Raw genomic sequence first — 576,716 nt, 5'->3', positions numbered from 1 at the left:
CGCTGTATCACAAATATTGAAGCTTGCAGTGCACACAGTGCACACAGTGCTTAAAAAACCATCATTTGCTAAACGGTATGGTCTATAAAAATAAGCTGGTTTATTTTTTCCAAGGATGGAAGGCCAATTTAGCAATTTATCAGATGGAATACCCTTTCAGTTTCTTCTTTCTTGAACTGGATCCTTTTAGTCAGTAAGAGCTAATTATGAATGTAACCCATGTTGAACCTGACATTAATGAGAGTAATCAAAAAAAAATCCATAAAGTCTATGCTGTTTTTCCTTAATAATGTTGCTAAACCGACCTTTTATTTCTCAAAATAAAATATTGTGGAAGTGGTAAAGCCATAATTTATCATGTATTAAAAAAGAATTTTTGAGAATGAGACCTTTTATAGATAGCCTTCCAAACCATTAAATACAGAATGATCTACGAGTATAGTTTACCATGGTTTTTTTTCTCAGACCTTCAGAATGCTGTACAAACCTGACTTCCACATGATTGATGATGTGTTGTGCTGCCTACTGAAACCTTACACATTGCTCAGGGGGCCAGCAGAATCTGGAAAAGTATTGGTTGCCCTCTCAGACTCTTGAGGAAGGTGAAGGTGAGAGTAATCTCCCAGCTGAATGTGCAACCCCAAATTAACAGATAGCCATATCTTTTAGGTGGATTTTACAAACACTTTTTATTTTAAATAATATTAATTTACTTTATTGTATTTTTTTAGTAACCTATAGAGTTATTTTATATTGTAGGGAATTCCATTGCAAAGGAGAGGAGAGAGAGACACTCCCTAGAACAAATACCAGGAAGGTACCCCAAAACCTCAGGCAGATAAAAATATTTAGCCTGCAATTTCTTAAAAAACTGTATTCTTTTCTAAAATCTGTTTCCAGCTATAGCAGAGATTTTACTCTTGTTATCTCTTGCTTACTGATTTTTCTCCTGTGTCCCATGCCCACAGTGTGTAGCATTTGACTAAGAACAACATATTTAAGTGTAAGGAGGGAGTCTGACATTCAAGCACTGACTACAGGTTGACCATTGACTCCATTGACTGCTTCAGCCTTATAAGTATGGGTGGGCCATCTAATATAAATCTCTTGGAAAATCGTTATTTTTGTGTAGAAACCCACTATACTTTAGACTAGAAGGAACATCCAGATGTCATGTACTCCATTCCAAACCCCAAGTCTAGGCCAAAAAGACTGTAGGCTGATTTGGCTTTAAATTCTTCATTTGTAGTAGTTACTGCAACAGCATTTTGGATTTTCATGTCTTTTACTGGTGGGTAAACTTGTCCTGATCTTAGGTATAAGTTATACTTTTAAACTTGTGAAAGTGTCAGAAATATCTGAGATATATCAACATATACATATTTCTCACACTTTCTCTTGCCATATTTCCATGAAACCATGTTTACCGTGATAGCAAATAATCATTTTTACAAATAGCAATGGAAAAAATCCTACGGATACACCAAAATTCATAGAGGAGATTTCCACTTCTGATGAATCTTTTACAATAGTACTGTTTATGGGATATATATTTAGATGAACTTGTGGCTTAATTATTTAGAACTATGGTAATTTTCATATTTAAATCAAGTGGGATAAATTTTATTAGTGGTATAAAGTTTTTAATTAATTTAATGGACCACTAGAAATTTTATCCTCAGGTCTGCTGAGATGATAAGGGAAACACAAACTTTTGATCTAGAATAAATATTAGGGGACATGAAGAATTTAAACCATGGTCATCAGGGGAGAAAGAAAATGATCAGGTTTCTAACAGTAGTAGATCAAGAAGTTGAAGGTTATATGTCTAAAGCACAAATTTGACTCAAAAACTAAAACAAAAGTGCTTTAGGATAATCAAGCAATCAACCATCCATCTTGATACATATAAAAAACGCAGTAAAAACATACAAATCAAATTCATAGGACATAGTTCAAAGTTTTCTACCTTTCAATAGTTGCAGAGATTCCCCGTCTTGTGCATTTTACATCATGATATTTTATGAGAATTTAATTTTTGTTTTATCAGCTTTAAGAGTCTCAAACAGTGAAGTCTCACTGTCAGGTCTCAATTATTCTTTCCAATTTACCATGGACTTCTTTGTGATTTTGAGGAGACTGGACTCAGGTAATAATAAATCTTATAGATACAATTATGGTAATTTGATTGAAAGACACTCTCATGAAATGTGTTACTTTTCTCATTTTCCTCTATCTTATTTAAACTTGTTTTGGTCATTTGGTCTCTCCAAAAATATCACTCAGCTGTTGTAAATTTTTCTGGCATAACTTGAAAAACAACATTGAAGTTTACATTAGCTTACATGAGTTGCACTAGGCTATTCTGCTTGGCTCATCATAATTGGTATTTACACAAGGCTGCCTGAAAGTCCTAAGAGATGACATTTGCATAAAAAAATTGTTTTCTTTTTCTTTTCTGTAAATCTGAATATAGCAGTGAGATACAGGAATTAACATCAGTTATAACTGACATGATTGATACACACACTTCATTTCTTTGTCTGTTGAAAAAGTCAGCCCAGCCTTTCTCTTTCAACACTTCCCTTGAAATCTGACAAACCCTTGCAATTGATGTTTTGTTCAGCGTAGGATTTGAACTGGCTTAATATGAATTTCATTAATTTTTATTATGAAATATCTCCAATGAAAATATAAATATTTTGATAAAATGGGCTTTATCTTTTATTTCTGTTTTTAGTTTTATTTATGGACTGTCATTCCAATCCTGAAAATCAAAAAGTTCCTTTGTATATTCTGAGGGCACCCCTACTAACACAAATTGGAAGATATGAGTGTGTGTCTAGCATGCTGCAAACCTACAACTTATGTGCTCCTCTCCTTCATATATTATTAAGTACCAGGGAAGGTATGACTTCATTCAGAAAAATTAATAGTCCCTGAAAAAGTCATGTGTATAGGGCCTGTGTACATTTAAAAACAAACTTTTAAACTCAGTAACATCAATAATGAAATCACAATCCTGCAAAAGAAGGTACAGACACAGTCTTTGACACTGTCTCTTAGCTTGGATAATCTTCCACAAACATCTGAGTTTTTCAAGAGTTTATACTAAGTAGAATTAGGATTTCTTAGAATTTGCTTGCTTATGGAGATCAATACTTCAATCTGAATTTTCATTAGTCTTTACTAATTCTACTTCTGGTGTAAATATGGAATATATAAAAGAAACAGAAGAATTGAAAATGGAATCATCAGAGTCAGCTGTTATAAAATTAGTTGTTAGTTGTCAGAAAACTAAATATCTGTTAAACTCTATTAAAATAGCTTTTTTTTTTTTTGTCTGTGAGAGGCAGTAATTTTGATGGCAAAAGTCACGTAAAATGAGTTTGCATCTGTCTTCAGATCCTTATTATACCAGATAGACAGACATGTACTGCTTTGCAAGTAAACAACTTTTGATGTAAATGTCAAATTGCTAACACAGTCATCTAATAGAACTCCTACAGGCAGAAAATCAAGTTATGACACGTTTCTAACATAGTTGAAAATAGGCATGATTCTGTTGAAAAATCTAAAGACAACAAAACATAATTTTTTTAGATAATTTGGAACTGCAATTTACAGGGGATGTGTACCCGGAAAACCTTCTCTGAAGATCAAAATTTAACATTAAAGGCCACTTGGAAAGTTGTTTTACACCCAACATTGATTAATAAGTAAACTCATGTTGTTCCCTTCTTAAAACTCACAGGGATAAAAGAAGCAGGTACAATACAGACAAATACATATTACACAATAAAAAAAATAACAGTGGCATTAATTATTGTAGAGTAAACAGTGATATTGCAGTTATTTGTACTACAGCTACATCAGTTTTTTTCTGAGTCAATAACTAGGTCTTAGCATACTGCATATAGAAGTGTATAAACTGTATTTTCTTTCTCTTCTCAATTGAAAGAGTTTTGTATTTTAGAAGACAGACTTCAGGGAAAGATTATCCTCAATTGTGTCTCCATAATTTATATACTAGAGAACAGATTAGTTTTTGTTTCATTCAAAACTACAATAAAGTTCCAAACATGACACAATTTTGCAGTAGGATGTAAGGGACTGGATTGTACTGGACACTTTTCTGGATATGTTTTAATAATTTCACCATGTGTGCTGATGTCTTTATTCATTCAGTCCTGCAAGCTGCTTCTTAACAAATAACTTAATGTGTAAAGGAACCAAGGGGAAATAACCATACACTTCTCATGGCTTCGATTTGCACTGTATGGTGTTTTTATTTCATATGATCTGCTCTTGGATGTCCTCAGAGCTACATTCCTTGTGGTTTAATCATGAGTCTCCATGGTATACAGATATGTGTGAAGAAAGTGTTTCAGAGTTTGTAAGATACATGTATAATTCAGTGTAGGCTGCTTGGATTTCCCAAATACATTAAAGAAGGTTTTCCCTTCAAAGTGTCTGAGTGAAACCAGCAGGTAAAAAGGAACAATTTCACGCAAACAGAGAAAAACCAAACCAAAACAAATCCAAAAACCAAAACAAAACAAAACCAAAAAAAAAAAAAAAAAAAAAAAAAAAAGAAAGGAAAGGAAAGGAAAGAAAAGAATATAAATATTTTTTCATCATTCTCAGGGGGAAAAAGTCACTAGCACATTGCCTGACACTTGTGCTTTTTAACATATATGTAAATGATCTGTAAGTGGGTAAAGAGGAAGGTGACAAAGCAATGTGTTTACTGACAGATAACTGAATTTGGAATGGCTCCTGTGTGAGTAATAGCTACATAGGCTAGCCTATAACAATGCTGTGGGACTTGCAACAGGATGAATGGGAGCTCAATATTTTTCCAGGCACCACAGAGTAGTTGGATCTGTTCATGGTAGAGAAATCAAATCAGGCTATGGAATACAAATCTCTGTGTCAGGAAGTCACTGAGCTGCAAATTATAGGAGCTTGTAATCCGGGGTAGTAACTTTACAGTTCCTTTTTCCCAGACAAGGTCTGCTACTCATCATTTGAAACACAGCACAAAGTGTGATGGATCTTTGGTTTGGGTCAGCCAGCAACTCTTGTATGTTTTCTTGGATGTCAGAGAGATGGTGGTATCAGATGACCACTCAGATTTTTTCAGATACTTTTTGTTGCATTTTCCATACTGCTTTACACCTGCAATTTTCATAATGCCTGTAAATGAACTTGATAGAGTCAGTATATCCTCAAAAAATGCTCCTAAAAAATAAGTAAAGGCTACTTTTATCACATTTAATTTTCACACTGTACTGCACAGTTATACTCCTTTGATGTTAAGAGGGAGCTAAGAGTAACAGAGAGAGAAAATGTGTTTTGACAGATTCCACATATTTACTATTTGTTTTATCTCTTAGGGTGTTGAGTTTCTCCTAATAATTCTAGAAATATCTAAGAATGCCTAAGAATTTCTATTATTCCAGGTGTCTTATATCAAGAAATAACTTTGTCTCTTGCATGCAGTTTCCTCAGTCTCAGCAAAGCAGAAGCCTGCTGTGTTCAAAGCCTTATCAATTATGTCTACTCCATAACAAACACGTTGCTTTCTCCAAGAAAAGGCATAATATCCTAAAAATAAATAAAACAAAATTTTCTGGAGCTTCTGTGGGGCTTGTATTTTTTGTTTAGTTTGTTTTGGTTTGGAATTTTTTTTGTCTTGACACCTTGAATTGATTCCCTTAGCTGATATCAAAATTGCTGTTCATTACATTGCACTGAGATTTTAGTGTTATGTGCAGAACAAGATACAAGTCCTCCAGAAAGATAGGGAATTTATTTCAGGAAAATAATAAAACAGCAACAAAATAAAATAATGAAACATGCTGACAACAGCCTATAATCAATAACCTAATCTGAATTACTGAAACAGAATTATAAAAATTCTTTACCATCCCCGTGAGAATTCTTCTGGGACTTTTATACCAAAGGTTCATTATGTATTGATACAAGATTTTGAAGTTTCCTTTTTTTTCTCAGACATGTTGCTCTTTAAGAATGCAGGAGTGTAATTTTGTAATTTTTCACAAAAAAATTGAAACTTTTTAAAGGAAGAAATTGTTCAAACTGTGATTTTTTTTTTTTTTGCAGTAGTACAAGACAAAGAACTGGGTTATAACTATTTTGATTCATCCATTCTTTATGTCACCCAGCAGGTTTGACATGCAATAAACTCCATAAGAAGAAATTTGCTTCCACACTAAGAATTTGTTCTATCGTTGCTCAGAGCAATTGCAGGTTTTTCCTGGCTACTTCCTGTATTCTTCTAGAACTTGAAGAATGATACTTTATTAGATTTGCTGAAATACTGTTTTTCTCTTAGCAGTCAGTGCTTAGCTGCAGCCAGTCAGAGGGTGGGTTTGGGTTTTTGTGTGTGTGTGGTGAGTATGGGGTTCTTCTACTGTTGTTGGGGGGTTTTTGTTATTTTTAAGAGAAGGGGGTATTTTGGTCCTTATTTTTATTTGGGGTTTTTTTTTATTATTATTAAAAAAATATTGGAATTGCAATATCTGATGCTAAAAAAAACAGAAGACACAATTTTTAGTATTTTTTAATTTCCCATGTTACTCCTTCCTTATAGTGTTCTCATCATAAGTGAATCTAAAAAGTTTCCGTACTGTTCTGCATGTTGGTTTGGAGGCACCAAATTAGCTTGTTTTTTTATCAAATGGTTGTCTTCAGCCATCCATGAACTCAAGGAAGCAAATGTATCTAATACTCTTTCTGATTCTTTGGCAAAAGAAACTAGGTTTTTCAGAAAAACAAGATGTGAAGAGATATGGCGATGTTTTCTGAAAAGGAATTATATGTGACATTTTGTAAACCGATTTCTGGTGGTAAAAGGGATGAAAATAGCTATCATGCTAATCAATTAAATGTGTTTATAAGCATTGCTTTTTTTCTTGCATTAATTCTACTCCATTGAATTAAATCATCTGTGAATAATTTAAAAATCAAAACAAATGCTTTGCATATGTTTCAGAAAGATTTCTAATTTTAAGATCTAAAAGCATGCTTGCATTTTACTTTAAAATTATTAGTTCAACTCTAGGTAGCTTTAGCTAGGCTACCCAACCTCACAGTTCTAGTGATGCTGAGCTTGATGTCTGGCTTTTTTGAGCTTTTTGAAAGTTTCAATCTGTAAGCAGGATCTGAGGTAGCTTAATGTTTCTTTGCTGCTTCTCAGCTTTCTTGACTGCCAAATTTATGGTTTTGTTATCTCTGAGCATTGCTAACACAGAGCCAAGGCCTTTTCTGCTTCTTGTACAGCCATGTGGACAAAGGAGTAGGGGGTGCATGGGAGACTGGGAGGAGACACAGCCAGGACAGGTGACCCAAACTGACCAAAGGGATTTCCCAAACATGTGGGATCATGCTCTGTGTGTAAAGTGGGAGGAAGAAAGAGGAAGGGGGGGACATTAGAAGTGATGCCGTTTACCTTCCCAAGTAACCATTACTTGTGATTGGACCCTGCTCTTCTGGAGATGGCTGAACACCTGCCTGCCCATGGGAAGCAGTGAGTTAATTCCTTGTTTTGCTTTGCTTGTGTTCATGGCTCTTGCTTTCCCTATTAAACTGTTTTTATCTCAACCCACAGTTCTCTGCCTTTTACCCTTCCTACTCTCTCCCTGATGCTGCCAGTGAGGAGTGAGCTTTCCAGCTGGCTGGGGTGAAACCACACCACCAAATGCTGCAGCTCGGCTGGGCACAGGTCTGCCCATCCCTGCACACTGCCCTTCTCCCATCACACAGGCAGTCTGTGCAGGCAGGTGATGGATGAGCAGGGACAGGGCTAAATACAACACTGCCTGGTTAAGCTCATCTTTCAAGTCTTTACAGTTTGTTAAACCTTCCCCTGAAGTATGCAATGTTGGGCTAGCAGCAATGCTGAAAATTGCAACTGCATCAGAGTAAAAAATAAAAAAAAATGAGTATTTGAATGTGGGGGAAAAAAGCTAGTAACAGAATATAGGTGGAAGCTGGCATTGAATTAAAAAGTAATTTCTTTCTTCTGATGTTACTATCGAGATTTTAGTAATGTAATAAATTGTTAATGAAATTCTTTCAATAAAATTCATCTCTCTATAAATACTAATGCTTATATGTTTCTCTATTTCTGTATTTAGTATTTCCCATTCTTTGACTTTGCTTAAAATATTATTTGAGTTGTGGCTATTTCAGTTTGTACTTTTTACTATGAAGGATGAGCACACATATTTCTCAAATTTTGTTTGAAGAAAAAGTGTGAGAAGAGTTGTTTTCAGCATTTCTGTAAAAATTGACAATAGGAATTACTTCATATTTGCTGCTACAGAAAGATCCTATTCTGTGCTATTAATTTTGACTTTATGGTCCTTCAGTTGGAATTTTAAGAACATTTGCTTCCCATGTTTAAAAGCTGCAGGTTAAGTTTTGTCAAAATTAAATAAAAAATGCACTCCTTAAAACCCCCCCATCTTTTAATTTGATTTGTTCCAGCATTATTCTTCAATTTATTTTAAAAGAATCAAAGGGGACCAAGTAATTTGTGAGTTGAAATAATATGACCTATTAGATAATTCTGGGTATTTCCAGGCAAGATAGATGCTAGCATAACAGTGATAAATGTGTGTGCAATTTTATTTTTTTTTTCAATGGCTTTGTCCAGTCATTAATTAAGATAGGGAGTTACTCAAGATTCTCTTACAATGCATTTACACTGCAGAGGAGTTGAACAAATGCCACCGATGCTGCATTGTGGAATATTTGACTAAGTTGTCAAACTTGCTTCTGTGGGCTGCCAATCTATTGGCTATACATAGAATTGACAGAAATTAGGGATGGGTTTACAGGTAAACCTCCAAAAACCTTTAACAAAGGAAGTTTTCCCCCTTGTTTTCCCATGGTTACACTTTTTGGTAATTTTTCTGGGAACATGAAAATTACATTAACTTGCTTTGTACAGCAGACGACAGAGGGAAAGAGCAGTGGAGACTGACCATTCCCCATAGGCTGTGTTTTCAAAACCAGAAATACATAATAAGGGAAATCTTTGAAATGTATCTCCTGAAAATTATCTCCACCTGGGACTGGAGTCAATGTCAGTAAGGAAGATGAGAAAGCTTGTGCTGGGATGCAGCTTATCTAATTCAGTCACTGGCTTTGTTGAGTGTGGCATTAAAATCATAGGTTACAATCCCTAATTAAATGATGGGAATGACTCATACATTTTCAACAGTTGCTTTTAGCTTTGGTCAAATGCTGATCAACCCCAACCTCCACTGATTAAATGAAATTCAGTATTTTAAAAAAATACACCAGTGAAAAGTTCCACTGACATGTGAGTCACACAAAATTCTTCCTTCTTTCAATTAATTTTCTTAGGATTTTTTTGGCCAAGCAAGTGAAACAAAAATATTTATCCAATTCTAGGTAAATCCTTTCTTCTCCATCTTTCCTTACATTCCTAAACCCTTTCTATCCTTCTCTCCATCTGACATTTACACACTTTACTTGCTTATTTTCTGCAAGTGTTCTGTTTACATATTTTTTTCTTATTTCTGTATTCCTTTCTGCAATCCTTAGGCTTCCTATTTAATTTGCTGTTGTCTTTTGTTTTGTGTCATTCAAAAAACATACATAACCATCTTTACCCTTACAATGTATTAATAAAAAAATTATTTAATTAAAGGAAAATAGAATACCTTATAGCCAGATGCACATAAATAGGCATCATTTTAAGTATTGGTCATGGGTTTGCCTCTTCACTATCCAATTTCTTTTGCCATTATCTCTTAATGTCAGTTTTAATATTAACTTTTAAATGTATAATTTTAGGAATGAAAGAAGAATGTTTTGACTGTATAATAAAAGTGGTTGCTGAAATGCAATCCAAATTTATAGTTGAGATTTACTTTACTAAAAACTGAAGATCTCTGTCTCCGATTAAAGTACCTGAAGATATTTTGCTGTAGCAAAAAAAAATAGAGATAAAATTAATTTCAAACCCAACTTGTTAAAAAAATGAAGATTGGTTCTTTAGTTCAGAGGACTTGTCAAAGAGAAGGAGAAAATAAGTTCCAAGTAGTTCTGAAATAATTATCAAGGATGTTGTGCAAGTTGTTCCTAGGGTTACATTTGTTTTTCTAGGAATACACTTGTGAGAAGCACTTTGATGGGACATTTGTAGGAAAAAGAAGTTAATATGGATTAGACAATTTACTACAACTTAATTAAAATCAAGAGAAGTAAAGTTACCTTCAGCCTTTCCATGAACTTTCGTGTGAGATAGATCAGTCTCTCAAGCTGCTCATTCGGCTTTGGGAGTGCTGCAGAGCTGCCAGTAATATTTGTGGGAAAACTGACACTTTCTAAGTGCACAAGCCAAATGAACTTACTGATCTTGTCGAAGCAATCAAGCAAACCTATCATCCATCCTCTAGATACCTTGCAAGACCTGAAACTGAAATGGGTTTTAGAAGGTAAACAACTCCACTAGAAGAGAGGAAAAGGCTTCCATGTCAGCTGAAAGCCTAATCACTACCCTGTCATCACCGAGTCATCAGATCAGCCTGAGAGACTGCAGCACAGCTCTCCCACATGCAAAACTCCATCACTGCTTAGCAGTTCTCATCTGTGATATTTCTGATGTGGTATAAATTCTGAAAAACATCTTTCCATCTGTCTTTACAAATAAAATGTGTTGACTGGGAAAAAAAAAGCTGCTTGTAAATTCCTCAAGCTTTTGAAAAATCATTAAAACAAGTAGATAAAATGAAGGTTACCTGTGTACTAAAGACTTTTAAGGCCTGACCTCCGTTTCACTATTGCTTCTAATGTTCTTTAGTTCATGTAATTTTTTCCTAATTGAATAAACTTTAATCTTGCAAAAGGTTATGCCATTAAAATGCATGGCTATCTTATTTGACATACAATCATTTAGAAGTGAAAACATTTAACTTCAAAGTATGATATCCCAAGTTTTTCCAGTCCTTCTACTTCCTTCAATTCAGGAACCAGGCTGTCTAATGTTTCTTTTTGTGGCCATGGAAGACCCTGAAGCATCAAATAACATTGGTCATAAAAGTATTATGTTGTCAACAAAACTGTGGCTTTAGCACAGACTGTTTCATGCTCAGACAGTTACAATGCCTGTGAAGGAGTGGTTTCATAATGACTCTAAAACTGAAGTTTTGAGAGCTTTTCATTGAGCTGGAGGACTTAAGGGAGCATACAAAGCAGCATTTTTGGGACAGCAGGGCCAAGTTGAAATGTTGTTAAAAGGTTGCCTGAAATGAGTCATAGTTGCTGAATGTAAGCTTATCTAATTATACCTTAATATTTGATTTGTTAAAAAGTGTTTCTTAATAATATGGTTTTCCAGTTCAGGGAATTTGAAGGACACAGATACCAATACCTGGCAAAAGCAAATATCAATTTAGATGCTTTTAAGGAGTATATGAAAAATTTGGTTTGGAATTTACAGTCTGGGTTAGTTCTTCCCCCTGTGCCCCCTCTTTTTCTCTTTTTCTTTTTTTTTAACAGGAAATAGTGCTTGTGTTTAGTGACAGCTGATTACTCTTGGGCAAGAAATATTGTTAATATTCTAAAATGAAATTTTTCCTCACTATGTTTGTTTAAAGCATATATTAATCAAATTATTGTATTAACTGTTTAAAGAGTAGCCTAGTTTCCTAGAGTAACCTAGTTTTGGATAAAGTATCCAAGTTTGTATGAGTATCCTAGTTTTGGGTATAAAATATATTTGATCCCTCATATTTTTCGAATCTAGATCTCCTATACTTCCTATGCAAAACTGCCCAGTCAGGATATGACCCTTCATTTCTAATACTAATATGAGAATATCAGAAAGAATTCTGAAAACATAAGAAATCTATTTGTGCATGAACCAGGTCTGTAGTTTTGCATTTACTATGCATTAATATCCATTAAATTTTACCCATTAAAAAGTTTTCATTTCAAGAAGAAAGTCATGCCACAATATCATGTTCATGTCATATCATGTTCTGATTTTCTAACATATTTTATGTGCATTTTTGTTTATGTAACAAATTCTTAGCATCACTTTTTGGCTTGTACTTATGGTTATGGTGGAAGCCTTAACTGCTGACACAAGAGTGGTGCAAGTCTTAATGTCTCTTTTTGTAATTCAGTTATAACATTTCAAGGATGCAGACTGATAATTAACTTCATGATACTGTAGTTTTGTCTAAGGAACACTAATTTTATTGTAATTACACTTTATAATTCTAATAACATTTATGATTCCATTATGACTTTGGTTAAGGAACTTCACAATTAGACGGAGAGATAAATTGGGGAAAATTGCAATTTTAAACAATTTAAACATCCATAATACTCCTTATACTCAATCATTACTGTCTGTGTGGCCAGACTAGGCTAAATGTGGAATAAAAATATTGTTTGGATTTATGGTTTACTGATGAACCCACCAAAGCATAGAGGGAGAGTAGGACAGGACAGTGCATCACTGAAAGACATCCTTAACACAAGACTAAAATCTGACTTTAACTGATGGCATTTATCAATCTTTTTCATCGCATGACTTCAAAGAGAAGTCATTTAGGAGCTTTGCACTGATTGCTTGAATGGCTTCTTGCCAAAATCAGTAAATTAAGCAGTTTAATAGTCTTTAGTTTGATCTCCAAGTCTTGAATAATATTTGAATTTCTGTGTCTGTTTTTCTGTGTCTGCATTAGAAAATTTTTCAGAATCCCCTAGCTATAGACATTAAAAATATTTATAGTTTTCTAATTTTCTTTCATTAAAACATTTTTCCCCTCACATCAACAGCGACCATCAGAAGCAGATCCTCTGTATGCTTCTGTTCTGCTGCTTGATGTCAAGTTTCTGGTTATGCTTCCTCAAACCCAGAAATCCTTCAAGGTAAAGGTTGCATGCCTTAAATGTTCATGAGAAAATACCAACCTCCTTCTTTTCAAGTATCCTGGCAGAGTGACTGTGACTGCATAAAGGGTGCCTGAACTGCTGATTAAGTCCAACTGTGAGCAATCTTAGAGACGAGGGTAAGTGTTCTGGCTCCAGAGAGGGAGTAATATAGCTGAATATAAATTGTTATTTTAAGGTTTCATTTTATGGCCCAAGGACTGGACATTTTCCTGCTGATCTAGTCAGAATCTGTCTTAAAAAATCTGAAACGGGAGCAAACAGGGTATGAAAATAATACCTTATGCAAAAGATGCTAAGATTCAGCAGCAAACTTCAGTTTAAGTGATTAGTGTCCTTTCCCCTTACTATGCCTTCTTACTATGCCATAAAATGTGACTTAAAGGAGAAAGGAAAAAATTACTAAAAAAGTGTTATTTTAATTTGAAATTATGGAGAATTTAGTGGACCTTGAGCCAGGAGAGAGATGGCATATCAGGTTTCCTACTTTGATATTTATTTATTTTGTCTTATTTATTTTGTCTTATCATTTTGAAAACAGGGATATTTTTTGAGAATTTACCATCCCCATCATGTTATTTTTTTAAATCTAAGTGGTCAAGAAGTTATGTGCTGCTACCACACTGCTGTGACCAAGAATTTGGAAAGAAATTAATTTTAAAAGCTTTTTGTAAGTATCAACACTTGATTATTTGATTATTGAAATGTTTTGGTCTTTTCCTTTCTCAAGTGAAGTCTTAGTTCTGAAAATATAAAGCAAAATGCTTATACAGAAGGCATGGAACACTGTGATATGGGTCATGAAGATAGGTGTTTACATTCTAGATTTTTGCATGTTAATGACTAAAAATCAAAACTAGGAAAGTAAGGACAAAATTTACTGATGATTAAGATGTGATAGCTGGACTTTGAAAATGTGTTTCAATATAAGGTAAGGCAAAATTTTCTCCAAGGCAAATGTCTAAGGTAATAAAATCTGAGAATTAAATTCAGCAAGCAAGTGAAAAAAAAATAACATGTGAACAAATAATAGCTTTTCTCATATTTGAATTCTCTGTCTGTTTTTATGTTTGCCTCATTATCAGTATTCAATGCATGCTTAATACTAAGACAACATCTATAATGAATTTCTTTTAAAAAATTATTTACATAATATCTGCTGACCTGATTGGTTTTTTGTGAATGGTGGACTATTTGTGACCTCAGAATTTACTGTCTTTGGTTTACTGTCCTGTGACAACAATAGTGACAATATCCAGTAGGCAACTCCAACTCTTAAAAAGCAAGCTCTCCTCAGGAATATGTAATATACACCAGCCTTCCAAAGACGGATCTAAAAATCTGCCAAAGCTGCTGCAAAGATATGCAATATTCTGGAATTGAAGTAGCAGGTGGAATTTCCAACTCCAAAGTAAGAATTTTTTCAAAGGCAAGAATTGTTTTTTAACATATCCTGTACTAATATTACATATTGTGACAGGGTATATAGTCAAAAGAGCGTGAACTAAATTTTGAAGAAAGGATTTGAAAGGATTTGACAATTTTTTGGTCATGTGCCCTACTAAAAAGGCTTGTTTTGAGCCCTTAGGTTACTTTCAACAATATTGTAAAACCCAGAGAGGCTCTAGATAAAAAAATTAATGTAATTTTGCCAACAGAGAAAGCGTCTAAAGTTTTTCCACTTAAGTAAATATCTTGATTTGAACTTTCAGTGTTTATTTATTTTTAGCACTTGAAACCAGACACCTGGTTGAATTTCTTCAAGCAATAACTAGATGGAGACAGTTACTTATCACTTATCCAAGTTAATAATTATTGTTGTTGTTTGCTGCTGTTATGATTGTATTGTGTACAACACTGAATCAGCAATTTGTCCTCTGCTGGCAGGTTAGAGGGAGTATAATATATGCAGAACTACAGATGAGTTTTAACCCATCTCAGTGCCCCATGCTTTAAAACTGTGACCTAGATTGGATTCTCAAGGCTTTAATACTGTGGAGTTATCTTGTATGTATTTATAGATGCATGCATATATGTGTTTATCAGTTTATTTTGGCATCACTCTCATCTGTGTTTTTCTCCTAGGTAAAATTAATCCATTTGGGTTTGAGTTACAACTCATTACTCTGAATATGAAGCTACTCTGCAAGCAAACTGATTGGCAAAATAAATACTGCACAGATTGCAATGGTCACAAGGACCATTGGCCTAAGTGATGCTCTGTAGGAAAGACAGGAAGAAGGAAAACAGTTCTACAGCTCAAGCAGGAGCGAAAAGTCAATAGAAAGTGTCAAGAACGTTATTCTTTAACTTTCATACCTGAAAGAAGTAAAAGAAGATTTTGTGGTGAAGCATGTGGTTTTCTTCAAATGACGGCAGCTGAAGGAAGCTCTATGACTGCTGTAGTTGTGATGGAGTTGGAGAAATGAACACTGGGCTAAGAACTGAGTCAGTCCTCACCCCTGCAACCCTCTTCTGCGGCCGGAAGAGCTGAGATGCTATCAAGCATTTCCATATTTCTGTGAGTTCACTTTACTTTACCAGGGATTCTTTGGTTTCAGCAGGCGGTCAGCCAACAGCTGAGGTCAGGCTGAGGGGGCAGTAATCTCACACAGGTTATTAGGTTCCTGATTTCTGTGATTTCTCAGAGGTTTCCATGATGCCACCCACTACTTGCATTTGTGCATAGGAATTATTTATCCACAATGTAGTATAGTAAGTTTAGACCACAGATGTAGCCATGATATTTTCTGAAAAATCCTTTCCTTAAGATCTTTTCTGCTGAGAAGCTGAGAGGCCTCAGGAACAAAATGTAAACAATGATTGTCTGCTGCTCTGGAATGCAACAGATGGATCTGTGATTGGCCTCATGTGGTTGTTTCTAATTGGTGGCCAATCACAGCCCAGCTGGCTCCGACTCTCTCTGAGACACAAGCTTTTGTTATCATTTTCTTGCTTTTCTATTCTTATCTAGCCTTCTGACGAAATCCTTTTTTCTATTCTTTTAGAATAGTTTTAATATAATATATATCATAAAATAATAAATCAAGCCTTCTGAAACATGGAGTCAGATCCTCGTCTCTTCCCTCATCCTCGGACCCTGTGAAAACTGTCACACACAGATGCTTTCTAGAATGTTTAACCTATCTTTTATTTTACATCTGCATGAGATTTTGCCTGTTCAGCTTGGTGTATCAATCTCCATTTACACTTCTGTCATCCTACTTTAAATCCTAAATGTCCTTAGTCCTGGTATATTTCTTCATGTCCTGTTTACAATATTAGTTTCTAGGTTGTTCTGAAATGCTAAAAGACAAGTTTGAAAGGCTTCCTTATGGCATAAAGTTAAATATAGCAAACAAACTCAAATGCTAGAATGAAAGTACTTTAATGGCTTAATTGTCTCATTAAAGTTTGCTATGAGCTGTGAAATTCTGACTTTCTGAAAATGTCTTTGAAGATACTATTTTCATTAATCATGCAGCAGCTTTTAATAGAATGAATTTATTAAGGGAATATTTGGCAATGTAATAGATTTCATACTATGTAAAAATTCTATTTTCCTTAGTCAGCTATAACCATAAGTGCTGAGAGCACTTCATCTATCCCACAGATACTTGAATAAAGGAAAACACAGATCTTTCAAATACCTTAGAATCTCAGTTTGAGAACTTAATGTGAAACTTCCATCTGGAAATTGCAAGGCCAGATGGTTGTATAAATCCCAGCAGAAAATATACATCTGTCATTTTTTTTCTTCTAACCGGTTCTATTTGAAGAAGGATTTATCTAATCAGCTTGGCACATCATTTAGCATGTCAATCGTACATTCTGTAGCCCTCAGCTCTCTTTGTACCAAGTCCTCTTTCCTTTGTAGAATGCTGTGGAGGTAATAATTTCTCTAACCAGATGCAGGATGACTGCTGATTTAAATTGTTTTATGCAGAAGCATGATGAAGAAACACAGATGAATATAATTGAGTAAAATTTTTTAATAAAGCTTCTTGCCATTAAGTGTACTTAGCTTCTAAATTTACCTCTCATCCCTCTGCTCTCCATCATGAAAAGACACTCTCTAGAAAAATCTTCAACAGGGTATAAGCATATTGACTTAATGGAAATTTCCTGTAGAGTTCTATACTACTTCAATAATCCAAAGCAACAAAAATTACTTTTCCAAGTAATTGAAAATCCACAGTCTATCAAAATTTAAATTTATGGAGACATCTGATTAGACTGTCTTGCTAAGAATCCTTAAGCCAGCACTTTAGAATAGGATGTCAGTATCTATACTAGTGAGGAATACCTTGAGGCATGTGAACCTTAATGTGGATCTTCTTATTATGTAAATGAGAAGAGATAGAAAATGAAGTCTGTCTTTATTAAGTTTTACATTTGTAGCAGGTAAACTCTCCCATACATCCATATATATCATGCTGTGTTTTACATACTTACTGGAATTTCACTGCTGTCCTCTAAAAATTATATTTGGGTGTGATATTATAGCCCACTCGACCTAGCAATTTTCTTCTGATGTATTTCCTTGATACAGATTAAATCTGAAGAGCAGAGAAACATGAATTGATTACTTTCTCCTCTTTGCCTTTCACTGCAACACACAATCCTCTAGTTTGGTCCCTGTGTGGGAAAGCATAGGTAGGGTGATGTAACACTACAAGAGATGTATACTTCAGAGCTACTTTCTTTTCAGCATTTTAGTCTGGATCAGCATACTTGAAGCTAATCTCAGATGGATCTCATTACTTTGCCTTGGTTCCCATCAGAGAACTTATAAAACAAAACCTGTATTTTATTTCAATTTAAAAAAAATCCCAAAAATGCCAGCCAGGAATTCACAAAATAACTTCAGATCCAGAAAGGTTCATTGGACAAGAGTGAAGCTTAAAGTTATTTCTTCCTCCTTGAAATTTATATAAAAATAATTTCCTCTTCAAGACAAACTACTTTTATTCACATATTTGCTCCTACTACTGGGACACATTGTTTTCTAGTCTAGATAGAAATTTACTATTGCCTTGAAAACTATTTTTTACAGTAATTGCTCCTGGAGAGGTCAATTATTTATTGATCTCATAGAGAAAAAATTGTCTTCACTAGAATTTTTTCAGAAATTTCTACTGGGTTTTTTTTTCTGCTAATACTTCACTAAATATAATGAAGGTGGCACACATGACTAATTTCATTTATAAGTTCTTTCTATGAAAAAAGTGTTGCTATGAAACAAAACCAGGTCCCAACACACAAATTGTTCTTGGTTTTAAGGTTCACATAACTTTTCAGCCTTTATTAGTGGTTATTAATCAGCAACATAGAATTGTTTGAAGATGTGCTAGGATGGATTTAATTTTATTAGGAAAATAAAACCTGTGTATGGATTGAATACTTTTAAACAATGATGACAATGCTGTCTTTTGATACAAAACCATTAAGTCATCAACATCACACAAGAATATTGAAATTTATGTTTTGATTTTATTTCCCTCGTGATAATTTTGGAGATGTGAGTGCAGTAATAAAGAAAAGAGTGAACTGTATCTCAGGATGAAAATCTGCCATATGCATTTAATTGCATTAGATGGTTAAAACTTCCCAAGGAATACTGGCAGATCTGCTCAGTGGCTTGATTTTTAGAAGAGGATTCTCACTAGGAACTAACAGCACACAATTTACTGTATATAATGGAAGAAAATTATGTAATATGTATGTGAACTGCCAAGTTTATTCTCACAAAGAGGCTCAAATTGAAAAAATTTGTCATTTATTATTGCAAATATTTTAATGAGATTCTCCTGTCAGGAGATAGAAATAGCTAACTTTAAATTATTCAGTACAATTACAGCTCTTCCCTTTAATAGCATACAGAGTAGCCCTTTTAATGATAGAAGTCTTAACCTGCAAACCAAGCCAAAGCTTTCAAATTATCTCTCTCCTTATTTCATTTGTTCTAATCTGATGAAAATGGAAAAAAATCAGTTCCAAATACGCTGTACTCATGTCAGCAAATAGAATGAGCAAGCAATTAGAAAATTGAGCTAAATCTATTTTCAGGAAATTAGTTAAAATTCAGAATATAGGTACTGGCATTCCTCTGCCACGTGATGTCTGTGACTCTGAATGTCATAGTACAAATTTCAAGTCTGTTAAATGAGCTCTGTGCTGTCGTTGCCTGGATGTCTCTACTTATAACTCTTGACTTAAAGGACTTAAAGCACAAAGAGAGAGAGAGTTCCTTGTAATGTTACGTAGTATCAACTTTTGTAATAGAAGATGTGTATGGATAAAGTAATACAGGTCTATGGATAAAGGAATATATTTACTTGCTAATTTTGCAGTTGTGAAGCAAATTGTAAAAAAATAATATACTTTGTAAGATATTCTTGCAAAACTGTCTGAAGATTCACTGATAAATGCTGTTATACTGTAAGCAAATATGAAATAAAGAAAGATCTAAATAGTTACATATCTGTTCTTTTTTCAATGAATGTCATGCACAAAGGCTGAATGTCATTTTTGTATTCATATATCTATTATTATCTCCAAATTTTATGAACACTGCTGATTCTACAAGATCTTTTTGTGACAAGAAACACTATCATTATTTCCAAATCTCTTTGAACTTCAACAACTTGTGAATACTAACACCGGTCTCCTGCTTGTCATTCTGAACAACTGCAGCCAACTTAAACTCATCAGTCGTGTCACTTAGGTCATTGAAATAAATTCTGGAGGTAGCAAGTCAGTCCTAATAGCAAGTCTTGTGTTGGCTCATACGTGCCATCCTATCTGGGAATTTATTTTCATGCTGGAGAAGATTGGTTTAAACAGAAACTCTATTTTTAGCTATCTTCTATATCTAATATGTAACTTATATGAGTGTTGATTTAATCAAGTATTCCTCTACAGAAGTCAAGCTGTTTTGCTATTGGAAGTAAAAGTATGTATTAAAAGTGATTATTCTTGGCCTTATCCAGAAATGACATTAGCCCACCTCAGTTGTTTAAAGGCAGTAAACTCAGTGGTCTTCTTGAATTAAAACAGCTGTGGTTCCTGTTCATGCTCAAGTAAAGCAAGTTTGGATTAATGCATTGATTCCCAAGAGCGAGGGAATGAAAGGCTAAAATGGGTATGTTATGCAAAACAGCTTGTATCAGTGAAGCAGGATGTAGAGTCACTGTTCTTCAAGCATACATCTTTTTCAGTGGGAGTCAAATGTAAGTCTAGATAAAAATCTGTGAGGCTGTTCTTTCCAACAAATGAAAGAAAGCACTATTGCAACTGTTCTCTGAGCTGACCTGAAATGAGAGCTGTATCTCAGTCTCTAATTACCATCTCCCTTTTTGGACAGGTAACCTGAGATATTTCTTTTCAGATGTGTTATTGACTGTGACTTTAATTTGGCATTTACAGTTCTGATCACCAGAGGCAGTAGCAGGGTTAACTAGGGTTAACAGCTTTCATAGGACATGTTGCAGCAAAAAGGCAATCTGTGTTTCACATTTGCAAAGCATTGCTCCTATCATGCCAGGTCTCTAATTTATGTGGTCTGTACTGACTTCTTCCTCACTAAATGATAGTCAGAGGTAAATTGCAAGGCACAGAGAAAAGTACTCCTGACACCAGCTGAGTGAAGCTGACCCACCTTTCAGAATGCTTTCAAACTGTTTCGCGCTGTGGAAAGATCAATTCTGGTAGCCGTACAGAAACAAGTGTAAAATCAAGAAACAGAAACGGCTAAAGGCAAACAGGAGAAAGCAAACTCAGAGACTCAGAGAATGTTTTGATGGATTCCAAAACATTCCCAACATACGACAAGCAAAAACAACTTCATGCTTAGCATGCTGGGTTCACAGTTAATCTGCTGTTGGGCTGTAGATGCGTTTCCAATTCAGGCATTTCGTATTCAGACCAATTATCTGTTACTTGTATAACTTTTTAAAAGCTACAATTCTTTGCAGAATCTAGAATTTAAATATCCATTCAAGTATTCTGTAGCATCAATGTCAGCTGACATTTCTACAGTGATGGCACACAGAAACTTAAAGCCTAATAATCTCTTTTATGAGAAATCCTTTGGCTGTTTCCAGTGTGCAGTAGTTTTGGAAAACACAGCAATTTCCTAACACACCTATTAGACCAGTTTTAAATGCCAGGAGGAAGTCAAGTAGAAAGAATTTAACTGCAATTCTTATCACTCAGATAATTAAAAAAAACCCCCTATGTCTGCAAAATTAAAGGACTCATTTTGGATTTGTTTCAGATCTGATCATCTTTATTCATCAAGGTTGTTATGAATTCTTTTCTAAATAATAAAGGTTAACTCAGAGTGCATTATTTAATATCTGAAGTAAGAACTAGTTTTCCCCATAGAAGTAACTTTATTTATGTCCATTTTAATCTACCAAGTCAGTCAATCTCATAATTTTTTTCCAGTTCATAGTAAGTGTTTACTTTTATTACTGTTCCTCCATCTTTTCATTAGTTAATCTAAATTCTTTAGGAATATATTGAAGAATAGGGGCCTTAAAACCCTGAACTGTCAAAGACTCTTATCTAAAATAAAGACAATTTTCCTGCTGTCTTTGACTTACCTCCGAATTACATATTTATCCCAGGTTCTTCCCTTTTGCCCAGTGTCTTAGAAATTTCCTGAGGAGACACTGAAGAAGGCATGGGAAAAATAATTTGGAGCTTAAAGTAGACAAGATTTTTTTGATAAATGTTTCTTAACATAAGACACCTGACCAATGGAAACAAAATAAATGTCTCTTTACTGTAAATGGAGTAAGTTTATGTTTTAGGAAGTCTGTGTATGCACTATATGTCAGAAATACTAGAAAATTTTTATTAAAATTTCCCAGTAATTCAGATTATATTGTGACAATTCTATGACCATGTAAGTGTCAAAAAGGGGTTAGATTTCGAAAGCTTTAATTTGACAGAGGAGTTTGAAGAAAAGGAGAATGCAAAAAATAAAACGTCATTAGAATTTATTTATATCCTGAAGAAAAACTTGGAAAATACCTAAAGAATATAGAGGCAGTGCACGGGGGGAAGGAAGCTTCATTTACAAAACATCTGCTTTGAAAGTTACACATGAGAACTTTCCTCAGGCCCTGTGTTTTTCTCTGGCAATGTCAAGTGAGGTGCAACAAGGAAAGTTCATAATACAGCTTGATTTCTGCTTAAAAGTTAACTGGGCCATAAGCCTGTTTCAGTTTTGCTGGTTGGATTTATTTCAATTTTTTTTCTTGACTTTGCTTTATTCAGTAGATTTTGTTTCTTGTGCTTGCTTAAATTTGGTCATGAGGCATTTTTTGTTTTCAGTTAAAGGCAATACTTTTATTTTCTTGAAATATAGAAAATCTCTCAGCTATATGTTGCATAAAATGTTTCAATTGTTTTTTCAAGGCAAGGTCTGTCAGTGCTCAACAAAGCAGAAAAAACTTGTCAGGAAAGGTTCCTGCTTCTAAAATCTCAACATCATCTCTAATGTAATAGAATCACATGATATTCCTTTGAAGTTCCAAAGAGTTTTTATCTCATGTAAGAAAAACTTAAATGGATGAATGCTGTTTTGAAATTTTGCCATTTTTAGCTTAATTTTCTCCATTAAATGTTTACTTTTCCCATGAAACTTGTGCAATTTAGATGCAATTTTCCTTTTCCCAGTGGTAATTTTTTATTTCAGGTTAAAAAATCAACATAAAATGTATCTGAGGGAAAAAGTATTTGCTGTATGCTGTTCAAGCATTTCCAGTTTAGTGCTGAAGTGAAGTTCATGAACAGCTTTGAAGGAGTCGGTTTGTCTTCATACCTGAAACCAGACTATTCAACTGGATCCATATTTTTTGTAAAAATTATAATTTATAATTGCATTTTTTTTTTCTAGAAGACTCTATGAATACTCTTAGAGTAGTCTAAGTTCTAACAGAGTACATGGTAAAAAATAATTTTAAAAATAATTTAAAAAATTATCCGATTCTCGCAAAGTATTATTTAAACTGCACATTTTTACTTGCTGCTGCTGCTACCTCCAAGTAAAAGATCAGTCTAAACAATTACATTTTAGAGAATTACATTTTTGGAAAAGATGTTTATAAAATGTGTGTTGAAAACATTATTTTCCTTAATGGTCAGTTTTATGTACAATAAGCATAAAATTTTTCCTATAAACTTAATGAAATAAAATTTTATAGGACGTGATAGCTAGTCTGGTGAACTTAAGAAAAATTTCACTTACGGCTTAGTGCTTGTGTTTTACTGCACAATTTATCTTTTGCAAAAACTAGCAATGAGAGTACTTACCTGAAGTTGTGCAATAATACATAGTATGTGTTTAATTAGACATAAAAGGACAAGTTCATTTGAAAACCTTCCTCCTTGGCTCATTGATGGAGATTTTGCATTTTTACACCTCTGTCTGTAGACAATAACAGTTTGTGCTTTGCAATTCGCCGGAGATTCCTGTTTTAATCTTTTTAAATACCTTCCCTGTGTTTTAATTATTTTTTTATGACAATGGAGCACAGATGGTCCTTTAGAAAGTGTTTGGTTCAGAGCATTTTAGAAGAAGATGTGATTATTACTATACTTTTTTTCCTGTGGCTATCCCTATCATGTTTTCACTTCCTTCTGAACTAGCTCACACACATGCAAGCTTAATTTTGCTTATTTGTTTGGGCCAGTCAGTGATGGAAAAAGAGTTGCATTTCCAAATTCCACCATGGCTCATATTAATTTAGGTGTCACATTTTGTGTGATATTAAAGCAGAGATGACTAAACAAACCCCAACCTTAATAAAAAGAACGCCAGAATCAGAAGTTGTGTGAAGTCCTTGAAAAGTGAGATAAGCTCTTCAGGCATATGTGTGAAACTGAGTCTGTGAGACTGAATGAACAGGGTAAATGGCTTTAAGGCCTTTGATCTTCGTTCCAATTTTTTTTTTCTCATGACATTTCTGAGTGCAGGTTACTGAGGTGAGTAAATTGAAACCTCTCCTGAAAAGGGAATATAGTGCATGCACAGGTCAACAACACATAACAGAGTGAATTATGGAAGGTTGAAATTCTCTGGTTGTCTATGAAGAAAATATATCAGGGCAATCCCAAGCAAAAGTACAAAATGCAAGGAATATGGATTGAGATCAGTCCTGTGGAGAAAATCTTGTGTTTGTAGATGAAAAGCTCAATATATCTGGGCAATGTATGCTTGTTGCCCAGCAGGCCACAGCCACAGTGGGCTGCCTGACAAAAGTGTGACCAGCAGGTGGAGGGAGGTGATTCTCCCCCTCTACTCTGCACCCCACCTGGAGTGCTCTGTCCACCTCTGGGGACCCCTACACATGAGAGGTGTGGTCCTGTTGCAATGAATCCATAAAGAGGCACTAAATTGATGCAGACCCTGAGCACCACTTTATGAAGACAGACTGAGACAACTGAGGTTGTTCAGCCTGGAGCAGGCTCAAGGAACACCTTAGGGAAGCCTTCCCAGACCGAAAGGAATCTGAAAGGAAAGCTGGGCAAGGACTTATGACAAGGGAATATAGTGACAGGACAAGGGTGAATGGCTTTAATCTGAAAGAGGGTAGGTTTATATTAGATTTTAGGAAGAAATTCTTTACTGTGTGCATACCACATCCCTGGAAGTGTTCAAAACCAGGCTGGATGAGTCTCCAAGTAAACTGGTCTAGTGGATGGTATCCCTGCCCATAGCCGGGGGCTTGGAACTAACTGGTCATTAAGGTCCCTTCTTACCTTAACTATTCTAGGAATACATGATCTATTGCATCAGCAATTAGGACCATAGCAGTTACAAATCTTTTCAGGTATGAATCAAATGGAGTTTGCACAAAATAGGTTTTCACATAGAATTTTTTGTTATTGTTGCAGCCGAAACTCGTGTTGAATGCATATAGTGAAATTACATGTGAGGGAAATATGAAATAATTTTCCTAATGAAATATCTTTTTTTTTTATGCCTGGAAATGAACTTCACAATTTTAAGGGGGGGGGGGGAATATTTTAATCTTCTTTCTTTCAACTTGCAGTAGATAAGCAGTTGGCAGAGAATAGGCTAGTGCTATAGCCTGTATGCATTGTGCCATGAATACTCTCCAAACACCATAAAGAGCTTAATGCATTCTCCTTGGTACTTAAACCACACATTAGGAAATGGCTTTTATGGAGCTGATAAAAAAATGCTTGGGAATTAGATGGGTGAACAGAATTGAACTATAAATTCATTTGATGACAACATGCATTTCTGAATCAAAAGCCAGGTCTTTCCTCAAAATTTTCAGTGTTTGTTTTTTGTTTTTTTTTTTCCAATGGATGTCCAAATGGGATATGTTTCTACAATCTTCAGTGACTTTAAAGTCTGGCTGTTATTGTGAGAAATATTTTTGGCATTTTCTTGGAGGAAGGGATATGCCAAAAGAATTAACCTTCCATAGCAGGAAGACAGGTGTACAAGCCATGTATAATAACTGTCACCTTACTTTGGACATGAAGAGCATAATTTAGAAAGTGTTTGTACATGATTCATTCACGTAGGGTACATTCCCTGTTATCATCATAATAGTCATTTCCCATTATCTTTGAATGAATAAGGACAATGTCTTCTCTCAGCTACAATTTTCTCTTTCTCATTTTTGCCACAGTCAGTGTCAATACCAGATCTAATCTGTCAGTCTTTGAAAAACACTCCTACTTTGATATGAAAGATCATCTGTTGGTCAAAATAAATAGGAACCTACTACATGGTGGCTGTTGCCTGTATTTTGAAAGTGTCACATGAATCCAGGATGGACAGATAGAAAGACAAAAGTAACAAGACACATTTCAGACACTTCAGCTTTTGAAGGAGCATCTTATATCACAGCACTACTGTCTCTGTTTGAAAGAGAAATTTGAAAAGGAATATGTATTATTATGTGAATTAGTAATGATAAAATTTATAAATGTCTTCATATGTGCCTAACCTCTTCCAACACACATTGTTGTGAGAAAATAGCTCACTGGCATTTCCCAGAATTTCAATGAATAATGAATAATTCCCTCGATAATAGTCTGGGGAGATATGCCTTCCTCAGACTTTCTTTGACACATTTGTGTATTTTTTTAGTTCTTTGTAAAAAGAGAAGGATTCAGTAGTAGGATTTTTCTACATTTGTTCAAACGATTGCTTGCAATAGGATATTTAAATTTATGAGGTGTTTGTTTAGTTTGTTTAGTTTCAGAGTTCTTTTGACCATCCAGTCTTAGGCTTTCACACTCAGTTGATCTCTTCTTGTTTTGTCTAAATTTCCTAGTCTGCTATACTTATTAGTTAGCACAAAAAAAATTATCATATTTTCAAAACCTCTCCTGTTCTGCTGAACAGTGTTATAATGGTATGGATATTGTAACACCATGTTCTATCAATAAATAAATTGGAAACAATAGGTTTAATAAGATGAAGTAGACTCTAGCAGCATTAATAATGTAATAACTTTTGCTTTCAAATTTCTGAATACCATGCTCTTGCACTTGACCTACAGAATTAACCATCATCCTCTGGAAGAAGAATAACTTACACTGAAAGAGAATAGGCTTAGCTTGACATTAAAAAGAAACATTCTTAAAACATTCTTAACTCAGAGGTTGGTGAGACTCTGGAACAGGTTGCACAGAGTTATGGATGCCTCATCTTGGGAAGAGCTCAAGGCCAGCTTTGATGGGGTGTTGTAGAACTTGGTCTAGTGGAAGGTGTCCCTGCCCATGGTAGGGGGCTGTAAGTACGTGATCTTCAAAGTCCCTTCCAATCCAAAACATTCTATGATTCTATGAAATAGAATAGTGGTTTTATGGCTGGATAAAAGATAGCAGAGCAATGGAGTAAAGAAATCTGTTCATTACTATTGCACTTCAATTGTGTTACTAAAGGACAGATATTACAGAAGAGACACACAAAGGCTTGAGAATGTATTTTCAGAGTAGCTATGGCTGAGTATATATGAATGTGTATCTCACACCTGCTAATAAAAGGCTGGGTTTTGCCCTGTGCTTTGATATCAAAATACCTACACAGAGCCTCTCAGTCTCTCAGTTAACCTCCTATACAGCAAAAGTACCAAAATTGCCTTTTTTTTTTTTTTTTTTTTTTTTTTTTAAACAAAGCAGTGTTTCTTCTTTTCCTCATTTTTTTCTGTATAGTTGTTTCCCACAATTTACATTCTGATATTTGTTTTATATCTATCTTGCCCTGACTCCCTGTAAATAACCCTGAAGAGCTACAGTCCATGGCATGAAAGAAGATTGCAGAGGGCTCTGCTGAGACGTCCTCTCAGCAGCCAAACAGGCCAATCTTCTCAGCAGGTAACAGGGAGAATGTCTCCTCCTCTTTCAATCAATTGGTCACCCTTACATCCATTACCTCTTGCCTTTCAGCAGAAAAGGTAGTTCCTGAGTAATTTCAGGAAAAGTAGAGTTTATTCTTTGCTCAGTTATAATGGAGAAAATATTTCTTGTTCAGTATTGTTTCTGGGAGAGTGCACTGAGAGGAAAGCAGTCAAGCTTGGGTACAAAGTGAAATGTCTTTATGAAACAGATTTCTGCATTCTAAGTGGCTTGCATGGAGATTTGTCTGAGGAAATCTCTCAATTTTTATTTCTGAAGTTCTCCAGACATTATCGAGTTTAAATGGGGAAATGGAAGGGGAAACAATCAGAATAGAAAATTTCTGAGGAAAAGGAGACAGCATTTGGCCCAAATCCACATGTGCCTAGCACAAGTCGTCTTATTACGGAAGTATATGTTTAAATTTAAAAGTTTTCTCAAAAACCCCACTGAGGTGGGGAGAGTGTGTGCTTTCATTTTCAGGAAATTCTGGAGTTACTTTCATTTTTTAATAAAAACAAAAAGGTGCATGAGAGGCACCTCTCTTATGCCTCTGTGTATGTGGAACTTCTTTTCTTGGGAAAATTCTATTGAAGAACTACATGAAATGCTGCAGTTCATGGCTTTAACAGACCTGGAAAGAGCTTGACGCTCAGGAACTGAGTTTACTGCAAATATTCCAATTTCGTCTCTAGGAATGGTACAATTATTTGAGGTAAAATCCAAATGAATTTGCATATTTCCTTTTGCTGTGTGCTTTCAAATTAAAAAAAAAAAAAACAAACAAACCAAATTTTTATTGAAAAAAGAGAATTTTAAACAGTACATCATCACTGAAAACGTACTGATGTGCAATTTTAATGAGATTTTTCCAGAGACTGGAACAAATCATGGAAGAATAATTTCATGTCACTGAAGGTATTATAAGAGAACTCTTTTTCTTTTCCACTCTTATTTTCTGTCTTGTTTTTCTTCTAATATTGTTGTTCTACAACAGACTCCTCTGAAAGATACATTACCACAGAGAATTTGAAATTGCAAGTTTGGAGTAAATTGTATAAAATAAGATTATTAAAAGAACAAACATTGAGACAAGTGACATGCAATTTACAGCTCTTGAATAAGAGTGTAGGTTGGAGATTAGAAAACAGTACACCAGGAGAAGGTAATCAAATGACTACCACATGAAGAAGAAGAAATTATTTTGCCATAAAAGGGAGGAAGGTGTTTCATTGCCCTGAATATTGGTATATTTATACAATAGTTACTCTGTGAGTAGTTTTGTGTAACTGTGTAAACACTTACAAATGTAAACATGCATTGATCATTAGAGACATTCTGTTAGACATGCAGAGCCATGCATGGAAATATAGATGCAGCCATTTGATGATTGTCTACAGCAGAAGCATAAATCATGTTGGGAGAAAACCAGATTGAGTTGAGATCCAAATCAGAGATACAAACCCCAGTGAATGAAGCTGAATGGAACAGAGCTAATGGAATCCTTTCCTCTCTATAACTTTTCAGCAAAATTTCAACAAGAAAAAACATTAGGGGAACTTAGATTGCATGCCAATCTTTGCAGTGACAAAAAGTGGAGATAGAAATGTGAGAAAACAAGAAATGCTTCAAGAAACTCAGGACAAAAAAAAAAATCATATTTGAAATGAAATTTCAGAATGTATGTCCTTTAAAATACTGTGTATGTAAAGGTCTAACCTAAACAGTCTTAAGTAATACAGTTGAATTATAGAACCCCCTATTGCAATAAATATCATTTAAGAAGTAAGCATTAAATATTAATCTCAATGTTAATATATTTTGAAACATTTTGCCTTCTTTGCTGAAAAGGAGGAAAGAAACATATCATTTCTTCACTTTACTTGTCAGACATATGAACCTTGTTACTTTGTGGTCAGTAAAAATAAGAGATTGGCACATAAAGAAGCAATATCTAAATGTATTCAGTAACAGAAAAAAATGCAAATTCATTATAAATAAAATATAACACATGGAAACATAATAAAAAATCTTCAACAAGCCCAAGCAGTGTACTGAATGAATATGATTTTTATTTATTATTCATTAGTGTACTCACACTTTTTCAGCTTTCTGCACATTCAGTGTGCAACTGGTAGGCAGTGTTGTAACAGTTGAATATTTGAATTATTGTAATGATGCACAAACAAAATTTGAATAAACCAAAACAACATTCAATAAGTTTGTTCTCATTTAAACAGTGAAAAGGCATATACAAAGTTAGATTTGTTACCCTACTTAGAATAGAAACTCTAGAACACTTCTAATCCTAAGTAACCCTGTGGTGGAAGATGTTGAAACCTAAAACAGCTTGATTTTGCTGTTGAGAACACTAAAGTCTGAAAGATAATCCTGTGTACCATGTATCTCAGTTAAATGGGTATTACTGCTGTGTGGGCTCACTTGTCAGTATTTATCCTGTTCCAGTATATTGTCTTACAATAACACACCAAGGGAAAATCATTATAAGAATTTTCAATGAGCCTTAGAGCTATGAGCAGTCTGCACTAACAGGCGTTCTTTCAACAATATATTTTTGATAATCTGTGAAAGAGAGTGGAAATTCTCATTTCAGGCTCTTATTTAAGAAAAAAATATTTGTGTCTCTGAGCCACAGTGCTCTGTCAAATTAGAACTTCCATCATAAACCTGTCAGTAGTGCAAATCTACCTTTATAGTACTGGCAGAGTGGTATGTGAGCTGAGTCCCCAGCTGTGCTGACTTCTCAGAAAATTGTATTTGTCTTCAAAGGCCAGTAGGGCTCCTTCTTACCCAGCCACGGGGAGCTGTGACTTGTCTTAATGCAATTGCTTCGTATTTGATTGGGCACTGGAGCTCCACCCATCCAGATGAACGAGCTGCCTCTTGTTAGATAGGTTGTGGCTCTTTACCAACATAAATGGACCAGCAATCCTTTTCACCATCTGATCATGCAATCACATATATTTTCATCCAGTTTTAGTAGGTTTTTGTTTGGTTTAGAGCACTTAACTTTTGGCACAGGATCATCTTACAAGTGTAGAGATGTTAATTATTTTTAAATAGTCGTTTTATTGAGTGAAGCTTTGAATTTTCTGTAAAGGTCAGCATGCTTTCCCTCAAAAAAGAAAGAGAACGACTTAAATGTATGGTGCTTTGAAAGGCTTTATTATGTGAAGGGACTATTTAATATTTCTTGTGATATTTCACCACCATTCCTCTCAAGACAAAATTACTTGACTAACTGGAAACTTGGGACCCTAAACTTGCTTGTTTACAACAGAAATCAACAGTTACAAGTTTCTTGTTACAACATTTATTCTTAATGCTTTTCCTTTTACATTTCAGTTTCAGAGACATTTTCCTGAAATTTCCTGAAAATGATGGGATTATACCACGCTCCTTACCACCTGTAATGAAGTAGTCACATACAGAGTGAAATTTTTCCACTCTTTTTTGATGAACTGGTCATTTTGGAATAGCTGCTCTTTATATTTCATTGCGTATGATCACAACTTCCAAGGACGAAAGGCAGAAATTTTTGGAACATGTGCCCCATCATCGGTGAGGAGGTTTCCAGTTTTGCTTTGCAAATACCTGATACAAGGGTCTACAGGGTATGTTAGTCCTGAGACTAACACATTCTGTGTTTCAAAAGTTATTTTGTATTCATGGTATGTTTGGGACCTTGGTCTCTTTTGACCTGGATGTGTCAATCTGCTCCCTCATGCACTGGCATGGTGTTGGACAAAAGACTGGGACTAACTCTGTGTGTCTGACAGACCCCAGAACTGTCTTCCAGAAAGTCCTGTGAGATCAGCAGAATGTGCCAAGACAAGTCAGCCCTGAAATATCTCAAGAAATCTTGAGATATTTCAGGTCTCTGAGATCCAGATCATACGAATGCATGGCAAAAGGTCAGGAAGAGTAAGAGGGCGTCTTCTTATGTTGGCTCTTAGTATCATGTATACGTAAAAATTTTATTAAAGGTCAGGGAGGCAGGGAAATTTCTAGAAAGGTCTGGTCAGAGAGTTGATTTGCCAGTCATGTTTTTCAGAGAGCTGTCTCCCATAGAATAGTGTAGTATGGGCTTGTATGACTGCTGATTTTAAGCACGGTGTGACCTTGCTGCAGAGTGGCTGCAATTCAGGTGCCTCGTATTCAGGATTTGATCTGGCAGAAAGTTTCATCTCTGAAAAAATGTATATATGCATCAAAGGCATGGCTTAACTTTTTTATTCTGCCTAGCAAGTGGAAGTACTGCTGACTATGAAATGTGAACAGAAATATTTGATTTGCATTTGCATACTGTCAAAATGTTTTCACAATGATGGAGATCTGCTGCCTAATTACAGATAGGTGAGAAACAAAATGAATGTGCCTAAAAGCCCTTTACAATTCCATTAATCTTCAAATATTTTATTAGAACATCTTGTACATTGGTTTATTAAACTGAGCTGCAGGTCTTCTGTTATCTTTTTCATTCTGGTCATGAAACCAGGAAGAAAATTTAGAAGCAAGGTACCTTTTTGAACTTCAGTGTCCAGGCAGAAACTCAAAGTTCTTTCTAAAATTCAACAAAATTTTTTAGGAGTTGTCTTTTAACTGTACTGTTCTAAACAAAAGCTCTACAATAGAATATTTGCAGTCTATGTTTTCTTTCTTTTTTGAACTTTATTATTATGAAAAACTGTTTAATTTCAATTTACAAAGTTCTGTCCCGATTTCCCATTAAGTTTATGATTTGTTTTTATCAAAGTCAAAATAGCAGAGTAACAAGGTTCCTTGAGAAGTAACAGTGAGACATATGAACTCCACCTTACAGATCTTTCTCTTTCTGCATGTTTAATCTAAAAGACGAGATAGAGTGCAGAAGTATAAGCACTCTTGTATAAAATTAAACATTGATATGAGCAGGTTTTTCCTTTATTTTGTGTGTTCACTTGGTCACACACAGCAAAAACTTCTTTGTTTAGCCTATCCATAAGCACATCATTGGAGTAGAGTCCTCCACAAATGACTTTTATGTAATTATGACAGTATGCACCAGGTTCTGAAACAGGCTTGTGAAACAGAGCTAATAATTAACTTTGTACAAGATGGAGCTTTTAGTATAGTTACAAATATTGTATACAATTATCAGAGTTTGCTAAGACAGTCCAACAGCAGAGTGTCCTTGTTTTTCCATAAAGGGCATGACTGAATTTTCTGACAGGTGTATTATTTTAAAGGTTGCAATAGGCTTTCAAAAATCTGGAAATGTTGTACCTTTGAAATTCCATATATCATATTCCCTAAAGTACTAACCCCTATTAACCTACTGACTGTAGTTAAAATTGAAGCAGCTAATCTCAGCCTTGAAAATCTAGCGTTGAAGACTGTTTTTTCAACTGTTTTTATTTAAAGGAAGGGTCTCCAAAGATATTTTCTGTTTTCTCATGGATATCAGCTGGTCTTAGAAGAGGCATGCTGCTGTTACAACTGTGCTTCTATTGTAATCACAGTACATCATCCTTTTATTATATATGAAGTTTATTGTAAATTAGTTTTACTTTGCAAGCCAGTGTGTCAGAAAATTTTAAAAATTGATATCTCCGTCCCAAAACCAATGTTTTTCAGATCCTCAGTGGTTCAACATTTCTTAAAGCAATGTAAAAACTACCATGCTGCATTTGCTGCACCTGAAATGATAAAACTTTTGCTGCTTTCCTCCTTAATTTACTGTCTAATGTTTTTGCCATTTGATTACTAGAGTAGACTACTTTGTAAGGGTACAATTAGCATAAATAACCTAATTTATGTCACTATTGATGAAGATGCACAAATGCAAAATCATTAAACTGCATTCACAAAACATTCAGAGAAGCTATACTTATTAAAACATCCCTCTCTTGTTGTTCAGTACAAGCAGAAAACCAGAAATGTGATGCACAAAAAACTGTACTTTTATATATAAACAATGCAGCATTGTAAATATTGCAATCAGAAAGAAAAACCTGTGAAAAACCAAATTCCTGCTGAACCATAATAAAGAATTCATGGTGAAACTAATGCATACATTGCTATAAAAATACACCACATCTCTGTCATCAGGCATTATATTTTAGATAGTCATTGAGTTCTCTAAATTTTTTTTATGTCACTGCTTATTATGTCATAAAACAGAGTGGTATTTAATGGTATTTATACTGAAAATGCTCATTTATGTTGTTTTTTATCTTATTTAATTGAAAATATTAAATAAAAATGTATAACAATCCATATGTCTACAAAAGCAATGTGTAGAGATGATGTGTAGATGCTTTCATAGGTATGGCACATTAAACACATTACACTATATATTTTCTGTGTACTCTAAAATCCTACCTACTATAAAATGTGACAGATGCAGTATAATTTAATAATTTTTTTTTTTTTAGAAGTATAGTAATTATGTCAATGTTTTGAACATTTTTAGGGGGGTGAGAGGTTTTGTTGGTTGGTTGTCTGGGTTTATTTCTTAATTGAGCCAAAAGAAATATCAGTTTAGTTACAGATATCCCCTTCAGTAATTATAAGTATTTTCAACTGAATGTAGAATTCATCCAAATAAAACCTACCATGAGTAGAACATAAATGATATGCATGGTTTTGACTGGTCCTGTGAATATCTTAGTTTTAAAAAAAGGAAAATAAAATAAAATAAATTATTTCTTTAAAGGAATTTTGACCAGATTGTTACACTTTTCTACACTCTGGTGAGGGTGTTCAAAAGTATCATTACTAGTGAAATTGAAATAAACAATTGTTTTCGGATCCGCAACTGATAGAAATGGAGTATAAGGTATGGGAAATGCATCAGTGTATGGGGGGACATATGTGGATTTTTTTTAAATGTTTTAATCTTAGAGAATACTTGACATAGTTTTCAGTCTATTTGTTTAAAGACTGTATAACCAAAAAACTTTGGTTAAAGCTTATAAGAAATGGAGGTTAGTGTTATAAAAGCACTCACTTTCTTCATAGCAAAGGAAAAAAACATATTGATAAATGCCATGAAAACATTTCAAATAAATGTGCAATGTGACTCCTTATTATATATCAAATGCTGACTAATCATATATGAAATTTCTGTATTGAAGTAAGCTGATGCAGTAACATCTGTAACAAACTTCAGAATTCAATACCCAGTATGATTTCAGCAGTCTGTATTGATCCAACAATATTTCAAAACTTTAATATTATATATTTTCAGGGAAAAGCAAGAACAAAATAGTCACAAAAAAAGTTTTTTACTCTTTAAGTGCTCCTGCCAAAATGTTTTGTTATGTAGCTTCAAATAATTTTTATTAAGGGCTTAGTTTCTGTCACAGCTCCCCATTTATTTCTCCGAATGTGCAAATTCAGCTCTCAAAGGCAAGATGTCCAAGTCACCATATGCCTATGTAAGAGGTGCAAAAGTTATACCTCAAATATGATTTCATAGTCTGCATTATATATCTATGAAACCATTTTGCCCAATACATTTCCTACTTTTACTTTAAGCATTGAGTTTTGAATTAGAAGTATTAAAAATTATTATTATACTGTCATAATTAAAAAAAAAAAAGTAGTACTAAGACTGGATAGCAGGGAACATTAAAATGTTTCATTTGTGATTTTCTGCATTTAACCCCTATTTCATAACACAGTGTGTCATCAAGGTGTCCACAGATTTTGATATCACACATGGATAATTCAGAACTCACTTAAATACAATCAGTGAACATTATTTACTAAAATTTGAAAAGCATTTGGGTAAAAATAATAGGTAACTTAAAAAAAAAAAAAAGCAAGGAAGCTTAAGATAAAATGTGTGTGCTATCAGCACCTATAATTTTCTTATCAATTGTGCCAGTGTGGGCAGCTGTACTTATTTGGGGAGATTAGTCCAGATCCCATTTAGATGTCACATGGAGACCATTGGCCAATTGTCCTGATGGCAGCATGTATGTTTGAAATTGCAGAAGCCCTCAAAACACATGGGAAGACATTTTGGTGAGAAAGATGTCAAATAGAAAGACTATTTATGTAAATTTGGAGATATAGTGATTTGAGCACAACTACTGGCAAAAAATCATAACAGTATTAGGGTTATTTCTTTACACTTAAGTGTTATTTGAAAGAAATGTGGCAAATCCTTTTTTCAGCATTGTGTCCATAGTATTTTAAGTGTTTTTGCACACAACAAATATATTTAGAAATTTTTGATGGTCCAAAGTATAAATGCTGTATTTTCCTTTTATCACAAAATTATAAATCAAAAAACCTTTATTTATGTCTTATAGAATTGCTGCTTCTAAGAAAAAAATTCCTTAGTTCATGTATTGCATCCATATCCTCATCAAGACTCAGTATTCTAGTGATAGTTTCAATTAAAAGAAACACCTTCAAATACAGCATTTTTATTGAGAAATGGGGTTTTGAAATCATAGAATCATAGGAGGGTTTGGTTTTAAATGGACCCATAAATACCATCTAGTCTGAATGCCTCATATGTCTCAAGTGAGTATTGAGGAAAGGTATTAGAACTGCCCCAAAAATGCCACTTGATTTATACTAGGAATGATTAATTGCTCTACAATTTTCCCTGGGGCTACATTTCTGTTTTTATTAGGTGGGAAGCCCAGATGAAAGCCCAGGAAATGCTGCAATGACAATCATTAACAGCCCAGTGCAGAAGGAAACACGCACCCCACAGCTGGCTGCAGCAGGGTTTTATGGACAGGCGGTCTCCAGGGGTGTGTCCACATATAGATGTGTGGGGTCGTTAAGGGGAATTAACTATAGACATAAAATTGAAGCTCAGAAAACGTTCTAGAACAGGTGTTTGTGTATAGCTATGGGAAATCAGAGGTATAATTTGGTTTTTTATGGTTGTGACTAGTCACGAGGAAACCAAGGTTGGCGGGGGACAACAAGAAAACTTAGTACTAAGTACAAATTTGTATGCATTCACAAATTAAAATGTATTACTATTAAATTGTGTGGGAGGAAAAGTCAGCACTTTCCTCAAAAACACTGGATCTAAACTAGTACATAGTTTTAACCACACAGGAAAGTCCTTTACTAAACATATTTTTTGTTAGAATTACTTTGTAATGAAAAATCATGCATAAGACAAATTCCCCTTGGGTTGATGTCCTTTTCTTCACAAAAAATTCTTTTTAAATGGCCATCAGACTTATTCACATTGGAATTTAAGTATTACAGGCTCAGCTCTTGCATAGTTTTATCACTGGTAACACCTATTAAGAGTATTAGTGTAAGCACAGCACCAAGTGAAAACTAGTTTTTATTGTATTTGTAATAGTGTGATTATGTCTGTCCTTTTCCTACAGCAACTTGCCTTTTCACAAGGGTTCAGAAGCCTGATTTTTTTTCCTAAGGAATAGAATGATTTCTCAAAAGACAGTATTTACATCTCCAGAGAAAATCAGAAAAGGCCATAGAGAGGGTACAGTCCAAGATGAGACAACAAGAAAGCTACTACTAGATCTTCAGCATAGGCAGCTTTGGAACTTCCATTTCTTTGTTACTTTTCCAGTGCAAATCAGGTGATGTGGGAACTGAACAAATCACTCTGACATGGTAATTCAAAATTTGGGAAATTAATTATGTTTCTCTGCAGAACTCAATGGTTAAGTGTAAAAATTCAAAACTTCCTTCAAAACAGCTGAGCCTAACCGGCAGCCATCATGTACCCAAGACATTGCTAAGAAATTGTGATAAACATTAAGAGCTTTTTCTTACTCATAAAACCAGGACCTTCCTCAAAGAATAGCTAATTAAGGGCTTTTATTCACATGACTGATTCATTGACTCCTGTAAAAATAAAGCAATTATGTCCACATATGAGCAGTCTGGGGTCAAGTTATTTTAAGCCACATGTGTGGAATAGAATAACCCCAAGTGTAAAAGAAAATGAGGAAGTTTTGTTAACAAATCTTTAAAATCACACATTTAGATTTTTTCATATATGCATGGAATTTTTTCGCTTCCAAGCACTACAATACTAAAAGTATTCAAAGAATTTCTGGAAAAATGATGACTCAGAGAGATTAATACATTCTTAACTTCATACCTGAGTTTCTGTTTATTTTTATATTCCTTACATTTTCAGGATAAAGACACTCCTCTACGGTCTGAGATCCTAAATAGATTTTAGTAACTATTTAAGAAGGATAAAAGTTGCAAGAACACATTTTCAATGCATTGTGGTCGGCATGCAAGGGATGATTCATATAAAAAAAATTCAATTTAATTCCTGACAATACAAACACATCTTGTAGGAAAGCCAAAATAGATTTAGTGCAAATATTGTCAGCCAGAGCCAGGGTAATGTTAATACTGATGAAAAATCTCTCTCTCTCAAGTATCTCTACCACAACCTGTTGGAGCTCTGTAAATAGATCTATAAGTTTGTCCACATTTTCTGCAGTTTCTAGGTCTAAACAGTGCAATCATTTAAATAGTTTCCAATCACTGATTTCTTGGACCCTGGAATTGTCAGTCCACTGAAAACTGCCCTAAAACACAGTTTTCTAGGAGCTTTTGTACAGGTAAGAAGAGAAGTTATCTGGTTAACTGCTCTTTGCAATGAATTGTGTCTTCTGAAACCCACCCTTCTTCCCACTGTGGAAAGTTGTGATTTCACAGATGAGAGAAACCTGTGCATTTTTTCCTCTTTCTCATGCAATGGATGAGGAATTTCAAGGAAAATAAATGCTAAATATATGCTACTAACCAAAAAAGATTTGATCATGGCCATCCTGCCATGGAAGTTGTATGCTGACAACAGACTGCAAAGAATGTGAAATAGGTTAAAAGTCAAAAATTCTAGGGCACTTCAAATGACAGTGAGGTAAGCTAAATGGATAAAAACAAAAACTGTGGCTGTGATAAGACCACTAGTCTTTAACCTTTGATCGCTTCCTGGAAAACGCCCTCTTGTACTGAGCAAGATGCCACCAAAACTTCCGCGGTTTTGTTGTTTTTTTTTTTTTTTCCTTAGCTCTTCTAACGTAATGATTCAAGTTAAATCCATTCATTCACTGACACTGTTCTAGCATGTCTTAGGCAAACACGTCATGAATACTTTTCTGTACATCTGATTTTTAGAAGGAAAACTGGGTGCAATCACAAAATTCAGCATTGGTGTGTCCCAGATACAAATGTTTTGAGATAGGATAGTGCAGTTAAGAAAGCAAAACAAAGAAGTTCCATTAAGTAACTGAGTTCAAGTTTCATTTCTCTAATGTTGTTTATAGTGGGAGGAAAATAAATCAAGGGAGTTTATTCTTGCTTGAGAGAAGAGATGGAGAAGGGAGATGGCAAGGAAATTGTTACAGTGTTTGACATTATTTAAGTCAAGATTATTAGTAAGTAAAAAACAATATTTTATTTGCATGACAGTAATGCCTAAAGGGACAAATTGTGAGACCAAGGCCTCACTGTGTTCAATACACACATACGAGGAAATTGTCCCCAAGTCCAAAAGCTAGCAGTAAAAATAGCTAAAATCAGAGAAGAGAGAAGTGAAATTATTTCTCAGTGGTAAGATAACAGAAGAGTAGCAAAATTAAGAGGAAAATGCAGTTCTGCTGAATTTTAGTGGAAACTATTTATAGACATCACTTCATTCTAAAGCACTGTAATTAATAGATTCAAGTAATGATATTGCTTTGAGACACAGATTTTCTTTAAGTGTACCAGGAATTCATTGCAGCTGCACAAAACAGCAATCACAATAAGCAAAATAAGGTTTTCTTTTAAAATCAGATAACCATCTAGCATTTGAAACAACAAAAAGGTTAACAAGTAATTGTTTTTATTGTTAAGTCTTTTAGTATTATTCTTCTTACAAATGACAACATAAAATTATTTGTGCAATTAAGAAGGTCTCATGCTTATAATAAATATATTGTGTAAATTACCTCTAGTTTAATACAGAAGATCAGGTTCATATCATAAAACAAATATCTTACTCAGTGTTGAAGTTCAGAGAGTGCGCCAAATACATTCACTGACTTGTATTAAAGTGCATTGCTATAAATAATCTGGGGGAGGAGGGTTATGTATATCCTTTTTAAGTGGAAGATTATTACGTTCCATGATGGTGAAATAATGGCTTTGTGGGATCTATTGAAAATAACTATCTAACACAAGCACATTACTTATAGTAGAGTCACAGCTATGCTGAAAATTCAGCATAACAAAAGCTTAATCTACAAATTATTTTACTTAATTGTTTTCTCAAAACCTAACATACAAAAAAATTCAATGCCAATTTTATACACAGATTTTGTACTGTCTTGTTTAACATGCTTGTGCCAACAGAGTTTCTTGAATTCTTATTGGAAGACCTACACAACTTTCCAAAAGTTATTTGGCTTTCTCAGCTTCTTATATAAGGAGAAGATATGGAAGACAGTATTACTAGTATAGAAATGCTTCCTAAGAACTTCCCAGCAAAGAAATATAACAGATATGCAGGTTAAATCAATACCTCAAGTTTCTGACAGAATCTGACACTTCTGGCCGTTATTGAGAAATGTCACCTTGAGTGTCTCTGTGCAAAACTGATGAGCACTTTTCCTGAGCAAATGACTTCCCTTGCCACAGAAGTGGTGCTCATAGATCTGTGCATTTGTAAACACCCTGTTAGAGGACATGAGATGCAAATAAATTTAAAATAAACATTAGGGTGCTTGTGTTCACAACCACAGTAACACTCTACAGATTCATTTGCATTTATTTTTCAGTAGGCTAGATTTCTGCAAGGCTTAAGCCTTGTCTTTTTCTATTCTCTCTTCACATCTGATTTCTAACCACTCCGGGAATTTCACCAGGACTACTAATTGCATTTAATGCAAATCTGGAAATGTTCTGGAAACAATATCCAGTTCAGTGCTAAACCAGGCAATTTTGTCTTTCACTTGGTTTGAGATTGGAGTTTTGCCTCTTAGCTGTACTTTCAAATCTGCTGTTTTTGGAAGATTACTGGAGACATCTGAACAACACAGTGCAACACTCCTCTTAAGTACTTTACCACACAAAAAAGAAGCCCAAAGAAAACATTAAAGTGTTTTGTCTATCAAGTCCAAGGATATGCTTCGGATGGCAGGCTGAAAAGGAACCAGCATGGAAATTGTCATCTGGATGGTTTATCTTGGAACTATGCTTGCAATATTTACCTGTTCTTGGTGGAAGCCTGCCTTGCTGTCAAATTCTGTAACATCACTGTATGAAATCAATATGAGAACTTTATTTTCTTAAGTAAAATGTTCAGCTTTATACTTTTGCCACTGTTTTTATACTGACAAAATAAGGATGACAAACATAATCCTTTAATTTCTCTGACTAACTACATCCTCAGAGATTTTCATTGAAGAAGTAATCAGATGCAGTCTCTGATGAAGAACAAATAAACATCCTCATTTATTGCATGAGTGATGAAGCATATGATATTCTTAGAGGTTTTCCAGTTAGGACTGCTGGAAAGATGAATCATGCAACTGCAACAAAGACATTTTTTAAGAAATGAAACTCAATAGAACTACAAGATTTTGCCAGGCAGCACCATATCAGTTATGCTTTTATCACAACAGTGTAGACATTAGTAAAGCAGAACAACTGAGTAGATTCCTCTTAGTCTGGGTTGTATCTTAATGGTCAAGCAGTTCAGGGAAAAGACAATTTTGTCTGGGTCAGTTGCTGAGGGATGTAGACAAGTGAAGACGTCAATATAACATGGAAGAGTGGAATATTAAAAATGTTAAAAATATTGAAGTTATTCATAGTTATGTCTCCTACAGGATTTATTGCATCTAAAAAATTATAGAAAATTCAAATTAAATAAAAAATAAATGAGGCCCTTAATGGATATGAAGTGACTCTATATACAGCGACCATTTTTTTCTCCACTGAATATTTCTCAGGAATTTTTTTTATTACATTTTTCTATTTGTTTTTCTAAAAGGTTGTGCAAAATCAGAGAAAAATTGGTAAGGAAATAGCGGTTATTAATTACAGGTTAGGAATATTATCATTATAATATGACAACTTTGCATGAAATATCTGCATAGACACATTCTGTTGACCTCTAGAATGTTAGATTGTGTCTTTGAAATTACAGTAAATAGAATTAAGAGCAGCTTTTAATGCTTAAAGTTACTTCAGCATATCTGATTTTGCCTCTGTTCCTACTCTTGTCTGCGTACATCACAGTAGGGATATGAGTTCAAGAGGCATTGGCAGGAACCCAGCACTGAATTAGTGTCACAGAAAAAGAGGAGCAGATCTGTGCTATGCATCCCAGCTTTGTTCCTCGATGTTGTGATACCACGAAACATTTATCTAAACTAAGTTAGAGGACTTTAAGTATATTCACTATGTGTATATTCACTATGTTCTGCAGCTGAATGGTCTGGACCTGGAAGAACTTGCCGCATCTCCTTTCTCATTCACTGAATTTGGTGGAAATCTCACAAAACTCAAAAATACAAGAAGGGGTTAATGGCATCCATAGCTTTTCTCTCATCCACTAATGTGGTCACTCCATCATAGAGGAGCAGTAGGCTGGTCAGGCAGAACTTGCTCTTGGTGAAACCATGCAAGTCTTGAATCACCTCCCTCTTCTCCACATGCTTTAGCATACCTACCAGGAACATCTGCTCCATGACCTTCCCAGGCAGAGGTGGGGTTTACAGGTTATTGTCCTCTAGCTGCCTTGACTTTTCCAAGAGGGTGGAGAGCTCCTTTGCAACCACATCAGTCAATTCCCTCGGGACTCTGGGCTTCATCTTATCAGGTGCAATAGATTTGTGTATATTCAGGTTCCTCAGGTGCTCACAAGCCTGATCTTCTCTCACACCAGAAGGGAGTTTGCTCCTCCACTCTCTGCCTTGTGGTCCATTCAAGAGGTGTGGGAAGACAGTGAAGTCTTCACACTTCCCAGTGAAGACTAAGGCAAAACCCTTGTTGAGTACCTCTGCCTTCTCACACAGTTTGCCAGCCTTGTTTATCATGGAAGGCAGTCTCTCCTGGGCCTTCCTTTTCTGGATGACACACCTGTAGAGGCTCTTAGCCCTCTCTGCATCTCTTCCAAAGTTCAGCTCCATCTGGTCCTTGGCCTCCCTGTCCTCATCTCTACACAACTGGACAGAGTGCCTATAGTCTTCCCGGGATATCTGTGCCTGCCTCCACTGCCTGTGCATTTCCTTCTTGTGCCTTAGTCTGACCAGCAGGTCTCCATTCAGTCATGCTGGTCACTCACTTTCTCTTGCTTTTTTTCATCTTGGGATTGCTAGTGTGTGTGCTCCGTGGAAAGCATCCTTAAAGGTTTTTTTCTCCCTTGTCCCTGAGGGCAGTCTCCCTAGTAGTCCTACTTACTAACTTCTTGAAGAGCTGGAAGTCTCTTTTCCTAAAATTCAGGGTCGTGACTTTATTCTTTGCATGACCCGTATCCTTCAGGACTGTGAACTCCACAAGTGCATGATATGCAGTCCAGTCAGTTTAAAATCCTTACAGAAATCTGTTTTTTTCAGAGTATTTCCACAAGAAAAAAAATGAAAAGGAAATATGTTATCATAATTCATGCAGTCTTCTGTACAAAGGACTTAGCTTTTAGCTGCTATGGTTCACTGCTTACACAATATAGGGGCTAGGTTTTACAGACCTGTGTTAGCTGACAGAAATCTGTCAGGAGGACAGATTTCAGGACACTAAATTTAAGTAGAATGTGGACAGTTATATATATTTTGTAGAACTGCTAAATTTTGTGTCTGATCCTGCAAGATGAATACAGTAGAAATTGTGATCAGTCACTTTTACCACAGTGAATCCAACTTGATATTCCTGGCTTTGGCCAGTTTGGAATTTTTAAATCCAATATTATTTGTGCATTCTGAGAAAATTTTGTTGGTAGTCTTTAGTTTTCTTCAGGTAGACAGTCTGGTAAGACTTGGGTAATGATCAAATACTTGCTTTCTTATTTAAAATTGGATCATCTACTTGGCAAATAGATCACACCTTGGCAAGCTGAAGAACTGAGACACTTTCGTACATTGTGCCTGTGGCAAAAATAATCCGTCTACTTGGCTTTTTCATAAAGGCTTATGTTGTAGTCTTCATAAATAATAATAAATAAATATTGCATGCTCCTGAAGATGGAAATGCATTCTGTAATGCTCTTTTTACTTATTTGTTAGGCCTGTATATCCTTATGCATGCATGAAGCATAGTAAACAGCATGTAGATTTATAGGTTTTCTGAGCAGAGAGAGTTTGTGCCAGAAGCTACCAACTGTAGCACACTTCTATTTCATTAGCATTGTAAAGGATAGTACAGACATTTTAATAACTTATGACTCAGGCTGTCTAGAAATAACAATGATACCATGCATGCTGGTCTGAGGTTTTCTCATTGCCTCATCAATTTTCTTTTCTTAGCATGCTTTTACAGGGGAATTGCCTCCAAATTTTTTAATTAGTTTAGCCACTATTACTTTTTCCTGTTTTATCCCTTCAATGTCTCACACGTTCTTTGGCAATGTCAGTAGTCATTTTCCAAAGATTAGCCCAAGAGGGATCAAGAAACTCATGCTAAGAATAGTAAAATGAATCATATGCTTATATGGACAGATGATCTGATAAAACTTCAGAAAAGCTTAAAAGATAAAGGAACTTGAAAAGGCTGCAAGTTAAACCTTTTGCATTAAGGTGGATTAATTGTTCCTTATTTGTCATTCCTCCAATGACCTGATATCCTTTCATTTTCTTCAGATAAAAGAATAACCTGCCAAACAGCCAATGTGAGTAAAAAGCTCATTGTCACGTTTTGCAAGCTGAGTAACTTCTGTATGTCTGTGCATATTTTTTCTACATTTTTCATCATAGACAAAATGAATCATCATAAATGCATATTTAAATGGAAATATGGGTGCACTTGCCCTGTTTTTATATGACTCTTGACTATTGGAGCTTAAAGGACTTATGTGAGAACTTACTTCATTATTGCGCAACTTAAATATAAAATGAACTTTGGCATCTAGACTTGCCTTTGAGCCCTGCTTTTCCACAAGCTCATAAAGCAAGAATTGTTTTTGTAAGACATCAGAACATTTTCAAATCAGAAAACATTGCTGAGTTTGATGTGCTAAGACCCATCATGCCGAATGCTTTCTATCTGAATGCCTCTGCTGTCAGGGTTTTCTATATGAAAATGAACCTCCAAACCTGTTCTGTGATAACTGAAATAATGAAGAGATAGGAATATATTATGGAAAGCACAATAATGTTGGGAGAGATAATGCTGGCATTAGTATACAGTGATACCAAATTAGTTGCACTTTTATTGAACTAGTAATACATTTCAGCCATATATATGACATACTTATTTATTATACATAATAAATACATTTCTGTATATTATCATTGCATTAGTATTATTCATATACATATATGTGCAATGAATACAAGTATATAAAATCTGTATGTGTATATATGTATGTATATATGGCTGTAGATAGGTGCAGACATGCATAAGGATACAAAAGATGCATCAAACTAGACTGAAAAAACTATTGGGTTTCACTGTGGATTATTTGTGATTTCATATAACCTTAATATGGCTTCTAGTAAATGTGCTGCTTAACAAAATACAAGAATTATTTCCAAAATACAACCATTATTTCCTTCCTCCTACCCACAAAAGGATATCAAAGGATCACACCAGGCTTAGAGTAGAGAATCTTACCTATTTTCTACATGAAATACTTGAACATGAGATAGTCTCTAGTACAGGAGTTGTATTATCAATATCTTTGGGACATGTGGCAGTAAGGGTTATAAAAGCAATTTCCTGTAAAAAATGCAAACTTCTCCAAACCAAAGGAAGGGGAATAAACATTTCAAGAGCAGATACTTTGAGCATTAATGTCTCCAACGACACTGGAAATTGCTATACCTGACTGTAATGTTAGTAATCTCCCTCAAATTTGAATTTCTTCATGGAATTACTGATGATGTTTAGCTCACATAGATTTAAAGGGAATGTATCTTTCTCATTGCCCTGCTGTATGGTGAGCTTGTTGAGGATTTCAAAGAAAGAAAGAAACATGGCCTTGCAAAACTGAAAGAAATGTCTATACTCTCACAACCCAAAATTTATTCAATGGCGTTCCAGTAGGGTGTAATATATCCTAGAGGAAAAAAAGGTGGCTTGAAGACTAAAACACAGTGATTTTAGGCACACTACTAACCAAATTAAATTTATGGTTGGGTGCATTAATTTTCTTTCTTTTTTCTTCAGTTATTTTCCTGCTTCTTTTACTTGTTATTTATTCCTTTGAATTTGTACAGGATATATATGAATTTCATTTGCATCATCTATAACTGCTTTAAATTAAAAGAAACATTACTTTTTGCAAATGCAAAATAATTTTGCAGTCTTAGGAACAGCAGGATTCTTTTCAGTGCTCTTTCCCCTGTACTACTTTTTCCTTTAAAGTGTATGTTATTAGTTTATCTTAAAAACCTGTGTGATAATGTGCAGTTAGAGCAGAGATATAAAAGGGAGAGGATGTTATCTGAAAATTGCCTTTATTTGTAATCATTAGGAAGAATACATTTTCCATTGCAATTTGTATTTCCAGAGTATATCCTTTGTGCTGTAAAAACTAGGGGTGGAAAACCATGTTTAGAGTCATCTAGTCTATCTCTCTGCCATTGCAATTATTCCCTGTTGTAAAATTGGACTGGCTCAACTAATGCAAGTTGGCCAGTATAATGGAAATCTCATTACTTCTCATTGAGGGACAATTCCCAAAGTTTAATAGTCCTCACTGTTGGAAAGCATTGTCTTGGTTCTGAATTTTCTTTTTTCCTCATTTTATTTACTCCCTAATCTGTTTGCCAACCTGTAGAAAGTTGAACATCCTTCTTCGTTGAAATTCCTCAGTGGACATTTTCCGACTTCTCTGATGCCTCTCATAAAAGATGTTTGTGTAAACCACACCATTTTGATTATTTTATTTCTATGTTTTTCTCGGATATAACAATATGCTTGAGAAATTGATTACATTTAATGATGTCTCTAACTATAAAAAGACAAAAATACTCTTTTCCTGTTATGTGGAAACAGCTAAGGTAATCCAAACACACAGTGATGAGTGGCCACACATGAATTGATATTACTGCGTTTCCAGCAGCAATAAAATGTCAGTCATCTTTACATATATAATATATGCCAATATCTAAAACTCTCTTGGCATTTGATGCTTTTTTGTTTCTTCTGCTGAAGTTTTCCTTAGATAGGTTAGAGTGAATACAAAGTTCCTGTTTGTTCTGGTCTTCAAATTTCTGAATGCATTTTATTTTCCATTTCAAATCCTTTTTTTCCTCTTTGTGCTGTTTCTCTGTCCTTATCGCAACATTTACCAGTTTATCTGACAGTTTCATTAATGTGTTTTCTATTCCCCCTTGCAGAATGTAAATGAATGTGTCAAAACTAAATTTAACATGAATACTGGAAATATACTCCATTTCAGCTTTCATAACACTGAAATTACCATTTATCATTAGCCCCTGTCAAGAGACTTTCAAGTCACTTCTCAGTTCAGTTCTGCAAGCTGATTCGTTTAGAGCTGATTCTGAAGTATGCCTGCAAAACAGAGACAATTTATGCTTGTATTGTGACACTAGTGATGGTGTGAGCAACAAATAATTATTAATAAAATGAAATGCATTTATGGATTCACTCTTCAAATCACCTGTTGATACTGAGAATGCCCCTGGTCTTTCCCCTTCAGACCACATGGCTGTATGGTCTTTCCTTCCAGGAATTTGTTATATACAGTTTAAAATATCTTGTGGCAAGTTAAAGTAGATGCTCTGTGGGTCTTCTCAAACTGCTTATTGTATAGTTATATGCAACATCAGAGAAAATAACTCAGTATTTCAAGTGTTGCTCCATACACCTTTGGGTTAGCATACAGTGACATATTTCCATGACAATATTTTCATTGATTTTATGGAAATCTTGCAATTACATGTGGAAATAAGTCATTCAAACTAAGAAAGCAAAGGTGGTGCTCCAGGCAAGTGAAGTAAATAACACATTTTTAACTCATCTTTACATGTCATTTTCTGGTGTCTAGACAGCTCTCTAGACATTTAAGTGAATGTGATGATTCTGATATTTTGTAATACTGATAACTTGAAGATCTTCATACCAATAACATCACTTTCATAGAAAAACAAATTTAGCTTGATATTCTTTTGTATTCATGGCCTATAGAACTATAAAATCAATTGTAATGGATTTTTAAAATGAAATCAATGGCCCAGAGGCAATTATATCAATGCAGGTGGTATAAAAGCCACATAATTCATAAATGCAATCTGTTTCTAAACAGCTCCCAAGATGCACAATATCGTGTGCATTACTCAGTGCTCCTGAGCTGAATCATCAAGTGAAATGCAAGGGCTTTGAGGAGGTCTTTTTTGAAAACCAATACTCTTCCTGAGAAAAGCAAATTTAGAGCTTAATTGAGAATGCATGCCTCCTCTTCTGCTTACTTAAAAGGTTTTCTGGCCTGAGATGATAAATGTTTCTGAGTCAGCACCTCTGGAAAAAGTTGGTGTATGGAGACAAGGGAAGACAGCTTGCCAGCAAGGCAGGCAGAGGCAGTGTGCTCTTAGGACAGAGGAACAATCCTGCAATAAGAAAATTGAACAAAAATTGCAGAGCAGGTCCCATGACAATCAGGATCATCCCCAGCCCACAGGGCTGCCTATGGCTGCTCTCACACAGCAACACTCTTGGAGGGTCTCTGGTTCCTCACCTCAGAGCTGGCCTGTGGCAAAGACACAGATCCCTGAGGGAAACGGGTGCCAGAGGGGGGTCAATCTGTTAAATTGCCTTTTTTTCTTTTTTGTTTTGCTGTTTGGGTTTTTTAAAGGATCTGCTGTGCTTTCTGTATGCAGAAGCCTCTTATAGCTAAAAAAAAAAGTCCTGATATGTCAGTATCACAAAGAGGTACTACTGATCGCAGAGCTCATCTTCTCCCTAACACATAATTTTAATGGAAAACAATCTTGCAACTGGTGCTTGAATGACATCTCAGAAGGATGAAGCCTTCTGTGTTTCCACTGGGGAGGACCAATATTACAGCACGTATTTAAATGAGAGACCATTGTATCAGTCCCAGAATTAATGCACTGTCTTTGGGCTCAGAGCAATCCAGAGATGTGCCAGTACAACATATATTGCTCCACTGGGACAACAAATAGAAGGTTTTTTTCATGTAGAGTTGAGGATTTTTTTAACATCTTGCCAAAAATCTCTGGCTAAAGCAAGCAGGTCCCTGAGGCACACATACTGAGTTTGATATGTTACTACCTACTCCAAAAGAGAAAGTCCCATTGCCAGTGGTATCTCCCCATCCAGAAGCAAATATGTCCCAGTTCTGTTTTTTCTGTATGACGAAAAAACAGGAAAATCAATCATATGTTTATAAACAGTATGTTGAAACCCACTTTTTTTCATAAATTGCCCTGGAAATGTAGATAACAAGAAGCAAGGAGCACTGTGCTTGGAAGCAGTGGCCGAACTTATCATGGGAGGAACATAGACAATTTTCATTCTTACAATCTATCAGACAAAACACATCACCCACCAACACAGACATTAAAACTTTGACTATGGAATAAAGGGTTCAATTGCTAGGATTTTTAAGTATTGCTATATTAAGAAAATTATTTTGGTATCAATAGTGTATATGAAAGCATAAGGGAGTGAAAAATCCATTCCCCTTGCTTCTTGTACTTCCCCGTAGTACACTCAAGAAGGTTCAGATGTGGCAAAGTGCCAGGAGCAGGTGATGCCTGTAAAACTAGAGAAAAATTTCCTAATTTGGATAGTGGCTTGATATAAACTATTCAGGAGGAGTTTACAGCTCTGTTCGTGAGTGTGGGAGAGAATCAGACTGATGAGTTTGTGAGAGAAATATGAAAGATGTCAAACAAAAAAGAGTACAATCATCAAGTGCTGATCAGGTGTCAATTTACAGAAAATTCTTCAAATTTCAGGGATATTTCTGAATTTTCAGCTGGTCTCACTCATAAACAGAGGAATCCTGCTTGGAATGACCACCAGAAATGAACATGAGATGACTGGCTTTAACTGAAGAATTTTGTAAAGTTTTTCCTGAATTCACAGCAAAGTACTTCTGTATCAGACTGAAAATTCTGTGAAGATCTTTTAAAATCAAAGCACATACTCAACTCTGTAAAAAAGAAAACTAAAAATTTCAGACAAGGGACACTTAATTGTCCTTTAAATTGTGTGAGCTTTTTTCCCAGAGTCTGGGAACATCAAAACGAAATGAGAATAAAATTTGAAGTGTGTTACTTAATCCTTGTTATATTCAACTGTGGAAACAGCACATTTAATGAACCCAGGAAATCCTATAATGGGTATTGCAAAAAAGTATTTTTATAGGGTTTTTTCCTTCAGTATACAAGGAAGGGTGGAAAATGGAAATATTAAAACATACATAGCTTTAAAAAGCAAGTGTGGGTGGGACAGAGCAATGAAAAATTTTGCAGTAAAATGCTAAAGAGGAAAAAAGTGCAGTGGACAGAGAAAGTAGAGATTAAGAAAACCAGAGCAGTCAGAGAACTGCAGCTCCTCTAACATAAAATCTTGTATCACAGCGTACTTAGTGTTTTTGATTTGTTAAAATTTTCAGTGTACAATTCTTTCAGAGACAAACTTTCTTGACTGAATTTCATTTCATGCTTTATGTTCTAGGATTGTAAAAGTATGCATATGTTTGAAAGCTTAATATGGCTTTTGATCTATCAGCTGTGTCGTGTGGCAGCTTGTGCTAGTTTTTTTGTTCTCGTCTGTAAGGCAGAGATTTCTTAAAAATTAGAGGAGATAACCCATTGTTATCTGTCCTTCTAAGTGTTTTAGTAAATCATTTTGCTTAGTAATATTCTATTGCTGAAATTGTATGTATGTATGTATCATCACAAACAGGATAATGGGATTACTCAAATCAGAAGAGATCTCACCTCATTATCTTCACAAGCAATTTTTTGTAATGCTGATTCAAGAAGGATCAAGAACATGGGGGTTGAAGGTCATAGACTAAGTTTATTTTGTGCAATACTGGTGCATATTATCTGAATTGGGTAATTTATCACTATGTATCAGGTTTTTTTAGATTTTAGAATAACATGATCACTTTTATTTTTTATTTTTTTTTTGCTTACTGATGGACAGATTTTTTTAGAGCCATATTTCTTCACTTTCTTTCCTTTTACAGATCCCAAAGTGACATTCTGAAGTTTCATGACTTTTCTGATTCTTGATTCTTACAGTAAGCCTGGAAGCCCTTTAAGGAGTATAATAAATTAATTCAATTGTATCTGGACTATTATATTCATTGCAAACAGTAGAAGTCTCTCTTCAACTCAGACAAGGTAGGTAAAGATTCTTTTCTAATTACTGTGCTCATTATTTTAATCTTTAATTGCATATTCATTAATTAAGCATTTCAGTCCTATGTAATGATAGTTTAAAACAGAGACCATTAACTACTGTAACAGTGCATTACATTTTGCTTATTGTAAAAATGATTCCATAGGTCAGAAATGGTTACCTACTTCAAACTGCATAGGAAATATGCTGTTCAACTGTGCACAAAATTGCAATAGTTCTGAATTGTGGTTCCTAAGAATACACTCTGAGTTGTTCAGAGACATATTAAACAAAAGGAACTAATTAAGTATTTGCCAGTATGGTGGCCACTCATAAGAATGAGGTAACTTAAAATCAGGAACTGTGCTTCATCTTCCTAAGCGATAATAACAATGCCCCTTTGCACAGGTTGGTTGTCTCATGCTTATCTCTGGCAGCAAATTAGGTCTTTCTATATTCATTAGCTGAAGATAAAAGATTAAGAACTAGATGCCTCTTTCAAACTCTGTGCATGTAATTGTCCATCTGTTGGTTCAGTAAAAATAGTGGCCTCATTTGAAATTAGATTCTTAACAGCAACAAAGAAGAAAAATAATGTATTTGCTTAATAAATTATGTTTTTCACTAGAATTATTCTTGCATTTAAAAATTTTAATAGGCCTACTTAGTTTAATGACTTGAGATAATTTTTTAATAAATACACTTGAACATTCTATAGTTCTTCTTCACAACCTATGAAGATATGAAGCCATTGAGTTTAGACAAAATCTGCAGAAATTCATTGACTTAATGGCCATTAAGTCAATGAATTAATTTAATTTTTTCCATTAGAGTCCTACAGACAACAACCAGATACTCATAATATGTTGTCCTACAGACAGGATTAAGCCTTCAGGCTTAATCTAAACATGAAATTTTGTCTGAGTCTTTACCAACTTAAACAAAACTCACAAGCTTCTAATACTTTAAAGGAACAAAAAAGGCCTTGACTCTTTAAAATGTCTAGGAAAAAAAACCCAAAACTTTTTTCAGTATTCTTCTTGGAAAAATCTCATTTTTGTTGTTGTACGACATGAAATAAAAGGAAGAGCATATAAAAATACTTTTTCCATCTGCCACCTGACAGCAGTCAAGTCGAATGTGAATCTTACCCAGTTCTCCAATTCTTAGCCTGCAGCTTGCATGGGCTTCAGGTTCCAGGAAACCTCTCTTAGCTCCTGCTCAGAAAAATCTCTGTGATCTCAGAAGTTTTACTGAAACTTCTCAAAGGCAGTAGCCTCTTTTGTGCTAGTGATTCCCTTTTTCTAGAGCTCTCCAAACGGGCTGGGGGAGCCCAGCTCCATCAGCTTTGAGGAGTCAGGCAAATCTCTCATCCTTCTGGGGGACTCCAGCTGTCATGGAGCACCTCAGCCCAAATGTGACAACGCAGCAGCTCTCTTTTATCTTCATCATTAAAATTCCTTTAGTGAACTGAGGCAGACAGCAAAGAATGAAGCACAGGCTAAGTCCTCTGAGCTGGTTCTGAGAGAGCTATTGAAGTTCATGAAAGGGTTGTCAAGAACTGGGACAGGCTCTCCAGGGCAGACATTGACGAACCAATCCTGGAGGTATTGAGGTGATGTGTAGATGTGGCACTCAGGGACTTGGTTTAGTGGTGGACTTGGCAGTTCTGGGTTAATGGTTGGACTCAATAATCTTAATAGCTTTTTCCAACCTAAATAATTCTATAATTGAGAGGGAAATCAAAATAATTGAAGCTGTTAGAACCCTTGCATTCTGGTTTTATTGTAGCCAAACTTTCTGCAAATTAGCTAAAAAGAAGTAAAAATTCTATGAAATCTTGAGAAGTCAATATCATTTCTGTTCCTCTCCATTGGGTGGAAAGAAATGTTTTGAAGTTATCCAGTTATCTCTTTCAGTAAGGTGGATGTGTAGCATGAAAGTCACCATGATAATTTGGCAATGTACTCTACAGTTTTATGGCATTATCTGGAGGAAACACCTTCACCTCAGTGGAGATGTGGGAAGATATCCCATCAAAATTAACAAAACCTAAAGATCATAGTTTCCTGATAAACAATTTCCAGGGAAAATTACCTGGGCAGCACAAGTTGTGCTTCATTTAGGTTAATTTAGATTCTTCAATGGCTTATATTTCTCTGAAGCTGGTCAGTAAAAAGTTAAAATTACCTGTTCTCTTCCATGTGACTGCTTGAAACCTGGGAGAAATTTTGGCTTATTCTAGGGGTGTAAAAGTTTTGACCAGTAGGTTGTGGCTCAGACACAGGAGGAAGTCTGGTACTTTTCAGAAAAGGAAGAGAACCAGGAAGGAAGAGTGCTGGGCAAAAAATCAACCAACCAACAATAAAAATACTCCAAACAACAAAACAAAAGCGCCCCCCTTATATATACACACATATAAGTTGAGGCAACTGGGATGAGTATACTATTACCTAAATACCAACATAAATGCTGGTGGACTAAAAAAGAAGACTGGAAGAAAAGTGAGACTCTCTCTCCATGGACACCATGGTCTTGAGTTGGGAATCGTCCATTTTTCCCCTCTGTCTCTGAGGTTTCTCACTTCCAGTAGCTGTTCAAATAGATGCAGAGGTATAAATGAAAAGCCCTTTTCATTTATTTGTTTATGTGGTCAGCCTAGGAATGAAAGTCCAGGATCTGGTCCTGGTCACAAAAAGAGATACATGCCAGTGGAAACGAGGCTATTTCCTGATTGCTAATTGTGTGACCATAGAAACTGAAATTTTCTCTTGTCATTTTAATCTTGGGCAGGGGATCTTCATTAGGATTCCCAGTGCAGGAAGAATCTAGGCCTGCCTGTAGATACTCTTTTTTTTTTTAAATCCTCATTTAAAGACTACTTCAATACTGCTCAGAATTTTAAATTAGCAAGTATTTAAAAATTCATTATGTGCTATAAAGTATATTATATTTTAAGAAATAAAAATGAATGCAACATCTGTGAATTTTTTCTAAGCAAGTCTGTTCAGCATTATTTAGAGAGAATACACTTTAGGCCTGCTGAAAAGCTGATGTTAGGGTTCCCTAATGATTTCCATTGTCCCTTCAGTCCCTCACCATTCTTTCCACATTCTGTTTCAAATGAAACAGATGTTATAATTAGATGTTTTTTTTTCTGGATGGATGAGATGTTTTGTGTTACTACCTGTTCTAATTCAGGACAAACTTGTTCTTCAGAGGTACTAAGCACTCATGTTAGAATGTTAGATGATGATATATAGTAAGATGTTGATGTAGGAGCAGACAATCATGTATTGCATGAATTCCCCTACTTCCGTGAACACCCTACTTAAGGGATCTTTTTCTCACTGCTTTATACTCATGGTATTTCTGAGAAGAGAGCAGGAGTTTTACAGAATTTACTCTTTTACCTCATGTCGATATGCGAGAGTTGCCATGGGTCTACTTGTCAACACTAGCATCTGTTCATTTCTTTATACATATTTATAGTTCATTTTATAAACATCTAATCACTCTGAACCTTATCACCAGCATCCTAACTCATGAGTTGGGAAGTTCAGAGTTGAGCTTTCTGTCATCCTTTTGTCACATGTACATGAAATGATGTCTTATAGAAAAAGCAGAGATGCTAGAAAATGCTTGGAAAAAATATCAGAGAGGATGGAAACCTAAGGATTAATGTCACTGCTCTGCGTGATTGAAAATTGAAAATTAAGATTCTTTTAAAATTAGACCTCTATACCTTTCAGGATAGTGTTTTTATCTCATACTCCTTGGCAAAGCCCATTGTTTATGCAATCCAGATTTCCTGGGTTTCCCTATTACCCTTAGATTTTTCCTGAACATTTAATCTTTCACTCCATCTGTTCTTCTCAAGACCCCTGCAAGTAATTTTTCATTGAAGTCAGCAGATCTGTTTCTTGATAGGACTGGGATTCTCTATCTCTTCTCATATTGCATTGTGTGCATTTGAACCATGGGTTTTGCAGCACTGGTGCAGATGAGTTCAGTTGCTTTCCCCTCCCGTTGCTTTCTGCACATGAGCTGGTCCATGCAACCTCAGTGTCTTGCAAGGTCATGGCAGATTGCATCCTGTATGACCTGGTAATGACATCTTCAGGTGACCAGTAACAATTCAGTGCTGGTCATAGAGTTATTCCATTAAACTGCATTTCCATGCAGTACACTTTTTAATGTTTGGAAGTTGTGAACTACTCTCGCGTTAGGGGGCCGCCCGACATATGGTAATTGCAGTCAGCTCTGCGTGTAATCCTCTCGTTTCTAGGGAGCTAATAAAGTTAATTATTCAAAATCACCAAGTATACTATTAGTGTGGTAGATGGCCTTCTGATTTCTTTGATCACTTATTTCACTTAGCATTCTGCATATACTCTTTTAAGACTTCTGTTGTACCGTATAACACATCTGCTCCTTAGTCTCTTTCATTCTGTGATTCTGTGAAAATCTTTATATAAACAGTGCAAGCTAAAACACTCTTTAACCAATTTACATGCACGTTTCATAGAAAGAAATATATCTTTTCCTGTAAAACTCCACAATAGTTACTTTCAAACTATGCATTTATGCAAAATTTCTGCTTTCTAATAATGTTCTGGGTTTTAAGGGTTGTGGTTTTTTTTGTTTTCTTCCTGTTGTTTTCCATTTAAAATAAAGATTTTGTATGATATTTAAATAATAGACTGATGTCAAAATTTTAGAAATTAAAAAAAATGTTTATAATTCAAAACATTGTTGGTTATTACACTTGAATAGCACAGACAAAAGAGTAGGTCAATTTATAACACTAGTGCTTTGTGACAAGCAGATCTTCTTTATTGTATATGCCTGTACATAAGGCTGCTGGTACAGAGGGAAAAAATCAGTAAGTTTGAGCATAATCAGGCAGAACTCTTGCTCCCTCCAATTTGCTTCTGAAGTTTGCAAGCAGGACAGATGGAAAAAATGCAATGTGCTTTGTTCTACTTAAACCCACCATATGCTGAGTTCCTCTCTCAAAACCCAGGTGTTAGAAGAGTTAACACCAAAGGATCAAGCCTCTTTATTACTCTGTGCCATTGTGTGACTCCTGTAACCCAAGGACATTTGCTATGCAGCAAGGAGATTTGATTTGCACTATGTGTATCTGTGGTGTTTGTGTTTCAAAAAACTTAAGGCTTCTTGAGATACCTTCTAACTCTGCTGGAGTACAGAGAAGAATCTGGAGAGTGAAAGCTTTGTTCTTATTATGGCTTTTGCTTGACCTAAGCGTCTGAATCTGATCTGCTTTTGATCCTGCTTAGACAACATAAAAGTGGCTCTAACTTGCCTTAGGGATTACTTTTGTCTTTTCAATTCCTTCAGTAAGTAAAAATATGTAGTTGTGAGCATGCTGTTTTTCAGAAGGGACCATTTTGCTATAATATACTGCAGAATATTTCCTTCCTTCCTACCTACAGTACATGTTTCTGTAATACAATAAGAGAATTCTCCACTACATGCTTAGCTTAGTACTCTGTTTCCTATTCAGGTATTCCCCTAGTGGCACTTAAGAAATTATATGCTTTAATTTTGGTGGTTGTGGTCTCCAAGCAAAGCCATAGAGTCTCAGGAGATTTCATCTAGTGAGAGAAACGGCTTTTCTGATTTTCTGGTTTTTATAACAAAAGGAAAATACGTAAGTAAAAACACTCAGAAAGGAGCTTTTACCTCCTTTATTGCTCTCATAAATTCAGTGAAATTCAATGAATATTGCTGCAGCAGGTGAATGTTCTGCTTATATTTTTTAAGACTATGCAATTTGTTACTATAGAAGTGTCAATTATAATCCACTGGATTCAATGCAATAAACTAGAGTAAATGCAGAGACCTACAGGTTAAGAAACATAATAATGACTTCTTTATGTCTATTTGGCTGCAAAAGATTTTCAAAAAGGATTTTAGTAGCAGTCCTTGTAACAGAAATGCATATCTCTGTAATTGCTTCTTACCCCAATTAACACTGAGAGAAAAGCTTCATCTTGGAGCTGCACTCCTTAGCCACACTCCATTCTTCCTGTTGTATTTTTATGAGACAAGAATAATTACCCTGCTGCAAAAATACTTACCAGTCTTTTTTATTTAAGAGAAAGTGCAGTACATAGTTTCAACACTTTGAGAAAACAGAAATAAATACCAGAGTACAGCATAATAGAAAGTATTTTATAATCACCAAGTAATGTCTTTTTTTTTCAAATATCAAAGCTGTCAAGTACTTCTAAGCATCTATTTGCAAATTTCTGTGAAAGTATAGTCTTGGAAATCCCACCCGACATCCTTAGCAACTTCTACAAAGTACCTGTCAGAGGGAAATCAGTGTATGTCAGAATTTGGATAGTTCTAGAAATTTCCTGTTCTTTCTGATTTGAGTGGTATGGATCATGGCTTAGGAAGAGGCTTCATAAGTAAAGATTTTTAGGCTTTTCATAAGAACAAATTATCTATATTTTACTCTCCAAGTAAAAGGGGAAAAGTAGAAAAAGTTTTGAGGTGGGTTGAATCTGAAAATATACAGATTTAAATTGCAATTCAAAGCTATACTGAAAGCATTGAATTGTAGGGTCTAAGGTTCTTGACCTCAATTTGGTTTTTTTGTTGTTGTTTTTTTTTTTTTTTTTGCTGTTGTTGTTCTTTTAAAAGCCATTCACAATTTAATATAATTTTTTTTCAGGTCAAAGCATTATGACAGATGGTTGGGCTTTTGGACTGTGCTTAAATTTGATACCAACTGCATTCAGTTAACCTGAATTGCTCTCCATCATTTTGTGATTATTTGGCAGTTCCCATGATTGCTTTCTCCGTTCCAATAGACACAACACAAGAAGTCTTGATTACTTGGTGACATTTTGTAACAATCAGAATCAGGAATTGCTGTGTCATATCTTCTCTTGGGCACCCTTAGTTTTTAAACTTAATTTTGAAGTTTCTGAACTTATATTTGGAACTGATTTTTTAAAACGAATATGTGTTTGGTGACTGTTCACTGAGATGAGAAGGCTCTGATTCTGCTTATTATTCTGGAATTTAACTTACCATCTGCTAGAAGAAATCTGATTCTTGCTCTATGAATGTCCCAGTATTAGTGATGTCCCATCTCTTTTTGTTTACTTGTTCTTCTGAATAACCTGCAAAATGTAATCAACATGTGAGAACATACATAAAACAAGGATTTAAAATATATATAAGGATATATTTTTTCTTCCTGGTTTGTATCCTTTTATTATGGATTCATAGTTGTCTACTTTGTTGAGGAATCTTTTTTTATAAATACAGGCTTCACTGTGTAAGAATGGAATTATTTCCCTGTCTTCATCAACCTTGTAAATTTGCTTTAATTCAGCAGAACAATGCTAGGAAGATCTCTAGTGAGCATTTATTCTTAGTCCAACCAGATTTTTATGATGGTGGGTTGACCGATCAGCAGCCAAGCACCCACACAGATGATCTTTGGATCACCTCTCCTGCAGAACAGGGGGAAAAATAAAGGGAAGGAGGTAAGATTTACTGAATGAAATAATGATGATTTTGCAGGGAAAGTAAAAGGGGTGAGCATAAGTTTCTCCTCCTCTCTCCCATTTTTCTAGCTGAGCACAACATCATCTGGTATGGAATATCCCTTAAAGCAATTCCCATCAGCTGTCCCAGCTGTCTCCCACTCCTAGCTGGCCCCCAGCCTACTTGGTGCAGCGAGGTGGGAGCAGTGAGAGAAAGGAAAAGATGTCACGCTGGGCAAGCACTTCTTAGCAAAGCCCAAATGCTGGAGTGCTGTCAACACCTCTCAGTCACAGACAGGGCCCACAGGGCTGTGCCAGGCATCTCAAAGGTGCCATATAAGTTGCAGTGAAGAATGATGTCTTTTTTTAAGCATTTTTTAAGCTTTGTCTTGAAACAATTATACCTGCACTAACACTCAGCCACAAAAACACAGAGATGATAAAAAGAAATAGTGATTAGAATAACCACTGACTTTTCAAAAGTGCGCATATCTTCAATTCAGAACACTGACAAAGACTTTGCAAGAAAGCCTTTCTCTCAAATTTTTCTGATTCAGATGTGGGTTCAAGCTGAAAAAGCACCACCAAACTTGCTGGTTTTACCTGACCCAGCTTTCAGCAAGCAATAGAGCCACAGAGGTTGTAACACCTCTCTGAAACAGCAGGATAAAGATCCCAGTCTTTTCTGGAATAGAGAATGGATACCAAAAGCCTTCAGACTGGTGCTTCTCTGCACATTAAAAAAAGCAAAGATTGTGAATTGTTTACATTAATTTTCAAATATTTTTTTTCCCTAAATGTGGCTCCTGTTTCTGTGTTTTGGACAAAGGTGACCACTATTTTTTCTGTCATGTCCTCAGGCCCTGTAGTAATGCTTTGTGCCTCTCCAGCTTTTCTATGAAAAATAAAATGTATCTTCTAATAACTAGAAATGAAATCAAGCCATTAGAAATTGAAGGAAATAACCCAGGGAGGTATTAGGACTAACTCAGAACTATAGTAGATGGAATATTAAATTTTTGACATTCCCAAAACAGCTTTTGACTTCTCTATTCCTATTTTTAATTGTGCCAACTATTGAAGCATATGAATAATTCACATCAGCATTATGTAAATTCATACATAATGAATTTACAGCTCTGATTCCACAGCAGAATTTCTAGTTAAAAAATACAGTGGCTCAAAAACATTATAAGATAAAAGAAGCCCTGTTCTCCATCATCAAAGATTGAAACTGCTGTCCTATGTTTTAAGTAAAAGAGGGAAATTCCTGTACCAGAATTACTGGTAATGTCTCATATCACAAAAATATCTCCAAAAACAAAACCAAACAAAAAAGCACGAATCCTGCAAATAAGATAGCACACAATAAATTTCATTCTTTGTCATGGTCCGAAGATCTGAATAAAGAATTAGAGACTTCATTCACTTTTTCATGCAGACAGAGTGTTTCAACCAGTTAAGAAAATAGTAATCAGTGACAGATTGCAATTCCACTCCCATTTTAGCTGGAATTTTACCAGAACTTTCAAAACTCAATCTAATGACCATGGCATGGATGCAATAATTCCCATTAACTTTTAGGGGTTTCGAACAAGGTTGGACGTCATATAATTGCATAGCATCAACATTGCATCTTTGTCTAGGTCAGAATGAAACATTGGACCATGATTTTTAGTAGAATGCAAAGCCATTTTGGTCCCAAATTCAAAGCTATTCACCTTATGTTTCTTAACAGGAAAGTAACCAATTCTTTATCATCTCTCCACAAAAAATCATGCTAAAGATCCTTGTCTCAAAGTTCTTGACATCATCCAGATTAAAAGAGCACACATATTTTTGGGGAAAAGCACATCTATTTTTATATTAGATCCCAGCAAAGTAAAACTTCCTTGAAAACTTCAGCAAGAGCTTGACATTTTATGACTGATGGAAGATTTTACATGTCTTTGAGTAATACAAAAAGAATTTATGACTTTTTTTCAAAGTCAGAGATGGTTGTTAAGTGACCACAGTCTTTTTATTAAGGTTTAATTTGTGTTTAAATTACAAAGGAAGTGAAAATCTGGAAATGGAAATAACTTTTTTTCCTTTGGGAAACCGCTGAAGTCGGTGGTAGTGTTTGTTCATGATATTTGTCAGATGTTTCATCTCTAATTGACTTAGGAACAAATGCTTGTCCAATTCAATTTTATGATGAGATTTAGCTCTGCAGATTTTTATTTGTAAGTATCTCCATAATTTCATTTGACATCCTTTTGTATTTCCAAGAAGTGCAGTATTTTAATCAAGTTTGTGGGAATAAAGCAGAATCACTCAAAAATAATTTAATAAAATTCAATTTCATGGGCATAAAAATGTGTCAGTGTTTACATTGGAAATCTTTCATTTGTAACTGCAAATAATTCACATGCTTCCTGTGAATATACTTATATGTGTTGATGGAAGACATCACCGGGTGAAATGTAACTACAGAATATTTACATATTGTTTATTGTTCATAGGAAGTCCTGTAAACAACTGAAAACTTATTGAAAATTGAAAACTTTATCTGAAAATGCTGATGCATCACTTATTGGATGACAATATGTTGCATTCCCAGTTAAAAATTTATGTAATTGTTCGAGAACCCAGTGGAGAGCTCTGCTTGTTCTATTCAAACTTTTAAAGATTTTTGATTTTAGCTTTGTGGAGCTAGCAAAAGGTTATTGTTAGATAAGCATAATAATTGCCCCTTACTCCCATGTAAAAGAACTTTAAAAAAGCCAATGTCCTGACATCATGTAAGGCTCCTCACTGTCATTTTAAACTCTGATCATCCCAATTCCTAAAACTGCATATAGTGATCTCATTAACAAGAAAATAAAGTCAAAGGGCAGAGATGTCCCATGGTGATGCTTCTATTTTTGTCACTAGCACTTGTATAAAACTATCCTATTGCCAAAAACAGAGAGAAAAGGTTTCAGAGATAGAAGTGATATACAGAATTCGATTTAGACAAAAGGCATGGGGTTTGCTTGAAAAATGCATACCAGAGAATTTTATGGGAAGATAGAAAGAGACACAACATAGGTCATAGCATTTGAAAATATTCAATAGGGTTGCAGAGAAAGGTAGAGATGCAAATACCGTGAGGATGATTTACAGGGTCTTACAGTGGTAATCAGAAAAGAAAGATGAAGTAATTCAGCAGTCAGGTGAGACAAACAGCAAAGTTTAACAGGTCCATTAGCATAATATCCACGTAATAGTCTAAAAAAATTCTAAAATAGCTCAGATTAAAGAAGCAGTGCAAAGGACAGTGGTAAATAGAGCAAGAAGCCAGGGTAAAAAGTTCCATATCATTTTTTAAATTTAATTTTTGTTCTGATAACTTCCATATTCTAGACTAATTTATTTGTTGAACATCCTGCTCAATCATCATTTGCTAGACAAAGATGAGAAAATGAGCTAGACAAAAATGTGTAAATGAGCTCAACAAAGACAAATGTACAACCCTGAACTTCAGGAGAACTTATTTCAGCTTGTTCAGAACTCCCTTTGGCAGGGTCCCACCAGAGATTGCCCCAGAAGGGCAAAGCATCTGGTAGAGTTGCATGACTTTCAATGAGGTCCTCCTCAAGGCACAAGAGTATCCCATTTCAAAGCACAGGAAATCAAACCAGCACAGCAGAGTGACAGCAAGGGCTCCTGATGGAGTTCAGAAGCAAAAGAAAGTGCACAGAATGTAGGAGTGGGGATGGGAGCATAGAGACAACTGCAACAGTCAGTGAAACATTAGGGAACATTGCAAGAACACAGTGAATAACAATACACTATTGCCTCTTCCTTTCTCTGGAGAAAGGAATTTTCTTTTTGAAACCTGCTACAATAAATATTTAAAAAAAAAAAAAGTGTTTAATCTCGTTATTCAACAGAATAAAGCTTCACAGACATTGGCCACTGAGAGGCATTCCTGTTTGTAATTGTGGTCTCCTTTTTGTTTTCATTTCCTTTACTCTTCCAGAGACTACTGAGAGGTTTTATTTTTCCCAGTGCATGGACCCCAGCACAAGACCTAGTTAATTTAATAAGAATCATTAGCATTTATATAGGCCTTTATATTCTAAATAATTTTTCAAACATTTACTAATCTTTAGGCTATCTCTGTGAAATAGGTACCTAATTATTATCTTTATTTTAGTCATGGGGAAACAGAGAGCAGTAAATTGAAAGCATTATCAGTACCACACAGAAACTGAATAATTGAGCCAGTAACTCAGCTGAGGAGGCCCCTCAACCTCATTTTCCTACTTATTATTTATCTTCCTCTCATTGCAGAATCCATCCAGTGTTGAAAACCAGGGCAAGGAAGATGAAATGGACTAACAGAGTGGCTACTCATAATGGAAATTTAATGGTATCGTAATTGCTTATCAGCATTCTTTCCTAGTGTTACATCCTGGAATACTTTCTGGAATTATATGAACATATAATGTTTTTCATTAGGCAGTTCTTCATAGGGCAAGCAGATGGTACCAACAATACTTGGTTCCTGGAATCTGCTAGTTTAGTAATTCCTGTCTTGTCTTCGACAGGTAATAACTTGAGCGCTTGAAACTTCATGTGTTGTCACATTATTGATCTCTTGACAAAAAAAGGAAAATCTACAACATCAGTCCTTGAAACATTTTTATAAATAATGAACTGTATGTTGTAAATGCATAAGTATTTTAACAAATACCAGCATATCTATGAATCTGTAACAGAGGCAAGAGGCAAAATTTGATACCACACCCATGTCTGATGTTGTTTTTAGATTTTAAGAGGGTGATATTAATAACCAAGAATTCATGGCTGAAAAATATCATTGAATTATAGAATTGTTGGGGTTAGAAAAGACAACTAAGATCAAGTCAAACATGTTCACCACTAAACCATGTCCTGAAATGCCACATCTCTATATCTTCATCATCCAAGTCATTTTAGTTTTGATTGAATTTATGTTTGTCTATAAATGTCATAAAAAGTATGTTTGAATTTTGTCATCTAATTCAGAAAAATAACAGTAATTTAATTTTAAATAATAATTTAGAAAGAACACAGCAAATATTTATACTTTCTAAAATTGAGAATATTGTTCTTAAAATTATTGTCAGGAAACATTGTCCACATGGTTTTATATTGCCATGTATGTGCCTTTTGAATTAAGCCTTTTGCAATAAGGACAATGGAATCAGATCAGTAATATCCATGCAACCACTACACCTACAATTAAAATGAGATTTGGTTGATTTGCATTTATGCAAATACTACAGTTCCCTTATTTTTTTCTTAGAAGCCTGCTTCCTCAATTAATGAAAAATGTGTTATAAAACTTCCAGGAAATCAGTTTTTTAATATTTGAAGGATAAATTATAGGAGTAACTTCACAGGAGTTGCAGGAGTAGTAGATAAAGAAGTAGGCATGTCATAGTGCTCTATTTTAATGATTGATTTTTAGGTTCTAAGCACAGAAAAACCTAATATAAAGCAAATATTGATATGTACAATACATTTGGTAGTTTCTTGTATTTTAAAATGCTTTACAGTTTTGTTTATGCATTTTTACATTTATCCCACATAGTCTTTCTATTTTTATCAAAAATCCTGTAACTCACTGTTGATTTGAAACTCTACTGTGTTTTGACTTCTGTGATCACTAGAATCTTAATGCTCTAACTAAGATTTTATCCCTGTCCCTGTGCACCTTATTTATTTGATTTGGTTTTGTTTGTTTTCAAAAATGACCAGATAACCTTTCAGTATTTTACTTATCTTTTATCTTCCTTGAAAAAGCAATTACACTGAAAGAGGATCTGAATATACGGAAACTCCTGCAAAATCTTCCAACTCATTCTGATTTTAGTCATGACAATAATGTTTATCTCAATAAGTGTTTAACCCTTATCTTATAACATATAATATAATATATAACCCTTATCTAATAGTATATCTAATAATATATAATATAATATAATATAATATATAATATTATCTTATAATATAATACTTATCTCAATAATTGTTTAACCCTGGTATCCACTACTGAAATATTAAGCAGAGAATTTCTTTTCTTATATGATCTCTTAGCTGGATAATTGAATTTTATTTATTTAGATTAAAATGTTTTATGAAAACCACCTTACATTAAAAAAGAACAAGTAATTTTAAAAGCTGTATTATTTATGTAACATATTGGTCAGTCAAATCTCTGAAGTGTTTGATTCAGAGGTGGAGGAAAAAGTTGGGGAAAGAGGCCTCTCTTTAAATGTGTTGTTTCAAAATCTCAGCACAGTCTCTGTAATCTTCACAAAATGTTTCACTGCAGTTTACTCCCATTATTGATAAAATCCACACTATTTTATTCCTTATTGAATCCTAGAGGTTCATGTTCATCTTTACTGTGATATTTCAGTGCCCACTTATGAGAAACATAAAGAGGCAGTTATAATAACTGGTGTATGTTAGTACCTGCTCTTTGTTTTCCCACCAGACTCAAAAAATCTACAAAGAATGCTGGCAACTAAATCTGTGGAGCCAAATTATTATTGAAGAGCCTTATAGTCATCTATAAAAAATCTGAAAGGACATCTTCTAAAGTTTTCCTTTGGGGAATCAAAAACTGATACAAAGCACTACAAATATTTTGCTAGCAGATTTGAAATATATTTCAAAGCTATTCTGGTCTTGTCAGTTCACTGCTTCTTCCATTAGATAGAAGCATTTTTTCAGCTTCCTTTCAACAAGCAATATCTTAAATCAGATGTTTCTTGTTTCTGCCATAAAATTCAAAATGTTATGTTATTCAAAGAGCTATGACAGGTTAATAATGTGAGGGTGTGTTTGTCAGCTGAGGGTACTGAATAAGGTAAGAATACTCTGAAATTCTCAGAAGTAATTCCAAGAAATGCCTGACAAATCTTTGCTTTGGGGACAATGTTTTGAGATTTTTCACTCCTGGCTTCACATTTCCTGACCTCAGTCAATGGATTTACAGTGTTTGTATCACTTTGTAAAAACTGGGCTAGGTTTTTTTTCACAGTGTGGTTAAGCCATTTCCAAGAACAATTCTTATTCCAAATGTCTCATAGCTTTGGCCTTTTTTTTTTTTTTTTTTTGGGATGTGATCTTGCACATAAGACGCTGGTTTATCAGTGCAGAAAAGTTCACCAAGACATCTTTCCCACTGCACTTTTACTTGAGAAAAATACTTTCAGCCATCTTTCATTGATGGTCATTAATTGGGCTTCCAGAATCAGACCTCAAATACAACTGCACACCTCTGGTGCTTTAATGGTACATTTGCTTGTTGCAAAGACAGACAGACTTAACAGCAAGCTCAGATAAATTCTTCTGCCTAGAAAGGGAAATGTCTAGTATGACTTGAGATCTGACAGCAAGATGACCCTTCTCAAATACTGGTTTTCTCCTGGGCATCTACATCTATAAACTTGCACATGGAGATCTCCATCTTGCTTCTATTTCTCTGCCTGTGTGAAAAAAAACAAGACAAATTCCTACGTGCATGCTGAACACACATTCATGCTGCTGGTGTCTCATCAAACAGTTCTGCTCAGTTTTGAACTGATTAAATTAAACTTGTAAACAATCTTTGTGTCTAAGATTTGAGTAACACTGTATTTAGTCTCTGCCTAGATGTTGATTTCTGACACATTTTTAGATTCTTGCACAAAATCTGGCGAAGTTTGGAGATATTTTGGTTCCTTTATAAATCCTTGACACAGCTTGAATGAATTCTGCAGAATTTTATAGTTAAAACCTATAAATATTTTTTTACAAATTTTTTCTATTATGTACAGTAGTGGAAACATTGCACAACACGTATATAACTACATTTTTCTACATTTAGCAGTCTATAATATAAATATGCTTGCAGAAAAAATACTATAGATGCTAAAGGTATTGAGAACATCAGTGTTAATTCATAACAAGCTGAAAATTCATCTACATCAGATGACTGGTTAAGAATTTATTCAATTTCTTTGTAAAAATAGTTTAAAAGACTACATTTCATTCAACCAGGTGCACACCCATCTAACAGTGTTTTCTGACTAATGTGCTGGTCATCTTGCATGTACACTGAAAATCAGGGTTTCCATGTAAAATTTAGGATTAGGAAAAAACATTTAACTTTCTGTTATTTTGCTCGTAAATTTTAAGTGACAGTGGTAAAAATATTTTTCACTGTTTTTGAAGGTTAAACAGATGTTTTCCAATAAATTTGGTAAAAAAAAATAAGCGTCTTAGCACACTTCTGTGATAGACAGTTACAGTATCTTGTACCTCATATTATTTAAAAAGGAGGCAATCAGAAGATGCATCATAAAAAATCCTATGTCCAATAAAGTAAAACCTGACATGATTCCATCTATTTCTACAATATTAATTTATTTTTTTAAGAAAGGATCCATAGTGGAGAAGATCCATTTACTAGTTTTATTTTCAGTGTGTTATGTACATTTTTAAATACTTGTTAAGTTTCTTTTTCACTATTTTTTCGCAAGTTTCGAGAGAGACAAGTATAAACTTCTCACCATTCTATTCAAGCATATCTCCATTAAGATGCACTGTAACGAGTAAATATAGTTATGAACAAATTTTGTTTTAAAATAACTTTGTCATGATAAAAATATGGGGACTTATTTCCAGAGAAACTGATCTGTGAATAATTTGTGAACTATTCTTCTCAAAATGTTTTTTATTTCATGTGAAAAGTAGGACAATCAACACCTTTCTTCCTAGGAAAGCAATCAGGCATAATAACAGAACACTACTATGACATTTTCCTCTTGAAAATAATGAAATATGCATGACAATAGTATTTTTTCAACTTTAATTTTTTTTAAATTTTCAACAGAATCAATAATAGGCAAGAATTCTTATTTATCATTTTCTTTGTACCAGTGGGGTGTGCAGGTCTTTAAAGCTGATTTTTGTTTAATAAATACATTGGCAAAATTATCACTGCTCATCCCTTCTTCCTTTGAAAAATCTGAAACTATTATTTTCAATTTAATTTTAAAGCTCTATTATAAGCAATGGCTTGGGGGAATACATATTTAGTGTCAGATGGTGCCTGCAAATCTGGATGTATGAAAGAGATTGTATAAAGCAGAAATGAAGGTTTGCTCTTTTTCATAATCAGAGAAAAGTAGGATGGAAATAAGAATGTGGTACACTTGTGAGATTTTTTTTTCTTGAAAGTAGGAAAAAAATGATGCCATTGATTATATATGATGGTGTGTCTTCTTAAAAAGAATTTTTCAGTAAGAAAATATACAATGTTTAGCAATAATTTCTTCTTCTAACAGTAAAAAAGATTTGTTGTGTTTGCTTGAATTACCATAAGCTTGAAACTTTAATTTTGAACTTAGAGCAAGTTGACTAGAGACCCATCCATTCATTCAGATAATCTTTCTTCCAACTTGCATGTTGACCACAGAACTATATAGAAATATTTTTTACACAAAAATATGTTTTGCAAATAATTGCTTTTTTGGTGCTATCACTGATCTTTTGCTATCACAGGTGTTTGTAAGATCTACGAATGAGCCTCTACTGGCTTGGTTTTCCAATAGTTGCTATTTTATTACTCAAGTTTTTAAGTTACAATCCCAGTTGTGGTTGGAAAGATGCCTATTCCCTAATTTGACAGGTAAATTTCACAGATATCATAGATATCTCTTTTCAAGAGATCTACAATGTGAGAAATAATCATATTGTACTTTTGGTCTTTGATATGGTGTCAATACCTGTCTCTACTTTGGGAGGGATCTAAAAACAGTGGAATCCCTCTGCACCAGTGTGACCCCAATGCAAAATACCTATGTATTTTTTCCCATAGTACCATCTGCTTCCTAATAATTTTAGCTCTTTTTCCTGACTAATATCTTGGCATGCTTGACTGTTGGATGTTCTCTCATGGTGGATTTGCTTAAAAGGACAGCTGAGGGTCAGGCAGATGATTCCCTCTCTTGTGTGTCCAAACATAATTTTTGTGTGACAGGATCTTCTGTGCTAATAGCTTGGCCTCGAATCATATGTTGAAAATATTTTGGAAAATGAGTATTTCTAAGAGATTTGCAATCAGGATTTTAGCTCTCTTCAATCACCTTTATCAGAAAATACTGACATCATTATATCTGCTATGTTTTGGAGCCCAAAAAGACAATTAAAACAATTTATTAAATTTTTATAAATAAAAAAATTGTTATTTTTATTATACTAATAATTATTATGTTGGTGTATTTTGTCACTGAATTAGTATGTACTGCAGAATGCCAAATGTAGTAGATATGTCTCTAAGAAAGAATATTCACTGCAAATACTTTCATGTCTACATCTGTGAAAGTAAAATCATAGTTTAATTCTGAAGTATCATTTTGGTTAAGGGTAGATATAAGTGCTTTCCCTTGATGGAAATCAAATCAAAATTATCTTCACAGTAGGCCTAAAGTAATGCATTTGTTTTGAAATCCTCAAAGTACATAACCGTTTTTTTGTCAACAACATTTCATGTTGCTTGGGTCAGAAGTTCTGAAATTTCTTTTCTCTCGGTTGCTACTGGCATTGCTTTTATTTATGTTGTTGTAACCCACAGAGGTCACTGCCCCAGTGTTGGGCAGTGTCAAGGTGTGTAGTACTACACAGTCTGTGTTCTGATGTACAGAGGATTGAAAAGACAAGGAACAGAGGGTTCAGGGGAAATTTCAGACCGACGTTAAACAACAATAGTTGTTGTTATTAACTTCTTTTTTCTCCTGGCTCCATGGAAAGCAGCGCAATGAAAAAGTATGGGAAGACTTCTTCCATGCACATATGTTATATATATATACTTAAACTTGTATTCACGTACGCATGTACACATGAACAAAATACATACATATGTATATGCACAGATATCCAAATGTGTTACATCTATAGTCATATTTAATACAGTTCAGAAAAACCACATACCTAAGTCTGTTTGGAAATCTTTCACAAAGACATTCTTGAAAAAATATTTAAAAGAAAAATGGAAAGTGAGCCTCAGGAATTTGTTTGTTGAGTATTATTAATTCAATACTCAGTGGATACTGTGATGGATAATAGGTATTCATAAACTGGGAAATCAGGCTCCTAACCTTGTACTACTGTATAATTCAAGAGCTTTAATGCAGAGAATAGAACTTTTAACAGTGATCTGAAAGTGAAGGAAATAGGTTTGAATTTGTTATACCAGGAAAAAAGAAATTATATATCTGCATTCAGATTGCCAAAGTATAGTGAGTGTGACTACTGTATAAGTTTAGGGATTTTTTCCTTGTAGTAGTTAATGAATCTGAGAGAGCCCTAGATGAGAGGAATTTGCAACAACTGAAACTGGAGACATAATCATATTTGTAGGATTTTTATAACATTATTTTGATGCAATTTAATAGAAAAAATTGATCTGCTCAGGACTGGAGAAAGAAAAAAAGGCGAACAGAGACAGATTTCAAAAAGCAAAGGAGGACTATGGAAACAGAGCCAATGCTCAGGAAGAGAGTTCTTACTGGAAGGAAGGCACAAGAAATAAAAGTAGGAGCTTGATCACGTTCAAAACAGTGGCACGGAAGAATAAAAGCAACTGCAAGAGCTCAGCCACAATGTTTTTAGACATTGAAGAAACATATTTTCTGACCCATCTGGCTGGGATGGGGGAAAGTATATAGACCTAAGGTCTAATAAAGGCAGCTTGTTGGGTCTTTAGCTGTTGACAGAGAAGACAAGAGGCACCTTCAGAGTGGATATTAGAGAGGAATGTGGCTGATATTAACCTACAAAGGAAGAAAGAGAGGCCATAAACTGATAACCTGGAAATGCAGGTGAAGTAAGAGGATGCTCCTCTGGAGAGGGGTGCCAGAACAATGGAGTTGATGGGAAAGCCATTTTATCATTTGTTTACAGACATGATTCAGTGACCCAAGATGGTCACACATGGAAGCTGAAGCAATGCAGAATGGTGAAATTTGATTGCTATTTTTTGCTCTAAGGGATTATGTGGTAAATTCATTAGTTTCATAGAAGTGACACTCGTCTTCACCTGGGACTATCGGCCTAAGAATGAAAAAGGACTTTTGTTTTGTCTAAAATGTTATCTATTTAAATACTCCAGCTGTGAAAAGGCAACTTCTTTCTGGCAGAGCCTACAACCAGCTCCTTGAAGTACTTTCAGCAGAGAAAGCATAAAGTTCTAGCAGTTACATTGCTGCTTTTCACACTGTGACCCATCTGTAGATGTTCTCTCTTTGCTCTGTGAAACCTTTGCTTCTTTCCTATTGACATGTCATTTGGTGATGTTGAAAGGATACTTGATATGATTGTCATTTACTTCTTTTTACCTTCAACAAGTTTCCTTCCTCTCTTTTCTCTCTCAGTAAATAATTTTTGTTCCCTTCACAAATGCACAATGGAAAAATTGTCAAACTGAAATTATGAAAAATGCACATTTAAAAACACAGATACAAATATCTATTTTAAAAAGTTGCTCTTTGTTATAAGTCAGCTGTTGAAAAGGCAGGTAAAAGGAATTAAAGTAAGTGCTGTCAAATAAATCCAAAGTTGCAAGTTTTCTTCATAAAACAAACAGGGGGTGAAATGAGTGGATTTGTCTGAGATATTGAACAAGATGTCCTATTTAATCACAATTAATAATGCTAAGATAGGAGGCTGGATAAATTACAAAATAGCTTGCTGACAGATTTATTTAAGTTGTTAATGGAGCTGTAAAATGGTCTAGTCCTTATTCTTTAGGAGTGCCTCTTCTTTCCCAGCTCAATAGATTTTACAATGAGTTTCTGTGTTTCCTGAGGCTGTAGATGATGCACATACTGGTGAAGCAGACACTCTGAATAATGCAACACTAGGAAGAATTTAATTGCCTGATTAAATGGCCGTAATAAACCATCATGTGTCTTAATACAAGCAGAAGTTGAGAAATAATCTTCCCACTAAGAACAGCATGGGTAAAAGTGCCACCAGAGCAATATTACAAGACCCATTTCATGGAAGTTTCACATTCAAAAATGATGCAAGCCCTGGCAAATAAGTCAAGGTTTATGGAGTACAGTTGGTTTTGCTCATTAACAAAGAGAGTGAATGTTATCTTGTGGTTACTTACCCAACAGAATTATATCCCAGTCGAAGAGAAAGTGGATTCTTAATCCAAGGCATATAAACTGAAATTAGGCAATTACTATCTGCAACAAGGTCAAAGTAGCCTGTTAATTAAGGTAATAAATACTAGAGCAGTTTGGAATAGCTGTTGCAGGAGGTTTCTCCATTACCATCACTAAAAAAAATCTGAATTTTCTGTGAACCAAAGGTAAACATGTCTTCTATAAGGAATTCTATATCTTCTCTTATCATGCCAGGGGCTAGCCTTTCTGGGGCCTTCTTGTTGCTGTTGATCCACAGCCTTGGCCCAGTAGCACTGAACTACTTCTATTTGATATATTCTTGGTAAACACTCTAGATACTCCAAAGAATGGAGAAAAATCAAAAGTTGTCAAAAGAAAAGAAAAATCATCTTAAATCATCTTCTGTGAATTACTCTAGCTATCCCCTTCCTTTAAAATAAGATATTTGGTCTTGCTTTTATTTTTATAGTGCTTGCAAATATATTAAGATTATCATTAACGTAAAACCTCATGGTTTAGAACTTCAGGTAGTGAAACCCTAATGGTCAGGAAGGGCTTTTCCCTCTGCCTTGCTATCTATTTTACTAAATTTAGACCCTCCTTCCTCTGAATATGATAGTGACATGAAGGGTCCATTTTAAAATCTAACAGACAAGGGGAAATATATGTACCTAAGACCACTACAGCCCTTCTGCCCTATCCTCTATACACGGGTATAGAAGCATCAATTTCAACATAAAATTGCAAGGCAATCATTTGTTGCTTAGGTAAGCTGCAAAATTCTTTGCTTGTAAATGTGGTAGTTTAAAAGCTGATGAGCACATACAGGTCAGGCATCCTTGTGTGGAGGGCAGAGAGGACAACAGCAAGAGCAACCTTGTTATCTGGCACAGGCAAACAACCCCGCTCATCAGACGCCCACTGATTCCTGGCTGGTGGGCTTTGCTCCCAGGGCCAGGGTCAACCAACTGCAGAACGTGGGGTCAAGGTGAAATCACCTATTGCCACTCAAGGCTGATGGTATTTTTATTTTTTTTTCAGAAAACAACAACAAAAAAACCCCTTTTTGTTTGCATTCTAGTTCAGAGAATAGAAATATATAGTAGCATCCAAAATTGTTAGAATTATCCCCAGGGAATTTTTCTTTTTACTTTATGTAGTTCTTAAATTTGTACTTTATATAGTTCTGGAGATAGCAGGTTTGTGCTTATTTTTCACTAGATAATTTATATCAAAAGATTTAATTTCAATCAGATAACTTGTATGAGACGAAAGTCAGTGACACTGCAAATTTTTCAGTATGTGTTTAGAATAGGTCAGACTGTACAAGTTTTTAAAGCATCAGCAATAAAATTTTATCTGAAATGCTCATTATTATTATGCTAGGAAATACAAGCAGGTGTGCAAAGAATTGGATTTGTGGGCAGAAAAATACTGTCCTTTAGTTTTTGAAATTCTTTTTTGAGAGGAAAAGCTTAATTCTCTATTTCCTCCATCTTTCAAGTGTATATTACAAACATCTTTTTTTTTTTACCAGTTCTTCCTGAAATTAAAGTTATTTCTGAACTGTTGCATTATTCAAATGAGTTTATCCAGTGTTAAATATCCTATCTAATTTCCAATTTTACTCTGAAATTACCTGTTCAAACCCAAGGATATTAATTTTTTTCTTGTAAATTTGTTTTTCAGTATCAAGTGTTACAAATATCTTTGAGACCTGCAGCAGACACAAGCTGACATTCATTACAGCTGTTGGGAATAATATTGAAGATTTTAAATTATTAAATGTTTGTGTTGCCCAGTCAAACCCACAGTTCTTACTAGAATTAAATCATATGGCACAAACATATGAATGACCCATAAAATTCTGTAAAAATACTCCTCATAGGCCAAGCATTATATTAGACATATTTAATCAATCCTTGATTACTTAATGGAATTCAGAGCCATTTTTTCCCTACTGTGTTGGGAATGAGAGCTCCTTAATTATGTACTTACCCAATCCTTTGCATTTAAAACAACTTCATAATTAGGCATCTTCCTGGTATTCAACAACTCTTTCAGTAAGGAATATTTTCATCAAATCCATAATTAAAGTCTTTTAAGTACATAGCCATATAAATAATTATAATGAAGGGTATCATAAGGCCTTTAAAAGAGAAATCTTCTTCATATAACTCCTGCCTAAATTCCAAAGTCATTAAGGAGATGATCCCTTCCTTCCAGGGATGCCCTGTTTGAAAAGACAAACCAAGGTGGAAGACAGGTCTGCAGGGCTGGTGGGGTCTGAGCTTTCTATCATGCTGTAATTGCACCGTGTCTTATGGTCAGAATTTGTGGGGAGGAGGAGGAGGAGGAGGAGGAGGAGGAAGGGAGAGAACAGAATCAGTAATTAACTTCCAAGTAGTACCAATATGAAATTGAGGGGAGGATGTAAAACACACACACACACACACACACACACTGCCGGGGATAAATATGTTGGGGAAGCAAATGCAGAAACGAGTAGCTCAGATCTTACTGAACATAATGCAGCTGTGCATACATGTATGCCTATCTTAATTTTTAATGGTGATCTTCCATTATACTTTCTCTCGTTTGTACCAATTTCTTAATCCTTGATATTGGAAGTGTGGTGGCTTTGGGTTTTTTTAGGACATAATTAGTAGCAAATTGCTTTAACAAAAAAAAAAGCAGAATCTAAATTATTTTTTAAGTCATAAGTGTGTACTGATTATCTTCTGCCAGAAGATAAACTATTTTAAAATTTATTTGTGATGAGATTTCATGTTTAACTATGGGGAAAGAATGAGTTTCAAAATTCATTTAGAAGTTAAAGTTCTGGGAAAAGGACTTGCTGAAGACAAAAGCTACCACTGACTTGAACCTCATAATTTATGTAAATGAAGCCTGCAGGAGTTTCAGCATCACCCTCTGATGCCTTCTGTTTAATTCCCTTCAGCAGGAGATAAGTGCCTAGATACCCTGAGGACCTGAGTGTCAGCAACTTGTACAATCAGACCCTGCTTCTGAATCTTTGAAGCTTATGAGTGCATTTATGCTTATAAGTTTCTACTGATATCAGTGCATTTGGGAGCTTGGCTTTAAATAGGTTACAGTGTGGATGTATTTGCCTAACTAAGCCAGATATGCTGGGCTCCTATGATGAGAAGTTGGACCCTCCCAAGGCACCTCACACAAAAATTGACACAAAAAAATTCCTTAGTGTATCATATTCTGAGTTTACCTGGCAGAGAGTGAGGGAGTTTCTCTGTACATTGCTACTTATCTTGCTTTAGTGGTTAGGATTGTTCAGGAGGAGAAACTGTAGAAAGAATTAAACACCTTCACCTATGGAGATTTTTTTCTCATCCTTTTCTCAGAGTGAAACTAAGCCTTTCATACCTGTGTATTTTGTTTCATATCTATTTTTATTGCTTTATTTTGATTTTTATTTTTTCTTCCAACCAGCCAGATTTACCTCATATTTTCAGCATGCAACAGAGGAAAAGATAGGGTTAAAACTGAAAACCACTTTGTGAAAAGAGGAACATTTGTAATACTGCACTTGCTAGTTTGAAGTGCAAATATATTTTTCTTCCCTTGATGTGCTTATTCCAACAGTGATCTCAGCATATCCTTCACTGTCACAGATCAGCATGTCTCTTCCTCAAGAGTACATATATACATTGTTTTTCTCTGTGTATAGATACACAGAAGAGAAGTAGAGGCAAAAAACCGAGGTAAGTGAATTTGTTGTCAGTTTTTCATTATGCCACAGCTCTTTTCCCAGTTTTAACCATTGACAACCCACTGTGAATGAGAGAAGTAGAAGCATATTCTGCATTCTAGAAATCCAAATGAAAAAGCACCCTAAACAATATGCACTTGGCCAGTCAAGACATCTGGAAAATTTGAAGGACACAAAGATCAAATTTGCAGATATCAAGAAGCTCCAGCAAAACAACAAATTTTGTTCCCTCTTTCAACACTTGTACCCGTGTAAGGACTTAAAGAAAGTTAGGTTTTTCCCCTAATCTTTTTCATTCTTCATGTGGTCCAGTTTTTAATTATCTCCTAGTTTTGTTCTTATTCATTATACTCATAATTGTTTTAAGTATTTTTTATTTGCTTCCAGAATTCTGGCATATTTTCATATACCTTTATTTGATTTTCAGACATATTATGGTTTTTATATTGTACTTATATTCACACAGTTCTTAATGTTTTCTCTCCCTTGGGGGAATTTCAAGCTTTTACTTTTGGAGAAGGTTTTGTTACAGAAAGGGTTTTTTTTTTGCATTATTGACTTGGTTTTCAACATTTATAACTTCTGTGGTATTCTGAGGTGTATCTGAGATGTCCTGAAAGCAAGAATCATAGAAATTTCTTTCATAATAGCAGTCCTAAACTTCCTGCCATCCATGGACAGATAAAAGAAGGCGATGTTGGTAGCCACAGTTTCCAGATTTTCTGGTGACAGTGACAAATCTGAGGGTCTTCTCGCTTACAATGGGAAGTGCTGGAGAAAATTTGGTTTCCCAGTGTTGCTAGCATTGGTTCCACTTCAAGCATTCCCTGCTTCTCATCACGATTTAGAGGGTCCTAGCTGGTTTTACTTCAATTTTTTTTGCCTTTAGCTGCTTACTCATATTGATGATCTTTCATTTCTCCATCAAATGGAAGAGAAGATTCTAGAATAGAGAAAAACAGGCTGTTTGTTGTTGACAAGACTAATGTTACCAATACCAGGTTTAGAATTTGGACTAGAATGGGTGAGGCTAATGGAACCTGTTCGTTCTACCCTACAGCCTGCCTTTATATTCTTTCACTAACATTGATTATAGGTTATGTGCAGTGAGTGATGCCTAATATTTATTTCTAGCACAATGTTTATTCTTTATCTTTCTGCTGCCCTGAACCAGGCTAATTTCTTGCAAATAGCAAGGTTGCATCATATTAAGAATGAACCTAGGTGAACAGGAAACTGTGTCCTGGGCAGCTGTTGGCAAAGACAACATAGAACAGAGAGGAATGTTATATGAACATTAAAATTAAATGGCTATTAGGTGGTTGCATTATCCAGAAAGAAGGTTTTGTGATCTTTTAACAACAATTTCTAATGACCACTGCCAGAGAGATGGGTACGTGTAACTGATAGGTGTGCAGGTAGTCATGCCAAAAAATCAAATAAAGGCTGATTGTAAGTGGACATAAATAATTTTTTTGCAGGTTTTTTAGTCAATGTTAGCCGTTCTTACTATATTTTGCAAACTCTGATCAATTATTTTTAAGAGGTATTCTGTGGGGGGATAGAATGTCAGAGAATGGAGATGGTGCAGGGGGCAATCTCACCCCTGAGGAGTTGCAGCTGTGCTAATTACCAAAGATTAGGAGCAGGCCTGCCCTTAATAGGCCACAGCTGTGTCCAATAAGGATGACTGCCATAAAAGACTGGGTTAGCTGGTCGAGAAGAGTGCTGGAGTTTGTTGGTTTTGCTGTGGGGAAGGTGGAGTCAGTGCTGTGAGGAGATGTCCATGAGAAATCACCAAGAAGGGATGGAGCTTTCACAATATGATGACAACAGTATTCCAGTGGCACCAATTAGAAAAAAAAAATTATGCTGTTACTATTAAAAAAGGTGTTTGCTTGACTCTCTGGACTGGGCCAGACATGGTGGACTTTTCTCTAGGGGTGGTTCTAGGTTGGAATGGAACACCACCTCCCTCAGAGGCAGCATGGGAGTTATTTTCCTTTAGTTCAAGAATATGCTACAGTTTTAGCTTAATGGCAATCACCTTGTGATGTACCCCAGTAATGAAACCACTTCAAAGTCATCATTGTGGTCTCCAGGATGATTATTTGCCCTTTCATTATGTGACCTGTTACTGAAGTGCTTTATTGGTATTATGCATTCCACTTTGGTTACCTAAACGTCTGCCCAATTTATTAATAGCGTTAATGGAAAAAAGATTCCTAAGTAATTGCAAAATGCTCTCAACTATTTGTCTTAGTGTGTTTAATGCAGCATTTACCCTAGTATTTTGTGAAACTGATTCTGTGTTGGTTTTTTTGATAATGATATAGCTAGGAAATAGATCTATCACTTTTGCTTTTTAAAGGAGAGTTAAAATGCTTACGTGTTTTTTGAGTCTTAAGTATCATTTGCTCTCTTGACCTTCACTTAGGAAAAGACATCACCTCTCTGGAGAATTTTGCTGTTTCTGGAGCGTGCCACGAGATGTCAGTGTTTAAGAATATTATTTTTGTCACAACCTGCTAATAGAAGCCCTGTTCTCTGCATTATTTAAGGTTCAATGGCTAGCAGCAGTTTTTTTATATTTTGGAATTAAAAATAGAAACTGATTGTTTCTCTCCCTAGCAAAAATAGAAAATAAAGATTTTCTGTAAAAATAAATAAAATATTGTATAAGGAAAACTAAAAGAAAAAACAAAGCAAATACTCAGTTGTTCCCCTGGAACCGCCTTTTACTCCTTTCCCCAACAATAGCACCTTTCTGGGTTTTGTCTGTAGTGGATATTTAGTCACTTGATGGGGTTTTGACTTGGTTTGGGTTGGTTTTTTTTTTTTTTTTTTTTTTTTTTTTTTTTTTTTTTTTTTTTTTTGTTCAGTAGAAATTACAAACAACACTGTAGCTCCTGGGTTTAGTGAAAGACAGAAGCTAAGTCAAGCCCAGGTCTGATGCTGCGTATCTCAAGCAAGAACATATTTGAAGATAGGGAATATAGAGCTGTGGATTTTATTTCCTAAAGCTGAAAACCCATAGTAATTAGCACCACAATACTGCAATTGCCTGAATAGAAAAGGTTTGAGTCATTGAAGTGGGGGAAAAAAGGCAGTGGATGAACAGGTGGCAATAGGATCTTTCTAAGGTCTTAGTTGAAATTCAAATAAGTATTTTTTGCAACAAAATGGCATTAAGTGTTTTTCCCTCAGGCTTTAGTGGCCTCTGTCTGCAGCTCTAAACCAGTTTCATGAAGGTGAAAATACATTATGAAATGTTCCAGTTTGAGAGTAATTTCCCAGGTAGGTGTGGTATTAGTAAGTAGATAAAGTTGTCACATGAGCTGTAAAGAATCAGGAACATTGACTTTAAGATAGGTACTTATTAGACCAGAGGCACTATTTTTTTTTTCAGCTGGAATTTAAAATTCTTATTGTTCTCGAGCAACTGGAGTACATAAAACCAGATTAGTATATATGGTATATAATGTACGTGGAAGGCATCCTTCAGTATTTATGGAACAAAGAATGAAAAAATGGCAATATTTCCAAACTGGAGTCTAACATGAGCCTGATAAATCAAAAGCATTAAAGGCAATTTACATTTAATAGTCTGGAAATAAAAGTAACTGTATTCAGTTAGAGCTAGCTGGTACCATCACCAAGGCAAAGACACATTAGCTTTTAATAGAGGTGGGTTTTTAATGCACATAATTTGGTATACATTCTCTTCCACTGCTGAAGAGGCTGAAATTAAACCATTTTTAAAAAAGAAAATGTGAAATGAAAATTTTTTTCTCTCTGGTACTGATGTAAGGACTCAAGTCATGAGTCTAATGTCCTGGGTTTTGCACCATTTCTTCTTACAAAACAACAACCACTATCTTCTGCAGAATTTCTGATTTGTGGTTCCCACTACACTTCCATGGTGCAGATTTTTAAATGGCTCCTCTAAGAGGGGAGTGCTTGCCCAAAGTGCACAGGTGTTCACCCAGTCACATCAAATGAGATCCTGCTCCTCTTAGACCAGCTGCATTTTTTACAGTCACCTACTGGCTTCTGGTTCCACAATTTCACTTTCTTCCTTCTGAAATTATAATGGAATTGTGAATACACAAGGCAGGTAAAGAAATAGTGAAATGGAAAGGAGTTAATATAACTTTTTCTATGTGTACATACTTAAATTTCAAAATACCTGCTTATCTTATGTATCTGTCTCTTCAAGTAACTGTTATCAGGAAAAGATGCTTTAAAATAATCTTTGTGTGTATCTATATATATATATATATTTCTTTATCTAAGGCATTCGCTAATAAAAATATCCTCAGAGGAAGCAAAATGTTTCTACATTTTACTCTCACAGAAAAGAAAACCATAAGAAATTCAGCAGACTTTGAAGCACCCTAAAGTGCTGTGGTGATTGATAATCAGCTCAGTTTACTTGCAGAAGTGTGTCTGTCCCAGCTCAGAGAGGAATGTATCACTGGTTCAGCTTATCTGCTGCTTACCATGATCTGCTGCTGATCTAACATACAAAAGAAAACTGTGTTGAGATAGCCACCGTTCTTTGGATTTGCATCAGAAGTCTTCTTATCCAAATGTTATTAAAAAAGATTTTGACATGTGTATGTTAATCCTCTGGAGCAAGTTCTCTACTTCCTCTGCTTACCAACAGCTAGGGGTTTTCATGCTCTGAAAATGAGTTTTCCCTCAAAATAGTCAATACAGCTTAGCACAGAATTGTAATGTCGTAAATGGCTGTACAGTTTGACTGTTTCAATCAGCAACAGGAAGATATTGCACTTGATGGAAACCATTATTTTTACAAAAACACACTAATATTACAGTAACAGGAGAGCCAAAAGGAAACAAGTAGTTTCCACAGGCACTGCTGACTTGCACTTACAAAAGCACAGATATAGACATATCTATATACATTTATAACACTATTTTTGGACACTAGAATGAGTCTCACCAGGATTTTGGACAATTTATATAAGGTTTGCTTGATTTATATCTTGATTTGCTAGAAATTTTTCCATAGCATGTTTTCTATAGCATGTTTTCTACAGAGGAAAAAAAAATCTTAAAACACCTGAAAAAAGTTATCTTAGATTTTTTTCTCACTTCCATCCCTGCACCTGCCTTTTTTTACCTGTATTGATGATATTGGACTCACTCTGACAGAGATGGATTATTCCTCAAACATGTAATTTCCTGTGGAGCCCTATGAAGGCAGTGAGTGATCAGTGAATTGCTTCTGCCCTAAAGCTCAGAGGGAAAAGCTTCTTGGACTTGAAACTCTCATGCATTGTTGCCATCCTTTTGAGGAGCACCATATGCAGCAAGAGCCCTGGTCTGACCTCTGTGGTTGCTGTGAAAATTCAGGATGTCAGAGTTACATGCCCTGAGGCTGTAAAGTGCCCCTGGTGGGCACTGAGTCCTCACCTCAGATGCAGTATACATGTATTGGTTAATTTGGCATTATGGCCATTGACCGGGAGTGCTGTACTCCAACATGCTATTTTGAAAATATTTCTCAATAAACAAATACAGTCTTCACCTGGACACACTAGCTGTAGATGTGTCTGCTAAGTAGGGCAGCTGAAAGAGATCCTGTGATTTCTAAATTAAGTTCCAGTCCCACCATCATTCTGATGTTAACATTGAATATTCATGATACTGAACCTTGATGGCTCCTTCCCATGGGACTTGGCTGCTGAATCTCAGCACTTAGGCTGAAATGGCACAGACTCAAAAGTAGGATTCAAAGCATTTTTTCAATTTTATGTCTATACTGGATAATTTGTAGCTCTCATCAACTGCTTACACTTATCTCTGTGAAGGCAAAGCTGTGACCATTTTCCATGCAGGAATTAAAAGTGTTCTGTCCTGCCACTACTGTGCTCTCATTGGTACTGTAAAGGCTATGCTAAAAATACATATAAAAAGTGAGTTTGCAACTTTTTGGTATATTTTGGGAAGAGAATTTGCAGCCAAGATAATGAGCCATAAAATACAGAATAAAAATAATAAGGCAATAGAATTTAGTTTAAAAAGATGAAATAATTTTTTTCTAATTGAAATAAAAATAGCAAGGAGAAAATGTTAAAGGGTGAAATGAAAAAAAACAACCAAGCTTAAATTATTTTTTTCTTCTGCATGTTTGAGAAAGTCTGCACATTCCTGTAGCCACTCTTGTGGCAGTCAAGGGAAACTGCCAAGTGTTCCCATAACCTGGACAGAACAGGAACAAGGATGTTCACCCATTAGCAAGTGATGATAGAAACAGTCACCTCTACAAGTTTCTCACAGCATAGTGTCTTCTGTACTTGGTGGAAAAACATTGTGTCTGAATTAAAAGGATTCATATTTCTCAGTTGTGTTATGTTTTAGGAACAGGAATTTGAATTCAATTGTAATATAAAGAACAAATGAAGTTGTGTTGTCTCCAAGCTTTGCTGTTTTCTCATTTCAGTTGAAAGATGACTCACTATCCTGTAAGTAGATCACCTAAAAATTACATCAGTATCTGCTGTAGATTGAGTACTACCTTATAATTAAAATACAGGGATTCTAAATATTTTCCTACCATGTCTCTATAGACCAAAATCAATTTTTTTTTTTTTTTCCCAGATAAAATGAGCAGTTGACTACTCTAGTTCTAATACTACCCTTCAGGAGGAGGCCTACTTGTGTCCCACAAGTTTTTCCTCTATATTTATCACTAAATTTGAGAATGATAATGGCATTATTTGCAAAGGAGAGACTTTAAGAATGATAGTGGAAATCCATATTAAGAAGTGCATTTAATGAATGTTCAGTACTCTCAGATATATAATAATTCCTTGAGCAATAAATTAAATCTGGTATCTTTCTCAGCTTTCAACAAGCTTGAGAAGTGTTGATGTTTCCAAGGTTCACTGCCATATAACGACTTTCATTAAAAGTAAGTTTAAGAATCTACTACCTTTTCAATTACAAACTCTGTAAGATTTTAAAACTCAGCTGTTAAATTTCAGAAATAGACAAACAGGTTCACAAGGTCACAGGCAGCAGGTATTTTTTTCTATGTTTTTAGGGAAAATAATTTATGCACCTTTTATTTTAAAAGCACCAAGGTTGACCTGCTGCTGCTGCAATCTATTTTTAATGCTGACACAGAGGTACATCTTGGAGCGATGTGGGATGCAAAAGCTGAGAACAATGAGAACGAGAATAAGAGAGTCTGTTCTTTTGAAAGAGGAGCTCATATTCCCAACCTATTAACCTCTAGTTAGCTTTTTTGTTGCTGTTAATTGAGGGTAATAATGTTTAACACTTTGAGAGCAGAAGCTATGTGACAAATATTTGACATTATAAATTGAATGCTCTTCACACAAAGGAAAAAATGTACTTATTTGTTTTATTGCACTTAGTATTAATTTTGTAATCATAGTCTCATCAAGGCTGGAAGGAGACCTACAAGATCACCTAGCCAGCACAGTCACTGTAACCCCTGAATCACTAAATCACATCAAGTGCCAGATCCAGATGCCTCTTGAACACCTCCAGGGATGGTGACTCCACCACCTCCCTGGGAAACCTATTTCAATGCCTGACCACTGTAACAATGAAAAATTCTTCTCTAATATTTAATCTGAATGTCCCTTGTCTCATCTCAAGGCCATTTCCTCTGATCATCTCGCTGAAGGCATGGCAGAAGACAGTGACCACCACCTCACTACAACCTCCTTTCAGGTAGTTGTAGAGAGAGATGGAGTCCCCCTTTTCTCCATGTTAAACAAATCCAGCTCCCTCAGCCATTCCTGGTGTTTTCCAGACCCCTCACAAGCTATTGACATTTTGTGAAGAGCATGGCTTATCTGTGTCACTCCTCATGAGTATAAGCTTCATGATATATCTGGAACATATAAAGTGCTGATGTGAGCTTTGGCATTGACATCAAGATATTATCATTAGCTTAGAAATGTGTAACTTAAAAAACTGAAGGAACACAACACTGAATGCTTCAGAATCCATTAACAATGCGTTTCTTCACTCTTTCTGGTGATGTTGCCTCCTGTTTGCACTAGGAATCTTCTGGACTGGAGGTACAGCTTAGTCAGGATGCTGTGTATAACTGATGCACATCTTCCCTTGCTTATCCCTATAGATGTTCCCAAAAAGACTCCCAAATAAGCTACTGAGCTTTCTAAAAAAATACAAAAAAACTTCGAATATTGCTTTATCATTTTGCTGCACTAATTTCTAGAAGGCTCCAATTTACTTTGCCTCCCCAAAAGAATAAGGGTGCACTACAGACCGTGGGAAACTATTCAGGTAGATGAGGATGGAGGGAGGAGGTGAAGCCAGCAGTCACATCAGGTAGCTTTAATAAGCACCTAGGAGAGCTGATCTTTGAAGCCAGCTTTGAAAGAATCAGCTATTGATAAGGCAAATAAGTGAGGGGATTAAGGAAGGGGCAACATGAAGCTCAGAGCTTGTGTATCCTCAGTGCCCGTGTACCTAACTCCAGTAAATAATTGCATGATGTCTTACAATCCATGTGTTTTGCCATGACAAGCCGTGATCAGATACATTTTATCTTTTGAAATAGCTGTCAGTGAGAAAACTAAACTAATTTGGATTAGTAAATAAGCTTTTCAAAGTCGTGTTGAGGATTACTGTCAGAAGGATTACTCTTTTCTTTCAATTAGGCAAGCAGTCACATTTTGTTTGGACATCGAACCCAAATGCAGAAGACACCCACTGTATTGTATCCTACACTAGTATTTAACTCTCTCTAACCTCCCTGTAATGCAAATTTTTAGGACTCAATCTGAGCAGAGACCAAGGCAAGAAACTCTTAAAGCTTCTGTATCAGTAATTTGTTACACTTCTATCTTTGCTATGTTCATTTGTATTTCAAGTCAGAGTTTTCTCAAGGAGGGGATGATATTTTCTTTTAACTTGGAGCTAGTTTGAATTACAGCTCTAGTTTGATATATCCTACACAATTGCTTTTCTAAAACAATTAATTACATACTTTATTGTAAATTATGCTTTATGTTTCATAACTCCAGGTACATGAAAGATGAATGGATATTAGTTTGTTTTTTTTTTAATTAAGATCAGTCTAACAATTTGGTACAAATCCATGTGTGGAAAGACAATATTACCAATTTTTATAATTTGCTCTGTAAAAGCTTATTTGTAGATGGCTATTTCTAGATTTACTATTTCTATGGTGAAAAAAAATGTTATAGGAGAATTGTGTTCCTTGACAAATCTATTAGAAGCTCACACAAGTACAGTATGAATTATTGCCATCTTATGAATAATGTGGTAAATTTGCTGGGTGACATCTGCTCTGTGTTAACTGTCCTGTGCATGATCCAGCTCTGTCAGACAGGCCTGGTAGCACATCTCTTCACAACAGATATGCAAACATCTTCAAACTGTCATCATACACACAAAAAGGCTAAATTGTATTTTAGTGCTACTTTGTTATGTATTCAAAGTAACATTGCTGTAAGTTTTTTAACATTCAAATAAGCATCTTTCAGTTGAATGGAATGTTTGCACTGTGTTCATTCCCCCATCAACTTACCATTACTATGACTAAAACACCAGGGAAATTAAAAGTCCAGTAGCACCCATTTAAGGAGAGTAAATTTAATTCTTTTGGTTTTTAACATAAATTGAAAAGTTGGCTTGTCACATCTCAAACTCTACATCTACCATCTCCCCAAAACACAGAATAACAGAATAACAACAGAAAGTGATAATGAAACAGCAATAAAATTGTGCATGAACTGCCAAAACCAAGTTTAATGTAATATTGAGGTATCATGCTTGAAGTATTTTGATGTTCATAAATTAAACAAAACAAAAAAAATGGAATTACCATCCCTAGATGTGTCCAGGAAACGTGTACATGTGACATAGGGACACAGTTTAGTGGTGAACATGGTGGTGCTAATTTTAATATCTTGACTCAATTATCTTAAAGGTCTTTTCTAAATGGAAAAATTCTGCGACTCTATGATCCTTCCATATTTCCTTTCCTGGTATTTTACCAGTGGTGGGAAATGAGAAAGGAATTTCTAAGACTTCTTAAAATAGTGTTATGTTCCCCAAAAATTTCAGCGATGCTTAAAAAAAATCATGGCAGCATTCCAAATATTATCTGAATGAATTAATACAGTAGGAAGGAAAGCAACTCTGGATTTCTTAATAGCCTTGCCGAATATTTCCCTTTCTTTGCTCTTTAATAATATTTTCAGTTTTGGATTTCTTTTAAAACTGGTCATGTGAGATTTCATTCACTGTTTTTCTCTGATATTTTTTTTTTTAGCATGGGTAATAGCAAATAATCTCATGTCAGAAGCTTTTGCTTTGCCTGAGTTTAATTTTTTTCCTACCAATTATTATATTTTGTTTATAATAGTCAGTTCCAGAAATATTTATATGCACATGCTCATAAGAGTTTCTCCCTGTGACCTTACATAAAAGAGTTATTTAGGTGTGTTGTTCAACTTCCTTATCTTGTGTTCAGGTTGGTGTCATGTGAAGAACAAGATTTGTCTCAAGTAAGGACAATGGTTCTCTTGGGAGAGGAAATGGTTGGTCCCTGTTTTCAACATGATTCATGTCAGATACAGCATTACAAAGACAACAATAAAGCTTTCATCTGAACTGAGGAAGAGCTTTAGTGCCCTTGGGAAAATGCTGTGCTATACTCATTGTTTTCTAAAGCTTTTCTCTTTTCATATACGCATCCAATAAAAAATATATCTAATAGGATTCAGAATCTTAGTCAAATAAGAAATAAGTGATCTGCAAGGTTCCTCTCTCTCAGTGATACGCCATATGTGCTCCTCTCCCAGCAAATTGATTTTGTCCAGCACCTTCACTCTCCAGGAGTGGCTGTGCCTTGCCCCTTCACCATAGATATTACAATGTCAAACATATTGACATCTATATATCCTTCTTTAACAATCTATACCAGCCTGTGAAACAAGTGAGCATATGATGCAGGGATTCAAATTATCTTACTGTTGCTAGAGCATCTAGGGGTTTGCACACAGTTTTGGGAATTTGTCTGGTATTCTGTGACATTTCAAGTACAGTGAGCTAGGTCCATATCTATTTTGCACAGTTTATGTCTATAAGAAAGATTCAGACTTTGTGAAGCACATCTTTTCTGGAGTAATGGGAACATAATCGTTTCCTTTCTAGTAACCTGTGGAGGAATTCAGTTTGAAATCTTCATGTGTGATAAAGAAGATAATATTTTTGTAAACTTCTTATTATAGGAATTAAGGCTGCTAGGGAAGATATACTAACCATCCTGCCCACAGCTTATGTACCATACCTTAATCAAAAATACAGAATCAGAACTGGAGCATGAAACTTTTTCCTTTGTTTAAGTTCACCTATATTTCTCAGCTATCTGAATTTTGTGACAATGTTCTGCTTATTTTCATGGCACTTGAATGATTGCCCCACAAAATTAAGAACTGAAAATCACAAGGTGAGTGAGGATTCAAATTTTTGATTCATATTTTCTACAGAGATAAGATACACTTTAAGAAATAACACAATTTAGGAAATTACCATTTGAATGTTGCTTTGATGAAAAAAAAAATTATGCAGTCCACACTTTTTATTTTGCATAATTAACTTTGACAAAAAAAATGCTTTTCCTTTAGTTTATTCTTCTTGCTCAGAAACAGTGTCTACAGTAGGTTGCCAAATTGTCACGTTATTTTTAGCTATTTATTCCCAAACTATTACTATGTTCAATATACATAGGAATAAAGACTGAAAGGAATTTCAGGGATCATTTAGACCAATATTCCACATTTGAAGCCCTTTATGTTGTAATATTTTTCATAAACTTTGCAAGCTTCATATAGAATCAGTTTCCTTTTGCCCCCCCAAACTCCCAATGGTAACATTTCCTGACCCCCTTTTCTCTAATAGTTTAATCTAAGTGTATTCATGACCACTGAATGTGCTTCTGCTCCTCTGACAGCATTGTTCTTTGTCTTGAATAGATTTTTTTCCCCTCTCTGCAAGTTTCCCTTACTAATGTATTTATAGAAAACAATTAACTCAGTCCTCACAGTCTTTGTTTTACTGGGCTAAATCCTTATGCCTTTGTGCTCTCATAATCTCTTCTGATAAAAAAGGCTCTCTTGGTCATAAGTTATTATATAAATTTATTTGCATTTTTTCTATATTCTAAAAATTCTTATATGATCACAGGTTTTTTTGCAGAGAGAGTGTTTACACTTGGGAGTTTTTAAAACTTTTCCATCCTTTTTTGAGAAATACTTGTCTGGTAAGGTATACAACTTCATCTGTAATTTATGCTTGGCTCAGAATCAAGAAAATATTGTGAGCTTTTTGCTTAGTTATTTTCAGTTGATGACAAGCCAATCAGAAAATGTCTTGATTAGTCCCTTCTGATTAGTCATCTCTATCACAAAACTATCCAATTTTTCATAGAGCTTAGATGCATGACTTGAACTAAAAAAAAAACCTTATTGGTCTCAATCATTGATATTTCCAATTCTTTTTGAGTGGAATCCCATTTTCCCTCTCTGTAGTTCTGCCTGTGAGGGAATAGATACACTGCAGCTATGCACTCCACCATAGGATGCCCCTCTCCTATTTTGGCCATAACCAAGGTTTGCAGAGAGGCAAACAGCTTTTCTCAGTTCTGCTGCTATGTCTGGCAGCTCTGTTGAAAAGTCTTACCTAGGATCATGGAATCTTACAATTGAAAATTGTTCTCATATCCTCAAATCCCAGTCTGATCTCCATCTGCCTCTGACTGGACTATACCTCTCATGTTTACAACTTTTCTGTAGATGGTATTAAATGATTTTGTATAAAAACAGTGTCTTTGTGTGCCTACATGTATGTGTAGCTGAATATGAAAAGTAACACAGGGATTCTGGATGCAATTAACTTTCAGTCTTTCAGATTAATTTGTGCAGTATTTCAGTTATCTTTTCATCTTCCTTTCCTCTTTGCCTTCAAAGCAAAATATAAAATCTGTAAACCCCGAATGCAGACTTTATTCCGTATTTTACTGATATTTCTGGGAATGTAGCTTGTAAGAGATGTTAAACCTTTTGCCAGACTCTAGGTGATAAATCATTGGTTAGCTATGAAGAAGGAGGCTGCCTTGTTGTCATATACCATTTAAAAAAATCTCCTGTGTATGACTTGATGGTCTACTTTAAATCAGAATATCAGCTTAGGATGTCATGACTTTTACTTCTGCCTTTAAAATTTGAGATTTTGGAATGGATTCTTTGAAACTAAAGTTACCACAAAAAATTCTATTGACATGAATGCACATTACCTCACATTAGTTTATTCAATTTGTTGAACTGCACCATTGCAGTTAGACTTAGACTTGTTCTTACTCTGCCTTGATTTAGCTGAAAGTGATTTAATCTAGATTGAAATCTAACCATAATGATACACTATATAGTTTAAGAAAAAGATAATTTAGTTTAAATCAGAGTTAGACTCAATGACTGGAGCAACGTAGTCCTCTTATTACTCATGTTTAGTTTGCTATAATCATCACTGATTAGAAGTAGCACACCAGTATTTAACCTAAGAAGATCCTCTTTTCCTAATGCCTGGCTTCTTAAGGTTTTGGGAGACAGAGACAGTAAAAGCCATGAAAGTCTCACAAAGCTATGATGCACTGGGAATGGTTCAAAAACAGAGTCCAAAAGTGGTGACCAAAGTGTAGAACAAAAAGCAGGAGAATAGCAAAAGTTCTCTGCAGCTGGCAATTCCTTTGAACTCTCCCCACAGTAAAACAGACTTTAAAGGAGAGTGCACAGTTCAAGAATTGCTGTACTTTTCTTGCAACTGAAGCCTTACAAAACTGCCACAGCCAACAGCCATTTATTTAATCCTGTGTTCATTGCTCATTACTGACAGGATTGATAGGTAGGTTAAGGCTATTTGGCTCCTGTGTTTGCTCATCAGCTGGTAAGAAGGGCAGATAGCTGATGGACAGCATTCAGGCAAGTAATCCATAAAGTGAGAGCATAGGTAATTTAGGAAACAACAGCTGTGAATAAAAAGAGATGGTTTGTGCTAAGATAAGGTGTGTATTTGCCAGGCTTGGATACAATAACTTTTTCTTGGGTGGGTGGGCAATGATCAGTTTTGAGTCATAGTGACAAGTTCCATCAGGGCAGGTACAGCTGGCAGATCTCCTAACATAGGGGAAATCTTTTTTCTGAGAAGGTCACTTAGTGATTTCTGTGTCAAGAGAGCAAAACCACTTTTGGGAATAATAAAAAGACCATTATATGGCAGAGCTCTGCAAGCCTCCAAAAGGTTTGAATTCTCATATTAGGGAAGCCTCCCTAAGCCTTTTCTGTCCCATGGAAAAAAAGGTATCCTGGAAATTTGTACTCTGATAACGATTACACTGGAAGGCAAGCTCTCACCATGAGAGATGGCCTAAGAAGAGTGTTTGAGGCTGATTGTTAGAGGCAACCTTGAATGCTTAAACAGGCAGATCATGATGGGAGTCAGTGATGAAGTTCAGTCCTCTCTGTCCTTATTAGGCTTGGATAAATAAGCTTATCTGGTGAGTGCAGAGCATTTTTTTCACCTAAGACTTCTGTTATCCATGTTAGAAACACAAGGATATAGCATGCTCAGAAAAGTGGGAGGTTAGCCTGAACAATGTCTGGTAATTGCACCTCTTGTGGTTTTATGTGGAAATAGAAATGAAAACAACATCAAAGCCAGATCTGGTTTAGAATACAAAAAATAGTTTCCTGAATAGGGTGGGAAATTCAGCCTGAGCCACTGCATCAGGTCTTGAAAATCTCATATTAAACAAATCCTAGAGACAAAAAGGCAAGTCATGCTGGAGATCTCTTAATGCCCAGACCTTAAGCAGAGAATTGGATTTGGATGGATCATGTCTGGCATGTTAGGCCATCCCCAGCTTGTAAAGCTTCAGACTTGTAAGCTCAATATTGGCATAGACTAATGGGAAGATTTAAAAGAAATGATGCTGGCAAGGAAATGCACAGAAAAACACTTTTGCTGGCATGAGGTGTTCTGAGAGTTTAAAAAAATATAGAGAAGCCAGAATGACTGCAATCAAAATTAAATATTTTTAAAGTGTCTTTACATAATAACAAAGCCTATTTAAATGAGAAGATATATAAATAACTCAGGGCTAAAACAACCAGATGAAACTGCAGTATAAGAAGTTGCAAATAAAAACTAATGATACATCTATAAATGGATTTAATCTCTTTCAGAGAGATAGAAAACAAAACAAAAAAAAAAAAACCTAAGGCTTGTGAAAAGACATTTGAAACATAAAGTACAAATAATTTTGGCAAAGTCCATTTTAAAGTGCCTTTGTTAAAGAGAAAAAAAGGAAAGAATAAGCACAGAATAGGATTAGAAGGAAGACAATAATCACCACAAATCTTTGCTGTATTTTTGTCTTGTGTTTTTTATCATTTTTTGGCTTCAGGTTTTAGCTTGTAGCTTTCAATATGATGTGGAATGCCCAAAGGACTTAGCAGAGTGAGGCTGATGAACAGCTTTCCCACAAGTGGGTTTTAATAAAAAAATCTTTGTGGCTAATAATCCCTTTGAAAAGCAGAGCTTTCAAATATATTCAAGATCTTCATCTCTTGGGGATTTTTGTGATTGGGAGATGGAAGTATTTTCCTTGTGGGGGTAGTATTTTGTATTTTATATTTCCCATTCATTCTCAGGTTGGAAAATCTGCTAAGAAATTGAAAGCAAACTCCATGGGGGGTTTTCAGAATCAAACTATGGAAAAGAAATCCATTTTTTACAAAATGTTTTTAATGCCTGAATGTTTAGGATATTGGCAACTACAACCATTTAAACAGTTCTAACAAAAATTGGAAAAAGTAATCATTTTACATCAGTCAAAAAGAATTTAGTTTGAGTTTCACGAAAGCAGTCATTTGACAGGAAAAAAACATGCAATCTAGATGTTTGTATTTATCTCAGTAATTTTTTAAACTTTTTTTTCAAATACTTGCATATTTTCATTAACTTTTTCTTCATGTATGCCATTATAACATTATGAATCAGTTCTGATGAATATACGTAATTACAGTCAGCATATGTGGATTTATGGAACATGATCTTCACCAAATATGCCTCCTCAGCTCTGCTACAAAGCACAAGCTCTGAGTTCTTTAGTTAGAAGATTTGTCTACTAGCAAAAGATGGCAGAAGTACCTCCCACTGAGCCTTCTCCATTAAAATTTTCCAGGGGACAATATGTCCCACTGGCAAACAATTGCTGTCTTACAGCCACCTCTTCCCCTCTTTTTAAAAAATTGCTGAAGCTTGAAAATCCTTTAGTCTGAACCCATGGGGTGCACACATTAAAAAAAACCATGTTTTTTTATCACTGATTTTTCGCCAATAAACTGTTTCCTGTTTTCCTGAGAAGAAGAAAGCAATTACATTTGTAATACGGTTAATCTCAGAGGCCTAAGCTAGGTGAAAACTGGAAATAACTGCAGATTTTATTCTGTCTGTATAACAGTCTAGAAGCTTAACTGACTTTCAATACCACACAGAAATTTTTATCTGAGTGAGGAAGAGCTAAGACATGGCCTGATGCTGACCTGAGGACCTGTGAAGAGGAATAGGTGTAGACCAAAATTAGGAATTTGGCAAAATTTTATATTTCAAAAGCAACCACACCTGTCAAAATTAGACTTTGACACACTCTGGTGTTGTTCTAGATCTAAAATATCTATTTTTATACAGATAAAATGCAAAGGTTTTTAGTATTGTCATGTAACAAAACTTTTTTTCCTTGGTATTAGTATAAAAACTAAAAGAAATAGACAAAAGCATAGTTTTTGCTCATAATATAATAGAAAAGTATTAGAATATTTGTACATTTGTGGGGATACATATTTTACATTATTTTTGTTAATAGCGGTGGTAGGGAAAAATGCAAATTTCATAATGAAATATGTTAATGACACTTTAAAACTAGGAGTTGGATTTCATATGTTTCATCCTATGCCCTTGGAATATAATATATAATATTAATAAGAGAGTGATAAGTAATCAATGTGAGGAAAAAGGGATGATTTTCAATAACAAGACTTTTAGGTTTAGGCCTGGAGCACACTGTATGTAAGCAGAAGAAGAGGAATTAGACTTGTTTGATTAGCTGCTTATGTAACAACTGGCTGTAAAAGCACATGGCTGTAAAAAGGCAATTGTTTTCAGCCAGGCAAGATACATCCAGAAAAGATATGGAAAAAAAAAATCTATTTGTGGAAGCCTGACATAATTCCATGTGAAAGGAACTCTTCTTATTCAGATGTCATCACCCTTCAAAAATGTTTAAGGCTGAAACAGATTGAGAGGAAGATATGTAAGCTCTGAAAGGGAAGGACCTATTTTTAGACCCAAGTTGAATACTCCTCCTCTTGTATGGCTGGGTGAGATGATGACTGAGAGGAAAGGGTTCCTTGGGTGTTCTAACAAAAATATGCAATCTATGCATCCATCCACCACAGTCACAAATTTTAAGATACTTATTGGCAGCTGAGGCCTGCAAGACAAGATTTTATTTTGAAATTTTACCTTCAGGTAAAATTAATTCAGTGTCACAATAACATTTACCTTTAGTACACTCTGGTTTATCTGAGTCTGTATTCATGGAAGTAATTGCATTAATGGATTGGCCATAACTGGACATACAAATGGTCTTCACTTTTCAAGATTCATTAATTTTATTTTGTTGTTGTGTTCCCCTAATGAGACAATACTTTCTGAAATGCAGGTGGTGAATTTTGGGCTGAGTTCCTGTATGCATCAAGGACTTCAAACTGTTAAACATGTGTAGAAAAGTGAGATAAAAATTTCAGAAATGGGAAGGGAAAGTACTGCTATGTCTGTGTTCTTCCCTCTAGTGCTCTGCATTTTTTGTGATCTTTAAAAAAGATTTTTATGGGAAACCTGCCATTATGAAGTTTCTTGAACGTTCCAGGTGCAGTTGTCATGATGTAGGTCCTAAGATTGGTTAATAATGCAGATGCTATTTCACCCTTGGCTGAAATATTTGAAGTTCATGGGCTTCAGTGTGAGCACGCTAACACCTTGCTTGTTTTTAATTGCATTTTCAGACTTCAAAGAAAAGTGGGGTGTGTCTGGTCCCAGTATATTTTCAAAACAACATTGCAGTCCTGTAGTCTAAATGAATATATTCTCCTCTTATACAAAGCATAAGCACAAGCGTTGACAAAGACCACTTGCTATCATGGTGATAGGAGGATGTTTTGTCCCCCTCTTTGCTCCCACAGTTTATGCAGCTTCTGATTCTTGAGATTTAGGCTCTTTAAATCATCGCCAGAAGGAAAAAAAAAAAAAAAAGTAAGGAACTGTCATTATCATATTTTGTAAAAATAATAATAATTTACCATCTGAAAATATTCTAGGGCATTTGAAATTAGTTGTGGAATTAGGTTGCTTTCATTAAAACCTAAAAGTAATTATAAAAGAAAAAGATGTGTTGAAAGAAATTAAAGTCTCAATGCAGTCATGAGCCTAGAGACCTAGAGATTTGATTAATTAAACATTTCAAGGGGATCTGATAAGTGAAGTAAGCATTTTAATTTAATTATACTAGAAAACCAAAATGTTTAAAATACAGTCTTACTATTTCACTCAATACAAACAATTATATTCTTCCTAAAATATTATCTACTCCGTCTTTTTCCTAAAGTACAACAACCAGTGAGAAATTTTTTCATGTCTGCTGATTTAGAGTGATCCCAGGGAACACAATACATACAAACAGCGCTCTTAGAATATTAAAGTTTCTTTGGGTATGATTGAGTCTTCACTTTGAGGAAACATATGGCAAACTTTAAATGTACAGCACTTAATCAGAAAATATTTTACACACAATTCTTTCTGTACATTCTTTTTAACTCACCAGCAGCAGCCAGTAAGGAACAGAGAAATTACCTAGAGCTGTTAATTCAGATGTTATGTACATTAGCTTACATTGAACAGAATCATAAATTGTCTCTGTAAAGTTCTTAATTCAAAGACTGTGTTGGTCAATGAGGGATTATAAGAAACACACTTTAAATTTTTATTTTTATCAGCTTCATATTTCATCAGTTCATATTCTCATCAGCTTCATATTTCATGAGTTTCACACATGCTCATTTATTCTCAGTTTTTCTTCAAAGTTTTAGGTTCCACAAAGAAAGAAGCTTACAATTACTCTATATGAATTTCACTTATTCAAATATTTCAATAGATGCATCTGAACAAGTATTTATGTTCAGTTGTCATTGTGAATCCTAGGTACTATAGAAAGCTTTCAATTATTAGTAGACACTTTCCACAGTTTCTGAATAACAAAATACTTTATTCTGATGATTTTTTTTCCTCTGGAGCAGTGAAGCTCAAAGGCAAAGCTTCTAATGGCAAAGCAGCCTTCTGATACATAGATTTGCAGCAATATTCCTTAATAAGAAATATTAATATACCTTGACAAAAATTTTGTTATTCTCTACTCTGACTATGGTGTTTATTCTGAAGTTCAAGGTGTTTTCTTAACCCTCCATTGAAGCACTCAGTAGATTCTCAATCTCTTTTATGGGACAAGAATTCTTTCTGTTCTCCCACAGCTCACTACTGTACAAACATATTTTTTTCAAGCTAATTTTGAACTTGCAGTAGTCTGGTGTTGTATTGATCCATTTTTGACTACTAGGTGGTCTGTTATCCTGGAGGAAGGTGTGTTGCAAGATTATTTCCTCTGTTCTACCCACCACATATTTTGATAAAATTAATAAGTCTATAATTTTGAAAAAAGTAGTTCTGCTCTACTTCACATACATATAGAACATTCTATTTATCTGGATTTTTTTAAAATAACACATAATTCTTATTACCAAAGATAACTAGGAGCTATTAAAAACAGCAGTAATAACCTATTTTAGCTGTCAACTGCCTCTTAAAAATGTTGTCAGTTAGGAACCAGAAGTAAATGTTCAATACAGATAAATTAATTCAGCCATAAAATTTAATCTCAATTAACCTATGGCTCCCCCACCACTGACAACAGATAGAAACTTGGGGGGGTTGGAACACCATGCATCTTCCTAACTGAAATTAATAAATTATTACAATGAGTTTGTACAACCAGGGCTTTAGAACCTGTTATTGTGAGAAATAAGTCATACTGATGATTGTCTATCTATTCAGATTCTTAAGGAGGCATTTCTAGTTAAGTCTTCTCAACTTCTAAGTTTTCTAAGGAGACCTAAATCTAGTTGCCATCATTCATTTTTTTCAAGTTAATTCCAGAGCAGTGTTTTGATTAGATTGTTCTTCCATTCTTGTGTTTATTCTCCACTTTCCTCTAGCACTAGTCAGTTTCAAGAATTCCTGAGGTGTTAAAAAGAAATTTATTTTGGTTAGTGAAAAAATTGCTCAGCAACAGAGTAGGCCTTTTAGAACAACTTTCCTCCAGTTTATTTGGCCTAGGAGGAGTAACTGAAAAACTGCTTCTCTTCAGGACTAAGGTGTGGATCAAGCTTATAATCCGAGCCACTAAAAGAAATATTTATCAGCTGGGGATTTTTTAAACCCTAATCCCGACCATGATCATATTGTGATATGTCATTATGTTGCAAGGAGACTGCATCTAGAAGAAAGTGAAAGACAAATTAAGAGTTCTACCAAATGATTGATGAACTCTACTGAAACTAATGCTTGTTTGCAGACTTAATCAACACTTCAAAGGGACCAGCAGAATTTTTGAAGTAACTACTTTGCAAGGATGAAATTATTTTGGACAGTGTCTACAGTCTATCAAAACACATGTGGATCTCTTTTTAATGATAAAATCAATATACCATTCTGCTTTGCATCTTCTTTTCTACAGCTATATCTCAGTCTGAGTTTATGCCCTGGAAATACTCTCATTTCAGTCACACAATAAATATATACAAGTGAGGAAAGTGCAAGCAGTTGAGAAGCATGGCAGGACCAACATTTCATAAATATGATTTGTCTTCCATCGTGAATGTGTTTAACAAAGTTCATAAATACACCCCACTGAAAAGAATAAAAAGAAAAATGGGTGAAAAGCAAGAAAAAATAAAAGGAAAAAGGAAAATAACAAAAAATTAAAAGAAAAATAAGAAAAAAAGTAATGAGCACTTTTACCAGTTAGTATCTCAGTTAATTCAGCTTGTGTAAGCATGGAGAAGCAAGGTGGATTTTAAATTGCCCTGTGACCAAATATTTGTTTATAGAGGTCATTTATTTTTCATGTTTGAAATATTTGTTTATGGAGATACATGAATTACAAAGAATAATGATAAATTCTAGTTCCTAGACAGAGAGTTTGTTTTAGAGTTGCTAAAGGAGAATATAACGAATTCATCCTTCTCTCCTCCTGTCTCTCATTTTTGTGCCCTGTAGAGATTATTTTTCTTGACTTTTATGTCACTTTGATTGTTGTCTTAGAGATTTTAACGAATTCATATTTTATGGGATTATTTGTACAGGTTTTTTTAAGACAGTTTTGATTCTGAGGCTAAGAACCCACATTGCATTGAAAATATAATTCATACTTTATTATTATAGCTGTAAATATTTGATGTATATTATTTGGACATTTCATTGGGGATTTTAGTACAGCAGATTCTTCTAAATATTAGTGTTATATCAACCACACAAAAAATCCTGTTAGAAAAAAATGTTAAAAAAGTAAAGCAAATTAATTTGAACAAAGCTTTGAAAAATTTCAGTATACAATCAACATAATTGTGCAAAATCATGCCTTTTTGTAGTCGATAACAGTATCTGAAGACTGCAGTATACAAACAGTGAGCTGCATGGAAAAGTAACTCTTGGTCTGAATAACAAGGAAAAAGAAAGTTCCATCTAATATAAAGTGAATGTCAAGGCATTTGCATAGGAGGGAGAAGGTTCTGAACTTTTTATTGTGCTATTTAAAACATGACCTTTGCTTCCATGCTGCAATTGTTAATGTAGGTGGCAAAGCAGCTTACTAGCAGAGACTCCAAATCAGACAGGACAAACCTTCAGAGACTAACATAATTTACCTTCAAAGTCCATATGCATTTCCTCAGACCTGCATTACCAGAGTAATCTGCTACACAAAAAAAGGAAGAAGTAATAACTTCCCTTTGTTTGCAGACCTAATGATCAATGCTATACTCCCAAGTGCTGAAACCCTCTGCTAGTCTCAGTTTGGTGGAGAAAGGTTTTTATTTGAGGTATATGAAAATGAATTAAAATGTCCTTGATTTGCCCAATCATTATTTGGTAAAATCAAAGAATCTTGTGAAATGTGTTAAAGAAAAAATCTCTTACAAAGAAAAAGAAATTATGTTTATGATCATATGATCTATTGGCCATGCACATATATAATTTAGTATGACAGAACACCTGAAAGATGACAGTGATACTGGCATGAAAGTTTACTTACGTGAATGGATAAGCTCAATGTCTAATTTTGAGACATCAAATGATCTTTTTACATATCATATAAAGAGTCAAATACCTTATGCTTTTTATGCGTATAAAAATTTTGTGCCACTGGCTCTTTGAATTAGTCTTCCATAGCCATGAAAAGGATATAATTAGAGTATTTGAGGAATTTTATTCTGTTTCAATACAAAAATTCTGCAAGAATAGTTTGTGTCCCAACTTTTATACTTTTTTTTCCTACTATGATGTACTGTGATAATGGACTTTTTGGAGCAAGAATTGAACACAAAAAGCATAACTGATATTGTATTTTAATTCCTACCTGGAAATTTCCAAACTGTTTTCCCATTCAAAGTGTGTATAATGTTCCAAAATCTCTGTATGTATCTTAAAATGCTCTGTAACATTTAAATATTGAACACATTTAGGTAAAGGGAAAAAATAAAAGACCACGCTTATGCAAAAATAGTTTTTCCTGAATAACTAAAATCCTTAAGGAGAAAGTAGGGAGCAGGAAATATGTATGTTCTTACAATAGGATCTTTGCCATACAAGGCAAATCTGTTCTTAATCCTGAAATAAATTCCAGTTCCATTTGGGCATAACTTTTTCCTGGAACAATTGTTCATGTACCAAAAGGTACATGGAGGCAAGTAAAACCTGTCTTTTGAAGTTCTTTTCCTTTCAGAAACCTTTTTTCATTTTAGCTACCATAATAACAATCCATTGTTATTATAAGAATCCATTGTCAGTTTTGGAGGCATATGCTGTGTGATGAGAAAGATCTTTGACTAATTGGTATAGTGCAAGATGTCTCTATAATTCTGATATACTCCCTAAAAATAAACACTGTTAGATGTTATGTCCATATTGAATCTTAGTAAAGCATTACCTATGTCAATATTTCACAGTATTCAACAATAAAGACCAAGAGAAAATTACTTGTGTTAATGCTTTTAGAGTCTTCCTAATTGCAGGTAGTCCAACTTAGTCAAAAGTGGTTAAGTGTCAAATGAAGAGCAGGAAATAATGTCCTCTAAAACTGGACCAAAGAGACATATTTGAAGTATTTTAGAACAACATCAATATCTTTGTTTTCTTTGGCTTACGGGAGGATCCAAGAAATAATAGGCCCATCTGTCTTACTTCAGTAACTGGGAAATTTATGGAATGAATTCTCCTGGGTCACAAGCCAGATGAACCACATGATTGGGGAAAAACAGCATGAATTCAGGAAGGGAAAATATATTTGACAAACCTAATTGCCTTCTATGACAAAGTGACCTGTTCACTTGTTGTGGGGCAAGGTGGGCATTGTCTGCCTGGATTTCTCCAAGGCTTTTGACATGTTTACCCAAGTTTCCTTCTGGACAGAGTGATGTGGTATGAGCCAAACATGTGGTCCATGTGGTGGGTGGGGATCTGCCTGACAGGGTGCACCCAGAGGGTGGTGGTGAACAGCTCCTTTTCAAACTGGAACCTGCCAGAAGTGGAGTCTCAAAGGGATCTGTGTGGTACCCAAAGCTGCTTAAGATCTTGACAAGTGAGCTGGATAATGGGATTAACTGTACCCTGATAAAGTTTGTCAATGATATCAAACTGATTGGGAAAGTAGACACTTCAGAAGGGACAGCGACCCAGCAGGAAGACATGAAATTATTTCCTGTAGCCTTGTAGCAGGACAGGGCTACAGGAAGAGTGGGTTCACCAGAACCTCGTTAAATTCAAAAAGGACAAGTCTAAGGTCTTGCCTATGGGAAAATATAATCCAGGAATGTAGCATGGTCAAAGATTTACCAGACCTTTAGAAAGGTACCTGGCAGTCCTGGTGGACAAAAAGATCAATATGAGTGAGTGTTGTGCTGTTCAAGTACTGAAAGCCAACAGGATGCTGCGCTGCATCAAAAAGAATGTCATCACCAACAGGGATGCACTCTACCCACTTGTCAGGCCCCACCTGGAATACTGTGTTTGATTTTAGTTCTGACGACACAAAAAAGATGCAGACAGGCTGGAAAGGGTCACAAAGATGATCTAAGGACTGGGAAGCCTGACATACAAGGAAAATGAACTTGGTTTATTTAGCTTTGAGAAAAAATGATTTAGGGGAGACCTTATTACCGTGTTGTTGTATTTAAATGGTGGTTATAAAGAAGATAAAGGACTTCCTTTTTACAAGGAGTCACATGGAAAAGACAAAGAATAATAGGTACAAGTGACTCCTGTACAGATTCCAAGTGGACACAAAGGGAAAATATTTCACAATGAAACCAATCAGCCATTGGAATAATTTCCCCAGGGAAGTGGTGGATTCCCCATATTGGTCACTTTTAAGATTCATCTGTATAGGAGGGTGCTGAGCCATCTTGTGCAGACTCTGCTTTTGCCAAAAAATTTTGGACCAGATGATCCTTGAGGACCTCTCCAGCCTGGTATTCTATGATTCTATGATTACAAGTATGTCATTTAGTGAAACATCAGAAACAACACTACGGAATCTAAAGAACAAGCGTCTGCTGTTTCGTCTAAGTTTTATTGGATTACTATCTATCAGCTAGTCTGTAATTCTGGTTATAAATTATTTGAGATTTATGGCTGTTCTGTATGATTCATTATCTTACATTACTTGAATTCAATCAGACCAAAAATCTCTGTTCTAGCAACAAATTTGCCAGTAGTGCAATACAGTAATTGCACTTCACTGAATCAAGTCGTGCGCTTTATACTGGATTGGCAGATTTAAATAATAAGGTTAATCTAAGAAGTTCCAGTGCACGCAATGTATTTCTGAGTTTAGTGTACTGTAATTCTGGTTCATGTCACATAAAATAGATGATATCTTACAAAGATATTTACTTGATTGTTTGACAAGAAATAATTTTATTCTGTAATTCCCGAAAACATGTATCTTCAAGAGAAATGAATTGTAGACCAAATCTTAATGAAAATGCATTGTAAAGGATCATTAAGACTGCTGACATTGTCCAGTGAATCTTTTTGCATGCTCTAGAGGTGAATCTAATGCCTAAAGCAGAACAGAGACATTCATTAATGTTGTTTCTTTTATTATTAAAGAGAGAATGAACAGAAGTAATTAATAAACAATGGTTTACTGAAGAGCTTTCAACAGAAATTAACCTTTTTAATCATTTATAAGGTAGTATCAGCTATAATAGTATTGTGTTTCACCCAAAATTGGTGTTGAAACTTGTCTTCAAATTAACTTTTCAGCACACATCAAAGACAGACAGACACATCAAAGTTTAAAGCTCAGTTCACAGAAGGTATTGCTTACTGAATTTTGCGATCTGCAATCTTCTCAAGTTAGATAGAAAGGAAAGATATGGGTAGTGTAGAATAATCTCAAAGTGATAACAGTTGGGAAATGACACACAGAAATCAAAATACAGAGATCGTAAAGAAGTTTTCATGCTCTGACCACAGGATAATGGAATAATAAAAAAGATTCTGTTTTATAGAAATTTTTTTGCTATTGACTGTATTGCCACTTTTACAAGTACCTTAACTTCTGACTGGTGACAGTGTGTTAGACATTAAATGTACTGAATTTGTGTTTTTATGCAATAACACGGGCTGAATATATTCATGTTGTCATCCTCCCCCAAAAATAACCAACAACCCAAACATAGCCCAGAATAAAAACAGCCAATAACCAACCAATCAACCATCTAACCTAGCAACAAGGACCACAGCTTGAGGTGAAGCCTGAATGCAGTCCCATTCTGCCTCCAGCTTAATTCTTGTCACAGTGCTCCGGGTGTCATCCCAGTACATCAACATCATCTGACACGAACAGCCGTAACAATGAAGACTCGCAGATTACTGACCTTCCTGGTGAATAACAGTGCAAACAACAGAATGATCTCATAGGAAGTTTTGATGTTGTGGAAATGGGAACCTTGTGATAACTCCTTTTGTTCTTAACACTGATTTCTGCAGTTACTACATGCTTCGTTTGTCATAGCAATGTCACCTGAAAAAGAACAGGAATTTGTATGTTAAGTGAACTTTGCTGCCATTTACTTCCTCTGCTCAGAAAAACAGATATTTTCCTTCATCTAAATTTACTGAGTCGCAATTCTTCCTGTGTTTTGATTTGGTCACTCGCTAACTCATTTTTTGGTTTGGATGATGCTTTTAGAAACTCCAGCTCATGACCATGAGCAGTGAACAACAGTTAGCAGTGCTGAATGATCTACAAATTTTCATTGAGAATATTACATATTTAAAAATTTAATGGTTGAAAATGTAGTTTTGTATATTTTTCTAACTTTTTGGTTTAAAATCTGCTATTTCTAATAGGGATTCAATTTATGTTTCAGATGAGTAGAGCTTCTGTCTTTCCTTACAAAAGTCTTTCAGCCCTTAGATTAATTTAAAAAATAATTTCAAAAATCAAGTAATTATGGAAAAGGCTCTTTTAAAAGTCTTCCCAAGCATGTCCTTATCTTTTGTGATTACAGTTAAAAGTAGTTAACTAATCTTAAGTAAGCCTCTTACCCACTCGTGATGAACTGGAGTTAAATTCTAATTCCTTTGCACTGTAGCATATTACTCTTTATTTTACTCCTGTCAATGACTGTTGAATATTTAGGCCTCTTTAGCAGGCATTAATACTGCTTATGACATTTTGTTACTGTGTTATAACTGAAAACACCAGGAAATATATGATAGTTCTTTATGTTCTTTTCCTAGAGCTTTCATTGACAAGAGGTGAGCCAATATTATGTCATTTCTGCTGTGTCTGACAGTTAAATTCTGCTTAGCTACTTCTGGTTTTAAGACTTCTACAGAAGACATGTTGGGCTTGAGTAGAAAGGATGGCTCAGCAGCTGAGATACTGATCTAAGACTATGGAACCCTGGGTAAATCAATTTTGTGTCTTAATATTCCAACCTTCAGGTGGGAAATAATATTTTCTAATCTTATGAGTATTCTGTAAGAAGATAAATTATAGAGGTATTAATTTTTAAAGAATAGTGATTAAATGAATCACATTATTCCATCAGAAAGTTGTCATTTCAACCCTTCTATCTTTTCCATCAGATTCAAATGACAGCTCCAATTCTCTTCTCTTGATTTAATGAAAAAATGGTTAGAATAGCACATTTTCAGTGAAGTTCACTTTATAGCTGCTTTAGAGTACACAAAAGTCAGATATGACAAAGATAAATTTCTTTTGTTGACTAATCTTTTTTATTCACCAAGACAATTGGGAAGGAAAAGCACTGCACATAAGTAAGGAAAATTAGTTTGTTGAAAACCAGGTCATGAGAAGAACACCAGAAGAACCTGGCATTATTCCTTGTTCAGAGATTTTTTTTTCCTTCTTGTTGGCAGAACATGCTTTAGTTTTTATATATCAGGTGTACTTTTAGAGGTTTTATGCAATCTCAGGTATGTGTGTAAATATATTCTTGAAAACTAGTTAACATCTGACCCCTCATTTTGAGAATGGACTAATAAATAGCAATCACAAAAGGCTGCTTTTTTCTGTCTTTGAAACCATTTATCTACATTTTAATCTTGAAGAAATTTTTCTGCATCAGACTGTTACAAGTACATTGCCTGGCTTCAATAGTGGATTTTTTTTTTACTAGGCTTAGCATATTTTTAATAGCATAAAGCATTTCTTCAAGTTGCTGATCATGCTCTGTGTGAAAACGCCTACCTCAAGGCTTTTTCTAAACTAGAAATACAGAACACAGAGAAATATTTCACAACGTACTGCATTAAATATAGGATATTTTCTTTTTGAACGAGGAATATTTTCTTAAACTGAAGACATTTATGAAAGATTTATTTGTGGTATAAGCTTTCCGAGCTGTTTGTTTTGCAGCAGGTCACAGATAGGCAACTGAGGAGGGCCTTTAGGCCAGAGGAGAACCTAATTCTATTGCAAGAAGCTCTATTCAAATTTTACCAAAACAAAGATGACAAAAAATTTACTTTTTGTTTGTTTGTGGTCAGAATGTGTCAGCAGCTAAAAAAAAATAATGAACATAAATTTTTAAAGATAAATGCAGTGGTTCAGTCAACATATTTCCCTGCAGTGAAACATACAGGGAACGAATTAAGGGATGACAGAAGAGAGGATTTCCAGAAGTCATGGATAGCCCAGTGCATTAGGAGTTTTGCCTCTTTATAAGAGCAAAGGGTGAATTTCATCCCTGAGCCTCACCCTGTATCCAACACCAGGGCTGTATAAACTCATTCCAAACACTGAAGTATCACATCATCAAAACAGAGATTTTCTGGAGAAAGAAGGTAGGAGTGGGGAACTTCTCTTTTGGCTTGTCAAGTGAAGCCATTTAATTTGTTGTTTCAGAAAGAAACATCTCTTACTGACAGAGAGCAGGTGTTATTCACTGAACCTGGCTTCACTGTGTGCAAGAAGTGCCCACAGAATATTCCAGCTGAGAAGCAATGGGGTCAGGTTGCTGCATTGCAGAGAATTTAACATTTTTCTGAGTCACTGTAGCACGTATAACTTTAGTACAATATTGTTTTCTATGTCTTTTACAAAACACAACGTATTTATTTAATTAGTAACACCACACTTAGGTAAATTAATTCTGTGGCATGCATATAATTTTATGTGAGTTTTGAATTTCTACCTTTTTAGTGATGGATTTTACAGGATTTTACAATATTTTTTTTCTTTTTTAAATTTTGAAGATTATATAAACACTTTGTATTTTTTTGGGGGGGTGAATTCTATGAAAGGTGAAAAATTATGGGAGTCAGTTAGTAGGAGAATGATGTTCTGATTCAGAAAGAACGACACCAAGACTAGGTCTTATAAAAAAGAATTTTCATTAAAAAGCATAGAAACAACACAGTTCATAGACTCATCTTTTGTGACAGCTAAAATTCTAAAGCAAGTCCATCTTGTTCCTTTAAATAGCTTTTTTTTCATGATGTTTGAAGCTCTCAGCAAAAATCCAGATGGAAATCCTTTACTTAGGGTCCTTTCTTAAAGCAAGTCCACCCATTTTGTTGGCTTTTCTTCAAAAGTCTGTCTTTCTAATACTCAACATTCTTGATTCTTTCAATCAGGAAATTTGACTAGATACCAGAAGAGACAATCATCACAGCAGAACATCATCATACTGATAAGCAAACTGGTACATCTTACTTGATCAGCAACTGGATTCTGCAAGCTTTTTCATTTAAGTCCCTGCATTTTTGGGTTTTTTTGGTGGTGGGGGGAGAGTTGGGTTTTTTTGATTGTTTGTTAAACTGAATGTATTCTTTCAGTTTTCTTGGTTTATATTTTCAAGAAAGACAGGAAATAGTCCACATTTTCCCCTGAAATATACTTCTGAAAAATCTAATTTCCCCTTTTTGTTCCTTTATCATGTTTAGTCTTGAGAAGCCAAATACCTTAACGCTTGTCACATGTTTCAACCATACTGATTGCACACAATATGTGGCAAATGCAACAATTTTGAAAGCACAGCAGTTTATAAATCTGTAGCTAGGCAACTTAGTCATGTAGTAATTCATAATGGGTTTCACAATTTTTATTAGTGTTTTAAAATTTTAGCAAAATGCTCCAATGAGTTTGTTGAAGTATTTAATTTATATATGTTGCTTGATTTGGGAAGTGTCTCAGCTGGATGCTACACACAGACATCATCTGTCTCTCAAGTGACAGAAATGCTCCTGTGCAGTAACCCTCACTGGGTATTTTGGAAACTATTCCTACATTTACAGAGGTGGACACATCGCAATTTTGGCTGAGCACTAAAAGCAGCATGTGATCTAAAAAATGGGGAAATTATAGGATCCTTGAAAAGAAGATCACCATTTTTCCTGTTATTCAACATGCTACAACTGCCTTTTTGCTAGTATTGACTAGCTAAGGAATTACCTATACCATTCGTGTTTTCTATGTAATTAGTCTTTTAAAACTCTTCTGAGCTATGTCATTGCTGTATGACATTGTTAAGACAAGGTGAAGGTTTTATGAAGCTCTTTCGATATGAGCCCCATTGTCCAAAAAAATATACATTATAAAGACATAGATATTTTTTTATTCATGTCCATATATATATAGTATATAGATTTATACACATCATAAGATAATTTTGGTGTAGATTCAGCTGTTAAATTTGTACTGCCGACAATTACTCTGTTTCCTTGTAATGAATTTAGTAAATGTGTCTTTCATGTACTCTATTCTCAGGTAGAGAGTTTACAGTAATATATATATATATATACTAAAAATATATACTAAAATATATTCTAAAAATACAATCCCTACACCTTCTGTACATTACTGGGATCTTTTTTATCTTGTGAAGCAGTCATTTTATTGCTCCTTGGAGATAACAGTAATTTCATTCTGTTTCAGTTTAAAAGCTGCTGCACCAAGATGATCTAACTTCAGTTTCTCTTGCTTTTTAAAAACTTTAAATTTCTTCAACACAGTGAAAAAGTGGAGAGGGCTTAATTGCTTACCTGACACCCTTCATAGCCAATTTCTTAACAAGCCTGAGGAGGGGTGTTAGAGCAAAATCACTTATGTACACTGCAGAACAAATCCATTATTTAAAACAAATTAGCAGTACATGTTCCTTCCAAAATTTTTGTTCCGTTTTCTTCCTTTAGGGTGCAATTTCATGAATGATTTAGCCAATTCAAATGTGGGTTGCAAGAAATAGAAAAAGACAGCTCCACTCTTTTTCTCCTGCAACACGGGTCCTTTTTTGTTATTTCACATCAGTTTAGGTTTTTTCAGTACTACTTACCTCAAGCCATTCCCTCATGTAACTTTTTAAGTAACCAATTATTTAGGAAAACACAGTTGTATTTACATATAAACCTGTTCCTGGGGAGCAATCCCATGTATGCCGGCTTTTTTTAGTCCCTACTTTTGCAATTTTCATCAAATTTCCTTAGACTTTAACATTTGAAATTGTATTGTCATTAAGCCTGGAGCATTCAGCATAAATGCCTATTTTGATTTTCTGAAAAGGTTGATTTCCATTAAAATAGCCTTAAAGACTTTTAGTGACAAAGGAACAGCCTTCAACTTCAGTAAATTCTGCTGAATTTCTGGTCTTTCTCTTTTATAACCTCAAAAGCAGCACTTTTTGCATGTGGTAATCAAAATTTTACAGTCATATTATGCAATCCTACCTATGCCTTTTAATATAATATTGTTCAACTTTTAAATGCTCTCAGAAGACTACAGTTTTCTTCATTTTCTGAGGATCCAAAACCCTATAAAGGTTTTTTTCAGCGTTCCTTTTGTCTTTCTCTTCACTAAAGAATAACCAAACCAACCTTGGTCACTCGTCACTCTTGTGATTTTAGCACTACCCTTTTTTTAGAGAGTCCATTGCCATTAGAGAGTCTATGACCACATGGCACTCCCTGTTCTACTGAATTGTGTCATCTTTATTTAATAAGATATTATGCTCTGTCACACTCTTCTGATGGTTTTCCAGTGCACAGCTAATGCTGCTGCCTTCTGTGTCTTTGAAATTTTACTGTCTCTTCAAGGCACACTGATGCTCTTTTATTTTTGTTTTGGTTTTTGGATTAAAAAAAAACCACCTGTGGCTAAATGACCACTGTTTTGGCCTTCTTTCTATATGTTTTCTGGCCTTTCCATTTGCTTTTAAAAATGCATCATTTGAGAATGCTATGCATTAAACTTTTTTTCTTTATTTTTTTTTAATACTTCTTGCTTTTTTTCCCCATTGTATAAACTTCTGCAACATGGAATTTATTTATTTTTATTTTCTTAATTTTTACTGGAATCTGCAGCTTATAATTCTTTTTCCATTTAGAGAGTATTGCTCTAAACCCTAGGAGATCCTTTGGCTAGCATTCCTCTAGGGAACTACTGGTCTTGCCACAATTCAGTTCATTCATGGAATACTCACTCCAAGTTCTTCATGAACTATAAGAGAAAGAAATCTGTAAAACAAACCATCCCAAGAACCACACACCAAATCATGGCAATGAAATCTTGGCTTTTCCTGTCAGGTTCACCCTTCCTAGGTGGTAAAGTTTGCTGACCTTCCTACTTCCTCCCCTCTCGGGATCAGTAGAGTCACTTGTGGGGATTTATTCATATAGTCTGAAAGGCAGCAAAACATACAGCTGGTAAACAGCCAGCTAAAAAAAAGAGCCAACACATCTATTCAGTTAGCAGCTTGAATTCAGGTTGTTGGCCACAACCTCCTTTGTATTCAGCATGCATTCACACCTTACACTGCATATTTGCTAGCTGCCTACAGATCTTATTTACATATTTTACATGTATGTACAGTAATCATTGTGCTACAGGCATGGTTATTTGTTCATCAAAGATTCTAGTCTCTGTGTGAAACCATTCCAGATTATTTTTATAATTAGTAATAGCTGCAAGTGTATGTAGTCTAGTTCGGTTGCCAAAATGTGTCTTCCTTTTCCTTTTAGCCTGGCAGCATCAGCATTGCTGAGTATTATTCAGGACAAGTACAGAACCTCAGCTGAAGCCTTTAGAAATACAACAAAACCTAAACAATTTGGTATGTTGCAAAAGACAAAATTGAAGTTTTTGATTTCATGTTTATAATTGGGCCAATAGTCATTTGAACAGATGTACAGGAGCCTGAACTGAGCACTTAATTTATCCTTAGCCCAGAGTCCAAGGAATTCTTATAATACTTGGATCCCTTAAATGTTCAGATCTTCATAAAGATTAAAATAAAACTCAACCTCTTATGGGAAGAGACTGGCTTGTCTTGGAAAATGCTTTTTTTCCTAAGAAAGGAAACACTGAAATATAATTTTTTTAATATCTTCATAAACATAAAATTATGAAAACTAATAATTAATTTACAACAAAATCTGATTTGTGTAACATATACCTATAAAGACTGTTGACACAATTATGTAACAGGATTTACAATTAAGAAATTTAAGATACAGCATGGTATAAGCCATTGAAATGACTGATAACTGAGACAATCCAAAAAAAATTAATTCAAACACTTTTTTCATAAAGTAAGGAAGATATTATTACATTATTAGAGTTTTGGGGTGTTTTTGAACCCCATGTAATTAATTTTTTTCATACATGGGAGACTGTGGGTTATGAGGTAAACTACCATATGTTCTGCTGAAATATTTGGTTTATGACAAGGGAATGGAAAGGTACAGAAATGTACACAATTTAGACTAAAATAGGTAGATATTTTATTTATAAATTCTTTTTTTAAATGCTATATGTTAGTAAAAAAAAATCAAAACAACTTTGGAATAAACATTTTTTCCCCTAATATGACCAGTAAGCAGAAAATATAAAATTTAAAATACTTATGTCTTAAGGACAAGATGCTTCATTCTCCAAAAATACAAAACAAGTCTAAATTTAGGTAATAGTTTTGAGAACAACAGAGGAATTTCATTATTGAAAGAATGTATAACACTGTAGAGTGTGGGACAGGAAACCTCTAGTGAAAGGGAGTTTCATTTTATTTTTAATGAGTAGCCAGTGTGTGCAGAGATCCACAGCAAAATTTACTTTTCTGCTAAAAAATCCTGTATTCTTTGTTTCCAAACATCCTCTCTATGACTAATTTTACTTGCATTGCACAACAATGATACTCTGAACTCCCTTGGGACTGGCTACCACCTGAGTCTCGTTGCTGATTCTTAAAAGCCTTTCAAAAATGAGCTCTCTTTTTTCTTTCAAAGTGAAATCACACTTTGTCTTCATTAAACTGATGAACTTAATATTTTAACCTAAGATAACTATATTCAGTTGAATTTTCTCATAAGGGAAAGCCATTGTCATTTAACCTCTCATTGCCTGCTAAGGTACCTTTGGTGCCATTCATTCATACTCAGAAGCAGAATATCATTCAAATGTGGGGAATTATTTCTATTTCTTTTCCTGTGTAGGTCAGTTTTTTGAAGCCATACCTGATGTTACATAAGTATAGCTTATATATTTTAGATTTTCACTTAGTCTACATTACTGTGAAAAGTAAAGAAGGTGACTGTATAACACAAGTACACCTTTAACAGCAATAGGGCAAACCAAAATAAGGTGGACTGAAAGAATCTGACATCATGGCTAGAAAGGGAATATATTAATGAAATTATTTACTATTTGGAGAAAAATAGAGAAGTCTACTTTTCATTTTCTTCCCCTTCTAGTGTCATATTTATAAGGAATAAACAGCGCCTTCAACTTCATGCAAGCAAACTTCCAGTTATTCAGGTGGTATCAATTTCTGCAGTACTCTTGACTGTGAGTTTTTGCAGTAACACCCATTTTCTCTTAGATGATTTGAAACTATTTTAAAATGTTAATAATCACTGAGAAGTCCCTGACTTCAGGACCGATGCGGGACAAGTGGGAATGATTCTGTATTGTGTCTATATAGAGTAAGGAAAGCCCCTGGGAAAAATTTGGGGTTGTTGCACTGATCTGGTCCATCCTGGTTTTGATGTGTGCAACTGAGGGCTGGGATCAGATGTAGGAACCTCTGGTGGTTTAACCCCAGGCAGCCACCAGGCCCCACACAGCCTCTCATTCACTCCCCCACCAGCAGGATTGGAAAGCAAATTGGAAGAGTAAAAGGAAGAGAAATTGTGGGCTGAAATAAGGATAGACGGATAAGGAAAGCAAAAGCCATACACAGAAGCAAGTCAAAACAAGAAACTAATTCACCATTTCCCATGGGAAGGTGCTCAGCCATTTCCAGGAGAGGAGGGCCCCATTACATGTAACAGTGACTTGGCCTGACAAACACCATCACTCCAAATGGTCCCTCTTCCTCCTTCTCTCTCCCACTTAATATACAGAGCATGGTGTCACATGATGTGGAAAATCCCTTTGGTCAGTTTGGGTCACCTGTCCGGGCTGTGTCTCCTCCCAGTCTCCCAGGCACCTCCAACTTCCTTGTCCACATGGCTGTACAGACAGCAGAAAAGGCCTTGGCTCTCTGCAAGCCCTGCTCAAAAATAACAAAACCATCTCTATATTTATCAAATCTGTGTTCAACATGACTCCAAAACTCAGCTCCATACCAGGCACTGGGAAGAAAATTAACTTTTACCCTAGCCAAAGCCAGCACAGAACCCAAAAGCTTAGTCCTTGCAAATGGTAACACGGGCAGGGTGAGAACTTATAGAAGACTAAATTATACTTTCCCCTGAACTATGAGGAGAGCTGGATGAATTATTTTTGCCTAATCCAAGTGTGTACTCCAACCATGTAACTGACTGGCATGACATGAGACAGGACATGTTGAATAAATTGCGATATTCAAAGAAAAAAATGTCTTGTCCTTAATTTCTACCAACAGATTCTTTTGATAAAGTTTCCTACCATCCTGTTAGGATCCTAATTTCCACCTGCTTGAGATGGCATAAGCCACTTTCTGAAGTTGCCTACCATTTTTATTTGTCTCAAAGAACAGCTTTACAATGTGGCAGTTTCCAATCTGTTGTAGATTGCAAAACTTGTGTGCATTTCTGTTTTTTTCCTGGAACAACATGAGCTCTCTTGAGCAGCTAATTTAGCATCTGAAAGGCTGTTCTTTTTTATTGTTATTTCTTTCTTACCAGAAAGACTCTGCATGCTATAAGTCATTATGCCTTCAAGACAAAGAACTTGTTCTAATAACACTTTTTTTTTTTTTAAGCTTTGTCTTGTTCTTTTTGAGAGTTCAGGAAAACAACCAGCTATTTTTTTCAAAGAACAAAAGAGGAAGAAAAAATGGGTGGGCTAAAATAATTAATCCTAGTTCAAAACATTTGAATATGTAAAAGCTCATAGAAGCCACATTTTACAAAAAATAGATACTTAGATGCTGATTCATTCAGTTAAATGGAGAACTGTCCATCAGATTGGCACTTTTTTAATGTAGTAAAATAAAAAATAACATGATGACAGGAAATTAAAGTTAAATTAGTTTCATAATAGAGAGGAAAATCTTTTTCTTCTCTTAAAAAGAAGGGAAGAAACAAAAAGGGGCATACAGTTTAGACAAAAGATTATTATTACCAGTCTGCTTTGACAACTACTTTTAATAAAGTAACTTGAATCTTCATCTTGTGGTATGTCGTTTTCTCATTTACTCCTGGCCTACTTGACAAAGAAATGACAGCAAAGTAGCAAAGTAATCTAGAAGTTTAAATACTACTCAGAAGAGGTCATCAGAGCATTATTATCAAATACAGCTATGAAAACCCCATGAATCCATAATAAAAAAACATTTTTTTTATAATCTTGGAATTTAGAGCATCTATTTCTTCATGAAGACAAATGTTGGCATGGAGATGTTCTTTACCTAAGAATTTCTGTCTCAGAGAAATAGAAATCTCAGTACTTTTTCTTGGTTCATTCAAAAAGACAAGCCTGTGGTGTTTAGGATTCAAACTGAAACAAGTTTTACATTCTATTAAGTTTGACATTTTAAGGGTCAAAAGTGAATTTAGCTCAAGTCAAATGAAATAGAGGAAAGATTTCCAATCCACATAGTAACCCTAAGTGCTTTTCCTCTTCACAACTGTTGACATTCTCTGCATCAGACACCATGGTCACTTTTGGAGCTTGTAGGGGTTTTTCACTCTGTTTGGTTGTTTTTGTTTCCCCACCATCATGGTTTTCCTCCTTCTTTAAGGACATAAATCAAGGTGCAAATGTGTAGCTGTTGTACCAGTCAATGTACCCTAAGCATTCACCATTCAATGTGGGGAGAGCATGGGGTTTCCACAAGAGAGGTGAGCCAAAAAAAATCCTGGAAAAGCAAAAGATAGCATGGAGTTATTAAAATGTTTCTGTGATTAGTGGCTGGCTATGTGAGAGAGCTCAGAACTCCTGGTGGTTTAAGGCACTTGCACTCAGGGCCAGCAGTTTTATTGCAGCAGCTGAAGTGATTTGAGTGTCACTGACTGGTTCTAGTTTACTGATCTTTCTATTTTGTTTTTTCTTAACTATTGAACTGATGTATAAGGCAAAACATCTTTGTGCTGTCAGTTTGTTTCTCTTTCCCATTTTCACTGGAATTTGCTTATTCAGTGGGTATTAAAATAGCACCTGGAAATACAAGGTGACAAAATGAAATCATATAGCTTTTCATAAAAAAACCATAACATATCATTAGGGTTTTTTTACCTGAAACATGGGCTAATGGTATTCTCAATGATAAGAAGATAAGTACAACAACTAGCCTTACTCAGCTAAATATGGGGATTTTAATGAGTTATCCAATCTCTCTTTACCTCCAGGCTGCATTGATTTCACAAATCTTCTTTCCTTAATGAATGAGCATAAAGTATAACACCTGTGATTCAATAGCATTTTGACGCTTTGTTCCTCTTCAGCATTCAACTCAGAGCCCTGCTGTATCTGTTGTTTCAAGAGAGAGCAGTCCAAAAGCTCATTGCCTGGTATACATCTGCCATCAATATCCTTTCAACATGCATGGCTTACAATTGCAGTTTGCTGTGTTTAAATGTCATCTGCATTCTGTGATTCAATGAATGCCTGTACACGCACACACAAAGGGAGAAGAGTTTATATATGCCAAGAGCTTTTGTTATTGTGTTTGGGGTTTATTTCACTGTATGTGAATTACTGACTTCAGAGGACCCATCCTCTAGGCGATAACTCTGCATTTACAAAGTATTTAAGCGCAGTCTCCCAACAGCATATTTATAATTTCCTTTTTTCTTTCACAAATATCAGGCAATATACTTCCTAAGATTTCTCTGGAGCAAAGCAGTTTTTATTAGTAGTGATTATATCCACTGTTCTAACAGCAGTTAATTTCCCTCAACAGTCACGTGAGTATATACAGTCTCGTATAAATCAAGATAATTGTTTTCTCACAATTTATAACAGAAATAAGTTGGAAAACAAGACAGCAGAGGAAAAGCCAATAGATTTTCAGAAGCTCTGCCATCTGGTCTGTCATAAAATGAATCCAATTATCTGGAAAATGTGTGCCTATAAGCAAAATGTATGCATATATAAATGAACATATGAATAGAGGCACATATGAATAGAGGCGTTCAGAACTGAAGTCTACTTATAAGCAACTGTGGCCAGTGTATATTAATTGTTCAATTTTATGTCATGTGAAAGTCTACCACATGATAGCAAAGGCAGCAACAACCAGAAAAGCCATCCTCTATTACTTACTAACTTCTGGTTTTAAACCAGTACACCTTCTCTTACTAACATGGGGCATGGAGTTGAAATGGGGACAGGGAGGCAGGGGCCTCTTAGATAGCAAGCATAATAGACAACCCACTTGGTAAAAGAAAATTGAAATATTTTGGAAGATAATACCTTGGAAGAAATACAACTATTGTCTGTGAATATCATAGGGAGTAAATGCTGGAGAATTAATACTTAAGCAAAAAGGTAACGTTGGGGCCAGAACTTGATGAGTGTAAGCTGAGCAGACAGTAATTCAGCAGAGAAAGTGTTCAGTGCCAGGCTGGATGGGGCTCTGACCAATCTGTTCTAGTGGAGGCTGTCCCTTCCCATGGAAGGGAGTTGGAATTAGCTGATCTTTAAGGTCCCTTCCTACCCAACACATTCTATAAAATTGTGATTCTGTGATTCTAGGATACTATGGTATCTATCCTAGAGAAGGGTAAGCTTCAGTTTTCTAAAAGCAGTAGAGACAAAAATATAGCTTGTTTTAAAACTGAAGCTCGATGCCTTTATGGGCAGGATCATATGACAGTTGCCTTTTATAGCAAGAGTTTGGAGCTGATGACTTAGCAAATCCCTTCAACTCTTCTGTTGTTTTTCATGATATTTTTATGCTATGGTTTTCAACACTTTGCAGATTGCCATCTGAATCACTTCATAGATTTGTCTTTACAGTAGCTAAACTGATTTTTGTTATTCTAGAAGAGTAAGTCTGATAATCAAGAATTTATTTCACAATAAACCTTTGAAAAATGCATCACAACAATTAATTTTACTTGTTTTTTTCTCTTTAAAAATGAAAGACTGATAATTTATTTTTAGTGTATTATGTATTTACATCAGTTACACTCAATTGCATCTGGAGTCCTAGGAATTAATCTGACAATCGTATTACACATTTAAAGATATTTCCTAGGTAATTGAAAGAGCCACATACATGCAGTACAGCCGCTAGAAATTTTTTGTTTTCCCTAGTGACTTCTCTTTTATTTTTCAGCTCTTCCATCTGCATTAAAAATTTTTGTAATGGTAGACAGATGTGAAGTGCATTAATGAGCTGTGAGAGAGGAAAAGAACAAGGGAGACTGAAATGTCATGAAACATGAAAGGGACGGAGTCCAATTTGGGGGTAAAAGCAGCACCTGTGAAAAACGATCAGTCAAAATTTGAATGCTTGTTGGAATTCACTTTAATTTGCAAGAAAAGAACTGTTAGCAAAAGTTTTTATTATATTTATTTAATATTTCAGTTCATTGAAATCTTGCTTTACATGGAGAGTGGAGTTCCTGAACAGAAAATATCTTTAATTAAGATATGAAAAAAACAGGCCCACCAGAAACTTAGTGTAAAACAAAGGGCAAGAACTAAAATGGCAGGACTATGGGTGACTGAGAGGAAATTTTCTTGATTTACTGTGGTTTTGCCCTTCAAACTTTGTGTGTTTATTCATGTGCTCTATTGATTTGCCTACTTTTGGAAATGTGGAAAAAATTGGACTTGAGGATTATTCGAAAAGGTCATTGATATCTTCTTTTTTTGGCTTCCACAGAAAATATATAAGTTTTTTTCTCTTTTTACCTTTGAAAAGTTTTTTTTGTTTTTTTTTTTTTGGAAGTTGAGGTCATACATACCAGTACTGTGTAAATGGTCAGTCTTCAAGTTTTGTTCCTCTGCTTGAGGAATGTTGCTGGGATGACCAGTAATTTTCCACTCCTCCAAGAGTAAGAGAACAGAGGTATGATCCACTTTCTAGGGGGGCAGGTGGAAGAGGGTAAGTTTACTTCAGTTTTTTTGCCGAGCTGAAACAATTTCAGGGCACAGGAGTTGGGGATATCTGGGGCAGCAGCAAGACATCGCTTGTTCAAGTTGACTGCCTCCTGTTTGGCAGTGAAGAAGACCAGAGGTCAGAAGGAATTTCTGAGGCAAGAGGCATTTTTGTGTTCTGAAGTTGGCTATTATACCAACTTGGGCTGGCAGCCTTTTACTGTTGGCAGCAGTAAGATGCAGATGTTCATTCTGGATATTAGCATTGGTGATCATTGTCCATTTTCCTGCTGTGCATGTGCTGAAAATACAAGTAAATGACAGAAAACCAGCACATGTTGTGTTTACAGGACAGTCTGTATACATGTTTTTATTATTATATATATTATTTGTGTCAAAACATACAAAATACCTCTTGAGGGATTATGAAAATCTTTACTGGCATACTATACGCATGCAGCAACATCACATTTTATCTTCACTTCATCCTTTTTTAGAGAATGACGATGGGTTCTTGGCTTGAGATCCCTCACTTCCATCCAGGTGGCAGTGCTGAACCATATTTAACAGTTCAATAAAGTCAGCACATTCACATTTACAAACTTCAAGGAAATGACAGAATGCAATACCATCAATGCATAACATTTGAAGTGGAGGTGGCCAAAATTCCGGTTTTTCTTCACTAGGTACATGATGATAGGAGGTTTTCACTGTTACTTGTCTTAGTGTGAACAGCAATGAAGTCACATGATGTGGGAGAACGTGCCAAGTAAGATAACAACTTCCTACCTCACACAAGCCAATAATAGTTTGGGGGAGAGAGAAGAGAGGAGTTTGTTTTGAGCTGCTTCACTACCCTGCAGGAAATGAATTGCTCCATTATCTATCACTTCTTTCTCTTTCCTATTAAGTAGTTCCTTTAGGAAACGTTCAAATTAATTCAGAAATCATTTTGCTTCATTGAGAATGGGATCTCCTTGCAGGCATTTTTCAAACTGTTTTTGTCTTCTGGCTATAACAAAAAAGCTTTTCCATCAGATGTATTTGCTTTTCTTCAAAACACACTCAGCTAACAAATGCCAATGATTTGGTATGGTTACAGTTTTACTGAAGAATCAGAGGGCATTTTCATATCCTTAGATTGTGTGATGTGGACATGACTTCTAATGCATGCCAAAATGAAACCTAGGAACACAGCATCCTTCCTAGTACCTTGCTTTCTGCTGAAAGATGCTCGTGTCTGCAGGCTGTGATGTTCATGACAGTGCATTCACCCTGTCACTAGAAGCAGCTGTCAGGACTGAACTTGCATTGCCAAGTCCATCTAGCTGACAGATTGTAAACAGGCAAATAAGTCCTGCTTGAAAGATATAAAACTAAATCTCACTACCATTTTTCAGTAAGTTGAAGAGACAACAGATGAAACTAGGTAGAGAGAGCTATGAAAAGAACTGTTTTCATATGCAATTCTCACATGTCCCATGTCATGTGGGATTGCTTTTATGGAAGAGCATGGGGGAAAAATGAAAAGGAGATGTGTTCCACAGAATTAATCTCACACAAGACTGAGCATAGTTATCATATAATCATAAAATAGATGGTGTTGGAAGGAACATCTTGTACAACAATCCCCCTGTGATGAGCAGAGACATCATCCAAAGACCCACCCAACCTGGCCATGAACCCTTCCAAGGAATGAGGAATCCACAACTTTTCTGGGGAACCTGTTCTAATATATCATCACCCTCATAGTAAAAAACAAATTCCTTATGTATAGTCTAAGCCTACCTTTTTTAAAAAAAACATTATCCCTTGCATATTGCCAGAGGCCCTACTGAACAGTATGTCACCATCTGTCTTATTAGCCCCCTTTAAATATGGAAAGACTTCACTAAGGTCTCCCTGGAGCCTTCTCCAGGATGACGACCACTATCTCAGCCTTTCTTCATAGGAGATGAACTCCAGCCGTATGATCATCTTTTTGGCCCTACTGTGGACTTGCTTTGACAAGTCCATGGCTTGCCTCTGCTGCTGACCCCAGGTTGGATGCAGCACTCCATGTGAGGTCTTACAAGTGCAGTGTAGAGGGGAGAATTACATAAAAGGAGATTGATAATTTCATGTGAAGGCAGGTTTTATTGATGATACCAAATAAACTGTTACTCTTTTCTGAATTCACATATAATGAGACATATATATTGAAAAATTTGGGAAGGGGGTATTCAAGAAGATGCTCCCTTTGGGAACAGGAAGCCGAAAAGAATTTCAGGCCTTGCGATTCAGCAAAGACTTTCTTATCAGATTGTTACAGGGTGGACAGACACCATTAACAATTGAAGTGTGTGAGTTTATAGTTTTGAAGGCAAGACTAACCCAAAATTCATCTTCTCTTTGTGCAGGCAGTGCAGTGCTGCTGGTTATGTCAATGCTCTACACTAGACTTCCGTGCTGAAGTCCAAGTTCTGAAGTGGTACAGGGTTTATATTTTCATCCAGTCTGCAAGATTTCATTCCTGTTAAAACCAAGCCTGAGAGGATACCTTTGTGATGTCATTAGCTTTTGTCAAAAGAGATGAGAACTGGTTTATATTTTTCACAGCAAGTATAATGACTGACATAATTTTGCATATAGAGAAACTGGTGGATATTGGCCTTGGCTATAGCAGACGTCCTTCTGAAATTTGACTTCTTTCTTCATGCCAGATTGCTGGTCTTATGATTTTAAGAAACTTCCTCAAATCATTTGACTGATATTTAGTTTTGACATTAAAGACAGTTTTATTGATCACGTTGATGTCAATGGCTAATGGCAATTTCAATTTTCTGGTGTGAGACAGTGATTTTTTTTTCACGAGAGATAAGACTTGATACAAAAGCTGTGAACAGTTTTTTTCCATGGGCTTTGAAGCATGGCATGAATGTCCTGCATACAAATTTTAAAATTCTTATCTCCCCTTTGAATAAATAAGGTTTTAAAATAGAACAGTCCTTTAAGAGACCAGTTAAATATTAATTTGCACCATAGGGAATATTTCTTTTTGTACCACTATATTTTGAGGACAACTAGAAACAATTGGGGTTTTTTTTTTGTCTGTGATATATTGCTTGATTTTAGAATTAAGACAGTCAGCTACTGTCGTAAATATTAAAATATCATTAAATTCTTTCCATTATAAATTTAGTTTATTTCTTACTTTATTAATTATTTTAAATATACTCCTTTAACATGGTGATTTTGGGACAAATGGCACCCCTCAAAAAATTAGAAGGAAAAAAAGGACCACATATATAACACACTCAATCAACTAACAGTTTGAAATCTGTGGAACCATAAGGAGGTGGTACAAAAAATAATCTACAAAGAAACAGCACTATTGAAACCACACTGTGCCTAACTATCACTGACTTCAACCAAGGATTAAAAAATCTGGACATTTCACAAATTAGACCTAGACTGAACTAAGAACTGTAGTTAGTTTTGCTGAGCAAGACTTCAAATTAAAGCAAAAATGTAGGTGTAAGAAAGATTTCAGTGGAAGATACTTTGTTATTCCAGTCTGGATTGCATAAATTGGATTAAAGTTTGTTCAGTAGTGATATTTACATCACTGCCAGTTGGAAAATGTTCTTAATTTTGGATTGTTAATACTTTGCTTGAATAATCGTTTAAAAATTGCTGGTAAATGCTGTGAAACATTCAAAGAAAATACAGGAAAAAAACCCAACTCTGGCAATATAAGAATGATTTGATACACTGAGATATCAATACAAGCTGGTTTTGTATTTGCTATATTACAGGATTATTTACCTGAAAATAAAAATAAGAAAAAATGTTAACCAGGAGCTAGGTCTAAATGTACGCTAGTGGCATGGAAGTGGCATTTCTTGATTGCATTTTAAACATGAGAGGCTAACTAGTAAGATACTTTTTTTATCACAGTAAACCTGAAAAAGATATTCAGCAAATTGTAGTCCATGTCGTGTTTCAGTTAATCATATTTTCATACCTCATGTTCTCTTAGTGTGCCTTTGACTAGTGTTGACAAGTGACTAACAAACTGACACTGGGGGTGTTTATGTGTGCACAAATAGAAAAGGAAAAAAAAACCAAAAAAAAACCAAAAAACCCAACCAAAATTAAAACAACAACAACCAAACTCCAAACAATTATGATATAAAAATTGTCTACCAGAAAAGGAGTTCATGTAAAACTTGCTAAGAACAGTAAGCAATGGTTTTTATCCCTTTCAGTCTTCCATTTGTTTCTCTGTTTGCTTTAAAGCATTTAAGTGCTATTTTCCGTGGGGTTTTGTGAGAATGAAATGAAGTTAATGGTCAAACTGATTTTATTAGTTACCGTAGGAGAACCTAGAAAACATTATGCAATTTTTTTGTCTGTAATTTTTCAGGGTGCTACCCTGTAGTGTTAATTATGTAATTCTGGATAATTCATCTTCCATTTCAAAGCTGCTGAAGTTACTTACATTTATCATGGGACTAAAGATCATGCCCAAGTGTGGCTATAAAACTGTCACCTCAAGTGGCTCATATTTTTGTCCAAACCCTTGTATTCCTGAATCAATTTATAAATGAGACTTTCATCTTGCAATCACATAGCCGTATTTTGAATAACAACCATTACTTAAAAATTTTATGTCACTATCAAAAATAGAAGGATTAGTAGCATTTTATGAACTTCTACGTTTCCTTCTTGTTGAAGTTCCATTTTTTATTTATTGTTTTTTGAGGAAAGATGCAGTCTTAAAAACCCACTTGTTCTGAAGAGAATATGGCAAATACATTGAGCCAAACCATAAAATTGGAAGTGTTTTGCACCATATAATATGTTCCAGTCAGTACTTCCTAGATCACTCATCTCCCAAGGACATCTCCAAAGTAGATTTCTCTGTCTCCTGGCAGTAAGATGTTGGAAAATATGCCTCAGAAGGTCTTAGGAGAATAAGACCATTATGAGAAGGAGGAAGCTGCTTATTGTAGCTAAGCTGTCACATCTTAACAGGAATTGTTTCCTAATATAAAGGGTTTATACTGAAAGAAAACCTAGGTGAAATACTGTGAATTAAAGACACAAAGTCAAATTTGTGTTGGTAAAAGAATTTCAGCTGTGTGATCTCAAGAAATGTTACTTTATGAATAGCTTTTTTTGTAATTTATTTCTTTTTAATTCTCAGTATTAGGCTTCTACCCACAAAAATGAGATAACTGTAGCCTGAAGAAGAAATTTAGCCAAGACAAATTCTGAAGTGATTTGGGATTAATAATCTTCTCTCATGTGTAATGCTTCATTCATCTGAAATTTGTGCTCTGCTGGTATCTGAAAGCTTCTTAAAGAGCTATTATTTTTTTTCACTGTTGATTAGACTTTCCTCAGAGCAGCTTGAATAGTAAGCTAAAATGAAATAAAAATAAAAACTCAGCAAATTACTGTTCTGCCTTTACGCTGTACTTTCCTTAAATAAATTTCAGAAACTATAGATTTTGTGTCTAAAACTTCTGTAAACAAGAAGTGATTGATACCACATGCTAAACACTACTGTGATTTTTACTCAGCCTTGTTAAGAATGTGTTGAAATCAATAGGTAACTCCCCCCAAAAAAGGTCTTCAAAAGAAATTTTAAGAAAGAGCCAAAGGACTTTTGATGTTTTTAAATGTGTAAATAGATAAGCAATTAAATGGCTAAAGAATATATCTGGAAAAGATTGAAAATGAGCCCTGAGAGCGCAGTTCTCAGCTCCAGTATGAAGAAGTGTTCAAGCTGCATGTATACAATGTCACAGTGCCAGAAAGAGAAACGTAAGAAATGCAAATCACAGAGTTGTTTCAGCCTGGGTTTATCACCAAACTAGCTGTTCCACAGAAAAACAGAGATAAAAAGCCTGGGCTTAGCTTTACAGTGACAAGGTTTAGTAGCTTTCACAACCTGAGCAAAGACATTTTCAGTCATCTGTCCATTTGACATTCTGATCATCAAGAGACACCTGTGCCTGGTGTCTCTCCACCCTTTTCATGTACACGTACCAAGCTGCTCCTAAGACAAGGGAAGGCGGAATGGGGAAGCAATAACCTCCCTAGACTAGGAACTTCAGAGATGAAGCACAAAATTGTTGCTGCAAATAGTAATGAATTTAAGAAATAATAAGGAGCAATAATTTTTAAAATCATTTTGATGAGAAAATCTTCTGCTGAAGAAAATTTGTTATTAAAATTAATTTAAGCGCTTATTTAAGTGCTGTTGAAAATAATGTAGTTTTTTAGCTTTTTTGTCTCCAAAAGTGTGTTCTGGTAAATAAGGTATTGGTATCTGTTTTGAGAATAATTTTGGTAAAACTGGAAAAAATAAAAATACTTGAAATGCTTCAAAAGGAAATAACAAAGTGATTCTGGGTTTTTGCACCTTCAGAAAATACAATTATTTTTTTGAAGCTAGGATAGACATCCAGCAGTAAGGACTACTCATATTTCAAGAGGTTACCAAAATAGATATTGTATCTTCTGCTATGATTAATATTCAAAGCAAGAGAAATCACATGAGGTCAAATCAACTGTATGAGAAACATTTTAATTTTCAGCAATTTTTGTTAGACTTGATAGTCCATTTATTACTACCGAGTCCTCTAAATAGCTTATATCTACTAAAATCTTAGGTATGGATTCTTTTCTCATTCCTGTTAAGTCCCCAAATACCGTGATGAGTGAGACTGTGTCATTGATACAGACATAAAAGCTCACTTTTATGTGGTATTTGTAACGACCATTATGTTTTGGCAGGTGAGTTGAGCAGTGTATTCCTTGCTCACAGTGGCCTTGGGAGATCAGTGAGCGTTTCTGAGTTCAGAGGTTCAGGGAATGCCTCAGCTCCATCTTGAGAAATTTATCCAAATATATGCTGTGATGCTTGCTGCCACACATAAGACGCCTAGGTTTCTATACAGAAAAAACATCTGGTCCATAATCTGGACATTCAGTGGCACTGGTCACAAAGGTCACATATAAACCGCTTGTATGAAATCATGAAAAAAGTCACTGTTTTATGGTCATTTAGAGGCATTTAAAACACAAATAACAGTACTTCTCTAAATTTACTGTCAAAATCTAAAAGAACTAAATTTAGGTAAACATTAAAATTTTAGAAATTTGTTCTAGTAGCCCCTTTCCATCACTATTTCACTGAGAAGTTCAATATTATTTCATAGGTTTCCTTCTCACCAAATTTCTAGCTCTTAAAATTAATTTCCTTTACTTTGGATAAGGAGGTGGATTATAGAAATGCAACGACTTTTTAATTAGTTAGAAATTCAGGTATATTTGTTGATCATTTGAATAAAAAATCTCTGAGTTACTGAACTTTCAGTATGAAATGTTTTCAATGGTAACCATCTGTTGCCTTTCTATCTGAGTATTCTTTCTCAAGCATTTCTGTTGACATTCAGCTGTTATTCTCTAATTCTCCTAGATCCAAAATAAAATGTCTTTATTTAAATGTGGTATTGCCAAAAAAACAGGAAGTCATTATTTTTTTATTACTGCCTTCACCAAAACTTGTATCAAAAGTACCTTCACTATTGTCAGTTCTGTATTTTAATGCCTTATGTGAAATTTTGTGTGATAGGAGCAAAATACTTTTAATATAATATCTTTTCCTGTTAATTCAGCTAAATTGCATCAACTGAAAAATCTTCTTAAATAAAAGCTTGTCTGTGACGTAAGCAACTATACTAAAACAGTCTAGACAGAAACTAATCTATACTTAAAGAAATGTGCATAAAAATAACTCCATTAACCTACATTTACTGTGAGGTAAATAGAATAAACCTAAGAGACTTGCCAGCAAGTTTCTAAAGAGGGAAAAACCATTGTCATTTCACCTCTCATTGCCTCTTAAGGTACCTTTGCTACCATTCATTTATACTCACTTAGAAGCACAATGCAATTCAAATGTGGGGAATTATTTCTATTTCTTTTCCTGCGTAGGTCATGCTTTTGAAGACTCATCTTGCTTACTTTCAAAAAGTAATTTAGAAAGTTAACATTTAAAATGTTACTTTAAAACCAGCATGACTTTACTACCATTTAAAATAATTGCTAGTCTACTTCAGCTTTACTCTCAACACTGTAAATTTTGGTTAATTATGAAATTTTTGGCAGTTAAGATTGGAGCTTATCTCTGAAGTAAAATTTTTCTGGCTGTAGTTGTCATTCATGTTAGAAATAATTACTGTACAAATGTATACCTGGAGTTTAAAAAATGTACCTGTTGCATTAAAAGTGCATGAGAAGGATCATTGATTGGTGCCATCTTTAAACCTGGGAAAAAATAGGCCACTTTTATATCCTTTTGGTCATACTGAAATCAATCAGATGCTTAGGAGAGTAAAGCATAGTGAGCATAATATTATTGGACTCTGGACCTTCATAATAGAATCTGACCATATGTTTTATGATGGTTAGCTCTTTCAAGAAATGCAGTCTCTCTGCAAATCATTAAAAAAAAAAAAATTGGGGTTCTTCCAAGCTAATCTTCCATTTGATTTATTATCAGATAATTTAGTTCGTGTCTGTACCAGGAGAGCAATTGGCTCTGTGATGGCTATATTCAGAAGTGAAAATTCAGGAAAATGCAATGAAACTCTGTTGTGCAGCGTTTATTGGCCTGGACACAGAATCCCATAAGCTATATTCTTTCCCAATGTGTTCTGGCACGTTCCCCAGTGCTACACTCTGTTATAAGCATTTAGCAAATCACTTTAGCTGTGGCTTGGGTACTTCTGCATTGCTATTCAATAGCAATGTCACTTGACTGAATTACATGTAGACTCTTTAGAAGTTCTTAATTACAAATATAAAGTATCCAAAGTTTGTTGAGGTAAGATAATGGTTTGAAGGAAAATTTTCCAAAATAGAAATGGTTTCATAAAAATGAGAAAAGAGCTAGAAGATGAAAACATTGATGACATCATGAAGACCATCATTGAGGAATACAAGAAGTTGAAATTACATTTATTTCTTTGATACTATTTATTACTGGATCATTTATACCAGTAAGACTTGGTACTGTATTCTGGGTAAGTGAATCCAGATGGAAAATGAAAACAAAGAAAGCAGATTCAGCTCCCATATTAGAGAATTTCTACACTTGACCTATTTCTCATAAAGACAAGAGTAAGCAAAGAAAAGTTTGAAATGTAGCTCACTCAAGGCAAAAACTCAAGAGCTGCAAAATGAAGGCATGCAGTACAAGAGATTATTAAAGGATATTCAAAGATTCAGCAGAAAATAAGTCACAGCAATTTCTACTTATTGTCAGAGTACTTGTATTCTATTTTACATGAATCAAGGTTTTCCTTAAAAACATGAAAAATAATAATTTTTAATCTTGTTCACAGTAAGATTTACAAAGAGAAATTTACAAAATGCATCATTTAACAGTAATAGGATTGCTTGCCCTTTCAGCAACACCTGCAGACTACTAGTGGAAATAGAAGTAGATGTAACAAAGTCATAACCCAGATATGTGAATTTTATGTCTGTCTTATTACTGTGTTTAAATAGTGGTTGAATGCAAGTTGTAGGCTCACATTTATGATCTACTTCATGAACTCATGAAGCTCCCATGTATTTATTTTTACATTCTTTAGTCCACAGAGTATGCAAAAGGAATGCAGTGTAACAACATTTTTTCATTTCTGGCTTGGAAAGGCTGAATTCTTAATTTGCTGTCCTTTCCCATGGCTGCTTCAGAAAATTCTTTTTTTTTTTCAATTACTGACTGCACCTGGTAATCTGTAAACAAACTAACAAAAATTAGCCAGGAAGAAAAAAGAAAAGCTTCATAAATTGACAAACAACAAATTTAATATTGGCAGCTGATCCCTGCTTCATTTTGGCCCATCCTTTGTAGGAAGCCCTGCACATCTGCAATAATCAAACAGCAATAATTTTATATATACATGACTGTGAAAGAAAAAAACCACAAAAACATTAACACCCTTCCCAGAAGAAACATCAAGCATTAAAAATCCCAAATGCACAATAAGATCCTATTTGCATAATTTAATTACTAAAAAAATTTGTTGCACTGTGGCTGATATTATTAATGTATATGAGCATTTAAATGAGCAAAAGAATCCTTCTCTAAAATATTGTTATAGTGGGCTACAAAGAAGAAATAGCATTTCTCCTCTGACTTGTTAAAACTAATAATAGACAATTTCTCCCTCCAGCCATAATATTCTAATTGGAATGATATTTATCTCATTTTTACTTCTCTTTATATTCATTGAGGGGAGATGAAATAAAAAGCATAAGTACTGAAACAGAACCAGTTGTTAACATGCTGCTTTTCTTGAGTGAAGAAATCAGAGATAAAAGTAGGCTCATCTTTTTTCCAGATCAGTTATTTAAAATGGCAGTTTTGTTCTCACATGATGAAGAATGATTTCACAAAATGTTATTTTACCAAATTTGATAAAATCAGAGACAAATTTCAGAACAACCTCTTACCTCCTGAAGTGAGTTTTAGAAGGATTTCAGCTGTGACCAAAGACAGAAATAGATGCAGTCATCAGAAAGCTCTGAAATGGAAAAATATATTTCTGTTTCAAACATGTTATTTTGTTCTAAACTACATGTCTTTATTGTTATATTGATCCTGGAATTGCATCTATAGCTTAAATTTAGTGTCTTCTCTATCATGCATTTCACATTTGAAATAATGTTTTCAGAGTTCACATTTTGTGCACACTTGAAAGGTTCTGAACTTGGATTATCACACTTTACAATAGGGAACCTAATGTGGCATTACCCCTTTAAAGTAGTATGTAGTAGTACATGCAAATTAATACTCTGTAGGAATAAGCGAGTTGATTTTAATACAGACCTTTGCCCTAAATATTAATTATGAAAATATTAATTATGAGTATATGCACATAAAGACACTCTGCTTTGGGAAGATAAGGAATATTCAAGTATTATTGTCAATATAATGGAACAAACTAAAGAAAATTCTCAGACCTATTCAGAAAATCAAATCAGCAACATAAATTAATAGAGATCATTAGGATAGGAATTGTTTTAAAAAATGGTTTGGAGTAAAAGAATTATTCCACACTTTAAGAAAAATTTTTTGTCAGATGTGAGACTCCTCTATCTTATTTTAAAATATTTGCTACAGTTACCTGGAGCTTTGCTCACCTTTCTAAGCACTGCACCAATGAAACTGTATTGACAGCTTTGAAAGATTCTGATGGAAGCAAAGAACTTGATCAGTCTCTATTAGATTGGTATCAGAGCTTGGGCTAATATAAGTTTGTGCTAATAGCTCTTAAAATTGCCAGTCTGCAAAGAAGCAAAATCCTGCACCACACACTCAGTGCACATTTTGTCAACATTCATCCATGACTTGGGGAGCTGGCATCTTTAAATACATAAATTGAGACCAAGAAAATGGATACATTTTAAATGTAATTTTTTCTTTAGTTAGGTAGAGCACTATCCAGTCCACAGACTCCCTAGCATGCATCTGAGCAGTACATTTATGAAGGAGATTGGGCAACATTCACTCCAAACATACATTTTTCATTAAGTGATGCCAGCCAGTCACCAAAGAGAAGCAACTTGCATTCTGGTGAATAGGGCAGTTTCCTATTTAGGAGGAAATAGAAGGATTTGGAGTGAAATATGAAACTAATCTAAATCCTAGGCCTTCAAAGCAAAAATATTTCACCAAGAGCATGAGACGTACACAAGATTGATGACTCCAACTACTGCTATTTCAGGATAAAGATACTAAATCAGCTCACTGAAGGAAAGAAAGATCTTTCAATAAGTAATTTAAATAACTACTTGTGGTTTCTTCTTTGATTTTTGATTGCTTGTGAGAGTACAGTTTTGTTTTTTTATTAATACTTGCTAGTATTTTCATTTCTCATTTTAAGGCGAGCAAGTATCTCTGCTTATTTGATAATCTGATATTATTTATAAAGAATGGTGTTGAGGAATTTTAGCAATAGTCCATCCCATTGAACACAAATACATACTGTATATCTATGTATAAATTCATATATTTATAGCATATAAAACATTGTATTTAAAACTAAAATAGTTTCATTTGAAGAACTTGCACATAGACAAATATCACAAAGGACTGAAAAGTAGAGAGGAAGGATATTTTACAGAGACCATGAACAGGCTGCCCAAGATGCAGCAATGGATTGGACCATGTTTGAACTGTATAGGACATGGTAGGGGAGAGGAAGTAATAATTTGTATTTTGTTCTTCTACCCTTTAATTCATGTATTCACTTGATAGCTTTTCTTTGAAATCTTTGAAAATACAAATCCTTAGAACCTAATAATAACTTTGCATAGCATCACTGAGCAATGTTGTGCCCTTGGACACTGACAAAGATACTGAAGAGGATCTCCCACTGCCATGTCAGAGGTTATTCCTGACAATCCCCCTCACCTCCCCTTCAGTTTCCAAAGTCTGTTTTAAGAGGCTCCCACTTCACCATTTTCCAAGTTTAATTTTTCAGGCTGCCTGAAAAATCCAAATCCTATTGCATTTCAGACTGCCTTGGGCAAGATCCTGTGCTTTGCTGTGGAGTCTTGTCCCTTCTGCCACTGACTTCAAAGTAGGAGCAAAAGGTGTCAGCATCAGAGCTGCAGCTGATTCATCTGGATACTCTGGCTGTGACAAAGTGAGGCAGTTTCACTGAGCTCCTTTTCTCACAGGCAGTGCCCAGCTTCCCTCATTCTCAAAAATTCCTTGCTAAGGAAACCTGGAAAAAATATTACACTTCATTGGAGAAAAGTAAGTTTTCTTTCTTCTTAGGATTCATGCATACCTCCTCTAGAATTTAATTATAATAAATCAACCCAGATAACAGGATGATACCATTATGTTTGCGTTAAAAATTATTAGAAAAGCGTGTTAATTTTATTGCATTTATTGCATTTATCATTATAGTATATTAATATAATTTAATATTGCATTCAACTACTACTTTTTAGTATCTCCCTGTTTGGACACTCTTGTTTGAATAATTGAAATTTTGTATGTTGAAAAATATTATCAGTTGAATATAATTTGAATAACACTATTTGACGTGTTCTACAGAAATATATATATAACTGTTACTCAAAGTATAGTAGAAAGGTTACTGCATGAACTAAAAGAAAACTTTTTACAATTTTAGAATATTTTAAATAATTTTACTATTAAAATTAATTTTATATTGATTTTACCTGAAGTATCTCTTCTGAAAATTTTTCACATTTGACTGACAGCTACACCATAGCTGCTACTCAAAAATATCCACATTCTAGTTCTGAATTTTGAAACTAAACAAAGTTCCCAAATGTTTTCAGAAATGTCTGCGATGCATTGCTACATTTCTCATGCAGACTTTACTGAAAAAAATATTTACTCATTAAGCATATGGAAGCATAGAGATATTAATTACTACTCAAAGCACTTGAGAATGATTCTTAAAAGTCTGGGTAGCTATAGAAAAACTACTGCCAGATGTCTACTGTTCACTTTAGTTGCAGGTAAATGGATATGGATATATTCAGAAATGAGAAAATAAAACCTCCTAAAATATCATAGATATAATTTAATGTAATTTCGACCACTGCTGGAAACTGTTAAATTGCTGGAGAAATCCAGGAAGATTACAGAACTGTTTCTTTTCTTTGTTTAATGCTTTGTGGAATCAATTTACAAATGCTGCTGATTTATCAAGTGTCTTTATGTATTCATTTTGCTAAAAAAAAAATAAGTTTCATGCATATTCATCAGAAAGTGGCTTTTGAAAGCCATTAAACCTCAGAGAGATGATTTTACATTAGTCTTAAATTACGTAATCAGAGCAAATAGGTTTTCATTAAACTGTTGTCCATGGATACAAGAATCAACCTGCAGAGTGTTGTTTGGGAATGAACATTCCTTAAAAAAAACGCAGGGACAAAGAACTGAAGGGTACAAGTACTGTTAGTAAAACTTGTAATTCCAAATGGAGGCACAAGGTTTCTAAATCAGAGTTCTGAGCTTGTGTCTCAAATTCCCATAGCTAATGAGGAAATGGCTGAGAGAAAATATTACCAGTTTTGTACCTGTCTTTATGCTGCTTGCTAAGAATTTTGGCATGTTTTGAACTATACAAGAGTTATTTATTTATGAATGTGTGGAGGTTTTTCTTATAATTATTTCTCCCTTGGACATTCATTAAACTTCCTAAGAGAAAGAATCTCAAGTGGAGTGTTCACCTGGTAAAGCATCTGATGACCAAAAAACTATGAAATAGTGAATGACTCTAGAGAAGGGAGCACCTGATTTATGTGGTCTGATCTCAGGTGAATGTGCTGAACAGAGGAGACCTTGTTTCTTCATGAGTTTCTAGTGATGTCTGCATGCAGATAAGGGTATATTAGAACACACAGTAACTTACAATCTGCAAGACTCAATTGGTTGAACTGGAGTGTTGAGCATACACATTTTTATTTCAGTTGAGCAAGAAAGTTGTACAAAGAACACAAAGCCGTTTCTGGTTGCTGTCAGGTTAGGGATTTTGTGCCATCACAGAAAAATTCAATTTGAAAATGGAATAGCATAAAGGTGGTATGAATAGAGTTCAACCTCCTAAAATCTGTCACTGTGTTGAGAAAACTTGTTTTTTCTAATTTTTGGCCTTTATTTAAAATAAGGACATGATGTCTTAAACATTATTTCTAAAGTGCTAAATTATGTCCTTTACAAGGGAAGTAGATTAAAAGTAGTTTAAGATGTGTTGACCTCGACTGTGTGTAACATCTTATAATTCCCAGATTAATTAAGTTAATGAAGCTGACTAATTTATTTAATTTTGAGACTCATTTGTTTTTCCATTTTTTTCTCTCTATTAGGTATGTGCAAGCTGCAACACGGTGTGCAGGCTCAAAGCAGCGCTCTTTTATTTGGCATCAACAAATTATATGTTAGGTATAATTTAATTTAAATTCATTACAAGGCAATGAGAAAGCACAGCATAGTGTAATAAACCACTTAAAGCATTTTAAGATATGTCACCAGTACTCACTGAAGGTCAGAACCAAAACGTAACAACATCAGTTGTATATTAAAGATAATTTTGTTTTAACTTTGTAATGTACTATTAGACATTGGCCTCCGTTACTAAATATTTTATTGTCTGCTAAATTGGCACTATACCTCCATGTGATCGAATCAGATATATTTCTTAGAAGAAGATGAAAATAGAATGAGACATTTTAAGTATATGAGTAATCATGAACCTCAAAATGAAACCCTTATGACATTATAATTCATTAATTTTGAGGAATATATGTTTTAACAACCTGATAAATGCTTACAGATATTTTCTGAAGGATTACTAAATATTTATTTGTGATTTATTGAAGGCATACTGAAAGAAAAAAATGTTCTAGCACTGTGAATCTAAGAGTGTTTTCTTTTATCAAAACCCCAAAACAAAGTAGAGTTTTCTTTTTGCTTTGTATTGGTTTGTTTTTTAATGTAGGTGGTTCTGTCTGTATTGGAATTCCACGGGCAACTAAAATGGAAAAATATAACTGTTTTAAATGTTTTTCTTATATAAATGCTATCAGTGATAGAATACAAAATCAAGGTGTTCCAAACAGATGCACTATATGAATCTTTCAAAATCCAAAGTGAAAAATCTGTTTTATTTACCTATTATAGAGGTAGGAAAAGAAAAAAAATAAATTGCTAGGATGCACAAGTTCCAGACCAATAGCTGTGATTCCTCCACAAAACTTCTGAAGTTCCTCTGAAGCTTTTTTCAGAAAAGCACTTTTTAGGTTGATGTAAAATGGTACAATGTGCAAAGACCGAAACTTTTACTCAAAACCTTGAAAGATTATCTTTTTATTGTTGAGTCCTGCTTATGTCATTGCAGCACATTTAGTGAATAGGAAAATGGCCACTTGTACAAACTTTGTAGGTATAAAGACGAATGCACTTTTCTTTGTACAGGCAGCACTTCAGTAAGTGTACAGGGAAGGAAAAAAAGAATGAAAAAAGAAATACTTCTAATCTCCTAAAACTTGCAGCATGAATTCAAGCTGTTGCTTTGAATCAGCTGTTACTGATTGAAATTTTATCTGAAGTTTTTTCAGACATTGCTGAAGCTTTCATCAGGCAGTAGTGTTTGAATTCAAATTCTTTATGAAAAAATGCTCTGAATTTTTATGCATTTTAACACAGCATTCACTTTTTCAGAGCCATTATAGGTTCTCTTCTTTATTTATATGCCTACTAAATATTCTCTTCCTGTTTTATCTTGAAGGTTTTCTTTTCCTCTAAAGAATCATCACATTTTTACCTTCAAATTATAGTTTAGCTTGCTTACATTTTAATACCTGCTACTGCCGATCAGGCAACTGTATACTTCAAATTAATATACAGTTGCTTTATGGACAACACAGCCTCTGGGTTTGCAGCAGCTTCTGAAATAAGCAATGTTTCAATCCTACGATCAGGAAATCTTTGAGAAGGCATTGAATTCAAGCAGTTGGTGACCTTGGGCCAGACATGTCTGCTCTACTGGGGCTAAAAATCTCATGTGCTGGTATGAGCAGCTCCTGTAAGGAAGTGCCTGGTTTCACCCTGCACTGCACACTGCTGGATGCCAAGACAGAGATAGCATTCCAGCCGGTTAAAAGAAGACAGATAGTTTTGGGTTTTATCCAAGATGATATGGGGAGGTATGGAAAGGAATCTGAACCTCTGCATGGATGGGATCTGTGAAGCTTGCCATGGGGAAATCCATCAGACCTGTTCAGTGCTGCACAAAAGCTGGGTTTGTATCACCCACAGAGGCATGCTTTCCTTCCTATATGCCTCTTTTTAGCCTATCTTTACGCCATTTGTTGTCAGCTCTCCCCACACTGAGATTCCAAATAGCCCTGCACAACACCCTGCACTCCTTTCCCTGTGCCCCCTTGCAGAACACCATGTGCTGACAGAAAAATGCAGTCATTTCCATTTTCTGCAAACTAAAAGCCTGAATATTATGCAGCACTTTGTGGTTTAAAATTATCCCAAAGGAGTATAAATAAGTTCACTCTCTCATTGATGTCATGTTCAATTATTGTTCTCAAAGAGTAATTTAGAGGCTTAAATGAAATTCTCCATTGACTTTGAATGCTAATACTTAAAAAAAATCCCACAAAACCTTAAAAACCAAACAGAAAAAAACCCCAAACCCCTTCAGTAGGGAACTGTTGCTGGTTTAGTTCGATCAACTTACCTTTTTCTTCATTTTTTCAGAAGGGTTTTTTTCCATTCTTTTGTTTACCTTGCTCTTCTACTTCCTTTCTTGGTAGCTGCAACAAATGAAAGTGAATTTATCTTTTCTAGGGCATTAATAACAACCTAAGGGATAATTAAAAAACACAAAGGAAATTTATTTGGTTACTTTTTTTCAGCCATAATGAGCAGAATTTGGGTTGAAATTTGAATAGTAAAACCATCAGGGGCTTTTTTGGGGTTATTAAGAGTTCTTTCAACAAAGTGTTTAAGTAGAAGCACTTAGGGAATATGTTGTGTAAATTTTTTGGTTTATTTTTCTCTGTGTCTTTGAATTTCTGAAACCTTTTGGGGACTGTATACAAAGCCCTAAAGTACTTTAAGAATGTAAGTAGTTAAGTATTAGAATTGAGGGCAAAAGTGCCAGAAATCAATGCAGGTCTGAAGGATTTTTTTCTTCATGAAGTCTTCCCCCATTTAGCCTTAAAACTAGCTACAAGGTTTCAGTTTTCATATAATCATTATTTAGATACATTTTTATCTTCCCTCAGAAAAAAAAATAACACAGAAAATAACATGCTTTTCAGACAAAACCACAAAATCTTGTTTAAAAGTAATGAAGACTGAAAAGCTGCTAGCTCTATATTGTGCCATCCCATCTAACATTTCAAATTTTCCATGCATATAGCATGACAAAAATGTTGGAAAAGGTACTGTCATGAGAGGGAAGAGTGAGAAGGAAGTATTTCCTCTTCTTATGCTCATTAAGGATTTTTCGCTTCCTTAAAGACATGTCCACACTCTCTCCCTCTCTCCTTCTACCTTTGTAAGTGTTCAAATGATTCCTTTCAGCACAGAACTTCATCTGGATGAACTGAAATTACCTACGTGAGTATTTTACATAAGGTTTGCTACAGTAGAAAAGACAACTGTCTTGCCATGTCAGCACTTTATAGAAAGCTAATTGTTTAAAAGGAATATATCCTCCTTCATTTTGAGAAATGTCTTATCTATTTAACACACATGGAAAACAGGATTAGTTGCTGACATACTAATAAAAATGTGTCACTTCCACTGTGGAACTCTTTTGCTTTGAAAGTACATTCCTTACCCCAACCCTCAACTATTTGCTAATTTACCTAGCTACTTTCTCCAGAAAGCTGATTTAAACAAAATCAAAGAACACTGGGAATTAAATGACGAAAGCACAACTAGTAAGTACAATTACTAAGCATAATTACTAAGCCTCCAAAATGGGTTGAAAACTGTAGCTATGTACGATTTTCAAATTGTCTAATATTTATATCTTGGTTTACCAATACTATTTTTTCCCCCCAAATCTGTGTATGTCAATGAAGTAGAGCCCCTTTATGTAGACTCCTACCACCTACTTGGAAGGTGAAAACCATCTGCTAGGAGTGGCCACACTAGCATTTTTAGGTCCTTAATTTTTTTTTAGCTTAAGCTAATACATTCAGTTTTATTTTCAGACTAGGACTGCTCAGCCAGTCAATTAGAGCTCCTCAGCTGGAAGCCTTTACTGGCAGGCTGAGGGGCAATATGGATGGGCTTCCTACAGCCCCTGAGTCTTCTCTGAAATTCTCTGACAGCCTATGGCCTGCTCTATTTATAGCTGCACAGTAACACTGATGTGTTCAGAAATTAGGAAGTGGCTCTGCAAAATTACAGATCCCCTAAAAATCTATTTATGCTATACCCAAACTCACTACTACCTTGAATTCAAGCATTTTCTGTACGTATTTTCAAACATATAAATTTCAGTTTCATAAAGGGCTAAGAAAACAGAGCTCTACACATTTCAGATTTAGTTTCAAATTAACAAAGGCACTTAGTAGACAGCTAGCAATATATTGACCAAAAAAAATTGTTTTCCTTCTAAAATTCCTCATAATATCTTGCTTGTCCATCCCTGCTGCTCAGAAAACAAAATAATAGTTCATAGAACATTGACAGGAGGAGTAAATTCCATTTAAAGAGATTAAAATATTTGAGAATAGATCTGAACATACAGTGCAAACAAAAGACTTCTCCAAGACTGTGTCTGTGCTACAATGATCAGGAAGTGCTGTTGACTAAGCAATCTTACATGAGGTTATTATATACTGATATACCATCAGAAAAACTACTCTGGCTTCTGTGGAGAGCTCAATAACTCCTGAATAATAATGATTCTTGTTATCTAATGCTGGAATTAGACATAATCTGCTGCAGGGAAGAACTGATAAAGATATTTTCCTCTTAGGGAGGGGAAAAGAGCTCAAATAATGGCATTATAAGGAAACAAAGAGACCTCCTATATTTTCCTGACAGAGAAATCACATGGAAGGAAAGTTTATTTCAGTCAACAATTAAAATTTTCTATTTCGATTCTTAGCCATGTTATAATCCTTTTTGGAGGACAGGCCTCTATATATGATGTTCGAACATTTGTATGTTGCTATGCAATTCTGTTGCATGTCCTCATCTCCCAAATGAAATTCAAACTCTGAATTATTTTCTTATCGTTTCCTGTGAGCAGGTCCATTCCTTAGCATGGGAACTGAAGAGATCAATTTTGTTTCTTCAGAAATTTGATACTTTGGAGACCTTCCTTCATGTTTTTGCTACCAGGGACTAAAATGCCATGTAAACATTTGATGAATAATTGGTTTGGACTGTATTATGTACTCTATATATTTTTGCTAGTCTTTAAAAGTAGATCATATTTCAGCTTCTAAAAAAAATCTTTCATTTATTCTTTTATTTTGGAGGCTAAATCTCATTTATAGTGAAGTCAATGGCAAAGCATACAACAGTTTTACTGAGGTCATATTTTTATCTTGATATTCACACCATCTAAATTATCTCAAAAAAAGAGAAATTTTAAACTTCTTTATCCTGAAAAATACTTCCTTTTTCTTCTTTGAATTTTTCCTCTATATATATAATATAGGCAGAGAAGAGAAAATTTACTCCTATTAATAATTAATGAATTATTTTCTTGTCATTGATTTTACAACTTGAACTCTTGTGAAATAAAAATTCCTGTGTTTTTTTCTGATAACGCAAGATCCAGCTGGCTAAATCCACACTACAAAGTAAATAACTTCCATCAGACAAACTAACTTTTCTACAAATTACTTACTGACATGCACCAAGGAATATATGAAAGTTCATGTGAGCTACTCTGGGCTGGTGACATATAGAAATGACTTAAATTTGGAAAACTGATCATTTCAATGATAGCAACACTGAAGTATTTTATATACTTAAAAGAATAGCATTAAAAACATAGAAGTGGATAAGGGATACAGTGGTTAAATGCTGCTACAATTCTTATGCTTATATTTATGCAGTGTTAATCAGTCCTTATTAATTCAAAATACATCACAGTCATCTTTATTCTGTATGGTATTAAAGTAACTTTTTTATTATTATTTCACTGATTTACACTTAAAATTGTAGATCCTTTTGTTTCTGGCCTATAGAACACTGGCTGTGAACTGAAATGAACAGCAGTTCCCCATGGTGCTAGAAAACTGTATTGGTTTATTACCTAAAACTAAGGTGTGCAGTGAAGCACCGGCTGTTTTTCAGCTCTTTATGCTGTAGTAGGTTTATGAAGCCTAAACTATGTACCAAAATTGAGCAATTCTTTAAATCCAGGGAATGAAACCACATCTGTAAACTCTGAGAAAGGAAAACAGCTGTTAAGTATAGGGTTTTTCATGAAGGACTAGCCAAGTAGTGTCCTTCCTGCCAGGCTGCAAGTTAGTAGTAGCTGAATAATACTGCCCAAGCAGGAGGATCAGAGTAAACCCCTCAAAAGCTCTATTTTGAGAACCAAGATGTAGCAATTTTCAAGAGCCAGAAAAAGGCTAAAAAGAAAAATCTTAATGTTCTATGCTTTTCCTCAGCAGATTAAAGAAGATCATCCTGAGGAGCCTAAGGCAGTACTTTTAGGTGTCTGTCATTTGTCTGGGGACGTCTGCCTTGCTTGAACAAGTCAGCAAAGGCTGAAGGAGAAAACAGTGCACCAAGGAATGTTTGACGGTGTCACACATCTCAGTCCAGGAGATCAAGAGGGAGCTGCCAGATGCATAGTTTCTAAGGGCAATTAATGTTGCTGGGTGTATGAGTTGCTTGAAAGTCCAACAACAGAAAAGAGGAGTACTGAACAGAGTAACCTTCAATTGCACATGATGCAATATAGAATGCCTAGAAATGATGCTGTTTGAGATTTGGAATATCCAGGCATATCTTCGTTCATATGAGTAGGTTCCAGGATTATGTACTCTCCCTGTAAAATGGCTCCACACATTAATTTCTAGCCATCACAATCTCACCTGATATCTGTCCAGATGGCATGGCATGACAAGTAGCTTGGGTTTAAGACATACAGGATGGTGTGCCTGACTCAAAATTCTCTTATTTTGAGTATAGCACAGGTTGAATCTATTTTGTCAACAGTTCTGAAAAAGAAGACAGCTCCCATGAGAAATGGGTTTACTTTCCTGAAGAACATTAAAACTACATCTTTGTCTTTTTGTCTTCCTAGATTAAAAAAAAAATTAAAACAAACATGCTATTAACAAAAAAAAAAATAAAGTTCTAACCTTATTGAGTACAAAAAAGCAGTATCAGCAAGTATATGTTAACTAGTCTGTCATTAGAAATTATATCTTAACTAGTCATTATCTCCTGCTCTGAACTGAGGTGTTTTATAACATCTACTTAACTATCAAGACTCTGGTTTTGTAGACACTTTGAGTGAGCTTCCCTGATTGCAATTCCTGGTTTGTGATGAAATAAATCTGATAGTCATCACTGATAAACTGGCAAACAGCCTAGGAGAGGGACCCAGGCTTCCATCCCCTGTGACAGAAGTCAGAAGTTATTTCAAGACATATATGTCTTATTAAAGACCACATTTGTATCTGTTACAATAATATAAAATCTAAATGAATGTGTACCTAAATGTCAGCAGCACTCAACATGGCCAATGTTTCCAATATAATCAGGCAGGATATTGAAATATCTTCTGCAATCCAGTATTAGTTCAATTATGTTTAAAAATATAATGATTCAAAAGTCATTCTAAGTTCTGGTGTCTGCTACATATAATATTGTAAGTACAATTCTATTATATATGTAGGTTCACAATTCCTCTTTTATACAATCCATAATTGCCTCTGTAGTTCATAAAAGTTTGTATTCCACTGCTTTGACCACAACCCTAAAATTGGAATAAAATTTTTCAGTTTCAGAGACAAAAATTAAATAAATCTCCAGTTCTACGTTTAAATACAAATTTACATTTCATTATTAACCACTCTATGAATCAGAAATTAATTAAAAAAACAGGTTGCTAGTTAAATTATTGCTGAAATTGGAAACTTACATAATTTACGTAAAAATATGTGATAATTTCAAGAAAGAAAGAATATATTTAAGCCTCTACTATGAGAAAATTCCAGGCTTTGTCATAGTTTATAAAATTAACAGAGAGCTAAATACCCTTTTCTACTTCAAGTCTTCAAAAAATGGAGATAAATGAGTAAAATAATTGTACTGTGAAGAAAGTTAGTTGTAACCCATCCAAAACCAGTAAATTCAGTCTAATGAGAATAATAATCCACAGTATAATGGTTTTTTCCAAAACCTTAGTAAGAGTCTTATGATAATTGGAAGCATTTGACTTGTGGTGATCCACATAGTCTTCTTAATTACTTTTGCTTATTGCTAAATTAGTTTTGCAAATTGTCTGTATATTATTAATCTTGGAAATGTAAAAAAAAAAAAAAAAAAAAAAAAGTACAAACAAAAGCAAAATAAAACACCCTTTCAAAAAAAAGTTTCCTTAAAATCCTAGTGAAATAGGGAGTTTTCTAGTTGTTTTGCTTTTATAGGTAGGTAATCTCAGATTTCTTAGCTAGTGATCAAATGCAAAAATTACCTAATAAATTAAAATAAACATTTATTGCAGTAAAGAGTAAAATAATTCTGTTGTTTAAAAATTAGTCTAAATACTATTTTAATTTCTATTTTTGTTTTTCTTGTGTAACATTAACTTATAAATTTTTATGTAATGCATGTATGAGTTAAAAAATGTGTGGTTTTTATAATCTCATTTGAGCAAGACTATAGAGACCAAGGGGCCAAGAGAGAAGAAATTGTATTTTTTAATCACAGTATGCCAAATTCATACTGAAAAACACATTGTGCCCAGGTGGCCAAGAAGGCCAGTGGCATTTTGGCCTGTATCAGCAATAGTGTGGCCAGCAGGACCAGGGCAGGCATTTTTTCCCTGAGCTTGGCACTGGTGAGGTCTCACCTTGAGTGCTGTGTCCAGTTCTGGGCCCCTCACCTGGAAGAAGGACACTGAGGGGCTGGAGCAAGTCCAGCAAAGGGCAATGGAGCTGGGGAAGGTTCTGGAGAACAAGTCCTCTGAAGAGTGCCTGAGGGAGCCTGGGTTGTTTAACCTGGAGTAAAGGAAGGCTTAGAGGAGACCTTATCATCCTCCACAAGTATTTAGAGGGAGAGTGTAGACTGGTGGGAGTCAGTCTCTTGTCCTAAGTAGGAAGTGAGAGGATGAGAGGAAATGGCCTCAAGTTGTGCCAGGGAAGGTTTAGATTGGATATTTGGTTGAAAAAATAAAATTATGGAAACCATTGTAATGCATTGGAAGAGACTGGCCATGGAAGTCACCATTCCCTGGAAGTGTTCAAAGAGCCTGTGGATATGGCACTTAAAGACATGGTTTAAGGGTGAATATGGTACCAGTGCAAGGTTGATGACTGGACTTGCTGATCTTGACAGTCTTTTCTGCCCTTATTGATTCAATGATTCTGTGAAGTAGATAAGGTGTACTACATTTTTGAAAATATAATGTTGAATCAGGTTTTTTTTTTTCTTTATTTTCTTCAATTCAATTTCTTTTTCTTTAATTTTCTTCAACTTACAAGCCATTTACAAAGTATTTGGAAACTCAAAGGAAAGAATTCATTTAGATTTTGAGACTGGTAAATGAAGGTTGAGTTTAAACTTAAAAATTGAAGAGTTTTGCACCATGGAGAATGTCTCTTAAAGGATAAACATATCATGCATCCAGGCACACGTCATTAAAAACATATTTGGCAATATTAAAATTTCATACTTAATTATGTTTTCCTGTGACATCTAATCATGAGGTACTCACTCTGTATAACATGGCCATGCCATTGCAACTGGCAGTCACAATATTCACTACTGAAGGGAGATAGGTTTATAAAGAAATGGTGGCTTTGGACTAGGGAGCCTTGTGTATAACTTTGAAGTGCAAATTGTCATTATACAACCTTATTAAAAAATGCTGCTCAGTGTTGTCCAAGGCACTGATTCCACAACAGGAAATCTTGTGCTTCTCTCTGAAATGCTGAATTACCCAATTCAGTGCCTGGAGGTGTTAGCCTGCTAATAACCACACTAATTGGGACCTCAGAATGTGACACATCTAATCCTTGCCCAGTTCCAGCTGGGGTGATAAAGTCATTTTCTGTCTGGGATAGTGGCAATAATTAATGCCAGAAGTACAGTGTGAAACCTGACAATTTGTCACCACAGAATTAGCTGGTTTGTGGTGCTTTGCTTCTGTGAAATCACATCTTAGTGCAAGAGCACTGAACTCAAGTGTGACTGACTGAACATTATAACATGATTCAAATACCATGACCATGGCTGGAACCTGTCATTTTGACTCTCTGCCCCATTCTGCATATTTTGTCACAACATATTTATCTTTCACCATCAACACTCTGCATTTGAAAACTTTGAATTATCCTCTATTCATTGCACTATATCCACTAATATGTGAAGGGAGTATAGTCACAATTGCCATAATAAACCTTTGACTTCATATTAATCAAAGGAGAGGTTTGAGAACTTTGAAATTTCTGCTACATTTCATGATTATGTAAATTTTGTAACAAGATGACACAGGAGAGGAAAAACATTTTAACTAAACATTGCTAATTTTTAGCATTTGTAAGTCTATCCTTATAATGCCACAAGTAATTTTTTAAAATAAATTGCAAAAAACAGTAAATGAGTGCTGCTCTTGAAAGGAATTGGAAGGAAATATGATGACTTCTTTTATTTTGTTTTCCTAGTTGTTAAATTTATATTTACTAAAAATTTTAGTCCTCACTAATGCTACTTAGTCTGTTTCTTTAAACATGACCTTTATTTGCTTGATTAACTACACCATATTTTATAGGGAGAAGCTGTTCTGCCAGTTTTGGTTAGGTAGTTTTATAGTCTGTTGTTGGAGAAGTTCTGACATTTATATCTCTATACAGAAGAGACATAACTTTAGGTTGAATTTAATAGCTGCAAATTTTGACATGAGTAATAAACTAAACCTGAGTGGGAGGCTAGTTTTATTATTCTTTAAATAGTATAATGATCACTGTTGCCTTCTAATTTAATCAACTAGAATAACTATCCTATAAATAGTCATCATCATTCCTGGCTTTCTTTTAGTAAATTAAGGTGATTCACAGAAGGTGAGGAAATAAAAATTATTTTAATATGTTTATTAGATGGTTCTAATCTTCCAGGGATTATCTGCATGTCTTGAAAAAATCACAGAAACAGTTTAACTTGAATCAGTGGGTCAAACATAATTATATATACTGAATGAAAATTGGTCACATTGTTGGAACACACAATGGATGGACAATACAAGACAAGTAGCTCTAGACCATATTAAGAGAATCTCCACTTTTGTTATAATTGAGTAATAATAAGGTACCCAAGGAATTAATGTGGAATGTTTTAAGATGATTAGATACTTCTGGTTGTACAGAAATTATGGTTTCAATCACTGCTTTGTAAGTGGTTACTTCTCAATTTATATTTATCCCTGTAATAAAATTTATTCAAACTTTAACACATAATTTCAAAACTGTTTCATTTTACTTTGATTTTTCCCAAAGATCAGATTATTCAGATTATTCTATATAATGTGTTTTTATTTTTAGAAATAAAATCACCAAAAAAGCTGGTTATTTTTTTAATTTTCCGGTATAATATCTTGGATATGCAGAGGATTTTCTTAGAGACTGTTGATTGTTTATCAGAGATTCTCACCTTGTGTTTCAGCAAAACAAATTTAAAAAGAGAGACTGACAGGTGCAACCTCATGCTAAGTGTAGAAGATATTTCCTCTTGATGATGACACAGACATCCTGCCTTGTCTTTAAACTGATAACCCAGTGCAATGATAGCGAGTAGAGACTGGCTATTGACTTTGGCTGACAAAGAAATATCAGTCTTGTTAAAATGAAAGACACAATGCTGCAAATACACTGATAATAAATGGAGGTGGGGAGGAAGGGGGGGAAGGGTTTCCTTTTTACTTACCAAAAAACCCCACACACAAAAAACAAACAAATAAAAAGAAACAAGCAACCCCCAATGATTAAAAATGACCTTTCAAGATCTAAGGTTAAGAAGAACAAGTAGATGAATTTCTCCTTGTAAAGCTACATTGAACCTCTCTGAATCCACAGCCTGAAAACTGAAGTTGCACTTAAACATAAATAAGGGACAGCTACAATTCTATATTGCTTTTTATTCTCTTGCTTTGGTTTCCAAAATTATTTCTCTGTGTAACTTAAGATATTTGGAGATCCTGCTCCTTTGATTACAACAGTTTAAAAGGAATCTTTTCAATAGAAAATGAAGGGAAGGATCACCCAAATTTCACCAAATTGGTGATTGCTGTTCAATGCAATATTTAGATTTCTGGTATGGTCTTTAAGAACACAGCATTACTGTCTGAGGAAAGAATAGATAAGCATGTAGGTCAGGCTCTTTCAAGTGACTCAGATATGCTGCAGGGTGGGGGTTTTTTGTTGTTGTTAGCTTTTTTTAAAAAAATTTTTGATCTTTTATGGGTCAATCTTAAATGGGTTGAACTTTTTTGATAAGAAAATCAGAGTTGCTACTATTTGAACACAGGCTTGTTTAAGTTCCAAGTTTTTGATATTATTTGTATTCCTTATTCATATTCTGTTCAACATTTTTCTCCTCTGTCATCCTTATTTTATTTTATCTTACTGGACTGCTTGTCTCTCTGCCTTTCCGCCTGTTTCTTGTTTCTTCCTTCCTTAGTATTCATTCTTTAACCTTGTTGATCTTGTGTTGTTCAAATTCTTTGATAGTCTTTCATGATCTCTTGTTTAATACTGGATCATGCTAACCCCAAACACTTCTTTCATTATTGATATGGTTTAGTTTCCTTTCATATTAAACTGCAGTATTGCTTCAGAAAAGTTTTTTATTCTGATGAAGAAATGGAATCAAAAATATCTGACAATACCTGAGATATTAAAATAATTAGATAGTTAGTATTTTTATCCATTGTGAGTGAATTATGTACTTAAAAATATAATTTCCTTTCTGAGTTTTACATGCCTGGCTGTAGGACAAAGATGAGGCACAACTGAAAGTCTACCAGTGGGACACTTAAGAAAAAGTAAGTACTACCTGATCATTTAAAGTTTTATCACTGCTTTAAACTCTGAAGGGTGCAATTCCTGTTTAATATCACCACTTAAAATATAAAACATAGTGTCTTTAAAAGAGACAAGGGTGATTACTGAAGGTCCTCCTGAAAAGAGTTGATGGCTGAATAATATATCACCATAAAGAGACATCTTAGAAGTTCACATGAAAAAAAAATAGTGCACCTGGCTGGAATGGAATTTACTTTCTTCACATTAGCCTGTATGGTGGTGTGTTTTGTGTTTGTAAGTAAAGCAGCATTGGTAATGCATTTGTGTTTTCATTACTTCTGAAGAGCGCTTGCAAATCATTAAGGCATTTTCTCTTTTCACTCTGCGCTGCCCCCTTGAGTGGGTTTTTTCTGAGGTGGAGTGAATTTTCTTCACAGAAAGTGGTATTGGGCTGTGTTTGCATTATAACAAAAACAGCACTGATAACACTTTGGTGTCTTACTTAATGCTGAACAGTGCATGTAAAACATCAAGGTGTTTTCTGTTTCTCTCACTGGTGAGAGAAAGTGAGTAGACTGGGGGTGAGCAAGAGGTGAGGATGAGGACATGGTTATGACAGTGGATCCCAACTGAGGGAAGGGAAATTCCACAGCACATGACATCATGGTCAGAAATAAAATCTGTAGAAAGGAGTAAGGGGAAAGGGATGTTTGTAGTGATGGGGTTTGTCTTCCCAAGTAACCATTATATGTGATGAAGCTTGACTTTCTCAAAAGGGCTGAACATCTGTCCGCCCACAGGAAGTGGTGAATGAATTCCTCATTTCTCTTTGTTCGCATGCACAGGTTTTACCTATTGAATTACCTTTATCTCAACACACAAGTTTGCTTCATTTTACCCTTCAAGTAGGTTGCTCCTCCAACCTGCTTGAGGGGAGCTCTGTGGGCAGCTGTGGGGGCTGAGCTTGCTTCTGGGGTTAAGCTACACCACCACCATCCTTCCCCACAGAAAAAAAGGCTGGAGGTGGGTAAGAGTCTGGGAGGGAGCACAATCGGGACAACAGACTCAAACTGACCATAGGAATAATTTATACTACACAGCATTAAATCTCAGGGAAAGGAGGACAAAGAGGGGAGTTTCGTGGTCAAGGAATTTTCTTCCCAAGCACCTATGTCCAGGGCAGAGAGCCTTCTTTCCAGGAAGGGGTAAACAACAACTTCTTCTTTCCTTGTTAAACTGTCAGTGTCCTGATCCACAGGTCTTTTTGCCTTCCTTCTATTTCCCCTCTGCCCTATGGCTGACAAGTAAGCAAGTATATGGATGTTGGCTGTTGAGAAGGTAGGACCACTACAAATATAGAAGATAGAGTGAATAAATGTTCTCTTCTGCAAATTCATTCCTTCCAACTCTCACAGAGTAAAACACAGTTAAACTGTGTGTTGTATTCTTGAAATGTATTGTTTGTGACACATTTAAAGCTGTGGGTACATTATATTCTTTTGTTGTTCTTTCCAATTGTTGTAAATAGTGGCTGCTTCATTAAATCCCTTTTTCTTCAGAAAATTTACAGCAGATTGGCATACACAGAGAATATTGTGAAGCAATCCAGGAACATTTTATTTATTCACGACCAAATGGGAGGAAATTTTTACTGTTAAAGGGAGAACACTGATTTTTTTCTCCTTAAAACAAAATGTATACATAGAAGTGTAGGACAGAATATTTCATGTTTAAAGTCTTCATACAATACTACCCATGGTTACAGCTATGTCCTTAAAAAATAAAAAGGTACAGTTCTAATTTATCAATTTTCTTATAAAGGTTTAGATAAATACTCTGAAAGTAGTTTAAAATGCTTATTTTCATTTAGTTAAACCATAGGCATAAATATGCTCACAGCCACTTCTCAGATATCAGGCTGATGAAAAGTTGATTTTTTATCTGAATTCACCACTAATTTTCTTCTGTCTGCCTACTCTTTCTGATGACAAGGGTTAATTGGAGATATTAATTTTCTTGTATTCACATTTATTACATTTCTAAAGTGTAAATATACCTGATTCCAGTGAAATGTCTTATATCAGAGGAAAACAAGTAGTTATATATTTTTGGAGGGGAAAATATAATACTATTGAAACAGAAAATATTTTACAATTACTGTTCATTTCTACATAATGAATTTATACTATTTTCTCTTTTTTTTTTTTTTTTTTTTTTTTTTTTCTTTCATTCTTATTTTTTCTGTTTCCTAATGTCTATATTCTGACTATTGAAGAAATATCTACTTGGTTTTTATTATAATTTTGTGACTGAGTGAGCTATTGAAATTCTTAAACATTGTTGTCCACTTCAAAATTTCAAAAATTATTCATGTCTATGAAGAGAACCTGTGTGAGAAACTGGATTAGCACTTGTAACCTGTCTGATGATATCTCAAAGGGAAGGTAACAAAAGCCCATTTACTCATATTCCCTCAAATGGTGGGCCTTCCATATTCTCTGTAAAGATATTCCCTACATCTCCCACACTTTCTTTTACTCTATAACTGTGGAGAAGGTTTAATATTCCTCTATTTTTTAGAGAGGTTCATAATTAGGATAGCTATCTCTTTGTCCATTTACTCCACCACAAAAATTGCCACTCTTTTCATATGGTCTGCCACTCAAGTGCAAAGAGCTACACAGTCATGAGAGACCACATTAGGTGAAAATGGATTCTTTTTTCTCTCAACAGTTTATTGATCTTCAAGGACAACCAATTTGTGTCAGCTGTCATCTCTTCCCGTTAAAATTATTAGTTTTCACCCTACCTTGGTAACTTCTTTTTAGGTTGTCAAAATTTTTCTGCTGCCTCTTGTGACCATCTCAAATTTAATTTAGGTGAGGAGAAAGCCTGGAATCCCATTATCTGCTCTGCTTTAACATACAAAGAGTATAGAAGATGCTTAGTTTCCATTACAAAAAGAAATTATCTCCTGTGGAGAACAGAGAGGTTTGAGTGAAAGCTGTCCCTGCTAGGATAAATTCAATAGGAGGTTGTTGATACAGGGATTCACTACTTTTTGCGAGTTACATTGTTATAAAAAGACTAGAAGGTGGCAAATGGGGCTGCTTAATGCCTAATTCATCAGCAGAGTTCCTTCTCCTACCAAATTAGTCAATGCTAATCCTCATGGTACAGTCAATACAGGGAGAATTGCCTCATGCAACACTTAATGCCTTTATTTTTTTGTAAAATCAGCAATCTCAGGTTAATATTGGCTATGCAGAAATAGAGACCATAGCTAAATAATCACAAAAATATTTAAAAGGGCTGCCAGTGTCTCCATTTAACATGAAGTTAGACGTATTGTGATATCCATTTCAAAACAAGCTTTAAGAGTCAAAGTTCTGGTTACAATGAAATCTTACCCTGCGTAACTGCTTTAAGCAGTAAGCATTTTTTGACTATTGTTCACAAAGCAAGCCCCAGACCCTGTGCAAAGTAATTAGTTCTGGAAAGAAACCCTGCAACAAAAGAGTTAATATTTTCTCCTCAAGGGTTTTTACAATGGTAATGAGACCCAGTCATCCATTTGTCTGAGAATAAAAAAAAAAGACTAATTTAGTCAGAATGTCTGGACTGTAGTAGTCAAAAGAATTCCTAGGACTAGACTCTTCCTTTGCTAAATTCTCTTTAGCATAGAAAAATCTATTTTATCCCTTTTCAGGATGTTTTAGGGTTCAGAGAACCTAAAATAGAACTTTGGACTTCATTTTTGGCAAGAACAAACCTTATCCTGCTTTGTCTTCCCTTGTACAAACAATGTAATGTATTTGTATTGTTTTCAGAGACAAAATGCACTGTGTCAAGCTTCAGTTACCTGATAGTCATTCATCCCTTAGATTGCATTCAGAGTAGTAATGGTTACTTGTATCAAACCTTGTAGGCAAAATTAAAAAAAAAAAATTAATAAGATCATGGAACTTTGTAAATTTAATTTGCCTTACCAGAGAAAATAAAAACACACAACTACATATTTTTATGGTTTGGATTTGGATGGGACAATATTTTTCTTATTTGGACTCTTCCCTGGAGCCTAAGACATCATGGGAATAAATTTCTAATCATATGATTTAAGGCCAGATTAGGGATCTGGACAGCTACTCAGTGGACAAGTTTTCGTTCTTAGATCAACTTGAAACTGACAGTGCCTTTTGTTCTCAAAATGGCAACTCTATTAAGCTGTAAACAAAAAAATTATATAAATTAAAAAACAAAACAAAACAAAACACAAACCCGAACCAAGCAATGCCCCAAACCTTTACTAATAGATTAAGTTAACTATACTTTACTAGCCAAAAAGGTGGAGGATGTGGAGGGAAACAGTTTACAGCTGAGATAAAGATATTTCCAGCCACTCAAGTTGTCAGAAGCTGCTTCACGTTGCTTGTACAGTGCTGTGCTCATGATACTTGGTGATTACTCAATGATTTTTGAATCTCACTGTGTTCCTGTCCTTGTTTGTTACCAAGGCCCTAAGAGCCTTCTCCACCTTTTGGCAACTTTGGTTATTTTATGTAAAGTCACTCTCCCCATCTCAGTAAATAATTTCCCTGTCTGTTTCTCCCACATCTAATAGGTAATAAGTCAAATCTTCCAGATTCAGTACCAAGCAAACAGAAAGAAGAAATAGAAAGAAGAAATTGAGCCCTGCATTTACTCAGAGCAGGGATTAAAAGAATTTTAAAAACCCCTTACATTGGAGACACACGTAATCTTCCTTCCTTCCTTCCTTCCTTCCTTCCTTCCTTCCTTCCTTCCTTCCTTCCTTCCTTCCTTCCTTCCTTCCTTCCTTCCTTCCTTCCTTCCTTCCTTCCTTCCTTCCTTCCTTCCTTCCTTCCTTCCTTCCTTCCTTCCTTCCTTCCTTCCTTCCTTCCGCCACTTCCTTCCTTCCTTCCTTCCTTCCTTCCTTCCTTCCTTCCTTCCTTCCTTCCTTCCTTCCTTCCTTCCTTCCTTCCTTCCTTCCTTCCTTCCTTCCTTCCTTCCTTCCTTCCTTCCTTCCTTCCTTCCTTCCTTCCTTCCTTCCTTCCTTCCTTCCTTCCTTCCTTCCTTCCTTCCTTCCTTCCTTCCTTCCAACACTTCCGACACTTCCGACACTTCCGACACTTCCGACACTTCCTTCCGACACTTCCTTCCGACACTTCCTTCCTTCCTTCCGACACTTCCTTCCTTCCGACACTTCCTTCCGACACTTCCTTCCTTCCTTCCTTCCGACACTTCCTTCCTTCCGACACTTCCTTCCTTCCTTCCGACACTTCCTTCCGACACTTCCTTCCGACACTTCCTTCCGACACTTCCTTCCGACACTTCCTTCCGACACTTCCTTCCGACACTTCCTTCCGACACTTCCTTCCTTCCTTCCTTCCTTCCTTCCTTCCTTCCGACACTTCCTTCCTTCCTTCCGACACTTCCGACACTTCCTTCCGACACTTCCTTCCTTCCTTCCCTCTCTCTTCCAGAAATGACAACCAATATTAGATATTTAGTTTCCCTACCTCAGCATGCCCTGCTAAGTTCTTTATTTCCTTTCCCATTCTTGCAGTTGTCTACCCTACCTCCAAAAATAACAGGCAGGTCTAGATGAAACCCCTGTACATGTTGCCTCTCCTCAGCCAAGGTGGGGTGACTGATTATGTACTTAACCATATGACAATTTCTAGATGATGAGAATAACAAAGGGCAATATGAATAAGTAGGGCATTGCTTCCTGCTTTATCCCCCTTTTTTAATTAATGATTCTTTCTCTTCTTGCCTGCCCAGTTTGTCCTACAGAAATCTTCTAAAGACAATAATGATAGAACTTTGTAAATTACGTGTTACCATAAGCACTTATTTTTTAATGACCTAATTAAATTCAACACAGTAACTAATTGTGAGCTTTCTATAAACACCAAATGTTCCACAACAGATACAAAAGCTTGGGAAGAAGGTATTGATCAGTGCTTCTGCTAAACATGTCCTGGTACATTTTAGGGGACTTTTTCAGATGTCAGGTTATAGACTTTCAGACATTAGTTTTGTTGTAGCACTCTGCATATGGAGTTGAATGCTTGGAGTAAGCATAGAAATCTGCACAAATGAGGAAGGTTACAAATAAAAAATTGTACATAAAGTGTACATCTTACATAAATATTTTCATTTCTGTGCTTAAATTCCAGATCAAGGGTGTAAACTCAGTGTGAAAATTAACATTTATTTAAATAGCCAAGAGAAATTCTCTCTTGTATCAAACTGGTTTTTATTTGTGCTAAGTCCTTATCTATTTGTTTTACTTTTGCTTTTTCCTTTCCTGTCATTTCCTAATCTCTAGGAATCTTTTTTACTGCCAACCTTAAAATCACCTTCCTGGATGTCCTTATGTTTCACTGTTGCATTCTATACCTCATAAATTACATATGTATTAAAACTAAGAAACAATTTTAAAAAAATGCTATCTAATATGCCAAACCCAAATCTGTTAATTAAGAAAATCAGGAGTTTTTCTTATGACACAGAAGTATTTAAATCAGTGTTTCATATGAAAATCATTAAATTTGTATTACCTTCTGCTTCAAGTGTCCTTGCTTAAGTAAAATAGGTTATTAATAAAGCAATGTAAGACTTGAAAGAGCTCCTAACTCATTTGACACTTACAGTAAATTTATAAGTACTGCTTCTGGTTTTATATATCCAAATAAAGTATAATTCAGTGACAGAAAATGTTTTAAAAAATAGCTAACCTTTCTGAAATCTTGATAAATATTAACTTAAAAATGTCTAGCAGCACTCCCTATTTAGTGCCAGAAAAGAATATGACAGACTAAGGAAGGATTATCTATTTAATACACTAGATAAATTTGGATCCAGAAACAAATTTTGTAAATGGATTAAATGCTTACTCCTGGAAGCATGGCTTACTGGGCTAAGTATCAGGACTGAAATCCCCACAATCCTTAAACAACAGCTCTGAATCTTTCTCACCCTTGTTCTTCTTCCTTCAAAAGGATGGATAGTTCACAGTTATTTCAGGCTAGATTTTGGTAATCACTCTCCAGCTGAGAACTTTGTTTGCACAGAACTCAAGGTTACTGATGATATGTGCTCTCTATGATTCTCTCTTTTCCTTTTCCTTTTCCTTTTCCTTTTCCTTTTCCTTTTCCTTTTCCTTTTCCTTTTCCTTTTCCTTTTCCTTTTCCTTTTCCAATATGATTTTTTTTTTCATTTATTTAAATGACATCTGCAGGAGCTTAATACAAGTTAAATAGAATTATTAATACTAGTAAGCCTAGCTCTAAACACTATGGAATCATCAGGGAATAGTGAAGTTCTAATACATTCCTGATGTTTGATTTTTACAATTAAAAAATTCCAAACAGAAAGGATTTGGGGTAAATATAGGTCTTTGCACAACGAAATTCTTGTTGGGAACTTTGGATTTGTTAATCTATTTAAATATTAATAAATAGTGGGAAGACATATTTCTTAAAAAGCATGGAAGAGGGCACCTCTAGAAAGGCAGAATTTAATTTTGAATTAAAGATTAAAAAAAATGTCTTTATCTGCTGCCTTGGAGATTAAAATTATATTGTGAATATTCAGTATTTCAGAGAAGAAAAAAGAAACCAAAGGAATGGTTAGTATATTTAATCTTCCTATCTTATTTAAAAATTAAATCATACTGAAGTAGGACTGAAATTCAGAACGGGAAAAGTGATGATCATTAACTGTTTTTCAAGGTTATTCAGTTTGGCAGTGCAAAATGCTAATTTGATAATTTTTCTGTACAGCATTCTAAAAAACAGCCCTTGCAAAGTGAGGGCTTTTTGGCTTATGTTTTTCTTCAACTCTTTAGGTGATGACAGAAGTGTATCATTCACAAAATGTGATGTGGCAGAAAAATTCCTGTAGGCACTTTTAGTTGGTTTTGGCTACTATTGCACACTAGGGGAAGGAGCAGCCAAGCAAACCTTGTAGCTCTAAAAGAATGCCATAATCTAACCATTTTATTTTTACCACCAGGCTTGGTTATTTTATATCTCATAAGTTCTGGTTAAAACTGTTGTCAATTCTTTTACAAACAGCCTTAAATCCAAGTCCTACCAGATGTCAACAGTAGAGTTTTAGAAAAAATGATAGCACATAATAGACACTACTAACAGCAGGGACACTGTGGGTAATGTTAACAAAATTGCCCATTAGTACTGCACACTATTCAGAAAGAATCCAAAGTTCTTGAATATGTCAGTGAAACTTGGGAATCACTAGGTGAAATTTCTTAAAAGTGGTAAAACCAAATGCTGCAATATTTGAATTACTAAATCTAGCTTTTGAGAGCAACAAATTATGGTTGGCCGCAAGCATGAGAGCAACATAAAAATAAATTTAAGAAGTCAATTAAATTAAGATTGGATGATAAATAGCATTGAATCAATCATCTTTGTGATTCTGCAAAGCAATGTTTACTTAGAAATAATCTTTTTTGATGTCAAATTAATTTTTCTCCTGACAAATGCTTCATTCACTTATACATCAATGAATTACAGATGACAAGAAACACACTAGCAGGGAGTTATGTTTTTGCATTTCATCTAAAGTTAAAATGGATTTATGGCATATTGCTGTAATTCTGTGTCTCGACATAATTGATGGATAAGATGCACCACCATCATATTATGGGCTGTCCATATTATCCCAAGACTACCATTCTGTATTTTGTGAGTCTGCGCATTCATGTGAGACTTATTATTCTTGTTTAAGCAGTCCTAAAGAATCAACTGGGAGACTTGATTAAAAAATTACAACAGTAGCTGGTAGCTGCCAAGTACATGCATTCCTTTCAAAGATATTTTCAATGGTACAAGATGTTTGAAAATTGTCTTAATCATAAATAGAAGGGTGCTGGCTTTCTCAGTAACAATACTTTTATCTGATCTGGATTCTGCAGTTATTCCTGTGGTCAGCAGAGGAGCACCTTTAATGAGTGTCAAAAGCAACTATCTTCTGAAAATCAACACAAACATTGGTTTAAATTGCTGTTGCTTGAATGAGACTGACAGAGTCAGATTAACTTCCCTCTTTAAAGTATTAAAAAAAAAAGTTTGTTATATTGATTAGCATATACTGTAGATGCTAGTTTTTTATGTGGTTTAAGGCTAAAAAATTAATCTATCTGTGACCTGAAAATTACAGCACCTTCTCCCTTCCACGCCCTAAAAAAAGCCCAAAACAGAACTGGAAACAAAAAGCAGAAGGATATTTAGGATAGTTGGCTCATTCTCTATTCTCTAAATAGAGTGAGACTTAGTAGTGACAATATTTTCCTAGGCATTATAAGGGGAAAAAAAACCCAAGGCTTAAAAATGAGACTGAGGTCTGTTCATAGTAATAGCATTTCTAACACAACAGTGTTCAAGATACAAACTGTAAGAATCATGGCCTTGCAGATTAATTCAGATGGGCAGAAATCTCTGGAGCAACCCCCTTGTCAAACCAAGGTCAATTTCAAAGTCAGACATAACTTCAAATTTAGATCAGATCCCTCAATGCCTTTTGGATCTTGTTTTGAGTACCTCTAAAGGTGGATGTTCCACAGTCACTTTGAGTACCCACATGGTTAGAGAAAAAAAATTGTAATTTATAGAAAATGCTTGTAATACTTAATGAAAACTCCCTTATTTCCTCCTCCTTTATTACTGATAATGCCATTTTTTTGATACCTTAGTAAAGGAATTGCGTTTATTTTGTCTCTGTGGTTCCAGATACCTACATACTTATAGATCATAGGAAAGTCCAGTGTATTCATTCCATGGAGCTCAATGTCCATAATTTTGAATTGTTCTTTTGAGAACAGTTTTCCTCATGCTTTCTGCACTCTTTACTGTACAGGACAAGAATGAGAAAGAGGAAGACAGCATAATCAAACACTACAAAACCTCATATGATGAGAAACTATGATTATATATTATACTGTCAAGTTCTTATTGATCCACTTAAAGGCACATTGACCTTTAATATTAATGTTCTTAGCAAAAAATGTCATTGGAAAAGACTATAATGCTAAATGTTCAATGACATAAAATGTGCATGTCTACTATGAACATAACCAGAGGCAGTGGTCAAGAAATGTAACCCTAATTAGGTCATCTGCTTGTCAGGAAGCCCTCAGCATCTGCTGTTATGAAAAATGGAGATTAAGGGTATTACCAGGCCAAAAGAATACTATTCTTCATGGAAAGATATCACTGTGAAACAAAAAAAAAAAAAAAAATTAGATTTTTGTTGCAGACAGGAAAGGTGGTTAACTTATACATGTTTATTTCAAAAAGATTAATATCAGGATGCTCTTGATATATAATGAGAAGTAGCAGCATGATAGCTTACAACAGTAAACAGAAAAGAGTTTATTGATTATTTGGTCTGCCTGTGATTTATTTTCTTATATAAAATACAATATAAAATACAGCTTAGAGGGAATAACCTTTATTCAGAGGAGATGCTGAACAGAAACACAATTACCTGTGCACAAACTAACTCCAAAACCACATTTTTCAAGAGTTAGGGATTCTGAAGAAGTGGAGATTTTTGGACTTTGCTGGGTGTGGGTGCCCAGGGTGCTGCAGCGGTGGCCTCCATAGGAAGAAGCCACAATTTCCCCTATCCTGAGCCAGCTGGTTCCAACAGAGCCATCACAGGGCACCACTGAGCCCAGCAGCCACCATGGGAGCACAATATTCAAAATTCAGCAGAAAACAGCACTCTCCTCTTCCCTTTGGGCTGCACTGTGACCTCAGAAACACTCATTAGGCCTTGGCCTTGATGAACAGCACCTGGGCTAAGCTGCTCTTAAGCTTTTCACAGACACTGTCTGTTCCCAAGAACTTGTTGCCCAACAAGCCCCCTTTAAATTTTTGGTCTCTTCCAGGACTAATTTTGGCAAGGAGGTTCATTCTGAACTCCATGACTCATAAGAGGTTCTCCCATATTCCCTTTTACCCTTACCGTTTCCTACCCTTACCCTTTTTCCATCTCCATCTTCTGCATAGATCCCTTTACATTGATTTTAATTTTAGATTGATTTTAGATTTTAGTCTGATTTTTCTTTCTGGGCCTTAAACATGTAGTCAGTCATAGAGTAAACCTTGCCAATGAACTTTGCTTTTCTTTCACTTTAATAATACTATTATTTTGCCGATATCTTTACTGGTGATTCTTTGAGTGACATAAAACACTCATTTGCTACAGGGGGAGAAACAAAGCTACAAGAGAGGAAAACAAAAATAGTGAGAGAAGGTGAGAGAAGGAGGAAGGAGAGGGATCCACTGGAGCAGGTAAAAAGTGTCAGGAGAAAGGGGCAGGAAAGAGAAACTGCTGTGTACAACCCACCTGATTCCAGGCTACTTGGCTGGGGGAAAGGTAGAGGAGTCTGTGGGGATGCTGATCTTGGGAGAGTGGGGAGGGCAAGAACATTGCTTTAATGTTCTTTTCCTTTGTCTTTATCTGAAAAAAAATAATTGGTAATAAATTAATTTTGCCCAAATCTAGTATGTTTTGCCAATGACAGCATTTAATAAGCAATCTCTTTCCTGTTCTCTTCCCTTGTCCCGTTTAGGAGTGGCAGTGAGCAAGCAGCTGGTTGGGAGTTTGGCCCTTAGTCAAGGCCAACCCACCACACTGGCCAAGATGGGGAAATTAGGTTTCCCTTACCCAAAGTTTTCTCAGTTTTACATCAAAGAGCAATTTTTTTTGGACTACACATGGAATACTGGTCTGGTTAATCTGCTGCTCCGAAACCAAAAGCAAAACCCAAAAAGATGAGAGCTCATTAAGTTGTAGTGGTATATAACAGATGCATGAACTTACTGAAAGAGCTCAGACTATAAAACTGGATTGCCAGTGCTGATTTGTTTTGGTTTTGGTTTTTTAAATTGCTTGTTACTTTATTTTTCTTATTTTGTCCTCTTCATATCAATGTATAGATAAATGTATTAATATAGTCTGAGGTGTCGGTAGGAAGTTAAGGATATTGCCAATGACTAACGTTTTATTTTGCATTACTGTAAGACTTAGAAAATACTCAGTTAGCAATGCAAGGTAGTCATTCTCAGTGATCCTTGGGAAACCCTTCCAACTCAGCATATTCTGTGATTGTGATGAAAAGAGAAGAGAAGAGAAGAGAAGAGAAGAGAAGAGAAGAGAAGAGAAGAGAAGAGAAGAGAAGAGAAGAGAAGAGAAGAGAAGAGAAGAGAAGAGAAGAGAAGAGAAGAGAAGAGAAGAGAAGAGAAGAGAAGAGAAGAGAAGAGAAGAGAAGAGAAGAGAAGAGAAGAGAAGGGCTTGAACACTTAGATCAAGACAATGAAGTAACTAGATTAAGTGCCAATGGCAGGTGAAATGATAAACAAGTACAATCAGATGAAATTATAAATGAGGTGAAATGTTAGGATACTGAAACTCACTTTGTTTGAAAGCTGGCATGTATGTCTTGTTGCAGGGTATCAAAAAGAGTTGGCTGTGAGACAGTTTCCGTTGAAAGCGTGTTGAATAATCCAATCTGCTTGAGTTTGGTTGTGTATAAATGTGGTATTCACAATCTGCATATACTTCAAATGACAACATTGATCATGTGGTTCATTTTTTGAAAATTATATTTAATGAATCTTATACAGAGAAGCTAGCAGCAGAAACATTTACCTACTTATTTTTTATCCACTCTTCTGAAATGTTATGTTGTATGATTGATAGACCTTACATGGATTACATGGAGACATCAAGTTTAAAGTAGAAAATATCATTTTCTCAAAGCAGTATCATAATTCATAGTTCATTATATGATAAAGTACAGAATGGAGCTGAACTTAGTGAAGGAAAGCTACACAATGTAATTATCATTATTCCAAATGTTTCTGTCATTTTTAATAAAGAAAACCATAAAGACTTGTAAAAATCATTTCATGATTTAATGACACCAGAAAATCACAAACTGAGCTAACATAAATTGCTGTAGTGCTTTCATTCAGCTTTGTTGAAACCCTGAATCTCTGATAAACAAATTTTCAAATAAAACAGTCAGAATGAAAATTATATTCATAAGTATGTAAAAGAACACAGTTCTATTTGCCATACTCAGTTATGCAAAAATTAGAATTACTGTTATCTTGTAACAGACAAATGAGGTTGTTTGGATGACCTATTAAATATAAGAAAATTGTTAAAGATGATTATCCACTTGTTAAAGATGCTGTGGAAGTTTGAAGTATTCTCAAGGATAATTTCTTGCTTTTCTTAAAAGGAGGTTTTCTCCTCTCTTTTTGTAGTCACTAAATCTAATAATCACTACTCTAGGAATGGAAACTAGTTACACCCTAGAGCCAGTGCTATACTTAAGGCACACAATCAGTGATACTATCATTAGAGAAGATGCTCAGTTTTCCCACTGAGTTCAGTGAGTCTGAAAATCCCTTCTGTTTCTCAAAAGGCATTTTCTTTGTTGCAGTAGATACAGCAGGCACTGAGCTTCAGAACAGCTTTGAAAATTTTGGGCTGAAGTGTAACTCTTTTCGTATAATCTTTCACATTGTAATAATGATTCCTTCCCTTTCAGTGTAGCATTAATCAAACCGCATCTGAGCTTACTGAACAACCAGAAGTGAAAAACATACTTCAATCACAGTATTTGACCTGGAATTCAGTTGTTTGGGGATATATCTGTGAAGGATGAGAGTAGGGGTAGCAGATTCACTTATGTTCATTCCATTTATTCTCAGTTGGGGTTAAGACATGCCCTAGCTATAGAAACAGGACCAAAAAAAAATTAGACATAGGTTTAAATCCATATTATTCATGCTATACACATTTTATGCCTTCATTCAATCAATTCAAGCTTCTGAATCTAATATGGAAAGTAAATTGGTGTACTATAATTGCCACTACACTGTGACCAAGTAAAGAATACTGGGAATGAGACACAGTAGTATTTTTCCTCTATAACCCTAATGTCACTGTGTGTGATGTGGCCACTTTCAGTGGGAAAATCCTGCAATGACTTGTCATTGTGGGTAAGGAGTAAATTCTTACTTCCTTTTAAAAGCAAAGAGCAAACAAGAAAGGACTAAACTTCTCTGACGTTTAGTGCCTCCTATTCTTGATTGAAAATCCTTCCTACTTTTCATTTCAGTGATCTTGGTTCACTCCACACAACTTTTGGTGTAACTGATTCCAGCTGCCATTTTTCACAGTGACTGTGAGGGAAAAGAAACACACAGTCACAGAAAGCACAATGTGGAGACACGTACAACCCACCTTGCAGCAGCCTAGAAAAGGTTAATGAAAACTTTAATTACCAATCCTTGGTATGACAAAGACAATTAGAAACAACTGCTGCAAGAGACTATAGGAGGAGCAGTCTCAGGAGGAGCTGTTGAGATTTTAAGCTCTGATGAAAAAGTGCTATGAGATGAAAATAGTCTGCTAAGTAAAATATTCTTCTAAGTGAAAGAAGAAAATCCACAGAATTCATGGAAGATAAGAGGTAGAAATATACTCCTGACACTTATCTTGACCTCTATGACAAGACACCTGAAGAAGAGTAAAGCCTTTGTTTTTAACTCCAAGAGCTGTAGAAAGGATCTGGGGATAAAGACTGAAGCTGACAGATAGCTATCTTGCGTGTGTGAAAATCCTAACTAATTCTGTTATCTGAAAGAGAAAGGTCTGTTCCTCAGACAAATGGAAAGATCACATTTATATATTGGAAAGGCTGTTAGACCATACATAAAATGGCTGTAGCTCACTGCCACGTAAAAGTTGAGAACAGATCAAACATTAAAACTCCTACTGAGATTGTTGGCTAATGTGCATATACATTCAAAAAAAAATAAGGTACTGACCAAGATTTACTAGCTTATAATTGGACATTTTGTCCAAAAGTTTTGTTCAGACAGACAAGATTGAGCATTTATTGTTGCCTGATGGGATACTATTTTACCTGCTATCATTAAAAAATAAAAGAGGTGGATAAATATAATAATTTCTGACTTTAAATACTGTTTAGTTGCTATGTGTTGAATTTAAGACATTTACTTTAAAGTTAAGACTAAAACCTAGTGTCCTGCACTGACTCTTATTTAGCTTGAATGTGCATCTGGTCTTAATTTCTAATATACAGCAACTTTTACATTAACTTGTAAAACATTTTACGGAACTCTGATTCGAAGCATTTGGCAAACATTTAATAAGAATGTATTGGGAATGTATATCTGAATGCAAGAATCTTAAAATTAATAGATACAATCTGAAAAGCTCTTAAGCCAACTTTTGTAGCCATTAGTTACTGCAAATTTTCTAGACAAATTTTCTGAAGTGCCTGGTTCTTTTCTGAAGTATTTTAAATTTAACTAAAATTCAAATTAAATGTTTTAAGATATACAACCCTAAAACAGCAGACAGTGTTTTTCAACATGAAACATTGAAGTGTTCTAAATGAATCTTTAGCAGCAGGATACATGAAAATGTACTTATACAATCTTATGCTCAGACACAATTATCCATAAATTAGATATCCACTAAGTATTGTGTCCCTCTGGAAGCATGCCAATGGAAAAGTTGGCATGCTGACCATCAATGTGCTTGCAACTTCTAAAATTCCTACTTTTATCCTGAAAATAATGGTAAATATAGCAGTGAGTAATAGCAGAACCAAGGAATCCAAAATAGAGCAGGGACTTTTGACCTGTTCCTTAATCTGGTAATTTTTCTGGACCATGAAGGGAAAGGGAGGTTTGTTTTGGGTTTGGTTTTTGTTTGTTTTTTTTTTTTTCCTGCAAAAGGCTACAAGTGATCTATGTTTCTACTTTGATAACTGAGCATTATTTTTTATTCCCTTCCTATCACCTGGACAAATCACTTTGTAGTGATACCACACAACTGTAAAGATTTCAAAAAACCCAAACAGTTAAAATATATGGAAGTGCATGCTATATAAAATGTCTTTCTTTTTCTTTCTTAATGGGACCTATGAATACTTTTTGGTTGATCTTTTATGATAGACACTTAACATTAGTTCTGTTATTTTTTAGGAACCAAAGTAAATCTAACTAGTCTCTGATCTCAGAAAACTTTCTAGTGAATGTTACTACACTTATCCAGGCTTCAGCCTTCTGGCATCTCACCTGTCCTGCTGGAGCTCTGAGGGAAGTCCTGAAGGTTTGACAGGTTAAGCCAATTCTCAGAGTGTCCTGCAGAAAATTTTCTTAATCTAGACTGCTTTGAAAAGTTGTAATCTAAACTTAAATTCATATACACTTATTGATTATGTTATTGTCTAGTACTCCAACACAGAAAGATGATTTGAGTCCAAAAATCTTACACTCATTGACTCTCATTGTCAGTTTTCAGTCCCTTCCAATAATCAGAAAACTTTGCTTGATTCTTCTTTTAAGATATTTACAAATAATATCTTCGCTGTATTTTCTCTGATTTGTATGTTGTGCTTCATGCAGAATCTCAGATTTTTCTTATTGTCGAGCCTAAATATTTTTCTAAGTTTGTGTACTCTAAAAGCATATTTTAGAATCACATTCTAACCATCAGTAGGTTTCTTATACTCACTCTTGCTTGTGCTAACTTCTGTGACCTATTTGTTGAACATTTTACAACCAGAGGAAAACAAGCACACACATACTAGTTTTAGAAGCTGTTGATGTTATTGGAAGTAGAGTTATGGTTTCATCTGACAAACATTTAAGAGTAATCTTGGAAACTTTTAAATGTCTTTAAATAATATCTAAATAATTACAAACAGTGTAGAAAAAACTTTGTATTTTTCCAAAACCTAATCATAGAAGTAATAAAATTGAAATCAAATGAGTCCATGGAATATTTTTTTATTTGACTTTAGTCAGGCCACTTGAGAAATTTACAAGTTTACCTTTGAAGCAATTACCTGATAATTCACATAGCACATTTCTTTTCTCTTCTTTGTTCTTGATTCCTTTATCTTTTGAAACATCTTTAATTAAAGCGAGTTAGCCACTGTGATCTTAATCTAAAATCACTTCTTCTTATCTTATTTTGTTCAGAGGTGTCACACAATTTAAGATTGGACTCCATAAATACAGCCTTGAGGCAGTAGCAGCTGTGCCTCTTTTTCACCTGTGCCTTGTTTTAGCAAAAATATTTGATTGTGTCTTTAGTGTACCAAAAGTTAAGTGAATCTAGGTTGAGTCCCAAGAGTCTGACAAGTATCAAGCTGCTTGCTGAATTTTACAATTGGTTGACTCTATAAGAATACAGTTATCAAAATGGAGAAAAGTGTATTTATGAGCATGTGGTGCTTCAAAGTATCCTAAAAAGTAATGCTTAAATCCCTTCTCACCCTCCTTCTCTCTTTCTTCTTGTCCTGACCAGCCTGCACCTAAATATAATTATTAATGCCATCAAGCACTTAGTATATACTTTAAATTACTGTCCTGAAAGATTCAAAAGACAGAACCTCAGAGTTCAAATCTTGGGGCCTCTGAGGATATATCATCAGACATCATAAATGTGTCTTTTACTGATGTTAACATTTCCACACACAAACTGGTAAAAATAACTAATCCCACTGGCTCTGGTTCATCAGAGATCTCCTGGCAAGGCTGAGGCATGTTAGTACATCCTAAACTTGTGTTGTTACCAGAGACAGTGGAATTAACAGTTAACAGCCTTGCAAAAGAAAACTTTAATGTGTTTCACTTGCATGAGAACAAAGAACAGTGTCACTTTGTGAAGAAAAATAATGTCTTTGACACCAAATTTTGATTTCTGTGATTTTATTTTACAAGATTGTACAAAATTTTAAAAATTTACAATTTTACAAGATTTATCCACTTATACCTACTCCTTTCATAAATGCACATGTGCATGTGAACGTTGTGTGAGACCCACAATGAGTCAGTTCAAATTTACTTTTCTTTGTGCAACAGAAGATCACTTTGCCGCCAGTTACAACTTTGACCCTATGTGTAATACATCATTTTCTGCCCAAACACATTTCACTCAGCAAGTCACTGTCCTTGAAAAGTCAAGTATTCACTTGTTTCTTTCTCCTTCACAATAGATAAAGAATTTTGACAATAATGTAGTATGATTCTCAAGGAAAAATCATTAAATTTGAGATGGAGAGTTCTAAAATTGTTTTGAGTCAAACTTCCTTTTTCCAAAAGAAAACTTAATTATAGCATAAGATCTATCTTTAGCAGAAGGTGAAGTACTAAAGCAGAAGCAAATCTTGACTCTCTGCCAAAGACAGGTAAAGCAATCTTTCTAAATACCTATTTCATAAGGGTTTTACAATTTTCAAGACTCTTAATAGTGCAAGAGGTGAAAATAATGTGAAATTTCATGATACAATAACTCAAAAGGTATTTCAATTTTATTTTCTATTCCATTTTACTCATCACTAACGATCTTGAATTTAAAAACGGATACCTTTAATATTCTGAAATTAAACATTCCTGTGACCATTTTTTAAAAATATATAGGGGGGTCCCGAGTGCTTACAACAACTAATCAGAACAAAACAAATAAGTCACAGAAACAAAACACATGGAGAACTAAAACAAAAAAAAATTAATACAGCACTGATGGTAAAATTTCCCAATGTAAAAATTATTTATTATTTATAAAGAAATAGAGAATTAAAACTAAAGAAGACTCAGGCATAAAATTCTATTTTTTGTTATCATACATCTAGGACTTATACATAAAAATGTGTCAGAGCAGACATATACAAACACAGATGCAACACTGGAAATATCAGTAAAATAGCATATACCTATATAAAAAATATATGATATTTTTATCTGTTCAAACAAGTTGTAATGAGATATATTTCTCAGAAACCCTAATAGGGAGCTGAAACTGTTTTTCATGCAAAGAAAAATCTTGAAGACCTATTATTCCTGCCTCCTGTCTCGGCGTATATCCCAGTTACTTCGTTGTGAGTTGTTACATGTCCCCAACATGATGTCCATGCCTCAAGAGTATAGTTTGATAACATGCAGTGCATAAAAATCTTTGCATGAACACTTTAATTTTGAAACCTAAAATAACATTTTCATAGTGATTTTGCTGTGGCAGTAATTGCATCTAATGACACTACTTACATATCCATAGTTAACTGTGAATAAAATAGTTAAGTCCAACAGGTGGAAAGTGGTAAGCAGCAATCAGAAATGTCCAGGTGCCAAGACCTGTAAAAAATTTGTCTTTCTTACTGAGAACTGATTTGATAGTAAGAGCCCTTGCAAAATACTAAGTCCTTTTCATTGCACATTGTACTCTCATAGTCAGTACCACTCTTCGTAACCTCCCGGAATGCAAATCCGTCCTCAGTGACAGGAAGTCCCCATTATTGTCTGGTTTTTTCTTTCTGTCTTCTGTTTTTACACTTGTAACTTTCTTAAGGGCAATGAAATTGACATTGGCTGTAAGATTATCAGAGTGGACTTGTAAGGATAACAAAGGCTGAACTTAACTACAGCGATGAGATGGAGGACAGTGGAAGTGGCTCTGTGGATAAAAGTCATGAAACATCGATTTTGGACCTTATATTCAACCTATAAACCTTTTATATTACCCAACCTATTTTAGTTGACCATATTACTGACAGACTTTTAAGTGTTTCCTGTTTTTCCTCTCTACTTTTTAAATTTTGTTTTGCTTTGTTGATGGTTTTGCTTTTTGCTGGTTTTGTTTTCCTTAATAGTGTCTTTCTTAGTGCTGTGTCAGTTTTGTTTTCGTTACCACATTGTGGAGAGAAGAAAGGGTAAAAATTGTGTGAGGATAGAATCTGAAGCTGGAGAGAGAAAAGACAGGCTCAGTATTTTACAGTTTGTTAAAAGTAGATCTCAGTCTTTGAAAAATTGTAATTAACGTTATTGAACATGTAATAAAGTCTGCATTCACTAGGGGTTTTTTTTCCCCAACCAAAATGATGAACCAGTGGCTATTTAACATATAAACATATTTATCCTTGTTCAAAAGGCTGAACACTGTGAATTGAACATTGATGATTGCTGCTTTATATGGAGAGGCACCTCTCTACTGCTCTGATTTCTCAACAAAAAATTTTGAATCATTCAGCAAGGGAGAAAGAACAATATCCTAATAACTCGATGGGAATTTACAAACAATTTATCTGCTACCACAGATAATGAATTTTAAGACATTATAAACAAAAATCTTGAGAATTTTCCAAGTGTACCTAGAGCAATACCAGGCTTTTCTTCCAAAGAACAAAAAAATTAGTGAATGAGACAGAAGGAAGAACTGTGAGGTATTTCAAACCATATAATGAAAAAAAAAATCCCCCAAACCCTACTTAAATTTCTTAATGAATACTAGGCTTGATTGACTGGCAAGCACTAAGGGAGGACTCAGTATGAGAGCTCCAAAGTTTGCTTTATCCTTATGGTAACTTTGCAGTTGTGTCATCTTTCTTACTGACCCTTCTTATGTATTCCTGACTAGAAATAAAATCATCTGGTGAGGAAAGGAGATAAGCTTGGTCAAAGAGGACCTGCCTTTCATAAACCCAGTGTTGGGCCAGATCCCCTCATTAATGGGGGACACAAGGCACCAAAAGAGCTGGCCTATTCTAGTCCATGCTTCATTTAAATACTGGAGAAAGCATTAAGGGACTAGATGGAAAAACCCTCTTTCTATGCACTCTTTTTTCCAGTCCATTATGTGAGACTGTAAATTTACTTCAATAAAATGTTCTGCCTAGTTCTTTGTTATACAGGATGTCTACAGGTGGAAACTGCCATTTCCACCATTTCCACACAGAACAGATGATGAGCAGGATGATGTCATAGATAGAAACTGCAAGATCTCAAATATGGATGGTGAATTTCTTTTCTCATAATATAATATCTCTATTATGAGAAATCCATACTATCTACTGTGGTAGTGAACGTTATAGAAAGATGTATTGGAAAACTGAACAGGTCAATCCAAAGGGATGAATTTTATTCCCTCTTTACTTAACAGACTTCCACCTGCTGCTGCACAGTCTTGCTGAAACCTAAAAAAAAAAATAAAACCTGAGAAATTTTTGGTCAAATATGATACAGACTGAGAAGACAAAAAAGGATAAAAGTCAGCTTGCTTAATATCTTGTTTTTCTCTCTAACACTGCTGTTAAAGAAAAGAATTTCTTTTCAGGGCAGCCTTTAGGGACAAATTTTGAGTATATAACCTGCATACAAAACACTTATGATCATACATATTTATCTCTTCTAATGAGAAAGTAAGTGTTCTATTAAATTACTTTCATTTAAAATGTCTGAGTCTCATAGATTGCATATCTTAAAGTCATAATTAGGATTTGTGATTAGCTGAGACATTTCAGAAGTGGTACTTAAGGAATCAGTAAAAAAGAAAAGATATATATCAAGATTAATTGAATAAAACACCTTGTTTGTATCACAGCCCTTTCACATATAGCAGTAGGGATGGAATATAAAAGGCAATAATGAGATTAATTTATAACATTATTCCAAATGTCTCAAAAGTGAGAGCTCTCAAAGAGTTCCTCTCACTCTCTTTCAAAGGAAATCTCATATTCCAAATATAAAAGGAGAATATATCAACTGCCAAGAAAGTGAGAGTGGCCTGTGAGCTCTTACAGCATCTTCTAGGTATTTTAATGCACAATATATCATGGCATAAAGATCTATGCTTTAAAGAGGAATTATTGAATTGGGAAGTGTTAAAAAAACCAATAAAGCCAATATTTCTTTTGGCTATTCTAAAGTATATCTGGATAAATACATTCTATCGTGTATCAAAAGAAGTCAGCCTGGACTGTGTGGAACTGGAATAGGTAATCAAACATGGAGGATATATTTTTAGGAAATGAGGGAAATGGATATTATATACATTCTTAGCAACAAATTAGGGTTTGGAAAGTAACAATTTTAATTGCCATACCAAGTTCCCAGTTCAAGTTTTTGTTAATATCAGGATTACATTAATCACCATTATTACCAGCATCAAGATATTGGAATTTTTATGTACAATATTACTAAGACATGAGAAAAACTACTTCCTGCATGTCAGCACTGACCTAACAAAATTTTCTTTCTTCATTTTAAAAATAAAATATTACCTAAATATTAGTAGCAGAATAATCTAGTACAAATTTTGCTGTGGTTTTTTTTTTTTTTTTGAGGAGATTAACATTTCAAAAATTTAGGAATCTACTCATCCTTTTACATGTCATACTTGTCCTATTTAATTATTTTGTTAAATTCACTTTGGCAAAATTTAATCAGGATTTTTAGCAGATAATTGAGAGGAGAAAATGTAAACAATTTTACTTCCAAAGAAAGTGATAATTTGTGATCACCTCTGTATTGTATTCTTTGAATAAAAATGAAAAAGTACAAAAGAATTTGGAAAAAAGGGAAAAAGTATATTGAAGATACTGAAACTGAAGTTACTTACAATCCAACTTCATTAGTTTACACTGACGAGCTATGTAATATGATTTCTTATTTTACAGTCATTTAGTCCATATTAATAGAAATAAATATAGTAGGGACATTGCTCAGTTCTCACAAAGAAATCTATTTAATTTTTGGTTGTGTATTAACAGTTTTACAATTTTCTTGCTAAATTTCAAAGATTCTTTCATAGATAACAGGTGAAGGGGGTTGATATCTAAAAAAGTCACCTTTTTTGAAACTGGCAACATGTATAGAAAAAAAATCTATATTAAAGTTTCTATGGAAGGAAACTCTTTCAGCAAAGTATATTAAAGAAAATCCTGAGGATTTTGACTAACTTGGCTTACTGGAGAGCAAATCATTGCAAATCATTAAAACTGATAAATGAATATTTCTAGAAAGGCAACTTTGCATCAGAAACCTAGTAAATGACTAGGCAAATTATGATGAGCCTCAGCTCAGAAGGCAAGAGACCATCTTAATCCACTTATGCCAAAATTGATCTATTACAAATTTACTCCATAAATCATAAATACACCAAAATAGAGATGACAGATGAAAATAAGTACTGTTCTCCTTGATCTAAAATAGGCTCACAACCTAGATAAATAAGAAGTCACAGAATCTGAAGCCATTGTCTTAAAGTATCCTAATAAGTTTCAGTATCTTCCACAACACACCAGGTAACCTTGGATGCCACTGACTCCACTCCAGCTGAAGGCCACAGAAATCCCACTGGCTCATCTGGAACTAACACAACCAACTGTCTTTTGCTCTTTAGGAGGTTTGTTATAATGAAGAAGGATTATTCCTGACTTTAGAGGAAGACTCTGAGACATGAAAATGTAAGTGATCCAGCTCTGATTTGCACGTCTTGCGCAATTTCTTTTTTATTTACACGCTAAGTGTCTCTTTTGAGTATTAATAGCAGTAATAACTATAATAATACTGACAACAATAATAATAATTTTAAAAGTTGCCTTCCACAATATTCTGCCAGGGAGAAATAGAGATAATTATCCTACTGCTGCTCAAAGTTTCTTTTGTAGATCAGAAAAGCTCTGCATCAGAGTTCTGTAAACAAGACTGCTTTTATTCTGCCTGTCTTGGAAACACTGTTACCACTGTCTTGAGATATTTGTTATGAATGGAATAAAGATAGGGTCACAGTCGTTCAGGAAAACAGATGGGACATGAAACTCTGGAAAGTGTTAGAATATTTGGAGAAAGAAAGGACTGGAGTTTAGCTGGTTTATTGGATTTAAAATGAACTTGAAGCACAAAGATTAAAAGGATTAATTTTAAATGATGACTTCAAACACTAAGAATAAATCTGAAATAAGCCCAGAGATCTTAAGTTAAGCAGGTTCTTCTGTTCTTGCCTTCCTACAGAATCCACTTTGTGGGATTTTGAGCTATGTGAAATACAGCAGAGGTCAGAGAAGGAAAGAACCAAAAAGTACCATATGCATGTTTTGGGATTGACTGTCATTCTTCCAGACTGAAATAGAAATCTCAGTAGACTGCTCCAAATGTTGGTTATGTAATAGAGCTTGGCTATCAGCAGCAGATTGAATTAAGACCATAGAATTTACCTTGCCTCTTGAAATGAATAATGAAATTAAGATAAAATGCATGTTCAAAGCTAGGAGCATGATGAACTCCACAATGCTGGAATCCATAAAGTTAGAAGGCTTTTAGAAAATGGTTAAAAAAAAGTATGTAGGCCTTAGACTGGAGTTCTGTTAGCATTGCAGAAAAGTTTCCCATGCAAGCAGAAAAGTTTCCCAAGCAGTAGACGTGACAAATAACAATAGGCCTCTGTAGAATTGGCTTTAGGATGGCAACAAGGTTATTTAATGTATATCTTTAGAAGGTTAGCATGAATAGAACTCTGTTCTATGTCTCCTATGAACTAGTCTTTGTTTTAACTATCATTGCGTGTGCTTTGTGGGATTGGATGGAATGCTTGTCAATATGTGGCTTTCTGTGTGTGATTGGCTGAGATCTGGACTGAGATGATTTTATGTCTTTCTGTATTATCCCACCCTCGGCGAACATTTTGTGTAGATCAGTGAGCTGTTAATATCAGTCTCAAAACAATCAAGACATAATGTTAACAGCTCACTGATCTACACAAAATGAATAATTAAGTTAAGATAAAATGCATGTTCAAAGCTGAGGAGCATGATGAAATCCACAATGATACGAAAACTCAGATTCCAATTTTTTAAACTACACTTCCCTCCTGGAAGTAAAGACAAAACCAGATGAATTATCCCCAAGTATCAGCTCCCGAAACTGGGATTGGCACATCGGAGTCTATTACACAAAATTAGGCATAAACTACCTGAGATTATATGTGAGCATTTCAAGAATGTGAGACATAAATTCGTTTCGGATTGACATAATAGCTCAGTGACAATTAACACTGGCTACATAGGAGCTATCATAAGACTAAGTAAAGACATCTGTTGAAGCAGCCTGGTGGTAAACAATTGTCTGCTCTTTTCCAAAACAGGTGTGTGGATGAGCTTTTCATATTTCTCTTTGCATATTTGCAACTAGAGTGTGTATGGCTGAATCTCTCTTTTTCTGGATAAGGTGATTGATGTCAAAGTGAATTCATATAAAGTCTATGCATGTGTATATGCAGTAATATATATAATTAATAATATGTATAATACATTATATAATAATAATATGTATAATACATTGACCTCTGTATTCTGCTAGAATGATCTGGCTTGACAAGGTCTTAATGTCATTTCAAAAATATGTGGATTTAGTTTTCCAATTTTATGCATTCCTATAGTACTGGTGCTGCCCCAGGTAATAAGCGTTAGTGGGGTTTTAATGAAGGTGAATATGCTAAGACCCTCTAATTAGCTCTAATTCATAGTTCAACAAAATAACTTTGGTATCTCCTCTGAAAACCATACATACATAAAAAGAAACATCTTGTGCATTCAGTAAGGTCTACTCTTTCTGTGGGATATAACTGCAACAAACTATAGAGAATTTCTTAGTTCATCTTTTTTGCCTCTCATACTTAAGCAGCATTGTGGAAGTTGTCCTTTCCTATGTCTAGGAGGCAGGATTGATGGCATGGGATTTAAGGAAGTGCAAACATATTTGATTTTAAAAATTTTTGCTAGCCCTTTAATCACATAAATAGAGTAAAACATACAAAAAAATAACACAATAATAGTGGGTCTGTTTGGAAAATAATCTGTAGAACAAAACCTAATAGGAAAAGAAACAAAATAGTAAATGTAAGAAAAACACACTTCTCTCTGAACCCTGATTGGCTGAAATATCTTGGAATTAAGTGAAAGGTAAAAAGGATAACTGCTGACCACTGCTCTTTTTAACACACACTCCCCCCAAATATCCACCCATGCACACGTCTATTAAAAACCTTCCTCTCTTTTAAAAATACAGAACATTTTAAAAATACAGAGGGGACACGAGAAATATTTTATAACTGAAGTGAAAATTATGAGACTTTTCTTCTTCATATTACTTGGCTGTGGATCTAAAAAACAACTTTATTTGCTCATTATAATTTAATTTGTAAAATTCAATATTCTTTGTACAAAACTTCTAGTGCTTCATTTACAGGAAGTAAACAACACTTGAAGAACTCTTACTAATGTGCGTATCCAGTGAGCACTGGGGCAATTTAAACTATTCCAAAATATGCCCTAGATGAGTCATGAGTCTTACCAGAGGAGCTCTTAGACCTGAAAATTAGGCCAGAAGTCTTCTAGTGGCAGGAATTTCTGTCTGTGAGACTTTTTTACAGTACTAACTGTGAGGTATCTGAAAATATTAGCTAATAATATGATGCCGAATTTTGCCCCAAAAGGCGAGAATAACTGCTTAAGAGACTCAGCTTAAGTCAAATAAGCAGGAGGTATTTTATTGTGACGCGTCGGAGAAATCACAAAATGGATTTCTGAGTTTCCCGTAACAAAGGCAGGCCTTTTATACAGTTTTTCGATATAGGATTACGTCAGATCATATACATAATCATATCTGTGCATGAATATTCATATGGGGCGTGGTGTAGGCAGAGCGTGGGCGGGGACACCTCTTTTGAGGATCATCTTGGTGGTCGTTCCGGTTGCCTTCATCATGGGCTGGGGTCTCCTGATGAGTCTTCCTCCTTAAACTTTTGAACTTCTTTCCTAATTTGGCCAATTCCCGGTGTACTTGGCTTGGTCCCCATGGCTTGGCAACGCTCCTAGGGTCAGTTTGACATTGTTGGCTCTGAACATGCTTAGCCCATCAGTTCCCCTATCCCTATCTCTCTTTCCTGTCATTGTGTTCCATGCTTTAGCCGATTTATTGCTCTATGTGTTTCCTAAATGCTATGCTTTCTTCAAATGCCTCACATTCTATGTTTTAACTCATTATTTCTTGAAGGCTATCTGTTTTGGGGCTTCAAATATGACTACACAGAATTACTCTTTGGTGCATACAAAGTAAAATTAAGCTCATATAAGTTATGAGATATATCTGTTTTCTCAATATGTAGCTTTTCTAGGTAGAAAGACTGCTTGTAACTTGTTTAAGATAAAAAAAGAGACATTAACTAGCATTTATTCAGCACAGTTTTTGTGGACTAATCTTGTAAGGATACTTTTTGGAGAGGATCACTAGATCCATATAGAAATTATTATCTTCCCATATATGACTCACTTACTTCAGTATCATTCAAAATTAGAAATGTATTGTACTTATTGTATCACAATATATTATTATATTTTGTAATTGTTAAAACCTGTTTTTTGACAAATGATTTGTTCACTTCGTGCACTTACACTTAATCATCCATGTTACTGAATCAGCATGTTATTTGATTTATGGGAGGAAAATTATCCTGGATTTAAAATTTTCATTTTTCTGAATGTTGTCTTTAAGGCACTTGAGTGGAATGAGAGTTTTCATTACTGTGCTTGGACAAAAAAAAAAGAGAATCAGCTTTATGAGATTATTTCTTTCAGGATCCTGTCTTCATCTCTCAATTATTTGACATTAAGTAATGGTATTTACTACTTCTAAAGAGAGAAGAATCAGTTACACACACACAGATAGACTTTAAAGGACAGCAGTGAGGATGCATCTTAGGGGTAAAAGTTGAGACTAAACTTTCCTTTTGAAAAGTGCTCAAAGAACATAAGCTCAGTCAGTAATCATTCTTAAAATGACATCAAAGTCACTGCAGGATATTTTTCTGTAATTAAGGCTGAATAATCTCTTACATATAGAGTAAATGGTAAGAAACTAAAAGGTAGCAAATGATGATGCATATAAATCCTAGGACTGGAGTCTTGGAGCTGGACTTGCATCTTGTACTGCTGCTTTTAAAGGATGACCCAGACAGTAGACTGGCCACATAGTGTGGTTGGTGAAGCCCTCATTAAAACTTGGTGGAATTTGAAATTTCCTCCAACATTAATACACACTAATTACTGTCTTCTTATATTCACCTCAGTGAAAGTTACTGTGGATTTCTCTTTTAACTGAAATGGAAATTTCTGTGCCAAGGAGGTATAAAAAGCTTGGTGAGCATGAAGCAATTTTATTTAGGTTTGACAAAACAGAAAATAATTAAATACATTAATATATTGAGTCATGTATACAATGTAGCAGCCCAGTTGTCTAAATCTGGCTCCTTTTTCCACTCTCAGCTGAAACTCCACAAGGACAAAGGCAATATATTTTAAGAGTATAGCCCCCAATACCCTGTTCATGCTTAGCAAGAGAAATAGCTGCTGAGAGCATAGTGGTGACTTTTTTTTGGACTATCCAGCAGAACCAAAAAAGTGTGACGCTTGCTGCCCTGAGGTCTCAGCTCCAGCACCATCACAGTGATAATTTGAATGCAATTTTCAGATTTCCATATTGCTGTGATTTAGGCATTTATTTCAAGAAATGTGTGGTAAAATATATCTAGGAATCAGAAGGTTAACTTGACAAACTGTACTGGCTAGTGTTACACAGTTGTAACCTAACCTGATGATCCTTTTTCTCCTTAACATTACTTGAATCTGTGAGTTTACTGAGCTTTTGTAATTTCTACAGCCACTTAGAAAAATAAGTTCTATAACAGGATCATATTTCTCTTCAGCAAATAAATACCTCAGGGTCCTTATTATAATCTCATTGTGAAGAAAGATAATGACATATAAACCTGGTATAAAACCTTGTAGAACTAATTACATTTCATCCTTCTATGTAAAAGTCTAGAGCTGGGCTTTACTGAGAAGGAAAAGCTGATATAGCAAGGTACAAACTTCAGTTGATACAAAAAAAAAGGATCAGGAATCTCCCACTGGAAAATGGTCACAACACAAAATTCCTAGTGGAAACATTTTAAGGATAATCAGTAGTGCAGATAAAAAGCCTTTCTTCTTTCTTGCCATTTTCTCTTTCCATTCGCTTTTGCAACTAAAATAAAGACAACATTTTATATATAAATAAACTATTTTTATTATGTCAAAAATCTTCCACAACATGATCATAGCAACTACCAGGGTGTTACTAATTGGTGTTTCCCTCTGCAACTCAAACAAACACAAGTAGATCAACTTGTGTCCAATATTTCTGGATCAATGACTGACCTGTCATTGTGTATCTTCCTTACAAAGGGCCAGTGCTATACCATAGGTTTTTAACTTGTTTGTATGTTTTTTCCCCTGGTAAACCATGACTGATAGAAGAACAGGGGATACTGACTGAAGAAAAGTTGAGATATCACATTTTCTGTTATTAAATCTATCATTTTCCTGTTTCTCAGGAAGTTTATGGCTATTTATAGCCTAGTTATCACGTTTCATGCTATTTATGCATCATGACATAAACAATCTTTTAAATTCAGCTACTATGTAACATTCAATAGTTATATCTATTTCATTTTATTCATACTTTAAATCAGCTTCTGCATTGTGATGCTGTGATTAAAGTTTGTGCTTACACCTTGTTTCAATGGAAACAATACAAACACAAATTCATGTACAAGGGTCTTTGAAGAGAATGAGATCAGCAAGCAACACCTGCTAATACTTTCAGATATCTGTAGGATTAATTATTTTTCATGCAGTTTGAAGTCAAGGAATATAGGTTGGGTGATCGACTTTTGCAAAGGTATCTTTCATGCTACTATGTTGAACACCCAGAAATCAAGCACTTTATGATGTTTTTATCTTGTCACACTTCTCAGTGTGTTGTAAATAAAGGGTTTGTGACTGGTTCAATATGACATGTAAATCTGTAAAATTCCAGCTGTACATATACATAAAATATATACAATCTATTGCACACACACATATATATATCTGAGGCAGAAAAAGGAAACTGTCTGCAGAGCTTGTCTTCTAACACACAAAACTGGGATCAAAAAAACAGATGTAGACCAGGTCCAAAACTTAAAGCACAGATCTTGGATTCAGCAGATATTCTTCATTTGTGAAATGTATTGGATGTATTGTTTCTCAATTATTCAGAAGTTGCTTCACAAAACAGGAAAATTACAAAGCTCCCAATGCTTCCTAGCACTTCTTTTCCGTCTTTTTGTGTTTTTTCAAGCAAATCTTTTTATGTGCATTCTGTGATGTTGCTTGTCTGCTTGCAAATTAGGGGGGAAAAAAAGAAAAAAGTCTGACAGTAATCTATACCTGCTATTATTTGTTAAGGTCTTTCTACCTCTGGAGAAATGAGCAGAGATTCCAGCTGGTAGAAAACTGCCCTATCATTCTGCCAAGGTATAAAATGAAAATATTGTTTTTCAGTCCTACTTCTGGTCTACTGTAAGCTCTCATTGTTCCACGAAATTTTGGTAACCAACAAGAATATAGCATACTAAAAACAATATTGGATTTGAAATTTTATGTAGTCACTCCTGATTAATTCAGGAATGTACTGTTCTTGCAAAATAGAGCTTAAGTATTGAGAAGGATAAAATGTTTCATTTCAAAACAAAGGCATGTCACTGCACCTCATCCAGATAAAGGTTACTACATAACAGATTCAACATTTCAAACCCATGTTTTTCAAATAAACATTTCATAAGTTTTAAGTGTGAAGATCAGAACTGAGAAAGCTGTAAAAAGTGAAGGACTGAAACTCTGCAGATATCAGTAAAGGGAATAAGAACAAACATTTTTCACTCTAGGTGTGTAAATCCTAATGTTTTAATTAAATAAGTAGAAATAAATTCTCATTGACTGGAATTAGAGTCTAACTTCAGAATTAGAAAGGATAAAAAGAAAAATAAGCATATATTTAGACATTTTTCTACCTTAGAGCTACAATGCTAATGTTAAAAAAAAAAAGGGAAAACTAGATCTAAAGAAATATAGCTTGATCCCCATGACAGCAGGGCCAGGAGACATACATAAGATTATAAGTTTTCTTTTTCTGGGAATAAAATAAAACTATAAATAATATAGATAAGTAGCAAATCTACTTCATTATGTCTTAGCAGTCTTAACTCTGTGTCATTACCCTAGATGATGCCATTTTTGTTCTTTTCTCTGTAATTTTAAGTCATTCTTACACCATGAAGTGCTGAGGCTCCTCTCTGCCCTTTTCGCTTTAGTAACCCATGCTCTGCAATCCACAACTGCCTCAGTGCTCTGAGAACATCAGTGGGTAGTTCCCTCATGCACCCTCTTGACTTTGTGTTTTGTTGCCTTGCCAATGGAAATAGAATATAGTTGGTGTAAAAAGACTTTTCTTAGGAATTTCATCCTATCTTTCAGGGAACTGCTTTGTTTCGAAACCTGTCTTCTACTGCAGGTCAAGGAGAGAACAAAATCTCAAAATGTGTATCAAGTTTATCTGAAAAGAACCTCACTTTCATCAGCAATTTCATTTTATGTATGGGTTTCCGTGTCTTCCTAGATTTACCTTCTTTTATATTTAAACAATTTGGAAGGGAACAATAAATAATAGTGTCATCCAATGACACTTTCATAATTTTTTTCTGCTTGATTGGGAGCTAGGTTCATATTTTAAAATATTTGTTGATTATTATGGTCTGAGTGAGTACCCCCAAAAATCTAGATCAGTTTCTTATTTCACTTTGTTATAAATTTCAGGGGTTTAATTCCAGGTTGCATAGTTCAGTAGACCTTTTAGAGCTGAATCTCATTTGAAAAACCTGACAGCACTCCAGACCTCACTGGTGCTGACTCTCATCTTATGTTTCCTTTTGAAAACTGCTACTTTCCCTCTCCTATAGAAACTCTATGTTTCCTATCACAAATTTCAAGCACAGCTTAGAGGTGAAGTTCATGATGCACTGAAGCCTCACTAGTAAGCTGAGCCCCTTTTGTTGTGACTGAATGACTGATTTAAGCACTTTAAGAGCTATTACATGCCTTTATTGTATAATTGTTTTCTTATCTGTTGTTCTAGGAATTTCTAGAGGTTTCAAAGATAATTTGTTTCTGTGCCTGACCACATTTAGTAGGATTATCTATTATCCCCTCAAGACGAAAACATCTTAATTATTTTTTCTTGTTGATTATTAAGTGGAAGGTAAATACTTGTGGGCAATGCAACACTTAAAGCTGAGTTGTTGCTTAGTTCTCCCTATGCACATGATATACTTGCAGACAGTTTACCATAAAAGAAATGAATTATGATTGGAAATACCTGTTGTGAATTGTGAACTCAGAGCAGATTGTGTTGCAGCTATGAGAACATGGCCTTCTTTTACTTTGCAGTAACTTTGATTTTTAATTTTGGTCGTTATGCCTTAAGCTTTGCCAACATTTTTTGCTTTACTAGCAGGAAAAAGCAATTAAATCAGCCCATTGAATACCTCACCTGTACTTCTTAATACCTATTTTTGTCTACTCACAAAATTGCACCGTTATTTAGAGTTTAAGAGAACAGTGCAACTTTTAATTAAAACTGTGTAGGATGATTACTATTTTGATTAAACCTGGTTTTGAAGCCAGCCAGTTTGTCGGCATGAGCACAGCATGTCTTGCTTTTTACTAAAATCCTCATTAAGGTCACATCTGCTTTCCTCGATTCCTACATCAAAAATGACCTTGTGTTTACTCTTTTATGACCACAGAAATTCTCAGTGAAAGTGCCCTTCAAATCTGTTCTCAATTGTGTCCCATTTCTCCTGAATATTTTCAAACTGGGTGAGTACAAATCATCTCAAGTCAGGGTACAGCTCACCCCAGAGCAAAAAGTCACTGCTGACATTATCTACTATCTTTGGTTCATGGCCCTGGCAAAAGGAAATCTCAATCAATAGTAAGCTTTAAACTTTATCCTACTTTTTGTGAGAGCATCAGGATATAAAGAACAATGGGACTAAAACACCCTGCTGTTGTATCACATAAATCTCTTCTGTTACCCTTTAAAGGTTAGAAATTGCATAAAATTTAATATAAGCATCAGTGGTGTTCTAATGTATCCAAGAATGTGCATTAACAGAAAACTTTGTACTCATTCAGCTCATGTTTTTTTACATATTTGACTTCCATTGTTCAGAAAAATATCTGGAGAAATCACAGACAGCAACCTTAAAGCAGCCTAAAAAAATTTTGCACAGTTCTAATTCTCCTTGTGTCTTTCTAGTAGGAAATATGTTTCCTTAGTAAGGTTGGGGTTTTGGTTTGGGTTTTTTTGGGGTTTTTTTTGGTTTTTTTTTTTTTTTTTTTTGAGCAGTTTTGGTTTTGGCTTGGGTTTTTTTAAAATCTCTATAGTCACCAAACAAACCCTCCAAGATATTTGAGTCCAAATATTAAGTATTGAGCCCACTCAAAGCAGGAGAGGTCTAGAAGCTGTTCAGTACACTGGTTTGTTAGTTTGCAACCAACATTGGACTAACAAAGTAGTTATTAATTAGTCCCTTAAGTGACCAATCAAAATCATTTCATAGAACTTGAACTGTGTTTGTCGAGACAATACCTTACCTTATAATCTTTGAATAATTCTATCAGCAAGCTTGGTGACTTAACTTCTAGAAGACTAGAATTCCCCTTGCTTGATTTTTGAAAAATATATAAAGTCAAGATAATATTTGTTCCATCAAATAAAAAATAAATATTTTTATGCTTATTATGCTAATGTACAAATAGAAAAACCAGGCATGTTGTATTTTTCAGCTGAAAATATGCCTGAAAAGATCACAACTAAATCTACTCTGAGTTGGATGGGATGTCAAATAACCAGTAAAAAGTTCTGTAGCACTTGGAATGCACATCCAGAAAGGCTCAGCCAAATGAACGGGGTTGAACACTACACCGACAACAAGCATACCAAAGAGGATCTGGAAAGAATAAATGCTGTCATTTAAGAAAGTACTAAAAGTATACCTTGAAGACATACTTGCTTTAAATACAACTTAGGTCAGTTTCTGGGGCATTTTATTCAAAAGCAGGTCTTCTGTAGCAATGAAACCTAGGATGGAATAAAGCATAAATTCCTTCAGACAAAGTGAAGTTACGCAATGAAAGCATGCCAGAAGATCATACCTGGAAAAAAGATCTTTGCTCCTACCCTGAGGAGTGCTGTGAAATTCACAATAAAAATATTCAGTTGTTTTTTCACCTTGAGTAGTCCACAGTCATCTCTTCCTTATGACACTGTGATCCTCCTCTCAACAGTAAATTAAGGCATTTTTGTCAAATAATACTCTACAATCTGACAGATCAGCACTGTATATTCAGCCAGGGCAGTGTAAACAATTTGTATTTCAAAGTAAACTCTCATAGTTGCTAAGCTCATGGGGAATCTTACTTATAAATCATTGTAGTAGATACCAATCATATGCAATTTGCTACTGCTATTGTAGACCAGCAATTTCAATTGTTACTGCAATTTTAAAGATAAACTTGGGGAAAATAGTAAGTACAAGGTATTTCTGTTATTTCAGAGCAGCTTTCTCTGGGGTAACACTGTCTTTACCCTTGAACAGAATATATATTAAAATTTGCAACTAGACAGGGTAAGGAATTACTACAATAATGTAATTTTCAGTATACTCTCAGAGAACTAGGGTTTGTTAAACCCAGAAATATTTTCATGAAAATATTTTGTAGTAGTAGTACTAATAAGAATATCAACTCAAGATATGTTTCAGTCTTCTTTGGCAGAAAACATTTACTCCATTTTCTCTTCTCAATTCACCAGGAACTTCGAGATGATCACTAATCCAGATAAGTGTTCTAATTTTCACACTATAAAGAGTATTTATCCATCTTAAACGTTGGGGATAAACAGTTTTGGTAGCTTCATTTTTCCAAAAAACCTCAGCTAAAAGAAAGAAAAAAGCAGAAAAAAAGCAATCCAACAAACAAATTAAAAAAAAACAAAGCAAGTAAGAACCAACAAACTGAACTAAAAAAAAAACTAAGATAACCAACCAACCGAAAAAACGCCATAGTCTCTAAAAGAATTTACTGGCAACTAAATTTTTTGGGGAAATATTTAAAATGTGCTTAATTTAATGAAGATAGTTGATCATGGTCCTTGGGATTAGATGTTTTCTGTGAGTTGTCCTCAAATTCCTCTGTGCACAGTAATCTTATCTGCTACCATGCCAACATCACTGAACCATCAGTAATATTTTCTGAGCTGATCATGAAGTAAATTCACTGATAACACAGGTGTAAATAAATTGTTGTGTCAATGTTTTGTGTTTATCAGTTGCATCTTTCAAGCTTATCTTTGTCAGGAGGTAGTAGTGTCTAGTCAAGCTATCTGACAGCACATGATAAAATACCTCTGCAATCCATTTCTCATTAAACAAATGAGGTATTTATGCAACTTGTGTATTTAATTTGAGAATTTTTTATTATTTAACTTGAAGGAAATTGCATCAAGTTAGGTCTGGAAGAATGGCTTCATGAAATCGTATAAGAAGAAATTTTATACTCTTTCACGATGAATTTATTATTTTGTCTACACTGAATGGAGCATTTTCTGAATCCAACTGATCTTTGAACAAAATCCATCATGAAAAAATGTAAAGATTATATTTTATATGACAAAGCTAACTAGCATCAAACTATTAAATTGCTAGATCAACATCTTCAGACTAAAGACCTGGTCATTTCCACATGAGACTTCATAAAGCATCGTTCTATGAATGGGTTTTACTAGAGCTGGAAAACAGCTGTTTGCCCTTGAAAGAATGCTTGCAAAGACTGAATGGAAGAAATCAATACTATCAGAAGTTTGTGTTAAAAAAATAGTGAAATGCCTCTTTTTCTATTTAATTAGAATACCTAAATGCCTCTTTTTCCTATTTCCACTAGAAATCCCCCGTATGAAAATATAACTTATTCTGGCCATTATTGACTATATCTTGCTTAATGACCCAAATCTCATCTCTCCTGCTACGTCCTTTTCTTAGATAGACTCCAACAGAGAAAAAGAAAGAAAGAAAGAAGTAATGGCTTTAGCAAGGGCAAAGTAGAGGAGATGTTGCCAGGGAGACAGAGCAGGAAGCTCTGAGGATGTTTACATGGAAGTGCTGGAGTGAGCTATACACACATAAATGGGGCACCTGAAGCACAGTATCCAAAACTATTCAGTGAAAGTGAACCTGCAGTTTTGTCTTTTTTGATAATTGCATGATTCCATTAAAGTCACACAAGCCCAAATGTTAGCAAAGCTGGAAAATGATATGGAAATCTGCTTTTTCATCAAACAAATTTCAGGAGGACAGAAAGATTTGCATATTATTATACATTGTTCCTGTAGCCACCGACTTTCAATAATTCAATTCTCTGCTGCATGTTAAAGGGTTATTCAGTTATAAAATAGAAAAGCATGGAAAATACATAAAGATCAATTATTGTAAAGCAATGCCTTTGTGCTGTACAGTATTGAAATGTAAATGACTGAAGAGTTTACCAAGTTTTTATTGATTTGCTTCATGAAGCAAACTTTGCAGATAAATAGCTTTTGTGTAATGCAAATTGCCACTGACCTTCATCCAAATAGATCTTTAGAAGCTTGTAACTAAATATGTATTAAAGTAGATCACCCCTCTATCTTTTGAAGTGCCACATGAGAAAGAATGATGAAACTGGTCTAGTGCTACGTGATGTGTAAATCTAATTTCATTCATAAAATGTGGTTAACTTTACAGAGACATCATTGTAATGATTTTCAACTGAATAATAAAGTTTGAAACACAGATTTATTTCTTATTTTACTGAAATAAATTTTGTAAGCTGCATTTCAGCTGAGCAGATTGTGCACACTGAAAAATAATGTACAAAATGGCAGGGTTGTTTAGCCTTGACCATTTAAAGTGAGTATGCATGTGTTATGACTTTGATATGCTAACCAAGATCATCCATTTGAATACTGGCAACACTGAGTTGAAATGCATGGGAAATCATAGGTCTGCTCCTGTTCTCATTTGTGCTACATTTTAAATAGGAATAGCATTTTACTTTTTTCATTCTGTATTTAAATTTAGTTGCTTCTGGAACTTGCTGTCATGGAGGTAGTTTAACATTGTCTGATTTTTTCACCTTTTCTGTCTGCATAAAATAAAACTTTCTGTTGTATTCTCTATTCCTGTCTGTATAAATCCTTTTGAGAGCACTACCAGTTCTGGTGCCTCCACCAAAATTTTTTCAATAATCCAGGGTATCAGTCTGTATTACAGTCGTCTGATCAGAGTCCAGTATCTGTATGCAAAGTCAGAACCCTCTTTTCCTTATGAGTACCATTTCATCTTTACCATTTTTGAAATTCATGAGCCGTCCCTTTGTTCAATAAGTCTTATGGATTTCTCATAAATACCTCATTACTGGTGTCTACCTATTGAGTGTTGATTTTTAATTTTGGCCTTGGGAGTGTTTGGATGAAAAACTTTTATGTTTTGTGTGTTTGCAAATAAATATACAGTGGGAGTTTGAATGTGAAAGGATTTCTGTAACTTTTCAAGATAAATTGTTGGTAGCAACCTCAGATGCAAAAGTCCTTAATGTCTGGGTTTCCCATCTTTAATGTTTGAAGAAAAAATGGCTTACTATTTTAATCAGAAGAGCCTCTTTCTTTGCTAATGAAATTACAAGGCTTTGAGAGTCTTTTCCATCCTAAAAGAATTAATGTCCCACTATTTGAAGTTAAAATTCAGTCATTCATATTGATTGAGATCAACTGAGATCAACAGATAAAGATGAAAAAATAATATACTAAGCAAAGCAGATTTTTTCCCTTATTGAGAAAGGTTTTTTTAATCATTAATTATCACACTGTATAGCAGATCAACACTTTCCTGAAAGACTGAAAAAATGTGGTTAATTTGTAAAAGTACAGAAGTTTGAGTAATCTGAGATGTCTCTTCAGATCTCTATATTAAACACTTGAGCAACAGAAAAGACCCCTATTCATTTAGCTGGCATATGAAACAATAAGATTGTAATGCATGTTCATCTTATTTCCAAGTAGCAGCCTGGCACTTTTAGTTAAGTATTCTAATTAAAAAAAAAAAAAAAAAGAAAAAAAAAAAAAGAAAAAATTTTTAAAAAATTAGCAGTAGATAGTTATCAGTGAGTGAAATTCTGGAGATAACTAAGAAACACAGGATTTACATAATTTCCCAAATTGGTAACTTAATTTCTTTCTAAAGTGAATTCTTGGGTCCAGATTTTTGTTCACTGGTCCTGGGAGGTTTTCCTCTGCCGATAGTCCACACAAGTAATACACCCAGTTAGGTACATATTTGGAGAGGTAAGAGCATCTCCCTTGGGGCTGAGGTTTTTCAGGGCTGTATAGTACCATGTTGTTATCTGTGAATCCAACAAGAATACTCTGTAAGGAGTGTAATTTTACCTGGTAGCAAAAATGGTATTAGACAACTTGTCAGAGTTCATATTTTTTTCATTATTTTGATGTCATAAAAGTCACCCTTCCTTCCATCAGAGATTCCCAGCAGATGTGGATAAGGAAAAAGAGCCATCCTTCAGGTCTGTCATCACCCTAGTTCTCTGAGCAGATGCCAGTAAATTGGACTCTGAACACCTTAAATACTGCTAGAGTTCCTTGAAAATGGGATATAGATTCTTTCCTTGTGGTGGAATAAAATAGTGTTGGTGAAAGCAAAAATGAAATGTCTTTCTTCAGGGAAACTAGCATGGAAAGTTTTATTTTAAGAAATTCCCATGAATCAGATTTTGATTATCGAGTTAGAGCAGAGTTTTCGACTCTTCTGATTTTATTGAGTATTTGATTTTGAAGAGATTTATACTGCTCTATCTGCCCCAGCTGCTGAAATTGGATTATTATCTGAGAAGGTAAGTTTTCTTCTTTGAAAAATAACTCCTGGATGACTGTTTGATTTGGGAAATAGCTTGACTAAAACTAAATACTCAGGCCCTATAGGAAAGCAAAGATAATCTAAGTTACTTATTTCCTATATATATCTCAAACCCATAAATAAATACACACAGTGTGAAAATTAATTTATTAATATTTTATAAATATTTAACAGTGGGAGAACAGGGAGAGAAACAATGTTGCAAATTTAAAGTTGGCAACTGAATACATTTTTTTTTAAACCATCTATAATTTAACTTGACTAAAGTTGAAAGAAGAAAATGCGCAATAAATTAAAGAAACATTCATGGTCTTTTTAGTGAGGGTACTAAATTGAGGAGTACCATTCCTAAACCATTACAACTGTTTTAAGACACCAGTGAACTTAACATGGGTTGCTTACCTGGAGACACGTTCTTGTACCTTGTACTAGATTGTATGGTTAGAAAATGCAATAATTTCTATTAAGTTTACTTAAATATCTGAATTCTCAGTAAATTTTAGGTCATTATTTAAAATTGTAAGGATACATGCTGGCCTGATAGAAGTATTAAGCTTCAAAAAGAAGTGTGAGAAGATGGAGGAATCCAAATAAATATCCTGCTCCAGCTCTTCCCATGGCCACCACAGTAGAACCATTGGGTCTTCCCACATTCCCACAAACACTAGGCTTCTCCAGCCAAGTTTTCAGATTGAGAAGTCTGACTCTTACAGGGTTACCAGAGCTATTAGGGGTGCAGGCACCTGGGGATGGCACAAGTCCTGTGTGGGGGTGCTTAGGGGAGGATTCAAAGGTGGGGAAACAGAGGGATCACAGCGTCTTGGGGAGAAGCAAGCATGGGAAAGCCAGGGCACTGGGGACAAGAAGGACAGGTCACCCATGAGCAGGATGTAGGTCAATGTGTGATCACACGGAGTACCAAGCTGGACTAGCCAGCAAACAGGTGGTCTGGGAACCATGGGTGATCATGGATGGGTGTCTAGGAATGCCGCAGCCGAAGGATCGGGCTGCTGGGGAGACCAGGAGATCCAGGCTGCCTGCCAGTGAGGCTGTGCGATCTGGAGTCCACTGGGAGCACCATGTGTGTGCATTTGAGTGATGGTTCTGTACCAGCCCCTGGCTGTCACCTTGGGGGCTCATTTGCTCAGTTGCCAGCAGCTGGGGAGACTGAGATGCAGGGGTAAGTTCTGCACAGCTTTCTGCAGTGTTTGAGCCCTGTGCTGGAGACAGCTACACTTAACATGGGTGTGTTTGCAGATGTCACAATAAGGGCGTGTGTATGTGCAGTGTGTACACAGATGTTTTTTGTGCCTGTACTCTACTGGGTGTAATGATCAGCCTCACTTCTTGTTGGACCTGGGGACATGAAGATGCACCAGCCTCACCTCTATTAGACCATCAGATTGACTAAAATAATCTAGCTCACTTTTTGCCTTTCAAAAATCCCCCCATAGTTCTATTTGATTTGATACAATTTTAATCACAGAAATAAACAGAATTTAAAAGGTAGGATCAATTCCAACTTTGCAAAAAATTTGGCCACTGGTAGCATCTGTATTTTATGAAGGCTCCTGAAAAGTTCAATTTGTGATGAGTGCACTTGTAACTGGCTTCAGACAAACTCCTAATGTTAAGTCCAGAAAAGCTTTTTCTATGTGAAAGCAAAAGTAGTATTTGATAATATTTCTGACATTAGGAAAACCATAAAGGAGGAGAAAGACAATGGTAGTAGGATGTAGTTGATATCTCATTCACTTTTGTGAGCTGAGTTGTATAATCATCTAATCAGATTTGTTTCATATTTTTCGTCTGTGTGGCTACCCTGAAATTGATTCAAAATATTCTAACAAAGAGGTTTAAATGAGACACTTTATAATAAAGTCATTTTCATAATAGTCTCAAAATATTCCTGTCATACAGTGAGACATCCATTAAGCTGATTAACCTGGACTGATCTGCCCTTATGCAGTACTGAATTGTTCCTGAGGCTTCCTGTTCTTCTGGAGGTGTTGGATCATTCAGACTCAGCAAATGCTAGTAATAAACATCTGTCAAAGTAATTTTGCCAGTTTAAACCATCTTTTAGAATATACTTTTTCTATTACTGAGACAGAATAATGCCAGGTGGGTAACTGAGGATTGAAGCAACTCCATTATAGAACATTGTATCTGGAACAAATTCTGGATTCTCAAATAACAGAGATGCTAAAAAGCAATATATACCTCACTTGCAGTCCTGGTGACCATTTGGTTTGAGTTCATCTACAGTGATATTGTCTGAAGCTTATGACAAATTCCATGAGTGTCAACAAAATAATTAAGTCAAACAAATGGTGTCTCCCTCTACTTGGGTAGGATGATGTTGCTTAGAAATAGATCCCTTTTATGATGTTTCTATTAATAAGTGGAATTCATCAGACATACATTTAAATATTCAATAATTACCTGAATGGAAAGTGAAAGCAGCTGTAATCTATTTAAACTACTGAATAACTACTGGCACTGGTGTGTACCAGGAGGAAGTATGGGCACAAAAATTTGTTATTACCATGTAAAACTAGCAATCTAGAAATATAGTATTATAAAAAATTATCTGTGTGAAAGTAAATTCCTTTATACATTACAACAGAAAATTTAGTCACTTTAAATTAAAAGTGTACACCATCGAATAATAACCTTTTATCTCTCTTCCCTTTTCAATTAGAGTGTTGCACTTGATACTGACAGAGCAACATGTCAGCAAATAGCAAAACAGAGAAGTGTTTTGCTTCTCTATTTTCTGTCAGCAGTCCAAACACAGATGCTGCTTACAGATTACACAGCCTTTACACTTCCTTCTATTCAGGCTAGTGTTTCTATATTACTTAAAACTCAGAAAACGAGCCGTGCATTGAATTGCACAGTTAGGTCATATATCAAGGTAGCAAAAATTGTGGTACTGTTTCTCAGCTCATTACATGTTAAATTACTGACACTCATGGTTGTGGACTTCACACTGGCATTTGACAACAAAAGAGACTGGTTGCAGTCCAGGTGAGATAAGAGCTAGACAGTTGGTCCATTAATCAAGTGAACAATTTCAGCTTCACAGAATGCTAGCCTCAGATGGTCTAAATTGGCTTAGTCAGTGGAGCTCTGCTGCCTCACTCCAAGGTCATGACCCCCATTTTTTATCTGATTTGTTAGTTGAGACAGCCAATGGGTCAAGCTACACAGAGAGAATATTGTACTTTAGTGCCAGACACCTGCAGTTGACTTCAAGTGATGACACAATTTTTTACATTGTTCACAAATGCCAGTATTCCTATGCTGGAGAAGCCTAGTTTTTCTTGGAATACTGCATTACCTATCCTATGTTTCTGGTATTGGGAATAAAGTCCTATTGACTAAGATATGTCACCATGGAAGAGACCTGAGGGAATGGTGTTGTGACCTCCTTCTTTTCACCACTATTGGCATCTTCATCCAGATATTTACAAGTTCTTAAAATCTAAGCTGTTTCTAGTCCAAACCTCTATACATACAAATCAGTAGGTGTTCAGCCCATTTCCTACAAATAATTCTCTCAGAATACAGGGACAACCAGATGTGTTCTGCACGAGCCACTTCACGTCCACATCCAGGAGCCCTGCCAGGTGGGCTCTGCATCTGCCCCAGCACACATTGCTGCTCTTCCTCCATACGTAGAAGTGTTCAGGCACAGGAGGAGGTGCTAGCATGGATAGAAGAGGATTTGGAAGGCTGCAAATCTCCTACAACGGAGGAAAAATGGCCAGTTGACCTGTGCCAAGCAGCTGCAAGGTTGGTACATTCATTTCCTGTTGATCGTGGAGAAAGTCAGCTGCCAAATCAGCTTCTGGCTCTTAAATTTGCTGTGTGAAAACTATACCCCTGAGGTCTCCTCCCAGACCCTCTCCACAAGTCTGGAAACAACATTAAAGCTCTTTGTTATTGCTCATTCTAAAAAGGAATATCAATATTAATTTCCTCTTTATTTAATAAAACAAATCCACAACAATGAATACCATGATTCCCATTCTCTAACATTCAGCATGCCAAAATTAAATATAATTCTCCCAGTGATTGGCGTGACCAGCCACCACATTAGACTGAGTTTTTACATCAAGTTGAAAGCCCAATTTTTGTTTTTAAAATGAAAGGGTATTATTTGGGGAAGCACACTTTGGCTTTTCCTCCTACAGTCACAACATGTAATGGTGCAAAGGCATATGATAAAATAAAACAAGAAACTACACCAGTTTATTTTGTAAACACTATTATTTAGTATTTCATTTAACATGGATAAATTTTTGAATTTAGTGGAAATTAGAAGGACTAATGTAAGTTCTATCACTATAATTGAGATCCAAAGATAATGCAAACAAATAGTCTTACCTGAGGTTTTCTAGCTTTATATGTTTCTCATGGTCACTATAACAGATATCTTATCTATACTGATATATTGTGTTAATGGCCCACAATGGGAAAAAATGTTTTAGAAAACTGAAACAGAGAGAGAACCAACCTGGCATCACTAACATCATAGTAACAAGGAAACATACTGTTGTCTCCAGGTTTCTCCTCTGCTTTATAATGGAGAACACAATTATTATCTGGACAGACTGCTGCAACTGTGGTATCTGCCAGGCCAGTGAAGCACCTTACAGAAGCCTGTCTTAAACCTCAATGAGTCACATATTGCTGCTAAGTTGCTGGAGGTAAGAACTATGTGCTGCTTTTTCACCAGCCATAACAGCAGGAGCAGTTGTACTATTACTTGCACAAAACAAAAATTTCAAAATGTTGTTTTCAATATGACAATCTTAAACCCTGAGCACAGCAATAAGCAATTATTTTTTTTATTAACTTCAGCCACGTCCACATTTAAAACAAAACCCAACAATAACTCACTTTAGCTTTGCTACAAAACAGTGCAAAAAAATTCTATTTATGAACCTAATTTTGTTCATAGTGAAGAAATACTATTCTTTCTTATCCAGTGTCAAGCAGGATAAGAAGGTCTTTTAATTGCAAGTGTATAGCTAAGGATCCTATACACAAAGCTCTAAACCACATTCTACTTCCCATTAACTAATACAGAGTATTAAACTCTGCCATTTCTAGAGATTTTGATTGACAAATATCTGTCAGCTTTCATTGTTTTAGAACTTATTCATAATTTATCACTTTTTTTTCTTGTTGCAAGGTAACAACAAGAAATTCTATATGTTGTCACTTTTAGTATGGAGGAGTTATGTATGATGTGAACAGGAGTGTAACTACATTTTTCATACAGCATTCAATCATATAAATGGTGGAAAAAAATGAATTTTGCATATTGAACATTACTCATCAGCAGAACTTTTAAAGTATTAAATATGTGATATGGGCTGTATTATGAGAGCACACAGCAGTTACATTAAAATTAACCATCACAAATACTTTCAGATATCTGAAAAGCTATATGATTTCAGAAGAAATACACCTGTTACTCATTATGTAACTCTTGTTATTTCCAGTATCTTGTAGTGAGATCCTAGAACATCAGGTTAAGTTTTGTACTTATATGATTTTTATTTTTTATTATTCATCACTATGTGACAAATTCTGAATCTTCCTTGTTTAATTTACAAATTGATACAATTTCTGTGTTTTCTTATAAGATGAAATTATTTTTGAGATGTGAAAAAAATTATTTCAAATTAAACCTAAAGTGTACCTGGAGAGTTAGCAAGGGGTGTACGCACATTTATGTTCTTCTGCAGTTTGATTAACCAGTATTTTCCTTAGCAAAAATGTTGGACCACTCAGCAAAAATTACTAAAGTACTGGAGGGGTCTCACAGGTATTGATGATTTGACATATTGCTGCTGACAAGTCAATTAAATTAAATGTCACAGATGAGTATTTTTACTGACAAATGCACTGAATTAGGAAGGTACTCACTTAACATTCTTCAGTAATTAAATCATATTTAAATATGAGATGACTTTCCACCTGCAATACAGGTCCTATTAATAATAAACTCAGAAACCCAAATTAAATTAATAATTCTCACTAGTTAAATATGCATGTGTCCAACATCATTGTCATTTTCCTGATTATTTGTGTGACAAAACACACAGCAGGTGATGTATAATTTTGATCAGATACTCAAGAATAATTTAAAAAAATTAATTATTTTACTGTTAGTTACATAGTTATTATTATTATTATTATTATTAATATTATTATTATTATTATTATTAATAATAATAATAGTAGTAGTAGTAGTAGTAGTAAATAAGTTGAACTTTGCTGATCTGAATGTCTTGGCATCTTGCCTCATGAAGACAGCATGCTCCAAATTTCAGTCACCTTTTAAGAGAAAAACTTGACTTTGATTAGAATCAGTAGGAGTCTCAGCTAGAATGTTTTGGTCTACCAGTTTTAAAGATATGGGAAAGGTTAATAACTGTTTGCAGTGGTTACTACACAGCAGTGTCACAGAGAGCCTTGAGAAGATATAACAGAAACACCATCATAGCCACAGGCAGTTTGTCGGGGGACCAGGGCATAAGCCAGTTGCTCAGCTTGTGATTGAGAGAGAAAAAAAAGATTCACTTTCTCAGCTTTTATGTCCTTGCTATATCAAGTTTCTGGATAACTGGGGAATTTTCTGTGCCCTCAGGTAAGCCCTTGCATCTGTTTGGAATAACAGAGAGCAGAAGTTGCTGTTGTGAATATACCTGGAGATGCTGGTTTTCAAATGCCATATTCTGATAGACTGATGGAATACACCAGCTCACAATTATATCCAAATGTTTGGATGACAGTCTTCCTGCCACTCATATTAGATGGACACAGAGAGACTGTTACCAGAAGTATTTTCATTAAGTATCTTGAGTCCAGAGTGAAAAGAAGTTCATTTTATTACAAATGAACAAAACCCAAAAGCTGGCAAGTAATTATGAGTCTTTATTTTTGCTTTTTTTCCCCCCAAAATAGTCAATCTGCAATTAAACATAAAGATAGACAAAAAAAAAAAATAAAATAAAAGATGACACATAGAAAGCAACAAAACAGAGTCAATATGAATATAAAGGATTACAATGGCCTTGATTTTATAAATACATTTCCCCAAAATACAAGCTTCTGCTCAAGCCTTCTCAAACCCTTGCAAATAATATATAGCCCTTTCTCTCTTTTAGAACCATTTCACAGTGAAGATTTGATTTTTGCAGCCATTTTAAAGACAACATCTGAAAACACAATCCCTTCTAGGGTTTGTCTTAATTTAATGAAGAATGTGATAGTATATGAAGCATAACCACCTAAGGTGAACTATAAGAGGAAGGGAAGATTAAACTTCACAAGGTAATAACTCAACCAGGCCTCCCATATCTGAGAACCAAAATTACTCTATTTACAGAAAATTTCATAAAATGTAAAACTTCATTAAAGTATATTTTGTTGCCTTTATTCAATAGCTTTCCTTCTGTGGAATTTGAGTTTGAGCTCAGCTCAGGTCTAGTTAATATTCAAGTGCAGCTGATGGATTCTTTAGGTCACGTACAGGTTTTTGTAGCCTTGCTTTGGCTGACAATATACGCATATGTGTGCAAATAGCAGCCTGAATAAATACACAGTGCATGTAGGCATAATTGCCCAAGTAGTTAGAAAGCCTTTGACAAAGTAAAGAATGAGAATAGGTTTTAGGCAGGCAAAAAAATTACTTTTGTGCATGCCTGCTACCAGGGCAGTCTTGGATGTGCCCCTAAAGGAGGCAGAACAGAGTAGGTAAAGGCTGGCATGAAAAACCTGGAGAGAATAACTTACACAAACCAGTCATTTGTGCGTACTTTGAGAGACACTAATTCAGAAATACACTCTCAGGATTTCTAAGGATTCAAGTCTGCATCAGTGTGTGTAAGATGACTGTTTCATGATTAATTTTTTTTTTACTTTTATCAGAGATTAAGGCTTTCAACCTGGAACATTCCCAGAAGCTCAGTATCAAATGATCTGCTTCCAAAGACAAAGCTGTCCTTTCATCAGAGCTATGCACTCCCTTCAGCAACAAAGTTTTCTTATTTGAAAAGTAAATTAAAATGGTCCTATTTCTAAAACTTATATCTATTTATTTAATAGCAGTTGTTTTGCTACAAAAATCTGTTGGAAAGCTAACTAGGCTCCTTGCAGGTAGGACAAATATAGGCTGTGTGAACTATATATGTATATAAAAATAATTCCAGTTTGTATGTTTAAACTCTTGTTCAATGCTGTTAAATACTATAATGTACTTCTCTTTGGTGTCTATGTATGTTGATCATATTATGAAAGAAAAAGCATGAGAGAAAAAAAATGCTAATATCCTTGTAAAATATGTCAAATAAAGGCAAATTTACATTATTGCAGCACTTTTTAGAAAAGTTTTATGGTCTCTGTGCATTTTCTTTCACTTCATGTTAAAATAGAACTGTGCAGAGTCTGGTATTCATATTTTCACCAGCCGATGTTAATCCTAGCTAAGTTAAACATGCACAAGTTCCTCAAACTGTTCCCAACCTGCACAAGGTTAGTAAAATGGATGAGGCATTTTAAAACTGGTGCAAGCTACTCAGACATGTTAATCGCTAGATGCAATTTACATGTAAATAAAATTCAATATTTGATATCAAATCTCAAAGCATGCAGTCTTCTACCATCCAATGCTAAATAAATTTATTAAAATGTAGACACAATGGATGGAGAAACTTGATTGGCACTGCGCTGTAACTCTAATGTGCATTGTTCTATTTGACATTTTCCCTCCTAGACTTAAATCCTGACAGTAGTGGGTGACAAGAACATTGTAATTTGTATCTTTTTTGGCCCAAATTGAGTACAACAATGCCACTGGGAATAAGGTCTTGCCCAAGGCAAATTCTTGGGATGGCAAAACCCATCAATATTACAAAAGAAGATAAAACCAGTATTTGATCAGAATAAAAATATCAGGTTAGGAAAGACTTATGAATATATATTTATTATATAAAAGAGACATTTAGTTTAGCAGTTTCTGAATGGATTCATTATTATGCTTTTTCTGTTGAATACATATATGTTTATAAGTATTTAAAATTAGATTAAGTGTTCAGATTTATGTCTCTTGCTGTACAGAGTCCATTCAAGCAGGTGGTTCCTAAAAGCAGAAAGTAATCATTTAGTCATTAAACTCTTCTTTCTAGTCCCAATGTAAATAAAACAAAAGCCAATTTTGCTGTACAATATCAACATTCAGGAAGTAAATGCTCTTAAAATCACACATATATCACATTTAGTCAATTCTTGCGGTCCAAACCAAATTAATTATTGTTGTCAGCTGATACTTTTATAAGTTCTGACAATGTGCTTATGATAATGTCATGATACTTGCTCTGAGTAAGTTAAGCACCTCTTCTCACAAAGCTTCCACATACAGACTTACACTGTGTGACTGCAATAGCAAGCAAATACTGCTGCTATGGAAATTTGTGTAAAATGTATTGATTGTTACATTTCTTTTAGATTTCATCAAGTGTGAAGACAAAGCTAATGTTTTCAACCTCATGCTACACCCTTTCTTAAAACCTGCATAATTTTGATTTTCTAAGTCATTAAAAGTGGTTAGACAAAAATCATTATGCTGGCACCAAAATTCTTCTGAATAACTCTGCTGACATACAATTAAGTCCCTTAGATAAAAGAAAGACCACCGAACACTCTAGTAGAATTTTTGTAAGGAAAACTTTCAAAAGTGTGCTCAAGGACATTTCTGCAATCACAACACAGGTAAAGAGCTTATTTGGCTCTGTCTCCTCTTTAAGTAATAATCTTTTGTTTATGTTACAGTCTTTCTACAACAGCTGAAATGGTGTCAGAATCACTACTGCAGGTACAGCAAAATCAAACATTTGAAGATCTTCCAAGTAATGTTAGGGAAAGAAAAATATTAAAAACTCCACTATTTAAGAGTTTTCCTGACATTGTGTATGAGAAACCTTGGACTTGAGATACTTGCTGCAGTACATATCTTTCCAAACAGGGAGAACAGATTTGCATTAGCATTTGCACAGTTTTGCATATGCTTCCATTTATATTTTTGTGCATTTTTGGTATTTACTCTGAATGGTATTTATCTACATAGTAATAACATCCTTTTCAAAATTATTAAATACTGATAACTTCTATGGCAACCAGCAGACATTAAAGTTTGAAGCTAATACATGGCAGAGAAAACAAGAAAATCTTCCAGTTAGATAGATCTGAACCAATCAAGTAGACCTGAATTCAAAAAGGAGAAATGACTGGTCTGTAGATAAAGAAAAGTCTATAGAACTAAGCCATAATAACATCATAATACTTTTTATTATTCTAGGCATATCATGTCTAAAAGTGTCCATTTATCTGAAAATTTTATTGTGAAATTTTATGTATCTGGCTGTCATAATATTTTCTAATTAGGTTTTGTTTTGGCTTGAAGATGCATTTTGGAATTCTTCAATAATGTTAGTAGCTAAAAAATAATAAATGAATTTTTATTTTCTTAAAGAAAACTAAGCTCAATCACCAAAAAAATCCTTAGTATACTAGTTTGCATTTTAAGGATAAAAATAGACGATCAGACTAACACCTTTGAAGTGTTATCACATAGATCCGAAAGCAGAAGTCATCTGTTCCTCTCACAAGATACAGTCCCAGAGACTTCTCCAGCATGGGTGCATTCCATGGCATACAGTCCTGCAGGAATGGCCCATGCTGCAGTTTTCTACTGTGGGTTTCCTGTGGGTCACAGGTCCTTACAGAAAACCTGTGGCATGGCCTTCTCTCCTTGGTTCACAGCTCTTATTAGGAGAGCTCCTGTATGGAATGTCCACAGACTGCATCTTCCCTCAGGGCACATGGAACCTTCTCTGGATCCCCTGCAGGCTGTGGCATGGATACCTTCCACAATGGTCCTTCATGGGCTGCTTCCACTGACTTCACCATGACCTTTTCCAAAATCTGCAATGGCACCTGGACCCACCTCCTCCCCTTCCTTCTTTAGTCATCTTGGTGACTGATGAGTAGTTTCTCATATTTTTCTCATTCCTCTCTCAAATAGCTGCTGCACAGTGCTTGTTATTGGCTAACAGTAAAAGCTTATTTTATTTGCACTAACCTCAGTCACACCAAAAGCATTAGCATACTGGCTTTTCTTGAGTATGTTATCATTCTTAATTAAGTCATAACACACCCTTTATTAAATATGCTATCAAGGGCACAATCTGTGTCACCAGTGGGTTGTTTTAGAGAGTGGTGGGTCTGGTTTGAGCCAGCTGAAACTGGCTTTGTCTGGTATCTGTATCTCTGGTCTCTTCTCACAGAGGCCATCCTGGTAGCGCCCTCCCTACAGAAATCTCACCATGCTAGTACACCCTTCAAAGGGGTACACACGTCTTTGAACATGCTGAGACAAAGGAGGGATCTGAAATCAAGTCCTTCATGCTCTGCCTTCAACCTCCAGACTGTTGCAACAAAAATTGCCACTGAGAACACCAACAGCCCAGCTTTGAACCCCGCCAACATGCTGGAAGTTAGATACAGGAATATTTACCATTCCTAGGATTTAGTGGATTTATCTAACTAGAGGTTTTGCAGAGCTTTATTGTGGCTCTGCTCAGATTTGAAAAATTGAGCTGGATTTGCCCATACTTAGATCCTTTCCATGTCTGGAAAACAAGAATTATAAACTGCTAGCATGTGCAGTTTTCATTCTTTCCACAAAGATGTAAGAGCAAAGTGATTTTAAGGATCAAAGTTCTTTACTGTGATGCTGAAATTCTCCTTCTACTTCCTGCCTTCTGGAGCTCTGTCTTAGTCTGTAGGATTAGTTTCTTTTTTGTCTGGCCTGGATCACATTGATCCTGTCCTTCAGGGAGTACATGCCAAATTTAATAATTTACCCCAGCTTTGCTTAGGATTTGGAGATGGGAGAAGCTTCTAACTTATTTAGTGTTACACTTGGACACAAGCAAATAAGATAATCTCTTTCAAAACCTGTGACAAGAACAGCTTATAAACTAGCAAAATGTAGAAGCAAATTGCACATATCCTACCAAATTGGAGGATATTTCTACCCATCTGAAAAAAAAAAGAAAGAAGAAGGAGGAAGGAGAAAACTGCTCTAATTTTTGAACTAGCATTTTTTTTATTATAGTGGAGAAAAAAAAAGGAGCAAAAATGAACAATATTTTTCATTCAGTAAAAGTCACCACTAAGACTAAGAAGCATAAATGGAAATTAAATATTCAACCTGAATATCTTTTTCTTTTACACATGTATAATAAAAGTAATAACTGTCATTAATTATTTCCTTTCCTTCCTTTTCCTTTTCCTTTTCCTTTTCCTTTTCCTTTTCCTTTTCCTTTTCCTTTTCCTTTTCCTTTTCCTTTTCCTTTTCCTTTTCCTTTTCCTTTTCCTTTTCCTTTTCCTTTTCTCCTGCTAGTCAAAAAGAATAAGATATAATCCATGAATTCTGTGGTTAATTATGCAAATAGGCACTTAACTAAGTGTCATTGGTTAATTTTGCTCATGTTCAAAGAAGTAGTAAATATAACAAATGATATAAATTTTCTAAATACTGATGGGAAATTTTGAATTCTTGCATTATCTTGTACTCAATTATTATTATGCAATAAATACAAAGTATTGAACAAAAACCCTTCATAAATATCAAATAATTCTAACCAGTCACTCTAAAATGAGTTTAACTTGTGCAGGCTTGCAGAGGGAATTAAAGTATAATAGGAAAGAGATTTTATAAAGCATAGTGTGAAAGAGATTATATTTCAGTACTTGGGGGAAGCAATAATGTAAAGGGGCAGTTTTGGGCCCCATTCCAATCAGCTCTGGTTTATACTTCTAACAGAGAACTCATACCCAGCAGCACAAGCATATAAGCACAAACACTCCGAACTTCATCTCTATTCATGGAAACCACTTCACAGTTTTCCTATGAAAGAATCCCAGCAGAGACACAGACCAAAGCACAGGGTGATTCCTTTCTTTTTTGGAAGGTTATAAGAGACTATAAACCTGTAATCTGACCTGCTATAAACCCCAGAGAAACAAAAATTTAAGCAGGATTCTCTCTTAGGATGACCAAGACACTGTTTATTTCCAAAAGGCTAATTGCTATGACTTATAGATCTGGAAGTAAAAATGAGTAATTTTTCTATTATCTATATTATAGGTTTAAAAATGAAACTTAATAGAAGCTTTAAAACAAAGAGAAATTTATTTGTAGTTATATGTAGATACACATATTTATATAACTTAACAGAGTGAAGACTCCCAAATAACATATGTTAATTCAAGGAAGACGTTATTAATCTTTATGATCATTTTTAAGAGTGTGTTGGAATTTCTGGTGAGAGTGAAACACAGAACCCAATGACTTGAACTATGGGAGATTGAGAGCAAATGGGAGAGGTTTGACACGGGACAAAGAGTTGGAGAAAATGAACCTTTTCATAAAAATCTGTATTGGATTCTATCATTCAGCTAACTGAAATAGATACATGGAGCAGCTCTTTCAAAACAACCAGATTAATGAGAATTTTTCTTATTATATGTTGCCTATGAACTTCAGAGGGCTAAGTTTACTATTAATTCTATGTTGTCATGGCATAGACTGGGAATCTTTGGACTCTGGGTGAAGATGCATGAGTCACAAATGTAAGATTTCTCAAGCACAGAGCTCTAAAAAGGCAAAATATTTTTTCTTTTCCCCCAATGAAATGAATGTATTACATGTGACTCAAGTAAACCTACCATGCAGGATGTCTTCTAAGGAACATCCTGTTGCTAGTTTTACTCTTGGTATAGAAAGAATAGGATTCCTTATTATGGCTTAACTTGATAAAGTTGACCACACAAGAAACATTATTTTCAAAGAGCTCTTCAGCCAAAACTATTTAATGCATCCTTAAATACTTCAGAACTGACAGCTCAGTCCCAAGGAGTCTTCTCTGTAGAACAGAGGCTAAGAAGTCCTAAAATTTGAAGATTAAGCAATAGAGAACAGAGCTGGCAGACAGGTTTTTTTTTTATAACATAATTAACAGCTCCCTAGGGTTCAGTCTGACAACATGTTATGTCAATTTTTACTGATGCTTGTCAGATGGCTATAATATTGCGGGAAACAAACTGTAAAGACCAACAAAAAACCCTTTATACTGCATGTGTGAGAAAATGCAGCGAAGCCCTCTTAACCTGAATAAAGAGAAGCTGGGTTGTCAAAAGAATGAATGCTTGCTGGTAGACTCTCTAAAGTATTTGTCCTGGTATGTCTTTTCACTTAAAGTCAATTTCTTTGAGGCACATGTTAATACTCCTGTTGCACGCCTTGCCAGCCCACTGCTTTATCTCTGCACAAAGCCAGCTGAGTGCTAAATTTTCAACAATAAACCCTTGTGGAGACAAACATGTTTGAACAGAGACCAGCCCTGGTGTTCCAGAGTTTGCCTCGCCATTAATCTGCCACAGTGTAAATTCACTCCTAGCTAAACAAATGACCAGGAAAAATGAGTTCTTGGTGTGAGTGCTGAATATGAGAAATACTATTTTCTGTGAGAGATTATATGAGTAACAAAAATGCTTATAAGAGTTCATGATAATAAAAAGCTTAATGGCATCACCTCACCTGGGTGTCATCTCCAAATTCTAATTAAGCCAGTATTTTCCTTTTCTCATGGCATTTTCTACACAGTATCACATTTGCGAGTTGAGGTATTATTCCTATAAAATTTATTTTTTACATAGATTTTGTTCCAATTTACTAAAGTAGAATTTGGTGAAATATCTTTCTTTTTGTTTTAACTAAGACTCGAACCAGTGACTAACTACTGCTCCATAAATGTACCCCATTAAATAGGAACTTAAATATTTCCTTATCCTTATTTAGAGGATAGTCTGAAGCAATTAACTTCAACTGACTGTGCTTTATACTTGTTAAAAAATGTAATATTTCTTGCACACAACTGAAAACTTTCTGTTTGACTAATGCTTGAATTGACCTATTTTGTCATTAAACTTTACTGTAGACATTAGAACTTGAAACTCTTTGACCTTTCTTCCAATGCATGGTGCCTATGCAAACAGGTATTTGTATGAATACTTTTCTTTTTCTATGTCTCTCTGGGAAGAAAATACTATTTAAACACAGAATGAAAGAAATCCAAAGGAAGAAGTGAGCATACTTAGGATGCTTATTGTTACACATAAGATTAAATATCAGTTTCTTCTTGCTTGTGAGAAGTTCAGCATTAAGTAGGGACAGGTGCTCTTATAATCTGACTGCTTATTCAATCAATTTTTTAGAGGAGAAAATGAGTACCCAAAATATTGTTAAGTTAGAAAAACATAAAGTTGTTCTAAATAGTGTTCTAACAACTTATATTGTTCTAAATACTTTTCCTAAATACTTTTTTGGTAATGTTATTGCTTCCAGATGGTTCACAAGCAGATCTTCAATCTCTGTTCTAACCAGTAATATAATCTCTTGAAATTAAATTATTTCATTTACTATGAGGCGTAAGTCTAAAACGTGACTAAGAACTAAACATTAGAGATCAACACTGAGGACTTTAAAAGTTTGTTTCATTTGCTACCATTCAGCAGTAAAGAAGAAAAATAAAATCAAGTGGAAAAATAAGTCAAACTAATTTATTTCTGTGTAAGACTGTCTATACCTTGGGCAATCAGTGACTCAGTAGGAGAAGCTGAACATTGCGCAGGGAACTGAGTAATGGAGTGAGAAAAAACAAAGTGTCTCCAGGAAACTCTTAGTTCAGCATATTGGCTTTGCAGTAGACAGTTACTGTGTAAAATTCAAAATAAGCAGTGGAGATATTTCATTTCCACTCAATGATTATAAATTCTTTTTTTTTATTTTTAACCCCATAGCAGTGACTCAGAACTTGAGAAAGTTCCTCAACCCCTTGGCAAACAGTATTCACTATCTACTGTGTAGACACAGAGTCCTTGAGCAAAATGTCTGCTACAAGATGCACTCAAGAATCTCTTCATAAATTCTCTCTTGGCTTCTTTCCATTTAACAAACTTTAAATCTCTCTGTTTCAAGATGCTTTCTCATTCAATAATAAGATCAATTTCAAGAACAGTTTAAAAATAAGTGTTTAAAATCTTTTCACTAAAGCACAAGAAGTGAGATTTGAAGAGGAAGAGTTCCAAGCATCCTCCATGAAGTTTAATATAGTGTAAGGGAATATAGTAAAAGAGTAATGCCTGGGGTTAAAGTCACATAATATCCTGATTCCTTCATTCCTTTTTTTTTTTGGTAAATGGGAACTGTTCAAGGCCTCTTTCTCTGTCACTTAATTATTTCTGAGAAAAAAATATAGATAAACCACAAATAATTCTTCTTCATTGGAAACTATGAAGGGACTTCTGTTTAAGGAATATTTTGAAAGTGCATTCAGGGTGAATGAACAAATCATATCATATATCAATCATAATCCTATGTTCCTAGTCCTTAGTTATATAATATTGATCTTTTCCTAGCTTTCTAACTTTTGAGAACTTCTGTAGTTTTATGGGATTACCTAATGAGATCTTGATGCAGTCTAATGCATTTGAAGATATGAGGGTCTGAAACTACTAAGGTATTATGATTATTCCATTTAATTTTCTGCAATAGAAATCACACAGAACCTTATCCTATAATTGCCACATGAAAATCTCCTCATAAGCAGTGACAATACATGTGTAACTGAGAATGTGACACCATGACAATAGCATTTACATTTATAAATAAGGGTATAATTTTACTCTCAGTCTTCATTTCATGAAAGAACTGAAGCATCTCATTTTCATTCTTTTTGCTGTTGGAAATGACAAGTATGTTTCCACCTTATGATGACTCTTTGTAGACAATATTTAAATTAAAAATTTAGTTTAAATGTCTCCATGTAACTGAGACTCAAGGAGTATAAAAAAAAATTAAAGAGAATATTTTTTTGGCATAACTTTCCGCTGCAATGTAAAAAGAGGTTATGGGCTCCTGACAAGTGAAGCAATGGGCAGATGAATTTGATGTTAGCACTATTTCTGGTTTGTGCAAACCTCTTTTTCATAAAGAATGATGCACTTTTAGCTTTTTACCAAACACTTACAGACTCTGTATTTTGGTTTTCATTGGTAGGATATGGGGAAGAGTAACATCACATGGGAAATTACATGAAGAACCTATATTATTAATGAAGTCAACTATTTGCTGGATAGTTGGTGTGTCACTTTTTTCTCCTATTTTTAAACCATTATAACACCACTCTTTTGGCATCAACCCTGAAGACTGTTGCTGGAAATCTAATGTGGAATAATTTCCAATTCATATTTCCTGCTCTAAAGGCATTTATCTCAACATATCCATGTACTGAAGTACACCAGAATGCTAATTTAAAAGCATTTGAATGATACAAAAAGCCTGGACTCAAACCTAAAAATGAATTTGGTAGGAGAAATTTGGCCTTTACAGACTGTGGGTTTACAACTAAGTGAAATTTAAAAGCCGATTGAAATATGCATTAATAGCCACCTTTGCAAATGAGGCACTTTCAGGGCGCCATACAGCAGAGGCTATACCACTGTTACTACTGTAAGATTATATATTATACCAGTGCATCTATGTGCAATGTTTAATTTAAAATATAAGCAAGCTACAGTATATAACTGGAAGATTTAGCATGTAGATTATGCTTCATGGTTAAAATTACTGACTAAACACACAACATTACTAACTCCAAATTTACACCAGCATAATGATAAGCAAGAAAATCTGAAGAGTCAAAAAGAGCTAGCCCAAAATAATATTCAATAATCAATATGCAACCCAAAAGAAATCATTATTCCAATTTTTTCTGCTATCATAGTAACATATTGTATATGAAATTTCCACTAGATACAAAAGAATATTAACAACATAGTTAGACATTGATTTTCTTTAATTTTTGCTCAGGTTTAAACAATATTTTGATAAATACTTTATTTTATTAAACTTTTTTTTTTAAGCCTGTAAGTCTAATCAATTCCCTTTAAAAAAAGTTCATCCAGATATAATGACAAGGAAAAACAACATTATTCCAATCCAGCTTTTTGTATATCTACAATACAAATGTTACAGCCCATTTTTTCTGTATTCCTTATTTAACTTTCCCTTAAACATCAAGTCTTATCAATTTGGATTAGAGCAAGAACATTTCATTTCCTGTCTCTGCTTGTGTAGTAGTTCAATTAACTGATACCAGTGTGAGGTCTATTTAGATGGTAAAGAATCCAAGTTTGTATCCTGGATTGTAAAATGAAATGCTAAATGCTGTGCTCCTGCAATATTTAGACACCTCTGTATTAAGATCATAGCTGTGCTCCAGATATGCTTAATATCTTAGATTTCTGTACCTGAAATTGCTCAAAAAACCTCTTTCTTCTTGAAATCAGTTTTCTGTCTCTCCAGGGATTCCACTACCCTAAAAATTGAATCTTTTAATGCTTTAGACCTCTTTTCAACTACTTTGTGACATTTAAGGGATGTTTGAAACAAGTCCAAACTGTTGTTATAAGAAACCCTTCCTTAGGAAAATGGAAAAAAGTAAAACCTGAATGCACTATGCTGGTTTCTGCAGTTTCATCCTGATTTTGTTAGCCAAAAAATGGCGGAGGAATGTGACTTCAGAGGGAACTTGTGAACCAACCTACTTTTACCACTACAAATAATAATTTCATATAATCATTAAAAATAGCTACCATTTTCCTGATCTCCAGAGAATCTCTACTGTGGTCAGTTTATAGCCTTGTCTGGTTTCCTTGTCACATAAACGTTCTTCTAAGTCATTCTTCCCACTTAAGAAAAACTCTGCCTTTCCCTTCAGCTATATGTGTGGACAGCAAGTGTGTTCTGTTCTGCCTAAAATTTTCTTGAAACCTGAACTATAGTTACCTCTTGATACTCTACCATCATAATTTTTTTGGCATAATCCATGTACAGCTTTCTACTCAATTCATATGTTGGCTGTATTTAGAGTACAACTTTCTTTTCTCTGTTCTGATACTTGTTTCGACTAACAGGAGCCTGTCTGCACACCAAAGGTACTTCATTACATTGAATCAGGGAGTGATTTGGATTGGAAGGGACTGCCATTCCCTTGTCATGGGAAAGGAACACTTTCCACTAGAGTATGCTGCTCAGAGATGTGTCCAGCCTGGCCTTGAATTGGCTTTTTTGTTTGTGGTGGTTTTTTGGTTTTTTGGGGTTTTTTTGGTTTTGTTTTGTTTTGGTTTTTTTTTTTGGTGTTTTTTTTTGGGGTTTTTTTTTTTTTTTGTTTTTTTTTTTTTTTTTTTGGGTTTTTTTTGTTTTTTTTTTTTTTTTTTTGTTGAAGGTCTAGATTTTATTTTTTTTTGCTTTAAAAATCTGATTCCAAAAGAAGCTCAGCAACATAATGCACAGTGTTGCTGTCTTGCTTCAATTATTTATATGAGACTTTTCTTAGAAGTAATCTCCATAATCCCCAGTATATTCTTTAGGGAAAACATGAAGTATAAGAAATGATTGCTTTTTCTTCATTCCTGAACAGTCCAATGTGTTTCAGCATATCCAGTGATATGAACCATATCAGAAAAAGAGCAAGCCCCACAAAATATTTCTAAATGTAAAACTACAGCCACAAACTAGTAATGAAGAAACCACACCCAGCACGCTGGAGCTATTACTCAGTGCTCAAAATCCACTCATTGCACACAGACAAAAGGTCTAATTTCCATTCATCAAGCATTCAAACTTCTGACTAGCAGGACCTTTGCACATGTACGGAATGCAAGAGGAGCAGCAGGAAACCCAAATTAAACTCCAGAGTAAGGTCTGTACTAACACTCTGGAAACTGAGAAATATCACCATATTGCCTTAGAATGGAAAATGGACCGTAACAGCAGATGGAAATCATGTAAATGGCTGAATGTATGAAAGGAGCTGAGATTAAAAGTCATCCTGATTATCATTTTTAAAAAAGAACAATTGACTTCTGTGACATTATGAAATGTCATCTAACCAGCTGTGTTGAGAGTTGTTTAGGAAAAAGATTACACATGAGATACTGCTTGGTTCATACAAACTTCTTCCCCAACAGCACTGAAATCAACTAAAAATCCTTATGTACTTTTAATGAAAATTTATAGACAATTTCATATAAATGCATGCATTTATATAGATTCCTAATGAAATCCTGGTGAGCAATATAGATCCGTGGAAATCCTGCTGAATTCCCTGCATCTGATTTCATGACCTTGTGTAAGAAAGTTCTTTAATATAACAAGCATTTGCCTATTTTTGCTAGATTTCACATCAGGCTTTCTAATCATAATAAAATTGAAAACTCAGATAATAATTAAGAAAGGAATTCAAGTCTCAAGCTGGGGTCAGCAAAGTCTATTGTACAGCAGCCTTTTAATATTAAATAATTAAAAGACATTTAATCAGCAGTAGTGATGAGGATATTAATCGGGAAATAGAAATGTTGTAGCATCTTTGGAACTATTGGTCACAATCAGTCAAATGGACAGATTTTCCTAGTTAGGAAAACTAAACATTCTCATTATCTCATGATTCCTTTCCCATGAAAGAAAAGAAAATTGAAATTATTTGTATGTAGGTATTTTACTTGTGACCAAACTAAATAAATGAATTAATTTATTTTATTTTGTTATAAACTCCCTTGGTAAATGTGGTAAAAAAATTAAAAATCTAAATTTCTCATTTTCATGAATCTGAATTTTTAGGGGTTCTTTTTTGTTTTGGTTTTTTTAGTTTGTTGGGGGGGTGGTTTTTGGGGTTTTTTTTAAGATTACTAAGAATATCTTCTTCCTTTTATTATTTTATCTGGGAGAAATTCAGAGAGTTTTGTTGTAGAAAGTAGATGGTGTAGACTCAGACCACATCAGTTATTGTTTGCATTACACATCATAGAAGTCCTCTCCATAGATATTAGGGAGCATTTCTTTACTGAATGGTTGGTTATGAAGTGAAACAGACTGCCTAGGAAGGTGATTGATGCACCAAGCCAATCAGTGTTTAAGAGACATCTGGATAATGTCCCTAGTAATGTGCTTAAACTTTTTTTTCAGCCCTAAAGGTCAGATGGTTGGACTAGATTGTCATTGTGTCAGCCAATTCATATCTCTCCTCTCCTCTCCTCTCCTCTCCTCTCCTCTCCTCTCCTCTCCTCTCCTCTCCTCTCCTCTCCTCTCCTCTCCTCTCCTCTCCTCTCCTCTCCTCTCCTCTCCTCTCCTCTCCTCTCCTCTCCTCTCATTTTCTCCAACCTATCCAAATCTAACAGCACAAACTGAACTTCCTTTTGGGCTTGCACTGATTGACCATCTTTAAATGTAAAAATAAATTTTAAATACTCTAAAATTTAGGCCTTTGTACAGCCAGAAAATGTTAAATCTTTGACAGAAAGTAGTTGAAAATACATAAATCATCGTCATACATACATATCCATAAATATGTAATATAATAAGCACATATTTTATATCATGTATTTGTAGTCATTTAAATATTTGTTCCTCTTTAACTTGGAACTGATTAGCTTCCAATATTGGGCAGAAAACTCCTATTTAACTTTGCATGTTGCATAAGTAACTAGTACATATGAATCATTACTATTTATCATGTCCAGTTCTGTGGGTTAAATTAATCAGTTATCAAGATAAGCTAAAAGGGTCTCTATTGTGGGAGCTAGAATATTATAGGCAGGAAATGCTTTCCTTTGAAACTATTTAATTTTAATGGAAAGCATTACATTTTAATTAAGAAAGAAGTAGAGGGACACTGATGTGGTTCTCCTTCCGTGTGGAGTATAAGACACATGCAGCTCAGTTCTGCAACAATACATTTTGGACATGCAAATCTTTCCCCAGAGGGGAAAACAGAGAAGCTTGTATTCAGATTCTAGTGCCCAGTAAAATTCTGCTTTGGCTTAGTGTGTTGCCTTCTTTAATTTCTGAAATTATGTAAAAGAATGATGTAAATGATATAAAATCTTGCAAGTCTAGATGTGATCTTTAGATATACTCAGCCATATGGAATATTTTATTTTTGCCTTCTTATAAAGGCATTTCTTATAAGAAACACTTTCAGGAAACACTGAAATTACAGAAGTTTTCCTCTCTTTCCATGGAGAAGATTACTCTAAGAGGTATTAAAAGACTGAAAGACTGCACAGTCTTTTAACAGTCAGCAGAGGAACTGTGAGAGGAATGCCCTGTTTTAGCAAACCTGATTTCTTCTTATGACCAGGTAACCTACCTAGTTGTTCAAGGGAAGTCTGTCAATCTAATCCTTTTCAATTTCAGTTAAGCTTTTCATACTGTCACTCACAGGATCCTTCTGAACAAAATATCCAGCACAAAGCCGGATAACCACATCATGTGATGGGTGAGCAACTGGCTCATGGGTCAGGCCCAAAGGGTTATAGTGAGGGGTGACATCAGACTGGTGACCTGTCCCTTTTGGGGTTCCACAAAGCTCCATTCCTGGCCCTGTGCTCATGTTCATCGTGTTCATCAATCACTTGGACTCAGGAAGGGATAGTAAGCAAGTGCACAGACCATACAAAACTGGGAGGAGCTGCTGACTCTCTCAGGGGCAGGGAGGCCCTGCAGAGAGACCTCAGCAAATCAGAGGGTTGGGCAAGCACCAACTGCATGAAGCTGGATACTGTACCTGAGATAGGGTCACCCTGGATGTATGGACATTTTCCTCTGGGAAATAAGAGGCTGGAGAGCAGCTCTGCAGAGAAGAATCTGCGGGGTCCTGGTCCACAGCAAGTTGAACACGAGCCAGCAGTGCCCTGGCAGCCAGGAGGGCCAACCCTGTCCTGTAGGTATCAGGCACAGCATCACAGCCAGGCAAGGGAGGGGATTGTCCCACCCTGCTCTGCCCTGGAGCGGCCTCACCTTGAGTGCTGGGGGCAGTTTTTGGTGCCACGATATAAGGATGACATTAAACTGTTAGGGACTGTCCCCAGAAGGGCAACAAAAATGATGAAGGGCCTTGAGGGAAAGCCGTATGAGGTCACTTGGTCTGCTCAGCCTGAAAAAGAGGAGACTGATGGGAGACCTCATTGCTGTCTGAAATTTCCTCATGAGGGGAAGAGGAGGGACAGAAACTGATCCTTTCTCTGTGGGGACCAGTGACAGGACCTGAGAGAATGGCCTAAAATAGTGTCAGGGGAAGTTTAGATTGGATATTTGGAAATGGTTCTTTGCCCAGTGGGTGGTCGGGTGCTGAAAGAGGCTCCCAAGGGCAGTGGCCACTGCACCAGGCCTGAGAGACTTCAAGAAGCCTTTGAACTATGCTCTTGGGTACATGGTGCTGTTCTTGGAAATGGTACTGTCCAGGGTGAGGAACTGGACTCAGTGATCTTTATGGGTCCCTTCCAACCCAGGTAAGTCTGTGACACTTTTTTATTACCACATTCATAAGCTTGTTTGCTCTTCATGAGTATTACTTGCTACTCAGGTTTTCCTTTGTTCATTTGCTGTCCAATGTGAATGTTATGTGAGGTGCAAAATTATGTCAGCTTTAGTCTGAGTTATCAATAGAGTTCCCGTAAAACACTTGTTACCACTTAACAGCATAAATAGGTCTCACATATCCACAGTTAAATAGGGATAGGTTTAAAAGTATTAACCAACATCTCAGCTCATTTCCCCCTGAGTACTGGAAGGATCTTTTTTTGAGTATGATTGCATAGTTTCTTATCTCATGCTTTCATAGCATGCAACAAACAAATATTCCCTGAGGTGTCAGGAGGAGTGGTGGATGCCAAGATTTTTCGTGTTTTCAAAACATGGCATGCCAGTAGTGATATTATCAGATCCTTAGAAGTATTTGCTTATTAAACAAATCTCTGTACCTTCATGTGAGATAGCAGAATGTTTTGATATTTTCCTGTCAGATTAGTATCAAAAGTTATCATCTGACATGTCGTGTCAGGTTCTTTTACCTGTCTTTCCCACTGCATTTGAGCCAATGACGTTTCTTTTCTAATTCCTAGTAAGTATTTTATAAAAATTTGCACAGATAATTATGCAGTGAAATTCATACAATTAACCCCCAAGTTGCAGGTGACTATGATCAGATATACTGCCTTGGAAAGATACTCTTCTTGTTGTCAGTTACTGAGCTAGAATAGAAAGAGAGGAAACCTGTACTCCTCCATCGAGCACAATTGAATGAAATGCCTTCTTTTGAACTTCTTCTTGTGCAATATTTTGTATGTTCAGGCTTACTTTAGCTGTAAAGAAATAATTAGAAAGCAAAATGAAGTCTGAAGAATCTAGCAAAGGTGATTTTTTCTTTTATTTTCATAAGATAGAGACATAACCCCTTAATTAAAGAATGCAAATAAATTCTAGTAAGAGAATATTAGGTAATTATAAAGTGACCCACCATGTGAATGAAAGAAAATAAGTTTCTTGATAAAATGCAGATTTAAAAGTGTAAAAGTATGCAAAAAGATTTTATATTTCAAGTTTTGCATATTAATAAAATTTAAATTCATTGCAAGGAGAGGTAAAAAGTAAGGGGCTTTTGCTATATTATCTATCAAAAGCTCAAAATTCAAGGATTTACAAAGAGAAGGAAGTCTAATTTTAGGTATGTTTTTCTTTAAAATTTTATTTCCTTCCATGAAAAATCCAAAGGATTATTTTGGCTTCCTCCAGTATCAAGATAAAGAATCAGTTTTCCCTATTCTACCTACATACACGTTGTTTCTCTATGGAATTGACGTTGGCTCCAAAGAAGTTGAAGGAACTCCAAAGGCTAGTTCAGTAGTACCACTCTATGCCAAATTTGATGATTCCTGAGTGAGTGTTTTGGCTTAGATCTCTCCCACAGCACAACTGGTTCAATATTTGCATGGTATAAGACCTTCTAATTCATTCAAAAACCATAGGTAAATGCACAGAAATTTTAAGTACAGGAAGTTAATCTTTACAGAGTAAAACCGATTTGCTCCTGAAATAATTATGACACTAATTCAATCAAAATGTACATTAAGAACTTATTATTTAAGATTAGTACAGTAATAACACATTCAGAGTATCCAGTAGAATTCCTGCTTAGTCTTACATTTTCTTCTGTGTAGAATGTTAAGTAAATTTTTTCTCACTCTACTACCCTTTTCTCGTTTTTTTCTTCTTTTTTTGACAGGGAGAGTGTGTAAGAAGCTAAATTGCTATTTAAAAAAAAGGCAAAAAAAACCCCGTCAAAAACATGGTATTTGAATATAAAAGCTCTCAGTTTACTCAAATTCAATGCACAACAAAAAAAATATTCCATCTGTCGTATTGCTACTCATCTAGACTGTAGTCTGTGGTAAGTTATTTTGTTTTGGTCTCTGATTTTGATTCCTACTTAAATTAGTTATGCAAAATGAAAATTCTCCATACAGAAGTTATTTACTAAGAGCTACATTCATCCAAGACGAATTAACTTTCTACTCTTGAGTAAATGAAGAAGAATATCAGTTTGATCTTAATTTTCAGACTTTTTTTATTGTTGGGGTTACCAACATCATTTACACATGTTTACACTGTGTCACTGGTAAAAAAACTGGCCTACTATATTAGTTTATTTGCCTTTCGGCAAAGTCAAATGCAGTTTGGATTTGAAAGTAACATCAAATTCAAAAGCAACATCATCTATTATTAACTGAAATAGAGTATTCCCATCATTTACAAGCTACCCCAGATGTACAAAGGGAAAAATAAGGACCTTATGTCATTTTGAAAGTAAGTACATTTTAATTTTGGTTGTGTGCATATGCATCTATACATATGTAAGCCCTGTTTTTCTATATCTCTACAGATATGGAGGGAAAAATGTATTTATACATATAGACTGTATCTATCCATAAAGCCATCAGCTTACATTTTCCCTGGAGCAGATAATATTGTTCTCAGTTCAACTGGCCTAATTTTCTTTCAGCAGAGATGAGCCTCCATGCAATTAGCACTGAGAAAAAGGTTTTTCAGAGATAAAATAGGCATCTAACTTGTTCTTTGAGCCCATGAAAAAATTGGTAGGATACATTATTTCTGTACTGTACTCCATTTGGGTTGATTTTCAGCATCGATTTCAGTAAATTTTTATGAACCCAGAAACATGCCCTATTTTCCACTGTTTACATAGGGTAATAGCATTGCCAGCAAAAATGGGATAGTGCTTGTGCACAGGGCAAATTTTACTTTGGCATAAATTGGAAGAAATCCATCAACCTTTAATATTTATGATAACCATCTCAACGTAGGCCAGTGTTGTCAAACAGCAGATGGAGGAAATTAATTATTAAACTGAGCAATAAATAAAACCTGTAATTTTTTATTAGTAATCAAATTAACAGGAAGGATTAATCCTGCCATATGAACATTTGGGTACCTGAGGGGAAAGAAGAATTTTCAATTAATATCACATTCCCTTGACATAACAATTTGAGAGAAGAAAGGGAGGAGGGCTCTTCTAATTAATCAAATACCACGGAATAGAATAATAAAGAAGGAGATTCATTTTTTTTTAATTGTGCCTTGCTTTCCACAGTGGAGACCCTGCTTTCACACACATTGCTGTTCATGTTCCATTCTGAAGAGTTCTAGTCAATAAAATGCATTTTGTTTCTTGCAAGTAACAAAATTCACTTTGACAAAATCGGTTAATATTCCCCTAAAACAAATTATTTTCAGTCACAGAATACAACTTTGACTTCCTTCAACAGAAATCTTTGCCTTTGACATAGAAAAAACTCATCTGAAGAGGAAAGCTCAAGGTGCAGAAAGAAAATGAGACCCTTGAACCCAGACACAGACTTCAATCCCAGCTGTGAACACTGAGTGTGGTGTTAGAACTGCTGTCCTGCCACATTTATTGCTTTCTATCTTTCTGCAACCATATTAAATTCAATCATCTAAATATGGCATGTGTTAGCATTGGCTAACTGATATCCAAGGTGATGCATTTTCTTTCACATTGTGAGTCACAATGCAAAAGAATACTGGTAATAGCATAATAGCACCAGTTAAAACATTTTTTTTCCCCAGTTAAACAACACACAACTTTGGAAAGGAAAACACCAGCTCTGCAAGTCATTAAATTATCAGTGGAGCAGAACAGACTCCCCTCCTCTTCTATTAGTTTGACATGGGATGAAATTGAAGAATGAGCTAAATTCTCTGAAAAGCAGAACTGAACAACTTTCATTTGTGCTCGAATATGAATAATATACAATATGATTAAATAGGAATAATATACAATATGATTAAAAATATAAAAATAGTGACCATTATAATGATATTTATTAGTGATCTTTCTGCCTTTTTTGGATATATACATCCTACACTTACACATGCCTACATACTAAGTTTTGAAAATGCAACTTTAAAAGTGAAGAAGTTCTGTTTCCATAAAGATACATAAAGGACCTCCATTTGTCTGCTATGATGTGATTATTTGTTCATTTAGTGTAAATAGTCCCATAAAAACAGAGTGTGGAGCAAAGGATTGGTAAAAAAAATACTTTTTTTTTCTTGACTAGAATTCAAACCTGTTTGGTTGTTTGGTTTGATTTTTTTCCCCTTTTCCCTGAGATTACATACAGATTTTCATAATTTAAACACCATTTTACATTATAAAATGGAACATTTTCCACACAGCATGGAACAGAAGAAAAAGAAGAAAAGATCAAATGCTAAATTCTTCCTGCTGTGAAGAATTCTTGAAGGCTAAATTTCAACCTTCTGATCAGCTTAATGCAGGCATATGAGAGAAAGACTGAAAAGAGAGGTATATGAGGGACAATCTCTGAAACACACAATTGAAAAAATGTGGGTTGCAAAAGTTAATTATTTTCATTTTTTCCTCTACGTATGCTTACCATTTTTATTGACTTTTATTGTAAGCACAAATAATTGTCTTGCAAGCTCTAGAAGCTTTACTAGCTACAGATAAGGTTTAATTTTACTGCATTTAAGGAGTAGGAAGAATAAAATAGTTTTCAAAGCAAGGCATCCCAGAAAAATATCTTTTTATTAGAGAGCTTGATAGTGAAAGTAGAATTTAGCAAGAAGCATTATCTAAATTACTTTCAGCAGTTATTTGTACTGCACTGTTTACTACAGTGCTTAGTGACTGCAGTTGATTGAGACTTAATTATGTTGCTAAAATAATTACAGCAATGACCCAAATCACAAGTATCCTGTGCCTATTACTCGCTCTCATTTTCCCCACAGTCTGAAAATTATAGTTTAGCACTTCTCTATAAAAGCTGGTAAGAAGGTTTAAGATCACCCTGAGAAAATGCACAAAGATTACTTGTGAGTCAAGATTTTAGGGTACTATTTTTTAATAAATAACAACTAATGTAAAAGAATTATGTCTTTAAATTTATATTTCTATGCACATTAGTTATCATATAAATAAATGATGCACAGAAATATTCTTTAAGCATAAAACAATGGTAAACAGACACATATTTAAACATTTGATGAGACTTGTTGAAAGGCACTTGTCTTTCATTTTCTATTTACATTCACATTTCCTAGCAATAAGACTAAAAAGAATCAAAAGAACAGTAATTTAATCTTACCTGCAAAAATTTGACAAGAAACATTATTTGAGTGCATCAGGAATTTTTATTTTCTGGGATTTTTATCCTTCCTCAGTCTGCAAAGATTCTAAAAGAAGAGACTTTGTACCACATTTCAGTTTCAAGGAGAAATAAATCGAGTCTTTCACTATAACTGTAACTTTTTTCTTTATTTAATGAAAATAACAGTAAAAAGATGCTGATTTTTTTTTCTTTCCGACAACATTTCTTTTCATTGCAAGAAGTAGAAAATGCCATGATCAATCTGAAATGACCAAAAGCTGAATACTAGAAACTGACTCTCTGAGTTACTCATAGTTCTCCTGTTGTTTCAATAGTGATACAATAAATAAAAACATACAGTGTGTCTGTGTATAACTGGAAGTCAGGCAGACCACTCCAAAGGAAGAGACCATCTGATTTCCTGTCTCTTGTAGAGAAATACCACCACTGCAGTGTGCTTTTAATGGATCTCAGATTATGGCATCAGTATTACACAGGCTCTTTAGAGCTGCACAGCCATCAAGTAGCCCATAATTGACTTCTATTGAAGACAGTGAGAGCTCTAGGGCTCACAAGAGGATGGAGAAAGAACAGATGGACCCAGACTGGAGGCAGCCAACAGCCAGGCACATAATGAACAGGTCTCTTGCCAGGCCATGTCCCAGTTTCTCAGCCATGGGACTGTAATATTAATTTCTTCTATCCTCATGAGCTGCACAACTGGTTTGCCCAATATTTACGGTATGTCTCCCAGGCAAGCTGCCTCAGTACCTGCTAAAATAAAGCTTTCATGAGAAAAAGCTTCTGTTAATGCTTTGTTCTCAGCCTCAAGCTGGACTCATGACACAAACTCTTAAATCACTTTCTTTGTAATTACACTGATTCTTCTTATGCCAGAGAATATGGGACATGGACTATGGTGACTGGTTCAGTGTTTTTAATGCTATCTGCTGTTAACACATTGCACAAGAGCTAGTGAGCCACTGGCAGTGGAGATGTTTGGTACTGAGATGGGTGGACTCTTCCACAAGGTTTAATGTCTTGGAAAATCAAGGTAGTGCCTTATTCAAATTTTATTACAGCAATTCCTACTCCAAAGGGAATTAGAGCAAGAGCTATAGTACAGCTGAGAAAAGCTGCCAGGGGTCTTAAAATCTCAGAAGACAAAGAGCTAATGTGTAGGTGTCAAACACCTATAGCTGGATAGCCATGGATCACCAACTGTTGGCAGGAACATGCTGAGAGAAAGAACAGAATGTTGTTGGAGAACGGGACCATGGGGAGGTAGGGCAGCATTTTTCTGGGACAAACATCCTTGTTCTGGCTCCTGGAGACAAGCACAACAGCACAGTGCAAGTGTGAATTGTGCAGGAGTGAAGTCAAGAAGCAGGTATGGACTGTAGAGCAAAGGCAAACTCATTATGGGGTATCAAAACCACCAAAGCCCCTAAAAGCACTCTGACCCTTTTCCAGAAAGGTCTGTAAGGAGGAAATGTGTATGATAATTAATTTGCATAGAAAGCCAGAAATGTAGCTCCAGGGCAGGGGAAACTTGTCTATAAAAAAGCACACCCATACAACCCAGCTGGCACCCTCAGGACCCTTGACTCCCCATCACCTTGATCAGCACTGGAGCCAGGAATGGTGATCCTTCTTCCTTTCTTCTTCTCTTCCTTTCTTTCTTTCTTCCTTTCTTCCTTTCATCTTCTCTTTCTCTCTCCTCTCTTCTCTCTCTGTTTTCACTCTACCCCGTACTCAAAACCCACTGCCATGTGCTTCTACTAGAAGATAAGGGAATAGCTTATATCAATTTCATCATTTTATACTAGAGATCTTAACTATGGCTAACAGCAAAATAACCCCTACTTGCCAGGGTGTCTCACTCTATTTAACTCACTTTGCCTCTGAAGAAATATTGTCTGACACTTTTTCTATTTGTATTTATAATTATGTCACTGAATTTAGGAGAATAGGAGGTTCAGAGAACGTAAAGAGAAAATTTGTGAGCCTTATGAAAGCAGAGGACAAAAAAAGGTCTTAAAAGAAAAAAAAATTTATGACAAAACTTCATGAAAAGTGATGACGTGCCAAAATACGTCCTCATCTAGAATATAGGACTAAATTCAAAGTAAATTAAAAGTAAAAATTTAATCTGTGATATTATATACTTTGATGGAAATTAATTTTTCAAAACCTTTAATTCATGTTCTACCATTTATAGAGTCATCTTTGTAAATTTAATCTCAGGTTCTCAGATAACTCTACAAAAATTGCTATGGACAGAGTTGCCTTTTCATTAGTGTTAAGCTCAGTCTCATTCCCAAACAGCATTTTTTCTCCAAGTGTAAAAGAAAATTTTTTTTCAAGGTGGCAATATCTCCTGCATAAACAACATTTGATTACCATTTTATCATGATACTTAGGGAAGAAAAAAAAGCCCCCATAAAAGTTTTCTAAACCTTCACAATTTGTTTGTATGTATTTTTAGATTAAAATGTTTGTCTTTAAAAAACAGGGCAAATACATTATTTTGCATGCTTTTGTTATGAACCCAGTAGTTATAGGTTTAATCTATTGACAACCAGTTTGAAACCAATCAACTAAAACAGTCTTGAGGCAGTATGAAAGGCTTGTGCTTTAATTTCCCCCAGTTTAACACAGAAGATTATCTCCTGCTGCATTTACTCAGTGGATGTGGTTGGCAGATAGGTACATGCTGATGCTCACTGCTCTATGAGAAAATTGAACATGAGGTTGCCAAGCTACACTTTTTAAAAATATTGGGCTTGAACAGCACATGATAACTATAGGTTACTTTGTTACTTTGCTTTCATAAATTATACAGCAGTAGAGGCATGCCATTTCAATTTAAACTATCTCAATACCCTCAAAGAGATTTGCTTTTCACCTATTCCAGCAAAATGAGGAACTGTTGTTGATTTCAGAGTAACATTCAAAATAGCAGGGCTTTGCCTTGTGTGAACAAACTGCTTGGGCAGTATGCACTTACAAAATGTCAATATAAAATTAATCTTCACTTGTTTTCTAATCAAGATTTCACATTGAGCTAATAGTTTCTCCTACACACCTTTTCTTGTCCAGTGTAAATCAGAAATAAATTCATTTATTTAAAATTATTATAATATTATATATTATGGTATGTAGTCTTTAATGAGAAGTCTTTCTAAAATCAGACTAAAATAGATAGAAGTTATAATTTTCTATTTCAGTGGCAAATACAGAGGTAAATATTTTTAATGTGTTTGGTTTTTAGCCATCAAAACTGTTCAGACAATTTTGTAAGAGTATCACTGGAGTAATAAATACGTACAACCTCAATGGAAGATTGCTTTTTGTGCATCTTATTGTTCATGTTTAGATGTCCATGTGCGGCAGAATATTTGCAAAACCATTTTACAGAAGACTAATTGCAGACTGGATTGATAAATCCCTAGAGAATAAACTGGACTTTGTGACCCTACAGACTGTCCTTGATTTTGTTGGGTCTCTGGTGAAGTATCCATTTTGTAGTTTATGTGCCTATCATTTTTGAAGCTTTTAAAGGGTATTTTCTGCATTGTTTTATCTACTATTTGTTTAATCCTTGTTATCCTCACTTTCCTCATTAGTCCAGTATTGATAGTGTTACCAACACCTCTATCTCTAGAAAATGTTTAAGTTCTTCAGTGTTTTTCTTCAACCTTCTCCTCCATTAACTCATTCAAAAAAATAGAGAAATGTTATCACAGCATCCCCTCTACACAGGTGCCAAAACACACTGTCAAGAAGTCAGCCAACTGTTACTTGTAAAAGTATCATTTTGTAGAAAGAAATTCTCAGACACCTTGGTGGAAGCAGTTTGCAAACAACAACTGAGAAATGCTACTTTTTTTAATAAAGTTTAAACCGAGGCAGCCGCAAGGAACACAAACCACCAGATGGCAGCAGGATTGGCAGCTTCCCCTTGGGAAAGGAGGATGCACTTCAGGGACAAGTACCTGGTTAGGGAGATGCTCTTGTTCACGTTTACACACCAGTAAAACATATCAGCTGCTTGTAGCTCTTTGCCCGCGATTGTTCCTGCATGCTCCTGCTCACAGCAGAAGGAAATCCTAATGCTTTGTGTTGGAAAACATGTAATGCGAGATTGCTTTCTAAAAAAAGCACCAATCCCTTGAGATTACTGCTTTACTGTCTTTTTCCTTCTTCTCTGAGACAGAAGGATCCTTAATATCTTATGATGAATTTTGAATTTTTTTCCTCATCATTTAAAATTAAAAAAAAAAAAGAAAATATCCTGAATTAATTTCATGTCATTTTCTCCCAGAATTTGACAAATACCCAGAGTATCCTCTATTTTTTCTTAACCTTTATTTTTCTTAGAATTGCATGCTGAATTTTTTTCACAAATAAGGCATTTTTTTTTTGAGTCAGAGCTCAAAGAACCATCCCAGCCTCAACTTGGTTGTCAATAGTTAGAAAGATGTAAGGGATTATGAAGTGCTAAAGGAAGGACTTCCTACTTCCTACTTTTCAGTCCTAGCTCTCTGTATGTTTTCCCAGTGCTCACTTTGAATAAATTCACTCTCCTGGTGTTGCCAAATTTCTTTACAGGAATGCTGTTCTATTCAATTTTGTGTACTGGCTCTGTGAAGAGTCTTCAGAAATTACCTGGATTGTGTTTCTTCACAGACTGTGGACAAACAATGACAAGCTACTGAGTACTTCAGCTTTAATGACTTGCATGTGAAGTGGTTACATGGCTTTCACTAACCTTGCAAAATGGGCCTTGAGAGAAGTAAATGTTAGCTGAAAATACCAAATGCATTTTCTGTAGTCTAGAGGAGGAAATTTATTTCTCTGAAAGTAGAAGTATTCTTGAGAGATGCTGTTATGTTTTAGTATGCTAATGGAAATTATTTGAATTGCACTGATGAAACCACCTTTTTTTTTCCTATTAGACATATTTAAATACTTTATTTTCTCTCTTATTTGTTTACCTAGGCTCTGGTAAAAGCATTGCCTACTGTTTGAAAGACAACTGTCCTTGGCACTGAGAAGAAAGTGGAAAGCAGGATTTTTCCTCTTTTCTCTAACAATGTGATCCTTTGGTATTGTGATTTCTTGGGATTTCTTGGGATATCTTCTCTAACTCCACATTTAAAAAATATATATCCTAAATATTGTAACTGCATTTTTAGCATGTTCCAGTGAAATCTTAACTTAAACTGCTCCAAAAATTCATAGATTGGGCAAACTGTGAAAAGTGCCCACATTGCCAAAGAGGCTGTGAGCCATTTCAGAAGTCACACACTCAGCAGGAGATTGTATTCAAGTTCTCAGTGCTCAGCTCCCTTTGGCTTTTTGATTATTTAGTTTTATTTGCATGGCACAGCCTGTGGTGATTGACTTGAGCACAATTGTCCTGAGACCCCATGAGCAATGCAAGCCTCTGTAAGATAGGAAAGGGAGAGAGACATCAAACAAAAGGCATTCCCTCACACAAAAATGGACAATACCTGAATAATGGCACATTCTGACCTGCTTCAGCTGAAATTTAGAATATTTTTCACTGCAACAGCAAAAACGTACTGTTTTTGTTATCCCTGTGCAATGGGTTTACTACAAATTCTTTTTCTTTCTTTTTCTTTCTTTCTTTCTTTCTTTCTTTCTTTCTTTCTTTCTTTCTTTCTTTCTTTCTTTCTTTCTTTCTTTCTTTCTTTCTTTCTTTCTTTCTTTCTTTCTTTCTTTCTTTCTTTCTTTCTTTCTTTCTTTCTTTCCTTCCTTCCTTCCTTCCTTCCTTCCTTCCTTCCGACACTTCAACACTTCCTTCCGACACTTCCTTCCAACACTTCCTTCTACAGTGAGCTTATGTCCCAGTAAACAAAATTAGAAGTACCACTTGCCCACATTAAAAAAAATCTTGACTATCAAAAAAAAATGTTACTTGGACAAAAGTAGGAAAAAATGCTTTTTCTTTTTTTTATTTTTTTGTCAGAAATTAGAGTGGAGATTGTGGAAAGAAGGGAAACTAAGGGGGAAAATGAACCTGCATGCTGACTCTTGGCTCGGAACAGGGGCATCTGACAGGTGGGCAAATCATGACCCCAAGGCAATACAGCATGGGAGCAGATCAGGGCAGATCTCTTCTTTCATTAAGCAGAGAGACCCAGCTGAAATTTGGGACATCTGCTTCAGCCCTCTTTTTGCTAGGAGTTTCTGGAAAACTGTCTCCCAAATGAGAACATTTAATTCATAACTCAAATAGTCTCCCTCTGCAAAATATGAGATGTTCTTTATGTATATATATATATATATATATATATGAAATGACATTTGCTGACAGCTTTCCATTCCTTCCTCCAACCTCTCCCCTCCATTCAATAGTGTGTTCCTCACTTTATTAAATCCTGCAGTGGAAAAACTGTCCACTTATTTTTGATGTCTTTGTTTTTGCATTTAATGAGGATGGCTGCTAGATGTCATTCTTTCTTATTTGATATTATGACACTTACTGATAGGTTTTCAACAGAAATGTATATCCCACTGAGTAGAAGGACCCAGTTACAGCACACTGTTCACCTGTCATGGCTCAGTGTTGCCATTTAAATAAAACTGACCTATGTGTTAATGGAGCCAGAACCTCTGCTTTAGTGTAAACTGTGTCTCAGTCAAAAATAGAGATGGAAAAAGAAAATATACTCTGCAGCACCAAAGGTGAAATGTTACTGTAGAAGGTAATAGTTTAGCAAAATGTTTAGAGCTTGGCAAAACATCAAAGTACTTGCTGAAATTATGGTTTCATATTGAGCTGGAGATTTTCAGGACAGTGTAAGTACATATGTATAGATGCCTTAGGTCAGATTAAAGATCCGTCTTTCCCACAATACTCCCTCTGAATGGGGTCAGCACTGCTTAAGGAAACCTCCTTTCAACAGCAGAGAAATGAAAAATCCTTGCAATTTGCAGCTTAGGGACTGCCTCAGCCAAAAGATCTGTTTTTAATAGCAGTTTCTAGGGTAATTTTCCCATGCATTTATCTAATCTTTTATGAACCTATTTATGCTTTTTGACTGTAAATATCTTGGCAAGGACTTCAGCTGTTGACTGCTTTCTGCTTGAAAAAACTGTCTTTTATGTGTTTCAAGCATGCTGTCTGACCCTTTTATTTGCTGTGTTCTTGTATGGTTAGAAGAAAAATTACCATTTTCTATTTGTTTTCATCCCACTACATAAAACCTCCCTAATGCCTTCTTCTGGTCATTGCTTTTCTTGATGCAGTGTCACAGTCTATTCAATGTCTCCTAGTACAGGTGTCACCTCAGCCCCTCAATCATCATTTACAACCCTTTATATACCTTTTTACCGTTTGAAGTAGAGGGACAGAATACAAATATTCCAGACTGGGTATAATCTAAGTGCAAATAACAATGTAAGGAAATTTTCCTTTTTATTAATGTATGAAGTCATTCCTTCCATTCACACTCTTTTAACTCAAGGTAATTATTCACATCCAAAGTGTTTAATCAAACTAGTTACAAGACTTGCAAGATGATCTTAAAGGAACAACACCAGCTTGTTTATAGCTCATTATTTTCAGCATGTGTATCTATTATATACAATGTTTTGCCTACTCTAGGAGGATTTCTTTAAAAAATTTCCTTTCAATATTCTGTCATTCAGATGATCCACTGAACTGCAGAACCATGGTGCCATTTTAGATAGAAATGTATAAGTAACCTGAATGTTTACTTGGATATATCTGAAAATAAAATCCAGGTAAGGTTTGCATTAAGAAACAGGTTGTTTTTTAGTTGAGCAATTGATATATGCAAGACTTGTGATGTCTCCAGTCTCAGCATCTTTTACATTGACGGTTTTAGCATTTAATAGAATTTTACTCTCCATTTTATCTACTGAGGCTGCCCTGCAGATCTCCCTTAAAGATTCAGATTTTGAGGGTTGAGATAGAAGGCATAGCTGTTGTATGAAAACCATTGTTTAATTGTTCTTTGTGTGTTTCTGTCCTTACTAAGTTGATTGCTGGGAGAATCTGCAAGTGACAGGATTACCCTACTAGTTTTCATGGATCCTACATAAGCATATTATTTTTTGTCAGAAATATGAATCATCATACAGACACTCAACTAGTGCTATTGCTCTGTATGACAATAATTTCTTACATACAATCTGCAGAACTTAGACATGCAGCTAGCAGTGAAAAAAAATTCCTAAAAAATACATCTCTATTTTTGACCTCTCATTCCTGGTTGTCAAGGAGATGCTAACCCCTGTCTCCGTTGTTGTTGTGGAGAGGCTTGATGCTTTTTTTCCCCCAAATTAATGACACTGTTCTCAATTTATACATAGCTGCTTATTTGATCTGTCTTTCCAGACCTGTTGAAAGTTAGAGGGACTGAAAATTGCTCACTTTCACAACTGTACAACTGTATCAGCTGGTTTCTCAAAAAGATACTTCTTGCCACCTTAGTCTTTTTAACTGCAATAATGCTATAAACTGTTTGATTTGCAATTTGTTTGGATGTTTTTCAATCACAGCCTAAAAGGCATAAAAACCTAGAAATTTAAAATTAAATCTTTAAATAAACTTCAAATGGGTAGTCCTAATAGAAAAAGCCTATACCTTAATATGCCATATGTTTAAATGGAGTTCAAATGCAAAAAAAAAAAAAAAAAAAAAAAAAAATTAACCATATAAACATCGCCTGGGGAAAAAAAAACAAAGAGAGAGAGAGAGAGAGAAAGTGGTAATGCCCAGCTTGCTGTTCACAGAGTGATACATCTGCATATTTAAAAAAAATTAAATGAAAAAATTATGAAAAATTGAAAGAAGGCAGAAGGTCTATCCAAGTAACTGTTGTTTAGGGAAGTGCATGAATAAGCATAATTTATTTTGAGAATGTAGAAACTGACTTTCATGTCAACACTGGTCTAAATGTTTCATCTCACCGTGTAATTTTTCAAGATTTCTAAAAAACTACCCAGCTTAGGATATTGATTTTATTATAATGAACTCAGCCAAAAGAACTCAACTTCCTAATTCCATGAGAATAACCCTTTAGCACATTAGCAGTGAAATCACACTAATTCAAAAGTATAAAATTAAGGCAAACCTATAGAAATGGTGCTCACACTGTTTTCTATGGTGTGGAAAGTTTTTCATTCTCGGCAAAGCAAATGGCAGTTTAGCAAACACAGAACTGCAAAGGAACAAATCATAAGTGTCTTTAAAAGGTGGCTGATTGTAGATTTGAAGTGAGGAAGCAATATAAGCTACATTAGAAGGAATGTTATTTCAATAGTTTGAAATTAATTTACACTAGTAATTAAATTAAATTAAAACTGCACTATCTTATTACTTTAAGATAGTTGTTGATTAACTTATAGTTGATTTCTTACCAGTTCCTACATACACTGAATCTTTGTATTTCAGTTCTGAATTTGAAACAGCCCTAAAATAGAGATCTTTTGCACAGAGATGGAAATGTAAAATGCAGGCAAATAGGTGATATTGATTTAAACAGTTCCATCAAAACATTACTCATGTCTAGATTAATGAAAATAAGTTCTGTAGAAGCTGGTCCTGGTTTCAGAGTTGGGGTTTTTGGTCAGGATGAGGACAGATGGAAGGACACTGAAATTTCTGCATAGGCTGACCAGAGCTTGGCATCAGGCCCACATGAATAAAGAGTCATTCACTGCTTGATTTGTTTCCATTTGTAGTTTCATTGCTGATATTTGGGCAGGTAGCATGATGTTACCAATAGCTAAGTGTTCTGTCTTCTGGTGAAAGGAAAGATCTGGGGAAGGCATTAAAGGATTCAAAGATGTGCCCACCAACCAGAGTCTCTTGGAACTACATTTTACATAAAATATGTCATATATCACTTTTTGTTCAAGATTCTGCTTTTCTTTTAAAATTAAGATGGACAGCAGAAGGTTATTTCATACAAGTAAGAGAAAGTTAGGTAATAAATACAGCCTCCCTTAAAATAAAATACCTTTCAAAATATATAACCTTCTTTTATGTCACTTCCACACACACTGCTGGAAATGCTTAGTGCTAGGTTTGAGCTATATTCTATTGTAAAAAAAGAACTTAAATGTATGGGGTTTTTTTTCCATAAAGATGAATAATTGAAGTGTGAATACCAAAAATAAACTGAAAATGCTAAAGCAGTGACATAAGTTTAAAAATATGTGTGGAGATTATACATATGTGGAAACTCTAAGGATCTCCTGCTCCTGCCTCCTCCCTTCACCTCCATTAATAGTGAAAACATCTATTAAAAAATTACTTCAAATTCATAAATACCTCAAGACTAGGAAATTGGCCATGAGACTGCTAAAATTGTTTAAAAGTTAATCTGTACGCAATTCTTTGCAGAAACAGGATGAATAATATAATTTTATTTCTTCCTGTTTGACCTATAGTTTCTGTCTCTTTGCTATAACTTAAAAACTGGAAATTATTAAAAACTAAATCAGAAAAAAGGTGCAAAAAGTAATCTTCCCAACAGCATGTTCCTACATTTGTTTTTCATTCTAATTCCTCTTACATTGTCTAAAAGTTGCAAGAGACCTTTTCTGGTCTATTCTTAATAGTATATTCCTGTTAATGTGCTATATAGTTATTCTATAAATAATGAGTAAAGAAAGATTCAAAAGGTTTGAACAACTTCTTACAGTTTACTTTCACAGTTTACTGCCATGATGTAAAAAGACAGCCATTGTCTTGGAGTTCCAAAACTCAGTGCTCTAATTTATCCACTAAGTACAGAGTTTAAAAGGGAATGACTAATTAGGATTGTAAACAGCGCATTAAAAGCAAGCCAAATGTGCTGTGGATTTGTGGGTTTGGGTTTGTTGTGGTTTTTTACAACAGTTCTGACAAAACAAGCAGAAAAAAACCCATAACACCTTGTGATTCAGTATGGGGGTTTTTGTCTGTTTTTATATTTTTTGCCAGGTCTGTCTCATTTCTGCACACAATATTCATAGTTACCACCCAGTCTTCAGATTATCTGCCCAGCATTACAGAATGCTAAACAATCAAAGGAAATAAAGTACAACTTTTCTGCAGTGGAAGAAAAACAGCTTTATTCCAAATAATGGATAATACAATTTTATGGAAGAAAATTGAATGACCTGAGTTTTCAGATGGCAAAAAAGCTTTCAACTTGTTTCTGATGAATTTAGAGCTGTGTATGGTCTGTAGTCATAAAATTAAATTTCTGCTGCAATGTCAATAAACGTATTAAGAGTCACACAATGCTTCTGGAAAAAATGGGTAAGTCATTAACATATTTAGCATAATGATCATTTGGTATACAGTGAGTGCAAGATAATTGCAAACTGTTTCAAATAATTGATCAGTTTTCAAGATCACTAAGTATCTTTGCAACTGTGAAAACTAACAAATAAATAGCAAATGTCAAAGTATAAGATTTGCACAAGCTGGTAAGAAAGCTCAGTATTCGCTACTTGAGGAGCCTAGGAAAAAGATTTCAAAGATGTTATCAGTTTTCATCTGTGAGCAAGGAAATGAAATCAATCATCATGTGATAATCATCAGGGCATTCCTTAACTGACAACTGCTTGGAAAGGTACAAGACAAAGTTATTCTGGTCTGTTTGACTGATGAAGTTGTAGAGACATGAACAGAAAATCAATCAGCCTTCTCTTCTGGACACAGTACAAGTGATATAAATTTTCTTGAATAGCAAATCTAGGGAAAAAAACTGCGAGCAGAATCTAAACTTTATTACAAACTTTGTTACTCATGAGAGCTTTGAGTCTTCGGATGGAGGTGGTCTGCATATGATGATGATCTTATGTAAATTTGATGATCTTATGTAAATTTTTATGATCTTATGTAAATTTAGCTACCTGAAAAGTCATCAACGTCTTCAAATCCAAAACATGTATATCCCTAGTCAAGGATGCTTACAAAATAAGCTAGCAATTTCAAGCACTTGCTATAGCAAATGCACTTAAATTGGGCAATCTATTTACTGGACACTCTTTAACATCATGGTTACTGCCCAATCACATTAAAAGAGTAACATAATTAGAACAACTTTGCTGACCAAAACTGCACAGTGATGATGTGGCAATGTAATTCAGAGGAGGAAAGAAACCCTGTGGATTACTGAGTTGAGGATTCTCATGATGCAGCTGAAATATCATGAAAGCTATCATAGTGTTAATCTTGCATCATATAACATAGCCCAGCACTGTACTGAGGATCCAAGACCCATTCCAAATGCCACAGCTCTGCTTTTTAATGCTGATAAATTCTGAGGGAGCACTTGAGGTCCTAAGTAATTTGAGTTCTGCACAGTGCATAACAAAATAGGAAATCAGAACATTAAAAAGCAAGTGTTCAGTAATATGTAGTTTTACCCATGGATTGTTCAGCATGTTTTGAAATAGATGAACTCTCTAAGTAAAAGAGCCAAGGGAAACAGGCAGCAGTTTGCTCATTACTTCCACTGGAATATTCCTCCTCAGAGTGCATAAGTGTATGTGTTAATGCTGAGTGGCTTTAACAAAAATCAGTTGAATGCAGTTAAAGATTAAATCTCCATGCCAGTTATAGAATGGTTTCAAATCTATGTCAGGATTGAGTCACTTATCTCCTCAAAGAGTTTGATTAACATAATTTTCCATTCAACTTCCAAGAATGTCAACTTCTGTACTCAAAATTCTGCATAATCTCTCCTCCTTTCCTTTAACTCCATTATTCACTCCAGAAATCTCATTCTGGATGGCTGTTGCCTCAGTGTGATGCATTTTGTTTTCGAGTACATCTTTCTCTTTAAAATTTTTACATAGTCTTATCCTGGTTTACATTTCTATTTTCATTTCCTTTTGTTATTATCACAGTCCCAAGGGTCTCTGCAATCTTCCCACCTTATTGCTTTGCTCTTCTTTATTCATGTTTCCTTCTGGCTTTTGAGAAGGTGTCTGTCAAATGCTATCTGCCAACCACTCCTCCCTTAAACTTACCTGTAAATAATTTTTTTGTTTGCTTTGGGGTGTGGGAATTTTTGGTTCTGGTTTTATTTTTGCTTTTTTTTTGTTTGTTTGTTTTAAATATTGGAGGAGTTATGAGGGTTGGGGGTTTTTTTTGGGTTATTTTTCTTTTGGTTTGATTTTTTGGGTTATTTTTGGGTTTTGGGTTTGGTGGATTTTTTTGGTTTTTTGCTGTTGTTGATCTTGTTGTTTTGGGGATTTTTGGGAAGTAATTTCATCTCTGGTAATTTTACTGAAAGCATCATTGTACAGTAAATTCATTAAAGTGTTGGGATGCTCAGATCGTTTGTGTGATGTCAGGTCATTATTATTTGAACCTAATGAAAGCAATAAAATATCTTTTAAGTACCTGAAATCAATTAATAGTCTTCCTTCTAAATTTTTTTTATTTGTTTGCTATGGAAGACTGAGTTTATTAATGATAGACCATTGCTTTCCCTTATAACATGCTAATTTATGTTGGTATTAGAATAAATAGTCTGATGAATACCTTAGTCTGATGATACATTAGTTTGATGAATACCTAATTGTCTTGTTCGGCACTTAGGTACTGCTTTATAGCAATAAATTCTTATCTTTTGAATCTGCAGAGCAAAACTAGCCCAGCTGCCAAATCTAAGGTTGTAAGACTACCTGGATCAGGATTTTTTAACATAACTCCACTAATTAGCAGTGGGTCCTTAACATCCTGGCATGCTAAGAAAGAAATGTTTACTGATTTTGCTGTGTGTTACTAATGTAAAAACTGAAATTGCTGCTTGTTCAATGCTAGTGCAACAATTTTCTTCTGATTTTCCCCCTTGATGAAAATCAGACTTGGAAGTGGACACCTGAATAACTTGACATGGCCTGGCATAAGAATCAGCAACTCACAATGTACATAAAGTAATTGCCAATCATTTTGATGTTGCCTAGCTAGAAACAGATAGTGATGAAAAGTTGTGTACTTCAGAATCATCCCCATGCACTTATGATTCAGGCTTACACAAATAGCCTTGTAATAGCAAATTTCAGGAATATTAAAAAATTCATCTTTATGTTCATGCTATTATTTTATTAAAAAACTGCAAAAACAGAAAGATATCATTTTTAATTTTTTAATTGTTTAAAAAAGTTTATCAAAAGATTTTTATACATGGAAGTAATCCATGTTTAGATGTGTTTTTCTTCATAGCCTGCTGTCAGCCAGGCAGTTAAGAGAAAGCCAGTGCCTCTGCTGTTGAGTTAAATGAAATTGAGTGCTCTATGTTAAAGACCTGCTTGACATTACATGAAAAATCTAAACAAACAGGTAAAAGAAAGAATTTCTTTATTGATATCTATTGGTCTATATTTTTATTTATTGTTTGAACTGAGGTATTTATCTCCTTTTTAGATTAAATACTAAAGAGCACTAATTTGCTCCTTGCTGCCAACACTACAAGATTTTTGTCTTTGTTTAGTTCTCTTGGAGAAACACTGTCCTTTTAGATAAACTAAGGAGCATTTTTACTTCAGCTCTCACATTCATTCACACATAAATATAAAGTTATGAATAGGCTTTATAACTTTATTACTAATATACCAAAAGACATTTCATTAGGTATTAATAATACAATCATTTATAAATGCAATATTTAATGTTTTACAAGAGATACACAATAAAAAGTTTCATTTATGTACTTTCAAATTTTTCAAGGATAAGATTTAAGCATTCTTTTAGATGTATAACTTCTCACATTGAAGACTGAATGAGAATTTAAAGGGATTTTTTCTTTGAAGGATAATTGTCCACAATTTCTCCACTTTGTCCATAATTGTCCATGATTGTCCACTTTGTTTCCTTATGTTCTCCTCTCTAATTCAAGCTGATAAAAAACAGAGGAATGCTACAGTTGAAGCTATAGTTGAAGAAAAAACAAAAAAAAAGTATAGCAATTTCCCTCTTAACGACCCCAAAACCTCAGTAGATTTATTTTCACTGTTAATACTCACACAATGCAGCAATGACACTCTGCCCAAGTACACTAGAGACATTTTCCTTACAAATTTATTCTTTCTTTGTAGTCTCATTTGATGTAAAATAACAATAATCTGGCCTGTAAGTACATGTTTCCCCAATGTGAATGGAAAACAGCAGCAGCCATTACTGCTTATTTTAGAGAAAAACTAGCATTTTATAGCCTTTTCCAGCAGATTGATCTTCTTTCTTCTTTAATTCAGCAGGAAAATTGGCTTCTGTTCCCCATGAAAAAAGCAGGAAAGCTACTTGGTTTAGCCTAGTAATAAAAGCAAAGTGCTACTTATAGTTTTCTCTTTAATGCATCTCTTTATTTAAGAAACATTAATTTTGTGAAGAGCCATTTATTAAGGGGAAATGAGAATCAGTAAAGTATAATAGAAGGGGAGGGTATGAAGATAATTTTTGAGATAGATATATATAGACGAAAGGGAGAAACTGAACCCTAGAAAAATGACTAGTACAAAAATAGCATCAGATGTCAATCATCAAAAACTAACACAAAGAGTGTTTTTCATATCCACACATTTTCCTTATAACTCCTTTCATCACGAGTTTACTATACATGCCACATGAGTTATGAAGGTTGAAAATATCCTGTATGTATTAAAAAAAACAATTTAATCCTACAAAATCTTGCTGATTTGACCCTTTGCAAAACAAGACCCAAAATCTCTATAAATTTAATCAATCTGTCTGACCACTGCAGACATTCAACTAGTCAATAACAATTTGTTTGGTGAACACACAAGAGGTAAAGGTCAATTGTAGTTTTGCATTTAGTTACAGCTGCTACACAGCTTACAGTCTGGCTCAGTAGGTGTTCACAGATCTGCCACTTTTTAATAAGAATCCATTTGTGTTGTTACTTATTGCCTTTCTTGTTTGAAAAAGAGTTTTCTAAAAATGACAAGTAGCTTGTACGAGGCCTTCTGTGGTGTCAATGTTGGTAACTGAATTCAGCTGTAAGGATAGCAGTATGGGATCAAAGACAAAGCTACACAGGAAATTAAGGCAACACCTACATGTCACTATTCTGTCAAGAGTCAAAGACTTTCAAACACAAATTCATAAGTAAAAAATGAAAGATTTTGAAGATTTATCACCACTTTAGAAAAATAGAATGGTTGGGGTTGAAAGGGACCTCTGAAGGTCATCTTGTCTAACCCCACTGTTAAAGCAGGTTGCACAGGCTCTTGTCTGGCGGGATTTTGAATAGTCTGTTGCAGTGCTCTGTCTCACTCAAAGTAAATAAGTTTGTCCTCATATTTGGGCAGAATTTTCTCTGTTTCAGTTGGCACCTGTTGCTAATTTTCGTGTCACTGGGCACCACTTAAAAGATTCTCTTCCCATCCTATTGACACCTGCCCTTAAGGTATTTGTAGAAATTGACATGATCCCCTCCCAATCTTCTCTTCTCAAGGCTAAATAAGCCCAGCTCTCTCAGCTCTCCTCAAAAGAGAGATGGTTTATTCTCCTTTTTATCTTTATCTGGACGCTCTCCAGTCCTTTGTCTTGGCCACTAATTGCTCATAGTAACTAGTCCTTCAGGATCCCCAAGTCTTCATCCACAGAGCTGCTTTGTACCTGTCCTGGTGTGGGGAATTATTCTTCCTCAGGTTCAGGATCCTACCTTGCCTCTGTAGAACTTCACTAGGTTTCTCTGCACCCAGATCTCCAGTCCAGGCCTTGCTGGGTGGCAACACTGCCTTCTGGTGAATCAGCCACTCCTCCAAGCCTCATATCATCAGCAACCTTGTTGAGGGCACACTCTCTCGTTTCATCCAGGTCATTGACAGCAAATTTTTGAAGACAGCCACTCCCAGTACAATCCCCTGAGGAACACAGCTAGCTGCAGGTCTCCAGCTGGACTCTGCACTGCTGATCAGAGCCCCCAGAGCTCGCCCAGTCTCAATCCACCTCGCTATCCTCTCATCTAACCCACCCTTCCTGAGTTTGCCTGTGAGGCTATTATGGGCAACAGTGCCAAAAGCCTCGCTGGAGCCAAGCGTAAATTGGTCTTGTCTCATGCACTCAGCCACTTGTGCCAGCATAGAGGGCTATCAGAATGGTCAAGCACAATTTCTCCCCGGAAAATCCAGGCTGACCACTCCTGATAACCTTCTTTTGCTCCACACACTCAAAGGTGACCTCCAGAATGATCTGCCCCATCACCTATCCAGGAATGAAGGTGAGACTGATTGGCCGTACTTTCCTGTGTCCTCTCCCATGGCCTTTTTTAAAACTCTAGTGACATTGGCTTTCCCTGAAATCCTCATTCTTGTTGTCCTTTATACCCTTTGACAGATTTAAGGCCAAATTAAATCCTCATCCTTCCTTGTCTCATCCTTGCACATTCCAACAGCTTTCCTGTGTTACTCCCGAATGGCCTGTCCCTTTTTCCACGTGCCATACACTTCCTTCTTCTGTTTGAATTTTGCATTTATTGTAAGTAATTCCATTGTTTAGAAATCAGACAGCTGATACTGCATTGCGCTGTGATGCTAATAGAACTAAAATCTATTTTTTCATTGACTCTTTTAAATACTGAGTATACTGTAGAACTTAAACATAGAGGGAGAATAATTTCTTTTTAAAATTCACTTCAAAATGTAATTTATCCCTATTTTTGATAATCACAAATAATTTCTATAATCTCTATATTTTTAAATGACAGATAAAGAAGCAAGATAAAATACCACTTGCAAGTGGTATTTTCTGTTGTCCCTTGACTCTTGTTTTTCATTAATTTTCAATGAGATAAATACAACTAAATGCTCAAGTAATGTCTGAAAATGGTTCTAAGAAACATTAGGCAATGAAAGGTTTTAGAAACTTGACCTGCATATTTTTAATCCTAAATTCTCCTAATCTCTAAGCAAATATGAACTAATTCTTTATAATAAACTTACATCTTCTAACAGAGAAAATTAATTTGGCTCCAAGAAATCATGCTGAACTTATTCCAAATATATTTCTAATAATCTTATATATGAGTTTGAGTAGATTTAAAGCTCCTTCTGAACTGGGACAAAGGTCATGGAATCAAGTCATGTTTCTGCACATTTATTTGTAGGGGAAAAAAAAAGAAAGAAGAAGAATTTAAATCCTTGTAACTTAATAATGTTTTGCATGTATGATCCAGGTAAGTTGGGATTTTAGTTTTATATGAGTAAAAAGTATTTTTTTTTATTTTATAGAATGGAAGATGGTCTTAAGCATCTGTAGATATATGATAGGACTGTGCACAGTGGAATGGGGTATCTTGCAAAATAGTTTTGAATACATGTTGGGTAAAAGAGTTATCTGCTCTCTAAAGTGCTTGGAGACTTATCTTTTTCAGGCAACAGAATAGCACAGAAATAAGATACGGACAATAATGTTTCCATCAACTATTGTCTTCTTTTTACTTTCCCCTTAACTGAGATTAATTCTGCAATGTGACTGACACAGGATCTCACACACTTGGTTGTGTGTTTGTGATTCTACATAGACGCAAAACTAGAGAGGCACTGTAGCAACATGAACGCATCTGTGATCGGAGTAGTCTGGCAAAGGATCACAAAGGTGGTGAAGGGACTGAAGCTTCTTTCACATTCTGTTTACAGCCTGGGCGACAGAAAACTCAGAGGGAGCCTTCTGTGTTTATAGATCTGATGGGAGACAGTGAAGAAGAGGAAGCCAGACCTCTCAGCAGCACTCATTGACAGGACAAGGGGCAATGGATACAAACTAAAAGACACAAAACACCATCTGAACAGAAGGTGTATGAGAGAAACTAGACACTGGAAAAGGTTTCCCAGGAAAGTTTACAGTCTCTGCCTCTGGAGATACTAAATATTTTACTACATGTGGTTCTGGGCAATCTGTTCTAGCTGATTCTGCATAAGCATGGAGTGGCAGATAGCAGGGGAGATTCATGGGGAGGGCTAGATGACTTCAGGTAGTGCTTTCCAATCTTAATGTTATTTTGTTACTCTGTTATTCTCTAAGAACACTTTTCCAATATTTTTCTTTAGAGACCAAATGGCTTACTTAAAATGATGTCATGAAACTCTGTCAAGATCTCCCCTCAATTCAAGATAGGTGCCATTCACTGTTTATTCCCAGTCCATGGGGTCTTCTGCCCTGCCACAGAAAGAAATTAAATTGGTTTGACATATGTTGGTTTTGACAAATCCTTCTTGTCTGCTGCTAATTTCCTTCTTCCTTTCCAGTGACACACAATTAGGGTTTTTTATCATTTGTAGTAGAACTGAGTGTTGGTGGGCCTATATTTCTTCCTTTTCCTCTTTTCAAATAAAGAAAGAAATGTTCGCCCATTTCCTCTTCAAATAAAGAAAGAAAAGTTCTTCCATTCTCCTGGGACCTGAGCTGTGTGAAAACTCAAAGATAACCCACAAGGCTTATGAGAACTCAGAAGCTATTTCTTGCATATCCTGGGATGGGATTTTTCCAAACTTCTTCATTTAAAAGCATCTTATCCAAGCACTCACTATGCTTACATAATCTTCTTTACTGAAGGCTGAGCCCTTCAAGTTTTAATAGGGTAATTTTTTCTATAATTGATCCAAAATGACCATTTTATTAAGGATTAATGAAAAAAAACGTCGTCAAACTTCCTTCATATCACCTGTAGAGACTATACCATTCCTACTAACTTATAAATATGAAGTATAAGTTAGTATTTATAAATATAAATATCCAAGCATTCCATTTTTTCTCTATGTTTCTGCTGTTTACATTTACATTTGACTTATTTTCTGCTACAAGTATCTTACTTCTTGAATACGTTCTTTCTCTCAAGTCAAAGAAGTCATGGTTTAGTCACCTACCCTTTGTCTATTTTTCTTCTGCATTAGGAGGGTGTGCACTTGTGACCTCAGTATCATTTCTCTAAGAACCTGCCAGTTCTCTTTTCCCTTTGAAACAGATTTTCAACTGAGAGGCTGCCAGGTTTCAAAGTTTATTAAAGTCTGTCTTCCTCAAATCTATTGGTTTTTATTTTTCCGTTATTACTTCCTCCTTTCTTAAAGAATACAATATCTGCCATTTCATAATCACTTTTTCTCAAGTTCTATTGTCTGGTTCTTTGTTGCTAGTTGGAGCCTGCCCTGAGTATTTTACTTATCATTAACTAGGTGCTGAAATTATATATGTTTATGTGGGTGTGTGTGTGTGCACAGAGAGATAATCCTAAATTTAAAATTAGTCAGGATAAAATACTGTCATAATATGACTTATTACCAAAAACATTTACATTAAAACCATTGTCAAATGGATTATGTAATTAATTCCTGACCTACCTCTTTCTAGATAATTGTCACATCTGAGTCATATCCACTGTCAGTGCCTCACTAAAGTTTTACTTGTATTTCTGCTTTTGTCTTCAGCATAATGTTGTGTAAAGTCCTGAAGCAGAGTCTATGGTAGTCCTCTTAATTAGAAAATAGATTGTCTAAAAGTAACAGCACTTGTAAATGCCCACCAATCTGTAAAGGATCGTCCATATAGCCCCTTCAAAGCAACAATGCTATGCCATTATCCAGAAAAGTTAATGGGAAGCTTTATCACATTTCATTTAATTGTTGCATTGAAACTGGCAATGTATGGTCACTGACTCGTTAACAGACAGCAAGCACAACTAAACTATTGGCAGTTTCTACCAAAAAAATGTACACTTCCAGAAAAAAAAAATAGCAAATCCCAAGTTCTTTAGCTGTCTGGCAATATCTGTGTGACCTTCATTGTGAAAAGTGACACTCCAATCCGATCCATGGTTCTCTTATGGCAATATCCAGAAGATGGAAAAAATGAGCTCTTGAGATATTGGTTTGCAACATAGGCAGATCACTGGTAAGCCTGGCAAAGTTTCTGATGGAACCATGTACAGAGGCAGGTATTCATGATGCAAGAATTCCCTCTGACATCTATCTAGAGGGTAAGTGTGGAGAGCTTTGTTCAGACATGGCTTATAGAAAAAGGCCATGATCATATACAGCTGGTTAAGAAGTAAAAGGCAGCTGTAAGTAGCAAGTTCTCAGGCTTTTTCCTTAAAAACAATAAACACTGTGTCCTTGGCTAAGTGATGAGAAAAACATGGTGGAAAACATGGAGTTTCCTTCCAACAAAGGAAGGGTTGGCATGTAATCTGTAACCAATGATGAGCTTGGGTTTTGCAATATGTATGAGCTTAATTAACACTACTATAAAAAGTGTGTAAGCTGGATCAATAAATCTGAGATCGATGCTCATCAATCGGATGTGTGCTCCTCTCCCTTCACTTTCGTCAGGTAAGTCTAGACACTGAAAGCTTCAAAGCTGTAGGGAAAATGAAGGATAGGTTTGTATTTCCATCTTGAAGGATGGAACTGTGCTCTCAACAGTAATCTGTCACTGCATGTGAAGAAAAAACTTCTGGAATTAGTGGTTGTATTATGAAAAGAAAAATATTTTGGTTCCCTTCATTCTGTTTTTCCTTTAGTGACAGCACTTTATCTAACATTGGTAAGATATCATTGCAGTTAATAACCCAGTTCACCATACATGAAGAATCATAACATTTATTGAAATTATTAGAATTATTAGTGCCTTTTCATTAGAAATACAAGGTTTTGATACCTAGAATTTCAGTACTAAGTATTTAAAAAGACCCTGAACTTCCTTGGAGGACAATTTAACCATCTTTATGATAAATCTTAAAGAAATGACTTCTAAGTATTGAAGTCCAGAAAGGTTTATGCGCTATAAACACAAGCTGTGGAAAACAGTTTCCAGTTCTCTACAGTCATGTAAGTTCAGAACAGAAGTGGAATTTCAGATGCTCTGTCCCCCATCTTTTCTGATTTGCTGTGACACTTTGTTAAATATATGAATATTTCTATTTAACAGTGCAAAATTCTCCCATCAAGCATACAGAAAACCAGGCATTATACACAGATTTAGTAATTTCATGAGAGAATGCACAGACATGAATTCAAACAGTTGACATCCTGAACTTGTTGGAGATAAATAACACTTTCCAGCAATTTATTTTCAGACACTTCATTAGTGTAGTAGAAAACAATGACATTCTATATGACATTACAGGAATGTTACATTACATGCACTTGTGATTCCAAAGAATAATTAGCTATTTGAAGTGTTCCTTATCTGGCATTTGTTTGTCTTTCACCAGGGACACTAATCAGGTAAATGTCATTTAGGTGTCTGCACGCTATTTGCAAAAAAATTCTTGGTGTATTTTTAAGTATTTTAGTTTTGTCTACTACATAATTTGTTGGCTCCATGTACAATGCAAACAAGGGTTCATGGGTTGAATGACCACCTCATAGCCTAATGATAGTTTGATCTCTAATTGTGGACTAGTTGAGCCAAAACCAGACTGAATGAAGCAGTACATTGTTTGTATGACCTCCTGCTAGCCTAGAACATTTACTTGTCCAGTAAATTGTATGACCTGAATCAAAGTCCTGTGTCTGCCCAGGGAGATTGGAACTTATGTCTCTAATTTCTTCAGTGAATGCCTTTAAACTTAATGCAAGATGAAAAAAAAGGGAACATTTTCTTTCAAGGCTGATCTTGTGCTAATCAAGGAAAATGTTGTAGCCAGAGAGAAATAATAAAACCCAATCAAGAAAGAATAGGATTACAGCTGGTCTCCTGGTGCTTTAACTCAAAATTGGATACACAACTTTCAGATCTGCTTCCAAGATTTGTTGGTTGTTTGGTAGCTGCCTACTGTAGCAGTGTGACTCACTCAGGATCCAGACAAAGGAACCTGGCTTTGCTTTCTCCCATCACGCAGTCACTTTTGCTTTCCTTCCTCCAGCCCCGTGACTGTCCCCAAATGTGACTATGCTTCAGGAGCCAGGAAACTCAAAAGGGCACTCATGTCCAGAAAAGCTACAAGCCCAGTGTAAGATAGGTACCTTGACAGTTATTGCATGTAGCTGTTAAGCACACATATTTCTGATTCTATTATTCCTTTGTTTGAGTTGGGAGGTAGAGCAGACAGCAGAGGTAATTTTTCACCAGTCTTCTCAACTCTGCTGCACAACAGAAGGATTTTTGCCATTAGATATATGGAACACTATGTTCATCGGCTAATTCAATTAAAATGTTGAGCTAGAATGGCTAGTGCTGAAAGCTATTGCTTACTTTTTTCAGTATATTTGACAATGAAAAATACTTTGTGAATAAAGAATGTAATCACTACTAATGCATTTCAAGGGTGTGGAAAGTACTTGTCAAAGCAAACAAATTGTATTGATATAAGATATTTCACTGAAAACCTCATTTTTGTTGTTGAAGAACACAACAATGAAATAAACTGTTGTAAAATACAATTTTACAGGAATTTTACTCTTCTGTCTCAGCTTCACTGACTGAGAATTGCATTTCATTTTCAAAGAATGGGCAATTGCTTACGTTATACAATTTTTGCCCTTGAAAACTGTCAGTTGCAATATCCAGGATAAAAATCTAATTTTAATACCCAGAGAGCATGCAAGAACATGCTTTTCTATATGGACTAAAATGAGGATGCCAACTGGATAGCAGTAAATATATAGAACATATAAATTCTATAACATAATATAATTTGTTATGGCTGGGAAAAGATTAAATAAATACTATTTCTTCTACTAGAAGAGTCTATAATTTCTACAACAAGATGTAGAAAGAGATTTATGGTATATCTACAATTAGGTGCACGCTTCTACTCGTTAATAAAATAAACTAATTAAAGGTACATTATCGCTTGCTTGCTAGAGTTTTTGAGAAGCATCTGAAGGGTTCTAGTCCTTGTTTAATACTACAACAGCTTGCCTGTAACTTTTTGTTAAGTTTCTGCTAGAAAAAAAGATTAATTGATTTCACAGACCTAACCCATAAATGTCATGTGTATGGAATTTTCCATGTGTCAAACTGGAAATTATCAGACCAACATAAGAGGGATGTTAAACTCTGCCTTTCCAAGTGTGAAAGCCATTTAACACACAGTGGCACTGCACAGCAGTCTACATTAGGAGAGCAACTTGACAGAGCAGCTAGGCTTTACCAAGACCATAATTTTAGGGTCTAATTTTTGTAATTCAAGGAGTTAAAAAATCTGCCTGTGGGGAAAATTGTCAAGAGCCTTTTAAGAATCAAGTTTGGTCAGAATGCCACCTTGGTCCTCATGGCACGCACTGAGAAACTTACTTCACAGGTATTTCAAGTAGATCTAACAAATTAAATGCTGCTCTTTCTGATGTTCAAAATGTACAGGGATACTGTGTGCTGCAGAAAGATGTCAGGAAAAGCCAACACTGCTGAATCAGACACTTGAACCCTGTGGTATTTTATTGCGTATTATTCTTTGCACATATTCTTTCACTGACTTTCACCTGTCCAACTGTGCTGGCCATTCTGAGAATTCTGGCTTCATGCACTTCAGCTCCTTGGATGATAACAGGAGACCAAGGACATCCAGGGGACCTAAAGGCAGCTTGAAGATCAGCAAAGTAATGTGTTGGCGTGGGGGTGCGCATAGAGCAGTTCATAAGGATGAGAAACTCAAAAAGAGAGGTTTGCTCTGACACAAAAGAAAGTTAGCAGGAACTGAGTCCTGTTCAGCAGGTCACTGGACAAATATTAAAGTCCAGAGTTTTTGTATAAAGATATCTGCCTGATGGATTAGGAATGCAATGGAAGCAACCCTATAGCATATTGCAATAGTATCTCTAAATAAGTAATTCATCTCCTTAGCTATGACTGTTTACATGGTAGTAAGCAAAACTGTAGAATACTAGGAGATACTTTATTCTTCAAACCCTAAAATTAAGAGCAGTTTGTTTAGGTCTGGATAGGGTGAACACTCTCAATCGCATTTGGTTTGTAGTCCTATTGTCACAAAGACTTTTTCTTGCTCTCCCTAGACAGGATTATCTTCTAAATATTATTCTGGGCACATAATTATGATTTGCCTTCCATTATAAAATTGATTTCTTTACTTGTTTTCTTGAGTCTTTTCTTCTACCACACTTACATAACTACTACACCAACAGCTTTCTTTCCCTCTATCAAATTTACCTGATCTTTCTGCTTTCTTTTTGTTTCTATGGAAACTGAGATTATTTTTAAGGATACAGAAAGAAATGCAGGCCATAATGAAGCCATCCTTCAAGCACAGACAACGAGAGATATTCTAGCTTTGTTTAAGAATTCCCAGATTGCTATCCCCTGGGATGCATATTTTCCTTACACAGTCCTGATAGGTCTTCTTTTTGCATCCTTCCATTTATACAGAAATTAACACAGCATCTAAAAGAGTCACAACCTAATTAGGCAATGATATACTACACTTTCATCTGAATAAATAATAATATGAAAATCTTTATGCTTCAATCTTATTCACATGCTCCTACTACATATAAAAGAAGAGCCCAGATAACTTCAGCTAGATGCTGGGACAGCTAAGAGTTGAGCACCAGATTATGGATTCCTACAACTCTGGAAGATCAGTTTTGGTAAAAGTGCTCTAGTGCTAGAGCTTCCAAATGTGGAGTTGCCAACTTCATTTCTCCATCTAAATTTACTTAAAACTGTTTTTTAAGTGGGATGTTCAATTCCTGTTTTCTTATTACTTTCAGCACAGACCTGCTAGACGTTACTTTCTGTGACGTATCTTGATTTACTTTCACTGGAAATTAGGACACCAGGTAAGGAGAAGATGGGAACAGATGGGGAAAGGTGATGTATCTTGACCAGTCCCAATATCCAGTCTGGATATAATTAAGCTGCACTTGTAGCCTGGTATGTTTTCCTGGAAGCTGTGAAGCCCTGGTGAGTTTTACAGCTTGAATATGGACTAAACTTTCCAGAATCCTGGGGTTTTGTCAGCAATAGGGATGTGTTTACCCTCCAAATGCCAAAACCAAAATGTTTCCTAGTAGGTCTAAATTAGACAAATTTGTGACACAAATATTCATACCTTGGAAGTAAGGGTGCTCTGACATTTTTATTGTTCCAAAGTGCAGAATTATCAGGATTAAAGACTGTATTTCATAAAGATATGTAAATCTGTATGTTCCTATTGTATGCTTAATGGCAATAAAGGAAGGTACAAATTGCAGCCCCTGCTTCAGTTGTTCTCCTCAGTGCCCTCACAGACTTTTTCATTTCCACATCAGATGCTCATGAAGTAGCTGCTGATAGTTTTAAAGTTAAAATACTAATGTTAGAATTTTTTTATAAAGTAGCATGCAATTTTTAGTAATTCCAACAATACTAAAATAAAACGCAGAAAAAAAACCCAAAAAACAAACAAAAAAACCCAAAAACGAAAAAAATCCCAACAATAAATGAGACCTCTATTATATATTGCTCATAATGGGAATTATTTCAGTTAATTGACCCAAATTCAAAGTTTTTTTCAGTCGGTAAAAAACTAAAACCTTGTGACAAGGCAGGAGACTGATCAAGATGTGAGAATGGCTCTTCTAATGATATGCAGCTATAAGGGAAATCAAGGGAGATTTGTGGTCAGAACCCTTGTATATATTAGCAAAGAAGAAAGACATGCCTTCTGGGCAGAAAAATTGCAGGCAGGGAATTCCAAAAATAGAGAATATTGTTTGGAAGGGTGTTCCCTAAAAATTCTTAAGCACTATTCTTGAGTATCACAGCAGACAGCTAAGTGAAAAATGCAGAATACAGTTAAGAAAATCAGCAAAATAATAGGTCAGGAAATTTTACAGACATTTTAATACAGCTACAGAAATATATGGTAAGACCTCATATATACTTGCAGCTTTTCATACAGTTTTGCTACATGAGATGAGATTCAGAGGAGGATATATTTTTCAGAAATGTAGTCAGAATAATTAATGTCAGGAGAGAAAGCGCATCTTCTTAAATTATTTGTTCATCTTGTCACCCCAGGCCAATCTCTTTAATTTTCTGTGTACCTAAAGCCAATGAACTGCTGTTACCTGGCTCACTGTCACCTTCTGGTGTCCTGCCCTAAGCATGTTAGATGGCTGTAAAGTCACTGAGAGTTCAGTTCTGCTTCTCTGTTTCTTTTCTGTGAAGATCTAAACCATTAAAGTAGAGAAGATATTAGCATTTTGGGGAAAGCCTCTCCCATGAAAATTATCTGTGCTCACTTTTTTCCCCAGTGCTTAAAAGAATCATCTAATAGCTGGGCATATTCAGACAAGATGCCACTTACTGAACAGCACTTTCTGCTAGGCTTGACCCCATGGCAATGAAACAGTGCTGTTTTAGGAAATGAAGCTGCTTGCACAGGTGATCCCTGTGACCCCTCTTCTTCTGTAGCCATGGAATGAAACGGCACAAGTGAGATAACATTTCTGGTAAAGAAAGAAGGGTTTTATTTTTGAAGCAAATGAATTCTGAGCGAAGAACTGGTTACTTTGTGTCTTTGATACCTTTCTTTCAAGGCCACTGAAACATATGCAACCCTCTCTTGTATTAAGAGCAATTTCTTTCTTGGGTTTCTAAAATTAGGTCAGAGTGTCTTATTTCCTAATTTCCAAGTGTGCATACTTGTGACTGATGCGAGAGAGTTCTGCCCTGAGCACTTGCAGTTGTGGAAACTATTAAACTGTCCTGAAAGACTGACACAAAATGAGAGTGGACAACTTCCACTTCTGATCACCCTGTCTTCAATCTGCTGTCTGCAAACATGCATAATTCCTTGTGTTCTTCCAGTGTCTTCTGGAAACAAACGGGTTAGCATTTTAGCAGTGTTCAGGCATTACAGTAACGGATAACATCAGAAAGCCCAGGAGATGTAATAATTCTGTCTTCAGAGTGGATTTTAAGAGCATGCAGTAAATAAGACATGAACTAGATTTTGAATGATGAGTAAAAGGGAAAATATCGAATAGCTAGCTGTTCATTAAGAACTGTTCGTTTTGTGCTTTGAATAAGACAGGAGGCCTCTGTAACAAAGCAGAAAGTGATAATATAATTAAACAAAGTAACATTTAGGTGCGATCACAGTATCGATCTGTTCAATTTGACAAGAGGTGTTTTTTTTGGAGTTTGGAAGTTTTATTTTCTTTAGTTTTATGGAGTGGAAACTTGTGATTAATGCCTATGAATGCAATGAAGAAGAACAAAAAACCTGAAAATACATGTAAGTAATATATATTACAGAAGATAAGTTCAGAGTTTTTACTCTTACACTCTAAAGAGATAGGGCTGATCAACATGATTATACATACACCAAATCATGTCTTTTTTAAAAAGTCTTCACAACGTAATGAGCTGGAACATCATGACACTGACAAAAAGAATGTATCAAGTTTCAAAGGTAAATTGGACATTGATGTAGGTAATATATAAAGATTCGTGATTCAGTGTTAGATCCTATCTCAAAAGGAGATTAAAAGTATACCTGTCTGGTAGTTGGTTCATAAAACAGCAACAAAAAAGATATCAAAATCTTGCTGCCTCCCTTTACCCATCAACAGATAATATGTACGCTTTTTTTAAACAATTCCATTTTTACCTAATTCAATTTTTAATTTGTATTACTATAAATTACCTTTATCTTAATTTTTTTTAATACATTTTCTATCTTCTTTCTTTCCTGCTCTGTTTAATACTGACATGGTAAAGGAAAGTTCTGTGATGATTTTTTACAGGTGTTTAAGTTATTTAACTCAGTTAAAAACCTTAGAACTGAATGAACATCTTTTAATAAAGAGGAATGTTTTATTTGGAACATCATCTGGAGTACCAGACTTTTCTTGATTCTGTGAATTATGTTTTTTTTTCTTTCAGATTCATAAGAAGCATGTTCCTTTATATTTATTGTGTTCTTAAAGCTCATAGTTTATAAAGGGTGATATTTACATGAGCATTCAAATTGACTCAAATAATGTTCCGTTGTTGTAAGTAGTCATGGAAATTTTGCAGAAGGTGAGCTCTTACCATAGACACATCTTCGAACCTATCAAGAATTTAATATTTTTCATTAATAGTACCATCATAAATACTATTAAACATCTTAAAAATATCAGATAAAATCCTCACAAATGGAGCTGTCACAGTACTTTTCATATATGGGCTGCAGCTCAGATAAGCAGGAGAAAAATGTCATTGTATCATTAAGGCTGATGTAAGTTTGACAACAGGAAAGTGCATCTATTCTTTAATTCAAAGGATAAATTACAGTACATTGCAGAAAAGGCAGATTCACATAAATTTACGTACTTGTTTCCACCGTCTCCTACTTCACAGCACAAACATTTGTGATTTTCTGCCTTAGCTGCTTTCAGTGCAGGTGGCATAAAAGAAAAAAATGTGGTTTAGTTCCCAAGCAAAGGGGCTTAGGAATAGATAGGGGAAATAAGCAATACAACTTATTAATTAATGAAACATACTAATGAATAAATGCTCTCCTAGAGCAAAAGCCAAAAGAATTTGTCTTTCCAGCTGTCTGTCACTCTAAGTGAGCTTGGAATCTATACTAACCATACTTACTGCTTTCCCAACTGCCTTGGAGAGGTAGGGAAAATAGATATTGATTGGATACATTGCATTCCCATTGCTCTGTATTTATCTGCTAGTTGCAGGTAACTTCAAAAAAGACTTTGAATTGCAGAGTGGCAGAAGATTATTTTGTCTGCTTCAACATGTTGGCATTTGTGACACCATGGCTCTGACATGGAAAAGGAAAGTCGCCATGGGTTGCTGCTGCCAAAATTCTCTTTTAGTTCTCACAGTCTTGCTAGCCCTGGGGACTAGAAACAGCAGCACCCTACAAGAGTTGATGAGAGCTCGAGTTTATTGTGAGAACCATAAAAATTTAAAAACCATCTACAGCATAAAAGCCTAATTTCCCTAGCCCATTAGTTTTTGGGTTTTTTTTTTTTCTGTCTATGTCTTTTCCACAAGCCACTGTGTACCTCTGCTCAAGAAAATAAGTAGGAATTAAGACAAAATGCTACCTGAAAATAGCTGAGTTCATAGCCTCAGAACCAAACATGAAAAGTTATGTCAGAATTACTAGCACTTTCACTTTTCCCTTGTATGCCAATTTATTTCTTAGCCATGTTCATTTAAAGTTTCTATTTATGAGGACTTTGATATTCACTTGAATAATTGTTTCCATTCAGGTTTGCTTTGAGCACACCAAAAATAGTCAAGTTGAGACAAAATAATAGCTGGATGCTTGTAAATTGCTCCGGGGATTTCAAGACACTGGAGATATTAATTTAGCCAAAGGCCTGCTGTGCTGTCAGAGCTGCTCTTAGCCATTCTCAAATGAAAATGCCTGTAACCGACCATAAGATGGTGGCATGAGTAGGTGATAGAGGTACTGGCTCTCTTTCCGTCTTAAGCTTCCAGAAGGCCCCGTTTAGGTACTGGAAGACTTTTATAGGCTCCTCTGAGGGCCTTCTCCAGGCTCCAACACTCTCAGCCTCTCTTCATAGGAGAGATGCTCCATCCCTCTAATCATCTTGGTGGCCCTCCTCTGGACTCACCCCAAGAGGTAGTATTGCACAGTTGTTGAGTGAGCTGTTACATTATTGCATGTTTTTAACAATTTAAGCAAGAGAAGTTTTACAGAGTAGTTGGTAATAACATTTTAATATGATTACAAATGTCATAAAATCATTTTGTACTCTGAAGAAAACTAGTCTGATTGAATTTTCCTTCATATTTCCAATGAATTTACTTATCTCCCTAGATGAGTAATTAAAATACTTTGATAATCATCCAATGGGACCAGGTAAAAATATTCTTTATAAAATTTACTGTGGTTGCATACTTGTTATATCATAAGATAGCATACTTATTAGAGACATCTATGATGTTATTTATCTTCTGTCCCAATGGGACAGAAGACTTTCCTGAAACTGCTCCCAAACAGATAGCATAAGCTGTTCCATCTTCCAGAAGAATGAAACAGACCCTTCTAATTTGATATATCCAATTAGATTTAATGTTTCATGCCCCTAGAACAGCAGGAGAGACCAAACTCAAACTTACGTTATTCCCCATAAGAAAGGCCTGACACAATGTTTCCATAAAAGACTTATTGTGAGCCTTGACAGTAACAGTCACATTTGAAATGCAAAACCAACAAGGCAGGCACAGCTCTACTGCAAACACATTAAAATACCAGTAGACAGAGATGAATTAAACTAATGCCTTGGTTCTAATTAAGCCTTTGATTTCTGAGGTGATTTTCTGTTAATACACAGGAAAAGGTCTCCAAGGCTACGTCTATCCTACTAAATTAAACATGCCCCATGTTGTCTTCTGGAATTGAGACAAGCTGGCATTGAGTAGCCCTCACACATATCACTATACTCTTTCCCTCTCCAGAACAGAATGATGACATTCTGTCTCCTTGTGGTGGATGGCCCTGATCAGGGCACACTCTGTAATCCCACCAGGAACTGCTTTGGAGACAGCCAGGGCCAAGTATGTGCCAGGGAACATTTTAATCAATCATTTAACAATTTAAGTAGGACATAACAATTGAGCAGTAAAAGTTGTTCAGTTCCAACACCCAAGAACATTCCTGAGCATCACTTTGCTCACATTTCCAGCATCATTTCTTACTGAGAAGCTATGTTGGCGGCATACCATACCATCTAAGATGGATATCTTTTATATCACTTCATAATAAATGTCTAGAAAACTAGAGGCATTTTTTCTAAGTACTGAAAACTTGAAAACAATTGAATTCCCTTGAAGTCAAAGAATTGACATGTCCTCTTTTTACGAGGGAGATGTGACAATATATGAAGTGACATCAACTATCAGGTTTGCTTGAATTTTGGTATAACATTTTGATATAGCGTACATGTACATTTTGATATAAGGTGTATATCAAATGTATTATCATAAAATTCTACTGTCTAGATCTGTTGAAATTTTTCTTTAAAAAAAATTTTAAAAAAAAGAAAGAAAAAGAGAAACAAGTAGTTTCACAAGACTGTCTTTATAAATTTGCAAACTCATTTTTATTGTTGTAAAAGTGGTGTCCCAGCATTTTCTGGTAATGATCCACTTACAAATAATTTCTATTCCTACTTTACCAATATGTGATCCAATTATATACTTAGCTAATTAAATTGATTTTGTCTCAAAATAAAATCCAGTTGATTTGAGGTTTATGATCCCACATACCTTTTTCAAGTTGGAGCTGAGATCCTTAGCTTGGGAACCTGTCTTTCAGATCAACTTTTGTAGCCTTGGTGAAGTAGACTACAGAAATTTTCTTGCTCGCTTATATTGTTTGCCAAAGACAATAGTAAAATATGACAATTGGTTTTGTATCATTTTATTCTTATATATGCTGTTCCATATACGCTGAAAACCATGGTAAGAGAAAAGGCCGTACTACAATAAAATTTTTCAGTATTCTACAGCAAGTGCTCCCTAATAACATTAGAGTTTTACTTGGAAACATGCACACCACAAAGCACTAGAGGCAGAAAAAAAATAGCTGGTTTTTACATAATGGTAGCCTTTTATTCACAGCTCAGGGAGCATTTCTTTTTAGCCAAGAAGCAGCAGTTTTATTTTTATATTACTGTAGTTTTGGTGGTTTCAAAATTTACAATTATACTTTATGAGGAGAAAGCAAGGATCCAAATTCTTCTTTCAACCACTTGTCACATTGTCCCTTATATGAGATAGCAACCCATCCTGGGTGTTTAGAGAGATGCTGTATGCTAAACTTTTAGGATCTTGTCCTATAGCTACCACCCTTGTTTGACTCTCACCGACCTCTAAAAGATTAATGAACTGATTGATGATCTTGAACATTTTCAAGATCATATGCAAGACCAAAGTGAATATTAGCATAGAATGTTGAATTTTGGCCCCAGTTCTGGGGTCTACAATAATAATTTATACAGATTGCTGAGCAGATGCAGAGTGTTATGGATTTCTGCTGGACTCATCAATGCATTGTTGCTGCTGCGACTCACCTACAGCTACTCTAAAATAATTTGATAATTCTGTAAATGGACATAGTGGTTTCTATACAAATATTTTAGCTTAAGTGCCTCTAACTTGGAATTGTCTGCAATGGGTCAAGCAGAAAATATATGACTCATGATAGCTCACAAAAGAGTCATTAAGAGATAATGGCAGAACTATTAAATCTGATGCCTTTGGCCTCTGTCAGCTTATGGAATTGGTTTAGACTGAGGGGGTATAAAAGCCTGCCAACCAAAAAAACAAAAACAAAAACAAAAACAACGACAAAAAACCAAACAAAAAACAAAACAAAACAAAACAAAAAAAACCATAACCCCAAAATACCAAAAAAAAACCCCAACAAAGACACCTTTGTGCTATTCAAAGGAACATTGGCTTGGGCTATGACTTGATATTCAGACTGGGAAGAATCTGCCCAGATGCATACAGAAATTTAGTAGTGTGAGTGGAATAGTTTCTGCCTTCTCATGACCTACTGCGCTATGCAAGGAGCAGAGACTTCTTCAATTATTGTAATTTGGAAAGGCCTGAAATTAGAAAACTGGCATATAAATTGTTTTCTTTTACCTTGTAGCCCCTATTTTTTATCAAACATCTCAGCAATACCACAATAAAAACACTTTGGTTTGATAATAATGTTGGATTAGTGATGAAATTATTTGCCTTTATATTTGCTAACATCTAGGAAGCTTCCATATTCCCACAGAGTAAAGATTTCCCTGGCTATCACTATCTCTTTATGTTGCCTAATATTTTCTATTTCCTATTAGCCTTCTAAGAACTTTCCAGCTTAATTTATCTTCTGCTCCACTATAAGTTACAATATCAAGGAGTCAGCTGAGGTACCTGAGAAAGAAAAAAAGGCTATAAGAGAAAAACTGTGGGAATATTTACTGTTAATTTAAATCAAGCCTTTTACCATCATTATCTGGCCATGCTTCCAGCATTACATTTACAGAAACAATGTGAACATCATCTTGGGGTACTCATGAAAAGGATGATGTGAAAAGGTCTAAATATTGCATCCATTAGATCATGTATTTACAATGTTAGGAAACATTTCAGGCAGTAAAGTGCTGTAAGACATAAAAAATAAGGCCAGAATTAATTTACACTTTAAGAAATTACTGTCATCAAACAATTAGGGACAAAGACGTTAAAATTTGTGTTCTGGAGTAAGAGGGAAGCTCAGTCAAGGGAGCTGGGGGTCCTGGTTGGTGGCAAGTTGAACATGAGTCAGCAGTGCCCTGGCATCCAGGAGGGCCAATTCTGTCCTGGGGGCATCAGGCACAGCATCACAGCCAGGTGAGGGAGGGGATTGTCCTGCTCTGCTCTGCTCTGCTCTGCTCTGGGACAGCTTCACCTTGAGGGCTGGGGGCTGTTTTAGCCACTGCAATATAAGAAAGATATTAAACTCCTCATGAGAGGAAGAGGAGGGGCAGACACTGATCTCTTCTCTGTGGTGACCAGTGGTGACAGGACCTGAGGGAATGACCTGAAGTTAACAAAATATTTATTTTCAATTGTGACCATCACAGAACTGTTTTAAAAATAAAGGGAATTTTTTTTAGTGTTTTAAAGTGAGCCATGTTTTGTATACAATGGCTTCTGCCAGATATTAGAAGAAAATGGTAAACTTTATAGTTTCTTCCTCCTTGAGTAATTTTCTTCATGAAAAAAAAAAAAGTGGAGGCCTTTATCTGAAACAGGTCTGGAAATTCTTTATTCTGTTGCCTCAAAGATACTTGACAGATGAATTCTAAACATGTGAATAGGATTAAGTAGAGTATTTTAGACTATAAACTTACACACATTATCAACATATTAGCTATAGATGCTTTTATGTTTGTAGTCTCTTTCCACTCAAAACACTTATCTGTTCTGGGATCATCTGGTATTAAAGTGTTGAAAAGAGCAAGGCTTTAGGAAAAAGCAACACAACATTAAAACAAACAACCCAGTGTTAAAAGAGGTTCATGCTTCAGGAAAAGGTACTGCTGAAAAATATTAGCAAATAGTGCCATCCATTTAAATAGCTGTAGGAAAATTCATTCATTAAAATATCATACCTTAAGTACCAGGGCCCAGAGCACACAGAAACCTGGAGAGATTCTAAAAGCATGAGATTTGCAGCATTTTTTCTTAAGGAACTTAAGATTTTCATCTGGCCATTCAGTACTGGAATTCAGCAAAACCTAAGAAAGCACACAGCTTTTGGGTTAGAGCAACTCAAACTTCCTTTTACAACTCACATACATTTCTCTGATTACATGTTCACACAAGATTTAATAACTGAAAAAAAGCAAGCATTAGAAGTAAGGTGAATAACAATAATTTTGCAGCTTGATTTGGTCTCAGCAAACTTCACATTGAAGTCAATACTTTGCAGGGTTTATTCAACCTAGATAAATGCATCTGTAACCTTAGGGAAAAATTTACTTAGCACATACAAAAAGTATCAGAACTCATACAGGAAAATGCAGTCCCATCAACAATACCTTTATATATTGTATAAATTTTAAAAAATCAAGAATTATGATTTATAATTTTACAGAAAGCATCAATAATTTTATCTGTTTGTACTGAAACACACTCTATCTTCTCCCTTGCCTCCTCCCCTTCCTTTCTTAAGCACTATTCATAATATTACAATGTGTAATTAAACCAATTTAAACTGAATGTAGCATCTTTTCAAAAAAGTGAATGAAAATCCTGGAACTACTGAAGGCATCTCATAAAAATTGTGGTAGAACAGAATTGGGAACGGACAGATACATGAGGAAAAAATATAGAAGAATCATGATATCAATACAATAAAGAAAATTATTCTAATTAAAATATTTGCCTTATAATAAAACACAGAATACTTTATTCAAGTCACAGAGACTGGAATCACAATATTAAAGTTTAGCATTAAACAGCAAAGAGTTTATAAAAATACCCTCTTCTGCTCCTCTCATGCATCAATTGAATGAAGACCGCCAATGCTTCTAACCCCAGGGTTATCACTATCTATCATAAAGCTGGGGAATCATAAAAATAACAATTAGGAAAAAAAAAGATATTATACTCTTTTATTTATTAATCCTCTCATCTGGAGCATTGGAGTTCAGAAAAGATGTCCTCCTGAACTAGCATGACACTGTTTTTTTTCTCATCTTTACTCAGTGCTGTGAGGCCAGTGATTTTTTCTCATCAAATAATGGAAGAGAAGACAGAAGTCTCCCTCACTGAGATTAGAAAGGATCAGATTAACACGGATCTTTTTGTGAAGGACAGAGTAACAGGCCTGCCTTCCTCTGAGCAGCTTGAACCCGTGGACCACAGACTTCTCATGAGCCTGCTCGTGGGCTCAGCTGCAAATCCTCTCAGCAGCCAACTGGCAAGGGGTAAAAGACCACTTTAAACAGTCATCCATCTTCTCTGCAGTGCAGCCACCACACTGCATTTGATTTAAGTTTAGCCAAATTTATGCATTTACTATGAGGCAGTCGGACAATTTATGTATCAGGAGTTACTTGAGCGTGTCCAGAGGAGAGCAACGAAACTAATAAAGGGCTTGGAACACAAGCCATATGAAGAGCGACTGAGGGAGCTGGGGTTGTTCAGTCTGGAGAAAAGGAGACTAACGGGTGACCTCATCACTCTCTACAACTTCCTGAAGGGTGGCTGTGGTGAGCTGGGGGTCGGCCTCTTTCTCCGGGCGTCAACGGATAGAGCAAGAGGACACAGTCTCAAGCTGCGTCAAGCTAGATGTAAGTTAGAAGTAAGAAGGAAATACTTCACAGAAAGAGTGGTCAGAAACTGGAATCATTTACCCAGTGAGGTGGTGGAGGCATCATCCCTTGAAGAATTCAAAAAAAGACTGGATGTGGCACTTGCTGCCATGATCTAGCTGAACAGTTAGAACATCGGCTGGACTAGATGATCTTATAGGTCTCTTCCAGTCTTGAAAATTCTGTGATTCTGTGATTCTGTGTGAGTTTGGTTTTTTTCCTATAGAAAAAACTCATAACTCATGGTTTAAAACTAACACTGAATATATGGATAGACTTAAAATATAATGTTTCTGTTCATTAAAACAAATGTTGTTTTGCACAAGCTTTCAATAACTTAGATAACTCCCTGACCTCAGCTGAAGTTGATATTTGCAAATAATTTTTTTTTAATTTTGTACTAATTTGCACATCTCTTTGTAAAAGTAATTGAAGCTGATCACAGAGCAGCCAAAATAAATAATTTATACACAGGGAAAAACAAAAAAAGGAAATTATTTATACACAGAAAAAAAAAAAAAGGAAATGGCATTGATTCATTGAGTTTCACCTGTTCATATTTAAAAAGAAAACAGAACAGCAAAAAAAATTCCCTTCCCACTGAAGAGTTAAAATTCCTTATAGAGTTATCTGTGTTCAAAAAGATCTGCTCACATAAAGTAGGAATGGGCTTTGAAAAATGTCATTTCTCTGATCAAACAAAAGCAAGTATATAGAATATAGTGTTGATTTTGTCATTGGAGTTCTGTCCCAACCAAGGCTGCTGAAATATAATTCAACTGCATGGGGTCAAAAAAAATCACTCAGAAATAAACTGTCTGATTACAAAGATGGAACAAGACTTGATAAATGCTAGAGATATTTTACCTCTGGTAAACCATAAAGAAAAGGTTTCCTATGTGCCTTTCATTCTTTCTCCTTTGCCCTTTTCAGGGCTTTTTATTTTCTTGTATTTAGTCATGGCTGGAAGTCAAAAGATGTGGAAAGGGTAGAACTGGCATATACATCCTCTAACCTGCCTATAAGAAAAAGAATTTGCATCCAAATATGCATCTTTACCCTGGCCCCCTTTGGAGCTGTCTCACAGAAAGCTAAATCTTAAAATGATGGCTCATCTCTCTATCCCTCCCCATCCACATAATGCAGGGCGGGGAGAAAAGAAAAAGTTTATGTTCTGGGTGATAAATGGACCTGTTCCCATACCCCATCCTCATTACTGATGAGCTGAGAGCTGATCACAAGACTGGAAGAGCAAGTGGCTCCATGATATACTAGCTTTGCACAGGATGCCTGTGAGTCACCAGTGTGATGTAGTCACAGAAATAACTCATGCCACCAGTCACAGTCCTTGCAGACAGTGACAAATGTCATGGCCATAGGGCAGGACATAAGGGAGATCATATCTGGACATGGCATAAGGTGCAGGAGTAGTCACAGTCTGGGAAAAAGGTAGAATTTGGAAGAGATTTAGAGTAAGGCTGCATCCCATTAGGATGGTGAGGAAACAAGCCAGAGAGCCTGATTAGCGAATGTCTGCACTGAGCAATGAAGAGCAGTGCTGAAAGCCCTGAGCTGCCATGGACTTTATCTGCTCTAGAAGCAGTACATCACAGCATGGTGCTGATGGGCTGTATTTATTATCTCAAAGTGCATTAAAGTGGATGAACAGCTTCTGGCCCTGAGCTGGTCTTGCTGCAGCACAACAGGTAGACAGATCAGCTGGAGTCAGCAATAGCTCAGGATTCTCTGCACCAAATTTCACTGCACTGCATCGACATCTTCTGTATGAGCTTGGTTTGTGCATTCAGGCACAATGAAAGCTGTCAGGGCATATGATTGCTTGCTATAAATATATCAAGAAGAGGAGGGGAGATGGGGGAATGATACTGGGGCTGGAAAAAAATTAAATTAGGGGATAACACTGGCATGAAGTCATACAGATATAAACTAGTCATAAATAGGTTTAGGCTGGAAATTGGAAGACAGTTTCAAACCATCAGAGCAGTGAGATCCTGAAGGCTTTCCAACAAGAGGAAGAGGGCCAAAAAGCCTAATTACTTTTAAGATTAGGTTTAAATATTTGTGAAAGGGTTATATGACATTGCTGCCTGAGGAAACTGGATAAGATTCAGCAGCTCAGGCAGCACTTCCTAAATTTATATTCCTCTGAACAGTTTCCTGCCATCTGATGAGCCCCTTGGCCATTCGTAGTCGTCACAAGATTGCCCTAATTTTCTCACAGAGCTCAGATCTCCCTAATACTGCACCACCACTGGGGCTCTCAGACTTCCTCTCAGGGGAGAGAGCTGTGTGTGCCCATGTGGAACTGCTTGCAGCTGCATGGAGCACCCAGACACGAGTTCTCATTTTACTTTTGAGTTTCCATGCTAAGTACAGCCTGAGCTCCTGATTCTTGTGAAATTTTGAAAGGCCTCAGATTCACACTTCTTTCAAATATTTGTCTTCTGGTGTGAAGAGAACCTAAATTGTTTGTGATCTTGCCCCAGTAGCACCCTTTGCTGCACCTGGTGGAACTGCAGTGCAAAGACCACTATCTCGCTTCTTTGCCTCAGTTAAGGGGTTTGACATTTCTGAGACCTTTTGTCTTCCCTCTCTGGACTCTTGAAACAAAATGAGAAAAAGAATAAAGACATCTAGCTAAAAGGATTTTGTATCTGTTCAAAGAAGAAAGGTGAGAGTTTGGATCTGTCAGCATAAGACCTTTCACTGAAACTGGTCTCAGAACTGGTCACTTCATTGCAGCTCATGGTACTTGGTGGAGCTTTTTTTAAAAAAACCCTCTTTTTTAAAAGTCTCTTTTTCTAGATATAGCTTCACATGACAATCTCAGCATCTCATAAAAATCTTTCTTATCCTCCATTCTGCAGAAAAAAAAAAAAGTTGTTTCGGTTGTACCTTATGTAATCCAGAAAAACAAAAACACTAGTATCTTCTATGCTCACAATTCTGCAAGGCCAAGTCAGGGAATATGGAGTGGCAGTGTTTCCACACAACCTCTTCCAGCTGGAGCTCCTTTTATGCTGTGTACTTTAGGAAAAAGAATAAATCTTCACTTATGGCCTCAAATTTTAAATCATCTCCAGACTGGCGAGCAAGCATTTTAGGCTAGCAAAATTTTGCTCTCACAGTTTTAAGGAGTCCTGAGCCAGGTCTGGTTGAAATCTGTGCTGTACATGACAAAGAAGAAAGGGATGGGAAGAAATTCTGCTCAAAGTGGTGAGAAGAGTGTGCATGCAAAGTACACAAAGCAAATGGCCAACAAATGCCAAATGAGGAGTGAAATCCTCCACTTTTCTGAGCAAATATATAGCAAGAACAACCATAGCACTACAGAGAATAAATTATTTTGCTTCTGGTTAGAAAATTAAAAGGATATTATTTTCAATTTATAAAGGGGACTGTGTTTTAAGAATACTTAAAAAAACCCTACTACTTGATAGGTAAATGTAATAACTTCTGTCCAAAAACTGAAAAAGAAACATCAGACAACTAAAATTTATCATTGAAAAGACATAAATATTATACTTTTTCAACTGTTATTGGTCAAATGCACAAGTAAACAGATCATAATTTCAAATGTTGCAAGAATATGGGCTTGGAGTAAAGGCATACTAGCTGTGGAACAAAATAAACATGAAATGAAAGAGTCTTATTCAAGGACTATATCTTAAGAAATTTTGATTACAACAGCTTTCATTTGAGGCCAAAACACATGGGGAGGATGTAAATTATCTTTTAAGATAATTTAGAAGATAATTCAGAAGAAGACAAGAAGATAATTCAGAAGAAGATAAGTATTTCCAGAAGAAACAAACCTTTCAGTCCTATGTGAGTTCGTGCTCTTAATACAAAATATAGTTCATACTTAATGTGCAAATGAAAATGGTGGCTATAAGAGAATTCCTGTACACTTGGAATATATGTACTATCAAGGTATTCCAAACTCTAATATTCTAAGTTTCTCTTCACCTCTTTTTTAAAAGATCTCACTCCCCTCATTTTTTCTGGCCTTTCACTTAAATGAGGTATAAACCCAAAATTTAGAGGAAGCTAACTGATTTGGCAGAGCTATGGATGTTTGCTGATTCACAACAGCCTAATCACTTCAGGGAATGTGGACTGAGAAATTTTTTAACACAAGGTATTCATCACACTTAAAACTAGCTCTTATTTGTCCTTCTCTTCAAGATGCTGAAAGGGCTGGGGCCACCAAAGAAGATTCCCTTGGGTAGAGGGCTGAGGAAGGCAACCCCAGCCTCTGGAGAAAGCCTTGGGAAGTGCTTTTGGAAGGGCTGAGAGAGACAGGTGACAGCAGCACTGTTGTAAGGGAGCTTACCTGGCATTCCCACACTTGGAGCACAAAAAAGGCATGAAAAATGTGCGTGTGAGATATGCACTGCAGACTCCCACCCTAAATTGACAAAAAAGGTACAAATGTGCCTGCAAAAAAGCAGGGACTCCCCATCTTCCAGCATCTCTTCCCTCAGTCAGAAAAAAAAAAAAAATTAAACTCATCAAGATTGTTTTTGCTCTAGTTGTTGCAGGACCATTTGAAAACTGTTTGGTTTCAAAGATATACCAAAATAACTTCAGGCAGAGCAATATTGGGCCTAGGTTAATTCCAACCAACTAAGCACTTTACTGTTAATGGTAAAATAATCTGGTGGCTGGGTGATAGTTGAGCTTCATAGCCAAGGGAGAATTGGATATTTCCAAAGCCCTAGTCAGGCATTAAGTGGGTGACAGGCCTTGTAGAAATGGTCATACCATCGCAGACATCTTTTAATGAAAAATCCTTTCCTTAGGATTTTTCCTCCTGAGAAGCAGAGAGGCCTCAGGAACAAAATGTGAACAATGGTTATCTGCTGCCGTGGAATGCAACAGGTGGGTCTGGGATTGGCCCATCTTGGATGTTTGTAATTAATGGCCAATCACAGCCCAGCTGGCTCGGACAGAGAGTCCAAGACAGCTGCCTTTGTTGTCATTCTTTCTTTTCTATTGTTAGCCAGCATTCTGATGAGAACCTTTTCTTCTATTCTTTTAGTGTAGTTTTAATGTAATATATATGATAAAATAATAAATCAAGCCTGAAACATGGAGTCAGATGCTCATCTCTTGCCTCAACATAAGACCCCTGTGAACATCGTCACAATCATACAAGGAAGGAATGGTCATTATTTCTATTAAATAAACACTTTTTGGAAAATAACTTTACCACCCCAGGTTCTTCAAATACTTTCTTGATTTCCCAGGCTTGGCTTTCAACAATATAAAACTCATACACTGTATGACTGAATGCAAAATATTAGTTAAAAAAGTATTTATTTTCTATTTTTTCTGCTATGTTCCATTACAAAAAGAAGCATAACAAAAACAAAACAGAAGATAGAATTTTATTAGTGGTACATTAATGAGCTTAAACAACTAGGTGACTTATGCTTGTCACAAATACATATTACAAACAATCACAAAACCTTAACTAAAAATGAAATAAATAATTTGAATAGCTTTTCTTATTTTTTTAATATTTATAAAATATATAGGACTTTCTATTACATTTTTTCAGTCATTTTAATCCATAACAAATTAAAATTTATGACATATATTGCAAATATGCTAAAGGGATAAGAATAATTAAAAAAATCTTTAAGTTCCTGGAGGTATGAAATAATAAATCTGTTAATGTTTATCAATTTATTATCATATATCCAGATTGTGCATACCCTGCAAAAATAGCCATTTCTTCAACTAATATACATATGTTTCTTTATAGTATTGTAGGTTTTTAAATATAAAGCTTCATGGATGTATGCTTCTGTTTCACAGTTGTGCCTTATATGTAAATTTCACTAATATATACTGAATATATTCCATTAGTATATACTAATATATAGACACACACCCCCATACATACACACACACACACCCACACATACACACAGAGCATTATATATTAGTATATACTGAATAGCAAAAGATTTCTGTATCAGATAGCTGGGATTCCTGTGGAGAAAGTTTTTGAAAGTGGAAGGCATGTACAGCATGGCGAAAACTGACAAGGAAATGCAAATGAAAGCATTTGTTTGCACATTGTTCAATATATTTCAATAGATTATGCAATGTACTGTAATAATATAGAGAATCTGAACAAGAGGTGTTTTTTTCCAGCATTCCAATGTTTTTTTCTTTATGGTTTTAAGAGGATATGAGCCACTGCCTCTGCTAAACTTCCTGAAAATGGAGCCAAGCAAGTAGAAATATGTTGACATTTTAGAACTTATTCCAGGAAAATAAAGTAATTCCACTTAATATCCCTCCAAGTCAGGAAAGCACTTAAGCACAGAAAAGACTTTATTTGCTATAACCTGAAAGTTAATCACACACTCAAGCTCTTGCCATTTTGCTCTTGCCATAAACCTTAACTCTGTCCCCTGGCCCTGTACAAGGTTTAGAGGCTCCATTACGCAGCTAAAAACAGTTTGGCATCTGTCTGAGCAACCGGAGTGAGGGAACATGGAAGGGTGCTTGGGGAGCCCAGAGCCAATATTCAGGGCTGTGTTTGTGGCAGAAGGGGAGGAAGATGCAGCAGGGGCAGAGGGCTGACCAGCATGGTGCAGCCTGCTTGCAGCCAATACTGGTGTGGTGAGGGAAAAAGTGATGCAGAATCACCTGTCTGGGCAGTGTCAGCCTTTTTCAGCTTCATTCTGCCCCTTGCTGCAGCACAGCATCCCCTTCCAGGCACTGAGCTCCAGGGGGCTACACTGAAGCTCAGCTTTTTTAAGCTTTTTTAGCTTTTTCAGCTTTTTCTTCATGGTGCATGAGCAGCAGCTGCCACAGCCCCAGAAAAGGCTGGCACCAGGACCTGACACTCTTGCTGGTAGCATCTCAGAGGGATTTTTCCTCTGGACTCATTTCAGTTGGGCTGCATGGTCTGAAAGCCCACTAGGACCTGGGACTGGGATGCTTGCTTAGTGTCATCTTGAAAGAAACAGCTCATGTGCTTGATGACTGCTCTGTGATAAGAAAAATTGCATGAGTGGCTGTAGGCAGGAGACTAGCTTAAAAAGCACATTCCTGATAAAATGAAAACACTAAAATAGAAGCACCTCTAGTTCCTTAGAGAAACAAAGAGAAAGAGAGACACATACACGTGCACCTTCAGAGATCTTAAGCTATATTCCCACCTTGCGTTTCCCTTTTGAAGTGCCTGAGGTTCAACCTCAGGCATCTAAGACAGGTACTTAAATTCTGGGATCTTAAGTGAGTCTTTCATGTTTCCCATAATACTGAACCAGTCAGAGGTGTGAGCTTTAAGCTCAGACTCATAACTGCCTGAGACAGAACTTTTTAAAATCAGCTTTAACTTTTTTTCAGACACTAGACTTTTTCAGAGACCAAACCACCACATAAAGAAATAGGGCTCAGTGTTTTCAATCTTAATAAAATTTCCAAAAGCTTTCTTGGAACTGCCAAGAAAGAATGAAAACTGATCTGAATTTCTAAGGGAACAGTTGTACATTCTCAAGACCGCAAGCCTTTTTTAACATTTTGGCTGATACAAGAAACATCTTAAGGCATTGAATAAAACAAATCAAATTTAAAGTAACGGGCTGCAGTGTTGACAACTACAGGTTTAATCATGCACTTTGAGGTGTTCTGATAAGTCTCTGCATTTAAAATAAATAAATATCATTTTGTGGAATCAAGAACTAATTTAGAAAACAAGATTTTCCATTATTCTTTTCTCAAAGCATATTGATACTGTATATTATTGGTTTGCATTCTTAATAATTCTAGTTTAATAGATAAAACTTTAAATGACTGGTTTAAAAAAATAGCCCTCTTACAACTAGCTCTTCTCCACTAAGTTCTTGATGTACTTAATTAACATGATAAAATGGCCAACAGCTAAATATATGCTGATTTTTATTTCAAAGGCGCCTTTGTGTTACTGGAATGCAAAGCTCTTCTGAAAATCTGTAACTGTTATTTTTAAAAAGATTTAGAAAATGAAGCATATTCATTTACTAATGAAATCAAGAATAAATGTATTCAAATTTGTAACACTTCCATAATAAAATTATGCTAACGCTATAACCTAGCATATGATTAATTCTGTGCAGACCAGACAATCTAAAATTCCCATCATAAAGCAAACCAAATCAAGCAAAATACATTTAGTTATACTTAAGATTACGTATTTTTGGCATACTATATAACATCAATAGGCACAGTACTATAAAGAATTTTCTTTATTAAACTTACTTGAAAATATCATGACATAAAGAGAACAAATTACGTATTATGCTATGGATTGGTTTGTTTACTCTTTCTTGTTAAAATATTTGCTATCACTTGCATACAGATTTTTAGCAAAAGCTGATGGCTCATTATAATTCTGTCTTTTCATTGTCAATGGTCTGTGTTGACTTAAAAAACACTTTTGTATTCATTATACTCTATGTGTGAAATGACAGGCTGAAACGCAAAGCCTGAGTTTTGACATATGCATATGGAGTTCACTATGCTTTAAATGTAGGCATTTAAATGCAAAATGCAGCCATTTAATATGTTTGTAAATTTTATTTTGATATTTCAGGATTAGTTATAACACAGAATTTAAAATTTTGCCTCTTTGGTTCAAGACTGAATTTCTGACCAAGTTGCTCTACAAGGGCAAGGTTGGATGCAGAGTCGCCTCTGAATATTTTGTCAGGTCACTGCACAAATGCCTGCTGCATTTACAAATCAACACTGACCTGCAGTTAAAGCTATGACATCTTATATTCTCTCAATAGCACTTTTCTTCTTGAAAATAAAAGTACTGATGAAGCCCCACCAGTTTACATCCTTAGAAAAGCAACAACAACAACAACAAAAAATTACAGGCTAATGTGTTTCTTAAATATTCTGTATTTAATGCTCAGTTGCAAAACTCTCAGTGATGAATCCAGGTGTTCTATAAAGAGAATTCTTGACAGAGATCTTCAGGGGGGCTTTCATATTCCTTCATCTACAGAAATTTGCAATGGCATATTTTGTGCTGGTTTGGGTAAATGTTACGCTCATTCAAGCATGACTCCTAAACACCCCTCAGATTCAGTGATGCAACTGCACATCACATGAACAGTTGAAGAGAAAATATTCAACCAGCAGCTGACCAGTTTCGGATTCTGCTATTGGCAGCAGAGGTGGTAGCACATGGCCACACTGTTGTGACAGTGCCACAGTAATGCACTGAAGTAGAGGAGATTATTTGGGAGCACTGAGAACTGTCATTAAAAGATATTAGGCTTCTCTTTTCAGCACTGTCAATGCTCTGCCAAAATTTGTGTTTCCTGTATATGCTTTCTATACCAGGGCAGTGCCTGAGTTACCTTTGTTAAACCTCTTAAACTGTTATAGCTTTAGATTCAAAATATCTGGGGTTTGTGTCCAAGCTCGAGATCCTATGGACAGCCATGGTAGCTTTATCTATCCTTCAGATGTGACCCCCTTATTTAGGGACAATTTATTAAAAATTTCATTATGGTGTCTATGAAAAGATTGAATTTTGATGCCACTTAGAGTGGCATTTAATAGCTGGATTGTTACATCATTCCACTGAATTTAGGATAGAAAATAAATGTGTGGCCCTTGAAGGTGTACTAATAGGAAGTACGTGTGTAACAGAAGACATTTGAAAGTGATAAAAGAGTTCCCCTCTCCCAAATATTTTCAGATTATTTGGAACTAGTATCAAATTAGATCAGCTATGCTACAAAACAATGTTACTCTCACACAAGTAAATCCAAATATTTCTAATGCAAAGCAAAAAAATCAGACACATGATTTGCTCCTTAATTTCATTCATCTTTTGTCCTTGCTTTGCATTTTGAATTGCTCCCATTTGGATAAGTTCTCCTCTGGCTTCACTTTTGAAGTATTGATCATCTTAACCCATAGAAATGTATGTTATAGAATTACTCCTTCTGCTACACAAGGAAGATGGTGGTCCTATCTCATAAGTGCCTCTAACAAATCTAAGTGGAGGGGGGGAAAAAGGTAGTTTTGATTTCAAAACAATAAATAGAAACCCCAAAAACTACTCCTGAAAATATATACCTTTTTTCCACACGAGTCACTCGTGTGTGTCATAGCACAAAAATTATATTATAAAATTTCAATTAAACAAAGTTAATAATTTTAAAGTCCTTTATATTTAATCATTAAATGATACTCTGAAACTAGTACTTGATCCAGAATGATGCAAAGGTCTTAAAAAACAAAGAAATTATGCGTTCTGTAATGCATTCTTTATAGCGTATTCAATTTATTCCTGTCTTACTACCAATATATTTATTAAATAACTTATTAAGAATTCAAAGGGTAAAATAATTTTTAAAGTATAATGAAAAATGTCTATTTGTTGAGAGTTTAAATGAAACATAAGTTCCAACTATGATGTGAAATCAAGGTTACCCATGGAAACAATATATTAAGTGAATTGTCTGAAACAATTTCAAACTCTTGTGAACAAAGACTGTTAGATTTACAGTATTTAATTCTTAACAAAAAAAAGGAGGAAATAAACAGATGACACACTATGTTTTGTACTTGCACTAATTTATAATTAAAATTAAATTCATATGCCATTAATTTTACTTGAAGAAGAGGGACTTATCCATGAAAGTGTTTTTTCTTTTTGTGGCTTGTTTTGTTTTGTTTTGTTTTTTATGTATCAGACCAGTATGGCTATATGTTTGCTGTTGTTCCTGTTAGATGAAGAGAACAAAATGGAAAAAGCAGCATGATTCCATGTATGAAAACAAGTGTGGATGTACAACAGTGCTTAAAGTGCTTTCTTATTTGAGGAGGTACTTACACAAATGTCTTTTCATGTTTATCTCCTTTGTCACCATGTACTGTATGCTTGGTCTCATTTACAATATAATGATAGGGCATTATGTTCATACTCAGAGTTTAGCATATTGTCATTAAAAAACATCTGAAAAGAGGAAAATGACAATTCTATTTGTGTATTATTACAGCAATTGGAAAATTTTATTAAATACTCAAGTGCTTCATTTCGCCATTTATTCCTTTGCTTCCACGGTTGCTTAAAGCACTATGTAAGTACAAATAGATAAAACTAAAAGCATATCCATCCTATTCTGGGGTTTTGACTAGGATTATTTACTGATGTCTTGCAGAACCGAGATGAAATTATGATCCCACATCACCATTTATCTGCTGATGCTGCAAGATGTCTTGCCTCCAGGGTTGGTTTCCACATACATGGTTCACCAAAGGTCTAAATCTTATGGATATTTATACATTTTTATGTCTCCTTGTTAAGTGGCAGTGCTGTCATGGGGGATGTCAAGTAGAATACTTTAATTTGCCAGTACCAGAAGTTGTGGGAGCAGCAGAAGCTGTGGCTTGGCTGCCTACATACAAAGGGTCCAAACAAGCCACTTTGGCTGCAAAGAATGAGTGGATACAGTGAAGGACTGCAAACAGGTTAGAAAACTCCAGCTCCTGGAAGTGAAGAAAAAAAAAAAAAGATTAAACATGAAATGGAAAAATACCCCATAAGCATATAACCAGGAATGAACCACTGTTACAACAACAATAATTTTAATATTTTGATGTAATTCCGTTAATGTGCCTTACAATTCTCCATTATAGAGACTTAGGCATTGAAAATGGAATATTCTGTAAATAATTGCTTGGAGGCTAAGATGGACAAATTTCTGTGTTAAGTGCCTCATAGAAATATGAGATCCTTCTAGCTAAAGGGGAAAGAAAGTGACACTATATAATTTTTATTTTGCCCAGGTTAATGCATATCTGGCACTTTTGCAGGTTAATTTAGATAGAAACTTTATGGCTGTGCTATAACAGTCTGCACACCTCTGGACTACTACCATTTAACCAATGTGCCCACAAAAATTAATAATGTTGAGTTCCACATATATTACATTTGTTCATAATGTCTCCTTCACACTATTAATCAGCTACTAAATCACACTATTAAACAGCTATTTTCTTACCTGATTCTTCAATATATATTAAAAAAGAGAGGATATATTTTCAAAATATGCTACTATCACACAGTGATAATTTGGATTTGTTATTGGGCCAAAAAATGAATATACTCCATGGTTTAAATTTATTAGGAATATTATAAAAAATTCCTTGTTTTTCTGCTTTTATTTACATTTCTTTATAGCCTCTTCAGCAGACTAGCTGGACTTTTTTGGACCACACCAGAGACAAAATAAATAAAAACTACATTTTTAAACACATATAAATTTGCTCCTTTATGTCTAATTGACCTTATCTGATCAATTTTTTTAGATTATTTTCAGTAAGTGTTTTTGAAGCTGGTATTTAATCAATAAACATCTGTTGTATTTGTAAGCAATTACAGAGGCACTTCAATACCTCAGTAATTCAATACTTCAATAATTCAATACTTCAATATAAGTCTAGGGGAAGCAGTACAGATTTTACATTTCTGCTTTGATTCACTGCGCATATGGATTTTTTCATTGCAACATGAAGCCAATAATTGCTATCTGTGGTATATTCTACTTGTCTTTCTGTCTAGCATTGGTATTACCAGGCTGTATAGTGCCAGGGTTTTGCTCATTTGTTTAGAAGAATATTGAAAATGTTGTAAATTCAACAAAAATTGCTAAATCTCTCAAAGGACATCAACCTGCAATTTTCTGCCTCTTGAGATTTCCTGGAAGACACTGCTTCACAGAATACATGGGGACATTCACAAAGCCCTCATGGGTGAGGGACAGCAGCGTGAAAGCAGACAGCTGGATGTGCAGTGTCCAGTGATGTACTGAATGGGTGAAGCTTTGTTCAGGTCTCCTGCAGCCTCAGCACATCTCCTTCAGACATGCTCAGAAACAAACTGATGACAGCCCATGAGGTTCTTCAAACTCCCCTGATGACCAATTTTCAATAAAGAAGAAAAAATTTATGCCAAGTTTCACAAACCTGCCAGCTGTGTCTATATAAAAGACTAATCCATTTAGAGACATTCTCAGTTTTAAACCCAAAGAGGATGGAAATTTTATCACTCCATCAATGCGGATTTTTCCTCCCTTAAATTTTAAAATAAAAAAAATTTATCATAAATAAGAAAACAATGGTCATTCACAGATGAGGAAACAAGGAATTATGGAAACTATTTCAGAATAACAACTATGAGTCATTGGAATTAAGTTGCTTTTCAGTTAACTTCATTTCATTAATTTATTTTTTTACCTTTTTAGTACTATAAAAACACACCCTAAGCTTTAGGTAAGGGAATAAATATTCAGTGGAACTGTGAAATATTTTTAATATCAATTGCATGTATTATCTGTAGAAAGACTGCAATTCCCCCTATGTCTCAACAAGATAACCATATTAAAACAAATGCTACAGTTGGAGAATTGTTCAAGTCAATTAGATAATGTTGTTGCTATCATAATTACTGGACACTGAATTTTCACAGAGCATGAGTATAATTATTTCCAAGAGTTATCACAGCTTTCTGCAATAGTAACACATCAGGAGTATCCACTGCTCAATTGACCATCAAGGGAAATGGGTGAGGCAACAGAACATCCTCTGGATGTTCCAACTTGATAACTGTTATCAACTGTAATGACACAACATGGAAATTACCTTGACTGCAAAGAACAGCACTGAGAAATCAGCAAATGCTCAGTTATTATTTCCAATGAAGACATGCATTTTTAACTAGAAATTAAAGCACCTTGAAGCACAGTAGGCTGACTGGTATGTGGCAAGTACAAGCGGGTCTGATTAATGGCTGCAACTCAGTTCCCAGAAGCCTGATTGATGGGAACAAGACATTATCATCAGGAACTACACTTTTCAGGCAGGTCAGCCTAATCACAATAAACCTTAACAAACAGATACGACTCCATGTAGGGCTGCTGACAGGAAAAACATGCCCTCACCTCTGCTGGGAACTTGCCCTTTTAGGCGTCTCCAGGTTGGCACTGCTGCCAGCAGACAGAGGGGAACCCACAGACCCTTGTGCACCCCCAGCCACCCTGGTTGTTTCTGTACACACTTTGTCCTCTGCCATATTTTTGTCTGAATACACTTTCCTCTAGGCAGGGTAGTGTGTACTGCACACATGGGACAGATGAAGTTTCAAGTGAACAGACAAACTCTAAGAAACCTGAAAAAATATGCAATTAAGCCCTTGAAGTTGATACCAGTAGGGAAAGTCACATGCTCTGAATCCTCCAAAAAGCAAAGAAATCCTAATTTAAGCCACTTCTACTTGGCCATGCAGAAGTACACAATTTACTATTATTACAATTTCCAGACTGTTGCCTGTACAGCTCAGCTAAGACCCTACTCTTTGAGGAGTATCAGTGTACCCTCTGGTCTTCAAATTGTCTTTCTAAGCTATCTTTTGATTAAACTGCTCTCACCTTACATTGCTGTCATTACACCAGATTGTTAAGGAACATCTGCACTTCCTGCTGAGGACAACATAAGTGGGCGAAAGGGCACGTGAGAAAGATGCAGTCATTGAAAATGTCAGAAGTATATTGGTATATTGGAATTCTAGTAGCTTTCACAAAGAAAGTCTTTGCAATTGAACAGACAGAGAAAGAAGGAGAAAAAAGGGAGTTTTCCCAAAAAAAAAAAAAAACCAAAACAACAAACCTCAACAATCTCTTATTGCATTGTATTATACATATATTATGTAGTATGAAACAACTACATAAATGATACATTTACAAAATCCAGCAATTTTGTTTTGAAGTACCCTAGGTATATTTAAAAATTTTTTCTCTTTCATCCATATATAAACAGCTGACATGAGAAGACATTTGTTCATCAAAAGTGGAGTTACATGGTCTCTCTAATTTGCATAGTATCTGATCTAAAATAGATATTAGACAAATAATCCATGTGCAAGACATGGGGAAACTAAAAACTGAACCACAGAAATCAAAAGAGGTCAGAAATGTGAATTCAAAAATTCAGAAACTGCAACTGAGCAATCACTCTATAAAAATCTTAAGGCTGTATACTTATAACCCATTTAAAGATGATACTCTAAATGTGACAAGCACTGTGATGCTCACTGAAAAACCCTCAAGGCTAAGAACACGGATTAATTTAAAATTGCATTTTGGAGAGCAGACTTGAAATGAGCAGAAATGTCAGCCTGGAAAATGATGCAAGCACCCATCAAGTCACCTTGCAACAGTAGAAAGTGGGTATTTTGTTCACAGTAATGTGATCAGTAGTCATTCAGGATATTTAGATTACATTTCTTTACAACATAATTTCAAGTACTATTAATTGGCATTAATTAATACTAAGATAGTATTAATTAATAATGAGAATAATGTGAAATCCTTGAAGTTTAATTTCTTCCTTAGCTGATACCATATTTGTGCCTTCTTTGGTTTTCCATATTCAAATAGATATATTTGATATATAGATATATTTGATGACTGGACCTTCATCTTGATAAACTTATTTTTGTACCCACTTCAGTTTTGTACTGCTCAGCTTAGGAGTTCAGCCAATCTGTGAACAAAAGCTCACCTGATGCAGCACAGCAATGTGGCTTTGCCTTTTTCTGAGAGAACTGTTGTGCTGCAAGTTGGGGAGGTGAAAGCACAGACTGAAGTGCAGCTTTTGAGTCATACGTGTTTTATCAAGCACAGAAAGACCCTCAGTTCCCAGCTTGGTAAAAATTCAATAATGTAATAAGATGCTGATTTTTATACACATCATTTACTCCTATGTTTGGAAGCATATGTTTATGTCAAAACAGGAACTCCTAAAGGTTTAAGGTGCTCTTCTGTTTTGTCCAAAATGTCTAATACTTAGATTATATTGAAGGTCACACCACTGAGTTTATTACAGTCCTTAGATTTTGTATCACCTCCAGAAGCTGCTGTGACACTATTGAGACACTAATAGATCATTAAACTATAGCTAAACAAACAGGTAAACGGATAAGAAACTAGATAGGAAGCCGTACAGATGCAGAGAAAGTTTTGCCCTCCTGTGCTTAGGTTTTGTTTTTTTTTTTTTTTTTTAACCCAAGTTAGTTCTTTTTTTAACCCAAACAGCTCAGTAAGAACAAATACAGGGACACATTGGCTCCACATTCTGTCAAGGTGACAGCTCTATTTTGTAGCTCTCACTCATAAAAATTTTGTCTCACTGAGCAAAATTGTGCAATATCTCCTGCTGAGTGACAGCTGGGAAATAACCTACAGATTGGAATGTCTAAGGGGTATCAGTGATTAATGCTACCCTTAAGTGGTTTTCTTGTCAGAAACCACTTAGACCTTGCCTTAGATACCTTCTAAGTTAGGTGTTTGCTTTCAGGCCCCCTGCCATAGACTCACTGCTGTGACCTATGGTAATTATTCTTCAGATTTTTAGACTGGAACTGCTTAAATCCATGAGGACACATTTCTTTTATTCTACATAATATATCTTTACAATAACATAATTTCACTTAGAGAGAAGCCAAAGAAAAAAGCATGAGTACAATGTCTCTACAGGAAAAAAAAAGGCAGTATTTGAAATGTTTAAATACCTAAAATTATTTTAAAGCTGAAAAGAACAATACTGGGAAATAAGTCAAATTCTAACTAAATCCATAGCACAAGCTGTATGTCTCAAGGCATGCCATTTTAAGTCAGGCATGAAACACACTATAAAAAATGTTGACAGTATCATAAAAATCTTAGCTCTTCAGTGTCAGTGAAGGACTTTCTTTTACTTAAGAATATAAACTCTGGTGGCAAGTGTTTTTCCCAACAACAACAATAACAACAACAACAGCTAACAGATAACCACCAGTACAGGGTGCTTGACTTTACTCCAAAATGCATTTTTCCTAGATTTTGCTAACATTTACATTGGTATCTCAGTATATTCTACCAGAATACAGACAAGGTGCTGGACAATTATGAAGATAGCATGATAAAATTTAAAATGTGGATGCATACTTATTTTTTTCCCAAGAAATGTATATCTGCAATTTGGATCACATTTCTAGAACAACAACAAATTTGTCTAAGTTTGGATCAAAATTCAATAGATGAGCATTTTGACACTCGATTCTGCAGATCATGAATAAGTGTTCTAAAGCTAAAGGGTATTATCACAGAGGTTCAACTTGCCATAATCACACACATCTGGGAAAGCATGAAATACACAAAATGTTCTGCATTATAAATGAAGGAAGATGGGAAGAATTTGGGTTTTGATAACTCATATTTTTCTGTGAAGCTATTATATAGAAACATAGAATAATTTAGGTTGAATAGGATGTTTATTGAGTCCAATGGTTAATCCAGTACTGCCAAGTCCACTACTAAACCATGTCCCCAGGTGCTACCTCTACATATCTAGATTGTCCCTTTGGGGGTGGTGATTCTGCCACTTCCCTGAGCAGCCTGTTCCAATTATTGATAACCCTCCTGGTGAATATATTTTTCCTAGTATCCAACCTATACCTACCCTGGTGCAACTTGAGGCCATTTAATCCAATTGCTTGCTGCTTATGAGAACAGGCTGACCCCACCTGGCTACAATCTCCTTTTAAGCAGTTGTAGAGAGCAATGAGATTCCTCCTGAGCCTCCTTTTCTCCAGGCTAGACAACCCCAGCTCCATCAGTTGCTCCTCATCAGACTTGTGTTCCAGACCGTTTACCAGCTCTGTTGGCCTTTTCTGGACTCACTTCACCACCTTAATGTCTTTCTCTTAGTGAGTGGCCCAAAACTGAACACAGTATTTGTGGTGTCTGGAAAGTTACCTGCTATGCCCTGCTTCCACATTGCTGCTTGGGAATAAGTAAGTAAAGAGCCCTAAAACATTGCTGCAATGGCTCCTCAAATTTTGGTTTTTAATCCCTGCAGAGTTCTGCTTTCACCACATTCTGATTATTCCCTGTGTATTATAACTTAGGAAAAAAAATAATAGAATCATAAAGAAAATGCTGCAGCATGAATATTCATCACAACCTTTAACAGATGTTTTACAAAATTTCCATCCTCTGATTTCAAATGAAGTCTGCATACAGTATTCATGAAATCTGGCATTAAAAATATTTCTGAAAATCTGATTAACATTTCTTAATGACTCAACAGTTCCACAAATAGTTATACTTCTGACTCAGGAATGTAAAGCAAGAAAATAGAGGCTAGACTGTTCCACCTCTCCTTACGATGAATAGTGCTTTAAATCTATGAAAGATTTAAAGGATACAGAAGGGGCCTTTCCACAAAATTGCAAGGTAGCCAAAGTTGAAAATATATGACCCCAGAATCTTCACATTCATTTTACAGACACATTTATCTACATTTCTTAGATTAAGCAACATACTTAATATGTAAACAAATTGGAATAGATAGAATTGCATAAATATAAATGCCACAGCACCTTCCAAAGAGAATGTAACTTGACATCTTTGCATGTAGTTGATATGCTTTGCTCACAAAGTAAATAAATAAATTCTTATTTCAAAATTGAGTAATGTGAAAGTTTAAATTTATAGTAAAGAGCAGCAACCAGGAAACAAGACAGCATATTAATAAGCATGTTAGCAGGTTTGTATAATACCCTGACTTCATAAGGTGTAACGTAGCATTTCTACCTTAATAAAAGTTTGGTAGAATTTTCTAAAACTCAATTTGAGTGGAAATAATAACAGGTACAATAAAGGCACAGGATATCTCTAAGGCTTGTGTATGTCCAACATACTCACGTATCTCCAAGTGATTTATATGACAGATATAATTTAAAGCTTTAAAAAACCCTATTTTTTCAAAATCTGTATTTTATTATTTGTTGTTTTTTTTTAATGTAATTCAGTATTAAAAATTCATTCTAATTTTACCAGTTTAAAAAAAAGAAAGGAAACTAAAATCCCCAAAATCCCCAAACACCCCAACAGTCATTCTTGGACTCCTATGAATTTTTGTTAGTGCTAAAATAATGTGTTAATATGAAAGCAATAGCAGACAGATATTAGAAAAATAATGATGACTTTCATCCTTCATCTGTACATAACAGCAGGATAAATTTTAATATTAAGAGAAAATCATCCTCATGACATTAGGTTAAACTTTATTGTCTTATTAGAGCTGAAAAAAGTTCTGCACCACTAAAAATATTTCTGAAGGAAATCAGAAATAAGAAAATATTTATCTTTGAGATGCAGCGGAACATGAAGGTATCAAAACTGTGGTCCCCACATTTTATTGCTGTTAATTTAATGGGAACTCTTACATACCTTTATTTTACTGTACTTTATTTGAGTAAAACACTCAAAATCAAGTAAATAGCTGCTGGGTTGAAAATAATATGAAGCATAAAGAGACATGGAGAAAGATGCCTAATGTAGCTACTGGCATTTAAACATATAACTATCCCCAAAACAATGCATTTTTTCTTTACATATTTTATAATACTCTACATATTTAGCACTTACAGACAATTTATTGAACCATTTCCTTTTTGCTCATGGAACTGTTTTGTTATCACATTCATTCAGCAATTTTGCCTTCAACATGCTCAGGAAAAGCAGTATAGTAAATGCTTTAAAAGCAAAGCTTAGATATCAGCATGAGAGAGTGTTTAGGTTTATACTAAAATTTAGATTCTAGTCAAAAAAGAACTTTGACCCAGACTCTAAGGCAGTTACAACCATTGCAGACCTTGGGAAGATCACTGCTCACAAACATTGAGACAGTAAATGGCTGTATTCTCAAAAGACATAAATTGTAGTAAGCTTAAATCTCTCACAGCTACTATTTTCATCAATTAACTCTTGGATCAAAAGCATGCCTGGAAATACAACTTTTCTGATTTTGCACTGGGTACAGACACTTCAGTCTTGGATGTATTTAATCCACACGTTTTTTTTTCCTCTGAGAAATAAAAACAGATTTTTAACCTTTGCTGAGTTTTGCTCCCAGGTTGACTTAAGGATATATTTTTCATCATTTCTTCATGATACAATTATAGGGCAAGAAACAGGGTATTCAAGCTCTCAGATAGCTTTATCACAATGACAAAGAGGAGAGTTGGAAAACATGCCTAAACCCATATATACCATACATCATGTATTTTAGTATTTTTAAATCTAATTACACATTTCAAAAAACTTCTAACTGGATGAAAGTAATTTGTTCACTTTTCTTCAATTTCATCAGTTTTCTTTGCATTTTTTGTGCGTTAATCTAATATTTCCAAGTAACTTTGTTTACTATACTTCCCCGCTCCCCTAGCTGCTTTGAAAATTGTATATTGCCTTTAAACAAACAATGTATTGTTTTTACCTTTGCTTCGATTTGTTTAGTATCTTGGTTTTGGAACAAAAATTTGATTTTGCTCTTCCCATCATCTGAAGAACCTTTGAGCTGGGAAAACTTGTACCTCCAAAGCACAGCCTAAAGGGGGAAAAAACCAAACCAAAATATAAAAAATCATGCACAAATAAGTCAATGTAGTTATCATTGAAAATTGTATTAGAAATAGCTGATCTCCTTTCAAGGCAAGTTTTCACACCTCTATGGTACATAATTAAATAAATGTAGTGTTTTGTGGTCAGATGTTCCTTTAATCATAAAGATATGTTACAATTTGTGGGTGCTTGAATAACACCTGTCAGACTACATTTGTGAAATTTACCCTGAAATTCCTTTATCTATATTTAGTATTTAAAGAAAAAAGAAAGATTTTTTTTTCCACTGATGATCTGTGGATTTGCTACTCTATCTGAAGTGTTGATCTGACATACAAGACCCTTCCTTCCATACTAAAAATTCTAGTCTCAACATAAAGGGCATATCATAGTAAAAACAAATCTCTATTTTTAAAAGATAAAATAACAAAAGAAATTTTTTAAAGAGAACATAGTTTGAGTTTATTTATGAGAACTCTAGTGAGGAATTTGAGCAAATCATTAATTCTAATCGTATCAGTGGTCTTTCAAGTAATTGTATTATGAATTGTAATGTGTCTTGTTGAAAAAGATATAGTGCTTTACAAAGTAAATATACAATTAATAAAATGTACAGATGTCTAGAAAATCATCTCTTCATAATTATATTTAGTGTGGATTTATGGAGACTAAAACAATTTTAAACTACTTTGCTTAAAAATGGAAAAGAGCTATTTTTGTTGTCTTTTCCTCCTCATTTAAAGACATCCCCCACCATCCAGATATTTTCGATTCTTAAAATGCTTCACTGTGATTCCAGTAGCATTTCACATAATTAGGAGGTCATCATCACTTACATTGTTCTACTACTTTCATGAACAATAATTTCACAGGCATCTGACAGCACAGAAACTTAAAGCAACACTTTTGTACAAAGGTTTATAAATTACTCCCTCTCAGTGGTGTAGGACAACACTTCCATCTGTGCCCTTAGTCTTTATCCATGAATGGTTTAGTATCTACTGGGAATTAAACTGAACATGGGGGAGATCAAATCTTTAACTGTCCTAAATCTATGCAGGCCCCTTTGCTTTGGGATGTGTTGGTCTCTTTACGACTGGCAAAAACCTCGACCCTGCACCAAGCTGAATAGAGTTTGTTGTGTTTGTCTTAGGGGACTAACGAGAAAAGAAACCACAAGGACAGCATCTTAACTGTGCACCATACACAAAGCAAGCGCTAGAATTTTTCTGCACAATTGTCTCTATATAGTTCCCCCTTCCAGATTAAAAGAAAGAGCCCCAGTCTCAGCACCACTTTCATTCTCTGTGTGTAAGTGACAGGTGAGCTCCCATCTGCCATAAACAGAGTTAAGGACATTCTGTTTCACATAAACCACAGGAATTTGGCAGTTTATGTGAAAATATATCCTATTTGTTTCAAATGTTGTCCTCCTGAGTCCACCAATCTGTGCTACAGAAAATAGAACAGCTTCCCTCATTTCTATGTGTGTGAAATTCCTTTGACTTTGTTTGATCAAAGATGTTTATTTATATTGTACAAATAGTGAGGTAAAAAAAAAAATCTAAGCAAAACAATCTGGTACATAACATCATTCAGCTGGCTATATTCCTACCTGCTTTGTAAACTCCTTTTTATTTTACAGATCTACGAAATCTTATCAGAAGATCAAGACCATTGCCTTTCTGCAGGGACAGCAAATCTACTTAGGTATGTCATTTCCTGGATGAGAAATGTAAAGGGCACTGATTGTCTCTTTATCTCAGGAGAAAACAATCAAAGCAATGAGCTATCATCTTTCTCTTCTCTGATGATATATGGAGAGGCCAGGACAGAGATGCAGCTTTAACAAGGACCCTTAGATGTGCAGGCAAAATCCCAGGGTACCTGGCCTTATTCCCAGTCAGATTAAGTTTGAATGAAGATGAAGGATGTATAGAACTGAGGTACTTTGACATTTCTATACTTTGCCATGTACTTCATTCCCATTCAGAGGAAAGAGAATGACAGTCACACCAAATCCCAGGCACAACTCAGGAACACACTTCAATTTATGCATAGCATTGGTTTTGGAGACTACTACTCAGCCAGGGCTCTTACTTAAGAACATTTCCAAATCAGGTTTATAGTGTGGAGAGAACTAATCTCAACAAAACTGCACTTCAACATCAAGATACTAAAACAAGCTCCTCAAACCTAGTCTCTGCAGAGACAAATACTCTTCATCTAAAGTGTAAGGAGTAGAAATGCTATTGACAATGCATTAAATGATTCCCACATGAAAGAATTATCTGCTCCTTTTGAGTGATCTTCAACAAATTGCACACACTTTCCCTCAAAATTGTCCACACGAGGGATCGGTCATTTGCAAAAATAAGAATAGGGAAATGTTGAGAGCTTTAAGTCACCAAGTCATGAATACAAAGTATTTCAAGCAAATCACTCTGGCTATTTCTTTTTCTAGAGAAGCTCGGAATTAAAAATCCTACATCCTCGTTTGAAATGGCAAGAACTGGTTCATTAGGATAGAGTCTGGATGTGTGTTTACTTCATTATACTATACTGCATTAAAAGTGTTACAGATAGCTTAAACCACTTAAACTAGAAGTTCAAATTCTAGATAGCAAAAGTTGAGTAAATTAGTTAATTATATGCCCAGTAAGACCCGTTTAAATCCTTTCTCCTACCAGAGAGGTTGAAGTGCTGCCCTGTGTAGCCCATTTTGTATACATAAAATGTCTACAAGGCAGACAAAATGCTGTGACTGCAGACACATTGCTCAAAATAAAGTATCTTGGGGATCACTGGATTAATCTCTCTGGTTTCATATGTTCTGAGTGTGGTTCTTTTCATTTTCATTGCTGCAAAATGCATAAGCAATGAACAGGGACCAGACCTATCCTTTTTCAAATACTACTTTATAGCACCACAGTAAGAAAGGAGACCAGACCCACTCACCTGAGCACCAGTTTCACACAGATGTGAAACTACAGCAGTGACATTAACACAGGAGAGAGTTTCATGTGATGTCTTTCATGATCCTATAGCTTGACTTCAGTGTTTAAGGGTTCACTGTGGTTACTCTTCTCAATTCTAATTTTAAAGGCTAATTCTCCTGCATTATATATAGCTATCCTTGGAAATACTGATCTACATCACTGTCACAGTCATTATTTTTTAACGTCTTTGAATATCAGAGTTCCTTGAAACCATTTGTTGAATGATGATTGCTTCAGAAAGTTAACATAGGCTGTTATAATTTTGTATAAATATATTTATGTATACATACTGACTTTTAACCAATAAGTACACTTGTAAAACATGCTGGCCTTTTTGAAAATTGTTGAACACCTAAATGTGTGTTACATAAAATTTTTCTAAATAATTTTTCAGGAATTATGAACTATAAGCAGAAGTACTAGTTTGCAGTGTTACAGAGCTCAGCACTCATAGGGCTACTTTTAGCTGACAAAACCAGCATGTTCTCTTCAAGTGGCTTCCTCATTAACTGTGCATAACCTGCATCACTGAAAATCCTTTATGGCTCTATATACAGCATTTATAGGAAGCAACAAATTTTTGTTTGCCCTAAAATAGATTTGACATGTGGGTCAGATACCAATTCCTTTTAAAGCACAAATTGCAACCGAATTAAAAAAGATTCTGTTGTAGACAGTGGCATCAGCTACTCTTGAGGATGCTGGCACACCTTTTAAGTCATGGCACACAACATTAGGATGCCTTAATTGAAGATTAAGAGGAGAACTCAGTATGCACTGTTTATTGCTTCTCAATGAATGAGAGAAAAGTGAACTCTCATTTAATGAGTAGAGATAGAATTTAGGAACAACAACAAGCAGTCCAATTCAGCAAGTGGGGACCAAGGCATTCACTGAAAATACAACCAGTGTCTCAATTTGCACAGTCCCAGTGTGGCCACAGAAAATCTGACATAATTAATCCATGTCTTGAAAAATGCACTGTAAGAAGACAATCTCTTTGAACAAATACAGTATGTATCATGCATACAATTGGAAACAACTAATAAGATATAAATCCTTTTTCCAATTATTATTCATATATTGCTTAGGCTGCCTTTTGCATTTTACACCATTTAATAAAATTAACTTCAAAGAATACCAGAATGCAATGCAAACAAATAAACTGTGCAGACAAGCTGACAAATTAGATTTAAGACTCCTCTTGAGATGTTATTGTAATAACAAATCATCAAAAAGCAAAATCCTGTATTCACTGAATTAGCAGGATTTTTTTTTCCTGTGACGTATAAGGGACCAAGATTCTTCACCAATACTTTTTAATGAGAAATATTTTATTTATAAGTAATCATCTAGGATTCATTTGTGCTAGTCTTTGCAAACAAATTACTGCCTATTATCTTCTGCTAGTATTATTCTACTATAATTAAAAAGGATGCTCTCTGCGTGCATATTTTTATTTTATAGTTGGTACTTAAATGTAACATACAAATGACACATGGAAGAAAAGCTATTGACTTGTCTATACCTGTAATACAGCCATACAAATGAAGAAAGTTATTATTGTTTCTATTCTTAGCAATAGTGCTAGATCTAGAACACATATCTTTAAAGGCACTCTAGAAAATACTTTCACATTCATATTATATGTCACTTTGCTACTCATTCCCAGAATCTTGGAACATACAATTTTGGTAAGATAATATCAAACAAAATCACTTCCCATCTAGGTAATGACATCAGAAATGTGGAAATACATAATAACTGTAACTATCTTTGTTTGGGCTATGACTAGAAATATACATTAGAGTTTTTATTTCATTTTGGGTCAAGGAATTTGTTCTAATCCTAAATAGAGATCAGATTATCAAATAAAAACAGAATAAATAGGTGACTGTATTTTTACTTACCATGCTCTAAGTAATATTCAGAGAAATGTGAATCTCTGACTAGTCCATGGCTCTGGGATAGATATATAATTTAGGTTACAGAGGACATTAAGCATTGCAGCTAGGAAATAAAATGTGTATTTTGTCAACATAAGAATCTTCAACCAGAACACATTTAATTTGTGTCCTGTGGATTCAGTGAACTACCTTTAATTTTTTTTAACAGTTTTGTCTCTTCCGTGTCAAATTATTCACTGTGGACCAGCCCTCTTCTTGCTGAAAGACTATTTACACTTAATAATCTTGAGCAATAGTGTTTGCACCACATACTACAATGGCATCATTTCACCTGCCGTGAAGCCGCATTAGGAACAGCTGAAGCCACCTGGAGAAGAGGAAACTAAAGGAAGACCTCACTACTATTCAACTTCCTTGTGAGGAAAGAGGAGTGGCAGGCACTGCTCTCTTCTCTGTGGTGAACAGTGATAGAACTTGAGGGAATGGCCTGAAGTTATGTCAGGGGAGGTTTAGGTTGGATATCAGGAAAAAGATTTTTACCCAGAGGGTGCTTGGGCACTGGAACAGGCTCCCCAGGGAAGGGGTCACAGCACCAAGCCTGACAGAGCTCAAGTTGTGCAGTGCTCTCAGGCACAGAGTGTGATTCTTGGGGCTGTACTGTGTGGGACCAGGAATTGGACTTTGATATTCTTATGTGTCCCTTCCAGCTCAGGATATCCTATGATTTTATGAAGTGCGCCTTGTCTACATACATGATCTATGGAAATCATAAACAATGCCATTCCATAGGCATGAATCAGGTTTTATTTTATAATAGCAAAAGAAGTTTGGCCTTCAGTAGGATGCTTGGAAAAAGCCTAAGTCTGTCAGTGTTTTATATTGATTAGACAGCTACATCCCAGATCACCTGTAAATGGTGGAGAAAACAAAGAAACCATCTTTATTAAGGAAAGGATGCCCGAGGTCACTTTTCAAGTTCTACTTCCAACAAATTCCTTTGCTGTGTTTTCTATCACACCTTCAAAAATCTATAGCTGTTTCCAACACTGCCTCCTTTTTTCTTGATACTCTGACTGTTTGGATTATTCTTCCTTTAAGATTTTTAAGGCAATTTTTTAATGTATGAGATACATTACAGAATTATGCTAAACTTTACTGGGCACCTTTAGAGCTAATGTTGTTTGTCGTCTAACTAAAATACATGATACTCCTACAAGTCAAACTAAATCAAGAGCTTAAGCCCTCCAGGTCCTTGTTTCTAAGAATAAAAGTAATTGAGCCTTCAGGCGCCTGGGATACACCTTAATTTGCCTGTTTGTCTCATGGCTAATTGAGAAAGATTTCATTCTTGCCAAGTGACACTTTGTCCAGAGTTATAGCAGCGGTAGGGAACTGAGTAGGATTAAGATCTTGTTCATGCTCAGTTCTACTGTGTTACTGATCTCTGGAGAGTGTCTCACTGCAAAAGAATTATGGTCCAAGGCAATTTCCTTTGTCAGCTGCTGCAGCTTTATAACTGTAAAGGGAAAGACAGGGGAGGACACAGAGGATAAAGAACAAAAATGAGACAAAGGAAAAAAGCATGAAAGTCGGCCCTTTTAAAATAACTGTTCTTGTCCATTACTGAAATTACATAAAATGCTAAAAGACTACATTGTATTTTCTTAGCGCTGATGGAAAACCTGCCAACATTTGTTTCTAGCCAGAGAACATAAAACTGAATGAAGCATGCTGATGTCTTATATTAAAGTTATAGTAGCTATTTGTTCAACATTTAAACCTTGAAGCATGGGATAAATATTTTTTCACCAGAGTTGGATTATTAAATCTCCATTTTCCAGTGAACCTGGTTTTTTCTGCCTTCCCTACTACTGAAATTTGAATATCAAGAAGGTTTTTATATGCTGTTTTATTTCAATATGCTGTATATGTATTAGTTTCATGAAGAGACAGACATGGTCTATATCCCTATAAAACATGGGAGATTGTTCTTAAAGAAATTAAGAGAAATACTGATCTGTGTGATCTAATAGGCTTTTGGTATGGAAACCAAATTAAAGATATTTGCAATGCTATTTATTGTTCATGGAATATTCTCTTTTTTTGGTGAAAGTTTCTGCAAGAGAACACAGGCCAGGTACACTGAAGTTTGTTGATAGGTGACTTGTGGGCCATTATGGAGCCTTTTCTTACTTTGTTCTAGCACCACCATATAATTCAGCAGCACCTTAATTTATTTTCGATCCTACAAGGGATACTTTTTTCCTCTTCTGATAAATAAATATTTTTGACTGCTGTTTTAATGATCAGTAAATATGATGGACTACAGACACAGCACTTTGCTCAGGGAGGTATATGGCAATGTATATTCACAAAAACACATAATATATTATTAGTAGAAATGATGATGCAAATATGCACATTATGGAAAAAAATTTAATGAATATGTCAGTAATCCAGAAATATATGTAATATACATATTTCTGTGTATATCCCCCCCATATATTTTTTATGGAAGCTCATTAAGAATCAGTTACTGAATGGCACTTGAGTAAGTAGTTTTATGCATTGAACCACTTTCAAAATAGTAGTTAGATTAACTTCTGTACATGTCTTGTTATTCTCTTTAACCTGTCAGTCTCCATACTTAATTCTTAAGGTGGCTATTGCAGCTGCAAATCTTATTTATAAATGTCCATCACAGTATCTATGTATGTCCATACCTAACAGAAATTGCCCATGAGAGTTACATTTGTTCATTAAAACATTGATGTCTATATACTAGCTAATATTAGACAAATTTAGGACATGAGTGCTAGGATATAGCTGGGCAGGACGCGAGAAAAATGTTTTCTCCAGTAAACATTGATACACAATAGTGAAAAAATTACCTAGGATAAAATTTGGTATATAACTTCTAAGAACTGCCACAGAACCTTTTGCATATTTTTTAGAATTTTCATATTTTAAAACCAACCAAGCAAAACATTTAGCATATGGAACATGTCTAGTGAAAACTTATTTCTGGAGTAGATCCTGTATACTAAGACATCTTGTAGTTCAAGGAGTAACTAAGCAGAATCTGGGAAATGAGATTAAGGCAGAAAAGAATACAAAATATCTAAAGGGTATTCACAAAGATTAGCTAGATTCACTTTTCACAGAATATCAGCAATGAAGAAAGAGGGAAGTTCAGTGAAGGGATTCTAATTGAGATCTTGTATTTCAAATAAAGCAAATAAAAATGGTTAAAGCTGATGGGCATTTTTTGGAAGAAGTCTCCAGTGAAGAGATGCCTTGAGGAAACTCCCTATTGATTAGAATTACATTTCTGTGCATGCCAACACAGGAAGCAGGTGGCTTTTTGACTCCAGGTTTATAACAACCACAAATGAAGGACTACATCACCAACATTATCATAATCAAACACGTGCCAGTGTTGGCTTGGGCTGTGTGTCACAGTTTGCTGTCAAACCACACATTGCTAATAAAAGATGACATTTTGCACTGGTGCTTTGGCTCTGAAAAGTGCTGCAGAAGAATAGGGGCATAAATATACACCTCATTACTTTTCAAGGTGCAAGGAGAAAAATTACTTTGTGGCCAAAATTTTATTTGTTTTTTTACCTGAATTGAGAAGTAATTTTCTGAAATTTTGACATAACCAGATTTAACCAGGTAATCTTAAAAACTGTTCATTCTCCTTTCAAGAAAATACAACAGCTTTTTATAAAGCATCATATGAAAATACTCCAAATGACAAACTACTGTTGACTCTATGAGTCAACAGTCAGAAAATGAATACGAGAAAGCAGAGAAATATGCAGCAGAAACAGCTATGATTTATGCTAGTGCTGTTATAATCACATCACAGCACAGATTTTTTCTGAATAACTCAGTTTAATACTTTGTGTACTCATATTTATCATAGGTCTGTGCAGACACAGAGAGAATGTTTTTATCTAATTATGATGTTTGACTTGAAATACATTTAGCACAGATGACAGTTTTTAACCACTAATTTCAATTTACATAGTTAAGTATTATTTAAGGATTAAAAGACAGCAAAAAAGGAAACAAGCCTACACAGGGTTTTTAGGCTTTTGTCTGGAAATCATAAACTTAATGAGAGCCATTATCCCCTAGACACTTGTTCATGAAGACTGAGGGTGAGCTTTGGGTTTAGAAAATTTGTGAAATTTTGACTGCAATTTGTCAGGGCACGTTGGACAAAATCTATTCACTTATTTGAAATGGGAGAGGAATAAAGAATTTAAATATTGTTGCACTGCTTAAATAACTGGAACATTTGAATAACTGAATAATTGTAAAAATCATGAGCACAAGAACTTGGCTTCCTTCATTTCAGTTTATTAGTAATTATGCTCTTATAAAGACAACTCACAGTCACTTCATTAGCAATTAAGAAAGAAAACTTTAAATACCATGAGCACATAAGTATAAAACTGAAATTGCCTGAAGATTTACTGAAGATACCACTGCAACAAAATATTAGACAGGACTTCTCAGAAACTATTTTGTTTCCAAAACATGAAAATGTCATAAATAAATAAGAATTTTAAAGATTTAATAATATTTAGCAGATTTTTCCTCCAGGTACTTGTCCAAGACCTTCTGTGAATTCACTGAAATATATTGCATCTTCAGGGCTATTCTCTGAGTTATTCTGAGAGAAATACAGAATGAACGGTTCAATCTGTTCATGAACTCTATGAAATATGGCTTTAAGTTAATTTTTACCCAAAAAGGAGTGGCTGAATTTGGTCTAAGCAGCAGCAAAATAACAGAGGAGAACATGTACAGGGGGAGGACCAGGACCACTAAGATGATCAGAGCATCTCTTTCATGAAGGCAGGCTGAAAGAGTTGGGGCTGTTGAACCTGGAGAAGAGAAGGCTCCAGGGAGATCTTACTCCTGCTTCTCAGTACTTAAAGGAGTTTTATATGAAAATGGAGAAAGAACTTCTACCAAGGCCTACAGTGACAGGACAAGGGACAATGTTTTTAAAGTAGAAGAAGGTAGAGTTCAGACTGGACATAAGAAAGAAATCTTAGAGGATCAGGGTGGTGAGACAGTGAAACAGGATGCCCCAGGGAGCTGTGGATACCCTGTCACTGGAAGTGGAAAGATAATGGTTTGTACTGCTTTTTCAAATACAAATTGCAAAAAATCCCAGAAATTATAAATAATTATGTGTAAATATTGTTTTCAAAAAGGGTATGACATTTTAAATAATGCTTTTGTCTTTAATACTGAGTATGTTAATTCACAGAACACTTGCTAGGACTTTTGTATACCCTTAATTCACAAATGCACATGTAAATACTACTAAGATAGATATAAGTTAATTAAAAGTGTACTAATGTTTTCCCTGTCCCAAAAAATGGTTTCCATTTCTCATTGTTTTTTCAATTTTTTTTTTTGAAAACATAATTTGCTTTATATGAACTTCATTAGGTGGAAAATAACATTTTTAGCTTAAGTGCCTATACAGGTCTAGTTTGCATTTCAGTATATATGAGATTAGCAATATTGTTGAAGAACATTGCCAGCACAGACATAACTTACACTTGTCATAATAAAGATATCTGAATAAATTTTTGGCTAAGAGCACTACAATCTTCATCTTTCCATAAACTGATGGAGACTAAGTAATGTTTTTCCTATTTGAGCACCCACTAAAACGTGTTTGACACACTCAGATTTCAGACATTTCACCTTATGGCTTGTTTGACAATTTTAATTGCAGCAATCACTTGGCAACAGATTATGTTGCTTCCTATTGTATTGCTTCTGTTCTTTTCTAATGCAATTGTCATCCTTATCTCACATTGCCTAATGCCTGATTACCTAAAAAAACAATGTCCTTTTTTTTTATTCATGGTGTAATGCTTTATTCCAACATACAATACAATACAGTACATATAATACAAGAAGTAATGGGGTAAAACTGAAAGGGTAAAACTGAAAAGGTACATTTAGGTTAGATACACAGAAGAAATTCTTTATTATACTTTCATATATATATTAAAATATTATTGGAGTGTGGGGGAAAAGCATTTTTTTTTACAGAGCTACTGCATTTTAATTCTGTTGTACTGATATTTTAGTGTAATACCTTCTAAACTGATAGTCACGTTCCATTGATGAATTATACAAGACTATTTGCTTAACAAAAAGAAACAAGGTTATGTAAGTGTTTAAATTTAAAATTCATCACTTTCTGCAAACAAACAGAATGGAGTGGGAAGAATAAAGGGGTTTGGATTAGCAGAATAATGAGGTAGGAAGGGTTGACTTCAGATAGAGCATAGGAACAAATTCTGGAGCCAAAAGGGCATTTTCAGCAGTTGGTGGTGACAATGTTGCAGCATCTCAAAGGAAAACAGGTACTAAAGGTAAGTGTAACTCAGAAGAAAGATTTCACAGTTTCACTCAGAAGAAAGATTCTACCATTAACAGCAGTGTCAAGCAGTAGCAGTAAAGCCTGAGCACATTTTAGGACTTGCCAGCAATTAGTGCAAATGTCAGCATAGGACATATTCAGGGTCTCAGTGGTTCTACTGAGACTTGGACGTGCAATAATACAATATGCAAATTGATTCCATAGTATTTGCTTGATGAAGAAAATTCTTTCATCAGTTCTACTGAGTTTTTTTAAGGCTGACAGGAAAAGCTGATGGGTGAGACATTTGCACTGTGGTTGGTTTTTCTTTTTACAGATGCCTGAAAAACAATAGCTAAAATATAAACTAGGAACTGTGGAATAGCTGTAAAAGCACACACTCCCTCCCATGAAACAAGGGAAGAGAATGGAAGATTATTTTCAAGCTCACAGATGAGACTAAAATTAAGAAAGTTATCTTTTCTCAAAACCAAGGGCACACCAGCAAAACAAACCATCAACTGAATCAGTGTGGGCTTTCATGTGAAATTAAAGAATAAAGATCTGATGCTTGTTTCAGATTGGTTTCAGTATTGATTTTTCAATAACAAGCAAATAACAGAATACTATTTCTCACATAATAGAAATCAGTCTCAAATTTAAACTAAAGCATGAGAGATTTTACAATCTGTTTCTATAACAAAGAGAAGGACAATTTGAGGATGTACTACTTATCTCAAAATATTAGAAATAACGAGGAATAACAGTGTGATGGAAAAATTTCTTAGAACTTTACCTTTGTGGCAGCATCAAAACAAACAAAGCCCGTGCTGAAGTCGATGGTAAGTCCCATAAGATGACTCTCTAAAACACAGGCATACGTCTTGCACTGTAAAAGAAAAATCAGAGAAGGTAGTTACCACAGAAGACATTTCTTAAATGATTTTCTAGGACCACTGTTTCTGAGTCTTTATTCTAATGTTTATATACCTCAAAATTATTATCAGAAATAAGTCATTTGTGTGTAAATGTGTCAATTTTTTTGTATTTCAAATAAAAGGATTTTTATCAGTGATGAAGTGTCTAAGACATATAAAAACAGGTGTTGCTTCCATTAGGGAAAAAATGAAAGGTTTAGAATTGCCTCAGTGGCTTACTAACAACATTTTCTAAAAGGAAAAATTTATTATTTTCAATCTCCTTATTTTTTTTTTCATACCCAACAACTTTTAAGATTAATATATTCCTTTTATCTTTTCAAGCAAAAAAAAAAAAAAAAAAGCTTATATAAAGCATCTCTTTAGTAGACTGTTTCTTGTGGTTTTCTGTTGTCCTAAATCTCAGGGAGAAAACTAGTATTTCATACCATTTAGCAGCTAAATGGAATTATCTGATTTTTTTTTTCTTTTTTTTTTTTGGCTTCAGATAGTGGATCAATATATCAATATATCTCAAAGGTTTGTATGAGAAACCTTGGAATTCTGTAAGACTTTAGCATTCTACTGTTTTTAAATATATAATTCTATTTATTGCCATAACATCACACTTGAATACACACTGTGAGACATTTATAAGTGTAATTTTTAGCATCAAGCTGTGCTTGAAGCCTGACTGCAGGTACAAAATGACAGACTTGTCTTTGTCATCACAAAATACATTAAAAAAATCAAAACATTTCTAAATCAGATTCAAGTTCTTTAAATAAATTATTCTTTTTTTAAAGGCATTTTGCCCTCCAGATTAAATGAAATACAGCTATACTCTTCAAATACTGCTGTAGCTGCTAAAATTATGAAATGAGAACAAAGACTTCCACGACCCATAATGTGTCAGCAAAATCAAAATATAAATTGCAAATGTGGGAACAATGTGGGTTACAAATTGTAAGTACTACAAAAGAACCCAAGATGATTTTTGGCATTTTGATTATAAAGATAAATCAGATGCCTTTACGTATATATTCTTTTTGTAAGAGGGTGCTGTTTGGATGGTCTTCCATAGAACACAAGAGGCTGGAAGTTGCATTAACAGGTTCTAAATAGAAAATGCAATGAAGGCAAATTGAAAACTTCATACTTAGTGTTTATATTAACAAATAAAAGTGGCTTTTTATTTTTTTCCCTTTGATCAGCTACACCATGAGACTGTTATGAATGTGTAAAATCTGATTGTAAATCAATGCTGAAAAAGAAGACGATATTGCCTTTGGTATTATCTCATTAATAGAAGAAAAAAATGTGAAGTAATATATTTCACAGTTACTTATAGTTAATTAAGTCACATATGCAAAACTTTTCAAGCTTTTAATGCAAAGCAAAAAATGTACGGTTTTGTGGAATTATCTTGCAAACATCCTACAAGATGCAAATTGCATTTTTGTTCGTAAACTTTAAAGATCTGGAACAGACTTAGAGCCTTTACTGGAAATTAAATGTGGCATGGAAAATGTGCATCAGATTTAAAATACATATTGTCATCTGAAGTTCTCTAACCTCCCACCCCAACACCAGAGGCCAACCCGCAGTGTGCGCTGACTGCAGCACCATGCTGAGCTGGCACAGCTCCCTCTGCTTTTTAGCCCAGAACTTGGACTGGCTAATTAGCCTCACTGGGAACTTAAGATTCATGAGAAAGAGGACACACCAGCCTTGGTTCAAGGCTGCACTGAAAAAGCAACCTACTTCCTAGACTGAAGGGTATTTCTACAAAATGCAGTGCTCAGTTTGTGGAGAAATGTCATCTAGTTAAGCTCAGTGTCGTTCTTTACAGGAAGAAACTGCAGATCACCAGTAGAGCTGATTATTTAATTATTCTTTACTTATATAAAAGACCATTCTACACCCTCAGACTATGATTTTCAAAACAATTTAGATAAGAAAAAATGTGAAAATAATAAAAAGATCTCTGGAAAGTGAGAATTTAGTTTCCCTGGGGAAGAATGTCCCTTGGTTTTTGCAGGTGTTGTATCCATTTGCACACGATTCTGGTGACAGGTCAGAGCAGGGATGTGAACTTTCAGACACTAGTTAACTCTACTAAGACTTTTCTCATCTTTATTTTCTTTAAGATGCCTTTTAATTCAGATATTTGGAGAAAACAGAAAGGCAAAAATTGTTATCAAGGTACAAGTTAATTTAACATTTCTTATAAATTTAACATTTTAAAACTTTAAAAGTGGCTATGAATAATATATACTGTGGGCATTTGGTTTGGTTGCTGATTTCTCACAAGAACTCATGAAAACCTCATCAGAACTGAAGCATCCCCTTCCCAAAAGGAAGAACACACTTCAGCAGTCATTTGCTGTTCTTCCTCAGAATACAGAACGTTAACTTTGGTTTATTAATAATTCAATGGGTCAGGCAGAGGCTGAAGGAGACAACTTGAAGTTGTTCCTTAGAAACTATTCCCTCAACATGCACCGTTTAAATTATGGAAAGAACAATATATTGTGAACTTCATGTAAGCCCTCTCTGAAGCTGAAACAAAGTGAACTATAAATCAAAGACTTAATTCAGACTTTTAAACTCAGATTCAACTTCAATGAAAACATATGTTAAAGTACTGCAACTTAAAACAGTTTACATAATAATCCTTACATTAGAGAACAAACAACTACAATACAAGCAAGGACAGCAAGAAAAAATTCATGAGGCAAGAGGTGAAAATATTAGCTTAAAGTAGCAGGAACATAAAGGGAATGTGACAGGCATATATATAATTGCACATTATTAGGCAAGTTATAGTAGTCACAGATTCTTTGTGCAATAATGCAGTGAGAGAGTAAGGAAAAAGGATTTTCATTTCAAGTATTTTGTTTTTTAATAGGAAATTATGAAAATGGATTACTATCACTTACTACATTACAAAACTAATTAAAGAGTGAGTGTAACACATCAAAATGACACCACTGTATCATTGTACCATGTATTGCTAAATTATTATCAATTTGACTGTGCCTCTTCTAATATATTTATTTTCTAAGAAAAACCAACTGTTTAATTTTTAGTTTAGATATACCTCTGGCAGAAGCTATGAATTAGGTTGAAACAGAATTCATTATATATTTATAGTAATGCATTTAAAAATATTTGAATTTGTTATATATTCTTTGGAGTTAGATTAGAATTGACCCCCTGATTAACCTCTTCTGGATGTTATAGCCAATGAATAAGAGTTACTTGTTGCATGATTATGGAGTAGCACACAACGCAGTTGAATATTTTTAAATGGTAGGTTTAAACTGAAATTATATTTTCAAAGCAATACTATTTTATTGTAAGACAAAGCTACTGGATTAGCATTCACTTTAAATATGAATATTTAGATCAACACAATTGCATAAATCAAAATTTTAGTAAAAATGTACCATTGATAGCCTAATTTTGAACCTCACTTTTTTTCTTCTCACAGAGCAATGAAAGACCTTGTTAGAAACAAAGTATACCACCAGATTTTTTCTGCATCTGCAGGTTGGTAGCTGAAAGCAGTAATGGATTGCTAAAAGAAAAATGAGGAGGCCAAAGCCATTTATGTTTAAAATATTCCATATTTTTTTTCCAAATCATGATATAGAAAATAAAGAAAAAAAGGTGAAATAATGAGTGTGAGTTCCACAATAATATTCTATCATGAGAAGCCTGTTTTTCCACTTTCACAGATCTGCTATAATCAACCAATCAATCAATCAATCAGGAAATCATTACTTTGAGTTCTTAATTGCTACATTGAACATGGGGAGAGAGGAAAAAAAAGGTAAAAATATTAAGATGAATCTGAGATTAAGATTATAAAGGAAACTATTTTGGAGAAGCCTGAAGGCAATTTTGAATAAATGCAATTCTAAAATTAAAAAGAAAAAGCTAAACCAGGAATGCTACAGTACAAATTTTTGTTCTGAAAGTAGAACAAATATGAGGCGGTTTCTGAGATAAAATTAATTCAGGAAAAATGTCATAGATTCTTTTACTGATGGCACAGCAGAGCTACTATAAACTATGTTGCAGTGAATTATATAAGTCAACAACTCTCAAATATTTAGTGGCAGAGGACAAACATTATCGCAAGTTTTACACAGAAAACCTAGTCTTAGATTTTCCAGCATGCGAGTACAGCTTAAAAGATAAGAATAGTTTTTTATAAAAGGTAACAGCATGTATGAATTTAAAAGAAAAAAGCCAAGCCTCCCCTGACTCCTCTTGCAACAAAAGTAACTGTGTGTTAAAACTGACAGCGGAGTAGTTTTTGCATATTGGATCTTCACGAGTATGTACCAGTTCCGTGTATCTGCACGCAGTGGTTTGCAGGTCAGAAAAGGGCTAATATATAACTAACTAACAGTTTTTCTGAATAAAAACACGCCACTGCTTGCATTCCCAGGAGGACACAGAAAATGTGTGAGCCAATACTTGCACAGGCTAATATGCTAATATGGCTCAGGCAGGTGTGTATCACTGCTGCCAACAGCAACTAAAGCTGTTCTAACCACATGTATATTTCATTATTAGAAAATCAATATTACAATTGGGATTAGGTGAATTACAACTGTGGTGGGTGGCTTTTTTCTCCTTTTTTATGTCAAAAAGTCATGACTTTTTGGTCACGTGAGAAGTTATCTTTAAACACGCTGATATGTAATTTTGCTATAAAAAGTCACTAGTAATCTGTATTTGAATGTTGTCCATCACTGCGCTGACACCTAACAATAGAGCAAATACAAAAGGAACAGGAAATGGGTGAAGAAAGAATAAAGCATCTGAGGTACAACTTGTTCTTACTTGTACCTAGCAAGTACTTCACACAGTATACTCTCATTCCTGCTATTACAAGGACTACTTAATTCCTGCAAAGTTCTCTTGTGATATTCAGTAACAAATAAGGTAGTATGCAAGCCAGTAAGAATATCTAAACACCTGCATTTTTTCCCTGATCCACAGATTGTTTTTCTGTCCGTGAACTTCAGTTAACAAATACGTATCATGTTGTCATAGTAACTCAAAGATTGTATTTCAGGTGACCTCTTCTGAAGGCTAGCTTGCAAGATGTTCGGGAACAGCAAAAGCAATTACTTACATAAAACAGTAATAACTTGAGAGCTGCAGGAGGTCGTAAAATTTCTTAATTTACATCATTATTTCATATGGGCCTAATTTTTTAATGTACCAAAAGATGATCAACAAGGCAGCTGTTCTCACCTGTATCCGTTCAACTTCTAAAAAAGTTGCTGTTTGGAAGGCTTTTTCCCATAGTGTTAGGTCAGACTCTAGTTCCACAGAGAAGTAAAGATCTTCTCCAGATTCAGACTGGACACTGAAGCAATGTTTCCGACGGTCCAGTAGATCACTGTCCTGATGAAAACCTGAAGTTATATAATCTGGCATACATCAATTAATATTTTTAATTGCAAACATTTATGCGTCAAACCCAGCATTTTTAAAGGCATTTTAAATGACAGGAATAACCATAGTCACTGAGGAACTGAAAATCAGGGGTTTGGTCTAAACATTGACACTTCAATGAATTTTAAAAATGATGCCTACATTCAGAATGGTACAGAACAGCATATCTCCAGCAGTAACTTCAAATATTTTAACAAATCACTTCTTAAAAATGTTATCAGCTATATTCTTTAGATTAGATACCTTCTATGAAAGTTTTCCACTTTCTATTCACATGAGGAACACAAATATCAGCTTTTCTGACCTATTTGACTTATACACTCTACTCTGGAAGGTTGGTCAAAAGAATATATTTCTTTTAAGAAGAATGAAAAGTCCATATGTTCTATTTTCTTTATAGAGGCTAGAGAAAACAAATTAATATTTCTGCAGGCTTACAAAATTAGTCTTTAAATGGATGCTGCAGGTAGAGACTATAGTGGCTGCCCATGGTTAGGTTGCTGGCTTTGGTCCTGGAGGAGAACATTACTTTTGGCTTTACTTTCAACATAACATCACATAATGGACATTGGGTTATAAATATTTATTAATTAATGATTGCTAGTATTTGCAATCGGTACTAAACCAAAGAATAAGCAAGTTAATCAGAAAATCCATTCATTAAATAGTTTTAAAATATTTTTAAAACTTTATTTATTTAATAAAAAGAATGCTTTATGCTAAAATTCTCGCATGTAATTTGTTCTTGTGAAAAACAGGTTTGCAGAAACAGCTTTAATTAACTTAGTCCCTGCTACATCAAAGTTGCCACAATTCACAAGCTCACCAGCTGTCAATGCCAATACATCTGGAGATTTGGGTATAAGTAGCCTGCATGCAATTTTCACAAAGTTACCCCATAGCAAAGGGCAGAGTTAAGTTGAGCAAAGGAGACTCATGGGACAGTATTGCCTTCTGGTTATACACAACTTGAATAGACCAAGGGGAGCACAACCAGCTGATACAAGCTGGAAGAGCAGCTTATATTGTTCATGTCAGCTCTCCCTGGGGCAGAGAACCAGCAACCAAAAGCTGATTGAGAACAAAATATATAAAACAGGGACCTGTCTGAAACTATCACTCTCAGGTATACAAGTAGGCAAGGGGAGAGCAAGCACTGCTTTCCCCTTTCCATTCATTCAGTAGGAAAGTGACCAACCTGTTCAAGAAAACCAGTACAGCATGCATTCATGAGTGCTTCTAGCTGAAGCGTCATTTACAATTTCTAGAAGAATCAGCTATGGAGGCATCATATCCACTCTTTTCAATCACCATGAAAAAACAAGTCGCTATGATTTTAAAATGACCAGTCACTGTGGAAAAATCTCTCTCCTTACTTCCATCAAGTGCTAAGCTTAGTAGCTGTACAATATTTAGTCATGCATGAAAAAATCAGCATGAACATGTTTGATCTTAAAAGACAGCATTTAAAAAAATAAAAAATCTTGTTCCATATTTTTCTTCCAAATATTTACAAAGATGTGTAGTTGAACCAGTTAGGTGTAGCTAAATAATAGTCTGTGTCCTATCAGAAACACCTTTTGTATTTTTTTAGTACCTCTTTCCCCCCTTTTTTTTCCTTTTTATTCAGGCCCTTCTACTAAAACTGAAGCGTTAATTCTGTTCACAGTATGTCCTGACCAGCATTCAAAATAGAGGCTATAATATCCAGGTTGTTGCTAATGACATCTATGCTCCATTGCACACACAGCCTCAAAGCACACAGAGCAGCAGCACTGTGACAAATGTTTAACCTTGTGGGTATGTGTAGCAACAAAAGACAGCATCACAGAGTGGCTTGGGCTTGAAGGAACCTTAAAGATCACCCAGCTCCAACCCTTTACGGCCATGGGCAGCGAGACCTTTCACTTGACCAGGTTACTCAGAACTCATTCAGTCTGGCCTTGAACACTTCTAGGGATAGGACATCCATAACCTCTCTGGGCAACTTGCTCCAGTGCCTCACTACCACCACAATAAAGAATTTCTTCCTAACGGCTAATCTAAGCCTATTCTCTGTCATGAGTACTGTCTCCTACATTCTGCCTTGTTTTGTCACTACATGCTCTTGAAAAGAGCCCCTCTTCATCATTCTTATAGGATCCTCTTAGATACTGAAAGGCCTCAATAAGTTCACCCTGAAGCCTTCTCTCTTCCAGGCTGAACAATCTCAATTCTGGAAGAGCAAAAGCACTGGAAAACCCTCACTCCTCCAGGGCAGAAAAGCTACTTCTTTTAGAAGTAGCACGTCTTGTCTAACAAATCTTAAAAGGGATCTTGAACTCCCTGTGCTCCCAGAGCGAAACCTGATTGAATGGGCCTATTAGCCCAAAACCCAAAGGGCCTCTTCAGCATGGAGTTTGGCAAGACCCATATGTAAGGTACATGTATTTCCTGGGGAAGGTTTTAGTTCTTCATAGCTACAACCACAGAAGAAACTAAAAATATTTTGAACTCATCTTTATCTATTTATGTCTACTACAGTTAGTAAAGAATAAGTAATTATTAGTGATGAAGCTTAAAGCTTTTCTGAAACACGACTGTGGGGGATCACACTAATCATTGACTTTAATATAACCCCTGTTTTCAAATGGGACAGAGCTTAGTGCATAGCTGAGTTTCAGAATGCATATCTCTATTTAGCTGGGCACAGCTAAGGTTTGATGCTTTTAAATTATACTCTTAGACTTCCAGTCTTACGTGCTTTTTTTGTCTCCTATTGAGAAGAATATGCTGTCTAGGAAAAAGAGTAGAATTAGTGCACAGACTGTGAAAAACAAAATGTTAGAAACTTCATTGAGATTGATCTCTGTTAAAAAACACTTGAAAACTGCAAAAATCTCTGGAGGCTTTGAAGTGTTTAAATAAAAACCTATGTATTTCATTATGAACATTGCCAGTAAGAATTGTACTAGATTTTACTAAGCATTACATCAAACCCAGATGATGAATAGAAAGCTAAGTGGGATCTACAATAATTATCCAAGTTTTTGCTACTTAGGTATGAAAATGAGAGCATGCTTTGATTTAGGAAAAACCTAATCAGTACTAGGAAGTATTTCCCCTCAGTATTTTGTATATAAAAAGTTCAGAATATTTCATCAACTACATTATACTGTGACAAACAAGACACATAATGGACTCATTTATTGTTGGAATTTCCATTCTGCGAAGTTCCTCTTCAGAATGAAAACAAAATACATTTCCCCAGAAATAATAATTTAACCTCATAATAATTTTAATTTGTGATTAGCTCTAATGTATATACTTGTGATTTTGATATCATCATCTATGATTAGGTCCATGATAAGAGAACTGTAAGCCAAATACATTTAAATTACGTGTTTTAGTTTTTCTAAAATTGCTAACATACATATGAAGTATTCCTTTCCTAACTAGTGGTATTCCATTCTACATGTAAAAAAAGTTATGTGTAAGGTTCCCATTAGTACTGCTTCTGAATCTTTTTCTGCTTTTTCTGCAAGATCTTTCCTTAGTTTTGCATTTCCCCTCAAGCATTAAAAATCTGCATTCTAGGTTTATAGAATGTAATAATTTGTGCAATAGATAACTGGACAAATGAATATGTAGGCAAAGCTAAAAGATAGCTATCCAAATGTCTTTATAAAGACAGGAATTTAAAGCACTTTTTTTTTTTAAGGAATCCATCCGGAATAGTCCAAAAGTCTGCAAATTAAAAAAAAAAAAAACAAAAAAACAAAAAAACCAAAAAACCCCAAAACAAAACAAAAAAACACAAACCAAACCAAACCAAAAGAAAACAAAAAAACCAAAAAAACAACAAAAAAACACCCCAAAACTTGTCAAGAGTATCCAAACCAGGTCTGGATGAAACAGGAATCTTCATTAATTAACTTTTACCAAACCACTACTTCAATTAAAATATAAATGTCAGTCTACCCATTTAAGAATCTGCTATTATTATATTCATTTCGTCAATGATGGACACAAGCCAATTTCATGTTGAGTTTTTAAGAACTCTTTCATACCTATAATGATTAGTTGTACCATTTGTCCCTGATGTTCTCATTGTGAATTAATAAAACTCTCTGAAGAGAAGCACACACAAAACTTTTAGCAGTGTGCTAATTCTCACTGGAGGGAATGTAGTCCTGCTGAAGGATGGGCTGTGACGAAAGACATTGGCTCACACCCAGCTTCAGGGTAATCCAGCATCTCTGCTGACAGGACAGTATGACTCCTGCTTGCCTAATTAATAATGATATCCGTGTTAAGTGAGAGTAATAAATTTGTCCATGGGAACTAAGCATGGCTCATTAAGCAGGTCCTTCCAAATTAAGGCAGAATGCCCCTTTATCACTAAACAGTGACTTTGCCTTCGCTTCTGCAGGGGTAATCTCTTCTCTTTTGAAACACTGCTCTTTCCAGAAGCAGCACCACTTCTTTTTGATTACTTGAGTAGTTTCATTTTAAGTATGTTGATCGCATTAAATACTCATATTTTGGATATTATTTAAACCTGCTAAGATGCAGGAGGCCCTCACCTCTTGTGATAGTCAGTGAGAGTTGAGTTCTTCTATTCTACAAAGCCCTCTGCAACAGAAACAAACATTTGGCACTTTCATGCTCATGGCATGATTTTTACTCAGGAGATGCTCAAGAATTTTCTGGAAGTCTGATTTACCTATAAAGTTACATGTAATATAGAGAGTGGCACATACATTTTTGCCATGGAACTGTAAATGTTAGTGACACCAGTGAGCAGTTTTTGACATGAACAACAATTCATGTAAGATGGTCAAAACCATACTACATGTAGTAGTAGTTTTTGACCATACTACTTGCAAGACTTTCAAGAAAATTATATTTCAGATGTTAAAATGAGGTAAGAATTCAGGTATTCAGAAATGAGGTATGAATTCTCTCATATTAATTATAACAGTTCTTCAAAACACATAAATGAGAAAATGATTTCTTTGTTAACTAGTTCAGACAATTCTACCAAAAGAAATCAGTCCTATCATAATCAAGATTCAAACCTAGCACCTAAATTCTCTGAAGATAAAAAGCATTTTTCTCATGCAATCTCTCCAAAGCAACTGTAGAAATGAAACACATCATGCCTTTACACTTTCTGGCATCAGTGCCCTGATAGTTTTACTGCTTGTGTCTCCTTTTACGTATCAGTTCTGGCTACATAAACATACATCCCTCTTTCTGAGGCCATATAATGATCTACTTCTTCAGCTGGAATTTTCGGAACACTTTGCTTGAGCATCACCATTAGTTGCTATGGTGATGGTTCTAATAGCATTTACAGGCAGCAGGGAACAGATTCATTCCAGAGTGAAAAAAAAGACACAGCTTCTCCAACATATCCTCATTACTCAAGTAATAAATAAATAATATCCATGAAGGCGTGCGTTTGAACATAGCTCATCTTATTTGGACCCTTCTGAATTTAATTCTTAAGAAATGTGAAAAAAATGTTGATATTGCAGATATCTATGCATACACATATTTAGGCAAACACAGAACTGCAGAACTAAAACTGGACAGAAAATATTTTGATGTTCAGATTTGACAAAAAGTAAGTTTACTCATGGGGGACACTGTTTATAATTGCAGGAGAAATTTTACTTTCAATTAAATTTCCATTAGAAAGATCTGTCTGATGGCTGGAGAGGAATAGAAAGGTTCCTTCTTTGTATTCCATTAGGTTCAGCATTAAGCTTGAATCACTTTCCTATTGTGTCTGAAAAGGAAAATTAATTTCCTATTTTGCCTGATTATAAGACAGTCTTGAAGACCCACATTTGAATCAGAGCAAGAGTCTGAAAAGAGGTTTCTTCTGAGTCAGTGCCATAACTGTGTCTATTACTTAATGAACTCTACTGAGAAACTTGTTTATTTTTTTGCCATATGAGGAAAATTTTCAAAATGTTCATAAAACCGACTAATCTTTTGAAGAAATAAATTATTCTAATACTTTCTGGAGAGGAATTAGTGGTTATTTTCTGTCACAGAGAAATCAGAGATGAGTATAATTACAAACAGATACTAAAAAATGTGCTGATCATTTGTTTAGAGAGTTATTAAGGTTTTTACCTCTCCAAATGTTGAGATATTATTTGCTGGAAATTAAATTCAAGAACAGATCCCATAAGAATAAATATAATGATAATGGATAGCAATGTAAAAGAGTGATCCTATCTTTTCATTCTGATTCTTTTTTAAAATAGTTTCTCAAATTTAAATATTTGCAGCTGATCTTTTTTCCCCCATGTTAGTTGTGTGTCTGAGGATAGTGCTGTATTTTATACTATAGTTAAAACAGCTAAATGAGTTCTGTAAAATAAATTAGAAAAATCAATTAAATTGGATTATCCCAGTTAAAAAGAAAGAAATAAACAGAGAAGCATTAGCCCCCAAATCTGCTTTTTGGGCTGTTCTGGGACTTCCATTCTTCAGACTAGCAATGGCTGATTTAAGGACAGGGACACTTTAGCTGTCCTTGGGAAGAAAAGTTAAGATCTACCAAAAAAAATATTAGTTTCTGGGCAAAATTCGACCATATTTTGATATTTTAAAGATATCATTCTGAAGATGCTGCATTTTCATGGTGTATAGGAAGAGAACCTTCCTTATATTTCCAGCTGTTGGGAGTTGTCATCCTACTGGCCAAAGAGAAAAACCACCTGGCTCAACAGCAGAAGTGGGCAAAGACATTACATGAAAGAAAAGTGCTTTTCATTCTCATTTTTGTCAGTTTTTGTGTTTGGGTTTTTTCCCCCAACTTTAGATGTACTTGTTTTAAAGGCAGGCAAAGATCTCTTAAAGGTCTTCCTCATGAAAGGCACAAACACTGGAGGGGGAAGAATTAAACTAGATTTAACAGAAGTTTGGAAAATTACCCACCAAACTGATTATTTGTTATATTAAAAGAATTACCTACTTGACTGCATACTCTTTCTTATTTAGCTTCCTTTCTTATTTGCACAAAATTCCTTTTTCAAATACCTTGTCAATACATTATATCAAGGTGAGAGTATATTAGAATAGCATAGTGAAAAACATTTGTGTTGAATATCACTATGTCAGAAATTTTGTGTAAGCAAATGTGTAAAATAAATTATTTTACATGTACTTGCTCATAGTGCTAAGAAAAAAAATTTAAAAGGACTGTGATAAAAAGGCTCCTATCATAAAACAACAAGATAAAGGTTTTTAAAGAAATTAATATTTCTGGTTTCACTGCTGGCTCTGGCTGTTGAGAGTAATCAACATTTAGGCCTCCACTGAGAAGAGAATGCACCAAATAAAGTTTTGAATAGTTGCCCCTGAGACAGGAACACTTTATTTCATATGAGGATTGGGACACAATTTCGGTCAAAAATAAAAAATTATCACTGCTGCATTAATGCCCAGAGTCACAAATTCTTTGTGCAATAATACTGCAGCATCTCAAGCAAAATTAAAGTATTGCAATAGCCAGAAATAAAGATAAGAAAATACTAAAATTATTAAAATCCATGACCCTAAAAGAAAAGAAAATTGATAAATAAGAGAAAAATATTTCACAAAAATCTACTAAAATTGATGAGTTAGAGTATATTAGCTCATACAATACTGAATCACTCCAATCTTTAGAAATGGTCTGATTAGATGAAGTCAATGGAGGGAAACTACTCAAGCTGCAGATAAATCTCAAGTATCTTGGATTTAAGACACATACGTGTCTTTCCCAAATATCCTTACACAGTATTTATATTTCACACCTAATTTCTGCTCTTTTTCAACATTGCCTTATGCTAAAAGTTAATTTGGCTTTGCTTTTCAAGGATGCTGCAACAGCACTGTCAGTCTCATAACTAGACAGGCAACAAAAAGCAATTTCTGAAACGGAGAGGTTGCAGAAGTAATTTAAAAGTTTATTTTCTGTATCTGTTTATTCTTTTTGCTTTCCTCTGTGTGTTTATCTTGTTATTTCTTCTAGGATGAAGGATCAGACTCTTAGATTGGCAGCCCCAGCACAACGCAAGTCATTTATTTTTCACCCAAAAGGTGACAGTTTATATTAATATTACATAAGAAATGTCAGAAAAAGGCAGAGAGGGGGGGAATTAATAAAAAATGAGAAATCTCTCTAAAGTTAAGGGGAAACATGAAGAGCCTTATTTAATAAGTTTACATTTCAAATATTGTTTGTCCTTTCTCTCTGAACCAAACAAAAAATGAATAAGTCTTTGTACAGTGGTAGTTGTCATGCACGTAATAACACTGCCTCTTTGCTTTCAGAAAAGTCTCTTACAAGGTTGCTGTAGAGTTACAGCAACATCAACACATTTACACATAGGGCCCAGTACATATATCCAGATTAACATGGATTAGGGCTTGTGTAACTATGTAGATGATGAGGAGAAATGAACTGCAATCACACACAGAATCACAGAAGTTGTGTATGGTCTCACCCGGGGTGCAGACATCCAGTGCCTATCTCTGTGCGTGACAGGAGCAGCAACACACTAGACTACGCTTAAAAGGATCCAGTGGTGGAAATTCAGTGGCCTTGTCAGGAGTTCTATTTCAATACAGAAATTTTTCTTTATGGCCTAACTGAAGCCAATTTAGCATTAGCCTTGATGCCAGTGGACATGGAGGTATTTCTGACTATTACTATCCTCTTTTATGTGGAAACATTATATAGTCTTAAATGTAGGACTGAAGGCAAACCAAAGAATGAAAATTACTTCAATTGTTTTCAACTGAAATACTCAACAGTTAGCATTCTTTCCAAGAACCTGGCGAAACCCCAGCTGAAAATCTAATATTCCTTGGATGCAGCATTAACTTATTCATGAAAGGCATGCATTACTTCTGCCTCTTTAGTGTTGCCAGTCTTTTAGTGGAATCACATCAGGATGCAAGGCTCACCATTGAGCAAACCATATGAATGACAGACCTCAAAACATGTTCTCTACCTGCATGTCTATTGGCATTATTTTTAAAACTTACTTGAATACAATAACATTGTCAGTAGTTTCCCATCATTTTTATATTATCCTTTTCCCATACTTGGCTTACTGGAAATGGACAGCATAATTAATTTAAGTAGGAAAAATTAACATAACTACTTTTGAGGATTTCACACATACCAACAGCTAAAATAAGGAAGGAATCACAAGTCTTCTGAGACACCAAGTTGGTCCTGATTAATATAGCAAGAAAATTATAGCTGCACTGATGTGAATGGTACTAAGTGTAAACACCAATGATTCACTACCCTGACATGTTGCCAGCACAGACTGCCTTCCACAGTTATCCTCACATTTCATTTCAGAGTTGATCTGACACATGAATATGTTTCCTGTTTTATGCTGAATAAAGCATGATCTAACTGTGAATCTCCAAATATTTTTGCATGCCACTGAAGATAGGAGGCAGGTGACTAAACTATAGAAAGCATTTTCTCACAATTACAAGGAGATATTTGGATGAGCTGAAGATCATAAATAACTGAAGTAAAAAGGACAGAAAAGTGCAATTTCTTATATTATTCTTCATCATTTACCTGAAACAACCAAACAAAATTTTTTCTACCCCCATATGGAAAATATGTTTAAATATTTAAATTCTTTTCAAAGTTATCTAGGGTCGTTAAATCTTGTTAAATTATACACATTTACACATGTACACACTGTCAAAATACACATGTTAAAACTGTATCAAGTGGTACCAAAAAGACATATATAGTTAAATCAGATTTGAAATACTGAGCACGATAAGGGCCCCTGCCTTTCTGAAGTTAATGATAGAATTACCTGCTTTTCTGGAGCATTGAATATTGTTCAATTGCAACATTAAAATTAGTTGGCTGTTAATGGGACTTTACTCTCCAAAATAAAGGATAAGGTGAAACAAGCTTCTGGGAGAATAAATTAGAAATATTTATTGATAGCAAATTCTACCAGCAGTTCTATTAAAAATTTCTCAGAGATACATTTCAATGTCAAAAGTGGTATCATTAAATTATCTTTTCTGACAAACTTCTTAACACAGACCACAGATTTTCATCCACATTAGCACTAGTCTGAATAAATTTGTGATTAAAAAAACAAAAAGTGGTTTAAATGCTATCAACTTTTAATGGTTCAAGTGGTGTGGTACTGGTTCAAGTGGTTTAAATGATATCAACTTCTTTCACTGACTAATCAGCACAGCTTTTACAGTTCTTACTTTCTTTGCCATTTTAACTTGCCTGACTTTGATGTCCACTCACTTTCTTTTTACCTGCTTATTTTTAGGGTTAAAGAGTTCTTCAGTGCCTTTTTTTTCTCTCTGCTTCCACCCCTTAATAAACAGATCTATTGAATTTTTAATAAATAATTTCAAATGCTTACCAATTTATGCATTTACCCCCTCAGGTCTTAAGTTATTTGCATCTCCATAAATGCTCCTTTTACATCAAACATAGCTACTGCTGTTTGCCATTATTTCACAATTAATAATTTAAACCAATTAAATTGAAATGTGATTTTTGTACTCAGCCAGCTTTACCTAGGTTTCATGTCAAAAATTATTACTTCATCACCAAAATCTTGACAATTAAGAACTTCATATTTATATGATAATAAATTTTTATCTGGTAGTTTTTAAACTTTATACAGAATCTTTTTTTTTATATTACATTATTGTTATGGTAGTGTATGAAAGTGGTTATGAGGATTTGGGATTTTTCCTATTTTGTTACTCTATAAAATTGTAAATACTAAATTAGAGGTTCAATGACATTTTGCTAAATTTCTTTCAACAAGACTGTTTTTCACACAGTGAAAAGACTGCTTTTTAAAGTGTATGCTTCATATTTTAAGGTCTTTCTGGTCATTTAGAAGATCCTAATCAAATCAGAATAGAGACTTATGCCTTGCTTCTACTTCCTTTTCTTTGTAATCTGATCCAGAAAATAAAAGAAAAAAGTATACAGTTACAATAAAATAGTGATTTATTTGATGAGCATTATAAATATGAATCCACTAGCTATAAATCACATAATATTCTCTGAAATCTCTGAATAAAGTGCAGAAAATCCTGCCTTTTAGCTGCTTGACACTAAGGCAACTGTGACAATTTAAAATGGCATCCCAGTCTTCTTTATTGTTTGTGAAAGAAATCAGAGCCTTTGGAATGGATACTAAAGGAAAAAGAACACTAAACACATGCAAGTAAATATAAAGAAAGCATGGTGGAAGCCAAGTTTTGGGTTTTAATTAACATTTTTGGACTATATGCTCTTCCTGAAGATTAAATCAGTTAAGTACTTTGTAGTAGACAAAGCATTGTGTAGACATTAATATTTGATTACTGTTTGAATATTTTTATTGTTACCAGAAGAGGAATTATTCTCTCATCCTGAAACACTGAAATAAGCATTCAGTAGGATCTGGGAGCTCATATTCTCCACTGTAGTGCTTCTGTCATGAAGAGACTTAAAGGAGTCTCAAACTGAGGAAAATTACAATTTTATTTAAAAAGACAAACTTAGGGTAGTAAGTCTCTGTAATCCAGACTGTCCTTGTGAAGTTTGTCAGAATTTTAGTCACAATTAAGGAGTGGAAAATGGAGAAAAAATACTTAAAGACATATTGAGTAAAGTCCTGTCCTTATGGCATGAGGGACAGTTATTGAAATTGCCAGTATATAGCAGAGAAAATACCAGCTACCTTGGGTGACACTGGATCCTAATAAATGTAAGTCTGAATATGGATTTATTTTTTTTTAAATACCTCATTCAAAAGCAAGCAAGCCATGCAATACAGATAAACTTTGCTTGGTAAATGATGTGGTAACACTTAATTCTAAAGCACTACTTCTCACTCCTGAGCTAACTCATACAGAGGTTAGCACAGCCTATTTGCAAGTCCTACTTGAAGTGAATATTAGCCAGAAAACCTGTGTCATTCTACAAGTCTGATAGATTTATAATAAAAGTAGCATTTGAGGTACTGTAAGAGGGAATAAGTTTGAAGGTGATCACAATACACCAGAGTAACCTTTTTTTTTTTTTTTATGTGGTCTCTGATTCAGTAATATCCATGGGGCTTGTTCAAATGGGTCTAAAAACCATTCATTGCTTAAATGGAGACTTTGAAGATGCTGGTATAAAAACTGAACAAAACCTTGAGTTTCTACAGATGTTCAATGTAGTAGTGTAATGGGAAGCTGTTTTTCTTGCTTTTATTTGCTTTTATATTTAGTGAAACCATAGTTAAGTTCTATAGCAACTGCTGTAGGAAACTAGAATATGGTGAAGATTAATGCTCCAATGTCAGAAGCTGCAATTCCATTGCAATGATTTTCGCACTTCCAGTTTTTATTATTTATAGGTTTTTGTCAGCTACAGAACCTGCTTGAAACATTTCAGCATTTTACAAGCTTGACCATATTTACAGAAAATACACAAATAACTAAATATGAATAAAGTGATAAAGAAACACATAAATTACATTCTTATATTACTTATTCTGGAATTGCCTCTCTGTTAATATAGACTGAGGCTGGAAAATCTACACCTCTTCCCAGACAGTTTGGATGGCTGGATGATAAAAAAAACCCAGCATATTTGCACTCTTTTCTGTGCTTTCACACAACATTGCCTGAAAGCAACTGTTCTAGGTTTTACTGTTTCACAGATTGGTTCCTTGGCTGTAATAACTTCTGCTACATGGCTGAGAAATGAAAATAAACCAAAAAACCAATGTATTGATATACAAGAATAGGAGACACAGAACCAAGAGGGGAACAGAAAAATGGCAAAAATTGCAAGGGAATTAAGAAGACCATTAACAAAGGCAAATGGCTAAAAGGAAAGAAGAAGGAACTTTAAATTACAGAAAATTATATGGCATACATTCCATAAGTTTCTATTCAAAGACCATAAAAAAATCTTTGGATAAGTCATAAGGAGGAGTCATCCTGGCTCCAAAGCACTTAGTTCTCCAATACAGAAGAGCTACCTTGATGCTTTTTGCTTAAAGTCCAAGCCCTGAAGGAATCAGAGGTTACCAAAGGGAAAGAGGAAAAAAGTGCATGTAAGAAGTGGCATTTTTCAACTCTTTCAAAGCCTGACTGTGTTCTTAGAGCATTGTTCACTTACACTCCCAGTAAAATGCCTTCACCGAGTGAACAACTTGTCCTGTTACTCCTCTCTCTACGTGAGCAATGCAGGAGCCAATATTTGCACACACTTTGTAATTGAAGGATATCCCACAGGGTTGGGATTTTTTATGTTTGATGAAGACTCCAGACCTCACGGCCAACATAGCAGTAAAAGAAAACTTTCCACTTCTCTGCTCAGATGGCTAGCAAAGAGGAATTTTTCAGTCTATAAACTTGGCAGGGTTTTTTCTTTGTTTTTATGGTTTTGGGTTTTTTTTTGAAGTCTCAAGTGTAAAAAGTTTCCAAATTTTATTGAGCCATTGCAACCTTAATCTGGTTCCCTAAGGAAAATATAGTGCACCTATGTGACCTACAAAGGTAAGAAATATAGCATTTATGTCAGTTAAAGGTCTACCCAGTGAAAAACACTTTAAAAAAGTATAGTATTTTCATATTTCTCATTGATTCTGGTCTGCCTCTGCCTAGATAAAATGATAGAAATGTTAACATTACCTTTTATGTAATTTGGACCAAAAGAACCCCAAGACCAACATAAATCAGAAAGCATTTCACATTAAAAATGATTCTCTTTTCCTTCTCATTTGAGAAATTTTGAGCATCTGTTTTTCACTGTTTTTAAAATAGAGAAAAGAGCAGATAAAATAATTCTGATTGAATTAATAATTAAAAAAATATTGAAACAATGTACAATAATGGTCTAATTTAACTTTCTACTCATAATTTTAGGGTTCTAAACATGTACCGCTATCTCTTCTCATTTATTACACTTCAGACAAACTGAAGAAAATGGAAAAAATAAGACAAAAGTTTTCAGAAGTGTATTGTATATTTTAAAGTCTCTGCTCTCAGTCCTAGTGAAGTCATACATTGCAGCTGCTATTAGTTCCATCACTGTATTTGAAAACAACCAAAGTGATCACTGCTTCTTTAGGTCCTCTGTTAGAAAAGTTAGTATTACACTAGCTAAATGTGGCATTAAAGTGAAGCTGTAAAGTCCAAACAGCATTATGGAGAAATAAGGTCATTTCCTAGTCAAAATCAGTTTATTTCCAATTTTGCCATGCCTTCTACTTCAATTTTGTACCTACTGACACCAGAACTTCTGATATTGGACTTCAAAAAGAAAAAAAATAGATCTCTTTCTACAAGGTAGTTAGTATTATGCTCTTGTCTGTCAAAGTGGCAATTTATTTTATACTTTCTTATCATACCTTGAGAATTTTGCACATTATCTCATAAACTGAAAATGTTTTCTCAGCTCGTGTCCAATCCCAGGTTGTGACCTTTAAAAAACAAACAAAACACAAAATAAACAGAAAAAGAAATGAAGTTATTTTTGTTGATTTTTAAGAATTAAGTTTATTAACAAAAAAAATCCCTAAATTATATACATTGATTAAAATATATTCAGAAAGACCAAGCACTGCCTCAAAGCAACATCTAGCAGGGACCAGACCCTTCCATCTAGGAGATGTCGTCCCTGTCCTTACAATGCAGATCCTCTGCATGCAGCCTGCTCTATGCAAAATGAAGATACTTTCCCAGGGAACTTGCAGGGTTTGCAGTGAGATCCTGAGAGGATGCAGCCCTTGAATTTTCATCTCACAGAGCCAGGGCCCTGCCCATTAGAAAACACACTTCTCACCACTTTCCAACTTGTAACTGAGTGCCACTATTTGCTCCTAATCACCTGCAGCGTTTGCAGATCCGCAAAACCAGTCCCCAACCTTGCAATGTCCCAGACACTTACCCCACACCCCTTGAGATCCAGAGGGAAAAAAACCAAGCATGAAGCAACACAGGCAAATGTTAATTTTTCCTTTTTTCTTACCAAGATCAATCTACTCCTAAATTCTAACAAACTAAGATTTGAAGAATAGTCTTTTTTTTTATTTTCCTCTTTGTTTTGTGTTTTCTCAACTGTTTTTAACTGTGTTCATTTTAAGCAACTGTTTTTACGCAGAAAAATGCATATATAAAAGAATTAAATTAAATCATGGAAGGGTCAGTGTAAAGACTTAAATGAGACAGAAAGATATAGATTAATGTATTCAGTAAGGGAAGAGTTAAGGCAATATCAGAACAGTGTATAAAATTTCCAAGGAAAATGCAAGCAGAAAACAGGAAAATATTAAAAATGTCAAAATAAACAAGAAAGCACAAAATAGAATCAAATTGAGGTTATAAATGGAAAAATAATCAACTTAATGGTAAGACACTTTGGACAGTGGCCCATATCCAAAGGAAGACAGCTGTATCATTAAATTTGTTAGACACAATGAATAGGTTGATGAAAACATACATTACTGCTTCTACCATATTCAGGATAAAGTTTTTGAAAGTTTAAAAAAAAAATTTAATAGCTTCTAGAGCCCAAGGAACAAAATATTATATGAGATCAATTTATTTCTTATTTAAAGAGAAAGTAATCATTAATAGATCAAAATTATTTTGATGCTGTATGACAAAATTCTATATCTAACTAATTTTTAGTTATAAACATTGTTGTAATGGAAGGTCCTTTAAGGAAATCACAGGTAGGAATGAAAAGTTCAAAAACACAGTGCTACAGTTTCTCTTCTATTAGAATTTTATATATTTACAGTCATTGTCAAATGTACTCTTCCCTATCTTATTGAACTGTGGGTATTAAACCACAAAGCTACTCTTTCTTCTATGGACAAAAAGATAAATTTCTCACCACGAACAGAAAAATGGGGAGAGGAGCCTTGCTACAGTCCCACTGAGCCCACAACACCCAGTCACACCAGAGGAAGTCTTATTGTGCCACGAGGAAAAGTCATTATTATTGCTCCTGAAGCACAAAGTCATTTGGAGCAATGTTTAAAAATTTACGACAGGCTCCATATTTTGGGAGAGAATATAAGAGCTCCCTCTTCTCCCCTGGTTTCCTGATTTTGTTTGTAACTGTAAAGGGAGGTTTTTTCAGGTCAAAACAAAACTCTTTCTGTACAAAGATATGTGCAAAACAAAAGTAACTGTAGAATTAAGATGCCCATAGAAATTGCTGCACCATTCACTTTTAATGTTTTCATTTAAAATATTGAGTAGCAAAAGAAAGGATGTTAGTAGCTCTTTCTCAAGTAAATTTCTATTTATAAATTGGAAGAAATCAAAAACCCCCAGCATTGACACAATTAATAATTCTAAAGAAGAAAATGTGCCAGGAAATAATAGAAAAAAATAATAGTAAATAAGTAATTTTCTTTAAAAACTTCAAATGAAAATAAGAAGCACTAGGATTGCTCTTTTATCTGAGCACGGAAAGTAGAAGTACTATTGCTCAAACAGATAAAAAAAGAGGCAGGGGAGGCTGCTGATAGACATCGTTTAAACACATGCTTCCTTATGTGTTAGAATTTGGCAGAGACTGGGGAAATACTTTTGTTTTATTTTCTGGTTAAGAAAGCTTGCAGAACACCTCTTTTCAGAAAACAACTTTGTCCAAGTAGTTTATACAGCACATATAAAGTAAAGCAGTTTCAATTTTAACTACACTTTATACACCTCCTAAAAAGAAGATCTGAAACTGTCATTGAAACTTTGTTCATAATATTTTCTAATCTCTGGAAGAGACAAACCTTCAAAATAGCAAACTTCGCTGTATATGTAAAAGTTTGCATATAGAAAATAGGATTTTGGAAGTGTGCCATTATTATATGCATTACATGTTAGAACTGGTTGAACTTTAAGTTCCTTTCTAACATAAACATTCTATGATTCTATGTCTTTAAGGCAGCTCTGCACGAGCTCTTCATCTGTCCTAAAAAAAGCATTCTCATCATTCTGCTTCCCTCCTACTCCATGAAGAGAAAATATTTTTCTCTGCATTTGAACAGTTTTTCTATTTTAGACTAGGAATCAGAATCTGGCAATACAAATTCATTTTGTGCTTGCAGCTGAGCTATAAAAACTTGAGGATGGATTTCTTGTCTTATATTATATCAGCTTGCCAAGATTTTCCTTACTCATGTCACCATGGTTCAGGCTCTTCATATGAGCATGTTCCTTTCACACATTAATCACCCCCCATCAGACATTTACCTCCTACAAGTATATTATTCCTATATATGTGTGATTCTTTAGTAAAGAGGTTTGTGGTCTCTTCCATAGTTCTTAGAAAAGAATAATCTTCCTTTTTTGTATTTGAAACAGGATTTCTCATCATTGTTTCTGATTCTATCTAGTACCCAGAATGGAGTTGGTTTTACTTGACAGGCAGCAAATGCTGAAGGAGGTATGGCAAAGACAGGAGAGATGTTTTTGAATTAAGGTGCTTGTTATCATAATCTGACATTTTAATCGGACCCTGACAAATTAATTAATTTACCTAAGAGAGCCAAAATCCCACACCCATGAACTAGTCTACAAACATTGAACATATGATATTTTCAGTTCATACTTACTTCCATTCCCCATGTCTTTCACATGTTTTTAAACCTTTTGCTAAATGAACACCAGTAGTTACTGATGATCAATCTAAAGATTGATGACTTTGAACTACCTCAGGAAGATATTGCCCCAAGAGGTGGTAGATGCCCCATCTCTGAAAGTATTCAAGACCAGGTTAGACAGGCTCTGAGCAACCTGCCCCAGTTGAAGGTGTCCCTGCTTGCTGTAAGGAGGTTGGACTAGATGACCTTTAAAGCTCCCTTTCAACACAAACTATTTTATGATTCTGTTTCAGGCAGGAAGGCGCTACAGCCTGACAAACACAGGGTTTAGCAGCAGTCAGAAAGGTCACCCAATAAACAGGAAAAATTAATCCACATGACTCTTCCTGCTGCAGGCATGGATAGGACTGCTACTGTCTCCTTAGCAACTGGCTTAAAAGTTAGCTAGAGGATCTTTACTGCATCTTAGATGTACCATAAGACAGTGAAAGTAAATTGCTGAGTAGAAGACGAGCACTAAAATTTTGCCTGGTGTTCCCAGTGAGATTCCAATTAATATTTTAACTTAAACCAATTTCACTTGATTCCCTACCTTCCTTTTGGTGCTCTCAAACTTACAAAAACTTACATTCAGGATGGAATCTAAATAGAGACATGTTGCCATCTCTACAACATGTAAAAAGCTTTGATATTTCCCCGAATCTCAGCAGTTTCTCTAGAATGATTGTTCAGTTTAAATCTAACCATGTTGCTTTGGGCCTGTTCTGTCTGCCAATAGAAAATTAAAATCTCCCTTTTAACATGAGCATATTTCTCTTTTATTTTTTAAGTGTTCATTTAAGTGTGGGAAAATAAGTTCTTGTAGATACCCAATCTGATGAAGAGCTGTTTTCCATCACTTCTCTACCACGCACCCCGGAACTCTGCTGTTACAGTTCTGCTAGCCCAATGAGTGGTATCTCATTGTGAAAGACTTGTACATATTATATGACATTATTATATTTAATAAGATTTGTTCCCACTAAGCAGAAGAAACATACTTACTGGAGGTGCTATAAATTTATACAGGGAAGATCCCCTCAGTGCTAGGAACTTTGGTGTGTACATTCGGTCCTGAAGGGAGTCTTGTTCCCGTTCTTCCGTCCAGCCCATGTAGACTATCTGACAAAAAAATCAATAGTGTTGACAATTTCTCAGAAATTTTCTTGTGTTGCAAGTATTTCACTTTGCATAAACTGATGTCTGTTAAATTTAACATAGCTGCAAACTTTGAACCCCAGACACAATATCATACATTGACAGTTTTTATAAATGATGCCTGTTAGGACAATGCAAAAGCATGAGAAGAAATACTTATTGTACTAGCAACAACAAAAAACCTAAACCACATACTCCAGGGGTATTAAAGGTGCATTCTACCTATTTGCTGACAGATCATGTCAGTGAAATTTAATGTAAGTAAAGTGTAAGGAGCCACCAGTCAGGAATTCTAAGTCAAGCAGCTGCTATAACACAGCAACATAGATACAGACTCCACATGCAAGTTCACAGTCACACATTAAACAATATGACGTTACAAATTTCATTTCCAAATAATCTCAATTTTTTTTCTTTTTTTTTTTTCTCTCTCTGAAAATCTCTATGTAGGAGTTTTGAAACTTTTTGCTTAGAAAGAGGAAATTACCAGACTACTTTTAGTCACTATTTCAAACAGACTTCCTCTGTAGGTACAACGGAGTTGTAGAATCCTGTAGAGTCTTACCACTACCAGCAGATCTTCTGACACAGATGTTTGAGCTAGAACTTATTCCAGCTCACTTTAGGATGTAACTTCCTACCTATCCTGTTAATTTTGAGTTATCCAATATCAAAATCTTAAAGAGTAGAATAACGCCACTATGCCAACTTCTGGAGAACCACTGAAGAGGGAGTAGAGACATCAAGGGACATTTGATTTATAACCATGCCATTAGTAATAAAATACATTTTCCAGTGCACACAGGTACACTACTGCTGCAGAAAATAGTTCAAGCCATATTTCATTCAGGGCTGCTCATGGGATAGATCTATTTCTAAACGTCTCTGTGAAACTGATCTCTACACTAACAAAGAAGTTACAGGACATTGTCTTCAATGTCAATAATAATAGTGTAAAGAAAATGATAATAATTATGACACAAAAAGGTAAAAAAGTAAACAAGTTTTTAAGTGCACCTGTGGTATGAATGTCCTTAAAATGAATGTTTTCACTGCATGTTTTATCCCCCCAGATTTTAAACATTGTGTACCTTTTGAAAATAAATTTACACTAGTTTATTTCTGTACTTTTGGGCAGAGAATTTTCAGCAACATTTCTTCATGAAATATGCATTAAAATAAATAGTGGGTCTATTGTTTTTCTTTTTCCCTCTTCTTTTTTTTGGGGGGGGTGGTGACAGGGGAGATTGTATTTTTTTTCATAACACACTGGAAATTATTAGCTTTTTCAAAATCCCCTTGTATGAAATCAACACTATGAGTCTCTGTCACAGTTTATTGGATATTTTATGGTCTATAACCAGAGACAGGGAGAAGGTCCATTTTTCTCTTACTACAGGGACACCTCAATACTTAATTATTTTGTCAATATCAAACACTAAAACTCATATAGTCTCAGGTTCAATGAAGAACATGTGTTGAAGTATCTGCTCATTTAGTGACTAAATAAGTTCATAAAATCAAAAAGAAGACAGATCTGTACCACAATATTCAACCATCAAAAAGAATGCAAAACACTGTATTTTTATGCAGTAACTAAAAAGCCATGTTCTCTGAAATCTCATTCATTCCTGAAAGAAGAACAATTCAGAAGGGAAAAAAAAACCCCAAACAAACAACTGAAAGGTAAAGTAAGAGAAGTTTTAAATTATTTCAATTCAATGTTTATTCAATTTTTTCTCATTTCTGCTGTTTCATATGCTATCCATAAATAAGATCCTCATCCCTCTGACCTGACTGCAGTCTCTAGATCTCAGTGACTGAGGTGGTTTTACACAAAAGAGTGTGAAAGTATAAACAAATTGTACTACTGTGTGCAGAAGTTTGGCACATTTTCTGTCTATAAATGAAGAAAAGGCACGATCTCTAATTTCTAGGAACTGAGACATCTATGCTTCAAAATCAATTCAATTGAATTAATTTGGTTTCATCTTGATTTCTTTAATTTAAATTGGACACACAGCAAGATATCATCTTGCCTGATGATATTTAATATCCCTGTAACATTGTATGTAATCCCCTCTTACTGTTTTTCTCTTTCATATTTCTACATCTACGATTCATCACAACAACAGGATACAGTCACTCATGTTGTGCAGAGGTATTGATATTCCACATTTGATTGACTCAACACTAAAGTAGCCATGAAATTTAGAGCAATTGCTCCCTTAGATATTTCTCCTTTGCCTCTGTAGATCATGAGGAAAAATTAGATTGATTTTCCTGACAACCTGCTGTACCAAAAGTTTTATTAACCGAAAAACATTTCTCCTTCAGGCTCATTCAACACAGAGAGGAACTGTCAAGCAAAGGCTGTGTAATTATAATTAGGGACATTTACAAGTTTGTCTGTGTGCATGTGCATGTTCTCATGTGTGGATTAAAATAGCACAGGCTATACTCTGGAAAACAAGGCAAAACTATACAAATGCTTGATAACTATTTTAATAGATAACTTTTAAGTTCCTAAAGTGATCTCAGTTTACCTAAACATATTAAACATGTGAAATTAGGAATATTTACAAGTTTGTTTGAGTGCACGTGCATATTCACATGTGTGGATTAAAATAGCTACAGGCTACATTCTGGAAAACAAGGCAAAACTAAACAAATACTTGATAACTACTTTAATAGATAATTCTGAGAATTATGATAACTTTTAAGTTCCTAAAATGATCTCAGATTATCTAAACACATTAAACATGTGAAATTAAATAAAATATTGCAATTTTTTATAAAATGAAGGTGAGAAACTGTTAAAAATTTTCACTTTTGTGGTAAAGTAGATGACATTTTTGAAACAGCTACTGGGAAATGTTCTGACTTCTAAAAAAGCTTTGATCTATATAAACTTAGAGGAACTTTTTTATCTGAAAGGGAGTGTAACTTACAAAAGTTATAGTTTATGCATATATATGAACAGAAATATTGGATTAATATGATATATGAACGAGAGTTTTGGATCATATCTCAGTGTAGTTGCACGTGGGGACTTGGCACATATGGCACTTCATGAAATTGTGAAATTGCATAAATTTCATTTCTGAAAATAAATGCTTAGCACAGACACGTGACGAACAGATATAAATGCTAATCACAAATAGACAGTGCATAGCATGCTCCTTTATAAAATAAAAAAAAAATCTAGTTAGTTTTTATCTTATCAAGTTTTTTTGAGTCCCTATAAAACTGTTGATTGTTATCAACAAATGTGGAAGGGGTGGTGAAAACAGATCTTATTTATGATTTGCGTTCCATTTGAAAGATAATTTTTGTATTCCTGGTTTCTAACTTACCTCAACAGTTCATTCTTCAAAATCAAATGGTGACACAAATTAGTTAACTGAGTGGCTGCTGGTTCAGTAACAAAGATTCAATAAGTCATTATGGTTTATGACTTGAATCATGGACAATTTAAAAAAATCTATATTCAAATGATAAATGAAACAGGACAATTTCTTCAGTCAAAAATCCATAATCTTGTAATTTAGCATGTTCTTAAATCACACAGACATCCTAATCAAGCAAGATGAATTGCCATATTTTATATCAGTCCAACATATTGCTAAAAATGACTTAAATAGCCTTGACTATCAGGGTGACTTTTTCAGAGTTTTTACACATTATATTTTAGGAAGAATAGTAAGACAAAAATACAAGAACATTTCCCCAAAATGAAATGTAATATCTATGTGACATCATAAAAGTGAGGCAATTCAAAGATCAGAAAGGATGCACTGACAGCTTTTTATCTGGCAAGTCTAATACTCATACTCACTTTACGTGAAATTGTGCTGTAGGGTGACAGGATGAACATGGGATCCAAAGATTAATAAATATGTCAGACAATACAGAAGGGAAAGTAATGAGGGATGAGAAATTCAGACAATGCTCTCTACTCTTGTTTTAATATAATTTTCTCTTTACTTTTAAAATAGTTTTTTGATATAGTCTAAAAATTCATTATAGTCAATTGTTAGCAGAAAAACAATTAAAAAACACACTGGAAATGTCAGAAAAAAATGGAAGAAAAAGGGTGGTCACAATGCAATCATTGGCCAAATCTATTCTGCTTAGGAGATCGTTTAGGAGAAGGCTTAGGAATTTTATGCTGCATAAAAAAAAATTCAAAGTCAACAGAAGAACTAATGACATAAAATGCTGAAAAATTTTGCCCTATTTTAAATGAAGTAAAAATGTCTGCTATCCTGTTTTTCAGGTTTTTGAAAAGCCTTCTAATCTTTCCATATTTCTTTTACTTCCCGCAAAATTTTTTTTCTTCCTCATTAAAAAAAAGTTGACTAAAACTTTAGCTATCACTGACAGCTCTAAAGATCACCATATTTTTGAACCACTCAACTACAGATATATTATTTCATCTAAGATTACACAAGTATTTTATCTCACAACTTAATCTTCTTCTGTGTAAGAACTCATATTGTCATCTTGCTACCAGATCAAGGCTGAGTATAGGTTTCCCATTTGGCTTTGTCTTGTTTTATTTTTAAAATGACCACAAAAAAATTGAGGAAATATTATCAGGTCTTAAAGTAAATCATGTCAGAGAAAACAGAAAATATTTCTTAATTATGAAAGGTGATTTTTTGCTTACAATCCAGATAAATGAAAACTGGTATCAAAGACTGAAAACAGAGCACATTTTCTCTTATCCAACAACATCAGAATCAGAGCAAAGACAGTTGTTTACTGTAGTAAAACCTGCCGGGACCTCCATAGAGATCTGTCCAAAATTAGCAGTGCTGTTCGAAAAACCTGCACAACAATTTGTTCCATTCAACAGCATCCCATGAAAAAACTTTGCATATTCCCAATGAGATGTACTGGATCTTGTTAGAACTCAGGACTATATTGACTGCTGCATGCCATTACTCCCTCCACAGTTTGAAAAATTATGGCTACATGTGGATACAGGACAGTTTCCCAAACAGGTAAAGAACTGTGTGTTGCTTTTCCAGGTTTCTTCTTCTTGTTATAATCTACTAATCCACAGAAACATTTTGGCTCACTCACTGGATTTTTTATCCGGTGCTACATGGTAATAGTCACAGCTTATTTCAAAGCACTCATTTTACTTATTTAAGACTTCTAAGTAGCTGTTTATTGAAATAAATTCTTCTAACAACAAAGTCAATTTGAACCTTAATTGGGCAACTGTGTGCCTTTGTCAAAATGTCAACATTAGAAGTTGGGAATTTTTGCCTCTCTTAAATTATTCAAGTCAATGCACAATTACGTGTATTTAAAATTCATTACAATTAGAATTTGTTCATTTTAATAGGGGTGATTAGCATTTAGAAAGCACAGACTTTTTCCAAGAAAGACCTTATGCAGCTGTTATTACAAAGATGGATTTGGATGCAAACTGCAGTATTAGATACCAATCTATATTAATTTCAGGAGTGTGTGTGAAATTATGAGTAGGAATGAGTACAAAAATAGCTCACGCTACTAGTCCTGTCTTCCAGGATATTGACTGGGTAATTAAAAAAAGATAAAAAATTAGCTAGAGTAGCTAGCCAGCATGTGGTAAACTCCCTGAAATGCACAAGGAACGTGTGCATTTTATACAGCATTAAGCATCTTCCTGCTAAATAGGTATGGTAGCTAGATGATGAAAAATAAAATCTCATGTCATCTAAAGTAATCTGCCTTCCTCACCTGACTGACCCTTCTCCTTCTTGTAGACTTCTGTTATTTACTCAGCACATAACTCACCTTCCAAGCAATTTACACATCAACACAATTTGAACAGCCCTGAGCAGGTTCATTTGATTTCCAGGATTACCACTGAGGAGGCTCATTCCTGATGACATCAGAGACATTTTACAGCTGACCTGAGAGGCTTCAGATCTTCACTGATACTCTCAACAGAGCAGCTCTCAGCAAACACTTTGAAAATGTGCATGTCTCACACATTTCCTGACTAAAATAATTACTATATATCACACTATCATCATTTCCCCCTCCTTTCACTGTTGTATTACTGGAACCAGTAGGGTTCTGCTTTCTTTTATGGAAAAACACAAAAAATCTTTGATATATGGCCATTTTTGAATCCCTACTTGTTAATTTTTCACCTGAAATTGGAGGTGAAATATAGGAACAGGCACAAGAACGGCTGCAAATTTTTATCCAGGAGGAAATTTCTGGGGGATTTTAAGGGTTTAAAATAGATAACAGTACAATACAGCAAGCTCAGCACTCGTGAAAAGAAAGTAAACATCATTTATTTTAAAGTCTAGTAGCTTGACTGGTTTTAAGACTTGTCTTTTGATTAATGGCATTTTTTTCCTCTTCTAAAAGTACACAGCATGTATTTTTCATGCCTAAAATAAAAATGGGTCAAACAAAATTAGTTCAAATAATCATGCTGGAGGGCATGACCTCTCCCTTTTGATGAACAACCTATCACATTCATCTTTTTCACCTCCGGGTAGACTACTGAAAGATGCTGAATGAAGAAAAAGATTAGAATATTACAAGTCACCAGACAGTGCCTTTCAGATTTTTGATGCGCAAACAACTGAGCAAACAACTAAATATTTATCTTTCTTCAGTAGCAGGGTGAGTGAAATATTTACAGAAACATTTAATACCATTCCTAACTTGTCCCAGGAGTATCTTTCAATTAGATTTCAATGACTGGCTGCAGATAACTTTTGGATTTTCTTTCTCTGTCTCTCTGAAAAAGACTGGCAAGCAGAATTGGACAGGACCAGTGCAGTTTAGGACAGTGGCTGTCCCTGTGAGATCACAGTGCTTGTGCAGCTGCCTTGCTCACATCCTGAGCTGACTGAACCGAGCCCAAAGGAGATGGTAACGTGGAAAAACCCCAAATGACTGAGTATACAGAAAATACAGATGAGGGGGTACAGGTTGTTAGAAATGAATTTTAGTAATAAATGTTTTGAGTTTGCATAACATCAGAATTACGTTTCCATAGAATCAGATGTTCACATTTCAAGGTGCTCACAAAGCCAGAATAAACCTGCAAATAATCACTGTATACTAAAGTTGTCTTTGAAGTCTCTGGTGTTGCTGTTTGCACAGCAAAATAAACACACCTGAGAGAAATCTCCTTTTTTGGTATCAATGATCTCACAAGATCTGGCTTAGAAATATTTTTATATCTTTGTGAGAACAAAGCTTGAAAATTAGTAATTCACATATATATGTAATTATACAAAAGCCTTTTTAGACTTAAAATATTTTATTTAAATATTGCATGGAATCAACAACAATATTCAATAGAATAAATCTATCCATGCGTACTTTTTACATTTTCATTCTCAATAATTTAGATGGCAACTGATGAAAAGAGCTATTAATACTTGCAGAATTTCTTTTACTATTTCTACTGAAGAACAGTTATTTTCAGGCCTGTCTGATTATCAAAATAAAAGGACTTCTGCAAGCTGAAACTGTCCTTAAGACTTTCTCAGGGGTCTCAGAGAACACAATTACTGCTTTTAAAGTCCCAGAATAATAAAAATAAATAAAACCTTCAAAAATTGAAATTGAAAATTGAAAATAAAACATTTAAAAATTTTAGACCACCATTACTTTGCCTCTCAGAAATAAAACAATTCTTTTAAGCACTCAATGCATGTAACTGAAAGAAAAATAAGTCAACAAGAGTTGAAATTTTATTTTCAAATTCAATACAGAACTTGGAAACCTACAGATGAGAAATTTTGCTGCATCTGCACAATGTCTTTGGAGAATCAATGTTACTATTGCCAGTTACTAACAGGGAAAAAAAATCCAAGACGTGTTATAAAATTTTAATCAAATCAATAAAGAATACTCCCTAAGGTAATTTTGAATCTTATTAGCTTCAGTAAATAATCTTTTGTCTAATGATTTCACAGTTTTCAAGACCATTAAGCAATAGGTCTAATTAAGCTTAATTTCTAAATAGGAAGTGATAATAACTCTATTTATAAAAAATGAACAATGCAGTAAAACTTCAAATCATATAATGTAATAAAAATTGTAAATTAATCCATAAATTTAATATATATAGATAACAGAAGTATTTCTTTTTTATTAGAAAAATCAGACAGGACTTATACACTATCTTCCTTTAACTTAAAATGTATTTCAAATATATCTATAAAAGAAATGAAGACCACTTTTGAAAAAATAACAGTTGTACAGATAAAACCTGTTTTTAAACAAACTGGTCCCAATGATCTTCCACTACAGCTGAATAGAGATAATGTTATGGATCACTGCTTTTCTCTTTCAACTGCCTTCAGAATTCGAACTTTCAGTCACAAAAGCCTGAAAAATAAGCTGTTTTTATAAAAACAAATAAATACTCTGCAGTTGAAATTTAGAGTAAATACTCTGACAGACAGGGAGATTTACTCACTATGTCCGTTTTGTAGCACTATGGCAAAGAAATTATGCAGTAAAGCACCACTGATGCCTTTTAGGGTTTTTTAAATTTCTCAATTACTTTTGGTGAGAGATGTTATGAAATCCCCATACTTAAAAACAGTCACAATCTGATGGGGGAAAGTCCAGAACAACCTGATTTATGCAGGGCATTCTCTGAGGAGGATTCTGACCAGATGACCTACAAAACCTCATCCAATATAAATTATTCTGTGATTCTTGGATCTCAAAGCAGCCGTATCTGTCTTGGAATCTGTTTTAAAGTGGTCTTGACTTACTGCTCTTACAAAAACAGCTTCAGCATTGTTTTTATTATAGTTTCACATGATTTCATTACTATATACAAATCATATGCAGTAGTTCACATTTCATAACCCATCCGTAGCTGCCTAGGATTTTCTAAATGTCCCCACTTTTTATCTACCTTAATTTTCAGAGAGGCCGTGTATCAAGTCTTTCAGTGGAGATTTCATCCCTAAAATACACTCTGTAAAGGAATTTTTAGCACAGATTGCTTGCAGGTAAAGTACCCTTGAGAATGAAGACATTGCTCACAAGCAGCAATGAAAGATGTATCCTATCACCCCTTCTCAACTGTAAACAGGGGGAGAAAATGTTATGATTTGTGAAGGACCCTGATATACTATAGAGATTGAAGAGGAAGGGAAAAAGGAAGTAAGTCAGATGAGACAAGAATAAAGTTGCTAGTAAAGGACCAAAGTAATTATATGTAACTTGCATTCTTACACATTCTTAAAGTAAATAAAATTCTTCTTGGATTATAAAGAAAAGAAAGATTATGTTACTCCAAAATTACTTTAAATATCATTTGCAAACAGTGGTATTAAAATACAAATGTGTTGAGAAAGAGAACCAGAATGCAGTCCCATTCTGAAAGAGCAAGGCAAGGTAGAGGATAACTACTGCTAAAATATCACCTTCAAAAGCTAAAAACAATCTTAGGGGGTGATTAGATGAAGAACATTATATTCAGCATGTTCTATATTATTATTTTCATGCTTCTCTCCATATCCTATTTATTAACAAGATGGGGTTTTGGTTCTGTCATAATAAAGATAGTTCTAATTTTTCTGCTTCTGTTTGGTTCTGTTTTCTTTCCATTATAATAAAGATGGTTTTAATTTTCCTGGTGTTTAGATTGAATCTAGGCTGTCCTGAGGATCTTATAGCTGGTCAAATGCCAATAGCCTGTGGCAGGGAGCTGGTAGTAGTGTTCATAACATTTACTGAACTCACACTGCACTTACTTTTTGACAGGGGAGTAATAACTGTCATTCATTAATTTGTCTCTAGCATCTCAGCATTTCCATGAATTTTGCAGATTCATTGGAAAAGCTCAGTCTTTAAAAAGTACCAAGTGAGATTCATTTTGCAGTATCAGAGCTTTCTTCCACTCATAATTTATTTTTTTTAACACAAAGTGTCCCACTATCGTGTGAAATGGAAGGAAGCAACCCATAAAACTAAGATTGTGTCCCAAATGAAGCCCAAATTTCAGTGTAAGATGTTGAGGCTCTCTATCCACAGAGGGACAAGCAAGCTCTTTCACCCATAGAAAGATAACATAAGAACTCCTCCGAGGGTGCCATCTGTCTGATTGAAGAAGAGATCCTGGCAAAATAGTTCAAGGCCCTGTGAAGTGCAAACAGTGACCTGCAGGAACATTATTTAACAATTGATGGATGCAAACTCACAATTAATACTTAGCCAGAAGTCACTCCTCTCACAAGAGAGCATCTCTTCTTTCAAGCTTTTTTTGCAAGGTCTCAAATGTCTGGATGCTATTTGCATAATAGGATCAGATCCTCTTCTTTCGCACTGTCTGGGTTTGGTTTTGAACAGCAGCCTACTTCAGCAGGAGGGGAAGAAGAGCTGGCTGCATTATTCCACCTACTGCCATCAGGGCAGGCGCGTGGGAGCAATAGGTTGGAGTGATGAGTGACTATTGCTTCCACTAAGCAAGTACTACAAACAGTAGGCTGTTAAACAAATAATGGGAAGCAGCAGGACTTCTGGATGTATATTTGCAGAAAACAGCCAGAAACTGTACACTACTGTATCTTGATCCTGCTGGGCTTTGTGGGTACTCTTGAGCTGGCTCGGGTGACTCTGGTCACTCAGCATTTACTAACAGAGCCATCAAGGCGGAGACTAGGTTTAGAGCAAGAAGCCCAGGCACAGAATTTCCTACCTATTTACACCTCCTCAGACCTTCAGACCTGCACACGACTTGACTTTGTTTTGTTTTTTGCAACCCAGCATTGCTGAGTGATATTCCATCAAGGTAAAATGTTTCTTAATGAATAAAGAAATAATTTTGTCAGTTGTCAGCTCCTGAGTATAGTTTTTTGACCTGACACTGCTAAGTATCTATTTGCTGTGTCACAAAATATGACAGACTTACTAAGTTTTGCTTCCAAAAACACTAAGATTGAAAGCAAATATTTTCTAATAATCTAACCATATAACAGATACTGCTTGCTGAGCAGTGTCTCCTTACCAGGACATATAACTCTTTGAAAGACAAAAAAGTGTTGTAATATTATATATTTCTAGGGGATGTTTCTGCATTTGCAATTAGCTACATTTTTTACATTTTTTACAGTTTTCCTTCAAACATTTTCAGTGATTAATACTTCTCAGTGTTATTTTTTTCCTTCCTCATTTGTAGGTAACCCATAAATTGTTAATTACTTTATACTATTATAAAAATAGTACAACTATTTTCTGAAATTCAGGTAGCAACTCTGTCACTGGTCTCATGGACTATTATTGTGATGAGAGAGAAAAGACAAATGACCACCTGCAGTCAACAGAGTTCTGTATAAGCACTGTTTTTAGAAGTTCAAGGGAATAATCAGAAGCCATGATTTGAACCACCGATCATCTGCACAGATGTAGAATAAGTAATGAGAAAAATGAAGTGTTATTCATTTCTCCTCTTGAAGTAAGCTGTAATTAAATATACTTTATTTATGCCTTTTTGAGTCCCATCTGCTTCTCCAATAGAAAAATCTATAGTTAAAGTATATGCTTCATTGATTCCAATTAATTTCTTTAGATGATACAATTCCCCAAGGAATAATGTGTGTATAGGCTTACTGAACACCTTCCTTCTAGTATACTAAAATTAATGTTTTTCCTGGGAACTTTTACACTCACTTGATGCAATAAAAGAGACATTACAATAAAGCATTGCAACATTTTTATTTCTAGCCTCAGCCTCCAATGAAAATTACAATCTGACCAGACAGAACAAATTCTTACCTGTAAGCTACAGATATTAACAATTCCTTATTTAAGGTGAGGCTAGAGGGAAAAAAGGTTTCACCTACAGTTAATCTTTCTATGTATAACTGGGGAGGAAAACAAGAAAAGAAAAGGAAAAGAAAATAAAGACCTATTTATTTTGTGGGTATCATAGAATATGATAGAATAGAATATACTGAGTTAGAAAGGATGATTCAGTCCAACTCCTAACCCTGCACAGAATACACCTAAGAATAGCATCATGAGCATTGTCCAAAAGCTTCTTGAACTCAGACCGGCTCAAGATGGTGACTCTGTTTCCCACTTTTCCTTATTTTCTCTCTATGTTACCATTTTTCAGGAACTTCTAGAGGACATATGCATCATTAAGGCATCTATTTCCAATCAAGAATGCTGAAAGCTGCTTCCTGTCCCACTGCTTTGTTGGCCTGTTTGAATAGCAGCTATCCCATCCAACCAAAAGATACATGAAAAAGATGGAAACATTCATTCTAGTAGAATAAAATGCCCTTTCTTGTTTTAATGTTTGCTACTTATTTCCAGTCTTAGATATCATAACTATACAAATCCTGCAGAAAATCTGTCCTTTAAATTGCAGGCATCCCTTCCACTGTCTCATTATGTTACATATCCCATTTCTTGGGTAAATGGCAATATATCAGTTCCAAATATGTTTAAAGTGGGATTTACTCGTGTCATGAATATAAATAGAAGATGGGGTAAAATGATACAATGAAAGAAATGCCTTTGATTGTTATTTAAACTCAGTGGTTTCTCACTGTCTGACCTCACTATAGTTACAGAATTAAGCTTCTGGGGAGAACGAGTATTTGTTCATGTTATGACAAAACAGGAAGCAATTATTCCTTTGATTACATCTGCTATGACATTCTGATTCAGAACACCTTGGGATGCATTCAGAAAGGATCCAGTTTTATTAGGATGTCAAGATCATCCTGTTGCAAAAGGTAGCAGCTAAAGGGAAAGCTCTTATTATTGTAACCTAGAAATTACAGCACTCACAAAGTCAGACCTGTGTCTTTCATCTTGTAACCTAACCATCAATGTAACAATTGAGGTATATGACTCCTTTTGAAGCTATGGCACTATACAGAAAGAAACACAAGACCTGTGGGATCAGAATGAGCCTGAATTCACACCCAAGTGTGTAAATAGAAGGTGAAGGATCTGGTAAGAGTACCTTAATCTCAGAAGCACTAGATCAGGCTGTCCACTTCACAGTTAAATACATTTAAGCCATAGCTATCATCCAAAAATAGGCATAAATATATAATATTTATTTATTTATTTATTTACTTACTTACTTATTTATTTACTTATTTATTTATATTTATTTCTTTAGAGCACCAATGTACAATAACTAGTAACTCTTCTTCTCACACCCAAAAGTAAGCAACAATTTTTTATCTCTTTATCAATTTATTGTGTGGGATATGTCTGCTTTTTTCACTCACTTTGAAAGGTCTACAATGGAGCAAGGCATTTAGAACCCCCTCATTCACCCGTCCTATTTAAACCTTTAGTGGAGATACAGTACATTCACCCCGTATTGACTAAAGTATGAACACACATCCAAAACATGAGATGTGGTTATTGAATTTGATCGGGAAAAACTACCCTTACTGAAAGGAATTTTCAGAGAGAGAGATGAAGATTGCAGGTGGGGAAAAAAAAAGCTAATACTTGTAACACTAATGAGTTAGTACTAGAAAAAAAATACAAAAAAATAAATGAGAAAAATATGTAAATGAGGATGAAATTCTACTTGAGGCAAAATTGAATTTGCTGGACATGCAGAAAGTATTTGATGCACAGCTTGAGACTTATATTTTGAGATTTAAATAAGAACTTGATCTAATCACTCTTTTGTATCATCTAAACTTCCAGCAGGTGTCCCAATTACTTTCATCCTCTCATGAGCTATAAGGTATGCAGCCCTAGGACAGAAGCATTGCTATCCAATAACTGTATCAAGTGGCTCACAACATGAATTTTATCTAGCTCATCAGGTAATCAACTAGTTTCAGGAAGCTGCCTGACCTTCCTCTCAAAAGTCAACATGGTTTTCTCAGCCCAAAATCTTTAACAACCTACCACGTGTATTGCCCTTCTAAAATTTTTTATTCCTTGAAATTCAGAAGGTATTCCAAACTACAGTGTAAAAGGAAGAAAAATCTTTTATTGGCCACAGGAAGACAAGTTTTTATAACAAATACTGCCTCTGAAGCATCTAAAAAAATTACAGAAACTGCTCAGGGAAAAATATTTTGTGTCAAGCACAGAAACTTTTTGATATAGATAGATATATATAGATCAAGATATTCAGTTTATTTTACAGAAAGCTCAATTAAGTATCAATAAGAAACATAAGCCTTTCAAGGGTATATGTTATGCAGCAATAATCCATGCTGAGTGCCATAGATGACTGAAAATGGCAGGGAATTAGCCCAACACAATTTACACCCTATTGTGCACTTCTGCTTAATTTAACAGCACGAACTCAGCTTCCCCTGTGTGTTTCTATAATCATTTAACAATAGAAGCTTCATTCCAGAGATTTTCTTTCAAAATAAACCTGATCAAATCCTTACTGTGACAACAGATGGTGACAGAGCAGATGTATCATTTCATCTGAAAGTTCAGTAAATGTCAGTCAAGAGCTGCAGGATGGCTACTCTGAGGTACCACAGAACAGAATATTGGAAAATAATTAATTCAACAGACATGCAAAATTAGGAAGGAAAAAAACAGAAAAAAAGAATGTACTTCTTAATGTACTTCTAGAACAGACTTGTTTTCTTTTGAGGACACGTCATATTTCAGAACTTTCTGCTTAATCACTGCATTTTAAAAATACCAATACAACCGCAATGGAGCCTATTACTCTGCAATTAGTAATAAAAAAAAGAAAGGTATGTGTTTTATTTCATACAGGTGCTTATCAATAGAATATATGTTGTCCCTTCAGTCCTATCAATTCACCTGAAAAATGGAATTCACCTTTTCAGATGCAATAGAGATGCAACACATCTTTATGTGTTGTGTCTCCAAGCAAAGAACACTGGCTTGATTGACAGGCAAGACAGTCATCATGACATTTGTGTGTACTCACCTTTATATAGTAAATATGTTAGGTTTTATTAAATAAGCTCACCAAGTCAGACATTTAGAATTGATTTTAAATGAGATTGTTCTTGCCGTAGAACTTTAATAAATCTGGACAACAAACACCCTATTGAAGCAGAATATGAGGTGATACAACACAGCTGATCTGGTACAGATGTGTATAGCTGCTTTTATTACATTATATAAGAAGTAAAAGGAAATGGGTATAACCACGTATATTTTTGAATGACATCAGATGTATCCCATCACCCCATTCTTGGCCATCAAGAATGTAAAATATTATCTGCAAAACAGGGTTCTTGACTGTGGAATCTGACACACATAATGATACCCCAGTTTCTGGCCTTAGTGTGGCATCAGTTCATTATGCCATGATCTTGTTTTAAAACTGAGTTAAACACAGTTAAACAGTCTTTCTCATTCTCACATGATTCTCATTATTAACTGTCCACTTTGAATAGACCAGCTACCAATTCTTTTCCCATAAAGCAGGAACATTCTAGAGGGACACACTATCCTTAAAAACCAAAACTATTTCATGAAAATTTCCTATCTTCTTTAGACACAAATATTTCAAAAAGTCTTATGCTACTTGTGGAAAAAAAAATAGTGCTCAAAAAAAAAAAAAAGGATTATAGCATTCTTCCCCAGTATACTTTTTTTAGTGAATTCAACATATGAAAGGTGGAGGGTCATACCCTTTATATTCATCCTAACAGAGATGAGGCATACAACATAGGAAACGGAAGTTTAAAATACACTCCTCTGCCATGATGCTTTTATCTGTTTCATGTGAAACCATGAGATTTGACTGTTGCCCATGTAATAGAGAAGCAAGTGTCTATTTGTTACATTTGTGAACATGTATGTGAACATAACAATAATCAATGAAATGAAAAATCTACTCCCTGAATTTGCCACGTGCAATATCTGCTTTGTACCACTGCCTTGTGGAGTGAAATGGGAGCCAGTAAGTTTTGACTTTCCCAGCTGCAGTTTATGAATGTTTTACTTATTCATGTAGGGACAGGAAGAGGTGAACTGCAGGCCTGACTAAGATTTCTATCTAAACCTTGAATTCCACTGTGTACCTGAGCCACATGTTGCCAATTCATCCTCCTGGCATGGCAACCAGTAAAAGCCAAATCCCAATGAATTCCAAACAGAAAATGAGAGTTGTAATGTGTAGTAAAATCTCTACTAGCTGGAGGCTACATTTGGTTTCTCACACCGAAAAGGATCAGAAGGCTTTATAAGGATTGCATAATTTTCATTTCTTTAGATGCTATCAAGTCAATTTTCAGCCGAGATCAGCACATTTGCAAATCCATTGTGGACTATGAAAAGACTGGGAATTGAAAAGGAATGGGCAGTGCTTGTTCTCATTACACTACCAGTTTACTACCTGTCATTTGGAAAGATCTAGCAGGGAGTTGATGCTGCCTTTCAAAACTCACCTGCCTAATGATGGTTCTTGCAGGAGCTGACATTTGCTGTAATCAGAGGAAACATGCCCATGTTTCCACTCTCATCTTGGCTGATCAACTAGAGAAGCCTCTGGCTGGTTCCTTGAAATATTCTAATGTCTTTGTACCTCTCTGCTATGACGTCTATATTATTTTTTCTCTGAATTTAAGGAAATTTTGTTGACAACATCATATTTCTTAGTGCCTATTTAAAATATTCAGTATATTTTGAGTCCAAAATTAATTTATTTCTCAACTACTTGCTATTATACTCCTAAGTGTTACTATTTACATCCAATGCATGCAGTTCCAATATAGAAAACACAACTAATTTTCTATTTTTTACCAATTCAAGTGTTCTTTTCATCACTGTCAACTCAGAGAGGGGGAGCTTTATTTCCCTTTTGTCACACAATCTTCTTCAATTTTTTCTTTTGTTTTTCTGTAGGGTCCTCTTCCAGCATTTTTTTGCATCATCTTTCCACCCCTATTAATGTACTACCACCATTCTGAGAACTTCTTATTGTTTCATCTGTCCAAATAATTACCACCTTCTTATCAATAACCATCACCTTTGATCCTTAAATTTTAATTAATAGATCTTATCTTTCTAACGATTTTCCAGACAAACCTACTTTCACAATTACTGCATTAAAGGAAAGCTGCCACATTATGTACAGTCAACAAGTCATTTTTAATTACTTTTTCTTTCATCTTTTTAACTTGTTGCAACATTGAGATGTTTGGATAACACTGCTGGGGTTACAGCATCTTACACACTTTTTCAGGTACATTTGTTTCCTCGTGGTAATGCTAATGGGTCTGCCTGTGCTCCTATTGTCTTCTCTATATCAAGAATATTTTCATTAAGGAATCCTAAGGGTTGTTTCCTTGACTCTAGTTTGACAACCGTCTTTCCTTTTTACTTAACTAATTAAAATCCACATCCACACACACACACACACACACACACACACACACACACACATACACACACACACACATATATATATATATATATATAAACTCTAAGTGAAAAAAACCTTCAATTACCCTGCTAGTGCTCATTAAAAAAACTTGTGGGTATTTGTTAAGTGAAATTAAATATACACACCGTTTTAAAAAAAAAAAGTATAACAGGATGCAGACAGCTTTCAAGTTCATGATGTGTTTGCAGAAAGTGCAGAAAGAAGTTAAAATTGGCTGTTTAACCTCTTGGACAAAAAATTATTTTGTTTAAAAAAATCAAGATGACAAGACTATTTAGATGGTACTTTAATTTTAAGATAAATTATGTGTTGATATAACAAGTAAAGAGTCCTTTTTCTTCTCTGCGTACCATGTTGATACTTGCTGCACATGAAGACAGAGATTAACCTTACATTTTCTGACTCTACTCAAAAATATTATTTAACTATTTCAATAAAATTAGGTCATTTCATTTAAATTAGATTTTCCCTAACTTATTTTATGATAAAAAAACTACAATCCTCTCTACATAACGTAAGCCAAAAGGGAAATCTGTTTTTGAATTCAATGTCCCCTAAAATTTCAGACATCTACAGATAAGTAAACCTTTTTCTTCTCCAGTATTTGACAGTCAGCAAGACCCTACCAGTCTCACTGCTAATCAAATCAGCCTCTCTTTCCAGTTTGACCTTTTGACTGAGTTTCTTGAAGTGCTCCACAGTAATTCCTTTGCAGTATAATGATCGGTGCTGATGAGAGATGAATGCATTATAATTGCAGGCTGTCCTGACAAAGATCATGGCCAAAAAGCTATTCAAGCCAGGAAAGATATTTTTGCTTTCCACAGGAGTTCTAATGAAGAATAAAATGCCTTGTTGACCCCACGTGCCAAGGGTGCCAAAACAGCAGAGATCCCTAAATTATATGTTAGAGTGGTGGAACATTTTAACTGTTGTTTATACATTTTTGTCTTTATTTTTTACAGTAATGAAAGCAAATAGGTAAGTTCAGGGTGAACCATAACAGTGAAAATGGAACCAATTAAGTGCTTTTTTTCATTAAGCAGTATCTTATTCCTTCTTTTGAGATAGGAGCATATCTTTGCACTCTCTGCATCTGATGTTATACAAACTGTTATGAAAATTTCCAAATGCAAATGCTAACTTCATCTATTGTAGCTTCACTTATACTTACCCATATAGTTGTTATTATTGTTAGTATTGGCGGTATTATATTATTTTCATTAATTTTTTACATTTGTGCATCTTCTCATGAAGAAAACAGAAAACAAAATAGAAGTATCTCCTTCCTTTGTGAGTTACACTCAGCACAATACCATATAAATAAAGTTGGACCAGAGAAAGGGAACTGAGAAATATGTTGGCTAACTGAAGATTTGGTGTAAGGGAGGTGAAAGCACTTTTCTTCCTCAAATCTCCCCTCTTGAAGGCAAGTTTACAGCTTAGTCCTATACATATTTTTCCCCTTGTATGAGGAAGCAATTTTTTCTTTCTTATGAATCAGGTTGCTCTGTTTCCCCTTAACATGTTTCTTTGTGTGGAAATTATCATTATATAATTAATAGTGGTCATACACAACATATACATACTTAACTGTAGGTTGTACTGAGTTTTACCTTGTAATTTTTTTTCATATTTTTTAAATAGTTGTGCAGATATTAATTTTTTATGACTGAATTTGTCAATAGGCCAAAAAAAACCCAACCATACATTTTCAGAATTTTGGAACATTGATTTATTCTGGTTAATTCTGTAAAGGATAATGATAACATTTCTCTTTTATAGTAAAATTGGTAAGACACAATCTGAAGAAAAGTATATATACCTGCATCATATAGATAAATTTGAAAAGATTACTTTGGTGAAACACTCCAATTCCCTTTGAGTTGAGGAAGTAAAAACACTAAGGCACTCTCTAAAGAAAATCTAATGAGAATTCTTCAGGTAGAATAATGAACAGCTACCACACAAAAATAAAGATAGTTCAAGTGAGAATTAGGATTATAAATTTAAAAGCCCAAATGTTCTTTTTCTTACCTGCTGGTTTACGGGAAAATTCCTGTTGATTTTTTTAATCTATAAAAATGAATAAAGAAATAGATTAATACTCAGTCACTAGGATGAAAAACAAAACAAATAAATCCAACTGGATTTTAGACACATATATGAGACTCTCCCTTCCAAATTATGCTTCCAAAAAAGAAAATAAAATCTCCTGCAGTAAAGGAACTGAAACCTTTGGCAAGCTCATTTGAACAATGGGATATTTCTGTGGTTACTGTGGTTCATTTTGCTGTTTAGAACCCACAAGAGATGCTTACACACAAAATTATTTCTAAATTCTGAAACAAAGTGCAATTTTCTTTTTTTTCTTCTTCTTATTAGAAGATATAAAATAAACTAGAATGTTTGACTCTAAATAAAATTATTTCAGAGCAACTTACTGCCAACCACCACAGTCGTCAATCTCTAAGCAAGTTCCATTCCTTAAGGAATGATGAAATTTTGGGTTGGAACAGCTTTAGAAACACCATTTACTCTACCCTTTTACCCTAGGTGCAAAATTAAGTATGCAAAATCAGTTCTGATAATTGTTCAAGTAATTTTTTCTTAAAACATTCAACAATATCCCTAGGTGAAAAGTAACGAGAAAACCAGGCTGAGACACGTAATTCCTGATGAGTTTCTGTTTAGCCCTGCAGTTCATGGACTCCCTCTGAACAGACATTACCAGCTTTCTGACACAAGTGTCCAATACAAAGAGAATTATGTGTAGAACATACCCATTCCTACCATTACTAGAAGAAAAATGTTGTTTTTTAAGCATAAGCTCTGAAAGCTTTTGACAACCTAGTAAATCTAAAACTTAGTAAATCATGACACATACCTAATACCTAGAAAAAAAACATTTTAAATTGAAGATATTGCCAACTAGGTCTCTATATGGAATGTAACTGAATGATCTGGGAAGCCCTGAAACCACAGTATAACATAAAACTGCTTCAACCAACCTGCAACCTCTTTTTAGAAGAAAAGAAGAATCACCACTGAATTTCCTCCAGTGTTTACAATATTGTCCCTAAACAACTACATGCAGAGCTGTGAGTGGCAATGTGTTTTGCAGGCTTCAGAACCAGGCTGCAGTCACAAGCTCTTTGAGTTCCTCATGCAAATACTGAGCAAGTGCCACTGACATCCCACAATTTTGCTATCAAAGGATAATTCCCACTGTCAAGAACATGCTGGCACACAATTTCAGTTGGTTTTCAAATGTATCCTCCATCAAAAGTGTCAGAAGAACATTTCCACCCTTCCTTCTTCAATGCTAGTTAAGGAGAAGCATTAGAGGAACAAGGACATTCAAAGGACAAAGAAATAGTATAAAATCAATCCATACAAGACACCAACTATCTAGTGATTTTTAAAATAAAAAGTAGATAAACCCCACATTTTTTGACCTAAAAAATACTTGAAGACTTCTGGGATTTATTCCTAAACCGAATATTAATTAATCCAGCATGATAAATTCTTGTTTGGGTTAGTAGAATCTATTAAAGTCCTTGTGAAAACGATGTATTTTAATCTAAGCAAAGACTTCAGTTAATAGCCTGGAAATTTTAAGGCTTGAAAGTACAATGTTAAGAAAAAGAAATTTTACTTTTCTAAACAAAATACTGTAAATATTTACTTAGTGGCAAGTTACAGTTATATATCAAATAATTTAGGAGTGTTTTTATTTACTTCAAACATAGAGACTGCATTTTTTTTACAAAGTACATTAGGTGCATTGTGTGGTGCTAATGTTCTTCTAAAATGTAAATATGTACTTGAAACATCATTTTCTCATTCAAAAATTTCCAACTCATTTTCTAAAATACAATCTAAGCACCTACATTACATGGTTGTTTTAACTGCTGTTATTTTGATTAACTAAAACAACTATGTTTATCTTTAAGGTAATAAGGTGATTTCTTGAAATGCATTTTTAACTCTTTTACAGAAACTTCAAAACTGTATTATAGTTGTTCAAATCTACCTGAAATTAAAAATGGTTAAGTATGATTAATCTTAGGAACACCTAAATGTTTATCATTCATGTGTATCAATATTGAACATTACAGAATTCAAAAAGTTCAACAAAAGTTGAACAAAAGTTCAAAGGCAGCATACATATGTTCTTCCCAGCCTTTTACAATGTATATTGAGTAAAATTTAATTTCCAGACCTAAATTTTTTGGTAATTAAAACCTAAAAGTAAACATATTCCAGAAATTAAAAAAAGAGAAAAAAATCTTCAATTACTTTACTGGTTATCTAAAATAGAAATGTTGCTTCAGTCTTCCAACTTTACTGAACCCATTGTAATACTACTACATGTTATTAAGCACAATCATAGCACACAGAACTATGTAACTGATGTAATTAAATAAAATTTGTTTTCATCAGTACAATACACTGCAAATAGACACAAATGTAATATTTCTTAAAAACCACACCAGCAGATATTATACTAAAAAGACATTCTGAGAATATTCTTTAGAAAGATGTGTTTGTGCAGAGCAATTAAAAATCAGAATGGCACAGAAGGAGACAGAAGAAGCTAGACAACAGGCTAGCTGAAGACAAACACAATGCAGGCTGATTTGAAGTTAGCAAGAACTACCTGCTTCTGCTTCAAGCACAAAAAAACAGGTGCTGAGGGATGATATTCTATTCTGATTCAATTTCCATTAACGCAAATTAGGAGGAAAAAAAATCTAAGAACACCATAGAGAAAGTAATTTGGGAATTAATGATCAATTCAATGTGGAAGGAGGAAGGAGTCAGAAATAAGGTCTCTGCAGTATCCTGCATCCGACAAGGAAAGAAAGAAACGGTGATAATACAAGACCAATAATGGTATCATAGAAACATAGAATGGTTTAGATTGGAGGGAACAGTAAAGATCATCTAGTTCCAACCCTCTGCCATGGTCAGGGACACCTTCACTAGACCAGATTGTTCAGAGCTCCACCCAGAGCTCTGGCTTTGAAAACTTTCAGGGATGGGAAGAATATATTTTAGTGAAAGCTATCAAAGAAGATTGGTTCAAAATAGAAGTGATTGTTAATGGCAGAAATACATTTTACTAGATATGTTCCAAAAATTCATCTCGCAGTATGTTTGGATATCACAGACAAGAAGAATACTGGGCAGGGAGATGATTTGAAGTGAAATAACATGATGAAAAATGTCCCATGGCCAAATTCAGTCATTTTTGGGCACTAGATGTTGCAACTACAGATGGATATTTTCACAGTGATGGCTGTGCCTGCTCTGTAGAGGAAACAAACAAGAACATGGAACACAGCACTTCTCAGCAGGAGCACAAATGAGCAAGCCTTGGCTTCAGGTGTGCACAATGATTGCAAATGTTCGGGCTTTTTAGTTTTTGTTATTTAAAAGTCTTCGTGCCAGAGAAGCAGTAATACAGAAGAACAATGTTCCATACTATTATCTTTTCCCATTAATTGTAGCCCTCTGCTGAAATGCAGCTGATTAAGCTCATAAAAGCTGGGTTTTAAATTTTCACAATCAGTTAAAGCTGAACTGAATTGTTCACTACTCTGAGAGATACCATTTCAGACCTTCTTGGGGCCAATAGCACAGCAATATTTATTTTCAGTTTCCATATGAGGATTTTAAAGTGTAATTTGAAAACTACTATTTATTAGGAGTTTTTTTCCCTTTCTTATCTATTTATATTAAAGAAATTTGCTATTCCCATTTAATCACAGGATCCTCATGAGATGATCTGGAAATGTATCTTTCAATATGCTCCAAGTACTCTTAAAAGTAGTAAGATCAAGAGATTTCAGGTTTCTCCAACCCTTAAAAATTTAAACAGAAGCAATCAGATGTTTGAAAACTCTATGTATACCACACTTGCTTTGATCCTATTTCATGATAAACTATATATTGTAAATTAGACTCAAAGTTCTAAAGGGATAATGGGAAAGATGATTAATAGACAATTAAGATTCAGATAAAACACCTGGTCCTCTAGAAGAAAGAATAAGAGTAGGTGTTAGTTGTTAGGACAGAGATCCTGACAGAGACCATTCCATTGGAGCATCTAGAGGAACAGCCAAGGAAACAAGTGGGCACCAGTGCCGGCTCAGTCTTTTGCTGACTTAGGCAGTAAATAAGATACTCCCCACGCTTTCACATATTATTTGATCTCTCATTTTCTTGCAGTCTGTAGATATCACAGAATTTTGCAGGTCACAGTCATTTTCCAATTTAAAAGAACCTTTTATTTTTTTAATTTATGCTAGCCATTTTTATGGATTTCCCCAAACAATTTAGACTCTCTAACCTTCTCTATCAGTTGTTTGCACTACACAACTGCTGACTCACATCCAATAACAGGTTATTAAAATAGAATAGCTTGAGAAGAACATAAATTCGTTACATAGTTGTTCATCTCATGCATAGAGATGAAGACAAGCAACAATACAGTTTGTGCTATTGGGATGTTAAGTGATTTCAAAGAGGAAGCCAGATCGTTAAAATTTGGAAGAAAACACGAGTTCATGCTGTGATAATCTTATGTTAATGAATAAGAAAGAATACATAATACTTCAAATTGCTGGTTGGCTAGTCTTTCTGTCCTTGCTAGGTTTTTATTTACTCAAAGGGATAGGTAAGTTGTGGTAAGAATGTGAAATTTTGTTGTCCAAGAGTTTATGCACATTGAAAGAATCAAAGAAGATTTGAAAGAAGCATGCAACAGTCCCCACAAAATACATCATATATTGGTGAATGCATTCAAATATATGTAATTGCCTATAGAACAAATATAGCAATTCTTGGTGCTGGTTTTGCAAGCTGCAGTAGATTTTAGAATTCACACTAAAAATCTGTATAAGTTAAGTTATGCAAAATGATCAGTCAATACATTCTGGAATATATGGGAGCATAGGAAGTATTTAATTCACATCTGCCTCTTGACCTACCAGTGAATGGCACCATTCTCTGTCATGTGTTGATCATATTTAACCAGCTGAATGGTTCAAAGGATAAAAGATTAGGATTACTTCCATCATTCCTACCATTTTCATGTCCTAGTTGGATTTTTGTCAAGACTAGACACAGTGGATTGCAAACACACTCAGCCTGAAGGAACTCAGTACCAACTTCCTTGAAGGAAGAAAGGGAAAAACTCCAGAATGTACGAACAGTTACACAGAGGAGAGGCTTGATTCAACACTGAATAATGCATAAGCACAAGCATGACCTCTGCTTTCCAGTCTGTTCCTATAGATACCTGCAGGCTGAGTCATCCTCACTATGGTTCCTAGATGAGAACAAAAGTGAGAACCAAGATTATATGTTTCAGTTTATATAATCAATGTTATAAAATCTCTCTTATGAGTAAAAAAAATGTAAAGCAAATGATCAAATACTTGTAAAGTTTATAGACAATGAGGACACAGTAGACATTATTCAGAAAGTCCCTAATCAGCTGTCTGAAGAAGTCCTAAAGCAGCAGATGGCTGGAAAGACAAAATGAAATATAACTATTCTTTTGTTATCACCAGACACAGGACTAGATGGATCTTTATTCTGGAACAGTTTAACAGTTCTCATGAATCATCTCAATCCATATGGAAACTAAAATGTTTCATTTAAATTCTATATAGGAGTAGAGGAAGAGTGGCCTGAGATAATCTTAAGGTCACATTGGAAAGCAGAACTGTACAAGATTCCTTTTAAATCCTACTGACTGCCTTTATTAGCCAGCTGCACAAAATAAGCAGAGATCTTCCATATTTTGGTGAGTTCCAATAAATAAAGGTATTTGATAAATACTTTTGGGGACTATAAAATACAGCTAGTAAAAGTCAGAAATGCACCTTCAAAAACCGAAGCAGATGAATACAAATCATTGCTAAGAGGTGTTGAGCTTTTGAAAGAAAATATATTGAGAGTTATTAGTAATTTAGGACACGTAAAAGCACTATCAAAGCACAAATGGCCATCTGAAATGTGATCACAAACCTGCATATTATTAAACCTTTTTCTTTCTCGCTCAAAAGGATTCAGTGATACATTGAACAGCACAATCACAGAAGTAATGGATGGATATCAGAAAGAAATACCAGATTTGTGCCTATTACATGGAAGCATAGTGGGAGCCCTAAGGATAAAAACACAAACCCTACTCACAAAACATCTGTGAGGTTCCAACAATAGGACTGCAATTAATTTTACCCCAATTAAAATTTTCTTTTTTAGAAATCATTGTGCTTTTTTTTACTTGATAGATGAATGGCATCACTTAATCCTGAAATATTTAACAGCCACTCCTAAAAGTGAATGCCACCTTAATGACAATATTTCTATTGTGCCTCTTTAAAGAAGATACATGTGTTTCAAAGAGTTTTATAACAGTGAATGTCCATAAATAAAATACCAACAGCAACATGCATACTATTAGAGACACTGAAAACAAACTAAATCCAGTGCCTGAAGCAGCTATTATGGTCCCATCTGAAAGTAAGAAACGTGTCTCTGTACTGACGACTTATTAGAAGTACTGTGAACAAGGAGAATTGAAAAGGTATGAAAAAAATCTGACCCTGAAGGAGACACCAGAATCATTGCTTCAGATAATGAAATGCAACTGAGTAATTGTGGCTTATATCATACTAGTAGTTGCTCACTGGAGTATGATTACTGCAGTATCAATCACACTAAGAGGTAAAAAAGCTGGTGTTACTTATTACTACAGAGCAAGGAAACCATGTCATTTTTCCAGCAGGAACCAGACTTAAACTGTTAAATTAAACTATTAAAAATTGATCTATATGTCTCTCCTGGTATAAAATACCAGATTTCATTATCTCTTGATTTTTCAAGGCAATTAAATATTATAGATAAGCCAACTTCAATTTTACTTTTCACTTACCATTTCATTAAACTTAACATTTAGACAATATAATACCCAGTATATACTATTTACTTTCAGAATTTTTCATAGAATGATAGGGGAAAAACTTTAATAGTATCCACAGTTTATCTTATCCTAGTATTTCTGAATGCAGTTGCAAGAACTGATATGAATTTGTTCATTCTATGTAATATAAGAGAGCAGCAACAGTTGCTTAAAAGCAATTCAGTTGATTAAAGCTGTTTGTGGAACTCATTTGTACAGTCCTGCCATGATGAGTCTCTTAATGCCTCATAAGTCAATCTATTAGCAAATACACATCTACTTAGCATTGGAAGTTCTGCTTATATTGAACCAGACTCTTTCCAGCTGCAGTTTAATCCCATTGCTTCTCATGTAATCCATCACAGACCCAAAGAACAAATTGCTTGCCCTTTCTGTAGTTTTTCTTAAGTTGAAACATTATTTTTTTCTTCAGGCAAAGCCAGTTCCATTTCACCCTGTATTATCTTCCCAGTTCATGCTATTGTCAAAGAGGCCAGCGCTTATTTTGGTAGCTACTTTTGCATATGAGCACTGAATGACACACATTTTTCCTGAATGACCAGGAGAGCTGACTAGAGCACTACAACAGCTCTGATCCCCTCAGCCTTTCTCCAAAAGTCTTGCAGCCACTTTTATCTGCTTAGAGTGACACAGAAATGAGTCATGCCTGCAAGAAGCAGTAGTCCCAGGTAATTGTCATTTGACTAGATGGCTTTGGCTACATCCCTCAGATTTAAGCTCCTGGTAGAAGACTTCCCACAACATTAGGTCCAGACACTAGAGCAGTTTTCATCACACACAGGAGTGAGTCACTCATGACCAACCAATACATCATTTCCTCATGGGAAGAATGATCCTTAATCTCACAGCTTTTCCAGTTTGCCAGGCTTCCATTTTATTTTTAATCCACTCTGTCATTAAGCTTGAAACTTCAGCTCCTGTGGGCAGCATTTTAATGCATCACTGCCTGAGGAGGGATAATTTCCCTGTGAAGAAAATCTGAGTTGAAATGTCTTGCTAGCTAGGTTTTTCTCAATCACAGTAGGTGTCATTGTAGATCTTCCTGACTTGTTACCAATCACCTTCTCCACACCCCCATTCCAGATTTCACCCTCTCTGTCAGCTTTCCTCTGCAATTTCTCTACTTCTTTAGAGATTTCACCAGCACATACGTTACAGCTGAGGCATCTTCCTCAGCCTTCTTTGGGAAGGGAACTGCAAACCATAACTTCTACAAATTCAGTTTAAGATTTGGATTTAGATATCAATACTTTTGCTTCCCACCTAAAGTTTCCAACTGAACTGTTGGCAAGTATTGGAAGAAAAATGCATCACAACCCAACTGACATTTTCATCAGAGGTTTGCTCTGTATATAATATGTTTGCTGAAGATCATTACCCTTCTTTTCTTCCTTCCCCCTAAAAGTCCTATCCACAGCTTTTGAGCCATTTCTTTACTGAGTCAAATGGCTCCTTTCATTTTAGGTTCCTCTTTCCAACCTGGTCTTTTCATTCTGACTGGACTGAAATAGAATAATGCAGTTTGTTGAAGACTGCAACTAAACATATTTTGTTCCTTTGCCCTCAGTCTGTAGACAATCTACTGATCTTGCTCATGAAGAGTTAACAGTTTGCCAAGTTTGCATTGTTTCAGGATTCCTCAATTTTGTACAGATAATAACATTTGCAGTTCATAGTCCAGAATTTATGATGACAAAAGGAGTAGTAAAATAACAGAAGAAATGAGGAATTTTATACCATTACAATTCTATATAAAAGGAGACAATTAATTGCCTTGACAGAAACTAATAGAAGTGTAGCTAGTGATTTTTAAAATACATTTAATACTTACACCACAGCATACCAGTCTAAATGAATTCCTGATGTCAAAATTCATTAAATTGGCCAGTTGACAGTGGAATAAACAAATATCTTTACAACAAAGTTAAAGAGGTTTTCTTTAGTGTTTACAGGTATTATATCTTCCATCACTCCATAATCAACCCATTCATTTACTTTAGTTTGAGTGGATTAAAAATAAAATTATAGAAACATCTTGTCTTTGTTGTGTTATGTCACATTTCACTTCTTCTGTCTAAAAGAATTACACAATTCTATTCTCTTGAAGCTCTCAGGAATAACAGCAATATTTATGAGACAATTTGTTTGACAGGACCAGATAAACTTCTTGTAAGCTAAAAAAAATCACTTGTTATTACATTACTTAGATAATTTGCTTGACATAAGATGAAATAGGGGTTGAGAATTAGGTTCACATGATAATAAACATGGTATCAATATAATTGCTAAATTTTATATTACAAAAGAGAAAAGAAATTTCATATATAAGATCATTATAAACACCTGAGTTTTTCAGTACCTGTTTTTTCTGGAAGCTCTCTATTCATCTGTATAACTGATAATTTTAAATTTCACTTGAAATACTACAAAATTATTTTGTAGTGCTTGTATAGTTAAAAGTCATGTCCTCATATTTTATAAAATACACCCTGCCCCTCCTCCTGATATCACTCTACTCTCTATTTAGATTAATCACAGACTGACTCTAGCACTGTATTCAGTTATAACCTGAGCTGACTTTTAATGAGAAAGTCTTTTGCAATAAAGCTTCCAGATTGCCATAAATAGGAAAGATTGGACTCTCCTTAACCTTCCTTCTCTTAACAAGCTGCTGAGCCTTAGCTTAAAAAGTGTTGAATTTCATTCCCTTCTAAGGAATACAGTACTCTCTATTGATCTCCAATTTCACCTCATGACTAAGAATTCATTAAAAAATAGTATGCAAAAATCTCTGTAAATATGGGTTTTCTCAAGTATCTTCTGGTATTTCTGAAAAGAAATGCTCAAATACTGATCAATACGGTCAAATGCAAGTGTAAAGAGCTGTGTTTCAGTGGGACCATGGATGAAAGGTAGGCCAAGCAGTAGAAGATTTTTCTCAAGGGAGAAAAAAAAGTAAGGTAAAGATTTTTGCACAAATGAATTCATTTTCATCTCAGACTTTTTCTTCATTCTTTTTTGAGAAGTGTGTTAAGGGACCATTTAATTTTAACAATATTGTTAAACTGACACTAGTAATAGATGGCATATTTTTCCTGCTTTGGATACAATCTTTTAATCCTTAAATAGGAAGCGGTATAATAGTTAAGATCAACGGGATTTTCTCGAACCTCTCATAAACTTCCAATTTATTGGCATTAAGAACAGCTAAGACAAGCACTAAGGATGTTACAAGCAAATTTATAGATGACTTTTACTTAAGTGTGCATTTTGGACAGATTTCAGAACAGCAACTCCCTGTCTAATTGCATTTCAGCAGTAAAGGAGATTGTTTAGTCAAAGTATGGATTTTTGCTCTATCAGTATTTCTTGCAGTTCAAACATGATTTAGAGAGGGTCCATAGAAGGGCCACAAAGACAATCAAAAGACTGGGAAGCCTGCCATATAAGGAAAGACTGAAAGAACTGGGATTGTTCAGCCTTGAAAATAGAGGGGTTAGGAGAGACCTTATTACCATGTTCCAGTATTTTAAAGGTGATTACAAAGATGGAGACTCCCTTTTTACAAGGAGTCACAGGGAAAACACAGGGGTCATGAGTACAAGATACTCCCCGGAAGAGTCTGATTAAACACAAGAGGAAAATTTTTGACAATGACAAAAATCAGTAATTGGAATAACCTCCCCAGGTAAGCAGCGTATTTCCCAGCTTTGGATATTTTTAAGATTCACCTGAATGGGGCTCTGGGCATTTTGTGTCGATTGTGCCTTTGCCAAGAAAGACTAGATCAGACCATCCTCGACGTCCCCTTTTAACGTGATATTCTAAGATTCTATAATATCATAAGATAATAAATACAAGTTACACTATCCCACATTTTCAAGATACCAAGATGTGTACAATTCTCTAAGTTTCAACATTAAAAGTGATATCAAAGGAGGAATCATCTTTATGACACTTAAATTACTGGAATCAATTAAAAAAATTTTCTTTTTTTTCCCCCACAATGTCTTATCCCATTACTTTAGTGAAATTCTAGTTGCCTATTATGGACATTATCTTTCCTGAAAGAAAAGAGCATGCACACACTTACTGAGCAAATTACTCCAGCACTATAGTTAAAATAAAAATCAGGAAACAAATTATTCAACAAAGGTATAATGAAGACAATGGCATAAGTAGAACATAAAAGCTATAATTTGCAAGTGAAGTGCATATGTCAAGGTCTAAAAAAAACAGATGCTGCGTAATAAGTAAAATTATACGAGGTTACATTATTATATATTGCCACAATGAGAGAATTACCTGCATAAATTTGACATTATTATAAAAACACTTAAAATGGTAATACGTATAAAAATGATGTGCAATTTTAAGAAATAAGAACTGAACAAAGCAACTAAATATCTGATTAGTATCACGTCTATTCATAAAGTATAGACTGCTGTGAGAGCATATACTAAAAGCCAAAGAAGAAGAGAATCCCAAAGATGTATGAAAGCAGCAATTCCATCAAATACAGAATTACTCTTTCAGCATGACTACTAACTGCTCCTAGCAGTAATTTGGTGGATGTTAACACACACATTACAATTTGCAAAAGATTTAGTTTCGAGCTGGTCACAACTGAAAAAAAAACAGTAATGAAATAAAGCTATATGAAGAGAGTTTTTACTCTGAAACCATATGCACTGGTTGTTCTGTGCCACACAAAATTTGTAACTTCTACTTTATTGCTATTTATTTCATCTAGAAACTTCCCGTACATAGCACATGGATTTAGAACAGAGGCTCAATCTCTTGAAGGTTCTAAGTAAGGTAATGAGGATGTACTTGGAATGTATATATCTAAAAAGCTTTTCACTAATGTATACCTAATACTCTCTCTGGTTTCTAAGATGATCTGATTTTATTCAAGATTGTGTCACACTTACCAATGGTGACAATCACCTGTTTACAACTGACCTTTTGAGTAAATTCTGATCAAAAAGAACATTCAATTTCTTTCCTTTCTTGTCACTGTCTGCCAATAATTTTCTTTTCAAAATTGAGTCAACCAGCCCTTTTCTTCTCCTCTTTGTTATTAATGTTATATATCAAAACTATTTGCACTCTTGCCGCTTGTCAGCTGAGATCTCATGTTGCCTTATCATGTTCCTGGTTCTATGTAGACAAGGGATATTTCCCAAGCCCACTCTTAGTTACAAATTCTACTGTGATACTTATTTCCTCTGTTTTGGGATATTAAAAAGTTAATCATTTAGTCATGAGACTTCCTTTTCTTTCCAGTGGATAAGTAGAGTATGAATCTTACATAAAATACGGCTATCTAGTGAGTTTTGATTAATAAAGTATTCATATGTGAAAATGTAAAAGAAGTTATTTAGCACTGGTAACACTATTGGTAGACTCCCTTGTGCTCAACAGGAAATACAAATGGAATAACAGGAGTAAACACAGAGACAGAAAAGAAGAATACAAAGAGCTAGTAAGAAGCTGATAAAAGACTGATAAAAATATTGGCACTGTTGAAAATAATTCCTTTATTAATATGAACTTTTACAATTTTCTAATGCCTGTGATAGAAGAAGTAAATATATATTAAAAAAAAAGCAGTCTTTTTTTATGCTGAAAAGGTAACATTTCTGGAGCTAAAGGGCTGTCTATTCAAATCCAAAGGAAAAAAAGCATGGATCAGAGTTGTAGTTTGACAACATAAACCTGAAGCTACACAGACCAGGGATGAGGCAAGTTGGTTTCTTTTTTATTTGCTGCTGACCTGGTCAAGATGGAAACTGCCTCCTAAGTCACCCCACTGCAAAGACCGAGTGGTATTATAACCAGGAGTAAGTAGGAAGTTTCCATGAGTCTGTTTCTATGGCTTTAAAAAAATGTTAGCATAAAACAAATAAGAAGTGATTTTTTTTTGGTTTGGTCTATGAACTTACAAAGGTAAAAGGAAGTGGGTTTTGGATCAGAAGGCTAAATAGAGGTCAGATAGCTATAATTACTTTAAGCTACATTTGGCATGCAATCTATCCAGCAATGTAAATGGAAAATTATTTTACTGGTAGAGGCGTCTGCAAGCCTGGATGTTCTAGAGTTCCAGTTGCTATTTGATCAACAGGGAATACACTTTCTTTAATTCAAATTGCATACTCTGTTTTCCTGACTGCTGCTTATTATATTTTTGAGATGAAAGTGCTGTTTATGGTTACTGTTTGGTAAATGAATGAGCTAATAGCCATACTGCTGCAGCAAGAGTAGTTAGCTTAATTAAGGTGCAGACATACATTGCTAAATAGTCTGGAGAGGTATGCTGACTATCTCGTTAAGCACAAAACTTTAAAAATAATCTGTTTAAAACAGCTTGTCAACAGCCTCTTAGGATTTGGCTTGCTATAATATTTTAAAATACAGTTTATGTTTATACACCAATATAAAGATACATTTATGTTAATCTGGTGCAAAAGGAAATTATTCTGATATCAAACATGCATACACACCATGATTTATCAATTATTTAAAGAGTAACTGGAAAAGAATGTTAAATCCACAACTCTATAGGGGTTATGTCGGCCTAAGGACATTTTTCTTCTTGTGAAACACTCTATTTATGATGTAAAAAAAAAAAAAAAAACCAAAAAACCCTTTCAAATTATTATTGCTACAGTTTCAAAATGAGAAAAACATTTAAATGGAATGCACATACTATTTAAATATAAGCTTGAGAAGCCACCTGTGGGTTTTTTGCCAGGCATAGAAAAAACTAATTGGAAAAAGTAATATATTCATTCCCTGTAACATCTTCATCACATAAAAATATGTACAGGTGGAAGCCCAAACATCAATGTAGTCATTGGTCACTTGTATTCAATTTAATAAATATAAAGCAAAGGCTCTTCATATTTGTTTGTTTCACATTTGATTTGTTTCATATTTGATTTGTTTCATATTTGCAGTTGCATTTCCATGACTCCTCTTGTAATAAAAAACTTCATGACCTTCTTTGCAGATATCTGGAGCATCTCAAGAAAACTCATTTCAACACCTCAGAACACTTCATGGAAGTCATTAATAACATTAATACAAGAAATGGGATCTGAAACAGTAGAACAGGTATCTGAATGTCAGGTCTTTTCGTCTCTTTGGCAGAACATTTCTTTGCGAATGGTCCTCATTAAAATGATAGTCACAATTCTGTGGACATTTACCCATAAAATGCACCTTACTAAAGGTTTTGAGGATTAGTTTTTATGTTCCTTTTTACTTTAGGGTAAAGTAAAAAAGAGTTTAGGTTATTCAATCATTTTGCTTTCACAATGTTTTGATTACCTCCCTCCTCCTCTATGAATGGGAACCTTCAGTTTATCTTTTTCATAATGCATATATTAGAATAGAAACATTTTTTCCTTTCTGAACAAAATAGCAAAGCAGAGCAATGGACACTAGGAGTTCTTCTACAGCTACACAGCTGCTGTAGTCTGGTATTTGAGTAAAGAAATATTAAACAAATATATATTTAGAATCACCCAGTAAAACTTCTTCCCTATGCAATAATAATGCTATAAAAAAGCTATAATTTTCCCCAGGTACATCTGCACCTGGGAAGGGAAAACAGCAGCCACAATAAATAGGAATGCAAAGAGGAAAAGAAAAGCAACAAACAGCTTTATTTACACCCTTTATTTTCAGCAATGAATGAGTCCATTGCTCATGCAGACCAAAACATTTTCCATCAATCTGACTTCCCTGAAGCTGTTTCTTTCACACAAATTATGCCACAAGTTAAGTAGTCTAAATGCTCCAAAATGGTGTGGAACACTTCCTATGAGATGAGACAATTTCAAGAAGCATGGATTTTAATTTCTTCTCAAAACCTGAGAGACATTCTCATTAGTTTTTAGAACTTCAGGGAATTGCAAATGACTACAGAAGGAGGGAAAGGGGTAAAGAAGGCTTATCTGAGTACAACATTCACAAATACAGAAAATCCCCAGCTGCTAAGTTAAAGACATCTACATCAGCCTATTTTTGCTGATCTTTCTCTTTCATGGAAGGCTTGTCTGCAGAAATGTATGTGGACTTTTCTCATCCTGCCTGTATATCCACACTATGTACCCAGCCTTTTAGTTGTGCTCAAACAACTGTTCATGGGACTGCACTGTTCATAAAATCAGAGAACTAAGTTGGGTTAAAAATCTGCAAAAATAAAATCTACTCTGTATTATAGGGAGTAAAGCAACCTATTTGGTCATGGTAGGTAATACCAGAGTAGCCACCCAGGATATGGAGCTACAGTACTTAGGCTGCAGGAGACAAGTATTTATCTGCTTCACTTAAGCAATATTCCTGCTGGATTAATCCCACCAGACAGCATGGACGAGCCCCCTGCCAACAGTATTGGCAAGATTTTTACGTGTGGCTCTATGGACAGCACAGAGAGGAGCCTCTGGAAGGAGAAGCACAGCCTCAGCCCTGTGCTGTCCCCGGAGATCTTTTGGCCAGCAGTGAGGCAGATGGCATCAGGCTGCAGGCTGAGTAGCACAGAGAGCTCCTGTCTCTCATGTCAGGGTGACTCTACCAACCTGTAGGCTATTATGCTAAAGTACCCTCTTGCCATTTCCTGTTAGATGTGGGATAGGTAAGTATTTAATTCAAGGAGATGGAATTACCCTCTGGAGATATCTGCAGTCTTTATATAGTTAATGGGATAGAATAACTGCCTCTGTTAGGAGGATGAGTTCACTCCTTCAACTCTTAAAGACATTTTTTACTATCTCTTTATTGTATTGGGAGATTGGGTGGAGAGGATCTTGCTTTTTAGGGACAAACAGCTACCATTTCTGTCACATTACTTAATTCAGCTAAAGTAGAAAATAGTTATAAAAAGAGAAGCCTAGTTCCTTCCAATCAGATACCAGAGAAGAAGAACTGCTGAAGCTCCTTTAACAATGTTAAATCGACTGAATTATGTGAGAAGTGCCAGCATGTTGACACACCACAGGAAGTTTTTAATCCGTTTTATTACTTTACAAAATTGCTTTAGGAAATAAACACAGTGAAAACAATATTTTCTGCTAGGCAGGTAACAGATTTTTCCCTGGAGTAAACAACCATAAACTCATGTTGTTTGTTCACCAACAGACTAATAAACACTTTTGGAATTTGGACAGATACTATTTTACTTTGGTTTTTTAGCAAGATTTGTCATCTGTACAAGCAGGAAACTAATGAAACATGCAAATATATCACATCTACATAGATTTGTGTACATCTTTAAATCTACCTCTGCACAATGTGATCTATTATTTGAATGGTCAGTGTATAATGGGAACAGAGGGCTAAAAGGACCCTTTTTACTGTTTGTGTGATTTCAATGCATTACACTGCAAAAGAAGAAGAATATCTATTAGTAATTAGAAATATAAATAAAGTTTTCCTACTGACTTTTAAGAAGTAGCCTTATGAATACAATTGGAATTATCATGTAATTATCAATTGGAATTGTCATGCAATTATCACGTGGATAAGCTGAATTGTGTATCTGCATTGACCTTACATCACCTTTCTGCTAATTCAGCTATAAGTGTAAGTATTAACACAAATCAAATTATCCCCCAGTTGCATTTTATGTTGTATTTTATGAACTAAACTATTAAGTAGTCACAGGTGAGATGGACAGGCATTCTTTAACTGCCTGGTTGCCTCCTTTCCAGCAGTATTTTACGATTTCTTCATTCTTTGTGTCTAGAAATTAGTGACTGTCTTTCCTATCACAGGAGGTCTCATGTAAAAGTAGAATTTAGGATCCTGTTATGTACTCTTTAGCACATAAAGTGCTCTCTTGACAAACTACCCAAACATAACTGGTAATTGGCTCATAAAAAAGGCAAAATTGGGGAATAAGAATTACATGATTACATGCGTCAAATATAAAAATGTATATCTATTTTAATACCTGTCAAATATATGTGATTAATAGCTTCTGAGATTATTTCATATAGCAAAAGATTGCAGGCTTTACTTCAGAAAGAGATGGAGCAACAAAAAGTTGTTTCATACAATTTTTATAGGCAAAACCTGTATCAAGTGATTTCATAAATGCAGTAAAGAAAAATTTCCTTTGATTCACTGTACTAGAGTTCCTGATTGGTATCATTAGGCAAATGCCTTTTCATAGATGGCAAAATTGTAAAAAAAATTGTAAACAATTAGAAAAAAAGGAGAAAAGCAGAAACCTTCATACACTCATTATGAACTGTTCAAAAAGTTACTAATTCTCAAAGGAAAATAATAGTTTTTCACTGCAGTAAGTCAGAGAGTACCATGCACTGGGAAATGAGACTGAAACAAGGTGCTTCATTCTCAGTTTTTCAAGCCTGACTTCATGACCTCAATGACAGCCTGAAACAAGTTTTGGATGTAATTATCTCATTCTCTGAAATAAACAAACTGGTGAGAAGAAGCAACAGAACCTTGCAATCATGTTGGTGCCCACATAGGTGATCAACACAGCTATAACTTCAGATATTTCAGACTTCCCCCACAGGTATTTGTCACTTAACTACCCCAGGTATTTTTAGGAGATAAAGAACTTGTCACAGAGTTTCAGAATACCTTCTGTTAGCAGAGAAATGGCAAGTCCAATGGCAATTTGAAGCTCATTTCCTCTGCAGCTTAGTGATCATTTGTTGTTTTGCCTTTGCCTCTCTGGGTTTACTCTTAAATCTGTCCTGGAATGGCTGGAATCCCTCCCTTCTAACCCACACCTCTGCCTGTTCCTCTGACTCCATTCTGTTCCACAGGCAAATATAAGCTGTGCACTACTTGAATGCACTTGCTCTTTATGGCACTTTATGAAGCAAGACAACCAAATGGAGAAAGTGCTTTCAACACATTAGGCTACTAATAACGTGTACCCGGAGGTGTTTTATAGCTTTTTGAGTGCATTTAAATTTCTTTTCATTCTTTTTATCTTTTAATTCTCTGGTTGTGGAAGAAAGGCAAAGCTTCTGATGTAGCCACCTTTAAAAATATATTTTAAAAGTGAGTAAGAGGAAATGGAGGTCAAAACAAGATAATAGCGCCTTAAATATGAATAATTATATTTTTGTTTGTTGTGGGTTTGTTAAGATAGCAGAAAGAAGCAATACAAAAAGAAAGGCCATTATTGCCTAGCCTCCCACTTCCCAGTTGCTATTTTATCAACTGCTGTTTGTGATTCAACAGCACTTTTAACACATTCTCACTGAAAATAAACCAACAGTGGAATATTGAACATTTTACTGCACAACAAAAACTAGGTTACAGTAGCTCTAAGTCTCCAGCTGCTACTGAAAGGGCAGCTTGGCATTTTGGCATGAAAGGGCAACTTATAATGAGTCCTTTCTTCTTCCATGTGTTACCTCTCTGCAAACCCCCAAATGGCTTACCCTTATTCCCAGTAAGAGTCCTATTTTCTTTATTCTTGTCATCATTTTTTGTCACTTAAAACCAATCAAGAGGCGTTGCTTGGTTTTGGGTTTTTTCCCCTAAATGACAGGCTTCCTGTTACCTTTCACAAGGGTGGAATGTTGAGAGCAAGTGTGACATTCCTCCAAAGTGTTTTGTTTTGATCTGATCAAACAGATCACAGTTTTTATTATAATGTGTTAACTTAAGCCTTCAATAATAATAGAATGAGGGAAGAGAGTCTCAGAGCTTCATACAAACCTGCAGAGAATAAAGAATATATTGAATATTGTTTTGCTTTAATTTAAATACTAGCACAAGGCTAAAATTTAATTTGACTCCATACGAAAGTGGATGAATCAAAGTGCAGGGATTCTTTACTGAGTGAGAGAATCATATATAAAACTCCAAAAATATTCTCTCTGCAAGAATGTTGCTATTTTTTTTTTAAGATTTACATTAAACTGATAAATTTAAAAGGAAAGCCTCTTGATTTTATTTTCTCTAGGGGCATTGCTTCTCCTAAATTGTATATTAGAGTTCTATACAATAAAAATAGAGATGTGGATATTTTAATCAGACATTAAAGACTACTGCAGAAGTTGTGCCCTTGTATACAGTAAAACAAAAAATATACTATTAAAAATAACATGAACAGATGTAATATTTTTGAGAAGTACAGAAAGAAAATTTAATTTACTTTGAAAACCTATCATGAGTACTTGAAGTCTATGCTGTATATTCCAAAGCAATACTGCAAGATTTCATGTCTTTATGATGAATGCTGTCACCATAATCAGAATGTGTCATAACAAATACTCCAACTATGAAGACAGAAGTTTCTTGTTACAAATTTCCCAGATAAATCTGGAATAAATAAATATTCTTGAAGAAATATTTCTCAAACAAATATTCTTTTCTTGCTCTGTTTTTCTATTTGTCTCATTGTCATTTAGACTCAATTATATTATAGAAATGCAGATGAAATACTGGGAAACAGCAGTACAGTTTGGCAAGACTTAAATTTCTTTGCAGCTAAATCTGTACATTTAAGAGAGTCTAAAATTATCTACAATTCTTTAAACAAGGTACAAAGAAATAGTTTGTAAAATAAGGCAAACCTCAAATTGTCAAAAACATAAGTAAATATCAGACAGGGCCATATGTAACACTTGATAAAAGTGACATAGAGACAAATGTGATTTTAATTGTGCACCTGAAAACAGCCTACATTTTTAAAAAGTGAGGAAAATTCAGAGTGATTTATGTTATGTAATCCTGATGCTTCACTGACTACAGTTATTCATGTAGATCTACGTGCCTTAAGACAATCACAGATGGAGAAAGATGGCAGCAGTATGCTGCAGGTGTATCAAGATCTGGTTTTTAAATTTACCAAGACCTCAATATCAGTACTGGAATGATTATCTTCGTAATCTTCCCTTTACAAGGTTGAGATGGAATGAAGAGCAAAACTCAAAGTGTCAGAACAACTGTGACCACCTGAATGGCTAATACTGCTTTAAAAAGTGTTGAATGTATATTTACTAGCTAATGTCCAATTTATCTGAGTATTTGTGTCATGGGAAATGTGAATCATGTATGTAAAAATATTCTGCTAGTAATACTTTATAGATTTCCTATAATTCTCTCTTGTTTTGGCCTTCATTTTATAACGCTTTCAACTTCTAAATTACTGAGTATTTGATTTTTGCAGATTTTTGCAGATTTTTGCTACTACAGATTATAGCATAAGATGTTTGATACTAATGCTGCTATTTTTGGATTTGCTTGAAACATGCATAGCTGAGCAACCAAAAAGACATAAATGTTATTGTAATCCAAAGATCATAGGACATTTAAGAGCATATAATTCCTGAAAACTCAAAAATTAGTAAAATTGGAGCTTTCTGATTGGCTTGCCATTGTATTGTAACTGAAAAACTAAAATATTAAATCTGTTTACTTCACATGAGGGATATTTATTTATTAATGTAATATAACATTCTACAGTATGTCCTTACTGGTGGTAGCATCCATCAGAAAAAAAGAAACATGTTCTACTAATTTGTTTCAATAATTTGCTTACACTGAATGTAGTCCTGTGACCTTTATTCTTCCTACAAGTGGAACAGATTGTTTTAGTCTAATCTGTTTTTTTCTTTTTTTTTTCACTCTTTGTCTCCTCTTCTACCTTGTGACTTAAATAATCCCTGTACCCAAACTTCAGCATTGTAAAGAGAAGGTATTATCATTTTCTTTTTTCTAGTGGAAGTGAAATAATTTTTTTTTCTTAGCAGCAATTTCTTTCACTAGGCACTACTTTCTAAGCGTACCAAAAAAGTTCAATTGAACTTTTAAACTCTTCAGAACAAAGGTTTAGATTCTGAAAAGCACACCCATTGGGCCAACACCCAGTTTGTAGACCTCTTCATGCTAGCTTTCATGCTATTTTTGGGCTTCTACCATCAACTATGTGTGCCTCATTAATTTCACAAATGCATTATTTTACCCAGAAAAATGCAACATAATGGGATAAAGTGAAGCCACTGTGAAGTAAATCTTGTAAGATCTTGGGGATATTCTCAAGACAAGCTTAAAATTTTTTGCCACCTCTTGCTTAGAAACTTTACCCTGCCATTCCTGTCTGATGAAGTTCATGTTGTTCCTTTGCTGTCAAGCGCTGGCTCCAAGGTAAAAAGCATGAACGTGTAACTGTTGCAGTGTTTTTCAAAGAAATTATGGAAGAGGAAAGGGGAAAAAAAAATGATTGCCCTCACTATAGAAAAATCTGCCACAGAGAAAGCAACAGGCAAGTGACAAATACTGAGTTGTGAAGATAAATCTCAAAAAACTCTGTGAAGCTCTATCACAGAAGTTGCTAACTCAAATGTACTTTTTTTATTATTCTTTTGTTAAAAAGATCCAAAATGTCTGAATTCCACTGTACTAAAGCCATTAAAAAATTTGCCTTTAAATTTCCTGACAATTGCAGCACATGAATTAGGGATGTATTGGCAACTGGTGGTTCTTTAAGAGCACATGGTTTTGGATTGTTTTCTTAGACTCTTCCAGAGTATAATTTCTTTAAAAGCTACATGACAATTGGATACTGTCATCCTAAAATTCTGAAACAAAAGAGATGTAAAGGACTAGAAATCAGTATCAATTACCACCTACCTTAATACAATTTAAAAGTTCATGGAAAGGCAAATAGTTCATAGCTGAATTAACAACTGAATTGAAAATTCCTACTTGGAGCATTAGCAAGAAAAGAAGCAGCAGTTTGTTCCCATTTTAAGTGGCTGTTGTCAGCCATCCAAATTGGCAAGAAAAAAACTGCAGAACCTCATCAGTTCTTAGAAGAATTAGAGTCCCCAAGCCCAGGTTCAATTTAGCATATTCAGATTTCAGCACATTAACTTCAGTATCAGGATTGCTTAGACGAAAAGTTTGGGTTTGATATAACCCTTATGGTTTTTGAGGGTACTGATAAAACTGGCAAATTTTTAACACAGGTGCAATTCAAGTGACTAAAGTTGGAGAGGAATCCATCTTCAGAAATGAATGATCCTTATAGACCCATCAATTACAGTGTGATATTAAGTCACTTCCAACAGTGCATTTATATAGTATGCATTTTGGTTGCATGCCAGTATACAACCCCATTCATGTTGTGCAAATTTAATGTATTTCACCTTACATGAAATATGGGCTTCTTGGGACCAAAAGAAATTAAAACTACCAGTATCACTCTGAGCATCCTTAAAACACTAGAGGACACTTGTGCTAACCTCCTGAAGATGAAGAAAAAGAGTGCATACCTGAGGTTTGTCTGTTAAAGATAATCTGAAATAAAGTCAACTACATCAGTCAGCACATGGATTTTATAAAATCTCTTCTTAATAGTCAGAATATAATTTCTACATCTCTGCATTAAAATTTTAACTTTTTGCATAATAATATGAGTTCTAGCTTGTATAGTACAATGATTAGTAATATAACCAATACAGGAAAAATTGCTTGCTTGCAGACATCATCTTTCAGACTCCATTCAGTTAGCAACATCGCCTTTTAAAAATGGTGGTCATGTCAAGGTATTTTGTATTAGCTTCTACTTCTGCATTTCTGCTATGGTTTTGGTAGATACTGGCTATACTGCTGATCCTGCAATTCAGTCACATCATGTTTGTGTCTGATATGGACACACTGGATCATGAGAGAAGAGGGTTTTGAAAAAATTCTTAGAAAAAACTAATTGATTATAGGTTCAACAAGGTATTTTGGAGCCAGGGACCCATAATCACAACTATTAGATACATGTGGCAACATAGGACTTGTTATTCACATTTTTGGGGTTTAAACCATCAGTTAATTTCTTTCAGACAGTTTGCGTGTGGAAAAAGTAAAATAATTCAGATTTTCTGACTCAGACTAATACAACACCTTTTTTTTTTTTTTGGTCAGAAATATCCAGGCATTTTTTTGGGAGATTTATTCAGAGAAATTTGCTTTGGCACCTCAAAGACATAAATGACAGGTTATCAGGATATGTATCTATCTCCTTAAGTATCAAGTATGAACTCACCACCCTAGGGTCCTTTACCAGTCAAAGGAAAGACAGACATGTCCTGAAGGAATTGATTTCATTATAAAATGGACATCAACAGTAAATAATAAGATTCACTCTGGATTTTCTGCCTTAAGACATCTAAAGTTACGCAAGAGAAATCCCACCAAAATCTACAGAGCCCAGATTTGATACAAGGGAAAAAGAAGTGCTTTCATTAACAATCTAGCTGTTATAGTCCTTTTTTCTAATTCTATTTCCATTTTTTTTCCAAAAAGTAGATTGGTATGAGAAACATCATGTAAGTAAATATTTCTGTGACCTGCATGGTATTTTAATGAAACAAATTATTTTCTGTTATCTCTAGATAGGAATGAGAAGTTAATTGAAACTAAAAATTGGTCAATTTATCCAAAGAATTAGGAAAAATCCTTAACTCTGTTTCTTTGGCTCTGGATGACACAGTTAAGGGAGAATGACTGTGAATAAATGCCTCTCTCAGATAGGAAAAATACTAACATCAACAGTATGTGCATGTCAATAACCATCTTGTAAAGAAAAAAAAAATACAGGGACCTCTAATCACATCTAATCATTTTTCTCTGTAACAGTTTGGGTTTTTTCCCTCTCTGTGTTCCTAAGGTTTCTTATATTCACTTATCACTTATGCTGTCAAACAACTAATTCTTTCTGTCAACTGACAATTTAAAAGAAAAGTATATTACAGGAAGGAGAATGTCATTGTCTTCCATAAATTTGTAAGAGCTATGAACAAATAGGACAATTCTAAAAATAGACCCATGGATAATTATCATAAGCCCTAACTCTCATGGCAACTTTACAGGATGTCTTTGGCATAAAGTAAATACAAAGACTGGCATAACAGCTGCATAATTTAGGCTATTTACCTCTTATAAAAAATTAGATAATTTCATTCTGTATTTTATGGAAACCACTGTAGAATTATCAACTGTAGTCAGAAAAAAAAATCATGTAATAACATTGCATTGCCAAAATTCAAGTTATGCTAAGTAAACATAATTACAGTCTCATCAGAGCTGAGGTGTTTCAAAACACCTGTAAAATTCAGGTGCCTCTGCCTACTGTTACAAGAAAATAAATCCACAGACTTAAGTAGCAAGAATCATTAGTAAAGTGAAGTAAAGATGGTAAGAGAAAAAAACCCAGAAGCCTCAATTGTCAGGGTGCCTAGTGAGACAAGAAAGGTTCTACATAGCAACAGCATTTTAAGTACGAATAAATAGCCATAAAGTTCGCTGGTACTGCATGGAAGCTTGCAGATGGCAGATGAATTCATGTCTGTCATGTTTTTATAATACAATGACTTTTACATATTGCTGCCAGATGGAACACAGTTTTGCATCCTGATTATAAATCTCAAAAATATACAGCTTCCTTCAATGTGTTCCCTATATTTGAAACAAAAGCAAATTCAGAGACATATTTGGGAAGCTAAAGCAGATTTAAGGAAATATAAATTAAATCCTCAAGGGCTTCCTTGTTATAACTCAATTCAAAATAATGGAGCTCCCCATGTGTTCTCAGGTTTTAGGAAAACCACAGAAGGTATCATACAGGTTCCTATACAGGGAGAACTACATGTTCATTTTTAAATGTAAATACATCCCAGTCAGGTCCAGAAGACCTCTTAATTGAACTTAGTATTTGAAAAAATGCTTACATAACATTTATTCCTGCCTCAACAATAAGTGGTATCTATCCCACAAGCTCAGATGGTAAGAGTGCAGTGCATGAAGCATAAATGCATTTAATCATTGCTGATAACGAGTATCTGTATCTACACCACAGAAGCACCTTGCCTTTCCCATCACGATATCTTGACAGACCTAAAATCTAATTCAGATCTGGTTATACCAGTTTCTGGAGAGATGCACTATGAAGAAAGTACAGGATTTTTGTATTTTACATGTGTTCCTGCATCACACCTGGCCTCCCCCTGTGCTTCTGGTCTCTGCTTCTAATCCTAATTGGTATTGCTATGAAGCAAATAACTCTGATAGCGAAAAGTGAATTATGTGACTGCAGGGAAGAATATTTTCCTATTCAATGGTTTCTCACAGAGTCTGATTTGACAACAAACTTGAGTTGACTTCTCTCAGACAGCCTCAAGCATTGTTTATATGCAGATAATTCTGTATGTAAACCCATTAGGCTTTTATGACAGTTATAATCAAATATGATTGGGAAACCTTCTGGCTTACTTGGATCCATACTTACATTGTGCTTTGTGAGGTTGGAAATGTTACTTGCTATTGCTTGTAGCCAGTCAATACAGTCTTCAGCAGAGAGACACTGAATTATTCCACTGCAAACCCCATCCACAGCAATTACTTGGAACGCATTTTGCCTACAGACATATCATAACAGATCAGGTCAGAATAAAATTTTATCTTTTCTAGCATATCATCTTAACAATACTTGTAAAAATGCTTTTCTTTCAACTACAATGAAGGTCAGCCAGTGAACACCGACAAAATGCTGGTTTTCCTGTTTTATAAATACGTATTAAAACAATCATGCTAAAAGGTCAACTCAGACAACATAAGGCTTCCATAAAGCTATAAAAAAAATTCCATAGACCAGCTCCACAGCATCTTGACCAGCAGGCTGTGCAACCTCAGAAGATGAACAAATGATAGAGCTGATGCTTATCTCAGACTTAATACAGCAGGCTACAGAGAAGGAAAGTGCATTAGAAACCATGGGCAATAATTTAGGAAATTCAGTGAATACCAGCATCTTTTTCTCAATACCTTTGTTTTATTTTTATAATAAAGTGTCTAAACACATTTGGATTACTGTCTGGAGGGCCCGTGTTGGCTGCTCAAGCTTATAGAATTTTTTTTCTCTTCTAAACTACTGATTGAAAACTTGAAGAAGTCAAAATTTATCAAGTAGCATTAATGATTTTTCCAATTGCATTTCTGAATATAGGATCATTACCAAAATACACTCCTACCTCTGCTTCTACCCCCAGCACCAATCTGGGCACATATACCAAAATCCATCATGCATTATATACTGACTTTCCACTTCCAGACACTGAGCAATTATAGAACAAGAGAAAAGTTTTCAGATGCTAAAGCAGTAACAGATCTAATTTCTTCAGTAAATTGCTTTATTTGCTAAAAGCTCTTGTAAGGCTCACAGGTCTCTGCCTTCAAAACCAAAAAACATCAATAAAAATCCATATCCCAGAGAAGGAGATTGCAGAACATACAGAGAATACCAAGTTCCACTGCTGACATTCTGCTACAAGCCCAACTGTTAATGATCAATTCATAGTAAAGATTAAGTACATCATTCAGATTCTTTGAGAAAGGCTCAAGCAAAGTGCCTGTTATCTCCAGGGTAAAACTGAGTGTCACTAATGACAGCTTCTGGCATCTGAAGACAGATATCAGTTTTGAAAAGCTGCTTGTTTGGGATCTTTTACCTCTTAAAATTTTATTCTAGTTGTATACAATGTAAGGCTATTATCTCTTTTCCCTCCATCCATGTTGAGAACAGACTGTTTCTTCACTCAAGAGAAGCAATAGAAATGAACTAGAACTATGCCTTTGCTTTGAGTCTTCGAGCATGAAAACCAGCTTTTGCAGGATAATGAGACATTATGTTTCAGGGTTCTTTGGTTTATTTAAATCCAGAAGTTTAGTTGTCTTTCCAAAGGGTAGTGATTTTTCTTTAAATTCACAAAAATACCAACCAAGAGAGACTTCTTTCAGGGACTCATTTTCACAATAATTCTAGTAAAGTTTTAAAGATGATTTATTTAAAGAATCTTCAGGTAGTGTTGCTAGCATTTATTTAATCTATCCTTTATTTTAGATGGCTATAAATAGCAATAGCAAATTTTTCCAGAATAAATTTCTAAATCCTCACATGAAGACCATAGCATGGGCTCAAAATTGTTGATGATGTTTTTTAAGAAAAATAACACTAGTTTCAGGACTTGCCTTGTTTCTACACAGCATATCATAAAGCAGGGATCTAATACATCTATTAATGAATAACATTAACAAAATTACAAAAAGCCCAATATGTTCCAGATTCGATCCTCATGCACATTTTTCCCTTGGACTACAAACACAGTGAATATAGTGCATTTGGGGCATCAGATTGTTCCTACTGTTCCTAGGAATTTGATCTGTGCAAGTACAAAATCATTCATCCATAATGTTATTACCCAAGTATCAACACCAAATTACTTAAATATCAATAGTATGATATATGGCCACCTAATAAATTACTTGTGAATGTGTCTTGGTAGTAGATAGCCTTAGATTATGTAACAGTATTTTATTGGATAAGTCTACCAGTCCAAGTCCATAATACCATGTAAACTTGAAAACATGATATATTAAATAGATGTTTTGAACTAAATGGAACATATAGTAGAATAATCACTTTATAATACACAAAAAAAATTGAGAATGGATAAACATTTATTCAACTACACGTTTCAGGTTATAGGCCTTCTGGAACACAAAAGCTATATTTGAAATAATTAAGCTTTGCAAGATCAACCTGAATGTTTTCTAGAACTCTGTATGAATACGCTCCAGAATTTATGTTTCAACCACTCCACTGGAAAAGCTAGAACATGACTATAGCATTTAATATTGTAAGTGAGAACAATATATTTCCATATCAAACTCTGAATTATAAAAAGTTATTAGGCTTTACATACTGAAAACAGCCTTGTAAATAGTAACTATGGAAAATGTAATGCATTAGCTTTCATTTCATGTAGCTTCCTTATATTATTTTTTATATTCTTTCTTTTATGTTGATGTTTCTAGCAGTCTCTTAAAATGTATCTACCCCTTTCTCTCATAACAAATTCTGAGAGGGAGTAACATTTAAAAATGTTTACAGTAATTTAAAATGGTCATACAAACTGTCTTGCTAGCAACATAAAATTATGGTTCTATGCCTTAAGAAAAACCCTCTCTTATACGCATCCTGCATTTTTGGGTTTTTTTAAGACTTACTTCTTCATGTTAGACTCAAGGAAAAAAATTCAGAGTAGTTGTTCAAGGTTTGAGTATGAGTTCAGGTATTTTGTTTATATTATATTTTAATATACCTTTGTTTTCTAGAATTTCAGATCTCAGATATATCATTAATACCTAAACCACTCCCTTTGTTATGTACAAGTTCTATAATATGAATTTTAAGCTTGGTTTTTATTGATGCAGAAGACTGAATTTTAAAACCCTAGATCTATTAACAGCTGCTTATGTGCTAATTTTCCATGTGAGTAATTCAATTCAATACCTTATCTGAAGTATGCAGTAGAATAGATCTCAGATTTTATGTTAAGGTTTTGGGTGCTTTATGCTTCATTGTTAAATATGGAGCTGAAGGTTTAGTAAGAATTTAGTAAAACACCTTCTGCCTCTCTGGTGACTTGATCCTGCTCCAGTTAAGTCCAGCCAAGAAGCCTTTGCAGCTTTTGGTTTCCACCCTGCCTCCCTGGGCCAGCCACTGTTCCTCAAGAGACCGAGGTTCATGCAGCCAAGTAAATATGATCCTGCTACTACTGGTCAAAAGCTACAGGCTGCCCTTGGCTCCACAATGATCTACCACAGCTACTGCCTAACCTGCATTAATTTCAGCTCTGTGAATAGGAGAAATGGCTGGCAGACCTAGGCAGTGTATTGCTAAGAAACAGCCCTAAGAACCAACTGAGGCAGTGGACAGTTTTTGTGCAGCTTTCAAATGTTTACTGAGTACCAGTAAGAAACAGTAAAATTAACACCACAAAAATTCCAAACAGATTGAAGAAAACTTTTTTTTCCCCCAGCTTCTGGGAGTTTCATAAATCCAGTTTTAGGGGGTTCATTAGAAGAAGAAATTATGGAGTAATCTGCTTTGTACTTGTACACAGCTTTCCTACAGATAATATCTTTACATACTAGAGCTCACAGAAGTATTTCAGTGTGACAACTTCATTCTTATACATACAAATGATAAATGAATCCATATAATAGCCAGATGCTTAAAAATTTTGACAAGTATTATCTTATATAATTGCCTTGTCGGACTTTGTAGCTACTTTAATTTCTATTTATTGCTTTACAAATAGTAATCATTACAGATTTTTTTGTCGTCTCTCCTAATTTCTTCTGATTTATTAGGATAATATTAAATTAAACAATGTCAAGTTCCAGGTCTGTATTGGATCTTTCTGAAACAAATTTTATTTTCCCCACAGCAGCCCTCAGAGTGTTGGACTTTGTATTGGTAGGTAGAAAGATATTGATTGCACAGCATTGTTTTGGCTACCCCTAAGCAGTATTGGCACAGCATCAGAGCTGTTGTTCCAACATTCCCTCCTCACCACCAGGCTGGGGAAACAAAACAAAAAATAGCCAGGACAGCTGACCCAAACTGATCAAAGGGATACTCTATACCATATGACATCCACTCAGCAATGAAAGCTAGGAGAAAGGAAGGGCAGAAGGGGCATTAATTAGTTATGACACTTGTGCTCCAGAGCAACTACTACATGCAAGGCCCTACTTCCCAGGAAGTGACTGAACATCACCTGCTGATGGGAAGTAGAGAACAAATATTTTGGGTTTTTTCTTCCATGTGTGGCTTTTGCTTTATTAAACTGCCTTTATCTTGACTCACCAGAATATTTCAATCTTATTTTCCTTCCCTCCATCCTGTTGAGGAAGGGAGTGATGGAGAAGCTTGGTTGATACTTGGCATCCAGCCATTGTCAACCCATCACAATGATGAAATAAAGCTACACCTGACTATGAGCTTTGGACAGCTATCTCAGTGATTGTGACAAATTTGCAATGAAATTAAATTTAACACATGCAAAGTAAAATATGGGAAAAAATAACCTTAGCTATATGGAAAAAGAACAAAAAAGCCCCATCAACTCTGTACTGTAGCTATAAACATAAAGCATAGAAGTACAAAAACTGGGAGATGTTTATCAGCTCAGGCTCTTGCTCATGGTCCTCACCTGAGTATGCTTGCAGCTACTTCTGTGCCTGGACATGCATCCCACTGACTTGGACCTTCAGGCTGACTTCCCAGCCTAAACTGAGCCCCACCTGACCATGATGGACTTCTCTAAAGACTGTCCCTAAGCCTTCTCTGTTCGTCCATGGGGAGCAGTGGGGTAGGATCATTTTCTGCATGGACAATGCCTTGTCCAGCCTCACTGCCACCCTCTCTCTTGGCTTATCTTCCTCATGGGGCAGTCAGACCTTGCTGCTGTCAAACAAGATTATTTCACCCAATGTAGGTATCAGATTATGTATTTAACACAAACAGAAGGAAATACATTTTAAAAATGTAATCACATTGCAGAGCTCAATGTCATAATGCATTGCAAAAATCAAAGACATAAAATCAAGCCACTTAGAAAGAAGCTTTTGAGGACAGGAGCATTAGCAGCTATTAAATATGATGATGTAAGTTTCATCTCAAACTGCAAAAGGTGCTGAGCACTAGATGTAAGTAGAAAGATCACCCATCATCTCCTCCCCATGATACCAGGTCCCAGTTGATATCAGAGGAGAACATGAGCCAAGGTGGACCTAGAAAGACCTTTATGAAAGCTCCTATATTTCATGTATCTCTCAGCTGCGATGGAACTAATAACACAATTTCTCCAAAAAGGCAACTCCCTAGGGCATGCATCTGTCAACCAAGAAGTCAAGTTTCAGCCTTCAGAACTTCTTTACCTGCACAAATCTGATCCTGGAAGGTACTGGGAAAATCGTGAATGAAGAAGTGGAATTAATCGAAGATCACACCACCTCTTCTCCCACCTAAGTCCTGGGGATGCTGGCCATGAGGAACATGATAACGTATCCTGAAAAACATTAAAAGGTTCTTCTCAGTTTTGAACTTCATTGTAAGTACTTGGAAATAATGAGATAGACTTCAAAGACTTATATTTAATTTGGCAGTGTTCCATTTTTTCCTAAATCACTTGTCATTAGTTTTAGTGAGCACTGGAAAGATTCTGAATAGGACCTCTAAATTATTCACAATACAACCATAATTCAGTAGCTTCCTGTGGCTCTCTACATATTTACATACATATCTTTTCTAATGACATAACCTCAAAACATGGTAATTGGGAATGGAATTAAACATGTGATGAAATTGTCAAAATTGTCAAAACTACATGCTGAAGTGATGAATATTTTAATGTTACATATTTACAGAAGACATTGCTTATATGAAAACTGAACTTTATCATGTTTATGATCATATCTACAAAGAATGAGTATTTAAATATCTAGAGTTTAATTTGACCAGTCTTCTTAATGAATATCGATTTGCATGAGAAATGCTTATAGAAAGTTAAATTATCAACATCTGTTTATAAAAATACAACACCTTTCTTTATAAAATGCTTTAAAAAATAGTGCTAATGATGATGTCATTTTTCTGAGAGAGCGGGATTCTTCAAATTGCCTTCTCACAGCAACAAAGGATGAGGAAAAGGCTGAGGTATTTAATGCCTTCTTTACCACAATCTTTAATAGTAAGACCAATTATTTGCCTGGAAGCAAATGTCTGAACTGGGAGACAGGGATAGGGAGCAGACTGAAGCCACCATAATCCAAGGGGAAGTGGCCAGTGATCTGCTGCAGCAGTCAGGCACACACAGGCCTATGTGGCCAGGTGGGATCCACCAAAGGATAGTGAGAGAGCCAGCACAAGTACTCAGTGAGTCACCTTCCATCATTTACCAGCAGCCCTGGCTAACCAGAGAGGTCTCACTTGACAGGAAGTTGGCAAATATGATGCCATCTACCAGACAGGCTTAGAAGGAGGATTTCTGGAACTACAGGCATGTCAGATGGACCTGGGGCATGTCATGGAGCAGATCATCCTGAGTGCCATCCCACACCATGTACTGGACAACAAGGGAATCAGGCCCAGCCAGCACAGGTTTGTGTATGGCACATCCTGCCTGACCAGCCTGATTTCCATTTATGACCAGGTGACCAATCTAGTGGACAAGGGAAAGGCTGTAGATGATGTCAGCCTGGACTTCAGTAAAACCTTTGGCACTGCATTCTCCTGCAGAAATTGGCTGCTCATGACTTCAATGGGTCCACAGTTCACTGGTGTCCTAGGGTGATGTTATGATGCTTGTATCCCCAGTTGTCTGTTCTGTTTATGAGGCGGGGAGAAGAAGGAGCACAGAGTTTCGTTATCAGCTGCACTCTCCCCCGCAGTCTGCTGGAACACAGAACTCCACTGTAGTTGTGTGGGCATGGACGGGGCAGAACATCACACTCCTTTCACTTTTTAGTTAGTTAGTTTAGCTAGCTGGGGCAGTCTGAGTTTTCCCTGGACTCTTTTTCTTTCCCTTTTTCTTGGAACCATTTGAACCTGCTCCAGACCAGGATCTGGGGAAACACTGAGAGTTTGTACTTTGTAGCCTGCCAGGGCCTGCTCTGGGCCACGGCCTTTCCCAGTGCCGGAGTGACCGATAACTGAGCCCACTGGAGAGACTTTCTGAATTTGTCATCTCTTCAGACCAGTGGATGAGTTTTGTCATCTGGTATTGTTCACTTTGTGTGCGGGGGAGTGCCTTGCCTGTTAAATAAACAGGTTCTTTCCATTTCTCTCCAAGGAAATTTTTTCTGAACCGGTTTGTGGGAGGGGCTGTGTGGGCTGGCTTTTTGGGGGAGGCCATTTTGGAGGTTTTCTCCTAGATTTGCCCTAAACCAGGACAATTGGGTAAAAAAAATGGCTGGATGGAGAGGCCCAGAGAGTGGTGGTGAGTGGAGATACATCCAGTTGGTGGACAGTCATGACTGGTGTTGTCTAGGGCTCAGTGTTTAGGCCGGCACTGTTTTTAATATTTAATATTGATCTGGAAGAGGGGATGAAGTGCATCATGAGTTCACAGCTGACATCAATTTGGACAGGAGTGCTGATCTGCTGAAGGGTAGGAAGGCTCTGCAGGGAGGATCTGGACAGACTGAATAAATGGACTGAGGTTAATTGCGTGAGATTCACAAGACAAAGTTCCAGGTCCTGTTCTTTTGTCACAACAACCCCAGGCAGCACTACAGGCTGGGGGCAGAGTGACTAGAAACCTGCATTATGAGAAAGCAGCTGGGGGTGCTGGTCAACAGAAAATGAGCCAGTGTGTGCCCAGGAGGCCAAGAGGGCCATCAGTATCCTGGCCTGATCAGAAATAGTGTGGCCAGCAGGACCAGGGCAGTGACTGTGCCCCTATATTTGGCACTGGTGAGGCCACACCTTGAGTGCCATGTTCAGTTCTGTGCCCCTCACTCCAACAAGGACATTGAGGTGCTGCAGCATGTCCAGAAAAGGGCAACGTGGTTGGAAAAGGGTTTGGAGCATAAGCCATGTGAGGAGCTGCTGGAGGAACTGAGGTTGTTCAGCCTGGAGAAAGGAAGGCTCAGGGAGACCTTATCACTCTCAACAACCACCTGAAATGAAGCTGTAGCCAGCTGGGGGTTGGCCACTTCTCCCAAGTAACAAGTGACAGTATATCAACATATCAGTAAAATGAAACCTGCTGATTTACATTCTTTTTAATCTCAAATTTCTTTTTTTTTTTACTGCTATCTTCTATAATATAAATATTACCAAAATTAGGTGCACCTTATATTTCTAGAGCGTGCATTCTGTGTAAGATCTATGGAATTATAAAGCTTTACCAATTTGAACTTTGCTTTTGCATATATGTTCATATATCTTTTATGTATATGACACAAAATATCATAATAAATATCATGTTAGCTGAGCAGCAAGATTTTCACAGGTAGTTCACTTATTTAAAACATTGAATTTATGGTGAGAAATTACACAGATTCGATAAAAATAAATAAATTATTGGCTAGGAAGACTACATTAGGATGTTGTTTTGAACATCTTGAATTTTTAATGTTTTCTCTCTGCTTCTGGGAACCTTTCTTCACCTGTGATTAAACTTAGGGAAAAGATGAAATGCAGCAAAAGTTCAGGTACAAACTGTGGGCCTAGATATGGCTACAACAAAAATGTTAACCCTATCTTTAGATTGCATAACTCTGTAAACTGTTGACAAAAGACCAAAGTCATGTCTGCTCCAAGTTTTGAGTCAAAAGCCTCCTTCAAAGGAATTAAAAAGACTAAATTAAGAAACAAAACTGTGGCTGTATGCCACAGAATCATGGAACGTCTGAGTTGGACAGGACCCACAAGAATCATCAAGTCCAACTCTTGTCCCTGTACAGGATATCTCCAAGAATCTCACAATGTTCCTGAGAGTTTTTTCAAACTCTTCTTGCACTCTGTGAGGCTGATGCTGTAACCACCTCCCTGGGGAGCCTGTTCCAGTGTTCCATCCTCTAAGCAAAGAACCATTTTCCTAATATCAGCTTAAGCCTTGCAGACACAACATTCCCTTGGGTCCTATCACTGGTCACACAGAGAAAAGAACAGTGTCTGCCTCTCTTCTTCCCCTCACAAGGAAGTTGTAACTGCAATGAGTTCTCCCCTCAGCCCCCTCTTCTTGAGGCTGAACAGACCAAGTGACCTCTTCTCATACAGCTTCTCCCCCAGATCCTTCACCACCTTCCTTGTCCTCCTTTGGAGCTCTCTAAGAGCTTTGTACCTGTTTTATACTATGGTGCCCAACACTGCTCCCAGCACTCGAGGTGAAGCAGTCCCAGAGCAGAGCAGAGCAGGACAATCCCCTCCTTTGCCTGGCTGGCCATGCTGTGCGTGATGCAACCCAGGATAGGGTTGGCCCTCCTGGCTGCCAGAGCACTGCTGACTCACATTCAACTTCCCACCAACCAGGACCCCCAGATCCCTTTCTGTGACTCTGCTTACCAGCTTCTCCTTCCCCAGCCTGTCTGTACATCCAGAGGCTGCCCCACCCCAGGGCAGAATCCAGATCTTGCCCTTGTTAAAATTCATAAGGTTGGTGGCTGCTCAGCCCACAGATTTGTTGAGGTCTCTCTGTAAAGCCTCTCTGCTTCTGAGGGAATCAAAAGTTCCTCCAAATTTTATCATCTGCAAACTTACTTAGTTTCCCTTTGAGTCCTGAACCCAAGACACTGATCAAAATGTTGATGGCCACTGCGCCTAAGATACAGCAGAACCCCACTAGTGAGCAGTCACCTCAAGTCACTCTGTTTACTATAACTCTTCATGCCCAACCATGAGCCAGGTGCTCACTGATCATGTGTATCCAGCTGTCGTAATTTCTTCTAGAAAATATTCTGAGAAAAATTAAGAGCTGTGGCATAAGAGTTGTACATAACTTAGGAATTCATTCAGAGGTTTGGTTTTATAAAGAACTCTGTTCCCGTGACAAAGAGATATGTCAGAACCACATCTTGGTCTTCACTTGAAAATTTAATTTAGCATGAATTATAGGCTCATGATACCAGATTATAATATTTAAACTGAAAGAAAAACACTTGGTTTCAGTAAATAATTGTCAGTTCAAACAGAAACTACAGCTCATTTAGATCAGTTTTGACATCTGCAAAAAAAGAATTCACAAATGAAAGCATGTTTTTTATCATAAAAGCAAAATTAGAATTGTAGCAGCTAGTTGAATAAATCAGTTTAGATCTACTGCCATAGCCTTTTTACATACAGACATACATACCTATATAGATTCCTTAGATAAGTCTGCTTTTGTTGTTGCTGCATCAGTTACACGTATTTTCATTGTTATTTGATATCAATTTTATTGATATTATCAATTCATAAATTCCACTTCCTAAAATGTTCATAATTCTCAAGGGGTTTTCCAGATTGTAATTCTGTTTAAATCTGTGGTATTGATATTTAAATCTGTGGGCTGCTATTTAAAACATTTTATAGAAAATATGAAAGTATAATAAAACAAGATGGAAACTAAATGGCTGCTCAGTATGGCATACGTTTCAGGTTTTAATTTTTTTTTAAATTATGATTTATACTGGTTTATAATTCTATTTTCATCTATCACAAAGCCAAATACTGAACGAAAAAGCTTTAGATCTGTATAAAACAAAGCAAATCTTGCATTTTCTGGCTAAGAAAACTTTTTAAAGGCCCTTGTGGCACTTCAAAGGCGTCTTTTATTAAATATCTGATCAGACATCTGTAGCATTTCATCCCAGAGACACTCTGCTCCACAATGTTATCCCAGTTTGGGTAAGATTTCAAGTACACATTACTAGAAGTAGAACACTCTCACCTTAAAAATAGGCAAAAACATGCACCTGATCATCTTTTGCCAAAAGCTTTAGATAATGCATGCAATATAAGTAATGGAAAACATTCTCAAAAACTTTTCTCCCTTTTTCATAAATAGATATATTTTCATTTTAAAAATTTTAATTCCTATGCAGAGCAAAACATGTAGAAGGAAAAACTTTTGCAAAATCCCTACTGCCCAAGTAAACAGTAATCACATGCATCAAGGCACAATCTCAGCTGTAATAATTTGCCACGTTTAATTCCCAGACATAATTTCTGGCTACTCTTGTTTCCCTCTACAGAACTGTCTGTCTCCAGAGTTAGCTAGAGCTCCTCCGTGTTGATGTCCTTTATTAGTGCTTCCACTTAGCTATTATACTATAATTACTCTTCTGTGTAATTCCATCAAGGAAGTTCAAGCTCTTACCGTGTTGTTGGGGTGGTAGTTGAGATGCAAACCACTGTCACACAGGGGAGAGGATGTGCCACTGCTTTGGTCACTGGGGGCACCTAATACAAATTCACAAGAAAATTCTTTGTTAATCTATAATTAAAATTTGTATTTGTATATATGCATTCTCCCCACACCCAAAAAACTTATATCATATACAACACTCATTTACTTTCTGTATTCAGCCAGTATCTGTTTTCTGGCTTGAGTGGATTGCCTTTGCAAGCTAAATGGAGGCTCAAGAAAACCTTTCCCAATTCTTTGATTAAAAAAAAGTTATTTTCTGCTTGGTAAGAAAAAAATCCCACATTGTTTCTTTCAAATTTGACAATAAAAGGGAAGTGTGTACCTTGTCTGTCAGTTTTTACTGGAAGGAATTTGTCAGATAACCCTTTTGTTACTCTCAGTGGAGTTTACAGTTCTAAATGTTCTTGTAATGGTTAGGAAATTACAGTGCTACTCCTCAAAAGTGACAAGATAGGACCCATGCAAATGCACATTCCTGTGCATCACTCAGGCTACTCTGTGGTACCACAGCCTTTCATAGAAGGGAAAAAGTACTGGGATACATTTTTTTTATTTAAGAATACAGTGTTCTGATTTCTTTTCTTGTTTCATATGAATTTAATACATAGGCAAAATAAAAAGACAAGGTTCCATCAAATGTTTGTATAAAATGCTATTTCATTATTTAGATTATCTAATTCCTACAAACTTAAAGGCTATAAGTATTGAAATCCAATATTTATTGTTTTGTTGCTTTAAACTGAGCAATTTAATTTACTCTCTTAGGGAGGAAAAAGCAGAAGGAAAGCAGAGGTGGCAAAAGGCACAGACTGATATATAAATATGGTTAGATATGCTGCAATTGCCTATAATTATGCATCCACACTTACAATTTAATATAATTAAAGGAAGACAGCTGTCTCCATATGACTCTCATGGGGCTAGTTCACTAAAACTCAGTTTGGACTAAAACAAAATACTTATCATTCCAGAGTAATTTATTCTTAGGTAGACAGACATCTCCACCAAAGCCTCTGAATTTTAAACAGCAAAGTCCTCTAAATATATACACACAATCTCATTTTCACATTTACAAGAAAAAACTCCCTGGGACTAAAATACTAGCTGATGCTGCCCAAAAAATTGATTTTAAATACTCTGCACCAGGACGTGAGCTATTGCAAACTAATGTAATTCTACTGTTTCACCTGCAAATTTACTGATCCACACCAGTCTGTTTATCTGTTTTTTCTACCATAGATAGCAATTTTTCTCTTGAGAAAGAGAAAAATTTTTCCTATTGCCACTAACCCTGGCAATAGGATCAACTCATATTTAGACACCAATGCTGATTGTAAAAGCAGCTGCCAATCACCCTCAATGCACTGTAGTTTCAGAAGCTGCAAGTGCTCCTGGGTACTAAATTGAGGGTTCTTTGGTCATGTAATAAAGGCTTACATGCACAATCTTCATTCAGTGGCAGTTTGAGAAAAGCAGGTGCTCTTTTCAGAAAGGACACAGTTAGGGTCACTTCTTCCCCTGCATTGCGAAGGACCTGTACCTGGAAAAGAAATAAAGGCAGACACCTTGAAATAAACTTATTATCAAAATGCATTAGCAAATGTAAGCAACACCACACAGCTTTCCCATACCAGAATGTAACTGCTTAGCAGTTTATTGCAATTACATTTCTTTGAGAATAAAGCAAGATGTAAAGCTTGCTATGCACTTGTCTATTGTGTTTCTAGCCACACATACAGTTAATGAGGTGAGGGGGGCATTACCCTTCTGTATTAGTACTGCCTTTGACCTGTGCTGTTGCAGACTTTCTCCTTGAAAATATTCAGATATGTAACTCCTTCTTTCAGATCAAGAATCATCCCCCCTAGCATGTATTTATTTTAAAAAATACATACATATTTTCTCTTTGCACATATATTTTCTCGTCTTATTAATCCTCAACCAAAACAACAGCAGTAGTTTCCACAGCTGTACCATAATCCTATGAGCAAGTCTTTCCAACACTCAGAGTTAAATTTAGCTGAAGCGCTCCGGCATGGATGAGAGACCTAATCTTCATCACAGACACAGAGGAAAAGAACCTATTTTAAGCCTTAAATCTTAGATAAGCACAAGCTTAGGTTTTGCCAAAGGGCATCTTGCATTTTGGACATAGAATGTGCAAAGAACCTATCCAGCTGGGAATACATTTAGCCTTCCTGTACTCTCCCAGTAGTTACCCTTTTGGCTTCTGTTCATCTTTAGCTTTTGTGGGATACAGCTGTAGACACCCCAAAAATACAGCAGAGTGAGGGACTCCAGCCACCTCCCAAAAGTAGCTGAAAGGAGGCACAAAAGCAACTAAGCCAAATGCTGTATTAAATGGCTGAGGAGGAACATGTGAATTGGTTTATGAGAGCCAAGAGCAACCAGATCTGCTTCAGAGAACAACCATTTCCTGTTCTGGCTCTATAACTTCAAAATCCTTCAAGGGTTGATTTAATTTGGGTGTACAATGACAGAATGTCATGTCTCTCTGAGTGACTGTGCTCATACTGTGAAGAGCCAGATCACAGGCAGCTGAGAGCTGCTGTGAGAGAGAGCTGCTACACAGTGAGACATTAGGCAATCATTTTAAACTAGAACATATCTCCTCCCTTTCTCCTGTGTAGCTGGAGAACACATAGGCAACTCTTCTGTCATGCTGCTGCTTGTAAGAAAGCCTTGTAAATAATTCATGAAGCACTGTTATTCTTTAATTATGCTTGTCAATAACCTACTCAACAGAGTTATTTACATGCATATGTATAACTATACATTGGGATGCTTTCACATGCAATCACTGCATTATGCTGTAAACTTAAAGTAATTCTTCAGGAAAAAATGTCAACTTTGCCTTCAAACTGTTGTCTTCTGAAACATCATCAAACACAATATTGCCTACTCCAGGCTGGTTGCCACAGAGGACTGAAATATGATGACAGAATATTTAATTCAGTAACTGAAATTTTAGGGTCTTTATTGTTTAAAATAGCACAGTGGCAGCCAATGCACATTTTGCAGTTTATTATGTATTTATAAGTATGCATGCAAATAAACAGAGAAACATCACAACAGATGTAATAACTTATACTGCATCCAAAGCCTTCATCTGTAACACAGAATCATGGAATCTCTTAGGCTGAAACATGAGTCTCTTTTATGAGCTGTTCCCAGTTCTGATGCATTTTCTATCTTAAAATTTGTAAGCAGCAATTATTTGTTAGAAAGATGACTTGTAATGTGCAGAAAAGTAGACCAAGACTCTGAAGTCCTGAATTCAATGAGAGATACCATCCTATATCCTCAGCCTCCATAGAAAATTCATTCTTTTCCTCTCTTATGTAGCAGTCACACAGTTTAGAGTAGTCAGAACCAAAGCAGAAGCTTACAGGTATGTACTCTGTATTGTTTCAACAGATGTGGACAAACAAAGTGCAGGAAAATACAGCTACTCTCTCTGTTGTTAAAAAAAGGTATTTCTTTTTACTCAGGAACAGAAAATAAAAAAGTGAAGAAGATACAGCATTACTAACTTTAATATATAAAGTCACCTTTTAAAATGGTGGATAAGTGAATATCATCTTTGAAAGAAGCTGAGACAATAACAGCCCTAAATAGTTCTTCCAAGAGTCTACATGATTTCACTTGATAATATATTACTTCATAAAGCCTGTAAGAAGCCATAAGTAGCCTACTGTGACTTTTTTCTCTTACGTCTCTCTCCCTCAAACCTCCTTATCTCATAGGATGAAAACTTTAAGCTGGAACACATTTCAGTTGAAATCAGCAATACTTATTCAGTGAAATGTATTTTGGGGTGTATGAAGCATATAATCCAGAAAGTTACTACATTTTGACATGCTGAATAAAGACTAAAGAGAGAGAAAAGATTAAAAGAGAAAACTACTAGGTAATGATTCAACAAAGAGTAGATGAGTTATCGATTCCATTTGCTTACTTTCTAGTCATTAACAATACCATTCTGGGAAATAAGGTTAGGTGAAGAAAATGAGCATTTTAATTACTTTATTGTATTTTCCTAGCTTTCATTTGAAAGCTTTACTGTTATTTTTCATTCTTTGTCTTTAATTTACATATGAAATGAAAAATCAAATTACTAAAGATAATGCTAGCCACAAGTAACAGTCTGTATCAGTACTGAATTTAAATTAGGGCCTCACTCCCACTGTGTATAAACGGTCAACAAAATTGAATATTACTGAAACATAGCTATATAAGTAAAGAGATTTTCAGTTCATTACTGCTAATAAAGAAGCCATGTCTAAATTTGCATAAAATAAAAATATTTAAAACATTTTGCCATCCTGGTTGATGGCAAGTGGAATATGAGTCAACAGTGCCCTGGCAGCCAACCACATCTCCTGGGCAAAACATCTCCACCTGGCAAGGGAGGGGATTGTCTTGCTTTGCTTTGCTCTGCACTGGGGCAGCCTTACCTTCAGTGCTGGGGGCAGTGTAGGGCACCACAATACAAAAAAAGACATCAAGCTGTTAGAGAGTGTCTAAATGAGAGCTATGAGGATGGTGAAGGGTCTGAAGTTGAAACCATATGAGGTAATTTTGGTACGTTCAGCCTGAAAGTGGGGAGACTGAGGGGAGAACTCACTGTGGTCTTCCACACAAAATTCCCAGTGCTAAATGTAGGGAATATTTGTATGACAAAAATTTAACTCAGCAGTAGACCTAAAATTTCTAATTTCCCACTACGTTATATATTCCCATTGCAGGCCACGGATAAACGCCCTTCAGAAGAGATCTGGCAATTTCTAAAACAATGTGTCCTAAATTGCAGAAAATGCATGACCAGACACCATTAAAAAGAATTGCTTATTGTTTGGATCATTGAAAGGCAATGATCTATTTTATTTTCCAAGGCTATATAGACTATTCAAGTTAGTCTATTCAAGACTAGTCAAGATAGATTTTTTTGTTAACATTTTTGAGATATTCTATGAAGACTTAGATTTTAGGCATATGAATTTACCTAACTATGTAAAGTTTTAACTTTTCTAGTTAAAAATTAATAATAGTAACACTTAATATGTTGATATAGAAGTTTCATGGACTAAATGATGAAAAGATATTTAGCACTGCTGTTACTAGTTTATTTACCTTTATGTTTTTATTTCAGCTAGTGAATAATACAAGCCATTCATTTGTTGGTGCATAGCATCTAACAAAATCACCCCTGTAACAGGAAAAAGCCATGACACAGAAAAATCTTAACATCTCATCAACATTATGGCTATATACATTAAATTCCTGCTGCTGCTTTAAAAATCATATTATATATTTTTAATTCAGAATGAGTACATGTGGAAAGAACTGTACAAACAGAAGCATTAAATATTGTCAATAAACTTTGTTATAAAAAGTATAACCTTGCTACCAGTGGGACCAAGAATTAATTTACTTCTACAAGTAGCCCTATATAAAGTTAGGATGTTCATGAATGAAATGAGATAGGTAAAAAACCCAGTTGTGCATGTCTGAGCCAGTAGCTGTGTGAAATAGTGACTAGAAAGTCAGTGTTTCTGGAGCAACAGTGGCTATATCTTTATGCAATTACTGCAATGACTGTAAGGGGGCTATTTGAAAAAGTAAATTTTCTGGTGATGTGTGATATTGCTGAAGAAAATATCTCCATGGTAACATCACTAATCCGAATTTTTAATAATGTCTACAATGATACTGCCTTTTAATTTTATAAACCTTTTTAAATTCCCAGTTCAAGAAAACATTTGAGCATATGCTGAAGTCTCTCTCAATATATTCAGGAAAGCAATGAAGGATGAAGTCCCTTCTGTACATATTCTTTCATGAATAAGACTGCAAATCCCCTCTCAAATTACCAGTGAAATTCACCCAATAAAGTGGTAAGGATTTAAAACAGAATACTTATTTAGATCCCAAGATCTATATTCTCTTGAAGCAAATTTCACTCTTCAGTTTTTAAAGAAAAATTCATTTTTTTGATGATTACCTTGAACTATACAGATTGGGAAAACAGAAAAAAAAAAAGAAAAGTTAGAAGACACCTTTCTAGCCACTCTACAATTGCACAATGCCCAAGCATCAGGTCCATCAGCAGATAACAAAACACATATTTTAACACAATCACACAGAGGTCAAAACCTACCAGACTTCATGCACACAACTGTCTTGAATTTGTGTTTATTTTAAAAATCTACTTCTTTATTTAGTAAAAGCACCATGTAGTTAATACAGAACTCTTAGGAACACATCAGTGCATAGTGAGTTTTTAATTCCTATGACCAAATATTTATCACAGTATTTGCAATAATTGAAATTAATAAAGAAATATATTATCAAGAGATATCAAAGCTTCTTCCCTTCAGAAAATTTCTCTTTCCAATATACAGAGCGAACTGCATATGGTGTATATGGCTGTATATAGAACAAAATTTTATGACAGAAGTTCCTATTCAGACTGCACAACTAAAAATACACTTCAGGCTATAGTTTGACACTATCACAATTGTACATTTTAAAGTTTTTGCTGTCTGGCTCCAAAAACCATGTTAGATATTTAGACAAAACCCAAGGGCTGCACACTAGAACTGGGGGCTATCTCAAACAAGGGGACAGGAGCTGCAGAGCAGTGTGTTGCACTTCCCAAGAACACAGGAAGACATGCCCTTCTTTTCTGAGCTCTCTTCTACTTGCATCCTGCTGCTAGCACTGTTTTGAAAAAGTGCAGGGGGATGCAGTAACATAGGAATTTACAGCAAAGACACCCTCCAGTGCCCACCTCTAAAGAGTTATTCGGAAAAGTGCAGATAGAGGTTTATGGACCTGCAAGATGACAAAGCAATGGAATTGAAGCAGTGCTTGCTTAGTGAATGTTCCAGCTACTAAAGCACTACAAAAAGATCATTTCAGAGTAACATACACAGAGATTCAGGGTTTGATGCTTTTTGACAAGTCCCATCAGACTGGCCACTTTGAAGGAAAATTACTCTTGATCCCAGGTGACAGCACATGTTTTAGCTAGACCATTAGGTGGTTTCTCAGATGTACAGCATCATACCAGTCATCTTATAGATAAACTCCTTCATTGATCCTTGCTCTATCTATTTTCACAGGCTCATGGGCTTTAGTCACAGAAGTACCAGAACATGCAATCTTGACACTGTATAAGTAGAAAACAAAGTGATCCTCCTTTAAAAATAGATTTCATCGTCTTTCAAGACTACATGCCAAGTAGGCCACTTACATTGGCTAACACTGAGAGACCTGTACAGAATTTCCTTCACAGGAATGACTAAAATAATCAGATGCAAGCAATATGAATAAGTGTAATGAGGAAGTAGGAGAAAGAGATCAATTTAATAAAAAATTATTGAAAACATAATAAACCTACAAAATAAAAAACATCCACCAGGCAATAGACAACCAAACATAGATCACACAGAGGACATAGACTCCTGTCAGTTCTTCCTTCAATGCACAAAAAGAATATGATTTCAAACTTTTAAGTCTAACACGTGTGGAATGCAGCACTTCCAAGTTTGTCTAAAAGATCTGACTGCAGTTTTCTGGAACTCTTTAACCTTTCTTATGTTCCACAGTCAACACAAAAATGTTTATTGCTCTTTCAGTCAGAATAGTAGCATGCTGTAACTAATTATTGCTTCACTGCATGTTTATTTATTGAAAAGTAATATAGTAGTGCTTTAGCAAAAGGTATCAATACAAACAAAAAAAAAAAAAAGTCTGCAGCATTTTCCTGTTTTTCTTCCCTTAATCTTAGCATCAATAATATCACTCATAAAAATACTGCTATTAAGTGCTTAATTTGCATTCTTAAGTCATATACCTTAATTTTGAATTCTGTTTCTCTAAAAGCTGCACAAACTGGTCATCATAGTTCATAGTAAATAATTAGAAGGCCATTACTCCAATACACAAACTACGAAATGCAAGGAATTAAAAAATGCTATGTCTTCCAAAACTGAGAACACACCCTGGAGGCCATGACTCATAGGTCATATGGGACATCACGGGTCCTTGGGCTGAAACATTTCATACCATATTCTGAAATACAGAAATTAACAACTCCTTACATAGATCCCAACTACAATACACTATTTATCATGATCTGCCAGTATATTCTTTGAATCATTCTAACTGGTGGTTGATTCTAATGCAAATGTTCATTTCAATATCAAACTATGGGTCCTGTTAACGATTCTCAACCTATGGACTACTACTTGTGTGGGACTGTGGTCCATTGAAGAAATACACAAACATGCATTTAATAGCCATTCAGCTCTGCATGATAGGCAGCTATTCAGGACAAGAAAATACCTATGAAAACACAAAAAAAAAAAATCCCCAAAGAACTAGAAGACTTCAAGCCAAACTCTTCCCAAGCTTTATGAGCTTTTTTGGTGTATCTATTTGTAGTAAGTACATGCCAGAGTTCAGAACTGCCTATCTTTGTTTTCACATTATCTACTCCATGAATGGCTCTACTTCTCCAGGATTATTCAACTACAGTAAATGAACGTTGTAGTTACTCAGGAACTAGTTACAGAGTTCTCCATTTTAAACACTCACAGATGTTCCACTTTTTAAATGTGATTATGTATTCGGCAGCTGGGCACTTTCTCTCTGTCGAAGCTAATTCATGAACACATATTTTCAAATTAGATATGTAATGGCTTCCAAAGCAACTAGCCAAGAAGAACAAGATAAATCTCTTAAAAACACTGAAAATGACAGAAATACCAATGGAATTTTTCACAGTGTGCTTGAAATTAAACAGCATGTAATTTACTTTTTTTTTTTTAATATGAAATAGGAAACTTGAATACTTTTGGACAATAAAAACTTTCAGGTAGTTAAAGCCTGTATCAGGAACAGTGGCCAGCAGCAGCAGGGAAGTCATCCTTCCCCTGTACTTGGCACTGGTGAGGCCACACCTTGAGTGTTGTGTCCAGTTCTGGGCCCCTCAGTGTGGGAAGGACTTTGAAAGGCTTGAGCACATCCAGAGGAGGCAACGAGGCTGGTGAGGGGCTGGGAACACAAACCCTGTGAGGAATGACTGAGGGAGCTGGGGGTGTTTAGCCTGGAGAAAAGGAGACTCAGAGGTGACCTTGTTACTCTCTTCAACTCCCTGAAGGGTGGCTGTAGTCAGGTGGGAGTTGGTCTCTTTCTCCAGGCAGCAACTGATAAAACCAGTGGACACATTCTTAAGCTGAGCCAAGGGACATATAGGTTGGATATTAGGAAAAAGTTTTTTTACAGAAAGGGTGATAAAGTACTGGAATGGTCTGCCCAGGGAGGTGGTGGAGTCACCATCCCTGGATGTGTTTAAAAAAGACTGGATGTGGCACTCGGTGCCATGGTTTAGTTGAGGTGTTAAGGCTGGGTTGGACTCGATGATCTTGAAGGTCTCTCCCCACCTAGTGATTCTGCGTGATTGCGTGATTCTGTGTATTACAACTCTATGAGACTTATAAAATCCCCACATGTATTTAGGCAACCTACTCAACGCCACCATTAGTCAAATGTTATAAATCCATAAGCCTAATTTAGATTCTAACTCATATGATTTACATGTATGTTTCATCTTCACGTACAACACACTTTCATTATCACTGTATATATGGCAGTACACTTCTCATCAGCAGAGTTCAGAAATTTACACAGGAGCCAGATTTTCTTTAGGATCAATTTAATCAACATTGTCATAACCTGATGTTTACCAAAGCTTCTTTGGGAGAAATGTGTGAACCCTTTAACAACACTCCTAAAAAAATGGGAGAAGACTTTACACCAGTGTTGCAACAGCACCTATTGTCTTCTGCACAGCTTTCCACAGGCTTGCACAGCGTTGTGTGTGCAGTGGTGTGTACAGCCAGATGAATGATAGGCTTTCCCATCAATCTACAGAGGATTTCTAATTTAAGATACAAGACTTTTGGACTTCATAATAATTGGAAAGCAACCATGATGGTAGTCTATGCTGACAATGTTGTTTAGGGTTTTTTCTCCTTCCAATTAGTTATGGAGAATATTCAGAAAAATCTATCAACATCTGTAGCAACTATAACACATTTTAAGTAGGCTCCAGAGGCTTTGCACATTTACCTTCAAAGATGCATGACATAAAAATTCAAAGATTTTTTCTTTTCTTTTAAGCAGACTATATTTTAATACTTAGATAATATGTAGAAATTCTACTGACTCATCATATCTGCACAAAACCCTTGTGGAATCAATCTTTATTACTTATACAAATAGTATCATTTTAGTGGATTTTAGTCCAATATAATATAAAGTGTTGAGCATAAGCCAGAACTGTAATTTTCAAATTATTTGTAGGCTACCAACCAATCTTTGGTGGTGCTATTCTCTAATAAGGGTTTAGGATAGTAAGAGATCAATAAAATAATCTTTAAAAGAAAGCAGAAAAAAATTAATAAAACACATTCTCTTGGACTAAAAAAAAAAAAATAAAAATTTAAGGTCAGTATAATACACACCAACTAAATATCCCATATCCCATTACGGATTTCCCCAACATCTATTTAAGCCAGCTTTTGATAACCATCCATCAACCTACAAAAAATGACAGACTATATGGGAAAAACACTTTCTGGTGATAAAAGTTGCCCCAAACAAACAAACTTTGTGCTGTATACAGGCCAGAGCTTCAGTCATTAAATTACTAATTAATAAAATGTGAAAACCAGCACAACAGGTAATAATATCACTATCTCCTATGCAGAATATTAAGAGTTTGCTCATGGCCTGCAAGTGTTACAGCACACAATGCATGATAATGCAATGACTATTCTAGAAAAAAATAGAGTGTATAACACATAGTCTATCCAACAGTGTAAGAGAAAACAACATAATGCAGCACATAATCATGAGCTGAATTGAAGAAAAACATTGTATATAATGTCTCAAAACCAAAAGCCACATTTTAGCAATTATCCAGGAAAACTTTAGAAGAATGACCTAGCACTTATGACTCTCCACTCCCAATTCAAAAGTCATAAAAAATACAAAATATAGCAAAAGGCTAAAGACATTACCCATGTTACATAAAGAGAAAACCAAAATCAATATTTACAGAATAAAGCACAATTTTCCATTTATCTGCATGATTCCTAAATTTACCCAGTTACAATTCAAATGATGATCACTAGAAACCTCTTATGAATGGATATGTATTCTTCTTTTGCTGGAATATATTATACTAAAATAAAAAAGCTTCATACAGAAATTTTGCTCTTTCAACTTTTTTTTGTAAGGGTAAAAATCAAAGTAAAAAGTGGAAATGTTTTTTCCCAGTAAAGTGTGACAGAAACTAGAAAATAACTTGAAATTAGGGTCTTTGAAATTTCCTCAACAGGAAGAAATAATTCTAATCAAATTATTCATTTAAAGATTTTGGATTTCTTTCTTTTCATAGTTGATCACAATGGACATTTTTTTCTTATTATAGTAATGATCTTGAATGGTTTGAGCTTTTTAATCCTGATTATTAACAAAACAATGAAGCTGCTTAATAATCCATTAAATATATAAGAATCTCCTGCTCTTTTTAGTCAAATTGTTCTTACAATTCAACTTTACCAGGAAAAAAGTGTCCTTCTGGTTGAATTCTCCACGAAATTTCTAAGACAGCCACTAAATACTAAACTAGTACAATTTTTTATGTTTACAATTTTTGAAGGCCTCATTAGTAGTATTCAAAATGCATACACATTACCAGACTGTATAACATTCCAGCTATTGTTCCTGCTCCTAGTGGTTGAAGAGTGAAAAACATCCAGTTGACGCAGTATTTTTAAGTACAGTCTTAAAATTTTAAGAAATTTTATGAAAACAATGTAAATGTTGCATGGCTTGAACATTTTGCCTGGGTATGCAGAGCTCTATGTCTGGGAAAAAAAAAAAAAAGATCATTCCCAGACCAAGAGTTTGCTCACACTAATCCCATTGCAAGGCTGGGGTCAAACACACAGCTAGTAGCAAATTTCACATTTACATATTCAATATAAAATTTGCTGTTGGCAAATATGACCTTAACATTTAGTTTTCATGAACAGTCACACTAATCAAGCACCAGAATATAAATACTCATGAAAAATGAATAAAAAGTGGTCCTAAAGAGTTTGAAATCAAATTCTAATTCTGTATTTGAATAAATATTACTCTACAAACCTATTCCTATTTGTTCAGTTTTGAATGTTATCAACTTCAATATGACAAAAAATAAATTCCTGGACAAATTTGTATTTGAAGTAATGTTTTAGATTAATATAAGCAGTTAATTCTTCTAAGCTTCTTGGCTGCTCAGGATCTAATCTCTGAGAAAGTTATTTTAGTACTCCAGGGAAAGTGCCTAGTGGGAAAAGTTCTCAGCTGGGAAAACACATAAGAATTCTGTGATTCTGTAACATAATTTCATGCCATTTCATGCAGTAGCACTTTTTCTGCCCCAGATTAATGGCACTGCATCTAGTTGAAAAAGTTGAGAAAATTACTTTGTTCTTCAAAAATATTTGTAAAAAAGAAATTCCCCAACTTAATATGATATGTAAATTTATAATTGTAGGCAAATACATACGGATTCAGCTAAATTGGGATCCAAATAATTATAATTTGAAAATTTGAGAAATCATATTTCCTTAACATTTTTAAAATCATTTTCATCAGTGTCTAAATTTTAAAGGCAACACTGGATTTGGCGGTACTCATGCGGTATTTTAATTAACTGGAGTACATTTATAGATATTTTGGAAACAAAAAAGATTAGCATATAATTCCAAAGAAGTAAAAAAGATTTGTATTTCAGCACAATGACAAAAAAGTGCTGAATTACAGTTTTAATCAGTTTATAGCATGAGGTCTTTGTAACATTCAAAATTAATCATAAATCTGATATATTAATCAAAACTGATTAGGCTACTTATCCGATTGCAACCCTTATTTTACCTTTTCTTATTTTCTTAATTAAGCAATAACACCACAGAAATCCATTCTTGCCAACAGTGAATTACCATTTGAGGCTATAAAATCTTATAAAAACAATAATTTATCGACTATTATATAGAGTGAATGTGTTTTCAGAAACAAAATTTGCAACATCAACAATAAAAGAAAACCAGAATGATTTGTATAATTCTATTACATTGCTACTAGATTATTACGCAAGAATATTACAAATGAGTGCATGAACTACAGGTCTCACTTTTAGAAAGTCCAAGCCTCTCAAACTTTAATAATTCTAGTTTTACAATTTTCTCTGTGCTCTCATAGTCTATAAAAATTCAGAAAATAAAAAAAACCACTGCTGATGCTACATAGCTCCATGATATCTAATGAACATAATATAAAGATGCTTTGACTCAACAAAGCATGCCCGCATTTATACATCACTTTCCTGTTAAGACATAAAGATCCTGGAATACTAAAAGCTGCAGTTGTAGAAGTAAAATCAAAAATTTAAATGTCTTAAAGCTTTCAATTTCCAAAGCTCTCAGTGTTTTAATTGGAAAAAAAAAAAAAAAAAAAAAAAAAAACCAACCAAAAAAAAAACAAAAAAAAAACCCCAAAAAACTTTGTTTCATAGATTTGTTGTTGCCATTGTTGTGTAGGTGATTCACTTTACCCTAAAACCTCACTTACTGATTGATGGAAAGATGCTTTATAGTCTGTGAAAACTTGTAATCTTTCATGGAGATGGATATTTAAATAAAATATTTTATCTGTTAGCATTCATTATGGTAAACTTTAGTTCTCACCAACATTTCTCTGCAATCACTCATTCAGAAATCACACATGACCTGAAGTACACAAGGGATTTTGAAAATGTTTTTTATTTGATTTCCCATATAAACATATGGGAACAAAATGAACAAAGAATATAAAAAAAACCTCAAGAAATCTGAAAAATGGTGGAGATTTTGTGAAATATGCCTGTCCATCCATTTACTACATAAGTGCTTCATACTCAGAATAGTATAAGAAGGGAATGCATTTCAGAAACTCTAGAAACCTCCTCATTACATCCTACTGCAAGCCAATGCTTAAATATGGGAGTTTATTGATGTCGAACAATCCCTCGAAAATTCCTTTTTACAGGTCAGCACAATTAAAATCTTTTAAATGCTCTCAATCACTGTTGGCTTGACAAGGGCAAGTGAAGTGGAATAGAGCTATGAACATTTCCTAGATCATATTTAAAGATATATGTCATTATCCTGGTAATGCCAATTCAGCCTGAGGAGTGACTATTTCCCATTTTTCTCAGAAAAGGATTAACAGCACAGGGAGGTAACTCTTGCAGGCATCTGCCCAAAAATCTAGAGAACGTGTAACTGTTCTAATTTTTTACTTAAGAGCTTCTTCCTTCGGTAATTAAACCTGCACAGAAGATCTTCTTGTGACCTGTGAAACTCTTACTACTGCAAGCTGTTTTACTAGCCACAGTCTCTTTCAAAGCAGCTAACAAGAAACAGGTAGCACCAAACTGAACTCCTATAACAGCATCAGTACTATCAGGGCAAAAGAAAAAAAAAAAAAAAACCAAAAACATCCAGAAATAGGCCCAGTTCTGACAAACAGATACCAAAACACCAGTACCATACTGTACCATACTAGTGGTTGAGAAGTATGGGGTGGGCCATCTGGAAACCTCCATGTATCAGGCTGGAACAGGCCAACACTGGATACTATTGAAAAATTATATAGAGTCCATTCTCCTTTCCTCTTCCTCCTCCACCGAACAAACTGTCAAAAGACAAAGACCCAATGTAGAGAAAAAAAAGACCTAAAAATATGTACAGGTGTTAGATAATCCCTGGATTAAAAGCTTTTTCCTGGCACCCACTTGATTTTACTATAGTGAGAACAATGAAATTTCTGGAGTTAAATCAGGTATTTTAACTGCTGCAAAGTTGTCAGAAGACTATGTGTGTGCACATTTGCACTTCTTTGAGCCCACCTCCTACTTGTGACTCCTCCTGGCTAGTTAAATGAGTACAACTGCTGTAGTCTTCCCACTGCTCTCTCAGGTCCACACCAAGCCATTAGAAATACAGAAGTTGCCTTTTGGAGGTGAACATTTGCTTTCAATCTATATCACACGGTTGTTACCTATATAAAGAAAACATAACTGGTGCCAGTTGGGCAGTATTTTCTAGTCATGAGTAAATGAAATCTTCTTAACAGTGACCAGAGAAGATAATTTCCACGCCCATAGGAGTTTCTGGTTTTCCTACATTAAGTTGGAGTGTTTTGTGTCTGTTTAATTTTTCTACATTTTGGAGGCTATGCCCAGAAAGAAAAACACTGGGTCCCAGAACTAAAGTGTAATTGAGGTTTAGCTCCACAACCAGGAGATGCTATGCAGAATGAAATATTTCAAAAAGTCTTTTGGAGGGTAAAGTGCACTCATGTACAAATAAAGATGAAAATATTTCAATTTGCTTCCTAAGGAAGAAGAGAAACCTGAGCCTTTACAGGAACAATATCAATATAAACAAAAGGTCACAAACAAAGCATATTTGATGGTACACACTTTAAATCCACTCCTCAACTGTTTCTTTTCTTTGCAGCTCAGGCTTTCAGAATTAATAGACCTGTATGACAAAGGAGGAACCAAGGACAGTTATTTGAAGGATGTTGTGCTGTAACTGGTGATTCAATCTTTCACTCTATCCCGCTAAACCCTAATGGATTTTTGCTTTGAGGACCATAGCTATGTAATAAGGAAATAACAATATTAATCATCTAGGCTTGGTATTAGTCATGACAGAATGTTCTACTCCCTTCTATTAAAAATCAGCAGTAATGATGAGTAGTTTCAAAAGATGAAATCTTAATAAAATGACTAATAGAACTACAGGTGTCTTGAGAAAAAGAAATGAAAATATAAATTAGGAAGACTAGCAACATATTAACATATTTTAAAAGTCTAACATCATAGTACTTGAATATATTCAAGTTTTTAATGAGTTTGGCACAATTTAAAAAATAATTTAAACACTAATAAAACATAGCTAAAGCCAGATTAGAAAAGCAGATGAACACACATTTAGAATACTGCTCCAGGATATATCCAGATTCCAGGAATTTCCAACACAGAGCTGAAAACAGCTGAAACAGGCTATTTACAGCTGTTAGGTACTTTTCCACTTGATGGGCACTTATTTCAAATCAGTGCTGAAATATTTGACAGATTATTATTAGCTCAAATTTCATAAGCATTAGGATATTCAATAACAGGTATTTTCATTAATTATGCCAGGATAGCTAAGGTGAAATCAGTTTACTATTATTATTATTATTACTATTATTATTGTTATTGTTATTACTCAAGTCTTAGACAGAATACAGCAGCTCTATGGAAAGAATGAGTATTGAATTTCCAGAAAGTTTACATTTCACTTTTAAATTCAGAAGTGAAAAGCTGCAGATTGATTATAGTCTTAGAAGCACTGGCTGTGCAGCTTCCACATTTAGAGTCGCCATTCTGTCTAGAGGGGAAAGGATTAAATGGCTGTGCCATGAGTTATAAAGTACAGGATCTCTGCAACATAAGAAAGTGGTAATCTGTGTTTGCAGGTTCCTATTATCACTTCATGAAACTGCAAAATATTAATGCAGAGGTACTTTTCTATAACAGATTCAGAAGTACTTCATAAAATTCAGAGAAGTAAATCCTATAATAGTCTAGGTGTCTGTTTGATAGGTAAGGAAACAAAGATAAGATGATAACATAATTTACCAAAAGACACATCTGTAAGGTCAAGATGGAGGAAGATTTCAGATAATTTGGTTTCTTTCCTGTGTTAAAAATACCAAATTCTCAGGTTCCTGTGTTAAAAATACCCATTCTCAATACCAGAAGCTCATTCTTCTGCTTAAAAATATTTACAAAAAGCATTGCCAAAGCTATTCATAATGAGTTTTTAAAAAGAGTTTTAACGAGACCACAGTTTTAAAGAGAAAGTCCAGAGTAAGAATTTCATTAGGTGCAGATGATTGCAGTTAAGCAGCAACAATCCCTACACTGCCATTTTCACATAACATAAATGACTCATGGAGAGTCAGCACAGTCACAGCTCTGCTGTGAATGTTGAGAAAAGGGGGAAGCAAAAGGTTCAACACAGTGCACGAGGACATCTCACATCAGGCCATTCTTCTGGAAGAAAATGGTGTCTTGTGCAAAATGCAAGCAGTGTTGAAATGAACCACAGTGCTACATATTGTAGTTACCTTTACATAAAATCCACGAAAGCCTGAACATCTATTCTGTCTTTATAGCTACCTGCAACTACTTGAGCTTTTCCCGTTACTTTTCAAGGAAAACCCAAATGCCACATTAACTGACACATGCGAGCTGTCATTTTTCATTAGAAACATTCCCTGAATGTTCCCCAAATAGAAGAAATAAGAAATTACATCATACCCATAGTCATTTAATTTCTTCTATTTCCTAAGAGAAAAAAACAGATGCTAAGATGCAAAGAGATATGTAAGCATAGTTATTGATACTATCTGAGATGTTTCATTCACAACATTAGGAACAGAGACAAAATTAAACATATCAGCCTTCACTCAACTGCAATTCTGCCTTGGCTCTAGATGATTTGGCGCACTACAACCCTGAGCAGCAGATCCAACACAAGGTTTTGGGTAGTATCCAACTGAACTGACATACTCTCCTACTCGTAGCCATTTACAAGAGCCTCAAGGGCCACTCTCACTCTCTCCCAGAATCTTGTCCATTTTTATTGACATAGTGGCTAGACCCAGAACCACCAAAAACATCCATACAACCATACTATGTTGGTGCTTGTCTATCCAACTTTATGTATGGACAATAAATTGAGGTAAAAGCTAGAAATGCATTAATTTCCAGCCTTAAAAATAATCATATCTATTACGGTGGACAACCACATCCTCTAGGTCTGTGGACTGACAAGCCGTGCATTGTTTTGTTAGACCTTATTAATTAGAAGCCAAAACTCATAGCTTTGTCTGTGAATAATCCTAATTTCAGCCTTTTAAAATTCTTGTTGAAAATTTTAAAGGAGAGTCTACTAAAGAAATAATTAAAACATCCTGAGTAAAAAGAGCAAAAAGTTATGTATTTAAACAGATATAATGGACTCTTCTCCTACATACAAGTTCATATTGCATTTTTGGGCTGAAACTGCTGGTTTGAGAGGTGCTGAGAGATATTTCTTTATGATAAATTGCTATAGCTTATTTTTTCCTGCAGCCTCCTCCTGTATTGACACTACACCTGAGAGACAATGTCTTTACCTTACCACATGAGAGCACTAAGACCGAAGCAATTTTATGCTGTTGGGGCTCTTTACGACCCAGGAGAAACAATAAGCTTACAGACAGTGTTTGATAGATACTCATCAAATCCTTTCATGGTATGAACAATATTTTCACCTCCTACAAGCAGGAAACTAAGCTCAAGATTAAGTGATTTACCTAAAGCTAAAAAAATAATAAGAAAGGAACCATGTAAAGAAATCCAGTAAGGTACACTAAGAACTGACTAAACCTACCTATCCAGGCTTAGGAGATTCTATCAGTCCATCTATCTTTCTATCTATCTACCCACCTATCTATCTATGTCAAAATTAATGAAAGACAATAAAGATAACAGAGTGCCCACAATGTTAAATAAGATCACTGTACTCTGGGGAAAGATTCTCCCTGCTATTAAAGATGCCGTGAGTTGGATTAAACTACCTAATTTTGAAACTTAAATAATTTTATATACATAGAATGGTTATCAGTAAAGCAAGGTTAAATACCAGGGTCGACTAACCATCAGTTTCATACAATAGGCTGCAGTGATTATGCCACAGATTTTTTCACTGCAAAGCTGTGAAGATATGACATATGTTTAAAAAGTTTCCATAAGCAGCAACACATTTAGCATGTAGGAAAAGTATGAATGCTCATCAGTGTAACACTGTAGATAAAAGTCTGAATTTTTTACAGGTATCTTCAGCATTAGCAACTGAAAAAAATTACCCACTGGTTTACAATGAAAATTTTCTAAGACATTAAGACAACCCAAACACTAACACATCCTACAGAACATTGTACCTGCTAAGCCTTAATTAGGTAAAGAAAAAATCAGAACAAAACAAAGCTACAAGTTCAGGCGTCCTGCAGAGCCACTGCAAAAGTGCCTTGATGCAATATGGATTGAAAATTAAGTTTCAACTCCTGTTCAACTCCCTGCTGCAAGCAACTAGGCTCCACATACTTCTATGTACTCTATATTCCCTAAGATTAGAGCTACAGATCCTGTATTTGATAAAGACCCCACAGCATAGAAGTCCAAGAGCAAGTCAAGCTGCAAAGGACGTGCTGCAGACTAAACCCTGCCTGTGACTCCTGCTGGCACACCAGTTGATGTATTTAATCTTTACTGAGGGCTAAGCCTTAACCCACAGGTTACCACACAATGCAGAACCACATCTATTACCATAATTGCAGCTTTACAACAAATTTACTCCATAAACACGTAGCGTAAAACAGTGAATGTTTCTGAAAAAGAATGGATTATCAGAGTTCATTTACTTTGCCTTTTTTAATTATATTATATATAATAACTCTTATGCATATTTTTATAAAATGTCATATGGAAATTTGATCCTATTTAAATATTTTTCAATATTTGCTATGAAATATTAAAAATTATTCTTAATTAAAATAAGGATTTCATTTAGAACATATTTGCTTCTTGAATTCCTAAACCATTGGCAAATACATAAATGCACATCCAAAACTGGTAAGATACTATTTTTTTAAATTCATAGAGAATTATCTACAACGAGTTTAAAAAGCAGATTATGTTAGATAAATAAGGTATAAATCAAAATTTAACATAACACTTGCTCCTCCATGTCAATCTCCCCTTGCAAATTTTCCAAAACCTCTTTTCTTCCCATGAATGGGTTTCAACCTTATCATAAATACCCAGCAGATTCATGTATCATTTTGAGGGTTTAGAGAATGTCTCAGAAAACAGAAAATAAAAGCCCAATGTCCTAACTAATTTTCAATCTGCATTCAAGTGTACAAGGCTACTCTTTTGGTAACATCTTTCTCATGTTTTGTAATTCCAACATTTAAATCCCACTGAAATATTTGCCATATTAACGCATATTACACAAATCAACTGCAGTAAACATATAAAATATTTACAACCTGATCATTGTTGCACAGACAAAACTTAAAAGCAATATAAATACAAGTATTAGCCAGTTTATACAGAAGGGGGTATGATGAAGGCTTGAAGAATGAAGCAGGATTTTCAGTAGATTTCCAAAAGGAAACAAGTGTGCAAAAACACTGAAGAGTAGTGCAGTGATCTAATCTTTCAGCCTGCAATAAACTTCATCAGAACTTCATCTACATTAACTCCTGCTTTCTATACCTGAACAGCACATGTTCACTGATCTGCCATAGAGCAGAATGCTGGATGAAACACAAAGAGCATCCTTGAATTGGCAAAGAGTCAGAAAGAGAAGCATTGAAATATGTCAGTACTACGTCATTTTAAAAACACAGGTACAAATGCTACGGAGCTAAACAGGATTTAAAGGTAATTTATTTGATAATCTTTTAATTTTTGGCATTGTTTTCTGAAATAAAGGGTTTTCTGCTTCTGAAAGTATTTAAGAAATGTCAAAAAAAAAGAAAATATGGCTAAAATACAGGATGCATTTAGCAAAGCTGATTCACCAGTGGAACCAGACTGCTACAGAGCTCTCAAAATTTCTTCTCTAGAAGAAATCTCCTAAATAAAATTTTGTTTTATACCCAAAATGATAGCATCTTAACTAAAGGAGAAGAGCATCCTCATAAGGAACAGCAGAAGATGAGTGGCAGATGAATAGTTTTCTCTCATTTTTTAAATAGGATTAAAAGTAACCAAACAACAAATCCCCAACATAGTGCAAATTACAGCTGTTGAAATTAAAATGACCCCACACAGCCAGAAAGGTGTAGCAGTGCTGAAATTTGACAGCTATTAGCTGGAAGAAGAAATGCTGGCATTTGTACAGCTCAAATCTTCATAATAAAACAATCACCTTTAATATAGAAAAGCCTATCTGAGAAGAGCAATTACACAGATTTAGGAAGAAGAGACTGCACTTTGTTGCTTGTCATGGTAGAAGGTACAGGCATATTTGTTTAGGAATAACAATAAAACAGCTGAAGCCACTGCATTGCTATCAGCATACACTATCATTTCAGCAACTACAAAAGACAAAAAAAGTAGACTAAAAAACAGAAAAGCTCACCACTTCTTCATGCCTGCATTTTCTCACATTAATTCCATTAATCTGTTATTAAAAAGATAAAGAGAAGACTTACTCTACATTTCATAAGCACAGATTTCATTTCACTTTTCTAGAAAAATACAGACAAAATAATTTGCAGTTTTACTCACCTGCAGAATTGCATCTCCTATAAAGAGCAAACCTGAAAGTTCCGCTGAAAACAGAAAGCATATTTTTCACTCACTATGTACAAAACATCCAACATTTTGTGTACAAAAGATTTTATTTAATTTAATTCTTCTGCATAATTTTTTTAAATTTCAAACAAAAACATGATAAAAGCTCCAACATAAAACTTCCAATAAAATTACTTGTATTTTCTTTTTAAAACTTAAAATATTTGTGCATCAGTGTTACAATAAAAGAGGCTATTCAGATCAAGCACACAACTATGAAACTTCATCCATCAGTCACTAGCACCTTTCAGGCCATTCTGGTAAGGTGGGCCATATTTTTCTGAATAGAAAATGACTGCAGTACTAGGTCATATTTGCCTGTGAGAGAATTTCTTACAAAGAGAAAAAAGCAACATGGAGACTTCAGGGATACTCATGAATAACAAATTGAAGTTTTAGATTTTTTCCAAAGATAAAAGACCCTTTAGATCTTGCATCTTTGATAAATTCTGATAAATAATAGGAACTATTAATGCTGGATAACACTTACATAGGCTGAAGAGCTAGAAAGTAAATATATTGTAAAAAAATCACCAGCCAAATTGAATGTGATTTTAAGAACAAAGTTGCAACACAACAAAATTTATAAAATCTAATTCTACACTTTCAATTTTTAAACACTGTGCTCCATATCAGAACTATCTCGTTCAAATACACCTTATAAGCACATCAGAAATATAACAAAGATTATTTGTCTGTAAAGACATTAATAACCTTTGAGAACATGAACATGAGAACTACAGGATATTAACAGATTACATGTAATTATTACCTATAGCACTCCATATCAACATAGAGAGACTGTCTGGAAAAAGACTATTATTGGACTTGATCCAAAAACTTTACGTATTTATATGAGCTGCAAAACTGGAATCAATATTGATGTAAATTATGATACTCAAGTCCTTGTTTGGTGGAATGATCCTATTAGCTGTATTTAAAAACAGACGGCTAAAATATTGCAAGACAGATATTTTCATTTATTTTGAGGCATAGGCTTTTGGTCAAACAGCATTTTCTCTATCAAAGTTCTCTAGTCCAGGAGCACAGCATGACACTTTCTACATCACAAGACAGCAGTCTCCTACAAAAGAGATATCCCTCAAAACTAGCTCTGCAAAAATCAGCAATATTTTTATTGAAAGCAGTAATGAAAATTATATCACAGCTAGGTATTGAGGCTAGAAACAATGCAACAGCTACTGCAGCAAAAAAACTTACGACAGAAATAAAATTGCACTTCAGTATGCTCAATTAAACTTAAGTATATCTTTCTTATTTTTTCTGCAGTGTTTAATAGCATTTTAATAGGGACTGCATGTAATACATGCCACATCTTTATGTATTAGTTACATGTATACTGAAAACACTGCAGTCACAAGTATAAACTCATAAGGTTAACCTTATTGCCTTCCTTAGGGATTCATTCCATGCTACTCCTTATTCTCCCTAACTCCAACTTTCACATCTACCTTTCAGGGTTGGCTTTTGGTTCTCTATATGCTGATTCTTCAATACCTCTCTATCTGAGTGGGTGATTAAAAAACTTTTTTGTTTTAATACTGACACATTTTAGTTGAGGAAAAGCTGAGTTCTAGAATTATTGCATTACAGATGGAGGGGAGTGTTTCCAAGTTTGCATTTCCGGCCTTATACAATTACATACAAATGTAACAAAGATATTAAGTACACATTATTACTACTGGTTCATGACCTCCCTCCTTCATACTTGTGAACATCTTGAGCTGTTTAACTGTTATCCATGTATCATTCCAATAATTTCAAAATGTTGCCAGTTAAATCAATACAGAAATTCACCACCAGTTCTGTTCCTAATAAAAATAAGTATGGCCAAAATTTATGCAGTACTCAAAGTACTCTAAATACAACCCGAGTAACCAGGTTAAAAAGTCATGCATTCTCCTGCTGTGTTACAATGATTTAAGAGCCAAACATTTTATCTGTTACAACTTCCAGACAATAATTACTGGGAAGTCAAAGCCACTAAATCATTGCCTTTTATAAAATTTATTAAGCATTTTCATTCTATTGATACTTTCCTATTTCTTTTCTATACTTTCTATTTCTTTTCTAATACTTTCTTATTACTTTACTATTTCTATTTTCTAGAAAATAAAAATAAAGATTGAAGACTTAAAAAGTATTCCAAGTATCAATTCTCTACTTTTTCAGAAAAAGTTTCTGAGGAAGAGAGAGATCATAAAGACATGGGAGAGAAAGGGTTCAACAACAGTCTTTGTTATAACATTGACTAAAGAATCTCAAGATTTAATACATCTTTTTCTAAAAGGAACATTAAAGTACAGTGTAATAGGCTGATACCCGATACCCACCTCTTTGTTCTTTGGAAATCTTAGAAATGACCACTGGAATATTATGTTCTGCTCCACCCTGAAAAAAAAATAAAGAGCAATCCTTGTGAGTCACTAAAAATATCTTTATCACCTAAAGTTATATTTTACCCTTTCTCTAAATACAGTTTTTAGAGAGACTGAGCAAATAACTCTGATTCTGCAAATCTTCTTTTTCTAATGAATATTTGACTGTGATTAAGTCCTTATTGTCTCACATAAATAAGTTCTCAGTTGCCATCATTAGCTCGGGAAGTGAATTCAGAACTCTACCAGACATGAAGGACATCAGTTTCTGTGAATTCTGGAGAGCCTAATGTATGAAATGTGTCCTGTAAAAGCAGAATGGACATCCAGCTATAATGGCAATCACACTGTGACCACTTAGTTTTCATGCTGGCAAGAAGGAGGTAAACAAAAGCACAAGAAAGAAGGTTTAGACTTTTCATGTCAAAAGCAGCCTTTATTTGTTTCTGTCTGTCACACAAGCACAAAGAGTGAAGAAAGCAGTGGCATAAGTAATATGGAACAGAAAAAAAAGCATTAAGAAATGGAACAGTAGGTGTTCAATAATGGGGAGAAATAAAGGAAAACCAGATGATAGTTTCAACAGTTCGACAACAATTCAATGCTGTTGCTTCATTCAATTTATCCTGTTGGGACTAGAAATATTTATGGTGCTTAAGAAAAAAGTAATAAAAATAAACCTTAAATGAAAAGGAAATTCAAAGGAAGGTAAAGGTAAAAATACAGACAGACACAAATACTTTTTCCTCTGCCAAGGGCATCAAAGCATACACTCAAATGTAAGCTGAACCAATTCAGGTCACCAGAAACCAATGTCTGCCACACTGTTGTTTTGACGAGGAATACTGGTTAAGTGTTTTCTTACTTTTTTCTGTAGACAGATTTTACTTCGGAAATGATGGCTTTTATAGGTCCAGGCACCCTGTGTCAAGTTGTGAAAAGGACTGACATGGGTATTTCAATCCCTAAGGAACAGCACACATCCCTTCTTCATGCAGTATCAAAGTGTTTGAAACTGAACAGACTCCTGCACTCAACACCTCTTTGTGTCATGGAATAAAGATTAATGTCCTGTGTAGCCAGAGAATGCTAAATAGGATAAATATTCCTTTTGCTAGTGTCTATCAATGCAAATGACCCTAAAAACACTGAGTTAATGGGGATCTCAGTAATATTACAACAATTATATGTCTACAAGTAAAGTTCGTCTTGCATTGCATGAGATAAGTGTTGACAAGCATGGAACATATTGCTACTATATTTTGCTGAATATCTTTCAATAGTTTTCACCAGAGGAACAGCAACAATAAAAGCTGGATCCACTGCAGATAATGAGTTCAAGCTCACTAAATTCATAAGTTTTAACCTATACCCTCCAAAGTTTCTAGTCACATGCAAATTTAATTTCTTCAAAACTTTTCAAACAAACAGAAAAAATAACTGTCACTTTCTTCCTAAACCTCCAATGTTACACCCATGTTGCTCTATCCAGGATACTCAAGGCCCAGCAAAGAATTGTGAGGTTTAAAATGGCCTCCCTGCCTCCTTAGATCTAATGCTCCCTTAAAGTAGGAAATTACGTTTATTACTAAGCCAGCCTGCAATGCACACAACATGATTATTCCTCTCTCATTGTATTGAATCCGCTTAAACCCATTTACACTAAAGATCTGAGGAAGCTTTTGGTACTTTCCTACTGAAGTGAATTATCTCTTCTCATTGAATCTGAGTCTGACCTGTATGAAGGCTTCTTTTTAAATCAGTAAAAGGATGTAGTACCCGCTGTTCTAAGAAACAAAAAATCAAAACTGGAAACAGCAAATAGTTGGCCAACTACCTAAACCCAGCCACTGTTAGCAATTTGCAGCAAACTGTGGGTATTCTGCCAACACCTTGTTGAATACTACTTCAGGTTGCCATTGCATTTTTCACTGCTTTAAATTTTCTCTTCCTCCAGTACAGACATGTAATTATAACCTCAGACCAGAGGATGGACAGAAATACATCAAATAGTGCTGCTGAAGACTTAATGGCTCAGACCTCTGCCAGACTCTAACAATGAACTTTGTCAAGCAAATTTTCTTTGTCACTTTTCCTCAAGCAGGGATAAATCTGGAATGACAGCAGATTCCCACCTGCAGAGGTGGTCCTGCTAGAAGGGGCAGAGGAAGCTCTAATCACTGGCAGCTGTTTGAAGGTCACTGTCGTGAATGGTGGCCACTACTGGTGAGAGGTCACCCACACCTCCTTTCAAAGTGTCACATGATACACTCCTAAAGGTTTTTTCTTATCCCAGTTTTTATGGGCAAGAGTTTTTTTTCAGAAGTTTTTGACATATGAAAAATAGGGCAATTGAAAGCAGTAACTTTATTGACAAAGGCTGGAGGTATTGGGTTCTAAGTATAACAAGGAAATCAGTTTTTTATTTTCTAAAAAAAGAGTTTATAAAAGATCAGACCAATTGTTGGACTTTACCATCATCAGAGTTAGACAATGCAATGTTGGGAACTATGACTTCATAGTAAAAGGAAGCATTTCCACTAGCAAAAATAGCTTTAAGATCTATGGACACTGAATTTTTCATTTAAATTAAATTAGAAAGTCAAACTGAATCTCAGAGGACATGTTATGCTGTTCACCATTTTAAAAGAATGATTAAAACAGAGGCAGAATAATGGCAGCGTAGTGAGTCCTGGTAGACAGAAGTCGGGCTGTAATCAAAACCTCAATTTGTTTAATAAACTCTCAATTTTGTTGCCTATTTCTTCAGGAACACTACACTCCAATTTTTGAAAAACAGGATGTTCTTTCAGAAATCAAACACCGAGAAGCCTCTTTTGTCAAGGTTCTGCATCTCAAATTTTCAGAGATTTCATAAATTACTGAAATACTACACTTTCCAAATTCTATGTCTATGTCTATTCCTCCATAAACAAGCATTTGACAGGAGGCTTCAGAAAAGAGAAAATTATTCCTTCAGAAGAGTGTAAACCAGAGCAGGTCTGCTTCAAATTAAAGCACAGTTTCACCACTAACTTCAGCTAAGACATACAGCCACACACCAGGTTTTCAAACCCTAAAAGAGTGGATTATAATCTATTTCTTAAAGGGCTGAAGTTTAGGTCTTGGACAAAATCAACCTTACAAACAGGGTTTTTCTTAAGCAGTTAGCTGAATCTCTGATTTTTACAAATACAGTTGGAATATCCAAGTTAGAAGAGTTTCCCTCATAGACAGGTAAAAAAAATAATTAGCTTAATTTTGGCATTATTAGGAATTTGTTCCCTGCTCTTCAGAAAAAGAATAATACTTGCAGTGGGATAAGACATTTTCAACATTTATTCAAAAGAAAGTTGAAAGGTGACATTTTCATGTGAGTTTTCTGACAGTAAATGGATGTTTTAAGTTAGTAGAGAAAAAAAAAAAAAAGACAAGATAATGCCCCAGACCTGACAGCTGAAACTAGGCAAATTCATAACCAAGCCCAAGCAAGTATTCTAAAGTGAGTGTCATTAATCACTGTATTGCTGTAATTAACACCTCAGATAAACAGCATCCTCTGACATACATCACAGCCAGAAAGCAAGTCCTCAAATAACCCCTGTCTTTAATTAGCCTGGGAGTAGTAAGACAACAGAAACTACTGTAGTTCAAGGGGCTATGGAAGTTATTAACATAAGGAGGAGAGGCCTCAGTGCTTCTCACTCCTTCAGAGGGGCTTGTAAACCTCTACCTTCTGGCACAAAATCAAAATAATTACATTTCTACTTAAAATTAATCTTTTAATATAAGTTTTTTTATTAAGTTCAGGAATCTTACAAAACAAAACAAAAACATAGCAGCAAACTTGTATTAATCTGCAAGAAGCAAACCATGTTTGAATTTTAAACAGAAAACTGGCACTTTTCAGAATATTTGGAACTGACATGTCATTTCATGCCATAAATAAAAAGTCCATTTCAGTGAGTCTTCATAAAGTTTGCCTACTAAACTAAAAAAGAAAAATTGCTGTAAGTTCCTGTTCTAAGTAGTTTTTTACACTAGTTTAAAATTACAATAATTGAATTTATTAATTTGTTTTTATATTGTGTTAGCTATCCAACCGCTTGTCCGTGTTTGTGAGAATGTAGAACTACAAATAAAGGGACCTAGCAAAAAAGGTCCAACAAACAAAATGATTGGACAATTTGATTTTTTTAAAAAATAAGTAATTTTAAAGTAATAAATCATACTAGCTGAAACACATCGACAGAACATCCTGGACCACAGAATTCAACTTTTCATTTTCATTATCTAATCTGTGCCATCCAAACAAGTTTGAGTTTCCTTTTTTAAAGAAAATTCTTTGCTCTTTTGAAGGGATTTCACCATCTGATTGCTAGTTATTTTAAAAAATGAAAAATTTTCTATTCACACCTGATTTTATGTATCTTCACCTTTCCAATACTTTGATTAATTTTGATCAAAATATCTATGATATATATAATCACAGAAAATAAATGTCTTACTCTAAAAAGTTAATATCTATTAATTTAAGAAAGACCATTGCACATTCTCAATTTATTTTATATTTCTAAATTATGGTTTATTTTATGCAATGTATATAATACATAAATAATGTGACCTTGATCTTGAGATTGTCAGTGATATTCATTCTATATAGCTCATTGTAAATTATATGCAAAAATCAAGTATATTGACTCTTGAGATTTGCTCTCCAATCATCTAAAGTCCTAACTTAGCAACCAGTTACTTCTTAGGAGCATTTAAATAAAACCACCTGTACACATACACTTCATTTTACACTGACATTTACTACTTCATTATTATTCAGTGTACTGTAACCTATAATGATACCAGAGGGGAAAAAAATTTAAATGTTGTTGACCAAACTGATGAGAAGCTTTGGTGACAAAATAGCAATTAGTTTCCCTTGAACAGAGGTCTTCATGGGTCAGCAAGATAACAGCAAGTGCACGAGTACATTTTTAAAAATTAATACTTCTATTCAGTCATATTCTTATCAATGACAACACAAATGCACATTAATCCTTCTTTTGAGTTACTCATTAGGTCAGTACCAGCAGATGTCATAGGAAAATCTATACTTCCACTTTATATGCATAATTTAGGCCTCTTTGCATTCATGTGAAGTACACTTCATTTTTCGGTTGCTATCTTGAGACTGAGAACTGCTGTGTGTAGAAGATAAAATTAATCTTGTGTTGTCTAGACTCAGACTCAAATTTAAGGTAAAGTTTTCAAAATCATACATTACAATGACAAAAATTATTAACCCTTCCTCCCTCTCCTAAATAGGATCATCTACACTTGTACATGTTCTTAAATCTTACTGACAAAGGTAAAAAACCACAGTGACATGATAAATTGCTGTCTGGGCTTGATCTATGGAAAAATAAACAATACAAGCTTGCAATAACACTTTCTGTCCCACTAATGAATTGCAATGGATTAATGTGATATTCTTTGTAGCAGAATTGATGATGAACTTATTGGCTGTTCCTTGTGCCTGCCACTGTAATTTAGCATTCGTTAATAACTATTTAAATTAGAGAGAAGCCGAACAAGTACAGTCTATACAGTTGAAAATACTTCACAATTCTTACATTAAACCTCATTACAGAGCTGGTCAGCTTGAATTTTAAGGGAATGATTGCCTTCCATTCTATAGTGTAGCATAGCTCTAGTTGCCTGCTGTAACAGTATCTAACATGCAAAAATCTGTTTCTGTTTCCTGTCTTGTTTCTAGTCCTCTAAAATAGTTTGGACTCATTAACAGTAACACTGATTATATATTAAAGACATGCTTTGTGTAATATGCAATATATAGACCAAAATATCATCTTACCTTTATACTTAATCCAAATCCTCCTACAGTCTGTCTTCTAATTGTTACTGTTCTTTCCTGGAAAAAAGAAATCAAGTTTTGCTAGATTTAATGTCTTCTGCCAAAACAACCATATTCATACTTCAGTAAGTTTTTTCAACATTGATTTTTGTTGTTTAAATGAAGTTCTGAGTTCCTGAACTTTAAATCCCATGAAACCTATGTTCCACAGGAAAAAGACAAAGCCTGGAAGAAAAGAGCCTGTCTCGAGAAAAAAAAAAAAAAAAAAAAAAAAAAAATAATAATAAAAAAAAAAAAAAAAAAAAAAAAAAAAAAAAACAAAAAAAAAAAAACAAAAAAAAAAAAAAAAAAAAAAACAAACATTTGTTCTGTTCACATCATCCTAGCAAGTATTGCTTTAAAAAACCCAGAACTCTGGATTTGGACAATTATGGTACAACACACACATTTCAGAGGTTAAGGCCTTGACAAGTCCTAAACTGGTCCCATCTGCAGGTTGATCACTACATGTTGAAGTACATCCAGTTCACTCCTGCAGTCCATTTCTCAATTCAGTTTCATCTGAAAGGAAAACAACATTTGCATGCCAAGACCATTCATTGATGTTAACCAAAGCCTAACAAGTGCACACATCGCATGAATTCATTTCAAAGCACAGTAATGATCCAAACTAAAAAAACAAACAAAACAAAAAACCAAAAAAAAAAAACCCCACACCACCAGAAGCTAATACAAAACCAGCCACTGTTGATCTCAGAGCAATGGTCTAATAATCATAAGCCATAACCTACAACTATTAAAAGCAGCCCATCTTTTTGCTTTTATTGCTTGCCTAAAAACTTTTGCTGTAAAAACTGTAGGCTACTCTCTGTCTCAGATATAAACATTTACAAAAAAGACTTTTTTGGGTTTTTTTCCTACTCTCTCTGTTGACTTTATAACTATAGATCATTTATGATTAGTACATTTACGTAATGGTAAAATAATGTATTAGCAGATATACCATATATCCAGATTCAAATATATTAATTTTATAGATTTCTGAGCGTCCTCTACATATGATCTAGATTTTAAACTCATTTAATTACCTATACATCTATTGCATGGCATAAGTCTGCTTGTATGTTACATTTAACTATATTTATTTCAGCAAAATCAGCATAGATGGTCAGTGTCAGTCAGATTTGAATATATCATCAAGAATGTAGCAGTGACAGAAAAGATGAAATACATACAGATGTATTTTTTCTTCCCTACTTCATTTACAGAAAGGAAAATAAAGGAGGTACCACATAAAAGTTTTGCAAAAACTGTTATTTCAGAATTTGGTGAAAATCAAGTCACCTTATTAATTTTTTGACATTTGTGACAAATAAAACTGAGTAACTGTGGAAAGAACAAGAGTAAACTCATCCAATATTTTGGACTGAAAGACAAATCAGATTGCCTAAAATGAGACAACCATTTATTCATTTAGGCTAATGCTTGCAAAAAGCTTGTAAATATTTATTCTAAGAAAGAGATATATATGTTGCTGTTAAATAGCTAAGCTTTTTAATTTTTATTTTTTACATAAACCTCTAAAAAAGGAACTTCCATAATGCAGTTCCCACAGATTGAATTTAGACCACAGACTGCACTCAGAAAACCTAGAAAACCTTTTGTCTGTCACAGTATCAGATGCAGGTAATGGTGTTGACAATATATTCAGGATAAACCAAAATAGGTCACAGTCTCATGTGTGGTCTAAGCTGAGTATACATAAATGAACAGAAAACACTTAGCTGTGGCTCCACTGGGAGCTATATCTTTCCTGTTAACTTTATCTTGTTTCCACCTCCAGCTTGTGCTGAACATGGAGTTAAGAACATGAACTTGACTTGTGCACTCTAGTCAATATACTCTGTTATTTTTTGTTATGCGTGCTCAAATCAAATAAAACAGACTTGTGCTAAAATGACATTGAAAAATAGCAACCTTTCACTAAACTGGCTAGTGTTACATCAACCATGAAAGTAATTAAGGACAACACATGGATTAAATTTCAAGCAAAGTAATATTCTCAGTGAAAAACATGTAACTTCATAAAATTTGTAGTCCATGATATGTCAGTAGTCACTGTAAATACTGGCATCTAAACATATTCTAAGCTGGAGCCACATTTTAAAGAAGCCTAATAGAAAACTATACTGCAGAATATTTCTGTCCTTTTTGTCTTTCCTAGCCCAACACACACCTAAGTACCCATAAAAAAGTACTCACACAAAAGAGTCAATAAAATACACTTTTTGGTTTTCACTCATGCAAAGGCAGAATCAAAATAGTCCTGAAAACACTTGATCCAGGGTCTTCTGTGAGTTTGCCAGTGCTGTCTGAGAGAAAACTAGAAAGATTTCACACTGGAGTTCAGCATTATTTCTTTATGTGAAAAAAGTCATGCTAGCATGGAAGATCTCCAAATAGGCAAAACTGTATAGAAGTAAGGAAGGAAACCAGAAAAATTTCAAGACAACATAAAGTATCAGAGGGTTTTGTCTTGTATTTTTGCTAGTTTCTTTTCCATCTCAATTGAAATTTGATCTTAAATATTTTGGGATCAGAGAGTTACTGAACTGAATTTCACTTTGAAAACATAATGCAAAGGAAATTCACTTCAGTGATGTGTGATGTGAAGGGAAGGCATTGCACTGTATTTAATCTAGGCTAAGTAAACACACCTTTCTACACACATCTCTTACAATAAAAAAATAATCCATTGCTTATTTGCAGAAGGACATTTTCTTTACATCAGTTAGTTAACAATAACAAACATGCAAATGACCTTCAAAAGTACAAATCAGAATTACATACAAGTTGTATATTTCTTTATTAAACCATCAACAATCCCCTCGTCTGCAATTTAAAACACCATATAAACCTTAGAGTGAAACAGCATTTGCAGAACAGTAAGAAGCATCAGACATTTCAGACAGTTGAATTTTGGTTTGGGACAAAGCCCCAGCTCTAATCAGCCATTGTTCCATACAAGTTTATTTTTGTAATTGATAAAGAAAAATAAACACATTCAATACTGGCAGGTCAGAGCAGGTGTCCAAATTAGGTATTAATCAACTGCATCGAATATAGAGGCAGGATGTCAAATTTAGCCTGAAAAAGATATATCCCTCCCTTTTGACTTACAAAGTAACTTGAAAATGTATTTTGATGATAGATACTTGCTTTGAAATGTTGTAAGCTTTACCCTTTGATTTGCACATGATTTATTTCATGCAACCTTCAAAAACCCTTAATCAAGCTTAGTTTTCAGTGCCATTTTCAACCCAGGTAAACGGAATATACCTTGTCAGCAAAGCAATATATTTTAATGTAAAGTATTTTTACTGTAATGATTAATGCACAAAATAAACTTAACCAGCAATCTGAAGCAAATTGTTTTGTTCTGATGTCTTTAATTAGCATTTCAAGTGAACAATAACAAAAATAAAATGCTTTTCTCTGGTCTAATAGTTTTAAGTTCTTGAAAAGACTTATAACTATTCATTAATAAAATACAGCAAGAACTCTGGAGGCAAAAAATTTTGTACAAATGACAAAGTGCTCTAAGTATCCTGACTGACTATTTTGTTGTTCAGGTTAAAAATACTGATGTTCTGTTGATTCTCTATTAATATTTTTATGTGTTCCCCTCTTTTTGCATCACATGGTATTCCATGCATTTGCAGTGGTTTTGCAAATTCCAAAAGCAACTTCATTTCCAACTTTACAAAATAAATAAAACTTGGTTGAGATGAAAAGATACTTAGTTCACTATCAAGACTACACAAAGTGTTCTGTCAGCTTGTTATTCCATTTTCACATTTGTTATCTACATGATATGAAACAGAAGGAAGGTTAGAGCTCCTAGGACTCTTAAAAGTAAGATTCTGAGTAGTGTTCTTGCTGTTTCCTGGAACAGAACAAAAGTAGTTATTTTATTGAAAAACACAAAGCTGCTGCCATGCTGTCAGCACTTTCCATGTGTCTCAGAAAATTGACTGGAAAGGACAGCAAAGAGTTTTGCCAAAAATAAATAAAAATTCTTCCTCAGAGCTATGCAGTGAAAGAGAAACAATGTTTTTGAGGCTTTCATTAAAGAGATTCTAATATTTCTTAAAATCTGTATGATTTTCTGGGGAACATAAATGTCTTCGTTATGTAAGATGAGAAGTGCAGAATGACCATGTGAGCACAGAGCAACATAAACAGAGAGGAAAGAAAAACAGAATCCTAGATAATCATTAACTATTTATATTTTGTCAAGAGTTAATGTTATTTTTAAGCTACATCTTGGAGCAGAGTAAAAATCCAAGTATTTCATATTGAATGGTAAATGATGCAAAACAAAGTTTATAGTTACTTAACTAACTCTTAAAAAAATATTTTGTTCGCTATTATTTCAAACTATCTATCTTGTATAATATAAAGCAGTCATCTAATGGGATCTAATAATCTAATACTGTGTCTCTATGAAAGAAGTCAAACACAGGTTGAACAAAAGGATGAAGAAACTTCAAAAATCTTCACAAAACTGAGTTAACAGCATGTGAAACTTAAATATACCATTTCTCAACCTTATTCCCAGTGTGTGGTTATCCATCTGGTGAGTCTGGAGATTCATCTCACAAGAGTAAAGGTATAAAGAATTAGTTTGCCTAGGTACAGACAGAAAACAAGACCTCTCTTTTCAGAGGATTAGAAGAGAGACCAAGGTATTTTACATATGGAAGAAAATATTAAAAAGCTGAAAGGTTTGCAGCACAAAACAGGAGGTGGGGAAAAAAGGAATAGACATGGAGAGGAATTTACAATAGTACAGTGACATGGAAAGATGTAGGAGGAAAAATTGGAGGAAAATATTAGAATATAGATTTTAAAATGTAATAGTATAAAGATAAAATCAGTACATTGGCAGCAACTTCATAGATCAACCTGGTAACATTTGATGCCAAAATACATTCAAGGTCACACTCTTACATAATTTATCAGTTATTAGTAATCCTACTAAACTTTGAAATAAGAAAATATAATGTGGATTTTTAAAATTTTATTGAATCCTTACATACATTTTCAAGAGGACTCATTGAGTCCTCTTTTTGATAAAGCTTTTCTCTTGCCTAGTGACATTTCTTTGGATTAATTTACCTGGGCAGGCTTCATACTCATTCTGAGTGTAAAGGACACAGGACACAGGTCAGCCACATTTCCAATTTGAATTAATAATGTTAAACAAGGTCTGCCAGCAGACTTGCTCATCTGCGACCAACTCCCATCATGTGGCATTTGAAGCTTGTCTCATTATTTCAGTTCCTCGTGCCACTGGAGGAGCCTGGCAGTAAGGGAGGGCTGCAACCTGCCTGGCCAACTGGAAATCCCCCTTCCTCTGCATCTGTGCTGGAAACTGAGGGTGGCAAACACAGCAGTGTCATGCAGGCTGTTAACAGCGACTAGAATAAAAAAAAAAAGCTCTCAACCCTTCATACTTCAAAATGTTTCTGGTCCGGCAGCCGACGCTTGAAAGCTGAAACACTCACCTAAATATCTAGTTATAAAATTCCACTCATACAATTGTCTCACTTCAGAAATACTGCATTTCTTAGTATAAAAATAAAAGAGAAACAAACCTATAAACCCATGGTCAGGATCTGAACTCCCACCAGGTTTTGTAAGAAACATTCTCTGTAGTTTCCAGCTACTGCCTTACATCATCCACTGCTATCAATGTTTTAGGTTCTCTTAGTTTCTGCTGATTTGCAATATTTTTCTTTCTTCCAAGCCTCTTCCAATGGGGAAAAGTCATTATTTTCTTTCAAATCTGGCATTATAAATGTCATTTTTAACTTCAGCTGATTGCTATGCTTTTTACTTTTAAGTAGCTGCAGAAAAATAAGCTGCCTTAGGCTTTCCCTAAATAATCATATTTACAACTGTCAGGTTGTCACTTTAAAGCTGTCTAGATTGGCAGGGGAAAAAAGTTGCCCCCATCTGATGGATACTTGACGACTTCAGTGAAAAAATGGATTCACTCCACTGAATAGCTGACAGATACCAAAAAGATAAAAAAACCCAAAGATTCTTACTGGTAGCTTTGTGAAGGCAACAAGAATGGAAAGTGTTTGAAAGGTGACCTATCTGTGCACATATTTGCAATTCTTTACAAGACAGGGAGTTCCATTTTGGCATTACTTGTAATATTCAATCAAACATCAGAATCAAAATTGTAAATAAAGACAATAGAGAAAATAAGTCAAAACTATAATTTACCATTTTAAGCTTTTAATTCTTTTCCTTCTATTTCTATTCATTAAATTGCTGATGTTAATTGAATCCTTTTTAGCAATACTAAAATATAGGACAAGAAAATTCATAATTTTCAAAAGAGAATGATCCAATATAACAAATACAAAATTAATTCTCAAAAAAATCTCAAAAAAATTAAATATTCAAGCAAGGAAAATTTAATAACTTAATGTCACTTCTCAGGCATGTCATCCCTAAGTGACGTGTTTTGAATTTAAATTTATTCTTAAAAATTAATAACTTAATTATTGAAATTTTAAAAATAAAAAAAATCTATTGTGTAAAGTTTTAATTTAAAAGACTTTTTTCTATACAAAGCTAAAACATTTAGAAAATCTCTAATAACATTTTTTTAATACTTTATGGGCTTTCTATATATTTATGAATCTTTCAGCACGTGATTTCACAATAGCATACAGACAACCCTAAAAGTGAGGCATAATTAATTTTTTTTTAATGCTTCCAGTAAAAAAAAAAGACAGTGTGGTTTACAATATCAGAAAACAGATCTGGCTGCAGGGCAACATTTTGAGACAGTGTTACATCCTGGCCTTAGTAAAGGTGTTTATTGATAGTTTTTTAATCACAAAACCAATTACAGTCCATACGCTTCATTTAGATACAATTGTATCAAACTCAGTTAAAAGCTTGGACAAATGCCGTGGTGCTCGGAGAGCTGTTGTTCTGTCAATTCACAAAAAAAAAACCCATTCGCTCATTTTTTGTTAGTATTGAATTATGATTGACCTTCACACAAATCTTCCCCAAAGATGTTTGATTAAAAAATCAAACCACTAAAAGAACTTCTTAATCTTTAATTAATTAATGCATTTACTATACAGCAGCATAGAAATAAATTACTTGAAAGAGATGTGACTCATCTGTATGTTATCATCAGGTGAGTTAGCAGTATTTTGTAACATCTAAGACCCCTTAGAAGAATATTTAAGAAAATTTTGTAGAAATGCAAACTATCCTGGTAGCTAACAATTTGCCAGCTGCTTGCAGTTTATTTTGATTCCTATAGAAAAAAAGAGTAGCCGATTCAAATCATCCATTCTGTCACATGGTTCATTGTCATATCCTTAATTTATGGATCTCACATGCACATAGAGTCTATGTGTAGAAAAAATTCTGAGTGCAATTAATGAATAAAATTTATTAAAGAAGCAAAAATCCACAGCTTCCTAAACAGATAAACTGCTTATCTTAATATAGCACAATAATCCATTTCCTTGAATTTCAGATGTTCATGAAAGGTAATAGAAACTGTGAGGATTAACTCTAAAATAAAAATATTGATTCTGGAATGGCAAATATTAGAACCTTTCCTAGGAACAAATCTACCTCAGATATGCCATACCTTAGGCTATCTCCTCTCCCATCACAGTTTTCACCAAGTTCAGGATTAGGCTATTCTGGTTAGTCCAGGCTATTTAAATGTTTATCTAAAAAGAGTGGGAGTTGCCTCACTGCACATTCTTATACGGACCACCACACAGCAAACTTTTGTGAGCATAATTTCAATTAATTAAAGAAATATGCTTAAAAGAATAGATAAAGATATTTTAAAATACTGCCATAAATAGTGATGAGGTTCCTACATGGTTTAATTCAGCTCTTTTTGGGACATTTAGTAACTGCTCTGGGAGGGAAAGTTGTACCTGACCTAAGGGACAGCAGTCTTATCTTCCAACACAACCACTACAACTGAGGCATACACTGCCCATAACATAAAACCTCTCTCCAGGCAAGGATTTAATTTGGATTTGCAATAACACTGCCTTCTACACTTTGAGTTTCACAGTATGTTCTCATCCCACTTTTGGTCATTTGCACTGGAGCTCAAATCTACACTGGATATCTGCTAGCAGCATAATGCTGAACCCGCTACACTTCTTTCTCTTGGAAAGCAAGACTTTCTTATTGCACACAAAAAGAAATATATTTAATACTTATTGATGCAACCGTGCTCAAATTTAGATGTAGTCCACGTTCATTTGAATGATGGTTGATGCTGTATGGAATTGCTATAGGTACAATTGCTGCAGAATCCTCACTAATGCTTATTGTTTTTTTTTTTTCAGCCCAGTAAAGAAACAGATGCTTTCCCTTTTCAGTGTACAACACTATTTATTTTGCTTATAAACTTTTGTGCATTTTATTTTCTTACTCCAACAAAAGAAGAAACAATGTTTCTTTGCACCTCTTTAGTTTTGGAAACTAGAACAGTCTTAACACCAAAAGGAAGTGTTCCAAATTAAGAACCAGGTCCTTATCCCATACACTCACATTAAACAGCACTTCATTCCTAAGGAGCCATTGATTTTATTTAGATTATTCCACAGGATGCAGATCTGGATGCTGCTGGAACGTTAAGTGCCTGTTTAAAGACTGTCCTACACAGAGGAGCATGCAAATTGATTCAGACTCAACAAACAGAAGAGACACTGTTCTGAACTAGAAACACAGTAATAGCCTTTCGTTCCATACCAGTGCAGCAGCGATAAAGCAAAACCTTACCATTGAATTATTTAAAGATTATTTGTTTAATCAGATTAAAAATTACTTTTACTGTAGCTACTTGTCTGTAAAATTTAGCAATACTATTGTTCCTCGTTTACAAATTTTATTTTTATGCTTAAAGATTTCATTCTCTGAGGCATTAAGTGTCAGTTGCCAATGAAATCCCTTGCTTTGCAGAATTCAGGTAAAGGACACATAAATGAAATCAGTTATCTAGAATGACAGAAAGAACAGAACAAAATGAACCAAACAAAGTAAAACATAGGAAAAATATGCAAACAAACAAATTAAACCTAATATATCAGGAATAAAACTGAGGAAAAATAGGAAAAAAAAAAAAAGGAAGCATGTGGGACTATTGTGATTATAGTATACAATCAAGGTACATGATTCCAGATTCTTCAAATTACCTGGGACAAAAGGACAGTTAACTGTCTGTGAAATGTCAATCATCCTTATTTGGAATGAACATACTGGTAAAAAAAACTAGTCTAAATCCTAAAGGAAATCAGAGTAAAGTGCTCAAAAGTCACTAACAACGACACTGCCAGGAAAATAAACTCTGCATCAACACACTAAAATCAATCAGTTAATGAGTTATGCATTAATATGCAAATAACATGGGGGAGTTTACTGGGGAAGCAAATAATCCATTATTTTCTACATAGCCTTTGCAAAACTAAGGAGAGAAATACTTTAAGAGAAAGCCTTGCTGTGAAAAGGGAAAAAAATTAATATGCATTTCATGAAGACATTTAAATAACAAGTTCAGCAGGATATTACAGATATTACAGCAGAATAATGAAAGTCATATTTCTGAGTGATAAAATCTTTTAATAAATAAAGTCAGAATGGTGTTGGTGAAATAATGGTGCCACAGTGTACATTGCTAATTGAACAACTATGGGTTGAGCTTGAACTCATAACTTCTTTCTATCCTGGCTGCTGGACATCCTGTCTGTTGAAGAACAAGGGACTTGATGGTAAAAGGAGCATCTATATTGCACATAAAGGATACAGACCTGTATTAGCAAACTGCCTTTGTTCAGCATGAAACAGTCAGAAGCTAATGTCAGATTTGTCAAGCAAATAAACCCAGACTCTATGGAGACTCTAAGCAATGTGTTCCTCTTGTTTCAGAGAAAAGCTCCGAAGAATTCACCTTGACATATTCATAATCATGAGAAGGATAATTTGATACGTTTTTTCATTAATCTTTCACACTCTTTGCACTGCTAACATTCTACCAATTTATTTTTGATTTGTGCTTTCTATCTTTTTATTGTGCCTGCGTTTAGAGATGCAAGTAGGTGGCAACAGCAGCAATTATATAATAAAACAGACATAATAGCATTAACAAAACATTTGTATGAACAGATATCACACTACTGTGCCTCACAAGATTTAACATGAAATTCTGTGATTATTTTATTTAGCTTAAAGGGAGATCTCTACAAAATATAATTACAGTATCTATAAAAATGTCTACAGAAATTAATACTAAATGTTTTCTATTATTTTTGTACCTATCTACTAATATTAAATAAAACCTTTGCATTACAATAGCTCTAAACCCTACAGTATTATTCTGCATAAAATTTTACAGATCTTCCAAATAATTGTAGTTTCGCACGCACAAAATTCAATATGATGCTTAAATAAGGAATGTGACACATCAGGTAAAAACAGTGATACAAAAAGCCCATTATCCCTCTGTTCCATCTCTGTTAACATGACATGCTGTTAAAGATAGTGACTCCCACAGCATTCCTGAAGTCTAGTGCTGGCCTACTACAGGAAGGAACTCAATCAACAGAGGATAAAAGGGAACTCCTCTACCAGCAAAGCCCTGACATAATTATCTTATCAACTCCACAGACAATACTTAGATGCAGGTACTTTGAGGTATCTGTACTCCCTGCAAAACCCACTGCTTGTGTCATTCCTCCCACATTCACTGGCTCCAACACCCAAGGGTGAGAGAAGATAAACAGTGCTGCAGTCATGCATGTGCCTTATTATCTCATTGATGCTTCTCAGATGAGTATTGTTAATATTTACTCACAAAAGAAGCACTAAAATGCACTTAGTGTTAACAGTGTAAAACGAAATACCAATCCATGGGAGCACATGCATAAAGATGTGTGTATGCACCCACACACACACACACACACAGAGCACTGTTTCTTTGTAAAGAACATCTTAAAGAAGAAATAAAAACTACTTACACCAGAATAGAAAGGCTCACCAGACACACAGATCACATCCTGCTCCTGGATCATCAAAATATCTTTGGCTAAGTGCAGTCGCACTTTGAAAGGCTCCTGGTTACCATCCTGCAGCAAACAAACCCCTGTCTTTGTCTTCAAATGAGGGAATAAAGAAAAGAAGTTGTTTTCAGTTAGCACTTAGAATTGTTAAAAGCGATATTTTAAATAAGAATACTTGATAGATAGGTACAGTCACCATAAACATGTTAACAAAAACCCAAAACTATTTTCAATGATCACTGTATTTACTGTGTTTAGACTACAAGAGAACAAATGTTACAGTAGTAAATATTAAAGGTAGATTTGCAATAACAAGGTGCTATTTCACCCATGATGATTTTGTGAAACTCCTTCCAAATTGCTTCAAATCAGCTGTGCTCTTACTTTCCATCTTTTCATTAAATGATGAAACACTCCACTTGGACACAAAATAAAAGCTGGTCCCCCACATATTACACCATTTTTGACACAGAAACACATACAATGACACCTCCAAAAGAGCCAGATGTGAGTATCAACAGCTACATGAACCCAGTTGTGGGCTATTTTCTGTGAATACAATATTGATTTAACTTTTTTATGGTCCTTTTCAAATGAGGATGCTGAGCTAAGAATAAGAAAAAATAAATCAATGACAAAAACTCCCTGTAGTAACTTCGCTCTGGCTCCATTTCTATATTTTACACTCATAGCTAAAGATCAGGAATTCTGTAGGATTCCTCAATATATAATAAATTATTTTCCAGCAATCAACAGTGCCTTTGTGGTAGCACCTACTTTTACTATCTTTCGGGGCATTATTCATGAGAGAGTGAGCACTGAAAAAGTTCGCACATTAAAGTACCATCAGTATTTCACTTCACCTGAAGGTTATGTTGAAAATAGCACTCTTTGTAACATGTCATCAATGGACGAAATTCCTACTGATGATTTTAATATGATATATTTACATACTATTAATATGTACGCATGTATGTGTATATATATATATATAAATATTAATAATATTTACATTTTTTAATATGAGAATCCTGCTTACAAACAATCTAAAACCTTTGCCTTGCAAGTAATTTATCAGCCTAAGTATTTTCATAGATATAGATATATAGAGATATATAGATACATATACATATGTATCTCAGATGAAAATTCACATCTAGAAAGTATTGAAAACCTTTGACTCATCACTATCTTCACAGAGGTCAGATTTCAATCCAACAACTGTAAAAAGTTGGCTTAAGAGGAGATCAAGGAAAGAAAAGTATTTCTCTGAACTTTAAGTGCCAAGGTTGACCTGGCTGAATCTCAGGGTTCTTCTTCAGACAAGAGTTTAAAAGAGGATTTGGAAGATCTCCCCATAATGTGCTCTTACATCCATAGCATGGAGAGAACAAACACAAATATGGAACTGACAGTAGGCCACTGGCAAAAGAGAAGTTTAAATCTCTCTCACAAGGTTTTAAAAGAGGTGGAAAGGTCGAGGACAGTCTTTAAATAGCTCTACATAATGTTCTCCACTGACAAACTGTTCTGTCACTTCTGCTCCATACTCAACACTCAAACTTTGAAAATTGCTTTTCTTGGATACCAGGAGCAAATACATATAACTCAGCCATGACTTTTGAAATTGTTTTGACATTGTTTTTATTCTTTTTAATCCAGGTAAGAAGAAGAAAAAAATTAAAAGCTCTATGCATGGAACTCACATTGAGGTCAGTCAAACCTCTGGTCAACATTCATCCTACACCATTTTTCTAATATTAAGGTGCTTTTTTGGGGGTTGTTTTTTGTGAACAGGATAAGACAGAAACTGATTAATGTACACAGACACAATAAATGGATCACAGGAGTTACATTTGCAGTACCACAGAAAAATTCACTCATATAATACATAAAATGTTACAACATTGAAATAAGGAGTAGTCATGTCCTTGGAATTACTCCTTTACACAGTCTCCTCTCTCCCTGAAGTTGTGAATGAAGCAGTAAGTGTCAATGGAGTTAAACAATGTAGATTGTAAATAATTATGGTCAAACAAAGGGACTAAAACTTAGAAAACATCTGTTTTCTGCAGCAAAGTTTGCAATATGCCTTTCCTCCTCCCTGGATAACCAGCAATAGAATAAATTCTTTCTTTCATACACTGGGTGTAGTAACTCTGCCTTAACTGATTGCACGTTTCTGATTTGGTCAATAACCTTATAAAATCTCTAGAGTCTTTCGGCAAAAGTGGAGGGGCTACTTGGTAGGAATTAGAGGCAACCACAACAGGCACAATTAGACATAATAAAATTAAAATTCAAGTCAGTTTCTAAATGCATATGAGCTGAGCTTATTCAGCCTGAACGAGCAAATCAAGCTTGGGAACAGCAAAATATTTTGGCCCTTGGTAAGATTGATCACACACACTCAGAGACCTTATTTACATCAGACATTCTAAAACATAATGAACCACTTTACTGTTGTTGGGTTTTATGAAAGCTAGTTTACAATACAGCTCAAAATTAAATCTTCAATTAAACTAGCTCCTTCCCTCACCAACCGGACAGCTGCATTAACCATGTTAAAGAAAAGCATGTAGCTGAGTTTCATTAAGTAACTTCAAAAGAAGACATTGAGAACAAAGACTGGAATTAAATTGTTTCTTTTTTGTTTCTTTTTTGTTAAAACCTTTCGTGCTTCTCTTACCCACCCCCTCCAAAGTATTCCACAAATTGAGTAAAATAAAGATGTGAGTTCCTGTTCCAGAGCTGGAAATTAGGGAAGACAACCTGTGTATGTACTTTCATGTAAACTGCTGCGCATATCAACATTTTTTATTCATGTGGCCTCAGAAAAATTACTCAGATCAGCTGCATAGCCTATAGCCCTGCCTTCTCTTATATTTTAAGAGCTTAGATGGTGTGCACATGTCTGTATATATGTGCATGAGGCGTGGGAGTGCAGAGCTATGGCTGATATCGGCTTTTGCTCCTGACACCAACTCTTAAGAGATTCCATGTCAGGCTGTGCTAAAATTTTCCCTCCAAGCCTCTCCAGTGTCGCTGGCAGAGAGCTGAGCCCTACTCCTGTCTTACAGCAACAGGACACAAACAGCACACTGGCTGAGCTGCTGGGCCATGCAAGGCATCCCCTTGTGCTCAAACACGTGGTACACTGCATCACCTCACAGCAAACATGCAGAGAGAAGCTGAGTTCAGCTGACAACAGTTTGCTAAGCCAATAAACCTTGACTGAGCCCAAATCACCAAGAACATCACCTTAGTTATAGAGTTGGGCTCCTGTGCTGCAAAGATGGGAAGAAAACTGAGTGTTTGCAGTTGCACGTTTTTATGAAGGAGAGGAGGCGTGTTAAGGAGTGCATATGGAAGCGTTGGAAAGATGTGAAAGGGTTTCCACATGAGAGAAGAGCCTGTGGCTTTCAGCAAAAGCAGTGATGAAGGAAGGTAGTGGTACCTAAGTAAGAGATGCAGTGAATGTTGCACCCACACAAGGCTGCCTCTGTCTTCTCATTCCACACAGTTTCAAGCTGAGTTAGATAAGAACACTGATGAGGCAAGAGCTGATGTCCTGGAAAGTGCTTACAGTTCCTGAACTAATATAATTACAAGAGGGACTGAAAACTGATCGCCCTTTGCTTCATCACACCAGTCTGTGGTGAACTTTCTGCTTCAGGTCACTACCAGAGAACAGTAGAGGTGGGCAGAGCCCTTAAGGCAGACAGCTTTTCCAGAGAATATGGTCACACTCTGATCGTTGTTGGCAACAAGGCAATGAAAAAAGGCCACTTAAAAATTATACCCTGACTTACAGCACATTGCCCACAGAGGCTGTATAAAAGATCCAGCCTAAAGATTCCTTTCCTAAAAGGAATTCAGAAAATTTTACATACCAAAACAAATTGTTAACACATTTGTTAAATCACCTTCACAAACATTTAAGAATTAATTTCAGGGAAAATACACATGAAAACTACAGCTCCTATATTTATTCTAGCAGCAGGGTACCTACAAAACACATAGCAAAATAAATGCTGCAGGAGAAACACCATTAAAGTTAACTGTTGATTTAGACGTCAACTTCATGCAGAACTTCCAAAAAAATATTTTTTTAAATTTATCTAGCCTATACAAGTCTGTTTGCAGATTTTCTGTTGAATTTTTTTTCTCATTTTATGTCTTTGGGTTATTTTTCTTGTCGTTATTTTTTCTTGCTTACTTCCTATGTTTTATTCTCAAAGAGAGTTTCTCAGTCTTTCAGGAAATTTTAAATACTTGTAGCTTTCAAGACATGGCTATATCTTGTCCGTTCTGCTACTTTATCTACGTATTTGGCCTACAGTAATAACAATTTATTTACCTTTGCTTCTCATCGTTTCATATCAACAGGAAGACTTTAAGAAATATCCCAGAATAGTTTAGTCCATGAACAAGTGGAAGCAAGAAAGAGGGGGGGGGCAAACCCAACTCAGCACATTTTATATGCAAGGTGACCTGGATTTTTAGTTGCTACTTTGACTGTTATGTCCTAAAAGAAAGTAAGCCTCTGCAATTTGGTTTTAAGCCTTGAAATTTATTTCTACTATCAAGAACATGATAGCAGTAAGGAGAATGAGTTAAAAAACTGCCTTAAATGTGTACCTAGCTCTTTCAGATTAATATCTACCCTTTTGGATGCTTATTTGAACTGAGGCTGACCTCTGAATATTTGGAGATATGCCTGTCACTGCTTCATAATCGTAAGTATAATAATAAAAAAGGAAGTTGAATCAGAGGTTTAAGGAGGCAATGGCATTGGATTTAAAGAGGTAATAGCAATGGATTCAGGAGGCAGGAATATGTGTCAGAACCATATATGGGATGTTTTTTAAACAGTCCAGCTACACATTCTGTGGAGGTATTCCTGGCTTAAGTGAAAAGCCCTTGTATTGTCAAAAACTGGAATGCAGCCCAGACACACAGGGATGTGTTCAGCTTGTCATTCAGAGCCTCTTCAATCAGATACCAACATTTTCCAATCCAAGGGACAGCAAGTCCATTCCTGCATATGAATTGTACACTCCAGTCTGAAAGAACTGCAGAAAAATTCTGAATTTGGACTTGAACTTATTTTAATTTGATTTATCAGCTATTTGCCAGGTAAGTGTTTGCTGTAGTATTCTTTCTAAGTGACATTATTGAAAGAATTAATTCTTATAAAGAAAGTCCTTGTTTCAAACTGTCTGAAATATAAAATGTAAATTAGACATTTGGAAAAAAATATATATTGACATAAATATGTATATATATGAGCTTCTTACTAAGCTATGGTACTTTTTCAGAGAGAAAATTTTATTTTTCTGACACTGTAAAATGCCATTTTGAAGTCTGAGTTGCCAATGAGCTTACTGTGACTATGGAGTTGAACCCAAGAGGTAAGGTAATGTAAAACTGAAGCCTTTTGTGAGAACATGGATGTTTCTTCAAATTTACTTCACCTGTTGCATTCTAACACATATTGTAAATTATGAGTCATTTTCCATCATGTGATTTTGAGGTTAAATCATGAGTTGAAGCTTCATTTTTGAAAAATCCCAGAAACCCACTGTATTGCTATTTAACAGGATTTATAAAAAAAAGGAAAACAGCAGCTTAGTCTGAAATGTGTGAATCAGAAAACGGCATAAAGGTGACTAGAAATAGATCATAGAAGTATATAATGATATTTAGGGAAGAAGTTCACAAGAAAGTTAAATAAGGCTTAAAATTTAAAACATGCTTTGTTGCAGGAAAGCCCCACCCCAACTAGATGGATGTTGAAATAGAGGTCACTACACCTTTGAATAACAGAACATATCGAATTATAAAGCTTGTGAAGTCTACAAGAAAATTTATAGAATTCATAAAGCACAGGACAAACAGTTTACCAATTCAAATGAATCCTTCAAAGAAACACTGGACACTAGTGTGAAAACAAATGAATAGAGTGTAAGCAGGGAAATGAATGGGGTATTTATTAACTTAAATAAGTTTGTTGCTATACTGGGGGGGAGGGGGGAGGCAGGGGGTAGGAAAGCCAAGCTATTAGAAGTAAAGAATGAGATTTCAAAAAGTTAGAAAGCTGCTAATGAATCTTGTTCATAAAGTACATGGAAAAGATGAACCTAGAAAAGAAATCACAAGGAAAGATGTTCTAATGCATTACAATCATCCCAAGTCTTCAATTGCAACAGAAGGATACTTTCACTGCAGAGGACAGTATTATGTCAGAGACTGAGGTTATCTTCCAAGAGATAGTTTTCAGAATATAGAATAAGGTCAAGTGAGTACAGGAGAGCATTTTTAAGAACCCAGTGACTCTGTGATTTATGCTCTTGTAAAGTTCAAAAAGCTTGGGATAAAGGGTAAAAGAGGAGCTGGATAGTCTTATGGTTTAGAAATTGTTAAAGAGAAGAACCAAAAAAATGGATATATTTGCTGATCAGTGAGGGAAAAGAGCATAGAATACTGAATAATGAAACATGAAATAGTGAAAAAATTCCCCCAAGTAGCAAGCAGAGAAACTACACAAAAAAAAAAAACCAAAAAATCACCTCTTCAGATAGCAGATAGTTTCCCTTTAAAAATGTGGTTTTGTGTTTAAGATGTCCTCTTTTTGTAGTATCATATGAATTGTCTAGCATGGAAGTTATTTTCCTGCAGACTATAGCTACTTTAGATGCTTTGAAAGGCAGCACAGCCTGAAGATAAGATGCTTGGGGGAGAAAATAATCATTAGGATACTAGAAATCACTTTGAGATTGGAAACAAAATCTACCTGTCTACAGTTCTGTGTTTAACTTCTCATTATAATTATAACCCTGACTGCTCCAATCAGATCTGCTGCAGGAACTTGGGCACAAAGTGCACATGCAGGTACCTATAAGGAGACAAGACCATTTCAGTGTCAAGTCTCAAACCAAATCTCACTAGTAGACACTAAAAGAAATTAGGGATGCATGAAAGCATCAGCACTATGAAAGAGCTAAATTTCCCTCAGAGACCTCCAGTGCACTAGAGCAGCAGTTAATTAGAATGAAAAGTCATTTAAGGAAAAAAATTGAGTATGTCATGGACACCATGAAAAACATGCTTTAGCTTCAGTGCATCTATGTGGAAAATTTTGGTTTTGTGCTAATTGAAACCCTGCTCAAGCCATTTACTACCATTACTAAAGATGGAAGCACCAACAAGAATCTGAGCTGCATTCACCAGTTTGGGAGAGCGATCTCAGCTCTTCTGCAGTGTAGTGGCTACAGCACCAGGATATGCAGATGAAAGGAAACAAAAAGGGGAAGAGGAAGGTCAGACAGCCAAGATGCTTCACAAAAATTTTTACTGCCATTATCAAAAACTTCTTAGTAACTCTTCTTTGCAGTCTCCAGATCATGGAGTTTTTTTGGATGGGTGGAATCAAGCTCTCCTTCCCCTGTCTACCATGGAAGGTCTGTAAATCAGCAGATTTTTAAAGAGCTAAATTTGATACCCATGCCCCCATTAGAAACTAGATACAGAATGAAACAGATCTGTCAGTGTACTTGCACTGTCAAGGCTAAGACAGGACTCATGCCAAGTTGTCTTTCTGTGGCTGCTCTTGTCATTATGTCTGCTGCACACAGAGTGAAGTTAACAGTCTTCAGATTTTAAATAGTCTACAGAGTTTAAAGAATAACAACATTAAAAAAAAAGAAAATAATACTCATCTTCCTCTTTTCCTGAATAAGTGCATTCAAAAAGAAATAACAATAATAATACTAATAATACCAAAATGCCCTAATAACATTCTTTATCTCTTGGGCAGCCATGAAGCACTTAGGAAATGGGAATACATGATCATTGCAGGCTCCTTCCAACTGAAAACACTCTATTTGAAAAGTCAAACCTCAAGTTTAGTAAGAATGTTTTCTTCCAAATAATCTGGGATATACTGCTATAGAACTTACGCCATGCATGCATCTTCTGAGGTATTAAAGCCTGATAAACAACATCCTGGAAATAAACATCACAGTATTCTTTCCCAAAGGCAGGGCTCATTTTAATATTACTTTGTTACCCTACTACTTGCTTCAGAATGCTGTCATGATTTAGTGTTGTTTATTCTGCTTTTTTTCTCTTCTCCCCTAATTTATTCCAACTGATTCTCAAGTCACAATTGGTTATATCTGCAGTTAGCTCTTGATTTTAGTGCTGTTCCAATCCCCTCACTTCTATTTTTTCATGGGATCACGGTCACACCTAAAGTTCTAGCCAGTTTTCTTGTTTCCAGTCCTACCTTCCTAAATGGTGTTTGTGGTTTTCAGCATACAGGTAATTGTCATGATTTTTAAATTATAATAATGCATTAAAATCATTACATAATTTGCTGTAAATGGTTCTCACTGTGTCTCAGTTGCTGAAGTTGTTAAAATCACATTAAAACAATTGTACATAGACAATCACTGAGTAAAAAGGATGCCCTTGCTAATGTCTACAAATACATTTTATTTGCTTTCTTTAAGAAAAATTATTATAAACACAGAAAGCATTTTCCTCATCTCTAGTAGAGAGTGACTGAAGTACTTTGCATTGACATTATGAAACCAATTCTAGGCAAAATTTGCTCTCTTACCTCACTAAATCTGAATGGATTTTTTTTTTTCATTTTGGTCACCTTCATATCTTCCCTTCTCCCTACCCACTTTTCTCCCACATTTCTACATTTCCCCCTTGATTCTGCTGAGCAGCACCAGGCAGATTCCTTGTCCCACTGACATTTCTCTTCATGTACAGGCTTTCAGATATAAACAATTTCAAGAAGACTAAAGCTCATACAAAATGTAGCTGCCTGCACCTACATTGTGCCTAAAGAGGTAAATAGGAACAGAGGTGAGGTCTAGAGATGAGTACACTTGCGCAAATTCTTTCATCTTCTACTACAAAGTCCATCTGCCACCGTGAAATGATCAGCTGAATAACTTATATTTGACTATGTAATTCCTAAAACTTCATGGGAAGAAAAGGGGGGAAAGAAAGGTATCTTGTATATAAAAAGGATTAAAAGTTCATTGATTTTCATTCTACTATTTGAAAAAAAACTGATCCTACCTCTTCACAGGCGGTCCTGAAATCCATGTGCTATGACACAGCAAGTGATATTTGTCTAAAATGGAGAGAAAGACTTCATTAGAATGAAAAAAGGTATAGGAACACATAAAAGTTATCTGTTTGAGATGAACCACTGCACTTCTCTTTGCTAGGTCCAGTTACAGCCACTGCTTGAAAGGAGAAATGATCAAAGTTGCAACAGGATTAGGAAGATGTTAGAAGTTGTTCCTGTTCTTATAAAGTACGCAACCTGGTTTCACTGAATATAATCAAAGGAATGATTGTGTTCCCAACACCTCCTCCCTCTCACAGGACATTGAAACATACTTGTCTTATTGCAAGTGTAAATGTCTTTCCTTTTAGGTTTTCCAATTTTTGTTTCTTAAGTAGGAGTATACTCAAAAGTAACAAAAATAGAGGCAATTAAGTGTTCCTCTTCAGAACACACCCTCTTTTAAAAATGCCCTTTTTTCCCTTTTCTCCCCTAATTAAAAGCCATCACTCACCAGTATCTTTTATCTCATATTTTATTAATGTACCTAATCTCTCCACAGAAGCCACTGTCATTCAACAGTGTGCTTACTTTCCAGAAATATTTATGACTTGAAAAACAAATGTTAGAAAAGTCAGGAATACATCTGAGTGCTGGCAAAATGTCACACCAAATCCTGCAATTATTACTTTGCCTGGCCTTTACTTAAAGTGTATCCATAGCACACTTATGCATTCATTTATTTATGTGATAAAGCCACTAGAACAGAGTGTTAGCAGAGGCTACCAACAGTGTCCTGCTGCTGGGGCTGCAGCAAAAACACTCATGCATCAGTCAGTAACATTTTCATGATACACAAAACAGTCCTGGGCAAAACAGCAGTTTCATTCAATGCCCGGGAAAAAAAAATCCTGTAATAAAATTCTCTCCATCAAGTATTCTATTGCTATTTTGCATTATTAATGTGCTTGCCATTACTTGTATAGGTATAGTACTCAAAGTTCCAACACAAAATTTGCACCCTTAGCCTAACTTTAAAGTAAAATTCAAAATTCCTCACATAGTACAAAAATTTAAACCCCAATAGTTACAATTAAACCTCTTAATAATAGTAAAATATTTTCATTAAGTCTCTTGATTTATTTTGCCAGCCTGAGTGCAGTTTTATGGAATAGCACACATATGAGGTTAATGTTCTCTATTTATTGAGCTCTGCCTGGTTCACAGCCTGTTCTCTAGACTAATTTCTATCAGAGATAGCCTAGATTGGCTAGGTTACAATTCAGAAATTTAAAAATGACCCATCATCATTCCTTCCTTATCATCTTTACACGAGCAGCAAGATCCAATAATGAACTGTATCTGTAATTTTCCTATCAAAAACGCCCATAAAACCAAGGTCACTACTACTGTTTCAAAGATTTTCTCCCTGGTGGGTCAGTCATTGTGTTACAAAGTTTGTTTCCTTGTAATCTTTGCGAACTCTTTTTCCAGCTGAATAAACTTAAGTCAAAAAGAGACTTTACTCACCTTAGCCAAATATTCTGAGGACTTCTTAGCCTTCTGAAACTATAAGAGCATCTTTGAAACATAAACTGAAGTAATGCACAGTGCTCTCCTTTCTTGGGCCCTGGTCATGGCAGGTTACTAATTCCTACTGTAGTCAAAAGTTTATTCTGGTGTTATGTTCTGCTTTTTTAATATAAGTTCTTAAAAGTTTGGGTAACTTTGGTTCCACAGTCAATGACAACTCCATTTTCATTCTCTTTTAGCTGCTCTTTGATCTAAACCTTGTTTAACCCTGTTCATTTCTATAACTCAGTATGATTACTTTATTATTTTTTTTTTTAGGTATAATGCATTTATTTACTTAATTCAGAAATATTCATATTATCACAGAGAAAAAAAGAATTCTTACTAATAAAATACTGTCTAAAATGTAAAGCTGGAGCTACATAATACTCAACGCAAAAAAAAATTCCTTGCAGAGAGTTTGTGTTTCTCAGGCAGGCAACATCTCAGTAACTAATCTTTGCAATACAGCTGCTACAGCTTCTGCTCCCCTCTATTTCCTACTGATTCTCATCTGCAGCTGCACAGAGAATGTCAGCCCATTATCAATGTTCTTTTTCCAACTATCAGCAATTTTATAACACTTGATGTTTTACAAACAGCACACAGAAGGTTTGATTACAAAGTGCAGTACCTCATAAATAATCTCAGAAATGTCATTGTTTCCAGCATTTATACCCCAAATAAACACTCTGGATAATTAAATTACAGGAATACATATCATGCATCATGCAGAAATGTTATATCTTATGCTGGTAAAAGCCCCAATGATTACTAATCATCTCCTCCTGTAACACATGAAAAAAAGCAGAAAATATAAACCTAAGTAATTGAAAAAAAACCCTGTAAAATGATAAACTGTGAAATCCATTGCTTACAGAGATCGGTGATAAGCTTCTGGCTAATCCCTGCAACCCCATCTCCAAATCACAGCCACTTTCACCTGAGCAACTTTCTAGCTCTAATAGGAGTTCCTTTCAGCCTAGATAATTTTTTTTTTTTTGCCCCTCCCCACCATTAGGTTGCTCTGGGACAAACTGTGCTGCAGAATGTGAGAAAGGAGCAGCCTGTGGCTTTGAATTGAGGAGGTGAGGAGGAGACAGCTCCAGGAGAGAACCTGGTTTGCAGGCACAGAGGGAGGCATGAGCAGCACGTATCACTCAAAGAGAAACAAAGGCTCCAAAAGCTGTGTGCCTCTCTCCAGAGGGGCTGGGAACCACTGCAATCAAAGATAAATATACAAGCAAGCTTTGAAAAGTTACCTGCCCTCCTTTCCACTTGCCTTGCAATCTGCATCTCCCCCAAAACTGAGTTATCAGACCTATTTAGCTGACCTCTGCTGATGCACGTAAAAGGAACAGAGTGTGACAGACAGGTTGGGAAGAGACTTTGACACCTCCTTGGCAGAAAAAGCAGTTATTCAATACTGAAGAAACATTACCAAGCAATATTTTTATGGCATTTGTGTTCTAAAGAGAAATCAATGGCTAAAACATAACAGCAAAGATGAGGGCTATGGCAGCCCTCAGAGACAGAGCATCATTTAGGATAATGCACTGAGTGCTTGAGCTATGCTCTGATCTTCTTATAATAAATCAGGTCATATTCCAGTGGTATAATAGATGTAATTTCACAAAGTACTTCGGTGATTGAATATTCCAGTATACAATAATGAAATAAGAGAGCAAACAAAAAGAAAATTTCTTGTGTGCACAACATCAAGAAGAGATACTTTGGGAAGTGTAGGAAATACTACAAGCCAAATTAAATACTTCTGATAGTATGAAACAATTCATTCTCAAGGTCACTAGTGCAAAGCAAGAATACAATACTGTATGCATAAATAACAAGTGTATGCAGAAATTATGCATTATCAAATGAAATTTTATTTAGCATATGATATCACTGCATATCACTTGTACAAGTCTTACTTGATGGAGAAAAATCATAAATTCTTATTGTCTGAGAAATGTCTGAACTGCTAATGGGGAAGGAGACTAAAATCCTATTTCAAAGGCAGAAATCACAGATCAGCAACTACTTATGATAATAGTCTACTACTAATGTTTGCCTTTTGAAGTCCTTCTGCCTCTATTCTTGCCAAAATATTTTGGGCTCTTCATTGTAAAAATGTCTGAAGAAAACCATATCTATCACTTTTGTATGTGTTAGCAAATTAAACAACCGTACATTTGTCACTCTGCAAGGCCTTTTTAGCAATCATTAAAACTAAACCCCAAACCTTCTCTATTATAAATAGGGAAAACAGATTTAAACATTATCCTTATATATATAGCATAGCTATTACTTTTGCTTTACAAGAAATAAAAATATTTCTGGAAAAAGAGAAGCCTTTCTTCCAATCCAAATTCATTCCACCAGTTTGCCACAAGGTGTTGGGTACTGGAGAATGGTCAGAGGCATGCAAACACCACAGTAAATCAAAGGAAGAGTTGAGTAACTGTTGCATTTACATTGCTGTACAATTATATTTCCTGAGCCTCGTACCTTCTCTCGATGGTTTTCCCATGGCAGATCTTCTCAGCAGTGGTGTTGCTGCTTCTCGGTCAGGGCTCCTCTCCCCGGCTCTCCCTGACCACCCCGCCCCCTTTTATCTCAGCTCTTTCCATGGGCTACAGCTGCTGCCCAATCAAGGACATCACAGCTGCAGCCCATTTACAATGACTAGAACCAGGGCGGGGTCACCAATACAACACAGAGATCTTCACAATACACAAGCTAGCTCAGGCCCCCACATTTCCCCCTTTACTTTTACCAATATTACAGTTACAATATACATATCTGTCCCAGCTCTCAGGCTGCCACAGCTCACAGCTGTCCTTTCTTCTGTCCCAGCTCTCAGGCTGCCACAGCTCGCAGCTGTCTAGTCCCAGCTCTCTGGCTGCCACAGCTCATACATAGAATATATACATATTCCCCTTTTTTTTCCCTTTTTTTCTTTTTTTCTTTTTTTTTTCTTTTTTTTTTCTTTTTTTTTTTACTTTTTTTTTTTTTTTTTTTTTTTTTTTTTCTTTTTTTTTCTCTTTACTTCTAGCAACTTTATAACTACAATACACATATTTATTTTAGCTCTCAGGCTACTACAGCTCGCAGCTGTCTTTAAACACACACACAAATCCCTAGATGTTCTATATTTTAGAGTCCCAGCTCTCAGCTGTCCTGAATACATACTTTACAGTCCCAGCTCTCGGCTGTCCTTTCTTCTGGAGTCTCAGCTCTCGGCTGTCCTTTCTTCTGTCCCAGCTCTCTGGCTGCCACAGCTCGCAGCTGTCTTTACTTCTCGAGTCCCAGCTCTCTGCTGTCCTTTCTTCTGTCCCAGCTCCCAGGCTGCCACAGCTCGCAGCTGTCCTATCTTCTGTCCCAGCTCTCTGCTGTCCTATCTTCTGTTCCAGCTCTCTGCTGCCCTATCTTCTGTTCCAGCTCTCAGGCTGCCACAGCTTGCAGCTGTCCTATCTTCTGGAGTCCCAGCTCTCTGCTGTCCTTTCTTCTGTCCCAGCTCTCAGGCTGCCACAGCTCGCAGCTGTCCTATCTTCTGTCCCAGCTCTCTGCTGCCCTATCTTCTGTTCCAGCTCTCCGGCTGCCACAGCTCGCAGCTGTCCGGGGGATTCCATACCTTCTTTAGATGTTCGTTGTGGCTCCAGCTCTCAGCTGTCCTTTCTTCTGTCCCAGCTCTCAGGCTGCCACAGCTCGCAGCTGTCCGGGGGATTCCATACCTTCTTTCCTTGGCTGCGTGTTCGAATCACGTCGGGGTCACCAGAATGTTGCATTTACATTGCTGTACAATTATATTTCCTGAGCCTCGTACCTTCTCTCGATGGTTTTCCCATGGCAGATCTTCCCAGCAGGGGTGTTGCTGCTTCTCGGTCAGGGCTCCTCTCCCAGCTCTCCCTGACCACCCCGCCCCCTTTTATCTCGGTTACCTGCATGGGCTACAGCTGCTGCCCAATCAAGGACATCACAGCTGCAGCCCATTTACAATAACTAGAACCAGGGCGGGGTCACTAATACAATAGAGAGATCTTTAACTGCCATACATACAATACATAAGTTAACTCAGGCCCCCAGATACACATTCACTCAGCCCCCTACATTTCCCCCTTTACTTTTACTTACTTTACAATTACAATATGTATATCTGTCCCAGCTCTCAGGCTGCCACAGCTCGCAGCTGTCTTTACTTCTCGAGTTCCAGCTCTCTGCTGTCTTTTCTTCTGTCCCAGCTCTCTGGCTGCCACAGCTCGCAGCTGTCCTATCTTCTGTCCCAGCTCTCAGCTGTCCTTTCTTCTGGAGTCTCAGCTCTCGGCTGTCCTTTCTTCTGTCCCAGCTCTCTGGCTGCCACAGCTCGCAGCTGTCTTTACTTCTCGAGTCCCAGCTCTCTGCTGTCCTTTCTTCTGTCCCAGCTCCCAGGCTGCCACAGCTCGCAGCTGTCCTATCTTCTGTCCCAGCTCTCTGCTGTCCTATCTTCTGTTCCAGCTCTCTGCTGCCCTATCTTCTGTTCCAGCTCTCAGGCTGCCACAGCTTGCAGCTGTCCTATCTTCTGGAGTCCCAGCTCTCTGCTGTCCTTTCTTCTGTCCCAGCTCTCAGGCTGCCACAGCTCGCAGCTGTCCTATCTTCTGTCCCAGCTCTCTGCTGCCCTATCTTCTGTTCCAGCTCTCCGGCTGCCACAGCTCGCAGCTGTCCGGGGGATTCCATACCTTCTTTAGATGTTCGTTGTGGCTCCAGCTCTCAGCTGTCCTTTCTTCTGTCCCAGCTCTCAGGCTGCCACAGCTCGCAGCTGTCCGGGGGATTCCATACCTTCTTTCCTTGGCTGCGTGTTCGAATCACGTCGGGGTCACCAGAATGTTGCATTTACATTGCTGTACAATTATATTTCCTGAGCCTCGTACCTTCTCTCGATGGTTTTCCCATGGCAGATCTTCCCAGCAGGGGTGTTGCTGCTTCTCGGTCAGGGCTCCTCTCCCAGCTCTCCCTGACCACCCCGCCCCCTTTTATCTCGGTTACCTGCATGGGCTACAGCTGCTGCCCAATCAAGGACATCACAGCTGCAGCCCATTTACAATAACTAGAACCAGGGCGGGGTCACTAATACAATAGAGAGATCTTTAACTGCCATACATACAATACATAAGTTAACTCAGGCCCCCAGATACACATTCACTCAGCCCCCTACAAGTAACTGCAGATTAATAAACTCTCATTCAGTTATTGCTTTCCAGCACAGTTGAATTATATTTTGTTTGACCACTGAGTTACTTATGTTCAGTTAACATAATGATTTTTAGTAATTTACATATTGGATTCATTTGCTAAAAAATTTCTCATTGAGCTGGCAACAGACAGTCTCTAGATTCAAGCACTTCCGCACACCTCCTCATAAAGTTCAATACATGAAAGGGGATCTGTATATCCACTGCACAGAATTATAGTTTTAATAAATTAATGTAAGCAGAAGGATGCTCAAGAGGCTGGAGGACCCTAAGCTGTGTGTACCTCAATCTACCTGATAGTGCAAAGACTGAGATGAACTTTGGAATCAGCAAACCTGTGCAGTTCTTTGGCAGGGAGGAAAATAATTACCTGACAAAGCTTTTTAACAAAATGTTCAGCTTTTAGCAAAGCTCATGCTTCAAAAGAATTGAAGTTGGCAATTAGTAACTAACATGGTTTTTAATGTTTCATTCATTTTACCCTGGTTAAAACAAATATGGCATTTATCTGCCAGTCATAATTTATTATTTTAGTGGCAAGCTTATTTAATATGCAAGCCAAATTAATGATTCACTCTATAAACAACAATTTTTCCATAGTCAGTGATCCAGAAGGCACTATTAACTGAATGAATTTTCTGGGGCTTCTGTTTGTTTATTCAGTGGTGTTTGCATTAACAATTATCTAGTGTCCCCCAGAACAAACACCCACAAAATGGCCTAACGAGTTGCCCAGTCTGTTCTGGCTTGGCAAAAGAAAGCTATTGCAAATGGCAAAAAAAAAAACAAACAAACAAAAAAACCCACAAAAAATCCCGAAACAACACAACACACAATCTTTCAGAAAGAAAAAAAGCATTAGAGGAGAATAATAATCTCAAAACAGTGATATTAAATGCAGTGGGCTGTCACTGCATGTCGTGATGTGAAACGCACCATGGCAAACTGGAGCATGAAAGTTTGGCTCTGGGTCAAAGTCTCGAACACTGTCAGGAAAAAAAAAATCTTTTGCCTGGTTTCTCACTTTTCCACTGTTACCCTTTGGTGATTCAGTAGATGTGTCTAAATACAATTATGTACATGATTTCGAAGAGGACAGTGCACATGTCAGAGCCCAAGCTTGTACTAAATGTCTCCTTATTCTTCACTGCTCTGGAGGCTGCATGAACTGTGACATGATCTAGAAAATGTCTCAGCTTTGCTTAAGTAACAGTGCCTTTTGTCAGAAATAAAGAGAAGTTCTTCTCTATTTGGCACTGCAGTCTGGATTTTCCCTCCATTATCTCTCAACACAAAATTTTCAGATAGAAGACATAATGGCACTCCTCTGCCAAGGCAATTGTTTCACACTCAAATGTAAATTTCATGCTCCTGGCAATATGCCTCATGCCAATAATTCAGTGAGACTTCCACATTATCCTGCATCTTTTGATTTCACTTAAGTTAAAAGAAACGTAAACATTGTATCAGTGTCCTAAAGGAGGTTAGAAAATAAATTGAGAAGTATTTATCTGAGATTCTTAGATCCTTCATGAACACCTGACAAATATACTTATACCTGCATATATAAGCATGTGACATTTCCAAAGTAAACTGCAGTTCTTAATGAAAAAAATAATTCACAGTGATATTTTTAAAATCTGTATATCCTGCTTAAGAAAAATTAAAATAATAACATGCAATGAATAATGAAAATTGTAACCAGATTAAATAAAGGACATGATGTCAGACTTATTACAGATTATTGAATTAAAATATAATTTCTGCCCATTTGATAAAGTTTGAATCACAAATGCCAGTATGACCTGAGAGAGCTTGAACTAACCAGGTAAGAATAACTGAAAGAAATTACAAATCTATTCTCAGAGAAAATCAGAAGTTTCATTAACTTCAATGAAAAACAATAGGAATAAGTAATTTTTAATTGACCCAGAACAAAAAAAAAAAAAAAAAACCAACAAACCTTTGAAATCCCATAACCAATCAATATTTAATTACGACCTTATCTTATTTTGATGGGGTTGAAATTAATTGACTAAGGTCAAAACTTTTCGGTCTGTTTTATTAGGTTATAATAAATTCCTACCATTGAAAACAATATTTCTATTTTATGTTCACAAAATCAAAAAACTGTCTATTTTACATTACCAACTTATGTATTAGAATGCGATACATTTGTAATGGCACTAGACCTTATCAGTCCTTCCCACTGAGATGGTAACAGAAATCACAGCAGTCCACTTAAACAACTGGCATAATTTACCTTTCCATGCATATTTTCATATTGTTATTTGGAGTTTGCTTTCTATTTAGAAATTGCCTCCATCACCAGTCTTGCAACTGCAGTTTCTTTGCTGAAATAGAATTGGGCTATCAGGGATAAAAGGTTTGGGGAATATGACTGGAAGCTACCAAAGAAGATGGGCAGAGAGGCAGTTTGAGAACCTATAGAAGAAAACCAAGTCAGTGCAAGCAGGAAAAAAGACAAGAAACCAGGTACTTATTTTTGGTAAACAATCTTTGCAGAGACATTGAATTGAAATTACTACACTCTGGTATCCGATTCACCTAGGTAAAATATCAGAGAACTAAAAAACCCCTGTGCACATTATAAGAGCAACACCACAGATTTCCTATTTAAAGTGGACGAAGGCATCTCTGCGTTGCACTGCTGCTAAGACAAACTCTTGTTGTTTACTATCTCAGGTCATTGATCCTTGAATATGGCTGATTTTCTTCACTGCTTTTTTTTCCTCCCTTCCTTTCATCTATAAAATATGAATTTACAGATTTCCCATAAATAATCAAGTCAATAACAAAAAAATAAGTCCATAGAAATATTTAAATCAATGTGTTTAATTGACCATTTGACAGATCTAGAATTAAGTCTGAACTGCAACTTAGCTTCTAGTGTCAGGTCCTGTAATCAACAGCAATATTCCTGTCTGAGAATTCCTATTACAACAAGCACCCATGCAATTCCAGTGGTCACCAAGAAAAACTATGCATTTGTTTAGCATAGCTTTAACAGAGAGAAACAGCATAGCTTTAACAGAGAGAAAAACCAAGGTTTATTGCAGTTGCTGCTACAGTTTTACCTTATCTGAAAAGTCACTTATAAAGGTTGCCAGTAAACAAAACACTTCCTCAGGTTAAGGTAAAAAACCCAAGCAGACAAACAAACAAAAACACAAACAAACAAAAACCAAAGCCAAACAAAAAAAAAAACCACCCCAAAAAAAAAAAAAACCAAAAAAAACCAAAAAAACAAAAAAACAAAAAACCAGTAACCTATTTCAAAGAATTGCCAGTAAAGGAAGGAGGAATGCAATGCAGTGCATGAACCAGGAAATTATAGCCATTAGAGATATCATGATCATTGCACAATCTTCAACATTTTCCCTTTTTTTTTTTTTTACAGCAGATGCTTCTATATAGAAGAATTCAGTATGTATAGAAAACAAACACCAACAACTTGGCTCAAAATTAATCAAAATAATTAGATCTTCCACTTGAGTTTTTACACAATTCCAGCAAAAGCCTCTTTAACTACTCTAGAATACAGAAAGCAGGAATTTGTAGCAGTGCTGTTGTAATACCATCAAGTCAAGTTTATTTACTGTCAAACTATTCCTGCAGTAGTACATTGTCAAAATATATAAAAAGGGAACTTGAGATATGCAAAATATGCCACATAGGAAAACACAGGACTTAAAGCACTGTATAATTAAATCAAACAAAGCTAAGTAGCCAGTGAGAAATAATTTACAGCTAAATAGAAAATAACCCTGAGAGAGCAGCACCCCTCACTGAAAATCCTTTTTTGTGGAAGTACATTGAAATAGGATTGTGGAATGGTCATCCCAGCTGTCCACACATCCCTATCCTGCAGGGTGTTAATCCTGCTATATGGCTATCACAGTAAGGCAGAAAAAACCACCAACAACAGTGTGTTCCACTTTTAGAAACAGAGACAAACATACAAAATTCAAACACTGGCAAGTGGTAAACTGTGCTGATCCAGGAACACTGAGTTACCACACAATGAAACCTGTGCAGGTGGGTAACTGCAAACAGCATCCCTATTTAATCAGTCACATTGTGGGAATTACTCATATTGGTTATCACATTTTCTATATAATTAACTACTCTTTAGATTAGATTTCACTTCATGCATTCTTGAGCTCACTAAAAGCCAAGACAGCAAACAATGGAAGTCATAAGGATTTTTCTTTGTAAAATCCTGGACATATTTCTGATGCAAGGTAATTGTAATAAAGGTGGGACTAATATCATTAATTTCTTCTACGATTGTCTTTCATACACCAGTAAATGTAGATGAAAAAAGATAATGAGAATATGCACTGTAGAGTCAAGCAGGCTGGAAAATGCTGAATTCATGATGAAAAGGTTTTACCAGGAGCAAAGTGAATGGGGAAGGGAATCTAAACCTTTGTAGGTTTCAGCAGAAAGGAGCTGGGTACATCAAACTGTAGAAGCTTTTGTTTCCTTGGTAATGTTGAGGGATGAGGAAAAAGAAGACAACCTTCAAGACAGTGGATGTGAAGGTTTGTAGCCACCATAGAAAACTTGATTCTAGGGAAATGCACCCAAAATCAGACCCAAATTCCATAGGCATGATAGTGCTACACCAGTACTTCTGTGTAGAATAAAAAAATTAAGCAATGCCAGCAAATTCATTGTCTCTGCTCTTAAGCTGCTTGTACAGACTCTTACATGGATTTAGTCCACGACAGGTAACTCTCCAAAGCAAAAGGCTCCATGACTCAGGAATTAGTAAAAGGTGACTGTTAATAGACAGTTTTCTCACAGCCACACTACTGCATAGGAAAAGAGAGTTAAAAACCATGGATGTAGGCTGTTTTATGCAATTACCTCAATGCCAGAAGCCAGTTTCATTGATAATAATAAACATGACCTAGGAACTTCATATTTTGGAAATTCACAAGAAATGCCAGAATGTAACAGCCAGTACATTAGCCCAAATGACAGCTCTAAAGTGTTTACACCTAAGAGTATCAGAAGATACCTCATTATAGGTTACTTTTTATGTGAACTTTTATTAAGAGTAGTTTCCAGTGGAAAATTTAGATTGTGAATGTGTAAATGAAACTGAATCATACAGCATACAAAATAAGGTCTTAAATTTGTATACCTTTAATTCAAGAATTTTCCAATGTTTAACCTATCTGAAAGAGTTTAAATATAAGTCTTGAAATCAAATAGGATTTAAATTTCAACAATTCCAATTATATAACCAAAATTCACTGGTATGGTAGATGAATATCTATATGGGTGTACTAAATAGTACCAAAGGACTTCACTTCAGACACAGACACTGAAGCAAAGCAGGAGTTTTGCTCTTCCTTTTTACTTTCCAAGTCTTTCAGGCAAGAGACTAGGGCAGAGGACAGACTTCAGGTCACAATTTCTTTATTCACTTTAAAATCTATTTCAGGGAATGGAAAGGTTATAGTTTAAAGACTCCATTCCCTCATCCTGTAGAGGAAGCTATGGGGTTCTTTTCCAGCAGGCATTTTCCCCCAAATTACTGGAAGTAGGAACAAAATTTGAGAGAAAGTGAGAGTGAGACTTGGTTAATTAAAGTAACACAACAACACAGTACCAGTCCAAAAAGACTAATGAAAGAGGAAAGAGCATTAAACAGGAAGAGAAAAACATGACAGAAGACAGAAGAGATAGCCGATAATGAGAACAAGGAAAGAAAAAAGGAGGAGAAAATGGAAACATATTTTAAAACTGATTTCATTTCCCCATTACACATTATTATTTGCTAGGAGAAGTTTTGCTACTTTATTTCATCAATAGTATTCCCTATGCAAATTTTGCCTGGTAAGCTGAAGGAAAGTACTTTAGGTATCATAAAGAACCTAACTTCTTTACATGTTGTTTTCTTTTCTCTCTCTCTCCTTCCTACTAGTTGACTTGGGAAACAGAGATAGGAACTGGGAAAAAAGAAGTACGTGTAAATCTTAGGGATTAGCCAACTATAAGCAAAAATATTGAGGAAAGAGCGTCAGAGATGCATTAAGAAATAATTCCCCTGCATTTTCAGTCACATGGCTATGGTAACTGGGCTTTATTTTAGAAATCTTTACACAAGATTACTAGAACTCTCAAAGTTCATTGCTTGTGACATGCCCACTGAAAACAAATTACTTCAACATGCAGTTTTGGGCACCACCTAAATCATAATTGCTTAAAAACATCCTTTATCATTTTAGAAATATTAAAGTGAAAGAGAAATATAGAAAGAGAACAAGCTCTGTAGAGAAGTCCAGTGACACACTGAATTAAAGCAAATTAAGTCAATGTTAGCACTAGACAGTGATGCAGGAAATGAATATGGGTGTTGTGGGGCTGTACAGCAGGTTTGAGGATCTCAGATTGGGCAAACCTGTCACAAAGGAATGATCAAGGCAGGAAGTTCAGCTAAATTAAGATCATGCAGTAGAACGAAACACTATTTTTAGAATCTGTTGACGACCACACAGCCCAGGGAGAAGACTAGCCTCTTGCTTTCAGGGTAAGTGACAGCAATGCCATCAGGGTAAACTGCAAGGACTTACTGAGAGTAAACGGCAGACAAGTTATATCTGAGACATATACATGACAATGAGAAATGATGCCTTAGCAGCAGCAGTTCTGTAAACTTAATTTCAAGGACCCTGCTACTCAAAGAACCCAAAATGTATGTTCTTTTGCCACTTAAATTGTGCCCAAGTAAAAATTGGTCTAAGAAATCCCGGTATCTTGCAGTTTTATCGGAGCTTGAAATTTTATCAGGAAAAAAATTGTGAACTATAATAATTAAATTTGAGAGAAAATCTTTTCTGATGGTTCTGGCTTCAAAAGTGTTTTCTAATGCTGTCTTGTGATAATTGATCGTATTTTGAAATAATTCTTCATAAAGCATAGCTGGCTGAGCCTGATTTAAAAGTAAGAGAAAACTAAAATGCTAAAGAAGATATTAGAGAGGGTTTCACTCCTTTGGAAATTGTTTCTCTTTTGAAAATTAGGATTTTTTTGTGTGTGTGTTGCTGATATTACCTCTCCTAGCAACAGCACAACTTCCAGGTTGTTGCATTTCTTCATGGTTTAACAGCCATCAAATCCTGCTTAAAACAATGGCTTGCTCCATGAGAAATATTTAATCTTTCTGCTGTTTAAACTAGTCAAGTTCCTTTTTTTTATTCTTCTTCTGAATACTAAATGCCTTCTGTAAAAAAGTAGCAGTCTTCAAGCAGCAGTTTTAACAATCATTAAAAGTGAACTTAAAAAATATCATGAGAGTCTGAAAGTACTGCTGTGACAATTTGTAACCTACCACTTGAACATGAGCTTGGTTTGGGAAAGATGATAAGGACTGACAAGCAGTAAATATCCATCAAAGTTCACAGTTATTTTGGAATCTTAAAATATGGTGGAAGAAATTGAAAAAAAGAGAGCACATCTGTTAAAACATGGAAGAAAAAACTTTCATGATTAGTTTTTATTAGTTCAAAAAAAAAAAAACCCACCCTTAAGATATGCAGTCTTATGGTCTTCTACTCACACCTCCGATTTTTACAAGAGACTGTCGTAAGGGAAAACCAACTGGTAAACAATCTGCTGCCACAATTGCATCATAATGTTTCAGAACACAGTATGTGTGACCTTCTTGATCTCAGTGTACATAAACTTAGTGAAAAAAACTGCTTCCTCCACTTTTTGTTTGTCAAAAACAAACCTATGTGATGGGGTCATGAAGTGGATCATGCCTGTCCCTGCAGGAATTGGGATAATGGCTTCAAATAGCCAAGCTTTTTCATTTTGAGACCATCATTTTAAGCTCAGCTAAAAAAAAACTAAGGGAAGTGTCTCTGTAGTTATGAATAAACTTCAATATTCTCCTGTAAAACCCTCAGAACAGTTATTTATAAATAATAATTATTTATAATTTATTATTATTATTATATTATTATTATTATAATTATTATTTATTATTATATTTATTATTATTATTATATTATTATTATTATAATTATTATTATAATAATAATAATTATTTATAAATAACTGCCCATCTGGATTTCTTTTTAAAGAATAAACCTTGCAATCCCAATTTATATGACCTGGGATCTAAAGCATATACTTCTAACTTCCCCATTTACTGGGCTTGGCAGCTCCCTTTTTGGATTCTCCCTCCACTCCCGATGCACCTGACTGGTTATGGCAAAGTGAGATGATATGAACACACATATGAACATCTCCTTATTTGAAGAAGGGTTTAAATCAAAGGATTTAGAACACTGCTTGACAATTATTACATCCTGCTACTGAACCCATCTATTAATAAAGAAACACAACATCTAGGAACTTTTCTTCAACAGATTATTTATAATAAACATAAATGGAAGTGCTTCTTAACCACTTGTGAGCAGACTAGTCCTGTTCAAGGCTTGAGAGTAGTGCATAAGATTTTTAAAGAGGACCTAGCACAGCAGTAAACCCTTCAAAAACGGTTTAAACTTTGTCAATCCAATGAACTTTCTGGCTCTCATTCATAAGAACAGGGCAGGAAGATGAAGCCTGCATTTTCAGACCTTCCTCAACAGAACAGAAACAGAGTTTATGTGATCTGTAAGGTCACCAGATTACATTTACCTAGATAATGTTTTCATCCCACTCCTGTTCAAGTGGGATGAAAACATTTTTTGTGGGATTATTCTGTATGGGCATGAATAATAATGTAAAAATATTACAATAATAACAGTTTAAAAAGTAATATAGTATCAGTGTACACAGTAGAGTGCCATGTTTGGCAAAAGAACTATCCAATTCTTACAAAGTCTGAGTAACAGGTTAAAATTTCCCGACAGAGTTCCACAATTGTGGAATTTTTTTCAGTCTCTTTCATTATATTCGACAACATTCAGCTGCCTTAGAAATTCCTTTGTCCGTAGACTAGTTGCCTGTAAAACTTCAAGATATCAATCTTGCGGTTGCCACTGTAGAAAAACAAATTATACTGCCCAGCTTATCAGATCACCTTCAGTGCCTGTGCATATCTCTCACCACTCTAGCTAGAAGCCTGCTCTGATATGGCTGTGGAACATCTTTCCCCATTTCCATGGAAGCAGCTGTGGTGTCCCCAGATGTGTTCACCCAACACCGTTTCTGCAGAAAAATAAGCCAGGTAGGTTGTGGCTGAACAAAAACACAGGAGAAAAAGAAACAGCTTCTATTCTGAGAGCTTTTTTTTATTGTAAAATAGGTCTTGGTGCTTTTAAGACAAGACTTTAGCAAAGGCCTTGCCTTTCCTTTCCTTTTTCCTTTCCTTTCCTTCCTTTTCTCATTTTTAAAGTTAGGGGAAAATTGCTATCTTGCTGAACTGAGGCTTCACATCTACTAACACTGAAGTTGAATTTTCTGCTTTCTAAGTGAAAAAAAATTTATGGTGCTAGAATCATTTTGGGATTATCTAACTTCCAGAAGCAAGAGATTCAATAAGGCTTATTGAATAGTTGGTTTACATTTTTGAACATAAAATAAAGCAACATTACCAATGTAAAATATAAAGATATCAGATGGCATCTTTGTAGATTAACAAGAAACCTTTGAAATTTAGGTAATCTGAAATAGTCCACATGAACAACATCAAATAAAACCTCTGACATTCATTGTTATAATCATTACTGAGAAGTCTCAGGGAGAAAACTTTCATATTTACAAGCCTGCATAGTATAAATCAGTTGATCCTGAACCACACTGATATAAAAGAATTTTGTATTTTGAAATATAAAATTTAACTTTAAAAATTTGGTTATCTAGAGATGAATTATTATAATTTCCTTTCTTCTGCTGCTGTTTTGTACTTTTCTTTTATCCTTTATTTTAAGGAATATAGATAACAAAAAAAAAAAAAAAAAGTGAATTCCAGGTCAGAGATATCTTACTAGCCTCTACTGCTGATGTGAGATATTAGCAGTGATTGCAGGAATATTCAGTCTTTTGTAAAAGACCACACGCTTCAAAACTAATCCCTTTGGACTTAGTGAAACTTATAATGGGGCATCTCCTTTATGACCTCCTTAGCTTCCATTTTCAGCAGAAGCCATTAAAAAAAACCAAAAAAACAAACCAAACCTCCACAACAAGAACAATAACTGAACATAGTACTTGAATTATGTTTTCACCCAATATATGTGGACCATGATGAAGGTGCAATTCATCTGTATGTTAGGTGAAAATGAACTGCATTTTTTGTATGACATTTAACTTTTAAGTTCCTTGGGGGAAGCAGTCATGAATTTCACTAAATTGCACAGAGCTAAGAATAACAAGAAGCTGATAATTAATAACAAATACATAAAATATCTGCACTCCTTTATAATTTTCACTTCTAATCTTTTGCTTGTGACATCTTACCATCTCCACAGCTCCATTAGTATCCTAATTAGTATTTTAGAATTTTTATGTCTCCTTATCTTTTTACAAATTATATTAGGCCTCAATTTAAATTTCTGATGGAGTTCCTCCCAAACTCAATTTCCTTCTATTTATATCTGAAAGTTATGTAAGAAAGCTGGATGTGGCAACTTGGCAAGGCTCAACAGCATTCATTCTTAGATTACAGTGTAAGAAATGTTCTAGTGTATGTACACTTGACTGAAAGAATTTGCTATAAGACTCTAGCTTCAAGTCCCATGGCTTTCTCCTTTCTAATTTTTAAAGATGAGGTATCATAATTGTAATTTTTTGGAAAATTGCAGGTCATTTAAACTAGTATTCCTAAAGATCTGCCTGAAAATTTTTTTCTTCTCTTAATATTCCAGATAAAATAATCATTTTCCAACAAAAGGTGGTTCAAAACCAGAAAAGAAAATTACACTGGAATAATACTGCAGTCTCTTTCTCAAAGGTTAAAGAAAGAAAAAAATTGACTATATTTAATTTATGTACTTAAAGAGTGATGCAAGTAAACTCGGACCAAATATAAGTGGAATGAATTTTGAAAACTTCCCTGTAAAATGTTGAAAAGTTCTGCAGCAGAAAGGGAGGAAAATCCACAAAAGTTTAAGTGATACATAGTAGTCTGCTTTGTATAATGGAAAATAATGTCTTTCTCAATATGAAGCTCATTTGATGGATTAACTGTGTCCAGGATGAAACCTATTGCTCACAGATTTTTTTTTTAACATGATGTAATTCCTTAAATTAATACACACCTGAGATATATTAATGCTATTTGAATTTAGGCAATTCTCCAAATTCTCAGTTTTCTACAATCTTTTTTTAAAAAGAATGCAAGTAATTCTCAGCAGCTGACCTCCTACTCCGAGAAACCATGCAGAAAACTGACTGTGATTTAAACAATGCAACAGGTTTGAGATATTGCTCTCATGCTTTTTAAGTCAGAAACACAGTGATGTTTCAACCCCACTATACTCTGTATTCTGCAATCCCCCAGGTAGTTCCATTCAGAGACACTGTTCTAAAACATAGAACAAAGGATCTCAGAAATGTGTCCTACTTTGAGATTAAAATTCAGAGGGCCATTAAATTAAAGCATTGACTAATACTCCTTTCTTTCTTTGCTGCCTCTCCTTTCACATTTCATGAAACCATGTCAGGACCAGCCTGCTGAAGCAGAATTAGAATTCCTGGTAGAAGATCTGAACCGTTGAAATGTTAAACAAGTCACCGTATGAGAGATCCACACTTCTGCTCTACAGCAATAAGTAGTACAAGGTCTAACAGTCTCTTCTCAATCCTTGGTGAAAAGAACAATTGATGTCAGTCACATTCAGCAGGTACCCACTTACTCCATCTTACTCTGCCAATCCAGACAGAAATTAGGTGCAAGACCATTCATAGCCTCTGAAACTGCAAAGATAGGTACAGTACTAAAATTGAATGAAATATATACAGCCCTTGTATATAAAAAGCCTTTGGGAAAAGTCATTAAGAGACATCATGGAGTTTTCTTCAGAATTCTCTTGATAATACAGCCAATTATGGGAAAAATTAGAGAAAAGGCCAATATATACAATTTAATTTATACAGAAATCATTCTATTATTTAAAACATTTTTGTAGTGGCTACTGTGCAGTTCAGTCAGTTATGAGCTCTAATGCCAGTTAATGTGCAGTAAAGAATAGCCTTTTTCTGCTCACTCTTCCTTCACTTAATAAATTCCAAATCATTAAACAGAAACACCTATCTGCGTGTCACAATTAATTTCAAAATTCCAGTTCCAAAAGGTGTGAATGGCTGCTGCAGAAGTACCTCAGGACATAGGTACACTGAATAACATTAGAATGAACTATGCATTTTGATGCATATCAAAAACAGATAACTGATAATTTGCTGCTCCTTTCAAAGTCCTAATGTTAATTCACAGCTGTCTAACCAAAGGCAAAAGGCCATCAGCTCTGCCACTGTCAGAAAAATAGCCCTTTAAGATTAGCAATAATCTATTTGCTTTCACCTGTTTTAGACAAAAGGGGATCAGTAAAGAAAATTAAACCCAGCATGATTTCTTTTCAGGTTCAGCCCACCTTTTCAGCCATGAAAAGCCGTTAATTCAGCTGGGTTTTAATAAAAACCTTGGGATGAGATCACTGTCACACAACACATATGTGCCGGCCCTCCTTTGCCTCTCTAACTCATTAGCACATGGAAAATGCAGATCCAGAGCTTGAAACATAGCTCTGCAACCGCAACAATCACCACCTTTTGACACTCTCAAATTCATACAGAGAATGTTCAGTCATGGGGGTGGAAGAAAGTGTTTAAAGAGGGGCAGAGGGGGCCACACCAAGGCACTGCTCATGTGTGCCATCAAGGCTGCTCCTTTCCTCTGGGCAGTGAATGACACCTTAACCTTGCCTAAGCTGATGCACAAGGAGCATGCATGAGCTGAAAGACTCAGTAGATGGATCCAGTTAATTACGAGTTGTAGGACCCAGCCACAATGCATAACATATGTCTGTATGGTTTTTTTTATGGAATTGATTTCCTTATGCTGCCTATAAGAAACTGAACACTTTGCTGCTGCTTCTTTACTCAATAAAACAAATAAATAGTATTTAAATTACACCTAGTAAATACAAATTTTATTTAATTTTTTTTGCTATTCTATACATCATTGAGCTTGCTACAAAACCATAATTTTAATAGTTCTCCTTTTCATTATGTGTATCATAAATGCCATAAAATTTAATATATTGCTGCAGCAGGAATTATGGCTACAATTCTGGAGGAAGACTCAATGCCTTCAGCAACAGCATAATATGAATGCTGCATAATAATTCCATTTCCCCTCCAAATGTTCACTCAGATTAATTTACAGAAGCACACTGCCCTTTTCCTCACATGCCACAGACTCACAGTCACCCCTAGAGTCAGTTTTACAGTAAATTTTGTGCAACTGATTGGGGTGAGACTTTCTTATTGAGATGCAATGATTGTACTAAGAACTGTTGCATGAGTGACTGGATGACAAGTTGTTTCTATGAAAACATTGACTTCTATGACCACCGTTACAAAAACTTTGCATCAGCAACATGAAGAAAAATGGATTCACAAATGAAAACTTACATCAGACAACTACAATATGCTGACCAATTTCACTGGGTAAGGGAAAATAATGACTGAGCATAGTAAAACCAAACCTCAGTGGAATATTGTTTTGTAAATATTTGCCATATATTAAAGTTTTGTATCAAATACAGCAGTAAATATGAAAATAAAGTCATTCTGTCTTTAGCAATGTACCTAAAAACATGGCCTGTTTTAAAGTCTTATACTACAATGTCTGACACTAATTTTCAAAGAAGTGGGCAGATATTTATTTTTATATTCAAATCTTAAAAAGGACTAAGATTTACTCTGAATATGGAAAGGATTACATGTATCAAGTATTAAAGGCTGGTCAATGTTTTGAAAGAATATTGCTCTTGAAATGACAACATTTCTTAATTTTCTGTCCATTTCATGAAATCAGATGAAGTTAAACAATGAAGACAAAATCTATAACCAAGTATCTTACATACATACATATATATATATGAGAAAATCTACACAATTTTACAAGTGGAAGTTAACTAACTTGCCCTGTATTTTGTTTCTCATCTTTGTCTTTTTATGAATTCTGCACAACTCTAACCAATTCCAAGAATCTTTTACTATCACTAAAACCTACTATCACTGTGCTTTATTTGTTCAGAGTTTTGAAGATGAGATTTTGCCTCTGATGACTTGAGTAGAAATTTTTGCCATTATCTTCAAGGACACTAAGGACTTCAGGTTTCTTAACAGATTCCTCTTTATTACCAAGAAGGTGTCGAGCCTAACTATAATTTCACACACTGAGACCTCTAAAGCCATAGTAACTGACAGTATCGAGAAATCATCCCTGAAGTTCTGGTTCTGTAAAGAAACATCAGTGTTTAATACAGTGATACAATCATGATATTAAAGTTCACAATTTCACTTTTAGCAAGACTGTAAGGGACCATTGTTGTGAGAAGAACCTCCTGCACTTGTCCTTCACTGGGTGACCAACATTCCACTGGCACCAAAATCTACCTTCAAAGAAAGCATATAACTTATTCCTTCAACTAAAACAATTGTCAGTCATGGCACTTCTTTTCACAGCCATTGATTGGGCACCAATCTCTTACAATCCATCAAAACAACTCTGCCCACCAAAATGCTTAAGCAGAAAGACTAAGTTCTGATTTTCCAAACAAAATGCAATTCATTGTAAATGAATTGTAATTGGAATTAAATGTAATTCATCACTCTTGTAATGATGAAAAGTGACAATATTAAAACAAAATGCTTTAAAATTATCAATATTTTTAAGTAAACACAAATTAAGATTATTAAACAAATTGCAGAAAACAAATGATCTCATGTGAAGAAAAGAAATATTATTTTGCATTTTTATGGCCAGTAATGATGATTCAACTTCCCTAAAATGTTATTTATAAGGGTTCATTTTAATTTATAGGCTGACATATGCTTCTCTTTGGAGACTGAATGATTTCTACTTGGTTTTGAAAATCTTAAGAGTCTACTTAAGTCCCAAATTTAATACAAACTGAACTCATTAAAAGGAAATCATCCCCATTAATTTTCTATAAATGTGAGTAGAAAAAATGTCCAAATGATGATTAAAAACTGTATTTTATAGTCTGTACTATACTGCTCATTTTGGGACCAAAACAAGGGACATCTTTCAGACATGTCTGAACTATTTTTTAATGTTAATGAAAAGAAAAGTTTATTTCTGACATTCCACTTCAGTTTTGGAGGCCAAATAGTTATGTTAGTTCAAGCAAATTTTGGATGAGCAAACAATAATTTAGAACTAACTCTCAAACTTTTTAAGTATTTACATCATTGTCACTCTCTCTACCTCAGTAATAAGTAACAAAACCATCAGGGGAGAAATGTATAGAAGTAAGCAGAAGGCCTCAATCATAGCAGACAAAAAAAGCCATGGGAGATTGATAGGGAAAATGATACAAGACATAAAAAGAAAAGAGCAATTTTCTCACATTCCATCATTCATATGATGATTACCCCAAATTACATTCACCTTACATCAACATCCAAAGGCACCAAAGCAGGATCTTTTCTGGGCCATATTTTGATTTATCTGATTGTGTGAGGGCCTCTCTTATCACCATATTTTCAAAGTCTTTTTCTAGGTCAGTATAGGCACTTTGATGACACCAGCTGCTTAATGATTTTATTTATAAAGCGTATATGTTCTGGTCTGACCCATAAAATAATTTCTGGTTTACAGAAAGGTTCTTCTTAGCTGAAACCACATTCTTTCCATATTTACAAGAAAGTTCCTCAATTTTTTCTGCAAAGTATCTTTTTTGAAAGCTCTTTAAGGCTTTTTCTCTTTAATTTTTTTTTTCTTTCAGTAACAGATTGCACTTCAGGAGTGGGATGGTTTTTTTTCTCTTTCAATAAATTATTAGGTAGAGCACAACCAACCACAGCTACCACTTACAAGTAAGATAGTTATTAACTTCCTTCTGAGCACCCCAGTCAGCACCACTTTCTACAGGATAAGTTGATGATTGAATCTATAGAGCATTTTCTAAACTTTGTAGTATGTGAGCAATACCTGACACCTCTTCACATGACAGTTTTGCAACCACTTTTGATGGAGAAAGCTTTAACCAGGGCAAAAGCTCTAAAATATTGTAAAGCTCTATAACATGAGAAGTTTATCAACTTTATTTTATTATAATAAAGTTTAGCGGACATAAAAATAGTCAAGTGAGAGATGTTCAATTCCATTCACTCCATTCTAATAGCAGAATTCATTGGGGTTTTCCTTGATGAATAAAAACCACAAGATAATAGTCTTGATATTTATTTCTTTTTCAGAATTTAATTTCCTGTCAGCCTTTGTTTTTACAAAGTGCTCCAAACCTGATTTGCACTATATAAGACCAGCAGCTTTTGATATGAATTATTAAATACTAGCATTAATCTAGTATTAATTTTTACTTTCATACAATTCCCTGGAACTTTTAAAATTCTCAACTAAAAATTAAATTAAATTTTTTTGTTTTGCTTTGCTACCCCCACAGGTGTTTCAGTTCGTGAACACAGCTCTCTGCCACTGCACACATTAATACATATTAACACCATCACTACTAAGCAGAGGATGGTAATTCTGAGCTTTAGAACAGAACATATACATAAGTTTACCCACTATAAACATAAAAAAACACACAGAAAAAGCATGAGAACGTGAAAGCAAATTTTAAATGACAGGTTTACTCTTTAAATGAAAATGCAGTCCAACAGGATCAACTTCAGTAATACCTCTATCTTGTGTCTAATGCATTATTAAGGTAGTCCTTGCCATGGGGAGGTAGAACACCCTCAGCACTGATCAATATTTGATAGGCTACTGTGTCTGAATTGTGTCCCACCAAAATCAGTGCGGTTTCAAAGAGGAACAGCAATCTGACAGCACTAAAGAACTGCTAAATGAGTGCCTGAAAGACACACATGGAAGATGAGATATTCTGCAGAAAGTGAGAGGAAAGCTCACCTTTTTTTTTTTTCCCCCCCAGGAGTAAGCCTTGAAAGGTTTCAGAGACTTGCTGAAAACACTATCTGCATGACCCTGATTATATGCACCTATTTTGGAATACATTTATACATATAAGTATATACAAAACCAATCTAGATTTTTCAATAAGCTTGAAATGTCAAACAGAGGGTATGTTTGCAGCTTAGCATAGTGGTCTGGCTTTCTAAATTAAAAAAATTCAGAGCAACAGACTCAAAACTCTAATACTGGACTTAAATTTGATGTTACTGAAAAATCCCATCAAGTTCGTATACTTCTAAGTTGTATTATTTTTCTTTGATAAATATTAAAGGGATTTATCAAAAAGAAATTTGCCCTTACAGCAGAGCATATTTATCCATATGAGCAAGCACATCAAAGACAGAAAACTGTAAGGTAAAGGGAGATGCATTTTATGCATTAAAAGTTCCTGAGGGTGCACTCCAACTCACACAATCACATCAATGATTAAGCCATCCATTCCCCAAAAGAAGAATAAATATCCCTTATTGTTCCATGTATCAATATCTCAGTAAATGGACAGTACCAAACACAATAGTGCACTGATCCTAAGAGAGCAGGAAAGGTCAGAGCTGCATTACTTTGTGTCTTACCTTCAAAAGATTCTTGTTGTTTTTTTCACTTACTAATTTGTGAGAACGTATGAAGAACAAGCTTGGCCAGGTTAGTACAGCGGTTTTGTGAACACACAGATATGCAGAGACACACACACTGAGTGTATTGTAAAAACACAGCTGCCCCTGCACTGTTGTGGGTTGGAGGTTTGGGGTGAGGTACAGGGTGTTGAAGTTGTGACCTGCAGAGTGATGCAATATCTGGAATACCACTGGCAGTAATATTAGCTACTGTGTACAGATTACCTTTACTTCAGAAACTGAAGTGTAATTCTGTCCTCCAACAAAAGTTACTAGTAGAATTTTCACTTAAATTTCAGAAACAATACTCTTGGAGCAGTTGAAATAAGGTTTATCTAGCTCACATTGCCAATGGGGGATGGCTTGAGATAACTACAACATAGGAGCATTTGTTCCATCCAATCTGTTCACGCACTACAAAAGCCTCCTGTGGACTACTGTTTATAGTTTTGGGTACAATACATCAAGGAAACAAACATGGAGCAGATGGAGACAGATCAGGGGATGGCAATAAGAGTAATCAAACACACAAAATATGACCTATAGACCATGAGAATTTAAGTCCATATAACCCAGAATATAGAAGAGGCAGCAGACAAATACTTTTAAATACACACACATAAATACGTGCACACACACAAGCATTTGGAACTAATTCATAGTGAGAATGACTTGAGTTACACATAAGGAAGAATTTTCCAGGAGTAGAAACCATTGAGCAGTTCATAGAAATCAATTAAGCAAGCTATGAACTTCTGTTGCAAGAACCCAGTAATTAAAAGTATCCTAGGATTGGTTCAAATACAGCTGATCTTTTGCTCTAGGAATGGATTGTTCAGGATGATCTCTCAAAGCTGATTCTGACACGTTTTTCTAAATTATCATTTTTAAAAGCTAATTTTCCTGTAAAGTAAGCTTCACCTTATATGCATTTTATCTGCAGAAACAAAAACCAAACCCAGCATTATATTAACAAAAATATGTCTCTGGGTACATTAATTACATGTAAAATATTAATGCACTATTTGCAGGCTGTGCACGCAGATTTAACATTTAAAACAGAACTTCACAAGAGAAAAAAAAAATCAGTTGTGCTCCAAAGCATTGCTTTTACGTAGAAATTCAGAAGAAAAAATGAACTAGTAAGGTACAGAACATTTTGAAAAGCAATTAAAAAATATTAATGCTTCAGCCATTAAAGTTACTGAAACTGGGTGCAGCCCAGACACCAACTTCAAAAAAAGTTTAATTTACTATAAGCAAACACACAGATGTGCGAAAAGTACAAATTCAAGCTTTCATTTCTATTCAGGTCATTTGGACTAATTTATGTTACTAATTATTACTGGTGTTATGGACAATATTGAAAGTTGCCACTGACAATCTCTTTAAAGAAAACATAAAATTACTCGTATTGAACATCAGACCTTCACTATGTGCTTTGTATTTCTTCTTGGCAGGGATTCAATGATTTTTGGTTCCATTTTTTCCATTTTGTGTCTATTGTGACAAAGAAGAGGAAAGTGCAGAGCAGCGATGAATGACTGTTATGTGTGATTTCTAAATGGTGATGGTTACATTTCTGCTGTTTCATTCATATAAACAAAGGGACATAGCTACAAAAGGCAGACTTAAATACATTTGTAAGGTACTGCCCTCTTTGTGGGAATTTTTTTTTTAATTATTTTTTCAATGATAAACTTCTTTATAAAACTTCTGCCTCTTATCTTTTGGTTAAGTGGTATTATAAAATGTACATTTAGCAAAAAACCTTACTCTTCAGAAAATTGGCAGGCTTCCACCAGTGCCATGATTCAGATGCACAAGGGTACTCAAGTACAAGTAGTTTGCTAGTTGGAAGATGTAAATGTTATCCAAAAGACTAAAATTCACCCTTGCAACAGGACTTTCACGGGGCATAGACATTGTGCTAACAGAATTTATCAGAGCTGAACTCCAGTAGAGATAATTCTTACTGTGATTCAGAAAAAATTCCATTACTGGAGCTGCAGAAGTTTTTCTGAGGAGCTGGCAATCATGGTAAAAAAAAAAAACACTGGAGGGAAAATGTGTATTATGTCAGGAAAAAGCCTGCTTCATGTGACATTCCAAATGTACAAATTACTTGTTTTATCACCAGTGTTTCATTAGTGATGATGATAACACATTTTTTTTTACCATATACAGGAATCTCAATTCATATTTACATCATAAATAGCTCTAATTTACTGATTTAGACAGAAAGTCTAAATGGCCTGGAACAGACTGAAATGCTCAAAGGGAAAATAAATCAAATCACAAAATTATGAAACTGGTATCTCTAATTATGATCTCCCCTGAAAACATTTAACCTTCAAAACCAGCATGCCCGGATTATTTCCACTCATGAGCTTTTCTCAGGAAATTGCATCAGTAGAAAAATATAATGATAAATAACACATTTGCTCCATTAAAAATGATTTTTTTTTCCTAAATGACTGTAGAAAGTCCAGTAAGAAAAAGTCTATAATCATTGGCCAAATGATCAAAAGTACATAAAATCTTGTATTCTGAAGACAATGTTTTAATTGAGAAAACTGGAGTATAGAAATCCACTGATGCATCATAAGCATTTTAAGAGAATTTTTTATATGCATCAAGCGAGGCATTATAATATCTTTGGCCAGTATAAAGGATGAAGTGCTTCAAAGCTACAAGTCTAGAATTCTCTGGGATCTGATATTATAATGAAACCACTCTCAAGATTAAAATGAAAAACTTACAGCTGACATTCAAAAAGACTGAAAAGACAGGACCCATGCTGCAGAAGTTTAAAGAGCAATGCAGCATGATGTGTGGCTCCATCTGTATATTTATTAGTCCCAATCCTCATAGGCCATGTCCAAAGTACACTTCTTCTGTCATTGACAAAAATGTAAAAATTTGTAACCAGGACCAAAATTTCATGGGATTTTTTGCACACTTCAAATCAAAATATTTTCTACTTATTCTTCTACTCACATAAGAAAGCAATACAGTAAGCACCTAGCTAAAAAGCTAAAAATCCTCATAATTTTCACAATAACCGAGTTTGCTATAAGTTCACACCTATTGGGGGAAATAATAAAAAAAAGTAACCACTTCCTGTTTGTTTTCTACAGCAAAATAGATCACAAAACAGACAAAAATATTTTATAGAGGAAACAAATACTAGAGATGGTATATAGTTATCTAAGTTTTATTTGATTCAAATGTAAAAAATTGCCATCTCTCCTCACACAGAATCATATGCAAATACACTGAGCAACAGCTGGATTACATAAATTCAGCATTTTATGCTTTTTTTTTTTCTTGTATGGTAAATTCAGTGTTTCTGAATTTAGTGTTTCTGTCATATATTTAATACCTTCAGCAACTGGATGATCTGGAAGCCTCGAGGTCAGCAGCACTTGTGCATACACTTCTGATGTCTGCTTGTTCTGCAAGTCTGTGCCTCCTTGAAATGTCCATCATGCTGCCTTGAATGCTGTACCTGGGCAGTGCAAGCCCAGGAATCACTGCAATTTCCTGACACACAGTCCTTCAACTAGTACTACACAACAGGCCTCAGGAGTTGTGACAGATCTGCAAAACTCAGAGAAGCTCCTCAGATGTTGCAAGGCCGCTGAGAAATCTCCCAAGAATTTTAGCCAGAATATATTTAGTCTTTAAAGCATGAAAACACTTAGTTTATCTTTCTGTAAGAAGGTAAAATGAAATACTGGTAAATGTGTCCCTCTAACAATGCTGTAATTTTATTCTACTATTTAAGAAGACCTGGCTGTTCTACTGGGGCATGAAACTATAAAAGAATGCTTATCCCTCCCTTGAGCATGGAAATTCTCCAAAACCAGTTGCACCACCTCTGACTGTGAAGGATGAAAACTGCTAGAGCACAATGGAAGTAATAATGAGTTATCTGAAGTCAGACATGCCATGGCCTCAGATGCAGGCTCTGCAATCTAATAAAAAAAAAGAAATCTAGACAGTAGACTCCTGTTGAATTTTTCCACTATCACCTGCTGTTTATTGTCATGCTACATTACGAATAAGTGAAAGATTTAAAAGGCTTCAGCATTTATTAAATTCCTAATTGAAACCACAGATACTGAGATCTGAGACTACTTCAAGTCATTTTCCCTGATAAGCAAGCTCATCATAATATCCACAAAGCAGCTAGTCAATAAATATGTATAAGCATTTGCTGAAGCAGAAAGCTGTTTCTCTCCACTCCATAGGAGTAAAAAGTTTGGGTAGTTTCTTTAGTCCTAATTGTAGCTAAAGCAATAGTCAGAAGCATGATCGGATCTGAGCTTGTACTGGTGGGCAGAGACAGATGTAAAACAAGAAATAAGTATGAAGCAGGAAAGTTCTTTGAAGTGGGCATGTTTCACAAACTCAAGGAAATGGAAAAGTTGGAACTAATTTCAACACAGTATGTATAAAAATCCCTAGTATGTCTCTATCCAGCACATGCAATAACTCATGCACAAACAGAATCATACAATAAGCTGAGTCGGAAGGAAGCCATGAAGATCATCAAGTCCTGGTCCTTCACAGGACAGCCCCACAAATCAGATCTGAGAGTGCCTGAGAGTATTGTCCAAACACAGTTAAACTCAGACAAGCTGGTGCTGTGACCACTTCTCTGGGGAGCCTGTTTCAGTGTCCAAACACCCTGTGGGTGAAAACCTTTTCCTGATATCTAACCTAAACCTTCCCTGAAGCAGCTTCAGGGTGTTTCCGAGAGGGAAGAGACTGGCACTTGCCTCTATTTCCCCTCATGAGGATGTTGAAGACCAAAATGAGGTCCCCCTCAAAAGAAAAACTGCACAGAAATTTTCTTGACAGAGAAGGAAATAAAGGTGTATATTCCTCACTGAGAGCTTACAAAATATGCAGGCTCCCATTGGACTTTTACTGTAATTAGGACTCTAACCAACAGCCTCCCTTACATCTTTCAAAAAACAAGGACATATGTGCCCTACATATACCCAATACCAATATACAGTATTATCAGACCTTCTGCAACAAGATTTGGGTATGCACATAGATGAATACCCTTACAGTACATTTAAAACTATGTTTTGCTTTTCATTAATGAGTCATTATTTTGTTGTCAAGTAGCACTCTAAGGCCTTGAAAGCAGTATCTGCTAAGTGTCTCTCACTGTGATGACCACCAATTTATTTTACTACTCTACCACTCATGCACAGACTTCCTACTTTGAACTCAACCAACTCTCCATATTATCTCCCTTTCTAAAGTACAGCTCAGACAATCAAAAGCAGGACTGAGAAAAGAAAATAAAGAAGAAAAGGAATCTGGCACTGTTTCAGGATGACCCTTTTGAGCAGCTGCCTGGATCTGAGATTGCATTTTCAGAAGTTGAAGGGTGAACAGAATTTTTTTCAGGCAGGGCAGAAAAAAAAAATGGTGAGTACACTACTATGACATGAGGCAAATTCATACCAAGAGATAAAAACCAAAATGCTTCAGGTAAAAGAAATGGTAAATTCTGAATTTCTAAATCTAGATAGCAACCTAAAGGCAAACAGATGTGATTTGATAGTTGAAAACACAGACTCCTCTACAAGGAATCTTCTTATCTTCTATGTAATTTTCAAGTTGTCATACTTAAGCTTATGATTTTATTGTCCTTAGGGCTGAAAATATCCTCAGGGAAAACATCAGCCTGAAAGCAAATTTAATTGCAAGCATTTTAATATTAATCTGCTTCATTCAGTATGGTTCCCTCATTCAAATTAATCTTGGTTGATGTAAAGCAATTCTGATATTGACTCTCCAGAAAAATGACAGGGCACTTATTAGTTATAGGTCCAAATCTCACTACTTGTCTGACCATAAAAACCTTGGGGACACAACCCAATGTACCTGAATCCTACCAGTCTTCACTTTGCATACAGTTCAGAGAGCTTAATTCCGAAATAGTCATTCCAACTTAATTAGACTAGATAATTTTCTATACTTTTTCAGAGTTACCTGCTTTCTCTTCTTGTTGCAATGGGAAGCTTTGGCTTATCCTTTATAACTAGGAATTTCCATACATTTGAAAAGAGAAAAAGAAAACATCATCTATAGAAACATAAAAAGGAACACTCTTTCCCTCTGTCAAGCTGATTAGTATAGATATTCTAGATATGCAGTTGAATAATTTCATAACTGTAACAAAAATTACTATTAGTACTACTATTAGTATCAATTGTTACATGTACAGAAGTCAATTCACTTTTAGAAGCCAAACCTTTTCCTTTTTCATTGCAGCAGTTAAAGAGAAGGAGCCTATACAGATTTGGTAAAGAATCTTGTAGGTAGGCTTTCAAAAGTATACAAAAAGGAAGAAGACTGGGATACCAGCATTTCTAGCGGATATGAAAAAGAAGCAGCTCATTGTCTTCCTGTAGTATAAAGTGGATAAAATGAGCAGCTCATTTATTTTTTTCTGAATGGAAAGAGAGAGAGAAGTAGTGTTAAAGAGGAACAATTGACTGCTGACTGAAGCTCCATTCATCTCTAAAGAACCAAGTATGTCTAAGTAAATTGCAGATAAACATTATCCCATAGTGGAATAAATAGTCCTGATGTTTACCTGGTCCAACAGGTGCTTTTCCCTCTGGTTTCTCTCAGTGTTGTTTAGACATTGGTGAGGCAGCACAGTTTCAGTGTAGATGTATGTACCATAGCTCTTGATAATGGTACAAATGTTTTTTTGTATTGATCCACTATATCTGGTTCTTTCCAGATATTGAATCTCAGGAACAGTGAGATGAAAAGCACGTGTATTTTTATAGAAACATTTTAAGACAAAACACCATTAGTTCTTGGTGAGCATCAATTAAAGTCACAGAATCATAAAATCATTTGGGCTGGAAAAGATTTCTGAGGTCATCATTAACACAGCACTGCCAAGTCCACTCATAAAAAAGTGTCCCTAAGTACCCCTGGAAATAGTATCTTAGGGTATGTCTGTTTGTGGGATTGTGTCAGCCAGCAATTTGCCAGTACAGGATAGCAGAGAATCTATAATCTAAGGTAAACATGGCCCAGCTACAGACAGGAGGGCATGTAACTAGGCTTTGCAGCACAACAGCATGAGCACAGATATAGAGTTCCCAGTCTTAAGAACTGGCTCATGCCAGTAAATTTTACAGTGTTAAACTGGCTCTTTATGAAAAATATCATATGGACATGCTCTTGTCCATGTAGTACACTTATGTTGCTTGATTATTTTTATTCCCCAGATAAGGAAAATAAAAAGATAGGATACTGGGTTCAGAACTGGATTCAGTTTCCTCTTCAATACAAACTTAAATTGTGTTTGTAATGAAAATATTTAGATATAACTTTATAACAAGAGAGCCAAAATACATCTTCAGCTTAGTCCAAACTCTGCCAGCAGAAGCGTTTCTTTATTATAGAAATCTACTGTCATTTCCAAACCTTAAAGTATTTCAATGGCAGAAAGAAATTATGTTTATTGACAATTTTTGAGATTTCAGGTTAAGCAAGGTGCTCTTGAACTTGGTTCATATGGACAGAATGAAGTTGTTGAACAGACACAATGGATTGCAGCTAAGCCTTAATAGTTTTAGTTTTGCCTCTGCTAAAGAGAACTTGTAGGAAAAGTTTAAAATTACTGTAGACATTTAAAAATCACAAAAGAAATACGCATTAGGTGTGAGTAAAAGTTGGTAAGAGAAAAAAAACCCCATTTGTGACAGGAAAACATTTTCTGATGTAATCAGCTGGACAATGGACATTCATGAGAGAACTAGTAACTTTTAAAATAAAACCTATCAGTATATGACTATAAAGGCAGTTTTAAAGCATCATGACAGCTGCATGGTAACAAGACAGACTAAATGAGATCTGTCTACTGTGGGGCACAGGTAATTTAGAAAAATGAAAAAGAACAAAGCACAAAAAATGCTTTCCTACTATCTTGAAAAAAAGTAATTTTGACAGAGAATATGAAACATGAATAATGGAGAATTACAATAGCCTGATAATCAAGAAAAAAGATAACAGTAAACTATTATGGAAGATCCAAATAATTAGTAAATAACAAACATAATACAGATTAGGAAAAACTAATTTCAAACTGGAATATATTTTTATATGATAAATATAAACCAGGGAAGAATATGAAGTGACATAGTAAAGAAATGCAGTACAAGAAATTCTAAATAATGTAACATACTAAGAAAAAGACAAAAAATACCTCAAAAAACAAACAGACAGAAACAAAAACATAAAAGAAAACCCCTTGAGTAAATTTTCACTGAAAAAGTTTGTAACTGGGATCTGAAATTAAGAGCTGTAAAATCAACCATCATGACCTATTCAGACATATGAGGTCTTTTGGTGAAAATAAAATAACTTTAGGAAACAAGAAGTGCTAAACTGCAGCCCAATAGATTTAGGAAACGTGCCCGAAACAGCCATTATTTCATAGTGAAAAAGTCTCATATAGGTCAGAAGCAGTACAGAAGAAGGTCACTAGCATGGTGAAGAAAGTTAAAGATCTTAGCCCCCGATAATAGTTAAAGAAAATATTTTTACTTCTAGCCGAGGGAATTTCTGCTAACATGAAAACAATTAAGAACTGACTGAAGCTACAGAAATGTCTGATTTGCAACGAGCACAGGCTCAAGTGTTTAGAAGTCCAAACAGAAACATGAAAAAATAATAAAGTGGAAACAGGATTCTACTACCCTCCAGTATGAGAAGAGGTATAAAGGGAACTTAATGTCAGCAAATTAACTTGAGTCAAGTAAACACATGCCTTAGAAATTACATTCCTTTGATATATTACAAATATATATGTTAAAAGCAATAAATACTAAAAAATATTCCTGCCTCAAACTACAAGGATAGACTAAATTTTTTATGAATACCTTCTTAGAAGTTATTGTCACAGTATTCTGGCAACAGGGGAATCAAAACTGAAAACAATAAGAACTTAAATTTAAGCAGAATAATTCTTTTGTGTCGATTATCTTGCACTTTGCTTGTTTTTATTCAAGGAAGATAAATGTTTGCTTAAGTTAACCAGACCAAGAAAGACTTTTGTCTTCAGCCACTAAAAATTCCTCATAATGGAATATTATTATGGTTGCAGACCATGCATTTTTAAATGCTTGACACTAAAGATAAATGATGTACATACCAACCTCTTTAGTATCAGTGGTGATCATCAACTTAATATTGCAGCCAATCTGAATTCTGATCAGTCAGCCTTTTCTTCCCCTTGTTTGTAACACCACAGGCTGGCAACAAGCTCTCCTGCTTGAGATTTCACAGCCAGTGATGATGTCTGAGGTGATGGGTGACCTCAGACATGCATCCTGAGCAGTTTTCAGTACCTCAAGAAAGCTTAGATGCTCCTTTTCTTCCCTCTTTCCCCTTTCACTCTGAACCTCTATTTCCATGTGAAGAAATCTGGCTGTATGGGCCTCTAGGGAGGAGCTGCTATGAAGGGACTTAAGAGACAAAGTACATGTCAATACAGTACACATCAAAAGGCAATTGGAAAAGGAGTCTCAGATACCAACTGAACTGACAGTGGAATTCAGCTGGCTCCCTGCGTTCAAAATCTCGTACTTAGACTTTAAATGGGATTGTTAACTGCTGCATTTTTATGGTATATTGAGAGAGTTAAAAAAAAAATCTTAAAAAATACAGTAGGAGCATCACTAGGGCATACCTATACCTATGACACACAAAACCAAGACCTTAGTCTTTAGATACTGAATGTGGCAGACTGGTGCCTGTCTGCAAATGCCATTTCAGAATGACAAAGCCCATATAGTTAGACTATAGCACTAGCAGGGCTGCATATTGAGAATATCCGTATCAGAAATGATGCAAACACAATTTTCATGAAAAAAAAAAAAACCAAACAAATTCCTATTTGTCCAGCAAATACAGACACAATTTCTAATACCCAGCCATGGGTTTAATCATCTGGAAAGAATCCAAAGCACCCTACCAAGAATGCAATTAGTCTGCAAATAGGGTAAGTCTAACCACTTCCACCTGGCTGGTGCTTTCCATTTCCTAAGTACCTACCTCTACAGGGAGCCTACATCATGTAAGCAGCTACCAGGTGGAAGCTATGTATACTCTTCAGTATTGGACCAGTGACTATTTTGAATAAATGAGATTGATCAAAAATGAAATAGTTCTCACAGTGGCCTGTTATTTCTTCAGTTCTACCTATTAATTCAATTGAGGATGCTAAACCACTTTGAATGGAAAGTCTGGAAAGATTCTCAAACTTGCCAGTGCATTCATTATGCCCCGCTGATAACAAGTTAATTTAAATATCAGGTTATTAAGCACAGATGCAATCCAGAATTACATAACAAGCAAAATGCTGTGTTGGTTTTTTTTAAAATATTTCATCAGCATAACTTTCTTCCTCTCCTATAGCAGAGAAAAATCTGATTCCATAATGTGGGACTAGAGAACAATGTTTTGCAATGTAGATAAACTTCTCTGGAAGGGTACTCTTTGTTTTATTAGCAACCACACAAAGCTCTGCTGTCACTTTGCTGACAGACATATCCTTCCAAAACAATTCAGTCCTACATTTGACTCATGCACAGTCCCTATGAATATCTAGAAGGCTAATACATACATAATAGCCAGCCAATCAGAACAAAAGTATCAGCATTGTTTCAGGTTCATCGTCAGGTGTTTTATTAGCAGATTTGCATTATATTCTTTAACTAAAAAGCATAAGCATAGTTAGATGACCCTTTAGTACACTTTTTGTCCTGCACAAAAATAAGGAAATAATCACAATCCAAGTAAAGCACAAAATGTAGCAGGAAAATGATATGTTTAAATTAATCACAATATATTAACTCAAATGTGTAGTAATGACCATTACAAGTAAGTACTGACATGTCTCATTCTTCTTTCAAGAACTATTCAATGTAGTGACTAAATGTAAATATATTGCTTTTTCCTACAGGTATGACTTGAAATTTAAAGTTTATACCTGTAGATGGTGAAAGAAATACTCCATTTTTTCTTCTATTTGATAGGCACGTCATTGAGTAAAAACTGATTTTCACTTCCCACATAGAACCATTGGCCTGTAAGTACAGTATTCATCTAAAGAGATGCCTTACTTCCATCTTTCAGCAGCCTTGTACTAGTGATGATAATTGACAAAACAATGAATCAATTTGTATGTCTACCCTAAGTTTTACATGCACATACACAAAAAAATGTTGCCGTATCTGTATCACATACACCACCCCCGCTCACCTGTCCAAAGCATGGCCGACACCAAGCTACAAAGTCACCCCAGAAGAACAGCCAACAAATGTTTAACAAGCTGGGCACAGCCCTATCTTGAACACAGTTTAAAAAAATTTTTAATACAGTCACATTCTCATGGCAAAGCCAGATGAGCACACAGATATGTATATGAAGAAAATATCCAAGCTAAAAAACTCCACCTGAGTATAGTCTTAATACAACTTTAAATGCTATTTTGTCTCAGGAAAGCTGTATTTGGGGTAAAGGATCAATATTTTTAGTACTACCAGCCTTGCTAAAAACTATAAAATAAGGAAATAAAAAGTGTTCGTCTCTTTCAGGTCCCAGAGACTAGTATGTGATGTGCATTTTTCACAATCATCTTAGTTTGAATTTAGAGATATCACAAAACAGTTGCTAGTCCTTTCACAATCCATATTGAAGAATACAAAATATTTTATGGCAAAAGAAAGGGAAAACTAACTGAAAACTTCTCCACACTGTTCTTACAGTTGTTTACAGAAATCCTATTCACCATCTTATCCTTAGGATTTTTCTTTTACATGTGATATGTTTCTTTCATTACAGAGCTGAAACCTACTCAAGATTACCTTTGATCTAGGCAGTCCTGGACAATCTCAGTTCTCTAAGGTACATTTGTTACTACAGGACAGAAACAAGGAGAGGACAGCAGTTTAGATAACACAGTTAATATATGTGAATTATTCTTAGAAAGGGATGATATCTGCTATTTAGCTTTCATAAATTATTTTTCTTGAAACATAATTTAGTTTACAAAGGATGAACAAGTCAGAAAATGAAAGCCAGATGATCACACTGGATTCAAGAAGATATTAATGCTAGAATCATTTTGAAGGCATTGACTACTCTTGTAACTAAGGCTGTTAATTAACTGCAAATATTCTGCTTGATTTAAATTTTTTAAAGTGCAGGATGTGTAAATATTTTCAGGGCCTTCTAAGTGCCTCTTTACCAGTTTATTCTAATGTAAATTAAAAATGATTACAACAGACACACTGTGTATGCACAAGGATGTATTATCTTCCCATCCAAGCAATTAAGTAGCAACATAAACATATACAGCAGTATATAAAACAAAACAGGCAACTATTTCTTCTGGAATATTATGTTTACTCATATACTTACTCTTTTATCAGTGTGATAAAATCCAATTTCTCAAAATTATAAGCATTTTCCTTTTTAATTTTTAATAAATATTTACAATTTACCCAATGTCAAAGAAGGATCACTCTGAAAATATAGATGAGTATACAATCACACCTTTTAAATACTTGACAAATTTGCAATTTAAGGGTTTTTTTCTTATTAACTTATACCTATTCCCTAAAATAAGGAAGGGGGATCAATCAAATCTATGCACAAGAACTTCTCAGCAATATTAGGCCTTCCATAAAGGAGTGGCAGTGGTTGGATTTTTTTTCTTTAAGCCACTTTACTTCCAAATGCACAAAGTAAGTAGGTTCCATCTTAGAGATGCATCATATGTCTATATATACATTTACCTGGAAACTGGTACTCCACATTGTTTTTTTCTTACCTCAAGGTAAAGCCTTTTTCCTCTGTTATTGCAGAGGATTTATTTTACTGTTTTGGTCTTTTTCAAGATAGATGCAAAATTATATGTCAAGATCCAAAAAAATCCCAAACCACAAAACAAAAAAAATAACAAAGTTCCTTCTTATTTCATTCAAAATTCAAAAATTTCTAAGGAGGATTACTTATCACTCTTTCCAAACATAGTGAAGATGTCAGATTGCTGACCCAACTGCACATTTCTCAAACACAGCAGTGCAAAGCACCTCAAGCAATCAAGAAATCATTAACTACCAAAGCCACCTTTGTCTTTTTGAACAATGTAACCATTAAGTCTGTTGATTTAGCAGGCTTTCTTGCAGCTTGTGGAAGGCAGTGGGCATCCTTCCTACGGGACGATGTGCACAAGAACTGCAGAAATGGATCTTATTAAAACACACCATTAAGTACTTTTGGACCATGTTTCAAATGGAAGAAAGACCCAGTACTTGAGACAGGGAGAGAAGCTCTTGGTAGATACACTAACTGAACAGTGTCAAAAAAACTCCGGGAATGCTGAAGATAACAGAAAAACACTTTGATGCTCTGTAATCCAGCAAAGTTTTTATGTCATCATAAGCTAAACCAATTTAAACACTGACTCTGATAAATCTCCAGCAAATACAAATCCTCTCTTACCTTTCCAGATCACAACATCCAATAAAGAGTACAATCTGTGGTACAGAGATGGTGAACATGGCCAGACCATTCTTTAACCTTACTGCAGACCATTATTTTCTACTGCGTAATTGATTATTTTTACACTAAATCATCATTCTTTTTTGTTAGAAGGAATTGAGGAGGAAAAAAATATGCGTTGTGGAAACAGAACAGAGCTGTGACTTAGAAAATGTGCAAACACATCTCTCAGTGGGATTCTGTCACCACAATCACAGCAGTATGCTGTAAATAGCTTTTCTTTAGCTGAGTTGCTCAGGCTTCAGAATGACATTATTAGTATTAAATGGTACCTTTGGAAACTAGCAATTTATGTTATAAATTCTCTCTTGTTTTCTTGAAGCTTCAAATGGAAAAGTGTAACTTGTTTTAGAGTTTCTGTAAATAGGAAAAGTTTCATTGAGACTTTCAAATTATAGTCTTCTGAAGTCAAACAGAAGTGCTTGTGACAGGCACAGTTTGAAACTTAACCGTTTATGGCAAGACACATTTTTACATTCACTCAGAATGTAAGATTTCAGAAGTTTTTAGAAAAGCTGTGAGGTGGAAAAGTTCAGCATGTACGCATAACTGATGAAGATTCATTTGGAGACATGAACATACCTGGGGCTGGCAGAAAAATTTATGTGATAAAGATGGTACATTAGGTCAGGGGTAGCTAAAAGTGAATTTCAGATTCTTCAGGGACATTCTCCTTTAAGTCAATAAAGGGCAAATGGTCATTCCCTTGTTCCATTTCTCTCTGCAGGCTTCAGTGAAGTTGACCATAAGGTAAGGTTGTACTTCATCACAAGGACAGAGAGATTCCTGGCAAAATGCTTAAAAGACCTCTTATTTGTGATCTCCCTTGTATGAAACTATTTCTTCATCCTTTTCAAAAATTAAAGGCTGCTTGCAGAAGTAGTACTGTCACAGCACAGTCTTAAGTACAAATAGGAAAGTAACACTGTCCCACTGACTTAATACTTCTATTATAGTCCACCAAACTGGTCCAAACGCTTTGATAAAAATCTGGTCACTGGTGAAGAATAAGCATCCAAAACTGGACACAAAAATTAATTCTCCTACTCTCCTTCTCCCCTAAAGAACAAGCCATCCCATTGGAAAATTGGATGTGGCACTTGCTGCCATGATCTAGCTGAACAGTTAGAACATCGGCTGGACTAGATGATCTTATAGGTCTCTTCCAGTCTTGAAAATTCTGTGATTCTGTGATTCTGTGATTCTGTGAAAATTTCCTTGAATTGAAAGATCAGATGACAAATGGTGCTAAGGCCTTAGTTCAATTGTACTATTGAGTTTTTTGCTAAAGCTCAGTTTTTATATATTAGTTTTAAAGCATTTTTTACATCCTCTCAACTAAGAGATTTTTCCCATTTATAAAACTCTTATCTGTTATTCACCTCATTACCCTCCCATGGTACAGCTAAGAATTGCCTGGAGACATTGGGAATATTTGAGTACCCAGGAAACTCCCTAATAAATATATAGAGCTAAAAAGTAATTAAACATGAAGCTTGACCAGGCTACTTTATTAAATGTAAGTTCTAGAGTGCGTAGTAATGAACTCAAGTTTTTTGCTGTCATCTTTATTCTGGGACCTCCATAATTAGATTAAGAATAAATGAAGTTTCCTAAAGCACCAGATAAGAACTGAAATAAATTACCTTCTAAGAAAAAATAATTCTCTTTGGAGAACCTCATTTTTTGCATACAATGCCAAATAAGGTCTTTGAGAGCATCAACACGCCCCAGAATATCGGGGAATTAAGGACAATGGGGTGTAGTCTTTTGCTGACATAAAGAAACATAATATGTATGTATTATAAAGAAAAAGCTTCAAGCAGAAAACTCCTACTCTACTGCATGCATTTCTCCTTCTAGAGAGAAAATAGGAGAACAAACTAAATATTATTTGACACAGAACATAAAGATATGAAATTTACCATGATGCAATAAAGGAAAAAAAGAAAATTAGGAAGATTGAAGACAAACAGATTTTCTGGGTTGGTCTGGTTCCCCCCTCATTCCAACTCATTTTCAGCTGTATTTCTACTTTTCAGCTAAAAATGAAAAGGGTATTTGTATACTTAGGAATTCACCTAGTTATTCTAACTATGTATATTACTTACCGCCCTTGCCCTATGTCCTTAGCTGCTCAAAAAAAAAAAAAATGCTTTTGCTCAAGCTGCAATGTCAGACCTCCTACAACATAAAGGATGAAAAGGCAAGAAAGTGAGCAAACCAACATCCATTATTTCACTGGAAGTTGAAGAAGAAACAAAACCTGATCTGAGAAAGTTATGCATCTTCAGTAATAGAAAGCAGGCCAAGAAACTACATATAAGTTCCATATCTAATAAACCTCATTTCAAAAATAAATGTATTGCAATTAGGGTTTGGGGTTTTTCTGTAGAAAAAGATGTTCATAAAAGTTTTATGAAAACCAACCAGAAAATTTGCAGATACAAGATGCAAGGTAAACCAGCATAATATGAAGATTTCACCGCCATCCCATGCAAAGATTTAACTGTTTCCAACAGCTTTGCATTATCTGAGTGCTGCTTAGAAAACCTACCACTACTAGTCTACGATCACATATCAGCAAACAGAAGAGCACTTTTGCCTATGTTGAAAAACAATCTCTGGGCTGGAAAAAGGTCAAGGAAACAGCAAATGTAAATAAAAGAAAAGGTCATTAACAGACTAATAACATGAAAGGCATATATGCCTTACAGTAAAGCATAAACAAAAAAAAAATTGCAAAAGAGAAAGATATTCTTTGCCTAAACAACTCCTATTGAGACAAGGTCTATCTGGTTTGGGGGAAATTATGAGGCTAGGCTGCAGTAAGAACACCACAGCTGTCAGTTACTGTACAGATGAAGTACAAGATGATGAACAATGAAGGATGATTTGCCGCATTCTGCACTTCGATATCTTGCTGACACATAAAATCTCCACTGCTATCATGTATGCCAACCCATCACAGAAGGGCTATAGTTACAGGAAAAGATAAATACACCCAGACATTATATAGGGCTATTTGCACATGACTCCACACTTTTCAGATCTTAATGCCTCTATATTTAAAACGTTATAGACATCAACAGAAAGGACAAGAAAATAAAGTTTTAAGGACTAAGTGTTCACAGAGTCTTTTATTTGCCTCTCCTTCAGGAACAGAAATAGAAAGATCTTGGAGAGGATTTGGTCAAGGGAGTTATAAAGAAGTAAACAAGGGTTTCAAAATCAGATGGTGAGGAGTTACATCCTAGGCATCAAGGAGGAAAGAAGGTCCTGATCTATTAGGGCTGGATTTGGCTTAAAGGGGTGAATGTAGAATGAACTGGTTATTTAATAAGCAACTCTGATTGACACAATAAATCACATCTATATCATATGCAAAAGCCAGTCACAGACAGATCAATGCCATTTAACCCATCTTTATTTTCATTTCCACCTCTTCTGACTACATTTTGAAAGGAAGGACAAAAACAGGCATCAAAATTAAGCCTGCTTTTTCTCTGGGTTTTTTAGAAACTTATGAGTCATCAATAGCATATTCTTTGCAGGTTCTGGTTCTTTCTAAAGCCAATTAGAGTCACCAGTCCTATTCTCATATTTCTCCCCCAGACCAACACACCATCCAGATGAACTGCTCTACCTCCATATAGACATCATAAAATTGATGCAGTTTTTCAGGGAAATATCTAGGATGGAAATGACAGCCCAAACACCACTCCCACAAGAACCCTAATATCATATAATCATAGTGTCATTTAAGTTAGAAAACCTTTAAATTCATAACATCCAACCACAACCTAATACTGCCAAGTCCAGTACTAAACCATGTCCTTAAGTGCCACATCCACAGGCCTTTTAAATGACTCCAGAGACCATGACTCACCCTGGGCTGAGTCATCTTTTCCCTTGGGGCAGCCTGTTCTGATGCTTATCAACCCTTTCAGTGAAGAAATTTTTCCTAATATCTAATCTTAACCTCCCCTGGAACAACTTGAGAACATTTTCTTTGGTCCTCTCACTTGTTACCTGGGAGAAGAGACTAACCACCACTTCACTACAACCTCCTTTCAGGGGTGATAAAGTCTCCCCCGAGCCTCCCTTTATCAGGACTAAACATCCCCACCTCCTCAGCCATTCCTCATCAGACTTTTGCTCAGACCCTTCACCATCTCTGTTGTCCTTCTCTGGACATGCTCCAACTGAGAAGCCCAAAACTGAACACAGGATTCAAGATGTGGCCTCAGAAGTACCAAGTACAGGAGAATAATCACTGTCCTGGTCCCTCTGGCTACACTATTTCTGATAAAGGCCAGGATGCCATTGGCACCAGCTGGGCACACCTCCCACAGGGGTGCTCACTGCTTCTGGCTGCTGCTGGTGTCTGGTAGAGAAGGACAGAATCCACAGCTGGCACTGGAACAGCTGAATGTTCCCACCAGGAGCTCAGCCTAGGCAGCTCTATCAGTTGTGGTAGGTGCAGACCTTTAAAGAGGTCACAGCTTTCATCCAAGTGGATACTACTGCTTCCTGGCCAAGTTGGCAGAGCTTCCTCACCTTTTGCTTGAATTGCCACGCCACAGCCACATCATGTTTGCAGCCCTGGTTGCTGGCATACCTTAAGGGCTGCATTTATATGTCTGGAGAACTGAGCCAACTTTGCTTCTGGCCCCACCCAGGTCCCACCAACCACTGTGGCACAAGCTGTGAGCTCCTGATGGCTGTCTCAGACCCTGGAGGTTCTGTTGCCCAACAAGGATGGACAAATCTATCTGGTTTATCTGAACAGTCAACATGAATGGGATTGTACCTGTAAGTCCTGCCTTTACCTAATTGCTGATGTTACTGATTTTTTGGCACTAATACATGTGTTGCTGGGACCAAATTATTTTGTAAACCTTTTTCAGAAGCACAACTAACAAACCTGACAAGTTGCTTGTAAGCTCATATCATCTCCTGTAAAGTTGTTCATTCCTTCTGAGACAACTTCTCCTGAACTACTCCACTTGCACATGCTGGGCACATTCTGCTATCAGTTACAAGTTCTTGAGAAGTCACACAAGCCACTAAACTTCAAACTACTTCTTCCAAATGTCTCAGCTTTCAAACACATGACCATGCTCCATGTGTGACTGCTTTATTTACTTTTTATTTTGTTAGGCTCTGACTTTGAGCTCAATATTTCTTTCCTGATCAGGTCTCCATTTTAATATTTCATTTTGCCCTGAGTTTTGCCAGAGAGACTGGCATCAAAGATAGCTGCTGGAAGCCACCTGAACATAAAGCATGCCCCAGAGAGTGGGGTGATTTTAAGTGTGGTCATGAGAAATTACAAACATAAGAATTGAAGAAAAAATTCCTTAGGGATTTAGAGAAAGACCAGAGGAATGTTGTACATGCAAGAAGAAATTGTGACTACTACTTTTAATGTATTGAACCAGAGATATAGAAGAATATGATTGGCAGAGGATAGCAATGGCAAATAGTCTCGGGAATCTGGAGAGAGTTCAGAGCTAAGCACCCAAAGGAGAGGCAATCCATTCAAGAAAGTCTGTTTGCCTCTTTACATCTGAGCAATGTCCACTGTTGTCCAGCATGAATATTTGCAGAATTCCATATTTTAGGATAAAAAAGACTTTCTTCTTTCCTAGTATTTAACAACTATGTCTTCCTTGTAACACATTAATTAACAGCAACCAAGCAACTTAGGTATTAAAGCACAATTTAGACTGTTTGGTTTTTTAGTGATATTTGGCCTGGTACCAGTACAAGTGTGGTAGAGAACAAAGCAGATTACAGAAGGTATATCAAAAGCTGTATTTACTTGTAGGATTGCTCTCCAGACACAGCAATCATGATGGGTAAATGCAGATTTAATCTCTGAACTATTAAAGGTAAACAGTCCAAGGAACTAGATATTGTCAAAACAGCATCCAACATTAATAGCTCATCTTGTACAATTCAAATATAGAGCTGTGTTTTCTTCCATGTACAGTACATTTGACTTCTTCAGTGCACAGTAAAACTGCAGTATCTGGAACATTAATTTTACATGTGTTCTTCTCAGACAGATTTTTGACCATACCTTTATATTTCCTTCACCAAGCTTTCCTTATAGCACATAAAATGAACTTTCAAGGATGTTTCTGCTGCCTGCTAAAACTCACACAGAAAAGCTTTTCACAGTCTACCTTTGCCTACATCTACTTCCAAAAATGTTGAGCATTTTTTGCCATTCATTCACAGTGGAATTCCAACACTTGCAGATCTGCCCACACTTCAGAGACATCTCAGATCATTTATCAGGTAGTAATCACAATATCACTGTGTTGTGATCATATTTCAAGAGCTCTATTGTCCTTATATTGCAATGGTTCCACATTGCTAGAGTTTCATACCTCCTTGATGTTTCTTGTAGGCATCTCCTCCATGCACTGACTCATCCTTCTTCTCACAGCAGCCAAGTGACTCCAGTTCCCCCTCAAGCAACCAATCCACACTTTTATAACACTTATTGGCTACAGCTACGGCCTGTTAAAGTTAGGCCTGTTCTCAATCTCTAATAATTGGCTCAACTGCAATCCCTTAAGGGATAAGATTGCTTTCTATCCTACATTTTCTTATATTGTGTCCCCCTACATCACTGCACTTTTATGATCAGAAGGCACCTCTGGAGATCCTCTAGTCCAACCCCCCTACCAAGGCAGGGTCACCCAGAGCAGGTTACACAGCAACTTGTCCAGGTGGATTTTGAAAATTTCCAGAGACTGAGACTCCATTCATTACCTGCTCAGGCATCCTGTACAAGTACTCTGCCACCCTTAATGTAAAGAAGTTCTTTCTCAGGCTGAGGTGAAACTTCTTGTGTTTTAGTTTATGGCCATTTTTCCTCACTCTGTTGCAAGGCACTACCAAAAAGGATCCGGCACCATCCCCTTGGCGCCTGCCTTTATATGCATTAATGAAATCCCCTCTCAAATTTTTCCAGACTGAATAGGCCCAGTTCACACAGTCTCTCCTCATAAGAAAGATTGTCCTGACCCTGCATCATCCTTGTGACCCTCCACTGGACCCTCTCCAATAACTCCTCATCATTCTTGTACTGAGGAGCCCAGAACTGGACATAACAGGGCTAAGTAGAGGGAGAGAATCACCTCCCTTAACCTGCTGGCCACACTCTTCCCAATGCACCCCAGGATACCACTGGCCCTCCTGGCCACAAGTTTTCAAAAAAAGGACTTGTGCACTAAAGCAGCTTTCTCATGCATGACTATCTCAGGCCAACTCCCCTCTGGATGCCTAAGCATCTTGAGGCTCTGCTGGATGGCGTCATAACCACAATGCATCAATACACTTCCATAAAACTTTCGCAGCAGGTCTGTAGCTGAAAGCTAAAAAATCTGTTTTTTTTTTTTTCTTTATAACATAATTAAGCCATGTGAAAGTCTGAGATACACCTACAGAGAGGCCAGACCATTGTAACACTAGGGAGTAATTGCAAGAATGGCAGTCATGAGTAAAGAGCAAAGCAGTTCGTTAGATATTTTTCTACGAGCTGGATGACATAAATCCTTTGGGACTTAAATACTGTCTGGACTATGTTTGAAATGTAGTTAAGATAACCAAGACCATTGAGTATTCAAAATAATGATAACTTAATTTTGTAGAAACAAAAGTGATTAAACTGAAGTTACTTTGAATTTTGTATTGGCTCAAAATGTGGATTTAAAAAAAATAATTACAGTGTAATTGTAGTGTTTTAAAACCTCATTAAAATGGTTTTCAAAAAAAAACCATTTAGCATTCTGCTGCTGCACTGAAAATTCAAACATTCACATGTAGTATTGGATTCATTAAAACTTTCTTACCAGATATGAGAGGCTTAGGTCTTGTACTCTCATTCCACTGCACAACATCATTAAATAATCTCAGTCTGATTGTGAAACTAACTGCAGTGCCTTTCATTTATTAAAACAATTTTTAAAATCAAACTATAGAACAGTGAGAAGAAAATTGGATTTTTGGAATCTCTAGTTTAAATAATCAAAAACTATACTAGAAAAGGCAGTGCAAACATTTTCCTCACAATACATTGCATAATAATATTAAAACATGTGGATCTAATTTGTGAATGTTGTAGCTTTACAAGTACACATAGAAGCTACCTGAATTTGCTCAGATGCTTTTCTTTGAATGTAATATTGCTGCTTCCATTTGGCTTATTTCTACTGTCTTTCCTAAGGCAAATCATCCAGTACAAGAGAGATTTCTTCACTCACTAGTACATTTCTGGGTGAATAGTTCCACTTATGAAGGGTAAAAACGCTATTCCTATATAAGGACTTTAAGGTCCTTTGTTTAAAGAGGAGAAACAAAAGAAAGTAGTGAATTTGTTTCTTACTGAAAAAACAAACATGAAACATAGAACCCCAAGTCATTACAGACATGACCTAGATGCTTATATTTTTGAATACATAGAAAGATTTTTTCAGGCACCAAATTCCTTCCTAGCTGCTTAAGAATTCAAGTTTTCACAAAAGAGGCTTACAGACTACATTATCTTTTGCATGCATGTCTGTCTCAGGGTAGATCCCCTTCAGACACCTTAAGCATCTTGAAGGTCAGTCTGTTAGATGGCCACACAAACATGATGCGCCAAAACTCTTATAAAAACTTTTGCATGAGGTCTGTGAAATGCAGGTGGGAAAATCCACAACTGAGAGATACAAAAAGTCTCTACGAAGCAAATTTTTGCTTCATAAAATAGTTAAAGTTACATGAAAGTTTGAGATACAATTGCAGGGAGGCCAGACCATTGTATCTCGTTCAACTTTTTTTTTTTTTTTTTCAGTATCTACCAACACAGTTTTATGAGGAAGATAAAGAACTGAAGTAAAACAAAATGAGAATGTATACTGTTCCCAAATTCCTTGTGATGCACAGGATAGGTCTAAAATCTAAACAAGTTTTAAAAAACATGATTGCTTAGAGAAAAAGAAGAAAAAATCCAAAATTTTTTTTTAAGTCATAAGGATCTTATTTGCCATGGAGGTCTTGAAGATGATGCTGGAAGACAACACTTTAGAGAATCCTCAACATCTATCTATGACCAGTCCCAGACTCTTCAAAATTTCTGCTATATGAAAAAGAAAGTTTTGCACCATTTTATGACTCATGGACCCAGAGGTCCTTTTCAGTGGTACAATCCCTGAAAGTCATAACAACAAAACCCAGAGTTTACTTTGGGGATGAGAGAGGTCTATCTCTATTTATTTTACAACAGCATATTGCAGCTGTGATCTTTCCAGGGGTGTGTGTCACCTAGACAATGTACCTAAGAACTTTGTGTGACCACTGGTTGCCACAAGAACTGCCAGCATTAGAGAAAATTGAGCCAAATATTCTAGCATCCAGCATTTTAATCACTGAGAAACTTGTTGGCAAATGCTGCTCTAATAACGCTAATTGGATAAAGTAGGTGCAAGGCTAATTAAGCTGTACTGATTCTTATTTCTTTATGTCCTAAATACATATTTTTACTTCATTTCATTCTACTTGATAGGAGGCTGTTGAAATTAATCACATAGGATAAGTTTAGCCATCTGCAATGAAGCTCCAAAAAAGTATCAGGAAATCTTCAGTTTGGTTTTCATTAAGTTGTGGCTGAGAATTTGGCCTGAAGCCAGTCTTCTGTTACAGCTTTAAATTTGGCCCACTATCAATATCTGCAAACAAAACTTGCATGGCTTTTACAATACAGCATTTAAAAATTTAGTATTAAATTAAGTTATGTATTCCTTGACAGATTTAGGCACAAAAAATGAAAACTATGTTTTTTGGAATAGCCAAAAAGACAAGAGAAAAAACCATGTAGTAATTGGATATGACATAGTTCATTGTACTTTTCGCATGTACAGCTATTAATAAAGAAAATTATTAAAAGGGAAGGGACATTCCAATCAAAACTGTTCTACAGCCAGTGTTTATACAGGTTATGTCCATGTGTGGAATACATGGATATTTTTGAAAAAGAGTAGAAGACTGAAAAAAAAAATGCTATGCTAGGAAAGCTGTGGTTAACTCAAACCAGCATAAAACACTGCTCTCAGCTATTTTAGTAGGAATAGGACATAAAGTAAATAAACAATTTTTGTTCTGAAATTTTTAAATATCTGGAATCCCTAAGTAGTGCTGCTACTATTGACCATTGTAGGGCAGAATTAACATTTTTGCAAATTCAGCCTACTTATAGACCTGGAAAACATGTGTTCAACCTACCCCCATTTCCCTTAAGATGTCAGTCATCCTTTTTATTATCTTTGTGTCCACACCACTACAACCAAAAATGAAAATGTGTCAGTCTGTTTTTAATGACCAAGACCTCCCACAGATGTCCATCATTTAATAACATACATTGAGGCAGGTAAAGAAAGGTGTAAAATTGCCCTTCTTTATAATTTCCTTCCTTCCTTCCTTCCTTCCTTCCTTCCTTCCTTCCTTCCTTCCTTCCTTCCTTCCTTCCTTCCTTCCTTCCTTCCTTCCTTCCTTCCTTCCGACACTTCCGACACTTCCGACACTTCCGACACTTCCGACACTTCCTTCCTTCCTTCCGACACTTCCTTCCTTCCTTCCTTCCTTCCTTCCTTCCGACACTTCCTTCCGACACTTCCTTCCGACACTTCCTTCCTTCCTTCCTTCCTTCCTTCCTTCCTTCCTTCCTTCCTTCCTTCCTTCCTTCCTTCCTTCCTTCCTTCCTTCCTTCCTTCCTTCCTTCCGACACTTCCTTCCGACACTTCCTTCCGACACTTCCTTCCGACACTTCCTTCCTTCCTTCCGACACTTCCTTCCTTCCTTCCTTCCTTCCTTCCTTCCTTCCTTCCTTCCTTCCTTCCTTCCTTCCTTCCTTCCTTCCTTCCTTCCTTCCTTCCTTCCTTCCTTCCTTCCTTCCTTCCTTCCTTCCTTCCTTCCTTCCTTCCTTCCTTCCTTCCGACACTTCCTTCCGACACTTCCTTCCGACACTTCCTTCCGACACTTCCTTCCGACACTTCCTTCCTTCCGACACTTCCTTCCGACACTTTCTTTCCGCCACTTCCGCCACTTCCTTCCGCCTCTTCCTTCCTTCCTTCCTTCCTTCCTTCCTTCCTTCCTTCCTTCCTTCCTTCCTTCCTTCCTTCCTTCCTTCCTTCCTTCCTTCCTTCCTTCCTTCCTTCCTTCCTTCCTTCCTTCCTTCCTTCCGACACTTCCTTCCGACACTTCCTTCCGACACTTCCTTCCTTCCGACACTTCCTTCCGCCACTTCCTTCCGCCCCTTCCTTCCTTCCTTCCTTCCTTCCTTCCTTCCTTCCTTCCTTCCTTCCTTCCTTCCTTCCTTCCTTCCTTCCTTCCGACACTTCCTTCCTTCCTTCCTTCCTTCCTTCCTTCCTTCCTTCCTTCCTTCCTTCCTTCCTTCCTTCCTTCCTTCCTTCCTTCCTTCCTTCCTTCCTTCCTTCCTTCCTTCCTTCCTTCCTTCCTTCCTTCCTTCCTTCCGACACTTCCTTCCTTCCGACACTTCCTTCCTTCCGACACTTCCTTCCTTCCGACACTTCCTTCCTTCCTTCCGACACTTCCTTCCGACACTTCCTTCCGACACTTCCTTCCTTCCGACACTTCCTTCCTTCCGACACTTCCTTCCGCCACTTCGTTCCTTCCTTCCTTCCGCCTCTTCCTTCCTTCCTTCCTTCCTTCCTTCCTTCCTTCCTTCCTTCCTTCCTTCCTTCCTTCCTTCCTTCCTTCCTTCCTTCCTTCCTTCCTTCCTTCCTTCCTTCCTTCCTTCCTTCCTTCCTTCCTTCCTTCCTTCCTTCCTTCCTTCCTTCCTTCCTTCCTTCCTTCCTTCCTTCCTTCCTTCCTTCCTTCCTTCCTTCCGACACTTCCTTCCGACACTTCCTTCCGACACTTCCTTCCGACACTTCCTTCCGACACTTCCTTCCGACACTTCCTTCCGACACTTCCTTCCGACACTTCCTTCCTTCCTTCCAACACTTCCTTCCTTCCGCCACTTCCTTCCTTCCTTCCGCCACTTCCGCCACTTCCTTGCTTCCGCCACTTACTTCCTTCCTTTGTAATGTAACCATTTTAACATCATCCTCTCCTTGTGAACAATTCTGTACTGTCTTTGTTATATGTGATACTGAGAATGCTGCATGGAGAACTAGAAATGTAATGTATTTAGCATTTCTTTCTATTTAAAAAAAGACTAGCACATATAGCTTTGCTGTACCAATTAAGTATAGTAGCTTGTTAAAACAATCTGTGTTTTCGCATATTAAATACTTTATAATCTAGCACAAGATGTGGACTTAGAATTTCTTAATGAATGTGCTTGGAGTTTCCTTTAAATGGTGAATACAGAATGAACCTGCTCGTGGGAAAAGAATGCTATGTATCTCTGTTATTGCTTCAGCCTAGAACTGTTACAGCAGCTGCCTTTGTGGATGGCTTACAGCTGCATTAAAGCTCAAAAATGTATGATTAAAAGCCCAGCATTTAAGTTTTCACACAAAGCTGAGAATCATAAGGATTTAGGTCTAGCAGCTTTAAAAACCAGAAAACTAATTTTTCATAACAGTTTGTGTACTGTTCTTATCAATGTTTTTACATATGAACATTTTAAGTAAATAACCTCATGTACAAATAATACACAGATACAAGAATTGCTTGAGTTTAGTTGGTGATTTTTAAAAGGTTTTTCCTTGCTTATTTTAGCTGCATTTCTTCTTTCTTCTGCCCTTTTACTAACCCTTCTCTGAAAAAAAAGCATTGTATTTCTAAACTTTAACAGAAACTTTAACAACCATGATTTGGAAATATCTGAGATTAACTAGCTACTACTACTTGATTCATTTTTCGTTTAAATTTAATTCAGTTATACTGGGACAACCATGAAAATCCATCCTGTAGAAGAAAAAAAACCTGATCAACAAAAATAAGCGGCAAATATATCTTCCACTTATCTTCCTCCTAATTCCTTCCTCCTCAGAAAACATTTAAATGTATTTTTATATGTACCTTTTAAAGAAGTGCTCATTTAAGATTTTTACCCAGATAGATTCTTTTCTCTTAACTTTGCAACACCTGTAAATTATATCACAATTAACGAAAATCTGAACTCATCAGTAGTATGGTATTACAGCGACCTGAGTGGGTCGCTGCTGGGGCAGAGAGAGACAGTGAATCTTGTTTCTAGATCAGAAGGCTGGATAAGGCTGGATTTATTGATATATGATATATAATACATTATAACTATACTAAATAGAATAAAGAGAGAGAAGTTGCAGAGCTGCTGCTAAGCTAAGAATAGAAAGAAAGAATCTCTAACAAAGTTGTGTCCAAGGACTCTGTCCCTACCTTGTTCCTTGCGATTGGCCCTTAATTATAAACATGTTAACATGAACCAATCACCAATCAAAATAGGTGCATCGCATTTCACAGCAGCAGATAACAATCGTTTACATTCTCTTCTGAGGCCTCTGCCCTCCAGAAGACACAGAAATCTGAAAGAAAGGATTTCTGTGAAAAAATGTCTGCGACAGTATGGTGAGTTCTTAGCATGTTTTTATTTCACAAATAGTAGAGCTTCCTTATTTCTTTACTGCCCTACACTCAGATATCGAGATATTGTCTGGCTTTTAATTACAGATTGAACAACAGAAAAAAATAAAAAGTAGAGAGTCCTCAAGGCTAAAGCATCATTTTGGATTGAATTATCCATCTGGCATTTAATTTTCACTTTTGACACAAGTCACAGCTTTTGTCAGAAAGAATTCTTGTTTGGATGCTAGCTTTTTATACATCGTGAGAGAAAGCTGTCTGACTCATTCCCTTAACCCAACAACGTCGTCAGAAGCATTCTCATTGTGAAATGACTCAAAAAATCAGCTGTTTGGAATGCATGAAGATCACACCAGAGGTTTCAGGAGTCATTTTTCAAGCTCCTTTCTTCCTAAGTAATCTTCATTTCCACAGATCTCTATTGCCGGATACATGCAAAGCTGCCATGTTAAATCACCACAATGTTCCTAAAAATTACCCTTATAAGACACTTCAGACTAAATGAAAACAAAACAAATTTGCAGAAGAAGGTTGATTCTTGCTGCTCACGCACATTACTTACAGATGTTCTCCAGGAAAGATAAGTATTTTGCAATTTACAGTACATTTTGAAACAAGGGAGTATTGAAAAAAACTATTGAAGAGCAACACAGAACATTAGCTGCTCTCTGCTTTAAGAGACTCTAATTCAGCCTTAAGAATGTTGAAAAGAGAAAACTGAATCCACAGAAAACTGAATCCACAGAAAACTGAATCCACTGAATCCACAGGATACCCTACAGGATGCCAGAAGCCTGAGCACATTTAATCTTTTATAGTGTATGTGGTGTTGTGTCACTCTAGGAAGTAAAGGAAGCAGCCCAATAAACCGTGGTCTTGTCCACCACAGGATGTGTCTCCAAGAGAGTATGGGATAAAAGATCTTCGGCTTAGCTCCTCCACAGTGGAATCAGTGCTACAGAGACTTTACAAGGGCCTGAAGTGACTGGACAACAGATAATGGTCTTAAAATCAGTGTAGATTTAGATTACATATAAGGAAGAAATTCTGTACTGGGACTACGGTGAGACACTGGAACATGCTGTCCAGAGAAGCTGGGAATGCCCCATCTCTGGAAATGTTCAACACCAGGCTGGATGGGGCTTTGAGCAAACTGATGTCACTGTCCATGGCAGGGGGTTGGAGCTACATGAACTTTAAAGACCTCTTTCAACCCAAACCATTCTGTAGCTCTTTGATGCTATACTTCAGACTGCACTAAGGAGTAATATGGACTCAACCTTTAAACCTGACCTTTTTTTGTTTCTGCCCAGGGCTTCCACAACATCTACTGAATGGCTAAATGTAGAATGGGATTTAACATGGACTGATCTTGAATTTAAAGCACAAAATAAAAATACACTATAAAATATAAAAATAAAGACATATCAAGAACAAGTAGATAGGCACTCTGACTTGTCTTTTGCCATACTGAAGACTAAAGGAAACTTACAGAACACCTGGCAAATTTAGATCCTAACCACTGAGTCTACCTTCAGCCAGGAGACCTAAACCACTTCATTTCCCCTCCTGCCTTTTTATGCTACTAACATTGTATTACCAAAGCTTTTGGCATCCTCAAGGAATAGAACTTCCTAATGTTAATGGAAATTCAAAAATTTAATCAAATTTTCCAAAACTGAGAGCTGGGAAGCTCAAGCTGGCTGCAGCCCAGGGCAGCCAGTCCTGATACAGTGCCTCAAAAGAATCTTCAGGCTTTCCCCTATGGGCTTGCTGATAGACATGCAAAAGCTTTCAAGATGGAAAACTCTGATAAATATTTTTTCCTGAATGCTAGGTTACATTGTTTATTCAGAGCTGAGCTATTCTATTTCAAACACTGACTAAAAAGACTTTTTTTCAATTACTTTGAGTTGAATTGGCTTCAGATGACTTAGGGAGTTAAGAGGAATGATACTATTTAGCATTTATCATCATCATCATCATCATCATCATCATCATCATCATCATCATCATCATTAACAATGCACTCTCCAGATAAAAGATGTGTTTTACTCTAGTCCTGTATACATTTTAGAAATAATATTTTGATCCTAAACCAAAACCCACTAAGTTAATGAAAATGATGCAGTTGCCACTGATCAATATATCTTAACTGGAGATAGGAAATTCTTCCTATGACAGAGGCTAAACATGAAGAAATTGAACGCCAATTATTTCACATATGTGACTAAAACGCTAAGATTAAAATGATAATAGATATATGTTACTGAGATTCTAAGTGAAAATTACAAGAGACATAATAATGTTTTTTTAGTGGTACTCAATAGCAGCTCATTAATAGTGCTGATACACTAATTCCAAAAAAACCCCACTAATTACCTTACTAAAAAGAACCTGAACATTACTTACTACTGCAAGGGAAACATGCTCATAAATCTTTATCATGTGTGCCAGGTCAGTTCAGATGGTTAGAATAGATAATGGGAGACAGTATGAAGAATACAAAGCATTTTTTCTCACAGTCATCTAAGATATCTGCACAGATATTGATCATTAAAATTGTAAACGTTACATTAGAGAGTATATGGTACAACCAGATCACTGGCTTGTTAAAAATAATGAAAAACTGGGTAAGAAAACAGAAGCAATCTTAATATTTAAGAAAGTGGAAAAAATTGCATGCAGACATGCACATGAATCTCTACATAGTTTTGGGTTTTTTTTATTTTATGAATTCATGAGTATGTGTGAGCTCAACTGTAAATATGGAGAAGAATAGTCACTCTTCTCTCAGCAAGGGATCCATTTTTTTTTCTTAGAACTAGGACAACAAAATGGAGAATTTATGCAGAATCGATATTGATGGACAAACACATAGGATTTTTTGTTTATTTTAAACAGCTTAACAAAACTAGGAGAATGCTGTTATGATTTCAGAACCATTCCTTAAAAATGCAAAAGTTGGAGCTGAAACTGCTTGCTTCAACACAATGCAGTCTTTTGCCAGTGCTTTGTGACATAACTTGTAGTTAAAAAGTTATATGCTTATTCTTTGCAAGAAGAGTTTCTGAGGAATTGGAGACAAAGCCAAATCTTCCATAACACCAGTGATGCTGCTAACCATCCTTATAAATAAAAGACTCTAAATTCAGCAGAATACATATCCAGTAATGAGCCACTTACTGGTGAAATGTAATCCATTTCTTTTCCACTTACCTGCAAGGACTTCAACAGACTGACAGGGCAAACAGAAAGAAAATTCAAATTATAGAGATGGAAACACAATTTAAACACCAATCCAAACCCTCAACTACATGTTGTGTTGTTTCTTCAACCTCCCATACACAAAAAAACCAAACCAAACCAAAAACAAACAAACAATCAAAACAAAAACAAGAAGAAAACCAAAGTCAAGCCAATAAATTCTAGACTACATTTGAATTCTCACACTTACAAATGTATTGAAAGAGCTAAACAATTAAAAATCAACTCATCTAGGAGGTAAAAAAAAAAAAGGTAATTAGATTTTGGGAATCCTTCATCAGCAAACACTAAATTTTCACTTATGTTTTAATACAAAAAAAGAAAGCTATTCTGACAAGAACCCATGCTGAACAAAAAATTCATACACTTCTAGCAGCAGACTATCTGATGATACATAATTAATCTTTGATTGATTACTTTAATTTAGATACTGCAATTATTTTGGCAAAGACTGTCACAAGCAGTAAGAGTTACAAAAGTTTTTTTCAGTATTGATTGCAATAATTCTATTTAAATCACACTGGGATTGATACTCTTTCAACCTCTCCTTTATCCAATCCTGACTACTTTGCTTTTATTTTTATATTTCTTATGTCTGAATTATTATTCACACTCCAAGTTAATTTTTTACTTCATTATTACAATTTGCCTTGTTATGGTACTCTTGAGTCTTGTTTGATCTTGCAGAATTTAACAATCTGAGGCTCAAAGCAGATACTAGAAATTGGTCTCAGATACTATCTCAACACTTCTGCATCATGAAAGACTTCAACAGATTACTGTACAAATTGTACCAATAACTGTATAAATGAGTGCTACATAGTACAATTTAGGTGTCCACCTACATAGTAATGAATAAGTACAACATTTGCAGTAAAAACTTCCCTAATATTCATTTTATAGGTCTAAAACCAGTGGATTTATAGTAAGTCTTTTTATCGATTGTATTCTACATTTTGCCTATGGTTCTTCAATGAATACATTCATTTTATCAGCAACTACACATCATTACCCAAACCTAATTCAAAATGCTTGCCCTACCAGTATATGCTACCAGACACATTTATTATGCTTTGCCCCACAGATGACATTCATTCACTCACTCTTATCTCATCATCATTTCTGTATTTTCTCTATTAACTTGCGAAGTTTTACAAAGCTTTTGAGAAGCACAGATTTCTGCTTATCCTCTTGAAGTCACTAATTCTTTGAAGCCCTTTGTTTTCAGTAAACCACTTAAAACTGTTGTGCATATTCTTTTTTTTTCTTGGAAGCTGGAATATTCAAGACAGCTTCCGAGGATTTTTGAAAAGCTAGTTCAAATAGCAGCAAAGTTGCTCATCCTCAAACGCTTCCATGCAAGGCCCTAACAACAGTGTAATACACTGAATTTAGAGTCTCGAGGTTTTCTGTACAGTCTGTGTGTAGGGAGAACAAAATATTTAAAATTAAAGGGTTATAGAGAATGCGATAGCATCAGAATGGTGACCTGCCAGTAGTGGGGTTCTGCAGGGCTCCATCCTTGCCCCAGTTGCTTTCAACATCTTCATTAACCACATGCATGCAGGACTTGAAGGAATACTAAGGAAGCTGCCTGATGATGCTAAATTGGGAGGAGCTGTCAACTCCCTCAAGGGCAAAGAGACACTGCAGAGAGACCTCAACAAACTAAGGACAAGTGCAGGATTCTGCACCTGGCCAACCCTGATTGTCTATGTAGACTAGGGAGGAAGATGCTGAAGAGCAGCACTGCAGAAAGGGATCTGGGGGTCCTGGCTGGTGTGAAGTTGAACACGAGTCAGCAGTGCCCTGGCAGCCAGGAGGGCCAACGCTGTCCTGGGGGCATCAGGCACAGCATGGCCACTCGAGTAAGGGAGGAGATCCTCCTGCTCTGCTCTGCACTGGGGTGGCCTCACTTCGAGTGCTGGGGGCAGTCTGGGACACTATAGTATATGAAAGATATTAAGCTCTTAAAAACCATCCAAATTAGGGCCATGAAGATGGTGAAGGTCTGGAGGGGGAAGCCATAAGAGGAGTGGCTGAGGTCACTTGGCTGAGCCTGGAGAAAAGGAGATTTAGGGGAGACCTCACTGCAGTCTACACCTTCCTTGAGAAGGGAAGAGGAGGGGCAGGTATTGATCTCTTTACCCTCATAACTACTGACAGAACTCAAGGAAATGGCATGAAGTTAGTCAGGGGAGGTTTAGGCTGGATATTGGGAAAAAGTTTTTCACTCAGAGGGTGGCTTGGCACTGAAACAGCCTGCCCAGGAAGTGGTCACAGCACCAGCCTGATAGAGCTCAGGATGCACTTGGATAACACTCTCAGGCACAGGGTGTCATGCTTGAGATGTCCTGTGCAGAGCCAAGAGTTGGTCTTGATGATCCTGATGAGTCCCTGTAATGGTTTTGGTTCACCAATTTGAGTTTTCCTGGCCAACGCACCAATTAATGTAGTGGGACTAGAATATACCTACTAATTTCCTGCTGTGAGATAGGAGAAAGGCAAAGGAGGTTCAAAACTTTAAAAGGGTATAAAGAAAAAGCTTTATTAACAGTAACTAAAAGAAAGAATAAAAAGAATCAGAATAAAACCTTCAGAACACTTCTCCTCTCCCCTGCAACCTTTTCTTTCCCACTCACAACATTCAGAAACAATTCAGTCAGTTTATCACTTCTAGAATAGTCTTTCTGCAGTTCACTTAGGGAGAGGAGTCTCTCTTGTCACATTATGGAGACTTCTCCACATGAAAACAGTTCTCTCATGGCTTTTAACTTCCACAAATAGCAGCCTCCCAGGAATCTGCAATCATGAAGTCCCTCCCATATTTCACAGCTTTCCCACAGCTATGTTTATGGGCCATGTAAACTTCTGGGGTACTGTTTTAAAGATGAGCTGTTCAAGAGCAAAGGTCACCTTCATCTATCTCCGAGATCATCTTCATCTCTGGGAACAGAGGTCTTCTTCTCCTGGGGGAAAAGGGTCTTCATCACTCCTCTCTCTGTCTGTTCAAACTTCTCGTGGGATCACAGCTACTTCAACATCTGCTTGCTTTAACATAGATGCCTTTGCTCATACCTACAATTTTTTTCTCCCCAAACTTTTCAACAAGTTACAGGGAAAAATAGTCTGATGTATCTATTACATTCTTCTCCATAGCCTTACAAGAGGATTTCACCTCAAACCTCATTCTCCTTCCATCTGGGACTTGACTCTTTTCTTTACTGACCTTGTCGTCTTTATGTTGCTCCTTTATGTGTCTTCACTCTGTCCTTTCCTTTCACTAGAGAGAGGGCCAATGCTTTGCACGTTTCATCTGTGCAGTGAAGAGTTAAATCTCACCCAGGCCTGTGGGCCATCATGGGATCTCTGCTGAGTTGCAGCCAGAGCACTTACAGTGAGGTATTTCAGGCATGCTGGGGGCTGTGTCAGGATCAGCCGCATGGCTGGTCTTTGGTTTTTGCTGTGCTCAATTCCAGCCGCAGGGCCACTCTGTGCAGGCCACAGGGCCACCTCTGGCCTCGGCCGCATGATGTTGTGTGGCGGCCACGCTGCGAGGGGACCTGGCAGCAAGATGTTAGCAGCCATGGCCCGGCCCTGCCTCAGCCAGGGCCCTGGAGCCTCCCCTCTCTCTGCCGGGCTGGGGCTTAACCCGGCTGGGATGGGACTGCCGGGCTCCCTGGAAAGGGACCCAGCCCCGCAGCAGAGCCCGCCCGGGCTGGCCTAGCCAAAATGGGGGCTAGGCCTGCCTTGCTGCCTGTTCCCAGGCCAGAAGGAAAATAGAGCATCGCCAGGGTTCGTTAATTTTAAAATGTGAATCCCACAGAGGCAGATCTAGTTTTAATTGGCTCATTAACATGCCTGTTCTCAAAGCTAGCCAGCAATTGGTTTTGCTGGGCACAGAGGAAGTCAGTTCTCAGCAGCTCCTCACAGAAAAAAATCACTTGCATGGGTGGATCCAATGCAAAACCAGCACAGTCCCTTCCAACTCAGCTTATTTTATGATATTCACTGTCCACCATATATGAACACCTTTCTGTCTAGAAACCTTGGTTGGTATTGTGGTAAAAAAAAAAAAAGTTAATATTGTCACTTGCAAATTTCCATTTGTTTTCCAGCATTAAAATTAACTTAGATATAAAGTGATGACTAGTGCACTGCTGTACAACGTTCAAATCTTTAAGACAATGTGATTGAATAAAAAAATAAGACTCAAACTAATTAAGATATCTAGTGAGTTGAAAATCCTTTAATCAATATAGCACACTCATACTAAATTTTCCCAGAAAACATACCTCTTGTTGCTGATTAAACTAATTGAATACAAAAATTAGAAACAAAATACAATGTATTCACCAGCATGTTCACAATCACTTGCTACAAACATTAATGTACAGCAAGAGAGTATAGACTACATATTTATAATTGCTTATAATACAAGTATCAAAGCAGTTCTTCATGACATTTATAAAACCCACTGAAGTATTCAGTCGGTATTCAGTATTCACAATTTGCTAACACAGTTCATTTTCACGTCACTTTTTGAAAACAATTTTGTTTTCCATAATTTTTACTTTACTCAAATTAATTTGGGGTGAACTGTGACATAACTGCCCATTTGCACTAGTAAACACTTCTTTCCTTTCCACACTGGTTGTGCTGGAGTAGAGATATGGATCATGATAAAGTCACCTAGGTAATATTTTCAATGTCTTTCTTCTACTATTTCAGGAAAGAATATATCAAATTTGCACATTAGCCACAGAAATCTAACTGACTTTTCAGAAGACACCAGATTCTCACGGCTTTTCTTGATTGCTTTATTTCAATTTTCAAATCAGAGTCTGTATAATTAAAAACTGGAAAATTATGTTTCCAACCTTTTCCACTCCAAAATGTAATTGTTTAAGCCATTCTATTTGCCGGCACCTCTCATTTTCTTATGCTTCTCATACTCTGCAGCTGTTGATAGCTCTCATTTTCCTTCTTCACTGGTTTTTAACAGTTCACTAAGCATAAATTCTGCAGCTTGTTAATCCTGGGATTCATTTTCCTCCAACTTACCATCTTGTTACAGTGCTATATCTTTACTTGGCTTCTGCCTTACAACCTGAATTTCTTCCAAGGCTGCTGCTTTATGAAAATTGTTAGGTTTGTGCATTCTTTTCAGTTGGGCAGCTGCTGGAGAATGGCAGCAATTGTCCTCCAAGCATTTTCTAGCTTACACACTCAAGATTCTTTTGCTCAGTCCAGTCACCTCAGGAGCTTAGCATAAGCCCCAAAGCTGTGAGTTTTCAAGGAGATTTTAGGTGAAAATTCAGTACATAAGAAGAGACTTCTCCTAAAGACATAAGAGGCACATCAAAAGGAATGAACTAAGGGGGAAATACAGACAATGACAGCAGCATTAAGTATATAAAGTGGAACAAAGCATGAGACCCCAGAGGAACATGGAAGGACCAAGATATCAATAGAATGATTTTCTGCTTAAATAGCTCAGAAAGGATTCCATAAGCTTTGCTTCAGAAAACTTTAACCCCAATGGCTTCAATAAATCTATTGATTCAAAGGAAACCATATTATCTTGTAATATGATATTTAGTTTGCCATTTTCTCTATCAGAGTACATGAAAAGAATCAGTAACTAGGCAGTAGTCTTTTCTAAGAGTAAAAAATAACTTTTACCTCAGGATAGCTGTCATTTGCTTTATTGGCATAATCAACTGATAAAAAACTCAAAACTTTTTGGTTTTATTCTTTATTTCTGGAACCCCAAAAGCCAACTTTTATTTTCATTCTTCTCTATATTCCGCATGCCAACACAACATCAACTACTTCAATAGATACAATTCTTTCCAGACACAAAAGAAATGCAAGTCCAATATTCAGACAATTTCTTTCTAACCCATTAAGTTAAAAAAAAAAAAAAAAAAAAAAAAAAAAAAAAAAAAAACAAAACAAAGCAAATGAGACTGAACTAAGCAAACAAGAAATCCACAAACTCAACAAATCAAACAAACAAGTAAAAACCCCATAAATAAAACACTGCACAGGTAAAACGTTGGAATTCATTCCTGACAAGCAGTTACTTACCAAATTAACCCTTTTTATCCATCTGAGCTCAACTATCATGTGCAGGTTTCCAGCACATTATTTTGATTTATTTTATTCATCATTTCTAAGACTAAAGACGGATGGTATGGAAATGAGCATTACCCTTGAGTCTTCCCACACTAAGACCTAGAGCACAGTGATGTCCTTTTTATCTGATCACACACATCTTCCAGACCAACATGACAAAGGCTCATCTTGGCATAAAGATATAGTCCTACAGCACTGAGGACTGTAATCTCTTATATTCTACTTTTGAGATCCAGCAGCTCAATTAAAGGTTGAAAAAATCATTGTGACAAAACTTGCAGTAAAACTTGAGAATTTGTCACAAAACGTATGGCTGTGGTTTTCCTAGTAAAAAAAATCCTTGAAAGATTTGTACAACTAAAATTATAGGCGTGATATTTATTCCTCTGTCTTGGTCACTATGTCCTAACAGTTATATATATATCCATTTCTCACACATTTGTTTCTTGCCTTCATAAGGGAGACAGACACAGATTGGAAGCCCTTCGTTTATGAGATGTATTACAGGAGGGCAGAAATATAATGGACATAGTTTTAAGTTTTCATTTTCTACAAAGCACCTTTTTTCCCAAGGCAAGAGTTATCAACCTTCATCCTCATTTTACTCTACTAACATAAGGTTTCCTGAAGTGAGATCTATAAAACCTCACAACAGTAGAAAAGAAATATGTCATCTTCTTTTGTTATAAATAATAATAATAATAGTATGCTTACTTTAGCCTTTATCCATACACTTGTATCCTTAATAAAATTGTTCAGTATTTGAATGCTCACATTTCAGCCTGTGGCTTTTCCAGTATTCTCCATCAGATATGTCTGCTCACTTCCCACAGCCTGTCCTTTCACTGAAAATGTACTGCTTTAATTTGACACATTTGCCTTGCAACTAATCTTCCTAAGTTTTGCTTCTCTGCTGTGATTATGGCTCCCATTCTCCTTCTTCCTTCTAATTTTAATTAATTAATCAGAATCTGGAATTGAAAAATAGAGTAGTCTCAGCATTGTAGGATACTTGAGAGGGAAATGGGAATTTTTAATTTGCTCTATAGTCATCTGCTGCCCTTTTAGGTTGTTTTTTTAATTAGCAACATGGCTTATAGTATCTCTCCTTAAAAAATTGTCGCTATCATAACCTTAGATAATCAAAACTAAAAAAAACTACTATTAAATACACCATAAAGAGCAATAGGAATTAGGACCAGTCCTGTGGTCACTGTGTGAACATTTACAAGGCTGGAAGGGAATTCAACAAACCTTTGCCTCTAGTGGAAATTACTGGAAAAACAGTAATTTGCTGCTATAGGTAATTGGGAGCTACCAATTAGGTATACTGAGTATTGAGCATTGAGAATAGCAAAACTCTACAATGTTTAACATTTAGCATGTAGAACTTTGTACTGATAGTGGAATAGTCAAGTATTTTACCTGTTTCTCACAGTTATTTTAAAAGACATGTGTTTGAACTTAAACCCTGCGTTTGCTCTATCGGGGTACTTAAAAAGGCACACTGGCAGTGTTCTAAGAGTATTTATGATTTTTCCACACCTGAATTTACATTTTCTACATCTGAATATTTTTTCTCCCTAATTAATATTTCTTTATGCAAACATTAATTTAAAAGGTAAAGAATGCCTTAATATTCTACTAGATATTACACAGTATTATGCCATTTATATAAAAATGCTTGGACCAAAAAGAATCACATTAATGTACATAATTGAACAAATGTATGACTGGGGCATGACTTATCAAACTATAACTCTCATGAAGACTGAAGGAAGCTCAAAGACAGCGTGACAGCTAAGAACACACCATGGTTTGACTTGGACATTAACAAGGTGTGTGAGAAGTCAGAAAGGGAAGACAGCTCCTACAACAACTGGTGGTGTAAAAGTTATCCTTAAGGACTATTAACAGAACTGAAAAGATGCATGGCATGTATTTTCTATTATTATTTATAACTATCCCAGGTCATAAAGATTACAACATTTAAAATTAAATATCCAGAAAACAATTATAATCATGACAAAAGAGCAAATGAACAACAGAAAAATTGCAGCTTCTGGAAAGCTGACAGTCTTAAGACTGGCCTTACATGGAAAAGACACCAAGGTACCTGTCTATAATGACAGGAAATAAAAGAAAAATACTTTCCTGGAAAAAAAGGACAGTATACAATGCTATGTTGAAGAGAAAGAATCGAGAGACCTCAATTTCTTTAAATTAATCCTTCAGCTCATGGATATAATTTCAGGCTTCCTGGGCAGAATCTCAGTCAACAGACTTCTGCTAATAGCCAAACCTCTTTCAGATACAGGGGAAGCAGCACTACAGATACAACTGAGATTCAAAATTTAGCACACTGTCTACAGCCCTAATTAACTGCAAGAGTTGGATGATGTCCAGAGCTGCAGTCCTTAGCTTAAAAGTCTGCCTACAACAGAAGGATCTGTATTAAATCCAAGTTAACCCAGAATACAATTATAATGCAGAGCACTTGCACTCATTTTAACACAGAGAATACTGCAGACAGAAAATGTAGTGGGTCTTTTTGGCTCTCCCTTGGTTTTTTTGGTTGGGAAATTTCAGCTATAAAAATGTCATTCTTTCTAAGAGTGAAACTGAGAAAAATATTTCCCTCATGCTAAAAACAATTTCTTAGAAATTGAGATAATGTATTATAACATCCAGGAACACAGGGAACCAATCATCAGAACTCTTTCTTTAGACATTTTCATAGGAAACGGACACACCTTAATTTCAGTAGAAATACACAGCACACAAACTTGTAAGACTAAGAATGATAGAATCGTAGAATTGTTTAGGTTGGAAGACCCCTAAGTCATTGAGTCCAAACATAAACCCAGCACTGCCAAATCCAGCACAAAACTATGTCCCCAGGTGCCACATCTACATGGATTTTAAATACCTCCAGAGACAGCGATTCACCCAGTTCCCTGGACAGCCTGTTCCAATGCTTGACAGGCCTTTCTGTGAATATATTCTTCCTAATATCCAATCTAAGCCTCCCCTAGCACAACTTGAGGCCATTTTCCCTTGTCCTGTCACTTGTTACCTGGGAGAAGAGCCCACTCCTAACCTGGCCATAATCTCTCTTCTGGTAGCTCTAGAGAGCAATAAGGTCAATGACGTCTTATGTCAGATCCAATGAGTGTCTTTGGTTTTCAACAGTTCATCATAAAATTCGAAGTTTTATCCACACAAATAAGGATTAGAAAATGCATTAATTTTGCACAGAGAATGTTGCCATTTCTTAACTTTTTAGGCCTTGGCTTTCTTATTGATATTTTAAACATATTTCTAGTTCCCATTATCTACATATGTAATTATTCAGCCAAAAAAAGATGGATATTAAAGAACTTGGTAATATCCATAATTCAGAGAAAGAAATCATCCCTTCAAAAAAATCCTCCTAAACAAAAATTGTTGGAAAATTTTTTTGTGATTAGAATTTTAAAATTTAGAGTCATGAAACACCGTCACAAAAGTCAGAAATTAATTGCTTCAAAATGCAATCAAAGTAAATAACTATTTACAACAAGGAAAAATCCATCTTTAGAGAAAATTTCAGGTGCATTGAACATGAAGATTCCTTATTCTTGTGGATTTTCTGCTCCTTTGGAAAAGATTTCTCTACATAAGATGCATCCAATAGCTACTACTGTCATTCCATTGTCATTTAATTACTTTATCTATAAAGCTCTTTCATCATGCATACATAAGATTATTGGTTTCTTTTACAGCCCATTAGTGTACCCGTGATACTTTTCTCGAAAGTAGATTAATTCAAAGGACAGCATGTCAGCTGGGTAAGCAACTCACACAGAGCACATCAATACACTAGTTTTCTGTAACTTCAGGAGTGCATGATTATGATTCTCAACAGATTCAATCAGAAGGGGTTCTGAAGAGGTTTCCATTTCAATTATGCATGCCTCATTATCATACTTTTAGTGAAGCAGAAAGTACATTACAAGGTGAGAATCAAAAACAGTGAGATGAAAAGTACAAAGCATAGGTATCTTAAAAGGATTTCTATATTTGTCAGAAATAACATTAAGTCATAGTAATATTCATCACCCTTTATACAACACTGCATTTACATGGCCCTTTACAATCAGCTCTCAGAGCACCTTTCACAGGAGAGCACATAGCTTCAGTAAAGAAAGTATGTGGTTCTTACTGGGAAGACAAGTTGGATGGTATTCTGTGATTCAGTGGGATTGAAGGAGACCTGCTTTTCTGAGCTTGAAGTTGAGTGCTCAGAAAACAGGAAAGCCCATAGTGGAGAGGAAATGGGGCATTGTTATGGAAGACAGGATTGATGGAGACCAAACCTTAGGCTAATGGAGCTAAAACAAAACTGAAGCACAAAATAATTAGGAAATATTTGGAGCATGACGCAGAAGTTCACAGAGCAGAAACTACAGAAGGGTTTGGAAGGGATAAAAAAGAAAACTCTGAAGGTAAAAGACAGAACACAAAAGGATTCAAGGAGAGAACCGACATAGTTAGAAGGATATAACTGTCAATAATGATATTTTTGTTAGATTGGTACACTGAAACACAGAATGGGTAGACAAGCAGAGGGGAAGGAGTGGATGGATAGATATGAAGAGACTTACTGGAAAAGCATTTGAAAAAAAAAATAGGAGGAATGCAACCAAGAAAGAAGCGTAAAGTTGAATTCAGGAAGGGAGAAAGCAGATGAGGAATGAGAGTCATGTACTACAACAAAGATGCCTGAGACAGCAGAAAAGGTATAAGGAAATAACAGATAAATCAATTTTTAACAGTAGGAATGCATGTTAAAGAGCAAAATATAGGGAAGCCTGATTGCAGATCTCTTAGAACGTGGCTGAAGGAGAAGTCCTTCATTTACACACACACAAAAAAACCAAAACAAAGCACAAAGGCAAAGAGAAGGAATGAACTTACTATTCATGTAGTATGAATATTCTTTCATTCACCTAATTTTTTAAATTAGATAATGAAATACTTTTTCTAATTACATGAAGGCCAGAGATAATGTGGAGAAAAAAAGAAAAAATTAATATACGAAATATTAATCCCTAATATATCAAAAGAATAAAAATCACAAAGTGAAGGAAGGGAAGAACAAGAAAGGAAGTGAGAAAAAAGGTATAAATTAAGGGATTGTGAAGATGAAAAGCATGAATAACAGAAAAGAGATAAAAGTAAAGGCCAGGGTACGTAACAAAAGGACCAGGAAGAGGAAATCATCTTTCTGGGTATCAAATTTAAATTGCAAAATTTTAAAAGATTATTCACCACATCTATATCATGAAAGCATATTGATGGATGGGGCTTTGAGGAACCTGGTCTAAGAGAAGGTGTCCCTTCCCATGGGAGGAGGCCTGGAATTAGACAGTCTTTAAAGATCCCTTCCAACCCAAGCCATTCTTTTGTTCTATGATTCTACTCCTAAGCTTTAAGACACCACTAACAAACCCAATCTATCAGTCAATGGGTGTGCTATTGCATAACAACCAAATATTAATGAAATGGAAGAGTAAAGACATAATAGCAGAATATGCATTAAAAAAAGCAGTAAAAGGAAGTGCTGCAGAGACCCTTCCTCTGTTGCAAGAAGGAAAATAATTGAAAACTCAATATATGTTTGGAAAATGTCAACTGTACAAGCTAAACACAACAGCAGATGCACACCTGTAACTTCTGCTAGACACATTTTGGAATATCTTCAACACATTTAAGCAAGGGTCTGCTTGTTTCTGAATTCTTCTCCAGAACAAATGACTGACCTTAAAGAATTACACACAACAGATACTTTAAAAACCAGTAATATTGGTAATACTATTGAACCTTGTAATCCTGTGGACTCTCAGTAATTTCAAACACATTCAGATGACAGTTGGATAGAAGTTGTGATGAATCAAAACATGCACTTAGCTCCCTCACTGAGACGAATATATGATTATGTTAACACAGTGATAGAATAAATAAGGCACTTCTACTAATAGGAATGGGCATAAAGACTGCAGAGAAAAATGAAAGGTGTTTGGAGAGCTTATTTGCATGACAGAAAACAGTGCTCTTTCCACTGTCACAACAACAGGAATAATGTAAAGTGCTGCAGGTTTCTATAAAAGGAAAAACTTTTAATTAATTATTTCAACTGATGTCATAGTAAAAGCAGTGCTGGAAAAATACTAATAAATCATAATACATATTAAATACATACTAAATAACTCACAATACAAAATCTTGCAATAAAATAAACCTTTTGAATGGGTGCACATAGGACAAAAAGCATGTATGTCTATTTAAAATGAATTGTGCAAGTTCTCCACTATGGAATTTTGTTAAAAAATTGTAGGAAAAAAGTAACAAATTTTCAAAAATCAGTGATCTTTTTACTTCTTTAGGTGGGAATTTCATCAGTTTGCAGCATCAAGCAACTTTGGCACCAGATTTTCAAAATATGCTTTTAACCCAGTGAACATAATTCAGTTAATACTTGTTAAATCCTTTTCATGGGATTCTTAATTCAAAAAACTCCATTGTGTACATTGACATTGTCTTCTTGGTAAAAAAAAAAACCAAAACAAGTGGCTAAATAATTCCTCTACAGCAGCCAAAAGAGATTTCTTTATATTTCTTTATTAGGAGGTGAAATGTTTATCTCTGACAGTTTAGCAAGAACAAATATAGTATTCAACTTGCTTATGTGTTCATACATCTATTTAAAATAGTTCTGTTCCCTTACAAGAGTGTAATGGTAGATAAATTTACAATGTAAAATTATTTAGAGCAGTGGAATTCAAAAAGTGGGACAAAATGCTCTTCATGTTCCCACAAAGCAATTACAAGAGAACTGAAAAACAAAGTGAACTTCTTGTTCCTCTATCAGAGTAACATATTTTGAATTGGGCAGTAATCCTCCGTTAAAACTATGACAGCACTTCAAGGTCCATGGGTCTTTATGACCCTTTTACCTACAAGACATGGAACTAATTTCACATGTGTGAATCTCAGTATAGTTGTCAAAGCCTTGAAAATAAGCATTTCCAAAATGTTACTGATATGGAGGCAGGATCTAGTAAAAAAAAATAGGAAGGAAGGAAGAAAGGAGAAAATGAACGAATCAAATCTACACAATTATTAATAAGATTTAGACCAAAAAAATGTTTTGTCCTTACCACACTTCAGAAGCTTTATGTTTCTCATTAAAATAAATTCCCCCAAATCTTCCTGGAATACTAACATGTATCTCTCTAATTGGATGTTCAACAGTTCAGGGCTCTAATGGTCTCATGGTTTAACATGGTTTGTTTATTACAAGTAAGTAAGTAAGTGGTGAAAGTAAGCTGCATTGATGTTTGAACTCTTAATTTCTAATAAATGAAAGTAATGAAACCTTGAAAAAGCTCCTGTTTACATGCAAAACTTTGAATCAAATAACATAAAGATTGCAGAATAAGCCACATACCTATTGGTTGATTTGGTGGCAGGTGAAGCCAAAAAGGGCAAAGCACCTTCCCACCAATGCTGGTGTATGAAACAAGCAGAAGCATTAAATACTGAAGTTTCATCTACAGAGCTTCTATATAGGTCTGTTCCCTACTCACAAACTATGACGTGAACAGCAGAAAGTGAAATAAGGTGACAAGCATTTATGCAAAATTTTTGAACTTGTTAGTGATGGAAAACAGTTGTTTTCAAAATATGACATTGTAATCTGAGTGTTTATGGGTTTTTATTTTCCTATAAGATATAAAATGACATACCACACTGTACCGTTGCAGGAAATGTACAGAAAGGTCCTATACCATCTGGGGACCCTCTTCCCCCATTTTGCCAGTAATCTGTTTTCCATGCTTTGAACATCCCAAGCTCCACTCCATATTCCAGCAAGCAAAACTTACCAATTCTAACAGTTCTCAGGCATAAAATATTCTAATAACAGCATATTTTCTAATTTTGCTTTGAAAAGACAAGTGGTAGTTTTTTTTTAAATCTGAGACATCTTCTGGCTAAACAGTAAAACTAAGTGATACATAACACATTATCTGAGTAAGAAATAAGGCATAAAATTTCCCAACTTGAAATGAATATCATACAGATCATTTAGCATTTTTGAACCCTACAGTTCCTAGGTCTTACAGGCATGTGGGATAGGAGAGAGGCAAGTGAATTATTAGACTAGCAAGCTGTTATGTGTTATGCCCAGAAAGCAAACGACCACAGCCTTCCTCTCTTCCACCAACAGTGGGATGCCAGAAGAGGAAAGGAAGAGCAAAACGAAGAAAACTTGGGGATCAAGTCAAAAACTGTTTAATAAGTGAAACAGAAGTTCAAGAAGAGAGAAACGAAACAAAACAAGCCATGCAAAGCTGATCATTAACCACTTTTCAAGGACAGACTGACAGCTTGTCCTAAAATGGACTAAACCCCTTTTTTTCCTCTTTCTCTTGCTGAGCACAACACTATGGCATGAAATATCTCACTGGTTAGTTTGGGTCATCTGACCAGTGGTGTGCCCTCCCAGTTCTCACCCCCTCAAATCTATTCACTGTGGAGACAGATTAAGAGAGAAGGCCTTGATGTTGTTCAGCCAACAGCCAAAACATCAGTGTGCTATCTACCATTTTGGTCATGAATCTAAAATACAGCACCATACCAACTGCTGTGAAGAAAATTAACACTATCCCAGCCAGGCGTGGTCCACAAGAGATTTCTGAGGAAACACAGCCATAGATAGATGGAGAAAATAATACCTTGTATCTTTACACTAATCCCACTGCATTCTACTTCACAACAGAACTTCCTGATACATGGACATTTTTGCTAACAAGTACCACTTTGTGTATTTGATTTGTGATATTCTGTTATAAATTATATTGGTTTAATATTTCAGACTTGAATTTTCTTAATACTTTTATTACTTCTTCAATGCTAGGTTTGAAACCTGGTTTGATTTGACAAAAAATATTTTTATTAATATTTGATTAATATGTTCTAGGGCAAAAGATCTTTATGCACACCAACTCAAATACTCCTCATACAATGAATAAAGTCTTCCTCACAGTGAAGACACTCCACCTGAAAAATTGTCCTCTTGTTCCTTAACTTTCAAAAGCAATATTTAAGCATGCATTTTGGCCCAGTGACCTCAAAGGAGTAACCATTTCCCACCGCCCTATACCCAGGGCCATATGAACACATGTCAGCTCTACCTACACATGTCCATTCAATTTACTAGCAGTCTACTACCATCTTAAGAGAAACAAGATTTTGCATCTGACAAATCTTCCTTTTAGAAGAGGTTGCTATATAACTTTCATGGAATTTTAAACTGAACGTAATTTAAATCTATTCTAAACAAAAAAAATTAACAGGTAGCTAGCTACAGAATATGTGGGACATTAGAGAAATACCCAGGGAGCAGATGTACAAATAAAGGAATACAGCATACAAGAGGCATCACTTTTCAGGGTTAAGAAGAAAATGAAGCATGCACTGACCTTTCACTTGGATCCACATGGCCACCTAAAAGAATTTAAACTAGATACAAGTCTGTACAATCCAATTTAATTTCATGAAGCAATTTTCCAAACAAGTATATGCCAGTTACAATATACAAGATGGGAATTGGGTGCTGAATCTTTCATTGTAACAACTACATACTAATTTGTCTGTCAACTCTGTTGCTAGTTGAAGTGTGTCTATTAATCTATTTGTGTTTGGATCAATTCCATTTTCCTAATTTTCTGGGCAGCTTTCACAGAGACTCCATGTTTCATAAAAAGAACCTCCCACAGCACACACTTTCTTCTGCCTTCCCATATGTTGCATTTTCCTTCAAGATAGCTCTGGTCTAGTGCCCAAGGTTAACATGCTTCTGTCACAGACTAGCTGCACAACTAATGAATTCTTCTGGATCTACAGAGTCAGAAAGCACCTGATTTACTCTTGTGACCAGGAATTCCCTCATTCAGTAAGGTGCTTGCTAAGAGAAAGAGAAAATAATTTTTAATTATTTTAAGGCTTATTTTACACTATTTCTTAATGATTTTGCATCAATGACTTTGAAGCAATTAAAGCAAAGAGCAAAATCAAGTAAATACACATCTATGGCAAGCATAGGGTACAGATAAGTTAAAAAGGACAAAATTCTGTGCATGACTAACCAGTTGAGTGCAGATCACTATTTTCTGTGGTATTTCCGATTTCATTACTAAAACAGGATGACCACAACTGACTCATTACACTAAGTGTGTAGTATGGATGTTCAAGCAGGTTATTCAAATTGTCACTTTTTTCCTTTGGGCTTTTTAAATAGAATACTGGATTTCAAAGAATACTTTGTTGTTAGGAATACAGACCATTCCAGTAGACTACTGATACTCAGGAACACAGTAGTGCTCATCATCATAATTATTTTGGTTGCCATAAAATAGATTTGCATCACGTTGTCTCTTTCACCAACATAATAGCACTAACACCTCATGATAAAGCAATTGATGATTAGTGCTATCTTGATGTAGGAGCCCCAAGCCACAGATGTATTATTTATGGAAAAGGAATAGCAGATAAGTTTTGGAAACAGACTGGATTGAAGGTCACTAAAATTATGTTTTGTGTGAATTCTGCTTGCAAAGGTTACACAAGAAAAATCTAGTGGGTGCACAGCCATATGGGATAACAGGAATGTTGCCTTCTGCTCCCTTTACAGTTGGTGGAGAGGCAGGAACTTCTGCAGCACAGTCAAGCCCATCCAAATCTCCAGTGCCACAGAGGATGCTCTCTCTCCTCCTACTGCAAGGAAGCCCAGATTAGTCAGTAGACACACCACCCTCAAACTTTTACCATTAGAGAGGACTAATCCAGGGCTCAGTGTTTTGCTGTCCTCCTTCATTCCTTCTGGATTGGAATTCTTGTTCTGTTGTATCACAGTTAATGGTTTTACCACAATGGATGGATCTGCCCAAGAAAAGGTTCTGCAATTTCCTACACAGTGCTTAAAGGTGAAAAAAGAATGCTGAATTGTTTCTTGTCTGAATGAGCACATTAGTAAGAAAGACATGGAGGAAACCTTTCCTTATAACAGTGACACACTGAAACATTGTTAAACATCACACTGTCAGCAAAAAAGTCAGAAAAGCCCAGGCTCTGACTTTATACATGAGGATAAGCACGATCACCTCAATGCACTGGGTTTTTTCTCTTTGTGGCAAGGACTCTAAGTAATTATCTTGACCATGGCTGTAAAGCATAGATAACTAGCCCATTAAAGTTGAAAGGAAAAACAAGTTGTTTGGCATGAATTATAAACTCAGATGAAAATACAACCATATGCATTACTTGATAGGTAGTACAGTATGTGTGGCTCCTAGAAGGAATAAGTGCAAACATAATCAACAGCTGTTTTGTTACTGTATTTACAGCAAGGAGGGTAGATTTTCATCATAATCTACATCAGAGTCAGAAGGACACTTGATTTACTGCAGATTAAAAAGCCTAGTGTAAGATAAATAAAGTACACTAAGTATTTTCTGATTATTAGAATAACTTCAGTAATGTAACTTCAGTAATGGAAATATAAAAAGTTATGCTCAGACAAGACTTAAAGAAGGTGGTTAACCTAAACAAGTTAAGCAAACTGCTAAATTATGAAACTTTGAGATTTTTTTCAAAAAACAACTGCTATCTACATTCCTAAATGATTCTCTTATATTTAGCATACATTTTATCCACGTCAAGTAATGAAAAATAACTAGCAAATAATTTCTAAGAAAAACTAATATTTTTACTCATACAAAAATATTTTAAAATATTGAAGATTGTATCAAATTCTCCCCATCCCTCATAGCTATAGGAAAAGGTTCTGAAATGACAGTTTGAATCAGAAAAAGTATCCTTTTCTATCACAAAATCTCTCTACCACAGAATAGCATCATTGACTACAACACTAACAGAGAAATGTTCAAAGTTATAAACATTTTCTTCGATGACATGTTCTTTCTAGTCAAGGAAATCATGACAAGTAAGATAGAAAATGTCTCTTCTTCTCTTTCAGAGCAATTCACTACTGACAGTGGTCTGTCATTCCCATGAGCTTCCACTCTTTTCTCTCAGTCAGACAAACAAAATACCCAACTGCCATCTCAGCTGTTTTGCTCCTCACCAGCAGGTTCCCTTCTGATGATTTCAGTCATTTCTGTAACACTGCTGTCTCTCCTACTTAAAAAACAAGTCACGCTTCCTCCTTGAAAGATGGAGTGATATTTTTATACTACAGTGATCAAAACAGACAAATGTACAATCAGTCTTTAATCAGAAGATAGTCAGCAGAACGGTGGCAAGACAACTGATGCAGGGCTTTGATGGTAGAATTTACCATGTGTGATTCAACACCTAACAGGTAGACATCTAGTCTTGGCTTCCCTCTCAGAGAAAGTTCCCCTAGTTCAGAGAAAAGCATCAGCATCTCAAGAGTGATTCATCCCACCTAGCTTAGACACATCCTTTAGAAGGAAGCAAATCCCCTTTGACATCCTCTGGCTATGACTGCGACCAATGACAGTTAAGATGCATTAGAATGTGAGCGCTGTTGTACCGTGGTACAGCATGCATAGAATTAACTCTAAAAGCTTCATATGCAAATGAGTGTTAATTACTAAACGGCTGTACGCAATTGTTCTATGTGTGGTGTGTGTATATATAGATAGATATGTGTATATGCAGCTATTCATATGCATTTTGAATATTCATATAAGGAAAGATTTGCATAAGTGAAATATATTTGGAGCAGGACAGAAATCATCCCTATTTTTTTTGTTTGGCTTGTGGCCTATTATTATATTAATTAATAAAGTATTCTGGAAAAAGATAGTAACCTTAAAATAATGGCATAATTTAGTCATGCCAGTTATTTCTAGTAACTCTTAAGTACTTGAAGATGCTGCTTTTTTTGATTTGTTTTGTTTATTTTGCAGGTTTTTACTCTGTTTTGGGTTTTTTCCTTTCCTTTTCTACTGTTTTATGAAAGTAGAGTCTCAGAAGGGTTTGAACAATATTTCAGAAATATTTCATGTTCAGCAGTGGAAGTTATAATATTTCCTACCCTGACAACATAAATTTTGGCTTTATCATTTTCAAGTGATCCCAAGGATCCCAGAAAGCATACAGGCTCAGCATCCTAATGGAAGTTAGACCTTCTATCTGATCCAAATAGCCACAAGTAAGGATCACATTGTTTAACACAACCTCATCTGCCACATATGTATTCAAGTTGCTGGGAGAAACTGTTGAATCTAAAGAGACAAAAAATAAGGTACTGAAATAGGGTGAAAGAAGAAATGACTGGCCACAGAAGTTGTGAATTATTTCCTGCTGCTTATAACCTGTAGAGCTGGTGCACAACCTGGGGCTGATCAGAAATATGAGGACATATGGCTCCTCTCTGTTCAGTTCTTAATAAGCAAATAAATAACAATATAAGTGCATGCTTTCCAATAATTAAAGACAAATGTTCCGAGTATTCATTTTTCTCCTGCTTGTTTACTAAATTCCATGCTGTTTGCTTTGGAGAGAAGAATGAAAAGCAAACACGGAAGACAAAGAATAAAGTATCAAGGCAAATGAGGACATCATACAAAGAAGCAATGCAAAATATAATTAAAAATATGAAACAACAACATATTGCAAAAAGAAGCATTTGGGGAACACTCCTGCATAGAATTAGAGTATAATTTAGGTTCTCTCAACATCTCAGTAACATTGTGAGGGTTTGTTTTATTTTTTTTAATAATTAAGATGAGTTTTAATAATGTCTACCACGTTATACTGAGTGCTGAACTAGGCAGAAGTTAATACCTTTTCTGAAATTTTACAGCATTATCCCATAATTTCAGTTTTGATTAATGAAACACAAAAACATTTTCCAGATTATAAAACTAATTTACTTAAAAATTGTGTAGAGCGTCTAACTCCATTTGTCAACTTTTTATCTGCATTTCAAAAACATAGATGCAACCAAGATGTATAATCTAGATTATGACAGTATCTAACATATAACATGCAATTTTTAAACCTACCAAAAGGTGATATATAGATAAAGTTCTAAATATCCAGATGTAATACAAAAAACTACACAAAAGAACAAAAAAAAAAAAAATTAGAACTGTTGAAGAGCTTTCAGTAGCACAGACTGATTAAGCATTTGTTCACAGGTTGCTTTCTCTTATTTATTTATTGTGGCTTTGAATTATACACATTATTTTCATCTCCATCTGTCACAAAGCAACATTTGTTCCAGTTTTAATTCGTATCATTCTGTTTCCTTCATGTCACTAGCATTTCTTTTTCCATTAAGTACAAGTAGCCTGTTAAAACACCAGTATTGCCAGTATGGATTTTGAATTTGACACACCTTACAGGATGTAGTGCTTCATATTCTCATTACAACTAATGTCTCTTAACATTTTAAAGGAGAAAAATATTTTGTGCAAAACCTTTGGGGTGCATATTGTTATAAATTTGCAAGAAATTTCACAAAGAAAAACATGGCAATGGATATCCCTGCTGAAAAGAATATGGTTAACTGGGAGAACAAACAACGGGACATGAGTCAAAGAAACAAAAAATACCTGTTGGAAGTACTTTTAGATACACATGTCATACAAGTAAGTCAGAAATTAAAACATGATTGACAATACTTGAACTCCATGTAAAGTGAAGAAAGCACAATCTGATTACAGGGTTTATCTACATATATTTAATTCTAACTTTAAAATGAAATTCTGAACTCTTTTTAGACTGATTTAAGCAATGCCATTGAATTCTATGGATCCATAAAAAATTTCTAGATATTGTTCAGATACTTTCATCAACTTCATTGTTAAATCTGACAATATCTAAGTGACAAGACTGTCTTAAACTTCATTTAATCAAGTCAACAAAACCAATCCTGTGGGTAATACTTGATGTATTTATCTTACAAATTTCTACAAGTAGTATAGTCAAGATCACACAGATGCTGGTATTTCAGAAAAAAAAAAAGTATTCTTTTTATATTTCCAAAATCAGAAATTTCATTTCACATGTAATAAACTGTGGAGTCTTAAAATTATTTGAAGTTAAGTTCGATTTTTAATTTTTTCTGTAGTATTTGACAAGCAACCTTCAAATTTTGGATATCACTGATCATTCTCATAATCTAGATAGGAAATAAATTATTTTCCTTAAGTCCTAAATCTTAGGCTCAAAATTCCTACAGGATGCTATTTCATTGTAAAACTGGGATTAACTTTGAAATTATCATAGGCATTAAACAGCCACTTTACAAGGAGTTACTTCCACATTCCCAGCTTCACTGCTGTAGACAAAAATGGGTTATTTTTTCCTTCTGAAAGACATAGGACCTCAAACCAAATGAATCTCAAACTGAGATTAAGATGAGCCAATGTGACACATCTTCACTCAACTTCAAAAATGCAGCTGTCCACTACAAATTGCAAAGCCAAGAGACAACTCTACAGCAGATGAATTAGACTTACACTTCATAAAATGTCCAGAGGGATTACAATTTCGGAACAGCAGAAAGCTTAGCAGAAGAAATTCTGACTGCAGTACTAACAGCAAGTTGCACACACCGATTCTGATGACAGCTGATGAGTGACCAAGGAGAGCACTGCCAAGTACATAATGGAAGTCCATTTGCTGAAGCCACAGTACTTCCCACAACACCAAGTAGAACATAGAGCTAAACATGGGAATCAGCATGCTAGAATCCAGATCATCTGATTTACATGGAAGCATGATAAATCACATATTTACACTTGCAGAAGCTGGGAAGGCACCACCAGAAGGTGGTAAAGAATAAACAGCAACTACAAGATGAAAACACCAGGAGATTCTGGGCCCACTTTTGAATCAAAATATTCTGCACAATTTTAACTTGTGGTGTCTCTTCCTGAAGAATTTCTGATGACTTTTTAGAATACATAAGGACACCTCTAGCCCAGGACTTCAACTTTCAAGTCGTTCCCTTGCTACATGAAACATCAGCAGTCATAAACCTCATTCTTCTCCTATCTCTGTTCTACAGAGATACAGAGTCCATGATTCCTTTAGATCTTTATATTGTGTCTTTTATAATAGCAGCCAAGATCTGATTCTGGGCTTTGAAAACTAAGATTTTGCTCAGATAAAGAAATTCTGAGAATCTACAAGAATCAGATGGACCTGCGCTATCACACAGAACAGCTAAGCTCCACTTGTCCATAAACAACAGCTGTGTAGTTTAGATCAGACATTAGTTGTATGGACTAAAATGTTTCTTTTACTTGTCTAACTTACTCAACAGCAGGAAAATTATAATTAAATTCTAATTCTAATTTCAAAAAATAATGCTTCCTTTCATTGTGACAATTTCAAAGCTGGCATGGCTGATCATCTGAATTTCTAAACCTTCCATATACTAATGTTCTGCCTAAAACTTCATCTGCTTATTAACACGTCACTTGCAGGGCAAGAGTCTCTTCCACCTGCTGAGGAAAATCACACAGCACCCAGCAGTAAGCAGAACTGACACAAGAAATATGATAGCAAGATTCCACAACAGAAGCAAGTTACAATTCCTTTAATTCCTTTTGTGCCCTCAGGTATCATTTGTGATTCTCACGGCAAATGCAAACCAGACATTTATAAATGGCAAACAAAAAGGACAAACCATTCATTGCATCTTGATTTATGGTATCACATTGTTTTGCTTCTAGAATTTCAGCATAATCAGGAAACTTTCAGAAAACAGCACTGATTGCTCAAGCTTTATGCTGTGAAACACAAATATGACACAATTACATAATTCCAATCTAATAGCTAGTGTATCATATTTATTAATTCTTTCAGCTTATCAGAGTCTGTTTTCCTATTCCACTGTTTTCATGCTTGGCTTTAAGAACATTTTAGTGTCCCAAAGCTCAACTGAATTACTCAAATGCTTGATTTTTGTTTGTGAGATTAGTGTTTTAGCTTTGTCTTTTCACACGCTATGCAATGCAAGGCATATGATGAAACATTTTAATATTTGTGAAGCCCTGAAGCAGTGGGCCTTTGCATCTCAATCTTCATTCTGTGAATTGTTCATCAGGGCACTCATTCAAAGTGCTTCTGCTGTGGTATCAAATGCCTTCAGTGGCTAAACTCTTTATTTGCTATCTCAAACCCTGAGATTTCTACTGCGCACAAGGTGATAAACATGTTAAAATTCTGGCAACACAAGAAAAATGCATTTAAGTTATTCCTTCAGAGATATGAACACAGTTAAAAAAGCTTAGGCATCTAAATAAATCATAACAAATAAAGATAGAAAATAGTGTTTCTTTACAGTGATGGTTTATTTCTTTATTCTTGTATTTCTTACTACTAAAAGTTTTTATTTTTTTTAAGGCAGCCTAAAGTTAAGTCAAGGAAAAAACCTAAGTTGCTCCTCTCCTCTGCTAAAACATTTTGAAGCACTTTTTTTTCTCTTTCCTGAATGAAACTGGATAGAATTCAGATCTAGCACATCTAAAGTTAAAGAATAAAGCTGAAATGTTTCTTCATAATATCTCCACTCACATCTATGCATTGCTTTGTGCTCGGTTTGTGTGAACACAGAAGGACAAACAAAAAAGATTTTCCAATGTATGGAGAGGAAGAAAAGGAAAAATATAATTGTCAAGATCTTTATTGTGGCTTCTTTCTCTGACTTCTAGCATATGTTGTCATTATTTTTTAAAAATCAATCAGGCTTCATAAACACAATATAAGTACATTTGCTGTGTATACCTTAGTCTCAATTTAGAGACTGCAATTATATTGTCTAGAACTTGACATTCAAGTTTCCCATCTTTATGCAAACATTGCTTTCCAATATTTATCAGACGTACTTCTTTTTTTTTTTTCTTTATTGAGTTAAAGGAGTTCACAGAAGTGAGAAATTTAAAGCAGTTCATGGATGGCTTCCAAACATTTCACTACAAAAAATTCTGCTAGTAATTGTTCTGAATTTTTTTTCCCTTCATTTTGGCACTCTGGAATAAAATAGAGCTGAATTCCTCAATGATTAACTTACTCCCCTTCACAAGAAATCATTAATTCACTAAACAACTTTAATTACTGTTTGGAGCTTACATTCAATCCAATTCAGCACAAACAAATATTTAGAGGTTTAAGATGCTCATTATTTTAAGCACCCCTGTCTCTACACTTAAGCAGCTAGTTTGTGATAAATATAGACTATTGACTCAGCCTTTTGAGGGTGGGGGAGCAGAGAGAACAGCCTAAAAATCACAAACCAAAGCCATTTCTTCTTAAAAATTCTTTACTGAATGGATTAAACCAAGTTTAGTGAAATCAAGTTAAATGCTGTATTATTTTAGAACAATATAAGTGCATTAAATAAAATTAATTTCAGAAGTCATGAGTTTTATGTTTATATTGCTAGCTGATGTGGCTAAGATAACTATTTTTTAGGACCACTGGATGAGGACTGTGGGTGAACACACACAAACTCACTTAGGCCCTGACAGATGAGACCATGCAAAAACACAAACCTTAAAGAGGGGCTCCCTCTCCTCTTTAAGCCAGCTTTTATACTCACTGAAAATCTCCCCTATCACAGGCTCAGGTGAGAAGATTGGAAGACAAAATCTCATGTTGTTCTTGAGATGAGAGTAGCTCAACTCTCTGCTTAGCTATCCCATGTATAAAGTCAATGGCAATTTTGTCATTTGGGTTAAATCCCAACTCCACTGAATCCCACACTGTAAATTGTGAACTGTAATTGATGATGGTTTTAACTCTGTAATCTTGCCAGAGAACAGCAAGAGGTGCAAAAATAATGTTGTCTTTTTTTTTATTTATATTCACAGGGTTTATATGTTCCTCTTGCAACTTTACTGCTTCTTTTGATTTGAATATTAGTTTATTCCAGAAGAATTATTGGAATTATGAAATATCATCAGTTTTCAACTCTCACTTCCCTGAAGACCTAGTTGAAGAAATTATTAAAAGTTGCAAATTTGCAGAGCTTAGGTAATATTCCTTTATGGAAACAATCTACTGTGATGTAAATGACGTTTCAGTCAGTCAAATATTATGGGGTAGAAAAATCTAACCAATAGTTCAAATCCAAACCTGGCATGAAAAGAGGCAGACTGGATAAGATAGAACAAATGCTAGGAAATATCCACTGTCCTTTCCTTTAAAGCTTCATCTCAAATAGCACTTTGTTTGCAGTAATGATAAGAACAAAAACAACACTTAATTTATAATTATTAAAACTTTTCTGGGCACAGAAAATGAAAAGCCACAAAGCAAGGTCCTCAGGCAATTCTGTTTCAATTAAGCTTTTTTTTATTTCCTCCCTTCCATGGCTCTAATGTACTGTTCCTTACTCTTTCTTCCTGCCAACTTTCAGATTCATTTGACATGGAACAAACCATAGTCTGTAAATGCAAGCAATCTTTACAATGCTCAGACTTACAAAACAATGACAATTCTTAAAAATAGAAAACAAACTCCCATAATGGCTTACCTGCTGCAGAATACCAGCAATTAAACTTAGGTTTCTGAAACCAGGTGAAGTTCTTTGGAATTCTCTGCTTTATTATAATGACAGAAAGAAGAAATAATTCAAGCAATTATAATTTCAATTTTTGTTTAACATGATATGGTGAAATTCTACATTCATTGCAATTTTCAGCCTCATCTAAATCTCACAAGTGATTCTGGAAGCACTTCAGTTGAGAACTCTGCAGTTACATGAACTCTGGCAGATTAAATGTGTCAAGCCTGTTCTGTGCCACTGAGAGCAAGTGCTGTGGCATGCATGCAAAAATCCCTTCCATTTCAGAACAGAGAAGCCTTATCTACACTAGTTATCAGAAATTGCCAGTGACCTACATTAGGTCCTAAGTTGCCCCTAAATACAAAGTTGTTACCAAACACTTTGAGAAAGTGCTAATTGCATAAGCCAAAGCATCTTAGGAAACAATGCCAGTAACTAAATTCTTGCTACTATACATAGCCTGCAAGTCCAGCATCTTCTAAAAAATAAAGTAATAGCTCCTTAGACAATCTGGGATTTACTACATTGCTCTCATCATAAAAATCACTTGTCAAAAAATCTGAAATATAAGGTAGAAACTTAACTCTTCTGCGCTAGGGAACTGCAAGTACTACAATGACCTTTTGATAATGACATGCTTGCATTTAAAGATTTTTTAATTATTTAAATTTTAAGTTATTGCTATTTGTCAATATATAACAATTAACATAAATATTTTGATAGTGAAATAATTAAGCCAAGATAACACATTTTAAAAACATTTTAAAACCCCTGAAATTTACATTTTATGCAATTACCTCTGTGAACTTAATTTCAACCGGGATTGAGTTATTTTCTAACTTTTGCTCACACCTGTTTTACACTCCATGTCATTAACTGAAATCAAAGGACAACAATAATTTTGATATGCCATTAATGAAGCAAAAAGCATCATTAGAAAAACAAAGAATAGCCTACAGAAAGTTATGATATCCTGAAGGCATATATTGTTTGTATTTGACATCACCTTCTATTGTAGTAAGAGTTGAACATACTAGCAGTTGGCTGAGGATCTATCTTTTTAACCACAAATATAGAACAGTAACTCTGGCACCATAAACTCAAAAGTAATGGGTGATCAAGTCATTTCTAGTTGCTACCAAATTCTGCAAGATTGTTGGGAAATTGGATTGCTCTCTCTAGATATTTAATAAGAAATTCAGGTACCATCTATTCCAGAAGTATATGCATGTGATATAATACAAAAAAAAGAGTAAATGGAGATAGGGAAAGATCTTCTTCTATGTTTATATGCAAGCTCATCATCAGTCAGTTCAGCAATGTATATTAATATACACCCTCTGAATGTCTGATACAATTTTCCACGGAACAAGTTACATGGCAGATAAATAAAACGGCTTTCAAAAATAATCTGCAAGTAGTAAGTCCCCTTTTGTGAAGGAAAATATTCAATACACTAAATTTCTATCATATACACAGAATGGAACTCAGAAATTTTATTTTACAGTATGCTCATCTTTCCTAGAAAATGTAACTGTTTAATGATTTATGCACCCATATTCTACCATAGAAAGGTAGGCTATGGTGGTCTTATTTTGTTTTCTGCTAGGGTTTTCAGTGGGCTATTTTTGCTGTTGACAAAAGTTTTCACAGTGATTCTACAGAAAAATGGACTTCCATGTCAAATCTCCCTGCTGACCCTACTGAGTGCTATTTCTATTTCTGTCCCAGTGAGTCAAAGGCAGTTACCTCCATCTCCAGCTTACACATCTCTAGATCACAGAAGCCATTTCCCCTAAGCTATCCAAATACTAACATAGTTAAACTAAAATAACAACCATTTTTTAAACACGCTTCTGCTGTATATAAAGGGAAAGACCCTGCATCTCAAAGAATTCTATTTCTTGCAACAATACTTGCTGCTCTAACAAAATTACACATTTGCATGAGTAATGAAATTAATTGAAATCTTCAGGCTGCTTAAATGTGAAACAGACAATACTTTACAGAACATTTAACTCACAAACTTTCCTGTCATTATGAGCTCAGTGAAGCTAAATCACTTTCTTATTTCTGTATGCTGTACTCAGCATGTGTAACCTCTTCTCAACAGGAAGCAATTCTTTGTTTGCACTTTTTATCACAAGTTCTCTCACTTAAAGCCTCATTCGAGGATTGTGACTTGTATCACTGGTTGATTTCTGTCAAATACAGACAGTAGGCCATAAATTCTTTTGCCCATTCACTTAGAGAACGTTTTATCCTACCTTTGTATGACAACTGGATTCCAATGACGTCTTTGCAGCAGGAAGTCATTTCAGTAATACTGAAATTAATGAAAATCTGGAAAAGGAGATATTGCCTGAAGTGACGCAAAATATGCAGCAATTTGGGAAAACAACCTGAAATTTTTCAACTATGAGCAGTTCAATTTAAATGTTCTAGGAGACTGAAACCACATTGCTTTCTAAGGTCCATTCCTGAAACAAAGGTTTAATTTAACCTTTTCATTTAAATACATGACAATTTCAGCAAACAATTTTGCAGCAGGCATAGAAATCACATTACATACAGAATTTAAAAGTCTGTCCCTTTATGTTCTCCAATTTTCTAAGCGAGCAGACATTTCAATGCAAGAAAATTCTAGATTAAAATTTATCACACAGGTTCACCTATGCATTGTCCAATCTTCTATCACAATGAAATGCTTTTTAAACAGTTCAGCTGGATTCCACAGTTCTGAGTTATTTTAAAATATTCAACCAAAAAAAGGAGAATCTGCCCTAAAGCCTATGTGTGAAGGAGAAAGACTCTTCTCATTAGAAAACATCAAGAGATCTGAGAAGACACCATAGGGGTAGGTAGAGGCAGACCTTGACATAAGGACAATAGCTGATGAATCCAGAGGATTCATTCAACATTGCAGAGCTGTGTTGTAATGTCTGTGACCTCTGGCACTGCCAACAGCCCCACACCAAGGACGTACTCAGTCCCTTAGGTGGGTGACCAAAATAACCAGTGTAGTCTGTTACAGGAAGAAAACACCAAGACCAAAGACAAGCAGTTGGGAAATACGTGGTAGGCTTCACAACCTAGAGGCTGGCAGTGAAGAAAGTAAGCTGTTAGTTTATTTTCTCTCACTTGTTGCTATCCAGACTCTAAAAAAGCAGGTCACCGTCTTTTTAAAAGAGGGAAAGAGGCATGCATTTTACATGTTATTGATGGTGATGTACAACACACACAAAAAAGAAGTTTTGAATAATTATACTTCCTTGGTTAACATTACAACTAAGATTTCTTCACACAGGACAGGTTAATTTGTATGTAAACATATATATTATAGCTGCACTCCTTTTTCTTTTGTTTTCCTTTTTGAACTGAAAATCAAGTTCAAGCTTTTACTTACCCAAATGTGGTGGATGGCAATAAAGTACAAAGAATAAAGAGTTCCTTTTCCTATCAGCTACCAGAATACACCTCTACAGACGTACACTAGAAACGTGGCACGCCTTGATAATATCAGCATAAATAGAAGCAAGGATGAGTTTTTCAATTCTTGTTCTCATATTAGGAAAACCCTTTTCTTTTTCTTGTAACAGCAAGTGAAATACAGCACTTGAAATTTATCCAGTAGCAACATGAATCCAAGATTAGGGAGGTCCTACCTCCAGGTAACTGAAAGCAAAGCAAGCCAAGTTTGCATAAGAATGTCTAAAATATAAAAAATGGAAATCTGACAACCACCGAAGTCCTGAGAGTTAGCTGGGAGTTTTTTCATAGTTCTTTTATAGAAGGCAGTAATTTTAACAAGCCTAATAATTTGTATATGTTGAGAACCTGCTTTCACATTTGGATTTAATACTTTTGAAAGGAATGGAGTGCAATTTTTTTTTCAGATATTTGATGTAGTGATAGAAAGATTAGAAGCAGTATAAATCTTGAAGTAGTATTATTATTGTTGAAGGAATGCTCAGAAATTGTGAATTAAAACCAGTCTTACAAAAATGTCACAACAGCTTTCAGCATCTTATTTTATATCTTGATGCTCTAAGTGTGTGATGAAGTCTGATGGCTCATATTTTCTCCTCTCTTCCAAAAACAGTAGTTTCAAGCAGCAGAGGGGTTTTTGTACAAAATACTGTACCTTAGACTATAGGGACAACCTTAAATTAGTCTCTTCTTCAAGTTTCCATGTGTAGGAATATAATGTATACAAGATCACTTGTATCCAATACCCAGAAATCTAAGAAACTTTTTGATTCGTGTTCCTAATTTCTTATTTAAGTGACAACACTGCAAAATGTAGGCTGGTTAAAACAGTTCCCGAGGGCAACATATTTAAAATAACATTCTGTTCCATATGGACAACAAGACATCCCACCCAAGATGAAGTTTTTCAACTCTTAAATTTAGGAACAGAAGACTGACATTGGAAGTCTTGGAAGTCATTTAACTCAAGCATCTCTCAATCTTGATCAAATTTGGAAAATCTGTGTGGCCCAAGAGGGTCAAGCACACATATATGCTTTATATCTTCACACAACACATGAAATACAGTATTTTTCCAAACCCCACAGTTCACTATGATTCAAAGTCCCTGAGATTTGGGAGTTCTTTTTGGAACTCAGGGGTTTTGTTTGAATTTTTTGTTGTTTTGTTGGGTTTTGGTTTTTTTAACAGGATTGATGACAGCAGACTATGACAAAACAATAGATGAAAATGAAAATAAAATTACAACAAAGGCTAACAATGGAATTTAGGGGAGGGAGCCTTCTGAATCACAGAATGGCACTTAGAAATGAGACAGGCAAAAAAATCCAGGTACTTGACAAAGTTTATCACCACTGCAACTCCACTGTAGCCAACTATGAAATTAACCTGTTCAGGAAGGATTAAAAAAAAAGAAAACAATCATCATCCCAAACCAATATTATTATTTATCACATAAACAAGCAGTCTGGCTTTCAAGCAGTGGGGTGTCCAGGACTGAGCACTGGCCAGACCAGATTATAGGATATAAGGATGAAAGATCACACTTCAGCTATTGAGTATAAATTCCAGCAATTGCAAGCAGCCTCAGCACATAACCTTCTCTGTAAATGTATCAAGCTTCATTGTATGAGTAATCAAACTCCTTGTCTTCCTTAGTTCTATTGCCATGACTTTTTTGAAACATCACAATCTGCAATTTGCAAAAACAATGAGAAGAAAACAGTGACAATGGCAAGGAATTAATTCATATAATGACTTTCTCTAATATTAAAATGCTTGGAAAATAACCTATGAAAAAAATAAATGAATCATGAATATTCATAGTTTGGAATGGGTAACAATACTTTTGAAAAGAATGAATACAGTTAATCATCTCAAAGGTTTTTTTTTAAAGAAAGGGTGCTTCCAATAGATTCTTTATTATTCCTACTCTGTAGGAATTTATTTTTTTTGTCTTCACAGGTGAAAATATCTGCAAAATCTTCACGACATTTTAAGGCCTTTTACTCTTAAATAAAGACTGGAAACTCACTCTAAGTTAATTAGCACAAGCATCTTTGAAAGTCTTATGTAAACACAAGAAGAGTAACTCCAAACAATCATACAATAACCAGGCAAAACCAAACTATATAAGACAGTCTGGCAATTTTCTTAATTAATTGGTTCTAAGTTAAAGATGAAGCCTTACACGTTCCTTTACTTCCAGTGTCAGTCTTGGCTCACCCTGTCTGTAGCCCTCATCAATTAGAGCAATTCTGTACTGGAAAAACTTCATCCCTTTGTTCTCAAGCAAGGAAAACTTCCTAAGAAATGGCACAGTCACAGGTGGGACCAGCCATGTTTCCTGCATGTCCTCGGTATGCCAAACCTGGGAGGACAGGAGGACAGCCTGGCAGAAGACATTCCATTCAATTAAAAAAAAAAAAAAAAAAAAAAAAAAAAAAAAAAAAAAAAAAAAAAAAAAAAAAAAAGAAAGAAAGCGGGAATAGCTGCTTGCTTCAAGTAATTAGCAAGTTTAATAAATTTTTATTTTACTAAATAAAACTGTTCCATTTCCCCATGATAAAGCTATGTAAATGGCATACCTTTGACAGTTCTCATGCACACACAGGAGCACGCCTAAGCCCTACCTGCATTACTCCATCACTACTGACATGCTCTATTTCCACAAAACACTTCCAAAAACCTTCTAGTTCACTAAGACCAAAAAACAAAGTCTCAATAACATAACTCTTCACTACTAAGCTCATCTTCTGTCAAAACAGTTAGGATAATTCCTGAAAGCAGACAATGACAGGTCCACTCAGGCAATGCAGAGGGAAATTGGGTGTGGGACCACCAGCTCCTCTCCAACAGCATTAGGCCATTCTTTACAAAATGTCTTAGTTTTTTTTGATTCATAAGACACTAAATACATATTTGACTTTCATATCCACTGGAATTATGTGCTAAATCCATGAAATCCATAGAATTTAAACCCAGGAAAAAAAAAATGTTATGACTTAAAATATTTGCCTTTCAATCTATAATTCTTAACTATTTCTGAAAGAATTCCTATCATTGTGTGAGCAAAGGACATGATTATTCAGTCAAGAAAAGGAAAATGGAGTGAGAGTAAGATCTAATTCAACAGGTGGATTCACCAGTTTACCCATATCAGCACACTTAGTACTAGAACCCTGCAAATAAAATAAGGATAATATTTTGGCTTTGCACTAAAAAAATTTATTTTCAGATAAAGCAAACAGAGTTGAAATGGTCCAAGTATGATAGGGTTCAAAAGTATGAGAATCAGAATTGTGCCTTTCTCCCATAAATGAACACTATCATAACCCAGAACTGATGCAATACCATACACCAGATCCTCATCAGTCATAGTCCTTTACAGAGCTGTAAGACCAACCAGATCTTAGAAGAAAAAAAGATATATAAGAATTTGCACTTTAAAACATAGTGATGTCACTGTAACGTGTTACTTCAGAAAGATCTCTTGCACACACCCCAAGACCCTCGCTCCCAAATTACATATTTTGTTTATATTTTCCCCTTCACAAGAGTAGCATTCAGTCATAACTTTGAAGTTGTTAAACATATAGTCTCACCATATTAAAAATATCTAATTAGCTTATGCGAGGCATAATTTTCATAGGAGCTTAATTACAAATCTATGTTGCGTGAGATGTGTTCATATTTCAAACACATGTTAGTAATCTGAGTTTTATTACATAAATGATCTTTAGAGACAACCACTTTTTAGAAGTGACTGACTTCAAGACTGATGCAAAGAAAGACATGCCTAAGTGATCTTCCAGCAGATTTCACAGATGGCTCACAAGGCTGTCACAAGGCACAGAAGGAAGAAAGTAGCTTATTTCTTTACAGAGATGCAAATACCAAGCGCAATCTGGATTTAAGGTTAAAAGCTGCTTATTTACCAATAACTCTTCTAAACCTTACTCCTGCTCACTAATATTCCTTACATCAAAGGTAATTACTAAACTAAAAATTAACAGGCTGCAAGGAAATATGTATATTTCATGTTGATTTGATGTCAGGTATTGCTATACAAAAATATGGAGTTTGTGCTCTAAAAGTGCAACTTTCTATGCACTTTTCTATGCAGATATAACAGAGATTAGTTGGTCAGTACAAGTGAACACAGGAAAGAAGCACTGAGAAGTCATGGGATACACTGGTTATACCATTTCAGGAACAAATGCAAGGTTTTTCAAAAGGTAACTACGAGTTAGTGTTGAAGATCAAATTCTGAGAATCAGAACCATCATCAGGTTGTGCCCTATCACTATCCTGTGAATCACAACAAAATACAAATGTATATATTTATTTTTTTAAAGCCTACCACACTCATCATAATAGACTCTTCCCCTGATTTATAAGGCAGACTAAGGCTTTTTTCAGAATTTGCTTCTTCATTATTGAAAAAAAACAAAAGCAAATAAGGTCTAATGGATAATACTGGCATTTTTTAAATAACCTTCACATGAACCAATCCTTTTTCAGCCTTCCCATGGCATTGAGAAAAATAACACTCCATGAAAAAAAACAAAGACCAAAAAATATTTTAAAATCAGGATACATTTTCTTCCCTTCAGCTTCTTAAGACTCAACCAACCTGGCTGCAAGCATCTGGCACCAAGCAAGTGGCATATGTAAGTTGTTTACAGACTTTGTGTATCTCAGAAATAGAAAGCCTAGAGGTCTTGTCAAGAAGTCTCAATTTGCTCTAAAACACTGTTCTTCTAAGACATCAGTCCCTGAGACTCTCATCTTTTTGGTCAGCAATGTTCTTTACACAACTGCAGTATCTCAAGTGAGGCCTGCAGAAGGAAATAACAGTGGTTAAGTGTATGTGCCACACTGAAATCCAGGGACAGTGCCCATTAGAAAGAATTAGCCAAATAGTCTGGTCTTGACTCATTGTATCAATCTTACTACACATAATGAATTTTTTGCTGTTCTCTTCTTGAGCAGACAATCTTTATTTTTTTTCTAAAGTCAGTCAGGTATTAGTTTTTTTGTTGTGTTTTATGTTAAGAGTTACTATTAGAGAATAGTTTTATAAAAGCTTCATTACAAGAAGTCTTTACAACAAAAAAACGTCTTACAACTTTTCATTCTCCTAGACAATTGTTTAGTTACACACTCTAATCTCATAAATTACAAATGTTTTGAGAAATTACTTGAGACTGTGGCATTTAGTACAGCATAATGACTTAACTTCATGGCTCTATAAAAATCCGAATGCACTATGGGAGACTTCCATGTCTCTGTCTCTTGAGATTCTTGTGATTTACTAAACAAATAGATGGGAAAAAATTACCTTTTTGTTATATAAAACAAGATGTTGTTATATAGTTCACAGGCAATTCCAATACCCCACTGTACCTTCTAGAGCTCTCAAATCAGACATAGAGAAAATTTCTCCTGGGTGGTTCTTTTCCACACAGACTCATTACATACCCTTTTATTTTGTGATACAGCAATGCATTACTGCCTTTATGGCTGACATAATTATAGGTAAATGTATTCCATAAGAGGAGTCTTCCCTGCCCAGATCTTCCCACTGTCTATGACAAGTCCTTTTTTTTTCCCCATTCTCTGTTTCATCAACTATACTATTTTAATCCAAAATATATTAGTTTTATATATTCAAGTAAGTTCAGAGAAGCTCAAGAACAAATTAAAAGTATTTAAAACTAACCCCAAACAACAAAGCAAACCTAGTACGAGGAGTCTTTTAAGATTCAACCATCATTAAACTGTAGAGGCTGATATTTCTTTCCTTATTATTACACCTGAAGAAGTTATTTTTAGGTTTTGTGCATTGCTGTCTATCATTGTTAGCTACAAAAATCATCATGAAATAATTATCTTATTTCCTCTAACAGAGTGATCACTGGACAGCTGATATAGTTATTTCCACAGTGGCATATGAAGAAAAACGATATTTACTTTCCTTCATATACAAAGGCAGTAGTAACATAAGATGTCAGCTTCAATGTGTAGTGCACTACTATTTCTACTGACTAATGTCTTTTATGTATTTTCCACTAGCTTGAAAATTTTTTAAAAATCAGTCTTTAAATAGGTATCTAGATTAATTTTGGGAGTTTTTTTAACTATCACTCAGGATTTACTGTTCATCTAGGCAGTGGACAGCAAAGTAAGTCATTGATATTCTATCATCGCCTTTCCTTTTCTTGATATTTACCAGCATGATACACACACGTGTGTGTGTGTGTGTGTGAGTGTGTGTGTGTGTGTGTGTGTGTGTATCTCCTGACAAATATGTAAAATGATATGGAATTATCTGTACAACCACAAAACAAGGATTCTTCACATTTTGAAATAAATTTTGGAAGGCATTCAGATCTCTGTCTATTATTAACCTGTATTACGTTGCTTTATTCAGTGCAAGTAAAATTTCTTCAACATATTTGTTACTTTAAAAGTGACAGAGATCACTAAGTATGGTTTAATATGTTGGACAGGTCAGACACCTCAAGCATTTCTATGATTATCTAGCTTCCAGTAACATATTTTCTCAAGCTTTAATTTTCCAAAGGAAAGTCAGTCTCCTTCTACCAATAAATACTTACAACAGAAGCAAATACTGGTAGATAATACTTCTCTATATCCACTTCATGATAGCCAGATACAAATACTTCAAGAATAATGTTGGGATTTGCGAATCTAATTGCAAGAGACTGTCACGTTTCTGCCTCAAATCAGGAGGAGTAAAGATGTTCTGTGCAAATAATGTATGTGCTACAAAGATAAAACACATCCAAAAGAAATATTCTATCTAGAGGGCAGACGAACTGAAGTAGACAAGTTAAAGTTCTGATATTGCCACTGAAGATCTATACTAAAACTGAAAACAGGAAGAAAGAAAATCAGAAACACAGGGAATAACACACACAGTTAGATCTAACTGACTCATGTTACGGAACCTATTTCCTTCATTAGAACTTCCTGAAACTTTAAAAGAAGATTTTAAGATAACATAAAAATGTACTATTGTGGCATGGCTTGACGAAGCAGAGCAGTCTGCCTTGAAAACACAGCATCTACTCCCTGCCTGAAAATGTGTGCTCTTCCTCTCAGTTTAGCTATTACAGGTTAAAGAGAAGAAATGAAGGAGCACTAGTTTTATCAGATACAAAATACATCACTTTCCTTATCACTGTGCAGGCTCCTCAAGCTTTTTGGTTATTATGTCTCCCTTATCCATCCTTCTGTTCTTTTGTTTTGGCTTTTTTGGTTTTTTGTTTGTTTGTTTGTTTTTTGGTTTTGTGGGGTTTTTTGTTTGGTTTGGTTTGGTTTTTTAAGGGAAGACACAAAGTCAAGTCAACTCTATTACTTTTTACTCTAAAAGTAATAGAGTTTACTTGACTTTGTGTCTTTTACGTGACGACTAGGAGTTCAGGACCACAGGCACCACATTAACACCTGACCAGAACTAAGCATCCCATTGTCCATAAAAGCTTGTCAAATGTCATAGCAGTTTTAAAAATGGTGTGTCACTTCTGACCTTCTAGATTAAACTTACTTGTGTTATTTAGAAGGAAAAAGAGGAACTTCATATTCCCTTTTATGCACTTATCTCTTACATTACTTTCTTCTCCTCCAGGTATGGGTATGTAACCAGAAACAGGTGCACCCTATCTCAACCAACTTTTAAAATACGTGGCCAGAATCTTCAACACCGCTTGGAAGATATGCAGCTACCCTTATTAAACTAACTGCAGCTAGGCTTAGGCATGTGGGGGTTTCCTAAGCAAAAAATAGTATGTTGAAACACAGAGTTCTCAGGAAACTCTAAAAAAGGACTATGCAAATCTTAACAGCCAGATGAATTTCAATGAATTTGTAACTTTTTTCCTTTTGCAACACCAACTAGTAAAATCTTTTTCCTGAAGATAAACATGCAATTATATTCCTAAAAATCCCATTTATTCCACAGGTTTATTACAACTGAAGACAATTAAGCCTTACTGAGCACTTCAGATTCAAAATGACTGAACTGCTTCTCATTCTTCTCTCTTTAAACAAAAAAAAAAACTCCCTGTGATTTTGGATGATAAGCACCCAAAACATCTGTAGGCTATCCCTATTTGACAAGCTTTAGTCTGTCTTTGCTTGGGGTCAAGCATGACAAATTTCCAAGCAGATAACACTTGTCACATCTTAAGGCTGCTCAGACAGTAACCGTGTCTGCTGCTTGCAGAAACAACATCTGCCACTGCAGCAAACAAGAGCTCTTGATTCGCACAATCTCTAGCTGAGCTCCCAGCTCATTAGGATCTCCCAACTGCTGCCTCTCACAGAGGGAAAGCACACCTGCCATGGAACAAGCAGAGTGCCTGAAACATCAGTAAATGCAGCCCTGAGCAGAGCCATCCTGCTGTGCCTGAGCTCCACAGGATCAAGCGCCTCTTCACTCTCAGACGCAAGATCTTGTCAGACTGTGTCTCAGCATTACCTGCTAAGTGAGAAAATCTTCAGCTCTGAAGCTTTCACACACACCCTGCTAAAACCCCAGGTGCAGCGGTGCTTACTTCAGGCATGGGGCTCCCTCTGCAAAGCCCTCCAGCATCCCACAGCTCCTCCTCCTCTGGGCACCTCGCCCAGGAAGAGACTTTGGAGCCACAGCATCAGCTTAACATTTACCATAGACTAATGTTTCCTCAAGGCCCCCAGACTTCACTGCACAAGGTTATACACTTGGCAGGATCATACAGGAAGATTTAAGTCCCCGTTCCTACTTACTCATTCAAAGGCATCTGTCCCCACCTTGCCTTAAGGTTAGAAACTCTTCTAGTATGGAAAAGGACCTGGAAAAACCTGGCAGTTAAAAATAACGCAGAAGTTCACCTTTAGAATGCTTGATAGGAAATGACTTCTCTTTTAAAACTAATGTGTTAGGAAAAGGTGAGAATTCACTCAAGAGAAACTTCAAAGGCAGTAGCTTTCATAGGATTAGCATCTGAAAGACTGTATCAGTCTAATTTTCCTTTTAAATAATCCTATTCAAACATCGACTTAGAATTACAAGATAAGAAAATGGTCTTTGAAGGAAAAAAAGAATTTATGCCTTACTGCATTTTGACAAAATTATTTGAAAAAAAATACTTGGAACGAACAAAATTTAGCAATTTTACATGGCTCAAAAAATTTAACATGAAAAATATATTCAGGAATTTGAGCTGGTTAATCTTTAAAACATGAGACAAGCACTACTGACATCTTGAGATTAAATCTTCAGTAGATATTACTTGATGCCAGAAGGTAAACTAAGAGACTAACAATGGGGGGCAAATACCTGATATAATCTTTGCAGAGGTAAATTCCAAGTCTTGTATTCTGGAACTGATGTTTTTTTCTTTAACACACCAAATAACCTGCTTTACCTGTAGGCACTAGATCCCTTCTGGCATCCTTCATTCTCACACAGGAAGGGTTACTGCACAGCACAAGGAGTTTCAGTCCAGAGATCTGCTCTCCATTTCCTACTGCTACACAAACTTCCCATGTGATCTGCAGCAAAACCCTTTTTATCTCTTTCCAGCAAGGCAACACCTGTGAACTATAACTTAGGATAAGTATACAACCAATAGAATTGCCAAAGTATTGTTGTATGAACAAAAAAATTTTCATTTATGTTAATAAAAAAAACATTTATTTGGTAGTAGAAGTCAAAATAGTTCTTTGCAGATTTACATACACTGTGAAAAGAGCCCAGATCTCTGTAAATTTGGCATTTGCTCAACAAATGGGAAGGACATTATTTATCCATTTCTGGAATAACAGCTGGATGAAGTTGCAGCAATTTTCTCTACAGGGGCAAATCTAAGCAAGAAAAAAAGAAGAGAAATCCATAATTTAAAGTCTAAAACTGTGTTGAACAGATGCCATGACTTCAGTTGTGAGATGCTTGCTTACATTTAACTTCCAAGTTTGTTGTTTTTCTTTTTTCCAGAGCATTAAATATAAATGCTGAAAAATATTTTTATCCAAATAATAGTATCATAGCTCAAGAAACAGCCTTATTTTCATATTCTGCTTTTACTACCTTGTGTATTATTTTTTTAATACAAATCAGAAGTTTGGCTTTGAAACAACAAAAGCAATATTTCATAAAGCACTGCTCAACCACTAAGCTCCACTGGGCTCAAGGAACCATAAAAGCACCAGAAATTAATGAGCATGGTGAACCACAATCCAAGCTCCCAGAGGCAAGATAAAAAACTGAGTATTGAAATTAGTTTCTTGTGGCATATCATAGCATACTCAGTATTGATGTAAACACAAAAATTTCCATTTTTTGGGGTGCTGCATGTGTAACATAGATGCATTATCTCCACTTGAAGCATTTAACATATTTCATCTCATTCTAGGGAGCTTGCTTTAATGGGAGAAACAAAAAGCCACTCTGATATATAAAAGATTAAAGACCCTGAGCCAACATTTGGCAACATTATATTTGAGTTTCAGACTACAGACTCATGAGAAAGTGGTTGTTTTTTAACATCCTTCTTATTGAATTTTTACAATAAAAGGGAGAAAAAAATTCTTTGACAATCACCATGATAAAATACCCTAAACAAAATTATTTCCCTCTAGAAATTACTCATTATATACGAGGATGAATACCAGCAAATGTAAAAGCAGAAAATACCTGGTGTCCTTCATTAGAAAAGCCATTATTATTTACAGCCATGTTTTCTTCCCCACAAAGATTCATAATTTTTATTTTTCTTCTTAAATGAGAGTAATATACAGCTATGACGAAGATTTGGTTGACAAATCTGGAAATAACTGTATTTTTGAAAATTTTACACTTCGTTGGAAAAGGAGCAGGAACACCTTTGGGAATAAGTTGTTATTAATAACAATGTCATATTATTGCTGACTTTAGAAGTTACATTCTTCTAGCTGGATCTTATCATAAACTTCCTGCTGTTCAATACAGTTAGCAGGGAAAGGCATTATTTTGGGAAGCAGCAGGAAGCCAGTGCCAGCAGCAGCAGCAGCAGTTGCCACATCCCATGAGGAGGGTGAGGCTTGCAAGGTGCCTGGGCAAGGCTGAGGGCCAGTTTGAGTAGGGCTTTGAGCAACCTGGTCTAGTGGAGAGTGCCTCTGTCCATGGCAGAAAGACTAGGTTGTCTTCAAAGATCTCCTCCAACCCAAACCATTCTCTGATTCAGTGACAAAGAAAATCAAGAAAAAAAATGGCTCTCATTAATACCAGTAAGCTACTATTAAAAGACCTTTGGATATTCTTTAGCAGCACAAGATAGGAAATTGTTCCAAAAGTTAATTAGTCAACACTGTACTTAGTTTTTCAGTAAATGTTTATATCCTTTTAATAGAATCAATAGGTAAGTTCAGTGTGCTGAAACTCACATTTGGTATTTAATTATCAGCTTTGGGTAAGTACTCAGCAGTAGCAACAGGCCTTAAATGTTATTGATATTGTAATTGGAAACTGTAGTCTGGTAAGAATCAGGTTTAGCATTGTAAAGCCACCACAGAATTCTGTACTACAGTGCAATAACATCACAGCTCCTTACAGATACCTAAGGAGAATGTTGTGAATTGTAAATACTACAAGTCTAAGAAGGTGCTTTTAGACAACACTTGTTACTTTCTTTTTGTATTTAAGATAAACCATGTATAAATCATATATAGAACATAAAGTTTTCTTGAGACCTCTCACCTCTTGTCCAAATCACTCCATCCAAAGCTATCCCTGCTGTTATATTATTTTTATTTTCTGGTATTCTGAAAGAATTCACACAATCTTAATGAATTAAGGTGTGAATCCTCTCCTATGAAATCTTCCAGTGAATTCAGTAAGACACACCACATTCAACTCCTTTGTAACTGAGCTCTGTTCAGTTTATCTAACTTCACCAAAGAATTTCTGGAAACAAGGAAATATCCAGCTTATTCTGAGCATCTGTGGCCTTACATAAACACAAAATGAGCATGATGGCTTTTGTCTAATCTTACAGTGGGGGAAATCACAGTGTATCAAAAAGCCCCTAATACTTTGAGGACACTGGAGATTAAAAGTTGAAATTAAGCCTGGGTATAATCTTAATAATACCAACTAAATAATTTTCAGATTTTAAAATGGATTTGGGGAGAAGATTGCTTTGTGTGCTTGTTTTACAAATAACCATATTACTGTCATGTCCGTGAATCCCAATTATGTAGCTAATTAATTGTAATTAATTCATTCATTGTAATTACCTGTAATTGTAAAAGCAACTAAATCCCCTGAAGTTTCTCACTCATGAGTTCCCACATAACATGGCTCTGTAAGACTCTTTTCCCTTGGCAGTCTGATGATCAGATTACCATAACACCATTATGGAATCAGGTTGAGGAGAGCTATTTTCTTTGTCTAAAAGGAACACCATAACATCCTCAAAATTCCCTTTTTTTCTCTTGAAAATTATAACATGCAAAATTAATTTATGAGTAAATGTATCAGGAAGTACAGTGGTACTGAATACCCAAATAATTATATTACATAGCTACTGTACGTATCTTCCATCTAGAATGGGGAAAAACAAAAGAGAAAGAGAACTTCAAAAACAGAAGTAGAAACTTGTCTCAAAATAAAGAAGAGCTAAGTGCATAAAACGTTTACCCATCCACACTCAAAGAGAAAAGTTTTTCAACATAAAGTGACTCATATGGAATCTGCACTCCTTACAAGAAATATATTTTCAAGATTTTCTTTCTTTTAAACAAAACTGGCAGGAATTTTAGTGCTCATTAACTGAAAAATGGGTATTGTTGTTCAGGACAATAGGCACAGAAAAATATGAGAAGCTGAAGCACAGCTCTGTTAATAGAAAACATATCCGGCACCCCCTACAATCTTCCTCTCTAAAGCAGGCAACATCCTAGAAAAGGATCCTTATTTCACATTTTCTCTTCTTTAGCACTGTTCCCACAAACTCTTCATTTAGCAGTTCCAATGCCCGAAACATCTACCTCCATATAAACCAGCACTTTATCACCTCTTGGAGGAGAGGGAACCCACAATGAAACCCACAATCCACTGAGCATCTTGTCTGAGACAGCAAACAGGTAAAAATAATTAGCATTTAGGCACCAAAATATGATCGCTTACAAAATCATAATCTTTTATTTCAATCAGAAGGTTTTGAAATTCAGATGACTTTTAAAAAGCCTCTCACTTCTGAGATCAGTTATGCAAAGAAAAATTTCTAAGTAAAAGCTACCTGTCCTTTCATACACTACATTTATGTGCCTCCACGTCCACAGCTGGGCAGAAGAACAGATACACTCCCACAGCTGGGCTCTCTGGAACAAACTCTCCAGCTACCACAGAGGCAGTGAAATACCCATGATTTATATTATCAGCCCCAGTTGCTCCAGTATTCATTGTGCACAGTGTGTCTTCACACACAGGTTGCAAAGGTCACAGGGATGGAAGGGAGCCACTGTAACATCAGGTCCAACTTCTTATTATCCCAAGCACCACTTCAAAAGCTTGAACTTTTCACAGAACCACAGAATATTCTGAGTTGGAAGGGATGCACAAGGATCATTGAGTCCAACTTCTGGCCCTGACCATCCCCAAGAGTCACACCATGTGCCCAAGACTATTGTACAAACACATCTTGAACTGTCTTTTGTTCCTTTCCTCATTAAAAAAAAATGTTTCAGAACTGCACTTCTCCACTTTTTTTTCTTCCTAAGTTTTCAATAAATCTTTTCTTGTGCCAAAACTGGCTTGTTTAAACCCTGCTTCTCTGCAGTTATTTGATATATTTTTAAACATAGCCTCTACCCAAGTGTTGAATAGCAAACCCAGTAAGCAGCCCCTGACTCACCGACACACAGAGACCTATACTTGACACAGGTACCCCAAAAAAGCTCGATGCCTGTGGCTCAGAGCTTCCGAGCTGACCCAGCACAGCACAGCCGATGGACAGGGCTGGGAGAGGGCAGAGCTGCCCAACCCTGACTGGCTCCACACAGGCTCCCTCAGGCAGGGACTCCTGCAGAGTGCAGGAATATCCTCTTGGGGCTCCTTTAATAAAACACCCCCTTTCCCTACCCTGGGAGTTTTCTCTTGCCTCACTTTGCCTGTATCTGGGTTTCTAAATATTAGTGAATAGAATTGGGAAGGTGAGACTAATGTGCTAGACTAACGTGCAGCCAGCCGTGCTCTGGCATCAAATATGACTGCACAGAAAGCAGTAGGTAACTCACTGGCCTTGTTGTTTCTGTAATTCCCCTCCTAATTACCTTCACTGCTTAAATACCTTCCAGTTACTTCTCCCATTCCAGCCGTCTGTTTCAACAGGGAAGATTTTAGGTGCACCAGGGGAGGTTTAGATTGGATATTAAGAAAAATTTCTTCACCAAAAGGGTTGCTAAGCATTGGAAGAGGCTGCCCAGGGAAGTGGTTGAGCGTCCATCCCTGAAGGCATTTTAGAGATGTGCAGATATGGCAGTTAGGGACATGGTTTAGAGGTGGACTTGACAGTGTTACATGCATAGCTGGACTCAATGATCTTGAAGATCTTTTCCAATCTGTGTGATTCTGAGTCTATGACTTAGTCCGCTATGATTAAAAGCTTCCAAAGTTAGTAAAAAACACTAATAAAGTTTCAGTTGTCTCGAGATTGGGGTCTTTGTTTTTTTTTAATTTAAATCATGCCCTCCTTAGTTTTCCTGGACCTCTAAGTTATTCCAGAAATCCTGTCTCCAAGACATCTTTGCATCTCTTAACTTCCTGTTGTCAGGTAGTCAGAAAAGAAGAGCTGTAGCAAAAATTAAGATGTAAATATCAAAATCTGAAACTAAGGTTCTTTTTAATTCAGCTCATTGTTCATTTTTAATCTTCATAAGACTCCATTGACCCAGTTTCACAATGACTTTTTTCTGTAATTTTACCTCCTGTTCAATGAACCGAGTACAACCCTCTATTCATTTGCTGAATTAATAGAGTTTTCTATTAAGGACAATGTCTCCTGAATACAGTTTTGGCAATTCCATTATATTTATGCACTTTATCTGCATTGCATCATTGCTTTTCTTGAATTTTAGTGATTTGTCTTGTAAAAGTAATAACTTGATCACTCTTCATCAAGAAGTATATACACAGTAACAAATGGACTGTCTAGTTCTTTATTTTTAAGTGTTCACAAGGACATTTCCACTAATTATTATTTTCTATCATTTTTATATTAATATAACGGAATTCCTATGGGCAAAGAGAAATGCTGAACCAGAAGCCTGCAAGTTTCCATAAACAGAGATCTTTCTTAATAACAGATACAATGTGCACTGACAATTACCTTGTATCATAGACTTAAAAAGAGAACACGGCTTCAGTCTCAGCAGACTTTGTGCCAACTGTTCATTTTACCTAAATGCAGCATGCAATTTCTTTCCTGTCACCATATGAAATAGTAAATGGTCTGAGATTTCTCCTTGTGATTTCCCCTGATCAAAGGTCATATGTCAGCAGGTTACACTTGGTTTGAGATATGTGTCTTCCCACATGACCTATTTAACTGGAACTTGTCAATACCATTATTTTGTCCTTTTTACTCACATTTCATTTCTTTCTATCTTATGCTATCTGGGTAGTACTGGTATGCAGGATCTGAGCAGCTCATGGCACAGAGACATACACCTTGTAAGAACACTCCTACCTCTTCAGTCCACCTCTCCCCATCAGCTGGAATCAGTTTCACAGATGCTTCACTAACAGCATCGCAGTTGTGTGCACGTTGACCTTTGCTGACAGTTCAAGTGAGCTTGAATCTGTGACATTATTTGTATGTCTCCATGTCTCCAACTTAACCTGCAGAAAAATGAGTTTCTGCATCTACTGACATGGTTTTCCACTTCAACAGAACACCCCCAATATACCTGCTGTCTTCCTTTGTCAACACAGCATCTTCCAGCAGGGTTATCTGAAGATTACCCTCTGCAGGATCCCAGCCTCCGTGCCTCCCATCTCTCGGGGGCACTTAGTTTCTTGCATCAGAGACTCATTTATCTACTTCAAGTGACACAGAAGAGTAACTTAGACCTCTTTAATTCTTCAGGACCCAGATTCAAAACACACAAAGGCTGGCGACTCAAATAAGCACTCAGATGACATTTTCCCACAGACTGTGCTTCCTTCAACTCCTGTTTTGACAAAGGAGTTCTGGCTTTACTGCCCCTCTCTTTTTGTTAAGCTCTATCTATCAAGGTACTTTTTTGCTCCCCTGCAGCTTTTAAAGAATAAAACCTTGTTGCATGTCTCCCACTACCTGCCCACAGACACCTGAGGCCACATCTTTTGAAATCTTTGCAGTGCTGAGCTCCAAACATGTCTTATACAGTCTCACCTAAATGTTGAGAGTGTATTACATGTTTGTTCTAACCACAAAAGTATCAGAACACATTTTCAATGCATTCTGTGTTCTTATGCAGCGTGTTTGGCTAATTCACCACACTGAAAATTTTATTGAGATAAAATTTACAGTTGTTTTTCAGAGACTTCCTATATTACCTGGATAAACCATCTTCTTTCAGAATTTTATTTCTAGTATCACAGAAATAGGAATAAATCATTGAGACAGTGCAACATAGCTTTCTACATGGTGGATTGGATGGCTGCATAGATGGAAATCAAGAGTGATTTAATTCCAAGAATTATATTTGTTACAAAGAGATTGTGCTTACCTAGTGTCACCGAAGGCAAGACTTATTTTCTTAGAAAACTATCACAAAATAACGACAAAATTACTGACTTAGAAATAATAATACTCACTTTCCTTTGCAGTACATTCTAAACCTAAGGATTTGTTTATTTTCCCAAAAAAGGGCATGAAAGAAGCTAACATTTCTTGAATAAACGCAGAGTAAATCTTCAAGCTTTTCATAAGAATTTGGGGGGGGGTTGTCTTTTTTTTTTTCCTTTTTTCAACAGTCATACAAAGGTTGGAAGGGAGAGTCTGAAGGATTAGTAAATAGCTAATCAAAGCTGGGACAGCTATGATCTCATATCCACCTTCAACATAAGCTAATTTGCTCAAAGCCTTCTTGAGTGAAGTTTTTACCAATAAGCATGAAGATTCCACACCTCCATTCAAGTAAGTAAAAGCAAAATCACTTCTACTTATACTATCATAACACATGCAGATGTCAGATGCCAGAAAATATTTTCATATTGAGTTTTACCAATACAGAAAAAATATATGTGTCTCTATAAACTATGTTTCTAAAAAAAGAGAATTTGCTTTCCTGATACCACATTTTGGAAGTGGAAAATACTCCTCACATTCACATGCATATCAGTCTTCAGTGAAGAAATTAACTTCTGCAAAGTGAAATTCACTGTGTGCAGATTAATTGTAGAGCTTGTAATACAAGAGATGAGCTACGTATTCATGCAATCTTAAATTTTGAAATTGTCTTTTTCATAGTTTGAGGAAAAAAACCAAAAAATTCATCTGCACTCTTATTTGTCTATTAAAGAATACGCTGCTATACACACTACATAGAAGCTCACAACTATATCCACTCACATGTTCACATGTATATACTAATGTATTCATTTTTCAGGATAATCTTGCAAATACAGAATTTACTGGAATCTTCCATTTAGTACCAGAAGGAAAGGTATTATTTAAATGGACCTGAGTGCCATACAAAATGGCAGCTATATTAAAATGTATCTTGCAAACTCAGCTACTTTTGCACTTTGAGTCATAAATTGAAAAATGATCACTTCTGGATTGTCAAAACCAAGAAATCAATCATTTATAGCATCATGTAATGTTTCTTGCCCCAATTTTCAGTTTTCTATAAAGAACGAAATATCATAAAAAGAATATGGGAGGCATAAAGAGCATATTGCTACTAGCATGTTCAATTCTGCCCAAGTGGCATAAAACCAAAAATACATTAATATCTGACAGGACTTTCTTGATTTAGATGAAATGAGTTGTGAGTTTCACTCATTAACACATTAATAACCATTTTGAAATCATCACTATCCTCCTGCTCTCTGCACACTAGACAGTAATCTTGACTCATCACCACAAGCACACTCATCTGACTCATTTATTTTTCCAGTGTTAGCTAGAAACACAAGCTAATTGAAATGAAAAAATTCAAGGAAGAATTCTAGGCATGCTAGAAATTAATAACATTAAACAGTTTCTCAAAAACAAATGAAATTATATTTTAAATTTTTAATCTTTTTACAAGATTGAAATATTATATATGCTGACTTTTGACACATTTTACCTTCCTTTAAACACTGAAAAGACAGATCAGAGCTGGTTTCCTGATGGCCTAGAAAAGGAAACTTCCACAAACTGCCAATTTGCCATCAAAACTGAATATATAATCATGGGAAAGCTATTCCAAGAAGAAATCCATAAAGTTTAGGAGAACTGCAGAAGTTGTATGTATGATGACCTTGATACCAGTTTTAGCCATACTCCAACAAAAGTCAGGTTTGAAAAATGGAAAGAACCTTGACCTGCACTCAGACTTTGATATCTGTTTTGAAAAGAACTGGATATTGGTGAGATAGAGAAAATATTTTGATTAAGAACTAGGGATAAAATGTATTAATAAAACAGAGATTCTTCAGATGAGTTTATTTTAAAGAAAAAGGCAATGGACTCACCTAATTTCAAAATGTTGTCAAAATAACCTTTACACAGAGGAGAAGAAAAAAAAAACCCCATATATTTTTAATCTGGACTGTGAGGCTCAAGTAGCCTCTAACAGCTTTTCAAAGTGTTCATATTGCTCAAGAAAATATGGAAAAAAATGTTTATTTACAAACCTCTCATATAGAAAATATGAGGTGTTAATTTAGAGTCCTCAAAATAGACATTAAAAACATCAGTTGACACAGCTGACAATTACAACTATGTTTGTATCTATGAATCAGTAAATCCCAAAACTCAAACAAATCTCCTGGGCAGTCCCAATCTCTTCCTTTTTTCCTTAATTCTTATCTTCCTTTGCACCTTGGGAGTACAAATTAAAAGCTTAAATACAAAATAACAGCTGTTTTCATTCCATTTTCAGCTTTAGTGGGATCAAGAGAAAACAAAAAGCTTGTGAGGCAGCTTGCTATATACAGATCTTCAACTGAGGCTGGCTAACTCAGAATATTTTGTTGCTTTGGGTTAACACAGAAGAATTCAAAATTTCTTTGCAACTAAATGATTTCTAGATTTCAACTCGACAATATTAAGTTTCGATACTTCTATTTTGCAACTGTTTCTATGAAGAGCCTGGAGGGGTAAAGCACTGAGGTGAGTTAATTCATTCTACCGCTCCTACTTCCACTGTACTTTTCTTTCCGCATCCTAGTAAAGTCTTTCTTTTCCAGGCACTTTATGCAGTTATGTGCACATTCCTCTGAGAATCTATGTCAAGTCACAGTTTTAAGGATATGTGATTTAGCTCATGTCTACATCAATACAAGTAATTCACAGAAGATTCCCATTAGTAATTTTAGACTCCCACTTGCATTCACCACTTGCATTCACAGCATCAAACATCCCTCTACTGAAAGCAGAGATTTCCATTTCCCCAAAAGACTGAAGACAGCACAGTGATGTTCAGTAAAGAGCAAAATTTCTTCATCATCTGTACCCTTGAAATACAGCAGAGACAACAGTGAAAGGCAGTGAAAGAAGAATATCTGCATCACAAAATCTTTTTGTCCATCTGTAGATAGTCATTCATTTTCATAACCAAATTCTTCAAGCTAGCACTCTCAAATGATTTCACCAGGCTTGAAAGTTTAAGGGAGCTTTTGTAACCACCACATTCAATCAGTTTAAAGTGACAAAAGAGAAGCAAAATTTTACAAGGTTAACATTATCCTAAGACACATTGAGATTATTCTTTTAATTTATTCTTGCTTCCAATATTCCATCTTGCCAATATTTCATTGTAATGAAGTTTATCTCAGCCTTTTAATACAGCTGCTCAGGACAAATGTGAAAAGAGATTTCATAACAAAAACATCAACACACAGTGTCTTCAGAAATAGTGCAACATAATGCCTGAAAATCACTCTTCCTTTATTTAACCTTGACAAATCCCTCAAAGCCAGAAAGCCTTCAGGAGCCCACCAGAACAAAACAAAGAAAGCCTAAGTGTAGTAAATACTTAGATTCTTTGGGGGTAAGATTTTAAAACAGCCCAGTAAAAAGTGGGACATAAATGTCTTGTCAGACAAGCGCCTCAAGATGAAATTATTTAGATTTGCTCTTGAAATAAAGAACAAAGAAGCCTAAATATTTTATTAAAAATCAAAAACCAACAAGAACAACAAAAAAAAAATGCACCCCTTGACAAAGAAACACTGAAATCAGATGAGAGACTCAAGGAAGGGTATTAAATAATAGAATCTGTATTTGTGTTTAATTTGAATGTTTATCAGTTTCCATGCAGCTGGATATGAGGCTGTGAGAACAACTGAAGTTGAACCACACCGAGTATTTCAAAACTGAAATAGCATTTCTGTTTCTCTGGTAGTAATGCTCTCTGTCCTCTAAACCCCAAACTTTCACATTGGTAAAACAACAGACATGATAAATTTACAAAACTACGGAAAAAATGTGCTCTCTTACTTTTTCCCTAGTCAAGTACTTTGCTTTCAGAAACATTTTTACATAAAACTCAACAGACATTGAGATACAAGAACGATAAAAAGGCAGGAAGGCAGGATATGCAGGCACCAGTCATCAGCCAAGGTATTTTTCTTTCTTTTGTTTGTGACATTTTCAGGGAACCTTGACAGCAGCACTCATCAGTTACCCACAATTCAAAGGTGAAACAAGATTACAGGAGATACGAAACAACCTGCAGTTATAGCTCCCCTGTACAATAAAACAGAAAGAGAGAGGTTGTTCCAAAGGTCATATCTAACCAGGAAGCCTGATCAGAAATTTAAATTTGAGTGTGAAAAACAAAGTTAGAATTTTCATCCCTGGGAGTTTCTATGACAACTCCTTTGTCACCTCAGGTCCCTGCTACAAGCACAATCACTGGCAGCACTTTTAACCTCATCTGGGTCATGAGTAACAGGCATAAACTCAGCAGTTTTGCTCTTCTGGTCTTGGCAGGAACCAGGGAGCACAGACCCAGCTATGTGGTGACAGCTGTTCCATGTTCTTTTCTATCAGGGCCTAAGATCTGCATCATTAAATATGCTGGAAATCACACAGCTCAGTCAGGGGGAAAAAAATACACAAATAATTCATCCCAATACACAAGAATGGTCAAAAATCCACAGAATAAAGAGTCTTTAAAATCTGATTTAATATGAAGACAAAGAACAATTATGCTGTAATTTTTGTTTATGGAAAGACATATAGAACTTCTATAGTGAGTAAAAACATTAAAGCAGCTTAGTTGAGGACAAACACCAGTTCAGCATTTACATTCACTACAGCAACCTACGGCCTCCCTCTTGGACATATGCCGCTTCTGTATCTGTTATTCTATGGTTCCAGAAACATGTCTGGAGGAGACTGAAAAGACTTCCCTGAAATCACTGCCATACCTCACGAATCGTAGCACAAAGCTTGGTGACTTGGCAATGTTATTAGCTATAGAATAACTGACCTTCACCAGCTCCCTGCTTATCTGCTGCGTGTTTGAAGAGCAGCTGCCAACATCTACTATCATACTACTGCCAGTGTAGTGTACTATGATGATGAGGGAATTCATACTCTGATCATTACTATGGTTACTGAATGCTACAACAGAAAGATTTTAATAGAATTTACTTCTGGATTCGTGTTGTTAAATTCTCTGTAGTGATGCAGAGAATGCTTAGTGATAATTGCTAGAAGTAATTTTCAGAATCTTTTGGGTTTCCTTTATTTATTTTTACTTGGCTCTGATCTTCATTAATATATAAAAAGTAGACCTAAAACATGGAATTGAAACACATATTCTAGCTGCCCTATACCCAAGAGTTCAACTATCTTTTATTCCTTGCCTTGTATCCTAAGCACTATTCCTAAGCAAGGAATGAGTAATTACATGGCTCTGGTTCCAGAGGCACATCTTGAGAAGGCTTCTCTGAAATCATTGCCACACATAGTGCCAAACTTGTTAACCTAGAATTACTTATGCCTTGTTTAGTACCCCATCACCAGAAATTCCCAGCATATATTACCCCAACTTAAATCAGACAGTCTAAACCAAAACACTTCTTGAGAATCCTTTGTTCTGTGTGCTACATTTAACATTTAGATTTCAAGGGAAAGGGAACAGTTTTGTTTAAATTTTCTATTTAAAAAGTTAAAACAAAACAGAATATTTTAACTTTAAAACAGTTGGATTTAGCTTTTTCTGGTTTTACAACAATTTAAAATTAAAGTTTTAAAAGAAAATGCTGTTTTTCTTTATTCTAACCAACCAGTTGGTTAAAAAAATTATGTTTGATATTCCATTTAACTGAGATGAGAAAAACCTTCAAAAGCTTCAAATTATTAAAGCAGGAAAACCCTTTCAACACCAGAAACACCTAAAGAGAGTTCTGCCAAAAAATGAGTAGCATCACATCTTGATTAACAAGCTCTTTCGAAAGAATAGAGAGCCTCTCAAGAAAAGGTGTTCACAACCTTTTTAAATGAGGTTTGCCAAAGGCAACAAGTCACTGCAGGAAGAGTTCTGAGCACTCCTTCCTTTATTATAAGCATGCTCTAAAATAGTATTTCAGGTTTGCAAGAACACCATGATATCATGGATAAAGAGCAAAATAGCTCACCTGAGAATGAACTACTTCCTATCTTGTCAGCATTTGCAGAAAAATAGAATTCAAGTTTTACCCAGTGGAGGAAATACTTCTGTCTAAAAGGAAGGCAATACATAAAAGTCTATCTCCAAAGTAACCAACATAAATCAAAAAGAATATAAACTCAATCTGTAATGAGGTGAACCCAACAAGAGAGGACTATTCACAGTTTTAAGGTAGGTGAAGTGCTGCTCCCTTGCATTTTCATTCATGTTTTCTTTTCTTTTGAGCAGATGATATGATTCCCATTTTAACCTGAGTCTTCCCTGTGTCACAAAAGACTACCAAATAATCAAAAAGAGATTTTCTTCAGATCCCTGCATCTATGCTCTCTTAGGAAACAGGCTGTGTTTAACAGCTCCAAAAAAATCTCTTCTTAAAAGCTATCTACATATGATACAAAATGAAAATTCTTGCTGAAAGACTTTTTGGTGCCTAAAGGGGTGCCTGAGTTTGTACCTGAGCTCTGGTTTATTCAGGATCAGAAAACCAGGCAGGAGGCGCTGCTCACAGAGACAATACATCACCACTGAGGTCACTGCCAGGGTCAGTGGGCTGTTCAGCACACACACCACCTCAGCAGGAGCCAAGCACCTGCCTGGAGAGGGAATGAGGCCACAGCAGGCTGGGATCTGAAGCAGGTTTACAGAGGTGCATGAGTGGGTGAGATGGGTAAGCAGTGAAAGACAGACAACCATATATCCACTGGATGCAATGCTGAAGGAGATCAACTGGTGGAAAGAGAGGCAACATAAAGGCCCATAATACTTAACTCCAGTCTGGGTATAAATATTTTGTTGCTGTTCTGTTTAAACTCAAAGCCATTCTGTAAATATTGCACAATTACTAGTTTAAAAAAAATCAGCAAGGACAAATCTCAGTGCAATAAATGCAGTAATACTGAAGCAATGAACATCTAGTTTACATAGGTTATTAGCTGGATATCCAAGCTCCTTCAAGGATCCTGAATAGCTCCAAATTTATTACATTCTTAGAGAATGCTTCTGCCTGCTATATAGTACAATGGAAAAGACACACAAAAGACTTATGTGGTCCTTGATTTCAGCAAGGCAGTGCCATGTTCAAGCTAACTTTTTCTGTGTTGTAGCACGCATATATATCCGTTGGGGCCTGCATTAACACTGAGGTTTCTCCCCATGAACCCACTGTACAGCACAGATGTGCTACACTCCAGCTTACCCATGTTGGTGCTAACAATCCTAAGAACACTTCATGGCAAATGATGCACCTGCACCCTTTGGCCTCTAAGACTTCTCACCGCTCACTCCACCCTTGATTTTCAGGTTCCAAATCCCATAAAAACCCAAAGGAATGAATATGTATAAAGAAAATATGTTATCCTGGAAGGACACAAAATGTGTCGTTCACAGTCCTCCTACAGTCCTTCAACTGTGCCTTGGTGATGACTGCCATATGTTATGTGGCTTCTTGCACAGGAGCACTTCAAATATTTTCCACTGTTTACTGCAATAATTATTAAATATGACTATCCTTGGATAATTAGAGAACATACCCACAGTTTTTTGCCATACTGTCTTAGGCATCTACTTCATTCTAGCCTAATTGGAGCAAAACTGTTCCCTATCTTCAGAAATAGCAGCAGAATTTTAAGAATAGCTCTACTACTGCATTCCCATGCAATTTTGTTGTGACTTGTGGAACCAGCATTTATTTCCTATGTACTTTGACACCATCATTAAATACTGCCTCCACTCTTTTTGACTGCACTTTCTGGAAATTTGGTGTTCAATCATTTGACTTGGTGTGACAGTTATTTAAGCTGTTACTTTATCTATTTTGCATACACCGTTCTGGGTTGACCTTGGTTGGACACCAGATGCCCTCCAAGCCAGCCTACCTTTGCCCTTCCCAGCAGGACAGGAGAGAAAGTAAGATGGAAAACAACTCCTAGTTGGAGCAAAAGCAGTTTATTAAAGCAAGAGTAAAATTTTGTGTGCATATAAGCAAAGAGTAAAAAAAAGTTTATTCTCTACTTTCCATCAGCAAGCAATGTTCAGACACTTCCCGGGAAGCAGGGCTTTCATATGCAGAGTGGTTACTTCAGAAGGCAAACATTGTAAATAGCAAATACTCCCTCATTTATCTTCCCCCTCTCAGCTTTTATATCTGAGCTGATGTCATACAGTATTGAATATCCCTTTGGTTAATTTGGCATCAGCTGGCCTGGTTGTGTCCCTTCCCAGGTTCTTGCCCACCAGCCCCTTGATTTGGGGGAGGAAATGTTGAGACACATCACTGATCGTGTGCCGGTGTTGCTCAGAAGTAGCCAAAACACTGGGTATGTTGTGTGTCCCCCTTTCTAGGGACCAGTGCAACATACAGCACTTTGAGGGCTGCTGTGGGAAAATGAGCACCTCAGCCAGACCTAAAACAACCATCTTCAAAAATTTGTTTGCTGTGGGAACAAAACACCTGGGCAGCCAGACAGGAGTAGCCAGACCACATGGATATACATCTTCAGCCCACCATCCATGCTCATGTCTCTGTTCTGGAGAAGGTAATGCTTCCCACTCTCTCCGAATATCCATCACCATACCAACTTAACCAAAGCACTTTGGTAACTCAGGTGCAACCAGAGGTTGTATGAGGGAGCCTTGTGAGAAGGGCCTTGGCAGAACATTGACTTTCACATGGCAAGGGAAAATATTTCCATTTAGTAAAATATCTTTCATTTCTTATAATTTTACTTTCATCAGATGAGGAATTACAGTTGCACTAGCTAAATATGGATCCCATATTTCTGTCACAGTTCTGAGCTACAAACAAACAAACTCTCTAATCTAAACATGTGCTAAAATGTGCCTGGGAACACAGACACAATGAAGGCTGACACTTTGCATCTGAAAAATCATGATGCTTATTCAAAAAGCCTTTGCCATCTCTTTTGCTCGCAATACTTTTTTTTTTGTCCTTGTTACTTTCTGTTTCCCCTCCAGACTATCTAATAAGACCCCTACATCAGAATTCAGAACAACAGGAAATCATGACACTGTAGCACTTTCCAGCATCGCTTGGGAGCGACGAGAGCTTTAGAACCAGCCTCTCCTACCAGTCCAGAGAAGCAGCAGCTTTCACCTCTATAAATGATTTATGTCTCCCTTACTGTTCCAGAAAGCGCTAAGTGTGGCCAGGAGACCCAAGGGCCTAGTTAGCCTGTTAGAAACCGGCTCAGAGGCTGGCTTGCCTTGGGGCCGGCCTCGGAGCAGGATGCTCACGGAGCCGGGGGCGCAGCAGGCAGGCAGGCTGGTGGGAGCAGCCAGCGCACGGGAGCCAGGGCTTGGGCAGGTTCCCAGCCCATCTGGTCGCACTCCCAAGGTCCTGCGGGCGACTTGAAGCTCACTGGCAGGCCGTGCCGCTTTGCTCTCCAGGGAACAATCAAATAATTTATTCACTATCTGGAACCAGAGTGAAAACACTCTTCCTGCACCTTCTCCCTCCAAAGAACACTACAGGCTGTCTTGGGCTGTACCAAAAATAAAACAAGAGATGGAGCTGAAGACAAAGCTCCCCAGGGAAATGTAAATTGCCTGGCACTGTAAAGAAAACCGCCTCTATCCATATTGAGAGGTGTGTGTCTAATATTTTCACTTAAACTCAAAAATCAAACAACACAGCTGTCCCAAAGAATTCCGAGGATGCAAGAGACACGATCTCTGCAGGGTTATTTTGGGGGGATGACTCAATCCCCATGAGCAGCACAGAAGAGGATGGTGGCTGAGTGATTATATAAGCTTTAAGATAAGTTTCCTCATGGCTGTTAGTGAAAGTACCTGGGGTCTGACATCAATTAAAACCAATTCGATGGTGAAGATGGCACTGACAACCTTATGATATAATCCAAATTCTGTACAGCATTTCATTCACTTTAGTGGAAGCAGAGAAGAGTCAAAGCTTCCTGAACTGTAGTTCTCAATGGCTCTACACCTGCCCAGAGCATAGACTTTTAGAAATGCTCCAAGGGTGGCAGGCGTCCTCAGTCAAACAGGAAACAAAGAAGAAAAAAAATATTTCAAGTAATGATTCTATTAAAAAAGCTATACTGAAGTTGCATATTTTTCTTTCACCATTTAAACAAGTCAGTCATTTCTAAATATAAAGTCACTGTGAACAAGACTAATCTCCATAGCCCCAGAAGCATTTCTGCAGCCAGAAAGAAACAATAACATAATTATTTTAATTGCAGTGTCTTTAAGACTTAATCTCTAATAATGTGATAGCCAGCTGTTTCTGTAATCTATCTCACTTAAAGAAATTGAATTGGTCACAAACAGCTGTTCCTAAACAGCACCCAGAGAATGTGACTGCACATTTTAAGGTCACAACATGCAAACTACAGAACTGTGATATATGGATAGCAATTTTTATCTCCCTTTCTCAGTGCAATACAGATCCAACTGAAGGCAGATAAGGTGCATCCAGTGACTATGTAATTGAGATTAATTCACTTTCTTACTGTAAAATAATCATTATCTGATAAACAATAAAGTTTTAACATCCAGTGTCTGTACACCAAAGCCAAACAAATTAAAATAAAAAATTAGTCTATATATGTTGAACTCTGAAACTATCATCTTATCAAGAATGCAATACAGTCTTCATTATAAGTCTTGGAAGCAAGATCTGGTGTCCTTCCCGAAGGAGCACTCCTTACTGACCTGTCATTACTTGTTTGATACAGGAATTACTGGCTAAAAATGCTATCTACTGTCAGGCTCAAGCAAAACCAAATACTCAGTGGTGTTCCTTGCTGCTCTTAAAATGTCTGAAAAAAAGCAACTCTATTGTATAGATATGGTATTAAAAAAAAAGTCTATTTAATTTTTATTTTTTAAATGCAGACACCCTGCTTTACACTGATCTATGGACACTTAAGTAACACTATACATTCTTCCCTTAAGGATAAATTGCATAGCACAAATCAGTCCTTTACAGATTGAATAGCCTTTTGTGTTTCATATCTGACATTTATTCCAGGTTCAGAATAGTGAGTGTAGCATGCCCAAAATTTTCACTAAAGCCAAAAAAAATGAAGGGTATTTCAGTGAAACCTATGTTTTCACAGATCTTGGATCACATTCTGATCATAGGTTTAGCTTAACTGGAGTGCTGCAGGTGTTGGGACTTTCTAATGATTCAGGCTGGGATAGAGTTAATTTTCTACACAGTGGCTGCTATGGCATTATGCTTTGGATTTGAGCTGAAAACAGTGTTGCTAACACAGAGATGTTTTTATTACTGCTGAGAAGCCCTTGAACAGCCTCAAGGTCTTTTCTACTGCTTTCACCGCCCCATCAGTGAGGAGGCAGCAAGTGCCCAAAGACAGAGTCGTATCTTATTAAAAAATCAAACAAACAAAACCAAAAAAGCAAACAAATAACCAAAAACTGGATAAATTCAGAAATTCATTAAAACAAAACTTTTCTTAAAGAAAGTAGATTTCTATGGCTATTGTTTATACACTGGGAAGTGTTGTGAAAACATTTTTCTCATAGGAATAATTATGATGCAAAATTAATCTGACTAAGAAAACTGATTTAATGATACAAAGGTAACACTACATGTATATCAGGAACTTTAAAAAATAAGGAAAAAAACACTAATATAAAAGGTTTGCTTATATTTTACCATGACATAAAGCCTGTCAGACTGTACACAGGTCCCACTATGTGCACTTAATATCTGCACATCTTCCCTCTCTTCCTTTTTCTCCTCAAAACACAATTTATGAGACAGACTTCATATACACTGTCTAGATCATGGAAGTTGGTGTATTACCACAACAGATGCCTTAAGTAAACAAAGTAGAATTTCTGTTTAACCAAATGGATAAAAATATATTTTCTCTTCATCCTTAATTTATAATGGAAATTGCCAGAAACTATACAACTGAGAAAATACTTGTTCTGGAAACTTCACCTATATTTAGAAAGGCATATTTCACCCTTGAAATGAAATTAAAACCAAAAGCACCCTTCTATTAATAGCTGTACCAGGATTTCTAGCTATAACACCTATTCTAAAAATATTTTTATAAATTATTCTCTTCTATAAACATAAACTTAAGGAATCAATTAATTATTTCCACCTAAGAAATCTGTAAAACAGATAAAATGTTTAATTTACCAGGAAATCTATTAATAGCAGAGGTGTACATTCAGCAATACTCATTTATTACAAAGGATCTGAACACTGAAAATCCATCACTGCCCTAAGAAAACTGAATGTGCACAATCCCTATGAAGGTGAATGGGAGCCCTTGGACAGATAAATATCCCTGAAGTTGTACTTTGGAACGCAGTTCTGAAAAACACATAAAATAAAAGGTGATGAAGCAAAAGTATGATATCAGAAGAATTTCCATTGTGTGGACAATCTCAGGACAGCACAACAATGTGTACTATTTTCAGCTCAGAAATCACAGAGCATTTCATCCTTGGAATCCATCAACAGAATGAAATTATCAGTAGCATACAACTGTGTTATCAGCAAACAAAGTATTATTTATTCAAAATTAAAACAAACCGGACTGTGAAATCATACAGTTTGCACACACACAGAATTTCATTAATTCTTATGAACATTTAAACAATTCTGTATACACAAAAAATGTGTACAGAATCGTTTTTCACTGATGCAGCAAGACCTGTACATTTCTGTTACCACCAAAAGGACACTTTCAGCACAGTTTTTCCCTCCTTATGGAAACAAAGCACATAATCATATTTACAAGTGCTGAATAATGAAAGGATAAATTCCACTTTTTCGTACTGATATAAATTGAAATATTAAACAGCTATGGAACTGGCAGCACAAGTGCATTAAAGAAAGCCTCCAAAAGCTGAAAATGAAGCCAAGAGAAAATTGAACTGAGGTACTGAAAATATCTCTCATTTTGCCATGAGAAATGAGACCCTTCAAGATACGCCTTCATGGTTCTATATTCTGAGAGACTCACCATTACTTAGAGGTAAGGATAACCCAATAGGCAGTGAGCAGCAGGCATTTTACTAGCTCTGTGTTACCTTTATATAAACCCAGAGACAGAAGCAAAATCCCAGAAATAGGATTATTATTTCTAAAGCAAAAATGAGTTTTGGCAGTTTTTATACTAATTGATGGCTTGGAAAACAAACATAGCTACTATAAACAGAATTTACCACATTGCTTGCAAAAGACAGCCACCATATAATCTTTTCTTCAGTGTTTGTTTAGCACTTACCAAGACCAACCTTTTGACATAATATGGTAAGTGAAACAGAGAAAAAGAATATAAAGGAGAGCTGAAAATTGTGACATGCAAGTGGTTAAGTATTTTAAAACAAAAAAGGAATTTGGACAGTACAAACTGTCTCAAAAACATCAGGCACGTATGGAAGATGAGAGAAAAGCAAGATATACACAAGAAGCATAAACTCACAGAATGGCCTGGGTTGGAAGAAACCTTAAAGATTATCTAGTTCCAACCTCCTCAGAATGGGAAAGGACATCTCCCACTAGACCATGTTGCTCAGAGCCTCATGCAGCCTGGCCTTGAACACTTCCAGAAATTGGAAATGTTCCATAACCTGTTGCAGTGCCTCACCACCCTCACAGAGAAAAACTATTTTACTAATATCTAATTTAAACCCACTTCTTGTCCTGTAACCACAGGCCCTTGCAAACAGTCTCTCTCCATCTTTCTTGTAGGCTTTCTTCAGATGCTGGAAGGCCGCAATTAGGTCACTTCAAAGTCTTCTCTTTCCCAAACTGAACAATCTGAATTTTCTCAGCCTGTCTTCACAGGAGAGCCTCTCCATCCCTCTGACCATATGGTGGCCTCTTCTGGACTTGCTCCAACAGATCCATGTCCTTCCTATGTTGGTGTCTCCAGACCTGGACTCAGCAATCCAGGCTGGTAGATCTCAGGGCCCTCCTTTCTGCCCTTCTTAAAGATAGCTACAATATTGCTCTTCTTCCAGTCACCTGGGACTTCACCTGACTGTCATGACTCCTCAAATATCATGGAGAGTGGCTTGGCAACTTACATCAGCCAATTTCCCTAGGGTTCTGGAATACACCTCATTAGGTCCCTTATATTCAGATTCCTCAGGTCATTATGAACCTGATTTTTATTTACAATGAAATGGATTTTGCTCCCCAAGTCCTCATCCTACTGTCCCATCACTCAAGAAGTCTGAAAAGAGAGGTCGCCATTGACGACTGAGGCAAAAAAACTTGTTGGGTGCCCCAGATTTCTCATTTCATTGTTACCACTTTTCCAGCATTCTTTCTTGGGGGCACACTTCTTGGACTGCCTGACATACCTCTCAAAGCCCTTATTAATTTTTGCATCCCTTGCCAGGTTCAATTCCGGCTTTGCCTTGGCCTTCCTCACCTTATCCCTACACAAGTGAACTTCGCCTCTAAACTTTTCCCAGGTTATCTGTCCTACTTTACACTGCCTATGCATTTGCTTCTTTCCCTTTAGTCTGACCAGCAGTTCCCTCCTCAGCAGTGCTGGTCTCTTGCCTTCCTTGCCCTATTTTTATCTTCATTTCTGTAGACCAACTAAAAGATAGGTCCTTCTGCCAAGACATTAATCTTGGGGCATTTCCAGTTTTGGCATGGATTTTACAGCCTATTTTTGTCTCGCATTACCATCAATGACTGTAGAGAATGTGAAAGAGAATTAATATAACAGAGTCCTGCAATCCTCTTCAGGGCAGGGCAGTGAGCAATGCCAGGCACACAAGGAAAAGAGCTGAAATAAAACCTTGAGTGGCCATGAACACTTCCCTGGGTTAAAAATCTGATGGCTCAAGAACCTCAAGTCTAAGAAGCAAATGCAGTTGTTAAACCCTGAAGACTAGAATTTTTCTTGACCCATTCTCCAAACCTTTTTAAAATTCTTTATTTACCTCAAGGGTGAACAGTCCTTTTATAAAACTTGCTTTTGAGAGAATGGAAACTAACAGGCATTTTCTGTACCTCCTAGACGACTAGATCTCCCTTACTAATAAATGTGTAATTCCCTTTGACAATATCCCTGTAGTCCTGAGTGACGTGCCATATGTGTGTCCATTCCAAAGATGGACTAAAATACCTTGTAATTTCCAGATGTTTACAAAGGCAGACAACAAACTTGACAAGGCAGAATAATTTTTTGAAGTCAGGTCATAGCGAATAAAAGTAAACATGTTGATAAATAAGCTTTAAAAGCTTCATTAAAAGCCTGCATCCTTTTAGGATTTTTTTTTTTTAATCAGTATTTAAAAGGAGCAGCCTAATTCTATTTCAGTCCACAGAACGAGAAATGTAAGTGCGGAGGATGTAAGTCTGCTTGATCCACATTAGGTACATTTCAGATTACAAGTATTCCTTTAGAGCAGACTGACAGTTTCTTCTACCTGCAGTGTATGACACTCACAAGAATAGATCAATTACTTATGTCAGGTCCAAGGATAATGAGGTTTTACTACAATTCTGTTCCATAAAATTTCATTAGTTACTGAGGTCATATTGATCTGTAATTAGATAATGTTTTGCCACATTTTATGGAGAATCTGCAGCCTCACTCAGGCCCTACAAATAAAGTAAACAATGTTCATTTTCTACAGGCAGATACAGTCAAGAAAACACAAAGTATTCAAGGGAAAAGAAAAAATAAAAACCCAAGCGTAAAAAACCAACCAAAGAAACCAAAAATAAAAACCCAAAACCTCTCCAAGCTATTAAATAGAGAAAAGCCACAGTGAAATTTTGATAAAATGCCTCCTCCTCCCATCACCAAAAACCTTATTGGTCTGGCAGGAAAATATGGGAACCTGCCTCTTCTCTAACACTAAGGACAAATGCTGTCTAAGCTCATTTTTATGTCTAAACTGCACAGCCCTGGCCATCCTCAACATGGAAGCTCTATCCTTTCCTCAGAACTAATTTCTTGCCTAGAATGAAATAGATGGTTCCAACTGGCACTGTCTAGTACCAGCTCTTGTTCTTAAGAAGAAATGTTGCTTGAGTAGATTATAAGCAGGTGATTACAGGAAAGGGCAGATGGTAGATGCAGGCAGCAGCTGCCACTACCAGTAAAAATCATAGGGCAAGGTCACTTCAAGAACTCTGGTCACTGCTCGAAATGGGTCTGGGGTGAAGTTGTTCTGTATGTCCTTGAAATGAATGAATATTGGACAGCATGGAACAACAGATATTTTAGCCTATTTTTCCTAGAACAGAACAGAACAGAAATCAACTACACACAAAAAAAGTTATTTGTTAAGTAAAAAGCAAAAGCAAAGCGCCACTTACGAAAGAGGACTGCACCTGACCTCTAAAAAATTCCAACCAAGAGGCAAAGGATCAAATCCTTTCCTCCTGAGATGCCTGCATGGGAACTGCAACAAACTTGTGGAGTACAGATTCCAGATAAAACTCCAGAAACAACAGATACGTGTCTCTGGTTCCAGCAGGACAACTTGATTTGCTTAAGGAGGAGTTAGGCAAAGGCCACTGAAAACATTCGTGCTCAGTGACATGCAGTGTGTCTGTTCATATAACTTTAAGCTGGTTACCAAATTAATTGGTTTATAAAACTTGAGGGCAGCTGGAATAGTAACAAGATGCCTAAAGGAATAAAAAGGTAGCCAGAGCACAGACATAAATGTCTTGTAGTCATTACATATTTATTTCTGCTGTGTAATTTCTATGCCACAATGTGCTTTAACTTGCTTTGAGTACATCACGACAACAGCAAAAACGGAGCTTGTGCTCTCCTTTCCCACGAGGTGTTCAGGGGTCTGAGCAATTCGTATGCCTCACAGTTAAAAACAGCACACTTCCAAAACAAAGCAACTAATGAAATATTAAAGCACCAAAGCAAGCCTGACCATAAGCAGAGACAATGAGACACAAGGGTGTTTTTATCCGTTCTTTCTCAGAGAAGGTAATGGACCAGTTTAAACCAATATTGTTCTAAGGCCTGCCCTATGCTGTGGGATTGTATATACACTCCAATTATTTTTTTCTCACTTGTGTAGATAGCCTTGTTGTTAGAATAGATCCACCAGATCTTTAGCACTGGTCTCTTGTAAACTACAACATCCGTAAAAAGAAAAAGGAAAATAAAAGAAGAAAAATTATGTAGCTTCTTGCTTGAAAAACTGTAAACAAAATCACCATCAGATTACTCGTGCACAGCCCTATAGATGGAAAGTAAAATAGTTTATTAAATTTTTTAGGTTTTTTAGTGCAATAAAGTATCAATTAGGGATCCATGCCTATAGCTACTTTATAACAGAATCAGTATTAAATTATACCAATAAATAACAGGTATTCCAGCTCCAAAGGAGTACTGTTACATTGGAAGGAATGTTAAAAAAAGGAACAAAATTATATTAAAGATACATTCGTGTTAACTACCAAGATTAAATTAATTAATAATTAAACTCCCAAACCATAAATTAAAAACACGTTAGATAAAATGAAGAAATAATCACAGAGATCTTTAAATCCTCATAACCCTCAAAAAATCCTTTAAGCCTAAGGGCTTAAGTCAATAACTTACAAAGTTAATGTTTCTATTTGGTATTTTTTACCTTTGGATGTTTCATGCCACAGAAGTCTGTTAGTGACTTTGCTGCATTTTCCATTTTATTATCAGTGATTAGCACTTAGATAAGACATTTTTTTAAATGCAACTTTAGCACTAATATTCTTGAGACAAAAAATGATCAAACATATTCAGGGAGTAATTAATTAGGAACGTGATTGTGTGTTTACCAGATAGGCCTATGGTGTATACAGCTACTAAGAACTGTGGTTGTTTATTTCTTCAGTTTTTAAGTGTATGACTTGCATTTAAATTTCTCTTTTATTAAGTTAGGAAACCATGTGTAAACTTTTCCTGACTTTGGAGGACTTTTTTTTTGTTTGTTTGGTTGGTTGGTTGGTTGGTTGGTTGGTGGTTTTTTTGGTTTTTTTTTAGTTTTGTTTTTTTCAAAACAACTGTAATTGAGGAACTGTCAATTCAAGAGAATGAAGATACTGCCTATAAAATGTCTCTGCATCTCATTTAAGTATGGAAAAAATATAGATTTTCTTTAAAAGTATTGCAATACTTCCCCTTTCAAATACATGGAAGCACGTAACAACCACTTATCTTTGTATTTAAGATACAAATATGAAGTGAATCATTCTTGGATTGTTTGAGATGAGGTAAAGAGGATGGTGTAAGAAACAGAGAGATGTGCAGCTTTATAGTTTACTCAATAATTTTGACATAGAGCCTGTGATTCTGAATTATTTTACCCAGTGTATACATTTCAATGCATGATTGTATCTGTGTAAGAGTGAATTATTACATATTACTTCCAGAAAATTTGATTTGATTTAGAAGCACTGCTTCTGGGAAAGGAGTACAATTTTCTTCCCTAAATACACAGAAAAAGATGAATGCATCTGTACCAAGCATAATGAGGTAGCAGGTCTCTCAAAATTATGTATCTTTATTCAAGATACCACCTGTAGAGCACTTAAAAATACATTGCCATTATAAAGCAATCTCTGGTTTGGGTTTTTGTTTTGTTTTGTTTTTTAATACATACAACTGGTCTCCATTACTCTTTCTTTTCTCCTCTATACTTTTAAAACTCATGTAAAATGGAAAAAAAAGCCCTTGTGCATTATACTCAGCAAGAACCTGTTACACGCCACAGACACCAATCATAGCTATCCACAAGATTATTGTGGATTATCAGAAAGCAAAACAGATAAATTCTGAAAATGTTGTGGGTTGATTTCCCAAACTTCATAAAATAGACTCACTGTGCAACCCAAGTATCACAGAAAAATAATTGGAAAAGCAACATGGGGTGAAGTTATCATCGCTGAGTAAAAGCAATCCAATAACTGCCTTCCCTGTGCCTAAACCAGAAATGTACATCCATCACTGAAATCCATACAGATCACACAGACTCAGACATTCAGTTCAGAATGTAGCTGGAGACAGTTCCAAATAAGGCAGCTGTACCTATCTTGACTGCCATGTTTTCAGTTCTCAAGAATTAACAACTCTCTAGAAAGGGATTAAAATAATCATACTCAGTATTTATAGTATTAAAACTGGATATTCTATTCAGTTTCTGGCACTTTTCCTTGCTATACAACAACCAAGGTTCTGCTTTAACTTTTTATGGAATGGTGACCTCAAACACTGCTGGTTTGAAATATTTGTGGTAATAATAAATAATAGATCACACAGAGGAAAAATATTAAGTTAACAGACCAGAAATACCTTTATTTTCAACTATCCATCTCGTTCAAAGATGGAGCTTTTGGTAAGGGTACATCTCTACCTCTGGGCAACCAAAGTGCCAAAGTCCTTGTTTTAGAGGCATAAAACTGCACTGTGGGATCCAGCCTTTGGTGAAAGTGAAAACCAGAAGAAAGCACTGACCCAAATGCTCATCAAAAGGTATGGATAAAAGGTACTGCTGCACCTCGTTCAGACTGCAGAAAATTTATCTGCACATATATTCAGAACAGTGGGACCAACAAGAACACAATGCTCACTACACAAATACCTCATTCATTTTAGCTCCACTGACTTGCCTGACAACAGTAGGGGATGAAAATGCTCCAAAGTTTATCTTATACGTTGTCTAGTTTTTTCACAGTGGGACTGCTTCTAATTCTAAATGTTGTTAGATTTTTTTTCTCTCCTGCCCATAATAAACACCTTCCCTTTTGGAATCCACATAGTCTGCTGTTGTGATCTTGCCAAGAGCACAAGTGATTTCAAATGTCCCTAGTTTGCTGTGATCCCACACATTCACTGTGTGCTCCACAACAATTTTATTATACCATAAAAGATGGATTACAAATACTATGTACACTTACACTGTGGTGCAGAAGCACTCTACAGAGCACTAAGTAACCCTGGTACCTGCATTACATCTTTTAGCTCCTTCCCTGCTTTATGCATAGAAATCTTCAAAGGGAATCATAACACATGAGAAAAACACAGCATATACCTGGAACTTGATCCAACACACAGCTAGGTAATAACACAGAGTGGTGTATCCCAGTGTATGAGAGATGGGTACCACTCCTAGGAATAGCAATTTAGACATGGAAACAATGAAATCCTGGTGGGTTTATGTGTAGGTCTAAATTTACAAGTAATTTTCTAGGACACAATCTTTTTGGATTAGGAGGCATAGCAAAAATAACCTGCCAACTGCTTCTCCTCTAGCCTGAAGGACCAGGGATTATTCCTACCCTCTACTTTAATGTCTGATCCTTTCCAAGAACCAAGCAACTGTTCAGCATATCTCTTAGTGTTTGGGGAACTTTCAGTTATATTAAGGTCACATAAGGTCTGTTTGGGTTTGTTGGGTGGTTTTATTTTTCCCCCCATATAGCAGTGTGCCCTGATGGCAGGTAGACTTATCTAAACAAATGGACAAGCATTTTGAATATGGAATATAATTAATGATTGAACATTCTGCTATATTATGGTAGATTTAGAGGTAGCCCAGAAAATACTACCAGCATTTTTCTTACTCGTATGAAAAGTGGAAAATACTGCTGAATTATCTCACTGTAAAGATGTACATTACTGGAAGCCAAGCTTTGCAAAGTTCCCAGCACAGAAGGAGCACAAACCCTCTGTTCCAGAAAGGCTGGTCACCTGGACCTAAAGTCTCATAATGCAAATGTATCCCAGTTTTTTTTCCCCCTCCCTATAATTTTAAGCAAAGAAAACCAACCAATTAAGAAACCAAGTACTCTCTAGATATTGTGGAAGGGGGCAACAAAAAAGAGCTAGTGTGTTGTTTTTGTAGTGGTTTTCACTTTAGAACAGAGTTCTACACTAATGTAGAGAAAACTGAAAAATTGGAACTCTGACTGTTCCTTTATTATTTCAGTTCTTCTCTTCTGTTGATTTCCCTGCCTGTAAAAGGAGATTGTGCTTTTTATTTTGTTTTTAACCAAGAGATGTTCACCTACTATCTGTCATGTCCCATGAACAATGAATATTACACAGACCAAATACACTGTTTGACAGACAAAGTGCTGGGCTTTTTCTTAAGAATTACCCACAAATAATAAATGGGCAGTGGACCTGACAAAGACATCGAGAGCTTTTCAAGCAAAAAAGAAGTAAGACAACAGCACATAGAGACATTGATTTCTATATGATAAAATCCACCGCAATTACTTTTATTAGCAGGTTGCTAATAAAAATATTTTTGGCTATTTTATTGTATTTCTTTCTGTCTGACAAGTAACCCACTAGTAAAGACTATGAGCTGGAAGCACCTCCTTCCACATCATATTAGGCAAATATTGTTTGTAAATATTATTTGTAAATACTGCCTTCTGTCCTGGTCAAAAGGCATTACACTTAATTTCTCTGAAGGAGCATGAATTCACATGTTATCAAGAACTCCAAGGACAGAGTTCTTCAAGAAATCAGAAAGGACTAGACTTCCAATGCACTGTTTTTCAAGGTTGCTGAGGCAGTATCTGTATGCTGAATAGCGGGTTCTGGTGAAATGGGGCCATGCTTGTTTGAATTACATGATTGCTGGTTTAGTAAAACACCATGACTATCATGCAGTTTTAAGAACAAAAAGATCACTATCCTCTGTAGAAATGATCTGCTAACATAGGTTTCATGACATGCTGAGAAAACCTCCTCTGAAAAAGATTCCTTAAAAAGCATAGAAAAATCCACAATAATTTACACATCAGCTGAGAAGGGATGGGAGGCAGGCACTGTGTCCAAAACACAAATACACAACACAAGCGCACATTTTTATGTACTTTTAATACCACATTGTAATTTAATCCTCCTTTCCCCCATTCTATCCTATTTGATTCCCCAGCTTTTCTTCAGTATCTAGTAGACCACAATTTCAATATGTTCCATTGGCATTACTTTGGCAACCCCAGTTCAAGGGCAACAATGAAAAAGAACAGGGGTTACCAAATGTTCTCAACAGAAGTGAAAGGTCTCCAAGATGAGTAAAGCATTGAAGAACATGACATAATAAATGTGGTTAAAGTATTTTGGGTTACTCAGCCTACAGAAGAGACGACTTCTAATATTTGAAAGGCAGTTGATAGTGTAGATGGAAGTACACTCTATATAGGAATTAAAAATGACACAACCAGAAGCAACAGGAAGAAACAAAAACAGTAAAAATGCCAATCTCATATAATAATAATAATAAATAAACACCATACTGGGAGGATCACTATTTTATGGAAACTTTCCTGTCCAGCCATCCAGGAGACACTCTGGCAGTCACACTCAGACCACCTGAGCTGGGATCAAAGCCCCTTCACATGGGCAGCTCCAGTGACCTGATGGGTGCCCTGCTTGGCTCCCTACACACCCCACACTCAAGCATTCAGACAAGGTTTTCCATAGCAGAGTTTCAGTTGTCTGAACGCTTAAAATACTTTACTCATGGTGCAATATAAAAATAACAGCTCAAGCCGCGTGCCTCTGACCAGGGACTCTCAACAAAGGAAACGCTGGGCTCTATAATCTCGTAGTAGAAGTGCACCAAAGTCTGGAGCCATCAGCTTCTGCTGTGTTCCCTGAGTACCCAAACCCCTGGCTGGGCCACAGGTCCCTGTGCCCTTAGTTCTGCAAAGGATTGGCACTTCATGGCCTCTCGCCTGGAGCACTTAACACCCAGAGCTCAAACTGCAGCTCCAACCCTGCTCACAGACACCAGCACAGAATGCATTCCGCAACAACTGAACATTGGAAACAGGCTGCCAGACAAGTGGTGCAATCTGTCTCACTGGAAATATCCAAACTCAGCTTGACAGGGCTGTTGATAGACTAATCTTAAGCCCTGCTTTCAACAGAAAGTTGGACCATACGATCTTCAGAGCTGTCTTCCCACCTAGACTTTTTTCATTAGTCCACACAGCTAAAATACTGAATTTTATGATGCATGATTCTTCCTTTCAAAAATTTCTTCAAGAAAGCTGTCACACTCCTCAGCCCTTCTTAATTCTACCTATATTCCACAAAAGTCTGTTTTCCACTCCTTTGAACAGTTAGAAGCCACAAATCAATTAGACTATATCAAACAGTAATGCATGTAGGGTAAACACATATATACTTACAGAATACTTACAGAAACTAAATTTGGCGCTAAAGTAAAAAACACATTTTCTCTAAGGGACTTCCCACTGTGTCCAAGTTTCCTGAACAACTCATCATGCCTCCCTAACTTGGCACCAGCATGTTTTACCACATTGCTTTGATCAGTTGCAGCAGCTGTCCCCTGCATGCTCTGTTTCATTTGTGCTGGGGACAAGGAGAAGCCCGACCAAGCGCAGGACCAGCAATGGAAGTTTCAGTATCTCCTCTCAGACCTTGAACAGTGAATAGCTTCCAGTATGCACAAGAGGAGAGTGAAGGATCAGAAACACAGAACAAAACAAGGGGGAGATGTAGCCTAAGGGATATGACGGAGTACAGAGCCAGCCATTCCCATCTGTCAGTGATCATCAAGGACAATATGAGGACTCCAGGCAAAGTTGAGAAACCACAACTAGATCCTCATCCAGCTCCTGCCCTGTTATTTTACAGACACACAGCACAGAATCTGAAATCATTCACAGCATAACAACCATTAAAGCATCTCAACTGTACTGCCTAGAATGGGCGCATTGTATTAAACCTGTCAACATGGTGATCCAGAGTAAAAGTTATTTTACAGGATTTGTATAATTCTCAAATTACTCACAAAAGTAAAATTTGCCCACTTAGAAATAGGCAAGAAAAGCAGAAAAAAGCAATTATTCTCAGAAATGTCCTATGATATTACAAAGTACCCACAAAAACAACTTTTTGTGAGGCATTAACCAATTTAAAACTCATGCATAATCATCTCTGTACAAACTATTTTTTAAAGTGCAAATATAGTGACATAGTTCTGTAATTCTAAATAAAAATGTCATTAGCTATTTTTTTTTTTTAAAAAAGAGAGAAGTTTAAACACCAAACAACTATTTTAAGAACACTTGATTATGGAATCTGAACTGCATTTATGTGGCTTTAATGTTTTGCAAATGTACCTCAAGCCTGATAACCTTCATAAACACAATACTGATCTGACAAAGCAATGACTTGCTGCAATCTGCCAATTTCAGAAAAAAAAATCCCAAGCCAATACTTCTTGCTAAATACAGAAACATGCATGACTGTAAAGGGAAAACAAGCCCTTTTTCCCCACATATACACAGAAGACAAACCACAAATTTTCAGCTGCAAACAGTATTCCAGTTATAACAACTCAAAATAGGAAGTTCTCAACATACTTCAGTACAGCATGGAAACCATATTTACAGAAATTGAATCTGTCTGCAGAGTAATGGAAAAGGCTTTTATGCGCAGTTTACACTTGCAACTCAGAGTATTTTTTTAATGCATGCAAGGCAGACCTGGTTGAAAACAAATAATGAGGGAGAGAGAGAAATTCACAGCTGAGTAAATGAATTTACTGTTAATTACCACAAGGGAAAATACACAGAAAAATCAAAACTATTTTAAAACATCAAATAGAATTTAATATAAAGTCTGCCACACAGAAATGGCATTTCCATTTTAAAAGACAAATTCATTAAATATTATCAAACTTTGCAAGGAGAAACTATAAGCCCTTCCTAAAAGTGTAAGTGTATCTCATGTAGCCTCTCAGACTTGGATGGGTGTTGTGTTGAATGCCTGTCTTAAAAGTGATGTTTTATTTGATTGGAGATGATCAGTTAAACTGACAGGAAGAACTACACATTTTTAGTAAATATTGCGGCAATACCTTGATAGATGTATAGTAAGTATTTTTACATATTTGTATGTTGAATGCAAATTAACAACACTTCAAATAGATTTGTTTTCTGGGATATTTTTAAGACAATATCTCAGTAATGGATAAAAAAGAACAAATTTCCATCATGTCCTTCACTTTGTTTCCTGCTCAATAGCATTTTTAAATTATTCCTTGATATATTCTAGTATACTTCCATTAAAGGTTTTTCCCATTACATGTCAATGAAACTCATCACACAGTTAAAGAAATGATAGCACAGTACAGACAATATTTTCTTATCTGAAGTAAGAGGTGTTTGCATAAGTTCCTGAAAGGTGTGATTGTCCTACATTTTACATCTCCCATGACAGAATCAACACTTAGCTCTGAGAAACCCAGCAACATTAGAGTCATAGAATCGTTAAGGCTGGGAAAGTCCTTGAGGATCATGGAGTCCAACTATAAACCTAACAGCATTGTGTTCATCATTAAACCAGATCTCCAAGTTCCATATCCACATACCTTCTGAATACACCCATGGATGGTGATTCCATTTTCCTGGGCAGCCTGTTCCACTACTTCACAAACCTTCTGGTGTAGAAAGTTTTCCTAATACATAAGCTCCCCTGGTGCCACTTCATCTCATCCTATCACTTGTTAGAAAACCAACCCTCACCTGGCTACAGCCTTCTTGCAGGCAGTTGTAGAGAGTGATAAGGTCACCCCTGAGCCTCCTTTTCTCCAGGCTAAACACCCTCAGCTCCCTCAGGAGCTGTTTATCAGATTTGCCCTCCAGACCCTCACCAGGTCTATTGCCCCCCACTGGACACAGTCCTGCACCTCAATGTCCTTCTGGTAGGGAGAGGCCCAGAACTGCCCACAGGATCAGGTGTGTGACCCCACCACTGCCAAGTACAGTGGGACAATCACTGCCCTGGTCCAGCTGGCCAAACTGTTGCTGACACAGGCCAGGATGCCATTGGCTTCATGGCCATCTAGGCACACACTGGCTCATGTTCAGCTGCGGCTGACCAGCATCCCCAGGTCCTTTTCTGCTGGGCAGCTTTCCAGCCACTCTGTCCCAATCCCATAGCGCTGGACAGGGTTATTGTGACCCAAATCAAGGACCCAGCACCCTACAGTTGACAGACAAATTCTGGTAGTGAAGTCCTCCTTCCAAATTTTCTAATAATCACTTACTGACATTAAGTGATTAGTACATCCACATCTGTCTGTCAGGATGGTTTTCTGCAGTGTACATCTGCATTGCCTGTACACACTCCACTAATTAACCGCTTGTTAGCAATTATGGTTGAATAATCCCTTCTGTGTTTATCAAATAATCTCTCAATGTCTTTATTGTGGTTTTCAAGATGTGTGCTTTTGTTCTTTAATATTGTTTCTCTCTGAAAAGTGTCCATCAATATTTGGTTTTATTCAGTTCCAGAACCTAACTATCTTGAACTTTTTTTCTCCATAATAAAGACACATCAGGGTTTTTTTTCCTCTAAAACAAGTCCATAGTATTAAAGGCTAAATGTAAAGACTTCTGCATGATCACTGAGAAAACCTGAGAGTTGCTTAAAAGCTAGCTACAAGCAAGTGACTTTGTATGATATTTTTCTTCGCCACAGACCCCTCCCTACCCTGTAATGTTGCTCTTAAAGCTCTTTGACCAGATCCTCCACTAACACTTAATGAAAATTATTTACACAGCAAATCTACTTAATGCAATATTGGCAGTGCATTTCCATACAGAACTTCTTGTTACCAGTTTATAAAATGAAGTGCTATGTAGACTCCTAACTCATTAATTAGCAAATTACATAGGGTGTTTATGTCTGAAAAGATCTACTGCATGTTGTAGGTTTAATTCACTGAATCTTCGCCAATCTTTGGAATTATCTCTTACTATAAATTTGATATTACAGTAATTATATAACATGGGTTTTCTTCAGTATTCATTTCAATTGTGGTTGTTTTCAACACTTTCCACAGTTGTTTTTTTTCTTTTTTAGCTTTGTACCTTGTTTTCAGATCAATTAATCTGCGTAAGAAATAGTAAGGCAAATAATAACTTGAAATCTACTATTGAAAAGACTACTACCCAGTTGACTACTGTGTTGGAGGGAGAACCAGTTCCCTCTGAAATGATGCAGAACATAACAAGATTTAAACCTGCTCAAAGTGAGTTCTTGTTGATGTGTTTTGCACAAAAAATATCTCAGTTATTCCTGAGGTTAAAAACAGGCATTCAAACATTCAGTTCAACAAAAAGAATATGGTAACATTTCAATCCAGTGTGTCATCGCAAATGAAGACTGTTTTTACTACAGAGTGTTGTAGCACAGTGTGTGTAAGAGGCCAATGATTAATACCCAAGAGTATTCTTTCTGCGATGATGCTGTTCCATCCCATCAGCAGGATCATTACTCATGAAACCAACTCATCCTCAGGAAACATTCAGCTTCAAACTACAAAGTACTCATGTGCTCTTGACCTCAGTGGATGACTGCAATTGATTGCTGATGTGCTGGTAATACCTAGGCAGCAACGTGCCTATTGTATGATTGCTTTTGCATTGGTCTTTCACAAAGCTCCAACAGAAACTCAAATTTTGGTATCAGAGGTCTGTTACACTAGTTAGATCATTTCGTCCATGACAGTTTAAAAAACTCCTGCAATTTCTGAAATCCTGAGGTACCCTAAAAAACTGGGAGTCTGAGGCCCCTTCTTTCTTTTTAGACCCTAACCCATGATGTGCTTCATTTATCTTGCAAGAAAAAAAAAAATACATTTTTGGTGGTTTTTTCTAAATTCTCTTTTTTTTTTTCTGACATTACTTGCAAAGAAACAGATCTCCAGACTTTCAAGGACCTGATTATTGGGGGATTTATTACTATGGCTAATAATAAAGAAAAAAAGAATCATAGTGAAAACAAACACATAATTCTTATCCATTTTTATTTCTTTACATTGCAGTAGCATGTATGAGTACGTGCCATGCACTACAACCATGTTACTCGCACTTTACAAAACACAATACAAGATACATAAAACTTTTCTCCAAACAATTTAACAATGTATATCTGGGTCATTCCTGTTGATACCACTAAATTCTGAAACCCTTGCAAATACACCCAGCAGAGAAGTTAGATCAAGGGCTAAAATACTTGATAAATACAATAATAAACAAACAAAATATTTCAAAGATAAAGCAGAAAAAAAAACCCAAAAAACCAAAAAAACAAAAAAAAAACCAGAAAAATAATTTTGAAACTGTTTCAAATTACAGACCATGTAATTTCTATTTCAAAAATCTACAGATTTATAGACTATACATCTTACATACATTATCATACTCATACTGAAAACCTTTAGAGATTTTTGTCTCTTGGAATATAATGTTCTCACAGATTCTGGGGATTCTGCAAAACCAGTTTTACTGAAATTTTCAAACAGTATTTCAATTTTCAAACTATTGAAAATTACATTTTCAGTGAAAGCATTTCTACCTGAAAATATTTAACCAAATTTGATCATCAAAACATAGCTGGCTATGATATAAAGTCAGTAGTCTAGACACCATATGCACCACAAGCACTGAAGCTAGTAAATCAATAAAAATAATAATATACTTAAATAGAGGCATTATTTAATACAAATATTTAAATTATTAAAGGATTATAAACACCATCTACAAAAAGTAATTTATGAATGCATAGTTTGGTAGCAATAAACCAAATACTTAAATTATTAAATTACGCAAATGTAATGGCTAACTCTATAAATTAAATGTTCACCCTGACTACTTGCTAGGCAATCACTGAACATGATGCAGTGTTTGTACAACTCCAGATATCACAAAGAAAACAGGAACATACAAATTTAGAAACACTGTCAACACCTAAAATCATAACACAATGTTAATACATGTCAGTAGAATAAAAATGGAAATCCTAAACAGGGTGATGAATAGTTGCTGTAACACTGCCAGAAGACCAGAAGGGAGCTCATACAAGAAGTTTACCAATGTAGGAGTGACTTTGCAAATATTTATTTAATATTAGTATAGGAGAGAACATATACTGATGTCTCTCTTACAGCTCTGAGCATGCCTTGTGAATACTAACTGAGCAGATTTAAATCTGAAACAGAAGGTTAACAAAATGAGTAGATTTATAATTTTAACTTGAAAAATTCATCATGGTCTCATGATATCTACCGTGGCTATGACTGAGCACCTTGCAAGTATTGTGAACAGGTCATGATAATGATTCACCAAATGATTGCAAATAGCTACTCAGAGTGATTCTAAACAATGCAACAGGCATGTGAAAAACTTCAATGCTACCTTGTGCTTCATCTGTCAGGAACAGTATTATTTTTAATTGGACTTTAGTTCTTGTGCTCCCAAATTAAATCAGCGTTTAAATTGAGTACCATTGTTCTACCATCCATTTCCTCTAAGGACTCTGCAATTTGCAAGACGAATGAGGCCAAGTGGAACCCACAAAAGTGCCAACAAGTCAGACCTAGTAAAAGGAGGCAAGACCTTCCGATGTGCCATTTTCATTTGAGTTACAGTCACCAACCAATGTTTCACTAGTGGGTTCCTCTACACTTAACAAACATAGAACAAACTGTACTTGAGAGGCGACTTGAGATTAGTCCAAGACTGATCCCTTAACATGGATTCTCTGTTAAAAATGTAGAATTGAATTCCAGGGAATAAACACAGTTTTCTCCAGCAGATAGCAAACTCAAGAAATTCCCTCGGGCTTCAGTTGCCCTCCAGAGGCAGGAAACTTCAAACCTCAAGTTATAAGGTTACCGCAAGTAAACTATAAAGGGGTTCAGTGAAGAGCCTTCAAGCCCACAAGCTACAAGCTTCAGCTGTGTACAAAAGACCTTGAATATACCAGAAAGAAAAAAAAAAAAACAGCAAACAACCTGATGACCCCCAAAAAACAAAAAAGTAAAATTTGTTTAGAGAAAAGCAAATTAAATCAGAAATATGAAATGTACTTATAGCCTATTTTAGTGAATCTAGTCTTGGATTACGATGCAGAATAAATAATACACTGTGCACCTAAAGTATCTTCTCCTTTGGAGAGTTAAATGCAGCCTACAACAGAAGCAGGAAAGTTTGAACCTGTATTTCAAACAATGATGGGAAAGATATTCCTCAGTAACGACAATATTTAATAAATACTAAGGCTCAGTGAACCTAAACTGACACAGTTGATTTCTTACATAAAAGTGAGACCCAAGAAGGAGGAAAGCTAGATAAAAAAGCTCTAAGAACTGAACTACAATTATAAACCATGAAAGAACCTAAAAAGGAACTCGAAAATTGTTTCTTAAAATGCAAAGAACATAGAAATTTGAAAATTATTACTACTTGGTACTTGCTGTACAATTTATTATATTTTCATTGACAGGAATAATGACAGGTTAATTACATTTAAATATTTTTATTCTTACAAGATTTTATTGTAAATACATCTTTTGATAGATATTTAAACTGTATTAATAGATGCACCTATACAGAGAGAAGTGCATACACAAACATATCTTTATTAAGCAAACACAGGCTTGAACAAGAATTCTAGACATACTGTCAACATTACAGAAATCTCTCTATGGCTTCTGCTGCAAATTCTGCTTTTCTGTGACAGTCAAGCAAAGACATTAAGTACATAAAACTAAGTATTATGTCAACTTCCATTACTCTGATAATGCAGCACCTGTATTGTTTTCCAATTCAGAAACAGGGGAAACATCAAAATATTCTCATCTTTTCCTGTGGAGCACAGCTATAACAAGGTATATGTATGACCACAATAGCTGTAAGATTTAATCTGTCACATTCTTAAAGTATTTGACACTAAATGGCTTCTAAAACCGGGAAATATTTTTCTAACTTGAAATCAGTCAAGAAAGTGAGGAACATGGATATCAAATCACTTTTACAAAATCAAACTGACAAGTAGTCCACATAATAAAAAAATAAATCTAGATAAATAAAAGGAAAATAAATTATAAATGCAGTAATCTCTATATAATAACTGACTGATCAGAATATCTAGAGTATATTTATATCTACTAATAGAACTCCAGAAAATTAGTATACAAATATAAATAAATTTACATGGGTTTGCAAGGCATACCTTCCCTTATGGAAATGTGGGAGTTAGTATGACATTTTTTGTTCCTTGGTTGGCTGGGTTTTCGGAAAATTGCTCCTGGTGCCTTAATTGAAAGGAAGAAATGCTCCTCTCCTCCAGACTCATTTCCTTGAGTCCTCCCACTCCAAATCAGTTTTGTCACTCACAACTGATTTTACAAGTCGTTAGAAAACAATCTTTTTTTTTTCTCCATGTCCTCCTACCACTCTGATGAACATAACAGTCTAACTTAAACCACCACCACAGGAACCCACAAACTCAAGTGAGCATCCTTAGCAGACACCATTTCAGGTCACTGCAAACACACTTAAGCTACATACACAATCCTCATGTATTAAATGAAATAAAAGGTAACTACAGAAGATGCATTATTAATATACCTTTTATTTTATATGGATTGACATTAAAACTTTATGTTTACTTTTATTAGTTTAATTAATATTTAATATTAAAATATTTTACAAATACAGGCTTCTTTGGAGTCAGAGCACAGCTTTTTCATGAACCTATTTTATGTTAACATCTCAGTAGCAGTTATCAATCAATAATTCAGTAGAAGCTTTCTCACATTTAAGGCTAAGTATATACCTCAATCTCCAGCTGAGCCTGAAAGGACTTTCTTTGGAAATTCTCATGAAAACCAAGTAATTAATTAATCAAAAAAATTTCTTAAAAGAAAAGTGGGTCCTGTGGGCCCACTTGGTAAAAAATATCTTAGTGTTTAACATTTAACAAAGTTTCCTGTTAAAAATAGTCCAGCTTCCAGGACAGATTCCCAGTCCAGAAACAGGCCTGGCTCCAATAGCAGTTCCAACTAGGTAACAAAACTCTGTTCAGCTGGCACCTCAGTCCAACAGAGGCTACTACTGCTAGCACTCATGGTGGTGGAAGCAGGGCAGGCTGAGTGACCTGGGGTACATCTCAGTCATGCCTAACAGCAGTACTTCAGCTTGGGTACTCCAGTCTTGGCCCTGAACTTCCCTAAAGGCAAGAACTATTTCTACTCATCACAAAATCTCTGGATAGGCATGAGCACAGGATCTCTGCTTTCCTGGTTTTCACCCGTGTATGTAGAAAAGAACATTCAAAGAAATTACACTGCTGGGAAATGGTCAGAGGTTTTCTTGCATGGTGAGCCAAGACAATGTGCTCTATAAATTTCTTCATACTTCACCAATAGGTAAAATTATTCTGCTCTGGCTTTTTTTATTCCTTATTTCCAGCTGCTAAGCTTTACTATAAACTCCATAAACTAAAGACACTCCTCAGGAGCCACTTGCTCCATTCCCCTGCACTGTATTTGCCAAGAAAGGGCAGGTGGTCGAAATAGCAGTCTGGATGGAAATGTGATCAACCACGCAAACATCTGGGTACCCTTGTGCCCACAAAACTGAATGGGAGTTGGCAGGCATGAGAGGGTACATTACATATCTTATTCCCTAAGACTGGGAGCACATAAAACCCATTAACTACCCACGGCAAATACATGAAAGGATGTGGCCCACATGGACTTTCCCAGAGTAACCAGATCCAGGGGGAAGGAGACTGAATTTGCTTGGATAGTGTAGTCTGATTCTGCTGAGCCAATCATATGCTCAAAGAGCTAAAAAATATCAGTGAGAACAGTGTTCTATTACGCATTAATAGGAAGCAATCTATATTTGATTTTAAATCGCCATATGCCTTAGCATGCCCACTATAGATGAAACACTGGAGAGGAAGCATGGGAAGTCCTTCAGCACCATGTTTATGACAGTATCCTTCCAGCACTCAACATGAATATGCACACAGCAAGGGTTTCTGCTTGAGGTAATGTGTGCAACAAACAGGCAGCAAATTTCCAGAGGTAATGAAGTTCAGAGAAGCTAGCGCTCCTGACATCAAAATATTTCAGGAAATTAAATTTCTTCCTATAGTAGCAGCAGAAATGTCACTGGCATTACTAGGGAGTGAGCAATTTACAAGTCAGGTAGACAGAACGGAGTTCTACTTTTCCCCAGTACTAGTAGCAATGCATCATTTGGCACAATCAATTTGAACCTATCATGCATATATATAGATGTTCATGCAAACTTAAAAAAAAGGATTGTTTGGGATTTGTTTTTTTCAGTTTTAAGGTTTTGGTTTTTAATTGGACTTACTGTTTTCTTTAAAAGATGCATGCATTCAAATTTGAGGGTTAAGCATCTTCCAAAATTAGAATTGTCACTATTTAAGGAGACATGGATTGAAACATGTTTCCTAAACTTTAATTATACTGTATGGTGCCTGCAAAGAACCTGTTCAAAAGCTGACAGATTAGACTGGAACACTGCCTGGTGGGTTTTGCTTGACATGATGATACCCAGCAATTGGTTACTTAACCAACCCCATCAGTGTGTCCTCCACACTTGCAGGTTTCCATTCTGTCTTTTATTCGGGCTCAAATGTCCTTGCGCCATTCTTTCAGTTGTATTAAAACTTGACTGGTTTTTAAAACATTTTAAGCTTGTTGTAAGTATGAATACTTTGCTTTTCTAACAGCAAAAAAATATGGTTTTCTCCCTTTTTGGTCTGTGTTTTTCACCTTTCGTTTTTAATTATACCCTTTGCAGTACAGCATTTATTGATTTATTTAAAAAAAAAATTTCAAATAACAGTTTTATTGGCATTTACTTTATCATCATATAAAATCCCCAAATATTTGTGACATGTGAAATCGCAATGTGCTTTAAAGAAGGCACAACCTGTGCTTTATGGGACAACTTTAAAAATTAGGTGAAGAGATACCTTTTTAGCCTACCTACACTCCAAATTTATCTTCAGGTATCAAACCCTAATCTGGTGTGTTGGATCAGTTAAGCAGAACACTTTCAAGAAAATATAAAAGAGTATTCACATCAGCAGACATTAGCATACTAAATGCTTAAGCAGGATCATTACAGGCTGTAAGCTTCTTTACAAAAGCAACAGATACAGAGAGATTTCTTCAGAGCTTATTAGGGATGAGTCTAATTTAGGTGCTCTGAACTGCTGCCGAAATCTACACTTGCCATAGATTGAGTCTGAGAGGAGGTCTTGATCTAGACATCTAAATATCCCCTGAAGTCACAAGAAGTAATGGTAAAAGAAACCTGTTATCAAGTTTATACATTTAATACTATATACGAAAGTGGTATATATACTATATACTTGTATATATACTATATACTTGCGGTAGGAACAGTACCATTTCTCAAAATAACAACAAAATAAGCAAAGGGATAGCCAGCCCCAATAAGTTATGTTGCTTCTGAAACAGTAAAGCTCTCTCATCTGCCTTACCTTAAAATGTGGATTAGATTTCCATTATTCTGAAGTTGTAAAACCCCAAGTACTGTATCAAAGCAATCCTAAAATCGCATATAATCCAGATGGTGTCTAACACAAAATGCCTAAAAATATGTTTTGGGTTTTTTATCTGACAGAGTAACTGCTTGCATTGTGTATTTTTCTTGACAAGCCAATGAAAAGGGCACTGATAATACTGTTCATTGATTTAACCTTTCAGCCGAGTGACTGGTGCTTGCAACTGTATCACCAGCTGGGCTATGGCAATACTTATGGGATGCAGAGCTTACCAGTTACTTACAACACAGCAAATTTTCAAGTTCCTGTCACCCTGAAGAAAGGTAATGACTCTCACAGACTTTTATTTTATTTCTGCTTGACTTCATTCTAGCAGTAACATTGGAATTCTCAAAATTGCACTCCTTTGTTTCCAAATGGAAAAAGGATGAAAAAGGACTCCAAGAAACTGGTCTTCCCTATTCTGTTTGTGGCAGAACTGAACACTTTCTTTAAAACCTCATAATGAGGTAAAGTATTCATCATGCTCCTCTTATGTTGAATAGGAAAATTAACTATACAATCAGTAAGACAGTTTTATTTAAAAAAAAAAAAATGCAGGGCTCTGATGAAGTTGAAAGCAGCTGAAGTCAGCTGCAAGAATACTAGTCCTTATTGGGAAAAGCCAGGAAAAACTAGTTTGGCATTTAAATTAAAAAAAAAAAAAAAAAAAAAAAGAAAAATAAAGAACTAGTATCCTTACAGTAAGCATCTGTTTTTTACAACACTAACTACACAAATGAGTAATACAGCATTTTGACTACATCATTGATAGTTCAAGGCCATGGACGATCCCTTCCATTATTTATATAACATAAAAATTTGTTTACATGGTTAAACTTCTTTAAAATTTATTTTAATAGATGAGTTGTGTTACTCAGTGCTTAAGGTACCTGTTGTACCATTAATATCAAAACCTAACACAGTGTAAGATTTTCCTTTGAGGAAGGGTAGGATTAGTAAGCATCTACCTCTTTATTGACTACTTCTTCCTCAGAGTTTTCTACATCATTAGGCTGTCAAAGCAGTAAATTTATATTCTCTACTGATTAAATTGTAGCTACAGCCACTGAGCAAGATTCTTGCTCTGAACATAATAAAAATCTATCAAAGGAAATCACAGATTGATTGTTATTTGTCAGTCCTATTGAATAATAAGTATCAGTTATCATCTTAGTCTCAACAAACATGACAAGAAAAATACTATTCCACCAGGATAACTTCAAAATAAGCTTTAAGTCCTTTAAGACAGTCTGTAAGACATTTTTTTAATGTATGATTTATTTCAAAATATTTTTCTTTCCAGGAGAAAATATTTCACTAAACATTTGAGGCATACAACAGATTTTCACATGGAGTGGGTGAGTCAGCAAAAATTTCAGAAAGGTTTTCAGATCTGATCAAAGCCCAAAATAATCTTTCATCTGCAGAAACAGAGAATTTTAAAACCTTACTGAAGCATAAATAAGAGTCAATAACCAATAATCGTACAATTCCACCCTATATTTATATTAATCTTATTAAATTCATTCACTATTCAGAGTACTGCCTGCAGAAACACGGAGCAAAGTGTCCTCTCTTTGTGAGAGTTCACACTTCAAGTGTTCTCACAAAATACTGCAGGTAAATCTTTCACACATGACTTAAAAATCTTATTTATCTCTCTGTTGCATCATTGCATGGATGACAGTAAATAAAACAAAAAACACATTTACCTACTCCAATGGTATTTTATCATCATCATCTCTGTCCTTTTGGAGAAGGCATATGTGTTGCAGCTTTCCTAAAAGATTTTATTTATGTACTATTGAATTGTGCAACATAATCCAGTTATAAACTGAAACACTGCAAAAATCTCCTTTCAAAGCATAATCTTATCCATGGTCTCATGGTGTTTCCTCACCCTTGAATCGCTGTGGTTTTGCCTAGCAAAGTACACACTGATTAATGTAAATGCTTCTTGGTAAACTTGTCCTCGATGGATACTCCTTACATTCTCTAATAGTCAAAACATTTCCCCAAAATACTCTCACACTTCCTGCATTACAATCCAGCCCTAACATTTTTTGGTACTTAGAAGCACCACGTTCCTTAAATATGCAGAAAACGTTAGGTTTTGTTTCATCTCTATTTGGCAACACACATTTCAAATAATATTATGCTCCTCTGAAGTATAATGCACTTCTGAAACAGCTGTGTGCCAAACCAGCAAAGCTATGCTAGAACATAACACTCATCTTTCAGTAACTCTGCTGTTCTGGAGGGTAGAATGGGATAGGAGGCAGTTTCTGTGTACAAGCTGCAGAGAGTTTCTACGTCTTTAAAAGCTTATTTGCAAAGTCAAGAAGAAAAGGGAATGGTTTGAAGGTGTAAGTCCTTCAAGTAAATATAGTGATGTACAGAACTATTGCAAAGCACGTGCAAAAATGAAGATAGCAAAAGGGTGAGATTTGGCTTGGCCCTGTCCTTGTTTTAGGTACTAAGCAAAGGAATATGGACAAGGCCAGTCTGTAAGGCAGCAAATTAACACCCCTTTTCACACATCACAGGTCCTATTTCCTTTCCTAACCAGAGAAGCTTTGCAGAATGAAGGTCATGGCTCCACCTTTCCTCTTTCCAACATCTTCATGAAATTAAAAAATGCAAGTGAAATGCCATTCAGTGGTGAAGCCAAAAGAGCACCTTCTTTTAACAGGGAAGATGACCATTCCACTATGCTGGAGCAGAACAACTGAGATCTGTGAGCAGAGGCAGAAACAGCCTTTTGTATTACAGGGATGCTCAAAGCACTACAATAATGAATAAGAATTTTCAGTCAGAAATAAGTTGCCTTTCCCCTGATAATTCCCACACAGAAACCTTAAATATTCCATTTATTCCATTTATTGATGGGTACGAGCATCTTTATGCATTCACACAGTGCTGAAATCAAATGTTTGCTACTCCACTGGAAGCATATTGAAGATTCACTAAACGTGGGCAGCAAGCAACACAAAGTCATTCAGATGGGAACTGAGGTTGTTCTTTCTTCTCTCCTTCCTGAAATAAAGTTTCTATTTCATGTCATGGAAGCAGAAAATAATTCTATAACTTAAATCTATAGCTTAAAGAAAAAAAAAGAAAAGTAGCATTTTTAATTACCATGGTTGACCAACAAAGCCTTAATGACAACATATGCCATCATAATTAGGCCCTTTTAGCAGCAATGAGGGCCATCCTTGACTGGGTTGGACTGATCAAATTATCTAATATAATAAATCAGTTTTATTACCCGAGATACAGCCATTGAATTGGTGTCAGGCTTACAGAAAAATGATTCAGACATAATTTCTGAGCATGTTTACTTGGTTGGTTGTTGTGGTTCATTATTTAATAATGAGAAACAAATTACTTAATTGAATGTCCATAAACCGACAGTTCCCAGCAATTATTTAACAAAGGGGATGGAAGAATATAATACTGTGATGCAAAACCTAAGGGCTACATACTAAATTGCAAGCAAAGATCTACATATTCAATTTTCAACAGAGAAGGTTAAGCTGTATTTTAAAAATATCCATTAAATAAATAAGTTATCAAGGCATAGAAATGTAAGTATTCGTTATAGCTTCTGAACATTTATGTAATCAAGTATTACAAATTACATGAAGAAGTACGGTTATTTCTGGGCCAGTTAAATCCTACTGGAAGCAAAAAGAACACGTGTGACACAGGAAAGAAATTTCTACAGACTAATTAGTAAAGTCAACTGTAAAACCTACATGTACACAAAAATATTTCATGCAGAGAAAGCTTTCTCTGGTCACTATGAGCCAGAGAACTTTATGCCAGAAGTTTGCAAGACTTCAGAAAGTCTATCCTACACTACTCTCTCCTTACACTTTTCCCACAGAAAATCAGCACTCAACTGAGCAACATCTTCAGCCAAAGCAAAACAGGACATGCTTCAAAACAGCAGGAAACAAATCTCAAGAGCAGTGAATAAGTGCTACCCAGGAAAAACTGAGCACTTCAGCTGATAACAAAAACTAAATCACTGAAGCCCCATCTGTTGGGAAATGCCTCAAAAATTTCACAACAAATTGGAACTGACATTAAAATCAATTCATGGCTATGAAGAACTCCATTGGTGAATAGATGTATTTGATTTCTATTTCCTGAATTGGCATATTACTTTCAAGGGAATCTCTGAGTGAGCTTGCTAGTCTCCATATACTGATTTTAAATGAGTCAAGCTCCAGCTTTAGTCATTTACTGTAACTCAGAGCTCTTCTAAATGGACATTAGGCCATTTTTCCCCATAAAGCTCAATTCTGGAATTATTTTAGTTTTTGCAATGCTTTGATTTCAGAGGGATAGAGGGAAAAACTACTGAAAGTGTATAGCTCCATTAACTCAAAAAGCCCTAGTTTTGAGCTTCTATTGTGAGACTTCAAGTACAAAAATATTTTTCAAATAGAAAGCATACACTAACTAAACTAAATATAGACACAAACCCATCTATGCCACAGCAAAACAGAGCATCCACATCTTTAATTCACCTGACTACAATATAGTTACATGCATTGAATACCTTGGGAACCAACACTGAAATAGAGACTAATTACTACTTGTGTGAGGTAATTGAAGGTACCTGTCAATATCTTAGAGAAGAGGGAGCTGAGGCAGATTAGCAGATTAGCTATTAAATCAGTCAGTTAATTGCAAAAACCTGTTTCCCCTCCCTCATTACTGAGAACACACACACAGATGCTAGCTCCCAGTTTAGTCCTTCTGCCTGCCGAGCTCTGCCAGACCTGTCCTGCCTCTCCCCAGCTCAGCCCCTCTGCAGGACCTTTCCTCATTGTCTCTGTCTCTTAGGCTTTTATTCTCCAGATATTGACCTGTTCTGTCCAGATTTTTCATTTTTGTCTCTATCTGCAGTCTGCCTTACTATTTGTGCTAGGTTCCAGAAACTAAACCTGGGCCTTACTCTTTCAGAGTGTTTTCTGTGTGAATGGAAGATGGGGAAGCTGAGGGAAGAGAATATCTGAAGGTAATCTAGCATGGACAAATAGAACTGTTTAGCTCCAATATTCAGCAGAAAAGAGAAAAGGTGGAAAAGGCCTCCCAAACAAAGTTGATTCATCTACAAAAAGCAGTAATTAAAAAGGGAAACGAAAACTGTTCATGCAGTAAAATAAAGGATTACTCAGAGATGTTTCAGCTCTCCTATTTGTCTTAGTCAGACAATCTGACATAGACTGAGCTCATTCTGTTCAATGAAAGTTCCCAGTGTACTCAGGTTATGCTTCAGAGCTGTAGTATATTAAGCCATAGAAATACAGAATCTCAGGATCATTTATGGTGGAAAAGACCTTAAAGGTCATCAAGTCCAACCATAAACCTAACACTGTCAAGTCCACCACTAAATCATGTCCTTAAGGACCACATCTACACGTCTTCAAAATACCTCCAGAGATGGTGGCTCACCAGCTTCCCTGGGCAGCCTGTTCCAATACTTGACAAACCTTTCAGTGAAGAAATGTTTCCTAATATCCAATCTAAACCTCCCCTGGTGCATCTTGAGGCCATTTTCCTTTGTCCCATCACTTGTTACATGGGAGAATAGACCGACACCCACCTCGCTATAACCTGCTTTCAAGTTCCAGTTCACAAGTTTGTTTCTTCCCAGATAAGTATTTATTGTCTTAGATTCCATTAGGTGTTCCAATGTCTTTTTTTCTTTTGGTTAGCCATTTTCAGCTTGCTCCAACACTTTAAAGACTGTCTACAACACCAGGCATCTTTACATACCAGAAATTCTACAGCATGTGTCCTATCATTTGGTTATAGGGCAATAGTGCACGTACGGAGTTCATGACTCTTTAATCCTAAATTGTCTGCTTTCCAGTACCAGATAATATCAGGTATTTTCTAAAAATACCTGAAAAAGCAAGAAAAGGTATTTTGCTTCCACACTCAAAACCTGTCCATAACCTATTAAAAATGAGGACAGACCAGCAAAACTGTCCACCTGTTCAATAAAGGATTAAAAGAGCACTTCAGAATGCATAGCTCACTTCAGATATCATAAGCTGTACTTCTAATTGCTAGACAGTGAAACTATCAAAATGAGGTTTTGGCATGTATCAATTCAAACTGATTTATCAAGATGATAAACCACTCCTTGCCCTACCCAACTCCTTCAGCAACTGAAGTACAGGGTTCATGAACTTAGATGTACTGTCAAAGACCACCCATGAAGGGAAAGAAAATCAACCATATCCTTTTTCTGGCAAATGGTAATACAAGAGAGTTAACCAAAACTTTTGCTTCAGCAAACTTTACTCCTGGTGCATAAACAAAAGAAATTGGAATGGGCATTGCACTTTCTGGGAAAGGTTTGTGAACAAGAACCATCATTTTATTTGCTTTTTCCTACCAGTCAAAAAACATAATCTAACTTCCCAGGTGTCTGAAGCACTGCTAATATACATTTCATGGTTGGAAAAACATAAAAATGCCTACATAAACAGGAAAAAATATACGAACTGAAAACTGCTGCTGTCATCAGTAGAGCTAAATCTCACCCAAAAGATAGATACAAGGTTTCTAAAAATTTTAGTCTTTCAAAAATTAAAGAAATGTAACTTCACAAGTTTGACCATGCAAAATATTTGAAGAGATTTTTCAACAAATACAAAAAAAATCTTGATGTTTTGAAATTAGTATGAAGGGTTATTTTTTTCCTCTTTTCAAAGTGTCACGTTGAAAAAAAGTTAAAAGACTTTTTTTAATATTTGTGTCCTTTCTGGTGCTGTACTCAGATGAATACTGATTATTTACAAGCAAAGGATCAAAAATCAAAGCAATAAGTGCTTAAATGAAACATGCTCTGCCCTTTTTCTATGGAAAAATTATTGAAAACAAATAGGAATACATATCATTTCAAAATTTATTCCTGATGTTGAGTTTCAAAGCTTAAAAAGCCCCAAAACTCACAATACTGTAGAAAATAGAGGTATGCTATAATATTATTAGGAAAATTTATTTGGTAACTGAAATGCAATGGTAATTTTCTTGTTGTATACACATGATTTATATGCAGAGAGAATCTGTCTCCTGTGATTACTGGAATGTGGTCCCACAAGATGCCAGAGACACTGGGCTTTGCTCCATGGGTTTCTTGCCTGGAGATGAACTGAGTTCAATCCACCCCACAATCCATGCAGAGCAACACTGTGGATACCTGAACACAAGACCTGGGAACTTGTTCTTGGCTATGAATACAGACAGAATGAGGAACTCCAACAATCTTACCTGTAAACTGGACTAATGAACTAATTCTCCCAGAAGGAAAATTCTGGGCTCTGAAGATAGTCAAATTAAGCCACTGGTGCAGAAACAGAGGAAAACTGTGGACCTACAAAGGGGCTTGGGAGAAGTGGGGCATGTACTGTTTGTTTTTTGGTGGATTTGGGGTTTTTTTTGCCTTAAGATACATCTTCTGCTGGCCTTAATTGCTCAGAAGAGTGGACATTTTAAAAGATCTTGATTTATTAACATTGGCAGGATTTTCTGCATTGTCAACTGCTGTACCTCCTTCAATGATACCTCCTAGAATTTCCTTCTTTGCAATGTCACCACTGAATGCTGAAGGAAAAATCTTAGAAGTGGACAGGTGTGGCGATCAGCTTCAGTGAGCAACCAGGGAGAGACTGCTCATGGAAGAATGAGGTTTATCTGAAATACAAGACACAGAATGTGGCTTCTCTGCAGGGACAGGAACGGCATCCTGCGACAAGGCATGCACAGGAGAACTACAGATGGCTAAGGTGGGTAAAACTTTTGCAAAAATTACAGTAAAACCCATTTGGTTTAAAAATGGAGTATGGTTTCCAAGATATAGGTATAAATTTAAAAGAAAGAAAACCAGAAATACAAAAGGCATAAGAGTGTGTCCAGGTAGAGGTTTTATGTTGAGAAAGAAACCTCCTGATATGTTAAAACATACATGCAGGAAAAATCATTTCACTATTTCATTTATTTCCTGAAGTTATCTGAGTTTCCAGAAGTGGTAAACATTTATATTGAATTATATTCTGCTTATATTCTGCTTGGTCATTGTCAAAGCTAACACATTTTTTAAAAGTCTCTATTTTTCAAAGGTGCTTATCTTCTATGCTAGAGAAACTGACACATCACAAAACACTGTCACAAAGGACAAGCAGGAACCTCCTTGAACAGGTCTTGGGCACATTTTCTCTGGCTGAGAAAAATCCAACCAATCCAATCCAGTTTTGCACTGTGTGAGCAGAGCAAGAGCTTTGGAGAGGGAGTGTAAAGACAGCACACTAAGGAGATCTGGAAAGGCACAGCAATGAAAGCTGCCTGGCTCAAATTACTCTGCATATGCCCAGTATAGGAAGTAAAACACCAAGTTTTACTAGGGCAGCAAAACCTGGTGTACTGATTGTTGTTGTTACTGTGCAACAACTCACTGCTGAGCTTATCTATGTCAGTCAGATCATCTATGATCTTATGCTACATCCAGGCAATGTTATTCCACGGAGTGTTAGAATACCAGAGTATTTTCCAGAACAAAGCTAAGAGGTGTTACCTTAACTCATGAATTCACTCACAATCTCATGTGGGGAGGAGAATCTATTTTAACCTCTGTAGGCTGACATGATGTGTCAATGTCACCAGTACAGCATGACAGCCCTCTGAGAGCCAGCAAATGATGCTCTTCCCAGTGAAGGGATGAACTACTACTTCAAAAGCCAAGTATCTGAGAATAAGGGCCAACCTGACACCCAGGCTGCACTAGAATTTAAAACATCTCTTAAGAATAACATTAATTCCTGCAGACAGCCTTCTGCAGACAACAGGCACCTTAAAAGCCATTTAGCATGGTCATCACCATTACACTGCTACGTAACAAAGCAGACAAGTTTGATTCGGCTTAATGAATGCAATAAACCACATTTTTCAGCAGGTGTGAATTACATGCAGAATCAACTCCTGCTTTTTCCTTTTAGCTCTAAAACCAGGGAATGCAGAAATTCCAAAAGCCTGATCTTGATGAAGTCAAACTGTAGACTGAAAATTCAGTTTAAGAGACAGATTTAAAAAAAAAAAAAAAAAAAGACAAAAAATTGTTATTGATGTGTATTGTATGTAAAGACAGAGTAATGTAAAGGTGGACGCTGGGAGGAAAATTGGCCTCTTTGTTACTCTGCAGAATGTGAATTTCTATTAGGAACCTGGAAATAAATTATCTCAAAATATCTCTCAGATAAATCACAACTTACTCTTTTCACATTGCTTCATAGAAACTGAAATAACTATGAAAATGTTCAAAGGAACTGTTAAAGATTTCCAATACCTTTAAAATGGGCTTGTAGGGAGTTCTGATTGAGACACTGAAGTATCAGGGACAAACATGAAACCGGTTACACTGCATAGTCTTTGTAACAAACTGAGTTTCCAGACAGCTTCAATGGTAACCTCCCTCACTGACTCCGCACTCCTGCTCTTTCATGCTGCCTTCACAACTTAAGGCTTCTTAACATTTCATCTGAGCTGATTCAACTTTGATTCGATGGGATTCAAATCTCTTTTACTGAAAAACATGCAAAAGTGGAATGAACCCACTGATGCAATATCAAATCTGTCTCTTGGTTCATTTTTCTTCCTGAACGTAAAATAAATATTTTGTGAAAGATCATAAATTGTCAAGATGAGCATCTGAAAGAAGCCAGAGTCAAACTTTCATTGCAATTTCTCTGCTAATAAATTATTTACAAGAACAGAATGTCAAACAGTACACAAAAAGACACTAGATAACTTATCATCTGTGCTTTAGTTGGGTTGACAAGCAGTTTCAAAAGGACTAGTTACAGTATCACCAGGAAATATGGAGAATATGATTAGAGCACAAGAAAGGAGCTGTTAATTGTGAGTTAAGGATACTATTAGCTTAGTGTACAAAGGCACCACATGACTGTGACTGATTTATATCCAAACACTGTCCCTTAAGGCACTATTGGTGCATACCAATGGATGCAGGATCGAGGTCTCACCGTGGTGAGGAAGGAAGCCAGGCAGGCAGCAGTGAAGCTGGGACCAGCAATGTGCCCTGACAGCTCCCAGCTGTGCTCAAGCTGGCTGCATGCAGAGGGTGGCGCAGCCAGCAGAGCCACTGAGGGCACGAACAACCCTGGTACCTGCAGTGTCCCCAACACAGCTCCCACCTGATGGCTTCCCTCTCATTCCTGGCGTGGCCAGGGAGGGAGCAGGGCAGTGGCAGCACATGCAGCTCTCCTGGTGTAGCTGCTCCTGCCACCTCCAAACTCAGAGTAACACAGCCACCACCACCTCCTTCACATACCATCCCCTTCCTAAAATACTGCCCCTCTAGCATCAGCTCTACATCCCATTTCCCTTATCACATTCAACACTTGCTCTGACCCTTTGTGACTACCTAAGTCAACACCATCAAATCAGTAAAAAAAGTAAAGGAAATTAAAGAGTAAAACAAAAAAGTAAAGTAAATTAAGGAAACTGAATGAATAGGGTTGAAGCCCTCCTTGGGGACATATTGCAAGAATTTTTTCATTTTATTGTAAAATAAGAAATAAATCAGTTTTTCAGGCTCACAAGCACCTTACATGCAGAGATTTACTGTTTATCAAAGCAGAAGATCTGCAGGAAAAGACCATCTGGTCACTAGCTGTGGCAAGGAAAATTTCTCTCACAGCGCTGTCCAAAGTGTACTAAGGCCCATCACTTCAAGTTTCACTTTTCATTTAGCAAATGAAGTCCATCCTTGTGATCAAAAAAAAAGATAAAAAATAAAAAGAACCTATTAAGACTGCAGTAAATAAAAGAAGACTTTCCTGGATGGCAGCATTCTCTCAGCCTGCCAGAAAAACTCTCACCAGCTTCCAGAAGTCCACCAGATAGTAACAAAGGAAAACAAACAAGAACTCTGATCAAGGGAGTCTCTCAAGAGTGGAAGCCTATCCATCACACATGAGCTTCTACTATTCGTTGTCTCTCTTCAGTTTGTTTTTTTTACCTAATTTCATAGTGCCCACTACACATAATTTTTTACTGTGCAAATAGTTGTTCCATATGTTCTATCTCTTATTCATAAAGCTACCACTGGAAATTATATCAGAGCGAATTATACACTCCTTGTAGCAATGCTCTTGGCTTTAGACCCAATGAATCCAGTTTATCTTTTTCAATGAGTTCCAAATTTATTAGACATACCTCAATATTTTCATTTGTGATATAAACTTGTCTGACTTGTTCCCCAGCTTTAGAGTTGTGATCTGTCAACCTTTGGTAAAGGAAAGTTGCTTCAGCATAACAGTTCTCTGCCTGATTGATGCCACCAGATTAAGTTGGTTTTTTTGTCTAGTTGAATGTAAGGCACCCTGAGTATATTGAATAAAAAGCACACATCCACTAGAAGGGGATGAAAAATTTGAGAAAGATAAACAATGTTATCAGCAAACCAGGTTACTCATGTGAAGACATGAGACGTAAATTCACTACTGTATTGAAACACAAACTTGAGTACTGAACATGAGTTTTAGAAAAGCCTTCTTGCTAGAAATTTATTTTTTAAATTACATGTATGTGTTTACAAGATTTTCTGCATACTGATCCCGCTGTTTGTTCAGAACTAGCCTTTCAGATCAGCAGTCTTAGAATGTATGAAAAGAGTGCAAGTGACCACTTACCTCATTCTCCTACAGATTTACATTCAGTTTTTACAAAGCACTGAAACAGGCAAGGTGAATTACATATCTGTCAGATTTCTCTTTTGCTCCTTACCCCAACCTCTAAGATATATTAAGGTATTTCCCTTCTTTTAGGATATGAAAAGCCTCTGAAGCACACACTATACTGACATAGATGGTTTTGTACTTCCAAAAATGCCTGTGAACAAATGTTTTTCAGTACTCTCAAGTCTGATTCAGCTTAAAGCTCACAGTTTCCTGGGGATCCATAGCATTCATGCACCAATATTCTGCCAGGAGCAAAATTTTACTAGAATCTATCACGATGAAATTTGTCTTTTTATAGAAAATACACTCAGGTAGACAAAAACATTTCACACCTTTCATTTGAACAGAAACCAACAGACGCATTAAGCCAGTTTACAAATTGTGCCAATTTTGCCAGCAATGAGATGTTGTTCCCTCAGTTCTATGGGCAATTTGTTTAACATGGTTTAAAAATGCAGGTCTGAATGCTACATTCAGTTTCCAAGAACACTGCATGGATATGGGAGGATCTGAGTAACTTTAGGTACTCCCGCTCCCCAAAAATGCAGAGGGAATAAATATACCTTATTATAAAGTTTCTTGGAGGGTTAGGTATCACATAGAAAAAAAAAAAAAAGAAAAAAAAAAAAAAAGGAAAAAGAAAAGAAAATCAAATCCAAAAAACAAATACTCATTAGTGAAAAAAAATGTCAACTCCAATCATTAAGTAAAATGTTTCAAAGTACAATCCCCTGCTACTGCCACAGGAATGAGAGAATACCAAATGACTCTTCCTTTTGCAAGAGGGAGAAATGTTTACTGTTCTTTCAAAGACTGGAAATCTGGCATGGGAAAGAGACATATGTCATAGGAAAATAAAAAGTTAAAGTGGTAATAAATATTTAAACACAAATAGGGTTTCTGGAAATTATCCCTGTGCATTTGAATCAGTTTGTAGTGCTCCCCTGTGACTTTGGACATTTTGTTGGGCAGCTCTTGGTTCATAGTTTCTAAACTCTAATTTGCTTTAATCTTTGTGACTGAATAATGATGAACTGCAGAGCCTGAAACTATGCAGCAGAAGCCTTTCATCCATCCATCCATCCATCCAGTTTCTTTGCAAAATGCCTTCTGCCACTGATCACTTTTTCTCTTAGCCCATTTGTTGAACACTAAAGTAAATTTTACAGTCCCCCAGCCATAATTTAAAAAGTATTCAGACAAATTAATGGGACCTATGTCTCACATCCCAATCTATGTTAATGAACTGCCTTTCCCAGTTGTATCATAATAACAATTTGGCCAAAATAAGCTTTAACTAGGACTCACAATACATTTTCTATAAACACACAATTTTATTCTGAAATACAACACAGCAGGCCAAACATCCAGAGAGTAACAAAAAACCTAAGGACATGTTGGGATAGATGTGATTGGTTTTTAATTTGGTTGCCCAGGAAAATAAAGTTTCTGCTACCATGCCGCACATATGTACCCACACAAGGGTGAAGGGTGGGCAAGAGTTGTTTGTCTGAAGCTTTTACATGCCTGCAGTCTTTTCCCCATACTCAATTGCAGCCAAATGTGTCATACAGGGAGACGTACGGACAATGAAAGTTCCTAAACGCTTTGTGCAAACACTAAGCCGGATAGCACAGTCTCCATTATTAATCCAACTAACACATCCACCAGGGATGTAAGCTTTTATTCTTGATAGATAGCCTACCACCTGTTGAATACTAGGATACCAAAACATAAATTCTAAGTGGTTAATGTCTAAGTGGTTAATGTCTCATATCAGCAATTAATACACTTGCTTGCTGATTCATCTTACAGAATGAGTAGCTGTCGAGGTGCTGTAGGACAGACAGAATCAGCATGGGCAGTTCTCCTCTCTCTGCTTTAAAGGGATAACGTGGACTGTTACTACCATGCTGTTTACACCATGAAGCCTACACACACAGGCCTGATACAGCAGAGGCCTTGCCAGAACATGAGTATTTAGTAAGACAGTGAAGTCATCCTAAAGCAAATGTTAGTAACTGGTTTGATAGTATTTTCTAGCTGGCTTCATACTAGGTTATCTTTACACTTTCATTCAAATTATTCCTGTACTTCAGTTTTATTTTAACTATTGTGATAACATGAAAATTGTAATGTCATAACAAGTTCATATGCAGATTTGCGCATTTGTCCACAGAGCAGTTTTGAAATTAAATACTGATGTAGGAAAAGATTTTTTTAAAGTCAGAATCTGAGAAGCAGTATGGGCTACTTTCCCATCTGTTCATCTTTGTTTTTTTTAAATACAAACAAAAGTGCAATTTATTTTGGGAATTTACAACTCTCTAAATAATAATCACTATTTCCTTTTACAGTGCTGTAGTAGAAAAATAAAACATTTATTTAGCAGTTGTGGATCTATTCACAGACAGAATGGTTGCAGAGAGATCAATTCAAGTGTTTATTCCACTGCTTGAATTGTAAGACTTCCAAGTGTTCTTCCTTACAATGTATTAGGTAAGACAGAGACTGCTAAATGAGCAAATATGACTTCATAATAAATTTAATTGATGTCAAGAATAGATTTAGGCAAATCCATTTAAAAGGTTCCTACAACAAATCAAATTATTTTCCAGGTTTGTGTAATGTTCTTCCAAAAACTAATACATCAAAGAAAGTAGTGACCAAGTATACAGTAATTTACTATGAGATCATGAAAAACATTCTGAGAAACCAAAAGCACATGTAAATCAATATTTAACACACTATATGCATCCACTGTCTCTAACTACTGAAAATAAACCTTTATGTAACCATTCATTAATGAAGTCTCAAAGTACTAACCATGTGTGCACAAAGTGTGAATTTAAGCTAAGTGAGATAAATGAACCAAAAGAAATTTATGCAATGTGCACAAGTCTATGTGATGATCACAGAGTAAATCCAATTCAGAGTTCCACTTCACTGTTGAGACTGTGCTCTATTCCCTACACTTGGCATTGCCAAACTGAAAAAAGTAGGTTTAAATTAAAACTTACTGGTTTGGAATTTTCTTAAACTCCAGTAATAAAAATATTATAAATAAAAATAAAAAAGCTTGAGGTAAAATTCTACAATATAGATGAGACAATTAAAAAAAATTTAACAGACCAGTTAATAACCAATTTTTCACACAGCTTCTGACAAGCCCACAAACCACAACAACTCACCTCTCTTTAGTTAAAACAGGTTCACCATTCCTGTTTTCCAACAGCACAGTTGGTTGCTATATTATTTGTGGACTGCAGCCTCTGAGGAAGAGAGTATGGAGTATAACAAAAGACCAAGCTCTGCTTTCCAAGGAGGAGGCAGGTCAGCTGTGCAGTCATCCAGCACTGCTCACTCCTTGGAATGCTCATTGCTCAATCCAGCATTTCATGGGCATGATGGTGACTCAGAGAGGAGCCAGTGAACAGAATCCATGTCTTCTTTTTGCGTCTCTCCACACTTCACATCTTCACAGTCTGGATTCAAGAGCAAGACATCTCTTCACTAATTCACTGCATTTTTTAATTCACTGTACATTCAGACTAACGTGTAATTTTTCCTGATCAAGCAGTTCATTATTAAATCCTTTCCCTTTATTTTTAAACTAAGCTCTTGACACTTTGAATTTTCTATTGCTGAAGAAATGGAAACAGATCTAAGTCCAAGGAAGCTAACACTGCCGCAACTGCCACCAAATGCTGAAGATTCCTCCATAAAGAAAACAGGGTTGTCTTATCAAACTGAAAATAAATTTCCAGGTAATCTCCCCTTGTCTGATATGTGTGGCACAAAGGCAGATGTATAAAAATATTCACATGAAGTAACTGCTATTTCACCAAAGAAATTTATATTAAATAGTTTTAAATTAAGTTGTCAAGCATAGTTATTGAAACAAGAAGCACTATTTTCACGCCCTGAGAAAGGATATATTAATACACAGAAATATACAAACAATAGATACTATTATTGGATTAACAGGACAAAATGTGAAAGAAGGAATTTCTATTATTAAAAGAAATAGGCATTAAGATCTCACTGAATTGTATAAAGCGATTCCTACAAAACTACTGAAAATGATCCACTGAAAAAAAACTTCTCATTTAGGCTTGAAATCAGTTCCAGATGGAAACCCATTGCAAGCATCCTAGCAGAAGTTAAGATGACAACCAAAGGTTATAAAGGCAGATTTTCAAGAAGAGAGTTTTTATACTTTCATAAGGCACAGAATAACATGTGTTGTGGAAATTTCAGGCAATTCAGACAGTGATGGGCCAGTGGTAAGAACAAAAACCTCAGTAAGCTGCTAAATACAGCATCTAATGCTTGGCTTTACTAAACAAAACCTTTGAAAACAAAAAAAGAGGTTCAGTTTGATGTGAGGGAGGAAGAACTAGCAGAGGCATGTAAAGAGAATCTTGAACAGACCAGGAAGATGATCCTCACTTGTATTTCTGAATAGATTTGAGAAGGGTATGCAGACTGAGAAAGATTATCTGAAAGAGGGTCAATCCCTGTACAAGCACAGGCCACTCTCTACATAGGTGTAACAGAAACCACAAAAACATCCAGCCATGTAATGTGGCTGCTTTCATGATCAAAAATGCTTTTATTACAAATTTCCAAATTCCAGGCCTACCAAGGCTGAAAAGCACATAGTATATCATATTTGACACATATATGATATTTATCTGCTACAGACATTTATCCAGTCTGAACACATGTATGCACACAAATATGTGTAAAACATACACTGTCCAAGCTGGAAGCCAGTAAAGGATACAACACAAATATTGCGGGGAGAATCATAAGTGTGAAGCTCTAACTACAGACCATTCTCAGAAGTATCAGAATAAGCTGTTTTCAAATTGCCAATTTTGTCTTTCCTTCAGGGAAAAAACTGGCTGAAAAGCAGAAATCATGCCTTATGGCTATATAAAAGAAATATATTTCCTGTATGTATGTATCACTAATAGGAAAAAATAAACAAATGTTATTCCTGAAGTTTTATAGATGGGTTGATAGTCTTCTCTATCATGTCACTTCTATCATGATGCCACCTTTATCTCAAAGAGGTACCATATATGCTCACTGCTGTACATACAAACAACAAAGAAAATTCCCCAGGTACCACTTCTTCCCTGAACGAGGTACTTTTATATCACTGTAGCACACCACTACAGGATTATTATGCTGAAGATCTCACAGGCTTCCCGAAAGTAAGTCGCTCTCTCTTATCAATATCATAAATAACCATGATTAATCTCATGTTTTCCTGCAAGATACCACCCAAGGAGATGGCCAGAAAAACCTAATGCGTAGCCTTCCTGGTGCTGGCATATTGCAAACACAGGAGCAACTGACATGATGGGCTACAACAAGCAGCATGGGAGATGGGAAGAGACATCAGTAATGGCTGTGAGGGCAATCAGAGCCCAAGGTTTTTGGGGCAGAACACCCACCCCAAATATAGGGTTTGCCACAAGCAACTACCTGCAGCATGTTCACTGACCTGTTGTGGATGCTGAGAACTGTGGATGCAGAGAAGAGTCAGATAAACTTTCCCAGACATTCCTCTGGGAAGTTTTGAGAAAGCTCAGAGGCAGAATTAAAACAATCCCGCAGCTGGTGTTTTGAACATGTTTCTCGTTTACAGAAGGGGTGTTGCTGCTAATTAGCTAATGGTGTGATTAAGAACCAATCAGCTTCACCTTTATCAAAACTGTCTGTAAAAATAATGTGTGGTTTCTAATAAACTCGGCATTTTGCCTCCAAGACTTTGGAGTTTATGCAGCTTTATTCACCCAGCCCCAATACAACAGCCACAACCTGCAGCAGAAATATTGTGTCCAAGCTTTTAACAGGAGCACTTCAGCGAGGCTTTACACAAAAGGGACCATCATACAAGTAATTTCACACTTCAAAAGCTGCGAGGAGTATTTCAGTAAATAAAAGGCTTCCCAGACTGATGAAAACTGAGCATCCAGTGGAAGAACATCCTCCCATGGCTGAGGAAGGAGCTGATTCAGTCACACATCATACCTCTCCTGCTCTTGCAAAACACCTGCACTCTTCTTCCAGGCAGCTGCAAGCAGGCTGCTATGGAAATCAGCAATACAACTGCCATGAGCATAACCCCAAAACAATTTCTCTAAACAGAGAACAACATACAGTGTCTGCTTTCCAGCAGCTACAGATTCTGAGCAGCAGTACCTCCAGAAGCCTTCAGACTGTGAGCAGCAGTACCCTTTAGACATCTGCTGCATGTAACACACCAAGTTATTTTCATAAATTACTGCTTCATGGATTTTTACTTCCCATTATTTTAAAGTTTTAAACGTCCTTCTGAAGATTAGATTTGCAGACTCTAGAGGAACCCTCACCCTAAACTGAAGGCTGCCTAGATATGTGCTATTGGTACATACAGTTATTCCTAATCAAAAGCACTTACTAAGCTGAGTAAATTTGCATAGTCTGAAACTAAAATGTCAAACACTGTCCCTTATCTTCACCCCAAATGGTCCCCAGTACTGTTAAAACAACCGCCTGTATTAGAGATAATAATTTTTATGTCTAGCATTACACTGTAATACTTACAGGAATGTTTTCAGGTTGTTTATCATGACTTCTAAACCCAAGAAAAGTATTTCAGATGTCTGGTGGTAAGAAAATCTTCCAAATAAAAGATGGTATTTATGTAATTCAACGTTCTTTTCAAGCTAACAAAAAGGTTTGAAAAACAGATGAGTTTTGACCACAGGTTTCAAACACATAGTGGGACAGTTTGTACACTCATAAATACAGGTTACTCCTATGAGGTGTATTTTTTAAAGATGAAGGACTAGTTTTTCCCCACAGCAGCATCTCCAGCTACTTACATGCCATAAACCTGCAGAAAGTGACATTTAGCCATAATTGCAGAACTTCAAAGTACTTCACGTTTTTTGCAAGCTTTTGTGCAGAGGTTTTTCCAGCACTTTAAATGCCTCCAGAGAGAGATATTATACGTAGGAAGATCTAAGATACTTCTTGCCATCCAGAAAAGACAATTCTGCTGACATAAAAGGAAGAATGTAAGTTAAGCTGGTGTATTGCTTTGTAACTCAAGTAATATTGACACTTGATCCATGAAAGCAGCCTCCTTCTCATCTACTTTCTCTGAAGCAGAATTAGTATTTAAAAGGCACAGAATCTTATTTTTTTATTTTTAGAATTGCACCTAGAAGTGCTTCCAGACGTTTTTTCCAAATCCACTTGCTGGAAAGTAAGGTGCCCAGACAACTTTCCTAGAAAAGAAATTAGAATTGTGCAATGAGGTTCGTAATTCCACGTAGTCTCCATAAACTTCTGAATACTGTAGATTCTATTTTTAAAACAGGTGGGTGTAGGAAGCCAAATTTGTGACAGAATTCATCTTAAGACAGAGGTACCTGTATGTTTATGTGTTGCAGCGCAAAAAGAATGAGAAATTCTGATGACACCACTTTTGTGTCTCTCCTAACATGAGGCAACACAAGAACCTCAATGATTTCTTTGTTGATTCTTGTGCACTTGGAGGCCAACCTCAGACAGCCCAAAAAACCAGAGCTTCTCAACTAGATCCACAGATGTACCTGAAGAAGGAAGTAGTCCATCTAAGGATGCAACTGAGTTCTTGTACATAAGTTCTGCTTTAAATATGGGGAATTCATGGAACTTCTGGAGAAAAATTACACAAATACAGCCTTACCCGAACATTTCTCGCATGGAAAGGGAATACTTTCTCGCAGAACTCTTCACAAGCAGCAGGTCTCTTATTTCAAGGATGCAATTCTGAAGATTACTGAACAATTGCTGTCTTGGAAAGCACCTCTTTCCCCACAAAAACACAGACAGAAGCTCTTTCATCAAATATCTTGCTTCTGTCCTTCTTGCAGTTCTCTCTGTGCTTTGTCTAGAAATGCAACTATTCACCTTTTCCTCTTTTCAAGGGTCATACAGATCCTCTTTCTATCACAGCATAAAGAATGAAAAAGCAAACCCACAATATTTTACTGCCTTCTTTCATGCAGTCTGGCTAGACCTTTATGACCCCAGCTACTTGTGATCTCAGGCTCACAGTTCTGCAGCCATCAAAAACCTGTAGAGAAGGCATACAGGTGTACACACATAGTGGTCAGTACTATCATGCAGTACCCAGCAGGGGAAATGTTATGTATTTTCATACTCTTTAGACTAAAAGGAAGATGATGGATAATGTTCTTGTAATTTTCCAAAACGGAAATGATGCCCAAATATTTTAGTTTTCATTTCCCAAAATGCTGGGGAGGTTTTTTTCCCAAAAAATGCCTTTGCTGCAGTTAGACAAATACAGCTAATACATAATAGTAAAGAGTTAACAGTAAAACAAAAAATAAAGTCTCATTTCAAAAAGAAAAAGTCATGGGTTTAAACATGACACAGGGTTTAAAAAGAATTATGTATTAAACTCAATAAAGAGCTGTACATAGAACCACAGAAGCACAGCGCAAAAACTACAGAATCTTAGACCTGAGAAAACAATCAGCTGGATATAAGATGTATCATTTGAGGGAATAATGCTTGAGATTAACCTTAGGATTTTCATTTCAGAAAGAAGTATTGAAGACACATCATGAAGATGTTAAAAAAAGGCAGTAAGATGTGCATGAAAGGGCACGTTGTGCAAGAGCATAGTGACAAATAGCAATATCAAATCACTGTTAGCAACTGGATTTCTCCATTAATCAAAGCATGCAATGAGTACTCTGATCCACCTAACAAAAATCAGAAGGTTTAGGGTTTTTCTAAATTAAGAAAACTTTGCAAACATAAAAAGCATTGAAAACATGAAGAACAATACAATATATAATCACTGATCATTAAGATCAGCTCTCCCTTTGGAGGTTAGGTAAGTTATTTAATGTAGTGAGAAGGAAACCTGATGAATGAAACAGATTAATAACCTGAAATCTAAGTAGTTTTAATTAAGACACCTCAAAGAACCAGCCCAGACAACATCACTAGTGCATAAGACAGTAAGTTGTGAAAAGAAGCATATGATGAACTATTACTAATAATGCTTAAGAATTAACTAGCTGGTAGACTAACGACACAGTGTAGAAAGAAATTGTCTCCTTGTGCATTAAATTATCCAGGAAGGTCCTTTCTTATCTCAGGGAGCTTAAATAAAATGAGAGGTGATCATCATCAGATGCTGTCATGATTTTGATGCACTTTGCTTGGAAACGCCTCTAGCACAGTTGCAGTGTGCTTCCTCCAATGAAACTCCTTCACGAATGTCCCTGTATTCAACAGAGAAGTTGCTCCAGCTGAAAAAGCATCAGAGTGGCTAATTTTGCATTTAGGTTAGTGGAGTTGCTTAGTTTAGGGACAGGGAGCCCTGCCAGGAGCTGAACCCCTGAAAGGGCCCTATCTTGCCCCATTCATAATGTGTCAACCACGCCAGCTCCTCACCATTGTAAACTCAATTTGCTCTTGCATCCATTTCTCCAGCTGACTTTGAAAACTACTACTATGTTTGACCTTTTTATTTTTGACATTTTACCTTTGCATTTTGTGTCTATAAAGAAGTAAACCACATAACTCACAGAATGAGAACTAAGACACTCCAGACATTAAAACCTGTAGAGGCACAGATCTGATGCCTTTATTCAAAACCTATCTTCAGGGAGGAACTCTACACATGCATCACTGCCTGTTTTGTTACTTGAATAAAAACTGCATTGCACTGACCAAACTCCTCACATAAATGTTTGCCATCTGATAACCAATTAGACAGTTGTGAGAAGAACTGTTTGTGAATTCTGCTGCATTCAGGGACGTACAGCTGCGATACCAACTGCTAATGGATACAGGCAGACAGCTGTGAGTGAAGAAACCTAGAGCTGCAAGACAACTGTAGAGCTGATGATGTTCCCCTCCTTTTTCACTTGAAAAAAATCTGATTAGCATAGATTAGTTCCCAAGGCCTGTTTAAAATATCTATAAAATTATAGGAGATAGAGCAAAGCTCTTTCAAGCATAATTCTAATGACTTTACTTCTTTAGGGGTCAAAAGCAAGTCAAAGAAAATCAATGCCCATTTGTGTCGTTGAAGCTGAAGCATACAGTTCATTATTCAGAACTGTTAAAAGAGTCAATCAAAAGATTTTGGCATACAGAGAAACTAGAAAAAGCTATCTCACATAATTATGAATGAATATATATTTAGAAAATGCAAAACAGCAAATTATTTTAGAAACAATTCTGTAATTAAGAATCAGTGCTTTATATTAGGACAAATATTAACAGCTACATTAAGTATGAATATCAAAATTTTTAAGTAGTTTTAAATATTCCCAAGTTCTTAGTATTATACCTGTTGAAATCAATGGCATTTTTACACTAAATTCAAAAAAACAGCAAAATAGTCTTTACACCAAGAAAGAATCAGAGGACATGATTAGTATCACTCATGATAGTCTGTCATTTGTACAAGATGATGAAATTTCCTTTAGTTTTTGACAGAAAGCAGAAGAAATATGAATGTCATAAACAGCATTTCCATTCTCACTTCTTTATGGTTAGCTGTTTTTAAAATACATTTAATACAAAAAGTGGAGGGGGAAATGCATGTAGGTATGTAGGTTTTTTTTTTTTTCTCAAATAGCTATAATTCACACTTAAATCTTGAATAATTTGACTAAAAAGCAATATAAAATTTACTTTAAATGCCATTTCTAACATCTTCAACATGAAACCAAGTACACTGTTCACTATTTGAAAAAACACATTGAAAATGAACAAAAAATAAAATAAAGCCAAACTTCAGAATAAGCTGGTGAATAAATATTTCCTCCTCTGGTGTTATCTCAAAAGCTCCAAGCAATGAACACTTCAGAAGTGCTTGATGTTTGTCACTTTAAAAGCACACCTTTGAATGAAAATCTCAATCAACCAAGGAATGAACACCCAAATCTAAGAGCAAGCAACAAACTTCATAGAAAAAAATTAAAAATTCATCCCTGTTCCAGATGATAAACACCTGCGGAATTGAGCAATCAATCAATTGCACCCACAGCATCCCTTGAAGCCACGAGTTCTTTCACAGACTCAGTATCCATGCCAGTAGTAAAGCATCAGTGCCTTCACTGAACCACATCTTACACAGGAATTTCAGTGGCTATATATATTACATATATTTATATATGTCAGTCAAAACTATTGCTACTCTCACATAAGTATCACAGTGAAGAACTTTTATGGTTTTGCCCAGTACTACCCAAAATAAACCAGAGAATGAACCATAAAATTAATCTCATCCCAAACACTCTTCTTGATTAGTTTTCCTCTACTCATTACTTTAATAAATTGAAGAGAGCAAATCCCCAGGAAACAACCCAGCTCTTGGCTGCTGCAGCATCAGCTCCATCACACAACAGAGTGTTCCACCTCTTTTGGCCAATCCAAGCTAATTACTGAAGAGAAGCTCAGAGTCCCAAACAACAGTGACAGCCCCAACTGAAAAAAGCTTTGTTTCTCTATCACATAGCTCCCCTTCTTCATAAGGGGTAGGCACATCACCTACTAAATCAATCTCTCAAGATGAATAATAATTTCCTCCTTGGATAATTAAATACGTGTGTGAATTTCCCTGGATGTGTCTCCACTGCATTCCCTGGTGTTGATTACAGCTATATCTTTGAGACCTGACCTGTTTTGAGTTCTGCATTTTTGGTTTTTTAATGTATGCTTTCTCTCCTTCCTCTGCTATGCAACAGGAATGCAGAAAATCTAGGTTGGCCACAACAACAGAAAGGCTTTCTGAGGCTTCCAGTTATGGCAGACAAAACTGAGCAAATACAGAAGTTTGTCAGTGTAACAATGCTGAGCCAGTGTCACAGCATGCTGCCAGAGGTACACGGTGATGTAGCAGACTCATGTTGGGATTCAACCCAACCACATTCAGGCCTCTCTCTGGAAACCTGAACTGAAAGCACACCCATGGGAAGGGCTAAGAAACATGACAAATTAAATCCTGTTGATGTTTCTTATCATTCACAGCACTTCAGCTTTTAAACAGTGAATACAAGCAGACCTGGTGATGACTATCAGAAAGAAATGATGACAGCTCAGGCACAAGGACCAGTGCTAAGTTACAAAAATGAAGAAATGGTACTTGAGCACTTCTGAGGGAAGAACTGAGAGCAGACTACAGCTCTTGTTTGTTTGTCTTAATATTCAATCTAAGATGAATAAATAGAAATTACACACACAACTAGGCTGGGCTCACTAGAAAAATCACATTTAATTGGTGGTGGTTTTAATTTTGCTTACAGGTCTTTCTGTCAGTTCACAAAAGCTATGCCCAAAAAGCATGACTGAGAAAACATGAAAAAATTAAGAAAGAAAAGCAACTTCTGAGCTTGTCCTGAAATTTCTGAATCAAGGTCAACATTCTTCTCTAGTAAAGAGATTTACATAGAATTAAAACAAAAATGCATACTATAAAGTTGAATATAACGTACTTCGGAAACATCTGATTCAAAAGATACAAGCCAAGTGGAATACAGATCATTAAACAGGATTCTAGAACAGCCTTACAATGAAGTGCGTGATAGCCACTCCTGAATTTTTAAAATTGAGAACTACACACATTGTAAAATAAAGTATTACTATGCAGGAAGGCTTTCTGACAAGTAACAAATAAAAGATAAAGAAATGTGTGAAGGTAAAGGAGGTTGATTAATATCTTAAAAGTAGATGTTTTTTATCATGATTTTAAAAACTTCAAGTCTTACCTTCCCCTTTCTTTTCGAGTTTCTAACAGAAAAAGCAACATTTACTTTTTTTCTCAGACCTTGTTAAAATTCTGTTCTTTAGCCATGTAAAAGAGGGGAAATCTGACTGTAAGTGAAAGTCTAGAGCACCATGTCCTTTAATTCAGTGATGGGGGCCTTCATTAGATTATCTCATAGCTATGGGACAAGACACGGCAAAAGCCAAATGATAAATCATTAAATTATGTTTTCTTCTTCTCCAGGCAAAGAGTGAGTATAGCATTAGATTAGTTTGAGAGACTAAAAAGGAAGAAGTCTGCAACATGCATCACAAGTGACAAAGCTAATACAATTTTTAAACCCCATTTATTCATATAATCAGGCATGAGCACTTACTTATGCGAACTGTGGAAACCTCGAATGTAATACATAGCCCAAATGAATTCCAGACTAGTGCACGCTTCAGTGTTTCATGTTCTCCCTTGCACATGCCTAGTGAAAGCCTGCCACTCTGCAACAGAGGAAGGAATTACTACAACAGAAGCACAGGCAGACTTTGCCAGAAACTATACTTTTTTTTATATGAGGCAGAATAAGCTGAGTGTTTTAAGTAATGGATAGGTTTGCATCCCACTGTCTAGCAACAGTTATTCTAATTGCATTTCACAGCTTCATCAGAGAGACAGAAATATGAACATTCTCCATAAACTGCACTGAAACAAATGACACTCCCTCCAGGCAGATCACCTTCCACCATTAAGGGAAAGGATTAGTTTATCTTTCATCTTTAAACTTGAGTTAGCTGCATGTTCACCGTACTGACATCCCAACACGTTTTAATCTTATCGTGTCAATCTTGCATCTACGTAAAAACGTGTATTTCAGTGCACAAAAAGATCTCTTGCTGCTGACAACTGAAAGTGCATTAACCTGGGAAGCCTTGAGATTTCCACACACACCCACACACTCCTTTCAGTACAGATCTCACTGATTAGAGAACGAAATATCCAAAACTCAACAGACATTTCACACACAGTGGCATTTCTGCAGAAACATACGTTTCCAACACCTCAACTTTTACTTTCATCACTATTAGCAAGTTATTTTCCCAAGTTATTTCCTACACACATACCATGCCCAGTGCCCCTGCTGAAACTGCCACATTCCCTGAAACTGAATGAGCTCCTAGTGAAACATCAGAGCTTAGCTGTAAATATGGGTAAATACTTTTATTCTGTGCCACTTTCATGTTAGAATACAACATGCATCAAGGTCACTGTAACAGATTGCAGTTTTCAGGCTCATAGAGAAGATACTGAGGAAATCAGTAACAGCAAACTTAATTACACATTGTCTAAAGTTCTGCCTTCTCCCAGACCTGCCCAGCATTCTCATCTCTATTCCCTGCATTTCAGAGTCAGGTCTTTTCACAGGTACGGGAAGGCAGGCAGGCAGCTTAGCTAAAACGCTATCACGGCTTAAAGGTGAACAGAACTCGTTCTTTGCAGCGTGACCGGTCTGCTCTGAGCTCTCCCAGTTTTCAGCTACAGATTACAGCCCCATGGGCCTCTTCCTTTGAAGTGGAGTTCCTCTGAGAGAAGAATTAGTCCCCTGCCTGCAACCTGTCCTCCATACACTGAAATAAATTACAGTCAACTTTTCCCTTCATTGCCATGTCAAGTGTAGCAATAAATATCCACAGGCTAAAAGCAAACAAACAAGGCTGGACGAACCATAACCTCACAGCAAGAGCATCTCAAGGAAGAACACCAGGCAGGGTTTAAGAAAGTTAAGGGCATAAAAATCAAAACTCCGAGTTCACTATCTGAATCCATAAGTGCATATGAAAGGCTAACATGCTTCTTGCCTCTCTCCCACAAGAAGCACTGCTGGAAAGCAATTAAGGGACTCCTACAATTTAGTTACAGCTCACCAAAGAGGAGAAGGCATTTTACATTATGAAATGCCTGAAAAAAAAGGCATCATCTCTTACAGTTGCAGAAGTGGGAAGCATTGGGACACGGAGCTGCCTTCCCGGCTATGCACCGGAGCACCGCACCAGCGGTGCGCCCGCGGCGGACTCCGGCAGAGTTGGAGCGGGGCTCCCCTGCAATCCTGGCCACCAATCCCCCGCACCTCAACCCCCGAGAAGTGCTGCTGGCGCCGCCGACCATCCTGCCTCCGAACCGGCAGCAAGCGACCAGCAGCTGCAAAAAAAAAGTCACTCGAGAACGAAGGGAACGCAGCGAAAAGGAAGCAAGAGCTTACTTGCCTATACAGCACCGCCGGACGACCTCCTCGCAGCTGCGAAACGCTGTGTCGCTCGTCCTCCTCCCACCGCTCCGTGCTAGTTCCAAAATAATTCCTCCGGGCGCCGGCACATCCCCGGGCTCAGCCGAGGAGCGCAGGGAGCCCGGCCGCCTCGCCCCCCCGCCCGGTGCCCATGGTGTCAGCCACAGCCTCGGCAACTCTCGCTCCTTCCCGCCGGCGCTACCTCGGGGCGGGCCGCCGGCTAACACGGCATCGCACCCCGGCCGCCGCCGCCGGCTCGAACTCCGCCGCCGCGCTCAGGGGGAGCGTGGGGCTCCCCGCGCCCTTCCCGGAGACGGAGCGGGGGCGCCGGGCGGGGGCGTGCGGGGAGCAGCGCCGCCCCTCCGCGGCGGCGAGCGGCCAGGCGCGGCGAGGCGCGGCGAGGCCAGGGGAGGCGAGGGGAGGCGAGGGGAGGCGAGGGGAGGCGAGGCGGCGCGGCGCCGCCACCGCGGCCGCAGCCAGGCGCGGCGATGCCGGCCCCGCCCGGGACCCCCGCCCGCCCCCCCGCCGCTCCCGGGGCGCTCCGTAACGCCGCCCCGCTGCCGGCGCCACCAGATCCGGTGACGCGCAGCCCTCCCCCGGGCCGGCCCCCGTGCCGGAGAGGGGCGAGCGGGCGGCGAGCCCGGAGCCGCTTCCCGCGGGCAGCGGGAGGGTGAGCTGGGACCACCGGGGTGAGCGCGACCTCCGGCGCGCAGGGACAGCGCGGTCCCGGGCGCGGTGCCGGAGCTGCCGAGCAGCCCGGGGGAGGCGGTGTTTCCCCGCGCAGCGGAGAGCCCGCTCGCCCGGAGCCTGCGGAGCTCTCCTCGGTCCTAGGGAGCTGTGGCTGCCCGCTCACCCGGTGCCCGGCAGGAAAGTTGTCCGCCCCCCTCCTGCCTCACTCTGCCTCCGCTTTTGCTCGGCTGCCCGGGCTGCCCTTTCTGCCAGCTGTGTGACTGGGTTTCGGCTGGCCGCTCGCCAGAGGGAACGTACATCGACCCCCCAATGTAGGGAAGAAATTTGGCGCCGGTTCTATCACTTTGCCTGGCTGGCTTGGCGCGGCAGAAGCGCTGCCTTCTCCCCGCCCCGGCTCCCAGCCTCTAACCCCGAGCACGGCTCTGCGGCGACCACCGCCACCGGCGCACAGCCAGCGCCGCTCCGCCGGGCTGCCTCGGACAAGGAGGGGCGCAAAGGGAGCACAAGGAGTGAGGTACAAGCTGCCCAGCGCCTCTCGAAAGCCCTGCGTGCTCCTCGCCCTCCTGTTCCGCGCGTTCGTGCTTCCAGCAGCGCCCTGCCGGAGATCCCCCGCAGGCACGGCCCTCCCCGTCGGACAGCGCTGCAATGACACGCTCTATCGCAGCTATCAGTCACTCACACAGGCACACCCAGATGTATAATGCATAGATATTTATGTACTCGTATGAACACACCCCCGTACGCACAGGCGGCCGCCGCGGGGAAGCCGCATCTCTCTGCCGACGGGTTCGCCAGAAGGCAGGGGGAGAATTAACGCGGCAGGAAAAAGCAGCAGGAGAGAGACCCGAGGGGAGCCGCCACCGGAGCCGCCTCAGCAGCGGGCTCGCCGCCCGCCGGCGCTGCGGAGCTGCGGGCAGGGAATGCCGATGCGCCTCCTCGGTGCGGGGAGAGCCCGGCGGTGCCGGGGCTTCTGCTGAATCTAGAGTGTGCAGCAGCAGCAGTGGTCTCATCTGCATGCTCTGGGACCCCCTCCTGCTCTTGGGAATGTTGCTATGCACTTAGGCTGAGGATGTCAGGGAGGGTGGTCACTATTAAAAGTTCGCTAAAAAGGAGATTGAGCTTCGCTTTTCTGTAGCTCCTCCGACAGCCCTTTTCCCTTCAACTTCTTTAGGCTTCTTGTAATGAAAAATGGTTTTCACGGGCATCTTACAGTTAAGGGCTTTTCTTCAACCAAGCTGGCACAAACAAAAATGTTTCTGTTCCTTATGCACTCTTTTTACAAAAATATTACCTTCAATAATGTACAGTGAGCTATTGAGGGAGGAAAGGATTTAAACAAACAGCTTCATGCAAGTTAAATGCAAAGCTAAGAGAGTTGCTCTGAAGAATGAAGCTAACTGTTGGGTTGATAAATGCATTAGAAAATGCAGTGATAAGTTTCATTCCTAATTGAACAGATCTGTACTTCAGTTCTCATCTTGAGGTGCAGATCTTTATCTTTCCTTGTTTCTTAGTATTGAATTGCTGTCAACAGTTCTTGATAGCTAGAAACTAACCAACCTATTTGTCCTGTTGTGGTTCTATTGAAAGATTGAATCGTTTCAACTGATAGTTCTCCTGACAAGACTGAAACAATAAATTATTAAAATGATACATATATGAGGGCTGGGATGATTGAAATACATGTCTGAGAATTGAAATAGGTGAAGTGTAATAAACCAAAAACTAATGAAAGAAGTGAAGTGCAACTGTAACCCTCTTTTCTCATGCCCTGCTGACAAAGTCAACACCCAAGAGAGACATTTTTAAACAAAGTGGAAACAAATAATATTTTATGATCTTTTAGTTACTTTGTCTAGAGTCAGTCCCACATTAAAATTCCAACAGGGGCAACCTCCTTAGTTTTCACTATCAAAGTCACCTATAGATTAATCAGTACATATCCTGTTCCCCCATCTGTAGGAAGATCTGTCATCTTTCGTGGAGACCTCCCACTTCATTCTTTGTGTGATGATGAAGAGTGGATAGCTCAAGCAAGAAAGGAAGTTTCATTTCACAAGAGGAAACTGTTCTATTTTAGTGCAGTATCTTTCAAACCATTCCTACATTTATTAAAACACACATGTGTTGCAAGTTTCATTACCACTAAGAATATGCTGAAGATGAAATCTAGCGAGCCAGGTGAAAAAAGTGTACAGTGTTTTTTATAATTATCAACCACGTTGTATGAAACAAGTGTGCGTTCCAGTTTTACACACAAAGTGGATGTGTAAAACTGTAG

General features: G+C 35.6%; 1 protein-coding gene across 5 annotated transcripts; it reads right to left on the bottom strand.

Annotated features, from left to right (window-relative positions):
- Positions 1-253,360: 253,360 nt before the first annotated feature.
- On the bottom strand, positions 253,361-574,026 carry SNTG1 (syntrophin gamma 1). 5 transcript variants are annotated; one of them, XM_063168586.1, is made up of 18 exons: positions 573,722-574,022; positions 411,283-411,337; positions 402,139-402,273; positions 391,049-391,105; positions 385,135-385,192; positions 382,715-382,758; positions 382,566-382,607; positions 362,623-362,725; positions 361,135-361,217; positions 355,211-355,341; positions 349,713-349,842; positions 324,466-324,504; positions 304,899-305,015; positions 300,651-300,722; positions 286,039-286,191; positions 280,641-280,733; positions 268,408-268,518; positions 253,361-259,575 (listed from the first exon to the last, which is right to left on the bottom strand). In XM_063168586.1, the coding sequence occupies exons 2-18, from the start codon at positions 411,307-411,309 to the stop codon at positions 259,417-259,419; spliced, it is 1,554 nt and encodes a 517-aa protein (XP_063024656.1). In that variant the 5' UTR covers positions 411,310-411,337; positions 573,722-574,022; the 3' UTR covers positions 253,361-259,416. The 5 variants fall into 5 exon arrangements, with proteins under 5 accessions (XP_063024656.1, XP_063024645.1, XP_063024666.1 ...); XM_063168575.1 differs by having other exon boundaries at positions 573,726-574,021; XM_063168596.1 differs by lacking the exon at positions 573,722-574,022 and adding an exon at positions 492,083-492,131.
- Positions 574,027-576,716: the final 2,690 nt, after the last annotated feature.

Source organism: Melospiza melodia, chromosome 1 (assembly GCF_035770615.1).
Source record: "Melospiza melodia melodia isolate bMelMel2 chromosome 1, bMelMel2.pri, whole genome shotgun sequence".
Classification (NCBI taxonomy): Eukaryota; Metazoa; Chordata; class Aves; order Passeriformes; family Passerellidae; genus Melospiza; species Melospiza melodia.
The sequence above is the reverse complement of the archived record's forward strand: the minus strand, read 5'-3'. Positions and strand labels throughout refer to the sequence as shown.

What these genes read in the sequence shown, in the direction of transcription:
- SNTG1 (XM_063168586.1), bottom strand. Translation starts at nt 411,309, where the DNA reads ATGGATTTCAGGACCGCCTGTGAAGAG. An exon ending in GATTTGGATTAAGTATAAAG is followed by an intron (nt 385,193 to 391,048) that starts GTAAGATGATAT and finishes TTTTTTTTTCAG; the next exon opens with GGTGGAGCAGAACATAATAT. An exon ending in TAATGTGCAAAATTCTCAAG is followed by an intron (nt 286,192 to 300,650) that starts GTATGATAAGAA and finishes GGTTTTCATCAG; the next exon opens with GACAGTGATCTACTGGACCG.